The 576,716-nt window shown below is 39.0% G+C and overlaps 3 protein-coding genes and 1 long non-coding RNA gene across 13 annotated transcripts in view; 2 read left to right on the top strand and 2 right to left on the bottom strand.

Annotated features, from left to right (window-relative positions):
• The window catches only part of FYB1 (FYN binding protein 1), a 185,662-nt gene extending 7,312 nt beyond the window's left edge, over window positions 1-178,350 (top strand). For 4 of the 5 annotated variants that reach the window (XM_049862759.1, XM_049862737.1, XM_049862770.1 and 1 more), the window contains 18 exons: window positions 56,255-57,416; window positions 117,300-117,456; window positions 133,956-134,002; window positions 136,155-136,174; window positions 136,681-136,715; window positions 137,852-137,972; window positions 140,787-140,946; window positions 141,473-141,617; window positions 143,611-143,633; window positions 144,635-144,701; window positions 145,400-145,537; window positions 147,236-147,261; window positions 150,457-150,523; window positions 153,756-153,855; window positions 154,321-154,483; window positions 171,287-171,320; window positions 173,624-173,655; window positions 174,889-178,350. In XM_049862759.1, coding sequence (XP_049718716.1) covers window positions 56,255-57,416; window positions 117,300-117,456; window positions 133,956-134,002; window positions 136,155-136,174; window positions 136,681-136,715; window positions 137,852-137,972; window positions 140,787-140,946; window positions 141,473-141,617; window positions 143,611-143,633; window positions 144,635-144,701; window positions 145,400-145,537; window positions 147,236-147,261; window positions 150,457-150,523; window positions 153,756-153,855; window positions 154,321-154,483; window positions 171,287-171,320; window positions 173,624-173,655; window positions 174,889-174,911 — 2,520 coding nt within the window. In that variant the 3' untranslated portion in view covers window positions 174,912-178,350. The remainder of the gene's footprint in view (window positions 1-56,254; window positions 57,417-117,299; window positions 117,457-133,955; window positions 134,003-136,154; window positions 136,175-136,680; window positions 136,716-137,851; window positions 137,973-140,786; window positions 140,947-141,472; window positions 141,618-143,610; window positions 143,634-144,634; window positions 144,702-145,399; window positions 145,538-147,235; window positions 147,262-150,456; window positions 150,524-153,755; window positions 153,856-154,320; window positions 154,484-171,286; window positions 171,321-173,623; window positions 173,656-174,888) is intronic. The other variant, XM_049862752.1, reaches the window with a different exon arrangement.
• On the bottom strand, window positions 32,097-40,654 carry LOC126064127 (uncharacterized). Its single transcript, XR_007514450.1, has 3 exons — window positions 40,587-40,654; window positions 33,156-33,301; window positions 32,097-32,861 (listed from the first exon to the last, which is right to left on the bottom strand). It is a non-coding gene; the product is annotated as an uncharacterized LOC126064127 (long non-coding RNA).
• Window positions 178,351-215,843: 37,493 nt separating the features above from the next.
• On the top strand, window positions 215,844-364,669 carry RICTOR (RPTOR independent companion of MTOR complex 2). 4 transcript variants are annotated; one of them, XM_049862693.1, is made up of 39 exons: window positions 215,844-215,952; window positions 216,128-216,175; window positions 284,273-284,370; window positions 295,946-296,010; window positions 296,876-297,007; window positions 301,063-301,126; window positions 304,542-304,668; window positions 307,877-308,046; window positions 312,657-312,724; window positions 315,912-315,979; window positions 321,297-321,379; window positions 322,533-322,620; window positions 323,152-323,242; window positions 323,357-323,423; window positions 323,559-323,639; window positions 325,521-325,621; window positions 327,920-328,085; window positions 328,368-328,469; window positions 328,575-328,621; window positions 329,959-330,094; window positions 330,505-330,704; window positions 330,968-331,094; window positions 332,456-332,620; window positions 332,791-332,867; window positions 333,338-333,416; window positions 340,767-340,876; window positions 341,294-341,381; window positions 343,550-343,642; window positions 344,002-344,108; window positions 344,522-344,751; window positions 348,732-349,743; window positions 350,034-350,105; window positions 354,323-354,500; window positions 355,259-355,343; window positions 356,423-356,542; window positions 358,013-358,168; window positions 358,508-358,631; window positions 360,011-360,149; window positions 360,275-364,669. In XM_049862693.1, exons 1-39 carry the CDS (start codon window positions 215,904-215,906, stop codon window positions 360,347-360,349), a joined length of 5,088 nt encoding a protein of 1,695 aa, XP_049718650.1. In that variant the 5' UTR covers window positions 215,844-215,903; the 3' UTR covers window positions 360,350-364,669. The 4 variants fall into 4 exon arrangements, with proteins under 4 accessions (XP_049718650.1, XP_049718631.1, XP_049718661.1 ...); XM_049862674.1 differs by having other exon boundaries at window positions 356,309-356,542; XM_049862704.1 differs by lacking the exon at window positions 350,034-350,105.
• A 3,310-nt stretch (window positions 364,670-367,979) lies between these two features.
• Window positions 367,980-464,277, bottom strand: OSMR (oncostatin M receptor). Of its 3 annotated transcripts, XM_049862712.1 has the most exons (18): window positions 464,128-464,277; window positions 438,068-438,153; window positions 421,623-421,795; window positions 413,075-413,246; window positions 408,820-409,095; window positions 403,719-403,848; window positions 403,000-403,151; window positions 402,059-402,198; window positions 400,780-400,933; window positions 394,357-394,433; window positions 385,079-385,298; window positions 381,902-382,081; window positions 379,478-379,582; window positions 377,868-378,041; window positions 376,959-377,126; window positions 371,900-371,981; window positions 371,139-371,211; window positions 367,980-370,923 (listed from the first exon to the last, which is right to left on the bottom strand). In XM_049862712.1, the coding sequence occupies exons 2-18, from the start codon at window positions 438,138-438,140 to the stop codon at window positions 370,345-370,347; spliced, it is 2,928 nt and encodes a 975-aa protein (XP_049718669.1). In that variant the 5' UTR covers window positions 438,141-438,153; window positions 464,128-464,277; the 3' UTR covers window positions 367,980-370,344. The 3 variants fall into 3 exon arrangements, with proteins under 3 accessions (XP_049718669.1, XP_049718681.1, XP_049718674.1); XM_049862724.1 differs by lacking the exons at window positions 367,980-370,923; window positions 371,139-371,211; window positions 371,900-371,981; ... (2 more) ...; window positions 379,478-379,582; window positions 385,079-385,298 and having other exon boundaries at window positions 381,908-382,081; window positions 464,128-464,271; XM_049862717.1 differs by lacking the exons at window positions 367,980-370,923; window positions 371,139-371,211; window positions 371,900-371,981; ... (3 more) ...; window positions 381,902-382,081; window positions 385,079-385,298 and adding an exon at window positions 387,156-393,761 and having other exon boundaries at window positions 464,128-464,274.
• Window positions 464,278-576,716: the final 112,439 nt, after the last annotated feature.

Raw genomic sequence — 576,716 nt, 5'->3', positions numbered from 1 at the left:
TGAATCAGCTCTTCGGCTTTCAAATACACTGTTGCATGAGCCCCATCCTCAGAGATTCTTACTCAGCTGGCTGGATGGGGCTCAGGTACTTTTTTTTTTCTTTTTCTTTTTCTTTTATCACTCTCTCAAATAATTATAATATCCAATCAAAGTTTGCTTTAGTCACTCATTTTCTATTTGGCCCATTTTGATGATCACTTATGCCAACATTTACCAATTGTTTCTGGAATTCTAAGTGGAAATTGGTAAACTTTGGTGATCAAAGTTTAAGTAAATCTGTTCTGGAGTTGGGCTTCCTAAATTTGAATTTTTACTTTGCCCATTTTCAGCTCTGTGACTTTGGGCAATTTATTCTCTCTGTGTCTCAGTTTCCCCATATATAAGAAGGGATAAATAACTTTACCTACCAAATAGGGTTGTTAAGTACTTGACTACTAGCCTTAAGGTTGGTAGTTCAAACACACCCAGAAGTGCCTCAGAATATAGGCCTGGCAATCTGCTTCTGAAAGGTCACACAGTTATGAAAGCCCTATGGAGCTGTTCTACTCTGCACACATGGGATCTCCATGAGTCAGAATCGACTGATGGCAACAATGACAACAAGGTCTATATGACTTCATATACAAATGTCTTCAGAATAATACCCATCACTTTAAAAAAAAAATTTTTTTTTTCATATCAAAAGCTATACAAAAATCTTCTAAAATTATTTTCTGAGTAAAATATGCAAATAACCCCAAACTAAAGTCAAGTGTTTCGAGAAGGATTTTTTAAAAATGTTTTGATGAAAATTTCCAATTATTTCTTCAAATTGGGATTGTTTTGTTTTGTTTTGTTTTCAGACCCACTTTTCCCCAAAATAGTATATGCTCTTTAAAAAGATTGATTTAACAAAAATTGATTACTTTTTCAAAAAATCTCTCAGAATTTTACAATATGCCTTTTATACCCAGGTAGTGAAATCAGAGTGCAGAATCACATATATACAGTCAGATTTGAGCTACAAAAACTGTTAAAGCCAACAATAAATTCAGAAACCTTAACACAGATTAAAAGAAGTGGGATCTAACAAAAAAACTGCTGAATCTGATCTGTGACAGACATCTAATTGAAAGAATTCAAATGAATTCTTGTCAAAAAACACTTGAATTGACATTTGGGAGGCTTGACTGCCATGAATACATTTTGTCAGTGCACAGACATAATCCAAAAGAACAATCAGCAACTTTATTCATTAAAATTTTAGAAGAAAAATAGCTGAGTTTTACACAAGAGGACATTCCTCTGAAAAGAACTACTTTTGTCATGTTACCCACTACTACATGAGACAGCATTTTAAGGCTGGGTAGGGTTTTCTCAATAGCAGAACCTAAGTACCCCAAATCAACAGAACTGAGACAGACACTGTTCAAATTAGTTACCTAGGAGGTGGGGGGCGGGGGGAGGGCAGGGTGGGGAGTTTCCAAACTATCTATTTGGTGATTTCAAGCAAACAAAGAAAAGGCTGTAAAAGTGGAATTGTTGTAACTTCTGATTTCTAAGCAAAGTCCACCTGTAGTTACCATGCCTAGCTCAGACGCTTTCAGTTCTCAGTAGAGGCTAAGAGTTACCAAACCTGAGCAAGCATTGATGGAATTTGATAAGCAGGGCAGGGAGAGGTAGGAATTCCCAGGAAGTAGCCAGAATAACCATGTCTGGATGGCTTTTTGGCACGGACACCCAGATATAACTTCCATTCCCTTCCACGTGGGAAGTCCTTCTATTTGATTTTTAAGCCACCCACCCACCCACACACACACCCACACACCCACCCACACACCCACACACACACACACACACACACATACACACACACGGGCTTCCAGCACATTCCTGGGAAATGACGCCAGACCTACCCTTTGATCAGTGAGAAAACTGGTTACTCTCTTCTTTGGGTTCATTACAGACAGGTAGTCAATGCAGAGGCAGGGGAATATTGCCTCCTTGGGCAAAAAAAAAAAAAAAAAAAACCCAGAAACATGTCACACTTTACATTTCTAACACCTGTGCTACTGTTTCCATTGTTGTTTTTAGGTGTTGTCCGGTCTATTTTTGACCCACAGCATCTGCATGTGACAGAGTAGAACTGCCCCATCAGGTTTTCTAGGCTGTAATCTTCACGGGAGCAGATTGCCAGGTCTTTCTCCCTCGGAGCCATTGGGTGGGCTCGAGCCACCAGCCTTTGGGTTAGCAGCCACGCACTTAACCATTTTCATTGGTATGCTTTGCATTTAAATGAGTGATCATCACTACAGCATACATAAATACTTGTAATTAAAGAAAATTCTGTTTAACAGCATACCATTTAAGTTACTGTGATAGATTTTTACTTTGAAGTAAGTAGACCCGCAGGGGAGACAAAAGGAGAGATACCGGTTAAAATACTGGATTCTGGGAGCCTGCAGGCTGAGGTTGGAAGCCTTGCCATGACTGTCAATTCTGTTTTCTCAAGCTTTCCGGATAATTCGACTTCTGTTTATCGCCTCCCACACCGAGTCTGGGTCAGTCTGTGTTATCAGGACCAACAGATTATCTTACAGGAGCCCGCTTTTTGTTACATGTCTGGTTCACGGGAACACTGGAGCTTGTGGCTCATGATCAGGTAATTTTTCCTTCCAGCTTTAATATCATTTGAATAAATTACACAGTTCTGGATATGTAGAAAAAGCCAGGGTAAGACTTAATAAACATTGTCTTCTGGCTATGCAGTTGATTCTGGACATGTTTGAATTAGAAGCAATGTCTTGGTATGGACAATGAGATGAGATTAAAATGCTTAACAGCCTATAGGGAGGTTCTGAGCTAGTCTTGAGTGTGCACGCAGGGGGAGTTGGAAGGTGGTTAAAATTTAGTTATCAAGTAGGGTATTGATGTTTGTAACTTCCTTAGAAATGCACCCCCTTCCAACAAAAAAGATGAATGGAAAAATGGATGGAAATGTAATAAAGCAAATGCAAGTATAGCAAAATGCTAACAATTATAGGGGAGGGAGTTTACTGGTGTTCAAGTTCATGCTTGAAATTTTTCATAATATAATGTGAAGGGGAAAATTTAAGTGTCAAATGGACTGAGTAAACAAAGCTGGGAATTTTAATACAATATTCCATTTTCTATATTCTTAACCAGTGCATTTATACAGCCTCTATTTGTCCAGTAAATGAAATATCAGCAATCAACTTTCCTTCCTGAATAGAAATAGCTCCACAGTTGTCTTCTCTTATAAAAAAGGAACGAATGTGATGAGAAACTTTTTCAAAATATACCAAAAAATCTTAAACAATTAAAAATAGCACTCTCTGAAGAAAACTGCTATTAACATTTTCGTAAATACAGGCATATGGCGAGACAGAGTATAAGATCTTTTCATATCTGCCTCTTGTAGCTGAGCTTGGGATATTTCTCCTCCATTTTCCCAGTGCCTTTGACATCTTCCCCCGAGTCTGAAACCTCCTTTAATACTTGGCTCCAACATTATTCCTTCATGAAACCTACTTTTGACTCTCAACCTACTCTAGTCCCCCTTGATTAGGCCTGTCTTGCCATCAGCATTTCTCTTGTCAATGCCTTGAAATTTTCCTCAAGCACCTTTGATATGCAAATGTATTTTCTCCACAATTATTATGTTGTGTCCCACCATGTTATCTTGCATATCCCAGATGACCAATATATTTGCTGTCAGACTCGTAATTTTAAAGGACTCTGATCTGATTAAGATACAACCGTGCTTCTAATTTAATAACTAACATAGTTTTTGAAAATATCTCCACTCTAGATAGAAAGGAGGATATGTATGCCATTCTATTTCTCTTGAATTATGGGAAACACTGAGATCATAACTGTAACACAGAATTCTTCCTTCAGAAAATATAAGCCAACTATAAGCCAACCTCGGCTCATGCAATTTTCACTTGGATTTTGTCATTGCCATCTCACAAGGGTTCTTGGTGAATGACAGGTGTAGTATCTGAAGAGTATAGAAGGTTCTGGGCTTCCCAGATGAGTAGCGGCAGTGTTTATGAACATTTTTATTTCATGGTAATAAAACTGAGTTTTAGTTCTTTAAAGAGTGAAAAGAAGCATCCTTACTCATATTTGAGAGGTATCTTTAATACATTGACTTCATGAATTCACTTTCTTGCATTGTAAATTTTATACTTGATTTCCTGATTTTATAGGAATGCTTTATATATTCCTCAAATCTGCTCCTTTTAGGGAAAATCAAAGAATAGAATAGTCATCTACATAATTCAGGCAGTAAACTTACTTTTCTCTGGAAATAGAAAAACAGATTGTTTCTAGCTTCCTCCTTTTAGTATAGCGTTGTCCTGAGCTCTATCAAGGTTCAATTCACTTTTCAAATTTTGTAGTTTAAGGAATAAGGAATAATATAACAACAATAGCCAATGTTTTACTGTTGTTGTTATTGTTGTTAGGTGCCGTCAGATCCATTCCGGCTCATAGTGACCCTATGTACTACAAAATGAAACACTGCCCAGTCCTGAGCCATGCTCACAATCGTTGTTATGCTTCAGCCCATTGTTACAGCCACTGTGTCAATCCATCTAGTTGAGAGTCTTTCTCTTTTTCGATGACACTCTACCAAGCATGATGTCCTTCTGCAGGGATTGATCCTTCCTGATATCATGTCCAAAGTATGTAAGATGTAGTCTCGCCATCCTTGTTTCTAAGGAGCATTCTGGTTGTACTTCTTCCAAGACATTTGTTCATTCTTCTGGCGGTCCACGATCTATTCAATGTTCTTCTCAAGCACCACAATTCAAAGGTGTTAATTCATCTTCGGTTTTCCTTATTTGTTGTCCAGCTTTTGCATGCATATGATACAACTGAACACGCCATGGCTTGAGTCAGGCACACCTTAGTCTTCAAGGTGATGTCTTTGATTTTCAACATTTTAAAGAGGTCTTTCACAACAGATTTGCCCAACACAATGTGTGTTTTGATTTCTTAACCACTGCTTCCATAGGTGTTGATTGTGGATCCAAGTAAAATGCAACCCTTGACAACTTCAATCTTTTCTCCACTTATCATGATGTTGCTTATTGGTCCACTTGTGAAGATTTTTGTTTTCTTTATGTTGAGGTGTAATCCATACTGAAGGCTGTGATCTTTGATCTTCATCAGTAAGTACTTCAAATCCTCTTTCAGCAAGCAAGGTTGTTTCACCTACCTAACATGGGTTGTTAATGAGTATTCCTCCATTCCTGATTCCCTGTTCTTCTTCATACAGTCCAGCTTCTCAGATTATTTACTCACCATACAGATTGAATAGGTATGGATACAACCCTGATACACACCTTTCCTGACTTTAAAACATGCAGTATCCCCCTGTTCTGTTCAAACAACTGCCTCTTGATCTATGTACAGGTTCCTCATGAGCACAATTAAGTGTTCCGGAATTCAAATTCTTCGTAATGTTATGTATTATTTGTTATGATCCACACAGTCGAATGCCTTTGCATAGTGAATAAAACACAGGTAAACATCTTTCTAGTATTATCTGCTTTCAGCCAGGATCCATCTGACATCAGTAATGATATCCCAGTCCTATGTCCTTCTCTGAATCCAGCCTGAATTTTGGGCAGTTCCCCGTCAATATATTGCTGCAGCTGCTTTTGAATAATCTTCAACAAAATTTTACTTGCGTGTGATATTAATGATATTGTTCAATAACTTCCACATTCAATTGGATCACCTTTCTTGGGAATAGGCATAAATATGGATCTCTCCCAGTCAATTGGCAAATTTCCTGGCATAGACGAGTGAGCACTTCCAGTGCTGTATCCATTTGTTGAAACATCTCAATTGATATTCTGTCAATTCCTGGAGCCTTTTTTTTTGCCAATGCCTTCAATGCAGCTCGGGCTTCTTCCTTCAGTTCTTGATCATATGCTACCTCTTGAAATGATTGAACGTCAACCAATTCTTTTTGGTATAATGACTCTGTATATTCCTTCCACATTCTTTTGATGCTTCCTGTGTTGTTTAATATTTTCCCCCATGGAATCCTTCACTATTGCAACTCGAGGCTTGAATTTTTTCTTCAGTTCTTTCAGCTTGAGAAATGTCAGGCACGTTTTTCCCTTTTGGTTTTGCATCTCCAGCTCTTTGCACATGTCATTATAATACTCTACTTTGTCTTTTGGAGCTGCCCTTTGAAATCTTCTGTTCAATTCTTTTACCTCATCATTTCTTCCTTTTGCTTTAGCTACTTGACATTCAAGAGCAAGTTTCAGAGTCTCTTCTGATATCCATTTTAGTCTGTCAGTTTGTTGTACTGTGGAAGCTTGCATGTTGCTGCGATGCTGGAGGATACGCCACCAGTATCCAGATACCAACAGGGTCACTCACGGCAAACAGGTTTCAGCTAAGCTTCCAGAGGAAGACAGACTAGGAAGAAGGACCTGGTAGTCTACTTCTGAAAAGCATTACCCAGTGAAAACCTTAAGAATAGCAGTGGAACATTGTCTGATATAGTGCTGGAAGATGAGCCCCCCAGATTGGAAGGCACTCAAAAGACAACTGGGGAATAGCTGCCTCTTCAAAGTAGAGTTGACCTTAATGACACGGATAAAGTCAAGCTTTCAGGACCTTCATTTGCTGTTGCGGCATGGTACAAATTGAGAAGAAACAGGTGCAGATATCCATTAATAATCAGAACCTGGAATGTACGAAGTATGAATCTAAGAAAATTGGAAATCGTCAAAAATGAAATGGAACACATAAGCATAGAGATCCTAAAGTATTAGTGAGCTGAAATAGACTCGTATTGGCCATTTTGAATCAATCATACAGTCTACTATGCTGGGAATGACAACTTCAAGAGGAATGGCACTGCATTCATTCTCAAAAAGAACATTTCGAGATTCATCCTGAAGTACAACACTGTCAGTGGTAGGCTAATATCCATAAGCCTACAAGGAAGACCGGTTAATATGACTATTATTCAGATTTACACACCAACCACTAAGGCCACAGATGAAGAAATTGAATATTTTTACCAACTTCTACAGTCTGAAATTGATTGAGCGTGCAATCAGGATACATTGATAATAACTGGTGATTGGAATGCAAAAGTTGGAAACAAAGAAGAAATATCAGCATCTGGAAAATATGGCCTTGGTGACAGAAACAATGCCAGAGATGGAATGATAGAATTTTGTAAGGCCAATGACTTCTTCATTTTAAATACCTTTTTTTCACCAGCATAAATGGCCACTATACACGTGGACCTCACCAGATGGAGTACACAGGAATCAAATCGACTACACCTGTGGAAAAAGAAGATGGAAAAGCTCAATGTCATCAGTCAGAACAAGGCCAGGGGCCAACTGCAGAACAAACCATCAACTGCTCCTACGCAAGTTCAAGTTGAAACTGAAGAAAATTAGACCAAGCCAGTCAGAGCCAAAGTATGACCTTCAATATATCCCACCTGAATTTAGAGACCATCTCAAGAATAGATTTGACATGTTGAACACTGATGACCAAAGACCAGACAAGTTGTGGAATGACGTCAAGGGCATCATTCAGAAAGAAAGCAAGAGGTCATTTAAAAGACAAGAAAGAAAAAAAGACCAAAAAGATTTTACTAAATGCTTCATATATGCCAGACACTGCCCTAGGTGTTTTAAAAATATCAATTCATTAAATTTTTACAGGAGATATATTACTTTTACCCCATTTTTCAGATCTTGGAACCAAGGGAGAGAGAGGTAGCACAATTGGCAACCAGCCTGCTGAGTGGAAGAACCAAGATCCAAAGGTAGACCGTCTGACTCTAGAGCCTGTACCCAAGCTATTCCACTCTACTAACTGTTGGGAGGAAAGAACTAGCGTTAATGTAGGTCAGAGATAGGGCATGAAGGGAACTTGCTGTTTCACAAGCTTGGTATGACCCTATCTCTATCCCTCTATGGGGGTGTTACTAGGCTAGTACCAGGTTAGTTTACTGTGCTAAATTGAGACTACTAAGATCATCTCTTAAGACATATGCTTTGATCCTTTTTTTTTTCCAGAAAATAAGGATAATTTATGTGATTCATTTTTGTTCATGGTCTATTCTCTTGTGCACATCAAAATATTTCTTATCGCATTTATTATCCAAAATGTATTCTAGAAAATTTGAAAAGAAAAGCAAAGCCCAGCCATAGCTATATTCCTTCTACTATGTGATCATTCAATCTTTATCTACAAGGATATGTATTTTACATAATTATCATAGTATTTTTTCACTTAAGGTTAGAGTGCTCTTCCATGTTACTACATACAGTTCATAATCCTTTCAAGGATTATAATACAGCCTGTGAAGTTAACATATAATTTACTTAGATATTTTTGTGGCAGCCAGGATTTTTTCAATTAGAAAATTTACAGTAAACATTTTCACACTTGTAGGTGTTTTCGTACTGTGCGTCATTTCCTTAGAATAAATTTGTAGGGGTGATCAAAGGAATTAAGCTCTTTTTTTTTTTTCATCATTCTATGGCCGTACATTGACCAAATAGGGTTTTATCTTTTTTTTTTTTTTCAGGCTAATTACTTAATAAACAAAACAGTGTTAATGAAAAATTTTAAATCAGTTTTCTTTAATTCCCATTGAATTGAACACTTTCGGTTATATTGGGCAATGATTTAACTTTCCTCTCCCAAAGCATTTTTGTGGAGGGGACTCATCTATTGACATCTAGTGGCACTCTTACATGTAAATTTTAAATTTTAATCCCATTTGCACAAATATTTTACACATTTTCCCCTTTTGTTTTATTGCTCTTTTGTTACTGTTGCATAGCAGATTTTTTAATAAGTTAGTTTCCTCAATGTTTTCATTAAAAATCACCACTCCTTGATAAATACTTTAGTCTGTGCTTTGCTGCTTTTTCTTCGTAACTCTGCAATCCATGTGGAATTTTTTCTGATTTATGGTAGGAATTAATTGTGAGGCAAAAATAAATTTCCTTCTTTTTATATAGATATTCCCTTTCGCCATTTTGAAATTATTAGATTATCTTATACTAAGGCACTCTTTGAGCCATCTATATTATATTTTTAGATTGTTATCATGCCTTTTCAACTATTACTTTATTTTTTTTTTTCTAATAGGTCTAGGCTTCCCCCATCATTGCTCCTCTCACAATATTTACTGATTATCTTACCAATGTATTTTTTAAGTTAAATTTTATAATAATTTTATTAAGTTCTTTTAAAAAAATTCCATTATGATTGTAACTGTGAGTCTTTCAGATTAGAAAACATGGACCTGTGAACAGTAGCTGGCTTTCTTTTTTAGTATTGCTTTGTATACTGTTCAGTTTGCTTTTCACACCTTGCATTTTAGAGATTTCCCCCCGTACATATTCTCAGGATGACTTTGTAGGTCAGAGCCATGGACTGGCTGAGGAGGAGAGAACACTGAGCCCACCCATACAGAGAATAAAGTCACCCCACAGTAAAACAGTGATGGTGATGGCGGTGGTGTTAGTTGCCTTCAATTCAGCTCCAACTCTGGTGAAACATTGCCTGGTCCTGTGCCATCTTCATGAACGTTGCTATGTTTGAGTCCATTGTATGGCTATGGTAAAACTGTACTTCCAGTTAAAACTGTATCCTGGTGTAACCTAGTGAACTAATCAGTGTCTGCAGACAAGAGGGGTTCTTACTTTAATTTGTTCTTGCTGTTGTCATTCTATTTCACTTTCCTCTTTTTTTTTCATAATATTGTGTTTTCAACAGAAGTTTACACAGCAAATTCAATTCCCATTTAACAATTTCTACACAAATTGTTAAGTGACATTGGTTACATTTTTCACAATGTGTCAACATTCTCATTAATTCTGTTCTGGTTGTTATATTTCCAGTAACCTGGTTTCCCTGCCTCTTTACCATATCACCTTTCTTTAGAGTAATTTTTGATCATATACCAAAACCCAAACCCACTGCTGTCAAGTCTATTCTGACTCATAGCGACCCTACAGGGTTTCCAAGACTGTCCCATCTTTCTGCTGCAGAGCAGCTGGTGGGTTTGCAACACCAACTTTTTTGGTTAGCAGCTGGGTACTTAGCCACTGTACTGCCAGGGCTCTTTGACCATGTAGATCACATATAAATAATTTTTTAAAGGAGCTCAGTACTCACAGGTGATATTCTTTATTTTATGAGCCAATCTTTACTTAGCTAAAGGGTGACCTCAGGGGATAGTTTCAGTTCAAGGCTTAAAGAGTATCTCAGGGTAATAGTCTCAGGGAGTCCTCTATTCTTATCTGGCCCAGTAAGTCTGCGCTTTTTAAGGATTTGAGTTCTATTCTACTTTTTTCTTCCACTCTAACCAGACGCATCTGTTCTAGCCCTGGTAAGAACAGAATGGTAGTGGTAGTAGGGCACCATCCAGGACTTCTGCTCTCAGGGTAGGTGAGGCCCTGGTTTGGGTAGACTGTTATGCCTTTAGACTAGTTTCTTCTCTGAGTCTTTGGTTTCCTTGTTTCTCTTTTGCTCCACATGAGGAAAGATCAATACTTGTATCTTAGATGGCTACTCACAAGCTTTTGAGACTCCAGACACTACTCATCAAACTAGGATGTAGAACATAAACTTTATGAACTATAATATGCTAGTTGACCAAGTTGTCTCATGAGACTATGGCCCTAAGCCTTCAAACTCAGAAAACCAATCCCACAAGGTGTTTGGTTATATCTGAGATGCATCTGTAACTGTGCTTCCTATGTGGTTTATTAAATATATAAATATGTATGCATGTACACACATTCATGTGTATACACAACTCTTTGATGCGTCTGTCTGTACACATATGTACACACATACACATACCCATACACATATATGCATATATACATATGTTTGTAACTATACACACAATTTTTGGTTGTTGTTTGTGTTGTTGCACAATTATATTTTATATCCTTTATCAAAAATGTCTTGTACTTCTTAGTGATGTCATTTACCTTGGTCAAGCTGTGTGTCCTTCTCCCACATTTGGTGCTACCTTTCCCATCACCAAAAATAACAAGTGTTTATTATCTAGAGAGTGACTTCCCCTTCCACCCTACGCCCCCAACCCACCCATCCCTGGTAACCACCAAGGAACATTGGTCCCTGTATTCTTGGCTTCTTTTCAAAGTGAGATCATACAATATTTGTCCTTTTGTGACTGACTTATTTCACTCAGCATAATGTCCTCCAGATTCATCTACATTATGTTTCCAGAACTCATCATTATTCCTTACGGCTACATAGTATTCTGTTATATCCATGTACTGTTTGTCCATCGATGGGCCTTTAGGTTGTTTCCATCTTTTTGTAATTGTGAATAGTGCTACGATGAGCATAAATGTGCAATCACTTTTCTGTTAATGTGGTTTATAGAGGTAAAATTAATTTAGAGTGTTCAGAATTGTGTGTCCCTCAGATTTTAATGCTCTGAATTAAAAAATTCTCTCAGGAACAAATACAATTCTTTCATAAAACATGCTTTTTTTTCTGAAGCTTTTCCATCTATTAAAACAAATTTTTAAACAACAATCCATCCAAGGTTCTGAGATACTTTCCTCTACAGGGCAGGCAAAATATTTTCCTAATATATTATTTAATATTTAATATAATATTTCCTAATACAGACCTCTTCAAAAACAAACCAAACCTACTGCTGTTGAGTTAATTCCGACTCACGGCAAGTCCATACGGTTTCCCAGGCTGCAAACCTCTACAGAGGCAGACTGCCACATCTTTCTGCCATGGAGCCACTGGTGGTTTTGAACCATCAATCTTTTGGTTAGCAGTCAAGCGCTATAACCACTGTACTACCAGGGCACCTTTTCAAAGGTGGCTGTAAATCATCATTTGAAACTCCTCTATGAAACTGATAACTAATCCTTTGATCATTAAATTGTGAAATGGAACACTCACAGATCACATGATTTTTATCTTAAAGCTGTTATTACTTAGTTTCTTTATTAAGGTAAATGATTTCAGAATATAACATTCATAATGTGTCAAGAATTGTTATTCATAAAACTCTAGGATCTCTTGTCTTAAGAAGTCCACCATTTTTGTTTTCATTTACTGCAAAATCAGAACTTCATGTCGTTTTAAAAGTTTATCTGGCCACTTCCCAACACTCACAGCATGAAGCTCACCCAAGCAGTTTGCACAGAGATCATCCCATAGGTGCAACCAAGATCTCACCTACCTTCCTATCTCCAAATAGAATGATTGCTGGACTATACAATTTAAAAGGTGAGACCCAAAGAACCCTAATCATCTCCCCACTTTTAAATAATCCTACCACTTAATACCAAAAGAAGAAAACATGCACGTAAAAACTATAGCTATCACCTACATAATAGTATTCGAAAAGGGAAGCTTCGGACTCTTTGATGGTGATTTTTGTGTTTTATTTTGTTTTACAAAATCTATTCTGGTTAACATTCAAAATGGCCTCTTAATAGCCCAACTTGATGGAATCTTTTCAATCTTCTCAATGGCATCTGAAACTCTTGATTTTTGCAACACCATTGTTTCCCAGTTCTGAAGCAATTCCTTCTCAGTCCTTAACTAAACCAAACCAAATCAAATCAGACCAGTTGCTGATTCCAACTCACGGCTACCCACCTGACCTCTTGGAAGCAGATCACCAGACCTGTCTTTTGAGGTACTTCTGCGTGGCTTCTAACCACCAATCTTTCAGTTAGTAGTCAAACACTTAGCCATTTGCACCACTTTTGCTTTTGGTAATACTCAAGGCACCACCTTTGGCTCCCCTCTTACTCTGCCTACCCTCCCGAGGTGTTCTCTGTCATTGTCAAAGCTTCAGTTACTAGCCCTCTGCTGATGACTCACTCGTCTAGCACCTCATATACCACCTGACCCATCTGAGGTCATCATGTGCCCGCAAATCTATTCTTCCTCCTGTGTTCTGAAACTTAGTGAATGCAGCCACCATCTACCCATTTACTAAAGCCTTATACCTCTACGTCATTTTATATTTCTCCATTGCCTTCAGTGTCCACTGCCCACCTTATACGTTCTTACATATTCTCTTCAACCGTATTCAACAGGCTACATTCAGACATCAGGCCTTCATCTTTGGTGACCAAATGTCTTGGGTCTTGCACTCCTTAAGCCACCCTCACTCTGATGCCAAATCATACATCAAATTATGTAACATTATGGCTTATAACCCTTCAGGTGGCTTCTAATGACCTAGTGCAGGTATCAACAAACTATGGCCCAGGGGCCAGATCCAGCCCATTGCTGGCTTTTACAAATAAAGTATTATCAGAACATGTTATTGTTAAGTGCCGTCCTATCTGTTCTGACTCATAGTGACCCTATGTACAACAGGACAAAACACTGCCCAGTCCTGCGCCATCCTCGCTGTCATCACTATGCTTGAGCCCATTGTTGCAGCCATTGTGTCAGTCCATCTCGTTGAAGGTCTTCCTTTTTTTTGCTGACCCTCTACTTTACCAAGCATGATGTCCTTCTCCAGGGATATGTCCCTTCTGATAACATGTCCAAAGCACATGAGATGAAGTCTCACCATCCTTGCTTCTAATGAGCATTCTGACTGTACTTCTTCCAAGACAGATTTCTTCATTCTTCCAGCAGTCCATGGTATATTCAGTATTCTTTGCCAACACCATAATTCAAAGGCATCAGTTCTTCTTGGTCTTCCTCATTCATTGTCCAGCTTTCACATGCCTATGAGGCAATTGAAAACACCATGACTTGAGTCAGGTACCTTAGTCCTTAAAGTGACATTTTAATGCAATGCGTCTTGGTTTTTTGACTGCTGCTTCCATGGCGTTGATTGCGGATCCAAGTAAAACGAAATCCTTGACAATTTCAGTCTTTTCTCAGTTTATCATCATGTTGCTTATCGGTCCAGTTGTGAGAATTTTTGTTTTCTTTATGTTGCAGTGCAATCCGTAATGAAGGCTGTAGTCTTTGATCTTCACAGTAAGTGCTTCAAGTCCTCTTTACTTTTAGCAAGCAAGGTTGTACCATCTGCACAATGCAGGTTGTTAATGAGTCTTCCTCCATTCCTGTTGCCACCTTCTTCTCCAACTAGTCTAGCTTCTCAGATTCCACATGGGCACGATTAAGTGTTGGAACATAGTCATGATCTTTTATTTATGTATTATCTATGGCTGCTTTCATGCAACAACAGCAGAGTCGCGTAGTTGTGAAAGAAACCATAGTTGTAGATGTGGCAAACGCCAAAAATACCTGGCCCTTTGCAGAAAAATTCTCTGACATTTGGCCTAGTGGATAAAGCCTGAACTCCATGGTATAATATAAGACCCTCCATTCTTTAGCCACAACTTCTATCTTCAGGCTTGGCTCTTGCCACATGCCACCTTAGACCTTATACTCTAGCGGGGCCCCGCTGCTTGCAGTTTCCCAGCATTGTCCAATAGAAATTTCTGGGATGAAGGAGATACTCTGTATCTACACTGTTCAAAGTGGTGATCACTAGTCACATGTGGCTGCTGAGCATTTAGGATGTGGCTATTGCATCTGAGAAGCTGAATTCTAGGTTTTATTTCATTGTAATTAACATGCATTTCAATAACCACATGTGGCTAGTGGCTACTGTATTGGGTAACACTGTGCTAGACTGTGTCACATGATTGTATCCTTGTTCATTCTAAGGGGGTATTTAGAATATTCTGTCCACGTAGGACACATTCATATTTTAACTGTTAACTTAAGTGTCACCTCTTCTAATTCCTAAGTGCTATAACCCTGGTGGCGTAGTGGTTAAGAGCTACGGAGGATAACCAATAGGTTGGCAGTTCAAATCCACCAGGCTCTCCTTGGAAACTCTATGGGGCAGTTGTACTTTGTCCTATAGGGTCACTATGAGTCAGCATCAACTCCATGGCAACGGTTTTTTTTTTTTTTTTTTTTTTGGCTTAAGCCCTATCACTTCTCCCCCCTCCCCCCAAAACTGGATACTCCCCTTTCGTGCCCTCATTGTGCTGTCATATTACCAGGAAAATGTTTTTGATATTGGTTTGCTTTCCCAACTACAGCATTAACCATCTGAATACAGACCCTTGTCCAATTTGTCTCTGCCTGTTTAACCTTCAGTCCAGAGCCTTGTTTGTGCCAGAAGCTTAATTAATATTAGTCAAATCAATTAATGTCACATTTAAACTGTTTTTTCAACAGGTATATCCCTTTCCTTCAATTATACTTCTTTGACAAAGAAAGAATTGCTGTTAGTACAAGTGCTAAAATATCCATCCTAGTGGCAGATTGTGCCGCCCGTCCCCCCCTCCCCCCCGCCCCCAGCCACTTTACTCCTCCCTCTAGATGTTGGCTTCTTCCTTCTGGGAAAAGTAGCTGATTACAATTCCCTAGGCAACCTGATTTTGTTCACATATTTTAAAGTTCACTTTCATAACAGCATCTTTGAGACTTAGAGTCAAAATTGCCACATTCCTCCGAAAGTAGTAATGAGGAATTCATTTCCCTCTGCCAACCTATTTGTTTGACCTCTCTGAAATTTGTTAATTTGACCTTTTTCTGAGAACACACTGGTTACTTGCGGCTTAGGAGAGCCCTTAGCTACTGCAGCAAACTTGCTTTGTATTTAGTGGTAGATAACTTTTAATATTATCTAGACTAAGGACTGACAGAAAAGGAATGGTCATGTGGCACAAACAACAATCAACAGTCCTCAGAGACTGAAACTTCCTTAGAAGGAGGAGCCAGGCCATTTTGACAACACTTCTGAGAATGTTCAAGAATCTAGCCGAGTCAGGTGGATTTCGGTGCCTGCCAAGAAACTACATGTGTTCACAGCATTCAGAGTAGCAAAACAAAGCTTTTATATACTTCCTTTTGAAGTTTCAACTTAAATATTGACAATTTTTGGAGTTTCTTTGGCTTATGTAAAATTAAGAGACCTATCCTATAAGAGAAATTACTTCAAAGTGCTTTAAGTTTTCTCACCATTGACAGTTTTTTAAATTATTGGAGTTTAAAATCAGATTATTTTAGTCCATCTCAAGTGGTTTTGAAAGCTGTACTATCTTATTTAAGCTCTAATATCTTACCCCTGTAGGATCAAGAAATATAAAGAAAAAAGGATAAAATATTGATGAGGGTTCAATTTATCAGGAGTTTTTGGGTGATGCAAACAGTTAAGCATTCTAATACTAGCTGAAAAGTTGGTGATTTGAACCCACCCAGACCACCTTGGAGGACAGGCCTGGCAATCTGGATCTGAAAAGGCATAGCCCTGAAAACGTTATGGAGCCGTCCTACTCTGCACACATGCGGCCGCCATGAGTCAGAATTGACTTGACGGCAACTAACAACGTTTATCAGATCACCTCCCTGGTCTCCTTGTATCAAGTGTGGGCAGTCAGTCCTCAGGTTATGAATCAGATACACTCCTAACTGTGTCTTTAAGCCTTTAAGTCGAATTTGTAAGTCTGAACAGATGCATGCGATTCTTATTAGCCTTACTTTAGTGCAAGAAAAGGCTCGAAGCCTTTTCAGTGACTTAAAAGCTGCACACATAGCAAGTGAAGGTGATTGTGATGAAGAATTTGTTGGGAGTAGAGGCTGGTTCAATCGCTTCAAAGTGAGGGCAATTTTGCACAACATTAAAAGGCGAGTATAAGTGGCGAGTATAAGTTGTCCGTAAGTTGGATGTTCATAATTCAGGGACTGTCTGTAGTCAGTGCTGCTCATACAACTGCCCTGGAGATCATCTGTCTAGTGGATTTGCGTAGTGTTTCTGAACAGCTTCCGTGTGCAGATCCAGGTTCTACCTTTCACAAGTCCAGGTTCTGCCTTCTTCACTCTCAATGCTCCGGTATCCCCTCTGTAAAATGGGTATAATGAGGATCTGTACCTAGTAAGTGTATATGAGTATCAAAAGGGCCAATATTGCAGGGAAGCAATATTATACTGCACCTACCCCAGAATAAAAGGTCATGGAATATTTGGTATTTTATTTGTGTTACCTAAAATTCTTAAAACCTTCTCGTGCGAATGCTTTCAAAACTTTAAAATCAAAAGGGTTTTAATCCCTTCAAAATGGTTTTGAGTGACTCAAACTTCTTATATTTAAAAGAAAATTAATAACTTCCTTTCTAACAATGTTTAGACATATCTGGGATTTCTTTGGGAATATGGGATGATTGAGAGAAGCAACTATAATCGGGAAATCTGAATCAGAGGCCTTGACATTGGAAAAACTGGTCACTATTGTGGAATGCCTCTACCCAACACCCTACCTACCCAAACAGTGGCCAGACAGTAGGTGTTCCCTTAAATAGGAATGGTTTTCCTCTACTGCCTGAAACTGAAGAGGCTTGCTTGGACTCCTTTTAAGCTGCTGGACGAATTCCACAGACCTCAGAAGAGGGAAAACAGGCTGTCTGAAAAATACAGGAAAATGCACCCAGGGCTAAGAAAAGAAAACACTGCCAGTGGTTCAGGCTTTCAAATGTTACTAAGTTCAAATGTTTCTAAAAGCATAAAGTGGTATGAGAACATACTAAACCAAAGAAAATCAAACCCATTGCCATCAAGTCGATTCCCACCCTATAGGACAGAGTAGAACTACCCCACAGGGTTTCCAAGGACTGGCTGGTGGATTCAAACTGCTGATCTTTTGGTTAGCAGCCAAGCTCTTAACTACTGTGCCACCAGGGCTCAGTAAATGTTTGTTGAATAAGTTTGCTGAAATTGACCATGGATGTGTGTACTTGCCCATGTAATTATTCAAAAGTGGTAAAATTCCAGCTCCCACTGTGCCGATCCCGATTCATAGCAACCCTATAGGACAGAGTAGAACTGCCCCATAGGGTTTTCAAGGCTGTAAATCTTTAAGGAAGCAGACTGCCACATCTTTCTCCCATAGAGCGGCTGGTAGATGCAAACCACCAACCTTTCGGTTAGCCGCTGAATGCTTTAACCACTGAGCCACCAGGACTTCTGGTGGAATGCTATAGTAGACCTCTATTCACTTCCTAAGGCTGCTACAACAAAATGCCATAAGCTGGGTGACTAAAAACAAGAGAAATGTATTCTTTCACAATCCTAGAGGCTAGAAGTCCAAAAGCAAGGTGTCAGCAAGGCCATGCTCACTCTGAAAGCTCTAGGTGAGGATCGGTTCCATGCCTTTCTCTTAGCTTCTGGTGTTACCAGCAATCCTTGGTATGTACAAAGTCACTCCAGTCTCTGGCTCCATGGTCTTATGGGCATTCTCCCTGTGTACCTTTGTGTATTCTCTCTTTCTTATATGAATACCTCTCGTATTTGATTAGTGCCCACTCTAACCCAGTCTGACCTCATTTTAACTTGATTACATCTGCAAAGACCCTATGTCCACCTATTAAGAAAAATGACTATAAATACACTTCTTGGGGAAAAAATTCCAGGAAAAATGTTATTTCATAGAAGTTCTATTTTTATCCCTTTGACTTGAGAATTTTCTTTTTAAATCATAATCCTTACTTTGAGTGTTAACCTGAAGACATAAATACAGTTTGTTGAATTGTACCAGAACTCTGAATTTTTTATACTTACCATGCCTAAATAACAATCTCGAAAAAAGAGCTTCAGGTAAATAGAATATTAGACTTCATTTGTTAAAACAAATTAAAGATTATATCACGTGTCAAAACTACATGAGGATAAATTTTTCTTGCACACCCTGTATGTTTCTAGTGGAAAATGCTATAGTGTAGAGCCAAATAAAGATACACAAAATCCAGAATCTTTGAACTATTTCAAAGCCTCATATTTGTGAACTATAATCTATTAGGCCAAAAAGTGGCCCTTTTGTCAGTCACCCTTTTGGGGAGTATCTAAATTTCATGATTGATTGTATATATATGGGGGGGCATTGTTGTAAGTGTTTTACACACACTAACTCTCTGAAGTAGATACGATTATTGTCATTATTTCTATTTTCAGACTGGAAAATACAGGTACAGAGAAGCAAATTGTCAAAGGTCTCACAGTTAGCAAGTGGTAGAGTGGATGTTCAAACCCAGGTACTCTGGCTCTGAGGTCCAGGCTCTAAACCTGTATTTTTCTTTCTCGAATGGGATCATGTTGTTCACGTTCTGTTCCTTGCTCTGCCTTTGTTTCTTGACTCTGTAACAGGGACATCTTTCTCTAGAAGTTCATGTGGCTTTATATCATTATTTTGTAAAGGACAAAGAGCATTCCCTTGTCTGACTGTACCACACATTGCCTAACCTGTTCCCTGTCCCTGGACATTTAATCTTCACTTTTCTGCGGTGAAAGTCACTTCCAACTCTCAGAACTGTTGCCTGTGACATGGGAGAGTCAACCGCGTGAAAAGAGCATGTGGAGAGTTAGTATAACTTGGAGCTCTCATCAGAAGAAATATTTTCACCTCCCCTAGGAAGGGGTAGTAATAGGGTCTCAGGGATTTTGGATATTATTAGGGAAAAAACAGCTGGTCATGTCAAGTTATCATTATGATAGAAGTTGAATTAGCATGCTGAATTATAAATACAACATTGCATGTATCGTATAATACGTGCCCTCCCTCACACATACACAACTCTTTTACAATGAATTTTACAGTGAATTTTGGGTTTTAGCATTTGACAACATTAAGAAAATTGTTGAAATTTGCTTACAGTTTCTGGAATATGAAATAACGTGTGAGGCGTTCCGAGGGCTCTCAGAAGCATGTTCTCGGGGTCAATGACAAATCTTTTGGGGGGAAATACGGCTGAGAGGAAACTTAATGCAAAATTTTTGTCCTGATAAAACTTTCTTTTGAGCTTTAATGTAAATTTACAGGAGACCTAGATTTTAAATAACAAATTCTCTTGAGCAAATGGTTTTCAATAGATGCCCTCCAGCAAAAAGAGCCATGTAAGCCGGAAGAGTTCAGATGAGCCAAAACCGTAAGACTCCTTTCTAGTGCACCTGCTTTTCAAATAAGGTAGATTTCCCTCTGGGAAGTGGTCTATGTCATGCACCCATTGTGAGTGGTGCCTCCAAGGGTCATACAGGGCACAATCAACTCAACCCTATCTGTCCCTCTGTCTCCACAGAGCTACCCTTAGAGGTGAGGAGAAAAAAGGAAATTGGGTAGAACTCCACTTTCACTCCCAACCTTGACCATACTTCCCTCCCTTTTTACTGCCTATCTACAACTCTGCATTTTGAGGAATGACAGAAAGGTGGAAGTGGACAAGAAGAAGGTGGGAATAAACAGGAAGGTGGGTGGGGAGGGATATGTGCAGACCTGAGTGATACAACAGCAAAGCAAAGGAGTGGAATCGAAGCTTAGGCCCCCTCCTAAGATGCCTGTCTCCCAGACTTGAAGCCTGGAGACCTCCTTTGGAGTGATTACAGATTATGCCCCAGGCTTGGTAAGTAGCCTGTGCTGACCAAATGATGGTCACTGGCATGTGCAGAAATATCTAGCTTCTTCTCACATGCGACAATGAGCTTTTCATGTGTTAGAAGGGGAAGTGGTTTGAAGGTTTAGCAGTTACAGGCAAGGGTAAACAGTACATAAAGCCCCACCCTGGCATCCTTTCAACTTTCCTGTGAGCTTAATACACCTTCCTAAACTACATTACTTAAATTATGTTTGCTGAGTTTTCTGAAATAAGCCACTAGAAACGCTTTTTGCTGGTTTGATGGTGGCCGTTGTAGAAATTACACACAGATATTTTGAGGTCTCCTTTTTTCTCTCCCTGCACCTCTGGTAATAGTTCCAGTTTGACTACAAAGACTTCATTGTCTTCATTCAGCTTTCTCTTCACACAATAGCTGCTCTTTGCTGTCACATTCTCAGGAGGTAGATGCAGTAGCCCATACAAGTATTGCAAACAAATTGATCTTACTTTAATTAAATATCCTAATTTATGCCAGGTTACAATTGGGGAACTTTTCCCCCTTTAGGAGAGACTCAAAGGAAGAAACTAAAAATTCCCCTAACAAAGTGTTTTCTTTTTTCCTCTCAGGTTTCCTTAAAATTTACCTCAGCGGTAATAATAGCCAATACACATGGAGCTCCTACTCCATGACTTAGATGCATTATACCATTTGAACACCCAGCCACGCTAGTGGTTGGGTGTAAAAGAAAGTGTTGTTATCCACATGTTTTAAGCAGGGAATCTAACTCCAGAGCCACTCACGCAACCACTAGATTTAATTCTTCTTTGCTGACTGCTCCTCGTACTTCTGTCTCCCAATTGCTGATACACACTGAAGCTCCGTCCTCAAGCTTCTGGTCTTCTATTTCCTAGGCTTCTAATACTTTGGCCCTGGGTGCATAGATCAAAATGTTTTCCCTAATTAACATTAATTAGAAGGCCAGAAGGACCTAGCCATTTGTCTACCATTAGCAGGGGATTCAGTGGTGGCTCCAGGATTTGTATCTCACACCCAAACATGAATCCTGTCCCCACTTTTAAGTTGATCATCTAATCACCCTTTGAATATTTTCAATAGAAGAAAGCTCATTACCTTGAAAGTTAACCTATTCATTTTTTGGACATGTCCAACTTTCTTCTCATATTAAGCCAGCTCTGCCTTCCTGTAATTTTCATCCGTTGGTCCTCCTTCTGGCCTGTGAAGCAATAAAGAACATTTTTCTTTGCTTTCTGGCATGACTGCCTCTCAAATATTTTATGACAGTTTCTAAATATTTCTTAGTTTTGTCAGTAGATCTTTAGAAAACATCATTTTCAATCTTTTATAACAGGTCATCCATTACTGGACTCAATCCAATCTATGAATTCTTCTCTTAAAATTTTAAGAATCAGAAGCAGAGAATACAATTGCCTTTCTTGAGTTGATTATTTCTATTTCATATTATAATGTAGTTAGTTTTTAGCAGCCATGATACATCATTGGATATAAAACTAGGGGCCTACCATCTTGTGCCACATTTTATATATATATGGAAATCCTGGATGGCATAGTGGTTAAGAGATACATCTGCTAACCAAAAGGTCATAAGTTTGAATCCACCAGGTGCTCCTTGGAAACCCTATGGGGCAGTTCTACACTGTCCTGTAGGGTTGCTGTGAGTCAGAATCAACTTGACAGCAAAGAGTTTTTTTTAACATATATAGATGCCGGACTTCATATTGTTCTTGTTTATTGTTATCTTCTTAATTTAGGGTCAACGAATCATGCTCGATGTTGATTGTATCACCCAATACATTAGCTACTCCTCCCATATTTGTAATTTTTTAATATCAGAATGCCTTCTATATCTTTGTCTAAGATGAAGATGAAAATATTTAACAGAAGAGACCCAAAGCAAAGGAGATACAGACACATTGATATCAGTCCTTTAATCCACACACTCTCATGGTTTTCTAGCCAAATGCAATTGACTATATGCCCATATATTTTTTCATTATCAATGCCAATAATCCCTGCCTCTAAAAACAAAAAAAAACTTTCGTCTTTGTTCCAATCCTGTTTTCTCAACTATTTTTCATATAAATATCTCATATGCACAGCATTTTCATATAAATATCTCATATGCACAGCAACTCAAAGATTCAAAATAAAGGTCTCTGAACCAGTTCCTTTTCCCACCTATGCCATTTCATTTAACACCACAGAGCTTGTCTTGAAGAACTCTTTCTTCCCTTCTTTGCTTATGTACAGTCTGGTACTAAGTACTTTATTTCAGAGATTATCAGAAGTTTTTGTATCACATCCCACTTAAGAAATTATTACATTTGATTAATCAGAGAGGGATAAACAAAAGAGGCTACTCATATCTAAAAGTGATTAGGTGATATGGGGTGACATCCCCACTTCTCCCAAGACCTTAGTGGATTTGTATCTCAGCTCACATATAACACGTGGGCATACAGGTTGGGAAGCTCAACTTTAATCCATCTTTCTTCAAAGTGTCTCCTGTATTTGACCTTTTCTTACCATTTCTGCACCTACCATCTTAGTCAAGGTGATTTTCTCATACCTCGATTATCGAAAAGGCCCTCTAGTTTCTTTTCTTTTCTCCTCCCGTCTATCTTCTGTGATGTTCCGAACTAATCTACTTAGCTACTGCTTTTGTCATGAGCCTACAGTTTTTCCCATTATGTATGACAGTCAAACCAAATTTTTTATCAGGCGTTCAAGGAAAAGAAATTATGTGGGTCCATCTTACCTGTTAAAACTTACTGTATTTTTATGCAGATAATGCACACGTTCTACATTTGTTTGCCAACTATGCCTTCCCCGCCTTCCCAGGTATTTTCCTAAACTACCTATGCTATTTTTTTTTAAGAGCAATACATAAAAAATTATCATAGTTGTGCTTATGAAAATAACTCTGGGTGAGGGTGGGAGCAGTTGGCAAACAAACATTGAAGGTGCACGTTATTTGCATAACAATACGGTATTTCGTACTATTTACTTCAGCTTCTATTCAAGTCAAATTCGCTTACTCATTGCCTACCACTAACACCATCACACATTTCTTATATTTGCTCTGCTTCCAAAAGATCCTGATGGTAGTTACAACTACATGAGTAATCTTGAGTACCTCCTGTGTTGTATGTAGGTCCTATGCCATTCTTCACAGCAACCTCATGTGTTGACTAAGGTTATCCCCCATTTTATAGATGACAAAGTTGAAATTCAGGTTAAATAACTTGGTGGAATTGATTAAATGTCAGAGACGTAAGACTTCAGATCTTAGGCTGAACCCAAACACCACATTCTTACTACTGCCCTTGCCCAATGTGAGCCCGGTTTCCTCTGAATTCACATTTCTTTCCAGACCCCTAATTTGGCAATTCATAATTTTTTTTTATCGTTCTTTATTGTTCTCTGAGTCTTGTATTGCTATATAACTGTCTGTGTGTTCATCTTTATCTGTCCAGCAATCCTAGGAATCTTTGACTACAAAACTTTTATCCCCTGTAACTTGTATATGATACTCTGCCTTTATGAATACGTCTCAATTTCTGAGTTCTTGTCAAAGTATTTTCTGGCCTATGTGTGCCACCTCATACTTTCTCTATACCTGAGAAATTGAGTTTACTTTTATGGTCTTAACTTTCTGCATTTGCTTTCACTTTTTTGCCAGAGTTACTTAATAGTAAAATTTTTCAATTCATAGGTTATTGTAACCTGAAAAAGCCCAAATGCTGTCTTTAGTATATCGAAGTCCAAAATGTCCAACAGGTTTCCCAAGATATATTGGTCTCTGAATTAGAGATCTAGTCCCATAAATCTTATAATAATTTTCAAATCTATTCTTCAAAGCAAAGTAAGTAGTATGTTAATCTCATTACCCGAGGTTTGAGGCTAAATAATAAACTGAATAGTATAATATAATACCAAAGTACCTCTTAAACTCCTATTACATGCCTGGAATGCATTTAATCACTGAAAGGCTTAGAAAACAAAACAAAAGTATATTGTGTGGTTCTAGTCCTCTGAAATGGTGCTGCCCATGCAGTAGCTACCAGGCACATGTGGCTAACTTAAATTTAAATTTTAATTAAAAGTAAATAAAATTTCAGCTTCAGTTCCTCAGTTGCACTAACCACATTTCAAGTGTTCAATGGCCATATTTCGTTAGTGACTACTATATTGGATAGCACAGATATAGGACATTTCTATCATTCTCAGAAAGCTCAGTTAGACAGCACTACTCTAGAAGCTTATCAACAGTTTCACTGAGAAATATATATGTGATGTAACTCACAGCAGCTGATGATATGTTAGCTTCAAGCTAACATATACGCTCAATTGCTATCATAAGTTAGGGTTTCACTCACCATTTATTCACTCAATGCAACACCTAGTACCTAATAAGCATTCAAAAAAGATTTGACAAGTGTACGTTGACTAAAGATGACAGCTCCTATACAGCCACTCGGTTTTCTGGTATCAGAATATTAAAAAGCAAACAAAAGTAAGGATATAAGCAGCAGAAAGAGAAACAGACTATGCTATGAACAAGTCGTCTGCATTTTATGCTTTCTGTCAAAATGTTAAATGTAAATTTGTGGCCAATTGTTGACACCCCTCTGCCCCTGCTTGGACAGCTGTGGATGACATCTGCATCAAATCAGCCAGGAGTTATTTATTTTCAAAATGTGCACTGACCCCTCTCTAAGCCCAAAGGGTAAAAATGTCACCTTTGTTCATTTCTCAAGAAAAATATTTTTAAGATCCTGTGCTGACTGCGAAAGAAAAAGCTGTTCCTTGGGGCATTAACCATAATTCCCTCTTCATTTCAGGCTTTCTGACAGTCATCATTTCTTGCCTCCATTCCTGGGTATAATATGAGCAGGAAAGCAATTTCATTGCTCCTCAAGCCACAGTGGGCTCTTTTTCTTCCAAGGAATTTAAATTGATTATTGAGTTTGTGTTTTTGAACTGTGTGATTTTGAAATTGCTTCTTTGTATTTCAAGGACAGTGAGCTTCTTGGCATAATGGGAACATTTGATTCAGTTTTATAATCCCACTACCTAGGACATGGCTCTATAAGAGACAATTGATAAATTCTTTTACATACATAAATTAACTACCATTAATAAATATTAACAAACATATTTCTCAACCCAGAGTTGTCAAATATCAAGAATATTTTAATGAAATCACAAATACAATTAAAAAAAAAAAAACTTTAAAGAGTGATCTTTTCTCGGACTCTTCCTAGTCCCAGATGTACTTGCAAAATAGGCTATCGGATTTGTGTGTGCTGTGGTGATGGGGCAATGATTATGGAACTAGGCGGAACACACTTTTAGAAGATCTAGAAACAAACCTGGATATTATACATGTGGAGTCTACAGTTAGTTTATTTACTCAAAGAATTACCCACAGATAATATAAACCTCCATGTCCTCTGGAAATACATTTGACCCATATAAACTAGAGAAAGGCTAGAGCAGCGGTTCTCAAAGTGTGGTCCAAGTCCATTTCAGGGAATCCACAAGGTCAAAATCGTCTTCATAATAATACGAAGCGCTATCTGCTCTTTTCATTCTCATTCTCTTCCATGTGGGTTGGAATTTTCCAGAGGCTACATAATCTGAAAAGACTATTAAAATATTCTCTCGTTTCAACTACATGTCTGTGTGAGGCCACATGGTCAAATACTTCAACCCAAACAATATGTCACATCAGATTGAATGCAGAGCAGGCATGAGGACGGTTTTCTATTACACCAGACATTAAAGATATTTGCAAAAATGTAAAACAATGCCATCCCTCCCACTAATTTCTTTTTGGAAAGTGTATTATTCATAAAAATGTTATTTCTGTTAGTATGTGTTGATTGATTGTTATCTTAAATGAATGCTATAATAAATAAAAATTGTCTCAGTTGTTTCGCACATTAACAAAAGTTCTTCAGAGATCTCCAACAACTTTAAGCAGGCAAAGTGCTCATGAGACCAAAAAATTTGAGAACCACTGCTCTAGAATATGTTGAGTTCAAATATAAGATAAATGGGCTCTCAGACAGTGATTAACTGAAAAAGGGAAAAAGCAAATAGAACCCTGTGTCTAAGCTGGCCGGCAGACTCTGCTAAAGATGCTTGCCGTGGTCCTTCATCCAATCAGCTAATTACCCACAGCTTTTTCTTTTTTTTTTTGAAGGTACACATCTAAGTTTTACTTCATTCTCATACCTGAAACCATTCATTTGCCCAGACAAATATTTGCTAGCTCTTTCCAATTTCATACAAAAGGTTTTGTTTCACCAATTTTTTACTGTTGTGCTTACAATGGTTTTAAATGAGGATTTAATTTTAATTTAAGAAGATGGTCAGGTCTGTTGGCAGCCTGAGCTGAGGTTGGGCATGTGGTAACAGCCCATGAATACCATTTCTGAGACCTGCTGCCTGTCATCTGTGGGTTATTGCAGATAGAATGGGGAGAATGGTGTCCAAATCAGCCTGACACATCTTCCCCGTGGCTTGTTAGAGAAAAACCACCAGCTCACCATTGCTAATTCATCTACATGAGTCCATTTCTCAAGCGCTAAGAGCTAGGCCAAACAATTCAATGATATGCTCCTCTGTGTCCCTACAGCTTCTCTTCTGTCTAGCATTCTGCCTGCAATCATTTTCAAGTCCCATCATCTATGCTAAAACCTATTAAAACTTGAGTGGCCCAACCTGACCTAGACACCCCTTCTCAGAAATTGCACAAAAGGCTGATGGCAATGTGGTTTAATGCCTGAAACCCAGCTGGACAGGGAACAGCTGGGAATTACTGACTGCGCGAACTTTGACTTCCCTGTCTCAGTTCCTTTATCTGTACCTACGTTCACCTTCCCACCATGTAAGAAGGATTTTGAGAGTCATTGAGTATCTATCTGAGCTCTTTGTTCTAGCACTCTTTCTCACATTGCTTACCTTGGTTTCCTGGTCTCCCCTCCTACTACATCTTAGCCATGCCTCAAAGCATTACAGGATCATGCCAATGCATAATAATTTCTCCTGTCTGGACTGCTTGTTAAGTGCTTGAGATATACTCCATGTAACAGTCATTGTACTATGAACTTTTCAGATTTTTATCACTTGTTTTTCCAAATAACCTCAAGTTTCTCGAGAACAGAGATTTTTGTCTTATTCATCTTTGCCTATAGCACCTAACAGAATGCCTTGCAACCGAAAAGGTACTCAATATATTCATACACAAAAGGTTGAACCAACATTTATTCTATACCAGCCATGTGCCAAGCATTGTAGTTAGGCGCTTCCACACATATTATCTAATTTAGTACTTGAACTCGAGGCTCAAAATGGTGAAGTGACTTGTCCAAGGTTACACAGCTGCTCAAGGGCAATAATTATTTGGTTTGGCAGCTAGAGCTCTTTGACTTTGAGCCAGGTACTTTCTTCTGTTGAATCACACTGCATCCTCCAGTAAAAGTTACTGTTGTTGCTGTCAAGTTGGCTCTGACACATGGCAACCCCATGTATAACAGAATGAAACATCACCTGTTCCTGTGCCATCTTCATGATCGTTGGTATCTTTGAGCTCATTGTGTCTCTTGTATCAATCCATCTGACTGAAGCAATGGCATCACTAGGGTTGGTGTCACCCAGTGTGGTAACTCATGCTGTCATCCTCTTCGTGAACCTCCTTGGTACCAGACCATACAGAATCCTCAGTAATGTTTTTTGTACTAATATTACTCACAAATAGTAACTCCCATATATCATTCCTCTTTTCCTTGAATTACTACTTCATTCTCAAAAGAATAATTGATACAGGTTCATAAATGCTAATTACCACAATATTGTAGCTAAAACACCAGAAAATTTGACAAAATTAGAAACTACAAAACACTAGCAGCAACAAAAACGACAGCACATACTTGTAGCCCGTGCAGTCGATACCCCGTGATTCAAAGTGTCATTGCATTGTGATTGAGTAATAAAGCCAGCTCTGACTTGAGCACATTAAAAACCCACTGCTATCAAGTTGATTCTGACTTATAGTGACCCCATGGGGTTTCCACGACTGTACATGTCTACAGAAGCAGACTGCCACATCTTCCTCCCAAGGAGTCACTGGCGGTTTTCAACCACTGACCTCTTGGTAAGCAGTTAATCACTTTAACCGCTGCACCACCATAAGGCAAGCCAGGGCACATCCGAAGGTTCAAAAAGTAAACTAGCATAAAGTTTTAGCCTTGCTTTTTTGTTGTTATAACTAACCACAGGGATATTTTTATAGATAGTTATTTTGGTGTCACCCCCTCTGACAGTGTCACCTGGTATGGTCTACACTCTCCGTTCCCCTCTAGTGATTCCACTGCATTGAAGGTTTCCCTTGTTTTCACTGACTCTCTCCTTTACCACCTCCAATAAATACTCCTATTTAATAGTTTTCCTTCACAATCATCTTTATCATCCTTCGCTTTCTAATAAATATTATGACATAAAACTTTGAGTAAAATGGAAAGATTTGTACAAGATGATGCTCTTGTGTACAAGAATAATTGGGTCCTTATTATGGTTAAGCTAGGGCAATCAATCATTTGCTCCCTCTCCTAACACTGTAGACTGGTAATAGTTTCAACATTCTCTACGGAGTCCTGGGAATTCCAAGGAGGTTCATCAGAGTTGAGACGGGGGAAATAGGAGGTCCTGAAGTACCCATCCCTACCTCTACTAGAGTGATTTAATTTTACATCTGATTGCAATACAGATTTAATTTGAAAGCAAATCTTCCCACAGCTTTGAAAAATTTGGAAATCTGCTATAGCCCAGTCTCTGACCTCAAGTATTAGGCTGCTATGGGCACACTGTTAGCAAAAGGGCAAACGCTGACTGAATCACTTTTTTAGAGATCCCGTACTTCAAGACTGGAGAAGACTACAAATACGGGACTCTAAGTCCTAGCCAGGACTTCCCTGGAGCCAGCTGTAATGACGGTACATTCACTTCACCAGCTCTATGCCTTGAAGAATGTTAGAGTCCTTCATGCACCAAAGTATTTACTATTGGTCAGGTAGGGCATTGTCCTTCCTACTCACCTGGCTTGAGGTGCTAACAATTAGAAGCCTCAAAGGTACCATACTACAGAGAAAGCACTTTCTCTGAATCGAAAGCCCAGGAGTCAAATCCTGCCTCAGTTGTCAATTTCTCTGTGCCTATGTTTGTCCATCAGTGAAATGGAAATGACATTCCCTGCTTCGCACCTTTAGTAGGTATTCAGTAAATGTTTTCTAAATGGATGGATGGGTGGGTGGGAGGATGAATGGATGGGTGGGTGGATGGACGGGTGGACGGATGGACGGGTGGACGGGTGGGTGGGAGGATGGATGGATGGATGGATGGATGGATGGATGGATGGATGGATGGATGGATGGATGGATGGATGGATGGATGGATGGGTTGCTACAAGTTGGAACCAACTCAAAGGCACCTACCAACAACAAAGAGTCCGCCCACATTATTTGACTCAGGGCCCCCTTGCATCTTCAAAGCCAGCAATGGACAGTCAAGTTTCAGGTTGCATCCCTCTTCTACTTATTAGGACCTTTGTGCTTACATTCCACCTACTTCGATAATCCAGGATAATCTCACTTCACATTCCGCCTATTTAGATAATCCAGGATAATCTCACCATCTCAGGATCCTGCGTTTAATCATATCTGCAAAATCACCTTTGCCTTGTAAGGTAGCATTATTCACGAATTCCAGGATTCGTGATGTAAACATCTTTGGGCAGGAGGAGGCATTTTTCTACTGGCAGCACTATAGGATGGGTTTGGTTATATTGGAAGCAGTACAGAATAGTTCAGAGATCAACACTGGTTGCCTGCTAGAATCATCTGGGGAGCTTTAAAAAGTACGGATGCCTAGGCACCTCGCCCAAATACTGTGACTTAATCGGGCTGCATGAGTCCGGCCATCAGCAATTTCTAAAAGTACCCCTAGAGGGGCGATTACATCATAAGTGAAGGGTCTTGTTTTATTAGCTTTTAGGGTCAGAAAAAAAAAAAAAGAATGGGAGATTATTTCACATGTAAGAAAGGTCTTGTACATATTTTATCTTGTATTTTTTTGGCTAGCCTCACCCTTTAGCTGCTGGAAAGTGAAGGGAGGGGGAGAAATAACTGAATCAAGAAATATGTTACCCTGGTGATTTAAAGTTAAAATCTGTGGTTGTCAGTATTCAGGAGTGCTAACACCCAACGTCTCTTCTTCCTCGCCCTTCAGTTCTGGAAAGACTGTGACAGCATGTTACTGTAGGCGACCACTCTTCCAAAGTTAGTGCATCCAGGGTACAGAATATGTGTGGAAATCTTTCTGTCCCAGGGGAGGTAGAACCAACAGGGTGGCTACTTCAATTTCTTTTGAGAAGCTTTAAAAATAGAAAAGAGTATGAGGAAATACAAAACAAACACCAAGATATCCATCACCACAGATGGGCAAGAATTTTGTCATATTTGCTTGAGTCATTTCTAATATGGGGGAAAAAAAAAACTTTATACATGTTTATTGAAATCCAGTCATCCTTCTTCCCCAGGCCTATTTCCCACCCTTGCTTCCCAAAGGCAGTCTCTATCATGATTTTACTGTATTTCTTCTGAATTTACTTCTTTATCTATCAATGAGTGTCAGTCAGTTTGGCTTATCCTGATGTGTGTGAGCAGGACCCCAAACCCCAGGAAGGATTAGAAGCTGAGCATTTCCATAAGGAGCCATCGCAGTAGAGGCAGGAGGCAGTGAGGAAGGAGAGCAAGGGATAGATTCAAAAGACCCAGGAGATGGATGCAATAGGGCATGTGGGTTAGATGTGAACATGTGAATCAGAGCAAGGAGTCTAAAGCTGACTCTCCCCTCAGGTGTCAGTCTTGTGTGAGTGGTTGACGATGATCGTGGGTATGTTGGATTTGAAATGCCTGCTGGATGTTCAGGTGAAAATACCTCATCAGGAGTGCAACAGTGAAAGCCTCAGAAGAACAACAGGTGAGAAGCAGTAAGGGAGATGATGGTTTTGACCACAGATGGATGAGAGGAGATGCTATTCGGGGCAGAATAGTATAAGGAGACAGGCTTTGAATCAGACAGAGGGCTTGGCTCACATGCCCATGTTAAAAACAGGAACTTGTTAACCCACCGAAAAGGGTTGAACCCACCTGTAGGAATCATTGCTGGTTTTGTTGAAAGGAATCTCTGGGTCCCTTCCTTACTTCTAGTGTTATGGTTTTCTCTCCTTGTCTTTACACCAGTGAGTTCCAAAGTGGAGAGAATGCACCAGAAGGAGAGTTTAAGACATAAAGAGAAGTTATTAGAAATAGTATTTTTTTAAGTCTCTTTTTATTTCCTGTATTTGTTTACATTTTATATTGTTGTTGTTGTAAGGTGCCGTTGAGTCAGTTCTGACTCATAGCAGCCCTATGTACAACAGAGCCAAGGACTGCCCAGTCCTGGGCCATCCTCACAATCGTTATACTTGAGCAACTTGTTGCAGCCACTGTATCAATCCATCTTGCTGAGTCTCCTCTTCCTCAATGACCCTCTGTTTTACCAAGGATGATGTCCTTCTCCAGGGTCCAGTCCCTCCTCATAACATATCCAAAGTATGTGAGATGAAGTCTCACCGTTCTCCCTTCTAAGGAGCATTCTGGCTGTACTTCTTCCAAGATAAGTTTGTTCATTCTTCTGGTAGTCCATGGTATATGAGATGAAGTCTCACCGTTCTCCCTTCTAAGGAGCATTCTGGCTGTACTTCTTCCAAGATAAGTTTGTTCATTCTTCTGGTAGTCCATGGTATATGAGATGAAGTCTCACCGTTCTCCCTTCTAAGGAGCATTCTGGCTGTACTTCTTCCAAGATAAGTTTGTTCATTCTTCTAGTAGTCCATGGTATATTCAATATTCTTTACCAACACCATAAATCAAAGTCATCAATTCTTCTCTCGTCTTCTTTATTCATTGTCCAGCTGTCACAGGCATATAAGGCAATTGAAAATATCATGACTTGGGTCAGGCGCACATTAGTCCTCAAAGTGACATCTTTGCTTTTTAATACTTAAAATACATTTTTTGCAAACGATTTGCCCAATGCAATATGTTGTTTGATTTCTTGACTGCTGCTTCCATGGGTGTTGATTGTGGAGCCAAGTGAAATGATATCCTTGACAACTTTAATACTTCCTCTGATTATCATGATGTTGCTTATTGGTCCAGTTGTGAGGACTTTTGTTTTCTTTATGTTGAGGTGTAATCCATACTAAAGGCTGTAGTTTTTGTCCTTCATCAGTAAGTGCTTCAAGTCCTCTTCACTTTCAGCAAGTAAGGTTGTGTCATCTGCACATTTTAAAATGGATAAGGTATATTAGTAAAATTCTGAGTGTGTGTGTGCATGTGTGTATTAACCCATTGCCATCGAGTCCATTCCGACTTATAGTGACCCAATAGGATAGGACAAAGTAGAACTGCCCCATAGAGTTTCCAAGGAGCACCTGATGGATTTGAACTGCTGACCTTTTAGTTAGTAGCCGTAGCACTTAACCACTATGCCACCAGGGTTTCCGTGTATGTATTAGGGTTTCCGTGTATGTATTAGGGTTTCTGTGTATGTATTAGGGTTTATAAACAGACCCAGTTGTTGCTGAGTTGATTCTGGCTCATGGTAGCCTGACGTGTGTCAGAGTAGAACTGCTTAGGGTTTTCAATGGCTGATTTTTCTGAAGTAGAGTGCCGGGCCTTTCTTCCGAGGTGCCATTGGGTGGACTCAAACTTCCAACCTGCAACCAAGCACATTAACAGTTTGCATCACCCAGGGACTTCTGGGTTTATAAATAAATATCCATATATGAGGGGTGCGTGCTCAAATTTTTTTTTTACTACTGACTTTATGAACCAGGGTTGGAAACCCTGGTTAGTGGTTAAGAGCTACACCTGCTAACCGAAAGGTTGGCAGTTCCAATCCACCAAGCGCTCCTTGGATACCCTGTGGGGCAGTTCTACTCAGTCCAGTAGGGTTGCTATGAGTCAGAAATGACTAGGCAGTAGTGGGTTTTTTTTTTTTTTTTTGGTTTATGCACAATCAGCAATCTTTGGTGACCACTGTTCTGTACGACAAAAAGGAAAGGAGAGACTGAAGGGGGTGGCAGGCACAGTTCTTGCACCCACACTGCTCAAAGATTGCTGACCTCCTTCATCAGGTGTTGTTCATTAATAAAACCCCATGTAGAAAAACTCCCTGGAGGTTTTTCAAGTACCTTATACTTTTTCCTAATATGAGTGCATTTCCAGAACCATAGAAGCTGAGAGCTGGGGAAATCTGTGATGCTCCTTAGAAAGCTTCCTGCTTTCCTGAGAAGCAAGAGGAAAGAGCTGGTTAAAGGAAGGTGTTCAGGGGTCAGAGGGAGGTTAGGGTAGAGGAAAGTAGAGGAAAGCCACCTTTTTCACATATTAAATAGGAGTCAATCCTGCACCTTGCAGACTGTAATCTCTATCTGATATGAGTCCTCCCCCCAACCCCGACACTTTGGGAGGGGAGGAAGACTGTTAAGTCAAAGGAAATCAGCAGAACTTGTTTCTTCCATTCTCATCCTGACTACCAGAGTATCTGCCCTGACAGTGATTTCTGACAGCAGACAGTGAGCTAACTCTGGAAATACACGCCTTTAATGGACTGTGATGGGAATGGAACTGGCTTAAAGACAGAACTCTTGACAACTGAGCGTATGTCAGCAGGGCAGTGGCTAGCTTTCCAAAGGGAGTGGCTCACTGAGCTTATCTGCTGTTTATTAGTTTGGAGGATGGCAAAGCCTACACTCCACTGCCAAACCCACTCCCTTGCTGAGCAAGCAGAAGGTGGGAGTCCTCTCCCCGACTCCCATCTGTCTTTACACTACACTCAGATCCTGGTAGTAAAGGAAGCCATCGGGATTGCACTAAAGTCTAACCTGAAGCTAAATCATTTTCACACCCAAACACATTCATGATTTGTTTTCTGAATAAGTCACTGGAGGCTTTAAACGGCACAGCAGAGCTGGCTTGGCCACCAGCACCAGATCACCTTTCCCTGAAAGGTGGCTAGCACAGTCATTGGCTTCATGGTATTTATTTCTTTAAGGAATAGAATATGACTTGATCATGTGTAAATTGTAGGTAAATAAATGCTTTGATTGCTAAAGTGTAGGGTGTTGTTGTTGTTAGCTGTTGCTGAGTGGGCTGCCAACTTATGGTGATCCCCGTGCACAGCGGAACAAAATTTATGCCCAGTCCTGTGTTCTCCCACTGATCAGTGGTGGATCTGACTGTTGTGATCCATTCACTGGCTAATTTTTGGAATAGATCACCAGGCTTTTCTTCTTAGCCCATCTCAGTCTAGAAGCTCTGCTAAAACCTGTCCAGCATCATAGCAGCATGCAGGCCTCCACTGACAAGACGGATGGTAGCTGCACGCGAGGTACATTGGCCAGAATCGAACCCTGCTCTCCCACATGGAAGACAAGAATTCTACCACTGAACCACCACTGCCCCCATAAGAACAATAAACAGAAGAAAACAAACCTGTTACCTTCAAGTCACTTCTGACTCAGAGTGACTCTAAAGGACATGGTTTCCAAGGCTATAATCTTTCTTTTTTTGTGTGTGTGTGTGCTTTAGGTGAAAGTTTACAGAGCAAATTAATTTCTCATTAAACAATTAATATACATATTATTTCCTAACATTGGTTGCCACCCCCGCGACATGTCAGCACCCTCCCCTTCTCGACCTTGGGTTCCCCGTTTCCATTCATCCGGCTTTCCAGTCCTCTCCTGCCTTCCCACCCTTGTCCCTGGGCTGGTGTGCCGATTTTGTCTATATACGTGGTTGAGCTACGTGCATTATTGTTTGTTTTATATTTCCGTCTAATCTTTGGCTGAAAGGTAAACCTCAGGAGTGACTTCGGTACTGAGTTACAAGGGTGTTCAGAGGCCATACTCTTGGGGTTTCTCCAGTCTTTGTCAGTTCATGGCTGTAAGGAAGCAGGCTCACACAACTTCCTCCTGTGGAGCAGCTAGTAGGTTTGAACTGCCAACCATCTGGTTAGCAGTCCAGGGCTCCTCCTAAATGTAAAATTTTAATTTTGAGAACAGAGAAGCATGTCTGTTGGAGGCCAGAGATGTAAACAGTCCAATGCCTCCAGGCAGTAATTATACTGATCAGATAGAAGTAGGGCAAGGTTTCTCTACCTGGGATAGAGGTGAAGATGGGATGACATAGGAATAATGGAAGAATTTGACTGTGTTATAACCACCAAAATTCTGGTACCCCAAATAGGTGTTTGATGTAATGACTTGAGAGTGAGTGGACCTTCTCCACATCCCACTAAACCCATCAGCTCACCAGTTCTACTACCTTAGTGTTGATTTCCTTGTGTTACAGAACAGAGCTGCAGAGGATAGGAGAAAGAAAGCCTGTATTCATGGACACAAAGAATGAACTATTCATTGAGACAGTCATCATTTGCTTAGAATTACTCTCGTGTCCGGGGGGGAAGCCTTAAACATTTAATAAAACATCCAGAAGCATGGAGGTGTTAGCTATGATTCTGTAGCAGATGTAATGTAAGGCTTTACTTTGATTTAAGAAACCTTTGAACAGTTTTATTTCATTGCTCAGGTTTCTGTGTAATTCTATGAAAAGTGTTAGTGAGTAACTACAAAAATAATGAGAAGTTCATATTCAAATAATAACCCAATATTGGTTTCCTTTAGAAACATATCATGCAGGTAATTCTTTCCAACTTCACCTTCTGTTAATAGTATCTCGGGAACAAATATATGTGAAGAAAAATATGCCCCTTCTATTCTTATTCTTCCCTGTAAATGAAGAAAACATATACTACTGCTATGCAATGTTTTTAAAAAGCCTCACACTGATTTGCTGGTTCCAAAAATTGGTTGCATGTCTTCAGAACATTCACTAAAATGGACTGTACTGAAAACAGTGTTTTTGCTTTTATTGATCAAAAGTCACATAACATAGAGGGACCTGGTGGAAAACAAATGGAATTTTCATCATCATCATCATTATCATCATGCTAAGTTCCTGAGTATCCAATTAATGCATATATTTTCTTTTTTTATATAACATACACGCAGGAAAGTGCACCAATCATAGCTATAAACTCCTAAGAATGCAATTCAATGGCCTGTCCAGAGTGGACATGCCCAGTGACCATCATCCAAAGTAGGGACTAGAATGCTACAAAGAGTCCCTTGCAGACACCCCTGTTTCTAATTAATAGGCAGTGTGTGTGTGTGTGTGTGTGTGTGTGTGTGTGCACGCACGTGTGCACGTGTGTGTGTACCTGGTTTTGTGTTGCACTTACAAGAACTCAAGCCCACGGGTTCAGAAAGCACAACTTCTAGATTTCAATGTCAAGGGCAGTGGGTCCAGCACAAAACTGCAAGTTGGAGAACCCTCTGGAACCCCAAGTCCAGCTTTAAAGAGCAAGGCCATATTTTCCCTTTTGAGAAAAGAGTTTATAAAACATGGAAGTTGAGTGTTTTTATGTAATAATAACATCAGCTCAATTGCAGGAACATATTATCGTGTTCCTTAACGCACTTCATGGCTTTTCGCTGGTTCTTATTAAATCTTCAGACTCTTTCAGCCCCTATCAGTAAGCTTAACTACTAATCCAAGTCAAAAAAATAAATAAGCTCAATGCTTTAATTAAGTCTTTCTTAATGTGTAAATTTCTTCTCCCCACTGTTGAAAAGCTAACTTTTTCAAACAAGTTTTCATATACAGGGGCTGAGGGGTATAAATTGCTGGGACAAGCACAGAAAAAAAACAATTGCCCACAAACTAGAAAGCTGTCCTTGGCCTCTAATAAATTAATTCATTCAACAATTTTTATAAAGTACCTTCTGTATGCCAGGCAATGTGCTAGAAGGTAGGAATAAGAGATGAATTATCCACAGTTCCCACTCTTAAGAAGTTCAAGATCTAATGGAAGAGACAGACTTGTCTCCCTACAATTGAAAGATAGCATGGAAAGTCAGGGGAGTCCCTGGGTGGTCCAAACAGTTAATGTGCTCAACTGCTAACAGAAAGATTGGAGATTTGAGTCTACCCAGAGATGCCTCAGAAGAAAGGCCTGGCAATCTACTGCCAAAAAATCAGCCACTGAAAACCCTGTGGAGCTCAGTTCTACTCTGACACATGGGATCACTATGAGTTGGAATTGACTCAACTGGTGACTGATGGTTTACAGAAAGCCAGAGGAACGGTGCCTTACCCAGTCTTGGGGACTAAGTTCAGTAGGAGATAATGCCTAGGCTGGACTTTGGAGCACGGACACTGGTGAAAAAGGAGAGGATGAGGCACATTCCAGGAAGGAAGGGCACGCTCCTGGATTTGACGGATTGTTTTGTTTCATTTCGTTTTTGACATTACAGAGAGATTGGGGGAGGGGAGAAAAAACAAAAAGCAATTCCAAACCCCAACTGGGAATCCTTCATGGCCCATGTTAGGTGTCTCTTGTTGGGTGAAGCCTTCCTCAACTCTTCTGCCTCTACACAGTAGTAATTACTTCCTCCTGTGTACTTCCTGACACTCAATTCATACCTGGAGCTTCATGCTTTTCACACTTAGCTGTACAGGGTCTGTCTCTACAGTGGTTACAATACGGGTCTGACTGCTGCAAAAGACACCCAGTGTAAGACTGCTGTTTAAAAGTTAAAGTTTCTTCTCCTTTTCTTCCCTCACAACAGACCACAAAATCCAGGGATGGTAGACTTGCTCCCCAGTGTCAGGGGCCAGGCTCCTTCCATCTTCTGTCTCTACCATCCCTAGGGTATTGCCCTAGTTAGACATCAAAGGACCAGAAAGACTCAGGCTTACACAACATTCCAGCCAGCATGGTGGGGAAAGCATTAAGGGCACAGTTCAGAAGCTACGTGCATCACTTCTGTTGAGATTTCATTGCCCAAACTTAGTCATATGGCCACATCTGGTGTCAAGAGAGGCTAGAAAACGTCATATTCTATGTGGTTGTGTTGATGGTGTTGTTGTTAGGTACCGTCGAGTTGGTTCCAACTCATAGTGAGCGTTTGTACAATAGAACCAAACACCACCCAGTCCTTCACTGTCTTCACAATCGTTGTTATGCTTGAGCCGATTGTTGCATCCACGGTGTCAATCCATCCTGTTGAGGGTCTTCCTCTTTTTCACTGGCCCTCTACTTTACCAACCATGATGTCCTTCTGCAGGGACTCGTCCCTCCTGATAACATGGCCAAAGTACATACAGTGAAGTCTCACCATCCTCTCTTCTAAGGAGCATTGTGGCTGTACTTCTTCCATGACAGATTTGTTCATTCTTCTGGCAGTCCATGGTATATTCAGTATTCTTTGCCAACACCGTAATTCAAAGACATCAACTCTTTCTTGGTCTTCCAGCTTTCACATGCATATGAGGTGATTGAGAATACCATGGCTTGGGTCAGGTACAACTGAGTCCTCAAAGCCCTCGATATGTTTGTGTGTGCCCAGCTAAAATTCACAAATTCCCTTACTATATGTACAACTCAAACCCGTTGCCATCAAGTTGATTCTTACTCAGAGTAACCCTATAGAACAGAGTGGAATTGCCCCATAGGGTTTCCAAGGAGCAGTTGGTAGATTTGAACTTTCAACCTTTTGGTTAGCAGCCGAGCTCTTAACCACTACACCACCAGGGCTCCAAGGCTAGCAAAGCATTATAAAACAAAGATAAAACAAAAAAATCTCCAAATGAACAAAATACAAATAAAAGAGAAAGAGAAAAAAAAAAGATCATGTGACAGAGATTGTATGTGGCCTGAAATATTTACTACTTGCCCTTAGCAGAAAAAAAAATTCCTGACATATATATATAGGAGTCAGCTCCTTTTTTTTTTCTTTTCCCCCTCTGCAAAAGGCCAGTAGTAAATATTTTAGGCCACACACAATCTCTGTCGCATATTCTTTTTTTGTTTCCTCCTCATTTGTATTTTGTTCATTTGGAGATTTGTTCTGTTTTTGTTTTATAACACTTTAAAAATATCAAAGCCATTTTTAGGTTGAGGGCTATATATAAAGAGTTCTGTAAGCCATACTTTGCAACTATGTAGGAAGGAGAAATCACATTGGGAGAAAAGTAGTCATGTCTGGCACAACCTGCACAAGATTGTAAGCCACTAGAGAAGAACAGCCTTGACTTGTTCACCTTATTAGCCTCAGCACGGTGCTGGACATACTCAGTAGTTGTTCAAAAAATGTTTATGACTGATGAATGGATGAATGAAAGAGTAGAAGAAGGAAGGCCCAAAACAAAACCAAATCCATGCTGCCGAGGCAACTCTGACTCATGGTGACCCCATGTGTGTCAGAGTAGAACAGTTCATAGGCTTTGCAGTGACTGTTAATCTTAGGGAAGTAGATTGCTAGGCTTTTCTTTTGCAGCATGCTGGATGGATTCAAACTGCCAACCTTTCAGCTAGTAGCCAAGTACATGCCATTGAGCCACTCAGGGACCTAGAAGGAAGGTAAACCCTTTGCTATCCAGCTGATTCCAGCTTATAGTGACCCTATAGGATAGAGTAGAACTGCCCCATAGGGTTTCCAAGGCTGTAATCTTTACGGACGCAGACTGCCACATCTTTCTCCTGTGGAGCAGCTGGTGGGTTCAAACTGCCAACTTTTTAGTTAGCAGCAGAGCTATATAACCACTGTGCCACCAGGACTCCTCAGAAGAAAGGTAAAAACCAAAAACCAAACCCATTGCTGTTGAGTTGAATCCAGAGGTGTAGGGGAGGTTAATTTAACAACTATAAAAATAGTTTATTAAAATCCTGTTTAGTCCCAATGTATGTTTCACAGCATAGATTCTCCTTTGAATACTTCATTTTCTCCAGACTTTGAAGAAAAGCCTAACCAAGAGCAGAAGACAGTGAGTCCACTGGGCTTTTCCCTGTGTCTACCCTTCCGCCCCACTCCCAATTCATACAGACAAGCACCCCACCCCACTTCACCTCCTGACCACAGGTGTAGTTAGGTCCCAAACCTTCCGAGCGGTGGAGGGTCCTCCGTGATCCAGAGTCCCCTCCTTGACTTCTGTGGCAGCCAGACAACCCTGGGTGTGTGGATCAATTATGGGACTGAGGCCTTTCAGCCCGTGAACAGTGTGGTTGGAGGCAGGAGGAACTTGTTTTCATTTTGTCCTTTTAAGTAGCACATGCTTCGTGAGAATGTCAGCAGAAATGTCCAGGCTGAATAGACACTTTTTAGTTCCCCTCTTCCTCCCCCTTATTACTCAATATCCTGAGGACATAATAGAACCTTTCTTGTCTAAGTAAGCCTGGTTGGAAAGGGAGGGGGAATTACCCAACCATTTCCCTGCACAAACCCCTGCCAGGCATCAGAAAGTGCCACAGTCCTTGGATTCCACAGACAGAGCAGACATGAGCCAAAAATGAGGGTGGGCCCAGGCCCTGGCCCCAGGAAGACCCACTAAATGAGGCCATCCTCCCACCTGATTCTGCAGGAGTCAGGTAACAGCCATGTCCAAGTTTCTTCTTTCAAATAAATGTGCAAATTTTTACAGCAGAAAAAGGTGCCACCCCCAGATTCTGGCAGCACAGGCCGTGCGAGCTGGAATAAGTGAAAGAAAGGCACGTCCTGTGAGGAAACTATTAAGAGAGATAGACATCGGACACTAAAACGCGGCTGCATTGTACCTGGAGGATGATAAGCAGATAAAAATATGGCTTGGAGTGCGTCTGTCACTTGGTCTTATGGCCTGCAATGTGTCTGTTACTTGATCTTTTGTAACTGGATGGGACCTGTCTTCGTTATCTAGTGCTGCTATAACAGAAATACCACAAGTGAATGGTTTTAGCAAGCAGAAATTTATTTTCTCACAGTTCAGGAGACTAGAAGCCTGAATTCCGGGTGCCAGCTCTAGGGGAAGTCTTTCTCTCTCTGTTGGCTCTGGGGGAAGGTCCTTGTCTCCGTTCAACATCTGTAGCTCGGCATTCCTTGGAGATCGCCATGTGTCTTAGCATCGGTCTTCCCCTGGGTCTAGGGGATTCTCAGTGCAGGGACCCCCAGGTCCAAAGGACACGCTCTGCTCTCGGCTCTTCTTTCTTGGTCCTAGTGAGGTCCCTCCCCTCTCTGCTCGCTTCTCTCTCCTTTTGTCTCTTGTAAGATAAAAGGTATGACTCCACCAAGGGTATGACTTGAGTAAGGGTATGACTCTTTTAAGGCTGTGACTCAAGATACATCCACACAGATCCTGCCTCATTAACATATAAATCTTGATTTACAACACATCACAAAATGGAGGATAATTAAATCACAAAATGGAGAACAATCACACAACACTGGGAATCATGGCGTAGCCAAGCTGATGCATATTTTGGGGGGACACAATTCAATCCGTGACAGGGTCTCTTATGCATTTCTGTTCCAACCTCTGGTGCCTCTGGTGTTGAATGATGTCTTACATCGAAACCTGTAATATGGCCCAGTAGAGCTGTGTACAGAAGACCATTTCACCCTGGCTTCTGACATAAGTGTGTCCATCGTTTCAATGAGGAGCTACTTTCCATTGCTCCACAGCCTTGAGAGCTGACGGGGTAGAGATTCATGGGGAGTTTCCACATAGAATAGGGATAGGGGGCTACACGACCAGCAGCTCTTGCCTTCTCAGAAGGAATCCTGGCAAACTGTGGACAAATGATGATAAACAGTGCAAATCAGCTGAGGAAGCCTTCAGAGCAGCCAGTAATCCAAATTTTACTTGTAGGCTGTGGCCATCCTCTATGGATTGCTGCATCTTCTAAAGAATTCCCAAGGTCTTCTTTCTTTCTTTCTTTTCACTAGACTTAATGTGAGGTAGTCCCTGGGTGGTGGAAACAGTTAACATGCTCAGCTGCTAACCAAAAGGCTGGAGGTTCGATTCCATCGAGAAGCACCTTGGAAGAAAGGCCTGGCAATCTGCTTCTGAAAAATCAATATGGAAAACACTATGGAGCACAGTTCTACTCTGACACACGTGGAGTTGTCATGAGTCAGAATCAACCTGATGGCAGCTGGTAGCGGTGGCAGATAGTGAAGTAGCTAAAGGAAGAGCATGGGCCTCTAACTCTCCCTTTTACCAGCTATGTGACTTTGGGCAAGCTGATTACCTCTCTGTGCCTAAGTTTGCTCATCTAAAAAATAGGAGTAATATAGTACTTAGCTCACAGACTTGGGGTGAAGATAAAATTATATAGACTCGTTGTGTACTAAGTATATGATAACAGAGCATTAATATTATTTTAAATATTTGACATTAGATACAGATTATTCTGTGAAGAAAATAGGCGGGTTTATCAACACCAGAGCAAAGTCATGGTTGCGCTTTTCTCTTCACGCTGTGAGACACAGATTTTATGTAGATCGAAACATGTGCATATACAAGGTAAGGCACAAACTTCAAATAACACCTCAAGAAACTAGTGAGAAAGGGCAGGTGAGGGGAAGGAAGAAAGGTGAGGTTGTTCTTTCCAGTAAAACCACATTTTAAAAAATGCTCCATTAAAGGTGATCATGAATCATGCTCTATAAAAGTGATTCAAAGGAGTTTTAAGGTATTCAGGGGACACTCTGGAGAAGTTGGCCTTCTGTTCCAAAACAGGAAAGCCTCGAGGAAATCCACTTCCCTTGGGAAATCGTTTTAAAGGTTTAAGTCCGTGCTGCCTGCCTATCATTTTCATCTATTTGTTTAACAAGTGGGCTTCAGATGCCCCCCAGCTCCAAATGTTCCCAGCTCCTGTCCGAATCCAGAGGCCCCATTCCTGGACTCAGGAGCTCCTTGAAAGTTATAGCCACTTCATAGAGCAGTCACACTGACATCTAGTGGTACAAAGACGAAGTGCAGGTGATCTCTCTGAAGGCTTTTCCAGCCTTGTGCTTTACAAATAAGGAGCCCTGGTGGCGCACTGGTTAAAGCGCGTGGCTGCCAACCCAGATGTCAGTGATTCAAACTCACCAGCCACTCGGTAGGAGAAAGATGTGGCAGCCTGCCTCCGTAAAGATTTACAGCCTTGGAAACCCTATGCGGAAGTTCTAGTCTGTCCAATAGGGTCGCTATGGAATTGGCTCAACGGCAACTGATACAGGCTTTACAAACCGCTTTTTCCCCATCATTTGTGTCTCCTGTTAACAAGAGTGAAAGGTCAGAGGAAGTGGATGGGGTCTATCGTTTGTCTGAGGTATTACCAGAGGCTGCCCCTGGGTGAACCTTTCTAAGAACGTGGAAAGAGTGGAGTGGATCCCAGCTCACTGGCAAACTTTAGGCTGTGGTCTCAGAGATGCTGTTAAGGTCACGGCTTCAGAGTCAAGATATGAGTGTGAACGCATGTAGGCTCTGTCATTTACTAGTTGTGGGGCCTTGGATGAATTACGGAACCATTCCATGCTTCAATTTCTTCATCTGTAAAATGTGGGTAACAGTAACTGCTTCACAGATATCTAATGAGGATGAAAGGAACCAATGACTGCCAAGGACCAACACAGCACCTGGCACAACAGGCAATCCACAACGTCATCTGTTATTGCTGTGCCTGTTTTTAAGAGAAAGTCTCTGCAGAAGCTGGAGATGGATGTCAGAGGTCAGGCAGCAGAGTACAGTGGGATCCCAGTGACGGGAAGGAGACGTCCCAGATTCTGGCTCCAGTTCTACCACCTAGTAGCTGTGTGACTCTGGGCAGATCACTTAACTTGTTTTCTTTCCCAGAAAATGAAGGCCTTGAATTCACTGATGTTTAAGGTTTTTTTCTTTCTCAAACACTGTTATTCTAACATAAGGCTTTAAATAAAAATGGGCCCACCTTAATTTAAAGGCCCCTTTTGATCTCCTTTCTTTTTACCAAAGCATAGGGCCAAGTTTGTCTGTGGTCTTTCTGATAGGTTTGGAGAGCTCAGGGCTTCTCCTGTTCTTCTATCTCTGTTACCCAACCTCTGTGCATAGACAATAAACCAGGAAAACCTTGTTGTTGTTGGCTGCCATCAAGTCAGCCCCCGACTCGTGGTGATCCCACGCATAACAGAATGACATGCTGCCCAGTCCTGCACCATTCCTACGATCAGTTGTGCATCAGCCTTTGTGATCCATAGAGTTTTCATTGGCTGATTTTAGAAGTAGATTGCCAGGCCTTTCTTCCTAGTCTGGCTTAATCTGGAAACTCTGCCAAAGTCTGTTCAATATGATAGCAACATGCAGCTTCCACTCACAAATGGGTGGTAGCTCTATACGAGGTTCGTTGGCCAGGTGTATAAATTCCATACAATATTAATAATGTTGGTGAGACCCGTACCATGGGAGTGGTCAGGATAGTACCTAACCTTGCTTCTGAGAAAAGGTTAAATGTACCATGTCGTGGATTGAATTGTGTTCCCCCAAAATATGCATTAAATTGGCTAGGACTTGATTCTCAATATTGTGTAATTAACCTCCATTTTGTGGTTTGGTATAATTGTCCTCCATTTTGTGGTATTGTATAATTATGTGTTGTAAATACTAAACCTCTATATGTTAATGAGGCAGAATTAGTGTGAGGTGTATCTTGAGTCACACCCTTACTAAAGGCAGTGGTTCAAGACACACCCCTACTCGTCACTCCCTTACTCAAGACACACCCTTAAGTCACCCCTTACTTAAGTCACACCCTTCACCACCTTACTCAAGTCACACCCTTGCTTCAGCAACACCTTTTATCTTACAAAAGATAAAAAGAGGGAGAAGCGAGAAGAGAAGAGAGCCCTCACTTCCATCAAGAAGAAGAGCTGGGAGCGGAATGTATCCTTTGGACCTGGGGTGCCTGCACTGAGAATGACCTAGACCCAGGGGAAGATTGATGCCCAGACACATGGAGACCTCCCATCATACATATTCACACCCATATTCAACTTCCCACTGGTAATAAGCTACAGGCACGTGGACAATAAACACTTTCCCAAGGGAACAATGGATGAACCAAAATGGTGTCCCAAGCCCCTGAACCACCAGTTGGATGACCCATGTCACTGACTCTAGGCAGCAGCTGGTTGGGTCCAGTCTGGGCTGATATAGACCTAATATAGTTATTTCCCGAAACACTCCACACCCCCTCCAACACCAACACACACACAGACCAAACATCAAGAAAAGCAAGTGGACTTGTCTTCTCTTTGTTTTTCCCCCTTTCCAGATTGCCTATGACATTGCAAATTCAATCAGGGTGTCTTGGCTTTGAGCTCTACATCCCTTGGGTCTTGACTAGTTTCCTTAACCTTCTCAAGTCTTGTCTGATCACAACCATAGGTAGAACACATTTTAACACATATCCTGGCATGTTTAAGAATTTTTAGGTAGGATGTGAATTACTAGGGTTATGTTGAAAATTTTTTAGATCAGAATATAAAACTACTAAAAAAGTTTTGTGTGTGAGCTGAAAATTTAAACTTGAAATAGAAATTATGCAAAAATGTTTTTTTAAAAAAATCATGATTCCTGTAGTGTATTCAGGTGAACATAGGATTTGGAGTCAAAAGACTTGAGGATAATTCTCATCTCTACCACTTGTTAGAGCATAGGTGGCTCAGTTTACCCTTCTGTAACTGTAGTAAGAATTAACCAGCTTTTTGGAGGCTCAAATGAGATATTGTATATCAAATTTTTTTGTGTGTGTCTTTTTGTCATTTTTTTTTAATTGTGCTTTAGGTGACAGTTTAGAGAGCATATTAGTTCTCATTAAACAATACACATATTGTTTTATGACATTGATTGCCAACTCCACAACAATATCAACACTCTTCTTCTCAACCTTGGGTTCCCCATTTCCATTCATCCAGCTTTCCTGTCCTCTCCTGACTTCTTGTCCTTATGCCTGTGCTTGTGTCCCCTTTTAGTCTTGTATACATGGTTGAACTACATGTGTTATTGTTTGTTTTATAGGCCTGTCTAATCTTTAGAGGAAGGGTGAACATCAGGAGTGACTTCAGTACTGAGTTAAAAGGATATCTGGGAGCCATACTCTTGGGTTTCTCCAGTCTCTGTCAGACCAGTAAGTCTGGTCTTTTTTTGTGTGTGAGTTTGCATTTTGTTCTACATTTTTCTCCAGCTATGTCTGGGACCCTCTACTGTGATTCCTGTCAGAGCAGTCGGTGGTGGTAGCCAGGTACCATCTAGTTGAGTCTGGTGGAGGCTGTGGTGATTGTGATCCATTAGTCCTTTGGGCTAATCTTTCCCTTGTGTCTTTGGTTTTCTTCATTCTCCCTTGCTCCAAATTGGATGGGACCAGTAGACATATCTTAGATGGCTGCTCACAAACTTTTAAGACCCCAGATGCTACTCACCAAAATTGGATGTAGAACATTTTCTTTATAAACTACGTTATGCCAATTGAGCTAGATATCCCCAGATACCATGGTCCCCAGTCCTCAGTCCAGCAATTCAGTCCCTCAGGGAGTTTGGCTATGTCTATGAGTCTTCTGTGTCTTTGCCTTGGTCAAGTTGTGCTGACTTCCCCAGTATTGTGTACTGTCTTACCCTTCACCAAATTTACCACTTATCTGTTGTCTAATTGGTGTTTTTTCCTCCCCACTCTTCTCCTCCCAAGTAAACATCAAAGACTGTTTCTTTCTGTGTGTAAACCTTTTCATGAGTTTTTATAATAGTGGTCTCAAATAGAATTTGTCCTTTCGTGATTGATTTATTTGACTCAACTTAATGCCCTCCAGATTCATCCATATTGTGAGATGTTTCACAGATTCATCATTGTTCTTTATTGTTGTGCAGTATTCCACTGCGTATATGTACCATAGTTTGTTTACCCATTTATCTGCTGATGGGCACTTAGGTTGTTTCCATCTTTTTGCTATAGTGAATAATGCTGCAGTGAACATGGGTGTGCATATGTGTATGTTGCATTTTGTTTTAAAATGTGACTTATAGCTCTAATAATAGAAGTAGCATTAGGCGTAAAATACCAAATTTGAGAATTCTTTGCTAGTTATACAAGTGTACAAAGAGTGTTTGGGGAACAAAATGTTAAGTTCATTTGTACCCTGGGTTGAGTGATTTCAATATAGCACAGACTTTAAAGTAGATAGTGGCAAGGAATTAGCAGTGCTCTCAGAAAAAAATGAATGGATACATGCATGCATGAATGAATGAAAGCCCAGAGCAGCTGTAACCATAAAGTGCCATGGAAAGATGAAGGAGCTTGAGAAAAGAGGGCAGCTAGGTGTTAAGAGCTGGATACACACCATGGAAAGCTTGAAATTGAGAGCAACACAGTTTTAATTAGAAAAGGTGGAACCCAAAGTGAAGTCCCTGTGATGACAAAAGTGAGAAAGTTGCTCATCTTCACAGCAGAGTCTTATTACTGTGCACTTACAGGAGAGAGAAAAAAGTGAAGTAAGGTGTGAGGTGATTGTGTTACTTAATCCTGATGACTAACTATTGAATGCATTTTCTTCAGAGTTCAAAAGGAGGCTGAATGGGGAGTTGGGGTTAGAAGGAGAGTGTCCACGTTGTCACAGTCTGTAGAGTGAAGTTTCAAAATATTTTCCTTTTTTTTTTTTCTGGAATCTTCCATAACTTTCCATTTCTAATGTCTAGTTTTTACTTTTCTCAGATCACATTGTGGATTCCTCACTGACTAGTGGCCGCTACCTGTCTTGAGGAGCTTGTAGAAGTTTTCCTCTTCTAAACAGTTCTCTTCATAGAGATCTTTTCATATGCTAGGAAGGAAGTCTCTAGAAAACCCCACAGATGGCCTCATTCTTCCACCCCCACCCCACTCCATGTAGATAGGCACTTTCAGTTTCTAATTTCTTGCTGAAGCACAGAAAAAGAATTTATTGTCCAAGCTTGTGTCTACGTGTGTGTGTATGTGAGTGTGTTGGGTGGGGTGTAAACGGTGAGAGAAAAAAAGGAGCATAACATTTCTATTTAATTTTTCCCACGTCAAATAGTATCTTTCTCAGCCACCAAGAATTTTTATATAAACTTCACATTTTCAGCAAAATGAATTTTCTTTTGCTTCTTTGTACTATTTATATACAAAAAGAGAACAAACATGAGAAATGGTAATTGAAATTAAACTCTTAATTTTGAGGTGAGACAGTTGGAGGTACAAGAAAAATGAAAGAACTTGTATGTACACTAAACATTATCCTAAGAACCAAATAAACCACTTATAAAATATAGGGCTGCTATGAGTTGGAATTGACTCAATAGCAGTGGGTGTTTTTGGTTTTGGGAGATATCTATAGGGAGCCCTGGTGGTGCAATGGTTAAGCGCTCAATGGTTCGCAAAAGACCTGATGATCTGCTCCTATGAAGATTACAGCCTAGGAAACTCTATGGGGCAGTTCTACTCTGTCACGTGGGGTCACCATGAGTCAGAATCAACTTGATGGCATACATCTACAACAACAAACAACAAGATGTTTATGAAAGCAATTTTTAGTTATCTGCAAGTTCATTAGTCAAACTGCAAATTCCTCAGAGACCATCCTCTAGTTTGGTATATTTAGTTATTGGAGCTAATTTTGCTATAAATGTGTGTGTGTGTGTGTGTGTGTGTGTGTGCATGTGTGTGTAAAAAATGGTAAAACAAAAATAATGGCTTTAGGACTGTTTGTTGTTTTATACTACCTGCATCCTACTTTAAATTCTCTACATTCTATTATCATTCCATTAGCACCAAGAAGTTGAAAACTCATAGCAGAATAAGCTTCGTAAATACACATAAAGTTATGTTTAACTTCCTCATCTATTTATGCTTAAGCCCCTGGAGGCCATGACCAAATCAAAACTGTATTTGTACGGGAGCTATTTCGTAGGATAACCAACAACAGAAGGCTTGAAGGTTCTGACTAGTAGAATGATGGTGATTTTCAAGCTCCTGGCCTTTAAAGAAGACTGGGAGAGTATATAGATGCCCTACTGATCAGTCAACCATGAGAATTCAAGGCGACACACCATTTGGAGGCAGGCCACCTCCACTGAGTTTTACCGCTTGCTAAACCATCTTGTTTTCTTGACTTTAATTCAGGCGGGAGCACAATAGGAACAAGAAGAGGGCCCAGAGCAGCAGGTGCCTGGGATAAGACAGGAGCCAACGAGGATACACACTGACATCATCGGGTCTGTGCCGAAGCACACAAGCCAGCCTCCTAAAGGGAGATGGCTAAGCGCACAGTCCCCCGAGAGACGCCACGTACACCAGATGTTTTCTTTTCACTACATTACACCTCACAACACAAGACCACCAGGGACAGGACCTGAGAGCTATTGGGGTTGTCTGTCTTCACCTTGACAAATCACATGCCACCACCGCTGGTTCTACCACCACCTCCTCTTCCCCGGGCCCTCGCCCAGCGTCTGCAGTGCCAGCTTCTGCCCCAAGAACTCAACTTGCGGTGAGAGACAGGTTCCCACATCCTGTTGAAGAGGGGCCTGGTGCTCCCTCCAGTCTGAGGCTCACCCAGCTGGAATCGACCATAGCCCTTTTGCTGTGAGAGAGAGAGAGCTCTTGAGACTAGATCCATGACTGGGCTTCATTTCCCAAACATCATCTGTGTGATTAACCAGGAGGAAATTCAATTAAATTCAGTCCATAAGCCAGTATATTTTAAAGTATATTATGGAGATAAATGTGTCAGGCCTTAGAAGACTGTTTGTTTGTTGGTGGGGAGGGGCTGTTGCTGAGGAGGCAAAATAAACCAAGTTCCTGCTTATACATCTCTTCAAGGAAACACCGTACATACATTAAGTACCTAAACTATGATTCATTAAGTCCCTAAATATTTAGACAATGTTAATGGGGGATGAAAAACTTTTACTGCAGTTTCATTATCTGCAGTGGAACTTTGATTTGTGAATGGTTTTGTCACAAGTATTATATTTTCCAAAAAATTAATTCTACCTTTACAATTAAAAGAAGTTACAGTAGTTTTATTCTAATTTTTGACAATAAAAAGTTTAAAGAAAGGCTATTTTCAGGTTAAAACAATTCTCTTTTCCAAGTTTTCTGGGTATAGCAGCCCAAATTCCTTTTAAACAGAAGAGTCAACTGACCTCTGTGTGTGTCGGTGTGTGTGTGTTGGCAAGGAGTGGAGGGTTTGGTGGTGGGAACATATCTTATTTAGTCTTGAAAATAAAAGCCAGTGAGGATGAGTACTATCGCACTTTGAAAGCTTGAACTGTTTCTCCACCTAGTCTATCATAAATTTTCACCAGCCTGCTTCCTACCTCAATGGTGGTAAGTTTCTCTGGCTTAGAGAAGAACCTTCTATCATCTCAGTCTTTTTATTACACCCTCTGGTCAATCCTTGGCAGAGCAGGTCCTAAGTTTGAGCAACATGAGCTATCATCCCCGTGGAAACTGGGACCTCCTATACAGCAAGCCCCCCTCACCTACCTCCTTCCGTCTTTGCTGTTCCTTGGCTACGACCCCTAAAGGCTTGGGCAGGGCTAGGGATGGCTTTCTGGAACCCTTTTTCATTTTACATATGCCTCCTGGTAGCTTCGTGTTATTTTCTGATGTTGTTTTACCCAGGGTCCTGTTGTGGGCAAGGTGGCAGTAGTAGAAACCAATTTCATTCTGTGAGAAGAACTAGCACTTCAAACCAAATAAGCTGCTGGTAGGGAGTTTGAATGTGCAAATTATTCATTAATATCACACACAAGTATAATTTTGCTGAAAATCATTCAAAAGTGGTTGCAGCAGTACATTGGCTGGGAACTGCCAAAAATTCAAGCTGGATTCAGAAGAGGACATGGAACCAGGGATATCATTGCTGATGTCAAATGGATCCTGGCTGAAAGCAAAAAATACCAGAAAGATGTTTACCTGTATCTTATTGACTATGCAAAGGCATTTGGCTGTGTGGATCATAACAAATTATGGGTAACATTACAAAGAATGGGATTTCCAGAACACTTAATTGTGCTCATGAGAAACCTGTATGTAGATCAAGAGTCAGTTGTTCAAAGAGAACAAAGGGATACTGCATGGTTTAAAGTCAGGAAAGGTGTGTGTCAGCATTGTATCCTTTCACCATACTTATTTAATCTGTATGCTGAGCAAATAATCCCAGAAGCTGGACTATATGAAGAACAATGGGCATCCAGATTGGAGGAAGACTCATTAACAACATGTGTTATGCAGATGACACAACCTTGCTTACTGAAAGGGAAGAGGACTTGAAGCACTTACTGAAGAAAATCAAAGACTATATAGCCTTCAGTATGGATTACACCTCAACATAAAGATAACAAAAATCCTCACGACTGGACTAGTAAGCAACATTATGATAAACGGAGAAAAGACTGAAGTTGTCAAAGATTTCATTTTACTTGAATCCACAATCAACACCCATGGAGCAGCAGTCAAGAAATCAAAAGGTGCACTGCATTGGGCAAATCTGCTGCAAAAGATCTCTTTAAAGTGTTAAACAGGAAAGATGTCACCTTGAAAACTAAGGTGCACCTGGCCAAACCCATGGTGTTTTCAACCACCTCATATACATGTGAAAGTTGGACAGTGAATAAGGAAGACCGAGGAATTGATGTCTTTGAATTATGGTGTTGGTAAAGAAATTGAATATACCATGGACTGCCAAAAGAATGAACAGATCTGTCTTGGAAGAAGTACAGCCAAAATGCTCTTTAGAAGCAAGGATGGAGAGACCTCGTCTCACATATTTTGGGGATGTTATCAGGAAGGATCAGTCCCTGGAGAAGGACGTCATGCTTGGTAAAGTAGAAAAAAAAAACCCAGTGCCATCGAGTCGATTCCGACTTGTAGCGACCCTATAGGACAGAGTAGAACTGCCCCAAAAAGTAGAGGGTCAGCAAAAAAGAGGGAGACCCTCAATGAGATGGATTGACACAGCGGCTACAGCAATGGGCTCAAGCGTAACAACGATTGTGAGAATACTGCAAGACCAGGCAGTGTTCCGTTCTGTTGTACGTAGGGTCAATAAGAGTCGTAACCAACTGGACGGCACCTGACAGCACTAACAAATCAAGTTCTGCTGGTGCGACAGTTAGCGTTTGGCTGCTAGCCGAATGGTTGGCCATTTGAATCCCCCCAATGGCTCCAGAGAAGAAAGACCAAGTGATCTGCTCTCATAAAGGTTCCAAACCAAAAACCAAACCCATTGCCATGGAGTCTATTCTGAATCATAGTGACCCTATAAGACAGAGCAGAACTGCCCTATATGGTTTCCAAGGCTGCGAATCTTTACAAAAGCAAATTGCCACATCTTTCTCCCATGGAGCAGCTGGAACTCTTAACCACTATGACACCCGTAAAGATTACAGACTAGGAAACCCTATATAGGGTAGTTATACTCTGTCACAGGGTGTCACTACGAGTCAAAAATTGACTCAATGGCACAGAACAACAAGATTAGTGTGTTATCTTGAATATAACAATACAAGAGAAAACTCACAAAGGGTAAAATTAATCAATGTATTTTTTTTTTAAAAAAGGAACTATTTTGGATAAATTATTGTTCACTTACTGCCTCCCTCATGATTAAAAGTATTACTTACAATCAAGTGAAGTTATTTGACGCTCTTTTTCCATGAGCTCTGGCCAGGGAAGAATAACGGCGTTCATAGGTGTGGTTTATTCTCCCCTTGCTGTATTGCAAAATTAATTCTACACTCATTAGTTACCCACAATTTACAAGTGCTTTATTTTTTGTGTGCTTTACAAGATGTATTAAAGGCTTCCAAAGACATGTAACTTTTAAAACAATCTCTAGTGGTAACCTTTTTGCATTGTTTAGTTTCTATACAGTTACTTGTGGGTTTCAGAGAATAGTCTGTTATTAAAAAAAAAAAAAATTAAAAGGAGGCCTCTGGAAAGGTATTTTCAACAATATGAGAGCAATAGGAAAAGCTCAGGGATTTTCAGCTTTGGAACTGTTGACGTTTTGAACCACATAATTCTTTGTTGTGGAGCTAGCCCATGCATTGTAGGATGTTTGGTAGCATCCCTGACCTCTACCCACTAGATGACACTCAAACATAATAACTCTGTTTTCCAGTAGCATGTTGGTTCCATTTAGACTCATATAAGATTAGGATGTAACTTTAAAGATCGTCATTTAAAAATTTGATCACTTGGAGAAAATCACACTTAACAACTCTGCCTTGTTCTGCTATCTTTCTGCCAGTCACCTTCAGGAATTGTCTGAGGATTTGAGGAAAACATAAGGATAGAAAGCGGTAAAGGGAAACAAGGTGGAAAACAAGATGTTTTCAGTGATTCGGATCTAGAGTAGGAAATTAAAGGTACAAAATTCAAGCCGGAAAATGGTGCTCTCATCTGGTTTTCTTGTGCTGCCTGCCCCTCCACTCCCATCCCCACCTCCACTCCCCTTCCCATAAACACACACTGTAGTTTGGTGTGGAAAGAAACTCCTAGGGGTGCCATTTCTTTTAAAAATCACTATGTGCAATACCTAGCTGAGTGCCAACTTTTATTACTCAAATATGTATTGGGCTTCTGAGCTTGCAGGCCCTGGTCTAAGTGGTTTGGGGTACGAAGGGGAAGAAGACATAGTTTCTGAACTTGGGAACCATACCCAGACCTTAGTTTGCATCCCTGTGCTTGCTACTATGAGCCCTTGAATACGGGACATAGCATTTCCTGCACTAAGAGTTTCCGTTTATTGAGCCTATGCTGTGGGCCAGGCAGGCACCCTACAGAATCTATCTCTAATGAACATTACAATCCAGTGGGTTCTTATTCCCATTTTACAGATTACACAAAAGAGGCTCCTCTAATAAACTAGGATTTAAATCAAGTTCCCATGTTCTTTCCATGACATCCTCTTAGAGTCTCAGCCTCAGTTTTCTTTCCTGGGAAGTGGAGTTTCATAGTGCCATCATCCTTTAATGATTGCTATAGGACTGGAATGAGATGGTATAGATTATGTGCGTGATGCAGAATTAGGCACCTGTATTTATCTACTAGATGGCTGTTCTTGTTATTATGAGAGGGTGTAGCAGTGCCTGAAATGCTACACAAGTTCAGAAGAGGGAGCGACTCTCGCCACTGAACAGGATCTGGCTTTGTGCGATTTGAGTGGGGCCCTGAAAGATGAAGTGTTTGGATGTGTAGCAGGAGTACGTGAGAGTGAGAAGTAGGGAAACACTTTCTCGGTGAATTTTAAGCATGAAAAAGCAAATTGTCTTGGCCACATGTGTGTGTTCGGTGACTTTTTTATTTTTTAAGTCTTAGATTTTTAAGCATCCCTAAAAGAACTGGAAAATTTCAACACCCTTTTTTTTCTTTTTTTAGAGGAAGAACAAACACACCTTTAATTCTCCCTGATTAAATGGGACTTTTTTCACAGAGGTGACTACCTGCTATCTTTGCTTCATAATATTTTTAAATAATATTTTATTGTGTTTTCAGTAACAGCACAGCAAATCAGGTTTCCATTTGACAATTTCTACACAAATTGTTCGTTGACATTAGTTTCATTTTTCACAATGAGTGAGCATTTTCTTCATGTTCTGGTTGTTCTGGTTCTAGTACCCTAGTGTCCCTGTCCCTTCATCTTTTCATCTTTGCTTTAGAGAAATCGTTGATCACATAATATCTTAATTCTAGACAAGAAGGGCAGAAATTTAGGAACAGGCCTCTGAAAAAGAGTGATATCCTAAATGTCATTATAGAAGCAACAGACTGGTGAAGACAGAGTTCCAGAAATGGGGTTTCCAGCCAGACCCTGCTGCTTCCCCTCATCTTCCTTGCGTACCTTCAGACCACAGTCTCCGAAAAGGACCAATTCTGCAAGTGAACACACTCTCCCGGCTAAGTCTAGATATAGCTGAATCAGGACTACACAGTTACAAAACAAGTAGGAAAACCCATTTTATTACAGTAAAACCTGTAAAAGCCAGAACCTGTGTAAAGTGGAAATCTGTCAGAGAAGGAAAACTCAAATATTTCCCACTAATAGAAAGCCACAGAAAAGTGCTAAGCCTGCACTCTGTTAAAGGCGGAATATTTGCGAGAGCCGGAAAAACAAGGCAGTTCTATAGGCTTCCAGCTCTCACAGGTTTCACTGTACTTACAAAAACAAGCATGTTTTTCTGCCATATCTCTCTGTTGGCAAACAGAACTTAAATGTGGATAGGATTAAGAAAGCTTTGGCAAACCACAGAGAGAGATGTTAAACCGGAGTCTATGTCTAATGCATCCAACCTGAATGTCAGCAGAGCTTAGGTTTTTTTTTTTTTTTTTTTTTTTAATGTTGTTCCTATTTAAAAGCCTCAATTGTAATATATGGAAGAAGTCATTCGTTAGCCACTTCCACATTTTTCAAGTAAAATAAAAATATATATATATCAAGTTAGAGTAAATCTAACACAATAGCTAGAGAAACAGTAAGAGGAAAAGGAGAAGGTAAGTTATTACTTAAGCAAAAATAAATAAGTCAGTCGAAGACTACCAAAAGAAAAAAGTATATGCACAAAACTAGCCCTCCCCCTTCAAGAAAATTCTCACAACTCATTTTGCCATAGAGGAAGATAAGTGTTACAATATCTCACTAACCAATCAGCAGCGTTGCAGGCCTCAAACCAGGAAACCCTTTAAAGTATAGTATTTTAAACTGTGCAAGTGAGACTTCTGTCTCTCAGCTAGTTTTTGTTCCCTGTGCTTGTAGGATGGAAAAGCAGATGTGAAGTCTCTCATGGCGAAGTTTAACACAGGGGGCAACCCCACAGAGGAAGTCTCAGTCAACAGCCGACCCTTCAAAGTCACAGGGCAAAATCCATCTTCAGGAATACAAGCAAAAAAGAACTTATTCGACAACCAAGGAAATGCCAGCCCTCCCACAGGACCCAGCAATGTACCTAAATTTGGGTCCCCAAAGCCACCTTTGGGAGTGAAACCTTCTTCTGAGGAAAAGCCTGACAAGGAGCCCAAACCCCCATTTCTAAAGCCTTCTCCTGGAGTCAACCAAAGGTTTGGGGCACCGGCAAACTCACCAAACAGAGATTCTGAGGTGAAAATGGGATTTCCGAAACCTATAGGCTCCAAACCCATCAACTTGCCCAAAGAAGATTCTAAACCTGTGTTTCCCCGGCCTTCTGGGAATAAGCCATTGCCTCATAATGTTAACCAAGACAGCGACTTAAAGCCACCGGGCCCAAAGCCCAGGTCTAATCCTCCAGCCCAGGAAAATGAACAGAAACAAGTTTCCACAAAGTTGGCTGGGGTTAAAGGCAAGTTTATGTCAGCTTCTCAAGATCACGACCCCAAACCCCTCTTCCCCAAACCTGCCTTTGGCCAGAAGCCATCCCTGAGTACTGATGCCTCCCATGAAGATGAGAACCTCACTAAGAATGTGTCTTCACAGAAAGGACCCTTAGCTCCCCTAGGAACCAAATCTAAACCTGGCCCTTTAAAACCAGCAAGGGAAGACACAGAAAATAAAGATCAAGTTGGTGATACATCAAGTTCACCTTTCCCTGGAGTGGTTCTGAAACCAGCAGCAAGCAGAGGGGCTCCCAGCCTCACCAAAAATGCTGAAGAAAAAAAAGAAGAGAGGAAAATAGATGCTGCCAAGAACATCTTCCTGAGCAAAATAAATCAGGAGGAGTCAGCCCTCGGGGCTCCACCGGCCAAGTTCCCTAAGGGACCTTCTAAGCTGACAGTGGGAGGACCATGGGCCCAAAGCCCAGAGGAAAAGGGAGACAAGAATCCAGCCGTCCCCAAACGGAAGCCATTGCCTCCCTTATTTACGTTGGGACCCCCTCCACCAAAACCCAGCAGACCACCAAATGTTGACCTGTCGAAATATCGAAAAACTCCTTCTGGAAACAGTGAGTTCTTGTCTTGTTTTCCGTTTAGTATGTTTCTTTCCAGAGCAGAGAATGTTTTAACTTCTGGAGGGAAAAAATGGACAAGGAATGATTCCATAACTGGTACTCGTGAGTATGTGAGGAATTTTCTTTGGCGTTTTTTTTCTTTGCTGTGGGAGGTCTGAGAAGGTAGGAAGCCTTACTTCCATATGAGCATTCTGTGAGAAAACGCCCCGATGAGCTGGTTTTTGGGGGAGATACGTACATTTGACTGATAAATGAATTTGCTTCATGACCAGCATTTAATTTACTTCCTTACTTGGGTTTCATTTCTGTTGAATGTGATTGAAGTGTGTTGCTACTACAAAGAGTTCCACAAAAAGGTGGGCAAACCTCTCAGTAAGAAGTTATCTGCCAGAAGCAATTTTCCCCACCTCTCCCCACTGCCCCACCCCAACCCAAAGGACATTTGGCAATGTCTGGAGGTATTTTTTTTTTTTAATTGTGCTTTAAGTAAAAGTTTACAAATCAAGTCAGCCTCTCATACAAAAGCTTACATACACCTTGCTATGTTCTCCTAGCTGCTCTCCCCCTAACGAGACAGCACACTCCTCTCCACCCTGTACTTCCCGCGTCCATTCAACCAGTTCCTGTCCCCCTCTACCTTCTCATCTCCCCTCCAGGCAGGAGCTGCCCACATAGTCTCATGTGTCTACTTGAGCCAAGAAGCTCACTCCTCACCAGCATCATTTTCTGTCTTATAGTCCAGCCCAATCCCTGTCTGAAGTGTTGGCTTTGGGAATGGTTCCAGTATCAGGCTAACAGAAGGTCTGGGGACTGTGACCTCTGAGGTCCCTCTAGTCTCAGTCGGACCAGTAAGTTGGTCTTTTTATGAGAATTTGAGGTCTGCATCCTACTGTTCTCCTGCTCCATCAGGGATTCCCTGTTGTGTTCCTTGTCAGGGTAGTCATCGGTCATAGTTGGGTACCACCTAGCTCTTCCAGTCTCAGGCTAATGTAGTCTTTGGTTTATGTGGCCCTTTCTGTCTCTTGGGCTCATATTGACCTTGCATCTTTGGTGTTCTTCATTCTCTTTTGCTCCAGGTGGGTTGAGACCAATTGATGCATCTTAAGTGGCCACTTGCTAGCGTTTAAGACCCCAGATGCCACTCACCAAAGTGGGATGCAGAATGTTTTCTTAATACTTTTGTTATGCCAGTTGATCTAGGTGTTCCCTGAAACCATGGTCCCCAGACCCCAGTCCCTGCTACTCTGGCCTTCGAAGTATTCAGTTATATTCAGGAAACTGCTTTTGGTTTAGTCCAGTTGTGCTGACCTCTTCTGTATTCTGTGTTGTCTTGCCCTTCACCCAAAAGAGTTCTAGTCTACAACCTAGTTAGTGAATACCCCTCCCCCTCCCTCCCCATCCTCGTAACTATCAAAGAATATTTTCTTCTGTGCTTAAACTATTTCTTGAGTTCTTATAATAGTGGTCTCATACAATATTTGTCCTTTTGCACCTGACTAATTTCACTCAGCATAATGCTTTCCATATTCTCTGGAGGCATTTTTGATTGTCACAACTGGAGAGTTCTATTGGCATCTAGTGGGTAGCCAGAGATGTTGCTGAACATCCCACAATTCACAGGAATTATCCCATAACAAAGAATTATCTGGCCCAAAATATCAGTAGTGCCAGGTTTAAGAAACCCTCCTCTAAGTGATTTTAAATTTTCACACAATTCCTCATATGTTTCTTAAGACCCAATATTCCAATAAGAGATGAACAGGACTCTTGTGAAATGGCACTTTCTGTTGTATATTTAGGTGATTTTCTATTTCTCAGTATAAAGTTTTCTGACCTTTTCTGATTCATAAAGTAACAAATAGCCAGGATACTAAGTCAGACTTAGTCTCCTTCTCGGTAAACAGTTTAATTCGCTAACAGAGATGTTGCCACAATACTACACCATGTGGTATTATTCAATACTGAATGGTTTGGTAAAGCTTTGGGACCCTATTAGTGATGAGAGGTAAGCTCAGTCATACCCTGAAATGGTTGATCTTTGGGGCAAATGATATGCAACTGTTGCTTATGGTGGGAAGAAAGGGACGCTTTCCAGTCACCATACCACTATGAGGCATTTCTTCCTCTTACAAAATTATGATCTAATTAAAGCAGATGACAGAGGACCTGGCAGCATTTTGTTCATGGGGTAGCCATGAGTCGGAGCTGACCCCAGGGCAACTAACAACGCAACAATTCTAGGCCTCATAGCTGTGGGGAGTCTGTTTGTTGTGTTGTAGAAACGGTTTGTGATATGTCATCTTCCTGAGATAAGTATTATTTCCGTGTCGATAAACAAATGAGTGGCCAAATCCTCCATTGGTTCTATCCTGTGGAAAACAAGTTTGGAATGACCCTGTGATGATATATTTTGTAGAAAGATTCAACCTTATTACACGTGGTGTCCCCTCCTCATCTGTCATCTTCTTGTTTCAATTTGGGCTCATAACTCAAAACTGTTATTCTTATGAGACTTTCTAAAACATATTTCTTCCATACCTCAGATAAAAAATTAACTATCGTAACTTCATTTAATGGCCATAACTTCATGGTGGGGTGGCAGCATTCTGCTGTGAAGCAGAAATCCCCCGGAAGCTTTCTTTCATGTCCTCCACTTAACTACCAGGCTTGGTGTTAGTAACTGTTGTCTGAAGTCACACTTTTGAATGAAGTCCTCTTTCTGGCTCTGAACAGTGGCCACCGAGGCAGGTCCAGCAATATCTGTTTTGAGCTGATTTTCAAGGCAGTAAAACAACAAGGGACCTAGGCAAAATTACAAAGTAGGCAAAGCTTTTCCTTGCGCTCTGTATTAGTTTCCTAGGGCAGCCATAACGAAGTGCCACAATCCAGATGGTTAAAACTCTAGCCTCGCAGTTCTGGAGGCTGGGAATCTTAATTCAGAGATATGCTCATCCAGAAAGTTCTGGGGGAAGATCTTGTTTCTCTCAGTTTCTGGTATCCCCACAAGTTCCTTGGCTTGTGATATGTAACTCCAATCTCTGTCTGTCTTCACATGGCTGTCTTTCATCCAAGCCTGCCTCTGTGTCACTTCACTTCTTTTTATAAGGACACCACTCATATTGAATTAAGACCCTGCCTATTTCAGTATGGCCCCATGTTAACTGATAATAGCTTCAAGGACCCTATTTCCAAAGAGGGTCACTTTTCACAGGTACCAGGGGTAAAGACTTCAGTACATCCTTCTGGGCAATGTAATTCAATCCTTCTTCCCTTTGGCAACACTGTCACTCCACCTGATGTGCCTCCCCTAGTCAACATTCGCTCAGGTGCTGTTGAGTTTAGGTTCTAAATCCTCTCATCAATATACCCACCCCCACCCCTGGCCACCAACCCCTCCATAAGTCACAACACCATCCCTCTAAATTTAAACTAACCTCAGCTTGGTGTCAGAACAGAGCAATCTGATTCAGACTTTTAACTTCCGAATAACAACCTTTTAAAGTATTCACATAAAACAAACAAACAAAGAATAACAACAACAACAACAACAGAAAACAACTTTCTTTTTTAATAGAAATTACATTCTGGTTCAAAAAACAGGTAGCATAAAATGGTGTACAGTGAAAGCCCTTTTAGGCCTTGTCTGCCATTTGCTTAGTCTTCCAAGCCTCTGCCCCACAGAAACCATTCTTCATGATTTTTATATGTCCATTTAACATTTCTTTATGTTTACACACAAAAATATGTAGATCCTAATCTCCCTGCTTTTTCACACACACACACACACGCACGCACACACACAACAAAACCCTTTGCTGTCCAGTCGATTCCAACTCATAGTGACCATAGGGTTTCCCAGGAGCACTTGGTGGATTTGAACTGTTGTCCTTTTGGTTAGCAGCCATAGCTCTTAACCACTGTGGTAGCATACTGCATTCAGTACTCTGATTCTGGCTTTTTTCTTTTCAAAATGAATCTTGGATATCTTTCTACATTTTAATAAAGAGCAACTGATTCTTTTTTTGAATTGATTTAACAATTTGTATTGTTCCCAAATTTTGTTATCAGAAATAATGTTGCAGAGAATAACCATGTATATACAGGTAGCCTCCAACTTATAACAGAGTTCTATCGCAACAACTCTGCTATAGACTCGTTCTGCTGTAAGTCAAGCACCTCTTTGCCGTTTGTCGTAACTCAATTATGTTGTAAGTCGGGGACTACTTGTATGTCATAAAATAAGTATTTGTTTTCTGAATATAGATGAATCTGCTGACCCCTAATTCCTTCATTGCCACTTTTCCTAAATCATGTTAGAAGTATTAAGAAATTTAGCATTCCATTTAGTAAGGTTAAAAATACACCAAAATTGAAAGCACGTATTCATGTTACGTGGTAGCTGGATAGCAGGTTGAGTAGCTGGCAAAGAAGTAAATTTCAGTGTAGCAAAAGAAAAAATTCTGAGATTCTATCATTTACCCTGAGTGGGAACTTACTAAATGTAAAATATACGGGTGTGTGGTATATACGAACGTTAGAAGGGAAAGGTGCTTTATGGGTCATTAAGGGCAATCATCCCCCTCATTTTGCAAGTGAAGGTTGAGGTCCAGAGACATGACTTACCCAAGGTCATATACTTGAGATTCAATTCTATGTCTTCAGATTCCAAGTTCACTGCTTTCTCCGTTTATCATCCTGCCTTACTACGATATGTGTGTTTGCATATGTTCATGCTTTCTGTGTGTTTAAAATGCATTTATATTGAATATATATGTATGTGTCATTACAAATGCATACACACACAATTTTAACGTTTTTCAAAGCACTCTAGGAGATGTTATCTCACTTAATTCTCATGATGCCCCATGAAGTAAGTGGGTAATTTTAATGATCCCATTTTAAACCAAGGCACACAGCGTGGAGAGCAACAGAATGGTTACCAATAGAGCGGGGGCTAATCTGGGAGTTTTTGCTATATAATGTGAACTTCAGAATGAGTAGACCCGGGTTTTGAGCTCCACGCATTTATTTATCAGCTGTGTAACCTAAGGCAAATTGCTTTATCTTTTCCATCTAAGTTTTCTTTATTTGAAAGAAGCGAAGATAATGCCACTTATTTCATGTTCTAAGATAAGATAGTTAAGGTAATATTTAAAGTGTATAACACAGCATCTGGGATATAGTGAAAACTTATAAGTGAGCACTGTATATTATTTTACCCATTGCTGTGGCGTCCATTCCAACTCACAGTGACCCTATAGGAAAGAGTAGAACTGCACCATAGGGTTTCCAAAAAGCGGCTGGTGGATTCGAACTGCAGACCTCTTGGTTGGCAGCTGATCTCTATGAATCAGAAATCAACTTGACAGCAATGGGTTTGGTTTTTGAGCTTGGTCTATAATTTTATTTTTTTTATTAGTATCAAAACTTAATTCCCAGTCTCATAATTTTTTCATCATTCTATATTATGAAGATTATTCTAGGAGTCATGAATCTGCATGTGCCATATATCCTACGTGTAGTAAGTGAATTTCTTAATGATACATGGAAAATCATGGCAAAGAGTTAAACAATGCCTAAAAAGATATTTGCCATCAGAAGTACCTGAAAACTATATCTGTGCTCCCTCCATCTCCCTAACATAAAGAGGGTAAAGAGCACTAGGTGATGTCCAGGTAGCACTAGATAATGGTTGCCTACAGATTTTGTCACCTCCCACCAACTGAGACTGAGGAAAGTCACTTGGTTTACCCAAACAGAGGTGTAGGAAGACCTTGAAGCCAGAATTAATGGCTGTTATCTGAAGATACTGGTGTCATCAAGATCAGTGTTTCCAAGGTCATTGTTTCCAGGGTGTATCCCTGTCAGCTTGGAAGAAATACCGAAATTTGCCCAGTCTGCTGTGAGTCACAATCAGCCATCACTGCTTGGATGGGTCACTTCCAGGGAAAGTGCTGCTGGGTAAGCTGTTGCAGACCTGAAGGCTTTCTGAGTTTGGAGCTTTATTCCGACCCCGACAAATATACACTCCAGGTTCATCAGGCTAAGCATGCGTTTTCCCATAACAGAGCTTCTGAGGAAACTATTTGCTGCATAGTTTAATTAGAAATTTTACACATTTGCTTATAATGAGATAGGAAAAAAAGACTATATGCTTTAATAAAAATAAGGTCCTATTAACCAAAAACCAAACCCATGTCCGTTGAGTCGATCCCAACTCCTAGTGACCCTTTAGGACAGAGCAGAACTGCCCTGTGGAGTTTCCAAGGAGCACCTGGTGGCTTTGAACTGCCGACCTTTTTATTAGCAGCTGTAGTACACCAGGGTTTCTGAGGTCCTATTAGTACATGTTTATCCACTGAGATTTAATAGATACTGTTTGGAGCAAAGTAGAATGCTTTGCTGGTGAGATTTACTCATAGAAGACTATGTTTTTTTAATAGACATAATTATAGTAATGTTTGAATTAACTAAAGCTTCATCTAATAATGCTATAAAAAAAAAAAACCCAGTGCCATCGAGTAGTCTTTCAAAACTGTAAATACTGTTTTCTTAGCCCTGTACTTCATTCCTTTCTTTCCAAGTTCACATCCAATTCCTTAAACCTGTTCCCCAGACTTATCCTCCATGTTTTCTTGCCTTTGTCCAATATATTAGCCATTTAAAATATGTGTTGTTTATTGAGAATAGTATTATCCTGTCTATCCCTCCCAAGAGCCTGATGACATAGGGATTATATGAGGAAACTGAAGCTCAGAGAGGTTCGGTAACTTGCTCAGAGCCATAATGTGACTAATCAGGGCCAGCGCTGACCCTCGTGGTTCTCAAATTCCATTATACCTCTCCTGAAATAAAGGCTGCTGCCGGACAGTAAATCTAGCATAGGTGAAACCCAAAACATCCCCATTCCTCTCCTTTTCTCTGTCCTTTGGTTGAAACATGCTTTGTTGTTGTTTGTTGGTTGTTGCTTTGTTTGTTGGTTAATTATAAACACCACTAAAAGCTCCATGAAGACAGAAGCCAGTTTCCTTCCCATTATATCCTTTGGAGCACAGGAATAATAAAAATTCCTGTTAGTTTCTCAGGTTTGCCCTGCCATAAAAGTCAATTTAATCACAATTCAGTACTAATAATTAATAACGGACTAGTAATTAAAGGATGTCTCCCCAAATACCTATGTGTTTGCCTCACCAGTAAAGTTTGTGTTATTAAGAAACCCTGGCCGAACAGCAAATTTGTATGTAGCAATTCGTAAAAAAAGAAAACTGCTAGGGACTATTCTGTTCAACCTCTTTTCTGATCTTGTTCTTAATGCTGGGAAGAAACTAAGACTAACTTTTCCATTCACTCACTTCAGCATCTTGACAGCTAAAGGTACACAGCCAGTGTCCCAGAGGGCGTTGGCAAAGGGCTAATGGTGCCGGAGGAGTTCTTGGGTGGTGCAAACCACTAAGTTAACATGCTTGGCTGGTAACCAAAAGGTGGAAGTTTTGGGATCTACGCACAGAAACGTCAGAAGAAAGGCCTGGCAATCCACTTCTGAAAAATCAGCCATTGAAAATCCTGTGGAGCACAGTTCTACTCTGACACACACGGGATTGCTATGAGTCAAAATCGACTCTACTATAACTGATTGGTTTGTTTTTTAAATGATGTGAGACGGAGTGACATGACCCCCTCCTCATAGACTTGTGTGTCACCTTAGCTAATCTAGTCTACATCAGTTCTGAACCCAAAGGTACTTGGGCTGTTTTCACCAGCAAGTAACTCATTTCTGGGAGAGGATAAGATTTTCCTTCACAGACTTTGAAACTATAGTCTTTCTCTTTCAATTTGTTTTCCTTTTACATGTGCCCTCTTAAAATGACCTTATTAGCTATTAACATGTAGAAAACGGTTTTATATCAGTGTGTGACAGTATTTTCCAAATCACGGCTCCTAGCCATTTTAGGAAAAAGCTGTTATAGGGATATGCTCAGGTACACATTAGAAATTTGGGTATAAGCAGGTTTCTTTCCAGCAGGATTTCTCCAAGCATTAATGTGCTACTGTTTGCTTGGGATGTGAGACCAAGGTTCATAAAAAGCAGCACTCCTCCAGATATATTTGATTCCAGAACTCTTTCTCCAAAACTTCTCACAGCACTGGGGCTGTTTTAGAACCCTGATTGAAAAGCTGGAGGTCAAGCTCTCTGATCCGCGGACCAGAATTGGAAGGCTACTCAACTCAGTGTGGTTCAGCTCCCGGTGGCAGCAAGGCGCCCAGCACATTGTTCAACTCTGGTTCTGCAGGGGCCTGGTGTACTTTTATGGCAGGTGTCCAGTCTTATGTTTAACTCCAGCCCAAGCCTAATCAATTTCTCTTGCTTCCTTGGTCCCTGGGAAAGCAGTTTTCCATAAGACCTCTAGGTCTTCCTTCCATTCTAGGTTGAAACTTCTGAGAAATCACTAACCTTCCATTTAGCAGCTTTGTTGTTGTTATTGTTAGTTCCCACTGAGTTGGCTCCCACTCATGGTGACCCTTTTCCACAACACAAAGAAACGTTGCCCAGTCCTGCACTATCTTTTCAATCATTGGTATGCTCAAGTCCACTGCTGTGGCCACTGTGTAGGGGGTTCATCTTCCAGTACTGTATTGGACAGTATTCTGTTGTGATCCATAGGGTTTTCATTGGCTAATTTTCAGAAGTAGATTGCCAGGCCTTTCTTCCTAATTTTAGTCTAGAAGCTCCACTGAAACCTGTCTACCATGGGTGACCCTGCTGATATATGAAATATCTGTGGCTTAGCTTACAGCATCATAGCAACATGCAAGCCACCACTGCACGACAAACTGACAGATGGGTGGTGGTTAGGTAAGCTACCTGGCTTTATATTTATAACAGAAATATGAAAAAATTGCCTAATTACTGCCATGATATCATCTTAGTAGCGTTTATGCAATATCAAAGAAGACATGGCCACTTGTAATATAAATAAATATTGTTTTACAATGGCTGACTTGCCCTCAAAGTATGAAATGTATTATGATATTATTTAGTATATATCAAACTTGAATAAAATTGCTCAATTCCTGAAATAATCATGCAACTCATACAGGCAAAGTGCATTAAAATAAAATTGCAATTTATTTGCAAAAAGAAAGTAAATTCTAAAAACCTAATATTAAGTACTTGCCGATCTTTTGGCTCAGAGAAGGCACCTTTTTCTTGGCTGATTTATCTTTAATTATGCTTACAAGAGTAAAATAAAATTTGAAAAATCTAGCTAGGAAAATTGGGGCAAATGTCTGTGTTATGATTAGTCTGCTCAATGGGCAGTAACTGCTTTGCTTCACGCAATCTGCTAAAATCATGTCCAAGTCAAACAAAACCTTTTTTAAAAAAAAATTGGATTTCCATAATAAGCATTTGGCCTTCAGAGCTCTTCTTGGCCTGGATGAAAACGTTTTCTGAATATGATGGGTCCATATGCTGAAAACCCTCTCTTTGTATATATATATATATATATAATATATATTTTTGTTTTCAAAACGAAATGAAATTGACTTTTATAACACGGGAGTAACTCCAGTTGCTGGAAGTGTAAAATTATACCTCAGGAGCAGAACTCCAGCTACCTGTTGTAACAGAAATATTTGGAGATTTCCTATCCTTTCAGAGCAGGTACCATCGTGACAGTGCTGTAGCAACTCTAGAGCTCTGGACACCATTCTTCAACTCTAGATTGTTTGTTTGTTTCCAGCATATGGAAATTAAAGGGAAAAAAATTGGGTCTAAAAGTTCGAGACATTTAACTGTATTATAGTATACAGTCAATACGGTATTAACTATTAGTAAATAAATTTACAAGAAACATATTTCCCTCCAGCTTAAATTGCCACCAAAGACAAAAGATTATATACTTCATGCCTTCTGGCATATCAAAGTTAGAAAAAAACATCTAGAACACCCAATAGAAATAGATATTATCAGAAATGTAACTGAAGGTGAGACATCTGGTTACATTAAAAAAAAAAAAAATCTGAGCAAAAAACCATACAAGGGTTTCTTTTCTCCCCAAAAGTGAGAGCCCTGCATTGTCGTATCAGCTGTTTGTATTTATTAGAACAGACCACACAGTCGCAGCTGCACGACTGCTTGCCACAAGGGCTTTTTTTTCCGTTAGTGACATTCTCCTGGCAATGGAGACTGTGTTGTTTCAGGGGTGGCAATAGGTCTGTGGAGGTGAAGTGGGGTGTAGGGAAGGATCCTTACCACATGGCACCATTCTATTTCTTGGTTTTCTTATAATTCTGAGAATAATAAGATAGCTCTTTTGATTTTCAAAAGCAACCTGTGTGGTGGTAGTGTTAGGTGCAGGCAAGTCGGCTCCGACTCATAGTGACCCTATGTACAATAGAACGAAACTGCCCACCAAGCATTGGGCCCATTGATACAACCAGGCAACTAAAAATCTGTCAAAAAAATAAGGCGAATAAATAATTGCAGACATTCAAGGCGTATTTGGAGTGTTGGAGTGCATTGGAATCTCTGGGTGGTGCAAACAGTTAAGTACTTGACTACCCACTGAAAGTTGGCAGTTCGAACCTGCCCAGAGGGGCCGAGGAAGAAAGATCTGGCAATCTGCTTCTGAAAGGCCACATCCTTGAAAACCCTATAAAAAAAAAAAAATAGAACAGTACTAATCTGAACATATGGGTTCACCATGAGTTAGAATCAACTCAAAGACAATAGCTTTGGGTTTTTGGTTGTTTGGCTGGTTGCTTGGTTTTGGTTTGGTTTGGTTTTTGGTTCTTCACTTTATTCTGGAATAAAAGTTATTCAATTTTATTAGGTGGAGAAAAAGGCCTATGTTATATCAAGAGAAGATGAATTCCAGTCCCCCTTTATGGTTTATTTTAAGATCCCAAACAATACCCTATTTTCTGTTTTTCTTCCAAACTGTCATCTTAAAATAGACGGAGGTATAGGTGCCTTATTTACCCTCAGTTATTGAGGATCTAGACTGCAGCTCACCTCTGGCCACTGCTTTTCCCTGCTCTGCAGCCTTTAGCTTCTGGTTCATCTAGATTGAGTGAGAAAGCACACGCACACACGCGCACACGCACACGGATGTAACTGTGGCTTGCTCCTCAGCTATGTTTCAGAAGAAGTTTTAAGTGGAAGAAGAATGAAGTCTGTATAGTAGTACATTGTAGTCATCCATGTTTCTCTAAATTAAAGGGAATTGTCTAGACCCAATGAGGTAAGCAGTTTAACGAACAGAGAACCTCGCCCTTTGTAGGAAGGGGATACCTTTGACTTCTCTCAAGCTTGGGTTCTTATTCCTCATGGGGAGAAGTTATAGCGTTCTGGCTGAGTGGAGTGCAACCAGATGTGCTTTCTAGATCTTTTGCAAGATCTCCATCTACCAGTGGGGGAACTCTTGCTTTCTCCACTACACCTGAGTGATTATCTAGTGCTCCTCTTATTTGGGTGGAGTATGACAAGATGAGGCCTCCTGTGCTACTAAACCTAGCAAGGGACATTCTACCACTCCCTCTATGGCCTTTTTCCTTTCTTATCTCCTAAGCTGTGATTCTTTTAAAAAACTTTATTCTTTTCCATTCCTTCTACCATCACCATAAATCTCCTTTCTTTGGGGTCAATGAACTCTGTCAGAGAAAGCCACGGAAAACACTGAGCTTTAAGAGTGTGAAGACCAAAGAGATTGCTGAATTCTGAGCTACCAAGGAAACACAAGAGTCCTGGGGTGGTACAAATGGTTAAAGTGTTCAGCTGCCAACTGAAAGGATGGTGGTTTGAGTTCCTACAGAGGCCCCTCAGAAGAAAGGCCTGACAATCTACTTCCAAAAGAAATCAGCCAGTGAAAACCCTACGGAGCACAGTTCTACTCTGACACACATGGGGTCACCATGAGTCAGAATAAACTTGATAGCAGCTGTTTTTCCTTATACGGACTTAATCCAAACATAAGTTTTTTATTCAAAGGCCTCCTCCCCATCTCATTTGAGAGCGGAAGCTGTCAGTGGGAAGAGATGGCCATGAGGGAGGAAGTGGTTTTATTTTATGTTGCTGTTGATAGCCATTATGTTACTAGAAATGGACTACTGATGATCAGAATATATCCAAGAAGAGTCTGGTCAATCTCAATAGAAGTATAGGAGCAAGTTCTTCCACTTTGGAATAAGAGCCTAGTAAGCACAGATCCTTAAGAAACAGGAATGCTGAAGAGTAGCTTTTATTTCTACCAGATCTGGGATTTGAAAGCTTTCAGCTAAAAATATTACAAGGAACCCCAAGCCAAACAATGTCTCTCACACATCCATCTTTCTATTTGAAACTAAATGGGCCTCTAAGGAGAAAGATGGCCAAAGCAGATAGTTCTGACCAGCAAAGTATGTGTCATATGATCAGAAGGAACAAAAGAATAGCAAAATTCGGCCTGAGTCAGAGGTTCTCAAACTTTCAGTCTCATAAGACTACTCCTAAAGTTCCTAGTTTAAGAGACCTTGGATAGAACCCAGGAATCAGAAAATGTAATAAATGTGATTCTGTGCAGGTTGCTCTTGGAACATATTAGTAGACACTGCAGTCAGTGAGAACTATGGCAGAGGGGGATCAAGGGAGCGGAAGGGTTTCTAGACCATAGATGTTTTTCTCAAAACAAAAGAAACGCTGTACGACTAAGAGGATCCTAGAAGTTAGTGATTACATCAAAATATGCAAATGGGTGACTAATGTGTTTAAGCAAGTAGATAGTGTCCTACGGTTAGTCTTAAAAATTTGCTTAGTTAGGAAAAGTGCAAAGATGATATTCAAATATTTAACAACTGGGGTGGCATAGCTCCCATCACCACAGTGCCTAGACACTGGAATCCTGAATGTTCTTGGCTGTGTCAGGCATGAACCTTTTTGTTGCTGGATCACAAAGAGATTCAGGGGTCCCTAGGAAGAATCTGAAGCCCCGTAGTTCTTTAGATAGTTCACTATTTTACCAATTGGTACCACAGTCCTGGTGCACACCAGCTGCCCATGAGACTTTGAAAGAGTGTGGTGCTCCACCACAGAACACCTGTAATCAAGGACTCTTTCCGCTCTTTCCCTCGCTTTCTTTTCTTCCTTTTTTCTGTTCTCTGGCTCCTTTCATTTTCATCTCTTTCTCTCCCTTCTGCCCTGCAGTGGCCTTAAGGTTTCCTCAGCTCAGTATTTTTCACATGGCGCACGTAATTATTACTTACTCAATTTGAAAACCATACTTATCAGCACTGGTGGTACTCAAAAGCCCCTGGGTGGCTCAAATGGTTTATGCTCAACTACTAACCTAAAGGTTGGCCGTTCGAACCCACCGAGTGGCACCATGGAAGGAAGGACTTCTCCTATAAAAGATTACAGCCAAGGAAAATCCATGGAGCAGTTCTCCTCCATAACACATGGAGTCACCATGGGTCAGAATTGGCTTGGCAGCAACACTTTTGTTGGATGTTTTCGCTTGCTTTTGTGTGTGTGTGTGTGTGGTACTTAAGGCAAAGAAAAAAAATAATCACTAAGATAAACAGACTTTGAAAATATGAACAATTGTGTAACACTGTAAAAAAGAGCTGTTACTATATTGGTAGAGACCATGATGACAGAGGAGACCAGAGTCCTGCCCAAGGTGACCATTCTTGTTCCTTTGGGAGGTCTTCATGCTTGGTAATAGCACCCCTCAGCCCCAGAACTGACCAGGAAGGCTAAGGGATAAGAGGAGTTCAAAGCACTGAGTGTTCTCATGCTCTGAATCAGATGAGGGTCCAAAAGCAACTACACTGGCCCAGTTACCCTACTGTGTGGTGAACTCATCACTTGGTGTCAACATTCATCCCATCCTTCAACATTCTTTAGTGTCTTAAATATCTAGTCTTCAAAATGGGCCAGTGTTCATGTAGTACTTAAAGGAAATTGTTGTTGTGTGCTTTCGAGTTAGTCCTGACTCATAGTGACACTGTAGGACAGAGTAGAACTGTTCCACAGGGTTTCCTAGGCTGTAAGCTTTATGGAGAGCCCTGGAAGTGCAGTGGTTAAGAGCTCAGCTGTTAACTACAAGGTTGGCAGTTTGAATCCACCAGCCGCTCCTTGGAAACCCTTTGGGGCAGTTGTACTCTGTTATGTATGGCCACTATGAGTTGAAATCAACTCTACGTCAATGGGTTTAGTTTTGGAATCTTTACGGCAGCAGATTATCAGGTCTTTTCTCCCGTGGAGCCACTAGTGAATTCAAACCGCCAACCTTTCACTTAGCAGCCAAGCACTTAAATATCACACCACCAGGACTCCTTTAAAGAAAATTAGGCCAGTGAAAAAGAAAGCCAGACATTTGTGCTAAAATAAAGGCTACCTTTCTTTTGTAATGCTTTTTAGTTGAATCTTCAAAAGGCATGTGAGCTGCAGAGAGATTCCTATGTTTGTGAGCCTAATGATAAAAGAAGAGGGTGGATGTGGCCTTGAGAAAACAGATATTTTTTTCAAGCTTGTCACTTGTATTTTTGTAAGCTGGAAACTTTTTTTTTTTTTCCTGATCTTGCTGTGAAGTCGATAGGAGAACTTGCAGAAAGCACTATGAACATTTAGTGATCTACAAGAAGTGAAATGTATTCTAAAGACAGAAGCACAGTTTTTTGCATTGAAGGACTCAGGAATTCACATAATTGTTTTTTATTAGGGAGAGTTCGCACAGAGGCTTTGCTGCTAGAGAGACTTGGGTACCAGTGCAAGCTCTGGTTTTTATTTTTGTTTTGTCTTGTTGTGTTTTGTTTTTAATACACTTTATTTTTTAGAGCGGTTTTAGGTTTACAAAAAAATTGCTCAGATAGTACAGAGAGTTCTTATATACCTTCTTTCCTCCCTGCACACAACTTTTCCTTTTTTTTCTTATATACCTTATTTCCTCCCTGCATACAACTTTTCCTTTTTTTTTTTTATTTTTTATTTCTGGCGATTATGGATAAAGCTGCTATAAACATTCATGTGCAGGCTTTTGTGTAGGCACAAGTTTTCATCTCTTTTGTGTAAATACCTAGGAGCACAACTGCTGAATCGAATGGTAAGCCTATGTTTAGCTCTGTGAGAAAATGCCAGACTGACCTCCACAATGGCTGTACCATTTTATATTCCCACCAAGAATGAATGAGAGTTCCTGCTTGTCTTAGTTATCTAGTGCTGCTGTAACAGAAATATCACAAACGGTTGGCTTTAACAAACAGAAGCCTGTTTTCTCACAGTTTAAGAGGCTAGATGTCTGAATTCAGGGCACCGGCTTTAGGGAAAGGCTTTTTCTGTCAGCTGTAGAGGAAGGTCCTTGTCTCTTCTGAACTTTGCCCTTGGGTGATCCTCATGTGGCTTAGCATGTCTCTTTCCCATATCAGCTTGCTAGCTTGCTTTTAATTTCCTTTCTCTCTCAAAAGACATTGGCAGACTAATGGACCACAACTACTACAGCCACCACCAGACTGAGTCCAGTACAACTAGATGGTGCCCAGTTACCACCACTGACTGTTCTGACAGGGATCACAATAGAGGATCCCAGACAGAGCTGGAGAAAAATGTAGAACAAAATTCTAACTCACAAAAAAAGACTAGACTTGCCGGCCTGTCAGAGACTAGAGAAACCCCAGAGTATGGCTCCCAGACATCCTTTTAGCTCAGTAATGAATTCACTCCTGAGGTTCACCCTTCAGCCAAAGATTAGATGGGCCTGTAAAACAAAACAAGACTAAAGGGGCACACCAGCCTAGGGGCAAGGACTAGAAGGCAGGAGGGGACAGGAAAGCTGGTAATAGGGAACCCAAGGTTAAGAAGGGAGAGTGTTGACATGTCTCGTGAGGTTGGTAACCAATGTCACAAAACAATATGTTTACTGATTGTTTAATGAGAAGCTAGTTTATTTTGTAAACCTTCATCTAAAATACAATAATTTTTAAAAAAAGAGAGAGATTGGCTCAAGATACACACTATACTAATCCTGTGTCATTAACATAACAAAGATAACCCATTCCCAAATGGGATTATAACCACAGGCATAGAGGTTAGGATTTACAACACATATTTCTGGGTGACAGGATTCAAAACATTCCACCCCTTGACCTCCCAATTTTAATGTCCTTGCTGCATTCAAAACATATTTGTCCTATCACATTATCCCAAAAGTCTTATATCAACTCCAAATCCAGAATCTCTTCTTCTGTATCATCTAAATCAAATATGGGTGAGATGTTATACATATTCCATCTTGAGGCAAAATTCCTCTTCATCTGAGAACCTGTGGAAATCTAGAATACAGGTTATCTGCTTCCAAAATAGGATGGTAGAACAGGAACAAGGTAGGCATTTCCATTACAGACGGGGAAATTAAAAGGAAAGAAGCAATAATGGGTACCAAGCAAGTGCAAAACCCAACAGAACAATTTACATTAGCTCTCAAGGTTAAAATAATCCTCTGTTCTCTGAGACCTTTTAGGCAATGGCCTTGCCTTTCAAACTCTGGGTGTTGGCCACACTTTCTAAATTCTGAGTAGAGACCCCACAGCCCTGGCCTTCAGCTCCACCTTCCAGGCCCAGTGGGATGGCAGCTCTGCTCCTTTGCCTTTGGGCAACCCCATTCTCCAGGTCCATCTGCAGGGTGACCTAATCCCCTAGACCCTGGCAGACCCCATTCTTCTGCCACTTGGGCATGGCCCCACCGCCTCAGCTTTGGGCAGCAGCCCCAGTCTTTTGGCCAAACTGAATGGCAGCTCCACACTCTGGAATAGTTGATGAAGATCTGAGTCTTTGAAACTTAGGATGCCATGGCTTCATCCTTTAACACCCCAGAGGCCACAGCCCCACTGTTTGAGACAAAGGCAGCTCTGCTTCCCATGCTCCTTCCACAGTTCTGCTGATCTCTGAGCTGCTCTGGGCATGGTCCTTTTCTTTTCTTGGAGAACAACAGATAGAGTTCCTTTGGCCTGTTTCTTGCTTGTAGAATTCCAAAAGGCCAAAGGAACTCTATCTTTCATTTTTTCCCTGTCACCTTCAGTCTCAGCTGATGGTTTTCTGCTGTGGTAGTCGATTAGCTCCATCAGTCACAGGCTTAATCTCCTTAACAAAAGACTGTGTAGCTGCATCCTTGGCGAACATCCTAGGACACATATTCTTAGTTTGTACAACAGAATTTTCCTAATCTTTAAGTTTTGTTTTCATTTTGCACAGTTCACTTTTAAGTCCATCTCTTTCCCCTCACATTTTCCTGTATGTGGCAAGGAGAAACCACATGGCCCCTTTAAGATCTTGCTTAGAAATCTCATCAGCTAAATATCCAAGTTTATCACTTGCAAGTTCTACCTGTCACCATACATTTGAACATAATTCAGACAAGGTCTTCGTCACTGCGTAAAAAACATCCCCCTTCTTCCATTGTTGAACCGCATGTTCACCATTTTAAAGCCTCCCCAGAGGCACATTTAAAGTCTACATTTCTATCAAGGTTCTGTTACTGGTGCCATATGTATTCTCTAAGACGATAGAGATTTTCTCTATAGCTCTCCTCACTTCCTCCTGAGCCCTCATCAGAATTTCCTTTGACGTCCATAATTATACCAACAGCCTCTTCAAGACAATCTAGGCTTTTACTATTCAAAAAGCTTAGACACCTTAAAATTCTTCCCCCTCTACCCATTACCCAATTCTAAAACTACTTTAGCATTGTAGGTATTTGTTAGAGCAGTACTCCCACTTCTTGTACCAAAATCTGCCTTAGTTATCTATTGCCACTATAAAAGAAATACCACAAATGGGTGGCTTTAACAAACAGAAATTTATTTTCTTACAGTTTAGGAGGCTAGAATTCTGAATTTAGGATGCCTGCTCCAGGGGAAGGCTTTCTATCTTGTTGGCTCTGGAGGAAGGTCCTTGTCTTTTTTGAATATCTGCTCCTAGGTGATCTTCATGTTGTTTATCGTCTCTCTTCCCCCATCTCTGCTTCTTTTCGCTTGTTTAATCTCTTTTATATCTCAAAAGAGATTGACTTGAGACATACCCTATGCTAATCTTATCTCATTAACATAAAAAGACAACCCATTCCCAAATGAGATTATAACCACTGGCATAGAGTTTAGGATTTACCATGCACACTTTTGAGGGACACAATTCAATCCACAGCACTGTTGTTGCACATCCTCGCTAGAATTTGGTGTTGTCTGTGTTTTGGACTTTAGCCAAATAGTGTGTGGTTGTATCTCGTTGTTTTAATTTGTAATTTCCTAATGACATATGGGAGCCCTGGTGGTGCTGTGGTTAAGAGCTATGGCTGCTAACCAGAAGGTCAGCCATTCAAATCCACCAGCTGCTCCTTGGAAATCTTAAGGGACAGTTCTACTCTGTAATTTTTACTTTTTAACTCCCAAGTACTTTCAGTTCCCTAAGTACATCATAAAAACTGAAATCAATGGCAGCAATTTAATTATATTTATTAAAGAGGAAAAGGAGAGACAGCCCAAATAAAGACCCTATTAAACAATGGATGCATAATAGGCGGTATCCATCAGCAGTTGTCATGGATGTCGATTAAAAAAAAAAAAAACAAAACATTGCCATCGAGTAGATTTCAACTCATAGCGACCCTATAAGGACAAAGTAGAACCACCCCATAGGGTTTCCAAGACTGTAAATCCTTATAGAACAAGACTGTCACATTTTTCTCCTGTGGTGCAGCTGCTGGGTTCACACCACCAACCTTACAGTTAGCAGCTGAGCACTTTAACTGCTTTGCCACCATAGATCCTTGATGTCAATCAGTGCTAGTAAAAATGTTATCCAGTTGTTGCAGATATTAAATCACTTTGTTTAAATGCAACAGAAAAGATTCTCATTACCGTAAACTTTCACATAAAGCACAATTAAAAAAAAAAAAAGATTTTCATTACCACACATCAACGTGATCTTCTTTTAAGTGCAGTATCTTCCTGTATCTCTCTTGCTGAATTACTCTGCTCCCTTAGTTAAAAACCCAGTGCCACCGAGTCCATTCCAACTCATAGCAACCTTATAGGATGGAGTAGAACTGCCCCATAGAGTTTCCAAGGAGTGCCTGGCGGATACGTTCTATTATTTGTTGAGCTCAGATACCTTCTTTCTTGGTGTTGACTTTTCTCCAGTGTCTGGAGATTCTTGGTTTTATGTTCATGCTTATAAGCTGAGATTCAGTTAAATAGTCTGCTGTATCTGCTGTGTGGCTGACTTGGGAGAAGGGTCAGAGTTCAGTGAGCTGAGGAAATGGCCGAGTGTCCTGTGGGAGGCAGCATGTGAGGCTCCACTCTTCTTAACAGGGATACCCCCCTTTCTTCCTGGACATTGCAGCGGCTGGAGTGCTACTCAGTTCTAATTTGATTTGCTCTTTTTTCAAAAATGGCTTTTAGGGATTCTTCATGGTTTCCAGTCCACTATGGATTTGCTTGTTTGTTTTCCAGCATGATAATGTCTGTAGGTTTTTTGTTTTTTAATTTTAATCAATTATCATTTCTAGAGATTTCAGGTGAGCAGAGCTTGTTACAGCATGTAGCTCAGCTTCCCATCTTGACTGGAAACTTTTAGTCATATATCTAAGGGGAAAACAGTAGGACATTTAACTGTCATAAAACATCAACATCAGGAAAATATTTAATGGGCTTATCTTAAAAGGGTCATCTAAGGTTTGAGTTTACATAATGCCAAAATTAGTGAAAACATCAACCTTCCTACTGTTTTGATAGTGTGTACGTGTCCATGTAAAGTTGGCATGTAGTGATAATAAATAAGGCAAAGGTCATAGAGAAACTGATTATCTGGGTTCTTCACTTCTTCAAATATGTATTTTTAATGTTGGTATAATGAATATTCTTTGTATCTACAAGGACTTAAAAAAAGCTTAGAGAATGTGTTTAAGTGCCCTAAAAAGCCACATTATTACTTGAAATTTTAAAAGTTATATATTCTCAAGAAAAGGATTTTGACTTAGATTCCAGCCTTAACATGAATGCTAACAGTATATAAACTGGAATCAACGTTAACTAAATCTAGGTCAAAATTAATAATTAATCAATAATTAATAAATATGGTGCTTTGGATTATTATTTGATAAATAAAACATATGTAATTTGTGTAGAATTTTACAAATAGGTCAGAATAGGTTGTGCATCATCTCTTGCTCTGCCCCCTCCCCACCATTAGCACGTTATTTTGTTGAGAGAGCACTGGACTGAAAACATATATCCAACACATACCTCTCTATAATACCATTAATAATATATTTTTGAGCAAAGGTGAATCATCAAGAAATGTATAAATTTATTGAAGAAATGGTTTTTAAGTCACACCAACAAACTGATAGAAGCTACTTTAGCATCTTCATTCAGCAAAAAAATATTAAAAATCCCAGCTCTTAATAGTAGTAGTTTTATTCTAAAAAAAAAAAAAAATTCTACAAGTATGAAATTAATCTTTCCTTCAAATAAACTAGTCATCCAATCTAAAAAACTCTTTGGGTGACAAACAGGCAGAAAAATTAAATTTTTTTGTTATTTGTGAGTAAACAGAAAGAAGAATTGAATTAACTATAAAACCCAATTGTTTAAGAGTCTCACAAGCAAACTCACTGAAATAACCCATTTAACTTTTGCTTTTGAAATTTCACATTATAGTAACTCAAAATTATTTAACATCAATAACATCATTAATTTCACTAAAATGAATATACCTTTCGGTTGAAGAAAATCTCATCAAACATTTTTTTGGTTAAAATAATAGATTTGTTTATTATTTTAAGTTTTTGTTATTCTGTTCCAAGTACATGTTGAAAAAATGTTTCAGAGTTTGTTGATCAACTCTTTGAATTGCAGTTCACCTCAAAACTTTGACAACCAGCTGCTTTTTAGGCAGTTTTTGTAAATAATTAATCACATTTTCTGATACTGTCACAAAATTAACCTAGAAAATCATTGTTGTTAGTTGCTGTCAAGTCAGCTCTGACTCATGGCAACCTTCTGTGTAACAGAAAAAACTGTTGCCCGATCCTGCATCGTCTCCATAATCTCTGACATACTTGAGCCCACTGTTGCGGCTACTGTGTCAATCCATCTTGCTGAGGTTTTTCGTTTTCACTGACCCTCTTACCTTACCAGACATGATGTTCTTTTCTAATGATTGATCTTTCCTGATGATGTGTCCAAACTAAGCAAGAGAAAGTCCCACCAGCCTCGCCTCTAATGAAAGTTCCTTAGAATGACTTTTTCTAAGATTAATTTGTTTGTTCTTTGGGTAGTCCATGATATATTCAGTATTCTTTGCCAACACCATAATTCAAATGCATCAATTCTTCTTCCGTCTTCTCTTTTTGTTGTCCAGGTTTCACATACATATAAGGCGATTAAAAAGACCTTGGGTTGGGTCAGGCACACCTTAGTCATCAAAGTGACATCTTTGCTGCTCTTTCAAATCCAAAATTGCCCTTTTTTCTAAGTTATTAAGTAGGACTGAGTTTGCCATTAAAAAAATAAATAAATAAACCCGTTGATTCCAACTAATAGCGACCCTATAGGACAGAGTAGAACCGCCCCATAGAGCTTCCAAGGAGCGCCTGGTAGATTTGAACTGCTGACCTGAAAGGTCAGCAGCCATAGCACTTAACCACTATGCCACCAGGATTTCCAGTTTGCCATTATACAAAGTAAATTTTCATCACCTGAAATCTCAAGACCTTAAAATAGCTCACCTGCTACATCTTAGAAGAGTCCCTTTTTACCCATCATCCGTGAGGAGGTATTTTTCCAGCGTGGGCTGTGGACCATTTACATTAGAATGAGCTTAGTCTCTTTTTAAAAATTAGGATTCCTGTCCCTGTTCCACTACCACCATAGCCTGCTTCCTGAATCAGAAATTCTGGTTTTGAAGCCTGAGTATCTCCATTTTTAGTAATTCCCCCCAGGAAATTCCTATGCACACTGAAAATAAAAAACAAAATTTATCTTAAATCAGCCCTTCTTTAAAAGGCAAAATATCTTTTTATTTTAATTAAGTCCAGATAGCTTATTTTGAGCTGTTTTAGGTCATATTTAGGGAAATCCTAAATGAAGTAGGAGTGGTGGAAAGTGGAGATATCAAGGAAAAGAACATCCTATAAACCAGCTAGTTGTTACAAATCTACCTAGACCATCTTGTCGAAGCCCTTCAGCTGGCCTTAAATGCTGCTAGAGCTGATATTTGGCAGTCAGCCCCCTTGGGTAGAAGCGTAGACGGTTTCCTGGACAACGTTTTTTCTCCCATAGTGCTAGGAATTCCAGCCAGCCCCCCTGTAAGATGCAAGTTCCCTTAGAATACCTACTAATGGGTTAAATGCATATATTAAGTTTGTTTCCAGTTGTAATTGAAGACACTTGGGACGCAATAACTTCTTTGTGGACCAAGTTTGAGAGTATCTAAAAAAGTGAAAAAAAGATACTGATAGGTGAAGTAGGGGCATTTGGAAATAGTCAACTTAGTTTTGCTTACAGCTAGGCTTGCCTGCAGCTTATTTCCTTTTTCCTAAGAAGATAATTCTGCTCTGAACAAGTTTTGAAGATAATGAAAGTTCCCTGAAGCATCTGGAAAGTTGCTATCATTGATCACAACAACCAGAAAGGGAAACTGTCTCACAGTGGCATGTACAGCAGAGGTGCCAACCATTACAGTGAAAGTACTGGCACAAGGAGAGGTTTCTGATACTTGCTCCTCTGCCTCCAGCTATGCACTTTATTTCAGCAAATATTTGGAGGTCTTTCATGTGCCAAGTACACTGACCTTCAAAGCCCTCAAATTATGGGTCCTTGTTTTCACCCTGATGTGGGTCTGTGAACTAGCTATCAAGGGATATGACGGTACTAAAATAAGCCCATTTTTCCCGTATTGTGCCTGTACAGTCATGCTTACTGTCTTAGTTATCTAGTGCTGCTATAACAGACATGCCACAAGTGGATGACTTTAACAAACAAATTTATTTTGTCACAGTTTAGGAGGCTAGAACTCTGAACTCAGAGCACCAGCTCTAGGGAAAGTCTCTCTGTGTAGACTCTTGAGGAAGGTCTCTCTTTCACTTCTGCTTCCCGGTTCCTTGGTGGTCTTCATGTATCTTGACATCTATCTTACCCCATCTCTCTCTCTACTTGTGTATTGAATTTCTTTTTATATCTCAAAAGAGATTGACTCCAGGTAACCCTATACAAATCCCGCCTCATTAACATAAAAAAAAGCAATCCATTCCCAAATGAGATTATAACCAGTGAGATAGAGGTTAGGATTTACAACACATTTTTTTGGAGGGCATAATTCAATCCATAACCCACTAAACTCACTGCCGTTGAGTCGATTCTGACTAATTCAGTCCATACCCACCCCACTGCCATAACATTTACTAATTCCCTTTCATTGCACCAGTTAAAATGATATATGCAACCCGCATGTCTTTAAAGCCTCTATTTAATTAAAACTTTATATCAACCAAAGATAGGCCCCAGCCCTAAATAAAGCATTTATTTTTCTTGCTTAGAGGCACCTGCACAGTGCCTGTGGTAGATTGCTCAAAACTTTAGTGAAACCAAATGGCAGTGGTATATGATCTTTAACCACACACGTACACATGTTCATTAATGACATCTGTGCCAGCCACCTGCTCTCCATTCGCACCAGCATTATTCAAGGAATGATAAAAAGGTGGGTGCAGTTGTAATGGAGATAAAGTAACAAAAACAGTAAAAGAGGGGGCTGGGGGGCAGGTATGGGCCAAACCATGCAATATCTTAAAGGCCATGTTAAGGATTTGTGGCTTTAGCCTAAATATGAAGGTGGCCTAATCAGATTTGATGTTTGGCTAGGATTGCACTGTTGTCGTTAGGTGCCAGTGAGTTGGTTTTAACTCATAACAACCCTGTGTATGCCAGAATGAAAAGCTGCCCAGTCCTGCGCCATCCTCACAATCGTTGCTATAGTTGAGCCCGTTGTTGCAGCTACTGTGTCAATCCTTCTCATTGAGGTTCTTCCTCTTTTTTGCTGACTCTCTACTTTACCAAGCATGATGTCCTTCTCCAGGGACTAGTCCCTCCTGATAACATGCAGACTCGCTTCTAAGGAGCATTCTGGCTGTACTTCTTCCAAGACAGATTTGTTCATTTTTCTGGCAGTCTGTGGTATATTCAATATTCTTCACCAATACCATAATTCAAATGCACCAATTTTCAATCACTTCATATGTGTGAGGAACCTGGGCAATTAATAAGGAAGACCGAAGAAGAACTGATGCATTTTTGAAGGATTGCACTAGCACCAGTATAGTGAACAAGTAGGAGACCCTTGCAGTAATCCAGGCAAGAGCCTGGACTAAGAAGGTGGAAGTGGAGATGGGAAAAAATCATGGATTTGAGAGATAACTAGATTAGAAAATGATGGACTGATTGTGGGAGTGAGAAAGAGAGGTGTCAAGGATGACTACCAAGTCTTTAGTTTGAGCAATTGGATGGTCACAGGTTTTGAGAGAAAAATCAGGATTCAATGAAGGATCATGATTTTAATTTTGAACATGCTCGATTTGAGAAGACTTTGAGGCCCTTTGGAAACCCTGGTTGCATAGTGGTTAAGTGCTAAGGCTGCTAACCAAAGGGTTTGCAGTTCAAATCCGCCAGGTGCTCTTTGGAAACTCTACGGGACAGTTCTATTTTGTCCTATAGGGTCGCTATGAATTGGAATCGACTGGACGGCACTGGGTTTGGTTTTCTGGTTTTTTTGAGGCCCTTTGAGGTGTAAAGTAGGCAGGGAATTACAAGGGGCTGGAGCTCAGAGATGCTTTGGTTCTCTCTCTGTGTTATTGACCCTCCAGCTTACCTTTTAGACCTAATGTTTTTCTGAATTTTTACATTTCTACTCATCTGGTAGACTGTATTCTAGGTCCGTACTGTCCAATACTGTAACCACTACCCATGGGCAGCATTTAAATTTAAATTAATTAAATAAAATGCAAAATTCAGTTCCTCATTTACACTAGCCATATTTTCAGTGTTCAAATAGCCACTCCTGGCTGGTGGCTACCATATAGGATAGCACAGATATTGAACATTTCCATCACCCTGATGTTCTATTGGACAGCACTAATCTAGATAGCCCACTAGTACCTTAGTCCTGAAGAGCTAAAACTGAATTAACATTTCCTATAATATCACACATATTACATCCCATACTGTGTTAGTTATTTCTGTACCCAAACCCTTGTGTATTGTGAGTTCCATGAAAGCACGGAGCACATCCTACTCACCCTCAAGTTTCCCCTCCCACTTGCACTGTGCACTTGGCAAGCATTGGTTGAATAAATGAATGAGTCAATACCTAAAATTCTGTTTCATAACTATATGGAAAAATAAACACCTTATGAAATCTCTTAGATTTATATTTAGAAAATTGAAAGCATAGAGTAAGATAGCCTTATTATAAGACAACTTCACTAAGAAGATTTATCACTCACATACATAACGAGTAGAGGCAGGGAGGGCTAGAAAGCAGATGGTCTTCTCTCAAGTTGCCTCCTAGAAAAACACTGTCCCTACCCTACTCAGTTTTAGCTAGACCATTCGGTGGGTAACACCTACCATCATTTACCACTATGATGGTGACTGCAGCAACAATAGCACCTGTTGCTGTAACATCTCTGCTTCCATGTCTCACATATTCTGCCTTTAAAGGGTAGGATGCCTGACCAGGTAACCATAGTGGTGGGGAAGTTCTGCCTGCAAAGTCTTCCTGGTGCTGGTCAGTCTCCCAAAAGGAATTTCTCTGGGAGTCATGGCCAACCCCAGACGTGCATATGTTTATCACAATGTTGCTGAAACACATTAGAATGGAAAGAGTAAAACAGGAACTAACTGTTGATGGGGGGCAATGGACGAACAGTGAGGCAGGTGAAAATGGAACAGGACAGGGAGGCAGAGCTTGAGTATAAACACTCCTCCACCTTTCTTCCAACAGTTTTATAAGGTCTGATGTATTTTCCTGGTTAAGAACTGGGAAGAAGGGATAGTTATTTTGGACTTGGTGCACCATTGGGAAATAGTTGCAGTTGTGGATAGCAACAGATATTTATTGGGAACCAAATGTGTGCCGGGTACTGTGCTAGACCCTGGAGATCCGATGGAGACAAGAGAGGTAAGTTTTTGCCCTCCTGAAGTTTGCTGTCTAATAGGAGCTACAGACAGACTAGTAAATGGGCACTTGTATTACCATGTGATAAGTGCTAAAGTAAGGAGTGTACAAGGTACTGGGTGCTCTGAGACTTAATATTCCTGGAGGCTTAAGGAGGGAAGGCTTCCTTTGGAAATGAAGCCTATGCTGTGCCCCAAATTTAAACCAAAACCAAACCCATTGCTGTGGAGTCAATTCTGACTCATAGTGACACTGTAGAACAGAATAGAACCGTTTACAGGGTTTCCAAGGAGCGGCTGATGGATTCGAACTGCCGACCTTTTGGTTAGCAGCTGTATCTCTTAACCACTATGGCACCAGGGCTCCAGGCCCTAAAGTTAGAGTAGGTGTACACCAGGCAAGTGAGGGGAGAGGAAAGAGGTGGAGGAGAGGAGCTAGGGGGAGAGTTGATGTGAACATGCAGACCACTGGAGAACTTGGCAGTAAAGTGACGTGAACTTTTCTGGAACTTAGAGCACAGGCAGAAGAAGTGGTGAGGTGCTTGGAAGTGAAAAGTTACTGAAAAGATAAAACCTACATACTTGTTTCCTGTCCTCTGGAAATGGAAGATCTCTGTTCTTTGCTCCTGCATGATATTTAGACCAGTCCTGCAGTTCAGCTACACCATGGCGAGCAGTGCATGGTGGTCAAGTGCACAGGCTTTGGAGCCAGCCTGTCTGGGTTCAAATTCCAGCTCTGCCTCTCAGTAGCTGTTGGACATTGGGCAGGTTAATAACTTGCATCTGATTTCTCACCTACAGAGGAGAACAATAACGCTACCTACCTAGTAAAGTTATTTAGAGACTCAGTATTTCCCTAAGAGCTCTTAGAATAATGCCTGGCACATAGCAAGCCCTCTGGAAAGGGTTGCCTGTAATTACTGTGGGCAAAAAGAACCCTTGTCATCCCTGGGGGGTTGCAAACAGTTAACATGCTCAGCCGCTAACCAAAAGGTTAAAAGTTCAAGTCTACCTACAGGAGTGTCTGAAGAAAGGTCTAGTGACCTACTTCCAAAAAACCAGCCATTGAAAACCCTACAGAGTACAGTAACTTAAGAGCAGCTGGCTTTTTGCTTTTTTTTTTAAGACTCTTGTTGACTAGCTGGAAGCAAACAAGCATTTAGTCTCCATTTCCATGGGAAATAACTATAAACCACTCTGCATCCCACACCACTGAGAGTCAGGGCTCCAATAAAGAATGAAGATTCAAAGACTGACCAGGTTTCTGTGAGCTCTACAAGGTGGGATGCTTCCTAAAATCAGGAATGTCCTAAGATTATGAAACAATATTCAGGTAACTATCAGAAAACTGTTGTAATGTGTTAAGATTTAAAAAAAAAAAAAAGATGTCTTTTTACACCTGATGATAATTTTCCAGGTGATTTTTTTTTTAATTTTATTTTATTGTGCTTTAGAAGAAGGTTTATAGAGCAAATTAGTTTCTCATAAAACAATTACACACATATTGTTTTGTGACATTGCTTACCAACCCCATGATATGTTGACACGCTCCCCTTCTCAACTGTGGGTTCCCCATTATCAGCTTTCCTGTCGCCTCCTTCTCGTTCTTCTCACCTTCCTATCCTTGCCTCTGCGCTGGTGTGCCCATTTAGTCTTGTTTTATGGGCCTGTCTAATCTTTGGCTGAAGGCTAAACCTCAGGAGTGACTTCAATACTGAGTTAAAAAGTGTCCAGGGGCCATACCCCCAGGGTTTTCAAGTCTCTGTTAGACCAGTAAGTCTGGTCTTTTTTTGTGAGTTAGAATTTTGTCCTGCATTTTTCTCCAGCCTTGTCTTTGACCCTCTATTGTGATCCCTGTCAGAGCAGTCAGTGGTGGTAGCCAGGCACCATCTAGTTGTGCTGGACTCAGTCTGGTGAAGGCTGAAGTAGTTGTGGTCCATTAGTGCTTTGGACTAATCTTTCCCTTGTGTCTTTGGTTTTCTTCATTCTCCCTTGCTCCAGATGGGGTAGGACAAGTGAAGCATCTTAGATGGCCACTCACAAACTTTTAAGACCCCAGGCTGTACTAGGTGATATTTCTTTAAGGATTTTTAGAAGTAGCTTCAATTGTTATCATAAGCAGAATGAAAAAACTTCTGCATTTTTTTTTTTTAATCTTGGTGCAATTAAAAAATAACGACAAATCCTCAGTATTGATTGTTTATGTGCTTCTACTTTTTCTTTTTTTTTCCCCCAACATTATATCAACGTCTATTCTTATTATCCTCCTACTGCAGTGAAGAAACTGAGATTCAGAGATTACGTAACTTATCAAAAGTTAAGTGCTTAGTAAGAGATATAGCCAAAATTGAACCATGGGCCTTTTGACTCTGAATTCTGAGTTTGTACTATGCTAGATGAGCCTAAAAAACCCCTCATCCTCTTAAAGTGCTTGGAACATTGTGAGGCATAGAGTACATACTCAATAAATGTTAAGTGTTGTCTGAGTATTTCTCACCTTCCATGAGTTCTACAGGATGTTAATAAATGTTACACAGGGAAAAGACAGTTCAAATATGTTTGAGAAGCCCTGGCTTAAACAATGTTAACTTCATTTTACCATGAAGTCTTTAATACACCAAGACTGTGAATACACAAAAGCAGAATATAGTTTACAGTAATTTCCAAATCAAATTTGACCACAGAACCCTTCCCGCTCCCCCTTTTTTTTCTCTCTCTCTCAAAATATCTCAGTAGGCCCAGCGTTCCCAGGAAATACTGCGTGAGATAAATGCAGAGTAACAGACAATGCCTGCAATTCAAATCCAGTGGTGAGAAATATTTTGTACACTGGGTTTATTTGCTAGGAAAGTTGTCTCACTGTACAAAGCAGAAACAGCACAAAAAGGAACTTGAAGTCATTGTTCTAAATCTTAATTTGCTTGCAATGGGGAAGCTGAGTGAGAACAGCTTTGCAAAAACATGTCACCAGTAAAGTAGGAAGTGGGTATTCTTGCAGCTTCTAACAGCTTCAGCAGCTTTGTTGTTCAGAGCCAGAGCTGCAAGACACCTTATCTCCTAAAGCACACACGTGCACGTACAACCTTGAGGACATGAGACAATCAAGAGGGTTGCAGATTTTGTTGGTGCCCTTTTGATTTATGAAGTTCGAGGTTCAAATGTTTAAAGCAAAGCAGTTGCAAGGTTTGCACAACTTACTGGAAAAAAAGAATTTTGCCTTCTAAACAGTTGCCTAAATCTATGGCAATCAGCAATTTGTGCCCAATAAGTTGTAGAGAAGCTTATCAGGCAGCAGTCATTAAATAGGACAATGTAGTTGAGCTTAATGTCAAGAGACCACGGGGCAGTGGTGGTTCAGTGGTAGAATTCTTGCCTTCCATGCAGGAGACCCAGGTTTGATTCCCAGCCAACTCACTTGACCAGGTATGTCTTGGTCCATGTACATGGGGTCACCGTGAGCTGGGGGCCAACTGGAAGGCACCTAAGGACAACAAAAGTGCCTTCCAGCCCTGAGGTTCTGTGAAATTAAAGGAACAGATATAGGGTCACTATGAGTCGGAACTGGCTCTATGGCAATGGGTTTCTTTGTTTGTTTGTTTTTTAACGGTAGCTTTCGCAGCTGCATCCCAGGACCTGTTTGGTTTGTTGGTTCTCCCAAGGAAACAGAGGCCTCTCTGAATACCAGGAACATAACAGTAAGAAGGCAGCAACAAAAACAATACACTTTAGAGGTTAGCCACAGCCCTCAGGAAACGAGATAGGTGTCTAGCCTGTAGCCTGCAAGGCCGCTGTGTAATGTTACTAAATTCAGGATGGGACTGAAATAGTAAGTATGGGCCACGGATGCCCGGACATAATGACAGCCATCAGACATTATACTCCAGTGTTGCCAAGGCAAAAGTTCCTGAGTCAGAGTCCACATCTTTCAAAGTCAGAAATCCAATGCATGTAAGAATGAGGATAAGTGCTTTCTTCCCTCCCAGCGTGAAGACCAATTGAAATGGTAACCACTTGTCTCTGGAAAGCAGGCTGGCCTCTTGCCTTTCTGTTTTCCCTCCTGCCTCCTAAGTTGAAGCTGAACAGTTGGTTTCACCCGCGCATTGCTTTTCACTGTGTGCACCATCTCAGTTAAATGGGTTTGGGAAGCCACACAAAATGACTTGTGTCACAAAACCAGGAAGTTGTTTGGCTATTTTTATTTTACCTTAACAAAAAGCCTCATTTCTGAAAAGTTCTAATGTTTTAGCCTTTCCACAATATATGAGTAATTGGGGAGATAAACAGTGTTTACCTTTTGAACATACTGGCACTTTCAAAAAGTAAAGCCAACCACAGCAATTGGTGCCAACTGAAGATTAATGATGTGGTTATCCACGCTTGCAGGTCATTGTAGGTCTGGTTGTTTTCACCTTATGGCATAGGTTTACTTTTGCCGGTGATGTTGTTTGTAGCGGCAGTAGTATGCCTTTCTAACCGCGTGGTTCTTAAAAATAAGCCAGTTGTTGAGTCAATTCCAACTCATGGCATGCGTGTCAGAGCACAGCTGTGTGCCATATGTTGTTCTTAAAACCAAAAACCAAACCCATTGCTGTCGAGTCAATTCCAACTCATATGACCCTATAGGACAGAGTAGAACTGCCCTATAGGGTATCCAAGAAGTGGCTGCTGGATTCTAACAGCCAACCTTTTGGTTAGCAACCTGAGCTCTTAACCACTGCATCACCAGGGCCCCTGTATGTAAAAATGACTTGGAGATTCTCTGGACACAACTGTGGCCACAAATGTGAGCAGGCCACTGTGGGTCAGCAGAATGAGCTCCCAGGGAATTGATGCTGTTTGGAGGGAGCTGGCCTGTATTTTGGTCTTGCCTCTAGGCACTTACCGCTTCTAAACCTCATCTATGAAATGATCTGTTCAGTGTTCTGGAATGCCACTGGCACTCTTGGCTAGACTATTCTTCATCATTCAGAGCCATCTGCCTATAGCAGGAATTTTATCTGCCCATAGCAGGAATTTTATCTGCCCTGACCTGTAGCCACTAAGACAGAATGATGCTCACGAGTCATTAACCCTCGCTGCCATCAAGTTTATTCTGACTCATGGTGACTGTGGTGCAAATAATTACTTTTATGTGTGGCCTTTCTAGCCATGGTCTTGTGACTCCCACCCAGGTGATTGGGTGGGGCTGTGCAAATATGATAATTGTGGCCCACCAAGGGTATTGGTCAGTTTTGCCTTAAAAGAGAGCCAATTCCAGAGCAAAGAGAGGAGCCCACCACCACCTAAGAAGGAGAGACCTGAAGCAGAGACCAGCAGCAGAGAACCACAGGAGACAGCACGGTGGGTTTCCCGGACCATGGTGCAAGAAAGCTGAGGGCCTTTGGGTAGGGACCGAAGGTCAGGGAGAAGTCTCTGCTGACCCACAAATTTGAAACTTGACAGCCTCCACAACCACGTGAGCCATTCCCTCATGAGTTCTGTGAGATGTTGCAGCACATCAGGGAACTCAAAGACAGGAGGGAGAGTACTGAGGCAAGAGGGAGTAGTTGATATTAGAGTTGATGGAGCGGTACAGCAACTTGGAAAAGTTAGACATTTGGGACATCGTCAACCTCTGCCTCATAGGAACCAGCTTTGTCCTGCTCCTTGTAAAAGATAGTATTTGTTTAGCGACCCCATGTGTGCCAGAGTAGAACTGTGCTCCATAGCGTTTTCAGTGACTGATTTTTTTCAGAAGTAAGTCACCAGGCTTTTGTTCTGAGACACCTCTGGTGGACTTGAATCTCCAACCTTTGGGTTAACTGTTTGTACCACCTAGGGTCTCCACCCCGCTTAAGAAAAAAAAAAAAAAAAACCACTGCCGACTCATAGCCACCCTATAGAACGAGTAGAACTGCCCCATACAGTTTCCACAGAGCCCCCGGTGGATTCGAACTGCTGACCTTTTGGTTAGCAGCCATAGCTCTTAACCACTACACCACCAGTGTTTCCATGGGACAGCCAAAAACAATCTATCCCTTCCTTCAATATATATGCATTCCCAAATGCTTCCTAGGAAGCTGGTGCCGCCCCACTCCCATCTGGAACCACCAGCAGATGCACTCTGAGGTTGCTTTCTGCCTAACATTCTGTAAGTAGTGACCAAGAAAAGTACTGGGTAGTCAGGAGCCTGGAGTCTAAAACCTCTTAGAAACATCCTACACAGCAGGAAACCTGCATGTAAAAAGCACATGAATCGTTGAACCCATTATACAATTATAGGGCAGCAATCCCACATACTTTCACAGCAACTTTTGTCATTTCTCTCTTATAACCCTTAGATTTTTTCCTGATGGGTGTAATAGAAGTCCCAAGCTAATTACAACCATGAGGCACCTCTATGCTCCAGCCCATCTCTACTCACCACCTATGTCACAGTCATCAATCAATCGGCTGTGGTCTTCTCAAAACCCTGTCTGATAGATGTCTAACATAGTTGCTCTTGACATGTCCCTCACTCCACCCTGACTTGGGTCCTTTCTTTAAGGCTTTCTTGGATTCTGCATGAGGAAGGCTAAACCATCAATGTGGTGTCTGCTTCAATGAATTTCCGCTCTGCTTTCGGACCTGCCCCCAGCTCAGGGACCTGACTGTCAATAATCCCCCTCCCTCCTCAGAAGTTAATTATCAATCTTGCTGGCCTCCAGAACCATCTAAGCATGTACATGTGCTCCCACACACAAGTATGAGCAAGCAAATACATGTAGACATGACTTCTGGCAAATCTAGGGTTACTTTTCTTTACAGTAAAAGCTGGAAAACCTATCTCTGCATGGGGGAAGAATTCTGCTTCCTTATGTTTGTCCTAGGTGGTGCAAATGGTTAAGCGCTCAACTACTAACCTAAAGATCGGCAGTACAAAATCCCCAGAGGCTCCTTGGGAAACAGGCCTGGTGATCTACTTCCAAAAGGTCACACATCAAAATCCTATGGAGCAGTTCTACTCTGCACATATGGAGTCTCCATGAGTTGGAATCGACTTGATGGCAACTAACGTGTTTGTCCTTAGCCTATCAGTTGTTCATTTTCTGTTTTTCCTAGTCTCTCTTTAGCTTCTTTCATCTTAGGAGTAACATGTATGTATTTTCCAACTATTTCACCATTGAGAAGTTAAAAGACTTACAAAAGGAAAATGTTTAAATCTTTTTAAGGTTTTTAATGTTAAACCTTTTAAAGGTTTTGAAAAACTATATACAGAAAGATTTCAGTTACATGGAATAACAGAAAGAACTTCCAACTTGAATCAGGAAAACAGGATTCTAGTCCTGAATCTCATGATTTAAGCTTTGTCCTTGAGTGAATCACTAAACTTATCTGGACCTCAGATTGCTCAACTTTTCTTATCTTTGATAAGAATAAATGAAATTTTTAAGTGTTATATCATGCTATGTGATCTCTAAGGCTAAATAATTCTCTCATTATATGATTCAAAGCCCTACCCAGGAGCAGAAAGATGGCTTTACAAGGAATCAACAGATTTATTTAGTGCCAAAGTACATGAAAAGACACCAGAACAATAAATTCACAAGAACTTTTCAATCCTAGGGCTTTATGGCTCTGCCTCTAGCGCCAGGGATTCTAATTCCTAGATTATTTGTTCCTTAAGTATATGGTATGCAATATTCCTTATATATGGTATATATGGTCCATAAGTGTATAGTATATAGTAGCCAGTTGTCATGGAGTTGATTCTGACTCATGGTGACCCCATGTGCATCAAAGTGGAACTGTGATCTATAATAGGTGGTCAAAAAGGGATTTTTCTGCCTTGATCCAATTTGAATTTGAATTCTCTTTGCCTGGCTCTGTTCCCTCTCTTTATAGAGAACTGATGGTCAGTATTATATACATAGTACATTAGGTCTGCTCCTGACCACCCTGTCTTCTTTTTCCTGATCTTTTCAATCTGCCATCTCCCAAAGTCATCTTCTGATTTCCTCATTGCCTTCATCACCTCCACCCCTACTTGTCACTGCCCCATCCATCCAGTTACAAAAGGAGTAGTACTGCAGTATCTTAGTAAGACTTTTCCCACTTCATCATCAATAAGATCTTTACTTTAACTATGTTTGGCCCATGTAACCCTTGGCTTATGTAGAAAGGGCAAGTGATAACTAGGAAGAGCTCTCAGACAATGAAGTACTGACTGGAAGTGTCAGCCGTTAGCAGATAAGGTATTATTGAGGGTCAGAAATGAACAAGTTGTGCTTCAAGATAGAAGAAAGGGAGGCTGTTATAATAACACATTTCAAGCAACAAGTTGCACGCTTCTGTAGCACAATGTCTACTTAACATTACCAGTCTCTTCACATCCTTTTACATTTTTATTTTGAACTTCAAACAGGAGAGTATGTACAACCATTTGTTTTACACCAGTGGTCCTCAAGCTTTCATGGACATCAGAATTACCTGAAGGGTTTGTTAAAACACAGATTGCTAAGCTCTAGCCCCAGAGTTTCTGATACTAGGTGGGGGGAGTGGGGGAGAATGGACTGAGAATTTGCATTTCTAACAACTTCTCAGGTGATGCTGACATTGCTGGTCCTGGGTCTACCCTTTCAGAACAGTTCTATAATAAAATAAAATTGATAAATACTATCCCTGGGTGTTTTTTTTTTTTTTTTAATTCTTTTAAGCAATTGATTTTAAAACACCTCATCATACCTTAATCTAAACCTTTTACCAGAGTCAATAATGCCAGTATCAACTGGCTTGGGTTTCACCATTTTATTTAAAGAAGAAGAAAACAAAAACAGTGTTTCTCAAAATGTGATCCTGTCTTAGTTATCTAGCGCCACTGTACAGAAATACCATAAGGGGGTAGCTTTAAAAAGCAGATATTTATTTTCTCACAGTTTAGGAGGCTAGAAGTCTGATTTAGGGCACCAGCTCTAGGGGGGGAAGGCTTTCTCTCCCTGTGGGCTCTGGCGGAAGGTCCTGGTCTCCTCAGCTTGTTTTCTGGTTCCTTGGAGGTCTCCATGTGGCTTGGCATCAGTCTTGCCCCATTTCTGATCTATTTGCTTGTTTAATCTCTTATATCTCAAAAGAAATTGACTCAAGGCACACCCTATACTAATCCTGCCTCATTAACATAACATTGAGTCAATTCCAATTCACAGTGACCCCATGTGTGTCAAAGAAGAACTGCACTCCACAGTGTGAAAACTGTGATGGCTGTGACCTGTTAGAATTCGGTGTTATAGCTCCTCGTAAACCAGACGTCTCTGCATGGTGTAAATGGTTAATGCACTTGACTGCTAACTGAGAGGTTGGAAGTTCAAGTCTACCCAGAAGTGCCTTGGAAGAAAGGCCTGGTAAATTACTTCATAAAAAATCAGCCATTGAAAACCCTATGGAGCACAGTTCTACTGACACACATGGGGTTACCCTGAGTTTGACTCAATTCAACAGCAATTGATTTGGTTTGGTGTTAGCTCCTCATGTTTCCCCAGTTTCTCAAGATGACCTTGGGTTGGTGTCCATTGTATACTGCCTGCTTATGGTGAGCTTCTGCAACATATGGAAACCCCAAAGAGGGGGCTTACCAAGGCTCTTCTACCTCCAACTTCATCATGCTAAAACTGCGGCATCGCTACTTCTCATGGTTGCCACATCTGCATTTAGAAAGTCACATTATCTGGTATAACATTGCTGTTTCAGGTACAATTTCTTACTATGTACTACATCACCAGGCTATCCTGCTGCATTGTCTGCAAATTAAATAATGACAATTAGCTATCACATATGCATAGTCACATGGCAACCAAGAAACAATGATCAGTAATTGGAAGAGGGTAGCAGTTGTCTACAAGTTTGGGGCAGGGGATAAAGAGGTGATTTGATTCCAAGTCTCACTGACTCTTAAATACCTGGACTTAACTTATACTATGTACTGTCTAACTAGCTTGGACTCTTGTCTCCTTCCTGGATGATCTTTCTAGATGAATTTTGACCAGTCCAGTTCTTCTCTATCTGCAATCCTTAGGCTTGGCCCTAGACTCCCAATTGGCCCTCTTTGTTAGTGCTAAGGATTTGCCGGTATATTGGTTTCTTTCAGCCAAGGCATTGATTTAAAATTTAAATAAATTCAAGCCTAATGAAGTTCTGTATTGTATAACCTCTTATTCCAATTCTAAAGTCAATATAAAATTATATTCTTTATTCTACTTATATGACTTATACTCATATTTGCTTGTCATTCTCTCTATTGAGGGCCTAGTAACACTCAGTTCTACTATAATATACTAAAAAGGTTGTGATCTTTAGTATGAACTTTAAGGATAAGCATGAATTATATAATAAACTCTTTATTATGTTTAGTCTTTGCTGTTGTTCTAAGAGTGGCAAGCTCCAAGAGGGTTTGATACTTAATACTCTTTCTAGCGGATCATTTATTTACTCATATACCCATGCAACAAATATTTAATAAGTGACTACTACATGTCTCTGCCTGTGAATATAGCAATGAGAACAATATATATGGTTTTTGCTCTCACAGATTTTACATTCTAGCTGAAGGAACAGACAATAAATATGTAAGTGAATAAACAAATTTAGAGAATGATGAGTGCTGTGAAAAAAATAAAAAGGACAAAATGGAGTGACTGAGGAGGTGATGGGCCAGGTGAGACTATTTTATATCATCAGTGACCCCTTCTCTGAGAAGATGAAATTTAAGCAGAGACATGAAGGCTGAGAGAGTGCAACTATACAATGATATAGGAGAGGAGTGTTCTGGGCTGAAAGCAGCTAGTGCAAACCCCTGAGGCAAAAACAAGCTCCATGTGGTTAAAGAAAGAGACAGACCTTCTGTGGGCCAGAATGCCATAGATGAATGGGAAGGGTACACAATGAGGCTGGAAGAGTAGGCTCTGACTAAATCCCAGAGGACCTGCAAGGTCATTGTTTCGAATTTGTGGTAGGTAGCCATTAAAATTGGAGCCATTATCAAAAGCAGTGTTACAATCTGGTTTACATTTTAAGACTTCTCTTCGGCAACTCTGGAAACCCTGGTGATGTAGTGGTTAAGTGCTACGGCTGCTAACCAAAGGGTCAGCAGTTCGAATCCTCCGGACACTCCTTGGAAACTCTATGGGGCAGTTCTACTCTGTCCTATAGGGTCTCTATGAGTCAGAATCAACTCGACGGCACTGGGTTTGGTTTGGTTTGGTTTGGTTGGCAACTCTGTGGAGCATAAATTGTAGGCAAATAAGAATGAAGCCAAAAGACCAGTTCAGAGGCTATTGTAATGGTCCAGGTGAGAGATGACGTGCCTGAACCAGGACGATGCCGTGGCGGCGAGAGAAATGGATGAGTTTGAAGTATGTTTCAGAGATAGCGATGCTAGGATGTGCTCGTGTATTTATTACATGTAAGAAAACAAAAGTGATGGTTATTAAATATGTATTGATTATTTGTAACTTCACTAATTTACTTGTTATGTTTGGACTTTATTCATACAAGACTAGATGCACAACTATAAATGTGACTATATGATTTTAATTTAATTTTTATAGTCCAGTGAGAGGATTTATGAATTAAATTTAGTAATGGTAAAACTTGGAATTATTTGACCCTAGAGGTTAGAATTATTAAGAAAGCACTGAGATAAGATCAATGAGCTGGAGACATCTTTATGTGCAATTGACAAACCTGACCGAGCTCCCAGAAGTTAGGGCAGTATATTTCCATCTGAGGTCTTCAGACATTCTCAGAGACCCTCAAGTTTTCAGTATAATCTTTAAAATATATTTTATTGTCCAGAACAGTTTTAAGTTTACAAAAAAATTATGCAGAAAGTACAGAGGGTTCCCCTATACCGTATACCCCCTGCACACAGTTTCTCCTAATACTTACGTCTTGCATTCCTGTGGTACAGTTGTTACAACTGATGAACAAATATTGATATATTATTATTAACTGAAGCCCATAGTGTACATTAGAATTCGCATTTGTACTGGACAGTCTTGTGGGTTTTGACAAATGCTGAATGTCAGGCGTCTACCGTTATAGTATCGTGGCCCTAAGATCATTACAGTATCATGGCAGGATAGTTTCATGGCCCTAAAAATACCCTGTGTTCCACCTTTTCCTCCCACCATCCTCATCCCCTGGCAACCACTGATCTTTTCACTGTCTCTTTACTATTGCCTTTTCCAGAACGTCATACAGTGGATCACAGAACGTGTTGCCTTTTCAGACTGGCTTTTCACTTAGCAATATGCATGTAAGATTCCTCTATGTCTTCCTGTGGCTTGTTAACTCATTCCTTTTTATTGCTGAATAACACTGCATTGTGTGGGTGGACCACACTTTGTTGATCCATCTACCTGTTGAAGGACATGTCAGTTGCTTCCTATTTTGGGCAATTACGAATAAAACTGCTATAAACATTCACGTGCACATTTTTACGCGGACATACAATTTTCATCTCACTTGGGTAAATTCGATTGCTGAATCAAATGGGAAGCTTATGTTTAGCTTAGTAATCTACACAAATTTTTAGATTGTGTTTTTACTTCAGTAAAAATCTAAAATAATGATAAAGTTAGCATATATTTACATTTATTGCCGTTACAGTACACCTTTCTTTGCCTTGGGCTGATGAAAAGAGAACACATGATGGCCGAACAATGTCAAGTGAACTATAAAAACAAAGCCTTCACGGTAACTGGAAGAAAGAAATGTGGCAGGAAAATTGAGTTATCACACACAGGATATACTAGTAGGGCAAGGTTAAACTCAAAAGCAACATTCTTAATTAGGGCACTTTCATTAAAAATAAAACATGAATTTTACAAACAGATCTATTCAATGGTTAAACACACGCTACTTATTGCAAAGGTTTCATAGCGCCATAAGAAAAGTGTACGAATACAAGTCTAGTTTGACTAAATTTCCCTCACTAAGGCATTCATAATAAGGAAAGGAATTAATATTTATGGCATGTCTGACAGGAGCTAGGCACTTGTGATAGGGACTTTTATGAACTGTGTAGTTATCATGGAGGTATGTTTATGGTGACAAAAATTTGACAATGGATATTGGTGATAGTTGCACAATATGATCATGTAATTGGTGTCACTAAATTGTACACATAAAAAATGTTGAATTGGCAAATGTATTATTCATATTTTTATAACATTAAAAAAGTGTTCTCAAAGAATTTCTACATGTGGATTTACCCAAAATATTCACTATCCCTCTACAAATAAAACAGTTAATTGAGGATGTTTCTAAACCTTGAGGTCTAGTGCTTTCTTTGTTCCTATATGTTATTCCTTTAAAATAAAATTTCTTTTAGTACTTGAAGAAAAGATACAGTTATTCTCTTCTGCTTAAATATACTGTGTCTTAGAGTAGGAATGATGTACCCTGTAAGCTAGGAGTATACATCAAAGAACTCTACATACTGACATTATTCCTTTTTTAAGGATTACTTGACATTAGAAAGAAAAGGTAAGTGGAGACCCAACAGTCAATCTCTTGTCAAATTACCACCTAATTTGAATTTCATGTTATTTTACAGTTGAAAATATATAAAATAATTTATGAAAACAGTTTACATTTAATGATTGCACATACTTGCAGTCGTTATCGGTAAATTTTTAAGAATAAAAAAAATTCATTTACTGAATTTAAATGTTAAACTGAGTGTTAAAGTCAGCTCCGAGATGCAGAAGTTTAAGATAGAGATCAAAGCCTTTCTTTACTTATTTTCCTCTCCTTGATCATCAGGTTTGTTTTGACCTCTTCCTCTTCACCTCCATCCCAATGTCTGCTTTGATTGTCTGCAGGCGCTAGCGTTATTACTTTTCTTTCCACTCTGATGGCCTATTCTGAGCTGGCCAACATTTTCTTGGTAGCTTGCTTTCAAAACAAAAGATTTCTTACTAACATAGTTACAGTACTTTGTTTTCAACCAAATTGGTTTTCAAAATTCCCCATCTACCGTGGTTTACAAATCGTTTGAAGATAAGAACAGTTGACTTTGAATTGGGGCAAGGAAAAATTCCGTAAAACCAGGTTTTCTAAACCTGTGACCCAGAGGTTTCAAGTCCTTATGTCTGAAGGCTGCTGAGGGGCTTCTGAGAAATTTTTAGATACTTGAATATAAATAGCAATATCTATTTATATGCCAGTATTGTATATGATATTCCATATTAAGTACCAGTCGTAAAAGAAATAACATTCATTTTTCCAGCCAGTCAACCAAATAGGATGCTGTATATGCAAATGGACAAATAGAAATGGCTTATAAACGTTATTAAACAAAAAACACCAACCTCACTTATAAACATAAAAATGCAAATTAAAATGTGACACCATATTTTACTCATCAGAATTGTTAAGGCTAAAAAATGGTGATAATGCAAAATGTTACTAATGTTATAGGAAAACAGGTATTCTCCTGTACTAGAAGACACATGAAATGGTAAAATCTCGTTAAATGGCATTATTTACCAAAACGTTTTAATTCTCAGTTCTTTTGATCTAGCAATTCCATGTTCTATGAACTTATTCTATAGTAGATAGAGTTATACTTGTGGTCAAAAACATAAATCCAAGAATATTTTTATAAGCATAATTGGATTGTCTAAAATATCAAAAGAGAACTTCTCAAAAGGTTAAACATAGAATTTACCCAGCAATTGTATTCTTGGGATGTACACAAGAGAAACATCCACACAAAGACTTATACACAATGTTCATAGTAACATTATTCATATTAGCCAATAAAAAGTGGAAACAATCCAAATGTCCATCAGCCGATCAATGGATAAACAAAATGTGGTATATCCATTCAATGGAATATTATTCAGTTGTGAGAAGTAATGAAGTAGAGATAAATGCTACAATGTGAAGGAACCACAAAACCATCTAAGTGAAAACCAGTCACAAAAGACTACATATTGTAAGATTCTACTAATATTAAATGTTCAGAATAAACTAATCTATAGAAACAAAGTAGATTAGTGGTTGCCATGAATCGATATGAACTCGACTGCAATGGGTTTGATTTGGTTTTAAGATGGAAGAGGGAGGTAGAGGAATAGGGAGGAGATAGGGAGCAACTGCTAATGGGTGCAGGGTTTATTTTTGAGGTGATTCATATGTTCTAAAAATAGACTATGGTGCTGGTTGCACAGCAGTAAATATACTAAAACCATTGAATTGTACCCTTTCAATGACTTTATTTATGTAAATTATTATCTCAATAAAGTTGTTTTAAAAAAGTAACCTAAATATACATCAGTAATGAGACTGGTCAAATAATAGTAAATCCAAACAATGAAGAACTTTGTAGCCATGAAAAAAATTGATTGCTCTTTATATGCCAATATAGAATGATCCTTTTTTAAAATGAAGAAAGCAAAGTATAGAATAATGTGTGTATCATGGTCCCATTTGTGTGAAAACTGCATAGAATACTTTTTTTTTTATATCTTCCCCTTTCCACCACTGGTTCCCTGTGTCCATTCGACCAGTTCCTGTCCTTCCTGCCTTCTCATCCTGCTTTTGGACAGGAGCTACACATTTGGTCTCATGTATCTGATTGAACTAAGAAGCACATTCCTCATGTGTATTATTTTTTGTTTTGTAGTTCTGTTAATCTTTGTCCAAAGAGTGGGCTTCAAGAATGGTTTAAGTTCTGGGTTAATAGTACATCCAGGGGCCGTAGATTTAGGGTTCCTCCAGTCTCTGTCAGACCATTAAGTCTGGTCTTTTTACATGAATTTGAGTTCTGTTCTACATTTTTCTCCTGCTCTGTCTGACATTCTCTGTTCTGTTCCTTGTCATGGCGGTCGTTGGGCACCATCTAGTTCTTCTGGTCTCAGGCTAGTGCAGTCTCTGGTTCATGTGGTCCTTTGTCTCTTGGGCTAATGTTTTCCTGCGCCTTTGGTTTTCTTCATCCGTTTTTTGCTCCAAGTGGGATGGGACCAATTGATACCTGGTAAATGACTGCTCATAAGCTTTTAAGACCCCAGACACCACTTGCCAGAGTGGGATGTAGAACGTTTTCTTAATAAACTTGGTCATGCCAACTGACCTAGATGTCACCCAAAACTGTGATCCCCAGTCCCCAACCCCAAGAATACTTCTTGAAAGATACAAAAAACTGATGTCAGTGGTTGTTTGGGTATAGGGACTGGGAGATATGAATCTAGGGTGTGAGGCTTTTTTCAGTATACTGTCATATATTTTCTTAAATATTTTATTATGTATATATTTCTTAAGGAATTTGCCTTTTTCAAGTAGATTTGTTTTTCCTAAAGTGAAAAGGAATAAAAGAAAATCCAAATCAATAAAACTGTAAATACCCTTTAAAGTTTTAAATGTGTGATATATGCAAAGCATTACGGGCCATACTCAGATGTTGACAGTGTAGCCCTACCTGACCTCAAAAGTTCATGTTTAACTGGGGAAAAAAAATGAATAAATAAATGAAAGGGTACTTTATGGCAATGCTTAATTAATAAATAAATGTTGTATAAGAAGCCACATTCTGTGTACAAATGAAGGCAAGCTCTTTCAGCTGCATCTGACTGCATGGCTGTTAAGACCAAGGAACGGCAATACAGCTACACTACTCTTCAAAAGGTCTAGTGGCTTTCCAGAAACGTGCTTCCTAGAGAATGGTCAGATATGCAGCAGTTAGCATGTTGTTTCAAGCACAAGTGGCAGTTTAGAAAATATGAATAAAAAAGGGCCATGGGACTCCTGCAAAGCCTCTTCTGAACTTCCAAAAGTAAAAGAATGAAATTTCAAATTGTTGTAACTTCCTAGATTCTTGAGATCTGGTTTCATGCTCTAGAAGATTTTGCAATTTCCCCCGTCATCCCCATCCCTTCCCCATTGTTTCCACAACTAGCATAAACGGTTCCCCTGATCCAAGTACAGTCATGTCTGTTTGATTTTTGCTCAAGCTCCCACCTGACGTCTCAGCAGGATGCCTACCCAACATCTCCTTTTTGAAGCCTTGACCTTCTGTCAAATGCCTAGTAATCCAATTCCTTAAATCTTTCTTGGGGTAAGAGTCAGCAGTAGATTGCAAATTCACCCGATTAGCTTTCCACTGCTAAATCATCCTGCACTTCCAGTATTTTAAATCCACCGACCACCCAGGCTACCCCCGGAACCTGGGGAGATAAGATCCATAAGTAGTTCAGAGGTTTATGTGTTATCTCCCATATTTTAAATCCCCAGTTCTTAATGCCAATTAAACTCTAGCCTTGTTGTTCTTTCCCCTTATTTGATTTCATTTTTGCTGAGTGCTTTCATGACTTTTCCTTCAAATTCCCTGACTGATTCTTGGGAGCCGTTTTTTTTCCTGCCAACCTGCAGTGATCATCCATCTTTGGAAGCCCATTCCTCACTTGCCTCTGAATGTCTACATTCTAGCTGCCTGGTTTCCAAAATAAAATTCTGAAACATCATATGTGTAGCATCCAAAACACTATATGTGTGAACATCTTTATAGATTACAGTCTCCAGAACTAGCTCTGCACTGCATGAAAATGAAAACAGTCCTACAAAGTTGCACTAAGAGAAAAGGTACAAATCAGAAAACCTGGACCGACACTCAGATCTTAGGAGAGTGTGTTAATAAGGCCATTTGAACTTACCAGTAATTTCCATCTCATTACCTTAAGAAGCAGCAGAGCTTGGAGAAAGGGCATAGACATCCTAAGAAATTGACTAGGGTTCAAATTCTGGCTTCAGTTTGAACTCCACCTCTATTTCTTACTAACTCTCTGAACTTGGGTAACTTTCTTCACTATCAAATAAAAACAAGGCAATAACATATACTCTATCAGATTGTTATAAAGGTTAAATAAGATTACCTATGTAAAATATGGTTCCTGGCAAAAGTAAGGGATTGTTATTTGTAATATGTATCTCAGAAATTTCCTCTATATTTATTGCTTCTGTTCCTACTTTACTCATTTCATAATAATTCAATATTCATCCCCTTCCTTTCTTCACAACGGACCAGATTTTTGCTTTGGAGAACTCCAAATTACTAACTGTATTTTAGTATACTTTAGAAAATCCAGCTTGAGATGAAGGTAAACTTACCTGTTTTTCCCCCAGAAAAACTAAGATTGCCTTTCTTTAGATTTATTTTGCATGCATCCAAATGCGTTCCTTCTAGTATTTGCAAGTAACCATAGATTTTGCAAAGCAAAATGTTTTAATACTGAACACTAGTGTAACATAAAGACTTTAGTATACTCTCCCAAGCTGGGTGAGGAGCAGGACAGTCAAACAATTAGCTTCATGTTGTTCACTGCTGTTGAGTCAGCCCCTGACTCCTGGCAACCCCATGCATTCTCCACTGGGTTTTCTTGACTGTAATGTTTACAGAAGCAGTTCACTGGGACTTTCTTCCACAGAGCTGCTGGGTGGGTTCAAACTGCCAACCTTTAGAGTAGCAGCTGGTCACAAATCACTTGCACAACCCAGGCTCTTTAAATTAGTTTAGTGCCCCATTAAGCTTTTCAATTATCTTTGAAAATTTTCCAAGGGCAATTTTAAAAAGCCACCAGTCCCTATCTGTCTCTCAGCCTGCTTTCCTCTGGTTTTGCTGTCAGCAGCTCCAGAAGAACTCCCTTCTTGTTCCAAGGCCAGTGGGAAAGCAAGCAGACCTTTTTTTTCTGGTTGCTCAAGTTATTATAACTAAAGAAAGGAGAATAGAGGCCAGGCAAGCAGAGCTGCCAGAGTCTACCACCGATACCTCATGGGAAAGTCTCATAAAGCCTATGAAAAGGCAGAAAAGGAGTACAGGGATTAATAAACATTTTTTTTACTTCCATTTGGACAATGGTTTTGTAAAATCCACTCACAGAAGCTTAGGAAGCTATTAACTTTGGGTATAGCTATTAAATCACATAAATCTACTAAACTATATTATTTATAAATTAGAATAAAAAGATGTCATTTTCGTCCTTAAAAATTTACTAACATTTTAGCGTTTATGCTATGATAAGGGAAGCATTTCAAATCAATGAGTAACAGCTTATTAAACAAATGATGATGGGATATTTGGTAAATAGTTTAGGAACAACAACAGCAAACATAAAATTAGATCTGTACGTCACACCAAACACCAAATAAAAAACTAATAAAGAATTAAATGTAAAAAAAAAAAATGGAGCCATTGAGAATTAGGAGAAAATGTAGGTTAATAATTACCTGCACTCAGGGTAGGGAAGAACTTCCTCAACATAACTCCACTGACAGAAATTGTACATAAAAGGACAGATTAATTGAACTAGAGAAAAAGTAGTTAAGTCCTATATATCAAAAAAAAAAAAAAAATTTAATTGTGACAAAAAACGAATGGGGTAAAACATTTCTAAAATAGATGTAATCAGTTATAATTTTTTATTTGTCATGTTTATAGAGAAACTAATTCCCCTGCGCCAAACCCTGCCCCTCCAAGAAAAAAGACTATGGAAAGAGAAGATGAGCAATACTTGTGAGAAATGCCCTGACAGAGAGTGTCAGAAGGCAGGCGTACAGGGCCTGAGCAAGTTTAAAGACTCTAAGAAGAAAAGGAGCACTGTGGCACTGAGGAGAGAGAATGAAGACAGAGGAGAAAAATTTTTAACAATTACCATACATGAAGAGTTTTGAAAAGAAGGGAAAATATCTAAAAGTACTTAGGCAGGTTTTCATACAATATTCTGTGTGAAACCCCTGTATTGGTCTCTTAAGGAAATTTACGTTAAAGCACTGTGTTTTCTTCAAAGGTTTTAAAGATACGTTGCATTGGTTATGGTACATTTTGGTTTTTTACATACACACAGTCAGAGGCAGAAGCCAAAGCACCCAAATTATATTTAGTTTGGCTATGTGAGAGACAAAAAGATTAATATCCTATATAAAGAGGTTTTATAAGCCTAACAACAACAATAAACCAATGAGAAAACAAAAATGTTATCCAAAAATAGGCAAAAGAATTGAATAGATAATACAATTAAAAAGAAAAATGGTTATAAACATAAAAAAAAATTGACCTTATTTGTGACCAAAGTCATGTCAAATTAAAACAAAATGTTTTCAAGGCAGCATCCCTTTTTCCTCTCAAAAAGTCACCCCAGAACAAGGGGAATAAGAAATTACGAACTCTGGAGGTAGAGCCAACATGGTACTCTAGATGGACACATCATGCTGTCCCTCTGCAGCAAAAGCCTGAAAAACTAAGTTAAAATAGATACAAACACCCATCCTGGAACCCCAACCATCAAATGAAAGAATAAAGAACTAGATCAAGCACTGAATGGAAGAAGAAACTGAAAGAAAACAGACAATGAGGAGAGATATAGAGAAGAGGTCCCCTACCAACTAACACGACACAGCATCGCCATCTTGGAGCACAAGCAGCAACAACCCCGGACAGGGAGTATGGGAAGGCAACTTCAAGGAGCTCCTAACAGGAGACAGAGCACTCCATAACCAGAGAAACATGATTTCCCACCCCTCACCCTTTTGCCTTGAATGCCACCCCTGCCCCTTCCCAATGGGCCACACATAGTGCCACCCAGCTAGAGAGTCACTGGCCTGCTGCCAGCCCAGATCCCTGCCTCCCCAGCTGTCAGCTCCTGCCATGCCTTTTTTTTTTTTTTTTTTTTTTCCTCTCTCCCACCTATCCCTGTATACCATCCTCACTCCCTTCACAACAGCCACACCACACTGTGTGGCTAGAGCACTACTGGGCCACCCCACCCCCACCCACTGGCTCCTGCCATGCTATTTTTTTTCTTTTCTCTTTCTTCAGTTTCTTTCTCTCTTCTACCCAGCCAGGTACACCATCCTCATTCCATCCCCATGGGCCACATCATGACACAGGTAGAAAGCCACCGGGCCATTCTCACCCCAGGTTGGCCCCACCCCCACCCAGAGACTCCTTCCATGATATTTTTTTTTCTTTTTCCCTTTCTTCCTTTTCTATTTCCCTCCTACCTAGCTCCATATGCCTGCTCCATATGCCACCCCTTCCTGACAGGCTACGCAGTGCCACTTGGCTAAAAAGCTACTGGTCTGCCGTCACCCCAGGTCTACTCTGTCACCTGCCAGCTCTTCCACACCATTTTTTTTTTCCTTTCTTCCTTTTCTTTCTCCCTCACACCTAGCCCTGTATGTGACCTCTACCCCTTCCTGCTGGACCATGCCACACCACTGTGGGGAGACAGATACCAACCCACCACCACTTGGGGTCCCCTATGCTCCTACCTGCCCAGGGCTCCCACTGCACCATTTGTTTTTGTGTTTGTTTTCCCCTTTTCTTTCTCCCTCCCACTTAGCCCCATAACCCACCTCTATCCCTTCCTGCTGGTCCACACAGCACAACCTTGTCTAGAGAGCCACCAACCTGCTGCCAGCCTGAGTCTACCCCACCCCCACACACCTGCTCCTACAACACCATTTTTTTCTTTCTTTTTTTCCCCCTTTCTTCCTTCCTCCTTTTCTTCCTTTTCTTTCTCCCTCCCACCTAGCCCTGTACACCACCTCTACACCTCCTTGCTGGGCCTCACCACACTGCTGTGGTTAGAGAACTACAAGCCCACTGTCATACCACATCCCACATGCCCCTACTCACCAGCTCCCACCACACCATTTTTTTCTCTTTTTTTCCCCCTTTTTTAACCTTCTTCCTCTCCCCCACCTAGCCCTTTATGCCACCTCTCCCCATTCTGGCCTGGTCACACTGCACTGCTGTAGCTAGAAAGCCACTGTCCCACTGCTTTCTTCCTTTCACCTACCTCTGTACACCACCTCCCCCCAGTTCCATCCCATCCCCACCCACTGGCTAACTTTTTTTTCTTCTTCCTCTGACCTAGCCCCATACACCACAACTTCCTATCTGCTGGCCCTCATTGTGCCACATGGCTGGAGCATACCTGGCTCAGGCCTGCTGCCACACCGGGCCTGCACTGCCCGTCACCTTCTGCCACTCAACCAGCTGCTGAATGATGGGAATTAAGCCCATACCATCCTTGTCTGACACCACTGCCTATCTGGCGAGGGGCTGTGAGCACTCCCACATCACTGGACCAATATCAAGAGACAAACAACACCCGCCCAGTCTGCCACCTCACAGAACTAGTGTACAGTGAAGTGGGCTTGCCCTGCCTGCTGCTGCCTTGCCTACCTGGACAAGGTGGTGCGACCTAGTGTGCCCACAGAAGAGAAAGCAGCAAAGTAAGCCTAGCTTGCCTTCCCTGACATATCAAACAAAAGAAGCAGGATGAAACAGAAAAACATATAATCAGTAAATAGAGAAAACAATACCTTAATGTTTTGGAGACAGCTGGCAATATCAAAACATATAAAAAAGGAGGACAAGATGACTCTAGCAGGTGACCAGAATAAAGAATCAGATAACCTTCCAGTAAAATAAAAGGCAGTGGAACTACCTGATATAGAATTCAAAAGACTAATATCTAGAGCTCTCCAAGAGATAAGGAAAAAGATCAGGAAAATACAGACAAAACAAGGAAAAAACAAAATCATAGAAAACACAGACAAAGCCAATGAAAACATAACCAAAATCAAGAAAAACACAAAGCAATAGAAGAATTCTGGAAAATAATACAAGAAAAAATACAAAATAAGTAAACAAATAGAAATTGTACAAAAACAGCAACTAGAAACCCAAAAGATAACAAAATTTCAGAAATGGACAACTCAGTAAAAGGTTTTAGGAGCAAATTTGAAACAATGAAAGACAGAGGCAGCAAGATTGAAGACAACTCCATGGACACCACCTTGTTTGAGGAAAAATCAAGAAAAGAATGAAGAAAACTTAAGAATTATGTGGGACACAACCAAGAGCAAAAATTTGCATGTGATCAGAGTTCCAGAACAGGGGGAGAAAATGAAAAACACAAAGACTGTCAAAGATTTGCTGGCAGAAAACTTCCCAAACATCATGAAAGATGAAAAGTTGACCATCCAAAAAACTCAGTGACCCCCATATAGGATAGACCCCAAAAGAAAGTCAGCAAGACATATCATAATCCCACTTTCCAAAACCGAAGACAAAGCAAGAATCCTGAGAGCAGCTTGAGAAAAACAAAAAGTCACTTAGAAAGGGGAAATAATAAGACTATATTCTGATTACTAAGCAGAAACTATGCAGGCAAGCAAGCAATGGGATGACATATATAAAACCTTGAAAGGAAAAAAGTGCCAACCAAGAATAAAGTATCCTGCAAAACTCTCACTCAAACACAACGGCGAAATTAGGACATTTACAGATAAACAGAAATTAAGGGAATTCGTAAAAACGCAATCAAATTTACAAGAAATATTAAAGGGAGGCCTTTGATTAGACAGCCAACAACATTAGACAACAACCGGAGTCTAGGACACAGAACAGCATCAGCCAGATAGCAACCTAGGTAAGGAACTCTCAGTAATAAAACAAAGCTATAAAGACTTAAAACTGGGAAACAGAGGCATCCATTACTAAATGACGATGACATCAAAACAACAGAAGGCAGAATAAATGGTATAGAACTTTGAAATGAAGAGGAAGTCAAGGTGATATCAAGAAATAAAAGACTGGTTCAAATTTAGGAAGATAAGGGTAAATTTCAAGGTAACCACAAAGAAAGTTAACAAACTTACTCATCAGAATAAAAAAGAAGAAAAACAAAGTCTCAGTAAACACAACCTATAATAATGGGAAAAAAAAAAAAAAGAAAATTCACCAACAAAAGGAATTCAGCACAGGAAAGTAAGGGGAACAAAGAAAACATCAGCACCACACACACACAAAGCACAATATGACAGCAAATAAACTCATACCTATTGATAATAACACTGAAAGTAAATAGCTTCAATGCACCTGTAAAGAGAAAGAGGGTGGCAGAATGTATAAGAAAGTATGACCCATCAATATGCTGCCTACAAGAGACACACCTTAGACATAAGGACACAAATATATTAAAAATCAAAGGATGAAAAAGAATACATCATGCAGTGTTAGTTTATTAATCTCAGATGAAATAGACTTTAAGGCAAAATCAACCATAAAAGACAAGGAAGGACATTATGTAATAATTAAAGGGACAGTTCACCTTAATAAATGTCTACATAGCCAGCAACAGGGCTCCAAAATACACAAAACGAACTTTAACTGCACTGAAAAGAGAAATTGACAGTTTCACAATAATAGTAGGAGATTTCAGCACACCACTGTTGGTAAAGGACAGAACATTTAGAAAGAAAGTAACAAAGTTGTCTAATCAAAGGCCTCCCTTTAATATTTCTTGTAAATTTGATTTTGTTTTTTATGAATTCCCTTAATTTCTGTTTATCTGGAAATGTCCTAATTTTACCATTGTGTTTGAGTGAGTTTTGCAGGATATTTTATTCTTGGTTGGGACTTTTTTCTTTCAAGGTTTTATATATGTCATCCCATTGCCTTCTTGCCTGCACAGTTTCTGCTAAGTAATCAGAATATAGTCTTATTATTTTCCCTTTCTAAGTGACTTTTTGTTTAAAATCAATCAACTCGACTCATAGACATATATAGAATACTCCACTCAGCAGCAGCAAAGTATACATTCTTTTCCAACTCACATGGAGCATTCTCCAGAATAGACCACGTTTTAGTCCACAAAGCAACCCTTAGATAAAATCCAAAAAAAAAAAAGACATCATTATAATACAAAGCATTCTCTCTGATCAAAATGTCGTAAAAGTAAAAATCATTAACAAGAAGAGCAAGGGAAAAAAAATCAAATACATGAAAACTGAATAACACCTTCCTTAAAAACAACTAGGTAATAGAAGAAATAAAAAATGAAACAAAAAATTAACAGAATTAAATGAGAATAGAAATACATCATACCAAAACATATGGGACACAGCAAAGGTAGAGCTCAGAAATCAATTTATAGCAATAAATGCACACATCATAAAAGAACAGGCCAAAATCAAAACATTAGCCCTACAACCTGAAAAAATATAGAACAGCAAAGATAGCCTACAGTCACCAGAAGAAAGGAAATAATAAAGATTAGGGCAGAAGTAAATGAAATAGAGAATAGAAAAAGAATCAACAGACCAAAAATTGGTTCTTTGAAAAGATCGGTAAAACTTACAAACTATTGGCCAAATTGACAAAAGAAAAACAGGATAGGAAGCAAATAACCCACATAAGAAATGAGACTGAGGCCATTATAATAGACTCAACTGAAATAAAAAGGATCATGAGAGAATACTATGAGAAATTGTATTCCAACAAATTTGAGAATGTAAAGGAAACGGACAAATTTCTAGAAACACTACCTACCTAAACTAACACAAACTGAGATAGAAAATCTAAACAGAGCCATAACAGGAGAAGAGATTGAAGAGGTAATAAAAAAATTTTTTTAAACTCCAATAAAAAAAAGCCCTGGCCTGGATAGCTTCACTGGAGAATTCTACTAAACATTCAGAGAAGAGCTCACACCAGTCCTACTCAAACTATTTTAGAGCATAGAAAAGAAAGGAATACTCCTGAATTCATTCTATGAAGACAGCATAACCCTGATACTAACACCAAGTAAAAAAAAAAAAAAAGACACCACAAAAAAAGAAAATTACAGACCAATACATCTCATGAAAATAGATGCAAAAATTGTTAGCAAAATTCTAGCCAATAGAATTCAGCATCATATCAAAAAAAAAAGACTACAACCAAGTGGAATTCATACCAGGTATGCAGGTTTTTTTTTTTTTTTTTTATTGCAGGTTTTTTTTTTTTTTTATGCAAGGATAGTTCAAAATTAGAAAATCAATCAATGTAATCCACCATGTAAATGGAACAAAAGAAAAGAATCACATAAAAATATCAATCAGTGAAGAAAAGACATTTGATAAAGTCCAACACACATTCCTGAGAAATACTCTTGAAAAAATAGGAATAGAAGGGGAATCCCTCAACATAATAAAGGGCATCTTTACAAAACTAACAGAGAGAGGCTGAAAGCATTCCCCCTGAGAAGAGGGAACAAGACAGGGATGCCCTTTTCACCACTCCTATTTAACATTGTGCTCGAAGTTCTTGCTACAGCAATAAGACAAGAGAAAGAATTAGAAAGGAAGAATTTAAATTTCCCCTATCCACAAATGATATGATCTTATACACAGAAAGCCCCAAAGATTACACCAGAAAACTACTGGAAGTAATAGAAAAATTCAGCAGAGTAGCAGGATACAAGATCAAAATACAAAAATTAGTTGAATTCCTATACACCAAGAAAGGGAACTTTGAAAAGGAAATCAGGAAAGCAATACCATTTATAACAACCCCTAAAAAGATAAAATATTTAGGAATAAATCTAACCAGGAATGTAAAAGACCTATACAAAGAAAACTACAAAACACTATTGCAAGAAACCAAGAGGCTTACATAAATGGAAAAACGTTCCCCATGTTCATGGATAGGAAGACTCAATATTGTGATAATGTCAATTCTACCCAAAGTGACCCACAGGTACAATGCAATCCTGATCCAAACACCAGCAGCAGTCATTAATGAAATGGAAAACTAATCACCAACTTTATATGGAAAGGAAAGAAACCCCAGATAAGAAATGCATTATTGAAGAAAAAGAACAAAGTAGGAGGCCTCACACTACCTGATCTCAGAACCTATACAGCTGCAGTAATCAAAACAGCCTGGTACTGTTACAATGACAGACACATTGACCAATGGAACAGAATTGAGAACCTATTGACAGCTGATTTTTCGCAAAGGAACAAAGTCCGTTTAATGGGTTAAAGACAGTCTTTTTAGCAAATAGTGCTGACAAAACTGGATGTCCATCTCTAGAAAAATGAAACAGGACCCATACCTCACACCATGTTCAAAAACTAACTCCAAATGGATCAAAGATCTAAATATAAAACCTAAAATGATAAAGATCATGGAAGAAAAAATAGGGATAGTGTTAGGGGCCTTAATAAAAACCAAAAACCAAACCCACTGCCGTCGAGTCGATTCCGACTCCTAGCAACCCTATAGGACAGAGTAGAACTGCCCCATAGAGTTTCCAAGGAGTACCTGGTGGATTCGAACTGCTTACCTTTTGGTTAGCAGCTGTAGCACTTAACCACTACGCCACCAGAGTTTCCTTGATACACAGCATGAATTCAATACAAACCATAACTAAAAATTCACAAACACCAGAAAATAAACTACATAACTGAGATCTCCTAAAAATTAAACATTTATGCTCATCAAAAGACTTTACCAAAAGAATAAAAAGACAACCTACAGACTGGAAAAAAAATTTTGCCCATGGGGTCAGTTGGTTTTGGTTTATGACATATTTGACAAGAATCTAATCTCAAAAATCTATAGAATACTTCAACACCTCAATAACAAAAAGGCAAACAATCCAATTAAAAAATGAGCAAAGGATATGAACAGATGGTTCACCAAAAAGGACATTCAGTCAGCTAACAGACACATGAGGAAATGCTCCCAATCATTAGCCTTTGTTGTTGTTGTTGTTGTTGTTGTTGTTGTTGTTGTTGTTGTTGTTGTTGTTGTTGTTAGGTGCTGTCCAGCCAGTTCCAACTCATAGCCACCGTATGTACCAAAGAACAAAACACTGCCCTGTCCTGATCCATGATCACAATCATACTAATTCTTGAACCCATTGTTGCAGCCACTGTGTCAATCCATCTCATTGAGGGTCTTCCTCTTTTCCACTGACCCTGTACTTTACCAAGCATGATGTTCTTCTCCAGGGACTGATCCCTCCTGAAAACATGTCCAGAATATATAAGACACAGTGTCGCCATCCTTGCTTCTAAGGAGCATTCTGATTGTACTTCTTCCAAGACAGGTTTTTTCATTCTTTTGGCAGCCCATGGTATATTCAGTATTCTTTTCCAACACCACAATTCAAAGGCTTCAGGTCTTTGATCTTCCTTCTTCATTGTGCAGTCTTCCCATGCGTATGATGCAATTGAAAATACAATGGTTGGGTCAGGAGCACCTTAATCTTCAAGGTGACATTTTGCTTTTCAACACTTTAACACTTTCCAGCAGATTTGCCCAATGCAATATGTCATTTGATTTCTTGACTGCTGCTTCCATGGCTGTTGATTGTGGATCCAAGTAAAATGAAATCCTTGACAACTTTAGTCTTTTCTCCGTTTATCATGATGTTGCTTATTGGTCCAGTTGTGAGGATTTTTGTTATCTTTATATTGTGATTTCATCCATACTGAAGGCTGTGGTCTTTGATCTTCATCAGTAAGTGCTTCAAGTCTTCACTTTCAGCAGGCAAGGTTGTGTCATCCGCATAACGCAGGTTGTTAATGAGTCTGCCTCAAATCCTGATGCCCCGTTCTTCTTCGTATAGTCCAGCTTCTCGATTATTTGCTCAGCATACAGATTGATTAGGTATGGTGAAAGGATACAACCCTGATGTACACCTCTCCTGACTTTAAACCAATGCAGTATCCCCTTGTTCTGTCCAAACAACTGCCTCTTGATCTATGTACAGGTTCCTCATGAGCACAATTAAATGTTTTGGAATTCCCATTTTTCACGATATTATCCATAATTTGTTATGATCCACACAGTCAACTGCCTTAGCATAGTCAATAAAACACAAGTAAACATCCTTCTGGTATTCTCTGCTTTCAGCCAGGATCCATCTGACATCAGCAATGATATCCCTGGTTCCACATTCCCTTCCGAATCCGGCCACAATTTCTGGCAGCTCCCTGTTGATATATTGCTGTAGCTGCTTTTGAATGATCTTCAGCAAAATTTGGCTCAGATGTGATATTGATGATATTGTTTGATAATTTCCATATTCGGTTGGATCACTTTTCTTGGAAATAGGCATAAATTTGGATCTCTTCCAGTCAGTTGGCCAGGTAGCTGTCTTCCAAATTTCTTGGCATAGATGAGTAAGCACTTCCAGTGCTGCATCTGATGGTTGAAACATCTTAATTGATATTCCATCAATTTCTGGACCTTGTTTTTCACCAATGCCTTCAGTGCAGCTTGGACTTCTTCCTTCTGTACCATCGGTTCCTGATCATATGCTATCTCATGAAATGGTTGAACATTGACCAATTCTTTTTTGGTATAATTACTCTGTGTATTCCTTCCATCTTCTTTTGATGCTTCCTGAGTCGTTTAATATTTTCCCCACAGAATCCTTCACTATTGCAACTTGAGGCTTCAATTTTTTCTTCAGTTCTTTCAGCTTGAAAAATACTATGCATGAGGGCCCCTGAGGGAGCAGGAGATCAGTGGGATACAGACCCCAAATTCTCATAAAAAGGCCAAACTTAATGGTCTGACTGAGACTAGAGGAATCCCGGAAGCCATGGTCCCCAGACCTTCTGTTGGCAGAGGACAGGAACCATCCCCGAAGACAACTCATCAGACATGAAAGGGACTGGTCAGCGGGTGGGAGAGAGACGCTGATGAAGAGTGAGCTAATTATATCAGGTGGACACTTGAGAGTGTGTTGGCAACTCTTGTCTGGAGGGGGGATGGGAGGATAGAGAGAGAGAGAAGCCGGCAAAATTGTCATGAAAGGAGAGACTGAAAGGGCTGACTCAAGAAGGGGAGAGCAAGTGGGAGTAGGGAGTGAGATGTATGTAAACATATTTGTGACAGACTGATTGGATTTGTAAACGTTCACTTGAAGCTTAATAAAAGTTAATTAAAAAAAAAAAAACTATGCATGTTCTTCCCTTTTGATTTTCTATCTCCAGCTGTTTGCACATGTCATTATAATACTTTGTCTTCTGGAACCACCCTTTGAAACCTTCTGTTCAGTCCTTTTACTTCATCATTTCTTCCTTTTGCTTTTGCTGCTCAGTGTTTAAGAGGAAGTTTCAGAATCTCTTCTGACATCCATTTTGGTCTTTTCTTTCTTTCCTATCTTTTTAATGACCTCTTACTTTCTTCATGTATGATGTCCTTGATGTCATTCCACAACTCATCTGGTCTTCGATCATTAGTGTTCAATGCATGAAATCTTTTCTTGAGATTGTCTCTAAATTCAGGTGGGAGATACTCAAGGTTGTATTTTGGCTTTGGTCAACTTGTTCTAATTTTCTTCAGTCAACTTGAACTTGCATATGAGCAATTGATGATCTGTTCCGCAGTTGGCCCCTGGCCTTGTTCTGACTGATGATGTTTAGTTTTTCCATCATCTCTTTCCACAGGTGTAGTCAATTTGATTCCTGTGTGTTCCATCTGGTAAGGTTCATGTGTATAGTTGCCATTTATGTTGGTGAAAAAAGGTATTTGCAATGAAGAAGTCAGTAGCCTTTCAAAATTCTATCACGTGATCCCCAGCATCATTTCTATCACCAAGGCCATGTTTTCCAACTACTGATCCTTCTTCTTTGTTTCCAACTTTTGCATTCCAATCACTAGTAATTATCAACGCATCTTGATTGCATGTTTGATCAATTTCAGACTGCAGAAGCTAATAAAAATCTTCAATTTCTTCCTCTTTGGCCTTAGCAGTTGGAGCATAAGTTTGAATAATAGTCTTATTAACTGGTCTTCCTTGTAGTTATATGGATATTATCCTATCACTGACAGGATAAATCTTGAAATGCTCTTTTTGACGATGAATGCAATGCCATTCCTCTTCAAGTTGTCATTCCTGGCATAGTAGACCACATGATTGTCCAATTCAAAATGGCCAGTGCCAGTACATATCAGCTCACTAATGCCTAGGCTATTGATGTTTATGCGTTGCATTTCATTTTTGACGATTTCCAATTGTCCCAGATTCGTACTTTGTACATTCCACATTCCGATTATCAATGGATGTTTGTAGCTGTTTCTTCTCATTTTGTGTTGTGCCACATCAGCAAATGAAGTTTCAGAAACTCGACTCCATCCACGTCATTAAGGTCGACTATACTTTGAGGAGGCAGCTCTTCCCCGGTCATCTTTTCAGTGCCTTCCAATCTGGGGGGAGCTCATCTTCTGGCACTATAGCACACAGTGTTCCACTGCTATTCATAAGGTTTTCACTGGCTAATTCTTTTTAGAAGTATACTGCCAGGTGCTTCTTCCTAGTCTGTCTTAGTCTGAAGCCTCAGCTGAAATCTATCCACAACCAGTGACCCTGCAGGTATCTGACTACCGGTGGCATAGCTCCCAGCATCACAGTAACATGCAAGCCCGCACGGTATGACAAACTGACAGACACATGGGGGCCATAAGAGAAATACAAATCAAAACTACATGAGATACCATCTCACCCCAACATTACTGCCACGAATCAAAAACACAGAAAATAACAAATATTGGAGAGGTTATGGGGAGATTAGAACTTTCATATACTGCTGATGGGAATGTAAAATCATACAACCACTATGAAAAATGATATGGCGCCTCCTTTAAAAACCAGAAATAAAAATATCGTATGATCCAGCAATCCCACTCCAAGGAATATATCCTAAAGAAGTAAGAGTCGTAACACGAAGAAACATATGCACTTCCATATTCATTGCAGTATTGTTCATGATAGCAAAAAAGATAGAAACAAGAGCCCATCAACAGATAATGGATAAACAGATCATACGCAATGTAATATTACCTAACACTAAAGAACAGTGATGAATCTGCAAAACATCTCACAACATGAATGAATCTGGAGGGCATTATGCTGAGTGAAGTGAGTCAACCATGAAAGGACAAATATTGTACGAGACCACTATTATAAAAACACAATAAAAGGTTTACACACAGAAAAAAGAAAAATCTCTGATAGTTATGAGGGAAGGGAGGAGTAAGGAAGTGAAATCACTAACTAGATGGTAGACAAGTGTTAACTTTGGTGAAAGGAAAGACAACACACAATGTAGGGAAGTCAGCACAACTTGACCAAGGCAAAGCCATAGAAGTTTCTATGGGACCATGGTCTCTGGGGACATCTAGGTCAGTTGGTGTAACATAATTCATAAAGAAAATGTTCTACATCCTACTTTGGTGCGTAGCATCTGGGGGCTTAAAAGCTTGCATGTGGCCATCTAATATATGTCTATAGGTCCCATCACATTTAGAGCAAAGGAGAATGACAAAGACCAAAGACACAAGGAAAATATCAGTCCAAAGGACTAATTGGCCATGTACACCACAGCCTTCACCTGTCTGAGCCAAGAACTAGATGGTACTTGGCTACCACCACTGACTGCTCTGACAGATCACAACAAAGAGTTCTGGACTGAGTGGAAGGAAAATGTAGAACACGATTCAAACTCACAAAAATAGACCAGACTTACTGATCTGACAGATACTGGAGAAATGCCTAAAACTGTGGCTCCCAGACACCCTGCTAACTCAGGCCTAAAGCCACTTCCAAAGTCTACCTTTCAGCCAAAGATTAAACCACTGCCGTCGAGTCGATTCTGACCTATAGCCACCCTATAAACAGGCCTATAAAATAAACAATAACACACATGAGGAAGCTGCTTCTTAATTCAATCAAGTATACAAGACCAAATGGGCAATACCTGCCCAAAAGCAAAGATGAGAAGGCAGGAAGGGACAAGAAAACCTGGACAAGTAGACATGGGAAATCCAGGATTTAAAGGGGAAGAATGCTGACCCATCACGGGAATGGTAACCAATGTCACAAAACAATTTGTGTATAAATTTTTGAATAAGAAACTAATTTGCTCCGTAAACTTTCACCTAAAGCACAATGTTTTTAAAAATGTTTTGAATGAGAAACTAATTTGCACTGTAAACTTTCATCTGAAACACAAATAATAACTTAAAAAAAAAGAATCATTCATAGTGAACCCCTACACAACAAGCATAATTCAAAAGTACAATATATGAAATCAGAAAGTGAAAGGGGGAAAGACAGAGAGGAAGAGGGTTAAAGTAAAGGGGGAAGATAGTAGAGACAAGCAATTCTATTCACCCTGTAGCCAACAGGACCTGGGAATTTTTTTTTTTTTTTTTTTAGTTGTGCTTTAGATGAAGGTTTACAGAGCAAACTGGCTTCTCATTAAACATTTAGTACACATACTGTTTTGTGACATTGGTTACCAATTTCACAACATATCAACACTCTCGTTCTCAACCTTGGGTTCCCTATTACCAATTTTCCTGTCTCCTCCTGCCTTCTAGTCCCTGCCCCTGGGCTGGTGTGCCCCTTTAGTCTTGTTCTGTTTCATGGGCGTGTCTAATCTTTGGCTGAAGGGTGAACTTCAGGAGTGACTTCATTACTAAGATATAATTGTGTCTGGGGGCCATAATCTCAGGGTTTCTACAGGCTCTGTCAAGCCACTAAGTCTGATCTTTTTTTGTGAGTTAGAATTTTGTTCTACATTTTTCTCTGGCTCTGTCTGGGACCCTCTATTGTAATCTTTGTCAGAGCAGTCAGTGATGGTAGCTGGGCACCATCTAGTTCTGCTGAGGTCAGTCTGATAGAGACTGTGGAATTGTGAAGGCCTGGGAATTTTTTAGGTTCCAGCAATGTCATGCAGGTTTAAATTGGGATATATTTCTAACATTTTATATTCAAGACCCTCATTTCTGTATACCTGGAACAGCTAGTTCTTGTATTTTGAACATTCGTCTTAAGTCATGGTATTCTTTGCTTTGTTTCTTAGGTACCAGCAAAGGCCTAACATCTTACTCAACAAGTTCCCTACCACCACCTCCACCACCCCATCCAGCCAGCCAACCACCATTGCCAGTATCTCATCCAACACTGTCAGCAGTCCCAAGTCTACCTCCCAGAAACATTAAACCTGCCTTTGATCCAAAGTAAGTAAACAATTATCTTTCTGCTTCTTTAGGTGAGTAGATTTTCAAACTGTGTTCGACAGATTGCTGAGGGCTCCACAGTAAACTCTCTGGGACCCCAAAGGTAGGGCAGATGTCAGAGAGAAGGGCTCCCTGAGTGACAGCTCCTATTCCACTTTTGGTCTAAGCAACTCTTGTTTACCTGTTTGATGTGTTTCCCATTAAAATTTCATTTGAAGAAAACCTCCGTTGCTCTAATAAAAAGTCCTAAAGCTTTCTTCAAGTCAGCACCGCAACTATCTGCTATATCATGACAATCACCCCCACCACTATCACCATTATAATCATCACTACGGCCACCACCACTATATTTTACTGACTGCCTATGATGTGCTAAGCACTTTACAGGATAACCTTATCAAGTGGGTACCATCATCATTATTTTGTGGATGAGGAAATAGAACTTTGCAAAAGTCAAGTACCTTCCCCAAGATTACACAACAGTGTGCAGTAGAAATTTGAACCAATGTCCATCCGACTCAAAATCAAATGTGTAATCTTAACCACAATGCTGTGTGTTGTTGTTGTGTGTGCTGTTGAGACTATTAGAACTCACAATGACACTATAACCCAATGACACTATATGACAGAGTAAAACTTCCCTGTAGGGTTTACTAGGCTGTAATCTTTACGGCCCATAGGAACCTTATAGGACAAAGCTGAACTGCCCCGAATCAACTCTATGGTACACAACAATAACAACAGTCTTTATGGGAATAGATTGCCAGAACTTTTCGCTTACTGAGCCGCTGGTGGATTCAAACTGCCGACCTTTCAGTTAGCAACTGAGCACTTAACCACCAGAGTGATACATACATATACACACACACACACACGTGTGTGTGTGTGTGTATTCTCCTTTAAATAAAAAACATGGGAATTTCTCTCCTCCTTTAGAATTTTTAGCTGGGTGTTAAAAACCTAGGAAACTTAATTCATTCCCACCCCTAGCTTAAATGTTCTCTTAGATGGTACTTTTTAGAATGTTAGAACTGTGCCATCTTCTATGAATTGACTCTTTATTCATAATCTACCAGAGTAGCTGGTTGAGGTAAAAGGAAGAAGGAGACTGGAATAGGATAAAATGTTGTTTTAAAAAGAAAAACTCAGATGATGGCAGAACATAGATTCTTACGGCAGGACTGACAAGGTCTTCTGTTTCTTCTTATAGAAAGTTGACTTATGTGATTGTCCTTTACAACAAATAAATAGTATCCCAACATATTTATCTACAGTTTATTTTTCCTTTACTTCAGTCCCCCTCCCAGATTGATGATCTTTGTGATAAAAGTACTTAATGTCCATAATCCATATCATAGAAACTGTTAATAAAAATATCTGATAGCTTTCCTTAAATGCTTGATGGTTATTGCTATTGTTAGGTGCCATCAAGTTTCTTTTGACTCATAGCGACCCATGAGACCCACTGGGTTTTCTAGGTTGTAATCTTTATGAGAGCAGATTGCCAGGTCTTTCCAACCGCCAAACTTTTTGTTAGCAGCCAAGCGCTTAGCTGTTGTGCCATCAGGGCTCCTTGCTTGATGATTATGGGGACTGAAAACACATTTGTCACGAGTAGCCACCACTTTGTTTCATTTTATTATTCTTCCTTTGGGGTTTAAAGGCAGTAACTAGAAGATGTTAGAGCAGCTTAATGGCTATTGTCTAATTTATGTTTTGTGCATTTATGTTTTACCTATACATCCTCCCAGGCATTTGATTTTACAAACTTTTATAAGATTCTAATATTCCATGATGGTCCCTGGGTAGCACAAATGGTTTGCTCTTGGCTATTAAACAAGAGGTTGGTGGTTCGAGCCCACCCAGCAACCTTGCAGAAGACAGGCCTGGCGATCTGCTTCCATAAAGATTACAGCCAAGAGAAAACACTATGGAGCTCAGTTCTACATGGGGTTGTCATGGGTTGAAATGGACTCAATGGCAATAGGTTTGGGTTTTTTTAATATCCTATGATATCCTGCTATCAAATAAGAGAGTAAGCCATCTGCCTACTAACATACTAAATGTTAGTTTAATTAAAATAATTAGTTAATGTGTTCTTGTAAACACCTGATTTGTGTCAATTATTTTCCTTTCTAATTTTTCCTGCCGTGATAATTTTAACCCATTATATTTTGACTTTAGTACTTTTGAATCTCATAGTATGACCCTGCCTTTGGTAAGACTTCTGTACCCAGTGTCACCCTAGTAAGAAATTTTAATAGATGCCTTGAGCATGACAAGACATATAAGATGGTAACTGGAAGAAGAAATTGTGAAGAAGAGGAGAAATATTTGGTACTCTTCCTACTATTTTGGGGGTCCCCAAGACCACCCAAATATTTAGTGATTCTCTAGAAGGACTCACAGGACTCAGAATGTAGTCATACATAAGATTTATTACAGTCACACAGTAAGGATAACCAGCCAGATCCTAAGGGGAAAAGATGCGAGCAGAGTCTAAAGAAATTGATGCGCTAGTTTCCGATGCTGTCTCCCCCCAAGCCTGGAGGACACACATTAAACGTGCTCCTTTCTCCAGCTGTGAAAACACAACAAGTAGGTAATATTTCTTTCCAGGGAAGCCCATTCCTGACTCAGAAGCCAAGGTTTGTACTGGGGGCTGGTCATATAAGCATCCTCTGCCTAACCCACCTCCATGGAGTCAATTCCGACTCATAGTGACCCCTGCCTAAAAAAAAAAAAAAAGCAGCTACCAAAATCCCAGACTTCTACAAGGAAAGCAAGTATTCACCATAAATCACATTGTTTATATAGCCTAAAAAACCAGTTGTCATAGTCAGTTCCAACTTAGGGCGACCCCATGTACTTCAGAGTAGAACTGCACTTCATAGGGTTTTCGGTGGCTGATTAGTTTTAAAGTAGATCAACAGACCTTTCTTTTGAGGAGCCTCTGAGTGAACTTGAACCACCAACCTTTCGGTTAGCAGTCAATGCATTAACCATCTGAGCTACCTGAGGTAGGCACAGCGAACGCTCTTATCAATGAGGCAACTTTTCCTATCAATGTAGGGAATTTTTTCAAAGTCGAGTTGCCAGATACCAGCTAAAAGCCAAGCTTGGAAACAGATTCTTCTAAAGATAGCAGCCTCGTGTTTGCCATGTTAACTCTTTTCTGTAAGCCTACTTGTTATGGATTGAATTGTATCCCCCCAAAATAAGAGTTGGTATCCTGACCCTGTACCTGTGGATATATGTACTTCCATTTGGGAACAGTGCTTTCTTTGTTATGTTAATGGAGCCATATCAATGTAGAGTGTGTCCTAAACCCAATCACTTCTGAGTTATAAGGAACAGCATAGACAAAGAGACAAGCAAGCACAAAGAGAGGGAAGATAGATGCCATGTGACGATCGCCAAGGAACTGACTTTTGCCCACAGCCAACAGAGAGAGTCTTCCATTAGAGCCAGTGTCCTGAATCTGGATTTATAGCCTCCTGATCTGTGAGAAAATAAATTTCTGTTCTTCAAAGCCACCTAGTGGTATTTCTGTTACAGCAGCGCTAAAAACTAAGACACTATTCCTTGGAATCGATTATGATGAGGTGGGAAGATAGGTTCAAGGAGGAAGGAAATATCTCAAAGACAGTCCTATCACCTGTACTACTACTTCATACAGATGCTAGCCCATTTCCCAGCTTTGCAGGGAATTTTTACACAGAAGGCAAAGTTGAAAAGGGCCTGCCAAACACCCAGGCGCATATTCTTACTTGTAATATTGTTTTCATCAGAGATTAACAAAATCCACCAATAGTAATAAACTTTGACTCATCCCTATTTCCATCTTATTAAGGATCCGTAATTATAAAGTCTGGCTTATCTAAGGATTGCAACTCCACAAAATGCATACACTCAGGAGAAAGATGAAAAAAAATGGGAGTCTTGGATGTCATATTGTCTAGATAATCTACAGATGGAGGGACTAGAGGAAATGAAAGTTATGGGCCAACAATCAGCTTTTTTTTTTTTTTTTAATCAACATGAAAACATGGTATATACTGAAAGACTTTCATACTCCTCCAATTATCAGAGAGCTCAAGTAAATTCCAAAGTGAAGAAATATGTGGGTTAGAAAATTTCCCCCAAATAGGGGAAGCTAGATAAAATGCATGGAGGAAATGAAAGCAAAATGGGTCTGTATATTCAGGCTCAAAAACCATATGTGAAAGGGAAACCTATGGGGTGGACTTTAGGTAGAATTATGAAAGACATGGGTGTTTCTTCATACCACTACCCCTCAAAACACACACAGAAATCTTCCCAGGTACCCCTTCTGTCTACCTAAAAATGTTCTTCATCTCCTCTCCAATCAAAGCCTACTCTCAGGTCAAGATCTAATAGATGTTTTTTATTTTCACATTTACTCAACAAATATCTTGAGCCTCTACTTTGTGCCAGGTATTGTCATAGGAGCTCAAAGAATATCAGTGAACAGAACAAAAATCCAAGCCTCAGAAAACAGGAGATAAGAGACAAAAACAGTAAAAAATAATAGGTAAATAAAATACTCTGTTAGGAAGTGTTAAGTTCTATGAGAGGAAATAGCATCAGGTTAGGTGGGTTCAGTGGTAGAATTCTCACCTTCCATGCAGGAGACCCCAGTTCAAGTCCCAGCCAGTGCACTGCCTGCACAGTCACCACCCATCTGTAGGAGATGCTTGTGTGTTGCTATGATGCCAAACAGGTTTCATTTGAGCTCCCAGACTAAGGTGAACTAGGAAGAAAGACCTGCAATCTACTTCCAAAAATCAGCCAATGAAAATCCTCTGGATCACAGTGATCTGATCCTCAACCAATCATGGGAATGGCACAAGACTCAGCAGCATTTCATTCCATTGTGCCTGGGGTTGCCATGAGTCAGGGGCCAACTTGAAGTCAGGTAATAACAACAACAGGTGATGGGAGTGAGAAGGCGGGGTAGGAAATAGTGTGTTGCAACTTTAAACAGAGAGGCGAGGGTAGTTTCCTTTATAGAAAGTGAAACTTGAGCAAAGACTTGAAAAAGTGAGAGAGTTGGGCATACTGGAAGAAGACTCTTACAGGTAGATAGAACAGCCTAGTATGTCCAAGGACTAGGAAGGAGTAGAATAAGCAAGGAAAGGAGTAGTAGGAGAAGAGCCAGCTCATGTAGGACCTTGTGGGCTGTGACAGAGATTGTAGCTCTTACCTTAAGTGAAATGCGAAACACTGAAGGGGTTTAAATAGAGCAGTGATATTACCTGACTTATGTGTCATAAGGATCACTTTAGCAGCTATGTTGAGTAGAGGCAATAGCTGGGCAAATGTGGAAGCAGGGAAACCGTTTAGGCAATATTGCGGAAATGCAGGCAAGGTATAAAGATGGTTTTAGCCAGGATGGTAGTAATGGAGGTGGTAAGAATATTCAGATTCTGGATGTAATTTGAAGGTAGAGAAAACAGAATTTGGATATGGGATATGAAAGAAAAAATATCAAGGATGGCTCTGAGGTTTTTGGCCTGGGACACTGTAAGGATGATATTTGCAATTTGGGAAAGTTGAAGGTGAGCAAATTTTAGGAAAAATTAGGAGATTATGGCTATATTAAGTTTTGAGGGGTTTCTTAGACAACCAAGTGGAGATGTTGAAGAGTCAGTTGGATATGAATCAAGAGTTTGAGAGAGAGTTCTGCACTAAAAATATAAACTTGAGAGTCATAGGCATATATTCCACATTTTAATCCATGAGATTGGTTGAGCTTGCCAAGAAGAGAATAATTGAGCCCTGCGACACACCAGCTCTACTAGGCCCTAGAGAAAAAGAATCAGCGAAGGAATCTAAAGGTAGGCGACCCATGAAGTGGGGGAGAACCAAAAGTGTGGGGTTCTAGAAGCCAAGTACAGAAAGGGGTAACTCCAGAGGATAAACTAGATAACTGGGACCTCCTAAAAAATTACTTATGCTCATCAAAAGATTTTTCCAAGAAAGTAAAAAGAGAACCTACAGACTGGGAAAAAATCTTTGGCAACAACACATCTGATAAAGGTTTAATCTCTAAAATATACAGAAAACTTCAATAATAAAAAGAAAAGCAACTCAATCACAATTGGGTAAAGGACATGAACAAACACTTCATCAAAGAAGATAGTCAGGTGGCCGACAACACAAAAAGATGCTTGCAATCATTAGCAGTTAGAGAGATCCAAATCAAAACCATGATGAGATACCATCTCACCCCTGTAAGAATGGTACTGATCATAAATTGAAAAAACAATAAATGTTGTGGAGAGATTGGAACTCTCAAAATGTAAAATGGCACAACCACTAGAGAAAACGATATGGTGCCTCCTTAAAAAAGCAGAAATAGAAATACCATATTGTGGTGTGATTACTTTTCTGTGTGGCTTTCTAGCCATGATCTTGTGACTTCCACCCAGGTGATAGGGTGGGCCTGTGCAAATAAGATAATTATAGCCCACTGAGGGAATTGGTCAATTTTACCTTAAAAAAAGAGCCGATACCAGAGCAGAGAAGAGAGCCTACCATCACCAAAGAAGGAGATACCCACAGGAGATGGTGTGGCGGGCTTCTCAGCCCATGGAGTGAGAAAACCGGGGGCCTTTGGGCAGAGTTATACGGTTCAGGAGTACTGTAAGACATTGCAGCAAATTAGGGAACCCAAAAACAGGAGGGAGAGTACCGAAGGGCGAGGGAGTAGTCGATGTTAGAGATGATGGAGTGGTACAGTAGCTTGAAAAAATCAGACATTTGAGACATCTTTAACCTCCGCCTCATAGGAACCAGCTTTGTGCTGATCCTTTTAAAAGAAATTATTCTTTTATGTATTTTCCAACAATCCCACTCCTAGGAATATATCCTAGAGAAATAAGAGCCATCACAGGAATAGATATATGCACACCTATGTTCATTGCAGCATTATTCACAGTAACAAAAAAGATGAAAGCAACCTAAGTGCTCATCAACAGATGAATGGATTAACAAATTATGGTGCATACACACAATGGAACACTATGCAATGGTAAAGAACAATGTTGAATCCATGAAACATCTCACAACATGGATGAACCTGGAGGGCATTATGCTGAGTCAGGTAAGTCAATCACAAAAGGACAAGTGTAGTATGAGACCATTATTATAAAAACTCAAGAAAAGGTTTCCACAGAGAAACAATCTTTGATAGTTATGAGGGAAGGAAGAGGTAGGGATGGGAAATCACTAACTAGATAGCAGACAAGTATTAACTTTGGTGAAGGGAAAGACAATACACAGTTTAGCGGAGGCCGCTACAACTACAGGAACACAAAGAAAAAAAAAAAGGAGGCAACCACAGTAAATACTAGTGCATCACATAAACCACGGCCTCCACCAGGGTGAGCCCAGAAGAACTAGATGGTGCCCGGCTACCACCACCAACTGCTCTGAATGGGATCACAATAGAGGGTCCTGGACAGAGCAGGAGAAAAATATAGATCAAAATTCAAATGCACAAAAATGACCAGACTTACTGGTCTGATAGAGACTAGAGGGACCCCTAAGACTGTGGCCCCCAGAAAACCTTCTAACTCAGAACTGTAGCCATTTCCGAAGTTCACCTTTCAGCCAAAGATTACACAGGCCTATAAAACAAATAGAGCAATCAAGCATAAAAGATCCAATGGGCAACATATGCCCAAAAGGAACAAAAAAGAAGTGGTATCAAGAAGGAGGCAATCCTCAACTGTGTCAGATGCTGCTGAAGGTCAAATAAGTGAGGACCTTGGGGGTTAGTTTGGGTGGAATTTTCATCAAGTTGTTAGGATGAAAGCCTGATTGGAACAGATTTAAAAGAAAATGGAAGGAGAAGAACTGAAGAATGAGTACAGGCAAGTCTTTGAAGGAGAAGCGAGAAGCAAAGACATGGGGCAGTTAACTGGTGGGAGAAATGGAGTCAATAGAATGTTTTTTTTTAAGATGGAAGAAATTACAGTATATTTGTATTCTGGTAGGGAAGATCCAATGAAGAGGAAAATTGATAATGGTGGAGGAGAGAAGAATTCCTAGAACCAAGCAATAGAACAACTAGGAGCTCGTATTCAGATGAGAGATTGGCTTCCCAAAGGCATATATGACCAGTTCCATAAAGTTGATTCTGACTCATGGCCCCACGTGTGTCAAAGAAGAACTGAGCTCCTTAGGGTTTTCAGTGGCTGATGCTTTGAAAGTAGGTCACCAGGGGACTTTCTTCCAAGGGGCCTTTGTGTGAACTGGAACTGCAAACCTTTCTGTCAGTAGCCAAGTGATTAGCTGTTTGTACCACTCAGGACTCCAAATGACTGGTAATGTCTACAGGTCTCCCTAGAGTACAGAGCTTCTGTATTACTCAAGGAAGGAATTTCAGGAGATTACCTACGGCCTGTTCTGCCTACTTATGAGGCTGTCCGCAGAAGGAACTTGAAATTTTATCATTCAGATCAGGAGGCCTTAAGAGTGTAAAAGACTGGAGGCAAAGGGGATGGTGAGAATCAGAAACAATAGCTGTGAAACTAAGGGGCTGAGGCCAAACTTAAGTTGCGTTTTACATTGTACTGTTTCCCCACCTAGTGGTGAGAAATCGGTTATATTTTCTGCTACGTTACTTAAACATGTGGAGAGGAACCGAAATGGGCCATGAGAGAATGTTTACCACTATTAATGTTCAAATCAACGTCTTAAGTGTAACAGATTTTTTGCTACCGTTTTTAAAAGTTATTTATAATCCCAACAGCCTGAGAAAACAGCACCAATGGTTGAGTATTTTGGTATACAAAACAAATCACATGATTAGTAATAGCAATGAGACAGGAAAAGTGAGGTAATTAGGAATAATAAATGATGGGAAGTGACTAAGGTTAGGAAAAAAAGTTCTTATTCTGAGCTCATTCATAGTTTAAGATTATTTTGGGCTGTAAAATCAGAGGAAAATAAGAATTTACCATCACAATTACCTAGAAATATCTAAAATTTTGTTCCAGGATTTGATACTTGCCATATCAGTAGTCTACAACCAGATAGTCTTACATAACTCCATTTGGAAAGCATTGGTTTATGAAAGTGGTCATTTGAAAATCCCCCACAAGTTAAATGCAGGAAGACATGTGCCAAAGAAACACCATGGGATTTCACATCCAGTTAGGAAGAGCGAGTATAAAAGTTTTATGTGTCACTTGCCTTTCCTCTTCCTTCTTCAAAACAAACAAAAAAACAGCTAAAACCATGTCTAGCCAATTAAGGTATAAAGGTCAACAGCGTTATATCTTTAAAAATCAGGAAAGACAGCTCTAATAACGTTCTAAAAACGACAGTCGTAACATTAACTTCACTTTTCTTATTTAATGCTGCATGGTATAGCAGAAAAACAGAACTGGTGAAAGGCCCCCTTGAATAGACGTATTATAACAACTGATAAGCTTCCTTCTCTTCTCCATGACCCCCTCCCTCTGCTCAGTTTTCCGTGACTTGGTTCGTGACTAGTTCCATTGTTTGTCTCTTAATCTCTCTGTGGGGTTTTTCTCAACGCCTGGAACACTTTTTTTTTTTTTTTTTTTTTTGAGCAATTGGTGACAGTTTGATCTGGGTTTATGCATCGTATTTATACCCATTTCTCCTCCTCAGGGTTTTTTATTCCCCCCCCCTTTTTATTCTTCACTATCATCCTTATTCTTATCATTATTTAATATTTATTAAATATCTTAATGCTGTACATAGAGTGCATTCAGACCTATATAAAATAACACCGACTCTTATATAATGTTGGGTCTGTAAACAAATGTGCACATGCAAGCCTTGTCTGCAAGTAATAAATGCTTTGCATAAACACGGAGATGTGCACAGGAACATGCAGGGCAGACGCCCTTCGTTTTGCAAGTATTTGTTATTCATCCAAGTGTTTCAGGAAGTAAATGGTAAGCCCAGTAGTCTTTTTGATTTCACATTCTTTTGTACAAATGTTAATGAAAAAAGTTAATTTAGCCTCTTGGTATTGCTATTATTGTTGTTAGCTATCATCATGACCCCATGCAGAACAGAATGAAATGCTACCTGGTCCTGTGCCATCCCCATGATCAGCTGTGGATTGGACCATTTTGATCCATAGGGTTTTCACTGGCTGATTTTCGGAAGTAGATCACCGGGCCTTTCTTCCTAGACTGTCTTAGCCTGGAAGTTCTGCTGAAACCTGTTCAGCAACATTGCAACACACAGCCTCCACTGACAGGTGGTGGCTGTGCATGAGAAGCATTGGCCAGGAATCAAGACCGAGTCTCCTGCATGGAAGGCAAGAATCCTACCACTGAGCCACCAATGCCCCCTGGTATTATTAGGGCATTGTTAATTTATCAAAAGAAATTGAAGGCCTACTATATGATGGAAGTTAGTCTGATAGCTTTCTAAAAATGGCAGCAATAATATTAAATTAACCAACAAAGTGACAATGGCTTTTCTCAAGGGGCTTATAGTCTGGGAGTAGGAAGAGAGACCTGCAAGCAATTACTCTATAATTATAAATTAATTCAGACTAATCACCATAATGGAGTGATGTATGATATTGCAGCCCCTGAATGGGCACAAGGAAGTCGGGGATAACTTCACTGAGAAGAGAGTGTTTCAGGAGAGGCTTGAAGAATAAGGAGGGTCACAAGCAGGGGATGACAAGGGAGGATTATTGCAGAGAAGAAAAATGGCAGGGCCTGAGCATGGAGGAATAGGAAACCAAAGGGTGTTGAGGGTGTATACAGCAGTTCAGTATTAATGTGTGAAAAGAAGATGAGGTAAGAAGAGGAACTATGAGAACTAAAGAAGAGGGCTGATTGTAAGAGCCTTATATGCCATGAATAGAGCTATAGACTTTATTCTGTAAACTGTCAGAGTTGAGTATTTTGCTATCTAAGGGAATCACCCAGAAGCAGAAATGACTATTTACATCCCGTAATTAACATTCAATACAAGAAAGTTAAAAATGCAAAAACTAACTTATTTCAGGTGCTTACATTCGGATTGTATAACTTGTTATTCTATGCATACATCCAATAATTCTATTTAAATAAGGATAATCATTTCGGGGAGACCTTTGATTAACAATTCAGAGACTCAAATTGCTCAGACTGAATGCTTCCAAATCAATACTTTTGTTTATACATTTAGTCAATCTAACTCCCTTAATTTTTTTTTAATTGCATGTATAAATTTAATATATTGAATTTTATTTTTAAGTATTGCAAATACCTGACTGGACAAATGTAATGACCCCACCAAGCAAAACTTACCCATAAACTCAAATGACTCTTATAAATCTATTAAAATAAACCACATCCTTTTCTCTTAAACATTTAAATGGTACTGAAATGGGTTTTTCTTAAAATTTTTAAAAATTATGCTTTATGAAAAATTTCAAACCTGTAAAAGGCATGGAGAATAGTATAAGAGCCACCAAGTCCTCTTCATCAGCTTCAACAATTATAAGATCATGGCTAATCCTACTTCATGTATACTTCCACCTGCTTCTCTCTTCTCATTATTTTGAAGCTAATACCAAACATCATATAATTTCATTCATAAACATTTCGATGTGTACCCTTTAGAAATAGACTCTGTGTATTAATATAAAGTACCAAGTCAGTGTTCAAATTTCTAATTGTCTCTCAAATTGTGTGTGTCTTTTTCCAAAGTCCACATTTCTTCATTGGGCTTATTGTGTAATTCTCTTTCAAGGTATAGGTTCACTCTCTACCTCTTTATTTTTTGCATTTTGTTTGTTGAAGAAATCAAGTTGTTTGTAGGCAACTGCAGTTGCCGGGAGTTGATTTTGCTGATTGCTTCCTTACAGTACAGCTAACATGTTCCTCTCTCCTCTGTATTTCCTATAAATTGGTGATTGGATGTAGAGGTGACTTGATCAAGTTTAGTTCAATTTTTTTTTTTTTTTTTAAGACTCCTTCCTAGGGGATGCTATGTCCTTTTATCAGGAGCTCATAATGTCTGATTGACTCTCCTTTTGTGATGTCAGCAGCCACTGACAACATCTAAAGTCCTTACTTTTCCATTAAAATTAAAAAGTCTAAATTTTAAGTTGATGTGACAAGTCTAATCTGAATGTTCTGTAATATAAGAAACCTCTCTAATATTATGAATACTTAAGATATAGAACATATGTATATTATCCCAATGATTTTAAAATGTATTTCTCAAATTTTTATACCTCGAGTTTTACTGATACCATCATTTCTGTATTTAAATCTGAATCTTCCAAAGACTAGAACAACCCACTTAGGGGGAACAATTTTCTTGTCATGACCAATTTAATGAGTGGATTAACAGAGCCTTCATACATGCCTAAATGTAAAACCAAAGACATGTAAGTTAAACTTTAAAAGTTTCAACAAACCTGGGGGGGTGAGGAGGGAAAGGACTCATTGCTTAGGGGACACTGAGCTTCTGTTACGGGTGATGGAAAAATTTGAAAACAAATAGTGGTGATGGATGTACAACATGATGAACATAATTAATGTCACTGAATTGTACATGTAAAAAAATGTTGAAATAGCAAATATTTTGTTACACGTATAAACTTACCACAATTTATTAAAAAAAAAATTCCATAAGAACGTGGGTTTACTAGATTAACCGCTGATTACCACATACAGTTATCATCTCAGGTGGAGACTGAGAACACGTATATCTGTGACAGTTCTTCCTGAGCCACAAGTGTACCCACTGAGCCCTTTCTATGGTCTTTGTGATAACAAGGCATTCAAGGCTTTTCAAATGGGTTCGTTTTGCAACCAGCATCTCCTGGGGTCAAGTAACATTCTTCCTAATTCTTTAAATGATTAAATGAGTGTTGAACATGAGAGTGACATAATCATTTTCGTGTTAGAAAGATCACTTTGGCAGCTTTGTGAAGAACTGTAAGGATGGGGAAAATGGAGGGTATTTCTGATCACCAGAAGACTAGCAAAATGGCTGTCACAAGTTCACACTAGGAGAGATGATGTGATCCTGTTCTCATGTCTGGGAGGAAAGAGGGAAGAGCTGGAAGGGGAAAGTGGATTATAAGGAGATATTAAATATGGGGAACTGATAAAACTTGGTGACTGATATGAGACTGAAAGAGAGTAAGCATTAAAGGATGACTTGAGGCAGATATGTGAATATCTTACCATTCACCAAGGTAAGAAGCCTTGTAGGGAGAATAGGTTTAGGCTGGAATATAAGAAGGCAACCTCAGCTTATGAGAGGTTGATATGGAACTGGCTGGGGGACAACCAAGTGAAAATATACGAGTCTGAAACCCAGAAGAAAGGACTGGGTTAGAGATTTCAAAATGAAAGTCACTGGCATTAAGATAATAAGTGAACTCAGGGAACACCTGCATCAATTGGCACAACATAGTACATAAAGACAAAGTTCTGCATCCTACTTTGGAGAGTAGTGTTTGGGGTCTTAAAAGCTTGTGAGCAGCCGTCTAAAATACAACTGTCGATCTCACCACCTGGAACAAAATAGAATTAAGAAAACCAAAGACTCAAGGAAGTAATTAGTGCAAAGGACTGCTGGACAACATGAAGCACAGCCTATATGACCCCAAGACCAGAAGAAGTAGATGGTGCCAGGCTACTGCTAGTGACCTGTCTGATTGGGATCATAGCGAGAAGGTCCTGGACAAATAATTGGGAGAAAAGTTGCAGAACAAAAAATCGAATTCACAAGAAGGACCAAAACATACTGGTCTGATACAGACTAGAAGAAGCCCCAACACTATGCCCCTAAGACACACCTCTGAACTGGAACTGAAGCCATTATCAGAGACCACCTTTCAGCCAAACTATAGGCAGGTCCATAAAATAAACACCACCACCCGAGAGGAACATGCTCCTTAGAACAATCTACTGTACGAGATCAAAAGGGCAATATTTGCCCAAAAGCAAAGATAACAAGGCAGGAGGAGGTAGCAATTCAGGCCAAAAGGAAATAAGGAATCTAGGACAGAAATGGCGGGAAGGCAGGCACACTGTGGGGAATGAAACCAATGTCATGGCACACTTTGTATACTATCGAATAGAAAACTAATTTGTTCTGTAAACTTTCTCCTAATGCACAATGAAAAATTTACCCAAAAATAATAATAAAATAAATGTTTTATTGAACTGAATATATACAAAATAATATCATTTCAACAGGTAATCAACATAGAACATTGCTAATGAGATTAAAAAAATAATAAGTGAAGTCGTAGGGGTATATGAGACCACTAAAGGACAGATGTAGAGTAAAAAAAAAAAAGAAGAAGAAGAAAGCCAAGATCAGAACACAAAGGAGCACCATCACTTAAAGGATCAGGCAAATGAAAATACATCCACAGAGGAAATTATGAGATAGTGGCCAGAGAGACCGGAAGTGAACCAGAGGAGAGCTCTCAAGGAAACAAAGGAGACTCAAGAAGGGCAAAATGGTCAATACTCTCAAGGGTTACCGAGCAGGCAAGTAAGTTGAAGACTGAGAGGTGTCCAGTGGATTTAGTGATGTGATTAAGAGTTCTTGGAATACCTTCAGAGCACAGGTGGAGAGATGCACTTTGGTGGGGAGAAGGTATGAATGTGTAAAACTGCAGATAAGTTTGTGAGTTAAGGAAATATATTTTCTTAAGAGAGTTAAACCTAGTAATCGCAATTTTATCAGAAAAATAAGAAAAAAGTCATCTGCTGAAAGGGGAGAGGAGAGCGATAGCGGTTTTGAATAGCCACTGAGAAGGTAAACATTTTGAATGATGCCGGAGAGAGCTGACTACAAAAAAAATAATATAATGAGATTATAGAATATTATTGAGGGTATGGTTGAGATTGGATACCAAATATTTGTAATGGCCAGAGTCAGAGAAGTTGGCAATTTTCTCCAGCTATGAGAACCTAAGAAAAGGAATAGAAGATATAATTATTGCATAAATCATTAGGGATTTGGGAGACCAGATATTAATAATGCCATTAAGAGCCATAGAGCAAGTGATGGGAATGAAGCACCATGGATTCCAAGCCACAGAGTGATGGAGGTGAAGCCAGGTGGACAACATCTGGAGAAGAGAAAGGAGAAGAGGGATAGAGCCAATTCTCTTTGGTGTGTATACTGCAGAACCAATCAAATGCCTTCAGAATCCCAGAATTGAATTATTGACTTACTGCAGCTTTAACAGAAAGCATAAAACATAATAGATTAATTGTATGAGTGAGCAGTGCTTTACTCAAGCTCCCTGATTCAACGACTGCTGGGAGCCAGGCTGCAAGGGCGGCCCCTCTGCACCCACTGCCCCCAACATAAACATCAAAGAATTCCTGAAAAGTCAGGAGGAGCCAGGCTGCAAGGGCGGCCCCTCTGCACCCACTGCCCCCAGCATAAACATCGAAGAATTCCTGAAAAGTCAGGAATATCTCTGTCATCTGTGTTATGTTTCTGTTTCATTTTCAGCCTGTGTATAGCAGAATGTATAATCATAAAATTCCATTATAAATTTAGGGACCTTTGGAGGGGGGCGTCCTACTCATAATCCCCTGGTAAAATCCCGGGTAGGGACAGCCCGTGTATTACCTGAGGATCAACATGAAGTTGTCTTAGGGGGAGAACAAATAGCTCAACTATGGAAAACAAAAACAGGATGGTGGAATCCTGGTATTTACCGAGGCCCTTTTGTGATTAAACCACCACCCACACATGATCCCATAAAAGTGGAAAAACAAAAGGCAGTGAGTTCTCTCAGCCAATTTCTCAGCCAATTACAGGTCAACCTTCTCGTCTACCCCGCTCACTGCTGCGCTTGACTGGTCTTTGGGTATAGAGATTGGGCTAATTGTCCTTGGCATAATCGTGGACAATATGACGTAACCCAAAGTGGCTGGACTTCAAGAACTTGGCCACCCTGGACAAGATGGACAAAGCCTATGTGGCAATGGTTTTGCAAAAAGATTAATTGTTATAAAAACTGTGGAAGGTATTGCAAGATTAAGCATGTGTAAAGCAGTATGAAGTCAATTGTTACTTTAAATCAACTAAACAAAAACTCATTGTATTTGTGTGCGCATGCAGAACTGTACTATGTGTCACTTGGAAAATTATGTCTCTGGGAAATGATGTTATACTGCCCCTTTGTTGATCATGCGATGTTATGCTTTTGTAAGCTTATGATATAAAAGACCATGTAAAAAATAAAGAGCAGGCTTTCTTTTTCTGCAAAATGAAAATATAAGACACTCTACCTCCCATTCTTTATCGCCGAACTCTACCCCTCCTCTGGTAACCCTGTTCATTGCTGAGGCTGGCCCCCGGCAAACGACTGAGAAATTTTAAATAAGAACAAATATTAAAGAGAAAAAAATAAGTTTAAAAATGATTCTTTATTCCTTTTCATTGTGAGGTGAGCAACTACTTCTTGCATTTTTACTTTTTCTTCTTACTTTCAGAAGCCCCGCAAGTGAAGAAAATCAAGATGGTGGCATGCACTCTGATGGTAAGGGGGGAAAGATGTTTTAGGTATTTATTTATTTATTACCTCTGGTAAAGAAAGTTAAATTGATCATTCTATTAGATCCATGGACCGATAATGATAATGGGTCATTATCATCACTGGTCCATGCAAGACCCACCTCTTGTTTCATTTTATTGACCTTCTTTTATTCTCATGACCCACTCATTCCCCTTCCTCTCCTATCCTACCATAGACAAACATTCTAGTGTACATAATGTTTACTTGTTTTTGCAGATTCTTTGCCTAACGTTATTTGTATGTACATATTTTAACTTACACAGTGTTATGACTCACTCTGTTTTCTTTACACTCAGCATAATGTGTTCATTCATGTTGTTCTGTGTATGTTTAATCTGTTGCATTTAGTTGCTGCACAGGACTCCATGGTGTGTATCCACATATTCCTAGCCTACAATTCACTACTACCACATATAGCCCTGCAATGTTACCTTCCTGTACATATCCCCATGTGGACCTTTTAGAGACATTCTTTAACGTACACATCCAGCAGTGGAATGGCAGGTAATAGGACTAGAGTGCTTTCTAGAATAGCTCCATCTGTCTACACTCCATGAACAACACATGAAGGTTCCAAGATGCCTAGCTTTCACCAGCACACAGCATTATTCAGCTTTCCAATTTTTTTCAGTCTAATAAGTATAAAATGATACCTCATTTTAATTTTCATATCTCTACTTATTACTGAGTTTGAGCCCCTTTTCATTTCCTTATTAGCCTTTGGTGTTTCCTCTTCTGTAAATTGCTGGTTCATATTCATTAACCATTTTTGTCTTGGATTTGGTGTTTTATCTGGTCGACCTCCAGGAGTTTCTTTGATATTTTAGATATTAATCCCTTGTCAATTTCAGACATTGCAAATATCTTCTCCTTGATCTGTTAACTTAACCCATGCTGTCCTTCATTGAACAGAAATACATTTTATATAACTAATTTTTGCCTTGTAATTTACGCTTTTTAAGTTTTAAGAGGTTTTTCCCTGTCTCTAGAAAATAAAAGTGATCTTTTATATTTTTTGTATACAAACTTTAAACCCAAACCAAACCAAACCAAACCCGCTGCCATCTATAGGAGGACAGAGTAGAGCTGCCCCATAGGGTTTCCAAGTAGCACGTGGTGGATTTGAACTGCTGACCTTTTGCTTTGCAACTGTAGCTTTTAACCACTATGCCACTAGAGTTTCCATACAAACTTTACTATTTGAATTTAGATCTTTGATTCTTTTGCAAACAACATTTGAGGAATTAGTAGGGATCCAGATTTTTTTTTTCACAGATAAAGCCAGTTTTCCCATTACCATACTCTGAACAGTCTATTTTTTTCTCATTCATTTATAGTGCCACTTTTATACTGTATTACCTTTGTATGTATATTGTGTGTATATGCATATATGGTTATATATTATATGTGTGTATACATATATGTATGCATATTTGTGTCTGTATCTGTCTCTGAGCTCTCTGTTCTGTTCCATTGGCTCATTTGTTTGTTCTTGTACCAAACCTCATTGTTTTTAGTATTATTTCTCTAGATTATTTCTTACTAGCTGATAATTAATTGAAATTAGTTGATGTTACATTAAACTCATCAACAGTCAAATATTCCTTTAAAAAAATTATCAACCTGAACTGCTGCGTAAATCTTCACCAAAAAAATATATATATTATTAATATTTTTTTTAAATCATCAACTCGATCTATTTAATACATGAAGCAAATCTCTGGGACCAAATAGGTCAAAAAGTATGAACTAGTAGGGCAAAAAATATGAGCCAGTAGTTGTGGTTTGCTGATAATGTCTGTGTTCCACACAAGCCCAGGGAACGAAACGTATATGTCCTTCAAAATGAGGAGAAAGGGGGTCTTAAGTATTTGTTGGTTTTTCATTATTTTCTGAAATCTAATCAACTTTTTATTGAGTTATAATTATCAAGGAAAGTCGCAGTAAGCATCTGAAGCACATGTTCTATTGTGTATTTCTTTTTCTTTGATAAAATATGTGTGTAGATATGAACTGTTTTTGAATAATGCCACATTACTTCTAATAACCCTTAAAAGTACTTCGTAACTCCAATCTATCAAAATCTTATTCTCTTTTTCTTTTTTTAATCCTTTAGGTACTGGAAATCTAGATGAGGTAAGCTTTTCTTTTCCTTTTTTTCCTTTCATTTTCCTCTTATATTACAGTGCTGTAACTAAAATATTTAACAATTACTGTGATTCACTTCCTATTGGTATAAAAAAACAAATGAAAATTCTTATGAGTAGCGATGATATTTTTCAATTTGTAATAAGATTATTTCATTTAAAATGCTTGAGATACTGCACACCGATCATTCCATTAACTCATAGTAATGGCGTAGTGCTGAACATAAACTAAAGTCTGGCTGCACATCTGGACTGTATAAAAAAAAATATTGACTGTATAGCAGGATAGAAAATGAAATCTTTGTGTGCTCACTTTCCCAGTCTATTTCTGAAGAGAAATTATAAATATATATATATTTTTTAAACAAGCCAGACTCACAAACACTTACATTTATACTTTTTTGCTATTTAATCAATGTAATGTGTGTGTCTTACCTCCTTAAACCATTGAAATTAATCATCATCGATGTTTTTGTTGTTTTTTTTTTTTGACAGGAACAAGAGAGTGAAGGAGAAACATATGAAGACATGTATGAGTTACATTTTTTGCCTTGATATGTTCCTTCTAAGATAAATATATTTTATGTGAGGGGTAGTGGACAAAGAATACTAGAGGGAAAAAAAATTTGATTTGTTCAAATAACTGGCATATAATGATAACCATTATTTCAATACAAAGGACTAAAGATTCTTTACTTCTCTAAGAGGTCCACTAAGGAATCTGTTCTGTCAGCTGCAGGTCTGTAGCTTACAAGATAAACAGAGCCCGAAATCTGTATTTTCTGCTGTCACTGTGTCCTTGGGCAAATGAATTAATTTATCTGTATTACACCTACTTTGCCTGGGCAGTGCTTCACCTCACAAGGGTGCTACGAGAAATAATTTAACAAGGCACCCAGATGACAAAGCTTTGGCCTGCAAAAGCACGAAAATGTTAACAATAGCTCCAAAATGGGTTTCTAGGTAGCCCAGGACCAATAAATTTCCTGGAATTTGAAAAATTCTATACTTTTCTTAGAAAACAATAGAACGGATATGCCCTTACCCATATTTTATGTTCATCTTGGATGTCTTAATTTCTCTACTCAGTTCTTGTCCAGCCAGTTCTGATCAAAAGTTTCTGAACCAAAGGTTGCGTGTGTACACATATGTGCGTGCATGTGTAAATGAGAGAGATTACTTCTGCAGCAAGAACAAGGCATTTATAAACAATGCCTTCCCTTTGCTGGCACAATTTGTAAGGGGAAGGGCAGCCATTTGAAGGTAACCTCAGCTGTGCACATCCCACTGGTTTTATGAACAATCTCTTATACCTAGTAATTTTGGCAAATGATCTCTGTCACTCCTGGCATTTTACCTTCGTATGTATTTCAGAGGAGCCCTGGTGGCACAGTAGTTAAGAGCGATGGCAGCTAACCAAAAGGTCAGAATTCAAATCCACCAACTGCTCCTTGGGAACCCTATGGGGTAGTTCTACCCTGTCCTATAGGGTCACTATGAGTCAGAATCAGCTCTACAGCGACAGGTCTGGGTTTTTTGTTTTTGTTTTTGTTTTGTTTTGTACTTCAGATACCATCTTCTCTTGTGGGTAGAAACCTCCGGATAGTTAGCCCTAATGCACCAGCGCCTGCAGACACTGAAACCATATAAAAATTCTTATTGACAGAGAAACATCCAAGGAACGAGAGAAGAAAAGAGAAAAGGAGGAGAAGAAGCGATTAGAGTTAGAGAAAAAGGAACAGAAGGAGAAAGAAAAGAAAGAACAAGAAATAAGGAAGAAATTTAAAGTAAGAGCTTGCTTGCTGATGGGGGAAAGAGTAGCATCTTTTCATAACTTTCACTCAAAAGAAGGGGCGCCATTCTTGAAACCTTACATGGATGTAAAATCCTTTATTCATTGTTTTCTAGGGAGCAACTACCTCCATAACAGTAATTTTTTTGTCCAATACGCTCCCTTAGCCCGTCACTAAAAAATGTAATACAATAAAATCCAAATAAAATATGGTGGCTTATAATTAGTGGGCACCCAGGAAATTGTATGTTGACTGAGTGAATAAACACTTGATTACTCAAATTCATCTTGGCTTTCACTGTTGTGCATTTCGTATTAGCCTACTTGTTATTCTCTCCGCTGAGGACCACACACATAGCTATCCCCATGGCATGCGTCACAGTGGTGAAAGGGACAGTGTCTCCTGGATAAACCAGCCCTGTCTCAGAATAAGATTTATACGAGCTGCTCTGATTCCTGATATCTAGACCTTAGTTACATTTTTGCTTTTTTAAGACAGGTACATGCTGACTTCTGATACCAGCTGTTTCTTATCTCTCTTCTTCCGCCTGGATTTTTGGCTTCTATCTTTTGTCTTTTGTAGTTTCTGATAATTGTGTGGCCTCTCTTACTATTGCCACTAACACTGCACTTTCATGTCTTAGTCTCTCCTGACTACACTATCTTTGATGACACCACACATCTGGTATGGCTCTGGCATGTCAGATATATTTATGGTGATTCTCTGAATTATAAAACTATTCTTCACTGTAGAAAGGGTTCACATCAGGGTTCCTTTTAAATCTTTCATTTCCCTGGAGCATTTAATATATGGTTTACTTTTTTTTTTTTTTTTTTACTTTATAAAATTTTGATTTATATATAACTTCCCGGTACATTTATTGTATTAAAACAAAAGTTCAACAGCATGGTACAAGGAAAACCATAAAACCAAGAAGAACAAAGCTTAGAGTGAATTGAACAGACCTGAATTCAAATTTCAGCTGCATATCCAAGCTATGTGACCTTGGGCATATTACTTAACTTCTCTAAGTTTCAGTTTCTTATTTTGTAAGGTCAGAATAAATAATACCTCTCCTGAGAAGTTGTTGTGGAATTAAATAAAGTAATACACCTAAGCCACTGTATCTATTATAGGTTCTTATTAAATTTTGAAAAAGTTTACTATCTATAGGTAAAATTATAATTACAGTATTAATATTAAAACATGTTTTATTTGTATAAAATGCATGGATACCTCATTTATGTTTTTCAAGTGGAAAATATGAAAAATTAATTTCTTAAATGAAAATATTTATAACCCACTTTTCATGAAGAGATTGCTTATACTTTTGAAGGAATTATGTGAGGTTTTTCCTTTTGTTTCTTTTGCATTATTTTACTCATTCAGTATTAGTATTATTATTTTTTTTTAGTATAAGAGAAACAGTATGGAAATCATGCCACTATGAACTCCAAAGTCTGTCAAGACTAGTACTTCCCAACCTGTATTCTTTCCACAAGGTGTTAATAGATTTCAGCAGAAAAGGTTACATAAACGTCAGAATGGTTTCCAATTAATAATTATAAGAAAAAGATTATTTCACATTTTAACAGTTCTGGTATTAGGATACATTTTAACATCAATGGCATATCATAATTTAATTCACAGTGTTTTTTTCTTTCTTATACATGATTAGTGGTCTGTCTTAAAATTCATGCATCATAAATTCAATAAAATAAGGCAGAACTTCAGAAGTCACAATGCATATTTACATATCGAAAGACCCAAGAAATTCTATTGAAAAGACACCAATTTTACTTTGTTTAACCCAGCATATCGCATGGAATACTATTTGCTTAGACTACCTATTAATTTTATAGAATTTAGAATTAGGAATTTTGAAATCATGATCTAAACTATATTATTTCTCTGCTATCAAGAAACCACTATATTATTCAGGATATTAATTTTAAAAGCCTCATACATACACTGCTGCTTTGATTTATAGAACTATCTCACAAAGTGCTGTCCTTTTTATAGCAAAGAGTGTCTACTCCCAGTTTATAGATACACAGGAACCACAAGGTTAAAAACAAAGAAAATTATTTTCCCCCAAGTACAACCTGCTATCATCACTTACCCTTCCCTTTGCTGTTTTACACCTGCAGAGAACCATCAGAATTACTACATAGTGCCAAGGAAAAAATAAAACAGCATCATCTACCAAACCAATCAGCATGTCCCATAAAAACACACTGCACCCAGCATGGATTGTCACTGTTGTTGTTACGTGCTGTTGACTCAATTTTTGACTCATGGTGACCTCATATGTTATAGAGTAGAATTGCCCCATTGGGTTTTCTAGCTGTAATCATTACGAGAGCAGATCGCCAGGTCCTTCTCCCAAGTAGTGGCTGCTGGATTCGAACCACCAGTCTTTCAGTTAGCAGCCATACACTTAACCATTGTACCACCAGAGCTCCTTATGGATTGTTGTACACAAGTGGTATTCAGTTATTAGTGGCTGCCTTTGCGGGCCTCTCATGTAGTTCTTAAGGTCAACAGATCAGTGCTGTGCTCCCCCAGACCCCAAGCATATTCTTTAGGATCTTTGCTGGTCCTGCTTGGCCTCTGTGACTTTTTTTCCCCCTCCTACAACCAGAACTGCCAGCAGATACTATTCACCCTCAGTTTCTAGATCAAACCTGAAAGTGTTGCAAACATGCAGGCTTGCAAGTTGTGGACATATCATTTTTCGAAATTGCATTCCTTAAAGATTTTCTGAATAGCCAGGGGGCCTGTTGTGATTATTTTCTTACTCTGCAGCTAACAGGTCCGATTCAAGTCATCCATCATGCAAAGGCTTGCTGTGATGTCAAAGGAGGAAAGAATGAACTGAGCTTCAAGCAAGGAGAACAAATTGAAATAATCCGTATCACAGACAATCCTGAAGGAAAGTGGTTGGGCAGAACAGCAAGAGGATCATGTGAGTACAAATCTCCCTGTGACTTCAAACTGTTTGCTTTTGGAGCCAATGCGCAAATTCTTCCCGAACTCTTCATAGTTGTCAGGTTACGGTTGGACAAAGACAGGAAGTTTTAATATGACAAATATAGTTCCATCTTCGCCTCATCTGTGTTATCTTTTTAGAGGGAACAGTGCAAATTTTTACATTATTCCAAGAAAGAACAAAAAGCATTAGGCTCTTTCATTGATGTTACAAGGGAAAAAATGGCTCGTGGGAATCCTGTACAGTGTTTGCAATAAAGGCTCTAGGCTTAGACTGAACCACAGCAAGACAGAATTTTGCTGTAGTACAGCACAACAACGTGTCTTCATGGGAGGTCTGTGAGTCAGACTTGCAAGCAAATGAATAAAGGGAAATTTTAAAGAGCAAATATGCAAATGATATCTTATCCACAACTTTACAAGATCTAAACTACACTTAAAGCCAGTAGCCATCGAGTGACTTCCGACTCATGCCTGAACATAAACGGTTCCTCTTTTGGCAGATGGCTATATTAAAACAACTGCTGTGGAAATTGACTACGATTCCTTGAAACGGAAAAAAACCTCCCTCGGTGCTATCTCATCGAGGCCTGTTGACCGTGACCAAGAAGTGTATGATGATGTTGCAGACCAGGATAATGTTAGCAGGTATGTGCAAATACGGATCGTAAGACCGATCCAACTGCCAAGGATCATGTATCTTAAGGTTCTAGAATCTAACTTTCCCTATTTTCTATTCTTTATCATGAGACTGTATTACCATGTACAATAACCCCAATGTGGCCGAAAGGTCACTTGAAACTCTGTGGTCTTTTATTTTACTCTTTGATTATATGTATCAACTGCGACTTCAAATATAATGGGTCATTTGTCAGAGCTCATCAAACGTGTCATCATCCCAAATCACCGTTTTATAATATTCATTATAGTATGATTCGATCTTAGGGCTATGCCTAAAGTAAATATCGTGTGGTAAAATATGAAGCCTGAAGTTTCATAAACTTTTTTGCTCTGAAATCTATGAGTCTAAAAGTATTTGTTGTTCTTATTTGAAAAAAAAAAAAACAGAAAAAGAATGATTTGTACTGTAATTCCACTTCATACTTCAAAAGTGAAAACTCAGTTCCCTATGTTGAAATTAAAAAAAAAAAATGATGATCACTGACATCAGATATCTAGAATTTAAACAACTAGCCTAAAAACTTTTCTTTACAAAGAATTTTTGTTTTTCTCCCTACTCCCCCAAAAGATATAGCTCCTTCAATAATTCTTATCTCAGAGCTCCAGGTCACTCTTCACACCTCTTTCTCCCTCCCAGCACACACTAACCCCCCCCCCAAAAAATTCATAACTCAATCTATAGATTCTGCCTTAAATCTACCCACATTTCTTCGTCTCTACTGCCACCCTCTGGAAAAAAAAATTGGAGAAGTCTCCATTCCCCCAGTCTAACCTCTACCTGGCAGGCACCATCGTCATCTAATTGAGTGCTTCTCATATACTCAGTGTGTCCCATGTGTGGCTCTACACATCAGTTTGACAACACCCAAACTGCACTATACTCTGTTCAGTGATACAGGTTCACTGACAGCATGGCTCAGATATTGCAACAATGTCAGTTTGGTATAAAGTTTCCAAACATTTGCTTTCAATTTCCATTCTTATCTTGTGGCAGGTCAGTAGAAAATAGTTTATTGACCAACACTGGTCCTCGGACGTGCTTTGAGAAACATTGACCTAAACTGAGCGTATCACTCTCCTGCTTTCTTTGGCTTGCCATTGCAATGAGAATCAACACCAAACTCTTTATCATGACTCATCAGGCTCTGCGTGATAGCTCCTAGCTATTTCTCTAGCTTCAACTCCCACTTCTCCCCCTCCTTGGCAATGCTCCTGTCACACCAATGTGTGTCTTTGCTGTTCCCTCTGCCTGAAATGCTCTTCCTACCACTCTCCATCCAGCTGATTAATCCTTCAGGTCTTCCATTGAGAAATGATCGATTTCCAATCTCAAACTGGCCCTCCTATAATAAACTTTCATAGTGCTCTATGAAAGTTCGACATATGATCACAACTTATTTTTGTATATGTACCTGTAGGATTTTTTTGTGTGTTTGTTTTTAGTTTTTGTTTTAATTTGGGGTTTTTTGTTTTTGTTTTATTTTGTTTGTTTTTTTACATTTTTTATTGTGGTAAATATATATGTAATAAATCATTTGCCATTTCAGCATTCTTCATGTGTACAATTCGTTGATTCACTGTGATAAGGAACATAGTTTCTTCTTCAGCATATAACATTCTGATAGCTTCTAACTACAATGTTACCACTCTTTTTTTTTTTTAAATGATGAATAAAAGATATATTTCAGCAAGAATACACATAGTCATCATTGCCAGACTTAATATGAGATGTTAAATACTCAATTTTCCTTCCTGGATAAATTTTTCTTTCTTATCCCTGTCAGTTTTGAAGACGTAAATACCAGAAGCACAGGGACCCAATCCCAAACACAGCTCCTGAGAGTGAGATCTTAGGAGCAGGCTTGAAATCTCTTTTTATAACTACTCAATTCGTACTTCTTTTCCCCGTAGCTAAATAATTCCTATGTTAATTTATCTGTACTTTTTTTTTTTTTCCTAGCCATAGTCAGAGTGGAAGTGGAGGTAAGTCACACACTTTTATCAGTAATTTCTCCACAAATTCTTTCTTTTTTTTTTAATGACAGATCGAAGTAGTTTACAAATAATGACTTTCTTTCAAAGTCAGTCAAAGTCACTTCTTTCTTCTGAAGTTCCTTCTGAGTCACAGGGTAGCCCCACTTCCATGTGCCCCAGACAGTCTTGGTGTATGCCAATTTTCTGAGCACAATTATTAGTGGTAGCCCCCTTTACTTTGAAAACTATTCCTGTTTGGGTGATCACTTAAACAGTCGCCTTGGCTGTGGCTCCAAAAGGGAGCCTAGTTTTCTTGTCAACAGAGTGAGGGAATTGAAATGGTATCTTGCAGTGCTAAAATTCTCATGCTGAGAGTCAAATTCAAGTTTATTGTACATATTCTTACACATAGAAGGTACTCATTAAACATTTGTTAAATACATGTTTGTTAAATGCATAGATGCCAAAACAGCAAGGGACCTCAGGAGGGTAAGAGACAAATCAAACCAAAAAAAAGGGTTTAACTTTAAGAATGTGTATTAAAAAGTCCCCTTTCATTTTTCTCTTTGTTTAGTCTTCAAGCTTACGTTTCCTTCCATTTGCTTTCCTTCACATGTATCTTGATCAGTGTCTTTTTCTGAATGTCTCCTCACATTTAACTGAATTTTCTCTTTTTTCACAATAAGTACTTAACCCTATCTCCTATTCAATTGTACTTTTTTACACACTTATTCCCCCTTTCCTTTCTTCTCAAGTTCACAGTCCCTCTTATCATCCCTTATTCCTTTATTATAATTTCAGCTCAGAGAGTTCTCTATAAAACAATCAGCAGAACAGTTGATTATTTACTCTGTATGTGAGAGTGAGAAAATAAAATGATTTAATTTTTTAATATAAGAGAGATACTTTCTATGGTTCAAGAAGGCACATTTATTATCAAAATTTGGGTGACCACTGTGTGACTGAATTATAAAATTAACAAAAGTTTTCTTCCCATAATGCAAATGAAGGGCTATTCCCACCTCCACCAGATGACGATATTTACGATGGAATTGAAGAGGAAGAAGCTGATGATGGGTAAGTTTAATCAGTGAATTGCCATTTTGCATATTATTGTGCATACTGAAACTTAGGATAAAAAGCAGAACATCGTGTTCTGCATTACATTACCAAAAATGATTTGAATGTTTAGCCACAACAGTAAATCAGGAAGTGGTGTTATTTGGAAGAATCTCAATGACTATCAACAGAAGCAAAATAAAATAGGGATAAAGAGTTAACGGGTGTTGTAGATTTTTTTTTTCAGAACTTTTCCAACAGTTTATTTATCAATCATTTACTTCTTTTCAAAAATCTTCAGAAAGTTTATTAGTTGCATAGCCATCCTTTGTCTGATAATCACAATTATAAGCCACCCAAATAAATCGAGATCATGTGCTCTCAGTGGCAGAGCCAGTATTGAATACTTACTTCTTTGGGTGATACAACTTTTTGAAATGGCACATTACCTACTTTTAATCATAAAACACAGAAAATTGATGTTTAAAACTTATCCCCGGCTGACTCAGCTTCATATTTTAAGAACCAAGAGATAGTTCACTAAATAGAAAAAAACAACCAACCCAGTACTCAAACACCATCTTGTTGGATACAATGAGTTGTTTATTGCCTGAATGACCAATTTGGTATAATTACAAAAAATGTGAAATATCAAGCCCAATGTCTTCACATTCCACTGTTTATTTCATTCTGATCAATGCCTGCATGCTCCAAAGCTCCACACTACAGGTTGAAGAGAAGAGTAACTCCTGGTCCTGGGGGATTTTGAAGAAGTTAAAGGGGAAAGATGACAAAAAGAAAAGTATACGAGAGAAATCAGAAGTCTCTGATTCAGACAATAATGAAGGTTCATCGTAAGAGCCAGCCCACCAAAGCCAGTGCACAATAACTGCACTAATATCCATCTAATCAAACGCTACTAATATTTTATAACCAATAACCAAATTTGGTTAGGCTTAAACATTTCGATGTTAGTCACCATTAATCACCTTAGCCTCATCCATGTGATCATCCTTAAACTTGTGCAATTATATAAAAAGAGCTCAAAGCATTAAAAAAATCACCATATTTTTCAAAAATATATTTTGCTTTCCCCATCAACATGCACACAAGCGTGTAGCCCTACAGAAACACACATACCCTCGCTCCCTAATACACTCGTTCGCACTCATTCACTCTCACTTACACACTCACATACAAACACATTCCGTTTAGTAGAACTTTCTCTAAAACTATAGCATCACATCTAAAAGTTCACTGTTTTAATGCCACATGTAATATCTATTCTATATTGACAAATCTTCAAATTATATATGCTTTTAAACATTAATTTGGTAGAAATTTCTTTTATCTGAATACAGTGTTTCAAGTCTTTGTAACTTTGGTTCACAATCATTATATTCTATTTGAATGATGTATTTCTCATAATCTCAAATTATTTTAAATATCTTGTTTGTCTAAATAAATGCTAAGGCAAAAAGTTTCTCTTTCCGTCCCCAAAATAACCGTTTAGTATACATAATTTCCAGTTTCCTGGTGCTGGAAATTCTTACTGTTTTATATGTACCTGATGAATTTACCATATTTAACTGAAGTCTTGATTAAATGTTAATTCTGAATGCCATTCCTAAATGTAAACCCTTTGTGAAATGCCAAAACAACACTCAATAAACAGTGCTCTTGAAATTATAAGAAAACATAACAAGAAGTATTTGCTTTATGCAACATTAATTAAATATAATCCTTACTTCGAAACAAATAAAACCAGAGGTTGTTTTTACTGCTCAAATTAACATATCACCCAGTTCTGATTTTAGATCATTTGAATTAACTATCTGTCACACTCTAATTTTACTGGCTATTCCTGTCCTGTGCACCATTCTTCTAATGATGTGTTTGTGTGTGTGTGTGTGTATTTACAAGCTGTAGCTCAGAAAATAATGAAAGTGGAGGTCTTTTTCTGTTGCAACTAAATGCGAGCCAATTCTGATTTCAGATCACTTCTGTTAATAAGTTCTCACTCTCTCGTTTAAGTGGACATTCCTCTCTTATTCATCATTCTCCTGGGTTTGAGTATGTGTAAAAGAAACATGGTCATATAAATATTCCTGTGACCTTTGTTAATTTTGTGTCTGCATTTCTAGTCTTGGATTCAAATACAGTTTCGGGTCAGTGCTCGGCCACAAAATGGCTCCAAAATGTTGAGTCCATTTAATTTATTCTGATGTAATAACATGCCCAAACCTCATAGAATAAATCTGAAAATACTTGTCCAATGGCTATTGGCAAAATAAACCAACAAAATGTCTTGACTGTAGACTTTTTTGGCCAACGTTGGAGTTCAAGAAAGTCTTGCTAAATTCCAAATGGTTGGACAAAAATGGGGACTTCGTGGAGAAATGGAGGATGAGAAGGGAATGACGGCCAACAGATTAACCTTTATAAGCCTCTGGGATGTTACCTGTTCTAAATAATAATGTCTTCTAAATAAAGGACTCAATTTCTAGGTTCATATTATTCTGGTTATAACTGTATTCTCACTTTCTTTTCAGTTTTCCTTCTCCCCCTACACAGTTAGGTAAGTAGTAAAACCCAATTGTATATTTTTTTTTATCTTATTTCTTGTAGATTAGGTAGTAGGAAAGCATTGTTTTTAGTCAAATACCTGAATTATAGCCCTGTCACTGAAAAATAATAAATAAATAATAAAAAATAATAACCTTGGGCAAATCTCTTCACCTTGAGTGGCCACAGTTCTCAACAATAAAATAGAAGGGAAAGGGAAGTAAAAAAGATTGATGTTTTTTAATCAGTTCTACCAAGGAGTCACAGGGGCCACAATGGAGATAGTGACAAGATGGAGATGAATACCTTACCCGCAGGTCTCCATACCCTTCTTCAGTCAGAGCATTTCCACTTTAGCCCACAATTTAGACAATTAGACTCCAAAGATTTCTGAAAACACACTATATTGTATGCCACCAAGGCCCCTGTGAATCTAAATTTCTTTAATTTTTTAAACGTGTAATTTATATTTGGTAAGTATTTCACTGCTAAATATGACAAAATTTATTATTTGTACAATTTTCATCAGCTAATTTTTACCTCTACTAAGACATATCTTGGAAACCCTGGTGGTGTGATAGTTAACTGCTACAGCTGCTAACCAAAAGGTCGGCAGTTCGAATCCACCAGCCGCTCCTTGGAAACTCTGTGGGGCAGTTATACTCTGTCCTATAAGGCTGCTATGAGTCAGAATCAACTTAACAGCAGTGGGTTAAGACATATCTGAAAAAGATTTTTTTTATTTACTTTAAACAAAATAAAATGTAGTCTCACAAGAATATTTTGGGTCTTTCAAAAGTTTATTTTAATTTAAAAATATATTAAACTAGCAAACCAAACCCAGAAATAATCTATTCCTCCAGAATGTTCATCTGACAATAGAATCTCATTTGCAGTATTAATCTGAAAATTGCAAGAGGCTAACAAATGGATCAATACCTGACGATGCACTTGTATCCTAGTCTATAAGTTTTTTAAGATATTCAAGAAACACAGCTCCACAAAAAGTTGGCATAAAATGGAACAAAAATAATCAATTAAGTTACAAAATATGCATTTTGTTTTAATTGTGTTTTGTTCTCAAGTGTGTTTTGAGTGCAAGTGCATGGAATAATAACTTTTACCCCTCCAGACACCAATGACACAACAGTATTTATTATTGTTATGTACATGACTGTCTATCTGCATTGCACACACAGACAGGCTGTACCTCAAGCTTCCAGGCAACCATAAGACTGCTAGCAATGAGACACATATACCCACCGGCATCGACCATTTCATGGGTGCTACATTCACCTGTGATCCAGCAGACACACTAGATGCTTACAGAGTGCAGTACAGTGAAAGCCATAATTATTATTTATAGAAAGCAAACAGTAAACAATAACAACAGAGTCTCGAAAGGAGAACCACTTACCCTTCCCCTAATCACCCAAGACCATTCTTACGTCACTGGGCACGCACTCTGTGGTTCAGGTCAGATGCTTTGTTCACGTCTGCCTCTGGCTACCACCACACTACCCAAGAGGCCTGCATAGCTCTGGTGGCTTCTGCTCTGCTGCTGGGCTTCGCTGGACCTTGCCTCGCCAGTGAGAAGACCCCTGCACAGGCTCTCCTGAGCCTCTCCCATTGGCTCCCACCACATTATTCAGGCCTGTGGGACTCTCTTGCCACCATACTGGCCCCTGCGTGGGCACGTGCAGGCCTCTCTCGCCCTGCATAAGCAAGTGTTATAGCCCTTTAGCTCCATTGGCAGGCCTCCTGCCCAAAGACACTCAGCTCTCACTCCATGGGCCTGCAAGCCTACCGTCACTGTTTCTCACTGTCCTGTGCTATCTTCAGCACTTGCTCTTTCTTCTAGGTCTAAAAGCTTCTCAGCAGGAACTCTGGGTCCTTGTTCCAAAGGACACACCTCACTCCAGACTCTTTTTCTTGATGGTAGTGAGGTCCCCCTGAACCTCTGCAATTGACCCTTATGTAAGCCTGCTTCTTGTTAGTTTTAAGTCATAGCTCCCCCACCAGTACCATGAACTGATCAGTCCTCTTGGTAGACCACAAACTACTCAATTTGCATAATAAACTGACCAATCCCCACCCGATTTTTTACACTCCCAGCCAATCATTTTGTGGGAGTTACAAGACCATGACTAAAAAGACTACATAAAAGTGGTCCGTTGCACCTCAATTATGAATTCATCATATAGCTGAGCAAGTTTCATCCTGTGAAATGATTAACTCTATTAACCTTGGATAGGAGGAGAAAACCGAGAGAGAATTCTGAAAGGAAATCAATTCTTTGCCAATACCAGAGAGCATTTAAACTGGGTACATTTCATTCCTTTAAACATTTATACTCTCTCCAACTCATCTCTTCAGCTTAATTTGCTGTGGAGCAAATTAATAGGCTCAGAGAGGAAGCATTCCTCCCAGCTTTGTTAATAAGAACTCTAGAAGTAAAGAGTATCTACAGATGGGAAAAGCCATTAAACTGGTTAAGATCATGGCAACTTTTCACCAATATTCATCTTCAACTTCTGCTGGTATCAGAAGTGTCTTATTAATAGAAATAGTCTTTGGATTTGAAGGTGATGCCACTCCTAATATCACCGTAAGGTAAAAGTTACTGAGAAATAGAGCAGTTAATAAAAGAGAATTACATAGCACAATTGGATGGATTGATGGATGAATGGATAGATGATAGGTAGGTAGGTAGATAGAGGGATGGATGGATGGATAGATAGATGATAGACAGACAGACAGATAGCGATGGATGGACGGACGGACGGAGAGATGGACGGATGGATGGATATAATTTTCACAGCACCCGAAATCCCATAAGAATCTTGATTTCAATCTGCACTGCCTATGGCCAGTAGTGTTGATTTGGTTGTCAGCAAACTGCTATTCTGGCCATTCGTCCCACTTGTGGATCTCCAGATAATCACAGTCACTGTTTTATTTTCAAATAATCATGGTTATAATCATGGTCACTGTTTATTTGTAGGGAAATTTAACACTCATATCCAGGGAGATAAGGACAACATTCTTCTTTAAGGAACGGGAAGTTCTTCTAGGAGAAATGTACCCAGACACCAGGAAAACGTTGATTGTTCTTAAAACAATCTCCGTATGAAAACATCACTGAATGGTCATGTCAAAACCCAAACTAATTTTTTTTTCAAAATTTGCTATTTCGTCTGTTGGTTAGACATGGGTGAGGAAGTTTACGATGATGTGGATGCTTCCGACTTCCCTCCTCCATCAACAGAGACCAGGTAATTTAAATGTTTTCAGCAAAATGAAGTAATGAAAATGAGACTGCTCAAGAAATTTCTACTGGCATAAAAACCCAAGTGGGTGTGCGTCTACTGTGTGCGATCCTATACGCTGTGTTCTCCCCAAATCAGCGTTTCCTTCTCATTCCCAGATCCAAAGTTTCTGCTGGGTTTTCAGTGGAAAACCCTGACCCTGCCTCCTGAGTCTTCTTTCTCTCTCTCTTTCTTTTTCTCTCGCACGCTTTCGCGCTCTCTCTCTCTCTCTCACTGACTTTCCTTCATTCCCTCTCTCACCCCCATCCCAGATTCTTGTCTCCTTGTCTCCTAATTATCCTGTGCCCTATGACTCACTGATTTCTGCCATCATTTATTCATTCACTCCCTCAAAAAATATCACCTCCTATTCTCCTTTTGTTTTTACTCTTTTTTTTTTTCCAAAATTTTTTACGTCTTGGATATACTGCTTAGTTCGTACCCCAGCCCTCACCTATGGTGTTCAAGCATCCTCTATCCTCAACAAGAAGATTGTTTTCTTTTATGGAAAAAAGAGGCTTTATTTTTCAGAGGATTTTTAGCATGTCCCTTTTTCATAAAAGCATCAGATTCTCAAAGATTCTATTCAAAATTTTAAAAGCCAGACCACAGTGAATAGTGACATTGTTCAGCACACCTAAGATTTCAATTTAATTTTAGGTTAAAATTGTCTGAAAACCTGTTAAGATAAGTTGATACAGAAGAAATCCTTTTGAAAATTCTTTCAAAATTGCAAATGTCATAGCAGGATGCTTCCTTATACTCCCGGAACTATGAGAGATGATCTGATATAAAGAGTAGGAATACCTCCAGCATTTTCAAGACAAAAAGATTAATGAAGACAGCTGTGCTTGATTAGTTAAAGGATGAAAGTAACAGAAATGGAGCACAATAAGCAGTGTCTTCTGAGCTGTTCTGGTAAATATGCACCAGTGAACTGCAAGTATTTATGTTTTTATCATCATAGTTAAACTAATCTTACTGAACTAAAGACAGTATCAAGATCAAAGAATCCAAATGGAAAATAGCTGCCATTCATATATGAAGACCAAGTTCTACAGGTAAAATAAACAAGAAAGCTGAAAAGGGAATAATTATTCTCCTTTTTCAGTTCTCCATGAAAGGAAAATCTCATGGTCTTCAGTGATGTGTTCGAGTTGTAATATTCCTCACCATCAGGAAGTCAATTCTTCAAGTTCTGTCTCTGACAATTTTTAGTGCATTTCTGTTTTATATTAGTGTAGAAATGCCTCCACATTCTGTAAAACAATCTTCCAGGGACCCAGAATCACACCTTCACCCACAATAAATCTCAGCTGATTGTTTATATGATATGTGTTGCTTTCTTAAAACCAGGAAACCAGTGGCCACCAAGTTGTCTCCAACTCAGGGTGACCTCATGTGTGTCAGAGTAGAAATGTGCTCCATTGGGTTTTCAATGGCTGATTTTTCGGAAGTAGATTGCCAGGACTTTCTTCCAAGGTGCCTCTGGGTGGACTCAAACCATCAACCTTTCAGTTAGCAACATAGTGCATTAACCGCTGACGTCACCCAGGGACTTCCATACTTTCTTACATGTTGCTTATTTCAAAAGTAAAACAATTTTATGTTCTTTAACGTAGTATGGTAGCTTTAAATACATTTCAGTAAACTATTTTCAAAGACAGCTTGTGGGCATTTGTAACATTCATATATTTTCTGAATAGCCCCAGAAAGCTAATCTGGGTCAGCAATTCCATGAATGCCGGGAGCGCCGCAAGGCAGGAGACCCTGGCACTGGATGCAGAACCTAAAGCAGAATATTGTGAGATTCATTTCATACCAAGCAAGCTAATTTCCAAGATTCAAAAATTAAGGGTCGAACATTCTAACTAAACCGTTACAAACAAAACTTTTTCATAGACGATCTAAATAAAAATTAGTATCAACTTTTTAGATTTTACAGTATTTATAAGTAATTCTGATTTTGAAAATTCCCTCTGCAGAGATTTATGGACCTTCCCTAATATCCATATTTAACTGTAGCAAATGGTTCTCTACCCCAGCGCAAATCAGTATCACCTGGGAAGTTTTTTGCCCCCACCCTGACAATGGCACAGTGGTTAAGAACTATAGGCTGCTAACCAAAAGGTCAGCAGTTCGAATCCACCAGCTGCTCCTTGGAAACCCTATGAGGCAGTTCTACTCTGTCCTATAGCATTGCTAAGGGTTGGAATCAACTCGACGGCAATGGATTTGGGTTGCGCTTTTGTGTGTGTGTGTGGTGGGGGGTAGTTTACAATATATGTCAGTACCTGGGACCCCCTCAGACTAATTAAATTAGAATTTCTAAGGATTGGGCAAGGGCATTGGTATTTTTTAAAAGCTTCCAGGGTGATTCTTTGTGTGGCCACAAACTGGAGAATCATCATCTGAAGCTTATTCACTTCACCTGGGGAAGTTGACTTTAGTCCAGTTGGTGTATATGGGATATAGTGGATTTCCATGTTTTTATGCCTGGGTGTTTGGTTTGGTTTGATTTAAATATTAACTCCATTAATTGATCCAAACGCTTGAAATATGCCTCTCTCTCTCACACACAGAAAATGAACAATCGATACGGTGATTAAAATAAAGATTATATATTAGCCATCATCCTTAAGATACTCCTTCTTATATCTAAAATGTTAACTTTTACTTAAATTTTTTTCATTAACCAACATTTCCTACCTCCCACTGTAACCCCATTTTAAGTACATAAAAAAATTAGCATGTAGATAAACTTCAAAAAGCCGTAAAAATCAGTCTTTTTTTTAAGTGTTCTGTTTTATAAAGCCTTCCCTATAACATTGGTCAGGCCACTTAATTATCTATGAAAGATTCGAAAAAGATGTATACTTGAAGAATAGATTGAACCATATGAACCTGCCAGTATAAAAGCCGTGTTTAAGCTACAAATCAGTGATTTTATATGGTTCAACATAATAATGTCTTACTTCCATTTTAATTTATAATCTGTGTTCTCCTGAAGAATCCCTTCTGTGTTATGAAATGTCATCATTTGTTACACTGAACGGTACTAGATTTCTAAGAAAAAAATATTAATTAAAAATAAAACTTAAAACTTTAATGTTATGAATTAAGTCTCTATTCAACACTATTTTTTTTTATATATTTGAAGCAAAACGTTAATTTTTTTATGTGTGTTCTACCGTCCTAGTCAAGGAGTCAACATTGGAAAGGCAAAGACAGAAGAAAAAGATCCTAAGAAGCTGAAAAAGCAGGAAAAAGAAGAAAAAGACTTCAGGAAAAAATTTAAAGTATGTCATATTTAAATATGATACAAATTTCAAAACACTAATGACTAGCTGAACCAATAATCTTTATGTACCAAAATGTACATTTAAAAGTGTAATTGTCAGTATCACAATTTATCTTTTCCATCATAAGTTCTTTTATTCTGAACAATTTATTTTAGATTTAAATTTATTCTTAGAGAAAATTAAGCAGTCATGCATGTCAGTATACATGCTCTGAGAATAATCATCTGAAAATAGCTGTCCTTTGAGCCTTCATTCAAAGGTAATCTAAAAATAGTTCTAATATTAGGCTCATGAGGTTATGAGGGAGTCCCCACCCCAAGTTTTTTTAATGTTCTTACATTATTCGTTGAAAACAACAAGCTACTTATTTAGCAAAGAACTTTTTAATAAATCTTTCAATAAATGAATTGTTGCAATATACATCAGCTAATAATTGAAATGTTTTTCTTTGTTTTTTTCCAGTATGAAGGTGAAATTAGAGTCCTATATTCAACCAAAATTGCACCCTCCTTCACTTCTAAAAAGTGGGGGACCAGAGATCTACAGGTGAAGCCTGGCGAGTCTCTTGAAGTTATACAAAATACAGATGATACAAAAGTTCTCTGCAGGAATGAAGAAGGAAAATGTGAGTCACCGCTTATGCCATACAGCTATTAGTTCTTTTTACTCTTTGCTTTGGGAGTTGTGGACAACCTTAAGAAACCGGAGATTTTGCTGTGCTGAAATCAGGGCATTTTATTTCTATCTCTTCAATTACCAGATGTACTCTCTATAAGCATGTGTGTATCACAGGTTTTATGTATTATTCAAACACACACACACATACTTTGATGCCAAGGTAATGCCAAATTAGTGCTTCTCAAAATGCAAAGTGCAGTTCTATAGACCACTAACACCAAAAAAGCATTGAGTATGTACTAAAATCGTAGTTGCCTGGACTCACCATTGACTTGATGAATCGTGAGCTCTGGGCGTCGGATGGAATCTGTGACCATAACATCTTCCCTAGCTTGTGATTATGTGCACTAAAGTGAAAACTTCTGTGCTAAAGGTAGCAACTCTTGCTCTGTCCTGGTTTTAAAATTATATACCATATTTCACATCTAGAATTTCCAGTTTTCCTACCTTGTAAATTCACTTCTTTTATTTCCTACTTGGGTATACTTAATGCAACATTCAATTCCAAACAAATGCAACAGAGTCCTTGTCCTTTTTCACTTTACCAGCTAGTGCAGCTGACAGATGGAAATGTTTTTGTCAGTCATTAAAGGAAGTTTGTTTCCTTTAATAAAGTCCAGGGAAGAGTAATTGAAAATAGGGTCTCTATGACCCGGAATCTACTCAATGGCACTAAGCATCAACACACCAGCATATCTGGGATTGGATACCCAACATGACTGCTGATATTGATCATGGCTGCCACAGATCAACTTAGTTGTTTGCACAGAAACCATGGACTCTGAGTTGAATTCTAATGAGAGAAAGGTAACCCAGGGACAGGAACTGAAATGGAGTTTCAAGAATAAAACACTGTGACTCAGTGGTGGGAAAAATGGATTTAAGGTTACCGTGGAGGAGGTGTAATTGGCTTTTAAAAAGAGAAAATGGAATAAGGGAAAAAAAGATAAAAAGGCAAGAGCAGTGCACTATTAAGACTTGAAGCTCACTAGAAATAACTAGTTGCCAGTGCTCCAAGAGACAAATACAGATGAGCAGGAATAGATACACCACCAGTAACAGGAGCTCAGAGAAGAGACTCCCATCTTCCTAGGGGCAGTGGTTAAGAGCTATGGCTGCTAACCAAAAGGTCAGCAGTTTTAATCCACCAGCCACTCCTTGGAAACCCTATGGGACGGTTCTACTCTGTCCTATAGGGTCGCTATGAGTTGGAATCGACTCGACGGCAAAAAGGTTTATTTTGTTTGTTTGTTATCTGCTGTTTTTTACTTGAAGACATTCTTTGGGTTGGATTTTGCCTTATGATGGCTTCCTCCAGAAGCCGACCCTGAGATAAGGAAGTGTGTGCAAGTAGTTTGTCTGGAAAGTGATTCCAGGAAGCACCAGTAGGCAGTAGAGAAGTGAGACGGGGAAAGGAAGGTAGCCAATATAGCCTTGTTATCGAAAGAGTTACCACTGGATAATTGGAGCTTAGTCCTGCTGAGGAACTCTGAGTATTTGTGTTATCCCATCCAGTGGGAAAAGGAATTAGGGTGTGTACACACCAACTTCTGTCCTTTTGAAGTTGAAACCTACTCCTGGGCAGGTGAGAAGTCATTCAGGATGCTGATCAAGCTGACAAAGAGAGTTCTAGAAGCCAGAGAAAAGCCCTCGTGCAAAAATAATTTTTTTGTGTGTGTTTTTTAAATCCAAGTGCTGTCAGTTGAAAGTTGAGCCAATAGGCACTGCCTTTCTGGTCAAGCGTTATTCCAAGATTTAATTATCACACCTGCTTCATTTTTATTTTTCCATATCTTCTGCTTCTTTCTTTGGACTTGATCCTTGACATTTCTTAATTTTTTTAACTTCTGATCAATTCCACCCATATCTCTATAGAATTTGGGGTGATTGCTATATAAATTCAATACTCCCTCACCTAGGTTATTGCAATAGCCTTTCAAATGATATGTCTGTCTTCATCCTCACTCTCAGCAATCCACCCATGACACTGTTACCCAAATACTATTTTTAAAAACACAAAAAAATCTTCAGACTCAATAAAAAACCCCTTACAGTCTAGCCCCAACCTCAATGACTGCTGCTTCCCCATCTGCAGCTATCATCCCAGAAATACCAACTATGTTCTTGTCATTCCCTGAATGAACTATGCTATTTCACCCGTCTTTACTATTCTGTCTGGAATGCCTATAATTGTCTATTAAGAACAACTGAGTTGTCATCTAAAATTGGAAGCACCCCCACTCCCTACTTCCCAGCCACCCCACCATAATTCATGTCTTTCCCCAATGCCACCATCTTGCTGTTTTTGTTGCTATAATTGTCATTATTATTTTATCAGTCTATTACTTTTATTAAACTCTGAAATTGAGAGTAGTTTCAATGAGATGCTCTCTGCATTGTATTCCTAGCACATTGTACAGTGCCTAGTACCTTGCACGTGGGTTGCTGAATTTAATGTAACAATTTGGAAATTACATTGGATAGCTAGATGAAAGCCAGACATACAGACACAGGAAGAAGCCTGCTGAGCAGTTAGTATAACTAGTTGGAAGACAGAAGTTCTCTATCTTAGCCTGAGCAATGTGGTTAGCTTGTTGAGTATCATTGGGGAGCCTCTAAATCTTTCAGCTCCTTTTCCCATACCTTCTAATTCACAGCAAAGATGTTAGCAATCTAACACCGTGGTGTCCCTAATATTTTCTTTACCCTCCATTCCTGTTTAATCCATCAAGGAAAAGAAAACATAGCTTACTTAAACCTGAAGCTGGAAATGATAGAAATTAGAGGCTAAAGCAATTGCCATTATAGAGTGGAGTATAGCCACTTTCATAGCCGTTATAGAGTGGAGTATAGCCACTTTCATAGCCATTATAGAGTGGAGTATAGCCACTTTCATAGCCGTTATAGAGTGGAGTATAGCCACTTTCATAGCCGTTATAGAGTGGAGTATAGCCACTTTCATAGCCATTATAGAGTGGAGTATAGCCACTTTCATAGCCATTATAGAGTGGAGTATAGCCACTTTCATAGCCGTTATAGAGTGGAGTATAGCCACTTTCATAGCCGTTATAGAGTGGAGTATAGCCACTTTCATAGCCATTATAGAGTGGAGTATAGCCACTTTCATAGCCATTATAGAGTGGAGTATAGCCACTTTCATAGCCGTTATAGAGTGGAGTATAGCCACTTTCATAGCCGTTATAGAGTGGAGTATAGCCACTTTCATAGCCATTATAGAGTGGAGTATAGCCACTTTCATAGCCGTTATAGAGTGGAGTATAGCCACTTTCATAGCCGTTATAGAGTGGAGTATAGCCACTTTCATAGCCATTATAGAGTGGAGTATAGCCACTTTCATAGCCATTATAGAGTGGAGTATAGCCACTTTCATAGCCATTATAGAGTGGAGTATAGCCACTTTCATAGCCGTTATAGAGTGGAGTATAGCCACTTTCATAGCCGTTATAGAGTGGAGTATAGCCACTTTCATAGCCATTATAGAGTGGAGTATAGCCACTTTCATAGCCGTTATAGAGTGGAGTATAGCCACTTTCATAGCCGTTATAGAGTGGAGTATAGCCACTTTCATAGCCGTTATAGAGTGGAGTATAGCCACTTTCATAGCCATTATAGAGTGGAGTATAGCCACTTTCATAGCCATTATAGAGTGGAGTATAGCCACTTTCATAGCCGTTATAGAGTGGAGTATAGCCACTTTCATAGCCGTTATAGAGTGGAGTATAGCCACTTTCATAGCCATTATAGAGTGGAGTATAGCCACTTTCATAGCCGTTATAGAGTGGAGTATAGCCACTTTCATAGCCGTTATAGAGTGGAGTATAGCCACTTTCATAGCCGTTATAGAGTGGAGTATAGCCACTTTCATAGCCATTATAGAGTGGAGTATAGCCACTTTCATAGCCATTATAGAGTGGAGTATAGCCACTTTCATAGCCATTATAGAGTGGAGTATAGCCACTTTCATAGCCATTATAGAGTGGAGTATAGCCACTTTCATAGCCATTATAGAGTGGAGTATAGCCACTTTCATAGCCATTATAGAGTGGAGTATAGCCACTTTCATAGCCATTATAGAGTGGAGTATAGCCACTTTCATAGCCATTATTACACTTGATAAAGTCTCACCCACTTACTTGTGGAAGCACATGCTGTGTGGGCGAGGAGATCTTAAATGTTTCTGGCATATCCCTAAATGTTCAGAATTTCTCACTAATATTTGCCCGTACTTCACAGCTTGGTATTTCATAAGCTGTGAGTTTTCCCACCTCCTGTCACTAGAGAAGAATTTTCTACAGAGGGTGAAATAAGGCATGAGCTGAATGATTTGTGGCCAAAATGTTTTGCATTTCCTTTGGGCATCAGAGAGGGAGGGACTTTAAAGTAGCTTTAGATTTTCCCAAATCCAATGGATCATTTCTTTGCTTAAATTTTTTTTCCATTTATAAAATAACATATGCTCATTGAAAAAATTCAGAAATTGAAACTGTCTCCTTAATTTGAAGTCTAATCTTGAAGTCCTTGGAGACTTCAAAAGGACATCATGCTTGGTAAAGTAGACGGGCAGCAAAAAAAGAGAAAGACCCTCAACAAGATGGACTGACACAGTGGCTGCAATAATGGACTCAAACATAGCAATGATTGTGAAGATGGTACGGGACTAGGCAGTGTTTTGTTCTGTTGTACACAGAGTTATGAGTCGGAACCGACTCAACAGCACCTAACAACAACAATAAATTCAAGCCCCAAAAGTAGAGAGAGAGGAAAAGAGGAAGGAGAAAAATTTTATAAAACTAGGATAATAATTTATATTAGGTATTATACATCACAGTTTGTTTTTTCTTTCTATTAATTATAAGCATTTTCCCTTGAAGTGGGATGTTGTTCCTCTTCCCTACGTACCTCTATGTAATATGATTTTATTGCTTTTGAAACTACATAAGCCCCAATTGAGTAAATTTAACTTGATTTCTGGATTTACTCACAACAAATGAAATTATGAGGAGATAATATCAGGAGTCATTTTTATTAAGTAAAAAAAATTTTGAAAATATTAGAAAAAGTATAATTTCCATCTTTCCCAAAGACTGTTTTTTACTTCCTGAGTAATTTTACACTCACAACACCCTCCTGAAAGGTGAGTTATTCCTCCTGAGACACATCTGCATGGTAGCAAGCAAACATTTGGGGAAAAAACTTAATTGGCACATATGGGGGGTGGGTGTTAACTTTTTTAACTGGCTCTATCCTACCACATATTTCAACACATTTGTTCCAAGCCACTGTGTTCTGCTCTCTGAACATGAGGTTTCCAGATAATGATTTCATATCTTTGAGAATCCCTGGTGTGTCAAAAATCTCAATATTGAAGAGCTGATTAAATATGACAGGACGAGTTTTTTTGTTTGTTTATTTTGTTGATTTGCATTTTTCATTAACATTCCCTACTATGGATTCACACGGAGCATGTGAGCAAAGAAAGAATTTTTCTACTTCAAAAGATTAGTTACAGAGATTGTAATGTACAGCTTACATAAAAATTCATGGTAAGTCACTTGTTTTGACATTGTTCTGAGTCATTATTTTAGTAGAATGAGGTGTTGACAGAGAGTCTTCAAGGAACTAGACAATAAAACCTATACTGCATTAAAAGTCATTAATCCTGTAAAAATTCTATATAATAGTGATTTCATAACTGAGTCCCAAATTATCACATCATTTCAAGAAGCTAAAATAGCAGCACAGTACCATCCCACATTCTATCTCCTTGATATATCTTTCTCAAATAATATTCACAATCATTGACATTTATGTACTGTAGCACCACAAAAGAAAAAATCCACAGCGTTCAACAGAATAGAAAGCTGTCCTTAGAATTCTTAAAAAGGCAAGATATAGGAGTGACTGTAGCAGGAGTTGGAGAATCCGAGAATATTTTTTTTTAATAATTTAAGATTGAGATAGTTAAGCTCTAGGTTATGAGTTATTTGATCAGATAAAGGCCTGTTTTAGTACTTTATTACAAGTTTTATACAGGTCTATAATAAAATCTTAGAACAATTAGGTTAAAGAGTAGATTACCTAAAAGCATACGAAAATGAGAATCTCTAATTGCCAAAAATAGTGTTTATATCCTCTGTTTTGAAACATTTCTCTTAATCATATAAAGATTCTATTTAAAAAACAGAAATACATTTGATGCTAGAATAATTTAGGTCTCTGGCTATATTTTATAATTTCTTATACATTTCTTCTAATTTTAGTACAGAGGCTTTACAAGGCCCTAACAACTCTTAAGACGTCCTTGAGCACAAGTGGTTAGGTGCTCGACTGTTAGTAGAAAGGTTGCCAGTTTGAACCTACCCAAGGAACCTCGATGGACACGCCTGGCGATCTGCTCGTGAAAGGTCACTTCCTTGAAAACCCTATGGAGCAGCTCTACTTCAAACACATGGGATTGCAATGAATTAGAATCGACTTTACAGCAACTAAGAACAACAACTCTTAATGAGATTGACTTCATTGGTGACAGCTTCAGTCAACATAGGTCATTTTATTATTATTATTATTATTAATATGGACATGAATCTACCATAAAAACATTTATTATAGTATTTTCTTGTCCAATTTATTTTAAGAGAAAATTCAAAATGAAGGCAGAACCACCCATTTTAACTCATGAAAAAAAAAACAAACAAACTTGTCACTATTACCATTTATAGTTGTTGTTGTTAGGTACCGTGGAGTCAGTTCCAACTCATGCTGATTCTACGTACAACAGAATGACATACTGCCTGATCCTGCACCAACCTCACAATCATTGCTGTGTTTAAGTCCATTGCTGCAGCCACTGTGTCAATCCATCTTGTTAAAGGTTTTCCTCTTTTATGCAGACCCTCTACCAAGCATGATGTCCTTCTCCAGGGAATGGTCCCTCCTGATAACATGCACAAAGTATGAGAGATGAAGTCTCACCATCCTTGCTTCTAGGAGCATTCTGGCTGTACTTCTTCCAAGACAGATTTGTTCTTTCTTCTGGTAGTCCACGGTATATTCAATATTCTTCACCAAAATCAAAATTCAAAGGCATCGATTCTTCAGTCTTCCTTATTCATTCTCTAGCTTTCACATGCATATGAGGTGATAGAAAATACCATGGCTTGGGTCAGGCACCTTAGTGGTCAAAGTGACTTCTTTGCTTTTGAACACTTAGGAGAGGTCTTTTACAGCAAATTTGCCTAATGCAATAACGTCATTTGGTTTCTTGACTGCTGCTTCCATGGGCTTCAACTGTGGATCCAAGTAAATTCAAACCCTTGACAACTTCAATCTTTTCTTTGTTTACCATGATGTTTCTTATCGGTCCGGTTGTGAGGATTTTTGTTCTCTTTATGTTGAAGTATAATCCATACTGAAGGCTGTGGTCTTTGATCTTCATCACTAAATGCTTCAAGTCCTCCTCACTTTCATCTGCATACTGCAGTTTGTTAATGAGTCTTCCTCCAATCCTGATGCCACAGTCTTCTTCGTGTATTCCAGCTTCTCAAATTATTTGCTCAGCATACAGACTTAATAAGCACAGTGAAAGGATACAACCCTGATGCACATCTTTCCTGATTTTAAACCACACAGTATCCCCTTGTTCTGTTTGAACCATTGCCTCTTAGTCTATGTACAGGTTTCAAATAATACAAATAATGTTCTGAAATTCTCATTCTTTGCAACATTATCCATAATTGGTTATGATCCACACAGTCAAATGCCTTTGCATAGTCAGTAAAATAAAGGTAAATATCTTTCTGGTATTCTCTGCTTTCAGCCAAGATCCATCTGACATTAGCAACGATATCCTTTGTTCCACATCCTCTTCTCAATCTGGCCTGAATTTCTGATAGTTCTCTGTTGATGTGTTGCTGCAACCATTTGTGAATTCTCTTCAGCAAAATTTTTCTTGCATGTGATATGAATGATACTGTTCGATAATTTCCGCATTCCGTTGGATCACCTTTCTTTGAAATGGGCATAAATATGGACCTCTTCCAGTCAGTTGGCCAGGTACCTGTCTTCCAAATTTCTTGGCATAGATAAGTGAGCGCATCCAGCATTTCATCCATTTGTTGAAACATCTCAATTGGTATTCCATCAATTCCTGGAGCTTTGTTTTTTGCCAGTGCCTTCAGTGCAGCTTGGACTTCTTCCTTCAATACCATCTGTTCTTTATCATATGCTACCTCCTGAAATGATTTAATGTTGACCAATTCTTTTTGGTACAGTGACTCTGCTGTATTCCTTCCACCATCTTTGGTTGTTTCCTACATCGTTCAATATTTTGCCCATAGAATTCTTCAGTATTGCAGCTTGAGGCTTGATTTTGTTCTTCAGTTCTTTCAGCTTGAGAAATGTCGAGCATGTTCTTCCCTTTTGGTTTTCTAACTTCAGGCTTTTGCACGTTTCATTATAATACTTTACTCTTTCTTCTTGAGCTGCCATTTGAAATCTTTTGTTCAGCTTTTTTACTTCGTCATTTTTTTCATTTGCTTAAGCTACTCTGTGTTCAAGTTTCAGAGTCTCTTCTGACACCAATTTGGTCTTTTCTTTCTTTCCTGTTTTTTTAATGACTTTTGCTTTCTTCATGTATGATGTCCTTGATGGCATCCCACAACTCATCTGGTCTTTGGTCATCAGTGTTCAATGCCTCAAATCTATTATTAAGATGGTCTTTAAAGTCAGGCAGGGCATACTCAAGGTCATACTTGGCTCTCAGGGACTTGTTTTTATTTTCTTCAGCTTCAACTTGAACTTGCATATGAGCAATTGATGGTCTGATCCATAGTCGGCTCCTGGCCTTGTTCTGACTGATGATATTGAGCTTTTCTACCGTCTCTTTCTACAGATATAGTTGATTTGATTCCTGTGTATTCTATCCAGTGGGGTTCACTTGTATAGTCATCATTTATACTGTTGAAAACAGATATTTGTGATGAAGAAGTCATTGGTCTTACAAAATTCTGTCGTGCAATCTCTGGCACCATTTCTATCACCAAGGCCACATTTTCTGACTATCCATCCTTCTTCTTTGTTTCCAACTTTTACATTCTAGTCTCCCGTAATTATCAGTGCATCTTGATTACATGCTTGATCAATTTCAGATTGCAGAAGTTGGTAAAAACCTTCATTTTCTTCATCTTTAGCATTAGTGGTTGGTGTGTAAATTTGAATAATAGTCATATTAAATGGTCTTCCTTGTAGACATATCACTTACAGTGTTGTATTTCAGGATAGATCTTGAAATGTTCCTTTTGACCATTTATAGAAAAGAAATACAGAGAACTATACAAATTTTATTTTCACGTCAAACATAGATATAGGTAAAGACAGATTTCAGTTATTGTGACTCTGGCACAAAATCCAAATTTTATTTTAAAAGCTTGTTAGCTACACAAATTTTCACTTTTGAGATCCACATGTAAAATTGAATTGGTTAGAAATGCACATATCTCACTTTTTTTTTAAGTTTTGTTAGATTATGATGCATAGTTTAAGAACATCTGTTAGCATAAAATAAATGAAATGAACTCTGATATCAAAAGAATCACAAATATTGATCTTAAATATTCTTACCTTAACACTTTTTGCTACTTTTGCTTTAATTGAAATAAAAGGAAGGTGTAGCATGGTCCAATTATTCATATGTTAAGTAAAATATTACTTTGTTATGCTTTCACCTTTTGTCCCATGCTTCATTACTTCCTTACTACAAAAATTCAAAGGTAACTTTAATTTGCTATTTTCCAAATATGATGTTTTAACCAGACTTCATTAAAAAATGGTAAACTTATTTTTAATTTTATGTATTTTTTTCTTATTATTGAGAATATACTCTGCAAAAACATACACCAATTCAGCAGTTTCTACATGTATCGTTTAGTGACATTGGTTATACTCTTCGAGTTGTGCAACCATTCTCACCTTCCTTTTGTGAGTTGTTCCACCTCCATTAACATAAACTCACTGCTCACCAAGGGTTTCTATCTAATCTTTTGAGTTGCTGTTATCAATTTGAGCCCATACAGATAGTTCTTAAAAGAGTATAATCTTCAAGGCAGACATTTTTTACTAGTTAAGCTAAAATATTGTTTGTTTTTAAGAAGGCTTCAGGGGATATTTTTGGTTCGAGATTTAAAGATTATTTCGGGGCAGTAGTTTCAGGGGCTCATCCAACCTTCATGGCTCCAGAAAGTCTGGAGTCCATGAGAATTTAATATTGTCTTCTGTATTTCCCCCTTTTGATCAGGATTCTTCTGTAGAATCTGTGATCAAAATGTTCAGTAATGGTGACTGATCTCATGGCAAAGGAGGCAGTTGTTCATGGAGGTAATTAGCCACACATTCCATACTCTCCACCTATTCCTCACTCTCCTTCTTCCTCTGTTGCTCCAGGTGAATAAGAGACCGATTATCATGCCTTGGATGGCCACTTGCAAGCTTTTAAGACTCCAAGTACTACGCAACAAACTAGAGGGTAGAACAGAAGCACTAAACATGTTGTTAGGCCAATTAACTGGGCTATCCTATGAAACCATGACCCTAAACTTCCAAACCAAGGAACTAAGTCCCATCAGGTTTTTTGGTTTTACATAAGCAGTCTCAGCAGACACTCTTTTTTTTTTTTCTTTGTCATTGTTGTAAATGTATCTATTACACAACTTTTTCCAGTTCAGCTTTTTACTGATGTACAAGCTGACAGCAATTACATCAATCAGCTGCTCAGCCCTACCCTTAATCAATGCAATATTGCCATCACTGAGGAATTGCCACACTGTTTTCCATAATGGCTGTACCACTTTGCATTTCCACCAACAGTGGATAAGGGTTTCAATTTTCCCACATCCTTGCCAACATTTGTTATTTTCAGGTTTTTTTTGGTCTCTCTGTGGTGTTGATTTGCATGTCTCTCATGGCTAATGATGCTGAGCATCTCTTCTTGTGTTTGGTGACCTTTTGAATGTCCTCTTTGGTGAAATGTCTATTCGCGTCCTTTGCGCATTTTATGATTGGGTTATTTGTCCTTTCCTTGATGTTGAAGTTTTAAATATATATTTTGGTTAGTATAGTCTTGTCATATGTATGGTTTTCAGAAGACATTATCCCAGTTGGTAGCTTTCTTTTTGTCACTTTTTTGGTAAAGTCTTTTGGTGAACAAAATTTTTAATTTTTATGCGGTCCAATTTTTTTGGTTTTATCTTTTGCCGTTTGTGCTTTTCTTATAATATTTGATAATCCATTGTTAAAAGCTAGGCCTGACAGTGTTGCCCCTGCATTTTCTTCTAAGGATTTTATGGTTTTAGTTTGCACCTTTAGGCCCTTAATCCATTTTGAATTTCTTTTTGTGTATGGTGTGAGGCATGGATCCTGTTTCATTTCTCTGCATGTGGAAATCCAATTTTCCCAATACCATTTATTGAAGTCTTCTTTCACCATGGAATGGCACCCTTGTAAAAAATTAGTTAACCATAGATGTGTGAGTTTAATTTTGGACTCTCAAGTCTATCCCATTGGTCTGTGTGCATATTGTTATACCAGTACCAAGCTGTTTTGATTACTGTAGCTGCATAGTATGTTTTAAAGTCAGGAAGTGTGAGTCCTCCTACTTTGTTCTTCTCTTTCAACATTGTTTTAGCTATTTGGGGCCTCTTGCCATTCCATATAAAGATGAGGACTGGTTTTTCTATTGGAATTTTGATTGGGATTGTGTTATATCTGTAGATTGCGTTGGGTAGTTGTCTAGTCATCTAGTGCTGCTATAACAGAAATACCACAAGTGGATGACTTTAACAAAGAGAAGTTTATTCTCTCACAGTCCAGTAGGCTAAAAGTCCATATTCAGTGTGCTGTCTCCAGCAGAAGGCTTTCTCTCTGTCAGCTCTGGAGAAAGGTCCTTGTGATGCATCAGTCTTCCCTTGGTCTGGGAGCATCTCAGCGCAGGAACCTCAAGTCCAAAGGATGTGCTCTGCTCCCAGCACTGCTTTTTGGTGGTATGAGGTTCCCTTTCTCTGCTAGCTTCCCTTTCCTTTTATCTCTTGAGAGATAAAAGGTGGTGTAGGCCACACCCCAGGGAAGACCCCTTTACATTGGATCAAGGATGTGACAAGGATGTTACAAGCCCACCCTGATCCCCTTTAACATAAATTACAATCACAAAATGGAGAACAACCACAGAATACTGGGAATCATGACCTCGCCAAGTTGATACACACATTTTGGGGGGACAATAGTGTTGATGTCTTAACAATATAAGTCTTCCAATTCATCAACATGGAATATCTTTCCATTTATTTCAGCAGTATTTTATAGTTTTCACTGTATGTCTTTCATGTCCCTGGTTAGATTTATTCTTAGGTATTTTATTCTCTTATATGCTATTGCAAATGTAATTGTTTCCCTAATTTCCCTTTCAGATTTCTCACTGCTGGCGTATAGAAACCCAACTGATTTTTGTTTGTTGATCTTGTACCCTGCAACTCCACTAAATTCCTCTATTAGCTCTAGAAGTTTCTTGTGGACTCTGGGATTTTCTATATATAGGATCATATCTACAAGTAGAGATAATTTTACTTCTTCTTTTCCAATATGGATACCTTTTATTTATTCTTCTTGTCTAATTGTTCTGGCTTGGACTCCTAATACAATATCGAATATAAGTTGTGTAGGCGTGCACCCTTTTCATGTTCCCAATTTCAAGGGGAAAGCTTTCAGTCTTTCTATGTTGGCTATTGGCTTTTTATATATGCCCTGAATCATACTGAGGAATTTCCCTTCTATTCTAATCTTCTTTAGGGTTTTCATCAAGAAAGGGTGTTGGATTTTATCAGATGCTTTTCTTGCATCCATAGGGGTGATCACATGGTTCTTTTCTTTTGTTCTGTTGATGTGATGTATTACGCTGATTGATTTTCTAATGTTGGACCATCACTGAATTCCCGGAATAAATTCCACTTGGTCATAGCGTATGACTCGTAACATGCTGTTGGATTTTCTCCACTAGTATTTTGTTGAGGATTTCTACATCTATATTCATAAAGGATACTGGTCTGTAATTTTCTTTTCTTGTGGTATCTTTATCTGGTTTGGGTATCAGGGTTATGTTTGCTTCATAGTATGAGATAGGGAGTATCCCTTCCTTCTCTATCTATTTCTATCTTTTGGAAGACTTTAAACAGTATTGGTATTAATTCGTCTCTAAATGTTTGGTATAATTCCCCAGTGCAGCCAACTGGTCCAGGACTTTTTTTTTTTTTTTTTTTTTGGTGGAGGAGGGGCGGAGAGCAAGATTTGATCACTGATTCAATCTCTTCACTTGTTGTGGATCTGATGAGAATTTTTATTTCCCCTTGAGTCAGTTTGGGTAGGTTGTATGCTTCTAAGAATTTGTTCATTTCATCTTGTTTATCTACTTTGTTGCCACAGCGTTGTTCGTAATATTCTGTCATAGTTTTCTTCATTTCTGTCAGGTCAGTTGTAACATCCCCTCTTTCATTTCTTATTTTGTTTATTTGAATCTTTTCTCCTTTTTTATTTGTCAGTCTAGCTAAAGGTTTGTCAGTTTCATTGATCTTTTCAAAGAACCAACTTCTGGTTTTATTGATTATCTCCATTATTTTTCTATTTTTGATTTTATTTCTGCTCTGATCTTTCCTATTTCCTTTCTTCTGGTAGATTTAGGCTTAGTTTGCTCTTCTCTTTCTAGTTCCTGGATTTGTCAAGTTAGGCTGTTAATTTGAGATCTTCCCTCCTTTTTTATGTGGGCATTTATTGCTCTATTTTCCCTATGAGTAACCTTTGCTCATCCCATAAGTTTTGATATGTTGTGCTTTCATTTTCATTTGGCTCTAGGAAATTTGTGATTTCTCTTTTGATTTTTTCCTTGACACACTGGTAGTTTAGTAGTGTGCCGTTTAATTTCCATATGTTTGTGTATTTTCCAGGGTTTTTTCTGTCATTTATTTCTAGCTTCACTCGATTGTGATCAGAGAAAATACTTTGTATGATTTCATGTCTTTTTAAAGGTATCAAAATTTGCTTTTTGATCTAACATGTGGTCTGTCCTGGAGGATGATCCATGTGCACTGGAGTAGAATTATATTGTGCTGTTTTGGGGTGGAATGTTCTGTATATGTGTGTTGTCTAGTTGTTTTATAGTATCGTTCAGGTTCTCTCTTTCCTTGTTGATCTGTTTTCTAGATGTTCTGTCCAATACTGAAAGTGGTATATTGAAGTCTCCAACTATTATTGTAATACTGCCTGTTTCTTGCTTCAATTCTATCAGTGTTTGCTTTACATATTTAGGTGCCCTGATGTTGGGTGCATATATGTTTATGACTGTTAAATCTTCTTGATTAATTGGCCCTTTTATCACTATATAAATGGAAACCCTGGTAGGGTAGTGGCTAAGAGTCCGGCCGCTAACCAAAGGTCAGCAGTTCAAATCTACAGGGTACTCCTTGGAAACCCTAAGGGGCAGCTCTACTTTCTCCTATAGGGTTACTATCAGTCCAAATCAACTCAACAGCAACACATAGTATATAAACGGATGACTAATGTCCATCTTTGTCTCTTCTAACAGATTTTGTCTAAAATCTACTTTGTCTGCTATTAAGATTACTACCCCACCTCTCTTTTAGTTATTATCTGCGTATAATATTTTTTGGTCCTTTCACTTTCAACCTATTTGTGTCCTTGAGTTTAAAGTGTGTCTCTTGCAAACAGCGTTTAGTTAGATCAAGTTTTTTTTTAATCCATTCTGCCATCTCTGCCTTTTTTGGGCAAATTTAGTTATTTACATTCACTGTAATTACTGATAAGAAGTGACCTTCTTCTGCCATTTAGTTATTTGTTTTTTGTGTGTCTTAAGCCTCCTTTGTATTTGATCTTTACTGCTTCTTGCTTTTGTGTTTTGCTGGTTTATTGTAGTGAGCCTTTTTGGTTCCTTTCTCCTTTCCTTTTGTGTGTGTGTGTGTGTGTTTTAATATATTTTCTTGGTAGTTACCATAAATATTACATTGAACAGTATCTTGGTTATCTACTGCTGCTGTAACAGAAATACTACAAGTGGATGGCTTTAACAAAGAGAAATTTATTCTCTCACAGTCAAATAGGTTACAAGTTCAAATTTAGTGGGTCAGCTCCAGGGGAAGGCTTTCTCTCTCTGTCAGCTCTGGAGGAAGATTCCTTGTCATCAGTCTTTCCCCGGTCGAGGAGCTTCTCAGGTGTAGGGACCCTAGGTCCATAGGAAGCACTCTGCTCCCAGTGCTGCTTTCTTGGTGGTATGAAGTCCCCAACTCTCTGTTTGCTTCCATTTCCTTTTTATCTCTTGAGAGATAAAAGGTGATGCAGGCCACACCCTAGGGAAACTGGATCAGGAATGCGACCTGGGTAAGGGTGTTACAATCCCACCCTGATCCTCTGTAACATAAAATTACAATCACAAAATGGAGCACAACCACACAATACTGGAAATCATGGCCCAGCCAGATTGATACAGACATTTTGCGGGGGGAAGGGAGGCATAATTCAATCCATGACGAACAGCTTAACGTATATAATATTCTAGGGTAAGTTGGTATCAACTTAACTTTAGTAACGTAAGAAATTCCACATTTATACCATTACTGTCCACCCCCCACTTTTGTTGTTATCACTAATTACATCTTTATATTTCATTTGCCCTGTTGCATAATTTTATCTTTGATTTTTGTATGTTTGCTATTTAAAAAACATGAAGAACAAAACATTTAGAATTATCAGACGTGAACACTTTGTTAGTACCTCTTGTACTTGTCCATGCATTTTCCTTTATTAGGGATCTTTCTTTTTTATGTATAGCTTTGAATTACTGTCTAGTATTAGTTCTGATAGTATATTAAGTACCTGTAAACTACTTTTGTAATGAGAGATACTAAAAAGTAAACACCAAACCGGTTGCCGCCGAGTTGATTCTGACTCATGGCAATCCAATGTGTGCAGTTCTTGAAAGCAGATAGCCACGCGTGTCTTCCAAGGTGCCTCTGAGTAGATTTGAACCACCAATTTTTGGCTAATAGTCAAGCACTTAACCTTTTGCACCACCCAGGGACTTGGAGGAAACTCTACTTACTTAATTCTTCTTAGAACTAGGTCATGTGAGTAACACCCTGAAGAAACAGATTAAAATTTGAAAGAACCCTGTGCTATGACTTGCAGTAGCTAAGAAAAGAAAGTTTGTTATTGTTGTCCTTGTTTTCTTTAATGCAAAAGGAAGGAAATTGCAAAATGGAAGTAAAAAGAGACATGTAGGAGGAGAAAAAAGTCAGAAGAGAGTACAGAGAGAACAATGGATAAAAATAAGAAAAATGGGTAATACCCAGATAGATTCAATATCTTTGTATTTCAATTATTAAAAGAAATATTAAAGATATTTCAATTCTTTATATTAATATGGAAACTCTGCTGGCGTAGTAGTTAAGAGCTACAGCTACTAACCAAAAGGTCGGCAGTTCGAATCCACCAGGCACTCTTTGGAATCTCTATGCGGCAGTTCTACTCCGTCCTATAGGGTCGCTATGAGTCCGAATCGACTCAACAGCAGTGAGTTTTTAATATTAATATAATTTCTTTAATTTTTCCTTCCTAGATAGTATATTATCCTGTGTATTATCTTGTATATTAATGCAATTTTTTCCTCTTTCCTTCATAGATGGTTATGTCCTTCGGAGTTACTTGGTGGACACGTAAGTTCATTTCCTTCTAAAGCTATATTTGTAAAAAAGAATTTTGTGCTTTTCTTTAAGAATAATTCCTAATATAGTTTACATAATATAACTTATTGAACTATCTAAAATACATTTTAAAACAATATGCTATATTAATGTCAATATGCTAGTACTCATAATAATGTTTAGGTTTTCATAAAGTGCCACTCTTCAATAGACAAGAAGCCCTTTCCATTTATGATTATACAGTTCATAGATATAATATCTGTTGGGCTCTCCACTCAGCAAATACTGTAGACAGACAGGTCGAAGCCACTAACGCTTTCATTAATACTTTGCATTTCACTTGCTGATTAATGCGGTTGGTGGAATTGAATTAATCAGGGACCAATTAGTGTCTACACAGTAGTTGCTAATCCCCCTATTAACAGTTTATTGTTTGGCCCTTAATTGAGGGCTTTTCTCCACTCATACCGGGCATAGTAGAGTATTAAGTTGCCTTTTTTGGAAGTATGCCAGAAAAGATAGTAGTCAATGATTCTTCTATTCTTATGAATGAGGCGTTGTCACAGTCTGTCACAGCCTGGTACCAGTGTGAATTGGAGTCCCCTGAAACATTATAAGATTCTCTTACACATAAATCAGTTTTGGAAATGAACTCAAAGGTTAGGTCATATACCAGCTGACAGAAATCAGCATAATGAAAGAATCATGCAGGATTCCCAAACAATGTATCCATGGACATCCTGACGCCAGTCAAAAAGAGACAGATCAATGCTGGTAAGTGCTCTGAAAGCAAACTCGTAGATTCAAAGGAAAAATAATTATAATACTTTTGTTTCCCTAAGAACATTAATCATGGTGGTAAGCATAGGAATTTTTAATAGGTTTTGTTCCACAAATTATACAAATTTCAAGTAAAGCATGTGTGGCAAATAATGGGACAATATCTTTATCAGTGATGATTACAAGATGATTAAGCAAAGATTTAGGCAGTATACTCTAAGCAGTATTGGTTCACCACAAATTGAAGTGAATACTTAATAAGTGTCCACTGAATGAATAATGAGAAAATCTGTCCTCTGCATTTGTGTAAAATTTCCATTAGCCAAATCCCCATTAATCTTCGGGAAAAGATCAAAATAGAAGACATAGGGAACTCATAGCATCTGGAATAACTGACAGCACTTTGAACGACCTGATGCTGGCTTCTTAATAAAAGCTCAAAGATAGAGCACGAACTAAAAGTGTGTCTGGTCTAAAGAACAAAGCCACCTTACAGTTTTGAACTTTAAACTCTATCATAAAGTTCAAGGTTATGTTAATATTTATAATACTTTCTATTTTAATTACATATATAAGATGTCACTCTCTCTCCCGTTTGATTATAAAATGCTTGAAATTATAGCCTGTGGCTTAAAAAAAAAAAATCACTCATATTTATATCTCCCACATAGGAAACCCTGGTGGCGTAGTGGTTAAGTGCTATGACTGCTAACTAAAAGATCGATAGTTTGGATCTACCAGGCGCTCCTTGGAAACTCTATGGGGCAGTTCTACTCTGTCCTATAGGGTTGCTATGAGTTGGAATCAACCCAACAGCAGTGGGGTTAATGGGTTTATATGTACATATGTCCATAGGAGGGACTCTGTTTGTTGAGTAGAATGTGTCACAAAGATGCAGGGCCAAGCAAAAGCTAAAATGTGTTAAAGTAGCTAAAACTATCATAATGGATGCTGCCTATAATCATAAATATTTTTTAGAATTATATAGCATAAATGTCACCATAATACCCATATTTTGGCTACTAATCTAGTTATCATTATCTATACATTTTAGAATTAATGTGTATATAATTGGAAACATGCGAAAATGATGCAGCCATTTCTACTGTGTTTAATTCAACATTTGAAGCTCAACTGGAAGTATAAATCTTCTATTAATGAATGTAAAGAAATTGTTACAGATTTGGATTAAGGCCCCCAATAGGGTATTGCGCCATGATTGGCATTCAGTTAGTTCGGTTCAACAAACACTTCTTACTGAGCACAGCTGTGTGCCAGGTCTGTACTAAGGGTCCAAAGATGAATAAGACATGGGTTTGTTTTAGCATGAAAGAGAAGGTTAGATTAACCTAACGAAAGAAGATACAGATGAATATAATTTTTTTTCACTTGTAAATGCGTCACATGTAAGTTCTCACCCTTAAATGCCTTAATTCTGTTATACAAAATCATATGATTACTCTTTTCATCTATATATTGTTTTGCTGTTAAGAAGATATTTTCTTTAAAATAAAGATCATTTTCTACCTTTACAGTGATGGAGAGATCTATGATGACATTGCTGACGGTAAGTCTCTATGACAGCCACCACCGACAACAGTGGCAGTGAACTCGCTACCTTGTTTTCCCAAATGCTAAAAATAGTTTATTGGTTTGATTAAAGCCTTCCAAACTGATCAGAATTCGAATCACTTGGAAATCTCAGGAAAAGTACATGCCCTGATATAACGGAAAGAAAAACCATTTCACATATGACTGGAAAACAAGAAAGAAACTCATTTATATAGATGTATAAAAATAGATAAGTTTTTCATTGTACTATGAATCATATAAGAATTTTCCTTTTATTCAAAAAACTGTGTGTACCTGTGGTATGAACTAGTATCCTCTAAGCATTATGTAGTATATTTCTAAATTATGCTCTAAAAAATTATCTCAACTGAAATATAGTGTTAATGTTGCCTTTTCATCTTCTTTTAAACTTAGGACTCTTGCTATTATTTAATATTTTCAACCTTACTGAGAAGAACTACCCCAAATTGCATTTAATTAAATGTAAAATAAAATAAAATAATCATCATTTGGACAGAGAATAAATCTGGCCAGAAACTTTGCTAAAATTGTACACTCAACAATGGAAGTTAAGTAGACAAGTTTCCCCCGCTATCTGAAAGGAAAGCATTCCTATGAAACCCTTCCTAAGCCGGAACGGTGTAAAGCGAAGAAGCAATTACCATTAATGCACATGGGAAAAATTTTTGAGCGTTCCTAGACCGAAAAATAACCTATCAAATCATACGAAATAAATCGAGATAAAGCATAGATGCTCACAGATACAGTTCATCGCTATCCCCTCTTTATACTGGGATGCTGAGTGTAGTTCCCCGGGAAGGAGCTTGGCGACACCAGTCTGGCTGCTGCTCGGGGGCGCGCTGCCTCTTTAAGGGATCGCTGCAAAACAAAAGCTGGACATTATTTTTGCCTTTCGTCTTTTTCCATAATAGTGAAAATCCTCTTCAGATTTCTCTCGGTTAATGAAAACAGGTACTAATGCAGGTCTTTCGTAAAAGTGAAGTGGCAGAAAGTGAACTTTGGAAAAGTGGGGTGTACCTGTACCATCTTCCACTTAACTAGTTCATCATAAAGTGAACGAGTTTTACTTCTTTTATAATGAAACCAGGAGAGTATGTAAGTACTCACCCACGTTTCCAACCTTGGAACACTTAGAGAGTATGTGATTTATGTAACTGTATTAAATATTAAATATGTTATAACTCCCTTTAAATTTTTTTTCTTTTAGGTTGCATCTATGACAATGATTAGCACTCATATTTGATCATTCTACTATGTTCATTATGTGCCAAATGAAGTCTGAGTCTTGACTGGCGTATTATTGGGTATCATAGAAAATGAATGCCCAAATCTACTTATTACCATTTGTTTTTAAATTCAAATTACAAAGTTTTGAAATTTTGGACCTGGAAAGTGATCTCTCTGCTTAATAAACATCTCAGAAGACTGCTTTAATGAAATATAAGAATTATTAAATAACCCATTTCTGCCTTGGCTACAATTATGAAGGTACTTCTTTTGGGCCATCAATTGATAATTTCCCAACCCTCCTTAAACCAAGAGGAAATCATCTGAGAAACAATGATTGTCCTGTCTAAAGAAATATATGGAAGAAATATAAGAAGAAAATTTTAAAACATTCCGCAAGAAGGAAAGCTATTATTTATACCTCTAATTATGGTAGTATCTGATTTCTCTATTATATGGATCATCAACCTTTAAAAAGGTAGAGCTGTCTTATCTCCTACTTAGAGTTTTTTAGTATTATTATTACAGTAGTAGCAAACCTTTTGTATAAAGTCTGTCCCTATTTGTTAATTTTGAATGTAAGTTAATTATTTGATAAAAATTTTGTACATTAAGTAGGTACATCTAACATAAAACTGTAGAATAGTCTAAAATAAGTTTTCTTTCAGCAGAATCATACGATAAAAATTTAATTCTGTACTCTGTTTAAAGTACTCTTTTAACTAGAGTAGATATGAATGAGGGCTACCCGAAAACTATGAAAAATGGAAGAATGGACCTTGACATTAACTAGCCTTTTATGGTATGGAAACCCTGGTGGTGTAGTGGTTAAGTGCTACAGCTGTTAACCAAGAGGTCGGCAGTTTAAATCTGCCAGGAGCTCCTTGGAAACTTTATGGGGCAGTTCTACTCTGTCCTATAGGGTCACTATGAGTCAGAATCGACTCAACAGCAGCGGGTGGTTTTATGGTACATCATTACTATGAAGACTCTTAAAGGTTTGCTTTTTTTTTTTTTCTTTGCAAATTACCTATACAGAAGTTTTGTTTTGTTTTTTAAACACTTTAATGGAAAGTTGGCCAACAGAGGGAGTACAAATTAATTAATAAATCCCAATGTTTAGATTATTGATGTTCCCTATGGATATACACTCATTCCCAAAGTAACCCAAAAACAAAACATGAATCATTTGGGTTTCAGATACTGAGAACACTAAATACCATGGTACAAAATGCAAAAAAAAAAAAAAAAACCCTAATACCCAAGAAAATAACATGTTAGGTAAATTTTTTTTACAACTTCCAAAATATAAAATGAGCAAATCCTACCACTGGCTTCACTACGAGCAAACTATGTTGTGATATTGGGTAAATTATTTATCCTCTCAGTTTCTTCATCTGTAAATTACATGATTAGACTAAGTTTTTCCCAACTTTTTCTCTACCAATTACCTCAAATTTTTATAATTCCCCCTCTACCCCATGGGAACCCTGGTGGCATAGTGGTTAAGAGCTATGGCTGCTAACCAAAAGGTCAGCAGTTCAAATCTACTAGGCACTCCTTGGAAACCCTGTGGGGCAGTTCTACTCTGTCCTATAGGGTCACTGAGTTGGAATCAACTGGACGGTAATGATTTTTTTTTTTTTTTTTTTTGATTCTCCACCCCATGTTTTGGAATCTTTTGTCTATTTTTTTTTAAACATGTTGATTAAATAGTGATTCATGCATTACCTATGTTTTAATATTGCAAAGGCCCACTGGCACTTCTGAAGAATTGCCCACTGAATTCAAATAATTGTAAAGGAACTCAAAGCCTTCATATGGATAAAGTGGGATTTCCATTAGGTGCTCTGAAATCTGAAAATAGCTCATCAGCTACAATTGCATAATTTATAGATTCTGGGGGTCTCAGGCCACCAGATAGAAATCACTGATTTCAAAGATCCCCTCCAATTACAAAATATTTTTGTCTACTTTTTGATAGAGCTGAGTATATGCCTATATGATTAATTTCTTTTAATCCCAGATAAAATTACATGATCAAAAGTGTTTATTGTTTGTTAAATGGCAGCAAATGCACATAATATACTGGCAGTATATTTCCAGTACTTTTTTGTTGTTGTTGGGGAATAGCATAAATTCAATACCATGTCAGTTTTAGTAACTCCAAATTAAATCAAGAGAAAATTTTAGAGTTTAGGTTTATACGAATAAACAGACATACATATACCTATGAAAGATTTATGTAATAGATGATTGTCTTAACATAGAACATTTTTGAAATATCAATTTGAATACCCTAATATTATGGTTGTTATAGTTTTATGTATGGACATTGTCATGTGAGAAGAACTACAAATAAATAATACCTTCAGCTACTTTATTGAAAAAAAAAATTTGAGGCCATCTGCCTTTCTCTTCCTTAGCTTGATCCCATATCTACAAAAGTCTTTCTCTGCACCCATCCTTACTGCTTTTTGCTTTAGTCTCAGAGGATAGGGTACCTCCTGTTCAAGGCCAAACTTTCCATCGGTGCCCTAATATCTTTGGCACCTATTTTGTGATAGAATAGAAATTGAGATGACCAAATGCAGCTCCCTACAGCTTTCAATCTCGACCCATATCCAGATACTATCCCAGAGAATAAAGTGTCACTCTGCCAGTTCAAAGTCAGAACTGCTTGACCCAATTTCTTCCTGCCTCCTCTGAAGTCTTCCTTCGCAATTCCTTCATTCGTTCATTCAGTCACTCATTTTTATTCTCTCCTTCCCTCCCTCCATCTCTCTCCTCTCCCTCTGTCTTTGGTCTCTCTGCTCCTCCCTCTGCCTTTCTTTTGTTTTCTTGTGCTCCTTTATCTTTAACTTCTTCCATTGTGCAAATTCCTTCCTCTAGACTTACAAACATGCTAGAGCTTCTCCTGTTTGATAAACAAGGCAAAGCTTTGCCTTGAACCCAGATACCTCTCTAACTACAGCCCATATTTATTTTCCATTTCTCACCCCATTGTCTTAAAATAGTAGGGTACAGGTGGAAGCCAAGAGAATTTGCCTTGCAGTCCTCCAACTATGGGGGTGCTTCATTGACCAAAGGCCACAGGCACTTCACTCTGAAATCCATCACCACGTTTGTGCCAAGGCCACGCTTCCCGCAGGCTGCTTCCAGCCAGTGATTGGGCACTACAGGGATACTAAGGCAGGCCTGTTCCTGGAAGATCAGAATCCCTGTAGTGGCCAACTTTGGTTTGAGGACTCCCCAACAGCCTTGCTAAACTTCCTTACTCCACATGGCACTTTGGGGAGCTTCCACCAAGCATCCCTCCCTCTCTTCTTCATTGGCATGAGATGTGCATTGTAGTCTGATGGCTCCCCTAGTTTTCTGTGGTTCACTCCCCATTTCATTTTGCACTTGGGTTTTCTGAATAAAATTCTTATGTTTCACTCTATCTGGGTGTCTGCTTTCTAGATTTACTGAACACAGTACAGCTGAAGAGTTTGTAAAAATACACGTCTTCCTCCTCAGATCAATTGAACCAGAATCTCTGAGGAAGGAACTTTGGAATCCATTTTTAATTAGCTCTAAATATGAGTTTGATGCCCAGATTTGGAAACCTCTGGTCCCTACTCACCATTTGCCATATTCTCAAGTTATAGTCACTCTTCAACTTACAAGTTGGTCTCTGCTATTAGTTTTAGGTCGTCTCTGTGTATATCCCACAAGTACCTGTAAGTCATGAGATTCAAAACCGAACTCATCCTCTTTGCCACTTAGATTCTATGTCAGCGACATCTTTCATCCAGTCACTCAAACTAGAAACCAGGGAGTTACTCTGCTCCTGCTCTATCACTCCCCATGTCGAATGAAACATTAAACAGAGCTCCCAGGAGGTAAGGGTCCTGTATTACCTGCACTTCTATTCCTATACTTTACATGGTTTTTGACACCTAGAAGCCTTTCATTATATTTTGATAATGAATGAATAAGTGGGTGATGAGTCTGCAAGGAATATGTTAATCCTGTGGGACTGCCTCTGTAATTTTTTCTTAGTCTTTCAAATACCGTAGGAGGTTAAGTAAATCAATGGCTGAAAAAATGCCTAATGGGTTTATCAACATGTGAATCATTTTTTTCTTTTTTTAAAGTTATTGTTGAGAATATGCACAGCAAAACATACACGAATTCAATAATTTCTGAATGTACAATTCAGTGACACTGATTATATTCAACCATTCTTGCTCTCCTTTTTGAATTGTTCCTCCACCATTAACATAAACTCACTTCCCCCTGGGTTTCCTGTCTAACCTTTTGAGTTGCGATTGTCAGTTTGATCCCATGTAGTTTTTGAAAAGAGCACAATGCTTAAGGCAGACATTTTTTCCTAATTAAATTATTGTTTGGTTTAAAGAAGACTTCAGGAAATATTTTTGGTTTACGGTTTAAAGATCATACTGAGGCAATAGTTTCAGGATTCATCTAGCCTCATTGACTCCAGAAAGCCTGGATTACACCAACACGTACAGCATTGGTGAATTTAGAAAGATTCATTGCAACAGTTGAGACAAAGCTGATTACAGTGGTGTCAAAGTTGGGTTCTCTGAAAGCAGATGTGAGCTTGAATTTGAAGTTAGGAAATAGCATCTGTGAAAGGAAGGGAAGGAAGCGGGATTGAGCAGAGGAAGAAGCTGAACTTCGAGACAGGCTTAATAAAGCTTCAGCAAATCAGATGGGGACCTCTGGAGTAAATGCTGCCCATCAGAGTGATCCCCCATCAGGCCAAATGCCCAGAATTTTTTTACCCCCACCCTGTTCATCATCATATATGGGCCACCCTCAGAAGGGCATGACCTCATTCATAAGCAAGTTGATTCTGCAGCTGGGGCAGACACTGAAGGAGCAAACAGCTGAGGGCTGTTGGTGAACCCCAGTCCCCTCAGCTGGGCATCAAGTCCTTTCTTGAAGAGGGCCTGGGAAACCCATCTCCACAAATGGACTGAGGAGTGAATGGGGGGTTAGAAAATTAAGACAGATAACACGGACAGCTCTTTACAGGAATTTTACAGTAAAGATAAAGAACGTGATATCAATGATAGCCAGATGGGAAAGTAAAGAGAAAAAAGGTCATTTTTATTTTGTTTATTTTCTAAGCCAGAAAAGACTTGAACTTATTCAAAAGCTGATATGAAGACTCCAGTAAAGAAGGAAAGATTTAAAAAACAAAATAGAGACAAGGGATAATTAAGGACTTAAGTTTTTTGAGAAGGCAGAAGTATGGACAGAATAGACTATTAATTACAATTTTTTTTTTTTTCTAACAAAGTGGTATTACATCTAGGAAATGTATAGCATTGTTTTGGATACATTATAAGGGCTCAAATTTTACCTACTCTTATTACTAATTTTGAAATGTCATCCCTGGGTGATGCAGATGGTTAAGCGCTTGGCTGCACACTAAAAAGCTGGTGGTTTGAGTCCACTCAGAGGCACCTCAGAAGAAAGACCTGGTGATCTCCTTCCAAAAATCAGCCACTGAAAACCTTATGGAGCACATTTCTATTCTAACACACAGGAGATCCCTGTAAGTTGGAATCAACTCAATGACAACTTGTCGGTCCTGGGTAATTCCGAAACGCCTGCTGAGGCAACCTCTATTGCCACAATCATGTCACATACATAATGGTTTATTGTAGTGACTCTATGTACAGGTAGTCCCTGACTTACCATGGGCTCCGTCCTAACGACTTCTCCATCATACATTGGTTCTGACATAATTTGAATACCTCATTTTTTTAATTTTTTTTTTTTTTTAGTTTTCATTATTATTGCCTTTTATTATCAGTGCCTTTATAAATCCAACCTTTATTGTCTTTGGGAATTGGAAACACTGCATCTGAGAATGATAACATTGGCAAATTTTGTGTCGCAATGTTGCATGGACTACATATTGCTAATGATAAGACATAAAAAAAAAAAGTTGTTAAGCGTGGTTCATTGTAACTTGAATACACCATACATTGGAGACTGTGTATTATTCTGGCTCCTGCTTGAGATTACGAGCTAAATTATATAACCTTGAACAAGGTTATAAACTTTGCTGAGACTCAGATTCTTCGTTTATAAAATATAGAAGTATCTATTTCATAGCGTGTTTGTAAAAAATAATTAAAACAATGCAATGAAGCATTAGGACAGTGTCTGACACATACTAACCATTATTATCCTCACTCTACTTGGAGGTTTGCTAACAAGTCAATGGAATTCCGTTGAGATGAGCATTATTTAAGTGATGGTAAGCCTGCTATGAGTTCCAAGTTATTTGTCCTCTGCTTTTTGGAAAGAATATGAAAACACTTGAGATAAAACCCAATAAACAAAATTAATATTAAATAAAAGTGATGTCTAGGCCAGTTGGTTCCTATAGCTGAGTATTAGGTTAGAATGTGGCACATCTCTTGGTTTGGCATTTCCAGCAAAAATACACTATAGGGAGGAGGTCATCCAGGCTTTCATAATACAAGCATCTATTTTATAATTCAGTGACAGTTTTTAGTCGGTTTTCTTGTAGAAAATATTAGGCTGTGTATACATTCTCCTCGAGTAGGCTAGAGCACAGTCACAACCTTCAGCTTTACCTGCAAACTTGGCAAGGTGATGGATGCTCAAGTGTTCTCTCATTTCTGGGGGTTCATCTTCAGGCAACAATTCCTCTATTACTATCTGCACAGCCTGTTGAGCTAAAAGAGTTTTCCAAATGACAAAAAGTATATTTAAGCACCAAATCTATTAATGGTACTCCTGTCTGAGTATGGACAATAGTTCAGTCAAAGTTCTTGATTGCAAGCAACAGCAATTAACTATTACCCTTGAGTTACTCCCTCATGAGTCAAAGTCTCTGGAGAGAGAACTCTATTGGCTGGGCTTAAGACAGGTACATGATCTTGGCTTTTCTGTGGTGGGGTGCAGGAGGGTCTTAACCCTTCTGCTCCCATAGTGAAACAAAGTTACCTGAAATTATCCTCTCAAATAAGATTGGGAAGATAATTTCCCAATACAAAAAAAAATCACATAGGGTTGCTACGAGTCAGAATTGACTCAATGGCAATGGGTTTGGTTTGGTTTGGTTTGGTTTGGTTTGGTTTGGTTTGGTTTGGTTTGGTTTGGTTTGGTTTGGTTTCGTTTCGTTTCGTTTCGTTTGGTTTATCAGAAGAAGAAACTTGACTTCATGAGTTTAACAGACAATGTGCATTAAAGAAAAGGAAAAAAAAAGACCAGGAAATATTGTGTTTATATATTATACATACAGTAATATTTCTCTTCTACCAAATAGAATATATATATATTCTCTTTCAGTTTTCTTAAAGAATTTTGTCCTCTTTCATTGCTTGTTTTTGATAGAGGCATTGGGAGAGAAACAGTTCTGTCCTATAAGAACCACCATAGTGCCAACATCATGATTAATGGCCAGTGATATTCAGGCTTTGTGTGGGGATCTATAGGCAATGCTGAGGACTGTGGCAAACTGTAGAAGATAAGCTCTGTCTACAGGGTGAGTTACTTGTTCTGTATATCTTCTGTTTGCCTCCCCCACAGAACCTCACTCCATCCTTCTCAATCCTGCTCTGTGCCCCTCAATACTCACCTTTTTGGACTGCATCAAGAAGCTCCCATGGCTTCTAGCTTCTGGTTTAATTTGACCAATACAGAACAGTAGCAGGAAATCAGAGGAATGAAGGGTGAAGTTGAGATACTTACTCCTCCAGCTTTCTCCCTGAGGGCTTGCCGTGGGCTGGCTGTGTTCTTCATCCAAAAGTCACAGCTCTGTCACACGGGCTTTTCCCCATTGTGCCCACTCTCTGAGTCCTAGTACTGCTCCCTTCCCTGGCTCCTTCAGGACTATAGCCACTCCCTGAGGTATCAGCTCCTGAGTTCCTGCATATTGTTCTTTCCCTTGTGGTTTCCCTACATATTGTCCACATATTTGTAAACAATCCCTTTATTAAACCTTCCCCAAATTGCTAAATTTGAATTGGCCATTTGTTTGCCACTTCAGCCCTGCTGATATATGATAACTCCAGTGGGTTGTGAGCCTGTAGACAGATTCTCTATGTTTTCAAGAGAACCTGGATATCAAGGTTGATTTATTAAATCCTCACTTTTTAAAATGTAAATTAAATTGTTCTTAAATGTACAATTTGGGCCAAACAAAATAAACCTGTGTGCCAGATTTGGCCCATGCTGTCAGTCTACAAACTCTGTCATTTATGAAGAGAAATAAACCAGAATAGGCACTAGCCATGTTGTAGCTATCCAACTCTGCCAGTATCTGGGGACCTTTTCAAATGGGTAAATGATGGACAAAATTTATTCAGTGTCTATAAGAGCCAGCCACCATCCATCTATCAGTTTGTCATACTGTGGTGCCTTGTGTGTTGCTTTGATGTTGGAAACTATACCACCAGTATTTCAAATGCCAGCAGGATCACGTATAGTAGACAGATTTCGATAGATCTTCCAGATGTAAGATTGAGAAGAAAGGCCTGGCGATATACTTCCGAAAATTAGCCAATGAAAACTCTATGGATTACAGCAGAATATCGTCTAACGTAGTGCTGGAAGATGAGCCCCCTATGTTGAAAGGCACTCAGAATATGCAATACCAACAATCATGAAGATGGCACTGAACCAGGCAACATGTCATTCTGTTGCACGTGGGGCCGCCATGAGTCAGAACCAGCTCAATGATAACTAACTTTGAGAGCTAGATTCTATCTCAGTTTTACTATTGAGACATTTAATAGGAATACGGTAATGAAAAATTAATGATCCTAGGAGGAGCCAACATGGCACCATAAACAGAAGCACCATGCTATCCCTCCACAGCAAAGACCCAAAAAACTAAGTAAAACAGAGATAAATGAAGTCCTGGAACCCTAAGTGTCAAATGAAGGGTTAAAGAACTCAACCAAGCACCGAATGGAATAGGAAACTGACAGAGAACAGAGAGAGAGGAGCGATACAGAGGTCCCATATCAGCTAATGCAGTGAGGATTCACCATTTTGGAGCCTTTAATCACCAAGATCAGCAGACAGGGAGTATGGGAAGGCAGCTTCACAGAGCTCCATGCAGGAAACAGAACACCTGGAAACCAGTGATACATGCTTTCCCATTCCCCACCATTCTTCCCTCTGCTCAGCCTCTGCCACTTCCCAGTGGGCCACAATTGCTTGGCCAGGGAGATGCTGGCTCCTTGCCTCTTGGATTCACCCTGCCCACAATGGCTGGTTCCTTCAGTGCCATTTTTTGGTTGCCATTGTTGCTTTTTTTGGCTTCATTTTGTTTCTTCTCTCTCTCCCACCTCTGTCCTTGCCTTTCTCTTGAACACCTGGCTCCGTGTGCCATATTCACTACTTATTGACAGGCTGTAAATCACCGCTCAGCTGGAGGACCACTTCCCTGGTCCACACCACCATGTCAATGAGCTCCCTGGGGGGATTTTTTTGTTTGTTTTATTTTTTCCTTTTTTGTATTTCTTGATTTCTATTTCTTGTCTCTATCTTCCTTCTTTTCTGTCTCCTGAATACCTAGCTCTGTGTACCATCTCTGCTCCTTCTAGATGGGCTGTGCAGTGCTGCTCAGCTTGGGAGCCATTTCTCTGGTCTGCACCACCACGCCAGTGGTCTCCCTTGAGGATTTTTTTTCCTTCTTTCCTGTCTCGGTTTCTTGCCTCTCTCTACCGTCCTTCCCTTCTTTTCTCCTGAACACCTGGTGTCATGTGCCATCTCTGGTCCTTCTAGATAAGCTGTGCAGTGCCACTCAGTTGAGGAACAACTTTCCTGGTCCCTGCCACCACACCAGTGTGCTTCCTGGGGGCATTTTTTTCTCTTCTCTTCTTGTTTTCTTGTCTCTCTCCACCTTCCTTCTTTTCTGTCTCCTGAATACCTGGTGCTATGTGCCATCTCTGCTCCTTCTTGACAGGCTGTGCAGTGCCACTGGCCTAGGGACCCATTTCCAGTGGGCTGCCTTGGGGTATTTTCTGTCTTTCTTTTTTTCTTGGCTTCCTGTCTCTCTCTATTTTCCTTCCTTTCCGTCTTCCCCACCACCTGGCATCTTTTCTTTTTCCCAGTTTCTGTCCCTCTTTACATTCCTTCCATTCCTTTCTCCAACCACTTGGCCACATGTGCCTTTCTCTTTTTTTTAATCTAGTATCTTATCTCTCTCCCTTCCTTCCTTTCCTCACTCTTGCCCACCTAGCTGTGTGTGCCATGTCTGTCCCTTCTTGATGGGCTGTGTCTCACCACCCAACTAGAAAGCCACTGGCACACAGTTTACCAGGGTCTGTTCCACTCCAACAGCATGCTCCCTCAGCAATTTTTCTTTTTTATTTGGCCCCTGATTCTCTCTCCCCTTTCTCTTCTTCCCCACACCAACTTACCTCCACACATCACAACCTCTCCTCTTCCTCCTGCCTATCTGCACTGTGCACAGAACATCACACTCCCGAGCAGCACAGGTACAGTTGACCGGAACCTGCCATGCACTGACCCACAGTTTGTGTCCCAGTACATGCCACAAAAGACCCATCCCAGCCCCTTCTGCTCCATTGGACCTCCCCTGCTGCACCATAGCTGAGCAACTGGCCCTGCCCATTGGACAAGGTGATGAGAAGTATCATGCCCATGGACAAGCAACTGGCAAAGAATGCCCAGCCTGCCTGTTCAGACATAACAAATTAAAACAAAAAAGGAAGATGAAACAAACAAAAAAAAATCAATAAATGAAGAAAATAATTACTGAATGTCCTGAAGGCAGCAGACAACATCAAAACACATTAAAAAAAAAAAAAAAAGAACAGGATGGTTCCAGTAGATGTCCAAAGTAAAACACCAGATGACCTCCCAGTAGAAGAAAAGGCATTGGAACTACCCAATGGGGAATTCAAATCTCTAATATTCAGGAATATCCAAGAATTGAAGGAAAAAACAGGCAAAATGAGAAAAAAATTGGTAAAATCAGGGAAAAAAACAGACAATGGAAGAATTCAGGGAAATAATATAGGAACAAAATGTCAAAATAAATTCACAGCTAGAAATCATACAAAAACAGCAATTAGAAACCCAAAAGGTAAACAACAAGATTTCAGAAATGGACAGTGCCATATAAGGTTTGAGGAGGAGGTTTGAAACAATGGGACACAGAATCAGTGAAATTGAAGACAAATCCTTGGATACTACTTTTTTTTGAGGAAAAATCAGAGAAAAGAATGAAGAAAAATGAAGAAACCCTGAGAACGATGTGGGATACAACCAAAGGCAAAAATTTCCAAGTGATGGGAGTTTCAGAACAGGGGTAGAAAATGACAAGCACAAAGAGGATCATTGAAGAATTCCTGACAGAAAACTTCCCTAAAATCATGAAAGATGAAAAGCTGACCATCCAAGAAGCTCAACAACCCCACATAGGAGAGACCACAAAAGACAATCGCTAACGCATGTCATAATCACACTCACTAAAGCCAAAGAAAGAATCCTGAGAGCAGCTTGAGAAAAACAAAAAGTCACATGGAGAGGGGAAACAATAAGACTAAACTCTGATCACTTGGCAGAAGCCATGCAGGCAAGAAGGCAAAGGGATGACATATATAAAATCTTGAAAGAAAAAAATTGCCAGCCAAGAATAATATGTCCTGCAAAACTCTCGCTCAAATATGATGTGAAATTACCATTTTCCAGATAAACAAAAATTAAGGGAATATGTAAAAACCAAACCAAACTGACAAGAATTATTAAGGGAGTCCTTCAGTTAGAGAACCCACAATATCTGATGACAGCCTGAATCTAAGATGCGAGATTGCATTAGCCAGATGCCAACTAAGTAATGAACTCTCAAGGATTAATCAAAACTAAAATATTTACTTCAGGGAACCAGAGAGGTTCATCTGTAAATGACAATGTCAGAACAATAAAACAGGGAATAAACTATATGCGTATACAACTTTCAAATGGAGAAGAAGTCAAGGTGATACCAAGTAATAGAAGACTGGTTCAAACTCAGGAAGATATGGGTAAATTTCAAGGTAACCACAAAGAAAGTTAACAAACATACTCATCAGAATAAAGAAAAACAAAGTCTTAGTAAACACAAAATCTACAAAAACAAAAGAAATGAAAAAAAATCCACACACAAAAAAAAGGAATTCAGCACAGGAGAGTAAAAGGAACAAAGAAAACATCAGCACCAAAAAAAAAAAAAAAAAAAAAGAGCACTACAAAGTGACAGCAACAAACTCAAACCTATTGGTAATTCCACTGAACATAAATGGCCTGAATGCACCCATAAAGACAGAGAGTGACAGAATGGATGAGAAAAACAGGATTCATCAATATACTGTCTACAAGAGACACACCTTAGAAGAAAGACATAAATTTATTAAAAATCAAAAGATGGAAACATATATATATATATAAAACAAATAGCCACCCAAAAAGAGCAGTAGTGGCAATACTAATCTTAGATAAAATAGACTTTGATACAAAATCCACCATAAAAGAAAAAAAAAAAAAAGAATTATATAATGATTAAAGGGACAATCCGTCATGAAACATAACTATAATAAATATCTATGCACCCAATGACAGGGCTTCAAAATACATAAAAGAAACTCTAATAGCACCAAAAAAGAGAAATTGACAGTTGCACAATAATAGTAGGAGACTTCAACACACCATTCTTGGTAAAGGACAGAATATCTAGACAGAAACTCAACAAAGATGCAGAAGATCTAAAGGCCACAATCAGCCAACTTGACCTCATAGACACGTATAAAAGACTCCACCCAACAGCTGCAAAGTACACATTCTTTTCCAACACACATGAATGTTCTCCAGAATAGACCACATATTAGGCAAAGCAACCCTCAACAAAATATAAAATATTGAGATAATACAATGCCATCAAAGTAGAAATTAACAACAGGAAGAGCAAGGAAAAAAAAAAATCAAATATGAGGAAACTGAATAACGCCCTGCTTAAAAGCCACTGGGTAATAGAAGAAATCAAAGATGGAATCAAAAAATTCCTAGAATCAAACAAGAATGAAAACACGTCATATCAAAACCTTTGGGATACAGTAAAGGCAATGTTCAGAGGTCAATTTATAGCAATAGATGCACACATTGAAAAAGAAGAAAGGGACAAAATCAAAACATTAGCTACACAACTCAAACAAACAGAGAACAGCAAAAGAAGCCCACAGCCACCAGAAGAAATGAAATAATAAAGACCAAAGCAGAAATAAATGAAATGAGAATAGAAAAAAAATAGAATCAACAAAACCAAAAGTTGGTTCTTTGAAAGAATTTCCCAAATCGACAAACCATTGGCCATATTGCCAAAAGAAAACCAGGAGACAACACAAATAACTCAAATAAGAAATGAAATGGTAGACATTACAATGTATGCAACTGAAATAAAAAGGATCATAAAAGATGAAAAACTATATTCCAACAAATTTGAAAACCTAGAGGAAATGGACGAATTTCAGGAAACACAATTCCTTCCCAAACTAACACAAACTAATGTGGAAAATCTGAACTAATGCATAACAAGAGAAGAGATTGAAAAGGTAAAAAAAAAAAAAAACTCCCAACCAAAAAAAAAAAAGCGCCCCTGCCCATGTGGCTTCACTGGAGAATTCTACTAAAAATTCAAAGAAAAGCTTACTGCGGTACTACTCAAACTATTTCAGGACATAGAAGAAGAAGGGATACTTTCAAATTTATTTTCTGAAGCCATTATAACCCTGATACCAAAACCAGACAAAGATACCACAAAAAAAGAAAATTACAGACCAATATCTCTCATGAATATAGATGCAAAAAATCTCAAAAAAAATTCTAGCCAATAGAACTCAGCATCATATCAAAAAAATGATAGAGCACAACCAAGTGAGATTCATACCAAGTATGCAAGAATAGGATAGTTCAATATTAGTAAATCAATCAACATAAGCCACCACATAAATAAAATAAAATAATCACATGATCATCTCAATTGACGCAGAAAAGGCATTTGACAAAGTTCAACACCCATTCCTGATTTAAAAAAAAACTCTCAATAAAACAGGTATAGAAGATAAATTCCTCAACATAATAAAGGGCATCTATGCAAAACAAACAGCCAACATCATTCTTAATGGAGAGAGGCTGAAAACATTCCCCTTGAGAACAAGAACAAGAGACGTATGCCCTTTATAACCATTCCTCTTTAACATTGTGCTGGTAGTCCTAGCTAGAGCAATACAGCAAGAAAAAGAAATAAAGGGCATCCAAATTGGTAATGAAGAAGTAAAACTGTCCCTATTTGTGGATGATATGATACCATACACAGAAAACCCAAAAGACTCCACGAGAAAACTACCGGAGCTAATAGAAATATTCAGCAGAGTAGCAGGATACAAGATAAACATAAAAAATCAGTTGGATTACTATACACCAATAAAGAGAATGAAGAAAAGGAAATCTGGAGCACAATACCATTTATAATAGCCCCTAAAAAATATAAAATACTTAGGAATAAATCTAACCAGGGAGGTAAAAGACCTATACAAAGAAGACCATAGAACACTACTGCAAGAAACCAAAAGAAGTGTACATAAATGGAAAAACATACTATGCTCATGGATAGGAAGATTCAACATTGTGAAAATGTCAATTCTACCCAAAGCCATCTACACATACAATGCAATCCCAATCCACATACTAACAGCATTCTTTAAAGAGATGGAAAAACTAATCATTAACTTTATATGGAAAGGGAAGAGGCCCCAGATAAGTAAAGCATTGTTGAAGAAGAAGAATAAAGTAGGAGGACTTGTACTACCTGACCTCAGATCCTGCTATATAGCTACAGTAGTCAAAACAGCCTGGTACTGGTACAATGACAGATACATTGACTAATGAAACAGAATTGGGAACTTAGATGTCAATCCATCCACCTATAGTCCCCTGATCTTCGACAAAGGACCAACATCCATCAAATGGGGAAAAGACGGTCTTTTTAACAAATGGTGCTGCTAAACTGGGTGTCCATCTGCAAAAAGATTAAACAGGACCCACACATCACACCATACACAAAAACTAATTCAAAATGGGCCAAAGGCCTAAACATAAAACCAAAAACTATAACGATCATAGAAGAAAAAATAGGATCAAAGCTAGAGGCCCTAATACATGGCATGAACAGGATACAAACCATAACTAACAACACACAATCTCCAGAAGATAAGCTAGATAACTGGGATATTCTAAAAATTAAACACTTATGATAATCAAAAGACTTCACCAAAAGAGTAAAAAGAGAACCTACAGACTGGGAAAAAAGTTTTGGCTATGACAAATCCAACAAAGTTCTGATCTCTAAAATCTACAGTAAAACAACACCTCTGCAACAAATAGACAATCCAATTAAAAAATGGGCAAAGGAAATGAACAGACACCTCACCAAAGAAGACATTCAAGCTGCTAACAGACACGTGAGGAAATGCTAGAGATCACTAGTCATTAGAGAAATGCATATCAAAACCACAATGAGATACTATCTCGCCCCAGCATTACTGACACAAATCAAAAAAACAGAAAACAACAAATGTTGGAGAGGCTACAGGGAGATCAGAACTCTTATGCACTGCTGGTAGGAATACAAAATGGTACAACCATTTTGGAAAACGATATGGTGCTTTCTTAAAAAGCTAGAAATGGAAATATCATATGATCCAGCAATTCCACTCCTAGGAAATAAGAGCCAACACACAAATGGACATATGCTCACCCATGTTCATTGCAGCATTGTTCACAATAGCAAAAAGATGAAAACAACCTAGATACCCTTCAGCACATGAATGGATAAACAAACTATGGTACATAAACGCAACGGAATACTATGCAACAATAAAGAACAATGATGAATTGCAAAGCATCTCACAAGATGGATGAATCTGAAGGGCATTATGCTGAGTGAAATAAGTCAATCACAAAAGGACAAATGTATGAGATTATTACTATAAAAACTCGTGGAAAGATTTACACACAAAAAGAAAGAATCTTTGATGGATATGAGGGAGGGGCAGGGTGGGGAGGAAAAAACACTAAATAGACAATAGATAAGTGGTAACTTTGGTGAAGGGTAACACAGAACACAATACTGGGGAAGCCAACACAATATGGCCAAGGCAAGGTCATGGAAGCTCCATAGACACACTCAAATTCCCTGAAAGACCAAATTGCTGGGCTGAGTGATATGCGGACCTTGGTCTCGGGGAACATCTAGCTTAACTGACATAATATGGTTTAGAAAGAAAATGTTCTACGTTCACTTCAGTGAGTAGCGTCCGGGGTCTTAAAAGCTTATGAGTGGCCATCTAAGATACTCCACTGGTGTCACCCCAACTGGAGAAAGGGAGAATGAAGAAAATCAAAGACACAAGGGAAAGATTAGTCCAAAGGACTAATGATCACAACTACCACAGCCTCCACCTGACTGAATCCAGCACAACTGGATGGTGCCTGGCTACCTCTACCGACTGCTCTGACAGGGATCATAACAGAGGGTCCCTGACAGAGCTGGAGAAAAATGTGGAACAAAATTCTAAATCTCAAAAAAGACCAGACTTACTGGTCTGACAGAGACTGGAGAAACTCCCAGAGTATGGCCTCCAGACACCGTTTTAGCTCAGTAATGAATTCACTCCTGAGGTTCACCCTTCAGCCAAAGATTAGACAAGCTCACAAAACAAAACGAGACTGAATGGGCACACCAACCCAGGGCAAGGACTAGAAGGCAGAAGGAGACGAGAAAGCTACAACAGGGGACCTAAGGTCGAGGATAGAGAGTGTTGGCATGTCGTGGGGTTGGCAACCAATGTCACAAAACAATATATGTATTAGTTGTTTAATGAGAAGCTAGTTTGCTCTGTAAGCCTTCATCTAAGGTACAATAAAAAATTAATGTTCCTGCACACACATTTTTAGTGTCTGATACGTTGCAAATACCATGGCCTGGACCAAATAGTAGTCTAAAGTCACACTGTGGTTTAGGGACTTGCTCAACTGAGAAAGGTACTGAACAGTTAATATAAGCTATTTGTGGCCAGGTTCTTATTAGCAAAGGAGAGCAAAGAAATACCTCTATGACCACCAATGTCAGCCCCCTCATCTCAGTACTTGGAAATAGATCTTTGGCTAGTGAAAATAAATTGACTATTAATTTAATGACCGCGTGTGACAGAATAAAACTGCCCTGTAAGGTTTTCTAAGCTACAAGCCACTGGGTGGGTTCGAACTGCCAATTTTTCAGTTAGCAGACCAGCGCTTACCCATTGCACCACCAGGGCTCCGTTCATCACACAGCAATGAGAATGAATGAACTAAACACTACAGTCTGAATGACTCTCAAAAACGTAATGTCGAATGAAAGAAAACAGGCACAAAAAAGCACATACTGTGTGAATGCATTTATAAAAATTCAATCAGAAGCAGGAAAAAAAAAAATCCATGGTATTAGAAATTACTTAGTGTTTACCTTGGAGGAAAGACAGTGACACCAGGGGGCTGCTATTGTTCTGTTTCTTGATCTGGGTGCTCATTATGTGGGCATTTTCACTTTATGAAAATTCATTGAGCTGGAAACTTACGATTTGTGCACTTTTCTATATACAAGGGTGTCATGGGTTAAATTATGTCCCCCCAAAAATGTGTGTATCAGTTGGGCTGGGCCATGATTCCCGGTATTGCATAATTTTCCTACGGGTTGTAAATCCTGCCTTTATGATGTTAATGAGGGAGAATGGGCAGCAGTTGTGTTAGTGAGGCAGGACTCAACCTACAGGATTAGATTATGTCACTTGAGATATAAAAGATAGAAGCAAGCAGAGAGACAGGGGACCTCATACCACCAAGAAAGCAGTGTTGGGAACAGAGCGTGTCCTTTGGATCCGAGGCCCCTGCTCCTGAGAAGCTCCTCAACCAGGGGAAGATTGATGAGAAGGGTGACAGAGAAAGAAAGCTTTCCCCTGGAGCTGACACCCTGAATTTGGACTTTTAGCCTACTGTACCATGAGAAAATAAACTTCTCTTTGTTAACGCCATCCACTTGCAGTATTTCTGTTATAGCAGCACTAGACAACTAAGACAAAGGGTAAGTCAACAAGTATTGCTACTAGGGTTCCAGCTCTTACATGCACGGGCTTATTCCAAACAAAACATGTTTAAACGTGTCTCAGTGATCAGTGGATGGCTACAGGTAAGTTTCTCTCAGTAATATGCTTGTCTTGGACTCATTAGGGTGCTTTCAAAAAAAAAAAAGATACTTTCTGTACCATGGAAAAAAATGAATTTTGAGATCAGGACTAATAGCAAATTTTTAACAAAACTCAAGTGGACATCTTCCCAAATCACTGAAGATTTGCAACAAGTTTATGGGAGTGCTGCCCCACATAAAACAACAGTTTTTAGATAGATCAAGCATTTTCAGAAAGGTCAGGAAGATCTCAAAGGTGAGCCAAGAGATGGAAGACCCCTCAGAGGCTTATGGTGACCGGTTTTTTGGATTGGGAAGGTATAATCTTGATAGATTTTCTCGAAGGACACAGGACAATCACGGGGGCTTCTTATGAAGAAGTTTTAAGAAAATCAAAATTTGCATTGGTGAGAAAAAGGCCAGGAAAAATGCACCAAAGAATTTTTTTCATCATGGCAATGTACTTACTCATTCTTCGAGGGTAGCAAGAGCTGTCCTACGAGAATTTCATTGGGAAACCTTACACTTCATCCTCGCTACAGCCCTGATCTTGCCCCTTCGGACTTCTTTTTGTTCCCAAAACCCAAAGCACATTTAAAAGGAACATGATTTGAGTCCCTCGAGGATGCCAAAACTGCCGTTTTGACGTGGTGTAAATCGAAGAGTGCAGATTTCTTTGAGAAATGGTTGGAGAGATGGAAACGCCACCTTCAGAAGTGTATAGACCTAGATGGAGGCTGCGTAGAGAAACAATAATGTCACATTTTCATATTTTTGTTTAATAAAGTTTTCTATGATTTTGTAGCAATACTTTTTGACTTATCCTCATATATGTTATGTTTAATAAAAAGCTTAAGTTAAAAAAGTCTTATTATGGCCAATAACATCTTGCATCGCCTTCCCAAAAGTATCTCACCAAGTTTAGTTCACTCCATTCTGTCCTGTGCTCCAGCCAGCATAAAAGGCTTTGTTAAGTTCCCCCAACACTTCATGTTGCTTGCCTCAAGGTCTTTTTTGCCTTATTTCCTTTTCCTTGCTCATTCCTTTCCCCCGGCCACGCACCCCATCCCCCTCCTCCTACTTATCTCCTACCAATTATATCTCAGCTCAGTGTGATTCATTTATTTATTCATTCGATAAATATTAAGCACCTATCGTGTTTCAGGCATTGTTGTAGACAGTGGGGATATAGTAGTGATCAAACAAAAAATCCTGTTCTCATTCCAGTCAGTGGCAACTGACAATAAACTAAATAGGTGTCACAATTTTAATAAGATGGCCAAGGAAAAGCTCATTGAGAAGGTGCCATTAGCAAAGACCTGAGGGAGGTAAGAGAGATGAGCCATGAGGGTAGATACCTAAAGGAGAGAATTCCAGGCAGTGTGAGCACACGTAAAACAGTTTTAAAGTGTCTGGCATACTTGAAGAGCTGCAAGGAGGCCAGTGTGGCTGGGGCAGAGTAAAGAGAAGAGTTAAGAGGAGATGCGATCATAGATGTAGTAGTGGCGGGGCAGGTGTGCAGTACCCGATAGACCATTGTAAGGAGTTAGACTTTTATCTTGAGTGAGATGGAAAACAACCAGACAGGTCTGAACAGAGAAGTGACATGTTCTGACTGCATTTGAAAATAATCCCACTGGCTGCTGTGAGGAAACCCTGGTGGTGTAGTGGTTAAGAGCTATGGCTGCTAACCAAAAGGTTGGCAGTTTGGATCCACCAGGTGCTCCTTGGAAACCCTATGGGACAGTTCTACTCTGTACTATAGAGTCGCTATTTGAGTCAGAATTGACTTAATAGCAACGGGTTTGGGTTTTTTTTTTTTTTTTTTGGCGTCATGAATAAACTAAAGAGAGAAAGGACAAAAGCACAGAAATCAGTTTATATTTAAGGTAAAATGACAATGGCCTGGACCAAGGTAGTAGCAGTGGCAGTTGTGAGAAGCGGTCGGATTCTGGATACACTTTGAATGTGGAACCAACAGGATTTGTTGACATATTGGATGTGGAATGTGAGAGATAGAGACCAGTCAACAATGCTCCAAGGTTTTTGTTTTCAACAATTAAAAAATGGAGTTCCATTGACTGAGATAAGAAAATAGTGATAGGAATGAGACTTTTGGCTTTTTGAGGGGATGTGGAGTAAGCTAAGATTAGGAGTTTCCAAACTATAAAAACATAGTCACATGTTTTTACCATTCTAGCTCATAATGACCTAATGCAACAGAATAGAACTGCCCCATAAGGTTTTTTAGGCTTTAATCTTTCTCCCACAGAGCCACTGGGTAGGTTCAAACCACCAACCTTTCAGTTAGCAGCTGAGTGCTTAACCATTATACCACCAGGGCTCCTATGGCAGTATAGAGTGTGGCAGTATAAGAAAACCAAACCAAGTGCCATCGAGTCAATTCTGACTCACAGTGATCCCATAGGGTTTACAATACATCTCTCAGAATTAGACTGCAACATCTTTCTCCCGAAGAATACCTGGTGATTTCGAACCACTGACCTTTAGGTTAGCAGTCAAACGCTCTAACTACTGCGCCACCAGGGCTTCTATGGCGGTGTGGAATATGCAGTATAGGTAATGGCAGATTTGCGGGCAGTGGGTTGAAAGCTTGAGTCAGTTGATGAGAAAATGGGAGGAGAGGAATTAAAGACAACACAAAGACAAATGTTTTGAGGAATTTTGCTGTAAAAAAGAAAGAAAAAACAATTGCCATCGAGTCAATTCCAACTCATACTGACCCCATGTGTGTCAAAGTAGAAATGTGCTCCACAGGGTTTTCAATGGCTGCTTTTTCACAAGTAGATCACCAGGCCTTTCTTCTAAGGCACTTCCAGGTGAGCACAATCTCTAACCTTTTGGCTAGTGGCTGAGTGCATTAGCTGTTTGCACTACCTAGTAAAAAGAGGCAGAAAAATCGGTGATTATTGAAGGGGGAGAGTTAGGTCAACACAGAAATTTTTTAAGATGGGACAAATAACAGCATGCTATGTTGATGTATAGGGATTGGAGAATTACTGGAGTGATGTCTGTCAGTAAGTGATGTTACTGTTGTCAGCTGCCCCTGACTCACGGCGTCCCCACACACAATGGAACAAATTGCTGCCTGGTCCTGCCCCATCCCCATGATGGGTTACAGATAGGACTGTTGATATCCATATGGTTTTCATGAGCTGACTTTCAGAAGTAGATTGCCAGGCTTTTCTTCCTGGCTCATCTTAGTCTGAAAGCGCCATTGAAACTTGTTCAGCATCATAGTAACACACAAGCTTCCACTGACAGACGGGTGGTGGCTACGCGTGAGGTGCACTGGTCAGGAACTGAACCTGGGTCTCCCGCATGGAAGGCTAGAATTCTACTACTATAATGGGATCTAGTGGATTCATGATGATGGGCTTGGTCTTAGACAGGACAAGTGCCTTTCATATTAGGAGGGAAGGTAGAGTATATGGGCACACATACACACAAAAAAAAAGGTGTAAATGAGATAGTGCAAGCTCACGGAAATTCTCTCCTTGTTGCATTTCTTTTCAGTCACACAGCAGGAAGCAAAGTCATCAGCTGAGAATGAGAAATGAAGAGGTATCAGAGGTTTGAGGAAAGAAAGGTATGAAATAGTTGTCAAAGAGAATGCAAACATGAAGAATCAGTGGGTTTTGACTCATGGAAAAGCCTTCTGCAGAGTCTGAGATCTGACTCATCTCATATTTGGGTTGGGTACATCCATCAGAGAAAATAGTACAGCTCTCATTTCCAAACTCATCTCATGGTAGATGCCGTCCATGTTCCAGCCAGCAAGAAAGAATAAAAAGGGACATGTCCCCTCACATTAAGGACATTTCCTGGATGTTGCACGTATCAATTTCACTTATGCATTATCCCAATGACCAGAATTTAGTCAATGACCACACCAAACTACAAGGGAAGCTGGTAAACGTTGTCTTTATTCTAAGTGGAATATACCCAGCTGAAACGCAGGGATTACTAAAAGCTAGGGAAATGGATATGGGGGACAATTAGCAATCCCTGCCACACATGTTATTACAGTTGCCATTAAATATAAGGTAAACTGAGGAAAAGGTCTGAAATTATTTTAAGAACACAGTTCATTAAAATGATTCTTAGTACAATGTAAGATTGATAAGAAAGGTATTTCATTGTTTCATTTAAAACAATCCACCCATATTTAGAAAAGTAAGAAGCAAAGAATAATATTAAAAAGTACACTGTAACATTAATAGGAAGCATGAAAACAACCGCAGTTTTGTAAGTGCGCAGTTTTAACAATTTTTTTGGCTGATTTTTATATTCCTCAAGTATTGGGCCCTAGAATATACTCATTCTTAGGACTTCACAACCACATTTATTTCCACTGTACTTATGCTGAGCATTGCTTGCTATTTGACCAGGTAATTTCAAGTCTCTGAGCACAATTTACAGAAAATTTAAAGAATTTGATGAAATTAATACATTGCTAAGAGAAAATCAACAATAATTTGAAAAATCTTATAATTATAGCTCTAAATTAAAAGAATAAATTTCCCTTCATGAGAATAACATAAAAGGGAGCTAATAAAAGTAAAAGCACAAATTAGAAGTTTACAAAGTAAGATAAAAAATGTTAATGCAGAATATCAAATGCAATTTGTGAAAGCATAAGATAAAGTAGCAAAGTAGTCCTCAAAATATGAGAGAAAAAAGTTGAATGGTAAAGTTTTAAGTCATAATTAAATTTAAAATAAGAGATTAGCTTGCTGAATTTCTATTATTAAAAAATAAAAGATTATATAGTCATCTTTCAATAAATAATTTACTTGGCTTAGTAATTGACAGTAAATTTTAAATATATAAATGCATTAAGTTTACATTATTAAGAAAGCAAAGCTCACGTAAATATTTTTATTTACATCCATTTTTTTCCTTAAACTAAAAGCATGAATTAAAATTGGGTTCAAACGACATGCAACATGAACTGCTAAGTTAGGGTTAAAAATATCTTGTCATAAACTGCTTTTATTTAGGCTAAACTAAGATCTGGAAATTACTCAAAGCATTGTCTTTATGCATTAAAGAGCCAAAGTAGCAAGTACTATTGGAACTCAAAGAACTAGAAATTCACCTAATCATGAGAAAAAGAGCCCAGTGAATTTAAAGGTGAGAGTTGAGGCAAAAACTAAAACCTTTACACATAATAGACGAGATCCCTTCCCTGTAGAAGTCCTTGGTGCTTGGGATCTTGCCCAATACTAAGCAGGAAGAGCTGGAGAAGCTTTTGGACTCCGGAGGATTTGAAGGGATGGAAAAGAAAGCAGTAACTTTATCAATGGAATTTTCATACCTAAGGAAAGAATGTATTCCTGGAAAGGGGTAGTCTTCATTGAATATAGTAAGGGAGGGGATAAGCCACTCAACATCTGGTAACGTTAAACAGCTTAGCCTCTGGGAAAAAGGCAGTTCAGTTCTGCAGATACGAACATTCCGATCATTACTGAAGTGGACTCTGCTAGGAGGCAGAGATAGATAACCAGGATTTTCCATGGGCTGCAAGAAATTTCCCTTACGACTGTCCAATAGCTGTTTCTCTAATGCCAAGTTGACCAAACAACCTTCTGTTACTAACTCAGTTTCCTCGGTGTACCTTGTTTTTGGAAACAGGGTGCTGGGGACTAATGAAAATAGATACTTCAGTCAATGGAAAAGTTATTCCATTTACAAATTAACAAATTGTTTTCTTGTTATATAGGAGATTCTTATATGTTATAGTGGAATCTTCAGGAAAATTCTTAAATAGAATCTGAAAATCACTGACACCAACCCTGTAGTGATTTTTCCTTGTTTTAACGCAGGGAATCTAACAAAGGCTCTTTATTTTTAAAGCTGGCTGAGCCATGGTCCCTGGGCTCCTCTCCTGTTGAGCAGGTGTTATATCAGCACTAAAGATAAATGAAGGCATTTGAAGGTCTTTGCTAGAGAATCCTGCTCACTTCCTTTCCTATGCTCGCTTTTTTTTTTTTTTTTTTTGGTGAAAATACACACAGGCATACACCATTTCAACAATTTGTACATGCACAACTCATTGGCATTGGTTACATTCTTCAAGTTGTGCAAACATTCTCAACATCCTATCCAGAATTGTTCTACTTTCTTTGGCTTAGACTCACTGTCCCCTAAGCTTCTCATCTACCCTTTCTAGTTGTTGTCAGCTTGATCTCACGTAGATAAATATAAGAGCACAATTTTCCACATAAACATACTTTACTTGTTAAGATAAACTATTTTTTGTTTCAAAGGACACCTCAGGGGATAGTTTCAGTTTAAGGTCTAATGTTAAAAGATTATCTCAGAGTGATAGTTTCAAGGGTTCATTGAGCCTCAACGGCTCCAGAAAGTCTGACTTTCACTGAGAATTTGAAATTCTGTTGCACATGCTTCTCTCTTTTCACTAGAAGAACTGGATGGTGTCCAATCACCATTACTTATTGTTTTGATCAAAGGTTCCATAGAAGAATCCTGTGCTTTCTCTTTTTGATATATCACTTTATAAGAAAATTGAGTTCTGTAAAAAATTTTTTATTGCACTTTAAGTGAAAGTTTACAAATCAAGTCAGTCTCTCATACAAAAATTTATATACACCTTGCTATGAACTCCTAGTTGCTCTCCCTCTGATGAGACAGCACACTCCTTCCCTCCACTGTCTATTTTCATGTCCATTTGGCCAGCTTCTGACCCCCTCTGCTCTCTCATCTCATTTCCAGACAGGTGCTGCCCAAATAGTCTCATGTGTCTTCTTGATCCAAGAAGCTCACTCTTCACTAGCATCATTTTCTATCCCATAATAATAATTAAAAAAATTATTATCCCATAGTCCAGTCCAATCCCTGCCTGAGAGTTAGTTTTGGGAATGGTTCCTGTCTTGGGCTAACAGAAGGTCTGGGGACCATGACCTTTGTGGTCCTTCTAGTCTCAGACCATTAAGTTTGGTCTTTTTATGAGAATTTGGGGTCTGCATCCCACTGCTCTCCTGCTCCCTCAGGGGTTTTCTGTTGTGTTCCCTGTCAGGGGAGTCATCAGTTGTAGCCAGGCACCATCTAGTTCTTCTTGTCTCAGGCTGATGTAGTCTCTGGTTTATGGGGCCTTTTCTGTCTCTTGGGATCATAATTACCTTGTGTCTTTGGTGTTCTTCATTCTCCTTTGCTCCAGGTGGGTTGAGACCAACTGATGCATCTTAAACCCAGTGCCGTTGCATCTTAGATAAGAAAATCAAGTTTTAACAGCATTCATCAGGATGTGAGTCTGCCTAAACCAACAATAAGTAAAGAGGTGTGTTGGACCCTCACACTATGATGACCAGCAAGTCAATCTTTCCCCAAATTTTTATCAATGTTTGTTTTTTATGGTGAGTCTATTTTATTAAGTACATATTAGTTTATAATTTTTAAATCTTCCTTGTAGTTGAGACTTTCTTCATTATGTGAAAAGGGACCTTTTAAATCCCTCATTATATTATTTGATTTGGTCTGTTTTGTCTGATACTGGTACAGATACCCCAGCTTTTTTTTTTTAATCTAATACACATATTTTAATCATTTAACTTTTAACTTTTTTTAGTTTTAGTGTATCTCTAGTAGGCAGCCTGTAGTAGATGTTTTAGCAGTTTAGCAATTTCTATCTTTAACTGTTAAATTTAATTTCACGTAGGACTTGTTTCTCATTATACATTGTATTTTATATTTGTCAGGTTTCTTTCTATGCTTCTTTATTCTCCTTTCTTTTTTGGCTGCTGATTTATTTATTCTTTTTTTTCCCCTTATTTCATTCCTCTCCTGTCCCCACTTATGTACAAGTTCTACACTCTATTTTTCTTCTTTTAGTGGTTATTCTTGCATTTTTTCTCTATACTTCACAAAGTCTGAAGCTGATCAATTATTCCTCCTCCAGAACAATAGAAGAGCTTTAGAGCAGTTTAACTATGATCACTTGCTCCTAAATAACAAGCTATTGTCATCTAAATTTATTTCCTAAATTAAAATATTATTTCATGTAGATTGTTTTGTTTAAATTTGTTTACATGTTTTACTAACTTGTTTGCTCAACATTCTTTCTCGTATCTGAGATTATATTTCCAAGATCACCTTCTTCTTATTGAAGTACATAAAACGAAGTTCCTTTAGTGAAGTTTTTTTTGTTTGTAAATGCTCCCAACATGTGGTTATATAGAAATGTCTTTATTTTTCCATATTCTTTAAAGATAGATTTGACAAGTCCAGGAATTTTGGTTGACAGTTATTTTTGTTCAGTACTTTAAAGATATTGTTTGTCTGTCTTCTGTCATCTATTCTTTCTTCTGAGGAGACTACAATTATTTAAATTGAAGTACATGCAGATTATCTGTTTTTCCTTTCCGATCACTTTTAAGATCCTCTCTTTGTCTTTCATATTCTCTAGTTTCACTATATAGTGTCTAGGTGCAGATTTTTGTTTTATTTATCCTGATCGACATACAGCATCCCTCCCATATCTGTTAATTCATGTCTTTTGTAAGTGTATAAAATGCAAGCTATAATCTCTTCAAATATTCCATTTCCTTTATTCTCACAGTTCTTTTTTTCTGGGAATCCTATTAAAGTATGTTAGATTTTCTCTTACTACTCTATATAGTTTTTACCCATGGAATAATAATTTTTGTTATTTCCATTTTTTTATTAAGGTATAAATTAAACAAGAAAATTTACCTTTCTTAGTGACAGTTCTACAGATTTAACAGACCCATGTAGTCATGAAATGCACTGTTATTAGCCATTTTGAATCAGACAATCATATGGTCTACTATGCCAGGAATGAAAAACTGAAGAGGAATGGTGTTGCATTCATCATCAGAAAGAATATTTGAAGATCCTGAAGTACGACACCATCAGTGGCAGGATAATATCCATACACATACAGGGAAGATCAGTTAATATGACCATTATTCAAATTTACACATCAACTACTAAGACCAAAGATGAAGAAATTGAAGATTTTTACCAACTTCTGCAATCTGAAATTGGTCGAACAAGCAATCAGAATGCCTTGATAATTACTGGCGATTGGAATGCAAAAGTTGGAAACAAAGAAGGAACGGTAATTGGAAAATATGGCCTAGGTGATAGAAATGATCCCAGGCATCACATGATAGAATTTTGCAAGACCAACGACTTCTTCATTGCAAATACCTTTTTTCACCAACATAAACGGTTTTTTATACACATGGGCCTTGCCAGGTGGAATACACAGGAGTCAAATCGACTACATCTGTGGAAAGACACAATGGAAAAGTCAATATTGTCAGTCAGAACAAGGCCAGGGGCCGACTACGGATCACATCATCAATTACTCATACGCAAGTTCAAGTTGTAACTGAAGGAAATTAAAATAAGTCTGTGAGAGCCAAAGTACGACCTTGAATATATCTCTCTTGACTTTAGAGACCATCTCAAGAGTAGATCTGATGCGTTGAACACTAATGACTGAAGACAAGTTGTGGAATGACAGCAAGGACATCATACGTGAAGAAAGCAAGAGGTCATTAAAACAACAGGAGAGAAAGAAAAGACCTAAATGGATGTCAGAAGAGACTTTGAAACTTGTTCTTGAACATCGAGTAGCTAAAGCAAAACAAGAAAATGAAGTAAAAGAGCTGAGCAGAAGATGACAAAGGGCAGCTCAAGAAGACAAAGTATTATGATGACAAGTGCAAAAACCTGGAGATAGAAAACCAAAAGGGAAGAATACTCTCAGCATCTCAAGCTGAAAGAACTGAAGAAAAAATTCAAGCTCGAGTTGCAATACTGAAGAATTCTATGGGGAAAATATTAAATGACATAGAAAGCATCAAAAGAAGGTGGAAGCAATACACAGAGTCACAGTACCAAAAAGAATTGGTCATCATTCAACCATTTCAGGAGGTAGCATATGATCAGGAACCAATGGTACTGAAGAAAGAAGTCCAAGCTGCACTGAAGGCATTGAGAAAAAAAAAAGTCTCCAGGAACTGACGGAATACCAATTGAGATGTTTCAACAAACGGATGCAGCACTGGAAGCACTCACTCGTTCTATGCAGGAAATTCGGAAGACAGCTACCTGGCCAACCGACTGGAAGAGGTCCATATTTATGCCTATTCCCTAGAAAGGTGATCCAACCAAATGCAGAAATTATTGTACTATTGTATTAATATCATTAATCATTAATATCACAAGGAAGCAAAATTTTGCTGAAGATCATTCAAAAGCAGCTGCATGTATATCAACAGGGAACTGCCAGATATTCAAGCCAGATTCAGAAGAGGACGTGGAACCAGGGATATCATTGCTGATGTCAGATGGATCCTGGCTGAAAGGAGAGAATATCAGAAAGATGTTTCCCTGTGTTTTATTGACTATGCTAAGGCATTTGACTGTGTGCATCATAACAAATCATGGCTAACGCTGCAGAGAATGGGAATCCAGGACACTTAATTGTGCTCATGAGGAATCTATACATGGATCAAGAGCAAGGGGATACTGCATGGTTTAGGTCAGGAAAGGCGTGCATCAGGGTTGTATCCTTTGACCATACCTATTCAATCTGTATGCTGAGCAAATAATCTGAGAAGCTGGACTATATGAAGAAGAATGGGGCATTAGGATTGGATAAAGACTCATTAACAACCTACGTTATGCAAATGACACAATCTTATTTGCTGAAAATGTACAGGACTTGAAGCACTTACTGATGAAGATCAAACATCACAGCCTTCATTATGGATTGCACCTAAACATAAAGAAAACAAAATCCCCCCAACTGGATGAATAAGCAACATCATGTTAAACAGAGAAAAGATTGAGGTTGTCAAGGATTTCATATTACTTGGATCCACAATCAACACTCACGGAAGCAGCAGTCAAGAGACCAAAAGATGCATTGCACTAGGCAAATCTGCTGCAAAAGACCTCTTTAAAGTGCTGAAAAGCGAAGATGTCACCTAGAAGACTAAGGTGCTCCTGACCCAAGCCATGGTGTTTTCAATCGCCTCATATGCTTTGGAAAGCTGGACAATTAAGAAGGAAGACTAAAGAAGAATTGATGCCTTTGAATCATGCTGTTGGTGAAGAATATTGAATATACCATGAATTGCAAAAAGAATGAACAAATCTGTCTTGGAGGAAGTACAGCCAGAATGCTCCTTAGAGGCAAGAATGGTGAGACTGCTTTTCACATATTTTGGACATGTTATCAAGAGCGATCAGTCCCTGGAGAAAGACATCATGCTTGGTAAATTAGAGGATCAGCGAAAAAGAGGAAGACTCTCAGTGAGTTGGATTGACATAGTGGCTGCAACAATGGGCTCCAGCATAGCAGCAATTCAGGGGACAGGGCAGGACCGGGCCGTATGTTGTTCTGTTGTGCATAGGGTTGCTATGAGTCAGAACTGACTTGATAGCATCTAACAACAACAACAACAACAACATACTTATGCTGAGCAAGTAATCAGCGAAGCTGAACTATATGAAGAACGAGGCATCAGAATTGGAGGAAGACTTACTGACAACCTGCAATGTGCAGATGACACAACCTTGGTTGCTTAAAGTGAAATGGATTTGAAGAAGTTACTGATGAAGAACAAAGACCACAGCCTTCAGAATGGATTACACCTTAACATACGGAAAACAAAATCCTCACAACTGGACCAATAAGCAACATCATGATAAATGGAGAAAAGATTGAAGTTGTTATGGGTTTCATTTTACTTGGACCCACAATCAACACCCATGGAAGCAGCAGTGAAGAAATCAAGACACATTGTATCGGACAAATCTGCTGCAGTAGACCTCTTTAAAGTGTTGAAAAGCGAAGATGTCACCTTGAAGAGAAAGGTGCACCTGACCCAAGCCGTGGTGTTCTCAATCACCTTATATGCATGTGAAAGCTGGGCAATGAATACGAAAGACTGAAGAAGAGTTGATGCTTTTGAATTAAGGTGTTGGCGAAGAATATTGAATATACCATGAATGGCCAAAAGAACGAAAAAATCTGTCTTAAGAGAAGTACAACCAGAATGCACCTTTGAAGCAAAGATGGCAGGGCTACGTCTCACACACTTTGGACATGTTATCAGGAGGGATCAGTCCCTGGAAAAGGACATCATGCTTGGTAAAGTAGAGAATCAGTGAAAAACATGAAGACCTTCAACAAGATGGACTGACACAGTGGTTGCAACAACGAGCTCAGGCATAACAAAGATTGTGAGGACGAGCAGGATCTGGCAGTGTTTTGTTCTGTTTGTACATTGAGTTGCTATGAGTTGCACTAACTTAACAGCACCTAACAATGACGATGACTAAAGATCTTGAGCATTTTTTTTTACATGCTTACTATTTGTATATCTTTTTTGAAAAAGAAATCTATTCAAGTCCCTTGCCCATTTTTAAATTGGATTATTTGTCTTAATATTACATTGTTAAGAGTCTGTTATATATTGTAGATACAAGTCCCTTATCAGATATATGATTTGCAACTATTTTCTACCATTCTGTGGGTTGTTTTTTCACTTTCCTGATGATGTTCTTTGAAGCATAATTTTAATTTGATGAATTCCCCTTTTTTTTTCTTTTGTCCTTAGGCTTTTGGTGTCATATCTAAGAAACCACTGCCTAACACAAGGTTGTGATTATTTAATCCTATGTTTTCTTCCAATATTTTTATAGTTTCAGCTCTTATATTAGGTATATTACCCATTTTGAGTTAATTTTGTAGATGGTGTGAGGTAGAAGCCCAACTTCATTTTTTTTTTTTGCATGTAGATATCCAGTTTTCCCAGAATTATTTGTTGAAGACTATTCTTCCCTCGTTAAATTGTCTTGGCACTCTTGATGAAAATCAGTTGACCATAAATGTAAGGGTTTATTTCTGGACTCTCATTCTATTCCATTGATCTAGGTTTCTATCCTTATGCTAATACCATACTGTTTTGATTAATGTAGCTTCGTAATAAGGTTTAAAATCAGTGAGTATATAGTTTACTTTTAATGTGATAATTGATGGAGATGGGTAGAAATCTCCCATCTATCTATTTTTATAATATGCTTTCTTTATTAAACATTCTATACCTTGAACTAATATTGCACAACTTCATTTATGAGAACCTTACAACCATCCTATTTTGTCATATGTTTTATTTCTATAATTTTTAAACCCACGATGCATTGTTATTACCTTTGCTTTAAGTAAGCAATTGTCTTTTTTAGGTATTAAGAAATGAGAAAGACATATTTTTTTATTTGCCCATATATTTACTGTTTTCTCATCCTTATTCCTTCATGTAGATTTTTATGTTCATCTGTTATCATTTCCCTTCAGGCTGAAGAATTTCCTTTAACATTTACTTTAGGACACACCTGTTCATGACAAATTCTCTCAGCTTTTTCATCTAAAAATTTCTTTATTTATTTTTGAAAATTGTTTTTTTTTTTTACTAGATGTAGAATTCTTGGTTACATGTTCCTTTTTTACTTTTAAACATATGATTTTACTACATTTTGCCTTGCATCACTTCTGATTAAGAGTCATCAGTAATTCTTGTTGCCCTGCAGTTTTTTGCCTTTTGCTGTCTTCTCTGATTGCTTTTAAGATTTTTTCTTTATATTTGATGTTCGAAATTTTCAGTGTTTTTTCCCGGGGTTTGATTTTCTTTGTACTTATCCTGTTTGGGATTTGTTCATTTTCTTGATGGTTTTCATCAAATTTGGAACATTCCAGCCATTATTTCTTCAAATATTTTCTCTGCTCCAGTCTCTCTCTCCTCTTCTCTGAAACTTCAGTTATGCATACTTCAGACTGCTTGATTTGGTTATGTGGGTCACTAAGGCACTTTTTTTTTTAAGTCTTTTTTTTCCCTCTGTGCTTTCATGTGGATAATTTTTATTGCTCTGTCTACAAGTTCACTGTAAGCATCAAATCTGTTATCATCTAGTGGATTTTTACATTTCTGATATTGCATTTTTTTCATTTCTAGAATTTTCAGTCGATTCTTTTTTTAAGCATATATTTCTCTTGTGAGATTCCCTATCTGTTCACTCATTATGTCCAACTTTTTCTTTAAATTTTTTATCATGTTTATAAAAGTCTGCTAATTCCAATGCCTGTGTCATCTTTGAGTCTGTATCTATTGGCTATTTTTTATACTGAGGATGTCATGTGATCCTGCTTTTTTTTATGTCTAATAAAATTTTTATTGTGTGTTGGACATGGTGAATGCTATGGGTTTGAGAGTCAATATTGTTATTTTCTTACAGAGTTTTATGGAGTATTTTGTATCCATTACTTAATTTATTAGCATCAGCTTGATCATGTTGAGGCTCAGTTTTAGGCTTTTCTTGGGTTTCCCTATGGTAGACTTTATTCTAGTTATTCTATACTAGAACTTATTAATACATTATGGTCTTTGAGGGGTCTCAGTGGAACTCTCTTCTAAATTTTAACCTTTTGGGAGTCTTAACTGAATGCTCTGATTGTTCACCAAAGTCTCTCTACTTGCTGGTTGGAACTCTACTTACAACACTTAGCAACCTCTGGAATCTCCGTTCAGATCAGAGCCCCCAGGAGCAGTTCTCTAACAGGCCTACTGGAATCTCACCCTCTTCTTGCCCAGATTAAAATTTAGCTAAATAATAAGGGAATCCATATGCAGATTTCTTTAGCTGTTGCTCTGAACAACTTCCTCCTCCCTGGTATTCCGCCCTTCATATTTCAATTGCCTCATTATCTCTCAACTTTCTCTTTCTTCAACCCAGTTTTGAGAAATGCAATGCAATGCAAGCCAGAATATAGTAAAATGACATGTTTAGCAAGGACAAAAAAAGCACCTGTCAGTGGGGAAGAAACAGATATCTGCAGATAGCTGTACTCACCTTGTTTGTTTCCTTTACAGTGCCACACCACCTATTGTCTGATGCCTAAAAACAGCTGCTTCGTGTATTTTTCCCAGTTCAATAGTTGTTTATTGTAGACATGTAATTCCATTACCCATTTCTCTCCAGCATGGATAGAATCAGAAATTCTTCATTAAAAAAAAAAAAAAAAAACCTTTTCATGAACAGCTCCTTTATATTGTTACTGATAATCAATTTCTGAAATCCTTAGGATATAATTGTTGTGATTTCTATTGATTCTTACTCATGGTGTCTTTTTCCGTATGGTTTTGATGGTCTTTGAATGTGAGCTTTTATTTGTTTGATCTCAATTTGTGAAAATGCTAGGAGGTGATAGCGTATCCTTTTCACCTGAAGAATGTGTAATTGCCTCTACTGGAAGCCAGGGGGCGCTACCAACCTGTGTTCAGTTAGCCCACTTCTAGGATCCTGCGCTTAATGAAGGAGTCTCACGTTCTGCTTTTCTACCTTGTAATAGTAGCTTTGTCTTCAGATCTCAGTTATGCTGTTGGCACTTGCTCTCTGGGTAGCTCCACTTTCCCAGTTTTCTAGTTGCTCACTATTCCTATCTAATTTCAGAGTACTATTTTGTTTTTATTTTTTTGGTGGAGGAATTTTGGAGACTTTTTTTAACCGAAACAGAATAAATAAATAAACTATTGACATTTATCATACAGATTGTTATATAATTACATAGATTAACACTGGAGTTATCATTTGGTCAGTATATTAAATTGGCATGAGTTATACAAGGTTTCTTCAGGGAAGACTGGGAATCCTGCAACTCAGGGGGGTTCAATAATACTCTTCCAGGAATTCTTTCCACTTTGGCATATGGCCATATACTACATCCAGTTAAATGGATTTAAGGAGTATATTATAAACTATGGAAACCCTGGTGGTATAGTGGTTAAGAGCTACGGCTGCTAACCAAAAAGGTCAGCAGTTTGAATCCACCAGGCGCTCCCTGGAAACCCTACGGGTCAGTTCTACTCTGACCTTTTGGGTCACTATGAGTCAGAATTGACTCGACAGCAACGGGTTTTTTTATTATAAACTATCCCTTGCAAAATGGACATGTGGCTGAAAAAGAATCTTGCAAAAGAATCTGTGTGTTAATACAAGTAATATAAGCACAAGATTTTTAAATTTAGTGGAGCTGATACTTTTACTCATGATACCAGCATTTTATCAGCTTCACTATAAGGAAAAAGCAATGATAATAATAATAATGTCACAATGTCCGCCAATTTTTAAAAAAATTGAAATTATTAAGATTATGCAAAGTATGAATTTATGAACATTGTTCTTTACTATTTACCTCACTCTAACATTCCTTTAGATGTTAGCTAATGACTGTATAAAGCTATCCGATTAGCAAAATACTTAAAAAAATAAGCATTCAGAATATGAAGAAAATTTTCTGTATTTTTTTCAGTGATGTTAAAAGTCATACAATATTGAATTCATTACTTCCCCAAAAGAAAGTTTCTTTAGCAAAAGACAAAAAAGCAGTGGGGAAGAAACAGATACCTGAACAAACAGGCAGCACAGGAGCTCTGTTGTCCAGTTGGTTGGAAATACAGACGTTTCTACACTTGTCTCAGTTTATGGTATTTGTTAAATTCTGTTCAATAATAAAATATACAAATAACTACTTCTTTGTTTTCTTTGCCACTGAAGTAAAGATGTACCAAAGAATGTGTATCTTTGCCATTAAATGACTTCTCTAATAAAACCAGTACTTTATGAAAAACTGATGATGCAGTTATTACGACTGAAATAAAAAAAAGGAAGTTGGGCAAAAGTATAGAAATAGTACCACAGGGTGATAATATTGTGAAAACAAGACCTTTAAAATATATTTTAACTTTTACACACATAGAAATGAGAAACGGGGTGACTAAGAAAACCTTTTGTACCACGTGGAAATTCAGTATTTATGTAGTAATGTACTTCTTTTTTTTCATGATGACTGATGGCTTATAATAGCATATTGTCTACCAGATATTTAAATAAATACATAAATAAATATAATCTTCCCCTTTAAAAAAAAAAAAAGGTGGTAGCAATAACTAAGAAAGTAACTACTTTTCACAAGAAACTTGTGCTAGGAAGGGAACATTTAGAAAACAGGTATTTGGAAATGTTTCCATGGTTTTGTGATTTTTTTCCTGAAAATAATTAAAAATATAAATATGTAATCTATATAAACTGTTGCATCTATACACTTAAAGATCATGGAAACAGAATTTCCTAATTTGTTTAAAAACCTTACAGATGGTGAGTTTTGAAATTATTTTTATAAGTTGATAAAAATTTGTAAATATTACACCTTCCAGTATGCAAGGAAAATTGATTAACATTAGGGAAGATGGACATTTACTAGCCAAATTACATTTTTAAAAAAACTTTGTATAACTGAGGGATGGCATTAAAAAATGAGTGTTACAATGATTTAAAACTGCAGCCAACAGAGTAGTTCTTCCATTTTTAACTTTGTATTTTTAGCTAATAAAACTTAATACCCAAATAAACTCTCCTTAGAACTAGATTTTTGAATTGCTATATTGCAAAATATTTAACCAAAAATTAAAAACTTAATGAAGTATTTTCAGTTCCATTGTTATTATTTATACCATTAGTAAAATGAAGTTAAATATTGTCATTGATTGAACTGTGTCCCCCAGAAATGTGTATCAAATTGCCTAGGCCATGATTCCCAGTCTTGTATGATTGCCCACCATTATGTCACCTGATGTGATTTCCCTATGTGTTGTAAATCCTACCTCTATGATGTTAATGAGGTGGGAATAAGGAAAGTTATGTTAATGAGGCAGGACTCAATTTACAAGACTGGATTGTGTTTTAAATCAATCTCTTTTGAGATATAAAATAGAGAAGTAAACAGAGGGGCAGGGGACCTCATACCACCAAGAAAGCAATGCTGGGAACAGAGCACGTCCTTTGGACCTGAGGTTCCTGCACTGAGAAGCTCCTAGACCAGGGGAAGATTGATGACAAGGACCTTCCTCCAGAGCTGTCAGAGAGAGAAGGTCATCCCCTGGAGATGGTACCCTGAATTTGGACTTCTAGCCTCCTAGGCTGTAAGAAAATAAGTTTCTTTTTGTTAAAGCCATCTACTTGTGGTATTTCTGTTATAGTAGCACTAAACAACCAAGACAAGTACAATCTTAACCATTTTTTATTTCCTCTTTATGTTCTATGTTTGGGTGCATGCTCAGTTTTTTTTTTTAATGACACACAAATTTGATAGATTCACTGCTTAACAAGTTATTATTATAGTCAAATGTTTATAACTGCGATTTAGAATAAAAAAACAAATCAAGCCCACTGCTGTCGAGTCTATTCTGACTGATCGTAACCCTATAGGAGAGAGTAGAACTGCCCCATAGGTTTCTAAGGAGTGCTTGGTAGATTCAAACTGCCAACCTTTTTTTGGTTAGCAGCTGAGCTCTTAACCACTGTCCCAGCAGGGCTCCCAACACAATTTCTCTAGAATAGTTTTCCTAAAAAAGATATGCACAAGTGATACAAATTTATTTTAGAACAATTAAAATAAGAAAGAAAAAAATCAAAATTCTATTAATAATCACTATTAAACTTTTAATTCCTATTCTTCCAGATTTTATTTTGTAGATATATATGTATTTTCCTCTTCCACAAATTTAAACTTATTCTTCATTCAAAACTGTTTTTATAGAGGGCCTTTATACCTTACAGAATTTTACGACATGAAAAAAATGAGATTTGGGGACAAAAATTAAAATTTAAAGGAAATATACTAGGAGGCTACTTGCTTCTGTGACCAAGGCTGAACATTCATATCAACCCTGTGAGGGATTATAACATTTGTTTGATTTAGTCCACTGCCTGTCAATTTAATGGCCTTAACCTTAAACATGTGGTTTAACTATGAAAAGAAGTTACCAAGAAATAGACTGACCAAATTTTGTGGTTTTCGACTTGCTTTGTCTTCATATGTCCTATGCAACAAGGCAGATAAATTAAAGGGAACTAAGATTTTGGCAAGGCTTTTGTTTTTGTTCAACGTTATGACTGCATCCGAAATTGATATACGGTTTTTTAAACTTGAATTATTAACTGTGCCCAACAGAATAGTGAATAGAACCCAGAAAGTGATTTTCAATGGAGTCATTGTATCTTGGAAATCAAGCAGTTATCTTTTAGAGCTGTGGTCCTAGACTCAGTCTCATATGACTTTTTTTTTTTTTGTCAATGACTTATACTATGAGAAAACACATTCATTGACTCTGCAAACGAAACCTAGTTGGGAAATGAAAACTAAGAAGAGGAAGTAACATTCTCAATGACCAGATTAGAATCAACATGACCAGGGAAATTGGAGAAGTAGTATGAAGTAAACAAATGAGTAAGACATACACCAAAACCATACCAGTTGCCGTCATTCCAACCCATAGTGACCCTATAGAATAGAGTAGAACTGCCCCATAGGGTTTCCAAGGCTGTAAATCTTTGTGGAAGCAGACTGCTGCATCTTTCTTCTCCAGGGAGGCTGGTGAGTTACCAACCACCAACTTTTCTGTTAGTAGCCGAGCACTTTAACCACCGTACCACCAGGGCTCCTTGAGTAAGACATAAAAACCAAAAAACCCATTGCAGTGGAGTCTATTCCGACTCAGTTGAGCACCTTAACCACTGTGCCACAAGGGCTCCTTTGAGTAAGAGAAACAGTGGGCTAAAATAAACAAGTAAGAGAAAAAAGTTTGAAATAGAGGAATGCCTATGGGCAAGTATCACAGAAAATAACTTAGGGGTTTTAAGCAAATAAGCTCACTAGGATAAAAAAAACACAGTGGTATTGTTTCAAAAGCAAGCAACATCTCTAAATGTAACTTGTTGCCCTGGAGTGGAATCTGGGTAGAACTGCCCTGTAGGGTTTCCTACTACTAAAATAGGTATGTCCTTACACTCTTGTTTCCTAGTTGGGTGTCATTTGCAAACACTAAGAACTTTTTCTTTTTACTAGAAAATGCCCTTTACCTTAAGAGCAAATAGTAGAGAATTTAGCCACTCAAATGACTGAGATAGTAACAGAGGAAAAACTACTTTCAGTGTAAGACTGAAGAAAGGTAATTTTTTTTTTCCTGTTAGAAGAGATGGAGTAATTGAAAAATTATCTTTAAAAATGACATAAGTTAAAAAATGAAAGGCTATTGGGTTTAGGCTTTCGTATACAATATAGGGTCACAATGAGTTGGCATTGACTGGATGACAATGGGTTTTTTTTTTTTTTTAATACCTGAAGTCTTTAATAAAAAAGTAGATCAGCTGTACTCAATTTGCATAAAAAGCTGAAAATGAATTTAAACTCTCTTAGAATAGAGTTAATTTAGAATAAAAAACCCAAACCCACTGTCCTCCAGTCGATCCCGACTCACAGCGACCCTATAGGACAGAGTAGAACTGCTAGATATTAAAAAAAAAAATCAGATAAAAAGGGTTGGTAAAAAATCGGAACAGTGGTAGGAATCTGGTAGACCTTCCAGATACATCTCTACTTTCCTAAAATGGTGAAATGTGTGACACACGGAAGATGCAGTGCAAAAATTTTTAATGTCCTGGCCAAACCTTAAGTTTTGTGATTCTTGCCTTAGGCATTAACCAGAATAGTTTGCACCAAGCTATAAAAGAGGGAGCACATTAGTTGTTACTAAATTACAACTCACAATGTCAGGAACATTTCTTCAGAGCACTCTAACTGTATAAACCAAAAAAAAAAACCAAACCAAACCCATTGCTGTGGAGTCGATTTCGACTTACAGTGACCCTGTAAGACAGAGTAGAACTGCCCCATTGAGTTTCCAAGGAGCAGCTGGTGGATTTGAACTGCTGACCCTTTGGTTAGCAGCTGTACCACTTAACCACTACACTACCAGGGCTCCCTAAGTATATGGCATCCTTAAATAAGCAGCGGAAACTGAATGTAGACCTGGTAAGAGAAGGACCTGGAATAGAAACACGAAGCGTATTTAGTGTCTGCAGGAAGCAGTGTTTCTGTCTTATTTTCATGATGATACTACTCTATGTTGCTTTTACTTTTGTCTTTAAAACTTTTATTTATTTTAAAGGTAATATATATTAATTTTAGGACATTTAAAAAGTATAGATAAATAAACAAGAACAATGACAACAAAAAACCGCATCTGTAATTCCACAACTGGGGGAAGGAAAATGAAGTAACATTTGGCGTATAGCTGCTCTTGACTTTTCTTACGCACAGACATATATAACATCATACTTTATAAAATGTATTTTTACTTTACATTATTTTAAACATTGATAAAAATGGGAACATCTTTGTCATTTCTTCCTTGATTTAATATCAGGAACGTTATTTCCTATAAATACATGCTTACTAGTTTTACATGATAATGGCTGCCATAATTTCTATAACCAATTCCCTACCTTTGGTCATTTTAAGTGTTTCCAATTTTTCACTATTGTAAATAACGGCAGAAATTTCCAACACTGCCTTTAAAAGCAAGAAGGACACTGGAACAAGGAAAGAATCCAGGGCATTTACTCATTCAACAGGTATTTATTGAACACTTATCTGTGCGAGGCACTGTACCAACTGGGAGCTGGGAAAGAGCTGGTTAAGGTGTCCACCTTCAATTAACGTCCAGTCTCAAGGAAAACAAAGGACAAACACTTGAGGAATAGGCGGAAAAAACGCCTTTACAGCTGAGAAGAGAGAAACGCTTCCCTTTTCTTTTAAAGTGAATTCAGTTTTAAGAGTAATTTAAGCGGTCAGGGGCCAGTTTTATAGAATTAAAATCCTGACTGTTAATAACTGTTAGGTTTATGTATTAAATATATTAACCCACAACACCTACATTAGCCACTGTTCTAAGAGCGACACAGAAGAGTCACAGCACCCCTCCTTGCTCCTGGTAGGAACCCACCTCCTCGCGCCTGCCAGCTCGCGCGCGGCCAAGAACAATCCCACTGCTGGGACGATCCCCTTCTCCCTCCTAGTATCCAGGCGGTCAAAAAACAAAACCTCCACCCAAACACTTCCACTGGGAGAATCCCTCCCGGCTAACAGTGGTTTTGAAGCTCGAGTGCAAGGCCGCTTAGCACGGTGGTCAGTTGGAAGGTGGAAAACAAACTTTGTTACATCTTAACTTAGGTTGGAGCAAGGCGACTCTAAGTATGGATTTAAGTGAGGTTAAAACAACGCGCAGCGTTTGGCTTTTTTTGTTGTTGTTTTTGATAAAAATCGTTTTAATGAAAGAATAAGGAAGCGGGCTCGTCTACCCCAGGACGTGAGAGCAAACTGGAGCATCAGGCAGGATGGTTTCAGCAGGTGGCCGCCCGCCGCATCCCGGCCTCCTCCAGGCAGCTCGCCCCTGTTTTGACTGTACGGTTTCCACGGAAGCTACAGGGGAAGCATCCTCCACGCTGCCAGCTCGCATCAATGGGATTCCCCTCGTGGGAAATGCCCCCTCCCGGGAGACGCACTCTCGGAGAAGCAGACCGTCGCCGCGTCCTCGTCTTCCCGGGTGGGCAACGTGACCCCGGCACAGACACTGGGCCCGCGCGGCACTCCCTCCCCACCCCGGGCTAAGCCTCCCGCCGAGGAGGGGACGGAGGAGGTGCCGCGGGGGGCGGGCGCGGCGCGCGGGGAGGGGAAGGGGTTCTCGCGCGATTGGGCGAGGTTTCCGGTGTTGTGACTGAGACCCGTCAATATGGCGGCGATCGGCCGCGGCCGCTCGCTGAAGAATCTCCGAATACGAGGTAAGCCCGCTGCAGCCTTCACCCCTCACCGCCCGGCGACCACCACCCCTGGCACTTATCTCCCCCTGTCCCTGGGTGGGGGGAGCGAGCTGGGGCGCCGGACGGAGCCACGGCTACAGCCGCTGGCCTGCGAGCGAATCCTAATTGGGGCTGTGTGTCTGTGTGTTTCACGCAGGACGGAATGACAGCGGCGAGGAGAACGTCCCGCTGGATCTGACCCGAGGTAACGCGGGGCGCAGCGGGCGCCCGCGAGGACGCGCTGCTGGGGAGGAGCCGGGGCTGGGGGCTGGGGACCGGGGACCGGGACGGGCCCCGCACTGGACCGGCGGGAATGCCGGGGGCAGAGCCCGAGCCCCGCCTGCCGGCCCGCCGGAACCGAGCCCGGGGCCGCCTCGCCGGACCCGTCCGCCTCCCCAGTGCCGGCTTCCCGAACCCCGAGCCTTCCTCCCGGCCTCGGTGAACTGCGGGGAAGCACCGAACGGGACTCGGCGGGGCTGGCGACCCTCTTGGTTTTCTGGACCCCCGGGGGACGTTTTACACCTATCCTGGAGCTGGTGCAGCCGAATCCTGGGGGCGGCCGGAGGGAGATAGAGGCTGTTATTTAGGTTGCAAGAGGATGTTTGAGGGAAGAGAGACCACATCCTGCCCTCCCCGTCCCCAGGAGCAGAAGCCGGACCTGCTTGTTGTTGATGGCTGCGTGACTACTTTTCTCTTTGCCTACCGCCCTGGGGGACCCGCAGCACTGATAACTCGATAGTGAGACTTAGAGCTGGTCTTTGCTGCTAAGTGTCTGGTCTAAGCTGTGTTTCCCTCCTGCTTCGCATTCCCGGCCGCTGGGACAGTAGTTGGCAAAGACTGCCCCCTCAGCCAGCTGCAGGTTCATTGTTTACCTTCTGCAGTTGAGATGGGTTTGTTTACACCTCGGAACTGGGTAAACCCCGGTTTTAGTTTTTGAGGACCTAATTCTGCTACTAGCCAGTATTTCTTCTGTCAGTCGCTGTACTGGAATTTATTGGGTTATATCTCGTTGAAGACTTAAAAAGAAGACTTAGTAGTTGTATATAAGATTTTTCTTTTCTCTCCCGCAGTAAACTGACTTTGGTCTACTGATTCCAACGAAGTCATTTCATACCGGCGGTAGCTTAGAGCATAACCTGGTTCAGCCCCTACAGAAATCAGTTTCTTTTTTGAAATCTGATCGACACCTTCGGAAGTTAAAAGATAAAGTCGTTGTAAAACATTAAAATTTTTTTTAAATTGCCTTTTTACCCTATTCTGTAGTTGACATAGTTATTGTTATCTACAGTATTTCTTAGACATGGGCTCATTGTTGAGGCTCCTTGTACTTAAAGCATAGCACGTTCTTTTTAATTTCTTTTATTTTGTACCTCATAATGTAAGATTACTCTTTTGTAAACGAAAAGATTCCTTTTTTATTTAGCTACTTGAGTACCTTTTTGTAACTTAATATTTTATCCTGCAAGTTCAGGGACTTAGTTTTGGGTGAACTAGGTCCTTTTCCAGGCAGAAGAGTTTCTAAAATACCATAGAAAAAACCAAACCCTTTGCAATCCAGTCGATTCAGACTCATAGCGACACTGTAGGACAAAGTAGAACTGCCCGATACGGTTTCCAAGGAGTTGCTGGTGGATTTGAACTGCGCACCTTTTGGTTAGCAGCTGACCTCTTAGCCACTAGGCTACCGGGGCTCTGAAACATACTATAGTAGGGCTTAAGTAATAGAAATGGTGATTAATTAGTCACCAATTAAATTGGAACGTTTTTGCAGCAGATAGGTTTTGAGAATTAGTGTAGAAGATGTAAAGCTTTTGACTTTTGTGCAGCAGTGTGGCAACTTCATTATATAAAATATATGTAATGTACATACGAAAGGTATATTTATATTAACATATATATGTGAGAAAGATTTTCTAGTACATTTCCTTACAAAATAAACATAATTGCTACAGAGCTGAAATTTTGGCATTCCAACCCTGTAACAGAGGTATTTATTAGTGATTTAATTTATATAAGAGCATATGTTTTTTACGAGGAGGTGAAAGAGCATTTGTAGCTCTTGATTCCAATTTGCTCACTAAGAATGTACTTGGATATGGTGCTGAAAAGAAGTTCTGGTTGTGCTTTGAGTTGCATTTGCTGAGCTTCTACATAGTGGTTTCTCTGGTTGGTGTCAGAATTTTGGGTTGTAGAAGAGCTTATCTGCAAATTTTATTTAATACCATTGATTTTCTGTAATTTTATTCAACTACTTAGATAACTGTATACACTTACTATTTAAAGTGCTAAGCATTTCGTAAACACCTACTATGTCCATAGGTGTTTCCAGGATAATAAAAACAGAATAGAAAATGCTATTCCTATTTGCCCTGACAAAATATACTTCAGCTTGGAATAAAATTTACGCAGCCAATTGAAACTGATTGCAAATGCAATACAGTATATGACTAAGAGTGAGAGGTTATGTGAGAACTGTATGCCTAAACCTTAAGGAAGTTGAGAGTTAAAGAAGCTATCTGAGTTAGATGCATTATATAGTGCTACTTCTGTTTAAACAAATTGTTATTCTGACAAATATTGCATTGCTAAAAGAAGCCTTGTGGATATAACAAGAAGAAAGTTTATGAAGAACTAAAATTCACTTATAATTTGAGAACTGAGGGGCAATCTGGGTTGCAGCTAAAGGGCGGCTGTCTGTGGATTAGATTACAATGTGTAAAAAGATAAAGTTTGGGCAACCAAAACTTAGTGCTGAGGCACTGTTTGCTCTCATCTGATTGTTTTTATGTAATCTTTGAGAAATTCATTGTGTAGATAGCTAACAAACTTCAGTATAAAATAGAGATTCTAGTCGTTGTAACCACTGTAATAAGCATCTAGTAAAAGAGCAGACTGGAAAGTCAAATAGTTCTGGGTTGTAATCTCAGTTGTGATATTTAACAGTCAGGTGATTTGGGGCAAGTGGTTTGACTTTGCTTAACCCCTGATTTCTTTATCTAAAAAATAGGAGGGTGTTAAGAATGTGAGGAGTAGATGAGCTAGTGCTTCATTACTCAGCACAGAATCCAATACTTTGTGAGTAGTGATGCTAAATAAATGTTAGTTGCCTTCCTAGAATGTGAAATTAGAATTATTTAAATTACATTAAAATATCTATTTAGCATACAGTGATTGTTTTGAGTATTATAAATTTGCTATTAAGTAACTATGGTACTGAAACTTTATTATTTTGGTTTTTTGGGGGGGATATCTTAGTCATCTAGTACTGCTATAACAGAGATGCCACAAGTGGATGGCTTTAACAAAGAGAAGTATATTCTCTCTCAGGCCAGTAGGCTGGAAGTCTAAATTCAGGGCGCCAGCTCCAGGGGAAGGTTTTCTCTCTCTGTCTGCTCTGAAGGAAGGTCCTTGTTACGCATCAGTCTTCTCTTGGTCTGGTCTTCCAGCTCCTTAAGCAAGTGAACCCTGAGGTCCTGACCTTGATCTTCTTTTCTTTTCTCCTCTCCTCCTGGTGCTTCCTCCCTGGCAGTCTTTTCACTCCCAGTGCTTCAAAGATCTACAAATTCAGGTGATTACCATAATTACATGAGGGTTAAGTGCTGACTGCTAACCAAAAGGTTGGTGATTCAAGCCTGCCCAGAGGTGCCTTGGAGGTAAGGCCTGGCAATCTGCTTCTGCAAGGTCACAGCCTTGAAAACCTATGGAGCAATTCTACTCTGCACAGATGGGGTCGCCATGAGTTGGAATCAGCTTGACGGCAGCTAACAATAATAACAGTGTAATTATTGATTAGGCTTTTTCTTCTAAGCTTGTAAAACATTTTGGCATGCACATTTGGTAATCATCTCAAAATCATGACAGGTAAAACTCTGTACCAGAAAACATCCCCCCTTTGTTCACTTTCTAGATTTGTTCTTCAAGCTAGAGACCATGCTGCTTATCCTCTCTGCTCTGTTGCCAAGTTAGAATCAATTCCTTTTTCTGTTCCCATTGCCACTGATCTAGGTTAGGCCCTCACTATCTTATTTGGATGATGGTAAAATCCTGCATCTGTTCTCTCACCCTTTTTTCAGTGACTCTGTTTTATGGCTACCAGGCGTATTTCCCTAAAGTCTAAATCTGATTTGTCATTCCCTTAAATAAAAAACAACACACATATATACTTACACTTTACAGGCTCATTTTTTGCTGACAGAATGAAGCCCAAACTTCTTAGGTTGGCATGTGTCATGGATTGAATTGTGTCACCCCAGGATATGTGTCAACTTGCCTAGGCCACGATTTCCAGTATTGTGTGATTGTCCATCATTTTGTCACCTGATGTGATTTTCTTATAATGTTAATGAGGCAGGATTAGAGGCAGTTATGTTAATGAAGTAGGACTCAATCTGTAAATTAGGTTGTGTTTTAAGTCAATCTCTTGAGATATAAAAGAGAGAAGAAAGCAGAGAGACATGGGAACCTCAAACCACCAAAAAAGAAAGACTGGGAGCATAGTGCATCCTTTGGACCCGGCATCCCTTTGAGAAGCTCCTTGACCAGGGGAAGATGGATGACAAGAACCTTTCCTCAGAGCCAACAGAGAGAAAGCCTTCCCCTGGAGCTGGTGCCCTGAATTTGATCTTGTAGCCTCCTAGACTGTGGGAGAATAAATTTCTCTTTGTTAATGCCATTTGCATGTATTGTTTCTGTTATGGCAGTACTAGATAACAGGGGAAACCCTGATGGCGTAGTGGTTAAGAGCTACGGCTACTAACCAAAAGGCTGGCAGTTGGAATCCACCAGGTGCTCCTTGGAAACCATATGGGGCAGTTCTACTCTGTCCTATAGGGTCGCTATGAGTCAGAATTGACTTGATGGCAGTGGGTTTGGTTTTTGGTTTAGATAACTGAGACAGATTTGGTAACAGGAGTAGGGTGCTGTTCTAACAGATACCTAAAATGTAGAAGCGGTTTTGAAACTGTGAATGATTAGAGACTGGAAGAGTTTTAAAGTACCTGATAGTAAAAGCCTAGATTGCCTAGAAGAGACTGTTGGTGGAATTATGGACATCAGAGACAATTCTGATGAGGACTCAGAAGAAAATGATGTTACCCTGGAGATGGCGCAGATGGCAAGAAGCAGCAGGAGAACCAGCAGACCAGCATGAGACAAAGCTGGAACTGACCCGTGTAGTGAGAGAGCTGAGTGTCTTTGCGCAGGAGGCTTCCTGGTAGAGTGGGGTGCCTCCAAGCACTTTTTGGTGGATTTAGGCTTGCCAATCCGTGGAGCAAGAGAGCTGAGTGTCTTCTGGCCAAAGGTTACTAGTGGAGTGGGTGCCTCAGGTCGGTTATCAGTGAACCTAAAAAGCTTTGGAATACTTGGCCAAGCAGGGCAGACACGGTAGTGAGGCCTGAGGGGCCAAGAGGCCGGGGAAGCAGGAAGCAGAAGCTGAAGAGACAAGGAACAGAGGAAGCAGGGCTGCCTCAGTCTCAAAGGGCAGAGTCACCACTCAGATGGACTAGGGGAATGGAGCCACCCAAAGTTGAGGGAGCAGAGTTGTCATTCCAGTGGGCCTGGAAGACAGAGCTGAAACCCAAGGCTGAGGGACTGCCACTCAGAATCTGGACGGTGTGGCCAACACCGAGAGTCTACAGGGCAGGGCTATTGCCTAAATGGCCTCAGAGAACAGTGGATTATTTTCAAGCCTTGAGAGCTAATGCAATGTGTTCTGCTGACTTGCCTGGTGCCTGTTATCCCTTCTTTCCCTCCAATTTCTCCCATTTGTAATGGAAATGTCTAGCTTGTGCTTGTTCCACCATTGTACTTCAGAAGCAGATAACTTGTATTCTAGATTTCACAGATAAAGAGGAATTTTTGGATTTTGGACTTGGAGTTGAATTAAGACTTTTGCTATGATATGGGGTAAATATGTTTTTCATGTGGCAAGGACGTGGCATGTCATGTATTGAATTGTGTCCCCCAGAAATATGTGTCAACTTCGCTAGGCTATTGATTCCCAGTTTTGTATGATTGTCCACCATTTTGTCTTCTGATGTGATTTTCCTATGATGTTAGTGAGGCAGGATGAGAGGCAGTTATGTTAATGAGGCAGGACTCGATCTACAAAAATTAGGTTGTATCTTAAGCCAGTCTCTTTTGAGGTATAAAAGAGAGAAGCGGAGCAGAGAGAGACATGGGGACCTCATACCACCAAGAAAGACTCATCGGGAGCATAGCACATCCTTTGAACCAGAGGTCCCTGCTCTTGAGAAGCTCCTTGACCGCGGAAGATTGATGGCAGAAACCTTCCCCCAGAGCCGACAGAGAGAGAGAGCCTTCTGGAGGTGGTGCCCTGAATTTGAGCTTGTAACCTCCTAGACCGTGAGAGAATAAATTTCTCTTTGTTAAAGCCATCCACTTGTGGTATTTCTGTTCTAGTAACACTAGATAACCTAAGACAGTATACAAGGCCTTTCATGATTCATTCCTGTATTTTCTAATGTACCACCTTAATCATACTATTCTTAATATACCTGCCTCTCTCCCTGGCTCACATGTGTAACACACTCCCCCCCGCTTTATTACACACAGCGCTTCTCAAAGCGCATTGATGAGTGTTTCCTAGTCTCAAGCACCGTACCCCCTTCCAACCCAGTTCTTATTCTTCCTCTCTTGGAGATTCTGTTATACCCCCTATTGATGATGATTGCTTTAGTCGAAGAGGACTGTTAGTCCTTGAGCATCACATGCAAATTGCACATTTGCTTGACCTTACATAGGTTGTTTCCTCTTCCTAAATTCTATTTCCAACACTCTTTTACCTATAGAAACTCTAATTCTTTAAGACGTAGCTCACATGCCAGGTATGGATATACTTCTTATTCGCGTAGGAATTTATTGTTTCCTTCTCTCCTTTCCCATATTGTTGTTGTTAGGTGCTGTCGAGTTGGTTCCGACTCATAACAACCCTTTGTACAACAGAACGAAACACTGCCCAGTCCCCACAATCCTTGCTGTGTTTGAACCCATTGTTGCAGCCACTGTGTCAGTCCATTTCATTGAGGGTCTTCCTGTTTTTCACTGATACCTCCTTTACCAAGCATGATGTCCTTCTCCAGGGACTGGTTCCTCCTGATAACATGTCTAAAATACGTGAGACGGAGTTTCGCTATTCTTGCTCCTGATGAGCATTCTGGCTGTACTTCTTCCAAGACAGGCTTTTTTGTTCTTCTGGCAGTCCTTGGTGTATTCAGTACTCTTCACCAACACTGTGGTTCAAAGGCATCAATTCTTCTTTGGTCTTCCTGATTCATTGTCTAGCATTTGCATGCATATGAAAGCATATATTTCTTTATTCCTTTTAAATAACACTTATCATTGCCTGGAGCTGTGGTGGTGCAGTGTTTAAGAGCTCCACAGCTGACTGAAAGGTTAGCAGTTCGAATGTACCAGACACTTCTTGGATACTCTATAGGGCAGTTCTACTCTGTCCTGTAGGGTCCCTGTGAGTCTTAGGGCAGTTCTACTCTGTCCTGTAGGGTCTGTATGAATCAGATCCGACTCGATGGCAGTGGGTTTGATTTGGTTTCATTGCCTTATTTAAGTTCTTTGTCCAGTTCTTCCCTCACTAGATCTTAAGCTTCTTGAGGGCAAGAGTCCTCTTTTATTCATTTTTAACAATTTCCTCAGCATCTATCATTTAATAATATTGAGGTGTTTATTCAGTGGAAGAATGTAGAGAGGTACAGGGAAAAAGAGTAATATAGTATTAAAAGAGCATTTTAAGTTTTCAGTTCTGAGAACAATGAAACTGTTGGTGCCATGAAGTGGAGATGATGTTCTGGGGCAGGGTGGGGGGGTGGTAATGAGTTCCACTTTGCCCTGTTGAATTTCAGATGGAACATTGCTGTAGATGTACAAGAGGTAGCAGCATATACTGGACTGAAAGTTTACTAGTAATTGTTTTGAACTTGGTATCTGAGAGTTCTCTGCATAGAGTGTTGAGAGGAAAGAATGTAAATGGAGAAAGAGCTACAGATTGGAGTGTTAGAGGATAAGGAGATGATGAGGCTGTATGTTGTATGGTAGGAATCAGTAAGAAGAAAGAGAACAGAGGAGAATTAGGAAGATTGTGATTATGGCCTCTGCAGCCCAGGAGCAGAGTTTTGGGTTGAAGGGGCTGCTGTAACTAGCAAGAAGAAGGGGAGATTTGAAGATGGGGACTGGAGAACTCTGTTTTCCTCTTCCTTAGTCTAAGGATGATCTTCGCATGCTATTTGACCTCTTTGGGCTTTAGTTTCCTCATCTATAAAATACATACTTTACATTTATAGCACTTTCACCTTCCATCTTTGTGATTCTCTGATAACATAGTTCCTGAGATATTGAAAGGTTAAAGACAGTGTTTTTATAGTGTTGTTAAATCGCTGTGAGAAGTATTCCCATAAACAGTAATGAATATGTGTAGGAGTGGTGGTGTTTCATAGCACTTTAAATGTAAATTACAGTCAGCTCTCAGTTTCCTTTTAAGTTCTCATCTGCAGTGACTTGCTGCCTCCTCCCCTCCCAGGTCTCAGGCTACTGAAAATAGGGCTGTGGAAAGCACAGTGGGGTGAGTGAATGGTTTGCATGCCTGTTTCTGTACCTCTGACTACACAGTCCACTCTCAGTTACTTGCACTTAAAAAGGTGAGTAACAGTAGAAGAGTCGTTTAAGTACGTACCTAAATATCATTACTTCTGTGTGGTTTGGGAGGGTAATATGTCCTTTTTTTGTATCTGTGGCAGATGAAAATACCTTTCTTTTATATTTTATTTGAATTATTAGTATCAATTTTTACTTCCTAAGCAAATACTGTTAGAAGTATGGAAGAAAGTAAACAGGTTAAAATACATGTTAGGTAATTTCACATATGAATCATTGAGAGTTGACTGTTACTGCTTACTGGATCATTCATTCTTTTATCTGTGCTTTTTTGTTAGTGTGGCCAGGTTAAACTAAAGCTGAATGATCACTTAAATTATATCTCTACAGTGAGTATAATTATGAAATTATACAGAGGCCAGACTAAATTGAAAATAATTATGTAAAATTGGCTAAATGTAACATGCATAGGTCCAGATTAATGGAGTTGAAAAGAACATAAGTACATTCTTAAAACTCCTCTTACAAAGTAGTCTAGCCAGAAAGATTACATAAATTGAGCAACGTGTGTGATAATGATGAAATGTATATAAAATATAATAAAATTAAGGATGCTTTAGACATATACTATTTAAGGAGTCAGTTGAGTTTAGGTTCTTAAACCTTAATAACCTGGATTTCAAAGAGTATGGCTCCTTCAATTACTTTGCTATTTGTTACCCAGGTTTGTAGAAGAATTTGAATTTGTAGTGGCTTGCTAATGTCAGTGTATTTTTGATGAGCATATTGTATACTCAGCTTTGTAAATACGTTCATGAATGGGAAAGACATGATTTTTGGCTTCAAAGAATTCATATTCTAGTTGGGGTATACCTGTACTAGAGCATAGTATAAGACTCAAAAAAAACCAAACCTGTCACCATCAAGTCACCTGATTTATAGTGATCCTATAGGACAGGGTAGAACGGTTGCATATGGTTTCCAAGGAGCAGCTGATGGATTCAAACTGCTGACCTTTTGGTTAGCAGCCAAGCTCTTAACCACTGGACCACCAGGGCTTCTAGTATAAGACAGTAGTATTTAAAGTACTCGGCAATTATCTTTATAAGGGAAATAAAAAACAAAAGCTGGAGGAATTCAAAGATAGGTAAGCAGTGTCCTAGTGGGAAGACTTTGTAGAACAGATGGTGCCTGTAAGACCTTTGAATAAAAGGGTAGCATTTGAATACTTGGCACTCTGAACTGGTTTTTTTAAAAGAATTTATAGCTTAATTTTGTGAATCATCATAGTCCTAGTATGTTTTTCAGTATTTGAAGATAATGTTAAGAAAAAGTTGGTGTTGAGTTTTTTACTATGTATTTGTCCCTTTATTTTTTTAATATCTTTTTTAAAAATTGTGTTTAAGTGCAAGTTTACAGAGCAAATTAGTTTCTCATTAAACAGTTAATACAGAAATTGTTTTGTGTTGATTATTGAGGAGCTGATTATATTTCAAACTTGGGCTCTTCTGACCTTTGAAGGTAGTGCTGAACTGAACTGAGAGATTTAAGGCATATTGTGAAGTGATTGTGTGTACGTTTGTGTGTGTGTGTGTGGTATATAAATGCCTGACTGTAGTACAAACCCAAGCATAAATAATTTTTTTCTTTTATTGTTTTGTAGTATATGTGTCTCTTCTTTCCTTCGTTTATATTAATAGAGGGTACAGCAACAATTTTAAGGATGATGCAGGACCAGGCACTGTTTTCTTCTGCTGTACATAGAGTCGCTGTGAGTTGGAACTGACTTGATGGCACTTACCAACAACAGTGGAGGGCTCTGCATATTCAGAGGCTCTGCAACTTTGTTATCAAATTTGTTCCTAGACATATGCATGCAGTCTGGAGATAGAGAGTATAGCTGGGATGGGTAGGGTTTTTATTATTCACTACACTGAGATGTCCACATTTTTTTATCCCAAAACTTAAACATGTGGCCTGTAAGATAGAATACTTGAAATTAAGATTACCCTGGAAAATGTGGAGTGTTTCATTGCCGCATCCAGGTACCCTACTGAACCCTCTGGTGATTTAGGTAAAGGACAGACAGTGTTTGGGGGGAAATCATTGCTCTATCAGAGCAGCAAACCAAGGGTTCTGTTGCTATTTGCAGGGATTTTAGTAATCTTACTCTGAATCCAGTGTAGTTTCTCATAATGAATAAAGAATGAAGAGACACAGAAGTTGTAAACAAAGAAGACTGCCAAGTAATTTTTAGTTACTAAGAAAGAGCAGCTTGCCAGATAAAAGTGTATTTAACTGTTTTAGATGTGTGCTCATACATATTTTTTCAGGAGTTTCATACATCGAGAAATGAACATCTTAAGTAGTATTGCTAATTATTTCCATGCTTAGTGTTCACCCTTTTATATTAAAACCTTTAATTGCCCTGTTTTTTTCACTCACAATTGTGTATAATGTACTTTCTCACCTTCACCACACCACCATCACCACTACCTCTCTCCCATGAGGAAAAAAAAAGAAAAACTCTGAAGGAAGTAGAGTTTTCAAGAAGAGCGAGAAGACTCCAGTGATTGGAAGCATATTTTGATATAGGTGAGCTGTGAACTCTAACATTTAGCTATATGGCGATTTCTTTGTGTGACTAGGTGGCAAGTAGAATATTGTGGAACATTGTAGGTAAGTTTTTAAGCATTCCAGGCACATGATATTAGTATAAACCCATGATGATGGGATGTTCGAATACAAATAGCTATTTCCTACCTTGTTTATTTAGAATGGCTTATAGTTTTGTATTATTGCTGTTGTAGTTGTTCTTAGGTGCCATCCAGTCAGTTCCAACTCATAGCAAACCTGTGGACAACAAAACGAAACACTGTCCGGTCCTGTGCAGTCCTCGTGATCGTTGTTATGCTTGAGCCCATCATTGCAGCCATTCTCTCAGTCCACCTCATTGAAGGTGTTCTTTTTTGCTGACCATCTGCTTTACCAAGCATGATGTCCTTCTCCAGAGGCTAATCCCGCCTAATAACATGTCCAAAGTATGTGAGATGAAGTCTTGCCAGCCTCGCTTTTAAGGAGCATTCTGGCTGTACTTCCTCCAAGACAGATTAGTTCATTATTTTGGCAATTCATGGTATATTCAATATTCTTCACCAACACCACAATTCAGAGGCATCAATTCTTCTTCCATATTCCTTATTCATTGTCCAGCTTTCACATGCATTTTCGGCGATTAAAAATACCATGGCTTGGGTCAGGTGCACCTTAGTCCTTAAAGTGACATCTTTGCTCTTTAATATGTTAAAGATATCTTTTGCAGCAGATTTGCGGAATGCAGTGCGTCATTTGATTTCTCGACTGCTGCTTCCATGGGTGTTGATTGTGGATCCAAATCAAATGAAGTCCGTGACAACTTCAATCCTTTCTCCATCTATTTTGATGTTGCTTATTGGTCCAGTTGTGAGGATTTTTTTTTTTTTTTTTATGTTGGCATGTAACCCATACTCAAGGCTGTAATCTTTGACCTTCATCATCAGTAAGTGCTTCAAGTCCTCTTCATTTTCAGCAAGTACGATTGCATCTTCTGCATATCGCAGGTTGTTAATGAGCGTTCCTCCAATCCAGAGGCCATGTTCTTCTTCACATAGTCCAGCTTTTGTGATTATTTCCTTGACATACAGATGGAATAAGTGTGGTGAAAGGATACAACCCTAACGCACACCTTTCCTGATTTTAAACCACACAATAAGTATCCCCTTGTCCTGTTTGAACGACTGCCTCTTGATCTATGTACAGGCTCCTCAGGAGCACAGTTAAGTGTTTTGGAATTCCTATTCTTCTCAACGTTATTCATAGTCTGTAATGATCCACACGGTCGAATGCCTTTGCACAGTAAAACACAGATAAACATCTTTCTGGTGTTATCTGCTTTCAGCCATGATCGATCTGATATCAGCAGTGATATTCCTCGTTCCATGTCCTTTTCTGAATCTGGCTTGAATTTCTGGCAGTTCCCTGTTGATACACTGCAGCAGCGGCTTTTGAATTATCTTCAACAAAATTAGACTTGTTGCGGTATTAGTGATATTGTTCGATAATTTTCGCATTCAGTTGGGTCAGTTTTCTTTGGAAAAGGCATAAATATGTTCTCTTCCAGTCAGTTGGCCAAGTAGCTGTCTTCCAAATTTCTTGACAGAGATTAGTGAGCGCTTCCAGTGCTGCATCCGTTTGTTGAAACATCTCAATTAGTATTCCGACAGTTCCTGGAGCTTTGTTTTTCACCAGTGCCTTCGGTGCAGCTTGGACATCTTCCTTTAGTACCATCAGTTCTTGATCATATGCCTTATCCTGGAATGGATGAACATCAACCAATTCATTCTGGTACAGTGACTCAGTGTTTTTCTTCCATCTTTTGATGCTTCCTGTGTCCTTTAGTATTTTGCCCTAGGATCCTTCACTATGCAATTCGAGGCTTGAATTTTTTCTTCAGTTCTTTCAGCTTGAGAAATACCAAGCATGTACTTCCTTTTTGGTTTTCTAACTCCATGTCTTTGTACATTTCATTATAATACTTTGTGTTCTCAAACCACTGTTTGAAATCTTCTTTTCATCTCTTTTACTTCGTCATTTCTTCCTTTTGCTTTAGCTACTCGACATTCAAGAGCAAGTTTCACGGTCTCTTCTGACATCCATTTTGGTCTTTTCTTTCTTTCCTGGCCTGCTTTTTAATGGCCTCCTGCTTTATTCTTGTATGATGTTCTTTATGTCATCCACAACTCGTCTGGACATTAGTGTTCAATGTGTCAAATTTATTCTTGAGATGGTCACTAAATTCAGGTGGGACAGACTCAAGGTTGTACTTTAACTCTTGTGTACTTGTTCTAATTTTCTTCAGCTTCATCTTGAACTTTCACAGGTACAATTGAGTGTTGTGTTCTATAGCCAGCCCCTGTCCTTGTTGTAACTGATGATAGTGAGCTTTTTTCCACAGATGTAGTTGATTTGATTCCTTTGTATTCAGTCAAGTGAGGCCCATGTGTGTAGTCACTGTTTATGTTGTTGAAGAAAAGGTATTTGTGATGAAGAAATCATTGGTCTTGCAAAATTCCATCATGGGATCTCCAGCATTGTTTATATCACCAAGGCCGTATTTTCTAACCACCAGTCCTTCTTTGTTTCCAACTTTCGCATTCCAATCACCAGTAATATTCATCCTGATTGCACGTTCAATCAGTTTCAGACAGCAGAAGTTGGTAAAAAAATTTTATTTTTTTTCATCTTTGGCCTTAGTGGTTGGTGCATAAATTTGGATAATATTATTGCTACAGGTTATAATTTTTAGTGTTTTTTTTTTAATGGTAAAGTGGGTCAGATTAATTCTTATTTAGGTTTTATAACAATAATAATTAAAGAAAATTTCTCTATATTTATACTGGTGGCTGAATATGCTTATTAATATCAGATAGTAAGGAATGACTGGGTTGCCCTGGTGGTGCAGTGGTTAAGAGCTCGACTGCTAACCAAAAGATCAGCAGTTTGAATCCACCAGCCACTCCTTGGAAACCCTATGGGGCAGTTCTACTCAGTCCTGTAGGGTCGCTCTGAGCTGGAATTGACTCGATAGCATCGCGTGTGGTTTGATTTTGCCTTAGACTTTTTTTTTATGTGAACAATATCTAAAATAATAAAATTTTATGCATTCTTTTTAAACAAATTACTTAAAGAGAACAAGCAATTTATGAGCCAAGTAATGAAAAATGAAACAAGTAAAAATATAAGCATACGATTTTGTGTAGGCCAAGAATCTATTAGACAAATACAATCAAATAGTAAAATCATTGTTAATTGAATCATGATAAAACATATACTTTTTCTTCTTTTTGATGAAAAATACATGGTTTTCACACTGCCATGGAAGAACTAAAATCATAACTTTAACAGCTTCCAAAAAAATAAATACTGAACAATTAAAAAAAATACTACTTGAATTGAGTTTAGTGTGTACCTCCTCATTTCTAACCCTTTCCAAAAGAAAAAAAGCCCATTGCCATTGAGTTGATTCCGATTCATAGCAACCATGTAGAACAGAGTAGAATTGCCCTATAGGGTTTCCAAGGAGTGGCTGGTGGATTCGAACTGCTGACCTTTCTGGTTAGCAGCCACAGCTTGCTATAGCTCTTAACCACTGCACCACCAGGGCTTCATCCTTCTTTTAGTACTAACTTTATGTGAGTACTAATTCTGCCCACCTATAAGGTACTTCAGCAGTTCTCAAGCCTGAGTGCACAGTAGAATCACATAGAAATCCATTTAAATGCTGATGCTTATTTCCCACTCCAGCTCATTTAAATCAGAATTCCTGGAATGGCATCAAATATCTTTTTTTTTTTTTAATTTCCCATCTTTCTTTCTTCTAGCTCCTGGTAACCACTAATCTTTTGTTTCAGTGGATTTGCCTATTCTAGAAATTTCATGTACGTGGGATCATACAATACTTGTTCTTTTGTGCCTGACTTATTTCACTGACCATACTGTTTTCAAGATTCATTCATGTGGTGACATTTATCAGAATTTCATTTCTCTTTATTGCTGAATAATACTCATTGTATGTATATTCCACATTGTTTTATTCATTCATCTGTTGAACATTTGGGTGCATGACACCTTTTGGCTGTTGTGAATAATGCAGCAGTGAACACTGATGTACATGTGTCTGTTTGAGTCACTGATTTCAGTTCTTTTGGGTGTATACCTAGGTGGCACAATGGTTAAGTGCTTGGCTGCTATCTGAAGGGTTGCTTGTTTGAACCTACCCAGAGGCTCTCTGGGAGAAAAGACCTGGCAGTCTGGTCCTGCAAAGATTACAGCCTAGAAAACCCTATGTGGCATTTCTGCTGTGTCACATGGGGTCACTCTGAGTCGGAATTGACTTGCCAGACTTTTCCACAGCAACTGTACCATTTTACGTGCCCACTCGCAATATATGAGTGTTCTGATTTCTCTACATCCTTGCCATCACTCCTTCTCTACAGCATCTGCCAGATGTCATTCTTCATCTACTCAAACTGTTCATTGATGGGCAGCTTACTTGTTCAGGAGCCCTGGTTGCGCAGTGGTTAAGAGCTCAGCCGCTAACCGAAAGGTCGGCAATTCACATCCACCAGCTGCTTCTTAGAAACCCTGCGGCGCAGCTCTACTCTGTCCTTTAGGGTCGCTATGAGTCGAAATTGACTCCATGGCGATGGGTTTGATTTTTGGTTTTTCTTATTCAAGGTTGTTTGTTTCTTTGTTGAATGGCTATGTTTGTTTTTAAAAAAAAAGTTACACTGAATTAGCTAAATATTTAATAGAATAATAATTTTTACTAGTTGGTTCTAGTTTTCTTTGGGACAATTCTTTCACTCTTGTTTTTTTTTTTTGGTAAGTATTTACAAATAGAAAGTGATAGCTATAACCAGGTTAGATACTGCTGTATGCTATTAGAGAGAGATTCTTATCCTTTTCCTTTTGTCACACAAACCAATCACCAAGTATTTATTGAGCACCTGCTGTGTGTTGCTCATCATTCTGGTTGCTAGATGTTTAAGACAAGGCCTTTGATTATGAGGAATAGCAGCAGCTTCTAAGGAATAGCAGCAGCAGCAACTACCATATTTTGAACCATATTGTATGTTAGAAACTGTGCTAAAAATGTTACATAAATTATCTGATTTAGTCCTTTTACATACCTGGGAAATATGTAGTAATGTCCCTACGTAGCTGTTGAGAACAGTGGACCCAGAAAATTCATAATGAGCCCAAGGCATATAGATGGTAAGAGACAGAGGTGAGATTCAAAACCCCATTCACTGATTTTGATTCTAAAACTTACATACTTAATCCTTTAGAATCTTTTCAAAAACAACAAGCAGCACTATAGATGATAAATCATATTATGGAATAATCAGTGACTAAAGTTTTTTTTTTTTTAAAGGAGTATTCCATATACTGTAGGAGTGTAGATTTGGAAGCCTCAGAATGCAAGTCATTAGTTGAACTCCAAAATGTATTTTTGACCATTTTGGAAAAGATTAGTTCTAGGTCTATTACGTATTTTTTTCCTTTCTTAAAAAAGAGAATATCAACTATATTTTAACTTTTTTTCTTTGGTTAGGATTATCACTATGAATATCAATTATTGTGCTGGGACAGAGAATAACTTATTTCTACCCTGTTGTAGTGTATTGAATTGTGTCCCCGCAAAATATATGTCAACTTGGCTGGACCATAATTCCCAGTGTTGTGGTGTTATTCACAATTTTGTGATCTGTTGTAATTTATCCTATGTGTTGTAAATCCTAACCTCTCTGATGTTAATGAGACAGGATTAGACACAGTTATGTTAATGAGGCAGGGCCCAAGCTACAGGATCAGGTTGTATTTTGAGTCCATCTCTTTTGAGATGTAAAGGAGAGAATTGAGCAGAGAAGAGGGATCCTCGTTACCACTAAGCAAGAAAAGCCAGGAGTGGAGCACGTCCTTTGGACCTAGGGTCCCTGCACTGAGAAGCTCCTAGACCAGGGGAAGATTGATGACAAGGACCTTCCCCTAGAACCAACAGGGAGAAAAAGCTTCACCTGGAACGGGTGCCTTGATTCATACTACTAGCTTCCTAAACTGTGAGAGAATGAATTTCTGTATATTAATGCCATCCACTTCTGGTATTTTTATTAATAGCAACGCTAGATCACTAAGACACCTATATACATTGGATTATTCTTCCTTTTGAATTTTATGTGCTGCTTCATTGCTCTAAGCTATCACTTTACATGCAATTATTGTTCCTATATTTATCAGTCCTTTCATTATTTTTTACTTTTATTACGATGTAGGACAGAAACTAGATAACTGGAGTTGTTAATATTATATGATATATACTTGTTAATTGTCATCAAGTTGATTCCGACAAATGACGCCACCATGTGTACAGAGTAGAACTGCTCCAAAGGGTTTTCAAGGCCATAACCTTTCAGAGGCCGATGGCCAAGCCTATCTTCGAGGTGCCTCTGGGTGGATTTGAACCGCCAACTTTTTGGTTAGTAGTCCAGCGCTTAACCATTTGTGCCACCCAGGGTATGTGTGTATGAGTATATATATGTGTGTGTATATGTAATTTTGGGTGTATATGTATTTAAAAAAATTTTTTTTTATGTATTATTAATATTATACAAAGAAAATAAGGATAAATTGCTTGTGATTATGAGGTATTGAGGGGGTCCTGTTATGGCACAGTGGTTAAGAGCTTAGGTGCTAACCGAAAGGTCAGCAGTTTGAATCCGCCATCTGCTCCTTGGAAACTCGATGGGCCAGTTCTCCTCTGTCCTATAGGAGAGGACTCAATGGCAACTTTTTTTTTTTTTTTAATTGTTAAGTGAATAAGCTTGGTTGTGATACCTACTTTGAATTATGACTGTCATTACTGGAGTGCTTTTTTTTCATCCTGGTTTTATTCCAGATAGGTAATTATCTCATAGTTCAAGGTAGGTGAGTTGTGACTTGGTGTAGGGTTGGTATTTGTATATGTAACATGGATAGCAGAATTATGTGAAGATATGTGAAGAAAGTTAGTGATGTACAGAATGACTAATATGACCAAAATAACATATACGAAGGTGCTAATTGCATGATACAGAGGCAGTCTAGCATTGTAACTTCGGAATCAAACAGATAGATTTAAATCTTGGACCTGCTCCTTCAAAGTTTATGACTTTGGACAAGTTGCTTTTTCTGACAGTGTTTCCTCATTTCCTTTGGGTATAACACTTAATTATGGAGTGAATGAGATATTCTAAAATATTTATTACAGTTCTTGACATATAAATAACTACATAGTGAAAACCAAAAAACCAAAACCATTGCTGTCGAGCAGATTTCGACTCATAGCGACCCTATAGGACAGAGTAGAACTGTTCCGTAGAATTTCCAAGGAGTGGCTGGTGGTTTCGAACTGCTGACCTTTTGGTTAGCAGCCAAGCTCTTAAGCACTGTGCCACCAGGGCTCCAAATAGATAGTAGTTCTTATTTTTATGGCCAGAAATAAAAGCAAACAAGATGAGAGAAGGGAGAGATAAGTTTGAGATGGAAAAAAATCAGAAAATGAAACATTATTTCACCTGTGATGATAGGTACAATCTGGTCAAATCAAGAGGTATAGGGTGTGAGTAGAGGCAGTGAAACATTATACTGAGGAAGGAACAATAAGGATCTAGAATTGGAAGATTCATGTTGGATTTGTAAGATAGGGGTAAGTTATTGAGGACCTTGAAAACTGTGTGGCAATGTTACAGCCTGTTTTCCTTTTTACATGCTAAAATACTTACTGTAGTGAGCACACATTAAATATTATTAAAAACAAATTGTTGAAGGATAACATAGATTCAAAAACTGTTTCTTGTAAATGGACAGTGCTTTGAATTTTGACAGATTGAATACATTGGGTAACCAGAAACCAGAGCAAGAAACAGAATATTGCAACACACTAGAAGCCTTCATTCTGCAGACACTACTTCCCCCACAAAGGAAACCACTATCCTGACTTCCTACACCATAAATTAGTTCTGGCTGTTTTTGAATTTTATATAATATACAGTATGTACTCTTTTGGGTCTATGTCATACGATGCCTTACGTTATATTGTATCACCCATGTTGTATGTAAAATTATTTAATGTAAGTCTGTTTATGTCTATCAAATATGTCATGGTATTAATGGATTCTGCCCTTTTAGATGGGCCTGGATTTATATGGGTGAATAGAATAATTACAGTAATTCTAACTTTCCCTAAAGAAATTAAAATTTCTGAATATATTTTGTGTCTCTTCAACCTTTTTTGATATAATAGATTAAAACCAATTAACACCTAGAGAAATGAATTTGTTTTCTTTTTTTCTCTGAATGATTGTTTAGAGAAAAAAGCACTATACAGAACCAGATTACCATAAAGAGTTTAAAGCTACAGGTTAGAAAGGAGGTTGGAAAACCAGGATTTTGTGTTGATTTATTTAAATTGATAGAATGGTTACTGAAGTGAGTATTTTGACAGCAAAAAGGAACATGATTACTGTTATTCAGTATAGGAGTGTGTTCATATCACAATATCGATATGTTAGGGTTACAAACATGTAGTTTTAAATATGTATCAAAGTTAAAAAGTTGTTTGAGTTAATAGAGATGCATCTTCTTGAAAGGGCACATGTGTTTAACTGTCTTGTCTGTATCTGTCTTTTTTAAGATCTCAGAAGGGACCGTTAGAATCTCTTTTACCCAGCTCCAGGTTTCACACGTGAGGAAGTCATGAAGTAATGTGATTGATTTTCTAATAGACTTGTAACTTCATCAGACTAAATGGGAGTCCTAAGATCTCACTGGTAGTTATGAACTATCTCTGTATTTCTTTCCCTTTGTCTTTCTCAGTTTCTTTCATTGATTTACGTATATATTTTTTAATGTTTTAAGTTGTTATGCATACATATATTCTTTGAAAATGCGGAAAATAATGATTTTGGAGTTCCCTGAAGGTGAGAACATTTAATAATCTGAAAGATTCTTCATGATTTTGAGCTACAGAGCAAATTTAAACCAAGTATGGGTTATTAGCTACCAAACGAGTATCTGTTTTTAGGGGCAAATTTTGAGCGATTTCTTGTTTGATCCTATTGATTTCTCAAGAACCACAAAATGTAATAAATCTGTATTTTAGCCATGTTTTTCAGGATTATATTACTCATTGCTCTTTAACTACTAGTACATCATTTTTTTCAGCTGTTTTAAATAATTTTTCTTAATTGGGCTGAAGTAGGATAGCAAACTGTTGACTTATCTGACATGATCAGAACTTGGTCTAAAATGACAGTTTGATCATCAAAACATTACCAAATGTGAAAGGTCTATCAAGTAGTGTGATGTTTTCTCAGACGCTGCAGAAATTATATACTCCTAAATAGATACTGCTTTCTTTTAGCAGTCCCATTGGAAGGGCATGGGCTTGTTCTCGTGATATTGGCTGTGTTCAAAACATTTTTTACAATCATGCTTCTGAAAATTGCTAAAGATTATTATATAGTCCTTTAAATATGCAGTTTGGTTTGTCCTTTGGGGGTGAATTAGTTTGGGAAATGGTCAAATGTAAATTGGGCTCAGATTTGGGAAATTCATTAATTCATTTATTTATTCACTCATTAATTTGAAAAGAACTCGTTAAGTACCTGCTATATTCTCAACACTGTATTAAGTATTGGAATGTTATACATAACAAGGTAGTTTTGTTTTTTTTTTTATACAGGAGCTCCAGTGGCACAGTGTTAACAGATCGCCAATAACCAGAAGGTTGGCGGTTTGAATCCACCAGTTGCTCCTTGGAAACCCTATGGGGCAGTTCTGCTCTGGCCTGTAGGGTCATTGAGTTGGAATCGACTCAATGGCAGTGGTTTTTTGTTGTGGTTGGTATTAATAATGGTGATGACTACCATTATAATCTAGTTCCTGGTACCTCTGCAGCCACTCTCATTTCCTCTTTCCCCTTGTTCACTGTGTTTTGGAAAACAGCCTCCTTGCTCTTTGTCCCTAATCATAATGCTCTTTTCAGGGCTTTTGTACCTCTGTAAGGAGCCCCTGGGTGGTGCACATGGTTAAGTGCTCCACTACTGACTGAAAGGCTGGTGGTTTGAACCCACCCAGAGGTGTATTGGAAGAAAGGTCTGGCAATCTACTTCCAAAAAATCAGCCCCTGAAAACCCTATGGAGTACACATGGGGTCGACATGAGTCGGAATTGACTTCTTGGCAACTGGTTTGGTCTGAACTTCTGTGACCTTCTGTCTGGATTATTATTTCCTCAATATTTGTATGGCTTACTCCCTTATTTCATTTAACTCTCTGTTCAAATGTCACTTTATCAGTGAAGCCTTCTCTGATCATTTTATCTAAAGTACCCCCATCTCCAGCTCTTTCTATTCTTTTATGTTGCTTTTTCTTCCATAACTCTTGTCACTGTTGACATTACAGCATATTTTTATTACATGTCTCCCTGGAGTATTAGTTTTGTGAGAACAAGTACTTGGTTTTGTTCATTGTTGTATCCTCAGGGCCTAGAATATCCCTGGCACCTTGTATGTGCTTGGTAAATATTTGTTGACTACAAAAACTATCAGATTTGTTTTTCAGCTTGACGTCACCAAACCAATTTTTTCACTGTGTATTCAACATCTTAACCGTGTAGTCAAGTACATCAAAGTTTCTGTGTTCCAAACTTACTATCTTATTCTAAAAAACTTTCTATATTTCCCCTGTGGATTAAGAGAAGTACTTTAATTGGACCAAATCAGAAACCCAGGAGACAGCTTATCCTCCTTCCTTGTCCTTATTCTGCACATCAGATCTGTGGCCATATGGTAATGATTTTACCTCTAAAATACTTGTGTAATCTATTTTTCCCTTTTCTGTTGCCATGTCTTTATTCAGACCTCATTTCCTTTCCTGGATGGTTGTACTGGCTTCATAACTACTCTCCCTATTGTTCTGTCCTTTCCCAATCCACTCTATTCACTGTAGCCAGCAACAAGTTTTTCAAAAAGTCAATCTTAAGCTCCCCAGTGGGGTGGAACATCTTCCTCTTGGCGGTCTTCCGTAGTATATTACATTTTACCTTTCCTATAATATTGCTATCAGTTGTTCACATGTCTGCCCCCCTCAGTTCCATTGACAGATATTTACTGACCTTTACTGTGTGCTGAGTGTTGTTCTTTTGCTGATGATATAGTGGTGAAAAAGGTTGAGTCCCTGCCCTTGAGGAGCTTACATTCTAGGGGGAAGAACACAGACAGTATGCGTGTGAACAAAGAATTTTAGGTACTGATAAATGCTCTGAATACTGTAAAATTGGGTATGTGAAAGAGAGTTGACTGCTAGTTGGAATAGCTAGAGAAAGTGCCTTTGAGGTGGTGACATTGAGTTGGTATCAGACTTAATAAGGAAGCAGCCATGTAAAGATGTAGAGAGAGGGTAAGTTTTCCAAGTAGAAAGAACATCCAGTACAAAGACCCTGAGATAGGAGAGAAGCAGTATGGCTGGAGCTTGGTGTATGAGAAGGTAAGTGGAGAAATATAAAATTAGAGAGGTAGGGAAATAATAACTTGAAGATGGTGGTAAGGTTGTAAAGGGAAGTCATTAAAGGACTTTAAGCAGGGAGTAACAGGATCTGATTATTCTTTCCAAAGATCACCCTGGCTGCTTTGTGGGGAATGGACTGTGTAGCTCCTGGGGCAGGCTCTGCATGGCACATGTCACTAAATCAGTGTTAATTGAATGAATTAATACATTTCACACTGGTTACAAGGCAGGGAAGATTGTCTAGTTTGAATCACTTAAGACTTAAGTATTGTCTTTCAAGAACTGAAAGCAGTCAAACTTATATTTTAGAAACGATGTATTAAGTCACTTCCTTGTGAGCTATATATGTGTAACCCTATTTACTTTACTATTTTGAGTTACCATAGAATGCCTGAATCATTAATTTTAATGACAATCCTTACTTTGCAACTGTCATGGATTGAACTATGTCCCTCCAAAAATATGTGTGTCAGTTTGGCTGGACCATGATTCCTTGTATTGTGTGACTTTCCGAAATGTTGTAAATCCTGCGTCTATGATATTAATGAGGGAGGATAGGTGAGAGTTGTGTTAGTGAGGCAGGACTCAACCTACAAGACTGGATTGTGTCTTGGGGCAACCTCTTGAGATGCAAAACAAAGAGAGGAGCAGAGAGACAGGGGGACCTCATACCACCAAGAAAGCAGCACTAGGAGCAGAGTGCGTCCTTTGGACCTGGGCTCCCTGCGCCTGAGAAGCTCCTCTAACGGGAAGATTGAGGACAAGGACCTTCCTCCAGAGCCGGCAGAGGGAGAAAGCCTTCCCATGGAGCTGGCACCTTGAATTTGGACTTTCAGCCTACTTTACTGTGAAGAAGTAAATTTCTCTTTGTTAAAGCCATCCACATGTGGTATTTCTGTTAGAGTAGCATTGATGACTAAGACAGTGACTGTGGATGGAAAAGCTGTATTCATTCCTTCAATGACTTAATTATTAAGTGCCTTCACTGGATGGCCCCATGTGCACTCAGCTACTAACCGAAAGGTTGGTGGTTTGAATGCCCCCAGCAGTGCTAAAGAAAGGTGCGGCAATCTACTTCTCTAAGATTCCCACTCATCACTGCCGAATTGATTCAGATTCATGATGACTTCTTGGGCTGTAGAGTAGAACTGTACCTTTTGGGAGCAGATCACCAGGCCTTTCTTCAGAGGCTCCTTTGAGTGGGTTCAAACAGCCAATCTTTTGGTAAATAGTTGAGTGCTTAACCATTTGCACCACTCGCAACCATCGAGAACCCTCTGGAGTACAGTTCTTCTCTGACACGTGTTGAGTCGCCATGAGTTGGAATCTACTCTACAGCCGTGCTTTTGTTTGTTTTTTAACCATAGGCTGCTGAGTATTCTGCCAGGTTCACTGAGGTTTCAAGAGTGAGGTGACAAGATAAATCAGACCTTCTTCTTAAAAGAAGCTTCTTGTTAGCTGCATGTCATTAAAAAAAAAAAAAGGTAGACTAAATGATGGTTAAGCTAGACAGACAAATCAGGAGGCCCAGAAAGGAGTTATTAGCCTTATATATAATCTCTGTAAAAAGTGATTCTGTGAATTTGATCTACTTTCTTGGTGTTGTTTCTAGATACTTCTATTTAGACGTTGACTCTATACACCATAGTATGGAGGAATAGGGGAGATAGGAGAGTGGGGGAAGTTAATGTTACCTTTAATAGCTTTACGTACTTTTGTTTTTAAATTTCTTCTGAATATGAACTCTGATATATTTGTCTTTGGACCCTGTGTATATTTATAAGTTGCATATTTATAAGTCAGCCAGTTATAGGTAGCAAATAATCCATGAAAGCTTAGAATTGTTCTCCCCTTCCTCTTATAGTTGATCTTTCTTTTTGTTCAGCAACAGCCTGCCTCTGCCCTCCTGCCTGTCTGGCACCAGGATCTGTCCGCTGTGCGTGCTTTGAAAACAATCTTTTTTTCCTGAATCTTAAGCAGAGTGGCTTATAGGAAATTCTTGTCTTATCATTTCACAACTCTTATTTAATTTTTAAGTTGCTGTTTGTACTTTTTATATTTTTAGTAAATAAGGTCCTTGCAATTGTTCTCATTTATCATTTATATTTTCAGCCAGTTAAAGCTAAAAATACTTACTTTTTCTTATTCCTGCTTTCTGATTCTGTGGATGAAGATTTATTCATCTAACAAATACTTGTTTTTATGTGCCAGACAATGTGCTAGACCCTGAATATTTTTTATAGTAATTATAGCAGAAACACATCTGTACTTTTGGTAAAGTCAAGTCATACTTGAGGGTTGGCTAATACATGTGTGCTGCTGTGGCAGAGGTCATCGCACAGCCGTCACGGCCCTCTTTCCCTGGGCTGCACTGGGGTTCATGGTCCTTCTCAGTGTAGCATTCCTGGCAGCATTGGGGTTGACGCTAGACTGGAAACCTGTATGGCCATAACACATACAAATAAATGTTGTCTTTGTTTCAATTTGTTGATTGAGGGAGGTTTTACATTTTCAATAAATTGAGGAGGACTTAACTTTTATTGAGGAAACCCTGGTGGCGTAGTGGTTAACTGCTACAGCTGCTAACCAAGAGGTCCGCAGTTCAAATCCACCAGGCGCTCCTTGAAAACTCTATGGGGCAGTTCTACTCTGACCTATAGGGTTGCTATGAGTCAGAATCGGCTCGACGGCAACGGGTTGTTTTTTTTTTTTTTTTTTAACTTTCATTAATTTATATGTGTGTGTGTATATATATATATATTTTAAACTTGTTGGCATTCCCTAGAGAGAGTGTTATTGGTTAGGTGTGTCAGGGACATTGGGTAGCAGTTTGCCTTTTAAAAAATAATTGGTAGATGAAAGTGTTAATTGCTAGAAATAGCATGTATGTGGTTCTTAACTGATACTGTTATTTCTTTATTTGGTATTTATGCCTTGATCTGGACATTCTTTATAAGCCAATCTTTTCATTAAAGAAGGGCTTCATGGGTTATGAAATAGTGCAGTTGAAGATTACTGGTATGGCCGTGAGTAGGGATCAACTTGACGGTAACCAACAAACAGTAACAATCTTAAAGCTGAAGCTCAGTAGGCACTGAGAGTTTAAACCTGACAGAAGATCACTTAATGTAGTGAGACTTTTTTTTTAAAGAGAGCTCTCTGTACTGAAGGTGAATCAGCTGTTAATGTACTTTGAAGAGATTTAGGACAGTATTAACAGGACTACTTGAGATAAACTAGCCAGTCATCCCCCGTCCCCCAGGATTTACTGTATGTTTATGTGCATGCACACACATTAAACGGGAATTGCAAATTATGTAAAAACTTTATGGTAATTTGTAGAGTCTGGAATAACTGCAATTTGGCTTTGCAGTACTGTGAAAGGTTTTTTTTTTTTTTTTTTTTAAGAATCCTGTTTTACTAAAAAAAAAAAAAAAATAGGATATCACTCTTTTTTTTTTTTTTAAAGTATACATTCCTAATCATTGCTGTGAAAAGAAAATTGACTTTGTATGGAAGATCTAGATTTAAACTTTTAGTCTGTAACTTGCAGGAAGATATCAGACATCCTATTTAATTTCCTGAGCCTAAATTTTCTCATTTGTAGCAAGGGATGTAATATTGTCCATCTTATAAGATCATTATGAGTATTAAATGAAAAAATTTGTTCAGATGAAAAGTCAGTAAATAGTTTCTTCTTCACACTGTTTATTGATACTTGTTCCATTTCCTGTCCATGCTACTTTAAAAAATATATTAAGCAACAATTATTAATCTATAAGTTACTGTGTATGCTTGAAAGTACTAACATTGCATTCTAGAAATACGCTATCATTCATATTCATTAAATCATCTTGTTTTATTCTCTGTATGAATTGCTGAGATTTTTTTCTTTTTTTAGCACTGAAATGTTAGTGATTTTTTTAAGTACTGAAGTTTTAGGTGTTTACTTCATAAACAGTAAAGAATATTACTACTAAATGCCCAATTTTGACATATACTCCTCAAAATATAATTTTAATGAAAACCAGAATTTTAATAAATAAAATTTAACTTAATTCTGATAGTAACTGATACTGTGAGACATGGAATGACCATGATTTATGTTGGACATCAGTATGGTCAAGAACAACAGACTGCATAGAAGTTTGGAAACCTAGGTTCTAATCTGGGATCTGCCACAGAGATCGGGGTGATCTCAGTGAAATTGTTAAACTTCCTTGACCTTTAGTTTGTTATCTAAAACAGGAGTAGATTGGGTTAAGCCATTTTTTAGGATTCTAGCATTTCTTAAAAGCAAGGAAACTTGGATTTTAAGTTTGTATAAGAAAAATGTCAGTTTTGGAAATTTGTTGATAGATAGGCAGATAATTCTTTATCTGCTTTTTTTCTTTTCTAAATTTAAATTATCAAACTTGGACACTATAGGACTCAGATTGCTAAAGGGAAATTGAGAATGAAATAAACAAAAAACTTATGGAGATAAATGAACTTGATTAAGAAAAAAACAAACTAGTGGTTGAAACAGATTTTCTGACATTACTAGCTTCCTCTCACTGTGCTGATTAAGTTAGCATATCTCCTCATTAATTGATCAGAATTCCTAATTTCTCATTGGGAACGTATGGACTATTTTTGGGTTATTGGAACTCTTTGAGAAATGATGCTAAGAATGTAACTTAGGGATGAATATGAGAGAAGGCTGTACTTTAGGTTCCTAACTACAATATAAGATTGTATTTTTTTTTTTACTTCCTACACAAATAATTTTTTCCTGCCTTATATTTTAGTGAATATGATATATAACATTTTCTTCATTTCTACCTTTATTTTCCTGTTATCTTTCATGATAGATTAAACTAGAAAATATCATACTACTAGCATCGTTCAGAATCTTAATTTTTGACTTTTATTGCCACACATTTTAGAAGTTTAAAGTACATCACTACATGTTTTTTTATACTAATGTCAGTAGCCACTCTTTCTCAGTCCTGTCTTGCCACAGACATATCAAACATATCTGCATAGTCTATTTACTTCTTTGATTCCATTCTCATTTTTTTAAAAAAAAGCTAGACCATATGTATTTTCCGTTTATTTATTTTTTTAGAACATCCTGGGCATCTCTGTTAGTACATGTAAATTTACTTTATAATTTCCAGTGGCTGACCAGTGTTCCATTATATGGAACACATAGAATAAAAGCCACAAAGATGGTAGAAATGTGTGAGAGTTATGCTGGTGATAGTACTGGTGGTGGTAGGGATTCCTTAAGCAAGCTGGTGGTGGTAGGGATTCCTTAAGCAAGAGCTAGATGTAATCAAATGCTGGATTTGACCTCTAATGTTTAGGTTTTATAGTTATATATTAACAGCTATGTAAAGAATAATGTAAATTTCACTGTTGATATGAGTGAAAATTTTGTTTTATGATGAGATTTTTCTAAATGCATTGTTTCTTAATGAACTATCCTGGCATAGCAGGAGTGGCATTGTATTTTAATAATTTTATTTTTTAAATCTGGATTTTCCCCCCAATACAGAAACATTTGCTATATTCATTGTAAAAGAATAAAGCTATTCAGAAATATAAATGTGGAAAATGGAAGTTACCCATAGTTTTATCTCCCAAGGATAACCTCGTTAATTGGTATTGTACAAAATGGTGTTGCGGCATCAGACCTCCTCGGCTAACTTCACAAGAGGGGAGGAGATTCATTATCAGCACCAACAGCCCAAAGCTGATTGGTAGGAGGTGGAGGTCAAACATAGCTCCACCCTCCAACCTCTTTACCAATTCTGATACCAGCTTTCTCTCCCATGGCACCCTACTTCTCTGCTGTGGTTGATAATTCATTGCAGTGGCCACACAGAACTCATAGAACATACTCAAAATTATGGTATTTATTAGGGAAGTAGCAGGTTACAATTCAGGATCAGGAACGACTCAAGATACAGTTCTTAGGTTAGGACAGCTTCTCAGCTGTGCCTGCAGGCAGGCCTCTCTCTCTGTCTCTCTCTCTCAGCCTGGCCCCTGCCCTGCTTGTGCAAGTGTTGCAAAGCTCTTTAACTCCGGCAGTAAGTGCCCAGAGACACCCCATGCCACTAGTAAGCCTCCTGCCCAAAGGCAGTTAGTTCTCTCACTCTGCGATCAGCATGTAGCTACCTCACTCTGTGGGCTGGGAAGCCCACTATGACTTCTTGTGCTGGTCTCCTGCTTCTGCTACTTGAGCTACCATGGTTTCTCACCATCTCTGGTATTACAGCTCTCTCTGCCTCCTGGGTCTAGGAGGTTCTCAGTGCAGGGACCCTAGGTCCAAAGGGTGTGCTCCACTCCTAACTCTTCTTCCTTGGTGGTAGTGAGGAATTGGCTCTCTTTGTAAGCCTAGCAGGATGGCAAAACTGACCAATCCCCTTGTTAGGATTCCATATGCCTTATTTGCATGGTCCCATCCCTGCAGGGTTCCATATACCTTATTTGCATTTTTACAGAGTTGTCCAGTCCCTTTGATGGGCCACATATATGTTATTTGCATAGTCCCACCCAGTTATTTTGGGAGAGTTACAAGACCATGGCGAGAAAGGTCACATAAAGTAGTTCATTGCACCACAGGTATATATGGCTTTATCTTAAAAAAAGTCTTGAAATTTTTTCATTTGAAGTTTTTGATATATACTGTGGCATATGTGACGTATATGAAAGTTAAAAAAAAAAATAAAACAGCTGCTGTTGAATTGACTCTGATTCATGGTGACCCCATGTGTATCAGAGTAGAACTGTGCTGTATAGCGTTTTCAATGTCTGATTTTTCTGAAGTAGATCCTTGGGCCTTTCTTCCAAGGTGCTTCTGGATGGACTTGAACTTCTAACCTTTCAGTAAGCAGCAAAGTGCATTAACCATGTATAAACCATTTATAATAAAACACATAAAGCTACCACCCCAACATAAGTAATATACCTTTACTAGTAACCATTAATGGTACCTGGGTGCCTCTGCCTCAACCTATCTTCTTAATTCTTTTGAGTAATTACTGTCTTGAATTAAAAAAAATAATAATTCCTTGGTTTTTCTTTATAGTTTTATATATGTTTGAATCTATAAAGAATATACTGAAGTTTGCTTTTGGTCTTCTTAAAAGTGGTATCATACTCTATTCTTACTTGCTCTTTTTCATGTGACATTGTTTTTACAAAGATTCAGCCCTTTGATGTATTAACTCCGGTTTGTTCCTTTTTTGTGTGTGTGCTGGAACATTGCTCTTCAGTTGAACTTTCTGCAATTATGGAAATGTTCAGTGGACATCTGTGCTGTCTAGCACAGTAGCCACTAGCCACATGTGGCTGTTGAGCACTTGAAATGTGGCTAATGAGGAACTAATTTTTAGTTTTGCTTAATTTTTGTTAATTTAAATTTAAATAACCACATTAAACTAAAATTAAATAGCTCCTAAAATATTCCATTGTAGAAATTTAGTTAATTTATGTACTCTTTTGATCATAGGAATTGTTTATAGTTTTTTGCTGTCATAAACGATTATGTTATCCATAGCTTTGTACATGAATCCTGGTACTCATGTGTAAGTTTCTCTAGGATGTACAACTGAGTGGAATTACTACTTATGTGGGACACACATACTGTCTTTAGTCTGGGTTCTCTAGAGGAACAAAACCAGTGAAATTTATTTATAAAAATGTGTAGAGATTTACTTAAAGGAAATTACTTACGCAATTTTGAGGAGATGGTTCATGCAGTTGATGGGGCTGACAAGTCCCAAATCCATTAGTCTAGTGGCAGCCTGGAGATCTCTGCTTGCTCATGGATTGTGGAAGTTGCAAATCCAAAATCTGCAGATCAGGTGGCTGACCAGAGACTTCTGAAGGCTTCAGTCCCAAGAACCGGAGGTCAAGTGATGAGGAGAGTTCAGGATTGAGAGAGAGAGAGAGTAGGAGCACATGTGTGAGAGAGAGAGCCCTTTGCCAGGGCATCTATTTGTATACTAGAGACAGGCCACACCTCCAAGGAAATTTCCCTTTCAAGGGGTTGGCTGATCACATCCAGTCACATAATAGAAGGTTATTACATTATATTACTTTATGGAGACCATCCAGTGCAGTATCTGCCAAACCACTGATAATCATAGCTTAGCCAAGATGACACGTAACGTTAACCATCACACACATGTATTCTTAAGTAGTTCTACTACTTTATCTTCATAGTAGCAATGTGTAGGGAGTCCTTGGGTAGTGCAAGTGGTAAGTGTGCTCTGCTCCTTAGAAAAGGTTGGAGGCTTGAGTGTACCCAGAGATGCCACAGAAGAAAGATCTGACAATCTACTTCTGAAAAATCAGCCGCTGAAAACCCTGAGGAGCACAGTTCTACTCTGACACACATGGGGTCACCGTGAGTTAGAATCAACTCCACAGCACTAGTGGTGGTGAACAGTGTGTAAGAGTTGCTTTTCATCCCATACTTTTGTCCACACCTGGGGTAATCAGATTTTTATTTAAAATATTTAATTGTGAAAATTTGGAGCCCAGCTTGGCTGCTAACCAAAAGGTCAGCAATTTGAATCCACCAGCTGCTCCCTGGAAACCCTGCGGGGCAGTTCTGCGCTCTCCTGCAGGATCGCCATGAGTTGGAATCGACCCGAAAGCAATGGGTTATCATGAAAATTGTCATACATACACAGAGTTAAAGATCAAATATAATGAATTCCTATGTACTCCTCATCTTACTTCAATATTTATAAACGTATATTGTTAGGTGCCATTGAATTGGTTCTTACTCAGCGACCTTATGCATAACAGAACGAAACACTACCTGGTCCTGCACCATCTTCCCCATAATTGCTATGCTTGAGCCCATCTTTGTAGCCAGCATGTCAGTCCATCTCGTTGAGGGTCTTCCTCTCTTTTGCTGACTGTCCACTTTACCAAGCATGATAACCTTCTCCAGGGGCTGGTCCCTGCTGATAACATGTCCAAAGTATATAAGATGAAGTCTTGCCATCTTTGCTTCTAAGGAGCATTTTTCATTTTTTTGTTCTTCTGGCAGTACATAGTATATTCAGTATTCTTCATCAAAGCCAACATAATTCAAAGGCAAAGTTCTTTGGTCTTCCTTATTCATTGTCCAGCTTTTCATGCATATGAGGCTATTGAAAATACCAGGGCTTGGATCAGGCGCACCTTAGTCCTCAAAGTGACATCTTTGCTTTTTAACACTTCAAAGAGGTCTTTTGCAGCAGATTTGCCCAATGCAATGCGTCTTTTGATTTCTTGACTGCTGATTGTTGATTGTGGATCCAAGTAAAATGAAACCCTTGACAACTTCAGTCTTTTCTTCATTTATCATGATGTGGCTTATTGGTCCAGCTGTGAGGATTTTTGTTTTCTTTATGTTGAGGTGTAATCCATACTGAAGGCTGTCATCTTTGATCTTCATCAGTAAGTGCTTCAAGTTTTCTTCACTTTCAGCAAGTAAGTTTGTGTCATGTGTATAACGCAGGTTGTTACCAAGTTGTCCTCCAGTCCTGATGCCCTGTTCTTCGTACAGTCCAGTTTCTCGGATTATTTGCTTAGCATACAGATTGAATAAGTATGGTGAAAGGATACAACCCTGCCACACACCTTTTCTGATTTCAAACCACACAGTGTCCCCTTGTTCTGTTTGAACCACTGCCTCTTGGTCTGTATTTGAGTTCCTCGTGAGCATAATTAAGCGATCTGGAAATCCTATTCTTCACAGTGTTATCCATAATTTGTTAAGATCCACAGAGTCGAATGCCTTAGCATAGTCAATAAAACACAGGTAAACATCTTTCTGGTATTCTCTGCTTTCAGCCAAGATCCATCTGACATCAGCAATGATATCCCTCATTCCACGTCCTCTTCTGAGTCCAGCTTGAATTTCCTTGGCAGTTCCTTGTCGATGTACTGCTGCAACCATTTTTGAATTAACCTCAGCAAAATTTTACTTGTGTGTGATATTAATGATAATGTTCAATAATGTCTGCGTTCTGTTGGATCACCTTTCTTTGGAATGCACACAAATATGGATCTTTTCCAGTCAGTTGGCCAGGAAGCTGTCTTCCAAGTTTCTTGACATTGACAAATGAACGCCTCCAGTGCCCCCTCTGTTCGTTGAAACATCTCAACTGGTAATCTGTTAGTTCCTGGAACCTTGTTTTTCACCAGCGCTTTTGGTGCAGCTTGAAGTTCTTCCTTCAGTATCATCGGTTCTTGATCATATGAAACCTCCTGAAATGATGAAAGTTGACCAGTTCTTTTTGGCACAGTGCCTCTGTGTATTCTTTCTGTCTTCTTTTGATGCTTCCTGTATCGTATATTTTGCCCATGGTATCCTTCAGTATCGACTCTTGAGGCTTGAATTTTTCTTCAGTTCTTTCAGCTCAAGAAATACCTAGTATGTTCTTCCCTTTTGGTTTTCCAACTCCAGGTCTTTTCACGTTTTATTATAATACTTTGTGTTCTCAAGCTGCCCTTTGAAATCTTCTGTTCAGCTCTTTTACTTCATCATTTCTTCCATTTAAACACAGGGGGCAGCCTTCATCACTATATTCTCTTCTTTTCATGAGTAAATCTTAAAGCAAATTCCTGCCATTTTATTTCATTTATAAATATATCAGTATGATCTGTAAGAGACAAACCATAAAAAAACCAAACCTATTGCTGTCAAGTCAATTAAGACTCATAAAAAAAAAAAAAAAGTGATCCTAAAACACAGAGTAGAACTGCCCCATAGGGTTTCTAAGGAGCGCCTGGTGGATATGAACTGCCGACCTTTTGGTTAGCAACTGTAGCTTTTAATCATTATGCCTCTAGGGTTTCCTGTGAGATACAAGGACTTATAAAGTACACAACCATGTGCTAGGCTGCCAATACTGACCATACCTACAGGGACATAATAGAAGGTCTCGGAAAGAAAGTGAGAAAAATATAGAACAAATCTCAAATTCCTAAAAATGACCAGACTTACTGGACCGATAGAGACTAGAGGAATTCCCAAGACCATCAGTTTATGATACCTTTTGAACTTTGAACTGGTGGTCACCTTTCATCTAAATAATAGTTTGGCTTGTAAAATAAACAGTATCACCTGTGAATGCTGTGCTCCCTTGAATAATCAAATATATGAGACCAAATAGTCAATATACACCCTAAAACAAAGATGAGAAGCTAAGGAGGGATAGGGAAGCTAGATTAATAGAAACAGAACAAACAGAATGGAAATGAGAATGTTGACACAGTGTGAAAAATGTAACCAGTGTCATTGGAATGATTTGTATAAAAATTGTTAAATGGGAAAAATAAAACAACAGCAGCAAAAAAAAAAAAGCCTAGATTTGAAGTCCATTTTAAGTAGTTTGATCACTTAGTTGCAACACCTTGTACTGTTTCCAGATCGACTTACCTGCACCTTACAAACCAAGCTGTAGACATGTTTGTTTCACTGGTGGTGGCACCTAAAACACCCTAGGACCCAAGAAACTCTCATAATGTTCTCACCAGAACGGATCCCAGCAACCAATTTTGAAAGACTATAGAAGCGTAAGAGGAGACTGGTCTGCTGGCTTTTGTTCACAAGGTGCGCCTTCCCCCATTCAAACATCAATAGCTGGGCATAACCTCAGATTCATCTCCACACTTCCCAGGCAGTAGCCCTCTAGAGTGGCAACAGGACCCTTCAGTTACCCCATAGATAGCTAAAGAGAGTAGTGCCGGTAGGGCTCTTTGCTGTGCCTAAAGGATGCTCTTCCATGAAGGATGTCCTTCCAAATCTTCTAGAACCTTCTTGACCTCAAATAAATAACAGGGCCCACAGGATCTTCTCCGTCAGCAGCCCACAACCTCTGAAAACATGGCAGGTATATGCCCAGGCTTCATATCTTAAAACAGTCATATGTGTTGGATCTATTTTTTTTTTTTACCCTGTTGAGAAAACAACTTGATGAGTTTAAGAAACCTTATTAATGCCATCAAACTATTGAGCATCATTCACCAACTGTCATTTTACTTCAAGTAACAGAATGTGAAACTCGATTTTCTTGTGTCACGTAATGATTAAGTTATCAGCAGATGTAAAGTCATTCTAAGCTTTAGCAAGGTCCTATAAGATGTTAATTAACTTGGCACCTTTCTCAAAAAAAAAGGATCAATGAGTAAATTCTGTCACATTTTGATAGGAAATGCTGCTGCCACTTGGGGATACTTACTGGTCCTCAGTAGCATACTTAGCATATGTTTTGGAAAATTACCCTTTTTCATTCTAGTTCCTGGGAGGAGTAATAATATAAAATGCATAAGCACACTACCATTTACATGACTAAGAAAATTAACAGTAATTCTTTTATATCATCTAATAAAAAGAAAAAAAAATACCATTGAATCGATTTTGACTCCTAGTAACCCTATAGGACAGAGTAGAACTGCCCCATAGGGTGTTTAAGGAGTGGATGATGGATTTGAACTACCAACCTTTAGGTTAACAGACGAGCTCTTAACCACCGTGCCACCAGGGCTGCCTATCGTCTAATAATAAGTGTTTAAATTTCCTAATTTTCTTACAGGTTCTGATTCTCACACAACTAAAGTAAGACCATGATAAGATAGTCTTGCTTGCCAAAAAAAAAAAAAAAACTTCAATAAAGCCTCTATACTTAACCAGTTTATCTGAAATACATGCCATAAGGTAATCAGCCAAGCACAGAATGTGGAAGTTCTACAGGCAAATGACATAGGTTCTTCAAGTAATAAATTCTTTCTAAGTTCGTTTTTATCTATTACAGCCTGAGTACTTTTAATCTGTTAAGGGTTTGTGGCTCATTTTTTTTCCCCCTGTAAAATACCTGTACATATCTTATACCCGTTTTTCATTGGATAATTTCTTCTTTTTTAAATCTTTTTCATTTGGATACTAATAATTTGTTGGTTTTTTGAGCTCCACAATTTCTGTTTAGTTCCTTTTTATAATTTCTATCTCTTATCGGTTGGGGTAGTGGGAACCCTCTTGAAATTATGTTCCCAGATGCCGGCCGTGGGCTAACCTTGTAGGTAAGCCTATTTAAGGATAAACAGTTAGGTCTTCTATGTTAACTTTTTCCTGCACAAACATAAATTGAGTCACCTGGAGGCCTTCTTATAAGAAAGGATCAGATTCAGTAGGTTTGAGGAGGGTCCAAGATTCTGCTTTCTAACATGTGCCCAGATGGTGCCCATGTTAGCAGTCTAAAGACATAATTTGGTAGCCAGAAAGTTGAAAACTATTCTGAGGGCAGTAGTTTTTTTATCTATCTATCTATCTGTCTGTCTGTCTATCTAGTCTATTTATTTTTATTGAACTTTAGATGGTTTACAGAAAAATCTAGTTTCTCATCAAACAGTTAATACATACATTGTTATATGACATTGGTTAGCAACCCCATGACAATGTCAACACTCTTGCTTCTCAACCCTGGGTTCCCTGTGACCAGCTTTCCTGTTCCCTCCTGCCTTCCAGTCCCTTGGGGCAGTAGTTTTTATTTAATATTTTTATTCAAAACAGCCCAAGTTTTTATTTTGAAATGGTAGGAAAATTCTTTGTTGAGAGTTAAGATCTCTGTGGTGATAAATAGTAGTTATTTCAGGAGTGATATGGCTTTTTTCTTACTAAATTTTCTCGAGCTTAAATAAGGAGAATAAGTTTATTCCTCACCATTGCCACTTAATTTGCATTTTTAGGATAATGGAAAAATAGCTGTTTCAATAATGATGTTGTAGAAAATAGTGCAATATCTGCATTGCTGGTAATATTAATTTTAATATAATCTCTTGTCCACAATTTTGATAGCCCCAAGACTCTGAAAATGGAAGCTTTTTCTCATGAATAACTTGGTGGCAAGACCTAACTGGATCTATACTCATTTGGCTTGAGGCTTATTTGTGTTCTTAATGTTTATGTCATTTAGTGTGCCTATTCAAGTATTTCACTTAAAAAAAAAAAATACTGTATTCGAGTATGCAGTGCTATCCCTGCTGGGAATATTAAGTCTGTGGTATATTACCTGTTATTATAAAAAATGTTGAATTCTTACATCTGCCTAACCCCAACATTTCAGATGAGGGATGACAGTCCTATAGTAGAAGTATGGAGAACAAATAAGTCTCAAAAGTACTGTCAGAAAGCATAAGTAAATATAAAAATATTAGCAGTGGGTCAGGTTGAACTTCCTGTTTATGCAAGATATAACTAAAGAAATGTTAAGTAGGGTAGTATCTACAAAGTACTGACTCAGAATTTAGTAGTATATAAAAACTGGATACAATTGTGATACAGTTTATATATATTGAGATACGACTCGATGGCAGTGGGTTTTTTTTTAGTGATATTTGGTGACTACCTGATATGAGTGGACTCCATGGTGTCCAAACTTTGCAAAATTTCCTACTACAGTAAGGAAGTTTTTTTTAAAGGATAAATTAGTTTGATTATAGGGCATGTTGAATTGAGGTAGACAGACCACCAAACATACGGACTGAAATGTGTTGCTTTAATTGATGATAGAGTTTATAATTGAGGTTTTGAGACATCATTCATTTATACATTGAAATTGATTTGTTTTGGTTGGTGAAGAGAGTGGAAAGAAAAACCCAAGGGCAAAACATAGAACTTTAGGTAATACTAAAGGATATAGAACAGGAGGAGGGAATACAGACCTTTAAGAGAGACACGTAAGTAGCAATGAGAAATAAGTGCGAAGAGGACCAAGACAGTGTAGTTGCAGAAACCAAGGAAGAGAAGGTAGGTTTGCTCAGCACTGGCCAGCACTGTACTGGAAAAGTTAAGAAGTCTGAAAAACGTAGAAAAAGTCTTTAATTTGGACAAGTGGTACATTTGAGAACAACTACAGTGAAGTATTCACCTAGACACCAGATTGATGGAGATGAGGAGATAACGGGGTGAAAAGAAATTCGTTTCAATCTCAGAAATTTCGATCATGGCCACTGAGAGAAAACCCTGTGAAGGATAGTTCTACCCCGAAACGCAGAGTTGCCGTGAGTCTGAACTGCCTCAGCAGCAAGTGGTGATTTAACATCACTTCAAAAATGGAAAACAGTGAGCAGAAGCTTTTTTTTTTTTTAAGATGGGTAAAGAGAGCTAGTGAAAGAGACTGAAATACTGAACATGGGAAGTAGTAAATTAATAGTAGGAGCATTGAAGTGAAATAAATTGTGGAATCCAGAATACAAAAGGAAAGATTAGGAAATAACATTTCTAATAACATATTTTTCAGGTTTCTAACTCATACTTTGGTCAGGTGGATCTGCAGCCAAGGTACATTTGTACCTTTACTCCCTTATTCATTTCTAAGAGGGAAACCTCTTAACTACATTCATAGAAGCCACCTGTCAGACAAGCGGTCTGAACTATAAATAGTCATGTTTCATAGAGAAAAACAGGCACGTGAAAGTAGCTGTATAAGCAAAATGTACAACTAACTTCTAAATAATACTAATAGTCTGGGAATATATCAAAATTAATTGTCTTAGCCTTTAGGCACAGCTGTTCTGTTTTTTCAGGGGGTTCATTTACATAGTGAATTGTTTCAAAGACAAACAATTTTTCTCTTATAATAAAAGATTCCTAATTAGGGGACTGTGGAAGCCTAATGATTTAATCTCTGTAAAATATAATAGGTGAAGACAAATTATAACACAGCATCTAGTGATTATAATCTTTAAATAATAATTGCTTTTAGTTATTTTTGCCATCTCAGGAAAAGTTCTAGTTGCAGACTGTTTTTTCATATTGTTTTTCTGCAGAAAAATAACAATAAGATAAATGCCATGCTAAAGGAAGATTTCTTTGAATGACAGCCATTTCTGTAACCTGGTAAATGTCATATAGTAAAAGTACTTTGTGATTTTGGTTATGCTCCCCTACCACAGATTATCTTATAACAAGTGTTAACAAGTCTTACGAGTCCAAGTACTTGCCTGATCTCTTAACTTTATTGTGAAGGGAAAGCGATGAACTCTAAGAAATCACTTAACACTTTTTTCCATAGAGCAGCTCCTCTTTGCCATTTTTTTACCATAAACACCTGAGCCTTCTTTGCTAGAAATCTTTATAAATTTGACAAATTACATAACGTGTAAAATCAGACAAGAATGGAATGATTAGAGGATTAGGTAAGGTGAATGGGTGGGTTTTAGTTCTGTATCCAAGTAGCGCAGCCTAGAAATACGATTTCTAGCTTGCATGAATGTAAATATATTGCTAAGGAAGTAGGGTGGAGAAGGATCTGGAAGATGCTTTTCTGAAGGTTGATTCCGGCTCATAACCATTAAACCCATTGCTATTGAGTTGATTCTGACTAATAGCAACCCTATAGGAGAGAGTAGAAATGCCCCATAGGGTTTCCAAGGAGTGGATGGTGGATTCGAACTGCCGACCTTTCATCTAGGAGTGAGAACTCTTTTAACCGCTGTACCACCAGGGCTCTGATTCTAACTCGGAGAGATCCTATAGTAGCCTCCTCCCAAAAAAAGAAAAAAAATCCCATTGCCATCAAGTTGATTCCAACTCATAGCTACCCTATAGGACAGAGTAGAACTGCCTCATAGAACTTCCAAGGAGCAGCTGGTGGATTTGAACCGCCAGCCTCTTGGTTAGCAGCCAAGTTCTTAACCACTGGACCACCAGGGCTCTAAGCAGAGCACAAACTATTGGCAGGAGATGCCAGTGATCAAACCTGGGGCCTCATACATGCAAAGTATGTACTCTACCACTGAGCTACATCCCCCGCTCCATAGCAGGTACAAATTTTTTTTTACCTTTTTGTTTGTTTGCATTCCTAGGCATTGCAGTTTAAAAAATTTTATATTTGACAAATTCGAATAGGTCAGTTTACTTTGTAAAGTCACATTGCTTTTCAAAGCAATAGAAAGACATTTTGGCTAGTTTTTATTGGAATTATTTCATTTCTTTTTGGACTTCAGAGTTTGGAAAATAGATACATTTTAAAGCAGTGTGATCTTTTTTGTTTCACTCCTCTTTTACTTATGCCCATACTATTGCTACTGTTATAATTAATCATAAGATAGTGTTTCCATTATAAACTGTTGTGGTTTAATATTCACAGTCCTGACCTAGAGACTATTTTGTTATAAATGCCAAATTGCTAAAAGTCAAATTAAAGTAGCATATTCTTATTTGAAAGGATACAGAAGAATACTTCATAGAGTAGGTTCCCATCTCATCTTCTAGAGCCTAGATCAAATAATGCAAAGGAATATCAGAAGCATGTTTCCAATTTCAGTGTGCATAAGAATCTCTGCGATACAGACTGTTGTGGGTCACTAGACAAACTTGATTTTGGAATCTGCACTTCTTACAGTAACATACATATTTTTTAGAAACACAGGTTTGAGCACTGATGGCCTATAAACCTGTTTTTAATGCATGTCCAGATAGCCAGTTACTTTGTCTCACCATTTTAATACCTGACATTGTAAAGTTTTGGTTAACGTTTGCGTGCTTTTATTGCATATGTTTATTACAAATGATAGAAAAATTTCTCCTAAGTCTTTATCTGCATCAGTTTACCCACTGTGAGAACCCGGGATTCATCCTTGATTCCTCCCTCCACCTCCCTACTCCCCTCGTCTCTAATCCATTATCAGTGAAGTTTGTTGCTTGAAAGATTTTTTTGTGGCCTCTTGTTTAAATGTGCCTTTTTTCCTGAACTCTTACATTCCATTCTCCAAAGAAAGAAACACAGAACTGATTGTGCCGTTTGCTTGAATATATGTCTTCTTAATTGTCCAAGGAAGCCCTGGTGGAGTAGTGGTTAAGTGCTACTATGGCTGCTAACCAAAGGGTAGGCAGTTTGAATCCGCCAGGTGCTCCTTGGAAACTATATGGGGCAGTTCTACTCTGTCCTATAGAGTCGGAATCAACTTGACGACCCTGGGTTTGGTTTTGGTTTTGTTTTTTTTAATTGTCTAAAGATACCTGAATTTCTTAGCATATCTTGTAAGGCCATTGAAACCCAGCTCCATTTTCCTTTGTTCCCTATCATTCTGTTTTCTGGGGATGTAGAACTTCTTGCTGTTCCTTGAGTATGCCATCTTTTTTTTCATGTTATTGTGCATACCACCATTCCTCATCGTATATGCCTAGAAAACTTATTACTTACCGTCAGGAATAGGCTCCCACGTCAAGCTGTCTGCAAATAACAACTGTCTCACGCTCTTGCTCAGCCTTTCTTTCAACCAGTGTTGATTGTGAACTCATCATGTGCCTTGTGCCAGAGGCCAGGGATGCATCTATGAACAAGACAGACAGGTTTTCAGTTCTCATGTGTCTTAGAGTTTAGTGAAGCCTCTCTTAAGCACCCTCTTTTTTATTTTATTACCCTCACTACTGGGTACCTACCTCTCTCTCTCTGTGGTATAACTGTTAAGTATTTATGTACCTCCTTTTCCCCATATAATTTTGATCTCCAGGGCTTGGACCATGTCTTACATTTATTAATATTCCTCACCTAGCCGTTAGGACAGTATGTAGCACATGGTAAGCACTGAAATGTTTAACTGAATAAAACTTAGAAATCTAAATGCCCATAGAGATATACAAAGCTACTCCCAGTATAGATCATAACTATCCTTTATAGAATAATTTTTTAAATCATATGTCAGTGTTATAACATTTTACTTCAAGAACTCTGGAATATTCTGTTGTTTAAAGTTTAATTTTAAACTATTTTAAAGCGTTTATATCAATTAAAAGGAGCCCTGGTGATGCAGTGGTTAAGTGCTCGGGTACTAACCCAAAGGTCGATGGTTTGAACCCACTAGCTGCTCTTCGGGAGAAACGTGTCAGTTTGCCTCGATGAAGATTACAGTCTTTGTAACTGTGGGGCAGTTCTGCTTTGTCCTATAGGATTGATATGAGTTGGAATTGACTCAATTACAATGGCTTATATCAATTAAAATTATAATATGTTCAAAATAAACACTAGGAATTAAGAATTATAACTTTTAATTAAGATTATATGTTCATATGTCTTAAATAGAAGTTCTGTTCAAATGAATCATTAACTATTTCTGGCTGGCTTTCTTCCTTTTCAGTGCTGTACACCTAGATCAATCCTTGTCTATATCCGATAGTTATAAATCAGTTGAAGAAATGGTTTTGTTAATAAAAGTTTAAAACAATCACAGTGAACTGGTAGATGTCACTTAAAGATAATTTTCTAGTCAAGGAGCTTGTCTTCTTCCATTGGTCTATACATCTTTTCCCCTTGAAATCATTCAAAATGAGCAGTCCTCTGAAATTATAGACCAAACCAAACCAGACCCAGTGCCGTCAAGTCGATTTCCGACTCACAGTGACCCTATAGGACAGAGTAGAACTGCCCCATAGAGTTTCCAAGGAGTGCCTGGCGGATTCGAACTGCCAGCCCTTTGGTTAGCAGCCATATAGCACTTAACCACTACACCGCTAAAAAAAAAAATAGGGCTTCCAAATTATAGACAGGGAGAACATATTTTTGTATAAACAGAAAGAGGTAACTTTAAAATTCAAAACTGAATGGAGGAAGAGAGTTCTGACTCAGTGAGTCATCGGGCAGTCGGTCTTAAAACATTACCGATCATCACAAATTGCTTCTTCTCTCCTTTCCATCGTCAGTAGGAGAAGAGTAGGACATAGAGGCAAGAACTCAAGAAAATCATTTTCTCCCATTCTCTGTGAGAGGGCATTCCAGTTTTAAGAAAACCTTAGAAACAATGCCTGAAGTTTAGCCATCTATACTTATGGTGATCATATCATTTCTAATGCAAACTCAGATACTTTTGAGAGTGAAAGGAGGTGTAGTAATAATTACACAGGGACAATAGATGTAATTTGGAACCTGAAGAGGTCAGGATATATGTACAGTGTGGTAAGGGCTTTAATAGTGGTATGAAGAATGTGTCATGGGAGTATAGACAAAGGAGTTTTTAGGTTAGGGAAAACCTTTAGACACCTGAGCTAGACTTCTAAAGAATCAGAAGAATTTCCCCCAGATAGGGGAGAGAAACAGCATGCCAGGCTGAAGGTATCTGGTGCCATTTTGCTGTCCATGTAGCCCATCCAAAGTATTGACTCCTACAAGGTGCTTCATGGTCCCACGTTTTTTCAAACACATCCCTATTAAAATATTGTAATCCAGTTAACCATTTACTTGCCGTTGTAATTAATTGATAGGTTTTTCTTGCCCACTTCCACCACAGTATTTATATTTAAAATACACCAGTTATTAAAAGAAAGTTATTATCTGCTACCATTGCTTGAGAGGAAACATGATTATTTTTATTGTGTGTAGGGAAGATAATACTTGTTCTGTGTTCCAGATGGTGACACTAGAACAAATGGATAGAAATTACAGAGGGGCAGATTTTGGCATCAGTGTAAGAAAAAAATGTTCTGTTATCCTGTCCAAAGATAGAATAGGCTCTTCTGGGCAATTCTGAGTTCCCCTGCATTAGAGGTATTTAGGATAATGTGGAAGGCCGTTTTTTTCCAGGGTGCTGTCATTGGAATAGATCCTTCCCTTATTAAGTTCTATAACTCTTTGGAATTAATAATTGTTAGAATTTCAGGCAGTGTTAGAGAGATACCTTGAATCAATGCTTCCTCCATTCTCGGACCTGTGGGTATGGGTGAGGAGCTGCACTCTCAGTGTCTTTGCTGATGGAGGAGACAGTTTTGTCTCTGGCTTTGCAAAGGTTTATAGTAATTTTCTTAAATGCCTAGTCATTTATGTCTACTCATAATAATCATAGATATTAAAGATATCATTAAGTACATTTCAGATTTATATAGGCATGTTTAATTTTGTTATAATATTAAACTCTTACATGTGCCCAACTTGTCTAGCTTGTTGCTGATGTAGCATTTGTTCACGTGTATTAAAAAATACATACATCCTCCTGAGGGCTGTGGGGACCATGGTCTTGGGGAACTTCCAGCTCATTTGGCATAACATAGTTTATAAAGAAAATGTTCTACATTTAACTTTGGTGAGTAGTGTCCGGGGTCTTAAAAGCTTGTGAGCAGCGATTTAAGATATGCCACTGGTCTCACCCCATCAGGAGCAAGGGAGAATGAAGAAAACCAAAGACACAGGGGAAAGATTTGTCCAGAGGACTAATGGACCACAGCTACCATAACCTCCACCAGACTGAGTCCAGCACAACTAGATAGTGCCCGCTACAACCACTGATTGCTCTGACAGGGATCGCAATAGACAGTCCTGGACAGAGCTGAAGAGAAATGTAGACCAAAATTCTAACTCAAAAAAAAAAAAAAAAAAGACCAGACTTACTGGCCTGACAGAGACTTGAGAAACCTTGAGAGTGTGACTCCCAGGTACCTTTTTAACTCAGTGATGAAGTCACTCCTGAGATTCACTCTTCAGCCAAAGATTAGACAGGCCTATAAAACAAAAGGAGACTGAAGGGGTATACCACCTGGTGGGCAAGGCCTAGAAGGCAGGAGGGGACAGGGAAGCTGGTAATTGGGAACTCAAGGTCAAGAAGGGAGAATGTTGACATGTTTTAGGGTTGGTAACCAATGTCAAAAAACAGTATGTGTACTAATTGTTTAATGACAAGCTAGTTTTGTAAACCTGCATCTAAAGTACAATAATAATAACAAAAATAAAAACACGTGTATCCTTTCACCTTACTTATTCAGTCTGTATGCTGAGCAGATAGTCCAAAAAGCTGGACTGTACAAAGAAGAACGTGGCATCAGAAGTGAGGAAGGCTGATTAACAACCTGCATTATGCAGATGACACAACCTTGCTTGCTGAAACTGAAGAGTACATGAGATACTTACTGATGAAGATCAAAAACCACAGCCTTCAGAATGGATTACATACACCTCAACGTAAAAAAAACAGAAATCCTCACAACTGGACCAGTAAGCAGCATCACGATAAACTAAAAGATTGAAATTATTAAGGATTTCATTTTACATGCATCCACAGTCAACACACATGGAAGCAGCAGTCAGGAAATCAAAAGACTCATTACATTGGGCGGTTTTGTTGCAAAAGACTTCTTTAAAGTGTTAAAAAGCAAAGATGTCATCTTAAAGACCAAGGCGTCCCTGACCCAAACCATGATGTTTCGAGCACCTCACATGCGTGAGAAAGCTGGACAACGAATAAGGAAGACTGAAGAAGAATTGATGCCTTTGGATTTTGGTGTTGGCAAAGAATACTGAATATACCATGGACTGCCAAAAGAACGAACGCGTCTGTCTTGGAAGAAGTACAACCATAATGCTCCTTAGAAGCAAGGATGGTGAGACTGTGTCTCATGTACTTTGGGCATGTTATCAGGAGAGACCAGTCCCTGGAGAAGGACATCTTGGTTGCTAAAGTAGAGAGTTAATGAAAAAGAGGAAGACCTCAGTGAGATGGATTGATGCTGTGGCACAATAATGGGCTCAAGCATAACAGCAATTGTGAGGATGGCACAGGAATGGGCAATGTTTTGTTCTCTTATGCATGGGGTCGCTACAAGTTAGAACCAACTCGATGGCACCTAACAGCAACAGCATCCAAAAGTAAATTAAAGTACATATTGTTCAACTCTCTTCCCACTCCCAGTTTCTCCCCTTAGTGATTTTAATAGTCTCTGCTGTAGTCTACCAAATTAACTTGGATAAATTAAAAAAAAAAAAAAAATCAGTTTTCCAACTTGAATATAAAATTAAAACAATCATGACTTCAAAATTGGACCCAACTTTAATAACTCAATTTAGCCACTATTGAAATTCTTCACCAAATGAGAAAAGATATATTTTTTAGTGTTAAAATGAAATTGCATCTTTTTTTTAAATAATTTTTATTGTACTTTAAGTGAAAGTTTACAAATCAAGTCAGTCTCTCACTTATAAACTTATATACACCTTACTACATATTCCCAATTACTCTCCCCTAATGAGACAGCCCGCTCCCTCCTTCCAGTCTTTCTTTTCATGACCATTTTGCCAGCTTCTAACCCCCTCTACCCTCCCATCTCCCCTCTAGACAGGAGATGCCAACATAGTCTCAAGGGTCCACCTGATGCAAGTAGCTCACTCCTCATCAGCATCTGTCTACAACCCACTGTCCAGTCCAATCCATGTCTAACAAATTGGCTTCGGGAATGGTTCCTGTCCTGGGCCTACAGAAGGTTTGGGGACCATGACCGCCAGGGTCCTTCTAGTCTCAGTCAGACCATTAAGTCTGGTCTTTTTATGAGGATTTGGGGTCTGCATCCCACTGTACTCCTGCTCTCTCAGGGATTTTCTGTTGTGTTTCCTGTCAGGGCAGTCATCGGTTGTGGCCGGGCACCATCTAGTTCTTCTGGTCTCAGGATGATGTAGTCTCTAGTTTATATAGCCCTTTCTGTCTCTTGGGCTCGTAATTACCTTGTGTCCTTGGTGTTCATTCTCCATTGATCGAGGTGGGTTGAGATTCATCGATACATCTTAGATGGCTGCTTGCTAGCATTTAAGACCCCAGATGCCACACTTCAAAGTGGGATGTAAAATGTTTTCTTAATAGATTTTATTATGCCAGTTTACTTAGATGTCCCCTGAAACCATTGTCCATAGACCCCTGCCCCTGCTAAGGTGGCCTTCAAAGCATTCAGTTTATTCAGGAAACTTCTTTGCTTTTGGTTTAGTCCCGTTGTGCTGACCTCCCCTGTATTGAGTGTTGTCCTTCCCTTCATCTAAAGTAGTTCTTATCTACTATCTTATTAGTAAATACCCCTCTCCCTCCCTCCCTCCCTCCCTCCCCCCTCTCGTAACCACAAAAGGATGTGTTCTTCTCAGTTTAAACTATTTCTCAAGATCTTATAATAGTGGTCTTATACAATATTTGTCCTTTAGCAACTGACTAATTTCACTCAGCATAATGCCTTCCAGGTTCCTCCATGTTATGAAATGTTTCACAGATTCATCGCTGTTCTTTATTGATGCGTAGTATTCCATTGTGTGAATATGCCATGATTTATTTATCCATTCATCCGTTGATGGGCACCTTGGTTGCTTCCATCTTCTTGCTGTTGTAAACAGTGCTGCAGTAAACATGGGTGTGCATATATCTGTTTGTGTAAAGGCTCTTATTTCTCTAGGATATATTCTGAGGAGTGGGATTGCTGGGTCGTATGGTAGTTCTATTTCTAGCTTTTTAAGGAAGCACGAAATCAATTTCCAAAGTGGTTGTACCATTTTACATTCCCACCAGCAGTGTACAAGTGTTCTAATCTCTCCACAGCCTCTCCAACATTTATTATTTTGTGTTTTTTGGATTAATGCCAGCCTTGTTGGAGTGAGATGGAATCTCATTGTAGTTTTAATTTGCATTTCTCTAATGGCTAATGATCGAGAGCATTTTCTCATGTATCTGTTAGCCGCCTGAATGCCTTCTTTAGTGAAGTGTCTGTTCATATCCTTTGCCCAATTTTTAATTGGGTTGTTTGTTTTTTTGTGGTTGAGTTTTAGCAGAATCCTGTAGATTTTAGATATCAGGCACTGATTGGAGATGTCATAGGTGAAAATTTTTTCCCAGTCTGTAGGTGGTCTTTTTACTCTTTTGGTGAAATCTTTAGATGAGTATAGGTGTTTGATTTTTAGGAGCTCCAGTTATCTGGTTTCTCTTCATTTTTAGCAATGTTGTGTATTCTGTTTATGCATTGTATTAGGGCTCCTAACGTTGTCCCTATTTTTTTCTTCCATGATCTTTATCGTTTTAGTCTTTATGTTTAGGTCTTTGATCCATTTGGAGTTAGTTTTTGTGCATGGTGTGAGGTATGGGTCTTGTTTCTTTTTTTTTACAGATGGATATCCATTTGCATCTTTTTTTTATGTTGCTTGAAAGCAGATTGTCCTGAAAGTAATAGTAATTAAATTCACATCTTAATCTCCGCCACACAAATATTTTCACGAAGATAGCGGTATATAAACATTAATGTACCTACATGTATGTACATACACAGAAATGTACTCATGTTCATATTTATTCAAATGAGTATGGAAGAAATTAAATGGGAATACACATATATACTTACAGAGATATACTCATATATTCATCTCCCTCACATAATTTTGCCCTTCTTCTCGTTGTTGTTGTTAGATGCCATTGAGTCAATTCTGATTCATAGTGATTAAATGAGTAATTTCTTTTATAACTATCAGCACAATGCTGGTTTGTATGTGGCGAGGGTTAAAGATGTCCCAAATGTCCAGCTTTTCCAAACTGCTGTACCACTCCATTATCTCAAACATCAACTACTCCCTCTCTCCTCAGTACTTTCCTGCCTGTCTTTGGTTTCCCTAATTGGCTATAATGTCTTACAGAACTCACGAACCGTATAAAGCAAAGGGCTCACGTGGTTGTGGAGGCTGGCAAGGTCCAAATTCATGAGTCAAGCATAGACTTCTCCCTGGCCCTCAGTCTCTACCCAAAGGCACTCAACTTTCTTGCTCCATGGGCCTGGAAGCCCACTTGCCGTCTGCCGCAAGCCTCTCCTGCCAGTTCCTCCTGCCGGTCTCTCCTTCCTTGGTGGTGGTGGACTCATCTTTCTGTTCTGGAATTGGCTCTCTTTTGAGGCAAACCTGACCAATCCTCTTGTTATTGTTAGGTTGTTGTTAGGTGCCGTTGAGTTGGTTCTGACTCATAGTGACCCTGTGCACAACAGAACGAAAAACTGCCCAGTCCTTCGCTATCCTCACAGTTGTTGCTATGCTTGAGCCCATTGTTGAAGTCACTATGTCAGTCCATCTCGTTCAGGGTCATCCCCTTTTTCTCTGACCCACTACTTTACCAAGCATGATGCCCTCCAGGGACTGATCCCTCCTGACGACATGTCCAAAGTATGTGAAATGAAGCCTTGCCATCTTCTCTTCTAAGGAGCATCCTAGCTGCACTTCTTCCGAGACAGATTTGTTCATTCTTTTGGCAGTCCATAGAACATTCGGTGTCCTTCACCAACACCACGATTCAAATGTGTCAGTTCTTGTTAGGACTTCCTTATTCATTGTCCAGCCTTCGCATGCATATGAGGTGATTGAAAATATCACAGCTTGGTTCAGGCGCACCTTAGTCATCAAGATGACATCTTAGCTGTTCAACACTTTAAAGAGGTCTTTTGCAGCAGATTTGCCCATGCAATGTATCTTTTGATTTGACCGCAGCTTACGTGGGTATCCGTTGTGGATCCAAGTAAAATGAAATCCTTGAAAACCTCAAGCTTTTCTCTGTTAATCATGATGTTGCTCATTGGTCCAGTTGTGAGGGTTTTTATTTTATGTTGAGGTGTAATCCATACGGAAGTCCGTGGTCTTTGATCTTCGTCAGTAAGTGCTTCAAGTCCTCTTCGGTTTCGGCAAGCACGGTTTTGTCATCTGTGCAACGGAGTTTTTTAATGAGCCTTCCTCCAATTCTTATGCCATATTCTTCTCATTAGTTAGCAATATTTTCTAGAGAAAACTTGTTCAAATGTGTGTGGAACAGATGGTCAATAAATGGAACCACTTCTGAATTAGACTAAAAACATGTCAAATGCCAGCGTAAGGAGTTTACATTTATCCTAAGGAACATGGGATTTTCCTGAAATTTCAAGGGGGCAAATAAGGTCATCAAAGTTATAGTTTTAGGATTACTGTGGTAGTGGCTTGGAGTTTGGGTTACGCGAGAAGGAGGTACTCTAAGCATGATCCATTGTGTGGCTTTTGTCATAATTCAGGTATGAGATAGATGAACAATTAAAATGTTATGACGGTTGGTGGAATAAAAAGAAGGAGGGGATGTCAGAGACATTGGAAAGGAGTGAATAACTCAACTTGTTGGTCAGTTGAATGTGAGTTGAGTGTGAGGTCAGGGAGAGGAAAAAGTCAAAAAGATAACTTTATTTTTATTGTGCTTAAAGTGAAAGTTTACAAATGAAGTCAGTCTCTCATCCAAAAATTTATATGCACCTTGCTATGTACTCTTAGTTGCTCTCCCCCTAATGAGACAGCATACTCTTTGTCTCCACCCTGTATTCCCCATGTCTGTTCAGCCAGGCTCTGTCCCCCTCTGCCTTCTCATCTCCCCTCCAGATAGGAGCTGCCCAAATAGTCTCATGTGTCTGCTTAAGCCAAGACGATCACTCCTCACCAGTATCATTTTCTATCTTGTAGTCCAGTCCAATCCCTATCTGGAGAGTTGGCTTTGGGAATGGTTCCAATCTTGGGCTAAAAGAAGATCTGAGACCTTGCCCTCTGGGGTCCTTCTAGTCTCAGTCAGACCATTAAGTCTGGTCTTTATATGAGAATTTGAGGTCTGCATCCCACTGTTCTCCTGCTCCATCAGGGATTCTCTGTGCTTTCCCTGTCAGGGCAGTCATTGGTTGTAGCCAGGCACCATCTAGTTCTTCTGGTCAAAAAGATAACTTTTAAGAAGAAATTTTGTCCCTGTCAAGGTGGAAAAAGACTTAAAGGACCAATGATCACTCATGGTTTGGCCAACTGCCTTTTCTTCTTGCTGTCTCTTTAAGGCCATTGGGAAAATGCTTGGTCAGTGGTTAGCTGTAATAATTGTTCCTGAACGTATATGGATAGATAAATGGAGATCCAGTTAGATATTTGTTTTAAGATTCAGGTCAGCCTTTAGCTCTTCAAAAAAAAAAAATCTTACAAGTGATCTTAATTAGAAGGAACTCCTAAGTATGTGACACCTTGTTTGAAGCCTTGAGGGATAGGAATAATGGGAGGAACTGAAGCTTCTGTAGGTTTATGCTGCTGGGTACTCCATTGTACCTGTGTCACCCTCCTTATGTGTGTTCATTTTTATAGTTTCTCCTTTCTCCATGTCCTCCTGCTTCATTGACTCCTAGGGCTATTGGAAGGGACAATAAGCAATATTAGTACATGGCCAGACATATAGTGGAACACTGCTGGTGAAGTGGTTGAGTTGATACTCAGTAAATATTGGTAGGGCCCCTCTTTTCTTGAGTACTGTTTGCAGTAACAACCTGGTCTTTCCTAGAGACGATTTATTCACATGCTTCTTTATTATATTTAATTTAGAAAAACATTTATTGAATACTGCAGTGCTTCAGAGTCTGTGCTAGGATTTTGGGTTACAATTATAAGTAAGATGTTGTCTTTGCCCTTACGGAATATAAGCATATTAGTTCGTGTTATAAATGTTCACCTATTTTTTACTTTCTCGTTTTGGAGTGAAAATCTGAGAGATTATAGGGTTAAACACTATCACAGATAATGCTCAAGTATGTTTGACAGAAACTCATTTGAAGTAATTGGGCTTAGACAAGAGGATGTTGAAAAACTAAAGACTAGCTAAGTGGTAGAATAATGAATAGTGGATTAAGAATTGAGGGATCTTTTAAGTGACTGTGGGGTATTGTTGTTGTTGTTAGGTCCATTGAGTCGGTTCTGACTCATAGTGACCCTTTGTACAACAGAAGGAAACACTACCCATTCCTGTGTCATTCTCACAATCGCTGTTATGCTTGAGCCCATTATTGCACCACAGTGTCAGTCCATCTCGTTGAGGGTCTTCCTCTTTTTTACTGACCCTCTACCAAGCAGGATGTCCTTCTTCAGGGACTGATCCTTTCTGATAACATGCCCAAAGTATGTTAGACAGAGTCTCGCTATCCTTTCTTTTAGGGAACACTCTGGTTGTACTTCTTCCAAGACAGACTTGTTCCTTCTTCTGGCAGTCCATGGTATATTCAGTATTCTTTGCCAAAACCATAATTCAGAGACATCAATTCTTCTTCAGTCTTCCTTGTTCATTGTCCAGCTTTCACATGCATATGAGGCGATTTAAAACATTATGGCTTGGGTCAGGTGCACCTTAGTCTTCAAGGTGACATCTTTGCTTTTTAACACTATAAAGAGGTACTTTGCAGCAGATTTGCCCAATGCAATGCGTCTTTTGATTTCTTGACTGTTGCCTCCATGGGTGTTGATTGTGAATCCAAGTTAAATGAAATCTTTGACAATGTCAGTCTTTTCTACATCTATCATGATGTTGCTTATTGGTCCAGTTGTAAGGATTTTTGTTCTCTTTATGTGGAGGTGCAATCTGTACTGACGACTGTAGTCTCTGATCTTCATCAGCGAGTCTTCAAGTCTTCTTCACTTTCAGCAAGCAAGGTTGTGTCATCTGCATAACGCAGGTTGTTAATGAGTCTTCCTGCAACGCTGGTGCTGCATTCTTCCTCACACAGTCCAGTTTCTCGGACTTTTTGCTCAGCATACAGATTGAATAAGTTTGGTGAAAGGATACAACCACGACGCACACCTTTCCTGACTTCAAACCATGCAGTGTCCCCTTGTTCTGTTCAAACAACTGCCTCTTGATCTATGTACAGTTTCCTCATGAGCACAATTACGTGCTCTGGAATTCTTGTTCTTCTCAATGTTATCCATAATTTGTTAGATCCACACAGTCGAGTGTATTTGCATAATTAATTAGGGAATATATTCTAAGAGTGTACCTTTAACTTGACATGATGAATGACCTTTCGAGCTATCATCATATTTGGGTTTAGTAAATTTGTGCCAACTCCTTTGATTTATTATAATTTACTGTTTCGTGACTCAAAAAATAAATTTCTTTAAGGATTCATTTATTTAAGGATTTATTACATAATAAGAATTTTAGATAGAATTGTGGTGTATCATTATTGCTTTTATATGAGCAAACAAATTCTAGCTGTCTCTTAAATAATGATTTCAAGTCATCCACATTAAAGAAGGAAAGGATGGTCATACTTCATAATATTTGTATAGCACATTATGATTTAAATACTTTTATGTGGAGTATATCAATTAATCAGCAATATAACTCTAAAAGATGTGTTGTTTCCACTTCAAAAATGGGGTAATCTCGGATCATAAAAATAATGGTCTAAAATCCTCACATAATAAAACTTACTAATTTGTTGTTAGGTGCTGTCGAGTCGGTTCCGACTCATAGTGATCCTATGCACAACAGAATGAAACACTGCCCGGTACTGAGCCATCCTTACAATTGTTGTTATGCTTGAGCTCATTGTTGCAGCCACTGTGTCAGTCCACCTCGTTGAGGGTCTTCCTCTTTTCTGCCGACCCTGTATTCTGCCAGGCATGATGTCCTTCTCCAGGGACTGATCCCTCCTGACATGTCCAAAGTATGTAAGATATAGTCTCACCATCCTCGCCTCCAAGGAGCACTCTGGCTGTACTTCTTCCAAGACAGACCTGTTTGTTCTTTTGGCAGTCCATGGTATGTTCAATATTTTTCACTAACACCGCAATTCAAAGGCGTCAGTTCTTCTTCGGTCTTCCTTATTCATTGTCCAGCTTTCACATGCATATATTGCAATTGAAAATACCATGGCTTGGGTCAGGTGCACCTTAGTCTTCAAGGTGACATCTTTGCTCTTCAACACTTTAAAGAGGTCCTTTTCAGCAGATTTACCCAGTGCAACGCGTCTTTTGATTTCTTGACTGCTGCTTCCATGGCTGTTGATTGTGGATCCAAGTAAAATGAAATCCATGACAACTTCATTCTTTCCTTCATTTATCATGACATTGCTTATTGGTCCTATTGTGAGGATTTTTGTTTTCTTTACGTTGAGGTGCAATCCATACTGAAGGCTATGGTCTTTGATCTTCATTAGTAAGTGCTTCAAGTCCTCTTCACTTTCAGCAAGCAAGGTTGTGTCGTCTGCATAACTGACAGACTCGTGGAGGACTCATTAATTTAAACGTACTAACTTGTGAGTTAAACATTTGCATGGGCTAACCACAGAACTTTTACGTGATCATAAAATTTCTATTTGATAAACAAATAATAGTTTTTAATAATAGCTGTTACTGTTTTTTGAGTAGATGTTATGTGCCAGTAAGTTTATACCTCAGATCTTGGCAATAGTGCATTCAAGGTAGGTAATTATTATTTCCACTACCAATAGGAGAAAATGGACTCTTAGTGAGGTTAGGTGACTTAGCCAAGGCTACATGCTTTATTATTTGCAATGAAGAAGTCTTTGGTCTTGTAAAATTCTATCACGCGATCTCCGGCATCGTTTCTGTTACCAAGGCCATATTTTCCAACTACTAATTCTTCTTTGTTTCCAGCTTTCACCTCCCAATCAGGAATAATTATCAGTGCATCCTGATTGCATGTTCAGTCAATCTCAGGCTATAGAAGTTGGTAAAAATATCCAATTTCTTCATCATTGGCCTTAGTGGTTGGTGCGTAAATTTGAATAATAGTCGTATTGACTGGTCTTCCTTGTAGGTGTATGGATATTATCCTATCACTGACAGCATTGTACTTCAGGATAGACCTTGAAATGTTCTTTTTGAGAATGAATGCAACGCCATTCATCTTGAAGTTGTCGTTCCCAGCATAGTAGACCATGTGATAGTCTGATTCAAATGGCCAATATCAGTCCATTTCAGCTCACCCATGTCTAGGATATTGATGTTTATGCGTTCCATTTCATTTTTGATGATTTCTAATTTTTCTAGATTCATACTTCATCCATTCCAGGTTCTGATTATTAATGGATGTTTCCAGCTGTTTCTTCTTATTTTGAGTTGTGCCACATCAGCAAATAACAACCCCAAAAGCTTGACTTCATCCACGTCATTAAAGTTGACTCTATTTTGAGGAGGCAGCTCTTCCACAGTCGTATTTTGAGTGCCTTCCAACCTGAGGGGTCATCTTTATGCACTGTATCAGTGTTCTGCTGCTATTCAGAAGATTTTGACTTGCCAATTCTTTTCAGAAGTAGACTATGTGGATCATAACAAATTATGGATAACATTGCAAAGAATGGGAATTCTAGAACACTTAATTGTGTTCTTGAGGAACCAGTATATAGATTGGGAGTAAATCTTGCAAAGAGAACAGAGAGATACTGTTTAAAGTCAGGAAAAGATGTGTTTCAGGGTTGTATCCTTTCACCATGCTTATTCAATCTGTATGCTGAGCAAATTATCTGAGAAGCTGGACTATATGAAGAAGAACTGAGTATCAGGATTGGAGGAAGGCTCATTAACAACCTGTGTTATGCAGATAACACTGCTTGCTGAAAGTGAAGAGGACTCAAAGCACTTACTGATGAAGATCAAAGACCACAGCCTTCAGAATGGATTACACTTCAACTTAAAGAAAACAAAAATTCTCACAACTGGACCAATAAGCAACGTCACGATAAACAGAGAAAAGATTGAAGTCGTCAATGATTTCATTTTACTTGGATTCACAATCAACACCCATGGAAGCAGTAGTCAGGAAACCAAAAGACACACTGCATTGCGCAAATCTGCTGCAAAAGACCTCTTTAAAGTGTTGAAGAGCAAAGACGTCACCTCGAAGACTAAGGTGTGCCTGACCCAAGCCATGGTGTTTCGAGTTGCCTCATATGCATGTGAAAGCTGGACATTGAGTAAGGAAGACTGAAGAAGAATTGATGCCTTTCAATTGTGGTGTTGGTGAAGAGTGTTGAATATACCATGGACTGCCAAAAGAATGAACAGATCTGTCTTGGAAGAAGTATAACCAGAATGCTCCTTAGAAACAAGGATGGTGAGAATACGTCTCAAGTACTTTGAAAATGTTGTCACGACGGACTGGTACCTGGGGAAGGACATTGTCTTATTTATCTAGTGCTGCTATAAGAGAAATACCACAGGTTGAGGGCTTTAACAAAGAGAAATTTATTTTCTCACAGTCTAATAGGCTAGAAGTCCAAATTGAGCGCATCAGCTCCAGGGGCAGGCTTTCTCTGTGGGCTCTGGAAGAAGATTTTTGTCATTAGTCCTCCCTTGGTTGAGGAGCTTCTCAGTGCAGGAACCCTGAGCCCAAGGGATGTGCTATGCTCCTGGCACTTCTTTCTTGGTGGTATGAGATCCCCCTGTCTGTCTGCTTGTTTCTGTCTTTTATATCTGAAAAGAGATTGGCTTAAGACAATTTAATCTTGTAGATTTCACCAACATAACTGCTGCTAATCCATCTCATTAACATCATAGTGATAGGATTTACAACACATAGGAAAATCACATCAGGTAACAAAATGGTGGACAGTCACACAACACTGGGAATCATGGCTCAGCCAAATGTGTACAGATATCTTTGGGGGACACAATTCAATCTGTGACAGACATCATGCCTTGTAAATTAGAGGTCAGTGAAAAAGCAGAAGACCCTCAATGAGATGCATTGACACAGTGAGTGCAACAGTGGGCTCAAGCATAAGAATTGTGGTGGTGGCGCAGTACTGGGCAGTGGTTCGTTTTGTTGTACATAGGGTGGGTATGAGTTGGAACTGACTCGATGGCACCTAACAACAGCAGCATGTTTTATAGGTGAATAAGCTGGTTTCAAAACCAGTTCTTTTAATTCCAAAGTTCTTATTCTTTCTACTACCCTCAAACAACATCTATATTGCAGAAATTTTTGGCCATTAATTTCACTTATTTATTTAATTTTTTTTACTTGAACCTGAACTTATTTGTAAATTGATTTTATGTTGTATGTTCTTTGACAGTTTAAAGATGTCAAAATCATTATTGTAGCAAGTTACAAAGCAGCATATACATGAAAATCAGTTTTGAAATAAATGCAGGCTTACGCATATTCATACATATATACATATGTGTATGTGCACACACATAAATACTCAGAATAATAAGCTACATACATATATACCAAAAGGTTGATTAACTGTAGTTTTCTGTATGTATGTAGGTATCTGTGTAAATAGGTGTGTTTATATAGTTTCTTTTTGGTACTGTGAGAAGTATATTTATTGATGTGGAAGTAGCTTTGTATTTCATCAAGGTATAATTAAAATAAAATTACATCTTATAAATTCAATGAGTGTTGATAATTGTATAACCCATTAACCACTACCCAAAACAAGAGATAGAGTATTTCCACCTCCTTTCCTTAACCTCTGACTTTTCCAATTGCTTATTTCATCTCCTAGCAACTATTACCTGAATTTCTATTATCATAAGTTACTTCTGCCTATATTTGAATTTCAAAATGGAGTGATACAATATCTTTTGTGTCGAACTTGTTTCTCCTGATCTGGTTTTGAGATTCATTTTTATTGTTGTGTATATCAGTAGTTCCTTTTATTGCTCATCAGTATTCTCATCCCCCACGTATCTGTCACTTTGTCCTACTGTGGGGGCATGTGTGTTGCTGTGATGCTGGAAGCTATGCTATTGGTGTTCAGGTACCAGCAGGGTCACCCATGGAGGACAGGTTTCAGCTGAGCTTCCAGACTAAGACAGACTAGGAAGAAGGACCCTGCAGTCTGCTTCTGAAAAGCATCAGCCAGTGAAAACCTTATGAATAGCAGTGGAACGTTGTCTCATATAGTGCTGGAAGATGAGCCCCTAGGATGGAAGGCACTCAAAAGACTACAGGGGAAGAGCTGCCTCCTCAAAGTAGAGTCGACCTTAATGACATGAATGGAGTAGAGCTTTCTGGACCTTCATTCGCTGATGTGGCACAATTCAAAATGAGAAGACACAGCTGCAAACATCCATTAATAATCAGAACCTGGAGTGTATGAAGTATGAATCTAGGAAAATTGGAAATCGTCCAAAATGAAATGGAACGCGTAAACATTGATATCCTAGACATTAGTAAGCTGAAATGGACTGGTATTGGACATTTTTAATCAGACTATCATGTAACCTACTATGCCGGGAATGACAACTTGAAGAGGAATGGCATTGCATTCATTGTCAAAGAGTATTTCAAGATCTATTCTGCAGTACAACGCTGCCAATGACAGGACAATATCCATACGCCTGCAAGTAAGACCAGTTAATAACATGGTTATTCAAATTCACGCACCATCCATTAAGGCCAATGATGAAGAAATTGGAGATTTTTACCAGCTCCTGCAGTCTCAAATTGATCAAACATGCAACCAGGATACATTCGTAATTACTGGTGATTGGAATGTAAAAGTTGAAAACAAAGAAGGATTGGTAGTTGGAAAATATGGCCTTGGTGATAGAAACAGTGCCGGAGATCAAATGGCAGAATTTTGCAAGACCAAAGACTTCTTCATTGCAAATGCCTTTTTCCCCCACATAAATGCCAACTGTACGCATGGACCTCCCCAGATGGAACACACAGGAATCAAATCAACTACATCTGTGGAAAGAGACAACAGAAAAGCTCAATATCAGTCACAACAAGGCCAGGGGCTGACTGTGGAACAGACCATCAATTGCTCATATGCAAGTTCAGGCCGAAACTGAAGAAAATCAGAGCAAGTCCATGAGAGCCAAAATATGACCTTGAGTATATCCCACCTGAATTTAGAGACCATCTGAAGAACAAATTTGACGCCTTGAACACTAGCGACCGAAGACCAGACGAGCTGTGGAATGACATCAAAGACATCATACTTGGATAAAGCAAGAGGTCACTGAAAAGACAGGAAAGAAAGAGAAGACCAAGATGAATGTCAGAAGAGACTCTGAAACTTGCTCTCGAACGTCAAGCAGCTAAAGCAAAAGGAAGAACTGATGAAGTAAAAGAACTGAACAGAAGATTTCAAAAGGCCTCCCGAGAAGACAAAGTAAAGTATTATAATGACATGTGCAAAGAGCTGGAGATGGAAAACCAAAAGGGAAGAACACGCTCAGTGTTTCTCAAGCTGAAAGAACTGAAGTAAAAATTCAAGCGTCCAGTTGCAATAGTGAAAGATTCCATGGGGAAAATATTAAAAGACACAGGAAGCATCAAAAGAAGATAGAAGAATACACAGAGTCATTATACCAAAAAGAATTAGTCGTTATTCAAACATTTCAAGAGGTGGCATATGATCAGGAACCGATGGTACTGAAGGAAGAAGTCCAAGCTGCTCTGAAGGCATTGGTGAAAAACAAGGCTCCAGGAATTGATGGAATATCAATTGAGATGTTTCAACAAACAGATGTAGCGCTGGAGGTGCTCACTGGTCTATGCCAAGAAATATGGAAGACAGCTTCCTGGCCAACTGACTGGAAGAGATCCATATTTATGCCTATTCCCAAGAAAGGTGATCCAACTGAATGTGGAAATTATAGAACAATATCATTAATGTCATACGCAAGCAAAATTTTGCTGAAGAACATTCAAAAACGGCTGCAGAAGTATATCCACAGGGAACTGCCAGAAATTCAGGCCGGATTCAGAAGAGGATGTGGAACCATGGATATCATTGCTAATGTGAGACGGATCCTGGCTGAAAGCAGAGAATACAAAAAGGTTGTTTACCTGTGTTTTATTGACTATGCAGAAGCATTGACTGTGTGGAGCATAACAAATTGTGGATAACACTGCGAAGAATGGGAGTTCCAGAACACTTAATTTTGCTCTTGAGGAACCTGTACGTAGATCAAGAGGCATTTGTTCAGACAGAACAGGGGATACTGAGTGGGTTAAAGTCAGGAAAGATGTGCGTCAGGGTTGTATCCTTTCACCATACCTCTTCAGTCTGTATGCTGAGAAAATAATCCAAGAAGCTGGACTGTATGAAGAAGATCAGGGCATTAGGATTGAAGGAAGACTCATTAACAACCTGCGTTATGTAGGTGACACAGCCTTGCTTGCTGAAAGTGAAGAGGACTTGAAGCACTTAGTAATGAAGATCAAAGATCACAGCCTTTAGTATGGATTACACCTCAACATACAGAAAAAAAAAAAAAAAAAATCCTTAGAACTGGACCAGTAAGCAACATCTTGATAAACAGGAAAGATTGAAGTTGTCAAGGATTTCATTTTACTTGGCTGCACAATCAACACCGACAGAAGCAACAGTCAAGAAATCAAAAGACGCATTGCATTGGGCAAATCTGCTGCAAAGGACCTCTTTCAAGTGTTGAAAAGTAAAGATGTCACCTTGAAGACTAAGGTGCACCTGACCCAAGCCATAATGTTTTCAGTCGCCTCATATGTATGCGAAAACTGGACAGTGAATAAAGAAGATGAAAGAAGAATTGATGCCTTTGACCTGTGGTGTTGGCGAAGAATATTGAATATACCACGGACTGCCAAAATAATGATCAGATCTGTCTCGGAAGAAATGCAGCCAGGATGCTCCTCAGAAGCAAGGATGGGAAGACTGTGTCATACATACTTCGGACATGTTGTCAAGAGGGATCAGTCCCTGGAGAAGGACATCATGCTTGGTAAAGTACAGGGTTGGCGGAAAAGAGGAAGACCCTCATCAAGGTGGATTGACACAGTGCTGCAGCAATGGGCTCAAGAATAACAATGATTGTAAGGATGGCACTGGACGAGGCAGTGTTTCGTTCTGTTGTGTTTAGGGTTGATATGAGTTAGAACCAAACTGATGGCATGCAACAACAACACAACAGTATTCTGATCAGTAGATACAGCACAATTTGTTCATCCATGGTTCTGATGATGTACATGTGAGATGTTTGCAGTTTGAGACTGCTGTATATCGTCTTGTGTGAGTGTATTTGTGGACATATGTTTCTACCTGGGAGTGGAATTGTTGGATAATAAGGTAAATGTTTGCTGTCTCTAAAGAGGTTGTAATGTTTTACACTTCTGCCAGCAATGCGTAAGATTTCCAGTTGCTCTGTATTCTCTCCAACATTTGGTGTCTGTCTTTTTGCGTTAGTCATTCTTGTTGGTATGTAGTGGTATTTCTGTGGTTTTGTTTGCATTTCTCTGTTGATTAATGCTGTTAGGTACCTTTTCTCATACTTACTGCCCACTCAGTTACCTTCTTTTGTGTTCATACCTTTTTTGCCCGTTTTTAAATTTGGTTGTTTATCATATTAGTGTTGATTTGTAGACATTTTTTATTAAAGTCATTTGTCAGGTAGAGGTGCTGTGATTTTTTTTCCCATTTTGTGGATTGTTTATTCATTTTCTTAATTATCTTTTAATTAGAAATAAATTTTTCAATTTGGTGAAACCAGATATGTCAGCTTTTTCTTTTGCTCTTTTGCTTTTTGTGTCCTACCCCCGTGATTTTATTTATTTATTTTTTTGCTGTTTTGTATTTTCTAGGAAAACTTTACTTTAAATCCTGAAAAATTTCTTTCAATTCATCACTATGAAAAGGATACAGAAAATATATTTAATAACATTATAATCTTTACAGTATATCAAGTTGAGAAACAAAGGTGCAAAAGTTATGTGTGTATGTGGAAGCCCTCTGTTCTTTCATTCTGAACATATAATTAGTTGGCTATAAAAAGGTTGTTCAAAATAGGAATCAATAAAGAATGATACTTAGAGAAAGTTAACATTTTTGACTTTTTGAGCTTTAAACTTTTATGTGTTCATTTATTTCTCAATATTCATAAGATCTTTGAGTATGGGTTAGTGAATTAGCATTCTATATGATATGTCTTCCCTTTTTCACCCCTATAATTTATTGATTTATGATTTCTTTTAAGTGGAGTGAAAAATTAGATATTTGTGAAGCAATGTACATTGGATACTTCTGGTTTTTAATAATTTACCCTCAGTCTTTATATTTGTTTCTCCCTCATTCAATAACCTAATATATCAATTTATGTATTCCTTTTCATTTATGATGACTTTCAGCTTTCCTGTATTCAAACTTTGTACATGTCATGTTCCAATTATTAATGGATGTTTGCAGCTGTTCTCTCATTTTGAGTCATGCCACATTAGCAGATGAAGGTCTTGAAAGCTTGATTCCATCCACATCATTAAGGTTGACTCAGAGGAGGCAGCTCTTCCCCAGTCGTATTTTGAGTGCCTTCCATCCTGAGGGGCTCATCTTTCGGCACTATACCAGATATGTTCTGCTGTTATTCATAAGGTTTTCATTGCCATTTTTGTTTCACAAGTAGACTGCCAGGTTCTTCTTCCCAGTTTGTCTTAGCCTGGAAGCCCTGCTGAAACCTGTCCACCATGGTTGACCCTACTGGTATTTGAAATACCGATGGTGTAGCTTCCAGCATCACAACAACATGCCAGACTTCATAGTACAACAAACTGACAGAACACCAGAAGGATATTTACCTGTGTTTTATTGACTACACAGAGGCGTTCGACTGTGTGGATCATGACAAATTATTAACATTGTGAACAATGGAAATTCCAGAACAGATTTGATTGGTGTTTCGACCCAGTCACATCATGCAGTTTGAATTAATGTTTTTCAGAGTTACTCTCATTTGGTATGTGTTTCTTATGCTTCTTCAGAAAACTTGGAAAATACAGTTCTTCCAAAGGATGAAAATAATTTATTAATAATTTTACCACTTGGCATTAACTTCTTTGAAAACATTTTGATATTTATCTTTCCTTTTTTTCAAGCAACCTCAAATTGCCATGTGTTATCTACTTGGAGAAAATTAAGTGTTAACTGTGTGCCTGTATAGTTTCATATTCTGCTCACTCACAAAAAGATATAAGGTAGTGCAGTGACAAGAAAATACTTCTATTTTTTTTATTTAGAATGTACGCAGCAGAACATATATCAATAAAACAATTTCTTCATGTACAATTCAGTGACATTGATTACATTCTTTAAGTTCTGCAGCCATTGTCACTCTCCTTTTCCAAATTGTTCCTCCCCCATTAACATAAACTCACTGCCCCCTAAGGTTGCAGTGTAATCTTTCAAGTTGCTGTTGTCAATTTGATCGCATATAGGTAGTTCCTAAAGGAGGGCAATGCTAAAGAAAGATATTCTCTACTTGTTAAGCTAAACTATTGTTTGGTTTCAAGAAGACTTCAGTTTTAAGGTTTAAAGATTATCTCACAGCAATAGTTTCAGGGCTTCATACAGCTCCCATGGCTTCAGAAAGTCTGGATTCCATGAGAATTTGAAATTCTGTTCTGCAAGATAGATTTCTTGACATTTTGATTTCTCCTCTAAATCTGTAGTTTGTTTTTCTTAATCATCATAGTTATTAGTATGTGAGAGTAATACAACGTTATGTTTTCACTGTTCTGTTAAAAAACAACAACGAAAAATATTTGTTTTGTCATCACTAGAGTAGGCAACTCCTCTAATGAAGGGCAGGAAGTGCCTTCAGATGGATCAAATTAAAGGTGATTTAACTCAATTGTATTCAACTCTACAATCCCAGGTATTAGATCTCTGGATATTTAGTGTTCTCTGCAGTTACTTCATCACCTTAGATATTCATCAGGAACACGCATAAGATTAATAAGCTACAAAAAAAGAGGACAAGAGTCACTGTAATTCTAGGACTTCCTTGCTTTCTTGTATTTGTATGTTGACCACCATAGCCAGCTAGGCACAAAATTTTTTCTTCCTTCGTGCAGCTGTGGGTTTCCTAAACTTCAAGAATTCAGAGACTAATATCCTAGGGTCATCTCATCGGCGCTATTTCTCATGTAACACTATTACCAGTAGACTTTGTTGAAGAAACTAAATTAAAAACATGGAGAGGAAGAATAAGGAGAGATGAACCTCTTAAGTTTTTCTTTTTCAACCCCCTCCCATGTTTCCTCAAATCCTTGCAGAAACAAAACAAAAACCACATTGATCTCAGTTTGCACACAATTCTTCCTGACTACATGTTGTCAGTTCCAACTTACGGTGACCCCATGTGTTACAGAGTAGAACTGCTCCATAGGGTTTTTTTGCCTTTTTTTTTTTTCCAGGCTGTAATCTTAATGGAGGAGCCCTAGTGGTGAAGTGGTTAAAGTGCTTGGCTGCTAACTGAAAGGTTGGTGGTTTGAACTCATCATCCACTCCCCGGGAGAAAGATGTGACAGTCTGTTCCCATAAAGATTACAGCCTTGGAAACCCTATGGGGCAGTTCTACTCTGTCATATACAGTCGCTATGGGTAGGAATCAATTCGATGGCAATTTTTTTTTTTTTTTAATTTAATCTTAAAGGAAGCAGATTGCCAGGTGCCCTTTCTTCCATGGTACCACTGGGTGGATTCAAACTGCCAACCTTTAGCAGTTGAGCGCAAACCATTTGCGCCAACTATGGGCCCCTGACTAGCGGAGGCATTGGCAGACTACAGCCTGTGAGCAAGGTCCATTTTATTGGAACACAGCCATGTTCATTTGTTTGCATATTTTCTATTGTTGCTTTCATGCTGTAATGGCAAACTTGAGTACCTGCAACAGAGACCTTACGACCAACAAAGGCTAAAATACTATCTGGTTCTTGCAGAAAAAGTTAGCTGATTCATGATCTAGCAGGTAAAGAAGACATCAGAAATTTCTCCTTTCATCACCAGGGAAAGTTTTATCTGATATTTCAAGTTACAGTTTCCCATAGGAACATGGTAGTGCATGAACATTAAATAGTTCTTCATGTCTAAAATAGCCCTAAGACTGTTTTTAACTAGTCTGGAAAGTAACATAGCTTCTGAGAGGAAACATATTCTGTCCTCCACGCAACTACATTTTGAAACACTTTGAAATCCTTACATAGTATGGAGTTCCAGGTAATTATTTAAAGGAGAAAGGTGTATAGAAGAGAAGAAGGGAGAAAGGGTGGTTCATTTTGATTTGGGTTGTCATTGGTAATGCCTATCTTATAGTGAGTTATGTTCATTTTATATCACGGTTTAAGAGATAAAAATTTGACCCAACATTGGCTTATCATTACCTGTCTTTGTGTGTGTTTATGTGCATGTGTATTTGTGGGGTGTTTTGTTGTTGTTGATTGTCAGTTTCCTTCCACTGGTATGTGAGGTACATTGGAGGATTCATCTTGCTCATGCCCAGTGCTGTATTCCCAGTACCTAACACAGTACCTAAGCATAAGAGGTACTGAATACTTGTTGATTAAATGAACTCAGGTATGAGATTTTATTTTTGTAACAAGATTATTGTTTTTAAAAAATGTCTGTGATCAATTTGTACCTAGAAAGTAGGCAGTAATTAATCTGCTAGCCTTTGTGAGGAATGTATCTTTTCAGACTAATCATCTTAACTGTTAATCTTGTTACATCATAGGACAGCAGTAACCATATCTTCACTTTAGTACACTTTTTGCTCAGGCCTGATAACCTAATAATAAATTGATGTGAAAGATTAAGTTATATATTTCCATCATATGAATTGCACACCGGCTTTAATGATCCTTAACCCTGAGACTGCAGACTGACTCATAGCGACCCTATGGGACAGAGCAGAACTGCCCCGTAGGCTGGTGGCTTCAAACTGCCAGCCTTTTGGTTAACAGCTGTGCTTTTAACCACTGTGCCACCAGGGCTCCTAAATTATCATAAGGGTTGTTTGTAAATTTTTTAATAAATTTCTCAAATATAATTTAATATTTTTAAAATCATTGACACACTTAAAATTTTTCTTCCTCAACCTTCCCAAACAGATAATGTTTATAATAACAAAAAGATATCTAAATACTAACAAAAACCAAAAACCAAACCCATTGCCATCAAGTCGATTCTGACCCTTGGCAACCCTGTAGGACAGAGTAGAACTGCCCATATGGTTTCTAAGGAGCAGCTGGTGGATTTGAACTGCTGACTTCTTGGTTAGCAGCTGAAATACTAACAGTGACCTATTTAATAAAAAAAAAAAAAGCCCCTCTAAATTCTTTTTAATGAGATTCAATCCCACCCAAGGTGGGCTGTTTTCATTTCAATTTTCAGATATCCTCAGAGAGTCCCTGGTTGTAAAGATATACCCTGAATCACTTAAAATTAATTTGAATTTTATTTAAGTTAAAAAAGACATCATCCAGATTTTGTGGGAGATATTAAAATTAAATGAGTGTTCAGCATATAGCAGCTTCACACTGATTGGAAATCTTTGGGATGAGTAGTCTGCTTGGTAATTTGACACTAAATTGGTTGTCATAGCTAACAACCCGTTGTAACAGAATGGGGAAGGTAGGCAGATACAAGCTGAATGTAAATGGTGTGGAAGACAAAAATTCAAAACAAAGAGTTCCTTGGTTTTATGTCAACAGATAAGTGTATCACAGGAAGTCATGATGACCCTTAAAGTAAGATTCAGCAATGTGATACTGTATTTTTTTTTTTTTTTCCTTAAATGAATAGGATGCTGAATATACTAGTAGTTTAAGAGTTTGTAGGAACCTGAGGAAATTGTAACTCTATTCCAGGGATCAGCAAACTATGGCTCATGAGGCTAATTGTGGCTCGTGGTCTAATTTTGTACAAATGAGCTAAGAGTGATTTTGCATTTTTAAAACTTTTTTTTCCAGTCCTTAAAGATGTTGCTCCACTGTCTTTTCATTTGCATTGTTTCCAGTAAGCATTCTACTGTCACCCTTTTCTTTGTTCCTGTGTATGTAACTTATCTTTTTTTATCTAATTGCTTTTAAGATTTTCTTTATCACTCATTTTGAGCAATTCGATTATGATGTGGTGATCTCGTTTTCTTCGTGTTTCTTGTGCATGGAGTTTGTTGAGAGTCTTGCATTTGTTGGCTTACTGTTTTTATCATGTTTGGGAAGTTTTCATCTGTTATTTCTTCAGATATTTAGTGGTTAAGCATTTGGACCAAAAGGCCAGCATTTTGAATCCACCAACCACACCTTGGAAACCCTTGGGGCAGCTCTACTCTGTCCTATAGGGTCGCTATGAGTGGGAATTGACTAGACGGCAACGGGTTCCTCTACTTCGGAGACTCTTATTACACATATGTTGCTGCTTGAAGTCCCACAGCTCATTAATGCTCTGTCCGTATATTCTTTTTTCTCCTTATGTTGCATAGTTCTCATTGCTCTGCTTTCATGTTCAATATTCTTACCTTCTCTAATGGCTAATCTGCGGTTAATCCCGTTGATTATATTTGCATTCAGACATTGTGGTGTTCATCTCCAGAAATTCAATTTGCATGCTTTTTATACCTTTCATTTCTCTGCCTAAGCTTTTGAATATATGGACTGTAATTCTAAAAACTGCTAATTCTACCATTTGTACCAGTTCGGGGTCAGGTTCAATTGATTGATTTTTCTGCTAATTACAGGTCATGCTTTTTTTTCTTTGCCTGCCTGGAAAATTTTGACTGGATGCTAAACATTGTAAACTTTGTGTTGTAAAAAAATTAAGAAAACAGTTGCTGTCAAGTGGGCTCTGATTCATGGCAACTCTATGTAGATCACAGTAGAACTGTGCTCCTAGGGTTTTCATTGGCTGATGTTGGGGAAATAGATTACCAGGCTTTTCTTCTGAGGTGGCTCTGGGTGGGCTTGAATCTGCAGCCTTTCAGTTAGCAGCCCTACATGTTAACTCTTTGTACCACTAGGGACTCCAGATTTTGCATTATTGGGTGCTTCATGTTTATTCTATTCCTATTAAATGTTCTTGAGATTTGTTCTTCGACACAGTCCAGATACTTTTAAACAGTTTGATTCTTTTGATTCTTGCATTTAAGATTTGTTAGATGGGATCAAAGAAATGTTTAGTCTGATTGTTCCCCACTACTAAGCCAAGAAAGAGCCCTGGTGGCTCAGCAGTTAAGAACTCAGCTGCTAACAGAGAGGTTGATGGTTTGAACCCACCAGCCACTCCATGGGAGAAAAGACGTGGCAATCTGCTCTAGTAAAGACTACAACCCAGGAAACCCTATGGGGCAGTTCTCTGTTATATAGGGTCGCTATGAGCCAGAATTGATTCAACAGCACACAGCAAATAAGCCAAGACTTTTCTGAGTACTCTAACCAATACTCCATGAATTATGGAGTTTTTCAGTCAGCTCTTGGGAAGAGGCAGTGTTCCTTGTCCTTGTCTTGTGCGAGTACTCCTCCCTTTAATCCTTTTGAGTGGTTCTTCTTAGCCTTGAGTAATTTCATCACATGTATACATTAGTTATTCTGCTGAATACTCGAGGGGTCCTTTTGCAGATCTTTGGAGTTTTCTCTCAGTGCAGCTCTCTCTTCTCCAGTACTTCTTGATCTCGCCAGACTCTTTGCTTTGTCTCTTCAACTCAGGGAGTTTTCTGGGCTCCATGTGGGTTTCTCCTTCCAGTACCATGTCCTGGAAACACTGTCAACTCAGTAAGATGGGCAATTGTAGGGCACACTTGTTTGTCATCTCGCAGGGATCATTGTTTTTTATTGCCTGATATCCAGTGTCTTTAAAACTATTGTTTTGTATATTTTGTCCAATTTTTTGGTTGTTTTCAGACAGGACAGTAAATTTGGTTTCTGTTATTACTACATTGTAGCTGGTGATGAAAGTTGGGATGTTGAAATGGAAGATTTAATGGTTGAATGATTCCAGGTGATGATATAGCGTTGGACCCACAGGCATGAGTTGAATAGAGATACGAAGGTCCTTGGATGGGTCATCCAGGTGGAATTTGAAGTCAGCTTGGTAGATTTGGGTTAGAAAGTAAGACTTTAAACCAAGAGCCAAAGTCGTGAAGTTTTAATATACTGTATGTTTTATATGTTTGATTAGGAAAATACTGTATTAAAATTAGATTAATTTGTGCTGTCTTTTCTTCCAGAACCTTCTGATAACTTAAGGGAGATTCTCCAAAATGTGGCCAAATTGCAAGGAGTGTCAAATATGAGAAAGCTAGGCCATCTGAATAACTTTACTAAGGTAAATAACTTGAATCTTTTTAATATTGTCATCTAAAATTCTTTATTCCTTAGTATACTTCTAAATGTTTTTCAACCATCATTAGCAAGAAATTCTTGAGTGTTCACTCAGTGTTAGCACTTTCGTTTGCCACTTCTCATGGACTTTGTCATAGGTTTTTAAAATTTTAAAATATGTTTAAATAATAAAAACATAACATGTTTGTTGTAGAAAGCTTGGTAGGTTCAGAAAGGAATAAAGAAAAAAAAAATCGCTGAGAAGTCCATAATCCAGTCTTAACTGTTATTTACCCAATGATTTATTTCTTTTGCCTCTTTTCCACTCATATTTACTTGAGAATATACAATAAATAATAAGCTTATACATAAATACATGTGTATGTTGCATTTCATAGATGAACCATAATTCCCAGAGAAATATTAGAACATCTTTCTTTCTATGATGCTTTTATTCCCATTATCTGGATCTAAATTATAACCCAAGGTAAATGTGGGACTCCAGTCCCAAATAAATATTGACCTGATGTTTACTAGCAGCCAGGAGTTCTCGAGTTTGATGCATGAATTGGCATGTTCTTGAGCTTGGTCATGCTGGACAGTCAGCTGTTGGGAACACTAAAATGCCTGTTATTTTAGGTGATACCATAAAATAGAAAAACACAATAGATCCTTTCGGGTAAACTTTTTTTTTTCACTTTGTAGCTTACTAAATGTAAATTGTTCTGCTTCATTTTTACTGCAGTCAAAATTGTAAGTTTTAACCCCTTGCTACTCGAAGTATAATTCTCAGACCAATAGTGTTGGCATCCCCTTGGAGCTAGTTTGAAATGTCCTATTTTAGGCCAGGTCTGCTCAGTAGGAATCTACATTTTAATAAAGATTCTCCGGTGAATTTGTGTATACATTAAAGTTGGAGAGGCGCTGTTTTAATCCTTTCAAAATTATTTTGTTGCTGTGTATAAGTTGGAGGGTGGCATATATTTAATATTTTTCCACAGAAGTAAAAAGGAAAGAGCATGGAGTCACTTAGCAAAACTATTTTTCCGATGTGGTATTGTGCAATAAACGAACCCTGGTGGTGCAGGGGTTAAGCACTTGACTAATAACTGACTGAAAGTTCGGTGGTTTGAACTCACAGTTGCTCTGCGGGGAAAAAGATGGGGCAGTCTGTTCCCATAAAGATTACAGCCTTGGAAACCCTATGGGTCAGTTCTACTCTGTCCCATAGGGTTGCTATGAGTCAGTATTGACTCAGTGACACAAAACAACAATGACATTGTCCAATAAATATAAAACAAGGTTTTTTTTATTAATAGGGAAGTAAGTACATATGCATTTACTTTTCCTTAGTAAAGTTTTAAAATATTCTGACATTTTTATATAAGGGATGAGAAAATGCAAGGAGTGTGTTTTTTTTTTTTACCAACTTTCAAAAACAGTAAGTGATTGTGAAGGGGCTTTCAAAAATTTCTGTATATGTTTTTGTTTTTATGACTAATGAAATCTTCAGATACCTTTTTGTCATTCAGTGTGTTAGTCAGATAATATCAAGTCTTTAAAACCCAAAATATTTCAAAGTCATAAATTACATCTCCTGGTTTCACTCTCTCCTAATAAATTTCCTAGTTTAGTTTCTCCATTCTTTACTCAAATAAACCTCACTACTTCCTAGTTTTGATTGTTACAAGCAATTTTAATAGTGCTCTGTATCCTGTTTTAACTGATGGTTACTGTCATGGTCAGGTTTGGACACCTAGACATGTAGATCCACATCTCTTGCTAACTAGTATTCTGAAAGTTGGGGATGGATATAAGCATGGCAGTGTTTTCCGTTACCTTACTCTGGCACCACCAGTGGTCCTAAAGCAGCCTTGAACATCTAGAGCACTGCTGTCCGAGAGAAGCATAATGTGAGCCATGTAGTAATTTTAAATTTTCTAGAAGCCACATCTAAAAAAGTAAAAACAGGTAAAATTAATAATATATTATTTTATTTACTCCAACATATTTAAAATATTATCATTTGATGTAATTAGTATAAAATATTCATAATGAGGTATTTTTCCCTTTTTCCAAAGTAAGTCTTTGAAATCAGGTGCATATTTTATACTTACAGCACGTTTCAGTTCAGACTAGCCGCATTTCCAGTGTTCCTAGTCCCCTGTGCCTAGTGGCTACCATATTGGATAGTGCAGGTGCGGAACTTTTAGGAGTGGTTTAAACCTCCATTTCTAGGAATCTGATGGACACCTCTCGTACTCCCTTTTCTTCTCTGTTTTTTGTTGTCTAGCTCCTAGAGTCTCTTGGTTAAGGCCGGTTTCCCTCTCTCCCTCCCTTCTTTCCTTCATCCATTTCTTTGTTTCTCTGTGTGTGTCTGAATTTCTCTTATCTTTCACTAAATTATTCTCTCCACTTGGTCTTTCTGCCTCTTGATTTGTGCTTGCCCAGTTTCTTCTTCCTCCCTTCCTGTCTCTCCTTTATCCTCTCTTTCACCTCTTTGTCCTTTGCTGATTCCTCCTCCTTTTCTCCTTTCCCTTTCTCCTTCTTCCCAGCTTATCCCTTCTTCCCTTTTCATTTTTACTTCTTTCTTTTCCTCTTCCTGCCCCTCAGACCTTTAGCTCTTCACACTGTCAGTGTGCCCTCCTTCTTTATCTCTTCTCCTCTCACTGTCCATCCTTGTTTCTCCTTTTCTTGGGATGGGGAAAACTGACAGAGCAGCAGTCTCTCTCAGCTCTGACCTGAAAACCTTAGCCTTGGAGGTATATTAGTTGTATTTTAGAGACTCAGTGTTTCCAGAATAACCTGTAGTACCTCCTTACCCCTTAGTTTTCAGCTTATGCTTGCAGATGCTGTTTTGTAATTATTTTCATATAGTCATCTGTTTCTTGGCTTAGTGCTCCAGTGTTTTTTAATTTCATCCATATTGTCCCTTAGCAGCTTACATATGTCTTCACACACAAAAGCTATCTATAAACATTTATGAAACAATCCACAGTATTTAATATTGTCTCTAATGTTTAAAGGATCATTTTCTTCAACCTCTTTAAAATATTTTAATTTCAAAGTGTACCTTTTAATATTATGATTATTTCATTTTTTTTTTTTTTTTTTTTTAGTAGAACTAGACTGGGGCTTGAAATGATGGCTCTCATCTCTCTTCCCATGGCAAAAGTTTTAAAATTAATAATAACAAACATTTATTGAGTACTTACATGATAAAAACCCAAACCCACTGCCATCGAGTCGATTCTGACTCATAGCGACCCTATAGGACAGGGTAGAACTGCCCCATAGAGTTTCCAAGGGGCACCTGGTGGATTTGAACTGCTGACCTGTTGGTTAGCAGCTGTAGCACTTAACCAAATCAAAAGTACTTTATGTGTCTTATTACATATAATCATCAAAATGACATGTCTCGGTTTTTATAGATAGGAACTGAGAAATAGAATGATGAAGTAAATTGCTGAAGGTTGAACAGGATTTGAGTTCAGGTATTTAGACTCCAGAGCCTGTGTTCCCAAACACTGTGTTATACTGCCTCTCACGCAAGGCTTTCTGGATAGGGCGCTCGATTTTTTAAAGTTTGTCATTGTTTTCAGCAGTGATCTGCTGCAAATTACTGTGTATAACCTTCATATATATTATATACAAATTACCACATAATCTTAGTAAGTTTCTTTATGTTACACCATTCATTACCAGAACTTCTTGTTTAGTAGGTAATTTGATAAGTGGGAAGCCCTTTATCTTTTATTTATAGTGTTCAATCAGTTCTAATTCTGTGATTATATACAGTAGAGGTCAGATGTAGCCTACAAATGTCACAATCTCTTTTTTTTTCCTTTCTGTTTTTAAAACCAAGTGGAAAAGAAAGTCTTAACACGGTGATGCATGTAGCTGCTGTATGAACCCTTGCAGTGATTGAACCTTTTCATTTGACATACTGGATAAAATAATCCTAAGTTATATACCATGTGCCTTCTTAAACATAGAGTGTCAAATACAATTTAACTTTTTTTCCATTGGTCCTGAAGGAGCTCTGGTGGCACAGTGATTAAAGCACTCAGCTGCTAACTGAAAGGTTGGTGGGTTAAAACCTACTTGCTGCTTCACAGGAGAAAGATGTGGCAATCTGCTTCTGTAAAGATTACAGCCTTGGAAGCCCTGTGGGGCAGTTCTACTCTGTCTTATAGGGTCACTATGAATTGGAATCGACTTGACAGCAGTGGGATTTTTTTGGCCATTGACCTTGATAATCAGAATTGATTTTGAAAATATTATATTATTTACCATTTATAGAGATTTTGTATTGTTTTTGTTTAATGTATCATTTCTTTGTAATTTTCATATCTTCCTTTGGCCCTCGTGGCAGCTTATAATAGAATTTTTATTTGATGTTCTAAATCATTAATGGATTGAAAAACCAAACAGCCAAACTTAGTAGAACTTGTCTAAAAGAAGAAGAACTAAATCCTGAGTAGGGGTCTGTGGAGCTGTCTCCACAGTAAAGTCCATGAACTTTGGACATGGTAAAATCTGTTTTGGCTACTCAGTGATGTAATGGGAAAAGCATGAGTTTTAGATCAAGCAGATGAGGATTTGCAGCCCAGCTCTGACCCCAACTGGCAAGGCAATCTTGGGTGGATTTCTTGTGCCAGACATAATCTTACTGCCTTCAGCAGCAAAGTCCCAGTACAGTGCCTGGCACATAATATCGCTCTGTAACAGCTAGTGGCTTTCAACAGGGCATCTGTTTGTTTTTGCCAACTTCTAAAGTTTTTTAGCTGACTCTAAGTAGGTAAGGTTATGTAATAGCTTGAGTTGCAGATTGGCAAGTTTTTACTATAAATCAGAATTTCTTAACCTCGGTCCTATTGACATGTTAGGCCAGATAATTCTTTGTTGTGGGGCTGTCCTGTGCATTGTAGGATGTTTACTAGCATCCCTGGCCTCTATCCACTAGATACCAGTAGTACCACACACATTAACCAGTTGTGATAAAAATGTTCCTTGGGGGACAGAATCACCCTCAATTCAGAACCCCTGCTTTAAATACATGTCTGTAGCTTTTATTATAGAATTTCTCTAAATGTCTAGGGCGCAATAAATACTTATTGAATGTAATGATATGTCTTTGAACTCCATTGTGTCAGAGAGTTTGGTTTATAAATGTTTACAGAACTGGTATTCCCTATGTAAGATCTGTAAGTTTATTTTTTTATAGAATAAAATTTTAAAATGCCCAGAAATCTCTAAGAATAGCTTCATAGGACAAGAAAATAAGAGAAAGAAAAATAATTATGGTACCAGGAGGCTAGTAGTTGATCTCTTCCTCTGTGTTATCATATGTTTACTAAATTTTATCTGTTCTTTTATTATTATTTGTTATGGCTTATTAGCACATTAAACTGAGTTTCTTGAACACAGAATATATGTAGTGTTTCTTTTTGTACTTTTCTAAAATGACCCTATGGCTGCCATGTAACAGGTAATTAATGGAATTGTATTAGGTTGGGGAGATTTTGCATTTTAAATGTATGAGTTCTTTGTTTTTATTAGCATTTGTTTTGTTAAATATAAGCGTATCTGATAGCGTTAATTAAGTGTATCAGTGGGGTTAAAATGTTTTACAGGGTGAACTTCGTCTTGCGAATTAAACCTCCTTTTAAGGTATGAAGAGAGGAAGCTAGTGATGTGATCCTATAACCATGTGAATGTCACACACCCATGCTTGCCTTCTGACATCATTTCACTAGATAAAGTACTGTGTATAAAAGACTGCTGATGAATATAATCTTAGTTTTCTATTTTTAAAACTGACATGCTTATAATCTAAAGACCAGTTTTTTAATACCATTTCTTTGTAGCTTTCATATTTTCCTCTGACACTGGTGCCAGCTTATAGCAGCTATTTTACATTTCTAAAGGTTCATATTTCCTATATTTAATTTTATATATTAAAAGCTTTGAAGGAATCTTTATTTTGATCTGTTTCGATAATCTTCAGTAGTAAAGCTAAATATAAAAAAAAAGAGTACAGGCGAATATATAGTAAACAGTGAAAGTTCTCCTTTGCATACCCTTCCTACCCATCCTCCCGCCCTGACGGAAATGCCGTTTCCCCTTGGTAACCGTTAGGAGGTATTTGTCCTTCTTCAGTGTGTGCGTATATATATGTGTGTGTATTAATAAAATCTTTATTTTTTCTCTATACATACACACACACGTATATGTGTGTGTGTGTGTTCACGTGTGTGTATTTCACTGCGTTTTTGTGAGAATTAAATGAACTAACCACACCAGTACCTACCAGTTGCTGTGGCGTCAGTTCCGACTCATGGTGACCCCGCGTGTGCCGGAGTGAAACTGCGCTGTAAGGTTTTCAGAAGTAGATCCCCAGGCCTTTCTTCTGAGGAGCCTCTAGGTGGGCTTGAACCACCACCCTTTCTGTGAACAGTGAGCATGTTAAACATTTGCGCCACCCAGGAACTCCAAACTAAACAAAATAAAGTGCTTAATACAGTGCTGAGTTTATTTACCATTTAGTATTATATATGTGGAAACCCTGGTGGCGCAGTGGTTAAGAGCTTTGGCTGCTAACCAAAAGTCAGCAGTTCGAATCCACCAGGTGCTCCTTGGAAACTCTATGGGGCAGTTCTACACTGTCCTATAGGGTTGCTATGAATCAGAATCAACCCTACAGCAACAGGTTTTTTTTTTTTAATGTATTTATGTATACATACAAGTTTTTTAAATTTTTTTAATGGATTGTGGTATATATCATGCAACTACATGTATACATTTGCAGCTTTCTTTTTTCTGCATTCTAATACATCATGGAATACTTTTGTATACATACAGATCTGCTTCTTTCTTGTTTACAGCTGTGTGTCTTATATGTGGACACACGCACGTTTCACCTTTAGAAGTATGCTTTTCTCAATTTTCTTGTTATTTTAAATATATAATAGTAACACTCTTGCATACATTTTCTGCGGAATAGAATTTTAGAACTGTGATTATGATTACTTGACCAAGAGCACTGAGGGACACTTTTCAAACCAGTACAGATGGTAATGTTTATTTGTTGGTTTTCACTTCCAGGTTTTTTTTCTGTGTACATAATTTAAAAACAAAATCATAGTAATTGTAATGGGCTCTGGGCTCACACTGGTTTGGTCTGCTTTCAGACTTTACCACTCATTAGCTCTGTGGTCTTGTGAACTCATAATACCGTCTCCAAGCCTTAGTTGTCTTCATTTATAAAAAATATTACCTACTTTCTGAGATTTAGAAGATTGACAGTAACAGATATCACTTCCATTGGTCTGTATTTTTCATGAATAGTATATATAAAACACCTTTCCTAGACTGCATAAGTAATACATATTCATTTGAATATTTTTAATTTGCAGAAAAGCACAGAGAAGAAATCACCTTTGCTATTAACTTAAAATTTTGATTCATAGACTTAAAAAAAGTGTATTATAGGGTCCCATGAGTTGGAATCGAGTCAACAGCACTGGGTATTATAAAATTTTCCTCCCACTTAACAGTACATCATATGTGTTTTTCCTCACAATTAAATATTACTTATGTAATATTAATGGCTACACAAGTTTCACTCTTTAGGAACATTTTGTTTCCACATCAGTGCTATTATAAATAATGTCATGAGCATCTTATTAACTTATTTTACATTTTAGATTATTTTATTAATATAAATCTCCAACAGTAGAACTACTGAGTGAAAGAGTACAATCATTTTTGTGACTCCGATGCATTTTTTCAATTTATTTAGAAAATATTTTCAATTTACAATCTCACCAGAAATGTATCTTCTCCTCATGTATTATCACATTAAAAAATAATTTCTTGCCAGTTTGGTAAGCGTTTTTAAGTAGTATTTTTCAGTTTGTTTGATTCAGGTTTTAGGAAAGATGAATATGCCATTTCTATCAATTTTATTTCTTCAGGAAATTTCATGAATATTTTCTTGCCTCGTCTTTTAAATACTTAGAAGACTTCCCCCGGTTTGTTTAGACCTTTTACATTGACCTTTTCCTTTTCATATTTTTTGCAAATATTCTTGACTACTTTATTATTTTTTTTTATTTTAGATATGTGACTGGTTTTGTAGAGGTCAAATAGAGATTTTCTTCTCTGGCCTCATAACTTAGGATTTCTTTAGTTATAGTTTTAGATCTGTATATGTATTTTAAAAATCATAATCCTTCTCAATATTTACTCAAGTACCTGTAACACCGTGTAACAGATGAAACTACAGGAATTTTTTCACAGTCTTTTGAAAAGTCTAGAACCTCTTTGTCATGCAGAATTTTAAGTATTTCATAGGAATAGTAGTATAACATCTTGAACAAAAACCTGTCAAGAAAAGCTTTTTTAGCTTGTTTTTGCCTATTGACCTTTTTACAGAGCATTTTCCTACCACATAAGTAATAATTAGTTATAGTCTCCTTTCCTGCTGTGAAAACGTTGGAATATCTGAGAGCAACAACTCTGCTTCTATCCCTTACCCTATTCTGCTGTTTGGGACAATTTTAAAAGGATCCTATCAATAGGGTAGTGTTCATTAGGATTTTTAATATAGTATTGTGCCTTACGAAATATATTCTCAGGATGCATTCCTTTCACAGAGGCAAATGTGATCATCCATTTGGTAGGTTTATTCTACGTGATTAAGATGTGTGTAAACTCGTACCGAGGAAGAATAATGGTTGAGACTTATAGCACTTTAAAGAGGCTTCAGTTTTAATTAAATGATCGAGTGTCTTTTTAATCCATTTCTCTTAGGTCCAAGAAATAACTTGAGAAACTTTTATGTGATTTTTATGCAAAAATAAATTTTCAAAATTCAGACATACATTAACACAGTATGTAGTTTTCTAGGGGGATACAGTAACTAGTATTAGATCAGTGCTCAGTAATGAAAACTACCAGGAAAGCCTGTTTGAAGTCAGCAGGGAACTGCTCAGGCAACAAGAAGTGCAAGGGCTAGAGTTTCAAAGAAAGGAGCATTTTGTAAAGGTGAACTTACTTCTCTGAGCCCTTTTACTTGGGGGTGAGGAGGGGGCATTTCATGATGTGGGACTTGAGCAGGAAGCTAAAGATTCAAGCTTTAGGCCTAGGAGCCCGGTTGCTGAAAGATAGAAAAACTAGCACAAAGCTTTTGGTAGAAACTTAAAAGGCACCAAGCATAAGGGGATTCTCCTTTCAGTCCAATAGTTGAATCCTGGGACTACATGGCATAGGGAATTAATCAGAAAAATCTTTGATAATCAGGATGGAGCATACAGTGTTTTTGCAAGATTTGTGATGCACATGGGAGTAGACCCCTGAACAGCAGACTTTCAGTTGAAACCTTGGGGGACAAGACAAAAATAGATGTTGACTGAATGTTACCATGGCAGCAGCTTCACCTGGACTCAGCACTTTCCAGTAGCCTAACAAAGAGAAGGTTGAACCATCTCCAGGGAAGGATAACATCATCTGGAATCTCTGCTAGTTTGCATATACAATGAAAGATTATAGGATCCACCCAAAGACGGGACTGTATGACTAGAACAAAAGGAAAAAAAAAAAAAAACATATAATAACAACAGACCCAGAGATGATTCAGATCATCTAGATCCATTTAGGTGAAATCAGATCATCTAGATGACAAACATTTAAAATAGCTATGATTAATATGTTCAAGAAAATAGAGAGGTATGTAGAAAATAAATTAAAAATAAGATAGAAAATAAAGATTTTTACTAGAATATTAGAATGTCTAAAATATTAGATAGAAGTTCTAGAAGTGAGAAATACAATATCTAAAATTAAAAAATCTTATTAGATAGGTATAATAGATTAGACCCACCAGAAAACAGGTAAATAGAAAATATACAATTGAAGGACTGACATAAAGTGAATGGAAAAAACAGAATTTAAAGGATTTAGAGATTTGTGATACATTTAAAAAAAAAAAAAGATCTTATATATATATATATGTATATAATTGAATTAGGAGAACAACAGAAGAGAGAATTAGGCAGATGCAATTTTGAAGAGATAAAATACCAGATTTTTTCCAAAACTGATAAAAGATATCAACCCAGAGATTGAGGAAGCTCTGCTTTTCCCGAGCAGGATGGAGACAAATAGCTGGACACATCATAGTAAGATTGCTGAAAACCAAACACACACACACAAAATCGTAAAAAGAACCTGAGAAAAAAAGACATGATTCTCAGATCTTCAAAGGAGCTAACAATAAGACTGACACATGACTTCAAGAGAAGCAGTGGACGCTATCGATAATGAAACTGTTGGAAGAAAATACTAGATTACCTGGAATATTTTCAGTCACCTCATATGCATGTGAAAGTTGGACAATGAATAAGGAAGACTGAAGAAGAATCGATACCTTTGAATTATGGTGTTGGCGAAGAATATCAAATATACCATGGACTGCCGAAAGAGTGAACAAATCTGTCTTGGAAGTACAGCGAGAATGCTCCTTAGAAGCAAGCATGGCAAGACTTGGTCTCAGATACTTTGGACATGTTATCAGGAGGGACCCGTCCCTGGAGAAGGACATCATGCTTATTAAAATAGAAAATCAACAAAAAAAAGGAAGACCTTCAGTGAGATGGACTGACAGAGTGGCTGCAACAATGGGCTCAAGCATAATGATTGTGAGGATGACATAGGACTGGGCAGTGTTTTGTTCTGTTGTCCATAGGGTCGCTGTGAGTCAGAACCAACTCATCGACACCTAACAGTAACAACAACAACTATATCGAACAAAAGTATACTTTGAAAATGCGAATGAAATAAAGTCACTTCCAGATGAACAAAACCAAGAGAATCTTTTACGAGCAAGCCTGGACTAAAAATTAAACAAAAACACCAAAAAACAAGTTAACAGCAACAATGAAAAACTGAGTTCTTCAGGTGGAAGAAAAAAGATTCCATTAAAAAAACCACCAAAATGAAGAACGGAATGAAGAGTAATGCAAAGGACAAATAAATGAGTAAATGTAAACTGATACTGACTAAATATTCACACACACACACACACACAAAAAAAAACAGTGATGTATTATGGGGCCTGAAAGATAAGTACAGAAAAGTCCTTAACAACAATAAAGTGCAAAGTAAGGGGAAAATAAATGAAGTTAAAGTGTTCTGAGATTGTAGCATTGTTGAGAATGTGGTAAAATAAGAAAATTTCTGTTGGACTTTAATAAGTCAAGAATGTATGTTGTAATCTTTATGGTAACCACTAAAAGCATAGTTTTAAAACAGTAAAATTATTGAGAGCAAAAATGGAATAACAAAACATAATCAGTTAATCCAAAAGGAGAGAAAATAGGAGAGTTAAACCTAAAACTGGTAGGTAAAATAGAAAAAGGTAAGATCATAGATACAAATCTGCAAATTTGAATGGTAGAAACATACATTTAAAAAAAATTTGTTAAAGAAGAGTATCTTATTTTCTAGTCAATAATACAATGTATGTAAGTAGACAAAAATACATGATACGTATACTTGTTTTGTTTTTCTGGCAGCTTCTTTGTGATATTGGCCACAGTGAAGAAAAATTGGGTTTTAACTATGAGGATATCATAATTTGGTAAGTGTGCTTCAGTCCTCTCCCCCTTCCCAGATTTTAGTAATTTTAAACTGGAAATAGGATACCATAACACTTTTTACTTGATTTTGTAGAAACAGTTTAAACATTAGAGCAGTTCGGAGTTTTCAATAGTTTATTTGTTACCATGTTGATCTCAGTGATAGTTTATAATTATCAGGTAGAAAGAACCACAGCTAATGTTGAAAAATAAATGGTATTCTATAATTTGAATTTCTAAATTAAATCTAAAATCTACAGACTAATGCTTCCCATATTCCCCGAAACAAGAGGAATCTATAAAATTATCTCTAGGGCTTACCTAAGAGAAAATATGTTTATGGCAAACTTGATTTGCCGAAGCACACCAGTAGAGGAATAATGTCACACAGTTGTATAGCCATCTATTTGGTATTCTTAGGAATGAAAATGCATATAAATGGTCTGTGTCTGCTGTCATTATAAAGCCTTTTTGTTTATTGGTTTAAATCAGTGATTCTTTGTGAGGATGGAACCAGGTAGGCAGACAGAGGGGAATAGATTGTAGAGGCATATATAACATATCTTGGAAAAGGCATGTTTAATTCTCATTATTTATATAAAATAAACTGCAGAAAGTAGAACTAAACACATTAATGTCTTCTTGATTGATAAGACCTTACCGAGGAGGTGCACAGACTGAAAAATAACACTGGTGAAGTTTGATGGCTTAGAATGAATGATTTTTGCATATGTAAAGTGCAATTATATAGACTTAACCATGCATGATAAGAAGTTTCACAAACTTCAACTAGGAAAGAATCTGGTATTAAACTGTTATTGGTGTTTGAAACCCATGCAGCAACATGTCTTTTTTGTTTTCATATAGTTTGCGGTTAGCTTTATTAAATGAAGCGAAGGAAGTGCGAGCGGCCGGGCTACGAGCTCTTCGATATCTTATCCAGGACTCCATTATTCTGCAGAAGGTGCTCAAGTTGAAAGTGGACTATTTGATAGCTAGGTAATTTTTCTAAATTTGTCCATATTTTATGTATTTTTAAAATTTTGTATTGAGTTTTAGTATACATACCATAAGGTATGTAGGTTTTTGTTGAAAAATTTGATGAATGTTTATATACATATATACACTCATGTAGCCTGCTGTTCAGAATAAGATAGAGAACACTTTCAGCTTTCCAGTAGTAAACATTATTTTGACTTTTCTCATTGTAGACTAGTTTTTTTCTGCTTTTCTTGAGCATCATGTTGAAAGTATACAGTAATTACTCTTTTCTTTCCTCAGTATTGTGAGATTCACCCACATTGGTTGTTCCCTTTTTGCTATGTAGTATTTCATGTTTTGAATAGACTATAATTTATTCAGTTCTTTTGATGAACACCCGTTGCTTTCAAGTTGATCCTGATTCATAGCGACTCTACACTGCAGAGTAGAACTATCACATAGGGCCTACTAACCTGTAATCTTTACAGAAGCAGACTGCCCGTCACGTTCTTGTCCCACAGAGCGGCTGGTGGCTCAAACTGCCGACCTTTTGATTAGCAGCCAAGAGCTTAACCACTGCTCCACTGGGAGCAGTGGTTAATAGCTGAATAGCTGGGTTGTTTTCAGTGTTTGGCTGTTTTGGATAAAGCTGTCCCAAACATTATTGTACCAGTCTGTTGGTGGACATATGCACTGTTTTCTCTTGGGTATATATATTTAGGAGTAGAATTGCTGGGTCATAAGATATATGTGTATGTATATTTAGTTTTAGTAGATACTGCCGGTCAGTTTTCCAAGGTGATTACACTAATTATTCTCTTACCAGAAATGTTTGAGAGTACCAGTCACTCCCCATTCTCATAAGCATTGCTATTCTCAATATTTAATTATAGCCTGTCTGGTGTGGTTTTAATTGTGAGTTCTCCTTGTGGTTCTAATTTGCATTTCACTAATGAGTAATGATTTTGATCACCTTTCGTATGCTTTTTTCGTATGCTTGTTGACTGTTTATATATCCTTCCTGTCTTTTGCCCATTTGTAAATTGAGTTGTCTGTCTTGTTGTGTAGTTCTTAATGTCTGCTAGATATGACTTTTGTCAAGTGTATGTATTGAGAATATCTTCATGTCTGCCTTGCCTTTTCACTTTCTTAATGCGTCTTCTTAATTAATGAAAACCAATTTATCAATCTTTTAATTTAGTGCTTTTGGTCTCTTGGGAAGATATCTTGTGTTTTCTTTGAAGATAGGTATATAAAAAAAAAAAAAAACCATGTCAAATTACAATTTTTATCTTCATGGGTATGTAGTAAAGAATAGCACCATTTATTGAAAAGCTTTTCATTCGTGTCTAGATTACAGTGTCACCTTTGTTGTAAATTAGGTAATTGATAAGTATGAATGTTCTTCTGGTTGTCTGTTCTCTTTAGTTGGTCTGTTTGTCTATCTTTGCACCGGTTTCTCACTGTTTTAATTACTTCAGCTTTATAATAAGCCTTGATATCTCTTTGTTTGAGTCCTCCAACTTTTCTTATTTAAAACTAGCTACTTTTTGGCTGTTCTGGGCTCTACGTTTTCATGTAAATTTCGAATCAGCTTGTCCATGTTCACAAAATTTGCTGAGATTTTAGTAGAGATTACATTGAAGCTCTAGATTAATTTGGGGTGAATTGACATCTTAATAATAATATTGAATCTTCCAAACCTTTATTTATTCAGGAATTTCATTTCTCTCAACAACATTTTGTAGTTTTCTATGTAGAGGTTTCACACATATTTATTAAATTTACTCTTAAGGTATTTTTATGAGAGTATTAACATAATTAATTTTTTTCTATGTTTTTGCCACTAGCTCCTGAACTCAGGTGGAAAGTGTTCTGTGTTTCACTGTTATTTATTATACTTGCTGGAGGCTTTTAGTATACTTTCTTTATCATATTAAAGTTTCCTTTTATTCTTACTTTGTATTCCTAGGATAAATACTACTTGTTTATGATGTCTTGTTATATATATATATATATATATATATATATATATATTTATATATATATATTTATATATATTTATATTTATATATATAACTGAATTTGATATGCTAATATTTTTTTGAGGATTTTTGCAGCTATGTTCATGAGAGATATGTACATTCCTTTCTTGTAACATCCTTGTCTGGTTATGGTATTGAAGGTACCGTATTTTTACGCAAATAATGTGTGCTTTATATGTTTTTTGCCAACTGCACAACCCCCTCATGCATTAGTTTCCTAGGCACACTGAGTGTTATATCCATGGGCACCTTATTTGCAAAAAATATGTATTTCGTATATTAAACTTCTAGGGAAGTGTTGCTCTCTTTTTATATTCTCTGGAATAATTTGTGTAAGATGGTTCAAGCAACTACCTGAAGTTAAACCAAACTTCACAGGTTAAGGTCACAACCCTTCGCAAGACTTCCCTTACTTCAGACGCCAGCCGCAACCTTGGTGGTCACTAGACCACCCTCATTTCTGATTTTTTAAATTCAAGAGTTCCCACTGCCCACTCGGGTTTGATCAGTCACTAGAATGACTCACAGATCTCAGGAAAGCATGATGCTTATGATTATAGTTTTATTATAGCAAAAGGATAAATTAGAAGCAGCCAAAGGAGAAACCTGGGAGGGTCCCAAACAAAAGCTTCTCTTGTTCTCAGGGATATGTCACCTTCCCAGAACATTGATGTGTGACAGTACACAGAATGTTGTCAGTCAGGGAAGCTCACCTGAGCCTTGGTATCCAAAGATTTGTTCAGCCTCTGTAGTTGTTTTTGGCAGGGTGTATTTGATACAAGCCTCTCTGTTGTGGCCAGAAATGAAATTCTTTATGTATTAATTTTTAATAAAATTGCCTAGATTAATTGTATTCAGATAGAAGAAATACTTTTTGCGTAGTGAACAATATTGTTATTGATTTAGAAGAGCAAACTGCCTAAACATAAATAAGTACAAATGAATTATGCTGCCATATAGACCACACTCTTTAGAAATTTAATAATTTGATAAATTTTGCAAAGAAATGTCAAGTAAATGGTATTTACTTGAGTGTCAGTTTTTGAAGTAAATACAGATATCTTGGTTAACTAGTGCTGCCATAACAGAAATACTACAAGCGGATGGCTTTAACAAAGAGAAATTTATTCTCTCACAGTTTAGGAGGCTAGAAGCTTGAATTCAGGGGGCCACCTCCAGGGGAAGTCTTTCACTCTCTGTTGTCTAGGAGCTTCTCAGTGCAGGGACCTTGGGTCCAAAGGACTCGCTCCCCTCCTGATCCTGCGTTCTTGGTGGTAGGAGGTCCACCTGTCTCTCTGCTCCCTTTTGTATCTCAAAAGAGAGTAACTTAAGGCACAACCTAATTTTGTAGATTGAGTTCTGCCTCATTAACTTAACTCCTCTAACCCTGCTTCATTGACATCATAGAGGTAGGATTTACAACACGTAGGAAAATCGCATTAGGTGACAAAATGGTGGACAGTTACACAATACTGGGACTCATGGCCTAGCCAAGTTGACACATTTTGGGGGGACACAATTCAGTCCGTGACAACAGATTTAAATTATATTAAAATAGAATTATAGATTGTGCATAAGACTTTTAATTTATCCATAAAATATTAAATTTAGGCCTGGTTACTGTCAGAATTAAACTCATACATAGGCTTGACATATTTGCCATTCATAATTTTTATAAAATGTCTAAATTTTGCTGATGATAGGTGAGTAGTTTTTTTCAGTAGATTTCTGGTATTTTGCTGTATCAGTATATTTATGATTCTTTATAGATAGATGTGGTCCTGTAAATTTTTTTCTGTATTGTACTTTCGTAGCATTTCAAATGAAATAGTTGTTCTATTATAATAACAAGCATTTATTACTGGAGCTAGATTGGTTACTAAGTATTTGCTCCTATTGAAAAATCGTATATTAAATTTTTAAAATTTCAATTTGAAATTATGAAAATGGGTCCAATCTAGTGGAACTTTTATACAAAAAAGGTCAATAGGATTTTTATCAATAATTAATATTTTGTGTATTATTTAGGTGTATTGACATACAGCAGAGCAACGAGGTAGAGAGAACACAAGCACTTCGATTAGTCAGAAAGGTATGCTATATGTCTGAGAGTAAATGCAAATTTATGGTTTTTGTGTTAAATATTCTACATTTTTATATTAGACTGTTTTGTGAAAACTTTCTATTAGAATTTAAAAGACTTCATGTTAAATGTTTTTATTTTGTTAAAGAATAAATGAGGTAAATAGATTCATTTAACTTTGAGGCAAGCATAAATTTTGTGCTTGGATATATGGCTAAGATAATATTTCTTACAAAATATCCATTGTAAAGAACATTTCTTCCTTTGCCTAGACATGTAAAAATTGCTTTGGTAAATTATTTGAGAAAGAGAATTACTTCCTCTCAGCCTTATTTTGTCTTAATTGTATTTATGACATTAACACTATTAAATGGATGTTACAAATTGTTATGAGCTGGTTGTTTTGAAGATAAATTTGATACAGTCCATGAGCAGTAGCAGTAAACAATTTAGGCCATCATACAGGATGAAAAATTATAGTCTAAACTGGACAAGAGCATTGAGGACAGACCATAATGTTTCTTATGAGAGGCCTTCAAGCAATGCCTTTTGACCGTTTAGCGTGATGCCCCAATGACAGAGGAACAGAGTGAGCTGACAGTAAACTTGAGGAAGACAGGTACCATTACTCATCCTCAGCATTCATGAGAATCGTGCAGTGTATGTGTTTTAATGTAAAATGTCTAGAATTATTTAACAGTTAAATTTTTTAGCTCTTCTCCTTCTGTACCTTTCAACTCAGGTTCTAAAATGATGGGCTGTTGGGTTTGTAGATTAACAAGGTTCCCTCTTTTTCCTTTTTCTCCAGTTGTCTAGCTTGTGTGTAGCTAAAATACTCAAGAATAGGAAAAGTAAGGTAGAAATAGTAAAAGGATGAGTTAGATCTTAAAAGAAGTTTGCAGATCTAGTAAGAATGATATTGGACATAGGAGACTTAGACGTAAACTGTCATATTGAGACCATGATTTGACTTTCAAATTCAAATTAAAAAAAATTAGAATTATGCTTTTTGCTTATTAATATAATCCCTTCTGCTGGAGGGATTCAAGATATGAGAATTAAACATAAGAAAACAAAATGTGTTTCTGAAGAACCTAGAATAACATTTTGGTCTCAGAACCCCTTTATACTCTTAAAAAGTATTGAGTTTTTGTTTAATGTGTCTCTTGGTAGAAGACAGCTGGACTACCATTTGCTTCTGTGTTCAGTCTTTGGCCATATCACATTTAATTCAGCCTCTTGAAAACTTCAGTTTATACTTGTGAGGGATTGAGAATAAAAAAGACAAATAATGTCTTTGTATTATTATTAAAATAGTGATAGCTTTGAACCTCTGAAAGTTAACTTAGGGTCTCTCAGAGTTTCCTGGGCCGCAATTTTTGAATTGCTACCCTAGAAATTGTTTTGAAAAGAAAAGAAAAAAAAAAAAAAAACCAAGTAAATTCAGACAGAATTAAATTTAACTTTCTTGGGTTATGTAGTAAATATTTTAATTTCATAAAATATTTTGTAAAAGTTAAAATTTCACTGAGAAAACATTTCAGTAAAAGTAAACAGACCCTTGAAAACTGTTTAATAGCAGCATACATATCAAAAATGACATTTTATTCTGTTGTCTTCTGAGGCACAGAGTAATTGGAGGCACATAGCATTTGTGAATCCCAGAGTGGGAAGATGCCTTTACTTAGTGGTAGGATGGCTCAGAAGAAGAGTTGTAGTACAAGGTTACTCCTTGGTTTAGTTAAAGGAAAAACGTATTTTGATGTATGAACAGTAGCCTCTATCAGCTAGAGAAACTATAACTTCATTAGTACTTTTAGAAACCAAACTACACATTTCTTCTTTCCAGAAACATCTTCACAACTGAAACAGTAGAAATTAATGTTAAATATTCTGTTAGGTCACTGTCTTTTGTGTGTGTTCAAAATGTTTTAAAATTTTCTATAAATGTTTTAATCTATTTTAAAAGGAAAGCAGAAACATTAGTTGCTTTAAGATAACTTGCTCTATGAACAATTACATAATATTTGTGTTACTTTTCCTTCTCTTTCACTCATCTCATATATTTGGCAGATATTTTTGCTCTTTTTTTCTTCTTCTAATGTCTCTCTGCATCCGTTTCTCTCTCTCCCTCCTTCTCCACCTTCAATCCAGGTAATCGCTCCTGGTTTTTTCCTCTCATTTTCCATAGTAACTTTCTCACTGGTCAGCTGTTGTTACCCTAATCTTTAGCCTGCGTATTCTAAATCTACTTACTGCCCACCTATTTTATTTAAGCCTTCTCTTTCTTCATGTATCATTTCTTTAGTAATGTAATAAAGGATTAGCAATATCACAGAATTTTTACAGTTGGAAGGAATTCATTTGATAAAATCACTTGCCCTTCATTCACTAGGCAAAATCACAGCTAAACTCAGTTCTCCAGATTTCCAAACCTGCATTGGCTCACAAGTCCCCTAGTATTAAGTACAACCTGCCTAGCTTGGCATTCTTGGGTCTGACCAACTATTTCTGTGTAAACTGTCTTATTGTGCCACCGTGTTAACACACACTACCCACCACCACTACCATGATTGTTCTTTCCTTCTTCATTTTTCATTTTCATCTCTTTGCACATTATGCTCATCTTTTATGTTCAGCTCTAGTTTTAGATATTCCCCTTAGAGAACTCAGTGCTTTTGTAAGTTCTTTATGTCAATTCCACAAACTTATTACCTGTTCGTGGTCTTTGTTTCGTATATGTCTGGCCTGTTACGCCAAAAATGATGACTGTTTCTATTTTAGTATAACTGTATTTTATGACTTTTCCCTTATTTATTCATTGATTTATGAGGAAATCATTCTGTGATTTACACAGAATTTATGAGTTTCTTTGCATAGATTTCCCTGGAAAATTATAAGAGTGATTCGATTCATAAATATTTAAGTTTTATGTATCTTGTCAGTGGCACATGTGTTGAATTAATTAAGTATACATTAATAGACATTTGAAATTCATAGAGTAAAATTTCATATGTAAAATTCTAGACATCATCTGGTCATACACATCCTCATTTCAGCAATTATTAATTACAGTGAAACCTGTGAGAGCTGGAACTCGACGGATTGCCTGCTTTTCTGAAGTCTCGCGAGTTTTCTAAGCCTTTGACAGGGTGCAGTCTGACCGCTTTCCTGTCACTCATTTTAGTGGAAGATATTTTGAGTTTTCCTTCTCTGAGCAGGTCCTACCTTACACAGCTTCCAGCTTTCATGGGTTTTATTGTTTATTAATGCTTTGAAATGTCCATATGAAGCAAAGATTAAAATTGGTGCCTGGATCTTAGAAATATTCTATGGTCTTTAAATACCTCAGTCTCAACAAAACAGTTTTTAAAAATGTATTATGAAGTAAGTAACTCCTTTTTCCAATTCCTTTCCGTTACAGATGATTACCGTGAATGCTTCCTTGTTTCCTAGCTCTGTGGCCAACTCCTTAATAGCAGTTGGAAATGATGGGCTCCAGGAAAGAGACAGAATGGTTCGAGCATGCATTGCAATTATCTGTGAACTAGGTCAGAATTTTCTTCGTGTTAAAAATGTAGTATTTTAAAGAGAGAATTTAACATTTCCTATTGCCTTTAATACATGAATTCTTTAGTTATTGGTACAAAGTATGAAAAAGTACGATATTCCTGATAAGGAAGTAGAGGACTTGTTATTTAACAATAATTTCAAAGCAACATTAACTTCTGTACATTTTAAAATTATAGTCAACATGAAATTTAGTATAGAAATTGTCCAAATTCCAGAAATTAGATTGAAATCTCTTAAAATCTGAATCTCAGAAATTAGTTAACCACACTACATCTTGATGTGGGTTAAAAACAAACAACCCACCATACATATAAACTGAATGCTAAATACAAGAGCATTAAAGAGTTAAATGAGAAACAACTGAGGGGAAAAACACGGATGAGTGCTTATTTGATACTTGAAAGGAAAAGGAGTTTTGACTAAATCAAAAAAAATCACACAGGGATTTCAGCCACTATAGATTTTACTATAAAGAGCCAAAAAACAGTGCCAGAACAAGTAAGGGAAAAATAAATATAAGAAATATGATACCCAAAAATATATGTATATGTTAGATAGTAACATATATACAAATTAATAGGAAAAACAGGTAATTCCCAAAGAAATATATGGCTAATCAACAGCTTTAAAAAGTTCAGCCTCACTTATAATCAAGGAAATTTAATTTTAAATATTAAGACAATATTTCTTCTCACCAAAAGTAGAAGTGATGTGGGTTACATCCCCTCTTGATGTAACTTAAAAATAAATTATTAACAGATGTTTAAAGAAACAGAAGCAGAACCAAATCCTACCACTAAGGATTTTAAATACTGATCACAAAACTTTTTGATTTAGAGACAAGGTCAAAGATGATTAAAGATTTTAGAAGATAGTAAAAATTTCACTTCACATCAATGTATGTAAAACCCATTACCATTGAGTCAATTCTGATGCATAGCAACCCTACTGGACAGAGTAGAACTGTCCCGTAGGGTTTCCAAGGAGCGACTGGTGAATTTGAACTGCCTACCTTTTAGTTAGCAGCTGAGCTCTTAATCACTGTGCCACCAGGGCTCCTGTCAATGTATACCATTCCCTAAAAGGTATACTCAGAGTTAACTTTGCATCATAAAATGCTTTTATAATTAAGCACAAAATAATGAAAAGAAGTGAATTAACCAATCTAACTCAAGAAATGGGGAAAAGAAAATTCATTTCCAAGATAAGCAGGAGGAAAGCAACAATAAAGTTATGAGTCTTAATGAATTAGAAAATGAGATAGGTTATTAAATTTAATCTGTGTTGACTGGAAGAAAAAAAATACACAAATCTTTGGGAAATGAAAAGATCAGAAAAAGAAAAGATTAATATAAAAATGAGGAAGAGAAGATAATAGATTTTTAAAATTGTAAGATAACATATATGTGTGAAAATCTCATTGAAATGGATGGTTTTTCAGGGAAAAAATTAATTTCCAGTTAACTCAAAAAGTAGAAAATCTGGTAAATCAAAACCATAGAAATAATTAAAAACATTGACAAAATAGTTACCCCTCACAAAGACTTATCCAGGTGATTTTGTCTTAAAAAAAAAAAAAATTCAAGGAATAGGTAATTCATGTAGAATAATCTGTCCTATAGTGTGAAAAAAAAATAGAAACCTGCTAATTTTTTAAGTGAGATTAGTATTTTGTATACACACATACCCACACATAGAAAATTTAAAAAACTAGGTTACTTTGTTAACAAAATATTTATCTGAAATCAAAACTTGATCTTAATGGTGAATCTCGGTAGATACTACATCCCTTTGACTCTTAATCACAATTGTTTTAGAACTTTTAACTAGATTAGTAAGATAAAATAATGAATGAAGTTTACATATTGGAAAGGCAGAATAGTACTTTGTGGGTGATATCTTATTTCTAGAAAACTGAATTAACTGAAAAACAACTTAAGTAATTTCAGTATAGTAGAAATGTGAAAGTACAGATTTGGTAGATTTATGTTTCAGCAGTAATCAGTAAATATACTAGAAAAAAATGATACAATTTCCAGAGTTGAAAAAATAAACTGTGTACAGCAAATAATAAAAAAGGTATATGATTTGCATGTGTTTGGGGTTAGTACTGACTTTTGAGCTTGTCAAATTAATGCTCATAAAGGCAAAATTAATCTGTGAGGGTAGAAATCAGAATAGCGATTGTCTGTGTGATGGAGGGAGACTTGAAAATTGGAAAATGATGTTAAGAATGCTATACCTTGATTGGGGTATTGGTTACAAGAATGTAGACATTGTTCAAAATGTATTTACTGTATCATTAAGATCTATGCATTTTAATGTTTGTAATTATATCTCAATTAAAAAAAAAAAAAAGAAACCTAATTCTGAAATTCAGCTGAAAGAATAAACAGGAGAGAACTGACCATAAAAAATATTTTTGTAAAAGAATAGAGGGAAAGGGAAGATGTTCTCAGAATTTAAAAAAGAAATATTTATCTAGTCATTAAGAAACAGAAAAATGAAAAAAAATCAAGAGTTGCAAATCCTGATGCAGACAATGTTAGTATATTAAAAAAGTATAAAAATCAGTTTAGGAAGCATGATGGTGTTATTGATTAAACATTTGAAAAGAAAAAGGAATTTGTCATCTTAAACCACACTCATTTTCCTGACAGATTGAAAACATAAATGTACATCATGCTCTTATTTAAAACACACACATGTGCACAGAGAAAGTGCCTGATGGAGTAATAGAGGAGTTTTGACCTTAAATTTGTCATTAAAGTATGTGTATGTGTGTGTATCATAACAGTAAAGATAGAGAAATGAAATATTCCGTTTTAGAAAAAATTGAAAGTCAGGTTACAAATCAGACAAAAGATATGAACCAGATAAAATGCTAATAATCTCACTTTATAAATAGCTCTCTGCAATTGATGGGAAAAGAAAAAAAAATCAGTAAAATATGAACAAAGAATATAGAAAGATATTTCAGATATGTTAAAAAAAATCAAGTTTTAGGGAAGAGTACTCAATGACTTCTTATTAGATACATTTTAAGCACGTGCCCTTTTAAATGTCATTAACTAGAAAATTTTTCAAATCAGAAAGGAAATCGAGTTTTAAAGTAAAAGCCCAGGCTTCTGATGACTTTATTAATTCCCCCAATATAATATTTAAGTTTTTTCTCTTTTATTTTAGCACTTCAGAATCCAGAGGTGGTGGCCCTTCGAGGTGGACTAAATACCATCTTAAAAAATGTGATTGATTGCCAATTAAGTCGAATAAATGAGGCCCTTATTACTACAATTTTGCACCTTCTTAATCATCCAAAGACCCGGCAATACGTGAGAGCTGATGTAGAATTAGAGGTAGGAACTTCATATTCTTTTCAGTTTTGAAATATGACTTTAAATACGTAGTCTTACTTTGAAATTCTAAAATTAATAGATGCAGCACAGCATTAATTATCAAACCTAAATTAACTAATACTAGCTTATTCCCGGCAGTGTTTTATAGCTCATTCAGTTTGGACTAAATTGAAACTATTATCCTCAGGAATATTTCATCAGCATGTAGAGTGAAGTTTATTTTTGTATTATATATAAAAAGTTTGCTGAGCAAATCAGAGTACAAGTAAGGTTACATAAGACATTTACCTATTTAAGAAAACTGTCTTTAGGGACTTTAGTGCAATAGTTGTGTGTTAATAGGTCCTTCTTATTATACACTCTTCATTAAGCCAGGCTAAAATTTTCTAAATTTGGAAGCACTTGATTAGCAACTATAATTACCTCATATACTAGAAAGATATAGAATACATGTCTTTTTTAAATATTTTTCAATTTAAAATCTTCATTCAGTTAGTTTTTTACAAGTTAGTCTAAAGTTAAGCTGCGGTATACTCGTCTTTATGAAAAAGTTTAATGAGGTTGGATCAGAGTTAGTTATCATATACTCTCTTAGTTTATTTGTGTGAATGTACTATATTATTGTCCATTGCATGACATTCAGGGTAGGTTTAAATCAAGGATTTCTTTATGTTAATGTATGAAATTATACAAGGTATAAAAGTTTTATTGTTCCCTAATTTGTCTTTCTAAATCATCTTATGAAACCTGTCTTTACTGTTGTACTTCTGGTTTTATTAGAGCAACTAGAAACATTTGAGATTATAAAATTGACATTAGCCTATAGCATTAATTAAAACAGCTAAGTACATCATCTCAGTGATCTCAAATAGTTACTCATAGGAGTCCTAGTGAATAAGCACATTTTTTAAATATTTTATGGTGTATGTTTACCTTTTGTCTTTATCAAGTAGAAAAAATTATAGTTATAAAATTGAAGAGATAATTATGGTAAGAGAAAATAAGTAAGATGTAAAGATTTCTTTTTGTTCCTATATAATTGATTAGTATGTAATTATATAATTGATTAGTAAAACAGATTAGTAAAGCCTTTATATAAATGAAAAAAAAAAACTCAGGTTATGGTAGACTTTTTAAGCACACTAATATATTTACTTATATCTTTTTCTTTAAAACAGCAGACATTGGTTTGTTTTTTCTTTTTCTTTTTTCTCTCCTAATAAGATCTCCAGAATAGCATAGAGATTGAGAGCATAGACTTTGGACTCTATAGATCTTGTTTGGTATTTTGCTGTACAAAATATTAGCTTTATGAACTTGGACTTGTTAGCCTCTCTTGGACCCATTTTCTCCATAGAGAAAATGCAAGTCATGATTCTTGATATTTCCCAAATTCTGAAGCTTTGCTGATTGGGTAACTAAAGTTCTAAGGTTAAAACTTACGACATATATAGAAAAAAATCTCACAGTCTTTTGCTGCTGAGGAGAAAATTACTTGGTAATCTCTCTATTCAAAGTACTGGAGGGGGCCATACTTAAGAACATGAGCAAACCAGAGGTATTCTTAGTCTTACCAAATATACAAGGTAGCCTCAACTTAGTTTGTGATTAGAATAAGGTGATCAGCCCCCTTTATCTACCTCTTATAGAGAAAAGAGCAAACTATCTCTAGTGGAAGATAACATCATTTGGAGTTTTTTTTTTTTTTTTTTTCCAATGTACAATGTCTGACATTCCAGCAAAAATTTCTTTTTATACAAAAAACAAATCAAAACAAAACCCATTACTGTCCAGTCAATTCCCACTCATAGCTACCCTATAGGACAGAATAGAACTGCCCCATAAGGTTTCCAAGAACAGCTGGTGGATTTGAACTGTCCACCTTTTGGTTAACAGCTGTAGCTCTTAGCCACTGTGCCACTAAGCCACTGTGCTGTAGCTCTTAGCCACCAGGGCCCTATGACTAAACAGCCCCTTTCCTCCTGTTAAAAAAAAAAAAAAAATCAGTAGAAACAGCCCCACAAGTGATCCAGATATTGCAGTTAGAGAAAAAGACTTTGAAACAACCATGATTAATTTTTTTTAGGAAAATGAGGGAAAAAAGGAAGAAAATAGATTAAATAATATAAAAATTCACCAGAGCATTGGAATATATAATAAGAATCAAATGCAAATTCTGGTACTAAAACATGTAATATCTGAAAGTCACAATTCAGTGAAATTAAGAATGCACCTTGGACAAGAGGGGAGTATTAGTAAACTGGAAGAAAGGCCAGTAAAAATATCCAGAGTGAAGCACAGAGGATAAAAAAAGAAAGGAAATAAACAGAACAGAGCAAAAAAGAGTGAAACACACTTGTAATTTTTGGAAAGGAGAGAGAAAATGGATGAAAGCAAATACCAAAGAGACAGTGGCCAAAACGTTCTTTCCAAAACTCATGAAGCTTCATATTCACAAAGCTAAGAAAACTCCAAAAAAGATAATTTCAGGCACATCATGATGCTACGCTATATGGAGAAGAATGTGGCCTCAGGATTGGAGGAAGACTCACAAGCAACCTGCGATATGCAGATGACACAACCTTGCTTACTGAAGCTGAAGAGGACTTGAAGCACTTATTGATGAAGATCAAAGACCACAGCTCTCAGTATGGATTATACCTTAACATAAAGAAAACTAAAATTCTCACAACTGGGCAAATAACCAGTATCGTGATAAACAGAGAAAATACTGAAGTTGTCAAGGATTTCATTTTACTTGAATCCACCATCAACACCCATGGAAGCAGCAGTCAAGAAATCAAATGATGTATTGCATTGGGCAAATCTGCTACAAAAAACCTCTTTTAACTGTTAAAAAGCAAAAAGATGTCACCTTGAAGACTAAGGTACGTCTGACCCAAGCCATGATTTTTTCAGTCGCCTCGTATGTATGTGAAAGCTGGAAAATGAGTAAGAAAGACTGAAGAAGAATTGATGCCTTTGAATTATGGTGTTGGTGAAGAATATACCATGGACTGCAAGAAGAATGAACAACTCTGTCTTGGAAGAAGTACAACCAGAAGGCTCCTTAGAAGCGAGAGTGGCAAGACTTCGTCTCACGTACTTTGAACGTGTTGTCAGGGAGGACCAGTCCCTGGGGAAGGACATCATGTTTGGTAGAGGATCAGCGAAAAAGACTCTCAGCAAGATGGACTGACACAGTGGCTGCAGCAATGGGCTCAAGCACAGCAGCGATTGTGAGGATGGCTTGGGACCAGACAATGTCTCGTTCTGTTGTACGTAGGGCCACTGTGAGTCGAAAGTGACTCGATGTCGTCTAACAACGACAACAGCAGTCACATCCTGATAAAATTGTTGGAAATCAAGATGCAGAAAAGTCTTTTTAAAGGTGGCTTGAGAAAAAAAGACTTTTCTTTCAATGGAGCAAGTCTGACACCTGATTTCCCAACATACTAGAAACCAGAAAACATCTTTAAAGTACTAAAAGAAAGTAACTGCCAACCTAACGCATAGAAAATATTTAACAAACAAAGGTAAAATAAAGATTTTTCAGACTAAACAAAAAGAAAATACTTGAGGGAATTAACAGAAACACTGCTCTTTTGGATTTCTTTTATGTTGTGTGGACACTAAGCCCAAAGCAAGTCTCACATGTGGAGGAACTGAGCTCTTGTGAGTGAACCACCTTGTAAGCAGATCCTCCAGCTCCAGTCAAGTCTTCAGATGATTGCAGCCCTGGCTGACATTTTTACCGCAACCTCATGAGAGACCTGGAGCTATAATTACACAGCCAAGCCTCTCTTAGATGCTTGACTCACAGAAACCATGTGATATGATAAATGTTCATTGTTTTGTTTTTTAAAAAAGAAGATTAATAGGGATAGTCAAAACAATGAGACAGAGCTAAGGAAATGTAAGAAGGAATGAAAGGAAGAAAAAGTAAATATGTGAGTAAAAATAAAAGGGTACTGACTGTCAAAAGTAATAGTAATATGTCTGTATTTTAAATTATACTTAGTATTATAATTTATGTCCACAGTAATGTAATAGGCAAGGTTGGTAAATAAGATACAGTGGTTCTAAAGTTATAAAAGTAATGAGTGAATTTTGCAAGGTTCAATCTACAAAAATGGATTTTTTTTATATAAGAAACAAAAGGAAAACGAAATTTGGGAAATGAAATCATTTAAATAATGTTCAGAAACAGGCAAAACTACTTTATGATATTCGAAGTCAGGATAATGGTTATCTTAGGGTAGGTAGGGCTGCAAGGGGGTCATGAGAGGGCTTTGAGGATGCTGATAATGTTTTCTTCATCTGGTGCTGGTTACACAAGAAAATCCATCAAACTGTACATTTATGACTTGTGCAGTATTTTATATGTATGTTATGCTTCAAATTAAAAGTTTAAAAACTCCTTTTGTACACTAAAAAAATCACCTAACGGAGTTTTCTGTGATGCATTTGAAGAAGTAAGTCTCTCAAGCAGTAAACCCAATTAAAGATATGGAGAAATGGAATTCATTTTAGCTAATATAGCTTGTTATTGGTATAGGAAGGTTGCATTTTATAATAAGGACTCTTTGTCTTCTTTTTCTTTTTAATAGCGAATTTTAGCTCCCTATACTGATTTTCACTACAGGCATAGTCCAGATACAGCTGAAGGACAGCTCAAGTAAGTACCATTTTGTTCCTAATAATTTATGATGGGTATGTGTGTTGACATTAAGGCTTCTAGATTTGTCTGACTGCATGTAGAGCTAGAGAAAAGTAAGTTTAAGTAGATTTCCTATTTCATGGAATTATGTTGTATTGCTCTCATAATATAATTAACTTTGGTTTCAAAAATAAAACTAAACTTTGGAAATTTAATATTTTAGAATTTATTTTTAAAAAATTTAAGATAGGCTGCAGTAGAAACCTAGATCTTTAATTATTTTTCTGTTTCTATGTGCTTTTAGCAAAATTAACATTGAGGGACTAAGAATGAAATAATGAGAGAATAAAGAGCTTCCTTAAATTAAGTAAGCAGAAAGATGTCATATATCGAACTTTGAGGGTAAGGTTAATGGAAGTAAATGGTAACAGAGTAAAGATTATTTTCTAGAAATGAGGCAGTAAGTGTTCACTAGGTACTGAAGGATAATTTTATAACTAAAATGATCCAGGGTCAAATAATATACTATCTGAAGATTTTGCAAGTGACACAGTTCCAATAAATATGCCATGAGCTATTTTTTAGTTGGGTTGTTGGATTGCAGTCATAGTCACTTATTTTAATAGGTAGCGTGTGTATGTGTGTGTGTGTATATATATATATATATTTAATTCCTGACTAATTTTGGAACATTGAGAAACGGGGATATATTTGTTGTTTTCATTTTTATCCTGAAATAAAATTAATGGTCCTATATCTTCAATTGCATCCATCACTTTGGACTTATTATCATGCCCTAATATCAGCTAAGAAATCAGAATAGATGTCCTCAGTTTAAGGCTTCTGAAAGCTTATTTCTAATAATAACTAAGATTTTGAGTTGGGATTTTCGAGCCTCTTTTCTCTGGTTCTCACTATAAGATTTGGACATTCTCTTTATTGTTAGAGAGTGTAGGAGTTTCTTATTGCTGCACAACAAATGTAACAGCATAAAACAACACCCATTTATTAACTCAGAGTTCTGTACATCAGAAGTCTGGCCTTGCTGTTACCTGGAAGCTGTGGTAAAGAACCCTTTTCCAGGCTCATTCAGGTTGTTGGCAGAATTCACTTCCTTGTAGTTGTAGGGCTGAGGGCTCTGTTTACTTGCTGGCTGGCAGCCGCAGGCTAAGCTCAGCTTCTAGAGACGCCCTCATTCCTTGGCCCCCTCCATCTTCAAAGGCAGCAACTATGTCTCCAGTCCTTCTTATGCTTCACACCCCTCTGACTTCCTCTTCTGGGACCAGCTAGAAAAAGCTCTTCAATTAAATCAAGCCCACACAGATGATCTCCCTATCTTAAGATCAACTGGGCCATATAAGGAGAATGTAATCACAGCAGTGATATCTCATCATATGCACAGGATCCAGGGAAATGAGTGATTTTTAAAATATTACAAATGTCCCTGGTAAGTTAGAGAATGAATTACCACACAATTAACCTATGTCACCAAGATTTTTAAAAGAAGGAACACTAAAAACTTAATCACACAGGTGTCTCATTCTCACTTTTTTACAGAGCTTAGTTTGATTTTTTTTTTTTACCAGCTTTTCATTCCCCTTTTGTAGATTATCTGATTGCTTACTACTGTCTAATTTGATTTTCTGTCACTGCTGTTTATCCCTTCTGTTCTTTTTCTTTCCCACTTTTCTGTATTCTCATAACTATTAAGAATTTTATTAGGAAAGAAGAAAAGATGGCACAGGAAGAAATGAATAGTCAACAGGGTAGAGGTGCTGGTTGAGGTGACATGAATAGAGAGTACAAGATTACTATTAGGTATTGAAACTGGACATAAGCCCCATCTGGAGAATGTTCAATGGATACAAGTAGCTCTGTTGCTTAACTAATTGCTGTAACTATTGTATGGAAAAGAACAACTGAGATGAATGCGTATACAATTGTCAAGGAAGAAAGTAGCTAGTGATACAAAAAAAAAAAATCATATGTAGTTGTTTAATAACATTTCAGTGAAGGTATGGATTGTTCAGCTTGTTGGGAACACAGGAATAAGTTTGAGGCCAAGATATTGAAATAAAGAGAATGCATGTGGTAAAAGTGAGAGGTTTACGCAGTAATTTCCTTTGCTAGGGGCAACCTTGGGACAGAGATGCTGATTACAAAGACTAATGTTTTCTAATGCTCAAAGGTGTTAATGAGCCATCTAAGAATGGCTTTCAGAAAGAGCGGGGAACATAGAACTGAAAACAGGAATTTATAACTTATTTTTAACTATGCCATCAATTTTAAACTGGGAGTCAGTATATAGTTAGGTGGAGGAACCCTGGTGGCACAGTGGTTAAAGCTATGTCTGCTAATCAAAAGGTCGACAGTTCAAATCCACCATCGGCTCCTTGGAAACCCTATGGGGCAGTTCTACTCTGTCCTGTAAGGTTGCTATGAGTCAGAATCAACTCAATGGCTACGGGGGTTTTTGTTTTTTATAGTTAGGTAATTTGCTTTGGGGTAGATCTGGATTTTTTTTTTTTTTTTAAACATATTCTTTTAATTTCCTGTGTAAATAGTTAAACATTGTCATGGATTGAATTGTGTCCCTCAAAAATTGTGTGTCAGTTTGGCTAGGCCAAGATTCCCAGTATTGTATGATTGTCTACCATTTTGTCATCTGATGTGATTTTCCTGTGTGTTCTAAATCTTAACTTCTGTGATGTTAATGAGGCAGGATTAGAGGCAGTTATGTTAACGAAGCAGGAGTCAATCTACAATATTAGGTTGTATATTAAGCCAATCTCTTTTGAGATATGAAAGAAAAGCGAGCAGGGAGACGTGGGGACCTCATACCACCAAGAAAGCAACAATGGGAGCAAAGCGGATCCTTTGAGCCTGAGGTTCCTGTGCTGAGAAGCAGCTCCGAGACCAGGGAGATTTATGACAAGGACCTTCCTCCAGAGCCTACAGAGAGAAAAAGCCGCATCCTCTGGAGCTGGTGCCCTGAATTCAAACTTCTAGCCTACTAGACTGTGGGAGAATAAACTTCTGCTTGTTAAAGCCATCCACTTGGAGTGTTTCTGTTACAGCAGCACTAGATGACTAACACAAACATTAACTAATGATAACTCTTGTTCTGATATAGTAATAGGAAAAGCATCAGTTTTTTTGGTAACATTTTATTTCCTTGCTTTCCTCTCCCCTCCCCTTGTAACAGAGAAGACAGAGAAGCACGGTTTTTAGCCAGTAAAATGGGAATCATAGCTACATTCCGGTCCTGGGCAGGTAAGTTACTCTGCACTGCTTGAATCATCCACTAAGAAGAACTTGACTTTTTTTAAAATGAGGAATTATTATTTCTGCATCCAATTTAGGTACTAATCTAGTCTTAATTTATATGTTGTTATTAGAGCCAAAGGAATTCATACAAAATTATTAAAATATGGTAAAGAAAATTTGTAATCATAACAAGGAAGCAGCTAATTTTGTGTTTAGTATGCATAGTTATTTATTGACTATTTGCAAGTCACTGAGCAATTTAAAAAAATTAAGCATAGTAGTAAGCAGAACAAGAAAATTTAAGCGTTTCTGTGTATTTAGGTAGAGTGGCTAAGACCTCAGGCTGCTAACGAAAAGGTCGGCAGTTCAGATCTACCAGCCACACTTTGGAAACCCTGTGGGACGGCTCTACTCTGTCCTCTAGGGTCACTGTGAGTCAGAGTCAACTCAACAGCAATGAATTAGGTAGCTCTAACTTACAGATACCTTTTCTATACAAATGGCTATTCTGGCCATCCGCTTGGCCCCTACCCAGTATATTTCCAGGGACTTTTTCTGTCCTCTTAACATCTTGGTAAAAACCTCTGCCTTGCTATATGTCATGTCTGCCTACTTCTGCTGCCCTGATAGATAACCAAAGGAGATATATTCCTTCATTCTTTACCAGTCCCCGTACACTTTTTCAACATAGAAAGCAACTCAGTCCTTTGCTGAGTCTAGCCATCACTGCCTTTACGTCAGAGCTTAGAATAATTTTGTTTTCTGTATTTATTGCCATCACCCTTTACCATTCCTCAGTTTCCTTGGCATTAGAGTGGTTTCTATCCTACCCAAAAAATTAATGCTCTTCTACTTTAGCCACCAGAATATCGCCTCATTCTGCCTACTTCCAGAGTCTTTCCTACCTGTCTGTGTCTCTAATCTCTGCCAGCCTCTTTACTTAGTACTCCTTTCTCCCAGACTGTGACTTCTCCTGGAGCCCTGAAACACTGATTTATCATTAGAAACCTAGAAGCTTGAGAGTCTTCCATCCTCCTATTGATGTAAGGAGAGAAATAACAGAATTACAAATTAGAACTCTAAAGACATTTTTTCCCACAGAAATAATTTCCTAAATAGTGTTCAGGTTCTCTGATACTGAGTTAAATAAACTTTTGTGTATTTGTAACATTGTTTACATGATGTATCTCAACTTCCAAATGCCTGATTGACAAATGAGCTTTTAGAATGCAATTTCATCTTGAGTCCCACAACCTGTGTCCCTGTGTAGTGTGATCTGTAAAATTTCTGTATCCCCATCTGCAGCCTCTCAAACTGCTGCAAAACATCAGTGTTTGAAAAATACCATTTTGATGATTTAAGCAAATAAGTTTTGAGTTTTGAACTTAAATTCAAAGAGAAAATAATAGATTATTCATAAATATATGTGCTTAGTTAGAAGTAATGGAGAATTTCAGAGTCCTGTACAAGTTTTTTAAAAAAAGTTTTTTCAAACACTTCATTAAAAAAAAAAATTAAACATTGTACATTAAAAAAAAATCTGAAAACATTGTACAGGAATATCTATATCCCACCACCTAGATTTTCCTACCCCATGTGTCTGTCAGTTTGTCGTACTGTGGGCGTTTGCATGTTGCCGTGATGCTGGAAGCTGCACCACTGGTATTCAAATACCTGCAGGTTCACCCATGGCAGACAGGTTGCAAGTTCAAGGTGAAGCTGAAGAAAATTATAACAAGTCCATGAAAGCCAAAGTATGACTTTGGGTATATCCCACCTGAATTTAGAGACCATCTCAAGAATAGATTTGATGCATTGAACGCTAACGACTGAAGACCAGACAAGTTCTAGAATGACATCAAGGACATGATCCATGAAAAAAGTAAGAGATCATTAAAAAGACAGAAAGGAAAGACCAAAATGGATGTCAGAAGAGACTCTGAAACTTGATCTTGAACATCGAGTAGCTAAAGCGAAAGGAAGAAAGCATGAAGTAAGAGAGCTGAACAGAAGATTTCAAAGGGCAGCTCGAGAAGACAAAGTAAAGTATTATAATGAAATGTGCAAAGATCTGGAGATAGAAAACCAGAAGGTAAGAACACGTTTGGCATTTCTCAGGCTGAAAGAGCTGAAGAAAAAGTTGAAGCCTCGAATTGCAATATTGAAAAATTCTATGGGGAAAATATTAAATGATGCTGGAAGCATCAAAAGAAGATGGAAGGAGTACACAGAGTCACTGTACCAAAAAGAATTGGTTGATGTTCAGCCATTACAGGAGGTAGCATATGATGAGGAACCAATGGTACTGAAGGAAGAAGTCCAAGCTGCACTGAAGGCATTGGTGAAAAACAAGGCTCCAGGAATTGACGGATTATCAGTTGAGATGTTTCAACAAATGGATGCAGCACTGGAAGTGCTCACTCGTCTGTTCCAAGAAATTTGGAAGCCAGCTACCTGGCCAACTGACTGGAAGAGATCCATATTTATGCCTATTCCCAACAAAGGTGATCCAACCGAATGGGGAAATTATCGAGCCAGTATCATTAATATCACGTGCAAGTAAAATTTTGCTGAAGATCATTCAAAAGTGGCTGCAGCAATATATCAACAGGGAACCGCCAGAAATTCAAGCTGTATTCAGAAAAGGGCCTGGAACAAGGGATATCATTGCTGATGTCAGATGAATCCTGGCTGAAAACAGAGAATACCAGAAAGATGTTTAGCTGTGTTTCATTGACTATGCAAAGGCTTTCAGCTGTGTGGATCGTAACAAATTATGGATAACATTGCATAGAACGGAAATTCCAGAACACTTAGTTGTGCTCCTGAGGAACCTGTACATAGATCAAGAACGGAACAAGGGGATACTGCGTTGTTTAAAGTCAGGCAAGGTGTGGGTCAGGGTTGTATCCTTTCACCATACGTATTCAATCTGTATGCTGAGCAGATAGTCTGAGAAGCTAGACTGTATGAAGAAGAATGGAGCTGATTATCAGGATTGAAGGAAGACATTAACAACGTGTGTCATGCAGATGACACAACCGTGCTTGCCAGAAGTGAAGAGGACTTGAGGCACTTAGTGATGAACATCAAAGACTACAGCCTTCAATATGGATTACATCTCACCATAAAGAAAACAAAAATCCTCACAACTGGACCAATAAGCAACATAGTGATAAACGGAGAAAAGATTGAGGTTGTCACGGATTTCATTTTACTTGGATCCACAATCAACACCCGTGGAAGCAGCAGTCAAGAAATCAAAAGACGCATTGCATTGGGCAAATCTGCAAAAAACCTCTTTCAGATGTTGAAAAGCAAAGATGTCACCTTGAAGACTAAGGTGCACCTGACCTTAGTCATGTGGTATTTTCAGTCACCTTATATGTATATGAAAGCTGGATGATAAATAAGGAAGAAGAATTGATGCCTTTCAGTTGTGGTGTTGGCAAAGAATATGGAATATAAAATGGACTGCCAAAAGAACAAATAAATCTGTCTTAGAATAAGTATAACCAGAATGCTTCTTGGAAGCAAGAATGGCGAGACTATGTGTCACAGACTTTGGACATGTTATTAGGAGAGATCAGTCCCTGGACAAGGACATCATGCTTGGTAAAGTGGAGGGCCAGCAAAAGAGAAGAAGACCCTCAACAAGATGGATTGACACAATGGCTGCAATGGTGGGTTCAAGTATAACAGCGATTGTGAGGGTGGCACAGGACTGGGCGGTGTTTTGTACTGTTCTACATACAGTCGCTGTGAGTCAGAACCGACTTGATGGCACCTAACAACAACAGATTTTGCTGTGTTTGCTTTATACATATCTGCTGATCTACCCATCCCTGTGTGTATTCATTGGTCCATCTTATGTTATTCTAATGCATTTCCAAGTAAGCTGCAGGCATCACTACTTTTCACTCCTGACCACCTAGGATTTACGTTACTATAAGAGTTCAGTATTTACTTAGGTTTTTTTTTTTTTTTTTTTAGGTAAATGCACACATCTTGAGTGTACCATTTGTCAAATGATTGCTTACTTGTAGGTAACTCAAATGCCTATTGAGATGTAGAACATTACCATCACCTCAGAAAGTTCCCTTTTGCCCCTTCCCAGTTAATCCCTGATCCCTGGAAACAACTGTTGTTCTGATTTTTTCATCATAGATCAGTTTTGCCTGTTTTAGAACTTTATATGAGTGGAGTCCTACTGTATGTACACTTTCATGTATGGGTTTTTTTATTCAACATAATGATTTTGAGATTCATTGATGTTATTTTATATATATGTGTATATATATATATCAGTAATGTGTTCCTCTTTATTTCTGAGTAGCATTCCATTAGATAAACATACCGCGGTTTGTTTAGTCCTACTCCTGTTAACACCTGAGTTGTTTCCAGGTTTGACTATTCTAAATAAAAACTATAATGGCAGTCGTGATAAGCCTTTTGTGGACATGAGTTTTCATTTCTTTTGGGTACCTACCCAAGTAGAATTGCTGGGTCAGGGTGGGTGTATGTTTAATTTTATAAGAAACTGCCAGACTTTTCCCCAAAATACTTGTATTATTTTATACTCCCGTTGGCTGTCCGTGTGAGTTCCAGCTGCTCTACATCCTCAGTAGCATTTGGTGTCGTCAGTCTTTCATTTTAGCCATTCTCATGGGTGTGTAGTGGTATCTCATTGTGAATGTAATTTGCATTTCCCTGATGACTAATGGTATTGAACACTTTATGTGTGTTTATTGTCTATTCATATATCTTCTTTTGTGACATATGATTTTAATGTTTCAAATTATTTAATTCAGTTCTCTAACTTAAAAATATTTCATCCATGTATTTTATTTTGAAGTGTGTTGGGTATACCCAAAGTATACTTTTCTGCATATTTGGTAAATTTTATAATTAAACCTTTAAAAGATAAATATCGAACTCAGTTTTTCACTTTAGGCTGAGGGGGCCTTAAACAAGGGAAAGAGATCATTGTCTTATTCCCTCCAGTATTCTTACTCCAGTGAATCGTTACATCAGCAAACGAGGGAGCATTTGGCAATAGGTTCGTGAACTTTAACTCTTCGATGTGAAACAAATAGAGAAAGGAATTTAAATGATGAAATTACTGGTAATAAATATCTAATCTATAGGGAAATACAGAGAATATTTAAAATACATTGTCAATTATGATAACCAAGTAATGTAATAGTATAATTTAGCCTGGAAGAATATCAGATTTACATTTATGGGTACATAAAACATAGCTATAGAAATTTTTTTTTTTTTCCAACTTCAACTCAGTGATGTTTCCTTTTTTTTCTTTTAGGTATTATTAATTTATGTAAACCTGGAAATTCTGGGATACAGTCTTTAATTGGAGTACTTTGCATACCAAATATGGAAATACGGGTAGGCAAAAAATATTGTGATTGTATCATCCCTGGACTCTGAACTCAGGAAATTAATTTGTAAAAAAAAAAAAGTACAAAAAATTATTTCAGGTGATGCTTTCTTTGCATGAATTTTTAATCTGTATCATAGAGCTTTTTAAAAATATGTGAAAATACTCAGTACTGAGTTGAATCCTAAGTATAGTATTTGAAATGCCATTGTTGTTCAGAATGATGACTGTATTAAAAATGGGATTAGGAAATCTGAAGTTGTGCTTTGTTCATTAAGTCATATAGTTAAAATTTATTTATCGTGCAAACAATACAGAAGGACAAATTTTTATTGTAAAGAGTTCGAGGAATACACAAATACATTTAGCAAAAAGGACATATAGTATTTATACATCTTTTGGTTTCTCACTTATGTTTTTATATTATGAGTTTATATTTGAGGTAGTGGTTTTGATTAAAATTAGATTGTTAATATTTGTATGTATATTTATTACATATAATTCTGAATTCATTAGTGTGTAGGAATTTGTATTAACAGTTTTAAAAAACTGAATTTGGAGACCAAAAAATAAGCTTTTCAAGTGGCTCATCTGTTTTTGTTTGTTTTAATTTTATTCTTTCCATTTCCCCCTTTATTGCTCTTTATATAAACCAAACCTGGAGGTGGAGGGAGAATCCTAGCCAGGGTGTCTTGCTTGAAATGTGAAATAAAAGCATTTATGTCATGGAAATGAAAGGATGTGATTATATAGGGGATAAGTTGTGAGCAAGGCACAAATAATTGACACAGTTCAGTTGACTTCTTCCTTACAGCCTGTTGGGAAAAGAGCATGGTCTTTGGAGTTTAGCTAACTGGGAATTTACTCCTGGTTTTATTACTTATATCTCCATGGCCTGGGGCAAATTACATTCAACCTTTAATTCTGTTTCTTTATTTGTAAAATAGGGAAAATAAAAATTTGTTCAAAAGATTAAATGATGCATGTAGTAAGCATTCAGTAGCTATCTCTTCTGTAATGTAGGCCTGATATGGTAGTTTAATATAGTAGTTCTGCTTTATCATTTTCTTTATTCCGTGAATTGGATATTTTAAAAAGCCTTTAATTTAAATAAAAATTTATTCCATAAAAATAAATTAACTGTATTTGTTTGCGTTACAGCGAGGTCTGCTTGAAGTGCTTTACGATATATTTCGTCTTCCTCTACCTGTTGTGACTGAAGAGTTCATAGAAGCACTGCTCAGTGTAGGTAAGTATTGAAGTTCATTTGCATCTATTTATATATTGTGATTTTTAAGGTGATTTATCTAATGGTGACAGGATCCCTAGAAGGAAAAATACCAAACTAAATATTGAACATCAGTTTGTTTTCTAACTGCATCATTGTGGCATGAAATTAATGTTAACAAAAAACTCAACTCAAATTTCTTCAGCTAAGAAATTTTGATTTCTTACTTATCACCCTAGCTCTTAAAAATGAGCAGTGAAATTAATAAGAGATAAGCCAAGACAGAAAGAGACAATAAGAAGCTTGTGTAATTCTAAAATTAGATTATCAAATCTTTGTCGTGTTTTATTTTAGCCCAGTTTCCCCAGAGTCCCAAAATGAAGGAAGTTAGATCAGTATAGATAGATTTTTTTGTATGTGTCTTTTGGAGTTAATTTTTTTTAACCAACATTTTTTGAGTTCTTTATAGACTGACTAGCCCATGTTTCTATACTTATCACAGTGTTTTAATGATATATAATCTTCTAACCTATTGAATTTTGATTATTTTAGATCCAGGTAGATTCCAAGACAGTTGGAGGCTCTCAGATGGCTTTGTAGCAGCTGAGGCAAAAACTATTCTTCCTCATCGTGCCAGATCCAGGTAGAATTTATATATATAAAATTGTTCTAATTTGTTATAATTACTATTTTTATATTAAATTACCTAATATGTGACATACTGTGTAAACAGTTTCTGTACTATATTTATTTCCAGGCCAGACCTCATGGATAATTATTTGGCATTGATACTCTCTGCGTTTATTCGTAATGGACTTTTAGAGGTAACACTTAGGAACCTTATTATATTATATTTTATTTTCTCTAATGAAATACTTTCAGAGCAGCAGACATATGATACATAAATGTGTTCATATATATTATATTGGAATGGTGACTTTTTCTTCTTATTTTCAAAGGGTTTGGTTGAAGTGATAACAAACAGTGATGACCATATCTCAGTTAGAGCTACCATCCTTTTAGGAGAGCTTTTACATATGGTAAGTTCAGCAGCTTCTGATTATACGTTTCGTGCCTTTAATGTTTTAATTCACAAAACAGGTTGTTTTAACAGTGTAAGTTTGTATTATCTCAAAAAATAAATAAGCATTTTTTAATGAATTGCAAAGACCCCTGATGCTTTGTATGTTAATGTATACATTGGCTAGTTTTATAAATGGAAAAAATACAGAAAACAAAAAGTAACAGATTTTGACTTTTACACTTACTTTCATTATTAACCTTTTGAGTCATATAAATCTTAGCCTCTCTCAGAAAGACTTCCTACTTAAAAAGCAAGAAAGAACTGAACTCTAGGTGTTACTTCAACCAACTAGACCTGACATGGATATATGGCAGTCAGTGCCTGAACTTTAGGAAAGTTTGTGCAAAGTTATAATTGCCTTGTTAGAAAACAGTATATACTCTGTACACTTAGAGTTTGAGGTTTGGAGAGTAGGAATTCTTATTTTTTTATGCCATGATTTTATGAGATAAGTAACTGCTGGAAACCAGGAATTAGGAAAGTGATCTGACCATTCTTTTTCTTCCAGCAAACCAAACAAGGGGAGGAACTCTGATAGTTTGCAAGATAGAAGTTTATGTTTCTATGTCACCTACTGGCTAATAAAGTACTAAATAAGAAAGAACCACTTTAAATAAATTAAGGAAGAAGTAACCCTATTGTGGAGCCCTGGTGGCGCAGTAATTAAGAGCTTGGCTGCTAACCAAAAAGGTCAGCATCTCGAATCCACCAGCCACTCCAGGGAAACCCTATGGGGCAGCTCTACTCTGTCCTGTAGAGTTGTTGTGAGTCGGAATTGACTCTGTGGCAGCGGCTTTGGTTTTGGTTTTAACCCTATTGCAAATCTTTTTAAATTATAGGTTATGGCTTGTCTTTTTGACAGAGTATTTTGTTCTTGTTCTTATTGCTTTCCCCCACTCCCCTTTCTGTTTCTCATATAGCAGCGGGCTGTGTGAGTGAGATAAACAGAGTTAAATGGAGTTTAATGATAATTGTCTTTTTGTTTCAATGGATTATTTAGCCATTTGCCCTGTTCTCCTTTAGCACATCTGCGAAGGAATTAAGTAGTGTCTACAGACTCTCAGGTCTGATTATTTTTATTTGGATTTTCAAGATAACATTTCTAATAAGAGTATTCATGTGTTTACTTTTGTATGAATTAATCTAGTTTATAAATTTCATCCCTTCCTTTTGTCACATATGCCAAAATTCTGTAATTCTCTTGAAATGTTAAAAGCTGGTCATTTCGAGTATACATTGTTAGTTCGTTGCTTATTATACTTATATCTCCTGGCTCCCACATTTAATTAATTTACTTATCTTCATTGGTAGAAAGGCATTTGGTGATGGGATTTTGTTTGGAAAGCAAGAGTTAATAAGTTTCTTGTTTTAAAGATTCTTGGCATATAGATAAACCTAACTTGAGAAGGTAGTTTTTAAAACTTAGGAAGCTAGCTCATAAATTATGATGGTTACGTTAGTATTTTAAATGTTATTAACTTTGTAGCACAGGATCCAAGTTTTGAAAGAGTTCTTTTAGATTATTTAGAATTGAGTTTAATTGGGTACCACTTAAAAATTATAATTTAATAATTGAAATATAGGATCTGTAGCAATTCGTGAGTTGTGTTATTGATATAATGTGATCTTTATACTTGTTACATCTCATCCTTGTTGAAAGTAGATAAGCTAAAAATGGTAAATAAGTATGTATTAGAGGAAAAGAAATAATATGATTAATTTCAAGATTAAAGCCTCTATTCAGAGTCTTTAGTAGCCTTGAGTTCTAACACATCTGTGGATAATCCATAACCAAATATTTTTTTCTGAAAACCTATATGAAATGTTTTCATTTTAGGCAAACACAATTCTTCCTCATTCACATAGCCATCATTTGCACTGTTTACCAACTCTAATGAATATGGCCGCATCCTTTGATATCCCCAAGGAAAAACGATTGTAAGTATCAGAGATGCAGTGAAGTTTACACTTGATATATTTAATATTCACATAACTGCCCTCCTGTTTTTCCAAAAAGGAATATATTTAGGTTATGCTTAGAAATTCTTTTAGGAAAGCCTTACAGGTAAGAGGAAAAACTAATACTTCTCAAAATATTTAGGGATTTCCATTTTAGGCTACAAATTATTATTACCGCATAGCAAAGTCACGTTTTTCTAGCATGTTTTTGGACGAGAACATAGACTTTCTGCCAGATCACTGAAAATGTTCATTGAAGTCTTTTTGGACTATTTTATGTTTTCAGCACACTTCAGACTCTTTTTTTTATGTGCCTATGAATTTTTTTATGAATTATTTCAAAGAAACAAAACAAAAGACAGTGTATTCTCTTAGTGTAAAAACGACATGAGGGCAGTGTCCGACCTCCTTCAAAAACTCACAAAGGAAAGGAGAGTCAAAATCAACAGCCCATGGCTGATTGCCAGTGAGGTGGGGGTCAGCATGGCCTCTCTCTGCCATTTTTACCGATTCTGACACCAACCATCCCTCCCACAGCACTCTCCATTGCGTTCGATAATTCATTGCAGTGGCCACACAGAGCTCACAAACTGTGCTCACAATTATGGGGTTTATTAGGGAAGTAGCAGATTACAGTTCAGGCTTGGGGACACTTGGGATACAGTTCTTCCATCAGGACAGCCTCTCCCCAGCTATGCTTGCAGGCACACCTCTCCCTAGCCCTCAGTCACTACCCAGAGGCACTCAGCTTGGTCTCTTCATGGATCGGGAAGCCCACCATGCTGTCTACTGCTGCTGCATCTCTCCTTCCTTAGTGGTGGTGGTCTTCTCTCTCTGCTCTGGAATTGTCTCTCTTTTAAGGCAAAACTGACCAATCTCGTTGGTGGGCCACAGTTACCCTGTCACTGTCACATGATCTCGCCCAGCCACCTGGGTGTGGTAGTTATAAGACCATGGCTGGAAAGGCCAAACACAACAGTAATTAATCACACAGCACTTAGATATGTGATTAAAAATATTCTCGTTTAGTAACTCATACAGTGGTCATAGTGGTAAACTGAACTCTTTAGTACCAAAGAAAATATTGCAAACAACTTATAAACAAAAGTATGATAATATATCTGTAGGTCTGCTGGTGTTCCAGTGCTAATAATATAAAGCATAAAGATGCGGGAGCTTGATTGAGAGGTACTAATAGGAATTTTTTTTTTTTAATTTGGTAAAGATTATGTCTAGGCCAGGGGTGTCATCCTCTCTCCCCTTCCCATTATGATTCAAAATCTAAAAGCCTAGTAGACCTAAACTCTGGGTCAGATTATGGCCATTAATTTCAAGGTTCATCAGGAATTCAACTTTCCCTCAAAAATTCCAGTAATAACAGTCCTCTTAAAATGGTTCTTATTAGCTCATAAGCTGTCTTTACTGATAAGAATAAATGCTTGCCAATTTGAGCACATCTCAAAGTTTTTAAATTCTAAACCTGGTTCATATTTATCAGAGGTTTTGAAGGTGAGACTCAATTGCTACCAAATTCTGCACCACAACAAGGAATTAAACATAATTTTTGAAAAGATGGTATTTATAGTTGTGGATCAATGGGGAAAATAGAGATCATTCATAATCATCATTTATCCTTTTTTGGGGAAATTGAAATTATATCTCAACCTCTTACCATAAACAAAAATCAGTTTCAGGTAGTTTAAGAACTTAAATGCGAAAAACAAAGCTTTAAAACTTCTAGGAGAAAATATAAGAAGCTAGGTTTCTAAAGGAGTCCTGGGTGACACAAATGATTAAGCTCTGGACTACTAACTGAAAGGTTGGTGGTTCAGACCCACCCAGAGGCACCTTAGAAGTAAGACCTGGAGATCTGTTTCCGAAAGGTCACAGCCTTGAAATCCCTATGGAGCAGTTGTAATCTGCATACATGGGGTCGCCATCAGTTGGAATTGTCTCGGCAGTAGCTAACAACAATAGGTTTCTGTCTTGTGGAAGAAGTTCTTAAAAGCATTATATCAAAAGTGTCCATCATAGAAGAAAAGATTGGTAAGTACATGTTTAATTGAGTCTAACTAATTAGTGTTTCTTTGTACAAACCAGTGTTCTTCATTTTTGTGTGTGTGTGCGTGGCTTCAAATTTAAGTAATTCACTTTTTTTAGTAATACTTTTTAGCCTTGAATTTATATAAGCTTTACTAGAGTTATTTATCACAGTGATATTTTTAAAATTATGCTAGTCTTGCTACAGTATTAATTGAATTTATTTTTTCTCATAAGGCGAGCCAGTGCAGCCTTGAACTGCTTAAAACGCTTCCATGAAATGAAGAAACGAGGACCTAAGCCTTACAGCCTTCATTTAGATCACATTATTCAGAAAGCAATTGCAACACACCAGAAACGGGATCAGTATCTTCGAGTTCAGAAAGATATATTTTTTCTTAAGGTACTGACATGAAATTACAATTTTAACTTAAAACGCCGTTTCTTAATTCTTCACCGATGCATTTGATTAAGGTTGTTATTTTATTCATGCATATAGGTTTTCGAATGGCTTCCAAGTTTTAGTGATTCCAGGCAGTTTAGACCTGTATTTTACTAACTTCTTAAGGTTAAAAAACCTTGACATTCTCTCCTTAAATGAAAAATCTTTCTTATCGTTTTTATAGTTTGAACTTAGTATGCTAATATAAGGACAGTTTTTCTTTTTAATTTCTAATGATTTTAGGATACAGAAGAAGCACTTTTAATGAACCTTAGAGATAGTCAAGTCCTTCAACATAAAGAAAACCTTGAGTGGAATTGGAATCTTATAGGGACCATTCTTAAGGTATGATATGTCTTCATGATGATGGCTTGATTGTCTTCATGTTGTTGTAATTATCTTCCTAAATGTTTGAGAATTGATAAATATGTATATAATATGTTTTTCCAGTGGCCAAATGTAAATCTAAGAAACTATAAAGATGAACAGTTGCACAGGTATGTAAGAACTATTTTGTATTTAAATTTAAAGAACTTAGATTTGAATTATGTGATGCCTGTTTCCTGCGAAAAGTACTAATTGGTGTTTTAACGTAAAGTTTAATAGGTGTATAAATATATTTTTGTATATACTCTTATTTATAACCCAATCACATCATCTGACTCTTTTTCTAGTTATTTACATTCTGGTTTTAGATTTGGAACAGATGAAGTAGTTAAGATAAAACTTTCTCAGACTGGGATAATGTCATAAGGATGACCTAATAAGGATGTAGTGTTTCCCTCACAAAATAGATGGCTGTTTTTACTAGTCCACTTCTACCTCCACCTGGTCTAGCTTTGGAAAGCTATCCATTCTTCTTCCTCCTCATTCTCCCCTTAACCAGTTGATGCTCTCTACATCTTTTATGAAACATGTTAATGCCGATAACATACAGAGCCTTTCAGCAACTAGGCTGTGCTCTAGTATACCCAGGAGTTTTTACTGCCTCTGTATTTAGACTTACCAACCAACACAGTTGATCACATGGAACAGAGGGCCTTGGTTTTGAGAAGTATTATTTGACCGTATTAATGTATTTATGATATTTAACTTAATATCTACATTGTCTTGAGAAATACAGAAAACATAAATTACACTGGAATTAAGAAACATAGCATTAGTTTTTCATATTCCTTCAGGACAGAGATGATGTCTCACCTTTGTTTCCCCAACTCCTGGTACCAGACCTGGCACCTCTATTGAATTGGATTATAGCACATGAAATTAAATTGAAATAAATAGAAGCTTAGAACATGATGTTGAATATTATAACTTTGACATATCATAAATTATGTCCATTGCTTTACAAATTTAGTTGCCTAAATTTTATGTGCAGCTTTTATGTTTGGCCTTTTCCTAATTGTGAAAAACTGACCAAATCATAGTATGGTAACATTTGTTTATAATTATGTAGTATAAAATTATTTTATAGAGCCATAGGGCAAAATTATTCATAGAATACAATAAAAGTACATTTATGTACAGCCGGCTTCTTCATATTTATCCAACTGTATCTTCTAGCTATATTTTACCTGCCAGCATCTCTCTTTTCCACTATTTCTTATTTAGGTGTCTCACCATAGAATTCTTATTCCACAAAAGTATTGTTTACTGTGAAATTTTTTTTTTCCTCATGAACTGTACCAAATGTATTTATTAAGTTCCTTGCTATTTACCCTGAAGGCTCAGTCCCTAAACCTATTCAAAGCCTTATAGTATCATAAACTGTGATTAAGATTCTAAAATGATTGTTTACTTTCTCACTTTGTTGCTAATTTTATTTTGATCTTAGGTTTGTACGGAGACTACTTTATTTTTACAAGCCCAGCAGTAAACTATATGCCAACCTAGATCTGGATTTTGCCAAGTCCAAGCAGCTCACAGTTGTGGGGTGCCAGTTTACAGAATTTCTTCTTGAGTCCGAGGAGGTAAGCACTATGAATATTTTCCAGAGCAAATGTTTTTTATTGAACCTCACCCCCATTCTCCACCTGTGTTTAACTTATATTTCTGAGGATATATAAACTATATTTAGAAACCTGCAGATTGAGCCCCCAACTATATTGGAATCCTGGCTTAGTCATTGGCAAGTTGTGTGATTTGGGGCAAGTTATTTGCCCTCTGGTAGACGTGGTTAACCCTTCTGTGAAATGGAAAGTAATATCATTTCCATGAGGCCTTATGCTGAATGGGATTAAAAATAACAGCACTCAGTGATTGGTAACAGTTATTAGGATCTTCATCATTATCATTACATTTTTTCGCACTTGATTGAAGTTGATTTTTCTATTAATATTCATTGTCCTTTTCCAGCAGTATCACCATGTATTTCTTTTAGGATGGGCAAGGATACTTAGAAGATCTAGTAAAGGATATTGTTCAGTGGCTCAATGCCTCATCTGGAATGAAACCTGAAAGAAGCCTTCAAAATAATGGTTTATTGACTACCCTTAGTCAACACTACTTTTTATTTATTGGAACACTTTCTTGTCACCCTCATGGAGTCAAAATGCTGGAAAAATGCAATGTATTTCAATGGTGAGCACTTACACGTTTGTTTCCAGTATGTACCTAAACTTTTTTTTTAACATGGTCAGAAATGGTATGCTTTCTAGCCTGTACATGTGTGTTTGGTAAGTATTAGTGAAATCCAAAAAGATTTAATTAGAGATGTCCTGATACTCTTTTTTATGTGATATTTCTCATTAAATGCTTTGTTTATATTAGGAATTAATAAATATGTGTTGACTTTGTAAACTAATATGGTAAGTTCTAGTAACATTATTTTCATCCTTTTTTAGTCTCCTTAACCTATGCTCCTTGAAAAACCAAGATCACTTACTAAAACTGACAGTTTCTAGCTTGGACTATAGCAGAGATGGATTGGCTAGAGTTATCCTTTCCAAGATCCTAACCGCAGCCACTGATGTGAGTATAAGAAACCCAATAGAAATATATTTTATATGACCAATTAAGTCAATACTTTATGGATTTTAACCAAGAAATATTAATTATAAATTCTAAGAATATATGATAGAATTTGAGGTTACTTTAAAATTTTAGTTCCTCTGAGGAACTCTACAAAGTATCCATATTTTTATATAAAGGTGAAGAAACAGCTAGATAGAAAGGCAAGTATGTTTTTTTATTTTAATATTTTGTTGTTGTTAGGTGCCCTTGAGTCAGTCCCGACTCATAGCGACTCTGTGTACAATAGAATGAAACACTGCCGGGCCTTGTGCCCTCCTCACAATCGTTGCTATGTTTGATTTCCATTGTTGCAGCCACTGTGTCAGCCCATCTCGCTGAGGGTCTTCCTCTTTTTTTGCTGACTCTCTACTTTACCAAGCATGATGTCCTTCTCCAGGGACTGGTCCCTCCTGATAATATGTCCAGAGTACGTGAGGAGTCTTGGCATCCTTGCTTCCAAGGAGCATCCTTGTTGTACTTCTTCCAAGACAGATTTGTTCGTTCTTCTGGCAGTCCATGGTATATTCAGTGTTCCTCAACAACACCATAATTCAAAGGCATCAGTTCTTCTTCAGTCTTTTCTATTCATTGTCCAGCTTTAGTTTGCATATGAGGTGATTGAAAATACCATGGCTTTTTTTGGTCAGATACACCTTAGTCCTCAAGGTGACATCTTTGCTTTTTAACACTTCAAAAAGGTCTTTTGCAGCGGATTTGCCGAATGTAATATACATCATTTGATTTCTGGACAGCTGCTTCTGTGGGTGTTGATTGTAGATCCAAGTAAAATGAAATCCTTTACAACTTCAGTGTTTTCTCCATTTATCGTGATATTGTTTATTGGTTCATTTGAGAGGATTTTTGTTTTCTTTATATTGAGGTATAGTCCATACTGATCTTCATCAGTAAGTGCTTCAAGTCTTCTTGGCTTTCAGCAAGCAAGGTTGTGTCACCTGCATATTGCAGGTTGTTAATGAGCCTTCCTTCAATCCTGATGTTGCATTGTTCTTCATATAGTCCACCTTCTCGAATTATTTACTCAGCATACAGATTGAATAACTATGGTGAAAGGATACAACCCTGAACCACACCGTCCTGATTTTAAACCATGCAGTATCCCCTTGTTCTGTTTGAACGACTCCCTCTTGGTCTATGTACAGGTTCTATGTAAGCACTAAAAGTATTCATATCAAGGACTAGATTATCAATTTCAGTCTTTCAACGCTTGTAAAATGACAGAACTGTCTCAAAACAAAATTAAGCAGGCTATATCCATGGTGAGGTTTTTTTTATTTTAATGTTTTCATTTGTCTTTTTAGGCCTGCAGGTTATATGCAACAAAACATTTAAGGGTATTATTGAGAGCTAATGTTGAATTCTTCAGTAATTGGGGAATTGAGTTATTAGTGACCCAGCTGCATGATAAAAACAAAACAATTTCCTCTGAAGCTCTTGATATCCTTGATGAAGCATGCGAAGACAAGGTGAAGGTCATTTTCTATAATAAAATACTTAGACATGAATTTTTCTTAAATTATTCATTGTTGATAGACAATTACATGAGACTGTAATGTTTATTATATAGGCATCTTTGAAATAAAGAATTTGCTATCATTGTGCAATTGTTAATTTGCCTAACAATCTTTTCTTTTAGGCCAATCTCCATGCTCTTATTCAGATGAAGCCAGCTTTATCTCACCTTGGAGACAAGGGTTTGCTTCTTCTCCTGAGGTAAATTTTAAGTAAATTTTTCCTATAGCTATGTTTTCTGTTGTGCTTTCTCTGGCAGTATATGTTAAAGTTGCATTCAAATCTGCATAGGAAGCACGCTAAGAGGTTTACCCTTTTAATTTCTGTAATAGGCCTGTTTTAGAATTTTGAACATCTTTTAATACTGAACTCTGTCTTTTTATTGCTTTTCTAGAATTTTTTTTTTTATTTGTATGTCTCATGCTTTTATGACATATTCTTTTTGTTACTGAGTTTGAGTGTATTTGCAAAGATTATGCAAATTTATTTGTGATTGAAGTTGTAGTTAAATTATAGTTGACCTTTTAGTTTTAGGAAGGAGCCATTTCTTAATTCTTCTGGCTCCTTAAACAGTTTTTTTTTTTTTTGGTTTGAAGTCCTTTAGCTCAAATTTTTTTTTTTTTTTTTGGTAGAACTCAGTGTTAAACTATTTTGTTGGTTTTAATTTACAGATTTCTGTCTATTCCAAAAGGATTTTCCTATCTGAATGAAAGAGGTTATGTAGCAAAACAATTGGAAAAATGGCACAAGGTAACTACTTATTGAATAATGTTTAATTTATATGTTTTTATCTTGGGAAATTTGTGCATTTAGAGGATGATTTTTTTATATCATCATGATTGTGAAACTAAGGAGATTAAATGTTCTAACAGTCATATTAAGTCAAGTCTTAAACTCTGTGTATTTAATTATTATTTATATTTTATATATGTTTTTATGTAATAGTTGTTTCTTTTATAGTGAACTGTTGACTTTGTGTAATTCTATTGAAATTTTGCTTTTAACTTAATTGATACCATAATCTACAAGTGTAGTTTGTCTACCCTTTTCACCATCATTTCTTTTATTCCTGAGTGCGAGTGCCTCTTACAGCCCACATCTTTGCATGAGCCCTTTTAAGTTAAAACTAAAATAATTTTCTTAAATGAAAGATAAGACTAAAAATGATTCAACCCAAGCACATATAATCATCAAATTAAACTTCTGTTTAGGTTACTACTTGACAAAAATGTAAGGACAAGCTTCTTGCTATAACAAGTAATAGGAAAACCTATTAAGAAAGGGCTAGATTGGAAGTATTAGACAATTTCCTAGCTTTTCTTGAGCAGGTCATCTCTGTGGCTTCATTATTTAGTTTGAAACGTTCTGAATTGTGAATCTGTCTCGGAAACCAGCGGTCAAAATAATCCATAGTTAATGTTAAGTGATTTTTTTTATTTTCCTACCCTTGAGACCCATTTATAAAACTGTTTCCCCTCCTTTCAATAATTGATAAATTGGAGAATTAAGACAGGATATACTTTAAATATAAGATATGCAAACTAATCATAATAAAATTGATAACCTTATACAAATTATACTATTTAGAAATTGCTCAGAAAACCCAATGCAGTGCTTTCAAAAGTAGGAACAAATATAACTGCTACAACAAAGGCAAGTACAGCATATGAGGGAAACACAGAGGAGGGATTAATGATTCAGCCCTAGAGATTAATAAAAGGAATGTTGAATAGGCTCAGTAGAGGACATGGTATTTGAACTGGTCTTGAGGAGTACGTAGGCAAATAAACTGAAAGAAGGGTATTCAAGTAAGAGAGAAGAGAATAAATCTATACAGATTATTGAAACTGCACAGGCTTAGGAAGAAAGGCTAGGTGTGGTGAGGATATAAGAGAGTTACAAGATGAGACTGGAACGGTAAATGAGAGCTAGATTGTAGAAGGCCTTGTGAGCTACGTTAAATCTTACTAAGCGTTTCAGTTTTATAGCTAGTGGGAGTCATTATAAGTGTTTAAATAGTAGTCAGTCATAGTTGTGCTTTAGGTAGGTGACAGGTTGCATTATAGCACTGAAAATTTAATTATCAAAGGGAAAGCCTAGAAATATTGAGACCAGTTTGGAAGCAACAGTTGATAAGAGCCGGAAATTCTTCAGCAGTGTGAGGTTGGATAGGCGGGGCATATTTTCTAAACATTTTAAAATAAGATGGACAGGATTTGTGAACTGATTGGATGCAGTGAATAAGGGGTCCAGCATCCATCGTAAGGTTCCTTATTTGAATTACTATTTGTATTTTGAATCACCATTAAAAGACTGTGATTACATAAAATCGTTCACAGAGTGAGGATACGTTGAACTGGAGTTACCTATGGGATAATCAAGTGATAATGTCCAGGAAATACTTGGAAATGCAGGTCTGGAGCTCATGTGGTACAGATGACAATTTGGGAGTCATCAGAGTATGATAATTAGTTGCCATTGAGTGGCTGATGTTTCAGAAGTAGATTGCCAGGCCTTTTTCTGGAAGCACCTTTGAGTGGACTCAAATTTCTGACCTTTAAGTTAGCAGCGAGCATATTAACCATTTGCACCACCCAGGGACTATTTCATCAATGTATAAACCTATTGCCGTCCAGTCGATTCCGGCTCATGGCGACCCTATAGGATAGAGTAGAACTGCCCCATAGAGCTTCCAGGGAGCACCTGGTGGATTCAAACTGCCACCCTTTTGGTTAGCAGCCATAGCACTTAACTACTCTGCTCCCAAGGTTTCATTATCAGTGTAAGTGTATAGTAGTAGTTAAAACCTGAAACAAATGAGATCACCAAGAAAAATGTAAAGAACACAAAAAGAAGACTGAGAATTCCCCCCTAGAGAACTCTCTGGTGTAACGAGGGAAAGAAAAGGACACCGAGGAAGAAGAGGTCAGAGAGAATGGTGTCACAGATAGAGGATTCCAGAAGAAAAGAGTGACCAATGACATTTATTCTTTGGAGAGGTCACGTAAGATTGACACTGGAAAATAGGTTGTTGAATTGGTGAGGCCATTGGTGAATTTTGCTAGAGCAAGTTCCCTGGAAATGTACAGATGCTGAATTGCAGTTATAGGTGGTTAGGCAGTAAAATGGGAGGTGTAAAAATGAAGACAACATAGTTACTTTCTCAGATTAACTAGAGAAAGGGAGACACGAAAGGGAAGTCACTCATTGATTTCTTAGGATTGAACTCGTGCTGCTCCCTCGTTTAATCTTCACAATAACCCTCTGAGATATATTCTGTTTTGCAAATGAAAAAGTTGAGGCTGAGAGGAAAAAATGAATTTACCCTAAAACGCAGAGCTTGAAAATAACAGAGCAGGTGCATTAACAGAGGTTTTTTTGATTCCGCAGCCCATGCTCTTTCTATCACCTCTGATTTCCTCCCGGAAGCTTGTGACATGCCAAGATGAAGAAAGATGGTTTTTGTTTTTCTTTTTTGTGTGCGAATCTTATTTTTGTTTTTAAGGAGGGAGGAGCTTGGAACATGTTATGAGCCAAGGGGAAAGAGCTGACAAGAAGGGAGAGACTAACGGTAGAAGAGGGAACATAGTTCATAAAATGAATTCCTGGCAAGGGAAAAGAATATGTATTGAAAGCACAGACAGAGATTCGTTTGTAAGAAGTAGAGACAGCTCTTTCTGTAAGAAAAGGAGACGATTCCATGGAGCAGTATGTAAATCTCTCTTTGTGGCTCATTCTCCATTTACTGGTTGCAGTTTTGAACCTCTTCAGGTTTGGAGCAGGAAGAGGGATAATGGGTCAGGAACAATCTTACTCAGCTGGTACAGTTATCTGAGGTTGTTAGTTCTGAGTATTGTCTTAATTGCCATCGAGTCAGTTCTGACTCATAGCAAGCCTGCGTACAACAGAACGAAACACTGTCTGGTCTTGGCCATCCTCACAATCATTGCTATGTTTGAGCCCATTGTTGCAGCCACAATGTTAGTCCATCTCATTGAATGTGTTCCTATTTTCGCTGACCCTCTACTTTACCAAGCATAATGTCCTCTAGGGACTGGTCCCACCTGGTAATATGTCCAAAGTATGTGAGATGATGTCTTGCCATCCTCACGTCTAAGGAACATTCTGGCTGTACTTCTACCGAGACAGATTTGTTCCATCTTCTGGCAATACCCATTATTCCCATTGCGGTTGAGTCGATTCCAACTCACGTTGTTGTTAGGTGCCGTCGAGTCGGTTCCGACTTACAGCGACCCTATGCACAACAGAACGAAACACTGCCCGGTCCTGTGCCATCCTTCCAATCGTTATGCTTGAGCTCATCGTTGCAGCCACTGTGTCAGTCCATCTCGTTGAGGGTCTTCCTCTTTTCCGCTGACCCTGTACTCTGCCAAGCATGATGTCTTTCTGCAGGGACTGATGCCTCCTGACAACATGTCCAAAGTATGTAAGATGAAGTCTTGCCATCCTTGCCTCTAAGGAGTATTCTGATCACACATCTTCCAAGACAGATTTGTTCGTTCTTTTGGCAGTCCATGGTATATTCAATATTCTTCGCCAATACCACAATTCAAAGGCCTTCTTAGGTCTTCCTTATTCATTGTCCAGCTTTCAAACGTGTATGATGTGATTGAAAATACCATGGCTTGGGTCAGGCGTGCCTTAGTCTTCAGGGTGACATCTTTGCTCTTCAACACTTTGAAGAGGCCCTTTGCAACATATTTGCCCAATGCAATGTGTCTTTTGATTTCTTGACTGCTGCTTCCATGGCTGTTGATTATGGATCCAAGTAAAATGAAATCCTTGATCACTTCAATCTTTTCTCCGTTTATCATGATGTTGCTCATTGGTCCAGTTGTGAGGATTTTTGTTTTCTTTATGTTGACGTGTAATCCATACTGAAGGCTGTGGTCTTTGATCTTCATCAGTAAGTGCTTCAAGTCTTCTTCACTTTCAGCAAGCAAGGTTGTGTCATCTGCATAATGCAGGTTGTTAATGAGTCTTCCATCAATCCCAATGCCCCGTTCTTCTTCATATAGTCCAGCTTCTCAGATTATTTGCTCAGCATACAGATTGAACAGGTATGGTGAAAGAATACAACCCTGACGCACACCTTTCTTGACTTTAAACCAATCAGTATCCCCTTGTTCCGTCCAAACAACTGCCTCTTCATCTATGTACAGGTTCCTCATGAGCACAATTAAGTGTTCTGGAATTCCCATTCTTTGCAGTGTTATCCATAGTTTGTTATGATCCACACAGTCGAATGCCTTTGCATAGTCAATAAAACACAGGTAAGCATCCTTCTGGTATTCTCTGCTTTCAGCCAGAATCCATCTGACATCAGCAATGAAATCCCTGGCTCCACGTCCTCTTCTGAAACCGGCCTGAATTTCTGGCAGTTCCCTGTAAAAAGACAGGAAAGAAAGAAAAGACCAAGATGGATGTCAGAGGAGACTCTGAAACTTGCTCTTGGGCGTCGAGCAGCTAAAGCAAAAGGACGAATTGATGAAGTAAAAGAACTGCACAGAAGATTTCAGAGGGCCTGTTGAGAAGACAAAGTATTATAATGACATGTGCAAAGAGCTGGAGATGGAAAACCAAAAGGGAAGAACACGCTCAGCATTTCTCAAGCTGAAAGAACTGAACATAAAATTCAAACCTCGAGTTGCAATAGTGAAGGATTCCATGGGGAAAATATTAAATGATGCAAGAAGCATCAAAAGAAGATGGAAGGAATACACAGAGTCATTATACCAAAAAGAATTAGTTGATATTCAACCATTTCACGAGGTGGCATATGATCAGGAACCAATGGTACTGAAGGAGGAAGTCCAAGCTGCTCTGAAGGCTTGGCGAAAAACAAGGCTCCAGGAATTGACAGAATATCAATTGAGATGTTTCAACAAACAGATGCGGTGCTGGACGTGCTCACTCGCCTATGCCAAGAAATATGGAAGACAGCTTCCTGGCCAACTGACTGGAAGAGATCCGTATTTATGCCTATTCCCAAGAAAGGTGATCCAACTGAATGTGGAAATTATAGAACAATATCATTAATATCACATGCAAGCAAAATTTTGCTGAAGATCATTCAAAAACGGCTACAGCAGTATCCAACTCATAGTGACCCTATAAGACAGAGTAGAACTGCCCCAGAGGGTTTCCAAGGAGTGCCTGGTGGATTCAAACTGCCAACCTTTTGGTTAGCGTCTATAGCTCTTAACCACTACGCCACCAGGGTCTCCTGTCTTCTGGCAGTCCACAGTATATTTAATATATTTCGCAAACACCATATTTCAAAGGCATCAATTGCCCTCCATTTTGTGAGTGTAATTTTATGTTGAGAGAATTAGGGTGGGATTGTAACACAGCCTTACTCAGGCCACCTCCCTGATCCGAGGTAAATGGAGTTTCCCTGGGGTGTGGCCTGCACCACCTTTTGTCTCTCAAGAGATGAAAGGGAAGCAAGCAGAGAGTTGGAGACCTCACACCACCAAGAAAGCAGCACCAGGAGCAGAGCATGTCCTTTGGACACGGGGTCCCTGCGCCTGAGAAGCTCCTCGACCAGGGAAGAGTGAGGACAAGGTCCTTCCTTCAGAGCTGACAGAGAGAAAGCCTTCCCCTAGAGCTGACATCCTCAGTTTGGACTTGTAACCTATTATATTGTGAGAGAATAAATTTTTCTTTGTTAAAGCCATCCATTTGTGGTATTTCTGTTATAGGAACACTAGCTGACTAAGATAACCTGCCTTAATTATATTTTGTACTGAGATTTGGAGGGAAGTGGTACTAGTAGTAATAGTAATAATAATGGTAAGGCGATAGATAATATTATAATTAAAACCTCAGAGTACTCTTATAGTGTAAATATGGAGCCTAAAAGAAGAGCAGGAAAAGTAAGTTTTTAAGAATCTGTAAGTAGCTGTTAACGTACCCTACCAAATTCAAGTACTCTAAAATAGTTTATAGTGAAAAATAAAAGCCTCCCTACCCCTTTATTCTCTCTTTTCTGAAAATAATAACAATTTCTTTTGTATTCACTCAGAAATATCCTATCTGTATAAGTATATAGCCTTTATTTAAAAATAGAAATGAATTTATTCCATTTACAACTATAGAAACAGCCATATCCAAGTTTTTTTTTTTTTTCAACATCTTCGAGATCTTTTCAGAGCAGTATGTTTAGATGTGCCTCATGGATTTTAAGACTTCGTGTGGTTGTTAGTTGCTACTGAGTCAGTTCCAGTTCCTGGCGACCCAGTATATGTCAGAGTAGAACTGTGCTCCAAGAAAACCTTGTGGAGTACAGTTTTGGAAGCAGATTGCCTTTTGGAAGCAGATCACCAGATGTGTCTTTAAGGCACTTCTTGGTAGGTTCAAACCCCCAGCTTTTCATGTAGTAATTGAGCACTTAACTGTGTACCCACCTAGCGACTTCTGTAATGACTGCATAGTAGTACATTCTATGAATGTACCTTAATTTTTATATAGCTTCTCCTGCATTGATAACCATTTAGATTGTTTCCAACTTTCTGTTACTGTAAAAAATGTTGGATATTCTTGCGTATTTATATTTACATACTTTTGCAGGTATACATATTAGATAAATAACTGAACATGTAATTGCTGAGTTGCAAGTATATGTAGATTTAAGTTTTTCATAAATAATGCCATATCCCAGTGGGTAAAGAGATAATCATATCTTACCAAAAGGTGCTAAAATGATAGAAGTTAATTAATTTCCACTTTAAAATTTTTAGTGAATATCTTCAGGGTTTAATACAATGAAGCTTTTTTTTTTTCTTTAAATGGGAGAAGAGACTCAAAATGAAAAACAAAATTCTTTCCTCTCATGTTTGGACCCCAAATTATTAATTGAAGATGAGGAACAAAGTATAGGCCGAAAGCTTTTGAGTAGAATAAAACATCTGTGTTCATAATACCTTTACTTTTTCCAAAAATTTTTTAAATTTTCTAAACAGATATTTTTTTTAGTCTCACTTTTTTTCTTTTAAGATACGCTAGGTAACTGATATATAAACTTAGTGAATGTCATTAAACATTGTTACATGATACTAAAACAACTTTATCTTCTAGGAATATAATTTAAAATATGTTGACTTGATTGAGGAACAACTTAATGAAGCACTTACTACTTATCGGAAGCCTGTCGATGGTGATAATTATGTTCGTCGGAGTAACCAAAGGTACAGGCCAGTTAATGGAACAATTTATTGTTGGTCCTCAATTATAAAAATTAAGAAGCAGTTTATAATAACTCATTATTTTTAAAAACATTTTCTGAGTACTTGTATCTTCTATTTCTTACACTGTTTAGGAAAAATCTTAAAGCACATCATCGATTGTTGAGAAATGCCAGTGACAGTCATAACATGCCGAATTCCCTTACCGGTATAGCATTCTAGATATACTCCAGCTCTTACCCTGAGACCAGCCAAATTATTATCTTTCTAGAGAAATCCTTATGCCTTTCCACCTCCATACTTTTATGCACGCTGGGGAATTATATCTAATTTTATTTATTTAACACATTATCAATAGTATTTTAATCAGCATATTTAAAATGAGCCAGTGAGTATATCAAATCTTCTTCATTATTCTAGATTACAGCGTCCTCATGTCTACCTGCCTGTACACCTTTATGGGCAGCTGGTACACCACAAAACAGGATGTCATTTGTTGGAAGTACAGGTAATATATAATTTGCTTATTTTAAATAGCTACAATGATTTAAAAAAAAAAAAATCTTAATTTCTTTTTTAGATTTTTATTGTGCTGTAAGTAAATTTTACTTAATATTTTTAATATAGTGTCTTTGCAAAAGCTTCCCAAAAGCCTTAAAGTCATTAGCGTAATTGATTTTAAAGTCATCTATCTTATAATTGACTTAGGCATTCTGTGTTTGTAATCCTTAGAAATACCATTGTCCTGCATGCATTGTACTGAATTAAGGGAACATTTACTGGTAACGCTGGTGGCATAGTGGTTAAGTGCTATGGCTGCTAACCAAAACGTTGGCAGTTCAAATCCACCAGGCGTTCCTTGGGAACCCCGTGGGGTGGTTCTACTCTGTCCAACAGGGTCGCTATGAGTTGAAATCAACTCAGTGGCAATGGGTTTCTTAACGGGTTTTTTGTATAGCTAGCCTGTTAGGTAGAGTAAGCAGTCCAATGAAAGTATGAGTTCATTCCTATATAGTTTGTTGAAGAAATTGAAGTCTCTTTAGTAAATAATGGAAACCTTGGTGGTGTAGTGCCTAAGTGCTATGGCTGCTAACCAAGAGGTCAGCAGTTCGAATCCGCCAGGTGCTCCTTGGAAACTCTATGGGGCAGTTCTACCCTGTCCTATAGGGTCGCTATGAGTCGGAATCGACTCGACGGCGCTGGGTTTGGTTTTTTTTTTTTAGTAAATAACATACTAAAAAACTGATTTTCTTTCTTCCTCTTCTTGAGAAGTTAAACTGAACCTCATACAGATTTAGTTATTCCTGGTGAGGAACAAGCTGAAAGTATAAGTTGCTGTTCATTAGGGCCTCACTATTCTCATGTAGGTTATATAATGTGACAGGCTTAGGCAAGCAGTTGTTCTTTGAGTATAATATTTGTACTGGATTTATGACCATGAATATGTCTTGCAACTAGGTGTTTTAAATAAATATAATTTTTCTTACTTTGAAAATAGTTGCAGAAATGCCTTGATGTGTCTGAGCAATAATATACCATACCATATTTTTTACTCAAATAACGCACACCTTCTATATTTGTTTGCCTGCTATGCCCTCCTCCATGAGGTATTTTCATAAGTGTGCTATCCTAATTTTTTTTTTACAGCAACATGTTAAAAAAAATTAAGCCCTCCCCCATGAAGTATTTTTGTAAACGCACTATGCTAATTTTTTTTTTTTACAGCAACATGTAAAGAAATCACAGCACGCTTACTAAAATACCACACGGGGGCAGGGGATGGCTGGGAAACCTAGAAGGGGTATATTATTTGGGTAAAAATACAGTAACATAGCAATTCTGTCTCTTTTTGTATCAGTGTTTGTCTCAGGAGCACAAAGTTTTTAATAAATATACTCCGTAGTTTCATATGTTTTTATATTATGTGAATGAAGACTTATGGAGCAGGCAACTTTATATTTTCTTTAGAAGAAATTCACTAATTTTTAAATGATTCGTTCAGTGCCATTATCTGCCTAGTCTGATAAAATCTAAGCACTGATTTATTATTTTCTATTTAAAAGAAATAATGATAATTATGGCTAACATTTTTATAATGCCAAGTGCCGCGTACTTTGTTAAGCACTTTATATGTAATAATTCACTGAATCATCAAACCCTATGAGGTGGATATTATTTTATCCCTATTTTAGAGATTAGGAAATCTAGACATGGAGGTTAAGTACTATATTTCATGCAAATAACAGGCACTTTCTATGTTTGTTTGCCAACCGTGCCCTCTTCCTGCAAGTTATGTTCATAAGTGCACTATGCTAATTTTTTTTTTTTTTTTTACAGCAACATGTGAAAAAATATTGGCATAGCAGCACTTATGAAAATACCTCACGGGGGAGGGAGTGGTTTTCAAACAAACATAGAAAATGCATGTTATTTGCGTAAAAAATGCAGGAACTTGCTCTTGACCATACAACTGATAAGTCGTAACTCTAGAATATAGACCCAGAACTTGTGTGCTAATGTTGCCTCTTAAGAAATTTCACATAAAATTATTTTAGAATTTTAAATATGCAAAAATTATTAAACTCAAACTTTAAATATGTTTGAAGGTAAAATAAGAAATATACTAAAAACATAATATACTGTTATTCATATGGCATTTTTTTCCCCTCCCTCCAGAATATTATCACAGAACTCTGTCACAACGTTCGAATACCAGATTTGGATAAATGGGAAGAAATTAAAAAACTGAAAGCATCACTTTGGGCCTTGGTTTGTAATAAACACTTACATAAGATCTTTGCAATTTTTAAGATTTTTTCTTTTTTCTCAATATTAAATAAATAAATAAATAATATCATATTTGGAACTTTTTCTTGGATTAATGTTCTAAGACCAGGATTGTTCCTGCCAGTTTATATATTGTTTTTATGCTGAAGAATAGATGTTTGACTTATTAGTTTTTGTGGTTTTAGTTTCCTTTCTGAGACAAATGGAACATTAATTCCAAATGTTTCTTATTTGAGGTTTTCGTTTTTCACATTTTTTGTCTCATTTATAAGGTGGGGTTAAGCTCTGGAAAGAGTTACTCTTGTAAATATACTTTACGTAAGTGATTTCTTTTCTTTCAGGGAAATATTGGCTCATCAAATTGGGGTCTCAATTTGCTACAGGAAGAAAATGTAATTCCAGATATATTAAAACTTGCAAAACAGTGTGAGGTGCTTTCCATCAGAGGGTATGTCCTTTAACTCAGAAGTATTTCTAATGTATATATTGTTATTCACAAGTGGATGTGAGAGGAGACTATTTTATAGCTCAGTATAAAGTGTAGTGCGTCTATGTGTTTATGATCTAAAAAGTCTAAATATTCCAAAGTTATGCCAGAAAAGCTATTGTCCTTTTTTTTTAATCAAACTTGTATTGTCCTCTTTTTATTTTACAGTAATTATTTTTATTTAAAAGGTTCTCATGGTATTTATCATTGTCAATTTGTTCCTCAATTGTTGTAATACTTTTTTACACAAACTAAATAATTTTTAATGGCTTTTTAAAAAATGTAAGTGTAAGTATAGCAGATTATTCTGTGGTTGCTTTAAGAGATCCCAGCTTGGAATTACAAACTGTCATTAATACATGTTTTACATACAGGACCTGTGTATATGTGCTTGGGCTCATAGCCAAAACTAAACAAGGCTGTGATATTCTGAAGTGTCACAGCTGGGATGCTGTGAGGCACAGTCGCAAACATCTGTGGCCAGTGGTTCCAGATGATGTGGAACAGCTCTGTAATGAACTCTCGTCTATCCCAAGCACCCTGAGTTTGAACTCAGAGTCAACTAGCTCCAGGCATAATAGTGAAAGTGAATCTGCCCCATCAAGTAAGTATCAGGACAGGCTCATATAAAGTTAGCCAAAATTAACGTGGGTATTTGTAATTTCCAATTTTAAATGTATGTGTTAAATTCGTAAATTACTTTTTTCTAAGATAATTATTTGGCAGTAATAGCCACTGGGAGAATGCATATCTTTTCACAACAGAGAGTGTAGCCACCAGCCTACATTGTTCTTTCCACTTGCTTTCTAAATAGCCCGTTTTGTCTATGGAAAATCTACACACAGAGAGTTGTATAATAAGACATATGCCAAAAGAACAATGCCCCTTTATTGCTTGTCAGAAAAGAGACAAATCTAACAAGTAAAAATTTCATTCTTCTTCATTTAGGTAGCCTTTTTACTCATTTTTCAGAAGTAGAAATTGTTGAACAAGAGTGCATTTTGAAGGGGTATTATATTCACATGTTCATTTTCAAGAGAAACATTAAGTTTCAAAAGTTAATTAAATAGTGACATTGTTAAAAAATAGAATACCAAAGTTAAATTATATATAAAACAGTTTTTGTGTTTTAAGCCCTATACTAAGTGCTGTCAAGCCAAACCAGTTGCCTTCAAGTCAATTCCGACTCACAGCGACCCTATAAGACAGAGCAGAACTGCCCCATAGAGCTTCCAAGGAACGCCTGGTGGATTCAAACTGCCGACCTTTTGGTTAGCAGCCGTAGCTCTTAACCACCACACCACCAAGGTTTCCAAGTTCTGTTAGTTATATAGAATTAAAGACATGGTTCTTTGTTTTAAGAAGATAGCGCAGCCATATTTCACCAAATCTAAGATGATGTGAAATACAAGATGCACCAATATTTTATGTACCAGAAAGAAAAAAATACTGCCTATTAAAGTGGGACACGTCACTGGTTGCAAGATGCATCCTGACTTTAGAGATGTTAAAAGGTGAAAAAATATGCATTTTAGAATTGACAAAATACAGAAATACAATGCAGTATGCAGATTTATTTTGGATTTTATTTTATCTTCCTCAAAATATAGTTGAAGTAGTTTATAATTATTTAACAAAAAAGTTAGAAATAAAACCAGAATAAAATCCTGTAGCTGCTGTTAGACACCTGAGTTGAGTGTTCTATTCGAGTTGAACACTGAATTTAGATGTTTCTTAGTACCTAAGGCGAAATGGGAAATAAACATGATTGATTTAAACATGAATTTTAAAGGCCATGATTTGGTTCTTTCTAAGTGTATCTTGAGTAGGATTAGAAATTCATTTGTCTAAGATAATTTCTCCTACTTGTTATGATTTGAAGAATAAACCACTAGAAATCTCTATCAGCGTATATAATTTGGACTGTGTTTATCAGAGCTGCCGAGACTAACGCCAGATGATGACTACTGCCCAAAGGCTTGCATTGTTCTGATTGTTTTCTCAGAGTAGTAGTGATGCTTAAATGGAATATCTGGCCTGAAACATGTGTCTTTTTCCTCATGTAATTAAAAAAGAAGAAAAAGAAATTTTAAAGGATAAGTCCAACAAAACCTAACCTATCTGTCAGTGGAGAAATATCTAACGCTTTTGAGCAGTAGATAACCCAGAAGTCAGATGGAGTAAATTTGAATCACGGTACTGCCACTCCCTAGCCTTGTGGTATTAGGCACGTTACTTGACTTTTCTAAGCTTCGGATTCCCTATTGTCTTAGTTATGTAGTGCTGCTATAACAGAAATGCCACAAGTGGACAGCTTTAACAAACAGAAATTTATTTTTTCACTGTTCAGGAGGCTAGAAATTTGAATTCAGGGCACTGGGTCTTGGGGGAAGGCTTGCTTTCTCTCTGCTCTGGAGGAAAGTCCTTGTCTCTTCAGTTTCTGTTCTTTGACTCCTTGGTGATCTTCATGTGGTGTGTTATCTGTCTTCCCTCCATCTCCACTTCTTTGGCTTCCTTATTTAATCTCTTTATATCCCTAAAGAGATTGATTTAAGACACATCTTGCACTAATCCAACTCATTAACATAACAAAGGCGAACCACTCCCAAACCGGGTATAACCACAGGCATAGAGGTTAGGATTTACAACACATATTTTGAAGGAACAGTATTCAGTCCATAACACTTATCTACAAAATGGGGGTAAATAACACACATAGGTATTTTGTACGGTTGAAATGCAAAGTGTCTAACAAAGTTCTGGGCATGTATTTGGTGCTCAGGGTATGGTAGTTATTCTGCAATTTTGCGAGGTAGATATCTTTTTTTTTTTCAAAGGTAAATACATAATTAATTGCCAAATTATGTGCCATAGAAGTTGAGGAGGAAGCAATTAATATGATCTGAATGACTACATGAAGAAGGTAGACGTTAGCAAGGCATTGATGGAGAGATGAGTGGGGAAGGAAAGTAGGTAACGTTACTTACTGAGCACTTGAAGGAATTGGGGGAAGCAAGGATTGTGTAAGGTATAGTCTGTGTCAGTGAGTTGACAAAGCAGAGCAAAGAAACACAGGAAGAAATTATTTTTTATATGTGCTTTCTTCATAAAAAATTTTCTTTCTAGTAAAGGCTTAGAAGTACGAAGTTTTTATAGCCTTTTAAATAATGCTGTATATTGCATAAAAAAAAATGTTGCATAGTTACATAAAATGGACATGTTTGGTAATATTCCTAGTGGTTTGCCTTGGTGCTTTGGATGAGCGTAGTAGCTGTATTTGTTGGGAGCATTCCCCACATATAACCTTTTTTCCCAGCTCCATAACATTCCCATTTGCAGCTTTGGCTCTGAAGTGCTAAAAATTCTAGGCTGTCATGTGGACTTGCATGACGCTCTTCAACTTTTTTTTATTCTCTTGTTCATTTTCCCACCACCATTTTTTTTTTTTTAACAAAATAACGACTCTCTAGAGCTATGCTGTTCACTGACTACGAGTGGTTACTGAGCACTTGAAATGTGGTGGTCTGAATGGAGATGTAGTGGATTTTGAAGACTTAGAACAAATAAAAAAAGATGTAAAATATCTTCCTAAGAATATTTTATATTGTGTATATCAAATGAAAAGGAGCCCTAGTTGCCACTGGTTAAGCACTCGGGTGCTAACTGAAAGGTCGGTGGTTTGAACCCACCAGCCACTCTGTGGGAGAAAGATGTGGCAGTCTGCTTCTGTAAATTATAGCCATAGGAAACCCTATGGGACGGTTTTACTCTGCCCTATGGGATCACGATGAGTTGGAATTGACTTGACGGTAATGGGGTATCACATAATAATATTTTGGGCATAGGGTTAAATAAAATATATTAAAACTGATTTTAACTGTTTCTTTTTACATTTTTAATATAGCTACTAAAAATTTATAATTACATAGGCTGTTTTAAATTTCTGTTGCATAGCACTGCTGTAGAAAGTAGATGGGGTACTCTTCTTTTTTTATATAGCTTATAATATCTTACAGTAAGTGTTAAAATTTTCCTTTTTTTTTTAAGTAATTATATATAGAAGGCTAACATTAATATTCCACTAACGAATTTATGAGTAAGAACATTTGACTTTATACAGAGGTAGCAAAGATTCTTCTTTGACCATCATTATTTCCCTTTAGATGAGATCTCTTTTTAAGCAGGGACTCGAAGGACCACATAGTCCAGGCTGTTGTCATGCATGACCAACTGAATGACAGTCCATGGTCAAGTCTGTCTTTCCCCTTTAATTTCACCCTGAATTGTTATAGAGTTTTTCAGTACTCACTAGAATAATCGAAAGAAACTTCATGTAAGCTGTGCCATATGAGTCCTATAGCTTTTCTTTAGAAATAACAGGAGAGCCTCATGATAACATAATTTTACATTTTATTCAAGTCTGAATTCTGGGTCTCAAGGAAGTTCTTTTCATGTGGCTTGGTAGTGTAATCCTTTATTTCCCCAGATGACTTTTTTATGAACAGTTTTGCTAAAATGTGATCTGTGACTCATAGTTTTCATGTTTTGTTTGCTGTCTTTTATTAATTGCCCCTTCAATCATAGGTATGTTCATAATGGAGGATGACCGGTTTGGCAGCAGCTCTACGAGTACATTTTTCCTTGACATCAATGAGGATGCAGAGCCAGCATTTTATGACCGACCCGGACCTATAAAGGATAAAAATTCATTCCCTTTCTTTGCTTCTAGTAAACTTGTGAAGAATCGTATCTTAAATTCACTTACTTTGCCTAGTAAAAAACATCGTAGTAGCAGTGATCCAAAAGGAGGGAAACTGTCATCTGAAAATAAGACAAGCAACAGGCGAATCAGAACACTTACAGAGCCATCCAGTGTTGACTTCAGTCAGAGTGATGATTTCACGTCCATATCCACAGTACAGAAAACATTACAATTAGAAACTTCATTTGTTGGGAATAAACACATTGAAGACACTGGTAGCACTCCAAGTATTGGAGAGAATGACTTAAAATTCACCAAGAGTCTTGGTACAGAGAATCACAGAGAAAACACAAGCCGAGAAAGGTTAGTTGTAGAAAGTTCAACGAGCTCACATATGAAGATACGTAGCCAAAGTTTTAACACAGACACTACAACAAGTGGTATAAGTTCAATGAGCTCAAGTCCTTCACGAGAAACAGTAGGTATAGATGCTACAACTATGGACACAGACTGTGGAAGTATGAGTACTGTGGTAAGTACTAAAACTGTGAAGACAAGCCATTATTTGACGCCACAGTCTAACCATCTGTCCCTCTCCAAATCGAACTCGGTGTCCCTGGTGCCTCCAGGTTCTTCTCATACACTTCCTAGAAGAGCACAGTCCCTGAAAGCACCCTCTATTGCTACAATTAAAAGTCTAGCAGATTGTAATTTTAGTTACACAAGTTCAAGAGATGCCTTTGGCTACGCTACACTGAAAAGATTACAGCAACAAAGAATGCATCCATCCTTATCTCATTCTGAAGCTTTGGCATCTCCAGCAAAAGATGTGCTGTTTACTGACACCATCACCATGAAGGCAAACAGCTTTGACTCCAGGTTAACACCAAGCAGGTGAGAAAATATACTTTTAAAAATGAACAATAATGGTTGCATTTTAGGAGATATAAATGTAAAACGTGAGCCAGGTTTTACATCGACATTTACATCTACAGAACTGACCAATTGTAATTGTTTACTATGGTAGGTTATAAGCTCCTAGTTACCCGATATGATTTGAAATGGATTCTTGCAGCTGCGAGGGGGGAAAAAGAAACTCCTTTAGGCCCTGAAAGTAAACATATAGGCATTGCAAGGACACACAAGTCACAAGCTTTTTTTTATTTATTTCTCGCTTCTGCAAGGATCGATTTTAAAAAGAAGCGTGTCGGGGGAATCAGGAGCTTAAGACCTACAATAACAAACAACTTTTTCAGGTAGGTCAATTTAAGGCCCCCAAAGTTGACCTCTTTATATATTTTTTAAGATAACCAAATATTTCAGGGAAATTATTTTCAGTTTGTCTTAAGTAGCCGTGGTTATTAAGTAGGCACCTAATGAGCAGTAAATGAATGACTTGACCCTCAGGACTCAGCAGCAACGGGCTGCCTGCACTCGGACATGTAAGAGATTTCTGTGCTATAGTTAAAGACTGCGTGTATCAAAGTGATCAAAGTAAACAGTTTAGATTTTACTTCTTAATGATTCACAGTTACATTTAATTGATGCAGAGGTTTTTTTACATATGTTTTATTTTGGGGCCAAATACTTTTAAGCAATTTTTCTTAATTTTAAATTATTTATTTACATCTGTTTAAATTTATTAATGTGTGTCAAGTATTTAAAATAGTGCCTGGCACATAGTAAGCACTCAGTGAAATTTCGCTGCTACTACTACTATTGTTGGTATTATTAACATTATTAGCATTATTGGTGGTTATTCTTTATGTAACTCACCTGGCTCTTATATGACCAAACTCTTAATGTCATTCAGTAGTTTTGTTTCAGTAATGCTAACACATTTACTAGGAGGGATTCCTGGTAAAAAAAAAAACCTGGTAGCAGGTAATAAATTGTATCTATTACCTGTTGTAGAATTCTATAAATTATGCAATAATGTCTCTTCTACCGTGAATTTACCAGCTTTGACAACCCTACCAATCCAGAATAAAGCCAGGCAAATCTCTTAACAGCTCATCGTTACAAATCTGTGCAGTAAAGTTCATAAATTTTATTCAAAGTGGGTACCTCTGGCCTGCATTCAGAGCTTGTTGGTATTTATTCCAGCAAGCTTGGATATCAGGTTCCTAGGCCTGTAGAAGTAACAGGCTAGAAGCTTCTACCGTTAATCACAAGGAGCCCTAATGACACAGTGGTTAAAAGCTTGGCTGCTAACCGAAAGGTCGGCCATTTGAACCCACCAGGGGCTCCGTGGGGAAAAAGACCAGGTGGTCTGCTTCCATAAATAACTATGGCCTTGGAAACCCTATGGGGCAGTTGTACTCTGTCCTGTAGGGTCACTGTGAATTGGCATGAACTCGATGTCACACAGCAGCAACAACTGGTAGTAACGCTGCAACAGGAAAGGACAGCTGATAAAATTGGTAGCACAGGAAGAAACTTAGGTACAACATGAAAGTATTTGAGAACTCAGAGACTACAGCAGCCTGGTGCCATTCATCCAGAGGCAGTAAGTGCCTTAAACCCAAACCAAATCTGTTGCAGTTGGGTCACTTCCAACTCCTAGCAACCCTATCAGACAGAGTAGAACTGCCCCATAGGGTTTCCAAGAAGTGGCTGGTGGACTAGAACTGCCGACTGTTTGATTAGCAGCCGTGTAAGTAACTTAGCACACCTGAATAAGCAGTAAGAGTACCACTACCCAATACAGTGACCAAAGTGCAGTTAGCTCTGAACCGTCCAGTTAGGTTTATTATATATTATTGAAGCAGGGAGGGAAGAATTTAATATGGCTTAGAATCATTTCTGTTCAAATTGATTGAAATGTAGATAAAAAGCTGTAGCGCTTAAAGATTCCTAAGACAGAACCAGAAAAGACAGCCATCCCAAGTCACTTACTCTTCAATCATTCTGGGTTCTTAGGATCTTATTTCCTGTATTCTTTGTTAGAACCAAAAAAAAAAAAAACCCCGTTGCCATGGAGTCATTACTGACTCTTAGCGACCGTATAGGACAGAGTAGAACTGCCCCGTAGGGTTTCCAAGGAGTGCCTGGTGGATTTGAACTGCCGACCTTTTTGTTAGCGGTTGTAGCACTTAACCACTATGCCACCAGGGTTTCCTTTGTTAGAACAGGAGAAGGTTATTTGAAAATTCTGCTCCTGGAGATTTGCAGTTACTGGCATTATAAGCCTGTATAGGTGTTTTTGATTCCTTAGGGAAAAACAAAAAGCATCCAGAGAAACAGAACAGCTCAAGGCATGGAGGCATGACAAAATTTCATGTTTATCAAATCTTTCACTTACTTTTCAAAATATATTTAGTATATACTGTGTACCAGGTTCCACAGAGGAAAAAAAATGAGTATGGTAGTATTTGCCTTCCTGTTTTTATTTCTGGTTTTCGCCTAGTTCAGAGAAAATGAAAATGATGGAAGATAACTACAAATTTACTTTAAACTTATGGTTTGGAATCCAGTTTTTTTTTTTTTTCTTTCCCCTGTAAAATTGAAAGAGTAGACATACTGATATCTGTGTATGGATAGTACGAATCCATCCATCTTAAAAATCATATCTCACTGAGATATTTCTTTGTGGCATAAGTAGAAATCACTTTGAACTGAGAGTCCTGAATCTTGAGTTCTAATCCTGACACTGAGTGAATGAACTTGGACAAAGTCTTCTGGGCCTCAGCTTCCTCTTCTAGTGAAGGTTGGACTAGATTAGTGGTTTTAAGTTTTTTGATGATGTTATTAAAAAATAAAGGTGTAACCCCCTTTTTTTTCACACACAGAAAAAGGTTTCTGTGGAACCCAATATGTAGAATAGATAAAGATGGAGTAATTCTTGTTGAAGTAGTTATCGGAAAGGAGAGTTATTCACTAATTCCTTCCCTCTACTCCAGTAGTCCTTGACGAATTTTATGAAGTCAGAGAGCTATGACAGAGTACAATTTGAAAACTACTGGTCTACTTAATTTCTAAGGTCTCCTCTAACTTTTTAAAAAAACATTTCTGTAATGTAGTTTAAAAAAAAAAAACAGCACCGCTTTATTAGATTTGTTTATTGATACTTTATTATTGTGAGTATTAGAATTAAACAGTTGCCTAGGACATTCATGATAAAAATTGCCCAAGACCTTTGAATCTCAAATCCCCAAATGCATTCCACAAATTGAAAATATGATTTCTGCAGTGTTGGTAAGGTTCACCCACTTCTGAATGAGTTGACTCTTGATTCACGTTTTTATTTGATCCTTAGAATAGCCCCATGAGTAAGTGGTATTCTCTCAAACAGGTAAGGATGTGGTACTCTCTGCAGTGAGATAGGGAGGTAGGTAGTGTTTCCTCTGGTTACAGAGTGCGCTACATGTGTGGACTCTCTAGTCAGTCTCAAAAGAATGCCAAGGAACTATTGGATGTTCTTTTCTGCCAAAGCCACCTTCTTAAACATTATTTTAAAGGTGTAAAATAAATAAACTTGTTTTATAGCAAAATGATAAATGAAAATTTTTGTTTCATAAAGTAGAAATTAGGCGTGGTTTTTGCTTTGATGATCTTAAGCTACCATTTATGAAGCATTTTAAAATGAGTTTTACAGAATAATTTTTTTTTTAATGTCAGGCTACGTTAGTACATTGTAAATGACTTGTTTTTTTCAAATAGCAGTGTACTGGTACATAGAGATGTACAGCCTTGCATAGTGCCTTCTGCATACAATACAGATGTTCCATAAATAGTTTATTACATCTATCGCATGATCCAGAGTTTATGTGAGAAAAGTGTAACTTATGTGGAAATATTAGTATACCGTATTTGTTATGGAATCACTATTAAGGAGTACTTTGAGGAGATAGCAGCACTTCATATAAGGCTATCCCTTGTAACATTTATAAAGATATCCTTTTTGCTGTTTTGTGACTGTCTTCTCTGTTACGCATATCTTTAGTTGATGAAAGCATTAAAGTAATTATCACATAACAATAAGTAATTGATTTTATTTTTCATAAATATAACATTAAATAGAATTAATAGATATGTTGTTGGTTATATGATAGCAAATCTAGCAGTCTCGAGTAACTGCAAAAATAGTTCTTGCACCATACCTCTGAGGTCAGTTTCTTTTGTTTCTTCTAGTGGTTGGAAGTTACCATGCTATTGGAGTTAGCTTAAAACCACTTCTGATATTAAAATTCCATTGACAGAAAATGCAGGTGCTCGTCTTTTTACCTTTACCCGGGAAACTGTAACAGTTGTTTTTTGGTAGCAGGCAACATTATTGGTAACATTTTATCAATTTTTAATAGCTAAATATTTTTAAGTTTTTATATGTTCCCAGTGAACAAGATGGCACTACTTAATACTTGACTAGCTACTTGTCTTTTATGAAGGTAGGAAAATAAGTCATAATTGCTTTATATGGTTAATATTACAAATCAAGAAACTAATGTAAGTTTTTTTGTGTGTGGTACTTTAGGTTCATGAAAGCCCTGAGTTATGCTTCATTAGATAAAGAAGATCTATTAAGTCCTATTAATCAAAATACCCTGCAGCGATCCTCCTCAGTGAGATCCATGGTGTCCAGTGCTACGTGTGGTAGCTCAGATGACTATATTGGTCTTGCTCTTCCAGTAGACATCAATGATATATTCCAGGTATTCTCATAAATTTTATTATTTTCTTTTTTCATATTCTATAACTGCTTACTAGAAGTTATAATTTACAGTAAATTTAGTTTTTGGAAAGTTTTTTTTTTTTTTTAAGGCAGTTTTGTTTAAAGGAATTTTAAGATGAAAATTATTTCCCCTTTCTCATCTCTTCTGTACTTTTTTAATTTAGTATTTTCAGGTCCCCAGAACATTATCCTTCCCTTTCATCTTATGCTGAATAAGTATCATGTTTCATTTCTTTATCTATCTGTAGAAATATAATGAATTCCTAACCTTATTATTAGGTAAATTTGACTTATTCCTTGTTTTTAAATCCTTGATCCTGTTTATCTTACACAGAGCAGCTATATGTGGTGTCCAGCCTTAGAAGGTAGCCCTAATCCCATAAGACACCCACAGATCTCTAAAGGGTATATAGTACTAAAGAATATGCAATGACTCCGAAGCCTAAGGACATTTTAGATAAATGCTAAAATTATTATTTTAATATCCATTTAACTCACCAAGAATGTAATAAGGACTTTTAGGGTAATTTGTTATTTCCTCAAGTTTTGGTAATTTAAACTTATTCAGTAAACTTTTCATTGTAAGTTTATAAAACCAAAACCCACTGCCGTCGAGTCGATTGTAAGTTTATATGCTATAGTAATTCTATTTAAATTGTATTTCATTAAATTTTTCCAATATTTATAACGTGGACTTCTTTTTATAGCAGAACTTACTATGATTTTATACTATTTTAGGTGAAGGATATTCCCTATTTTCAGACAAAAAACCTATCTCCACATGACGATCGAGCTGCAAGAGTGTTTGCCCATGATGCAGGAGGTAAATGCATGACCTTTGCTCTAGAAACTCTTTATGAGTGGGGAAAGAAAAAAAGATTCTTAGTTCTTTTTAATAGGAATGAAACAAAAAGTTTAGACATACCCACTTTTGGGTCAACTTAAAAGTTATACCAAAATATTAATGAGTTAATTTAAAATTAAACAACAAATGTTTGTGAGGGACCTAAGAAGGCGGTCTTCCATCCAAGTACCCTGTCTCTCAAGAAGGTAAAAACCTAGACCATTTGTTTCAGTTTTTAAAAAGTGGTATATGACACACTTGTAACACTAGTCCTCATAGGTCCAAGAAACAACTGTTTGTTTGAAGAGATAAAAATGTACTTAATAAATTCCATGATGTCTCCTTATTATGAATCTTAGTATTTTTATGAATGTTGCTGTTGTTGTTGTTAGGCACCGTCGAGTCGATTCCGACTCATAGCAACCCTATAGGACAGAGTAGAACTGCCCCATAGGGTTTCCAAGGAGCGCCTGGTGGATTTGAACTGCTGACCTTTTGGTTAGCAGCTGAGCTCTTAACCACTGTGCCACCAGGGCATATATGCATATGAACATAATATATATGCATATAAACCACAGGTTTTATAGCTTCATAATCAGTGATTAAAAAAAAAAAATACTACCATACTCAATCATTTTCTTTAGGCAAATATTGAGGATGTTTGAAATGAGCCTTAATTGTATATTATTAATTTTCCATTAAAAATCCCATATTAAAGTAATAATATAAATATCTACTGATTTTAGTTATTTTCATAATTTAAAGCAAATTATTCTTTTTTTTCTCCCAGTTAAGGTTAGATTTTTAAGACATAAAAAGAGTTCTGGTTTTCTTTCTTTCCTAATTTCCCTTCTTTAAAATTTCATATACGTAAAGACACCTTGAAAGAGGTATTACTGATAACTAGCTTTATTGCCTTATGTTTTGTATTTACTTATGCACAGGTCTTCCATCTGGAACTGGAGGTCTTGTAAAAAACTCTTTTCACCTGCTGCGACAGCAGATGAGTCTTACGGAAATAATGAATTCAATCCATTCAGATGCTTCTCTGTTTTTAGAAAGTACGGAAGACACTGGACTACAGGAACATACAGATGATAACTGCCTTTATTGTGTCTGTATCGAAATTCTGGGTTTCCAGCCCAGTAACCAACTAAGTGCAATATGTAGTCATTCGGGTGAGTAATCATGCCTTTCAAGATGAATCTCCCTGCACTTGAATCTGCTGCAGTTATACATCATCCATCTCCCGCCCTATTGATCCTCCCTGCTTACTCCATTCCCGTTACCTCAACTGAGTCTAAAATTACGTCTTCATCTCTAATCTTGTTATTCCACTTTCATGAGGAAAGGTTTTGAAAAAGTTGTTTCTAAATATACCTTTAGTTATCAAATCTTTTGCCAGTAGTTTTATTTTAAAAATCAAGATACAGTGTTTATTAAGTAGCCTGTTTTACTTTTAAATGCCTGACAGAGAAGATACATAATTTCCTTAATAACTACAATTTTTAAACTATGCTAAATTTACAGATCTTCTTTTCCAAAGAACCAAGACATTTTCTGCCTAGTATTTAAATAGTAATCTTTGGAAGATCTTAGAGGTGAGATGAGGTGATGATAGGAAACCAAGATAGGAAGTGGAAACCAAGATAGGAGGAAGTAGTACGAGTTGACATTGGTCTAGTTTCCAGGACTTTTGAAAATACAGGTTTTTTCCTCTTCTCTGACAATGCGCTGTAGTGAAAAGAGCACTGGACTAGCTATCAAGAGAACTAAGGTTCTGTCTTCTAGCTGAGTGTGTATCTTCTTTCTCTGAATCTGTTTTCTAAATAAGATGAAAACTTTATCTAATTTCCAAAATTTCTTACAGAAATTGTGTGATTTCATAGGTTGCTCAGTGTTATGTCCTAAAAGGATAACCAAAGTCTTCCTGATTTCCATTCACTATAGTCACTGGGTAACTTAGTGTGTGTGCTCAGGGAAATTATAAATAAAGTTGATGTCAGTTGGGTAACACTAAGATGTTCCATTGACTTCAAAATCCCATCTAGGAGTACCTTAGCAATGCATGCGTAGTCTAGTAAATTTAATTCTGAGGAATAAACAGCTTTTAAGATAAGGTGGGAAAGTGTGATTCTTCTATTGGTACTTACCAATAGAAAAGAAAAGCAAGTCATAGAATAATACATACAGGTTAATCCCACCAATACACACACACAGCAAGAAGGAGAAATATAAATTAGCAAAAGATCTGAAATGATATATATCAAACTTTTAAGACTGTATTTACCCATGGAAAGGGGAATTTAGATAGGAACGGAAGGGATAGAAGAGAGGTAGATAATTAAGATTCCTTTACTTTTTATTCTATATACATATCTTTGATTTTTTTTAAATAATCATATTCAATATACAGCTTTAGTAATTTAGGAAAATAAAATTTTATTTATAAGTATCTTCAGAATTTAACAAGTTTCACTATCTGAGGAATCACTCTTTGGACAGTCTGAATTTACTTTGAAAATCTTCATTATGAAAAGTGTTAAAAACTGGAAAGAAATTGTAAGAATCATCTCTGTAGTATACCATGCAAGCATAAGAGTTAAACATTATGATACTTTCATTGAAATGATTACTTTTTGCTTCAGACCTTCAAGACATTCCATATTCTGATTGGTGTGAGCAGACGATCCATAACCCTTTAGAAGTGGTTCCCTCTAAGTTTTCGGGGATTTCTGGATGCAGCGATGGGGTATCTCAGGAAGGCTCAGCCAGCAGCACCAAAAGCACAGAATTGATACTAGGTGAGTTTTCAGATTCAAATCTAAGCATTGTTAATAAAACTGTACTTAGAATTTTCATAGGTGCTGTAACTTCGTGCTGTCAGAGAACTAGGACAGGTCAGTTTTAACGAGGCGTATTTAGCAAGCTCTTCAATATTGTGCCTGTATCAGCAGCTGACACATACCCCCTTAGCTGCCTCCTATCATTAGAGTTTTGCTCCCAAAATGACTGGCAGATCATGTGCAGCTGGTCTCAGTGTTTGTTCTTTAACTGGGCAAAGTTTAAAAACAAATCCATGAGTCATAATCATAGTTTGTTGTGATGCAGATAAAATACTTCACACCGATTTTTTTTTTCAGGTGTTAAAACAATTCCAGATGATACACCAATGTGCCGTATTCTCCTTCGAAAAGAAGTTCTGAGATTAGTAATTAATTTGAGTAGTTCAGTTTCAACTAAATGTCATGAAACTGGACTTTTAACGTGAGTATGAGTATTATTTATTGTTTTTTCTGTTTTCTGGTGAAAAAGATATTTGATATACTTCTAGTTAGACTAATTAGCTTCTATCAGTAGTTATCAACTGTTTGTATGCTTGAGGCTAGATTTGGTTCACATACTTCAACCAAAACAACACGTGACAACAGATTGAATGCAGAAGCAGAGATGAAAACGTAGCTATCCTCTGTTAAGCTAGACTTTAAAGATATTTGCAAAAATATAAAACCCACTGCTAGTCTTCTCACTTTATAAAAAATAGTTATTTTTCATTAAAATATGTTATTTATATTAACGCATAATAGATTTATTTTAAAAATGAGTGTCTTTTTGTCGTCTCAGTTTTAATTTCTGATGGTAATTATGTATATATACCTTGGTGGCATACTGGTTAAGTGCTACAGCTGCTAACCAAAAGGTCGGCAGGTCAAATCCACCAGGCACTCCTTGGAAACCCTATGAGGCAGCTCTACTCTGTCTTATAGGGTCGCTATGAGTCAGAATTGACTCGACAGCAATGGGTTTGGTTTTTGGTTTTTATAACCCACAAAAAAATAAGCTTTTGGGAGTTTGCAATAAATTTTAAAGACATAGAGGAGTCCTAAGACTACAAGTTGAAGGAAAGCTGGTTTACATAAAACAAGTGATATTTTCTTGGTTTAACTTTTTTCTTTCTCAATTAAATTTGCATAATTTTCATTGTTTTTCTAAATCACAGCAACATGATAAAAGAAAATTCAGACTGCATCTACACCATCTTTGATTTGCACTATCTAAAGCAGTGGTTCTCAAAAGAAATGCACCTCAGATCTCCTGTGGGGCTTGGAACAATAGTAATGCAGGTGCCAGGGTTCCTTACAGACCTCCTGGAGCAAAGCTGTAGGAGTGGGCCTTGACCTGTGTACCCCTGCCTGTCCCCGAGCTGAATCCGCCGAGGTGCTGTCCTAGCTAAAAACCATGATTTGAAGTGTTGAAACCTAGGCAGAAATAGTTCAGTCAAAAATATTAATAACTTCAAAAACTCACTTCTGTTTTCCAACTTTGTTTTGAAAATATTTGAGTTATCCTAGGTTGATAAATAAATTTTGCAATTTCTCATCCCAGTGAAAAAAGAATGTCTCTGACTTTCCAGGAAACATTCAAGTTTTGATAATTTGAAAAGAAATAACCCCAAACTTAAAATAGCTAATTTAAGTGGAAGGTAGGAATATTTAATATTTTATGTTCTTATGCCATCCCCCCATGTAAAGTTTAATCAGTAGCTTAAGGAAAAACTATTTAAAAAGTAGATGATATTTTGGAAGAAGAATAGGTAAATCTTGATGATAATTTTTATCACACCGAAGCCTTTTCTTTCATTTTAGAATTAAGGAGAAGTATCCTCAAACGTTTGACGACATATGTCTTTACTCCGAGGTTTCCCATTTGCTGTCACACTGCACATTTCGACTCCCATGTCGGAGGTTTATACAAGAATTATTTCAAGATGTACAGTTTTTACAAGTAAGTCAATTTGTATTTCTGGCATTTGTCTTCCAAGATTAATTCTGTGTTTGAATTTAGTTAAAAGAGAGATTATATCGATTTATGTGCTTGAAAGTTATTCACAATTTACTGCTTCTTTCCAGATGCATGAAGAAGCAGAGGCTGTGTTGGCAACACCACCAGAGCAACCTATAGTTGATACATCTGCTGAATCCTGACCTCATATTTATGACCTATATATATATTCATATGTGTGGATTTCCTGAAAGCCTCAGAAAATGCTGAAGGACTGGACAGCAAAGACAGGAGTATCTTCTGCACACTGTTCAGCGATTACTGGTACATGAACAGTTGGAACTGCTGACTTCTGCAACCAAAACAACTTCCTTCTCTCCCCCGTTGAGCCCTTTGAGGGAGGAGTTCATTATTCATCACCAGTTTTATGAGTTTCATTTACCGTTGTATGCAAGAGCCAAGCACTGAATACCTTTGTAGGTTTCCTATTTTTTTTTTTTTCTTCATTTTAAGAGGATAATGACAGTGGAACAACGATAGGATATGCGGAAGCGCCCTCACACAGTTACATCTGAAGTTGTTTTTAGGGTAAACGCAAAGATGCCTTGTTTGTTAACTAATTGGTGAAGACCAGGACTCTGTGTCTCTGAGGCTGCATCCTGTTACCACATGGGGTGTGCTCTGACTGCTGGTTATTAGAGGGGAACTTTGGCCCTGCCACATTTTTCTTAATGTTGGTAACACTACTTCAGAGGTTTGTAACCTCAAAGCGAAAGAAGAGCCTCAACAACCCGGGACTTATAAGTTATTTTTATGTTACTAGGATTACATAAAAGTTCTTACTTGTTTTCTGTCTCTTCAACTTTGTTGCAATGTAATATTATAGGCTATTTGAACCGATTAAGGTTTTTCACTACAGTTCCTGATTAAAATCAGAAAGTTATAACTCAGTTGACAGTACTTTCCATTTATAGAATACATGTTTTCAGTGGACTTCTGTTTTCATCACTTTCTCATATCTCACTTTAAATGGGAACTTAAACAGCAAGCACTATTAATTTAGGCCTAAAGCAAAAGAAAGCATTAAATAAAGCTTTGGATCTCCTAAGGAAAAGGTAAGTTTACCTACAGTATACACATTCCATGGGAAAATAAGAGCCATATTTCCTTTTTAAAAATCATTAATAAAACTGGTTATTAAATTTAAAAATTGTAGTGAAAAGCCTTAAGCACCAAATTTTAAAGCAGCAGTAATTTAATTTTTATACCAGTGTTCTTGTTTTGCACAGATTAAATGCAGTGACAGGTGAGTTTGTGAGTACAGTAATTGCCTTTATCACATTTGTGAAATTGTTTAGTTGATGAGGGCAAGGTTTTTTGTTTGTTTAATCTGTATATGTCTAAAGATATTCAGAAATTTTTACAGGAATTAAACATATATGCAAATTTGTATATAAAAATAGCACGGCCATCATCGTTAGAATGCTTGTAAATGAAAGGAATATCTTTTTTGAGATCTATATATAAGTAGAAAAAAACTCCAGCTGGACTGATTAGGACCCTTTTTTAATTCATTTGTGTATACCATTTTTTACAATTATATATGAGTTTTGACACAGTCATAGCCCATTGATGAATATTTTCCCATGTTGCAGACCCTTTTTGTTATGGGTTTGTTCTTTGAGATATCTGTAAAGAGCCCTGGGAACCAGAAAAAAAAACTCACAGAGATGCGCCTTTTTTTGTTTGTTTGTTTAATTTCCTGGCACTGAAAGTTCCCGTTGGGATGAAACCTTTCATCTCACTCCCTAACACCTCTTTGACTGCACTTCAGTGAATCGTTCTTATGTGCACTGTGTAGCAACTTACATTATAGCAAAGCAGATAAGGGCTGTAAGCTGCTGCTTATGTTAGAAAGTGGTTCTTCAGATTTTCTCTTATAAAGCCCAATTGAAGATAAAACATTTTTTTTTTTTTAGCTTTATCGCTGAACCCAAGTGTTTACTTAAATGTCAGTAGTACTTTCCAGAACGTTGCCTGTCACCTTGGTCTTTGGTCTTGGATAATTAAACTGCCTTTCCAGAGAACCAAATGTCAGAGATACTAGACCAAATAGTGGTTAAAAACTCGCAAGCAAGTAATGTAGTAATCTTGCTCATAATGGGATTAACATATTTTAGACATTCATTTTAAACACTACCTCAGTTAATATAGAGTATAAAATCTGTGGTTTAATCCCTCTAAAGTAACCAGTAATTTGTTTTGACGCACACCGCCACTCCCATCCCTATACCCCACCCCTGTCATCCTTCCTGAAATTAAGACTTAGTTACTATTAGCCTGAACAGTTTTTTGATGGTTACTTTGAAAGACATTTATACATTATTATAACTGCCTATAGCACTTAGTTTGGGGAGACTCTCAGAGCTTTGTGGTTATAGTAAACTAAGAAAATGAAATGTCAGTACTTAAATTTATAATGCTATTTGGTTTATCCTTGGTTTCCCTGACAGGTCTAATGTGTTTTCTCTGAGTACTTACTTGTTTGTATAAAAGTAGACTTATGATGAAAAATGCTCACATGCCGTGCCAAGTGATTTAGATGTTTAAAAATACTAAATTATAGCAGAAAAGGTTAGGAATGATGTCAGTGATAATAGAAGTAATTAAGAAAATTATCTATAAATAATAGATACTATCAGACTATAGAATACCAAAATAATGTCAGGACTGTAGTTTTTCAAGATTTTAGAATTAGTCTATATATAAATTTTTACTATGGGTAGTTACCGAATAATTCGGAGGAATCTGGGCAGTTGTGCTGGTTGTAAACTGTGAATTTCTAATTGTAAAGTGAATTGTCATTTCTAATTGAATTTTTTTTCTCAAGAATTCAGCTTCACGTACTGAGTAAATACTAACAGATAAGAACATTAGAAATTTAGTATTTATAATAATACGGTCTAAAATTTCTTATACATTTATTTCCTGTTTATGCTTAGCTAGATTTGAGGAGGGAAAACGGCTTTTTTCCCTAATTAAAATTTTTGTAATAAGGATCGGTAGCACAAGGACATGCTGTAAGTCAGAGGCCCTTGGGAGGTGTATACCTTGTTACTCTGGTATAATAATGTGTACAGGTCCTTTTGAGGTGGAGGCTCTTTTATCTGGAGCTTGAGAGAATGAAAGCTGAGTTTTTCAGGGCATGTCACAATGCCAAAGTGTTCAACAGTGAGGTGTCAGTGCTTATTTAGATTTGTCTACTGCTATTTATATAAAATTTTATCTCATTCCATTCAGAGGATGCCTTTTATCCCCACATGAAAGCACAGATCATTAAGCAATAAAAACAATCAAATGTTCATTGAAATGATAACTGCAATTGTTTTTGCGTGGTAAGAGTGAGGTGCTAATTTTCTGGTGTGGGTTAGCTTTGTAAACTACCTTGGAAAATTTCCTTTGGCAGTAAGGTTTTTTCCCCTTTAGTCTCATGCCTCCAGTTTTGTCTCAAACTCACAGTCCATTAAAACATAGGAAAAAGAAAAGGTAGACTTGACTGAGAGAGACTTTTATGAGAAGAGCTGTTCAGAATAAAAACGTTTCAGATTTTCCAAAATGAAGGTTTGGGAAGGGTCACCATTTTCTCCCCATTCATAGAATACATTGTTCCCATCTTCATCTCCAGTCTCACTGTAGCCGAGTTTCTCTGGGAAAGCATACCAGTGAAATTAAATATTAGAATCCCTGAGAATCTTTCTAGGTCTTTTTTTCCTTGAGGCCCAAGCTCCCAGGGTATTTTTCATTCATGGTAGGTTTATGTGACCCACACAGAATGTGGATTGTTTCCCCTTTGGAGTATTTTTGTAATGGAGGTGGACAGCAGTGCCACGGCACGCATAAATTGCACATTTTGTTTGACTTTCTTTATAAACTATTTAATTTGAAACCTACGTAGTGTATGCCCCAAAAAAGCATACCTTGCAATTTTGCCACTAAATAGGTTGATTTAGCACAAAATGCAAAGACTTGGGGTAGGGGGGTTAAAAAAAAAAAAAAAAGTTAATATAGTTGAAAACTTTCCATTACTGGCCTGTCAGAAACCTAAAGCTGCATTGTAAGACAAATGGTGTAAATTAGTTCTGAACGTGGGAAGGGACCGGGAAAAGAATCTCAGACTTACTGCTCCCGCACCACACGATTTTCTTCTTTCTTTAGTAACGCTGCTACATATTTGGAGGTTCTGGTGGATGTAGGTCACTGAACAGACATTGAAATCTGATTTATATTGTATAACTGTAACATAGAAAGAAAAAGTATTTATATATTTTCCGTAAGAATATTTCATTGAGTTGTGTATAATTTAAATAAGATTTGTCCCCAAATGGGTTTGCTCACCTTGATTTTTTTTCCTTCTTGTGGTTTTCTTGTTTTGTACAATGTGTACAGTTTATGTCAAGGGCATTAAAAGCCTCCTGAAGCATAATCTTATCAAAGGGATACATTGTTAATAAAATGTACTTAAAATTCGTAAACATGTGTTGTTTTTTATTTAAAAATTTTAAACACTCAGTGTTCATATGGCCTCCAGTAAAGGTGACTTTTAGGTACCCCAGGTAAAAAAAAAAAAAAAAGTAATTCAGTAACATAGATGGAGGCTCTTCCAAATGTTTTGAAATGCCTATTTTCACTTTCTTACATTGTTCATAACATGGAGCCCTGGTGGCACAGTGGTTAAGAGCTCAGTTACTAACCAGAAGGTCAGTAGTTTGAATCTACCAGCTGCTCCTTGGAAACCCTATGGGGCTGTTCTGCTCTGCTCTCTAGGATTGCGTAAGTCAGAATCGACTGCACGGCAGTGGGTTTGGTTTTGGTTTTTATTTTCACTTTCTTAAGCATTGTTCATAATGTAATCAAACATGTTTATAGTTACTCATCTCAAATCATTATTATAAAGGGTTTGGAAAAATGGATCTATCTTTAGACAAAACAACTGAATTTTTTGAGGACACAGTGTAATATACGAGGCAGGTCATGGTGATGATAATGACTTTTCTGAGTAAGGTACAGTATTTGATTTCTTACTCATTAACTGGCCTGATCAGATAGGCTCATTTACAGCCACCTAGTGTTGGAAGATATCACAAGGAAAACATCAAGCCTGGAGAATAAAATTCAGTGTCAAAGCTAGGGTCTGTTTTAATTAAATGTGGTAAAATGTGTGTCTTAAGTTTATGAAATAGATTTATTTCAGACAGTTTGGTCTTCACGTTTCTACGTATTTTTCTCATTCACTTTCACTACATATGTTGTTCATTAAAACGTAGTTAACCCCAGAATAAACTTAAGCACATTCATTTTGCAGCTGATCTGAGTCATAGCTGAACTTTAAAAAGGTTATTTCTTTTAAAAAAATAAATGGTATATAAAAATATTCAAAAGTATTGATTTCAAAAAAAGTGAAACTAAAATACTCAAAATTTGTTTATTGCTTATTTTAGAGTACTAAGACAACCACATTTGCTTTAGTCCTTTAAACTCAGTGATACATCTAGATAATGGTCGTAAACATCCATTTCAACTGCTAAGTCTGAGGGGTCTTCGCCTTGTAAATCCTTTGAAATGAAAGCCAGCTTTTTATCAAGCTCTTAGAAGAAATATTTGGTATTAAGAATAATTCAATTTGATTTTTAATAATTACATATTCCAGTAGTTAATCACATTCACTGTAACTAATTAGAATGGATTAAGTACAAGAATGTCAACAAGCGTGGTCCATGACCTTAAGCATGGCCCATGACTCTGTGTTGTGAACAGTTTCCTGCTCCCAGTCTCTGCTAAACCATCTCAGTACCCCGCACACAGCTGAGAACCATTCTACAGGCTGACACAGTATTTATAGGCTATTAATGGGGTCCCTAGGTGACGTAAATGGTGAACACACTCAGCTGACAACCAAAAGGTTGGAAATTAAGTACCCCCAGAGGGGTCTCAGAAGAAAGGCCTGGCTATTTGCTCCCCAAAAATTAATTGAAAGCCCTATGGTGCACGGTTCCACTCACAGGGGTCACTATGAGTTGGAGTCAACTTGTGGCAACTGCTTTTTTCTTCTTTTTTTAATATTTTTGTTGTTGAGAATATACACAGCAGAACATACACACCAATTCAACAATTTCTACATGTACAATTGAGTTAACATTGATTACATTCTTCGAGTTGTGCAGTAATTCTTAGGCTCTTTTTCTGAGTTGTTCCTCTGCCATTAACATAAACTCACTGCCCCCTATTGAATTGCTGTTGTCAGTTTGATCCCATGCAGACAGATCTTAAAAGAGCACAATGCTCAAGGCAGACATTGTTCACTAGTTAAGCTATTGTTTGGTTTTAAGAAGACTTCAGGGGATATTTTTGGTTTAAGTTTTAAAGATGATCTCAGGGCAATAATTTCAGGGGTTCACCCTCCCAGTGCTCCACCAGGGTTTCCAAGTTGACCACAGACGTGTTTATTTCTGGTCTCTCAATTCTGTTTCATTGGTCTGTGTGTCTATTGTTATATCGGTACCAGGCTGTTTTGATTACTGTAGCTGTATAATGTTTTAATACTGGGAAATGTGAGTGCTCCTTTGTTCTTCTCTTTCTACATTGCTTTAGTTATTTGGGGGCCTCTTCCCATTCCACAGAAAGTTGAGGGCTGGTTTTTCCATTTCTATAAAGAAGGCTGTTGGAATTTTGATCGTGATTGCAGTGAATCTACAGATGACTTTGGATAGTACTGACTTAATAATATTAAGTCTTCCAGTCCATAAACATGGAACATCTTTCCATTTATTTAAGTCTTCTTTAATCTCTTTCAGCAATATCTTGACTTTTTTTTTTTTTGTCAGTCCTATCTACCTGATATTTCTAAGGAATTATTACTAATTTAGCAAGTAATTTTGATGTCTTGAATTTCTAAGGAATTATTTCTAGTTTTTCAGTACAAATTTCTAAAGATCTTATGGCTATGTGAGAAAAAATAGAGCCCATTTAGAGAAATAAGTATTTATAGATAATATGATTTATATCTAAATAATATAAGGAGGAGGGTGGATGGGGGTATAACCAAAAACCAAACCCACTGCGGTCGAGTCGGTTCCGACTCATAGCGACCCTATAGGACAGAGCAGAACTGCCCCATAGCGTTTCCAAGGAGCGCCTGGCAGATTTCAACCGCCGACATTTTGGTTAGCAGCCGTGGGACTTAACCACTATGCCACCAGGGTTTCCGATAGGGGTGTCGATGAGGCTAAATCAAGCATGGGTTAACAGCAGTTGGACTGGACGATGGTACAAAGAGATTCTTCAAACTATTATAAATACTTTGGTGTATATTTGGAATTATCCATAATAAGTTTTCTTTTTTAATCTTGGTTCTTCTACTTAGACTTACATACAAATTCCAAAGTTTCTGAATAAGAGCTTCTTAAAGCAGCGTTGTTAAGATGGCATGGAGTATTGAAAAGGTTTTAAATATAAACTTACTTAGTTGTGAACATTGGAGATGAATGTTTATAGTCAAAGCTATAGTTCATGTGGTATTGTTAAGCATGAAGTTCTGTAGCTCAGCATTTCCTACTGGTATATTGTCATATTGCAGAAAGATTTCTTTTTTTGATTTAGACCAGTGATTCGCAAAGTTTAATGTCCATCAGAATGCCTAAAAGCTGATTACAAATACAGATTCCAGGCCCTCGCTACAGAGATTTTGCTTAAGAGGCTTAGAGTGATACCGGAAGTTACATTTTGAGTAACCTCATAAGGTAATTTATCATTTCACTGAGCTAACACATACACACACACACAAAATAATCTGATGGTGAAATATTTTAATTAAGGTTGTTACAAGAACAAAAAGTGACTTTAAGGTTTTGTGGATTATTTTTTTAAAGTAAATCTATATGAAAGACACTGTCTACGTATCAGTCATCACTGTCATTGACATTTCTGTACACGTTACAAATGAAAAAATATAATTGCATCATAAAAAAAAGGAACATAAATAAATAAGGTAAACGATGACTATACTGGCCTCAAAGCCTTCTTTAAACTATAAGATTAGTCAAAACCAATCCAAATCCGTTGTCAATTCCAACTCCTGGCAACCCTATAGGACAGAACAGGGTTTCCAAAAAGCGCCTGGTGGATTTGAACTGCCCACCTTTTGGTTAGCAGTCGTAGCTCTTAACCACTGCACCACCAGAGTTCCATTAGACTAGTCAAGAGAGTCATTTATATACAGTAACAGCGCATAAGCAATATTTTCCAGCAAAAGGCATAGATATATGTAGGGGAAATATTGGAAGAGCCTGAACAGAAATATTGGTTTGTGTAGGTCTATTTCGGCCAGTAAGGAGCTCTGGTGGCACAGCGCTTAAAGCACTTGGCTGCTAACCAAAAGGTCGGTGGTTTAAACCCACCAGCCGCTCCATGGGAGAAAGATGTGGCAGTCTGCTTCCATAAGGATTTACAGCCTTGGAAACCCTATGGGGCAGTTCTACCCTATACTGTAGGGTCGCTATGAATAGGAATCGTCTCTATGGCAACAGTTGACAGCCACCTTATTTTGAAGATGTGGATACTGCTTTCTCTCCTAGTGCTGAGTGGAACAGTGTGAGGCATTTGGTACCAAGAGGCATAAGCATAGGCAGAGTCAATCCCACCACACTGAAAGCAGTCAGCAAACCCTATTCATGCTTGTTGAGAATTGTGATAAACATTAGGGTTTGCCAGGTGGAGGGAAGAGAAGGAAACTAACATGGATCAAACAACTGTTACATACCAGGTGCTTTGCATATATTGGTTTAGAGATGACAAAGCTGCTCCTGAGGCTACATAGACTTTCCTACTCCATATAACTATCTTTTTACAGTTATATCTAAATGATGTCTAACAAAGAGGTTTCATTATTTTATCATAATAGGTATATAAATGAGACAAGAAGGGTATTATATCTTGACCCAGACAACCGCCCAAAGGATGCTAAGTAAAAACAGCTCATTTATATATAATTCTGGAAAAAACAAAGAACCACAAAATGTGAATGGAATTACTAGATGATGTGTTTTACTTTTTAATTCTGAGGTAGTCATCAAAAATGAGAGTAGAAGACTGGCATCTACTCAGCAGGAATCATCTTGACGCTAAGTCAGGAGTTCCTTGCCAAACCAGTTCTTTAAGTGTGGTCAGAATTGGGTAAATCTTACCCATTCATTCACACATCTTACCTAGTAGAGGAGGTCTATGCGCCCACCTCCAAAAGAGTTAATTTTACTGCATCCATGTGCTACAAACTCTTATCACTTCAAGGCAAGTCTTAAAATCTGCTTCAGTCACAAACATCTATGACTTTTTCATTAAACACACTCAGAATAAATTTACATTGACAATCTATGCTCTAGTAATATATCTTCTGTGGCCTTTATTAAAACCTTGAATCTAGTTCTTTACTCTTAAAATATTAAACGAAGGAGTAGGATTTAATGAGGAGCAGGGATGGTTTGCCTTCCATCTGGGAGAGCCGGGTTCAGTTTCCAGTCAAGGCATCTCACGCACAGCCACCTGCCATCTGCCAGTGGAGGCTTGCTTGTTGCTATGATGCTGAACAGGTTTCAGCAGAGCTTCCAGACTTAGACAGGGCAGGAAGAAAGGCCTGGTGATCTGTGTCTGAAAAATCAGCCAACGAGAACACTATGGATCACAGCCATATGATCCTGTTGTGCTTGGGGTCACATGGTAACTCAATGGTAGCTAACAACAACAACAGAATTTAATGGAAATATTTTCCCACTAAGACCTGAACTTCTAGGAGCACAACTACCCTGTATAGTTCTGTGGGGAGGGAGGGGAGTCTGTGGAGTGGTTAATGCCTATCACTATGTCAAGTGCGAAGTCTACTGTTACACAAGACGAGTCTGAAACAAACAGCAGCAAAGTAAGCATCTTCTCATGATCCTGCCATTTGCAGTGCAAGCCTGCTCTGAGGTGGAATACTGAGCGTTACGGCCTTTGAAACCCAGCGAGATATTAGCGGTCTTGTAGAAATCAGACCTGCAGATGGCGACAGCTCACTGGGATTAAGGACTGAGGCACCTGGTGATGGAATGGTGCCAGGCAAACTCTCCTAGTGCCTGTGTAATATAAATGGGTGAAATCGATATGCTCGTTAGCGGTAGTGTTCACCTTGATCTAAAATGGCAGTTGAGGAGAGGCTGGTGTCTTCACTGGGGGGAGATGAGGCCGGACCCAGGGGTACTGCCATTTGCATTTTATACTCGGAACACTGTGCTTGCACTGGTGGATCGGTTGGGAGACTGTCCTTATCTCCAGGCATTGGTGATGCCAACTGGGACACATAATTCAAATGAGTTTCTCCGGCTGGGATTTCTCCCAGGGAGTTCGTGTAGTATTTCTCTAGTGCTTTTAGTAAATTTTCAGGTGAGTACAATAGTCCCAGCTGACTTGGTGGGGTGCTAGGTGGCACTGGGACATGGCCTGAAGAACCAAGGTCAGAAGCTGCCTGGTTGTAGGTAAAGTTCTCAAAACAGATGCAAGGTCCTGAGCCTGAGGGATTCTCTTGTGTTGGAAGGAGGTAAAGGTAGGTGGCAGGCTTGGTCAGTTCCGTTTCTGTGAGTGGCTTCCCAGTGCCTAGGGGCTGTGTCCTACTCCCTTCCGGCTTGTTAACAACCTCAATAGCATCTGGAATGCAGTCTTTGAGGTTCATTATTGTCAGGTGAGTGTTCTCCTAGGAAGGAAACAAGAAATATGTAAACATAAACGTAAATGGTGGGATGTGTGTGTCTATATATCTAAGTCAACTGTGTAGGTGAAATGTACTTATAGCTTGGATTTTATTCATGTTTTATCACAAGTTAACGAAAGGTGATGTTAAAAACCAAAGACTTTTTCCTGACAGAAGAAATCAATACAAAATACATACAATACAAACTCTACATTTACCTTGGATTTGATTAGTGACAGGACGCTGCTCTTATAAGGGTCTGGAATGTCAGGATAACACTTTTCCTTCATCCTAGAAAAGCAATGAAAACTAGACTGAATTTTCCAAGATGGTGTAAGAGTTGAGTCAGATTCTTGGGTTCAAATCCTTTCTCCAACACTTACTAACTGTGTGACCTTGGGCCAGTTATTTACCTGTCCCATGCTTTAATTCCTTCCTTGATTGGCTAAATGGAGATAATCATGGTACTTATAAGTGTGGTTGTGAGGATTAAACGAGTGATTATATGTAAAGCACTTAGAACATTGGCAAACACATGATAAGTGGCATATAAATATTAGCTATTGCTGTTACGGAGCCCTGGTGGCACAGTGGTTGAGATCGGCTGCTAACCAAAAGGTCAACAGTTCGAATCCACCAGCCACTCCTTGGAAACCCTATGGGGCAGTTCTACTCTGTCCTATTGGGTCACTGTGAGTTGGAATCGACGGCCACAGGTTTGCCTTTTTTTTTAATTGCTATTGTTATTAGGAAAACCTTTTTGAATCTCTTTATTTTAAATGGTTATTATTTTCCTACAGTATCCACCTGAAAAGCAAAACGGTGAACTAAATCGCATTCTCTCTCACCTAAGCATTTGTCGTTTTCCTTTTCCGTACTTTTTTTTTCAGATTATTCAATGTCATTTCTAACTTATTAAACTCCTTTCTAGATTTGTCTCTGACCCATTTCTCAAATGAAATCTTCCTTGCACACTTACCACTGAATTTGGAAGTAGAAGAGGACCGTGATGAGCAGAATGCAGAGAATCACGGGGACTACGATGTGGGTCAGCATACGGGCTACAAAGAACAAGAAAAGGGTATTGAGTACTTTTCTCTCCTCAAAAAAATAAAGTTTAAGGTTGAGGGTAATTGTACATGTTTATTAGTCCTCAAATGTCTATTTATGAAAGATACAATATGAGTTCTTCCTAACTGGGGGGAAAACAACCAACCAACCAACCAACACAGGGAACCATTTGCCTTCAACACCTTACAACTCAAACTCGTTCCCTCTTTTGATGAATTGGATCGTCACTCCTGATTCTTTGTTCTCTCCCTGAATTCGAATTCTACTTTCTCACCCTTGCCAACGTTTCATGGTAGGTAGAGTGCACTTTCCCACGCCTTGACTTTAGGCTCAGACATGTGATTTGGTTGGGATGTTAGTAGGTGAAATGTGAGTTTAAAAAACAAAACAGACGTCAGCAAGTTAACTCAGTCATGGTGATTCTATGTGTGTCAGAGTAGAGCTGTGCTCCATAGGGTTTTCGAGGGCTGATTTTTTGGAAGTACCTTGCTTTTTTTTTTTTACCTTGCTAGGGTTTTCTTCTGAAGCACCTCTGGGTGGACTCAAATCTGTAGCTTTTGGTTAGCAGTATATACATATACTGCTAATTAAAAAGTATACACACACACAAACCTGCAGAAGCCAGGACCTGTGTAAGGCAGTAGAAACCTCAAATATTTTCCACTAAAATGGTTACTTCAGCCTAGTAAATATTCTCTGAAAGTCAGAACCTGTGAGACACAGACGGAATCAGAAAATCACTGGTATTGCAAACCTAATACAAGGAAGTGCGGGTGCGAAAGGTGGAAATAGTTGCAAGAAGTCCAAGAGTCAAAGATGAAGGCTTAGTCTTCCGCTTCCCTCTGCACTGTTACTGTGTGTGAGTGCCTACTGTACAAGTGCCTACTGTGCCTTGCCACTTTTCTCTGAGTATGTCCATTCTTTACGTATTTACCTGTTTTGTTTTTGTTTTTTTAGCAAAGAACAACATCCATAAGTTTGGATGAAATTAAGAGATACTAATAAATTCCTTTATTTTTATGAAAATCAAGTACTTTTTTTCCTTGCCTTGAGAGGTTTTACTCCTTATCTTTTTTAGTTTTCGTTTTAGCTGTTTGTAATCTTGATACACACTATTACAATTTTCAAAATCCACTCCTTAATTTCCTTGAAATTCTTTCTTTCAAAATTACTTGTTTTGCCGAAAATAATAGAGACGCATTTCTTCACTTAGCACATTCAATGTGTGTACAAAAGCATAAACATTGTTCTCACGTGGTTTTCTTCTTATATATTTTGCTGAAGTGCCCTAACTGTATCATGTAATGATGTTGATAGTTTTCATTTTTATCTTTCTGTATGAGCCATTCACATTTTGGATAAAACGAGATCATAAATTCCTTATTTTTCATAAGAACTTATTTCCTCTTTTGATTCCTTTTTTAAAAAAGTATATTTCTTCATAGCCATGGCTAAGAGAATAAGAAATTTATCTCTGAAAGAAAAGTGTGATGTTGTCAAAACAATAACTTTAGAGAAAAAGACTGTCAAGGAAGCTGTAATAAAGTTCAGGTAGAGCAAAATGCAAATTTACTCAATTATAAAAGGATAAAATAATTGCAAAATACATGGGCAGCCTCACTGTAAATGTCAAGGAAGGAAGGGATGGAAATTATGCACGTGACCCTGATACATGTTTTCTCCTTTTCAAAATAGGCAACTGAGAGCTTGACAGGACTAAACGTCATGATGAACCTGTAAGTTTTTTTTTTTTTCCTGCTTGCCTTCTCCTTTCCACATACTTTTGTTAATGACTTTGTTTTGCTCTGTCTGGCCACCTCTGATTTATGACCCCTCACTTGAAGATCAGAGCCCAGATGTCTGGCATGTATATCTTTAGCCTGATAAGGAGATGTCCAGCATGTATCTCTTTAGTCTGATAAAGAGTCTCTTGTAATTATCTTGTAGCCATCTGTAGGCGACGTGCCAAAAGGCACTTCTAACCCTTGTAAGGGCAATATGTAAGCTGTGATGTAAAATTGCCTTTTGGGACCCATAAAGATAGCCTGCATTGCTGCTAGGCTTCCCATTGGTGTCACCTCCTCTCTCTCTTTCTGACTTGGAGTACGTTTCATTGGCTTGACTGCTCCAGGGCAAGGACCCTAATCCGGCAACATGCAGAAATCAACAAATCTATTTTTGAGTGGTTTCTTCAAGCCTCCGCCAAAAGTGTTCCCATTTCAGGACCTAGCCTGCAACCAACAGTGAAGGAAACGACACTTTTAAAAGTTGATGGATTCTCAGTGTCTAATGGGTGGTATCAGAGCTTAAAAAAAAAAAAAAAAAAATTGAATCACTTGCAATGTAGCTTGTGGAGAGTCAAACGTGTTGGCAAAAATGTCCAAAACTAGTCAAAAGAATTAAAAGAGATCATAAGAGGATATAATCCTAAAAACATTGCAAACACCAATGAGACTGCTCTATTTTACAGGACAATGCCTAATAGGACCCTAAGGATGAAAGGGAGAAAAGCTCACAGGGTCAGTTTTTGAAAAAGCAGCTTACCATCCTCTTGAGCACGTTTGCAGATAGGACATTGGAGAAATCATGTGTAATTGGAAAGAGAGAGAAACCAAATGCTTCAAAAATATCGAAATTAATCAGGTTTCCACAGAATGAAAATGGAATAAGAAAGCTTGGATGAGGGAAGCAATTTATGAAGACTTTTTCAATAAATTCAACAATCGCATGAAAAAACAAAACTGAAGCATTCTTTTGTTCATGGACAATGCTACTTGTCATCAGTCCAATATTAAATTTTTTTCCACCATCCATGACATGTTTATATATACTAAATAAGGGATCTTTAAACAGAAACACATTACTTACTACAGAACCTAATCACGTGTTCATATTTGTGTGTGTGTGTGTCTGTGTATGCACACACACACAGAAACGCTGATGGTGTAGTGGTTAAGCACTATGGCTGCTACCAAAAGGTTGGTAGTTCAGATCTACCAGCTGCTCCTTAGAAACTCTATGGGGCAGTTCTACTCTGTTCTATAGGGTTGCTATGAGTCGGAATTGACTCAACGGCAACAGGTTTGGTTTTTGGTTTATATACACACATATACATACATACATATATATATATATGTACATGGAAACCCTGGTAGCGTAATGGTTAAGCACTATAGCTGCTAACCAAAAGCTGGGCAGTTCAAATCTACCAGGTGAACCATGGAAACCCTATGGGGCAGTTTTACTCTATGCTAAAGGGTCTCTATGTGTCAGAATCAACTCGATGGCAACAGGTTTAGTTTTAGGTTTATATACACATGTATACATATGTATATATACATATGTGTGTTTATACATATGTATATATACATATACATATATATATACACACATACACACACACATACATGGAGCACTGGTGGTGCAGTGGTTAAGAGCTATGGCTGCTAACCAAAAGATCAGTAGTTTGAATCCACCAGCCACTGGTTAGAAACCCTATGGGCAGTTCTACTCTGTGCTATAGGGTCGCTATGAGTTGGAATCAACTTGACGGCAACAGGTTTGGTTTTTCATATATATACACACACACACACACACACAGACACACACACATATACATATATACACACACTCTAAAATCTACAAGATACTGCAAAACTTGAACCACAAAAAACACAAATAACCCGATTAAAAAACAGGCAAAGGATATGAACAGGCATTTCACCAAAGAAGACATTCAGGCAGATACCAGATACGTGAGGAAATGCTCATGATCATTAGCCATTAGAGAAATGCAAATCAAAACTACAATGAGATACCACCTCACCCCAACAAGGCTGGCATTAATCCAAAAAACACAAAATAATAAATGTTGGAGAGGTTGTGCAAAGATTGGAACGCTTATACACTGCTGGTGGGAATGTAAAATGGTACGACCACTTTGGAAATTGATTTGGTGCTTTCTTAAAAAGCTAGAAATAGAACTACCACATGATCCAGCAAACCCACTCCTTAAAGTGAGAAATAAGAGTGGTCACATGAATAGATATATGCACACCCATGTTCACTGAAGCACTGTTCACAATAGCAAAAAGAAGGAAACAACCTAGGTGCCCAACAATGGATGAAGTGAATAAATAAATTATGGTATATTCACACAATGGAATACTACACAGGGATGAAGCCACAAGACATCTCATAACATGGATGAATCTGGAAGGCATTATGCTGAGTGAAATTAGTCACAAAAGGACAAATATTGTATGAGACCACTATTATAAGAACTCAAGAAAAGGTTTAAACACAGTGGAAAACATTCTTTGATGGTTATGAGGGTGAGGAGGGCGGGAGAGGGGAATTCACTAACAGTAGACAAGAATTATCTTGGGTGAAGGGAAGGACAAGGCACAGTAAGTACAAGGGAAGTCAGAATCACTGGACTAAACCAAAAGCTAAGAAGTTTTCTGAACACAACCAAACATTTCCAGGGACAGTGTAGCAGGGGCAGGGGTCTGGGGACCATAATTTGGGGGAACATCTGGGTTAACTGGCATAGCAAAGTTTATTAAGAAAATGTTCTGCATCCCACTTTGGTGAGTGGCCTCTGGGGTCTTAAAAGCTTTAAGACCACCTAAGATGCATCAGTTGGTCTCAACCCACCTGGAGCAAAGGCAGAAAGGGACAGGAGCTAGTTGAATGGACACGGGAAATCCGGGGTGCAAAGGAGAAACGTGCGGTCACATTAAAGGGATAACAGCTAGGGTCCCATAACAATGTGTGTATAAATTTTTGTATGAGAAACTAACTTGGGCTGTAAACTTTCACCAAAACACAAAAAAAAAAAGAGAGAGAGAGAAAGAGAGGAGAGATTTGAAAATTCCTAACCTAGACAAAGCCAAAGGCAACGTCTGTGGGATTGGTTAGTTTCCCGGAATCTAAAGGAAGAGCTTTGATTTGGAAAAACTCACTGTATTCATCTGGAGTTGTGACCTTTGTGAAAGTACCATTGGGGCCATCACCAGCGCTTGTGTATGCAGTGACGAAAAACTCATAGGAGGATGCTGGCTCTAGGTTTTCCACATGAAATGTCTTTTGTTCTGGGTTGTCAATTTTGTGTTTGCAACCTGCCGAATCATCTGCAGTCCAGAAAAAAAAAAAAAATGTTTTCTTCAGGAAAAAATTATTTTTATTGAGTGTGATAGAGATCTTGTGAGACAGTTAGGTGTGGATACTCTGGCTGACCCTACACTGTCAGCGTTTTTAAACCAACCAAAAATTAAATCATAATTTTCCCACACTGGGGACACTGGTAAAATTTTCAGGAGATGGCAGGAAAAGCAAGAAATCTATTTAAGCCAGGGGTGTCGGTGATCCAGGTAGGGCACAGAAATTGCAAGAGGCAGTAAGGGCTTGCAAGGGACTTAAAAATAAATTTTAATAATATTTAACAAAATCCAAGAAAAAAGGGCTAGCAAGAGTGTCTCCCAAGTGGCTTGTTTTCTTAAGGAGCTCCTGGTGCTTTAAATGCTTCTAAAAATACTAGGCAACATTGTTTTTTAAGTAAATTAAGATCTCAGTTCCCACCATCTCGATCATCCTACTAGTTGGTTTAAGAACAAACATCTTCTGCTCTTATGGTGTTGGGAAAGCTGTCAATGAGATAATAGTTGTACAACATGATTAATGTCATTGATGTCCCTACACACACCTACAAAATTGAACTGAAATGCTGCGATATATATTTTTATAATAAAGGAAAAAGAATCGGAAAAGATCACACAAGAATAGAATTCAGCCTGGCCAGTCAATGATGGCAATATTTCAAATTCTTTCAAATAACGAGATCTTGAAAAAACATACCAAAATACCAACATCACCTGAGGGAGTTATCCTTTCAAATCCTGAGGTGCACTGCTCCATCTTGGATTTCAGATAGACGTTGTACCCTCTGATGAAGCCGGGCTGGGATTCAATGGAATAATCCTTCCAATTCAGAGTGAAGGAGTGGGATGTCAAGCTACTTGTGGTCACTTGAGGGTTGTCCGAGGGAGCTAGGAAAGGAAGTTGAGGCAAGAACACAGTCATGATTTGGAAAATACTTTCAGAGCATTCATGCCAACTAAAAATAGAAATGCTGCCACTTCTAGAAATGTGAGCCTTTGTCAAATGAAGGAGTTTTCTCTTTTTCTCCATTGTTTGACAGTTTCTGAGAGCGGGAAAGGAGTTTAGCAATCCTCTTGCTCAAGGCTTGCCTTTACAGATGAAATGGATGCCCAGAGTGACCAAGTAATTTGCATAAGGTCACAGAGCAAAAAAGAAACTAAAAGTTCTTCTTAGACTTAATTCTATTCTTGAATTCTAAATACTGTTTGAGAGAAGACCCAACCAGAGAACCTACTGAAGTGAGGAGGAAGGGGAGGTTATGTTCAGACAGGTGAGGGTGAATCTAAAGAACTCTAGTTCCTGGCTCTGACCATGCAGACTTACCCAAATGTCACTGAAAAAACCCAGGAGCGTTTATTTCAAAGCCCTCCCTGAGCCTGTTTTGCCACACTGGCTTGTGCACACTTGGGCCTATGCACATCACACACACAAACAACACATACTTCTTGCTCGGTGTAACGTATGGACCAGCCCCCACCAAAAGAAGGGCCCCATGGTTGGTCTGACTAGTGTGAGGCAAGCAAGGGCCCAGCTGCACGGCTATCCTGGGCTTGGGACCCTGTATGCCAAGGATGGCTAATGAACAACTACCCGGTAGAGTCAACAATCTATACCACTGGTGGGACAGGGGTGAAATTCCTGGTGGGCAATTTCACCACATGTATCAAAAGTTTTAAAAATTGTAAAAGAAATAAAAAATGCTTTGATTCACATATTCTACCTCTAAGGCTTTATTCAAAGAAATTAATCATAGATATGGACAAATACATTGCTAAAATGATGGTAATTCAGATAGGGTATAAGAGATTGAAGAGAGAGATTTAGCATTTGGGACTATAAGACACTGAAAGATGAATTTTATAGTTTGTAGCTGAAAATTGTTGTAAACATCCTAGAGGTCCACCAACGGGTGATTTGACAAATGCATACACTGAGGCACTTTGCAGTCATAAAAATGACATGGTTAAGTCAAAAAAGCAGTTTACAAACAGTGCATACGGCAAACTCCCATTTTTACCTTAGAAGTGTGTACATGTACAGGGAAAGGAACTACCTGAACTACACATAAACTATTAACGCTAGACATCTGCCCGTGGGTGGAAAAATTAGCAGTGATTTTATCTTCTATTTTTTGCCTAACATCTTATAAACTGTCTTCAATGAAAATGTTTTGTATTTGTATGATCAAAAAAAATTAAAAAAGCAGTTGCCAGAATAAATGGAGAACTGACAATTAGGTAAAGTGTTGAAATTGTCCTAAACCCAAAGCTGGGAATCTGCAGATTGTTCTGCACACAGAGCACCTTCAATGCCTTCAACTTACGCAGTTCCTGGGAGTATCCTGTTTTTTTCTCTAATAAAGAAGCAATCCATCCCGGAGATATTTCATAAATCCTGAAATTGTATCTGATCCCTTGTTCAAAAGCATCTAGGAAAGAAAAGTCAACAGATTTTCAGCACCACGGAATGATAGTCTCTTCATTTCTGAAAACGGAATGAAAAATGAGTTTGCGTTTCCTGAATAGTTTCATTCTCAGGACTTCTGCGCTTCAAGTGCACCATCTTCCCTGCTTCCATTAGGCCTTGGAGTCTGTCAGGGATTGCATTACGTCCCCCCAAAACTCTGTGTATTAACTTGGTTAGGCCATGACTCCCAGTAGTCTGTGGTTGTCCTCCATTTTGGGATTATAATTTTATGTTAAAGACAATTAGTGTGGGATTATAACACCACCCTTACTCAGGTCACATCCCTGATCCAAGGTAAAGGGAGTTTCCCTGGGGTGTGGCCTGCACCATCTTTTATCTCTCAAGGGATAAAAGGAAAGGGAAGCTAGCAGAAAGTGAGGACCTCATACCACCAAGAAAGGAGCACCTGGAGCAGAGTGCATCCTTTGGACCCAGGGTCCCTGCACAGCGAATCTCCTAGTCCAGGGGAACAGTGATGACAAGTCCAACAGAGAGAGAATGCCTTTCCCCTGGAGGCGACGCCCTGATCTGGACATTTAGCCTACTTTACTGTGAGGAAATAAATTTCTCTTTGTTAAAGCCATCCATTTGTGGTATTTCTGCTATGGCAGCACTAGATGACTAAAACAGAGTCCTTCATGTTGCCAATACCTTACACCACCGTCTCCACCTAAGCCTGCAGGGACTGTCCTCCACACCTCTTCTTGAACAACAGCTTTCCCCCTATGCCTCTGCCTATGCAATCTGCCTCCAGCACCACCATTACACTGGAACTGCCCTTGCCAAGGGCCCCGCCAAGCTCTCGCCTTTTTATTCTCCAAGGGTGGTGCCCTACATGGCTCTCTATTACCCTCTAGGTGCAGACAATTCCCACACCTTTATTTTGGTCCAGTAATAGGTGCCACCAACCCCCCTGCTCAAATCACACACCTGGACTCCTTTGACTTTGCTAAAGTCCAGTTGCCGGTGAGTGGATTCCAACTCACGGCGACCCCACGTGTCTCAAAGTAGAACTGTGCTCTATAGGGTTTTTAGGCTGATTTTTCAGAAGGAGATCATCAGTCCTTTCTTCCAAGGAGTTTCTGGGTAGGCTCAAACCTCCAGCCTTTCTGTTAGCAGCCAAGCATGTTAACCATTTGCCCTACATAGGGACTGACTCCTTTGCTAAACTAGCAATCTTTAAACTACAAATCCAGTGTGGGAGGTAAGAGTTCAAGTCCTACATGTTTTACTGAAATTGGAGTTGATGATCAGCTGTCATCAATTCTATGTCTTAAACATTGTCATGGATTGAATTGTGTCCCCCCAAAATATGTGTCAACTTGATTAGGCATGATTCTGAGTATTGTGTGGTTGTCCTCCATTTTGTGTGTGTCCCCCCAAAATATGTGTCAACTTGATTAGGCCATGATTCTGAGTATTGTGTGGTTGTCCTCCATTTTGTGTGTGTCCCCCAAAAATATGTGTCAACTTGATTAGGCCATGATTCTGAGTATTGTGTGGTTGTTCTCCATTTTGTGATTGTAATTTTATGTTAAAGACGATTAGGGTGGGATTATAACACCCTTACGAAGGTCACATTCCTGATCCAATGTAAAGGGAGTTTTTCTGCACCGCCTTGCCTTTTATCTTCTAAGAGATAAGAGGAAAGGGAAGCAAGCAGCGAGTGGGGGACCTCATATCACCAAGAAAGCAGCACTGGGAGCAGAGTGTATCCTTTGGACATGGGGTTCCTGTGCAGAGAAGCTCCTAGTCCAGGGAAAGACTGTTGACAAGGACCTTCCTCCAGAGCTGACAGAAAGTCTTCTCCTGGAGCTCATGCCCTGAATTTGGACTTCTAGCCTACTAGACTGTAAGAGAATAAACTTTTGTTTGTTAAAGCCATCCACTTGCAGTATTTCTGTTATAGCAGCACTAGGTGACTAAGACAAACATCTACTAAGTCTATCCACTTCTCTGCTTTTGTAAAGGTTCAGTAGACAACTGTTAACATGTTGTCCCTCTGTAGTTCATTTGAGGCCACTGATTTAGAGGAAAAAAAAATACACTAACAAAGGCACGGAGAACTAATCCCAATCTTAGGTCCAGATGTTCTCTATAAAAGTACATCTAAATGATGAATCTTAGAATACAACATTATTAAATTTCAACTCCTACCACCCATGCTGGATTTGTAATTTCAAAATTATTAGCTAAGTCAAAGCATCTGTGAGGCGGTTCAGAAATCCTAGCTGAACTTATTGCAAAATAGGATGAAGCAAGACGGGAAAGTTTTTCTTACCTGAGCTGATGACTGTACTTGTGGTATTGGGGCCTAGTTTTTGCCACTGGAGACCACAAAGCGGATCCTGGGGATGGTCACACCACTCCACAACATAGCCTATGGCATCTCTGGATTGAGGCTCCCAAGACAGAGAGAATCTATTCTCTGTGCCTTTAACCCTTTCTTCTTCAATCTCTTCTGTACAAAACAAATAGAGCAAAGCTTCAGATGTAATTAACTGTAAAATTTCAAAAGTGCCTACAGAAGAAAACTAACATGAAAGTGCAGTGTGTTTAACTGGCCACAGGGGATTCTCGGATGGGAGGTGTTTTCCTGGGTATTTCCACTCCTCTCACTTCCAGGCATATATCCACAGCTGACCTTTGGATGTCCCTTATCCTGACTTTCTGAGACCCAATCTGGTATCAACACCTAAAATGAGCCAGCAAGCTACAGTCTGTGAGACAAATCCAGGGATTATTTTTATAAAAGAAGTCACTGGGTGGTGCAAACTCTTAAGTGCTTAGCCACTAACTGAAAGATTAGTGGTTGGAACCCACCCAGTGGAGTCTCAGTGGAAAGGCCTGGCAATCAGCTTCTGAAAGATCACAGCCTTGAAAACTCTACGGCACTTAGCTGTACTCTGAAACATGGGGTCACCATGAGTCAGAATTAACTTGGTGGCAACCGGTTTGCTGGTTTAATTAAGCTAAGAATAGTTTCCACATTTTTAAAAGGCTGTAAAAAAAAAAAAAAGGCAAGAAAGAATATAGGATATATTAAAGAGATCAGAGGACCCACAAAACCTAAAATATTTACTGTCTGCCCTTTGCTGACCTTTGACCTAGAACAGTATCGGGTTCTCAGTCTGTTTTAAAAAATACCTGTTTCTTGTTGAATGAATGAATAACGCACCTTAATTCCCCCACAACAATGCTGGCTGCCCTTGAACTAACTACTGCTCCTGAGATGTTAGGTGTAGGAATTGAGGTGAGGACAAAAAAAGAAAAGAAAATTCAGATATATCCTAAGTCTGACTACGCAAGGATATACACACTTTTTTTTAAGACAAAGGCTGCCATCTCATCATATTTTATATCCAACAGCGTTGTCCTAAGGCCTGATCACTGGAAAAAGATGATACGGTGTCAGTGGCCTACCAGTTCACTGATAGTAAGCAGGATCACACCTAGGCCTCGAGGGATGAGGATTTCTCATTTCCTGCTGCTGACTTCGCAGCCTCCCACAGGTATCAGGGCAGTGGTCCAAGCTGGTCACTGATTGTAAGCAGACCTTAATCAAGCAGCCACTCAGAGCACTGATCAATGAGGAACAAATACTGCATCGGATATACTTAACTAAAAGTGTATTCATTATTTCTCTGAAATTCAAATTCATCTGGCAATCCTAATTACGGCTGAGCAAATATCCAAAGAAAGGCAGTGTGAAAGCACCATGCTATTAACTTTTCTAGGGCAGCAATTTATTATCTAGTTGAGAGCACAGAAAAGAATATGTAGCCCATGCTAAACAGTAAAGGGCTCCAGGAAGGCCTTTGTATATCCTACTTGCCCTCCCCCATGAAAGAAAAAAATCTCCTTCATATTAAGGATGGAATTTTTCACTTAGCTCATTCATACTGACAAAATTGCACCCCAAACTTAGAGTCTTATCTGTTATCAAGCTGTTTCTTTCAAGTTGCAAATATGTTTTGAGTGCTAGAGGCAGAGGGCAGGAGTCAGGGAATTTTTTTTTTCCAGTCATTAACATCCTAGTATGAATTAGCTTTGCCTTTTTTTTTCTTTTTTTCATAGCACATCAGTGACTTTATCCTCACTAGTGATACACAAATGTGAACCATTTAAGGAAGGCTAGACAGGGACTCACAAGGAAAGGTCTAGGATTCTAAGGGCTGGGGACGGAGAGAGGACCTCTGGAGATGCAATGGTTAAGCTCTCAGCTGCTAACTGAAATGTCAGTGGTTTGAAACCACCAGCCACCCCACAGTAGAAAGTTGTGGCAGGCCACTTAGCCCAAATTGAAGCCTAATTTGGACGATAGGTACAATACAACCTGCCGTAACCGAGTCTGAGAAATTCAGTAGCAGTAAACGAAGCCAGCATTATTGTGAGGTTCATGAAGTGGCCTTGAGATGCCAACTGCCAACTGCATTATGTCCAAGTGTTTATTGTCTCACAGTGTGTTAAAGCACCAACCTCTTTTTTACAGCTCTCCCAAGAGGGAAATTAATATCAGTACTGATTTTAAGCGTAAGGTCATTTCCACCTCATTTGGTCATTCGCAGGCCAAGAGATTATCCACTTATCATCTTTTTTTTTTTTTCCTGTAATTTTGGCAAAAAAATAAAAACAAACCCACTGCCATCCAGTCGATTCCGACTCATACTGACCCTACAGGACAGAGTAGGACTGCCCCATAGAGTTTCCAGGGAGCGCCTGGCGGATTTCCACTGCCGACCTCTTGGTTAGCAGCTGTAGCACTTAACCACTGCACCACCAGGGTTTCCCATAATTTTGGCAAGGCCCCTCTCAGAAGCGGATGCCAGTTCTTACTATCATGGGAAACAATGGGCTCTTTATATATGAGGAAGACTGACAAAATAAAAAAATATTAAAAAAAAAAGGTGGCCATAGAGTCGACTTTGACTCATGGCAACACCACGTGTCAGAGTGGAACTGGGCTCCACAGAGTGTCCAATGGCGGATCTTTCAGAAGTAGATTGCCAGACCTTTCTTCTGAGGCACCACCGGGGGGACTCTGCTTATCAGCTGAGCACATTACCTTTTGGGCCACCCAGGGACTCCAAAAAAATTGTTTCAACACAATAAGTGCAACTCATAATTCACAAGCCAAAAAGCACTTCAGCCCAGTTCTCAGTGAGGATCTTTGTTGGTGTTGCATTTACTTGAATAAATGTGGGTTAATTTCCCAAGTATGCCAAAGAAGCCCCAGGGCAGGAATCTCCTGAGCTACGGCTGAAATCTCATTTTTCCAACACTGGGGAGGAGCTTTCCTGCTGAAACCTGTTGACACGCCTGGCCCAAAAGCAAACCACTAATAGTTTTTTGGTGGCTAGACATTTATCATCCCAAGCTATTGTCTTCCCAATTTATCCGTATCTACCTAATAACATCATCAAGATTTTTTAGAGAATGAAAACGAAACAAAACTCACTGTGTCCCGGCTCTCCAGGGATGACAATTACTGAGGCAGGAGAAGTACCCATACTGTTGTTGGCTGTGACGTGGATTTGGTAAGAATACTTATTGAGGGTTAGTTTTGTGTCATTGTGCGGTGCAGGAATGGAGAGATTGAATTTGGATGATTTGTCTAGACTTTCCACAGCTATATTATAGAAGAGAATCTCTCCATTTGCATGAGATTTTGATAATGGCTGAAAAAAAATATCAAAAATACCGATGATCATTTCAAAACAGACTTTACTGTAAAGCAGTTTGCATATTTGCTTTTCCATCTTTTCTGTTCCACAACTGCCTTCCTCAGACAGACAGACCCACACACATACATGTCAGTAAATTCAAATGATTTAATAAAGAAAATAACCGTGGAACCAAGCTTGAAGTCAGGCGTTCTAATCTAAGACTATACAGTTGATTACGGGGATGAGACCCTCGAGAGCACAATGTGTCTGGAGAAGGGTGACGAAGTCAGGAACCAAGAGGAAGGAAGACTCTTTAGCCTAAAGAAAAAAGGATTCGGGGTGGTTGCAAGGGGTAGCTGAGGAGAAATAGCACCACTCTCAGCCCCTGGCAGGAGAAGCTCGTCTTGGCTTCACCCCTCCTCTAGCTGCACCTCTCCCCAAGACTAGAGCCCCAATTTCCTATTCTACACGATGTTCCAGACCCCAGAGAATTCCCTGCTCAAACAGCCCCAAGTCCACTTCCAGGGTCCATTTCTCTGGTCCATCTTCCCAAGCGGACACGGTGTCACTGGGGTGTGCACCCCTGGACTGGAAAACTGGATGTGAATGCCTGTCTGCTTGGGGCTTGGAGTTTAGACAGAGCTTGAACACACAGACTAGTGTGTCCACCTGTGTGTGTGACGGGGCCCTTGCTGAGTGGGCCAAAGCTGGAAGTGGGAAGACATATGGGGTGGGCTGTGAACAAGGGCCAACTCCCAGTATTGCCATGTTTTGGTGTACAACTCAGGAATCCAAGAATTCTAAATACAAACCGGCCTTCTGGTTGTTACACAGGTATATTAGTCAAGGTAACCCAGAAAAACCCATTTAGTCAAGGTAAAAAGGTAAAACATATTTATATTACACTTCGTTATCTTTTTTTTTTTTTAATTTTTGTTGTGCTTTAAGTGAAAGTTTACAAATCAAGTCAGTCTCTCACACAAAAACTTATTTCCACCTTGCTACATACTCTCAATTGCTCACCCCTAATGAGACAGGCTGCTCCCTCCCTCCTCTCTCTCTTATTGTGTCCATTCCATCAGCTTCTAACCCCCTCTACCCTCTCATCTCCCCTCCAGGCAGGAGATGCCAACATAGTCTCAAGGGTCCACCTGATCCAAGAAGCTCACTCCTCACCAGCATTGCTCTCCAACCCATTGTCCAGTCCAATCCCTGTCTGAAGAGTTGACTTTGGGAATGGTTCCTGTCCTGAGCCAACAGAAGGCCTGGGGACCATGACCACCAGGGTCCTTCCAGTCTCAGTCAGACCATTAAGTCTGGTCTTTTTATGAGAGTTTGGGGTCAGCATCGCACTGCTCTCCTGCTCCCTCAGGGGTTCTCTGTTGTGTTCCCCATCAGGGCAGTCATCCGTTGTAGCTGGGAACCATCTAGTCCTTCTGGTCTCAGGCTGATGTAGTCTCTGGTTTACGTGGACCTTTCTATCTCTTGGGCTCATAATTACCTTGTGTTTTTAGTGTTCTTCATTCTCCTTCGGTCCAGGTGGGATGTGACCAGTTGATGCATCTTAGATGGCTGCTTGCTAGCGTTTAAGACCCCTGACGACACTCTCCAAAGTGGGATGCAGAATGTTTTCGTAATAGATTTTATTATGCCAATTGACTTAGATGTCCCCTGAAACCATGGTCCCCAAACCCCTGCCCCTGCTATGCTGGCCTTTGAAGAATTCAGTTTATTCAGGAAACTGCTTTTGGTTTAGTCCAGTTGTGCTGACCTCGGCTGTATTGTGTGTTGTCTTTCCCGTCACCTAAGGTAGTTCTTATCTACTATCTAATTAGTGAATACCCCTCTCCCACCCTCCCTCACCCCACCCCTCATAACCATTAAAGAATATTTTCTTCTCTGTTTAAACTACTTCCCGAATTCTCGTAATACTGGACTTATACAATATTTGTCCTCTTGCAACTGACTAATTTCACTCAGCATAATGCCTTCCAGATTCCTCCATGTTATGAAATGTTTCACAAATTCAGCACTGTTCTTTATCGATGCGTAGCATTCCATTGTATGGATAAGCACCTTGGCTGCTTCCATCTTTTTGCTATTGTAATCACTGCTGCAATGAACATGGGTGTGCACATATCTTTTTGTGCTGTTGTTGTTGTTGTTAGGTGCCGTTGAGTTGGTTCCAACTCATAGCAACCCTATGCACAACAGAATGAAACACTGCCCAGTCCTGAGCCATCCTTACAATCGTTGTGTAAAATCTTTTTGTGTAAAGGCTCTTACTTCTGTAGGCTACATTCCAAGGAGTGGGATTGCTGGATCTTATGGTAGTTCTATTTCTAGCTTTTTAAGAAAGCACCAAGTAGATTTCCAAAGGGGTTGTACCATTTTACATTCCCACCAGCAGTGTATAAGCGTTCTAGTCTCTCCACAACCTTTCCAACATTTATTGTTTTGTGTTTTCTGGATTAATGGCAGCCTTGTTGGAGTGAGATGGAATCTCATTGTAGTTTTGACTTGCATTTCTCTCATGGCTAATGATCGTGAGCATTTCTTCATGTATCTGTTAGCTACCTGAATGTCTTCTTTAGTGAAGTGTCTGTTCCTATATTCTGTCCATTTTTAATTGGGTTTTTTGTAGTTGAGCCTTTGCAGTATCATACAGATTTTAGAGATCCGGCACTGATTGGAAATGTCATAGCTAAAAATTTTTCCCAGTCTGTAGGTGATCTTTTTACTCTCTGGGTGAAGTCTTTGGATGAGCATAAGTGTTTGATTTTTAGGAGCCCCCAGTTATCTAGTTTTTCTTCTGCATTGTTAGTAATGTTTTGCATACCGTTTATGCCACGTATTAGGGCTTCAATCGTTGTCGCTGTTTTTTTCTTCCATGATCTTTATCGTTTTAGATTTTATATTTAGGTCTTTGATCCATTTTGAGTCCGTTTTCATGCATGGTGTGAGGTATGGGTCTTGTTTCATTTTTTTGCAGATGGTTATCCAGTTATGCCAGCACCATTTGTTAAAAAGACTGTCTTTTCCTCCATTTAACTGTTTTGGGGCCTTTGTCAAATATTAACTGCTCATATGTGGATGGATTTATGTCTGGATTCCCAATTCTGTTCCATTGGTCTATGTATCTGTTGTTGTACCAGTACCAGGCTGTTCTGGCTACTGTGGCGGTATAATAGGTTCTAAAATCAGGTAGAGTAAGGCCTCCACTTTGCTCTTCCTTTTCAGTAATCCTTTACTTATCTGGGGCCTCTTTCCCTTCCATTTGAAGTTAGTGATTTGTTTCTCCATCTCATTAAAAAATGTCATTGGAATTTGGATCGGAGTTGCATTAAATCTATAGATTGATTTTGGTAGAATAGACATTTTTATAATGTTAAGTCTTCCCATCCATGAACAAGGTATGTTTTTCCACTTATGTAGGTCTCTCTTGGTTTCTTGCAGAAGTGTTTTGTAGTTTTCTTTGTAAAAGTCTTTTACATATCTGCTAAGGTTTATTCCTAAGTATTTTATCTTCTAGTGGACTACTGTAAATGGTATTGATTTGGTGATTTCCTCCTTGATGTTCTTTTTGTTGGCGTAGAGGAATTCAACTGGTTTTTGAATGTTTATCTTGTATCCTGATACTCTGCTGAACTCTTCTGTTACTTTCAGTAGTTTTCTTAGGATTTCTTAGTGTTTTCTGTGTATAAGATCTTGTCATCTGCAAACAGAGATACTTTACTTCTTCCTTGCCAATCTGGATGCCCTTTCTTTCTTTATCTAGCCTAACTGCTCTGGTTAGGACCTCCAGCACAATGTTGAATAAGAGTGGTTATAAAGGGCATCCTTGTCTGATTCCCCGTCTCAAGGGGAATGCCTTCAGGCTGTCTCCATTTAGGATGATGTTGGCTACTGGCTTTGTATAAACGCCCTTTATTATGTCGAGGAATTTTCCTCCTATTCCTATTTTCCTGAGAATTTTTATCATGAATGAGTGTTGAACTTTTTCAAATGCCTTTTCTGCATCAATTGATACAATCATGTGATTCTTGTCTTTTGTTTTATTTATGTGATGGATTACATTAATAGTTTTTCTAATGTTGAACCATCCCTGTAAACCTGATATGAATCCCACTTGGTCATGGTGAATTATTTTTTTGATATGTTGTTGAATTCTATTGGCTAGGATTTTGTTGGTGATGTTTGCATCTAAGTTCATGAGAGATAAACCCAGAAAACCCAGTGCCGTCGAGTTGATTTCGACTTGTAGCAACCCTGTAGGACAGAGTAGAACTGCCCCATAGTTTCCAAGGAGCGCCTGGTGGATTCCAACTGCCGACCCTTTGGTTAGCAGCCGTAGCACTTAACCACTACACCACCAGTGTGGGATATAGGTCTGTAATTTTCTTTTTTTGTGGTGTCTTTACCTGGTTTTAGTATCAGGGATACGCTGACTTCGCAGAATGAGTTTGGGAGTATTCTGTCCTTTTCTATACTCTGAAATACCTTTAGCAGTAGTGGTGTTAACTCTTCTCTGAAAGTTTGGTAGAACTCTGCAGTGAAGCCTTCCAGGCCAGGGCTTATTTTTATTGGGAGTTTTTTGATTACCTTTTCAATCTCTTCTTTTATTATGGGTCTATTTAGTTGTTCTACCTGTTTGTGTTAGTTTAGGTAGGTAGTGTGTTTCTAGGAATTCATCCATTTCTTCTAGGTTTTCAAATTTGTTAGAATACAATTTTTCATAGTAATCTGATATGATTCGTTTAATTTCACGTGGGTCTGTTGTAATATCGCTCATCTCTTTTCTTATTCGGGTTATTGGCTTCCTCTCCCGTTTTTCTTTTGTCAGTTTGGCCAATGGTTTATCAATTTTGTTGATTTTTTTCAAAGAACTAGCTTTTGGTCTTGTTAATTCTTTCAATTGTTTTTCTGTTTTCTATTTCATTTAGTTCTGCTCTAATTTTTATTATTTCTTTTCTTCTGGTGCCCGAGGGTTTCTTTTGTTGCTCTCCTTCTATTTGTTCAAGTTGCAGGGATAATTCTTTGATTTTGGCCCTTCTTTTTGCATGTGTGCACTAATTGATATAAATTGACCTCAGAGCACTGCTTGTGCTGTGTCCCAAAGGTTCTGATAGGAAGTGTTTTCATTCTCATTGGATTCGATGAATTTCTTTATTCCATTGTTAATGTTTTCTATAATCCAGTCTTACTGTTCAGTTTCCAAGTGTTTGATTTCTTTTCCCTGCTTTTTCTGTTATTGATTTCTACTTTTATGGCCTTACGGTCAGAGAAGATGCTTTGTAATATTTCAATGTTTTGGATTCTGCTAAGTCTTGCTTTATGACCTAATATGTGGTCTATTCTAGAGAATGTTCCATGTGCACTAGAAAAGAAAGTATACCTGGCTGCTGTTGGGTGGAGTGTTCTGTATGTATCTGTGAGCTTAAGTTGGTTAATTGTGGCATTTAGATCTTCCGTGTCTTTATGGAGCTTCTTTCTGGATGTCCTGTCCTTCACCAAAAGTGGTGTGTTGAAGTCTCCTACTATTATTGTGGAGCTGTCTATCTCACTTTTCAGTGCTGATAAAGTTTGTTTTACGTATCTTGCAGCCCTGTCATTGGGTGCATAAATATTTAGTATGGTTATATCTTCTTGGTATATTGTCCCTTTAAGCATTATATAGTGTTCTTCCTTATCATTTATGATGGATTCAACTTTCAAGTCTATTTTGTCAGAGATTAGTATTTCCACTCCTGCTCTTTTTTGATTGTTGTTTGCTTGATATATTTTTTTCCATCCTTTTAGTTTTAGTTTGTTTGTGTCTCTAAGTCTAAGGTGTGTCTCTTGTAGGCAGCATATAGACAAATGGTGTTTTTTAATCCATTCTGCCACTCTGTCTCTTCACTGGTGCATTTAGTCCATTTACATTCAGCGTAATTACAGATAGTACTATCATTTTGATGTCTTTTTTGTGTTGTTGACAGTGTCTTTTTCCCACTTAATTTTATGTGCTGAGTAGATTATCTTTATATATTGTCCTTTCCTCACATTTGTTGTTGTTGATTTTGTTTCTGCTGAGTCACTATTTTTTTCTTGTCTTTTATTTTGATGAGTAGGATAGTTTGTCTTCTTTGTGGTTATCTTATTATTTACCCCTATTTTTCTAAATTTAAACCTAACTTTTATTTCTTTGTATCGCCTTGTCTTCCTCTCCATATGGAAAATCTATGATTACTTTTCTTAGTCCCTTGTTATTGTTTTAATGTTGTCTTCTTTTACATAAAGAAATGTTTCCCTGTTTTTTTAATATTGATTTATTTTTGTGATTTCCCTGTCTGGGTCGACTTCTTATTGCTCTACCCAGTGTTCTAGCCTTGGGTTGATACCTGATATTACTGATTTTCTACCCAAAGTACTCCCTTTAGTATTTCTTGTAGTTTTGGTTTGGTTTTTACAAATTCCCTAAACTTCCGTTTATCTAGAAATGTCCTAATTTCACCTTCATATTTGAGAGACAGTTTTGCGGGATATGATTCTTGGCTGGGGATTTTTTTCCTTCAATTTTTTATATAAGTCACCCCATTGCCTTCTTGCCTACATGGTTTCTGCCGAGTAGTCCGAGCTTATTCTTATTGACTCTCCTTTGTATTGAGGTTTTGTTTTATCCCTAGCTGCTCTTAAAATTCTCTCTTCATCTTTGGTTTTGGCAAGTTTGATTATAATACGTCTTGGTGACTTTCTTTTAAAAATCTACCTTATGTGGAGTTTGATAAGCATCTTGGATAGATATCTTCTCATCTTTCGTGGCATCAGGGAAATTTTCTGCCAACAAATCTTCAACAATTCTCTCTGTATTTTCTGTTATCCCTCCCTGTTCTGGTACGCCAATCACTCGTAGGTTATTTTTCTTGATAGAGTCCCACATGATTGTTAAGGTTTCTTCATTTTTTTTTAATTCTTTTATCTGATTTTTCTTCAAATATATTAGTGCCAAGTGCTTTAACTTCAAGTTCAGAAATTCTTCCTTCCACTTGCTCAATTCTGTTCCTCTGACTTTCTGTTGAGTTGTCTACTTCTGTAATTTTATTGTTAATCTTCTGAATTTCTGATTCCTGTCTGTCTATGGGTTTTTCCAGCTTATTAAATTTTTCATTATGTTCCTGAATAACCTTTTTCATTTCCTCAACTGCTTTATCTGTGTTCCTTGGCTTGTTCTGCATATTGCCTCATTTCCTCCCTGATGTCTTGAAGGGTTCTGTACATTAATCTTTTGTATTCTGCCTCTGGTAATTCCAGGAAGGCACTTTCATCAGAAGATCCCCTGATTCTTTGTTTTGAGAGCTTGTTGAGGCAATCATGGTCTGTTTCTTTATGTGACTTGATATTGACTGTTGTCTCTGAGCCATCTATAAGTTATTGTAGTAGTTTATGTTTGCTTACTGTGTTGTAGCTTCTGGCTTTGTTTTGTTTTGATATGCCCAAATGGGTTGCTTTTGTGAGCTGGGTTGATTATTTTTGCCTTTGGAGCTCTGACGTCCTGTCCCCAGATGGCTAGAGCTGTTATCAGGTATATGAGTCTAGGAGTCCATTCGCTTTTCTTGTATGAATTCAGCTTGGATGTTCAGGTAGCTGATCATCATTTGTGTGGTACAGGCTCTGTCCTACAGTCTTAAAGGGGCAGGGCTGACTGGTATAGATAGAAGTATCTGGTTGCAGCAGGGTGTCATGCTCTGAACAAGGTAGGAGCCTGAGAAGCATCCCCCAAGTGTCTCTGAGGAAAGCATGTCCCTGTTCCCTAGAGCGTACAGGTGGGTGGGTTCTGCAGACAGACCATGGGCACCCAAATTTTTTGGTTGTAAGGACTGGTAGGTACCAGTCATCCTTGGACCACTGTCACGGGTGGCTGCGTGACCTGAGTGGAGCCACCAGTCCTTAGGTCCCTGATGTGGGTAGGTGAGGACCCTGTTTAATAGACAAAGCAATGTCAAACATCAAACATCCACCTCTCTACTGTACAGCTGAAACAATTGTAGTCTGCCAACAAGGGCCTATTCTCCTAAAGTAGGCCCATACAGGTCCATGCAGAGGGAAAGGTACTCAAAGTCCTTGAACCATTTGTGCCTGGACAGGAGCCGCTTCTGTCCTGAGCTCCCCCAGTTAGTGGAGCTGGCAAATTATCTTTTCCCCCAATTGCGAATTTATTCCTTCTCTAGGTCCTGGAGGATGGCTCTAGGCACTCAACAGGGCCTATCTCAGGCCCAGGGAAATCAGCCACTGAAGCTGGCTTGGGAGTTGCCAGGGAGTGAGGGGGGCTGCAGTAAAACATAAGCAAGTACTTAGCTTTTGCTGAGAATGCTGTTCTTCTCTGGTTCCGGAAGTGTGAGTAGGCTGTGTGGCTGGCTGCTTCTCTCTGAGGAAACTGTGACCGAATGCTAGTACCAGCCTGCTGCAGCTGCTCCCAGGAATGGTGCCCGAGGGCTCCTGGCGATTCAGGTCCAGTAACTCCTCTGTGCTTCTGAAGTCTGTCTTTCTCCTCCCCCCACCTCCCCAGTTCATTTTCTAACTTTGCATTTGATGTTCAGGGCTCCTAGCTTGTCATAAATATATTCGTTTCACTTGTTTTTTTTGGGTCTTTGTTGTAAGAGGGCTTGCCGAAAGAGCCTGTCTCTTCTGCCATCTTGGCCCCTCCTTACACTTTGTTATCTTAATTCATAACTTTGAAATATAAATATTATGAGCATTTAAATATTTATAACTTTTAAAAATATGTGGTCCTCCACTGATACTCATCCTGGGCCCTGAAAAATTGCATGTGGGCCTGAGTAGAAGTTACAGAAAGGAAGTTTCTGTAATCAGGACTCACTGGAATGGGTTGTCCAGGATGTGGTAGATTCATTCACCAGATGCCCAAGCATAAGGGACACAGATGTGTAGCACAGATTCCCACAGTGGGTAAGAAATTCTACTGGATTAACTTTTAGGTTCCTCCAAGTTAGAAAATTTGCCAATATCCATAGTACCACAATGAAAGACATATTGCCAAGCAAATCCGTCTTTTCGAATCTGGGCATCTTACCTTCCAGAATAATGTCACATCATAGCCTCCTGGCAATGACCTCACATTTCTCCAGACATCAGGAGCCACCGAGGGAGCTGAAATTAACCACAGGTAAGTTCTTGGGTCATAATGTGTACCGAACAATACGTTCAGCCTTTCTCTTATTCATTCAAGGGAATGTCAACTACCTACCCTATCTGAAACCCCTATGGATCACATGGTCTGATCCACAACCCGTCATGGAGATGGAACAGGATCAGGCGTTTCCTTCCATTGTGCGTGGGGTCACCATGAGTTGGGGGTCAACTTAACAGCAGCTAACAACATCCTACCTGAGGCTTGCTTCTCACCTTTTCACTCCGTGTGACACTGTTCACTCCTCTCTAAGTGCACACAGTAGTTCATTAATTGCTATGGAGTCAGCTCTCACTTATAGTGACTTTCTGTATCACAGAATGAAACACTGCCTCTCCCCCTACCATATTCATAATTGGTATATTTGAGTCCATTGTTGTGGCTATTGTGTCAATGCATCTCATTGAAGGTTTCCCTCATGTTCTCTGACTCTCTACCAAACATTATATCCTTTTTTAGCAATTGGTCTTTCCTGATGATGTGTCCAGAGGAAGTCTCACCATCCTCACTTCTAAGGAGCGTTCTTATTGTATTTCTTCTAAGACTGATTTGTTAGTTCTTCTGGAAGTCCATAGTCTATTCAATACCACAAGTCAAATGCATCAATTCTGACTGGCACACCTTAGTCATTGTCTTAGCTATCCAGTGCTGCTATGACAGAAATACCACAAGCAGATGGCTTTGACAAAGAGAAATTTATTCTCTCACAGTCTAGGAGGCTAGAAGTCTGAATTCAGGGTGCCAGCTCCAGGAGAAGGCTTTCTCTCTCTGTCGGCTCCAGAGGAAGATCCTTGTCATCAATCTTCCCCTGTCAAGGAGCTTCTCAGCGCATGGACCCCAGGTCCAAAGGATGCACTATTCTCCTGGCTCTTGTTTCTTGGTGGTATGAGGTCTCCATGTCTCTCTGCTCGCTTCTCTCTTTTATATCTCAAAAGGCATTGGCATAAAATGCAACCTAATCTTGTAGATTGAGTCCTGCCTCATTAACTGCCAATCATTCCACCTCATTAACATCATAGTACAGGATTTACAACACATAGGGAAAATCACATCAGATGACAAAATGGTGGACAATCACACAATACTGGGAATCATGGCCTAGCCAAGTTGACACATTTTGGGGGGACACAATGCAATCCATGACAGTTATCAAGGTGACATATTTTGCTTTCTAAAATGTTAGAGAGGCCTTTTGCAGCAGATCTACCCAGTGTAATATGTCTTTTGATTTGTTGACTGCTGCTTCCATAGGTATTCATTTTGATCTAAATAGAATGAAATAGTTGACAACTTCATTTTTTTCCTCATTATGTGCACACAGGTCACCTGCATCTGAATACAACATCAAACTGAAAAAGCATTTATGATGTCAAGCCTCAGAGCTTTTGGTAGCCACCAAAGAATTTTGGAATCATTTGTCTATTAGATCAACTCTAGGAGGTTAGTTGGATGACTTCCACCATTTTTTGAATTTCGAAGAGCAGCAGACCATTGCTTTTTTCCCCCTTTGTGAAGGTTGCAGTAGAAACACTAATGGAGCACCATCTAGAGGGAGGTTGCACTTTACCATGTGTTCATTTCACATTGTTTGGCCTTCTCACCGGAGTCATAGCCTGGGAACTCCTCCTGGTTTCTTGGCAGGAGCCCTGGCCAGCTGTCTACCTGTGGACTCTCAGGGCATCCTCTGTAGGGTGCCCTCTATCATCACCCTCACCAGACTGTTCTAGAATGGTTGGTTTACTTTCTCATGAATAAACTAGAGTCGCTGGCATTTAGCAAATGTTCTATAAATGCTTTTTGATTGAGTAAAAACAAAACAAAGAGGGAACCCAGAAACCAGCGGGAATAAATGTCCCAGTCTTCCATTGTCTCCATCCCTTGCTCAGCATTCTATGCAAACTGATTTTTAAAATCTCAGTCTGTGCGTGCTCAATCAACCTACCACAGAGAAGGCTCAATCTTTTTAAATCAAACCAACTCTAGGTTTTTGGATCTCATTCATCCATAACAATGTTGTTGTTGTTAGGTGCCATGAAGTTGGTTCAAAATCATATCAACCTTACGTATAACAGAACGAAACATTGCCCAGTCCTGTGCCACCCTCACAATGGTTGGCTATGTTTGAGCCCATTGTTGCAGCCCCTGTATCAATTCATTTCATTGAGGGTTTCCTCTTTTTCATTGACCTTCTACTTTACTTTACCTCACAGCCTTACTTTGGACATGTTATCAGGGGGGACAAGTCCCTGGAGAAGGATATCATGCTTGGTAAATGCAATATATTGTTTGATTTCTTGACTGCTGCTTCCGTGAACGTTGATTGTGGATCCAAGTACAAGAAATCCTTGACAACCTCAATATTTTCGCCATGTATCATGAAGTTGCTTATTGGTCCAGTTGTGAGGATTATACATAACAATATTTAACATTTATAGAGGGGTTACTAGGTGCCAGTCCAGTTTTAAGTGCTTTATATATATTAATTCATTTAATACTCATAACAACCCTATGAGGCAGGTAAAATTATTTTTCTTATTTTACACATGAAGAAACCAAGGTCCAGATATATTAAATTACCTGCTCAAAATCACGCAGCTATTAGTGTGAAGCCAAGAGTTGAACCCAAAAAAGGCCAGGGTTTTAACCATTACACTATCCACCCCTAGAAAAGGGATGGTCAATTGAAGTCGTAGATTAATGTCAAATTAAACAAAATCTTCATAAAAAATGTCTCAGTGATGGAAAAATAACAAAATCAATACAATTTATTTTAAAATCTCGAAAAGATATTTTAATCATTGCTTATTTAAAATATTATGAAAGTACTATTAAAATTACTATTTTTTTAGTTTACAAATTATTGTCTAACATTTGTATAATACTCTGTCAAACTTCCTACTGTTAGAGGTCTGTCATGGTGAGGAAATTTTCACATGAATAGGTCAAGAGGCAAATAGTCAAAAGAGATTTTACAACATTGTTTAGCCACTAGAAATATCAGCATATAATAGCTCAAAATATAAATGACACTATTTTAGCACTAACATGTAGACAAACAAGTACAAGACTCACAGGTATTGATGCCATTCTGTACCTCAGCCATAATAGTGTACCTTATTCCCAAAATCCAGACTTAAAACATTTCTCTGCTCACCCACTTTTGTGAATGTGTTGAAATTCTGTCTTGGCTTCCTGATCTGAAAATAGACTATAGCACTTCCAATGTGAATTCCGCTTTTTAGGATAAATTCTCCATCTTAAAATGGTTTACAATTTTGGGCTACTCAGTGTGAAAGTATTAAACAGTTTCTGTCATAAAATTAACAAAATTTAATAAGGCTATTGTCTGTGTTTCACCTTGCTTAAATATTGGAAAGTAATTTTTCTACGTTACTTTGTTTATTGAGTTTTGTGAGAGGACAACTGATTTATGATTTGATTCTAAACATACCTATGAAAGAAGAATTGTTTTGGAATATAATAAAGATTTATCTCTGTTTTCTAAAAATATAGCCTACTGTCTCTAATAGTCAAAATTTAAGTAAGCACTTTTTCTTTTAGTTAACATTTTACATTCAATTGAAAGGTGATCATATACATTTTTAAATCTATTGAAGCAGATTTCAATTTGATAAACAATTAAGCCACCGGAGAAGCCAATATAAAATCAAACACTTGTTGGATACTCAAGGTAATACTGAATTCCAAGTTCAATGCAGTCTTGAGCTGATTTTTAAATTGCTACTTTTAACAAGAGTGCTGCCATACAGTTGAATGCAATGCACACCATATAAAATTTCTGCTATGGTGTCATTTAACTCTATGTCTGGTCACTATGAGTATACTTAAGTATGATCATTTGTTGTTGTGCTCCATTGTGTTGACTCTGACTCATAGCAACCCTATAGGACAGAGTACAACTGCCCCCAGGGTTTCCTAGGCTGTAATCCTTACGGACGCAGGCTGCCAGGTCTTTTCTCCTCCAAAGTGGTTTCTGGGTTCGAATTGCCAACTTTTTGTTTAGCAGTGTTTTAACCATTGTGCTGTCAGGGCTCTGAAGTACAATTATAATACACATACTGAGTTTCCCAGCATTAAGCAAAGTATTATCAGAAGGAAAAAGATCTACACATTCACTATCAGTAGATTCATCTTGATTTTTTGTAATCATCAAAAGGAATGTCAAGGATTTTCAGGCTTGCTGTTGTTAGGTGTCATCGAGTCAGTTCCACCTTATAGTGACCCTGTGTACAACAGAATGAAACGTTGTCCAATCGTGTGCCATCCTCACGATTGTTGTTATGCTTAAGCCCACTGTTGAAGCCACTGTATCAATCCATCTCATTGAAGGTCTTTTTCTTTTAAAATGACCTTCTATTTTACCAAGCATGATGTCCTTCTCTAGGGACTGATCCCTCCTGACAACATGTAAAGTATCTGAGACGTAGTCTCGCCATCCTTGCTTCTAAAGAGCATTCTGGCTGTACTTCTTCCGAGACAGATTTGTTCGTTCTTTTAGAAGTCCGTGGTATATTCAACATTCTTCTCCAACACCACAATTCAAAGGCATCAATTCTTCTTCAGTCTTCTTTATTCATTTTCAGGCTTATTACACCATAATATTAAAGAACAATTTACTAATAAAAACTACTCTTTTGTCATTTTCTTTTCACACTACTTTGAAATTATAATGTGAAATAAGTGTGCAAAAACAAAAAACCCTAAAGCAAAACTCTTATTTAAGTTAAAATTCTTAAATAAAACAAAATTGAGGACAATACCCCATTCTTAAAAGGAATAGGGCTTCCCACAGCAGAGATTTTAGAAGGGTCTGAACCCCTAATAAAAATTATTGAAGTATTGGGGGGTCTGAGGGTGGGCAGAAACCATCAGGGAAGCAAAGGAGGGCAGGTGAGTTTGACTGTTGACCACCCCCATGTGCTGGTTCTGATTAGCTGCCCTCGCCACCCCCCAATTAAAATCACTGCTTGAAAATGGTTCTCTGAGGATGAAGGAGAAAGAGTCCTGCCAGTCTGCAAACAAATAACAAGATGAAATAAATACATAGAAGATTTGAATCAACGAGATTACAAAGTTGTAATAACAAGAATACTTAGTTCTGGTTAAGGGTGGAGCTTTGGAGTCAGACTACCTAGGTATGAGTTCCAGCTCAGTCACTTACTGGCTACCCACTGCCATTGAGTCAATTCTGACTCACAGTGACCCAAGAGGACACTGTAGAACTTTACTGAAGCAGACTGTCACATCTTTCTCCCCTGGAGAGGCTGGTGGATTCAAACTGCTGACCTTTTGGTCAGCAGCCGAGGACTTAACCACTGTGCCACCAGGGCTCCTCCTTACTGGCTAGGCCAATTAAATTACTTAACCTCTCTGTGCCTTCATGTCCTCATTTATAAATGGGTATCATAATAGTATCTACTGCACTTTGTGAGGATTAAAAGAGAAAAACACAGAAAGCACTTAAAGCTATGCTGGGCACATATTAAACACTCAATAATATTATCTGCTAGCTATAATAATAATTGTGATGATAATTATTTTTATTATGTCTCTGCTATTTATTAACTTTGCATACTTGGCAAGTCTCTTCACTCTATGGGCCCAAATTGCTACATCTGTAAAATGGGCAATATAATCCTTTCTGATTTTGAATTGGAGGAAAAGGATACAGAGCTTGTTAATCTGATCTCCTGAGGCCATACTGATGCTCTGAGATGCAGTTATCTGGGAGGAAAGTCTGTCTCTGTTCAGTCAATATTGAGGGAACTCTTCCTCTGAGAGCAGGCTAGAGAGGGCTCACTGTGTGCAGTAGCTGGAACAGATGGCTTGCTAATAATGCTATAATAAAAATGTCTCCAAATAGCATTCTATTTCCAAACACAGCCTGTTATTGCTTGGTATGAGACCAATGCTTTCCTTAGCATTATCATTTCTATTTGTCACCAGCCTTGAATTAAAGGTCTACGCTAATTTACATAGCTCCAGATCAATGCGAATCCAACAACAGCACTAGCTTAGAAACTATCTTGGCACTTAAAGATCAGAAAGAAAATGCACAGTAGATATAATACTGATGTCAAATACCTGAAGTAGACATCTGCCTATTAACATCTCATTAAGCACCTGATCCAGACTTTTTTTTTTTTAAAAAAAAGATGGTACCTAGTCTCCATTTCAATGTTTTTCCCTTAGTTTTTGGTATTGCCACAAGCTTTCAGGGATGCCAATCCATCTCTTATGAATCAGCTTAGATCCCTGGGCTAAATGGCAGGGAGCTGAACATACCAGCTTCAAGTGTGGTGAACTTTTGATCAATCCATTCACTCCATTTCCAGAAGTGGTTGCCATAAGCACAGCGTACTCGGGCCAAATAATGTGTGTCAGGCTCCATTTCACTTAGAAGGTATTTACCATTCATCTTGATGAAAACATTGTTCTGCTGCTTGGTCAAAAAAAAGAGGAAAACAAAAGAATTGCTGAGTTTCAAGGTACAACAATTAGTCTCTATTCACAACAGAGGAAGAAAAAGAGTCAGGAAGACGAGGAGCAAATGGAATGCGTGGCTGATTGCCTCCATGAACAACTGCTCCCGTTGCCATGAGACCACAACTGAATGGTGCTCGGCTACCATCGCTAAAAGTTTTGATCAAAGATTCTATTAAAAAATCCTCATCAAAAGTGGAAAAAATGAAGTACAGAATTTCAAATTCTTATGGATTCCAGGCTTTCTGGAGCCATTGAGGCTGGACAAGCCCCCAAAACTATTGCCTGGATATAATTTTTAAACCTTAAACCAAAAATATCCCCCGAAGTCTTCTTAAAACCAAACAATAGTTTAGCTTAACTAGTAAAAAAGGTCTCCCTTGAGTATTGTACTCTTTTAAGGAACTATCTTGTTGTTGTGTTGTTTGCCCTCGAGTTGATTCCAACTCATAGTGACTCTACAGGACAGAGCAGAACTGCCCTCACAGGGTTTTGGTTTCCTGGGTTGTAATCATTCCTGGAGCAGATCACCAGGACTTTTCTCCTGTAGAGTGGCTGCTGGGTTCACACCACCAAGCACTCAGTGGGTTCAAATTGACAACAGCAACTTGAAAGGTTATATAGGAAGTTTAGGGGGCAGTGAGTTTATGTTAATGGGAAGGAACATTCAGAAAAGGAGGGTAAGAATGATTGTACAGTTTGAAGAACTTAATGTTACTGAATAGTACATTCAGAAAATGCTGAACTGGTGTATGTTCTGCCATGTATATTTTCAACATAAACAACAACAACCACACACACATACAAAAAAAGAATTAGTGAGCATATCTCACTGTAAAGCCAATCAGGACAATAGCAAATCCTAATTTGAAGTAACACTGGTTTTTCTTTTGGAAAAAAAAAACCTCTAAGACCCTCCTCCCAGCCCTAAAAGTCTATGATTAATTTCATGGGCCTTTTTTAGACAGATGACCCACACTGCATAAACCCATTCAGAAATAAGAGTTTAAAGAAATCTTATCCAGCAGTCTCTCTGTTCAGGACATACATGATTTTTGAAATTAGGAAATTAAGTTCTTACTTGTATTACTTGTCCATCATGATGGAGTTCAACCTGACACTGAAATGTGGAATTCCCAATGGGGCGCACCTTCCATGTCACGGTTGCATTTCTGGAATTTATATTTTCAAGGATGAAATTAAGGGGAGTCATTGGACGAACTGCCAAAAAAAAAGGAAGGAAAGAAAATTTAAGCACATATCCAGAAAGGCTTTGGAAAACAGCAGTTCATTTATTCAACAAGTTTTTTTTTTTTTTAATATATGTTTGAGAAATGGCAAACGAAACCAGACTTTCAGCCAAGATGGAGTAAGCCAACTATAGCCTATGTCTTTCACTGGTTATATTTTGAAACTCTGAACAGAATACAAAAAGCAACTACCTGAGGGCTCTTAAAATTAAACGAAAGCAGGCTGACTGTGAAGGGGAGTCAAAACTTGGAGAAGTGACCCATCAGAGGAGGATTATACCAGAACCCTTAGAAGAATCGATAGCAGGATAGAGATGACAGGGGAGTCAGTGAAGCTGAAGAGAGATCAACAGAAATCATCCAATCTGGATAAAGCAGACAAAAAAATTTAAATGAACAAAGCCTCAGGGAGATAGGGGCCAGTCACAAATACACTAACATTTGTGTCACTGAAGTCCTAGAAAAAGAAGAGAAAAGGTGCAGTGCTGAAAAGATAACCACGAAAACCTTCCCAAATTTGATGAAAGGCATACATCTACAGATTCAAGGTCAAGATAAAACCCCAAACAGGATAAAAGCAAAGAAATCTATTCTGGACATCCATGAGAAGTGTGGCATAAGCCAGAGTTATAATTAATTTTCTTCAAACCTTATAACTTTCACTTATACTATGAATTAGACAAAAACCTACAGCACAATTGACTTGGTCACACAATGTGTCAAACAAAGATGTGTCACTGGCCACCACGGGTGATGACACCTCTAGTCTCACCTCGATGAGTCAGTTTAAAAACAAGATTGACGCTTCTTTTCCTTAAGTAGTTTTCAGTCATGAGTGTGAAGTTATACATTTCTTGGGAGTCTTGAGTTACTTGCCAAGAGCACCAGTTTCTGTCTTCACAAACTTTCTTTTTCTGGGAAAATCTTTAAACAAACAAACAATGACAGGGTCTACTTTTGTCAAAGCAGATGTATTCCCTCAGCCTCGGGCACACTCGGTGACTTTCAAGCCCTGTCCCACACAAAGAGCATTGAGCCACCACCAACAAATATCAACAATGAAAATACTGTTTCAAGAAATTTGATTCATGTGGTTAAATATGTAAATTACGAATATGTATATATTAAACATATAAATGATGACTTCCCCTCATGAAGGGTGAGAGCACCCTCTAATTTACTTTGAATATTCTTAAAAAGTCAGAAATGAGGTAGACCCAAATTATCAGATGGAAATATGTTTGCATCACCATTGACCATTAACTATCCTTCTTATCATTTTTGTGCCATATTTTACTTTAACAAAACTCAGGTAGAAGGCATTGCACACTTGTGACCACTTAAAGATTTCCTCCTGACACTGGCAGGGTGGTTTTGATATGCTTGTGCAAACTTTCTGCAACAACAAAAGGCAGCTTTTGTTATGTTGTCATGAATATCTTAAACAATGAAGGCTTACATCTGTCAACAACTTAACCAGAACTAACTTACGATTCAAATAAAGTGTAGTTTGAGGAAGGTTGTATGGTCAAAGCAGTGTCACTCCCAGGATCCCAAGTACACTTCAAAGTCTTCAAGTCTTGGGTTTCACAAGAAAAGTTCTTGGGCTCCTCAAGTACTTCTGTCCATTCAAAGAAAAAAAAAAAAAAAAACAGAAGAAAGACCTGGTTAAGTAGCTTCATTTAAAGATAAATATAATGGGTTGAACTGTGGTCCCCAAAAAGATATGTTCAAGTTCTAACTGCTAGTGCCTGTGAATGTGCCTTACTTGGAAACAGGATCCGTTGCAGGTATAATCAAGTTAAGACGAGGTCATACTGGATTAGGGTGGGCCCTAAATCCAATTACTGGTATCTTTAGAAGAGAAAGGAAAGGAAGATTTGGGTACAGAAATACAGAGGAGACACACAGGAATGAAGGCCATATGATCTCAAAGGCAAGTTGGACTGAAGCAGCTCCAAGCCAAGGAATGAAAGGGCTGTGGAAGTCACCGAAAATTAGGAAGAGGCAAGGAAGGATTCTTCCCTTGAATTTCCAGAAGGAGACAACCCTTCGGACACCTTGATGTCAGATTCCTAGCCTCCAGAGCTGTGAGAGAATAAATACATTTTTGTTGTTTTAAGCCACCAAGTTTGGGATGATTTGTTACCGCATTCCCAAAACAAGTAAATGGGAAGCTCTGTTTCGGGTCTGAGGCCACTAAGTTACTCTGAACGATGAAAGGATCGCTAGAGTGGAAGCCTACAGACCAAGAGCCCCAGAAAGTCAGTTTTCAGGCAGAAAATGGAGAGATTTCACACCACCATGTACCTGTCTCCTTCCTCCCCTTGCGATCTGGTATTATAGGTGGATGGTCAGTGTATTGCAAGTGGTGGGCACGGGGGCCATTTGACAGCAGTTGTGCCCCTGTTGCCTGCTACTAGGCACTCAATAAGTAGTGCTACAATGACGGATGAACGGAAGCATGAATGGAGTCAGTGTTGTCTGGTGTTTCATTCCAGGTGCCCTGATTTACAATGAACCGGGGGCTGTCCTTGGAATGCCAGAAAATCAGCCAGATTGTGTGGACCTGACAAACTCACCAGCCTGGAACTGTGTGTTCCAGGAACAGTGAGAAGCCTCTAAGCCCCTGGAGTTAGAGGCCACGCTACAAACCATTTTCTTTAAATGCTGTCTTGACCCAGTTCTGAGGCCCTGGCTGGAGGCTTGTCAGTTCCGGTCTTGTGCAGCTGAGTAAGGTTGCTCTCTAATCACTCTCCTTATGAGGTTCTCACACTCCTGGGCCACTGTGCACCCATCCTAACCACCCTGGGGCCAGGTACCCAAGGGCTAGGGACAGCCTTTATGCCCCCTGAGCCTGCAGAATTTTTCAAAATGCCCAGGAAACCTACACAACCTAAATAACCCCACCCTGCTTGCTGTACATAAGCCCTCTCCTACGATTCCAGCTTGTTGTTACCTTGTCCCCTGGCACAACCCTGTGTGGTCCTGAGTCATGGTGCGCTGTGCCTTCCATGTCTGGAAACAGTGATCTAATAAACCTAGTTATGTTTCATGGCCTCCCTGGCTCCTCTTTTCCATGTTACACCTGATTTAGCACCCCACGAATCTGTTAGAGCACACACCGAGGGGCACAGCTGAACCAAGTGTCTTAGTTACCTAGTGCTACTGTAACCACAAGGGGGTGGCTTCACAGAACAGAAATTTATTTTCTCACAGTTCAGGAGGTTAGAAATCCAAATTCAGGGCACCAGCTCTAGGGGAAGGCTCTCTCCATCCTCTCTGGGGGAAAATCCTTGTGCCAGCTTTTCTAGCATTCTTCTCTTTGCAGCAGTTCCTCGGAAATCTCCAAGTACCATCTATTTTTTCCCATTCATGCGTGCTTTTTGTACCTAATCTGCTCTTTTTATATCTCAAAAGTAAGTAGGTTTAGACACACCCTACACTGATATGGGATGGACTGTTTCTATAATGATCTCAAATCCCATAAAGCATAAGTCACTATTATGCTATAAGCACTCATAATATGAATTTAGAAATATGTCTACCTTTGTGAGGCTCTCTAACATTAACTATAAGTCATTAGAAACCGGTAAGTCATGAGAGAGTTGTTTAGAAAATTTCTGAACTTAGACACAGAAACATAGAAGCACGTGAAGCATGTAAAGAACGCAAACCACCTTTAAGTTCACTTTGACCCGGTACACTGGGACCCAAGAAAACGTAACGATCTCTATAAACAACTTCCCTAGTCTCCGGCCTTGAAGAAAAGATGCATCGTTCAGCTACTCTAACCCTGGAGAAAAGACATAACATACGAGTCTTTGACATCACGGTGGCTTGCTGTGTGGAACCAAGGTGACAAATTTACATATAAATCCTAAATTTCTGCTCACTCACGGAGAGAAGATAGAGATTGTCATGGTTTGAATTATGTCCCCCCAGAATGTGTGTATCGATTTGGCTGGGCCACGATTTCCAGTATTGTGTGGTTGTCCTCCATTTTGTGATTGTAATTTTATGTTAAAGAGGATCAGGGTAGGATCTTAACACCCTTACCAGGTCACATCCCTGATCCAATGTAAAGGGAGTTTCCCTGGGGTGTGGCCTACCTTTTATCTCTCAAGAGATAAGGAAAGGGAAGCTATTGAAGAGGGGGACCTTATACCACCAAGAAAGCAGTGCTGGAAGCAGAGTGCACCCTTTTAAGACAGGGAGCAAAGGCCCTGAAATGGGAGGGTGCCTGTTTGAGGAACAGCAAAAAGACTGGTGTGGTTTGAAGAGAAGCAAGTAAAAGAGAGATAGGCTATACTATCAAGGAGGAAATAGGGGGCTGAGTGTGGAACCTAGAGACTTAGTAAGACAGAGAACACAGGGGCCCCCAAATCTGCAAACAAAGTAACAAGAAATGGGCCAGGGCGCAGAAACAAAGCCATTCCCCAAAACAATGAGGCAGGGTATCTAAAAGTAGCCTGAAAACTTTAAAGTTGCCTCTCAGAAGCAGCTGGAGAAAACCAGGCCCAGGGACATACGTAGAACATCCACCTGTGACCGCTGTGTGACCTTCCACCAGGGGCAGTGAGGGGCTACAGCCCCAGCCGGGAAATCGAACCTGGGGAGCGAGAGACTGCGCAGGCGTGACACCGCATAATAAGTCCTGCTACGAATCCCAGAGGCCTCCAGGACAGGAGCCATCTTGAAAAGCTGGGGAGCGCACCTTAGTTAACATATCCCCAACTGTGTCTATGAATAAACATGAATCTTTTCCTGCCCAAGAACTTTTAAAAACTCAGGCCCATCTTTTGTTCTGTGATGTTCTGTGAGACGGGGGTATGTGTTGCTCTAAGCCCTCCTTGTCTCCGCTTACAAGCCTCTTCGATAAAGCTTTGCTGGTGTGGAAAACTATGTGCTTTACCTGCTCGTTCTTGACCAGTGAGAGGCAAGAACCTTATTCCGGTAACACTTTGAACCTGGGGTTGCTGCGCAGAGAAGCTCCTAGTCCAGGGGATGACTGAAGACAAGGACCTTTCTCCAGAGCTGACAGAGAGACAAAGCCTTCCCTTAGAGCTGATGCCCAGAATTTGGACTTCTAGCCTACTAGACTGTGAGAAAATAAATTTCTCTTTGTTAAAGCCATCCACTTGTGGTATTTCTGTTATAGCAGCACTAGATGACCAAGCCAGAGATGAAAATGAGATTCTGTCTGCTGCCATTGACCTTGGACCCTAGCTACAAGGGATTCCCACTAAGTTGGCGCCATGGTTAAGCCTTCCTCCTGAAACCTCTTGTTAAAGGTAAAAGTCTGAAGTCTAAAGACTCTAACCGTTGAACTAACATTGTAATTTTAATTGCTAATTCTGATTCCCTTGTTCTAAATGAATGCTGTAAGGTCTTACTTGCATGCCTTGCCATGACTAGCTTGCAATAAACTAAATGAGTTTATGCATGTCAAACCTGAGTATCTCTCTATTCATTTTCTAAGATAAAATCCTATATGACAGCCTCACTAACCTAACAAAATGCTATTCTTAAATGGGATTACATCCACAGGTATAAGGATCAGGATTCCAACCCATATATTTTCAAGGCCACAGTTCAATCCGGTACACCAAGTCTCCAGGAGATCAGAAACCTCCTCTGGCAGAGAAAGCAGGGAGGGGAAAATCACAGGAATTGTCCTACTGTGCAGGCAAAAACGAGTCCCCAAGTCCAGGAGGTTGCTGAGTGTGCACACAGACCTATGTAAAACTAAAAATGTTCCCTCCTCTAAACAGAGTCCATGAAGGCTCCTGACATTTTCCACACACAGACAGAAAGTAATGGCCTCCATTTGCTGAACTCTTCCTACATGTGGCTATCATATCAGGGCCACACACTGTCCATGGGTTCATTCATTAATCCTCACAACTGCCACTCTCACCCCCATGTCACAGAGGAGGCAGCAGGCTCAGGGAGGGTAAGAAACTTGGCCCTTTTGACACCTGCAGCGATGACAAGAGAATTCAAATCCAGATTTGCTGGACCACAGTCCGGATACCTTTGTGGGGTCTCCCAACATGAAGCCCTCCCCTCCCTCCTCATTCTGCGGTAAATCCACACCGCTAAGGCAGAGCAAAGGAGCCCTGGTGGAGTAATGGTTAAGTGGTCAACTGCGAACCAAAAGATTGGTGGTTCAAACCCATCAGCTGGTCTGTGGGAGAAAAGACCTGGTGATCTGCTCCTATAGAGATTATAGCCTAGGAAACCCTATCAAACAGGGTCACTATGAGTTAAAATCGACTGGACAGCACACAACAAAAACAAGGTAAAGCAGGATATTTTCCCAGTGGCCCAGGTCATGCCCTGAACTTTCTCCCCTTTCATTTTGTTGGTTTCTAGGAATAGAACTATCAGTAAGGACAAAAAAGACAATAGGAAATCCTGGAAGCAGTGCTTCAGGATAACTTTTCCAGGGTCTCTGCTAGAGGGCTTGGAAAGCAAAAGTAAATCAAAGCCACTGAGCGGAAATGTTTGCTTGTCTTCCGGTAAAGGCGATTCAAGCGCATTCCACAGGAAATGGGGAGACAGGGGCACAGGGAATTTGCTGACTTACTCGATACATAAAGAACGGTGCCTGCCAGCTTCCTTCCCTGCTTCATTTCACAGTAGATGTTTGTCCCTGTTGTCCTCTTGTAAAGAACATGACTCAAGTGGAATGTGGATACATTTGGAGTAAGCTGTTCTCCATGGATCTGTTCACCATCCAAATAACAGGATACGTTATTCAGATTCCTCCTAGAGACGTAACAAAAGGTGACACTGGAGCCTTCTTCCACCAGCTTGTCTTTGGGGAAAACGAAGAGGGCATTATGTCCAAGAGAATCCTGTGCTGCAAGACATACGAAAAAATGAGAAAGCTCAGTTAGAATCTCACTCAAAATTCAAATCACCCCTCCCACCTCACTCTCAGCATCAGCAGGTAACTTTAGATCCTTTCACCTCCCTGAGAAAACAGAAGCCTAAATTTCTACACCAAACCCATAAATTTGAGTGTGTGCCAAAAAACAAAACAATTCTTTCCACCATCACTCCTATGGTTACATGAACACCACTGCTGCTGCTCTTACTACCATGGCTATCTGCTACCGCCGCTGTCGTTGTTATGTGCTGTCAAATTGATTCCAACTCATAGTCACCCTCTAGGACAGAGCAGAATTGGCCTATAGGGTTTCCTAGGCTGTAACCTTTACGGAAGCAGATTTCCAGGTCTTTTCTCCACTGAGCAACACTGCTGGTTATCATATTATTTCTATGGTTAGGGTAAGTAGCCCTGGTGGCACAGTAGGTAAGTGCTTGGCTGCTAACTGAAAGGTTGGTGGTTTGAACCCACCAACCAGCCACTCCACTGAGAAGGATATGGCAATCTGTTTCCATAAGGCTTACAGCCTTGAAAACCCTATGTGGCAGTTTTACTCTGTCATATAGGGTCACTATGAGTTGGAATCAACTCCAGGGCAATGGGTTATATTTAGGGTTATTATAATAACAGTGGCTGCTTTCTGTTGAGTCCCAGCCATGTGGTAGACCCATGTTTAAGGTTTGTGTACATTCTCTCATGTCATCCTTGTTACCTCACAACAAAAGGACAGGCAAGATGGAGCCCCAATTTGCTCAGTCAGTACAGCAAGGTCAGATTCAGGCCTGCAAGGTCTACGCAGCCCAAAAGCCTGGTGTCCCTCATAACCTCTACACTGGGCTGTAGAGCACAACTCTTTCCTTCCCGGAAATGCCAGTCACTCAAATACTTTGTGGCTTCAACCTGCTATGAAAATTCTTACGAACTAGAGAATTAATTGAGTCATCCTTTAAAAAATCAGCAAGATGGACAGACATTTTTGTATTTATTTTTAGCCAGGGCCAGATGAGATTGGCCCAATCCTAGCAGAAGAGGGCTGTTCTTCATGACACCTGGGGATTTCCACTGTCACCCAGAAGTTTCTCATTGACTTAAGAAAATGCTTGGCTCTCTTCCCATCTACCTCACGTCTCCCTAGTAACGCCCTCTCCAGCCTCTCCTCCACAATCGGCCTTCTTAAAGGAGCCACCCATACCTGCGGCTCAGGTCTCATCATTTCCTCATCCCTTCTCAGCCCACTGCAGTCTGGCTGCCGGCCCCTGCTGGGCCAGTAAAATTGCCATCACCAACCTCACCCATGGGGTATGGCCTGGGCATGGTTTTTTTCAAAGCTGTGTGGGGTGTGTCGTGGGCAAGGTGTTTTTTTAAACCTCTGTAGGTGATTCTAATGTGCAACCAAGGTTGAGAACCTGTGCTTTGGTGGTTGAAAACTATTTGGGTTTTCTACCTATTCTTTAATGAGTTTTCAGGTTAGATTTTTGAGAAATCTGTCCATTTCATTAAAGTTGTTTACAATGTTCCTTTTTTTAATTTTTTCTTACTATCTTTTAAATCTTTATTTTTTCTGTAAACATAGCCCTCTTTCAGCAGCAGGATGGAATGGTTAAGAGCATGCCCTTGGTGCTAGATTGGGCTAGAATACCAGCTTCACTACTTAGTAGCTTTGATGGCCTTTGTCTCAGTTTCCTCATTTTGTGAAATGGGGATAAGAATAACACATATCTCACAGGGCCGGGGCAAGAAATAAATTAACTAATATGTACAATGCGTAAAGGGTCACTAACCGAATCTAAGTCCATTGCCATCGAGTTGACTCTAACTCATAGAGACCCTATAGGACAGAGTAGAAGTGCCCCATAGAGTTTCCAAAGAGCACCTGGTGGATCTGAACTGCCAGCCTTTTGGTTGGCAGCTGAACTCTTAACTAGTGCACCACCAGGGTTTCCAAAGGGTCACTAGGTGGTGCAAATGGTTTGCGCTCAACTATTTACCTAAACGCTGGCAGTTCAAACTCACCCAGCGGTACCTTGGAAGGCCTGGTGGTCTGTTTCCATTCAAATTACAGCCAAGAAAACCCTGTGAAGCAGTTCTACTCGATACACATGAGGTCGCCATGAGTCAGAATCGAATTTGGTTTTGGCTTCATGATGCTTAAAACAGTGATTGCAATAAGGTAAGGGCTATGTACATTTAATTCTATTATATTTTTAAATGAATCACTAGGCTATTCATGGATTAATATGTTATAGGGGTAAGTTAATAAATATGCATAACTGAGCAACAAAGGAATGGTTTTATTGGCAGTAATTTTAGACATAAGTTCAGAATATATTTGAGACAAACGCCTTTATCTTCATCACTGCTTTAGTGCAGGCCTACAGCTTAACTGAGATCTCAGGGTGGTGTAACGGGTTAATGAGCTGGGCTGCCTACTCAAAGGTTGGAGGTTCAAATCTACCCAAAAATGCCTCAGAAGAAAGGCTTGGAGTTCTACTTTAGAAAAATCAGCCATCGAAAACCCTATGGAAGACAGTTCTACTCTGACACACATGTGGTTACCATGAGTCAGAACTGACTCATGGGTACCTGATTAGGTTAGATAGCTTAATTGGAGTTTAAAAAATTATGGTAAAAACCCTGTAAATTTTAGGTGCAACAAAATTAAATTACCAAAATATTTTAAATATCCTTAAAAAAGAACATTTAAAATATATTCATCCATAATCTCATCACTCTAACAAAGAGCTGCTTTCATTTTTCATATTTCCACCTTCTCTCTAGATTGTTATTGTTGTTAGGTGCCATCGAGTCGATTTGGACTCATAGCGACTCCATGTGACAGAGCAGAACCGTCCCATAGGGCTTCCTAGGCTGTAATCTTTACTGGAGCAGATCGCCAGGTCTTTTTCTGATGAGCTGCTGGGTGGGACTGTACTGCCAACCTTTCAGTTAGCAGGCAAGTGCCTAATTGTTGTGCCAGCTGGGCTCCCTTCTCTCTAGATTTTTGTTGCTGTTAGGTGCTGTCAAGTCAGCTCCAACTCATAGTGACCCTATACACAACAGAATGAAACACTGCCTGGTCCTGTGTCATCCTCACAATTTTTGTTCTGCTTGAGCCCATTGTTGCAGCCACTGTGTCAATTTATCTTGTTGAGAGTCTTCCTCTTTTTCGCTGAAGCTCTACTTTACCGCATGATGTCCTTCTCCAGGGACTGATCCCTCCTGATAACAAGTGTGCTTTGGACATACTCTCTAGGTTAACCCATTGTCATCAAGTCAGTTCTGACTCCTAGTGACCCTATAGGACAGAGCAGAACTGCCCCATAGAATTTCCAAGGAGCACCTGGTGGATTCAAGCTGCCGATCTTTTGGTTAGCAGCCGTAGCTCTTAACCACTATGCCACCAGGGTTTCCTCTCTCTCTCTAAATTAAGGGTTGGCAAAAGAAGGTATATGAGCCAACTGTGGCCCACCATCTGGTTTTATAAATAAAGTTTCATCAGAACATGGCCGTGCTCATTTGTTTACATATTATCTATCGCTGCTTTTGCACTACACTGGCAGAGTTAAGCAATCATGACAGAGACCATACGGCCTCAAAGCCTAAAATGTTTACTATCTGGTCCTTTACAGAAAAAGTATCCTGACTCCCACTACACATTTTGTGCTAGGCTAATAAAAACATATCTATAATTTATGTTCTGCTTTTGTTTACTTAGTATTCTATCATACACATACTTTACACATTTTGAAACCACACACATAATTTTATGAATTTGCATAATTATCTCAATTAATAAATTTGGAGGTAAAACCTCAGACATTTATCTCCCAGTGGCAAGTTTCAAACCCATGTGTGTTAGTTTCACAAGAAAATAATGTCTGTGTCTACCCAGGCTTCCTCAAAGGGACTCTACTGATCCCCAAGTAACAGTAACCACCTCACTTCTTACCGTCTACTTCCTCCCATGAACTCCACTTGCTCCAGGACCTCGGCTTGGGGAACCTGGCATCGTCCATCACACTCCTTATTCTTACGAAGTGTGTCGCACATTCCAAAGGGAGCTCAGATTCCCAACTCCACTGCAGAACCTGGTTCTCCTTCACGGTGGTACTGTAGTTCCCCTAGAAGGGAAAAGTCTGGAAACATCTGGTTCTGGAAAATACCTTGACTAGTTTCATTATCAAAACATAAACCTAAGAGACAATGTAACTCCACAATGTTGTAAGCGTAGTCTATTCCTAACTGGTGAGCTCCCAGGGACCCAGCCATAGCCTTTGCCTTTAGAAAACTCTGCTCCCAGTTCCTTGTTGCCACTGTTAGTTGCTGTCAAGTCGGCTCTGACTCATGGCGATCCCATGTACAACAGAAGAGGACAACAGATTGTGCCATCCTCACGATCGTTTGTTCATATATTCAAGTCTCCTGCTGCAGCTACTGTGTATTTTGAGTGCCTCCCAACCTAGGGGGCTCATCTTCTAGCACTATATTGGACAATATTCTGCTGTGATCCATGGGATTTTCACTGGCTAATTTTCAGAAGTAGATCTCCAGGTTTTTCTTCCTAGTTTGTCTTACTCTGGAAGCTCTGCTGAAACCTGTCCACCATGGGTGGCCCTGTTAGTATCTGAAATACTAGTGGTATAGCTTCTAGCATCATAGCAACATCCAAGCCACCACAGGAATTGGTAATGGTCCCAATTCCTATATCCCTCCACTTCCGTGGGGCTTATGCGGAGTAAGTGGTAGAGAAAACAGAAGCTACACAAGTCTTGGGGGAAGAGATCAGAGACAGAAAGTGGTTCCCTACAGAGACTTTGACAGTGCTGGTCATACAGAACTGCTAAAAAAATTATTGCAAACTAGAAAATCAAATAAGTCACCCTTTAAAAAGTTAGCAAGGTTGATGGGTATTTTTATATTTATTTTTAGCCAAGGTCAGATCAGGTTTGCCAAATCTCAGCAGAAGAGGGCTGTCCTTCATTACACACTCTGAGTTCCACTATCTCCCAGACGTTAAGTATCTCCCAGACGTTAAGTGTCTCCCAGAGTCCCACATCTCCTCTGGTTTTCTGTCTCTTGTCTTTTCAGATGCAATGGCCACATGGACCAGATTCCTCCCTGGAGCTCCCTCTATCAGGACCTTTAGCTCCCAGAGCTGTCAATCACACAGGAATGTCTCACTGTTCTCTGGGAGGCTTGCCCAAGTCTGACTGCAATTTGGTCTTTTGGTGCAGCCTTTTGTCTTAATCTTTCTAAGACATTGGCCTTTCCATTCTCTAATTCCATAGCTGTCATTGGCTCCTTTATGCCTTATCCTGTCATTCAAGGCCCTCTACAATCCGGCTCTAACCTGTCTCTCCAGAGTTCTCTCTGATTGCTCTCCCTTACAAGAATCTTCTCTCTGGACACAGTGGCGTACCCCACACTTCTGGACTATTTCTTATGCTTTTACACCTCAGTGTTTGCTCACAGACTATCTGAACCTGGTTTAGAGTGACTGCCCCCCTGCCCCCCACATTGGGAATGAGTCCCATCCTTCAAGCCCAGGTCACATCCCATCTCCTTCATGCCACGTTTCTTGTTCTTTCCTCTGGGATCCCTTCACTTCCACCTCTCTGGAAGCCCTGCTGTGTATTGCGTTTGTTGTTGTCGTTAGTTGCCTTCATGTGGGCTCTGACTCACGGTGACCCCGTGTACAACAGAATGAAATATTGCCTGGTTCTGTGCCATCTGGAATACCCAAGACCATTCTTGTGGCCACTGTGTATTTTGAGTGCTATCCAACCTAGCGGGCTCATCTTTCAGAACTATATTAATAAAAAATATTGTTATGAGCCATAGGATTTTATGAGCTAATTTTTGGACACAGATTGCCAGGCCTCTCTTCCTAGTCTGTCTTAGTCTGGAAGCTCCACTGAAACGTGTCCAGCATGAGTAACCCTGCTGGTATTTGAAATACTGATGCGTTAGCTTCCATGCACATCACTGTTGTACAACAAACTGACAGATGGGTGGTGGATACTGTGCCTAGTTGTAAGTACTTCTTCTGTGCTTTGTGCCGTGACTAGAGCTTGGGCCCAAGAGAGCAGGGGCTGTGCTTCATTCTTCTCTGTGTCTCCATAACTCTAGTCATTCCTGCATCTTGGTGTGCCTCCCAACTCCCCCCGCCCCCCTGCCCTGGGCTCCTGCTTCCTGCTTTTTTTTCTCTAGAGCTGGGAAATGAAGACACCAAACACTTTGCACTTCCTGGGGAAAACTAACCCCCATCCGGCTTTCTAAGGGCAAATGCTAAGTGGGACATAGAGGAGGATGGGCACCACGCATGTCACATATAGCCCAGAGTCAGCAATCTTTTTGGCCTTCTCTTCACCTCTACCTACCCCTTTTCAGGTTTCTAACCTTCAACAAGGATCCTGATGGTGCAGTGGTTAAGCGCACCACTGCTAACTGAAATGTTTTCAGTTGGAACCACCAGCTGCACCCTGGGAGAAAGATGTGGCAGCCTGCTTCCGTAAAGATTATAGCCTAGGAAACCCTATGGGGCAGTCTACTCTGTCCTATAGGGGTGCTAGGAGTCAGAACAGATTTGATAGCGAAGGACAACAACCTTAAATAGCACACAGGAGAACACAACACACCCCTGGAGTGGGGCAGGGGGTTACCTAACTGTGCATATCCCTCTTCATTACATGCAGAACCTGTATTTTAAAAACATCTGCATTTTATTTCAGCACGTGGAATTATTTTATTCCTAGAGTACTATATATATATATTTTAAACTATAAGTCATGAGCTCCTGATCCATGCAACTTTGACTAGTAATGTGAGAAGCCTTGAGTACATTTTGCTTCATTCTTTCTTTTTTTTTTTTTAAGAGCAAATACAAAAAATAAAAGTGGAACTACCTGTATATCAATCATGGTGACCTTGCTGTAATGTCAGCAAGCCACTGAGTGGATTTTACCTCCTACATGTCTCTCAAATTCATCCTTCTCTCACACCCACTGCCACTCTGCCTAGCACATCTCCCCAGGACCCACCCCAGCCTCCCTCACACCGGTCACATTTTTCCTTCTCCAGGCCCCCAGCTGCCTGTGCAGCGACAGTGGGCTTTTTAAAATGTCAGGTCAGATTTCATCATTCCCTTCTTCTTATTTGTTCAGGATAAAGCACAAAAGCTGAGCAAGATCCCCACAGTCCAGAGGCCCCGGCCTCATGTCACGCCTGCCCCCGTGGGGTCGGTGCTCCCCAGTGACTGCTTTCAGGCCAGAAGCTACCAAAGTCTCTCACTGGGGACTTCTGCTCTAACCCTGTTGATTTTCTGGAGTGCTCTCTCTCTCTCTCTTTTTTACATGTTACTGTTGTTGTTAGGAACCATTGAGTCAGTTCCAAATCATAGCGACCCTATGAACAACAGAACAAAACACTGCTGGTCCTGCACCATCCTCACAATCATTGTTATGCCTGAGCTCATTGTTGCAGCCACTGTGACAATCCATGTTGTTGAGGGTCTTCCTCTTTTTCATTGACCCTCTACTTTACCAAGCATGATGTCCTTCTCCAGGGGCTGATCCCTCCTGATAACATGTCCAAAGTATGTGAGACGTAGTCTCACCATCCTTGCTTCTAAGCAACATTCTGGTTGTACCTCTTTCAAGACAGATTTGTTCCTTCTTTTGGCAGTCCGTGGTATATTCAATATTCTTCACCAACACCACAATTCAAAGGTGTCAATTCTTCTTCGGTCTTCCTTATTCTTTGTCCAGCTTTCATATGCATATGAGGCAATTGAAAGCACCATGGCTTGGGTCAGTCACACCTTAGTCTTCAAGGTGACATTTTTGCTTTTTAACACTTTAAAGAGGTCTTTTGCAGATTTGGCTAATGCAATGCGTCTTTTGATTTCCTGACTGCTGCTTCCATGGGTGCTGATTATGGATCCAAGTAGAATGAAATTCTTGACAACTTCAATCTTTTCTCCACTTATTATGATGTTGCTTACTGGATCAGTTATGAGGGCTTCTGTTCCCTTTATGTTGAGATGTAATCCATACTGAAGGCTGTGGTCTTTGATCTTCACCAGTAAGTGCTTCAACTCCTCTTCACTTCCAGCAAGCAAAGTTGTGTCATCGCATAATGCAGGTCGTTAATGAGTCTTCCTCCAATCCTGATGCCCCGTTCTTCTTCATATAGTCCAGCCTCTTGGATTATTTGCTCAGCATACAGATTGAGTAGGTATGGTGAAAGAATACATCCTGACGCACACCTGTCCTGATTTTTAACTATGCAGTATCCCCTTGTTCTGTTCAAATGACTGCCCCTTGATCAATGTACTGGTTCCTCATGAGCACAATTAAGTGTTCTGGAATCCCATTCTTTGCAATGTTAAACTTAATTTGTTACGATACACATAGTTGAATGCCTTTGCACAGTCAATAAAACAGAGGCAAACATCTTTCTGGTATTCTCTGCTTTCAGCCAGGATCCATGTGACATCAGCAATGATATCCCTGGTTCCACATCCTCTTCAGAATCTGGCTTGATCTCCTGGCAGTTCCTTATCAATGTACTGCTACAGCTGCTTTTGAATGATCTTCAGCACAATTTTTCTTGTTTGTGACAGTAATGATATTGTTCAATAATTTCCACATTTGGTTGGGTCACTTTTCTTTGGAGTAGCCATAAATATAGATCTCTTCCAGTCAGTTGGTCAGGTAGCTATCATCCAAATTTCTTGGCATAGACGAACGAGCACCTCCAGTGCTGCATCCGTTTGTTGAAACATCTCAATTGATTCCAACAATTCCTAGAGCCTTGTTTTTTGCTAATGCTTTCAGTGCAGCTTGGACCTCTTCCTTCAGTACCATTGGTTCCTGATCATATGTCACCTCCTGAAAAGGTATTCTTTAAGCAACCACCTCTCTGTGCCCTTGGTAACCACTAATAAACTCTGGATTTTCAGAGAACTCTTGTCCACCCTCCGTGCTAAGTGAACTTCTAATCCTCTTTCTTATTTTGGCCCCAACAGCCCTTCCTCCAACTCTCTGGTGAAGGTCTGGCCAAACCCCATCCCCATAGCACTTGTATGTCACCTGCCTAACACTTACCACATTTAGAACACACTGATTTGCATGCTTATTTCCTTATTCCTGCTAGTGTGCTCAGCATGGATATTCCCACAACTTCATAATGCCTGGACTTGGGCCCACGGTCTGAAATACGTGCTGAATTATTCAATCAATTCATTAGTATGCAGTAAGTTTTATCTTTCCCAGACATACTTTGTATGGATTCCATCTAACCTCAACTTGTCCTTTTTTTTGGCCTTTAAAGCCCTGTAAATGGAAGAGAGAAAACTTTCTTTGAATGCATCAATTCGGTTTTGTTTTTTTTTTTTTAATGTTACAAATTGTGTTTGGGCTGTTTTCATCAATTGAAGTGGAAGTTTAATTTGGCCCTCCCAGATATGAGTAAATCACAAGAAACTGGCACAAACATTTACATAGAAATCAGCTGAGGTCACTGGCAGACTTCCTGAGGCAGAAGCTTTATCCCTGGCCTGACTCATGCTCCAGGCCTCCTTCCAAGCTTGACTGTTACTCTGCTCCAGCACACTCCCTCCCCCCTGCCATTTACAAAATAATAAAGCAAGTAGCTGGAAGGGCAGGGCAGAACCTGGGCCTCTGGTAGGACCAGGAGGTACTGGCAGCTTTGAGTGCCAGGTGACTTCTGGGAGACAGCTCTGTGCCTCGTTCCAGCAGGAAGCACCTGGGTAGAGATGCTTTTCCTTTGGTGTGTTTCAGAAAACAGTAATGTTGAGCCATGGAGTCTAGAAGTTTCCCCCTCTCTGCACGAGTAAGGGTACCCTGTCAGGCTTGCATTACAAGGCACTTCACCAGGAGGGGGAGACTGTGGTACAAACAAAAGAGAAAGTATAAGTCCCCAGGGCCTTTCTTGGCTTCAGAGTCCCTGTGTGGTGCAAATGGCTGCTAATCGAAAGGCTGGGAGTTGGAGCCCTCTCAGAGGCACTTCAGAAGAAAGACCTGGCAATTGACTTCCAAAAAATCAGCCACTGAAAACTCTCTCTGACACACATGGGGTTGTCATTAGTCAGAGTCAACTCAGTGGCAACTGGCTTTCCCAGCTTTATCCTCCTTAACTGGAAGAGATCTTAATGTTACTCCTTCAACTTCTGGCCTGAGAGATTCAGAGGAGGGCTTCTCGTGACACTGTCTGTTCTGTGGGACACACGGCCACTGATGGCTGGGAGGCTGTATGGGCATGAGGTGGGACAGCGCCCTGGCTCTGTCACTAGCGCCCTGGCTCTGTCACTGAGAGCAGCACACAAGCCTCTTTGTGCTGCTGTCTCTTTACCTGCTGTAGTCTCACCCATGCTGGGTGTTGGGGTGGGGGAGGACAACACAACGGCCAAGGCAAAACTCTACTCGGAGGGTTTTTGCTAATGATGAAAACATTTGGAAATGGATGGTGGTGATAGTTACACAACATGGTGAATATGACTAACGTCACTGTAGTGTGCGCAGAAAAAAGGATGAGATGGCAAATGCTTTGCTATATATATTTTACCACGATAAAAATTTTAAAAAAGCAAAGCAGAAAAAATACCTCTACTCTGAAGAAGCTTAAACCCCGGTAGATTACTCAAGTAGTAAATTCCAGCTGCTTTACCTTGCAAAGAGGATTAGTACACCAATCAGAAATTTACTGTCTTTTAGATAAAGGATGAGGTCAACTTGGAATGGTTAACGGTATTTTCTCTAATGGTGCCCTGGTGGTGCAGTAGTTAGGAGGCTGGCTGCTAACCAAAAGGTTGGCAGTTCAAATCCACCAGCCACTCCTTCAAAACTCTATGGGACAGTTCTACTCTGTCCTGTAGGGTCGCTATGAGTCGGAAACGACTCGATGGCAATGGGTTTGGTTGGTTTTGGGTGCTAAGCACTAGATTTCTGCCAATTCCTCTAACACTTCCCTAAGATTTATTTTTCTTTGGCAATGCTAAGCCTCTAAATGACCTTTGTTAAATGTTTTACTGCACTCTACATCACCAACCAGTGTATCCAACAAAAATACAAAAATGAGACAGATTCCTGGGAGGTCCACACATGAGCTGAGGGTGGAGTATGAACAGCTGCACGTAAGCACCACTGTTGTTTAAAATAAGAACACTAATCAACTCTCACTGTGGAAAACTGCCCTTTGAGGGGCAGAACTATAGACCTGATATTAATCCTGAATCGACAGAGTCAGAATTGAATTTAACTGAGCCACTTGCTCAGGTACCAAATACAATAACAGGCATGGAAGGCTAGAAAGTAATTGTTGTGTGCCATTGAGTCGATTTGGACTCATAGTGATCCTATAGGACAGGGTAGAACTGTCCCATGGGGCTTCCAAGGAGCAGCTGGTGGATTCAAACTGCTGATCTTTCGGTTAGCAGCAAAACTTTAAAACCTGGGGCCTTTATGCTTTACTAAACCCACCACGGCCGTCAACTAAAGGAACTAAGTATTCTGGGTGTCCTGCACACAGGTCTTTGCTCCTGAGAGAACGGGCCCTGGGCTGCTAAGACAACAAGCAATAACCCAGTACCATGCTTCCCTCGCCTTCAGTGATCTCTCAGGTTCCCTCAAATGGAAAACATTCCATTGCCCTTGAACATTCCAGGATAATCACTGTCTTTACATACTATATACATTATGTCCCCCAGACCAGAAACAGTCATATTTCTGAGATAAAGAGATAAAAGTTGCCTGGAATGCATCAATTCAGTGATTTTTTTTTTTTTTTCTTGAAAGAAATTACTGAAGTGTCCCAATGCTCTAGATGGGAAAGAATCAGGCAAAATAGACATGACCATTATTTAAACCAAGATGAGCAAAAAATCTATCCCAAGTAATCCAAAGACAAAAAAGAGTGTGAAAATAAGGATTTGATTAATTTGTTGTAGAAAAAACCACGTGTGGGGCAACAAATGACAGAGTGAGTTTCTCTCTAACATGGCCCATGGAGACCCTCTCTGTTGGCTGGAATATAAAAGTATTAGGACTCGTTGTCTCTTCCATTTCAGCACAATATAAGCAAACTAACTGACAGGAAGCTGCACTGGCAAGCAAAACGTTGCTGAATTATTACATCTTATTTAGGAAAATCTCCGATAGAGAAAAAAGAAGGGAAAGGAATGAGATGATTGATCCCCAGGGATCTCTGGAAGCCAGTACTTATGGGGACAGACCCACTAGTTCTCCTAAAGGGAACAGAGCAGACTGAGAAGATAATCTACTTTCCTACTTGTCCCATTCTATTTACCAAAGTAAATTTGGCATGAATCCTCTTATTTAAAGCACAGAAATACAAATGCTTACGAAAACTGTTTTGAGCTGCTAAAATGTGTTCATATTGAGTTTACGGAATGTTAAAGGACAAATTATGCCATAAAAAAAGGGATTTTTAAAAATAATGAGCAAAAAAATACTTACCACCCAGACGACACTGGATGTTGTAATTCTACTGATCTGTATCTGAAAAATCATTTGTAGTTCCTGATGGTGAGGAAGGCTGTGGATGCTCCATTGTAAATGTAAGCATTGGCATGTGGAATTGATGGAAACTTCAAGCGATTCAGGAGTCAATGGTCGAGGTTCAGACAAAACTGAAAGACCAAAACAAGTACGAAATGACATTTAATGGGAGCATGACTGAGTAGCCACAGATGATTAAACTGTTCAATATCATCACTGTTGAGCTTGGAAAACACTGCTCCTATGTGAATCCCAGAACCAGACACCTTTAAAAGCTGGAAGAAAATTCAGAAATCAATTTATAGATAAAGAAATTAAGACCTAGATGAGAGAAATGACTTGCTCAACAATATATGGCAAGTTAGCAAACTGATGCACAGTTAAAAGGATTGATTACTGGAGAGTCTAGCTGGAAACTTAAAACAAGACGGAATAAAGAGGACTTTCTTCATAAATTTCATATTTCTAGAAAAAAATAAGTTTTGACAGGTACTGTATGATCTCACATAAAAACACAAGAAAAGGGGGGCGGAGCCAAGATGGCGGACTAGGCAGACGCTACCTCGGATCCCTCTTACAACAAAGACACGGAAAAACAAGTGAATCGATCACATACATAACAATCTACGAACCCTGAACAACAAACACAGATTTAGAGACGGAGAATGAACTAATACGGGGAAGCAGCGATTGTTTCCAGAGCCTGGAGCCAGCGTACCAGTCAGGTACGGCACAAGCACAGAGAGCGGCTCCACCCCCCTGAACTAACCCCGGGAGGGGGACCAGCCGGTTCCACGGGCGGCGTGGGACACAGCCGGTAGGAGAAGTCCCCGGGAGGCAGTGACTGGTCTTGGAGCAGAAAGAGCAGCGTCCGAGCCGGGGAACCGTCCCGCAGGGATTTGGACTGGACGCAGGTACGGCATAAACACGGAGAGTTGCTCCACCCCCCTGAACTAACCCCGGGAAGGGGACCAGCCGGGTCGCGCGGGCGGCGTGGGACGCAGCCGGTAGGAGAAGTCCCTGGGAGGCAGCGACTGGTATTGGAGCGGGGAGAACAGCGTCCCTGCCGGAACACTCGGTCACGGCACAAGCACGGGGACCTGCTCCACCCATCTGAACTAACCCCGGGAGGAGGCCCAACTGGTTTTCGGAGGCGGCACGGCCACGCGGCTGGAGGGACGAGAAGTCCCCGGGAGGCAGCGACTGATTTTGGAGTCGAGAGTGCACCGTCCCAGTAGGGGAGCCTTGACACTGGGCGTGGGGCTGGAAGCGGAGAATCTGACCGTGACTCCAGCGGGCCACACCCCCCGGGGGCAATCTCCACACAGCCAGCACACATAGGCGACGTGCCCCGCGGGAGTCTCAGATATAATAGTCATTCCAAGCAAGACAAGCAACTCTGGCTATATTCTGAGGTGCTACTCTCCTATCTCTCTGTTCCCTCCCCCACCCTCCCCAGGCGGCTTCATTAACATCTCAATAGCCTGAGCCAGAGGGAGAACTCTGATAGGGATCTGACTGCATTTTTTTTTTTAGCGGATTTTCTGGAAAAACTAGTTTCCCAGTGATGGCTCGGAGACAACAATCCATATCAAACCACTTAAAGAAGCAGACCATGACAGCTTCTCCAACCCCCCAAACAAAAGAATCAAAATCTTTCCCAAATGAAGATACAATCTTGGAATTATCAGATACAGAATATAAAAAACTAATTTACAGAATGCTTAATGATATCACAAATGAAATTAGGATAACTGCAGAAAAAGCCAAGGAACACACTGATAAAACTGTTGAAGAACTCAAAAAGATTATTCAAGAACATAGTGGAAAAATTAATAAGTTGCAAGAATCCATAGAGAGACAACACGTAGAAATCCAAAAGATTAACAATAAAATAACAGAATTAGACAACGCACTAGGAACTCAGAGGAGCAGACTCGAGCAATTAGAATGCAGACTGGGACATCTGGAGGACCAGGGAATCGACACCAACATAGCTGAAAAAAAATCAGATAAAAGAATTAAAAAAAATGAAGAAACCCTAAGAATTATGTGGGACTCTATCAAGAAGGATAACCTGCGGGTGATTGGAGTCCCAGAACAGGGAGGGGGGACAGAAAACACAGAGAAAATAGTTGAAGAACTCCTGACAGAAAACTTCCCTGACATCATGAAAGATGAAAGGATATCTATCCAAGATGCTCATCGAACCCCATTTAAGATTGATCCAAAAAGAAAAACACCAAGACATATTATCATCAAACTCACCAAAACCAAAGATAAACAGAAAATTTTAAAAGCAGCCAGGGAGAAAAGAAAGGTTTCCTTCAAGGGAGAATCAGTAAGAATATGTTCTGACTACTCAGCAGAAACCATGCAGGCAAGAAGGGAATGGGACCACATATACAGAACACTGAAGGAGAAAAACTGCCAGCCAAGGATCATATACCCAGCAAAACTCTCTCTGAAATATGAAGGCGAAATTAAGATATTTACAGACAAACACAAGTTTAGAGAATTTGCAAAAACCAAAACAAAGCTACAAAAAATACTAAAGGATATTGTTTGGTCAGAGAACCAATAATATCAGATATCAGCACAACACAAGGTCACAAAACAGAACGTCCTGATATCAACTCAAATAGGGAAATCACAAAAACAAATTAAGATTAATTAAAAAAAAAATACACATAACAGGGAATCATGGAAGTCAATAAGTAAAAGATCACAATAATCAAAAAGAGGGACTAAATACAGGAGGCATTGAACTGCCATATGGAGAGGGATACAAGGCGATATAGAACAATACAAGTTAGGTTTTTACTTAGAAAAATAGGGGTAAATAATAAGGTAACCACAAAAAGGTATAACAACTCTATAACTCAAGATAAAAACCAAGAAAAACGTAACGACTCAACTAACATAAAGTCAAGCACTATGAAAATGAGGATCTCACAATTTACTAAGAAAAACGCCTCAGCACAAAAAAGTATGCAGAAAAATGAAATTGTCAACAACACACATAAAAAGGCATCAAAATGACAGCACTAAAAACTTATTTATCTATAATCACCCTGAATGTAAATGGACTAAATGCACCAATAAAGAGACAGAGAGTCACAGACTGGATAAAGAAACACGATCCATCTATATGCTGCCTACAAGAGACACACCTTAGACTTAGAGACACAAACAAACTAAAACTCAAAGGATGGAAAAAAGTATATCAAGCAAACAATAAGCAAAAAAGAAGAGGAGTAGCAATATTAATTTCTGACAAAATAGACTTTAGACTTAAATCCACCACAAAGGATAAAGAAGGACACTATATAATGATAAAAGGGACAATTGATCAGGAAGACATAACCATATTAAATATTTATGCACCCAATGACAGGGCTGCAAGATACATAAATCAAATTTTAACAGAATTGAAAAGCGAGATAGATACCTCCACAATTATAGTAGGAGACTTCAACACACCACTTTCGGAGAAGGACAGGACATCCAGTAAGAAGCTCAACAGAGACACGGAAGATCTAATTACAACAATCAACCAACTTGACCTCATTGACTTATACAGAACTCTCCACCCAACTGCTGCAAAATATACTTTTTTTTCTAGTGCACATGGAACATTCTCTAGAATAGACCACATATTAGGTCATAAAACAAACCTTTGCAGAGTCCAAAACATCGAAATATTACAAAGTATCTTCTCAGACCACAAGGCAATAAAACTAGAGATCAATAACAGAAAAACTAGGGAAAAGAAATCAAATACTTGGAAAATGAACAACACCCTTCTGAAAAAAGACTGGGTTATAGAAGACATTAAGGAGGGAAGAAGGAAATTCATAGAAAGCAACGAGAATGAAAATACTTCCTATCAAAACCTCTGGGACACAGCAAAAGCAGTGCTCAGAGGCCAATTTATATCAATAAATGCACACATACAAAAAGAAGAAAGAGCCAAAAGCAGAGAACTGTCCCTACAACTTGAAGAAATAGAAACTGAGCAACAAAAGAACCCATCAGGCACCAGAAGCAAACAAATAATAAAAATTAGAGCTGAACTAAATGAATTAGAGAACAGAAAAACAATTGAAAGAATTAACAAAGCCAAAAGCTGGTTCTTTGAAAAAATTAACAAAATTGATAAACCATTGGCTAGACTGACTAAAGAAATACAGGAAAGGAAACAAATAACCCGAATAAGAAATGAGAAGGACCACATCACAACAGAACCAAATGAAATTAAAAGAATCATTTCAGATTATTATGAAAAATTGTACTCTAACAAATTTGAAAACCTAGAAGAAATGGATGAATTCCTGGAAAAACACTACCTACCTAAACTAACACATTCAGAAGTAGAACAACTAAATAGACCCATAACAAAAAAAGAGATTGAAACGGTAATCAAAAAACTCCCAACAAAAAAAAGCCCTGGCCCGGACGGCTTCACTGCAGAGTTCTACCAAACTTTCAGAGAAGAGTTAACACCACTACTACTAAAGGTATTCCAAAGCATAGAAAATGATGGAATACTACCCAACTCATTCTATGAAGCCACCATCTCCCTGATACCAAAACCAGGTAAAGACATTACAAAAAAAGAAAATTATAGACCTATATCCCTCATGAACATTGATGCAAAAATCCTCAACAAAATTCTAGCCAATAGAATCCAACAACACATCAAAAAAATAATTCACCCTGATCAAGTGGGATTTATACGAGGTATGCAAGGCTGGTTTAATATCAGAAAAACCATTAATGTAATCCATCACATAAATAAAACAAAAGACAAAAACCACATGATCTTATCAATTGATGCAGAAAAGGCATTTGACAAAGTCCAACACCCATTTATGATAAAAACTCTTACCAAAATAGGAATTGAAGGAAAATTCCTCAACATAATAAAGGGCATCTATGCAAAGCCAACAGCCAATATCACTCTAAATGGAGAGAACCTGAAAGCATTTCCCTTGAGAACGGCAACCAGACAAGGATGCCCTTTATCACCGCTCTTATTCAACATCGTACTTGAAGTCCTAGCCAGGGCAATTAGGCTAGACAAAGAAATAAAAGGTATCCGGATTGGCAAGGAAGAAGTAAAGTTATCACTATTTGCAGATGACATGATTATATACACAGAAAACCCTAAGGAATCCTCCAGAAAACTACTGAAACTAATAGAAGAGTTTGGCAGAGTCTCAGGTTATAAAATAAACATACAAAAATCACTTGGATTCCTCTACATCAACAAAAAGAACACCAAAGAGGAAATAACCAAATCAATACCATTCATAGTAGCCCCCAAGAAGATAAGACACTTAGGAATAAATCTTACCAAGGATGTAAAAGACCTATATAAAGAAAACTACAAAGCTCTACTACAAGAAATTCAAAAGGACATACTTAAGTGGAAAACATACCCTGCTCATGGATAGGAAGGCTTAACATAGTAAAAATGTCTATTCTACCAAAAGCCATCTATACATTTAACGCACTTCCTATCCAAATTCCAATGTCATATTTTAAGGGGATAGAGAAACAAATCACCAATTTCATATGGAAGGGAAAGAACCCCTGGATAAGCAAAGCACTACTGAAAAATAAGAAGAAAGTGGGAGGCCTCACCTTACCTGACTTCAGAACCTATTATACAGCCACAGTAGTCAAAACAGCCTGGTATTGGTACAACAACAGACACATAGACCAATGGAACAGAATTGTGAACCCAGACATAGATCCATCCACGTATGAGTAGCTGATATTTGACAAAGGACCAGTGTCAATTAACTGGGGAAAAGATAGCCTTTTTAACAAATGGTGCTGGCATAACTGGATATCCCTTTGCAAAAAAATGAAACAGGACCCATACCTCACACCATGCACAAAAACTAACTCCAAGTGGATCAAAGACCTAAACATAAAGACTAAAACGATAAAGATCATGGAAGAAAAAATTGGGACAACCCTAGAAGCCCTAATACAAGGTATAAACAGAATACAAAACATTACCAAAAATGATGAAGAGAAACCCGATAACTGGGAGCTCCTAAAAATCAAACACCTATGCTCATCTAAAGACTTCACCAAAAGAGTAAAAAGACCACCTACAGACTGGGAAAGAATTTTCAGCTATGACATCTCCGACCAGCGCCTGATCTCTAAAATCTACATGATTCTGTCAAAACTCAACCACAAAAAGACAAACAACCCAATCAAGAAGTGGGCAAAGGATATGAACACACATTTCACTACAGAAGATATTCAGGCAGCCAACAGATACATGAGAAAATGCTCTCGATCATTAGCCATTAGAGAAATGCAAATTAAAACTACGATGAGATTCCGTCTCACACCAGCAAGGCTGGCACTAATCCAAAAAACACAAAATAATAAATGTTGGAGAGGCTGCGGAGAGATTGGAACTCTCATACACTGCTGGTGGGAATGTAAAATGGTACAACCACTTTGGAAATCTATCTGGCGTTATCTTAAACAGTTAGAAATAGAACTACCATACAACCCAGAAATCCCACTCCTCGGAATATACCCTAGAGATACAAGAGCCTTCATACAAACAGATAGATGCACACCCATGTTTATTGCAGCTCTGTTTACAATAGCAAAAAGCTGGAAGCAACCAAGATGTCCATCAACGGATGAATGGGTAAATAAATTGTGGTATATTCACACAATGGAATACTACGCATCAATAAAGAACAGTGACGAATCTCTGAAACATTTCATAACCTGGAGGAACCTGGAAGGCATTATGCTGAGCGAAATGAGTCAGAGGCAAAAGGACAAATATTGTATAAGACCACTATTATAAGATCTTGAGAACTAGTAAACCTGAGAAGAACACATACTTTTGTGGTTACGAGGGGGGGAGGGAGGGAGGGTGGGAGAGGGTTTTTTATTGATTAATCAGTAGATAAGAACTGCTTTAGGTGAAGGGAAAGACAATACTCAATACATGGAAGGTCAGCTCAATTGGACTGGACCAAAAGCAAAGAAGTTTCCGGGATAAAATGAATGCTTCAAAGGTCAGCGGAGCAACTGCGGGGGTCTGGGGAACATGGTTTGCGGGGACTTCTAAGTCAATTGGCAAAATAATTCTATTATGAAATCATTCTGCATCCCACTTTGAAATGTGGCGTCTGGGGTCTTAAATGCTAACAAGCGGCCATCTAAGATGCAGCAATTGGTCTCAACCCACCTGCAGCAAAGGAAAATGAAGAACACCAAGGCCACACGACAACTAAGAGCCCAAGAGACAGAAAGGGCCACATGAACCAGAGACCTACATCATCCTGAGACCAGAAGAACTAGTTGGTGCCCGGCCACAATCGATGACTGCCCTGACAGGGAGCACAGCAGAGGACCCCTGAGGGAGCAGGAGATCAGTGGGATGCAGACCCCAAATTCTCATAAAAAGACCAAACTTAATGGTCTGACTGAGACTGGAGGAATCCCGGCGGCCATGCTCCCCAGACCTTCAGTTGACACAGGACAGGAACCATCCCCGAAGACAACTCATCAGAAATGAAAGGGACTGGTCAGCGGGTGGGAGAGAGACGCTGATGAAGAGTGAGCTAATTATATCAGGTGGACACTTGAGATTGTGTCGGCAACTCTTGTCTGGAGGGGGCATGGGAGGATAGAGAGAGAGGGAAGCCGGCAAAATTGTCAAGAAAGGAGAGACTGAAAGGGCTGACTCAAGAGGGGGAGAGCAAGTGGGAGTAGGGAGTGAGATGTATGTAAACTTATACGTGACAGACTGATTGGATTTGTAAACGTTCACTTGAAGCTTAATAAAAGTTATTTAAAAAAAAAAAACACAAGAAAAGGCAAATGTATAGAGACTGAAGTTTGTTAGTGATGGCTAGGAGGGGGAGGGAGGGAAGGTGGGATGGGTTTACAGTGATGGAAAAATTGCATTGATTAAGGGTAGGGTTGCAAGGCTATTATTACAAGCGCTGTCAATAAGAAGTACATCTGTAAAAAGCTGAACTGCCAAAAGGTGTGTGATAGACTTACTTATGACAACAACAACAACAACAAAAAGAGTAGCTCCTGAGAAAACTCCATGGGGCAGTCCCACTCTGTCCTATACGGTCACTATGAGTCAGAATCAACTTGACAGCAGCGGGTTTGGTTTTGGGTTTAGCTGCTGAGGCTGCTATGTACAACCGAACACCTCCTGGGATCTGGTTCCTTGTTTTGGATGTTTAGGGTCATGGTTTCATGGAACATCCCAGTTAATTGGCCTAATAATGTGTTCAGTACTTCTGTTTATTTCCTAGTTCATTTCATAGTTCTGGGGTCTTAAAAGCTTTCAAGTGACCATCCAAGGCACAACAATTGGTCTCTGTTCGCCTGGAACAACAGAGGAAGAAGGAGAGGCAGGAATAGGAGGGGGAAATGGAATGCATGGTTAATTGCCTGCTTGAACAACTGCGTCCTTTGCCATGAGACCAAAAGAACTGGATGGTGCCTGGCTATCATTAATGAACATTTTGATCAAAGATTCTATAGAAGAATCCTGATCAAAAGGAGGAAAAATGTAGAATGGAATTCCAAATTCTCATGTACTCCAGACTTTCTGGAGCCATGGAGGCTGGATGAACCCCTGAAACTACTGCCCTGAGATAATCTTTAAACCCTAAACCAAAAATATCCCCTGAAGTCTTCTTAAAACCATAGTTTAGCTTAACTAGTAAAAAATATCTGCCTTGAGCATTATGCTCTTTTAAGAACTGTTTGTATGGGATCAAACTGACCACAGCAACTCAAAAGATGAGATAGGAACCTTAGGAGGTAGCGAGTTTATGTTAATGGGGGAGGAACAACTCACAAAAGGAAGGTGAGAGTGGTTGAACAACTGGAAGAATCTAATCAATGTCACTGAATGGTACATGTAGAAACTATTGAAATGGTATGTTTTGCTGTGAAATATTCTCAACAACAATAGCAACAAAATAAGAAAAAAAAATTTTAAATGTGAGTTTTCTTTTTGGAAGTATTTCATAGATTATTAAATGGTTATAAAGTGAAAACATCCCATTTCTAGACGTGATCACTTATATTTCAATGCGTTGCACTGAAAACTCCTCTGGCAGGAACTTCTTTTTTTTAACCTTTAAAATTTTTATTGTGCTTTATGTGAAAGTTTGCAAATCAAGTCAGTCTCTCACACAAAAACTTATACACACCTTCCTATGTACTCCTAGTTGCTCTCTCCCTAATGAGTCAGCACACTCCTTCTCTCCACGCTTTACTCCCCATGTCCATTCAGCCAGCTTCTGTCCTCCTCTGCCTTCTCATCTCCCCTCCAGAGAGAAGCTACCCACATAGTCCCATGTGTCTACTTGAGCCAAGACGCTCACTCCTCACCAGTATCATTTTCTATCTTATAGTCCAGTCCAATCCCTGTCTAAAGAGTTGGCTTTGGGAATGGTTCTAGTCTTGGGCTAACAGAAGGTCTGGGGACTATGGCCTCCGGGGTCCTTTTAGTCTTAGTCAGAGCATTAACTCTGGTCTTTTTAAGAATTTGAGGTCTGTATCCCACTGCTCTCCTGCTCCATCAGAGATTCTCTGTTGTGTTCCTTGTCAGGGAAGTCATCGGGTGTAGCCGGGCACCATCTAGTTCTTCTGGTCTCAGGCTGATGTAGTCTATGATTTATGTGGCCCCTTCTGTCTCTTGGGCTCATAATTACCTTGTGTCTTTGGTGTTCTTCATTTTCCTTTGGTCCAGGTAGGTTGAGGCCAATTCATGCATCTTAGATGGACACTTGCTTGTGTTTAAGACCCCAGATCCCACTCACCAAAGTGGGGTGCAGAGTGTTTCTTAATAGATTTTATTATGCCAACTGACTTAGATGTCCCTTGAAACCATGGTCCCCAAACCCCTGCCTCTGCTACTCTGGCCTTCAAAGCATTCAGTTTATTCAGGAAACTTCTTTGCTTTTGGTTTAGTCCAGTTGTGCTGACTTCTCCTGTATTGTGTGCTATCTTTCCCTTCACCTAAAATAGTTCTTGTCTACTATCTAATTAGTGAATACTCCACTCCCTCCTTCCCTCTCTACTCTTGTAACCATCAAAGAATATTTTCTTCTCTGTTTAAACTATTTCTTGAGTTCTTATAATAGTGGCCTCATACAATATTTGCCCTTTTGCAACTGAGTAATTTCACTCAGCATAATGCCTTCCAGATTTGGCAGGAACTTCTGAATGGATGCAGAACATTTACAAAAAAACCTAGAGGTTACATCCTACTTAATTAATTAATTGGTGCTGTTCCCCGAAGATCAAGAAAAGGCAAGATGATCCCTCTTATCACTTCTATTCAACATCACCCCGGAAGTCCTAGTTAGTGCAATAAAATAAAAAAAAAAATTTTTTTTTTTTTTTTAGTGCAATAAGACAAGAAAATGAAATAAAAGGTATACAGACTGGGAAAGAAGAAATAAATCTGAGTCTACAGATGACATGATTTTCTATGTAGAAAATCCCAAAAAACTGATTTTAAAAAAGACTGGAACTACTAAGTGATTACAGCAAGTCACAGGACACAAGGTTAATACAGAAAAGTCAACTGAAAACCCAATGCCATTGAGTTGATTACGACTCATAGCAACCCTACAGTTCAGAGTAGAACTGCCCCATAGGGCTTCCAAGGAGTGACTGGTGGATTTGAACTGCCAACCTTTCGGTTAGCAGCCAAACCCTTAACCACTACAGCACCAGGGCCCTGGTTATATGTTAGCAATGAATAACTGGAATTTGAAATGAAAAACATTATAACATTTACATTCACACCAAATAAATTAAATATTTAGGTATAAATTCAGCAAAATATGTACAGTGCCTGATATGGATTGAATTATGTCCCCCAAAAATAGGTGTTGTAAATCCCAATCTCTATGCCTGTGATTATAATCCCATTTGGGAATGGGCTGTCTTTCTTACGTTAATAAGGCAGGATTAGTGTAGGGTGTATCATGAGTCAATCTCTTTTGAGATATAAAAAAGAGATTAAACAAGCAAGCAGAGAAAGAGATGGAGTAGGACAGATGCCAAGACACATGATTCCAAGGAACCAGAAAGCAGAAGCTGAACTGACAAGGATTTTCCTCCAGAGCCGACAGAGATAGAAAGGCTTCCCCTAGAGCCAGCGCCCTGAACTGTGAGAAAATAAATTTACTTTTGTTAAAGCCACCCACTTGTTGTATGTCTGTTATAGCTGCACTAGATAACTAAGGCAGTACCTACATGCAGAAAACTACATAATGATGATGAAAGAAAGAAAAGACCTAAATAAAGGGAGAGACATTCAATGGCTATCTTCCCTGAAAGTTTCTCATCCCATGTGATGTTTTGTAAATGAGATGCTGGGGAGGGCTATGGTGCTAACTAAAATCTCAGTGTGGACTTCATGACCTTGGATTTAGCAACGGATTCTTCTTTTTTTTTTTTTTTTAATTCTGGTTTAAGTGAAAGTTTACAGCTCAAGTTAGTTTCTCATATAAAAATTTATACACACATTGTTATGTGATCCTAGTTGCTATCCCTATAATATGACAGCACACTCTTCCTTTCTACCCCAGGTTTCCCGTGTCTATTCAACTACCTCCTGCCCCTTTCTGCCTTCTCATCTCGCCTTCGGACAGGAGCTGCCCATTTACTCTCATAATCTGCTTGAACTAAGAAGCACATTCTTTATGAGTATCATTTTATGTCTTACAGTCCAGCCTAATCTTTGTCTGAAGAGTTGGCTTCAGGAATGGTTTTAGTTCTGGGTTAACAGAGAGTCCAGGAGCCATGTCTTCTGGGGTCCTTCCAGTCCCAGTCGGACCATTAAGTATGGGCTTTTTACTAGAATTTGAGTACTGCACCCCACTTTTTTCCTGCTCCATCAGAGACTCTCTGTTGTGTTTCCTGTCAGAATGGTCATTGGTGGTAGCCAGGCACCATTTAGTTCTTCTGGTCTCAGGCTGGTGGACTCTCTGGTTTATGTGGCCCTTTTTGTTTCCTGGGCTAATATTTTCCTTGTTAGCTTTTAAGACCCCAGACAGCAGTCACCAAAGTGGGATGCAGAACAGGATTTGGTAATGGATTCTGAAAGCAGGTGCACCCATAATCATCCCATCCTTCCCTGGCCCTTGTTTCACTGTGCCTTATATGGTAGCTTGTTGCTGTCAATCTCACAATCTAGACTGAAGTTTTCTGGAAGCCTGGGCTTGAGCCTCATGCATCTTTGAATAGACTCCTGCTCTCAACCCTCAGCACAGGTCTTACCCATACCAGGTGTTGATCTCAAATTGCAGAGACCTAGGACCTCCAGGAGGTCTCAAGTGTGAGCAGCAGCTTCTTCTCTGATGCCTGGACTTTCCTTCCTGGAGTCCTCCTTCCCTGTAGCTACTCTTCTAACCCCTTCTCTGTAGCACTGATCCTGCTGTACTGTAATATTCTGTTTCTGTGTTTGCCCACCCAGAGGCTGTGAGCTAAAGGGCAGGACTAAGTCTTACTCAGCTCAGTGAAACTATGACAGAGAGCATACCAGTCAGTATGTAGACACCAGTCATCATGTAGACAGTGCTTGGTTGCTGAGTGAAGGAGTAAACTCTCAGTATAAACGCTGACTTCTGGATGTTCTAGAGAGCTACTATATGATGCTGTGGACAAAAGGGAAGCTCTATATTAACACATGATATGTGTGTGAGAGTGAAATTGGTAAGAAGATGGGGACTCTCTGTATTTTTTTGAACATTTTTACCATTAGCATAAATATTTCAATTTTTTTCTTTTTTATTGAGGTGAAATTCATATATGTTTATATTAACATATGCTATCAGCTGTATTGAATGATTCAGGTACTTAAGTCAGTCAGAAAAAATTTGGTCAAAAGAAATCCAGTCTTCCTTAAAAAACAATGGGAAATAACCTGGTAACGGCAGAGAGACAAAAGGGACCTTAATTTAGATTAATAAATCCAATCCCATTATCTTTCAGATGAGGAAACTTAGGTTTAAAAAGAGGGAAGTGATTTTTCCAAGGCCGCACAACCATAACCACAGCCACAACCCAGAGTCCTTGGCTCTTAGCCCAACTTTCTTTTCCCAGTGCTGGAGTGGGGTTGGCTGTAAATGCCAGGCTTGGGAATGAGACAGCCCTCCATTTCATTTACAGACCTTCCTCCTACTTTCCCCACCTGACTGGCCCCAACACACTCAAGGAAATAAACCATGGTCCATTCACAATCACCACCCATTTATCAATTGGTCATACTGTGGTAGCTTCCATGTTGCTCTGATGGTGGAAGCTATGCTGCTAGTATCTCAAATACCAGCAGGGCCACCTACGGTGTTCTGGTTTCAGTGGAGCTTCCAGACTAAGACAGATTAGGAAGAAAGGCCTGGTAACCTACTTCTGAAGATTAGCCAGTGAAAACCCTATGGATCTCAGAATATTGTCTAAGACTTCAACTTGCTCACTGCGAACTTCTCATCAGAAGGGTCCGGCCACTGGAAAAGGGCATCATGTTTGGTAAAGTGGAGGGCCAGGGAAGGTGAAGGAAACCCTCAATCACATGGACAGACGCAATGGTCACATCAATGGACTCAAACAAATCAATGATCATGAAGACGGCATAGGACTGGGGAAATGTTTCATTCTGTTATACTTGGGGTCAGAGCCTACTTGACAGCCACTAACAACAACCACTGATAAGACAGGGCACCAAGCAGCCATTAAATATAATGTTATTTCTAGAAGAACATTTAATATCAAAGGAAAACACTCAGCATGTGTTATATTAATTGCTTGAAGTAACAACAAAAAAATCAGTGTATATATAGCATAATTTCACTTTTATAAAATATATATTTATAGCTCTGTCTGCATGTGCATACAGAAAACTGGAAGACAATACATCAAAGAGTTACCCTAACGATCTCTGGCCAATAGACACTAAAACTCAGGGTTAAGTGGAAGTGAGCCTTGGCTGTGCCTTCTTGGTAGGGAGAAGTCAGACCCAGCTATTTTGCATGGCTCCTCAGATTTGATCCTGCCTGGTTGATTGAGTGGGAGGCCAACTAGTTTGAGTGGAGGCGTGGTAAGTACTTGGTCAGATGCACCAGAAATTGAGACAAGGAATCTAAGCTGTGCGTGTAGGGACAAGGGCAGGATTACTTACCAATGCAGGCATGTCTGGCCAAGAAAGTTGGAAGCAAAAAGGACTGGCGGAGAGGAAAACAGGTACAGATATTCCCAATTTATGACATATTTGAGTTATAATGAACCGTACTTATGACCACCCTTTTTTTTTGTACATCTTATCATTAGTGATATGTACTACAATGTTACAGCACTTAATTTGCTGACGTTATCAATCTCAGATGTTCACTTGTAGGTGTTCAATTTTATGATTTACTGTTTAAAACACTGTCATATAGATTTAGTTTTCTATACTAAATCAGGGACTTCAGTAGCTTGAAAACATGGACACAGATGCTGATTGCTTTGCTAAATTTGATAGGCAGATTAAAGAAGCATTGAGATGTTACCTCGAAATACATGAAACAACAAAAGAAAAGGACCATACAGACAACTCTGACTAATTTTCTGACTAGAAACACCATCCTCATTCCCAGCAATAATCCAGAGGATCCAGAACCTTCCACAAGTGGAGTTATTACCACAACTGACAAAATGCCAATGCCATTATATTCTTCTTCATTGTTGGAGTAAATTGTATTTTTTTTACGTACATATGTTTGTATTAAAGTACATCTGTAAGTTTATATGTAATCTTTTCAACCCCCAAAGACAAACAAAGATGCTGATAACAAAAGGCAATAATAATGAAAAAAAAATGAGGTATTCAATTTATGTCAGAACTGACAACGGAATCATTAGAATGGAAGCCTGTTGTAAGTTGGGGACTACCTGTAAACGCGTGTCTGATCTAAACAAAAGGGGTTGACTGGGTGAGCCGCAGAGCCTGCTCTGAGGGCAGAACGCCTTAGACATGGAAGCACACAATAAATAGCTGTTGGACTGGATAAGTGAGATGCCACCAGCAAAATGAGCTGTGACAAAGCTTGGAGCTAAATGCCTGAGATTTCCTGGTAATCTGGAGTTGGGACATGTGTCCACCTGGGAATGAGGTGCTCTGGCTGGGCCTAACCATTCTAATCATACAGGCTAACCACTCAGTCCAGCTGTATGTGCTTAGATTTCAGCAGATAAAACCAATATAGTGAGGAGTATACACACCACAGATGAAAAATCCTAATTCCTACTTTTCAGCCCCAAATTATAACAGAAATTAACAATCATACCATGGTTTTTAAGAAGTCATAAAAAGTAACATCCTTCCATGTACCCTGGACCTACAAGAAATAAATCCAGACCTAAAAAATGTCAGATAGAGAATCGTGCTATTATCAGAACAAAATCTCCTGCGTGGAGATTTCAGGGAAGATGAAAAACTCTATGGGTCTTCCTCGTAGACATCATTTTCATGAATTCATAGGAATCGTGTGGGCAGCTGTTAAGAGCACATATCTGTACTCCCTGTCATACTTACGACAAAGAAGAAACACGGAAAGAAGAAAATGTAAAGTTTTGTAAAATATGGAGAAGCAATGAAAACTGTATGAACTGATCAAAATTCTCTCAAGTCTAAGAATCTCCTTTCTAACTGGTTCAAAGTAATCAAATTATACATAGGAGGTGCTGAATTCTTATTGACCTTATTTACAAAGTTGTTTTCTCTCAAAACATCTTCAGTGGGGGAGTAGCGAAGTGAGAAATACTATTTCTTTATCAGCGAGATGGATTGACACAGTGGCTGCAACAATGGGCTCAAACATGGCGATGATTGTGAGGATGGCGCAGGACTGGGTGGTCCTTCATTCTGGTGTACATGGGGTTGACGTGAGTCGTAACTGATTCGACAGCACCTAACAATAGGTTCTCAATAAATTAGTTGAGGAATGTTAAATTTGTTCTAACTTAGGGGCTAATACAGGTCTGGTATGTCCTGTGTCTTTACCCAGTAAGGGGCAGAAGAAACTACTCTGGTAATGGCCAGGAACATGCACTGCTCATGAAGTTCCATGGGACTAAGTCTATTACAAGTGCCCTAATTGATGAGGAAATCCGGGTTAAGGTGTGGCTTCTTAAAGTGACTCATTAAGGTCAAGAGTAAAGCAACCACTACTTTGAGGGACTGATAGATATCATGTGAGCTACTCATCAACTTCATGTAATTTCCAAAGAAAAAAGAATTATTTAATTTTTCTTAAAAGCATCAATTTCCTCTTTTTTTTTTTTTTGCCTATGTGATTTTCTTTACTATCCCTTCCACTTCTTACCTTTTCTCTGGTAAGTTCCCAAGGGCAGCAATACCAAGAGGAATGTTGTCTGAAGGGCTGCAAAGAGAGCCATAGGTTCTGGTTTTCTGAAAAAGATAAATTACAAAGGGGAATTTTATTTATTTTCAATTCCAAGCAGATTTCTTTAAGCCAATTGTGGTAGATGCTTGCAGTAAAAACAAGTTGCTATCAAGTTAATTCTGACTCACGGCGACCTCATGTGTTACAGAGTAAAACTGTACTCCATAGGGTTTCCAATGGCTGTGAGCTCTCAGAAACAAACTGCCAGGGCTTTCTTCTCCAGTGCCTTTGGGTGCAATTGAATCACCAACCTTATGAATAGCAGCTGAGCGCTCATCCATTTGTACCACCCAGGGACTTCTAGGTCCTTGCGTTAAAGATCCCCTTTTTTCTCCCATCCCTATGTCCAGACCCTTTGCCATGTGACTCCAGAGTCTTTCCCACAATAAACCCATTGCCATGGAGGAGATTTCGACTCATAGCGACCCAATAGGATAGAGTAGAACTATTTCCTATTTATTCTCCTATTCTAACCAGGACTTTCTATCATAGCCCTGGTCAGAACGATCGGTAATGGTAGCCAGGCACCATCTGGTTCTTCTGGTCTCAAGCTCAAAGAGGCTACAGATCTCATGGGCCATTAGTCCTATGGACTAACTTCTCCCTGGAGCTTTTGGTTTTCTTCACCCTCCTTTGTTCCAATTGGGGAAAGACCAACAGTTATATCTTAGATGGCTGCTTGCAAGCTTTTAAGATCCCAAACTCTACTCACCAAACTGGGATGTAGAATATTATCTTTATGAACTCTTGTTATGTCAACTGACCAAGTTGTCCCACAAGACTATGGTCCCAACCTTCAAACTCAGTAAACCCAACCCATGAGGTGTTTGGTTATGCCTTGGTAGTATCCATAACTGTGCCCCCTGTGTGGTTTAATATAAATATGAATATATGTGCTGTACACATAAACACGTATATACGTATGCCTGCTGATACACCTGTACATGCATACGCCTATACTCACACGAGCCTTCCAATATGCGTATATGTCTACCTACATAAAAAAATAGCCACACACATATTTTATTAGTTGTTATTAGAGATGGTCGGCTTTTGATTGTTCAAAATAATTCCCGGTTTTCCTTGTCTTAGAAGAGAGTTGTAAACTTCAAGCCAAAGGGCTTCACTGATTCATCCGGTATTTTGACCACCGGACAATCAAAGGGCACAAAGAATGTGTCCAGATGACCTCAAGAAGGCTAATATCTTCTTAATTTAATAGTAAGTGTGTTAGTCAGGGGAAGTGTTCAATTTCATTTTTCTACTTTGAACTATGACTCAACACAGAGGGGAACAATAAAACAATTCATTCAGTCAATTTTTGCCTCTGTTTAGCCACCTGGACTTCATCAAAAGCTAGAAATTCAGGGAACCAGACCATCAGTTTTGAATACCCACTCCCTATATTTTATTAATAGTATTTTAAAATCATAGAAAGACGTCTTTTGTAAATACTCGTATTTTTTAATTCAGTGCCATGACAAGTTTTATTCTTTGTTTTAAAACGGGAATGAGAATGAAGGCAGCCAGGGGGTAAGCTATACCCACAAATTACTCTCGAGTAACCAAACCTCTCTACAGCTGAACCCAATTACAAGCAGAAGCAAAACTCTCCAAACCACAGTCTTTGTTCATATCCATTTAAGCCTTTTTTTCTGCTATTTTCTAGTTTTGACCAGCAGAGCCATTCACATCTCTCCAAAATCTCTACCTATAACTTCAAACATGTTCCTGTTACAACTAAATATCAAAGCTAGTAGAAAAACCCATTCCACTGAAAATACTCTCTGCTCAGAACCAAGAGGGAGTAAAGGAAAATGCCTGACACTCACTGCATAATTTTCAGTACCCTTTCCATCTTCCTCTGTGGGCACTAGTCCATTCTCCTTCTAGATGGATATCATCTAAGTTATGTGAAATACGGCCACTGTAAGGAGATCCCATCAATTTAAAAGCACTGCAGTCGGAGGGTGATGTGTGCATGGCCAAGTGTTCTCTTTATAAAAGGGCTATTTAATATGCTTCTATAATAAATCTGGAGTTCTCTTAGTAAATCAAATGTTTTACATGTCACGAAATTTGATCAAGTCCTAACAGCAGAGAAACAAAAGTAAAAGATAGAAGCCATCCACCAATCGAGGGCAACCAAAAATTAAAGCATAAAATTTGTCATGGAACTAAATTGAAAAACATGAGAATTTACAAAAGTTGAGTTTCTACGATTTCAGCATCACAGGGCAGTCTTTGAAAGCCACCAAGATAGAGACTTGTTTGGAACTCCTGCCCTCCCACTGTCTCTGACACATGGGATGTTGTGAATCTGAGAAGGTTACACTTCAGCACCTGCCCAGATTTACTGCCTTCCATCTGCTCTAATGTGCACAGGTTTACTCAGGCTGGGCAGGGGGCAATCATGACGCATGGTCACTGCCTGTGCATGAGCATACTGCTTGCTATTTCCAGTATGTAAAAGAACAACCACCACCCTCGATATTTCATGCTACAAACCCCCTAAGGACCACCTGCAGAAGGAATAAGAGTTCTAGTTGTCTAAAAACCTTCTGGGAAAATTAATAAAGTGAATCAAAACTTGCAGAATGGGAGTCTTCAGCTGGAAGGACATCCCACAGATATCCCTTGCTCCCCCTTTGGGAAATGTTGCATTAAGAGAGCTCCTGATAGCGCAGAGTCAATGCTGTGCGGAAAAACCTAGGCAGGACTCTGCATCAGCTGTGTCAGCTACTACTAGCCCCCAGGTGACTTGCGCTAACCTATGTGGCCTCTACGCCACACCTTGTAAATGCATCTGCCTCAGATTATCCTATTCTAAGGTACCAACAGTCTCCCGATGGAATCCTGGCTGATAAAGAGAACTATGCGGGGTGTTAAAAAGCAAAGATGTCACTTTGAGGACTAAGGTGCACTTGAACCAAACCATGATATTTTCAATCAGCTCATACACATCTGAAAGCTGGACAGTAAATAAGAAAGACCTAAGAAGAATCGATGCCTTTGAATTATGGTGTTGGCGAGGAATATTGAATATACCATGGACTGCCAGAAGAATGAACAAATCTGTCTTGGAAGACGTACAGCCAGAATGCTCATTAGAAGCAAGAATGGCGAGACTTGGTCTCTTGTTCTTTAGACATGTTATCAGGAGGGATCAATCCCTGGAGAAGGATATCATGCTTGGTAAAGTAGAGGGTCAACGAAAAAGAGGAAGACTCTCAATGAGATGGATTGACACAGTTGCTGCACCAATGGGCTCAAACATAATGATTGTGAGGATGGTGCAGGACTGGGCAGTGTTTCATTCTGTTGTACACAGGGTCGCTATGAGTCAGAACTGACTTGACAGCACCCAACAACATGTGGGTGGCAGCCAGTGCAAAGTCCCCAAGATAGGAGTGTGCCTGGCATATTCAGGGACAAGAAGGAGCCCAGAGTGGCTACAGCCGAGTAACCAAGGAAGTGAGTCACAGGAGATGAAATCAGAGGGTACACAGGGAGGGTGGGCAGACCAGGTAAACCATTTGGGTTGTTACTCTGTGTGAGATGGGAGCCACTAGAGGATTTAATGCAGAGGTGTAATATGGTCTCACTTACACTGAATACAGAAGAGACTGAAGGGGCAAGACCAGAAGGAAAGAGGGCAGTGAGGAGATTATAGCAATAATCTAGGTCAGAATGATGGTGGCTAGAGCAGGGGGATAGGAGTGGAAGTGGTGAGTAGCAGTGAAATTCTTGAGCTGGCAGGACATGGGGTGCTGAGAAAATGAGATGTCAAGAATGGCTCTGAGAACTTTGGTTTGAGTCTCTGGATGAATGGATTTACCACTTATGGAGAAGCAGAAGACTGTGAGAGGGACAGATTTCGTGGGATATATCAAGAGCTTAATTTGCAACATATTAAGTTTGAGAAATCCAATCACCAGAAAAAGGCATCATGGTTGGTAGAGGGTCAGTGATAATGAGGAAAATCCTCACTGAGACGGATTGACCCAATAGCAACAACGATAAACACAAACATACCAATGATCACAAAGATGGCATAGGATTGGGCAATGTTTCATTCAGTTATACATAAGGTCACTGTGAGTCAGAGCCCGCTTGACAATAGCTAACAAGTTTGAGAAGCTTATTTGACATTGAGATGGCAATGTCAAGTAGCCAGCTGGATACTCGGTTAAGAGTTTGGAGGAGAAATTCTGGCTAAGGATGTATGTTCAAAAGTCCTCGGTTACATACAGGTAGAATTTAAAGCTACAAGGGACTTCCGGCCAACATGGCACCATAGACAGAAGCACCACACTCTCCCTCCACAACAAAGACCCAAAAAACTAAGTAAAACAGAGACAAATGTCATTCCTGGAACCTGAAGTGTCAAATGAAGAGATAAAGAACTCAGCCAAGCACATGACTTCTTGTGCTCTCTCTCTGAGAACACAAGGAGAGATATGTGCTAAAGGCCCCATCAGCTAAGCCAGCATAGATATGTCATCTTGGACTCCTGTCAGGATAGGCAGACAGAGAGCATGGGAAAGCAGCTTCGCAGAACTCCCAGCAGGAGACAGAGCACCTGGTAACCAGCAATAAATGCTTTCCCACTCCCCATTCTCTCCCCACTGCTCTACCTCTGAGCTTCCTGGCTGGCTGCAGTGGCTCCGGCAGCCGGGAAGTACAGCGTATGTGCCGCTTGGATTTACCTCACTGACGTCGGAGATTGGCAGACAGGTAATACAAGAAAGAAGCTTCACAAAGTTTCTAGCAGGAGACGGAGTACCTAGTAATGAGCTGTACATACTTTCCTACCCCCGCCCCGCTTCCTCCCCACCCCCCGGCCTCCTCTGCTTCCCCCCAATCACAATCTCTTGGCCAGGAGGCAACTGCTTTGGCCTCAGGCTGATTGGATTCACCCTGCCCACACTAGCAGGGCCCCTGAGCTGGTGTTGGTTTCTTCTGTCTCTTTTGGTTTCTTCTGGAACCACCTCCTCCTCCATTCTCTGGAACACCTGGCTCCATGTGCCATCTTTGCTGCTCCTTGAAAGGCTGTGAAACCATGCTCAACTGGGGAACCACTCCCCCCAACCATGACACCACGCTGGTGGGAGCCATGCAGCTTTTTTTTTCCCTTGTTTTGTTTTCTTCTGTTTTGTTTTGCTTTGTTTGTTTGTTTTCTCTTTCTTTTCGCAGCTTGGGAGCCCCTTCTAGCAGGGCTGCAGTGCACAGCTTAGGGGTCTCTCCCCCAGTCTGCGTAGCCACGTAGGTGGGATCCCTGGGGGCACTTCTTTCTTTTTTTTTCTCCCCTCTTTCCTTCTTTTTTAATTTCTCTTTTCTCTCTCTTTTTCCCCTTCTGTCTTTCTCCATTTCTCAGTTCTCATCTCTCTACACTTACCTTCTTTTTGTGTCTCCTGAACACGTGGTGCTGTGTGACATCTATACCCCCTCTAGCCAGGGTATACTGCACAGCCTGGGAGCTACTTCCCAGCCTTAGCAGCCCCACTGGTGGGGACTCTGGGACTCCTGGGGGTTTTTCTTTTCTTTTCCAAATTTTTATCTAGTTATTCTCTCTTTCCTTTTCCCTTTTTTCTTCTTTTTGTTTATCTCCATTTCTTGGTTTTTCATCCATCCACTCCAACAGCAAGCTCCCTTAGCACTCTTTTTTTTTTGTCTTTATTTGTCTGCTTGTTTGTTTTGGTTCCTGTTAGCTCCACACGTCACAACCTTCCGATGCACCATAGCTGAATGACTGGCCCTGCCTGTTGGACAAGGAGGTGAAAAGTCCTCTGACTACAGATGAGCAAACAACAAAGAATGCACAGACTGCCTGCTCGGACATAACCAAATAAAAAAAAAAAAAGCACAAATCTACAATCAAGAAACGAAGAAAACTGTCAAATGTCCCAAAGACAGCAGACAATATCAAAACATATAAAAAAAACAGAACAGGACGGTTGCAGTACGTGTCCAAAATAAAATGCCACTTGACTTTCCAGTAAAAGAAAAGGCACTAGAACTACCTGATATGGAATTCAAATCTCTAATATTCAGAGCAATCCAAGAGTTGAAGCAAAAAGCAGACAAAAATGAGGAAAAAAATAGACAAATTTATGAAAAAAGCTGACAAATTCATGGAAAATACAAAGTAAATAAATTCACAACTAGAAATCATTCAAAAACAATTAGGAATCCAGAAGATAAACAAAAAGATTTCAGAAAGGGACGGTGTCATAGAAGGGCTGAGGCACAGGTTTGAAACAATGTAAGACAGAATCAGCAAAACTGAAGACAAACACTGTTTGAGGAAAAATTAGAAAAAAGAATGAAGAAAAATGAAGAAACCTTGAGAATTATGTGGGATACAATCAAAAGCAAAAATTTGAGAGTGACTGGAGTTCCAGAACTGGGAGAGAAAATGGAAAACACAGAGAGGATCACTGCAGAATTGCTGACAGAAAACTTCCCTAATATCATGAATAATGAAAAGCTGACCATCCAAGAAGCTCAACAAACTCCATATAGGATAGACCACAAAAGAAAAACACCAAGGCATATCATAATCACACTCACTAAAACCAAAGACAAAGAAAAAATCCTGCAAGCAACTCGAGAAAAACGAAAAGTCACATACAGAGGAGAAACAGAAAGATTAAGCTCTGATTATTCAGCAGAAACCATGCAGGCAAGAAGGCAATGGGATGACATATGTAAAACCTTGAATGAAAAAAAATTGCCAATCAAGAATCATATACCCTGCAAAACTTTCATTCAAATATGATGGTGAAATTAGGACATTCCCGGAAAAACAGAAATTAAAGGAATATGTGAAAACCAAACTTACGAGAATTATTAAAGGGAGTCTTTCGGTCTGAGAACAAACAATATCAGACCACAGCCTGAATCTAGGATGCAAGATTGTACCAGCCAGATACCAACCTAGGAAATGAACTCTCAAGGACTATCCAAAACCAAAACAATTGCAACAGGGAAACAGAGAGGTTAATCTATAAATGACAACAACATCAGAACAATAAAAGAGGGAATAAACGGTATAGGTATAGAACTTTCAAATGGAAAAGACGGCAAGGTGATACTAAGTAATAATAGACTGGCTCAAGCCTAGGGAGATAAGGGTAAATTTTAAGGTAACCACAAAGAAAGTTAACAAACCTACTCATCAAAATAAAGGAGAAAATCCTAAAGTCTCAATAAAAACAAAATCTGCAAAAACAAATGAAAAAGCAATCTACAAACAAAAGGAACTCAGCACAGGAAAGTAAGAGGATCAAAGAAAATGTTAGCACCACAAAAAAAAAGCACTAGAAAATGACAGCAATAAACTCACACCTATCAATAATTACACTGAATGTAAACAGCATAAATGCACCCATGAAGAGACACAGAGTGACAGAATGGATTAAAAAACAGGATCCATCAATAGGCTGTCTACAAGAGACACATCTTAGAAACAAAGACAAATTTATTAAAAAAATCAAAGGATGGAAAAAAATATATCAAACAAATAACTGCCAAAAAAGAGCAGGAGTAGCAATACTAATCTCACATAAGTTAGACTTTAAAACAAAATCCACCATAAAAGACAAAGAAAGGCACTATATAATGATTAAAGGGATAATCCAGCATGAAGACTTAACCATAATAAACATCTACACACCCAAAGACAGGACTCCAAAATACATAAAACAAACTCTAACAGCACTGAAAACAGAAATTGACAGTTTCACAATAATAGTAGGAGACTTCAACACACCACTCTCAGTAAAGGACAGAACATCTAGAAAGAAACTCAACAAAGATACAGAAGAGGTAAAGAGCACAATAAGCCAACCTGATCTCATAAAAAACATATATATATATATATATATATATATATATATATATATAAAACCCTGCACCCAACAGGTGCAAAGTACACATTCTTTTCCAACACACATGGAATGTTCTCCAGAATAGACCACATCTTAGGTCACAGAGCAACCTTCAACAAAATCCAAAACACTGAGATAATACAAAGTATCTTCTCTGACCACAGTGCCATCAAAATAGAAACTAACAACATTAAGAGTATGGAAAAAAAAATCAATTATATGGAAACTGAATAACACCCTGCTTAAAAACCACTGAGTAATTGAAGAAATCAAAGATGGAATCAAAAAGTTCCTAGAATCAAATGAGAATGAAAACGCATCATACCAAAATCTTTCGGACACAGAAAAGGCAGTCCTCAGAGGTCAATTTATAGCACTAGATGCACACATCAAAAAAAAAAGGAACAAAATCAAAACATTAGTTATATAACTTGAACAAACAGAAAGATAACAGCAAAAGGAGCCCACAGCCATCCGAAGAAAGGAAATAATAAAGATCAGAGCAGAAATAAATGAAATCGAGAATAGAAAAACAATAGAAACAATCAACAAAACCAAAAGTTGGTTCTTTGAAAGGATCAACAAAACTGACAAACCACTGGCCAAACTGACAAAAGAAAAACAGGAGCGAACACAAATAACCCAAATAAGGAATGAAATGGGGGACATTACAACAGACTCAAATGAAATAAATAGGGATCATAACAGAGTATTATGAAAAACTATACTCAACAAATTTGAAAACCTAGAGGAAATGGACAAATTTCTAGAGACACACAACCTACCCAAACTAACACAAAATGATGTTGAAAATTTGAACAGACCCATAACAAAAGAGACTGACAAGGTAATAAAAAAAACTCCCAACAAAAAAAAGCTCTGGCCCAGACAGCTTTACTGGAGAATTCCACCAAACATTCAGAGACGAGCTTACACCAGTACTACTCAAACTATTTCAGAACATAGAAAAGGAAGCGATACTTCCAAATTCATTCTATGAAGCCAGCATAACCCTGATACCAAAACCAGGCAAAGACACCACAAAAAAAGAAAATTACAGACCAATATCTCTCATGAATATAGATGCAAAAATTCTCAACAAAATTCTAGCCAATAGAATTCAGTATCATATCAAAAAAAATAACACACCACGACCAAGTAGGATTCATACCAGGAATGCAAGGATGGCTCAGCATTAGAAAATCAATCAACTTAACCCACCACATGAATAAAAGGAAAGAAAAGAATCAAATGATCATCTCAATCAATGCAGATAAGGTATTCAACAAAGTCCAACACCCATCACTGATAAAAACTCTCAGGAAAATAGGTATAGAAGAGAAATTTCTCAACATAATAAAGGGCATCTATGTAAAACCAACGGCCAACATCGTTCTCAATGGAGAGAGATTGAAAACATTCCCCCTGAAGACAGGAACAAGACAAGGATGCCTTTTATTACCTCTCCTATTTAACATTGTGTTAGAAGTCTTAGCTAGAGCAATAAGGTAAGAAACAGAAATAAAGGGCATCCAAATTGGTGAGAAACAAGTTAAACTGTCCCTATTTGCAGATGATATGATACTATACTTAGAAAACCCAAAAAACTCCATGAGAAAACTACTAGAACTAACAGAAAGATTCAGCAGAGTAGCAAGATACAATATGAACATACAAAAAACAGGTGGATTCCTATATACCAATAAAAAGAACAATGAGAAGGAAATCAGGAAAATAGCCCCTAAACAAATAAAATGCTTGGGAATAAATTCAACCAGGGATGTAAAAAGCTTATACAAAGAAAACTACAAAACACTACTGCAAGAAACCAAAAGAGATCTACATAAATGGAAAAACATACCGTGCTCAAGGATAGGGAGACTCAATATTGTGAAAAGGACAGTTCTGCCCAAAGCAATTTACAAATACAATGCAATACTGATCCAAATACCAGCAACATTCTTTAAAGAGATGGAAAAAGTTAACATTAACTTTATATGGAAAAGAGAGAAGTCCTGGATAAGTAAAGCATTACTGAAGAATAAAGTAGGGGAACTTGCACTACCTGACCTCAGAACCTACTATACAGCTACGGTAGTCAAAACAGCCTGGTACTGGTACAATGACAGATACACTGATCAGTGGAACAGAATTGAGAACCCAGATGGAAATCCATCGACCTATGGTCACCTGATCTTTGACAAGGGCCCAAGGTCCATCGAATGGGGAAAATACAGTCTTTTTAACAACTAGTGCTGGCAAAACTGGATGTCCATCTGCAAAAAAATGAAAGAGGACCCATACCTCACACTGTATACAAAAACTAACTGAAAGTGGATCAAAGATCTAAATACAAAGCAAAAAAAAAATGAAGCTCCTAGAAGAAAAAAATAGGATCAACACTATAGGCCCTAAAACACATCATTAATGGGATACAAATCACAACCAACAATACGTAAGGTCCAGAGGATAAGTTAGATAACTGGGATCTTCTAAAAATTAAACACTTAAGCTCACCAAAAGATTTCACCAAATGAGTAAAAAGAGAACCTACAGACTGGGAAAAAAAATTTTGGCTCTTACAAATCAGACAAAGATCTAATCTCTAAAATCTACAGGAAAATCCAACATCTCTACAACAAAAAGACAAATAATCCAATAAAAAAAACAGGCAAAGGAAATGAACAGACATTTCACTAAAGACAACATTCAATCAGCCAACAGACACATGAGGAAATGCTCACTATCTCTAGCCATCAAAGAAATGCAAATCAAAACCACAATGAGATACCATCTCACTCCAGCATTACTGGCACAAATCAATAAAACAGAAAATAACAAATGTTGGAGAGGCTGCGGGGAGATGAGAACTCTTATGCACTGCTGGTGGGAATACAAAATGATACAACCTTTTCGGAAAATGATATGGTGCTGCCTTAGAAAGCTAGAAATAGAAATACCATATGATCCAGCAATCCCACTCCTAGGAATATATCCCAGAGAAATAAGAGTCATCACACAAATAGATATATGCACACCCATGTTCACTGCAGCATTGTTTGCAATAGCAAAAAGATGGAAACAACCTGGATGCCCATCAACAGAAGAGTGGATAAACAAACTGTGGTACATACACACAATGGAGTACCATGCAACCCTAAAGAAAAACGATGAATCTGTGTAGCGTCTCATAACATGGATGCATCTGGAGGACATAATGCTGACTGAAGTAAGTCAGTCACAAACAGACAAATATTGTATGAGATCACTACTGTAAAAACTTATGAAAAGGTTTACATACAAAAATAAACAATATTTGGTGGTTATGAGGGAGGGGAGAAGTGGGGATGGAAAAACACTAAATATACAATAGATAAGTGGTAACTGGTGAAGGGTAAGACGTACGCAATTCTGGGGAAGCCAGCACAACCTGTGCAAGGCAAGCCCATGGTAGCTCCTAGACACATGGACCTGAGGGACCAAACTGCTGGGCTGAGGTCTGTGGGGACCATGGTCTCAGGGAACTTCCAGCTCAATTGGCATACACAGTTTTTAAAGAATATGTTCTACATTCTACTTTGGTGAGTACTGTCTGGGGTCTTAAAAGCCCGTTAAGTGGCCATCTAGGATACGCCACTGGTCTCACCCCTTCGGGTGCAAGGAAGAATGAAGAAAAGATATAAGGGACAGATTAGTCCAAAGGACTAATGGATCACATCTACCACGACCTCCACCAGACTGAGTCCAGTACAACTAGATGGTGTCTGGCTACCACCACTGACTGCTCTGACAGGGGTCACAATAGAGGGTCACAGACAGAGATGGAGAAAAATGTAAAACAAAATTCTAACTCAAAAAGAAAAACCAGACTTGCTGGCCTGACAGAGACTGGAGAAACCCTGAGAGTATGCCCCCTGGACACCCTTTTAGCTCAGTATTGAGGTCACTCCTGAAGTTCACCCATCAGCCAAAGATTGAACAGTCCCATGGAACAAAGCAAGACTAAAGGGCACACCAGCCCTGGGGCAGGACTGGAAGGTAAGAGGGAACAGGACAGCTGGTAATAGGGAACCCAGAGTTGAGAAGGGAGAGTGTTGACATTTCGTGGGGTTGTTACCCAGTGTCATACAACAATGTGTGTACTGTTTGATGAGAAACTAGTTTGTTCTGTAAACCTTCACCTAAAGTTCATTTAAGAAAAAAAAAAAGAATTTAAAGCTACAAGACTGGGATGATCCTCAAAAGAGGGAGTGCAGACAGAAGAGAGATGCAGTTCAAGGACTAACACACTCCATATGTGACACTACACTCCTTTTGCAAATTAAAATGAAAATATGGTTGTTGTTACCTGCTGTTGAGTTGCTCCTGACTCACAGCAACCCCATGAACAACAGGATCAGACCACTGGGGTCCACAAGGTTTACACTGGATGATTTTGGAAGTAGATTGCCAGGCCTTTTTTCCTAGTCTGTCAGAGTCTGGAAGCTCCTTCTTAGCAGCACAGCAACACAGTAACAACATGACAGACAGGTGGTGGCTGTGTATGAGGTACCAGTGAACCCGGGTCTCCCATGTGGAAGGGGAGAATTCTACCACTGAACCCCCACTGACCCCTGAAATCTAGGATTAGGCCAAGCTTTCCTACATCATCTCAAGGGTAAGGGCTGTGTGAGCTGAGGTTGGGGAGGCTAGCCCTAATCCGCAGAGCACCTCCAGCACCAGTTGGCTGCTTCAAGCAGTCCCCCACTGCTGCTCAGGGCCGGAAAGCATGGGTTGGAGTTTTACTCCAACGTTTGGAAAAGGCCACCAGTTTTCTCATTCTTCCAATAGGCTTTCTCTCTCCACAACAACCAGTGAGGAGAACTGCTACTCCCCTGTGCTGAATCTGTTTACCCCATCCCACCTCTTCCCAAACCCCTGGCAACCACTGATCATTTTATTGCCTCTATAGCCCTGGTGGCATAGTGGTTAAGCGGTTGCTTATAATTTTTAGCAATTATGAATAAAGTTTCTATAAGAATTTATGTGCAGGTTCTTATGTGGACTTATGTTTTCAACTTAATTGGGTAAATATCTAGGAGCGCTACTGCTGGATCATACACTAAGCTGATATTAACTTTCCTTCTACTCTTCTTGATGCCAAATATTGCCTAATTCATAGTGTTCCACTGACATACCATCTTGGTGGTGGAAGGAAAATGGGAAGAAAGAGAAGACAAACTGTCCACCTGTTTTAATAGAACTTCTTCAAGTCTTATTTCTTTGCAAAATTTTGATCTCAGTGAAGATGCTTTTGAATACCCCTCAGCGTAAGTACTGCATGAGTAATAAACACAACTTCGCAAACTAGATAAGTATGCCCTTCCCTGCCAAACATCTTTTTCTGTCATTACTGAAATATTTATTCCTGGGAAGCTCCCCCATCGTAAACGCTCCCTATGAAAAGCAGCACAATGGTTGTCGTTTGCTTCCTAAGAACATGGGTGTGTTGCCAAATGCTTCAAAACTGGCTGGCTGACATGATGACATCATGCAGAAGTGCTGTTCTAACGAAACAGATAGCTCATCAAGGACACGTGCTTTGGTGTGTACACCTTGTGAAGGACTACTTTGCCGACAGTACAAAGAGTTATAAGACACTTCTTGGAAGCGTCCCCATGTTTCTCAGGCTCAGTTATCTTTGTTTCTTTTTTAAGAGGGCTGCCATGTATCAGGAAGTCCACTGTGAGAGGGCCTTCACTGTTATAGCCTAAGACTGATCACCAACAAGATTTTCACTCCAATTCTAAGACCCCATCCTCATCAAGTATGGCCACCAGGAGGTACGACCCACAAAAAGGTTCAAGCACGTCTTCCCCTCCCTTTGAGCCTACCCAACAGGTAACAGCTCGGTGTTTCTACCAGAGCTTCAAACCGGTTCCTACCAGTTTCAACCCCTGCTGAGAATTTGCATTTCTAATAAATTCCCAGGCGATGCTAATGGTGCTGGTTAGGGACCAATCCTGTGAACCATGAGTAGAGCAGTGGTTCTCAAAATTTATTATACATAAGAATCACTTGAGGATCCTGTTAAAATGTAGATTCTGATTCAGTATATCTGAGGTAGAAATGCAAATTCTCAGTAGAGGTTCAAACTAGAACAAACCGGTTCAAAGCCCTCGTTTCTACCAGTTTTGCAAGGTGAATACTGATTTATGTGACTCGGCTGGCTCACTTACAGCTGTTTTTTGTTTTGTTTTAAGGAACATACAGTTAAAGATTCCTGCAATTTGTGACACCAGCTAGGGTTAAAGCTGAGTCATAAGTGAAGCCAAAAAGGGGAATGGAAAATTAGATCCAAGGAATATTCTGGATCCAAAGAATATGCAGGAATTATACTAAAAGTGATATTTCAAATGAGTTGGGAAAAGGTAGATTATTTCTCAAAATGGTACAGAAGCAATAACAGCCTGGACATTTGTGTGAAAAAGAAGCTCTGATACTAAGTGCATCGGCTCTGACATAAACCTGCTCCGGAACTTAATTACTACATGACCATGGACAAGTTACTTATCCCCTCTGGGGCTCAATTTCCTTTTCTGTAAAATAGGAATAAAAGAACCTACCTCACAGGACAGGCATGAGGATTAAATGGGATTATGAGAACACATAGTAAAACCAGCTAATTTTAATTTCATCATTATTGCTATTGTCTCACTCCCTTGAGCAAAATAAATTCTAGATGAAGACATAGATGCAAGAAATAAGACCATTAAAAGGGCTAGGATAAAACATGGGCAAATATTTTTAAAATCTGTCTAAGTATTACATGAAACCCAGAAGCAATAAATATAAATATAAATATAAATATAAATATAAATATTGCTATACCAATGTCATAAGCAATTAAAACTTTCAGTGCTGTAACTGGCCTAAGACTAACAATAAACTGGGTGCAATAGTTTCAATACTTATGGCAAAAAGTTACTATACTCACTCAACATATAAAGAGCTCTTAGAAATGGATAAGAAAAAAGTAAGGACCCTATAGAAAAACCGGTACATGACATAAATATGTATTTCATAAAAAAGAAGAAAATATAAATATTCAAAAAAGAAAAACTGGCAGTATCACTAATAATTAAATAAAGGTACCTTAAAACAGTAGATATGTGTCTGTATGCCTGTGTGTGTCTACGTGGTGTCCAATTGGTGAAGCTTAAAAAGATCTTAAGACATAGCATTGGTGTTTGCAGAAATAGGCGTTGTCACTCGCTAATGGTCAAAAAGTGCAGCTTTACAGAGATCAATTTAGCAAAATCTATTAAAAATTTAGTGTGCGTTCACTTTGATCCAGACGTTGTATTTCTGGAACTCTGTCCTACAATGTGTGTGCATGTGCATGTGTGTGCTTCAGCTTTGTTGGACTGAGGAGATATGAAAATAGTCCAAATGCCATCAAAAGGAATTAGGAAATTTAATTACAGGGCATTGCAACAAAGGAATACTATGCAACTGTTAAAAAGAATGAAATAGATCCAAGTGCTAGCACAAAAAAAGTCCAAAAATTAAGCGAAAATGCAAGTTTCAGAGTAGTGTATGCACAAAAACATCTGTGGAAGCGAAGTGTGGCAACCATGAAGCTGTGCTACTCAGAGTTCCCTTGAACACACTCTGCTGAGTAGGGGGAGGATATGCAACATGTGGCTAATTGCTTTCATGAACAACTGCCTACTTTGCTATGAGATCAGAAGAACTGGATGGTGCCCGAATACCATTACCGAACATTTTGATCAAAGATTCCATAGAGGAATCCTGATCAAAGGGGAGAAGATGCAGAACAGAATTTCAAATTCTCATGGTCTCCAGGCCTCCTAGGTCCACGAAGGTTGGATGAACCCCTGAAACTACTGCCCTGAGATAATCTTTAAACCTTAAACCAAAAAGATTCCTTGAAGTCTTCTTAAAGCCAAAGAACAGTTTAGCTTAACTAGTAAAAATGTCTACCTTGAACATTACGCTCTTTTAAGAGGTAATCTACATGAGACCAAATTGACGAAAGCAACTCGAAAGATTAGATAGGAACCTTATAGGGCTGTGAATTTATGTTAATGGGGGAGGAACAACTCATGAAAGGACGGTGAGAACGATTACATGACTCAAAGAATATAATCAGAGTCACTAAATGGTACATGTAGAAACTGTTGAACCGGTGTATGTTTTGCTGTGTATACTCTGACATCCATAGACTATATTCGAAACATAGAACGCTATCAACTTGTTTCACCTTGCTGGATTATATGGTTCAAGTGTGGAAATAACAGAATGGCCAATACTTGTTCAAGACTGGACCCAATATATTCAAAAGAGAAGAATGTTACATATTGCAAAATTACCTACCTTGAGAAAGTTGTCCATAATTCCCTCCTCCTGCCTACTTTCTTTCCCCCATCCCAGCTCTGAATTTATAACTGTTAATAGTTGGGTGTGCCTATTTGGGTCAGTTTAGATACTTTGAGAAGAAGATACCAAGACAGAAATAGATGTGCAATAGATTTACTGGGGGAAGCACTTGCCAGGGAAAAGGGAGCAGAAGACAGGTGGAGACTTCAGGGCCAATATAGGTATGACGACTGTGAAAGGGAAGAAGAAAGAAGGAAGACTGGGAAGGAAGGGCTTCCAGCTACAGTACAACTCTAAGAAAGTTTTGGCCAGGCTGGGGGGGAGACTGTGACGAAAGATGGCAGGTTAGAGGAGTCCCATGTCAGGCAGAAGTGGCTTGGCTTCATCAGTGGCTAGGAGCAGACTTGCAGGCTGTGAACTTGGGTGTGAATGTGCAATGGATTCAAAAGTGCAGCAGCTGGAGGCTGTCAGCCAGCTATTCTCCCCATAGTGGGATCTTCATATATATGTGTGTGGATACATTTAACCAAGATCCCCAGGTGACTGATATGCACATTTGAGAACTACTGCTATATCCGGTTGTTGTTGTTGTTAGGTGCCATGAGTCAATTCCAACTCATACCAGCCCTATGTACAACAGAACGAAACACTGCCTGGTCCTACGGTATCCTCACAATCATTGTTATGCTTGAGCCCATTGTTGCAGTCACTGTGTCAATCCATCTGGTTAAGAGTCTTCCTCTTTTTCACTGACCTTCTACTTTACCAAGCATGATGTCCTTCTCCAGGGACTGATCCCTCCTGAAAACACGTCCAAAGTATGTGAGATATAGTCTAGTTATCCTTGCTTCTAAGGTGCACTCTGGTTGTACTTTTTCCAAGGAAGGTTTGTTCTTTTGGCAGTCCATAGTACATTCGATATTCTTCGCCAACACCACAATTCAATGGCGTCAATCCTTCCTTGGTCTTCCTTATTCATTTGTCTCCTAGGACACTATCAATAAATAAAGAAAAATATTTACTAGTTCCTACTACCAATAATCAGTTTCAGCTTGAACTTGCATATGAGTAATTGATGGTCTGTTCCACAGTTGGCCCCTGGCCTTGTTCTGACTGATGATATTGAGCTTCTCCATCGTCTCTTTCCACAGATGTAGTCAATTTGATTCCCGTGTGTTCCATCTGGCGAGGTCCACGTGTATGGTCACCGCTTATGTCGGTGAAAGATGGTATTAGCAATGAAGAAGTCCTTGGTCTTGCAAATCATTCGATCTCCAGCACCGTTTCTCTCATCAAGGCCGTGTTTTCCAACTATCGATCCTTCTTCTTTGTTTCCAAACTTTCACATTCCAATCACCAGTAATTATCAATGCATCTTGATTGCATGTTTGATCAATTTCAGACAGCAGTAGCTGATAAAAATCTTCTATTTCTTCATCTTCGGTCGTAGTGGTTGATGCATAAATTTGAATAATAGTCATATTAACTGGTCTTCTTTGTAGGCATATGGATATTACCTAACACTGAAAGCGTTGTACTTTAGGATAGATCTTGAAATGTTCTTTTTGACGATGAATGCAACACCATTCCTCTTCAAGTTGTCATTCCCAGCATAGTAAACTATACGATTGTCTGATTCAAAATGGCCAATACCAGTCCATTTCAGCTCACTAATGCCTAGGACATTGATGTTTATTCGTTCCATTTCATTTTTGATGATTTCCAATTTCCCTAGATTCATACTTTGTACATTCTGGGTTCCAATTATTTATGGATGTTTGCAGCTGTTTTCTTCTCATTTTGAGTCTTGACACATCAGCAAATGTAGGTCCTGAAAGTTCTACTCCATCTATGTCATTAAGGTCGACTCAAATGCAAGTTCAAGGTGATACTGAAGAAAATCAGAGAAAGTCCACGAGAGCCAAAATATGACCTTGAGTATACCCCACCTGAATTTACAGACCACCTGAAGAACAGATTTGATGCACTGAACACTGACGACCGAAGACCAGACGAGTTGTGGAATGACATCAAGGACATCATACATGAAGAAAGCAAGGGGTCACTGAAAAGACAGGAAAGAAAGAAAAGGCCAAGATGGATATCAGGGGAGACTCTGAGGCTTGCTCACGAACGTCGAGCAGCTAAAGCAAAAGGAAGAAACAATGAAGTAAAAGAACTGAACAGAAGATTTCAAAGGGCATCTCGAGAAGACAGAGTAAAGTATTATAATGACATGTGCAAAGAGCTGGACATAGAAAACCAAAAGGGAAGAACACGTTCGGCGTTTCTCAAGCTGAAAGAACTGAAGAAAAAATTCAAGCCTCAAGTTGCAAAGGTGGGGAAAATATTAAAAGATGCAGGAAGCATCAAAAGAAGATGGAAGGAACACACAGAGTCATTATACCAAACAGAATCAGTCGATGTTCAACCATTTTAAGAGGGAGCATATGATCAGGGACCGATGGTACTGAAGGAAGAAGTCCAAGCTGCTCTGAAGGCATTGGTGAAAAACAAGGCTCCAGGAATTGATGGAACATCGATTGAGATGTTTCAACAAACGGATGCAGCACTGGAGGTGCTCACTTGTCTATGCCGAGAAATTTGGAAGACAGCTTCCTGGCCAACTGACTGGAAGTGATACATTATTTATGCCTATTCCCAAGAAAGGTGATCCAACCAAATGTGGAAATTATTGAACAATATCATTAATATCACAGGCAAGCAAAATTTTGCTGAAGATCATTCAAAAATGGCTGCAGCAGTATATTGACAGGGAACTACCAGGCTGGTTTCAGAAGAGGACGTGGAACCAGGGATATCATTGCTGATGTAAGATGAATCCTGGCTGAAAGCAGAGAATACCAGAAGGATGTTACCTGTGTTTTATTGACTATGCAAAGGCATTTGACTCTGTGGGTCATAACAAATTATGGATAACATTGAGAAGAATGGAAATTCCGGAACACTTAATTGTGCTCATGAGGAACCTTTACATAGATCAAGAGGCAGCTGTTCTTACAGAACAAGGGGATACTGATTGGTTTGAAGTCAGGAAAGGCACGCATCGGGGTTGTATTCTTTCACCATACTTATTCAATCTGTATGTAGAGCAAATAATCAGAGAAGCTGGACTACATGAAGAAGAATGGGGCATCAGGATTGGAGGAAGACTTATTAACAACCTGGGTTATGCAGATGACACAACCTTGCTTGCTGGAAGTGAAAAGAACTTGAAGCACTTACTAATGAAGATCAAAGACCACAGCCTTCAGTATGGATTACACCTCAACATAAAGAAAACAAAAATCGTCACAACTGGACCAATGAGCAACATCATGATAAATGGAGAAAAGATTGAAGTTGTCAAGGATTTCATTTTACTTGGATTCACAATCAACAGCCATGGAAGCCGCAGTCAAGAAGTCAAAAGACACACTGCATTGGGTAAATCTGCTGCAAAGGACCTCTTCAAAGTGTGGAAAAGCAAAGATGTCACCTTGAAGACTAAGGTGCACTTGACCCAAGCCATTGTATTTTCAGTCACATCATATGTATGTGAAAGCTGGACAATGAATAAGGAAGACGAAAGAAGAATTGACGCCTTTGAACTGTGGTATTGGTGAAGAGTATTGAATATACCATGGACTGCCAAAAGAAAGAACAAATCTGTCTTGGAAGAAGTACAATCAGAATGCTCCTTAGAAGCAAGGATGGTGAGACTGCATCTTACATACTTTTGACATGTTGTCAGGAGGTATCAGTCCCTGGAGAAGGATATCATGCTTGGCAAAGTACAGGGTCAGCGGAAAAGAGGAAGACCCTCAATGAGGTGGATTGATGCAGTGGCTGCAACAACGAACTTGAGCGTAACAACAACTGTAAGGATGGTAGAGGACTGGGCAGTGTTTCATTCTGTTGTGCACAGGGTCACTATGAGTCAGAACTGACTCGACGGCACCTAACAACAACTACCAATAAGGCATTCTGAAAACCCAGTGCAGGACACAAAATATGAAAATAATCCCAGTTAGCATGTACTGAATACTAACTCTCTGCCAGGAGCTCTACTAAGTGATTTACATACATTTATTAGTTTCTTATAACAGCCCTATGAAAGAATTCTATTGTTAACCCTACATGTGGATGATGAAACTAAGGCTAAGAAAAGTTAAAAGGAAATTGTCCAAGCTGGCACAGTTAATAAGATGTAAAGCCAGAATTTAAAACCAGGTGTGTCAGTCACCAAAGCCCAGTACTTTACACATTACACTGCTTCCTCAATTCTTGGTGCTTACATTAAAATGCACTGTAAGGCATTAAAAAAATGTACTAACAATTATAAACTCCATGACATCTTAAGAAAAGTTCCAACAGGATTTTATTAAACTTGACAAGCTGTAAAGTTTATACAAAAGAGAAAATGTTGAAGAATTATTTCAGAAAAAAGTTTTGAAAAAAAGGACAAATACATTCTACTAGATAGAAAAACACATTATGAAGCTATAGTGTTTCACACAGCATGGCACTGGCATAAAAAGAGATAAAAAAGATCAAGCAGAATAGTCTTGAAAGAGACTTCTGTATAAATGGGAATTTACTGTATGACAAAAACAAAATTTCAAATCAGTTGGAAAAAAGATGGGCTATAAAATAAACGGTGTGGGGTCAGCTGGCTACAACTTTGGGGAAAAATTAAGTTACAACCTTATCTGGCACCTTACACAAAAATTATCTGATGGTTTAAAAAGCTAAATGTAAAAACCAAAGTAATAAAATTATTGAAAGAAAACAAGGTAATTTAGAAATAATTTTCAAGTGAAAAAAGACCTTGATGAAAGAAAAGATCTGCAGCATTGATTACACAAACACTTAAAACTTCTATACAGTAACAGGTAGTTAAAAACAAAAGCATTAAAGTAGAAGAAATGTTTACATCATTTGTAACAAAGGATTAAGATACAGAATCTGTATACAGTTTCTTCAAAAAGCAGGAATAAGAAAACAAACCCAATCACAAAATGGGCAAAGGATATGAACAGGTAATTCACAGGTGGATGCAAATGACCCATAAATATAATAACCACAAAAACAAACCTGTTGACATCGAGTCAATTCCGACTCATAGATCCTATCAAAACGAAAACCAAACCCAGTGCCGTCGAGTCAATTCCGACTCATAGCAGCCCTATAGGACAGAGTAGAACTGCCCCATAGAATTTCCAAGGAGTGCCTGGCGGATTTGAGCTGCCGACCCTTTGGTTAGCACCCGTAGCACTTAACCACTACACCACCAGGGTTTCCCATAGATCCTACAGGACAGAGTAAAACTGCCCCATGGGGTTTCTAAGGAGCTGCTGGTGGATTTAAACTGCTGACCTTTTGGTTAGCAGCTGTAGCTCTTAACCGCCACTATGCTACCAACCCACCAAGGGCTCTGTTATTACAACAGTAGCCAGCAAAATGTAAATTAAAATGAAATACTATGTTTCACTCATTACCCTGTCTGAAAATTAAAAATAGTAATTATATATATATACCCCAGTGCCGTTGAGTCGATTCTATATATATATATATATATATATATATATATATATATATATATATCAATGCCACCAGGTTTTATATATATATATATACAACAGCTGGCCTTAGGGTAAATGGCGGGAAATAGAGTCTTATGCGCTGAGCCTAAATTAGTACCTGTCAGGGGAGGGAGAGGTGTGTAATTTAGAGGATTGTATTTATCGAGTTGAAAAGCAGACAAACCCTTTGACCTATGACTACCTCTTCTAGGACTCAATTCCACAGAAACACACTTGAGCACAAAGGTGAGTGTACGGTGTTCTCTGGCACATTAGAGCTAAAGCTGAGTAACTCTAAACAACCCAAATATATATACCAATAAGAACAGATCAATTATATTTCCACTTTAGAATAACATGTAGCCGTTAGGAAAAGAGGTAGGTCCAGACATGAAACGATTCCTACAACTTGGAAAGTGAAAAAAAAAGCAAGCTGCACAATACGTATAATAAGATCTCATTTATATATTAAAAAACATATGTGTAATGTAGACATTATGCAAGTGTACAGAAAAAGAAAACACCTTGGGATGGTAGTTGCCAAACCCGATGTTCCCTCTTCTGAGTGGGATTGAGGGTGATGCATTTTAATTTAATTTTACCTCTTATTTCATATACTTCTGTACCGTCTGACTCTCTGCTAATGGTAGTATCTTCAGTTATTACTTCCATTATTTTTAAAGCACAAAACACAGGCACAGATAACCTGGAGTAAACAAACGCTAAAGCACCAGTAGAGCCAAAACGAGGAAGAAAGGAAGGCTGTGAAGACAGACAAAGCTGCTGGGAAAGAAATGCTCTCTTTCTGTAGCTACAAGGAAGTCTGCTTGGGTTTTCTCTAGCAAGGTCACAATATTGTTTGGTTTTTTCAGATATATATGGATTTTTTAATCAAGGACTTCCTCCCCCAGGGACAGGAGGGCCAAGGTTCGCTGTTCCTGTAACTGAGCGAGAGGGCAGTCACTAAGGTTTCCTCTAGAGTCAGCAACACCCCAGCCCAGTTCCCACAGGAAAACCCATTCTTTCCCCTTGTCACATCACATTATTGCTGATTCCCTTCTCAAAACTATCGTGAGGACAACAGAGTTACAAGAAGCAGCGGAATGCCCCCTGAAATAGCTCCATGTACCCCTGTAGGAGTCCCCAGTCTGCTCAGGTTAAAGAAAGGGGATTAGCATACAGAGCCAGGGTATAAATGTTCTCCTCAGGGTGGCTTGAGTCCTGGCTGGACACCCTAGACCAGACCTTTTGGTGTGAGAGGCTTAGACGCATTCACTGGGACACCAGGAAGCAGAACTGGGGCCAAACACAAATCATAAAGAGGCAAGTTCTGGCTGAGAATGAGCTCTGTCCAGCAACGAAATGATAGGTGGTGAGCTCCCTGTCACTGGAGGCCTACCAACAACTGAGGAAGAGGCCAAACTGAGCACTCCTGATGATTCTGAATAGGTTAGCTATAGTTGGGGTCCAGTGGTGTGCATTTTTCAAAAACTCCAGGAATGATTTTGAGCACAGGTAAGTTTGGGACCCCTCTGGCCATAATGATTGTTTGGGACTATTCAACCTCAAGGGTGTCTGAGTCCCTTTTAAAACAGCCCAGGAGAAAGACAAAGCAGGACCACAGTGAGGGACGGCCTCCAGGCCCACTCTACAAAGAGTCCTAGAGTTTGAGGTACAGCATAGTGGTTAAGATGAGTCCTGGTGGCACAGTGGTTAAGAACTCAGCTGCTAACGAAAAGGTTGGCAGTTCAAATCCACCAGCTGCTTCTTGAAAACCCTGTGGAGCAGCTCTACTCTGTCCTATAGGATAGCTATGAACCAGAATTAACTGGACAGCAACAGGTTTTTTTGTTTTCTGTTTTTAATAGTGGTGTAGTGGCTAAGTGCTTCGGCTGCTAACCAAGAGGTCAGCAGTTCGAATCCGCCAGGCGCTCCTTGGAAACTCTATCGGGCAGTTCTACTCTGTCCTATACGGTGGCTGTGAGTCAGAATCGACTCAACGGCAGTGGGTTTGGTTTTTTGGTTTAAGAGCTGAGGCTCCAAAACCAAATCCTGCCTCTGTCACTTGTTAGCTGTGTGACCACAGACAAGTTTCATAACCTTCCTGGGCCTCAGTTTCCTCACTGATAAAGTGAAGACATCAATATTAGTATCTACCTCATTGGTTAGGCTTAAATGAGCTAACATGTAAGGATGAACCATCAGTATTTTACTTACAAGAAAACTGAGACTAAGAGGCAATAAGTAACTTAACCCAAGTCCCAAAGATAGCTTTAGACCCAAAGCTTCCTCTCCCCGACCAGAGTTCCTTCTAGCTCAAATTAAATACACCACATTGGATTCCATCTTCTCCCCTGCCTACACCGACCTCACATTTACTGAACTCCTGCATTGGAGAATAGGCTTGTTCACAAAGCGTTTTCAAGGAAGGTCAGTTACCAAGTGGCCTCTCAGCAGCGCCAAGCATCGTGCACCCTCCACAGAACAGGCCTCCTGTGGGATGAATGGATGGATGGACAGATGGGTGACAGATCAACGACTACCAAGAAAGGAATCTTGGTGAAGCGGAAAAACCCTGGCCTGGGAGACCTAGGATCCAATTTCAGTCTCACCATGCTAGCCCTGGTGGTGAAGTGGGTAAGTCTATAGCTCACCCACTTCATTGGGGAGTTTGAATGAACTCACCAGCCACTCCTTGGGAGAAAAATGTGGGAGTCTGCTTCCGTAAAGATTACAGCCTTAGAAACTCTATGGGGCAGTTCTACTCTGTCCTATAGGTCACTATGAGTTGGAATGGACTCGAAGGCACACAACAGCAATGCTGGCACTCTTCTGCTAACCTTTTTGTTTCAAATCCACCCAGCCTCTGCAAGTGGGAGAAAAGACCTGGCGATCTGCTTCCTTAAAGATTGTTCTTGAGTGCCCTCGAGTTGCTTCCGACTCATAGTGACCCTATGGGACAGAACAGAGCTGCCTCATAGGGTCTCCAAGGCTATAATGTTTATGTAAGCAGACTGCCACATCTTTCTTCCATGGAGCAGCTGGTGGGTTCCCAACAGCCAACCTTCTGGTTAGCAGCCCAATGCACAGCCTAGGAAAATCCTATGGGGCAATTCTACTGTTATATGGGGTCACTGTAAGTCAAAAATATCTACTCTGCAGGCACCTAACAGCAACATACTAGCTATATGGTTTGGACACGTTACTGAGTCCCTCCAAGCGTCCATCTCTTGTCTATAAAAAGGGCGGGAGGGGGCAGTTACAAATGCAAGACTCCTGATGCCCAATCCGCCAACTCTAGGTGCTACTTTGATTCACATTGCTGGAGACGACCCAAACCCTTCTGCAGAGTCGCGGGGATTTCCTCTCCCACTTCTAGGTGTAAGCGGGCACTTAGTGAAGGGAGATAAACGCATCCCGCATCCCGCATCCCGGGAAAAGCAGGAGTGGCTCTGCCAGGTTGTGGCGCAGGGAGGCAATTAACTTCTGGTGTGTTGAAACTGTGGTTAAAAGCTAACCAAAGGTCAGCAGTTCGAATCCATAAGCTACTCCTTGGGAACTCTATGGGGCAGTTCTACTCTGTCCCACAAGGTCGCTATGAGTCTCAATCCACCCTAAGACAACGGGCTTGGCTTGTTTGTTTTGGTGTTGAAACTGAAAGTTCAGAGGCAAAAGTCATCCGTTGGGAACTTTAATTTCAACAATCGCTCACGATTTGAGGGTGAGCGATGGGAGGTGACCGTAAAAGCAGGGAAGGTAATGTCGCGGTGGACCTTACCATGTGCGCTCTTAAATGAACTACTCTTCAATGTTTACCCACCAGGTAGGCGGGTCAGAAGCAAGAACCCCTAAAAGTACTGTCTTTAGTGTTTACCCACCAGGCAGGCGGGCCAGAGGCAAGCACCCTTAAAAGCACCGTCTCTAAGGACATCAAATCCCTAGCCAAAGCAAACGCGGCCCCGCCGAGGGGAGGCCGGCGGCCGAGCTTTCGGCTGCGTCCCGCCCCGCAGAGCTGCAAAGTTTTCCGACCGTCTGGCACCGCGCCGGGGTCGCGCGTGGGAAAAGTGATCGCGGAAGGCGGGCAGGGTGCGGGTTGAGCGCGGGGCGCGGGGGTACTCACGCCTCGGGGTCGGGCTCCGAGCCGGGCGAAGTCCTCGGCGGTGGGAGACGCGGGGCCCGCCGGTGCGGACAACAGTGTGGCCGTGCGAGGCGGCCCCGCGCCGCAGCTATGAATCAGCCGTGGGGTGAGCGCCGAGGGGCGGGCGTTACGGGAAGTCGGCGGGGGAGGGCAGAGGGGCGCGGACTTTTGCAATTTCCCGTCTTGCTCCTCACTCTTGGCACTCCCAGGTCCCGGAGGAATTCCTCCTTTCGGTCCCGCGGGGAGGTAGATGCGCCCCTGCGGGAGGCGCGGCCTCCAGGACGCGGAGTTGGCGGGTGGGCTGGGGGATGGGTGGGAAGGGAAAGTGGGAGCGATCCGCGAAGGACAAGTGGAAATCGACCACTCCGCGTGCCCAGGAGGCCAAATGGAGGGAGCCTCTGTCGCGGTCCCCGGAAAGAAGCCGAGTGACTGGCGTTATCCCCCTGATTGTCCCAACCTACAGACAGACCTTTGGGTCCACCTCGCAGAAAAATCTTACTGCAAAAGACAAGCACTCCATCCAAGCTTGAGGCTCTTGTTTCCTTTTTGAACAATAAAAGAGTGTTTGAACAGATTTCTAGGATTCAGGTCTCTCACTCCACTCTGGTCCGTAACTCCACTCCGGTCGGTAGAAACGCCCTGCCAGGTACTTAAAGTTTTCATTTGCAGCCTACAGTCAGGAAACCTTCATTTCACAAAGACCGGGACGTGCAATAATATGGTTTACTTTTCCTCTTACCGTCCCTGAGTGGCCCAGTGGTTAAGCCTTTGGCTGCTAACCAGAAGGTAGGCAGTTCGAATCCACCAGCCGCTCCTTGTAAACCCTATGGGGCAGTGCTGCTCTGTCCTATAGGGTCACTATAGTCGGAATATTCAATGGCAACGGGTTTCCTCTTAGAAATGTCACCCAATCTTTACCATGCTGAGGAATTTAAAACGCATAGTTGCCTTCACTTTATAGTTTGACTAGACAACAGGGATTTTTAGTTACATAATGGAATCTAGGAAGCTAAAATTGACTCTTGGAGCTGGTGTAGAAACCATCCTAAGACTGCCCCTTCAGTTGCACCCTTGGGCCCAGAGATGGGAGTGGATGGACCATGCAGTATCTGGAGGACTCATCTGTCCAGATGCCTGGCACCTGGGTCTTGCTCCCGGTCAGCTAAGCCTGGTCTGGTTTGGGGTTCAGTACCGTGGAAAAGATTACAAATGTAAGGGAATGGGGAAAGATATCAAAAGTGAGTTAGAAGGATGAACCATGAATGGTATCTTAGAAACACATCTTGAACAAACTAGATGGCTTAAAATAATGTCAGAATCTCCACAAAAATTATAAAAGTAGCATCTGTTTGTCCAGCTGATTTTTTTTCTTTTTTTTTCTTTTTTTTGCTCCTCCCCAATGTCATCCCAAAGGAAGAATTTTGTTTTCTAGGCCATAATACACTTAATGCCTAATGATGCCACAAAGACTATGCCACATAGTAAATACTTGATAATAATGAAGAAAAGGTACTCCTGTCTAAATAAATTCGTGTTCCTTTGTCACACCTCCCATTACTTAAAGAGTTTCAGAAGAATGCATTAGTTTATCCATTTGCATAGCTATGGAAACACTGTCAAACCCAGTTCCAAAGGGTTGGAAAGGCTTTCAGATTCTGTATTTTGCTGAGTAAAGAAAAAAAAAAAAAAGCTAATTTCTTCTTTATCAAAACAGCTCGTAGGGATCACTGTAGTAGCAAATGAGATGCCAGATAAAAAAATATTCAGTAATGAAGAATTTCTGCAAAGTGAGTATTAACCGACTTTGGGCTCCTATTGTAATTGAAGGAAACTGAGGAGCACAAAACTTGGTGCCCATACAAAATTCATTTATTTAGTGCACCTTTCTAATTTCTTAAATTTATCCTTTTATTCTAGAATCAGGCACCACTGATTTCAACTCACAGCAGATACCCAGAAAAACCTGTAAATTTTGGATGAAGGACTTACTAAGCTAAGAACTGCTCATACGTACTTAACATTGACAAGATTGTTTTGAACAAATACATCTTTATTCTGCTCCATTAGACACTCTTTCCTGATGCTCTCTTACTGCTGACTTCAGTAGCACAAGTTTTTCCACTCTCCTCCCATTTCCTGGATATTCTTTCCCAGGCTTTTGGGCTTCCACTCTAGACTCGCCCATTAGATGTTGGTGTATCCCATTTCATTGTGCTCATGAGGAATCTGTACATAGACCAAGAGGCAGTCATTTGAACAGAAAAAGAGGATGCCGAGTGGTTTAAAATCAGGAAAGGTCTGCATCAGGGTTATATCCTTTCACCATACTTATTCAATCTGAATGCTAAGCGAATAATCCAAGAAACTGGTCTATGTGAGGAATGGGGCATCAGGATTGGAGGAAGACTCATTAATGACCTGTGATATGCAGATGACACAACCTTACTTGCTGAAAGTGAAGAAGACGTGAAGCATATACCGATGAAATCAAAAAGACTACAGCCTTCGGTATGGATTGCACCTCAACATAAAGAAAACGAAAACCCTCAGAACTGGACCTACGAGCAACATCATGATAAATGGAGAAAAGATTGAAGTTGTCAAGGATTTCACTTTACTTGGATCCACAATTAACCACCATTAAAGCAGCAGTCAAAAAATCAAATGATGTATACCAAAACCTTTGGGGCACAGTAAAGGCAGTGCTCAGAGGTCAATTTATAGCAATAGATGCATACATCAGGGAAGAAAGGGACAAAATCAAAACATTAGCTACACAACTCAAACTAATAGAAAGAGAACAGCAAAAGGAGCCCACAGCCACCAGAAGAAAGGAAATAATAAAGATCGGAGCAGAAATAAATGAAATAGAGAATAGAAAAACAATAGAAAGAATCAACAAGACCAAAAGTTGTTTCTTTGAAAGGATCAACAAAATTAACAAACCAGTGGCCAAACTGACAAAAGAAAAACAGGAGGGGACACAAATAATGCAAATAAGAAATTAAATGGGGGACATTAAAACAGACCAACTAAAATAAAATAGATCATAACACAGTACTGTGAAAAACTATACTCCAGCAAATTTGAAAGCCTAGAGGAAATGGACAAATTTCTAGACACATATTACCTACCCAAACTAACACAAACTGAAGTTGAAAATCTGAACAGACACATAACAACAGAAGAGACTGAAAAAGTAATTTAAAAAAAACACCCAACAAAGGAGTGAGTTTCTTGGCTCAAGTAGACACGTGAGACCATGTGGGTAACTCCTGTTTTGAGGTGAGATGAGAGGGCAGAGGGGGACAGGGGCTGGTTGAATGGACATGGGGAATACAGGGTGGAGAGAAGGAGTGTGCTGTCTCATTAGAGGGAGAGCAGCTAGGAGTACACAGCAAAGCGTGTATACGTTTTTGTATGAGAGACTGAGTCGATTTGTAAACTTTCATTTAAAGCACAATAAAAAAAACAAACAAACAAAACACCCCCCAAAAAAAGCCCTGGCTCAGATGTCTTCACTGGAGAATTATACCAAACATTCAGAGAAGAGTTTACACCAGTACCACTCAAATTATTTCAGAACATAGAAAAAGGAAGGGACACTTCCAAATTCATTCTAGGAAACCAGCATAACCCTGATACCAAAACCAGGCAAAGAAACTGCAAAAAAAAAAAAAAAGAAAGAAAGAAAATTACAGGCCAATATCTCTCAAGATACAGATGCAAAGATTCTCAACAAAATTCTAGCCAACAGAATTCAGCATCATATCAAAGAAATAATACACCATGACCAAGTGGGATTCATACCAGGTATATAAGGATGGTTCAACATTAGAAAATCAATCAGCATAATCCACTACATACGTAAAATAAAATAATCACATGGTCATCTCAATTGACACAGAAAAGGCATTCTACAAAGTCCAACACCCGTTCCTGACAAAAACTCTCAATTAAATAGGCATAGAAGGGAAATTCCACAACATAATAAAAATCATCTATACAAAACCAACAACCAACATCATTCTTAATGGAGACTGAAATCATTCCCCTTGAGAACAGGAACAAGATAAGAATGCGCTTTATTACGACTCCTATTTAACATTAAGCTGGAAGTCCTAGCTGGAGCAATGAGGTAAGAAAAAGAAATAAAGGCCATCCAAATTAGTAATGAAGACGTAAAACTGTCCCTATTTGTGGATGATATGATACTATACACAGAAAACCCAAAAGACTCCATAAAGACTCCATAAGAAAACTACTGACTAAGAGTAAGATTCACCAGAGTTGCAGGATACAACATAAACATACAAAAATTGGTTGGATTACTATACACCAATAAAGAGAATGATGAAAGGAAATCAGGAAAACAATACCATTTATAATAGTCCCTAAAAAAATAAAATACTTAGGAATAAATCTAACCAGGGAGGTAAAAGACCTGTACAAAGAAAACTACAAAACACTACTTCCAGAAACCAAAACAGACCTACAGAAATGAAAAAAACATACTATGCTCATAGATAGGTACACTCAACATTGTGAAAATGTCAATTATACCCAAAGCAATTGACAAATACAATGCAATCCTGATCCAAATACCAACAACGTTCTTTAAAGAGTTGGAAAAACTGATCATTAACTTTATATGGATAGGAAAGAGGCCCCAGAAAAATAAAGTACTATTGAAGAAAAATAAAGTAGGAGGACTCACACTACCTGTCCTCAGAACCTATTTTACAGCTACGGTAGTCAAAACAGCCTGGTAGTAGTACAAAGACAGACACATTGACCAATGGAATAGAATTGAGAACCCAGATGTAAATCCACCCACCTACAGTCACCTGATCTTCAACAAAGGCCCAAAGTCCATCAAATGGGGAAAAGACAGTCTTTTTAACAAATGGTGGGGGCAAAACTGGATGTCCATCTACAAAACATACCTCACACCATACACAAAAACTAATTCTAAATGGATCAAAGACCTAGATATAAAACAAAAACTTATAAAGATCATAGAAGAAAAAATAAGATCTATGCTAGAGACCCTAATATACGGCTTTAACAGGATACAGACCATAACTAACAATACACAAACACCAAAAGATAAGCTAGATAACTGGGATCTTCTAAAAATTAAACACTTTGCTCATCAAAAGACTTCAACAAAAGAGTAAAAAGAGAATCTACAGACTGGGAAAAAATTGGGGGCTATGACAAATCCGACAAAGGCATAATCTCTAAAATCTACAGAAAAATCGAACACCTCTACAACAAAAAGACAAATGATCCAATTAAAAAATGGGCAAAGGATATGAATAGACACTTACCAAAGAAGACATTCAAACGGCTAACAGACACATGAGGAAATGCTCAAGACCGGTAGCCATTAAAAAAAAAAAAAAAAAAAAAATTTTTTTTTTAATTTTTATAGGCTGAAGCAAATCAAAACCACAATGAGATACCATCTCATTCAGTTATTACTGGCAGGAATCAAAACAACAGAAAACAACAAATGTTGGAGAGACTGTGAGGAGATCGGAACTCTTAGGCACTGCTGGTGGGAATGCAAAATGGTACAACCATTTTGGAAATGATATGACACTTCCTTAAAAAGCTAGAACAAGAAGTACCTTATGATCCAGCAATCTCACTCCTAGGAAAATACCCTAGAGAAATAAGAGCCATCAAACAAATAGGCATATGCACACCGATGTTCATTGCAGCATTGTTCACAATAGCAAAAAGATGGAAACAACCTAGATGCCCGTCAACAGACAAATGGATAAAAAACTATGGAATACTACTCAACGATAAAGAACAATGATAAATCTGTAAAGCATCTCACAACATGGATGAATCTGGAGGGCATTATGTTGAGTGAAATAAGTCAATCACCAAAGGGCAAATATTATGTGAGACCACTACTGTAAAAACTCATGAAAAGGTTTACAGAAAAAGAAGAAACAATCGTTGATGTTTACAAGGGAGCAGAGGGGTGAGAGGGAAAAACACTAAATAGACAATACATAAGTGGTAACTTTGGTGAAGTGTAAGACAGTACACAATACTGGGGAAGCCAGCACAACTTGTCCAAGCCAAGGTCATGGAAGCTCCACAGACACATCCAAACTCACTGAGGGATGAAATTGCTGGGCTGAGGGCTCTGGGAACCATGATCTCGGGGAACACCTAGCTCAATTAGCATAACATAGTTTATTGAAGAAAATGTTCTACATTCTACTTTGGTGAGTAGCGTCTAGGGCCTTAAATCTTATGAGTGGCCATCTAAGATACTCCACTGGTCCCATCCAGCCTGAAGCAAGGGAGAAAGAAGAAAATCAAAGACACCAGGGCAAGATTAGTCTAAAGATAATGAACCACAACTACCACATCCTCCACCAGACTGAGTCCAGCACAACTAGATGGTGTCCAGGTGCCAACAATGACTGCCCTGACAGGAATTACAACAAAAGATTCCAGGCAGAGCTGGAGAAAAATGTAGAACAAAATTCTAAGTCACATATGCAAAAAAAGACCAGACTTACTGGTCTGACAGAGACTAGAGAAACCTGGGAGTATGGCCCCCAGACACCCTTTTAGCTCAGTAATGAAGTCACTCCTGAGGTTCACCCTTCAGCCAAAGATTAGACAAGCTCATAAAACAAAATGAGACTAAATGGGCACACCAGCCCAGGGGCAAGGACTAAAACGCAGGATGAGACAGGAAAGCTAGTAATGGGGAACCCAAGGACAAGAGGGAAGAGTGTTGTTAACATGTCATGGGGTTGGCAACCAATGTCACAAAACAATGTCTTTAATGAGAAACTTGTTTGCTCTGTAAACCTTCATCTAAAGTACATAAAAACAAAAAAAACTATTATCATAGAAAAAAATCAAACAATTTACTGTACCAGGTGAATCTGCTCCAAAATACCTCTTTAAAAGTTAAAAAGCAAAGATATCACTTTGAGGACTAAGGTGTATCTGACCCAAGTCATGGTATTTTCAATCATCTCATGTGCATGTGAAAGCTGGACAATGAATAAAGGAGACCGAAAAAAAAAAATTGATGCCTTTGAACTATGGTGTTGGCAAAAAATATTGAATACATCATGGACTGCCAAAAGACTGAACAAATTTATCTTGGAAGAAGTTGTTGTTGTTAGGTACTGGCAAGTTGGCTCCAACTCATAGTGACCTTAAGTACAACAGAACGAAACACTGTCCAGTACTGTGCCATCCTCACAATCATTTTTATACTTGAGCCCATTGTTGCAGCCATGTATCAATCCATCTGATTGAGGGTCTTCCTCTTTTTTGCTGACCCTCTACTTTACCAGGTCTGATGTCCTTCACCAGGGACTGATCTCTAAACTGATAGATGCATAGGGATTGGAAGAAGTACAGCCAGAATGATGCTTCTTAGAAACGAGGATGGCGAGGCTTGGTCCCACATACTTTGGACCTGTTATAAGGAGGGACCAGTCCCTGGAGAAGGGCATCATGCTTGGTAAAGCAGAGGGTCAGTGAAAAAGAGGAAGACCCTCAATGAGATGGATTGACACAGTGGCTGCAACAATGAGCTCGAACATAGCAACAATTGTGAGGATGGCGCAGGACTGGGCAGCATTTCATTCTGTTGTACACAGGGTCACTATGAGTTGGAACTGACTTGACAACACCTAACGACAACAACATAAGAATTCTGCATTTTGTTGGCATATTATCATATCTGACATTTTAAAGATGCACTTTTAGATCTCAAAGTGTGCTTGTGTGGTTATGGTTGGTGGTGATACTGGCACTATTTCTAAGAAACTTATTGGAAATTAAAATCAGGGCTTCAAATGGTTATTTTTGGTTCTATCTCTTGCTGAGAATTTGCATTTCTACCCCAGATTTATTCTGATTCAGTAAATTTGGGGTAGAAATGTAAATTCTCAGCAAAAGGTCAAACATAACCAGTTTGAAGCCTTGATTAAAATGTTATTTTTTGCTTTAGATGAAGGTTTACAGAACAAATTAGTTTCTCAATAAACAATACACATATTGTTTTGTGACTTTGATCACCAACTCTGCTAGGTGTTGACACTCTCCCCTTTTCAACCTTGGGCTCCCCATTTCCATTCATCCAGCTTTTGTGTCCCCTCCTAACCCCTAGTCCTTGTCCCTGGGCTGGCATGCCCAATTAGTCTCATATACATGGTCAAGCTACATGTATTATTTTTTGTTGTATGGGTCTAATTTTTCGCCCATGGATAAACCTCAGGAATGATTTCAGTACTGAGTTAAAAGGGTGTCCAGGGGCCGTACTCTCAGGGTTTTTCCAGTCTCTGTCAGGCCAGTAAGTTTGGTCTTTTTTCCTAAGTTTGAATTTTGTTCTACATTTTTCTCCAGCTCTGTCTGGAACCCTCTATTGTGATTCATGTCAAAGCAGTAGGTGGTAGTAATCAGGCACCATCTAGTTGTGCTGGACTCTGTCTGGTGGAGGTTGTTGTAGTTGTGATCTATCAGTCCTTTGGACTAATCTTGCCCTTGTGTCTTTGGTTTTCTTCATTCTCCCTTGCTCCATATGGGTGGGATGAGTGGAGTATCTTAGATGGTCTCTCGTAAGCTTTTAAGACCCAAGATGCTACTTACCACAGTTGGATGTAGAACATTGTCTTTGTAAACTATAATGTTATGCCAGTTGAGCTAGGTGTTCCCAGAGACCATGGTCCCCAGCCCTCAGTCCAGTAATTCGGTCCCTCAGGGAGTTTGGATGCATCTATGAAGCTTCCATGACCTTGCCTTGGTCAAATTTTGCTGACTTACCAGCATTGTGTACTGTCTTACCAAAGTTACCATTCACCTATTGTTTGTCTAAAGCACACACGCACACACACAAAATCGCAAAATAAAATTAGATAAAATGTTATTTTCATAGTTTATAAAGAAAATGTTCTACATTCTACTTTGGTGAGTAGCAGCATCTGGGGTTTTAAAAGCCTGTAAGTGTCCATCTGAGATACTCCACTGTTCTCACCCCTTCAGGAGTAAGGAGAAAGGAGTAAGGAGTGAGGAGTAAGGAGTAAGGAATATTGAATAAAACTAAAGACACAAGGGAAAGGTTAATCCGAAGGACTAATGGACCACAAGTACCATGGCCTCCACCAGACCGAGTCCAGTATAATTAGATGGTGACCAGCTACCACAGCTGACTGCCCTGACAGGGATCACAATAGAGGGTCCCAGATGGAGCTGGAGAAAAATAGAGAACAAAATTCTAAGTCACAAAAAAAAAAATCAGACTTACTAGCTGACAGAGACTGGACAAACCCAGGGAGTACGGCCCCTAGACACCCTTTTAGCTCAGTAATGAAGTCACTCCTGAGGTTCACCCTTCAGCCAAATACTAGACAGGCTCATAAAACAAAACGAGACTAAGTGGGCATACCAACCCAGGAGCAAGGATGAGAAGGCAGGAGGGAACAGGAAAGTTGGCAACAGGGAACTCAAGGTTGAGCACGAAGAGTGTGGACACGTCGTGGGGTTGTTAACCAATGTCATAAAACAGTATGTGTACTAACTGTTTAATGAGAAGCTAGTTGGTTCTGTAAACCTTCATCTAAAGTACAATAAATAAACTGTTACTTTGTAAATGCACTTTCTATTGTGAAAAACTAAAGAGATCTGCTGGGAAAATTTTATCCGAAATTATAAAACTTGATTAGTTAAGAGATATCTATCACTTCCAAATATTCAAAAAGGAACCCCAGGAATGACAAAGCAAGTTTTTTAGTGTAAGAGGGTCATGTGGAACTCCCATATTTTATAATTTCAGTGGCTTCCCTGGGATCACTTAATTACAAATAGCTTTTCTTTTCAAAGTTTATTAAGTGAATTTAATTAGGGATAACACTGTCCATAATAATTCTAAAGGAGTTCCTTGCTTTAACTAGATGTTGTTTGAAGATTGATTAATTAATTGATTTTGTAGGGTTTACCTTTTCTAGTATGTTGTAATTGTTCTCACATCTTGTTCCAGAAATCAAAAGCATTAGAAGATTGAGGAGAACCTTTAAGGACTTCCCCCTCCACCTTCCCACCTGGCCATGGGCTTTAGGGAGGATATTGAATATGTTTGTTTTTGTTATTTTGGCTTATAGCTATGGGAATTAATAAATATGAGTGCAGCAGTTAGGGCTAAAGAAAAAAGCATTAATAGAGTGAGAAGTATTTTGGGGGCAATTAAGTGGGAACTTTTGGGACTTTTAACTGTTTGAAAAGGTTAATTCAAAATGTGCCTATAATTGTATTTACATTTAAACTGGTGTCTTATAGACAGCATAGAGTGGAGACTTTTTTAAAAATCCATTTTGGCAATCATGGCATTTTCATTTGATTGGAGGTTTTAGTACACTTACCTTTAAGGCAATTATTGATATGGTTGGTTTTAGCCTACTATTTCATTTTCAATTATTTTTTTGTAATTTTTGTTCTTATACTTCTTCATTTTTGCCTTCTTTTGGATTATATGGATTTTTTAAAAATTCATTTTAATTTGTCTTTTGGCTTTTCGCTATTCCCTTTGCGTGACTTCCAGTGTTTGATTTAGGGATTACAATATATATCCTTAATTTTCATTGAGTTAATATTGTATCATTTCACATAACATATCCATTTAGCTATGCATCATATCCTTTATGCTATAGCTGCAATATGTATTATATCTTTAGATACTCTAACATCCACAATGTAATGTGTATTTTAAAGAAATTAAGAGGAAAAAATGGTCTTTTATAGTTATCTATTACGTTCTTAGTTATCGCGTGCTGCTCTAACAGAAATACCACAAGTGGGTGGATTTCACAAACAGAAATTTATTTTCTTACAGCTTAGAAAGCTAGAAGTCCAAATTCAGAGTGCCACTATAGTGGAAGGCTTTTCTCTCTGTGTTGGCTCTGAGGGAAAGCCCTTGTCTGTTTTCAGCTTCCGTTTCTTGGTTCTATGGAAATCTCACGTGGCATGGCATCTATCTTCCCCCATCTATGCTTTCTTCTCTGTGCCTGTCTATTCAATTTACATCTCAAAGGTGATTGGCTTAAGACATAATTTACACTGATATGGCCTCATTAATATAACAAAGAAAGCCCTATTCTCAAATGGAATTGCAACCATAAGTATAGAGGTTAGGATTTACGACACAAATTTGGTGGGGGGACACAATTCAATCCATAACATTTACCTTTCCCAGTGTGCGTCAATTCTTCCCAAACGGTTTTTTTTTTTTTTTTTTAATCTAAGTTTCCATTTGATGTCATTTCCCTTAGCCTGAAGAAATTGCTTTAACATTTCTTATAGTGGAGGTCTGTTGAAGAAACAGTCTCTTAGTTTTCTTTTATCTAAAAGTCTTTTTATTTCACCTTTATCTTTGAAGGACATTTTCACTGGATATAGAATTCTGGGTGGGCAGTTTTTTTCTTTCAATAATTTAAAGATGTTGATCCATGGTTTTCTGACTGCCATTGTTTCTGACAGAAGAAGAATTGACACCTTTGAATTGTGATGTTGGAGAAGAATACTGAATATACCATGGACTGCCAGAAGAATGAACAAATCTGTCTTAGAAGAAGTACAGCCAGAATGCTCCTTAGAAGAGGAGATGGCGAGACTTCGTCTCACGTACTTTGGACAAGTATCAGGAGGGACCAGTCCCTGGAGAAGGGCAACATGCTTGGTAAAGCAGAGGGTCAGAGAAAGAGAGGGGGACTCTCAACAAGATGGAATGACACAGTGGCTGCAATGATGGGCTCAAGCATAGCAATGATTCTGAGGATGGAGCAGGACTGGGCATTATTTTGTTCTGTTGTACATAGGGTTGCTATGAGCTGGAAAAGACTCAGTAGCACCTAACAACAACATCAACAGTGTTGATTTCTTTTTAAACGGGTCATTAATTTGGTTAGCCTCAAACTGCTCTTGGTTGATCAAACTTGATTTTGCTTACAGTAAGTAGCAGCTTAAGTCTTAGTTCACTCTTTTAGCCTTAGATGGGTACTTCAAGTTTGGTTCACACAGTATGGTTCAGGGATTAGCTGGAGATTTGGGTAGAGTTTAAACACAGAATTTAGCCTGCTTCTTCTTTAGCTCTTTCCTTTGTATAATTTCCATCCTCGCTTTCCAAAGTCTGTGGTAGCCCTGATCTTTGACTCTTGATCCTACAAGCCAGAAATGCTGTACATTTTCTAACAGTTCTAGCTATACCATATTGCACAGACTTGGACCAGATCTCAGGCTAAGAGCCATAAAAAGTGGGAAGCTAACACTATGCCTTTCCCTTCTTCCAAGTGCTGACTTCCCTCCAAATCTGCCTGGTTTTGGTCACTATCCAATGCCTTTAACTGATTTTTTAAAAAGTTTGTACTTTACGGTGGTTCTATTCAGGAGGGCCAGTTTAGTAAGAGCTACTCAGCTGTGATTAGAAGTGGAACTCCCTAAAGTTGTCTTAATGTCTCCTAAGTGACACTACTGTTGGTAAACATAGTGTGAACTCTTTCCTTTGCTAGATTAGATTTCTCTCTACTCAAATGTTTTTTGAAAACAATTCAATTTTTCAAAGATCGGAAATATTTGCCTTATACTTCAGTCTGGAAATTGATGAAAACTTTCTAACATCATGTAAAATTAATCTCTTATGGCTAAATATCACTTTGGAATACACAGTTATAGGTATTAATAACACTATAATACAAAAGGAAGTATTTTAAGCAGAAAAGAAGAGTTGTCAAACTTTTTAAAAATTCCTTTTGGTTGTGTTCAAATACTAAAAGCAAATTTTATTTGGGAGAATTATAATGAGCTATCATCTTATCTTTGCGATTCCACTTTTATTTAAATTAGTTTCATCTAGATTGAAATTGAAACTTCCTAAAGGCTCTCAACTTCGTAGCCAACCTTGTCAGCTTCTTAGATGTAGCTTTATAGGCAATTCTAATACAACAGCAATTGTTTTGTCCATTATCAGGCATAACCCTCCGATACTTAGTCACTTTAGAATAATGCACAGGCAGTCTCCATATTCCCAAGGTACTTTGTGGAGAATAGAAATGAAGAAATGTTCATTCAAATTTAATAAGAAAGAGCCAAGCTAAGGTAGAATAAGATAGAACATCAGAGAAGGAGAAAAATGTTATCAAATCAATTTTATTAAATATTGTAGCAAAAATAATAACTAGCCTCCCTAAAAATTATTGAATGTATTCCTAAAGATAATGGTGTAAATGTTTTGGAAAAGGAAGACAGTAGACAAAGATTCTGAAAATTCCCCATTTTTAAAAAGAAAAAAAGGAAGAAATATCCTATTTGACTAGAAATTTAGGCTTACAAACATTCATACTTGCAAAGTTATGACACACGCACATACCCACACACACTCACAGAAGCTCATTAGAAGGACATTGTTTGTAATAGCAAAAAAGTGGTAACAACCTAAATATCTACCGATAGGAGGCTAGAAAAACTATGATTTAGCTTTTCAAAAAGAAGAAAGATTATATATATGTGCTGCTATGGAAATTCATCCAAGATTTATAATTAAGTGAAAAGAATAAGAGTCAGGAATGTGAACATAATATGTCCTTTCAATTGTTAATGTTTACGGGCATATTTAATTGAATCCACCCAGAGGCACCTCAGAAGAAAGGTCTGGTACTATCTAATTCTGAAAGGTCAGCCATATTTAAAAGAATGTTTTGGGCAGTATTATAAGAAATTGGTAACTGGAGTTGTTCTTGGGGAGAGGATCTAGGAACGAGGAAGGTAAGGAGTGAGGGAGGCTTGTACTTTTCGTTTTAGACCTGTCTGTGCAGATTGACTTTTTACCATGAGTATTACTATTTAAAAAAAAAAAAAATTAATTTTTTAAAAATCACAGAATGCCCTGCTAGACGACTAACTCAGTCATTTATTTTGAATGTTACGCCTAATTTATAATCAATCAAATATTTATTAAGCACTTACATACACAGCAGAAACCGTGGCATAGTGGTTACGTGCTATGGCTGCTAGCCAAAAGATTGGCAGTTCGAATCCACCAGGCACTTCTTGGAAACTCAATGGGGCAGTTCAACTCCATAGCAATGGGTTTGGGTTTTTTACAAAGTACCATGCTAATTTCTTTAGGTAATTTAGAGAAAAGCTTGAGCTGTGGTCCCTGCCCTCAAGGAGTTTACCATCCAATTGCAGGCTGTAACCAAAAAAGCAGTACACGTAAGCACCAGGTGAGGAGCACAGACAATGTGCTTTATAAGAGTTCAGAGGAGTAGTTGCTTCTGACTGTAGGGGATGGGATCAAGAGCTATGAAGAAGGAAAAGTAAACACCTAAGAGAGATAATAGAGATATTTACAGAATTATATAAACTTAACAATAAGAAATGGCAGAACAGTATCATCCCCAGGTTGAAACGGGCTGATATTTCTCATGGGAATGGCAATCTCATTTGTTAGGATATTTTATAATCTTTATAACATTCGTGGCATCCTTTTTATCTGCCCCTTTGTCAGTATTGGAGTCCCTGGGTGGTGTGAATGGTTAAGCATTCAGCTATTAAGTGAAAGATTGGTGGCTTGAATCCACCCAGAGGCACCTCTTCTGAAAGATCACCCATTAAAAACTCTATGGAGCACAGTTCTATTCTGACACACATGGGGTTGCCATGAATCAGAAATGACTCCACGGCAGCTGTTTGACTAGTTTGTCAGCACTATCTAACCCTGTGTCCCTAGGGAAAGTGCTGGCATGAATAACTTGTAAATGTGATTCTGAGCTGCAAGGGAAGTGGAGGACGTTCACCACCTGCAGTACAGTCTTGTCCCAGCCTGAAGGAAGGTGGCTCTTCCCAGTGTCTTCAAGAAGGTATAAGCTAAATTGATTTTCAGGGCCCAAGAGGACCCAGAGATTTCTGACTGACTGCGAGGCAACTCGATTGTTGGGGGCATTTTAGGCTAGGAGAGAAACCCGAGCAAACAGAAGCACGAGGTTGGATGAAAAGGCAGTTCCCAGCCTGACTGAATGGAAGGAGTGGTGTCTGTCAGAAGGAAGTAGAAATTCTTTGTAAAGGAGGTTTGGAGCCAGATATATTGAGAAATCTTGAATGTCACATGAAGATTTTAAGGCAGTAGATAAAAGTTTGGCACTGCCGAAAGCATGATACCATTTGTGGAATAAAGAGGGGAGAAAAGAATAAAATATCTCCCTAAGGATATAGAAGAAACAAATAAAATTGCTGGCTGGGAAAGAGAACTGGGTGGCAAGAGGAAAGAAGGGGAGAGTTACAACCATACTGTTCTGTAAATTTTGAATTTTTAACCATATATTTCCTAGTAAAATGATGAAATTTTAAAAATGACTTTGATAATTAACCATAAAAGGTGGCACTGATTGGAAGTTTTGTGTTTATGGATTGAGCTTGTCAACCAGTAGGCTTCATGTAGCATGAACAAACAAAACTGAGATGTCTGAGTTTAGATGACAACTGTGCAGGAATTTGTTGAAGAATGTCACTCCTAGCACGTGGCAACATTTTTAAAAGTGGGCTTCATAGAGCTGAGGGGAAGAGAGTCTTTAACCCATAAGGATGGAAGACATTGGTAGTTCAGTGGTAGAATTCTTGCCTTCCATGTGGGATATTCAGGTTTGATTCCCAGCCAATGTACCTCAAGTGCAGCCACCATCCGACTGCCATTGGAGGCTTGTATGAGGTTTCATCTGAGCTTCCAGACTAAGACAGACTAGGAAGAAAGGCCTAGCAATCTACTTCCAAAAAATGAACCAATCAATATCCTATGGATCACAACAGTCCAATCCCATTGTGCATGGTGTTGCCATGGGTTGGGGTGACTCAATAGCAGCTAACAACAGGAACAACCCAAAGAGGGCTGAGTTGAGGCACAGACCCAACTGAGGTAGAGAAGGGTGTCTTTGTTCCAGGCCAGCCCAAAGCTAGACAACCCAACTTCAGAGGTCCTTCACCAGACAACTCTGCTTCTCTCTCTCTACATTTTCTTAATGATTTTTTTAACCTTTCTTTAGAAAACTACAGAGTTATATAAAAATGTAAGGAAGAAAATAGGAGCTGCTTATTTAAAATAGGGGGGAAAAAAGCCCAACACTTCTTATTTACTATGGCTAAATAATTGGAAATAACCAAAATATTGTTATTGACTTACAATAATGGAAAGCTGGATATGCCTTACAGGTCTCATATTAGGTTTATTTACTTAAGATATCAAGGAACTCTGGAAGTACAAGGGTTAAGTGCTAGGCTGCTAACTGAAATGTTGGCAGTTTGAACCCACCCAGTAGTGGCTCTGCAGCAGAAAGACCGGTGATCTGCTTCTGTAAAGATGACAACCAAGAAACATGGACTAGTTCTACTCTGTAATGTGGGGCTGCTTTGAGTAGAATTGATTCAACAGCACTAACAACAGATATCCCTGGGCTAAGTGCAGTAACACACAACGTTTGTCTCTTGCTCATGTTAGCTCTGATGTCAGTTGGGTGGTCTTCCATCTTCCAAGTGGTGACCTGAAGTTCTAGGCTGCTTCCATATTATAGCCATGCCACCTAGAATACATGGTCTCCAAAGTCCCTGCAGCAGAAGAAGAAAGGGTTAGAGGAAGATGTCGACTATTTTTAAGGCCAGGGCCTGTCACTTTCTCCATATTCCATTGACTAGAACTCAGCCACGTGACTCCAACTGACTGCAAAGGAAGCTGGGAAACGTAAGCCTCCTGTGTGCCCAAGAAGAAGAAACAGTCCGGTGGATGGGTGAACTGGTAAACAAGTGAACACACGGGGTACAGAAGAAACTTTCTTATAAATTATGGTATATCTTTATGGTGGAATATCATTTAGCTATTAAAAATCAAATTTTCAGAGCATTTAATGACAAGAAAATGCCAGTGGTAAGTGAAAGGAGAGAGAGAATCTTATGGTCCTGCTTTTGGAAAAAATATCTATATATGTATATGTGTGCATATAAATACAGACAAGACGGAACTATAAAATATGTTATTTCATAGGGTTATAAGTATTTTTTATTTTTATAATTGCTAAGTTTTCTTCAATAATCTTTTAAAAGAAATACGTATAATCCCCAAACCAAGTTTTTTGAATTGAAAAAAAAAAAAAAATTCTCAGGGCTCTAAAACCAGGGCTGACACTTAAAATTCCTTAAACAGGAGATGTAAATTACTACAGACTATGCATTTGAAGTTATGCTATAACCATTGCCGTGGAGTCAATTCCTACACATAGTGACCCTATAGGACAGAGTAGAACTGCCTCACAGGTTTCCAAGGCTGTAATCTTCTCAGAGGCAGACTGCCACATCTTTCTCCCATGGAGCAGGGCTGGTAGATTGGAACCACTCACCTTTTAGTTAGTAGCCAAGCGCTTAACCACTGTGCCACCAGAGCTCCTTGGAGTTATGTTAGTTTTTTTTTTTTTTAATCAGCGGAATGCAGCTTATTGCTTAAACCAGTGCCGTCGAGTCGACTCATAGCGACCCTATAGGACAGAGTAGAACTGCTCCATAGAGTTTCCAAGGAGCACCTGGCTGATTCGAACTGCCAAACCCTTGGTTAGCAGCCGTAGCATTTAACCACTATGCCACCAGGGTTTCCCTTATTGCATTAGTGCTTATTTTTTCCTCATAGCATAGCATGAATGTTAGCCCAATTTTCTGTTCTACACCTGTGATGAGAATAATGTATGACAATTTTTTCCTTGGGAATCAGAAGCCAAGTCTGAAACATGTCTTGTCAGTAGAACACTTACTGAGTAGTATACGTTTTACTGAACAAACTAAGTGAGAAAACCAGGTTTGCCCCTTCGGAAGGGGCAGACACTTCTACCATGTCTCCAGGCTCAGTCATAAAACTACGAATATACAGAACAATCGTGCACAGACGAGCGCAGACCTTGCAGGAAGACAGTCGTATTTTGTTTGGAAGAGAATGACGACTGGAATAGGAATGGCCTAGATGGAAACCAAATTCCCTTTCTACAGGAACAGTTGGAGAAGTAAGGGGAATATGATTTTTTTAAATGTCTATGCAGGGTAAAGGATACTGACAGGAAATGAACAAACAGAATATAGACAGCTAATAAAAACAAGAAAAGTTGCTCAATATATACATATTAATTCATTGCATTGGAAACATTTACAAGATTTATCATGTTTAGTGTTGTTGAGGGTGTGAGTAAATAGCCAACTCTCTAATGAGGTTGGTAAGAGTATAAATTAGTCTGCCTTTTTGAAGGATACTTTGGCAAAATCTACCAAATTTCAGTTGTCTACTTCGATGGAGAAGTTCCTCATCTAAGAAACGCCTTTGCCTGAAGGTGACTCACTTAGCAAAGATCTTTTAGGGAAGTGAGGAAGGCCTCTGCTGTTCTGCTGTGTACCTCACAACCTGATGTGTAAAGTGTGACCAGCTTACCCAACTTCTCAGCGAGCCTGGTAAAGGTCCAAAACTGCCCACCAAATCTTCCAGTGCATAGCAGAGCAAACTGCAGACCCTAAAGAGCCCTCTGCTGCTGTTAGTTGCTATGGGGCCAGCTCTGACTCAGCGGCCTTATGTGTAACGAAATGAAACATTGCCCAGCCCTGTGTCATCTTCAGGATCATTGGTATATTTGAGTCCATTGTTGTGGCTATCGCGTCAATCCATCTCACTGAGGGTTTTCTTCATTTTCACTCATCCTGTACTTGGAAACCCTGGTGGCGTAGTAGTTGAGCTGCTAACCAAAGGGTCGGCAGTTTGAATCCACCAGGTGCTCCTTGGAAACTCTATGGGGCGGTTCTACCCTGTCCTATAGGGTCGCTGTGAGTCGGAATTGACTCGACACCAACAGGTTTGGTTTTTTGGTTTCTATTTTACCAAACATAATGTCCTTTCCTAGTGATTGTCTTTCCTAATAACGTGTCCAAAGTAAGCAAGCTAAAGTCTTGCCATTATCTCTCCTAAGGAGCATTCTGGTTGTATTTCTTCTAAGAATGTATTTGTACATTCTTCTGGTAGTCCACAGCATACTGAATTTGCTGTGCCAGCACCACAGTTTGAACTCATCCATTCTTCTGTCTTCCTTCTTCATTGTCCAGCTTTCGCATGCATATGAGGCTACTGAAAAGATCATGGCTTGGGGCAGGCGGACTTTAGTCCTCAAAGTGACGTCTTTGCATTTTAAAACTTTAAAGAAGTCTTTTTTGCAGCAGCAGCTTTGCCCAATACAATACTTCCTTTGATTTCTTGACTGCGGCTTCCACAGACAAGAGCCCTCTAGTGGCCACTTTTTGGAGACCAGACCTCTCAAGCAAATTGCTTCAAGCCTTTCCACAAAGGTGCTAAAAGACAAGCCTGATGTCACTTGCTTAGCTGCCCCTCGGGCTCTGAGGCTGGCCAGGCACAGCCCTCTGGCTCGGCTTTGCCTAGGATGAGCTCTGGGCACCTGCCAGGTAGGGCAACCCTGCATTCCTTCTTGCCAGTGCCCCAACACAGATACTCAAGGAGCCTGGCAAAATTCCCAAAGATGTCTAAACTGGACCCCCCATAAAGCACAGAAACACGTTGGCAAAGGAATTCCCTGAAGCAACTTAAATGACATTGAATTATACAAGATTGAGCAAGTAGGGAAAATGTTACACAGGTAGGAAAGTCCCCGTTAGAGGAAAATTTAAGTCTGCAAAGTGTCTTTGCTGTCTCATGTGCTGGGGTAGTATGTTCTGAGCCACCTACCCAACTACAAAGCACTGCTGTATACATTAGCAAAAGTTGGGTGTGGGACTTGACAGAGAGACAGAGCCTTTGTGTGAAGCCAAAGTGCCCTGTTCTTGGGGTGTGTATAGCTGTGTGCTCAGATACACAACTTGATGAGAGAAAGGGACTGAAGTTTAGCTTCCACACATCCCCACCATGTTGGCTGGACCCTTCGGGAGTACAGAAACCACACGGATGTATCAGAAGTCCAGAGTTTTTGCAATGCCAAAAGCACTGGCCTAAGGAGAAGAGTGAGGGCTGAAATCTAGGTCACCAAGCCCTGAGCCCCATGGCAGCCTGGAGAGATCACCTCCATGTGTAATGAGGAAAAGGGGCCTCATGTGCTAGTTACCCTGGGTATATGTTGTGTTGTCCTCCAGCGACCCTGTAAGGTAGGCAGAAGTGGATTTACTGTGACGCTAGTGACATCTACTTTTCCAAGGTGTAGGAACAGCCCGAGCATTGGTTCATAAAGTTGTATTTTGCCCCGGAATTTAAAAAAGTAACATGATTTAACTGTAACTACTTAAAACCATTGTCATAGCAACCATGAATAATGATTTAAAAAGACAAAAACAGTTGCCGTTGAATCTATTCCAATTCACAGTGACCCCGTTGTGTCAGAATAGAACTGTGCTCCATAGGGTTTTGGTGGGTGATTTTTCTAAATTAGATTGCCAGGCCTTTCTTCTGAGGCACCTCTGGGTGGATTCAAACCTTCTACCTTTCCGTTAGCACCCAGGCTTGTTAACTCTTTGCACCACTAGGGACTCCAATATAACTGAGACACAGAAAAGTTAAGTACTATTATTATTAAGTGGTAGTGCCTGGATTTGTTGCTAGCTAGCTGACTCCAATGCCAGAAGATCATGGAGAATATGTATATTGTTTCCAAGGGGACAAAGCTTCCATGGCCATCCTACCAAGTCCAGTTCATTCTTGCCCCTAGTTCTCCCTATGTCATGAGATGGTAGATAAGAGGCAGTTTTAGATCAGAGAAGACTGGTAATAGGCAGAGAACAAATTGTGGAGGCAAGTCCAGAAAGATGCCATGGTCATTGTGAAGACAGTCCTAGTTGTTGACTGGCAGCTGGAGAACACAGCCATTGTGACCAAGGAAAATGATATACCTTGTAGCCACTGCATTATTTAAGGTACAAGTTAAAATACTGTGACTTGTATAAAACATAAATTTATTTTCCTCTTATTTAACAGTCTAGACATGAGTGGCCTGGGTTAAGGTCAGCTCTGACATCCTCAATATATGGCCTCCAAGGTTGCTTCTTCATCACCTTTTTCCAATCAGAAGGAAAGAGGAAGTGAGAGTCCCTAACCAAAGCACATAGTCATATCTAGCTTCTAGAGAAGCCAAGTAATTTGTCTCTAGCTAGGCTCAGATAAAACTTGGAAGCTGTTTTACTAAAAGGGAGAAAGGAAGAATGGATATTGGGAAATTCTAGCAGTATCTACCAAAGCTATGAAGCCAAGAATGGTTTGAAAACGGGGAGGCCTGAGATCTATGAGTTGTACGATAAAGAGGAGAGAAACAGACCTAGTTGAGCTGTTATGAGATACGGGTTGCATAGGGCAAGGAGAAAAGTGGAGCACAGATATAGCAAGTTGTGGGCTATAGTAATAGCAACAAGAAAAGAGATAACAAGAAAGAGAATCCGAGAGTCATTTCTGTTAACCCTCAAGTAGACTTGGCAAACCCAAGAGGAAGACACCTTGGCTCAGGGAACGAGGAGAGGACAATGGAAAAAAAGCAAAAGACAAAGAGGAGATTGAAACCACTTCTAGTCAATCCATGGAAGACAAAGTTTCCCAGTCCCTAATGAAGGAGTGATGATTCATTACAGGGCTTTGAACCCTTGATGAGAATTTGCATTTCTAACCATTTCCCTGCTAGAGATTTGCATTTCTAACAAATTCCCAGGAAGTTATAAGAATCACTTGTGGACCTTGTTAAAACGTAGATTCTGATTCAGTGTATCTGGGGTGGAAACGCAAATTTTCAGCAGGGGCTTGAACTGGAATGAACCGTTTGAAAGCTCTGATTCATTACTACACAAACACGTTTATATGGAAACCACATAATTCTCCTTCCCTTCTCAGCCAAATTTCCAGAAGACCACTCTAGGACTCGTTGTCTCTACCTTCTTACCTTTTCACTACTTCACTGAAATAGCTTCTGTCTGATCTCCAGGGACATTTTTGTTGCCCAATGCAACAGATGATTTATATCCTTACATAGCATTCCTCTGCATGTTTAACTTAAATGATTACCATTGGCTTCTTTGTCATACTGCCTCCTGTCATAATTTCTATGACACCAGTTTCTCCTAATTAACTCTTGCTTCATCTTTGCATTCTCCTCCCTAAACTCCTCTTTCTCTGCTTAAGAGATGGCATGTTAGGAACAGTAGACTGGTTCACATAAGTCCCGTTGCAACCTCCTTCTAATTTTCAGAGGCTAGAAAGCTAAAAACCTATTTATCACAAGTTTACTACGTGTCAGTGTCCAGCTTTTTAGATTCTGCCAAACAGAAGGGCTTACACTGAGACTGAGGAAGAGAGAAGCAAGGTGCAAAGTAGCTAATTTGGGGATGTGATGGTTAAAGTTCTATGAAAGGAGATTTTCCTTGGGGGTGTGGCCTACCTCCACTATACACATAAATGGATGTTCTGGCAAAGCTCACTATCTCAACCCTGCACTCTTCTTGTCACCTGACCTCTGGTTCCTGGGACATAAGCCTGTAGAAGTCTCTGGCCTGCTGCTTGACCTGCAGATTTTGGAGTCACCAGCCCCTGCAATCCCATAAGCCAGCAGAGGTCTCCAGCCTGCTGCCTGACCTATGGATCTGGGACTTGCTAGCCACCACAATTGCCTGAGCCATTTTCTCTCTATGTATATATCAAGATTTTTGCTCCTCTAGAGAACCAAGACTAAGACAAAGGAGGAGTGTGATCAAGGCAGTGGTTCCTGGAAAAAAAGTCCTGGTGATGTGCATTGGTAAACTACAGCTAAGAAAACCCTGTGGAATAGTTCTATTGTATAACACATGGAGCTGCCAAGAGTTGGAACCTACTTGACAACAACAGGTTTTTGGTTTTGGTAATCAAAGAATTTATTGGATTCTCAAAGAAGTCCAAAAAACCCCGTTGCTGTCAAGTCAATTCCAACTTATAGCAACTCTATAAGGCAGAGTAAAACTGCCCCATAAAGTTTCCAAGGAGTGCCTGATGGATTCAAACAGCTGACCTTTTGGTAAGCAGCCATAGCTCTTAACTGCTACGCCACCAGGGTTTCCCAAGGAAGTCTAAAAACCAAAAAAAAAAGAAAAAAAAAAACCCAGTGCGGTCGAGTAGATTCCAACTCATAGCGACCCTATAGGGCAGAGTATAACTGCCCTGTAGAGTTTCCAAGGAGTGCCTGGCAGATTCAAACTGCCGACCTCTTGGTTCACAGCCATAGCACTTAACCACTACGCCACCAGGGTTTCCAAAGGTCACCTGGGTTTGGTTTTAGGCCTCAGGTTGGGTTCAAGTCTGCTCTATGTGTCTTTGCATTGTCCTTGGTCAGCAGTTATCCAGGGCGTGTTCTTCCCAGCAGATCCAGAAACCTAAGAGAGAGACCAAATCACACAAGCACATTTAAAGTGTCTGCTGTCATCAAGTCTACTCACATTTTGCTGGCTAGAGAAAGACACCTGATTAAGCCCAAGTTGGTATGATAGGGAAGTATACTCCTCCAGGGGGAAAAGGAGGGTGTCTTAGGCTGGGTTCTCTAAAGAGGCAAAACCAGTGAAGAGTACATATATATGGAGGTTTAAAAAAAAGTATATGTCTGGAATACAGGAGATTCCACAGGGTGTCTCTTAGTACTACTGTGATATATATATTTATTTATAGAGAGAGACAGAACCAGAGGGAGGGAGAAAGAGAAGAGAGAGAGAAAGATATATTTATCTCAAGGACATGGTTCATGTGGTTGTAGAGGATGGCAAGTTCCAAGTTCATGGGTTGGATATGAGGCTGGAGGATTCTCCTGACTCATGTAGCTGCAGGGATTGATGAACCCAAGGTTGCCAGGTCAGGTGGCAGGCCATTGGCTCACAGGCTGTGGAGGCTGTTGAATCCCAAGATCAGCAGGCAACCAATATGGCAGGCAGCTGGCTCAAGTCCCAAGAGCCAGAGGTCAGACGATGATGAGCTGGATGCAGGATCCATAGCAAGCAATTGAGCTTTGCCAGAGTGTCCATATAAATATTGGATGCAGGCCACACCCTGGAAGAAACTCCCCTTAGAGCTGATTGGCTGATCACATCATGTAGGATGACTACATCATTACATAACTGCCATACTACCTCATTGCATACCACTGAGAATCATGGCCCAGCCAAGTTGGCACACGACCTTAACCATCACAGTTCACCCTTGTCAACTTGGCACCTGTACACATCTCATTAAACCATACACAACCTCTGAATAAAGACAATACAAAGTCATACTTTTGCCTAACATGGTACAATTAGCGTGCGTACAACCGAGAACACACTAGTCTTGTTTACATTTTATATTTTATAAGTAAAGAAAACAAAAATATTTCATACACACATAAAAGGAAGAAATACTCATAAAAATTAAAGTCCTCATTTCTGCAACTGTTATTTAGAATGACCTTCTTCCACCATCCCTTCTGCATTCCCTTTACCCTCAGCAAGCACCTCAGCTAGTCATGATTCTCTGCCTGGTAGGGTGACCCAAACCTTCATCCCTGAAGGGTATGGGCCATTAGTGCTTATATCAGAATTGGGTTGCTATAGGCAGAGACAGAGACAGAGGCAGAGGCAGAGGCAGAGAGGCAGAGACACAGGCGGAGGCAGAGACAGACGGAGGCAGAGGCAGAGACACAGACAGGCAGAGACAGACACAGACAGGCAGAGACAGAGACAGAGGCAGAGACAGAGACAGAGGCAGAGACAGAGACAGAGGCAGAGACAGAGGCAGAGGCAGAGGCAGAGACAGAGACAGGCAGAGACAGAAGCAGAGGCAGAGACAGAGGTAGAGACAGAGGCAGAGACAGAGACAGGCAGAGACAGAGACAGAGGCAGAGGCAGAGGCAGAGGCAGAGACAGAGACAGGCAGAGACAGAAGCAGAGGCAGAGACAGAGGTAGAGACAGAGGCAGAGACAGAGACAGGCAGAGACAGAGACAGAGGCAGAGGCAGAGGCAGAGGCAGAGGCAGAGACAGAGACAGACAGAGACAGAAGCAGAGGCAGAGACAGAGGTAGAGACAGAGGCAGAGACAGAGACAGGCAGAGACAGAGACAGAGGCAGAGGCAGAGGCAGAGACAGAGACAGACAGAGACAGAAGCAGAGGCGGAGACAGAGACAGAGGCAGAGGCAGAGACAGACGCAGAGGCAGAGACAGAGACAGAGAGGCAGAGACAGAGGTAGAGACAGAGGCAGAGACAGAGACAGGCAGAGACAGAGACAGGCAGAGACAGAAGCAGAGGCAGAGACAGAGGTAGAGACAGAGGCAGAGACAGAGACAGGCAGAGACAGAGACAGAGGCAGAGGCAGAGGCAGAGACAGGCAGAGACAGAAGCAGAGGCAGAGACAGAGGTAGAGACAGAGGCAGAGACAGAGACAGGCAGAGACAGAGACAGAGGCAGAGGCAGAGGCAGAGGCAGAGGCAGAGACAGAGACAGACAGAGACAGAAGCAGAGGCGGAGACAGAGACAGAGGCAGAGGCAGAGACAGACGCAGAGGCAGAGACAGAGGCAGAGGCAGAGGCAGAGGCAGAGGCAGAGGCAGAGGCAGAGGCAGAGGCAGAGACAGAGACAGGCAGAGACAGAGGCGGAGGCGGAGACAGAGACAGAGGCAGAGGCAGAGACAGACGCAGAGGCAGAGACAGAGGCAGAGGCAGAGGCAGAGGCAGAGGCAGAGGCAGAGGCAGAGGCAGAGACAGAGACAGGCAGAGACAGAGGCGGAGGCAGAGGCGGAGACAGAGGCAGAGACAGACACAGACAGAGAGGCAGAGACAGAGAGACAGAGACAGAGGCAGAGGCAGAGGCAGAGACAGAGACAGACACAGACAGAGAGGCAGAGACAGAGGTGGAGGCAGAGACAGAGACACAGAGACAGACAGAGGCAGAGACAGACAGAGGCAGAGACAGAGACGGCCTGGCCGACCCAGAGTCCGCGGAGAGGAGGGAGGCTGACGGGGCCGCGGCGGCCGAGGGGGGAGGGGTGAGGAAAGCAAGAAAAAAAATAGAGAAAAGGGAGTGGGGGGGGGAGGAGAAAAAACCAAGAGGAGAAAAGTCCAACCCCGCCCCGTCGCCGCCGCGCCCGCTCGTCCCCGGTGGAGCGGCCGTGGGGCCCGAGGGTCCGAGGCCCTACTGGGCATGGGAGTACTAAGAGAAGCCGTATCAGATCTCCTGTATTCCAGACATATATATATATATTTTAACTTCCGTTATGCAAGATCATCCAGTTCACCTTTGGTTGTCGTTAGGTGCCATCGAGTTGGTTCCGACTCATAGCAACACTATGCACAACAGAACGAAACACTGCCTGGTCCTGTGCCATGCTCACAGTCATTGCCATGTTTGAGCCCATTGTTGCAGCCATTGTGTCAAGCTATCTCATTGAGGGTCTTCCCTTCCTTTGCTGACCCTCCACTTTATCAAGCATGATGTCCTTCTCCAGGGACTGATCCCTCCTGATAACATGTCTGAAGTTTGTGAGATGTAGTCTCGCCATCCTCGCTTCTAAGGAGCATTCTGGTTGTACCTCTTTCAAGACAGATCTGTTCCTTCTTTTGGCAGTGCACGGTATATTCAACATTCTTTGATAACACCACAATTCAAAGGTGTCCGTTCTTCTTAGGTCTTTCTTACTCATTGTCCAGCTTTCACATGCATATGAGGCAACTGAAGACACCATAGCTTGGGTCAGGCTCACCTTAGTCTTCAAGGTAACATCTTTGCTTTTCAATACTTTAAAGAGGTCTTTTACAGCCAATTTCCCCAATACAATACATCTTTTGATATTTTGACTGCCGTTTCCATAACTGTTGATCGTGAATCCAAGTAAAATGAAATCCTTAACAACCTCAACCTTTTCTCCGTTTATCATCATGTTGCTTATTGGCCAGTTGTGAGGATTTTTGTTTTCTTTATGATGAAGTGTAATCCATACTGAAGGCTGTAATCTTCATCGATAAGTGCTTCAAGTCCTCTTCACTTTCAGCAAGAAAGATTGTGTCATTTGCATAAAGCATGTTGTTTATGAGTCTTCCTCCAATCCTGATGCCCTGTTCTTTTTCATATACTCCAGTTTCTAGGATTATTTGGTAGTCAGGGTCAAACGCAGCAGCCAATATGGTAATTCCCTTCCTTGCCTGTTGGTCCAGAGGCATGAGGAACCCAGAGTGGCTAGGTGGCATTCTTAAATTCCAATTCAATAGAATCCATGTTGTGCCTCCAGGTGGGAGCATTCTTCCTTTTGGAATTAAGACCTCTAGAACTTCAGATCCCCCATGCATCTGTCAGTTTGTTATTTTGTGGGTGCTTGCGTGTTGCTGTGATGCTGGAAGGTATGCCACCACTAGTCAAATATGAGCAGAGTCACCCATAGCAGACAGATTTCAGCTGAGCTTCCTGGTTGACAGACTAGGAAGAAGGACCTGGCAGTCTACTTCTGAAAAAAAAAAAATTAGCCAGTGAAAACCTTATGAATAGCAGTGGAAAATTGTCTGATATAGTGCCTAGAGATGAACCCCTCAGGTTGGAAGGTACACAAATTACAAGTGGGAAAGAGCTGCCTCCTCAAAGTAAAGATGACCTTAATTATGTGGTTGGAGTCAAGCTTTTGGGATCTCCATTTGCTGATGTGGCATGACTCGAAATGAGGAGAAACAGCTTCAAACATCCAATAAAAATGGGAATGTGGAATGTACAAAGGTTAAGTCTAGGAAACTGGAAATCATCAGAAATGGAATGGAATGCATAAACATCGATATCCTGTCATTAATGAGCTGAAATGGACTGTACTGGCCATTTTGAATCATATAATCATATGGTCTACTATGCAGGGGGTGACAAATTGTGTTCATCATCTAAAAGAATATTTCAGGATCTATCCTGAAGTAAAATACTGTCAGGGATAGCTTAATATCCATACACTTACAAGGAAGAACAGTTAATAAGACTACTATTCAAATTTACACAGCAACCATTAAAGCCAAAGATGAAGAAAATGAAGATTTTTTACCAACTTCTGTAGTCAGAAATTGATCAAACTTGCAACCAAGATGTATTGATAATTGCTGACAACTGGAATGCAAACGCTAGAAACAAAGAAGAAAGGCTGGTAGTTGGAAAATATGGCCTTGGTGATAGAAATGATGCTGGAAATCGCATGATAGAATTTTGCAAATTCTTCCCTACAAATACCTTTTATCAACAACATAAATGGTGACTATACACGTGAACCTTGCCAGATGGGTTACACAGGAGCCAAATTGACTACATTTGTAGAAAGAGACAATGGAAAAGCTCAAAATCATTAGTCAGAACAATGAATTTAGAGACTATTTCAAGAATAGATTTGATGCATTGAAGACCAGACAAGTTGTGGAATGACATCAAGACACCATACTTGAAGAAAGCAAGAGGTCATTAAAAGACAGAAAAGACCAAAATGAATGTGAGAACAAACCTTTAAAGTTGCTCTTGAATATAGAGTAGCTAAAGCAAAAGAAATGATGAGGTAAAAGAGCTGAACAGAAGTGTTCAAAGTGTGGCTCGAGAAGACAAAGTATTATAATGATCTGGAAATAGAAAATCAAAAGGGAAGAAAATACACTTGGCATTTCTCAAGCTGAAAGAACTGAAGAAAAATTTCAAGCCTCAAGTTGCAATATTGTAGGATTCTCTGTAGAAAATACTAAACTATCCAGGAAGCACCAAAAGAAGGTGGAAGGAATACACACAGTCACTGTACCAAAAAGAACTGGTCAGCATTCAACCATCTCAGGAGCTTTACTGAAGGCATTGGCAAAAAACAAGGCTCCAGGAATTGATGGAATACCAATTGAGATGTTTCAACAAATGGATGCAGTGCTGGATGTGCTCACTTGTCTATGCCAAGAAATTTGGAAGACAGCTACCTGGCCAACTAACTGAAAGAGATCCATATTTGTACCCATTCCAAAGAAAGATGATCCAACAGAATGTGGAAGTTATTGAACAATACCATTAATATCATTGCTGAAGATTATTCATAACCAGCTGCAGCAGTGCATTGAGAGGGAACTGCCAGAAATTCAAGTCAGACTCAGAAAAGAATGTGGAACAATGGATACCATTGCTGATGACAGATGGATCTTGGCTGAAAGCAGAGAATACCAGAAAAATGTTGAAAAATGTTTACCTGTGTTTTATTAACTATGCAAAGTGATTCCACTCTGTGGATCATAACAGATTATGAATAACATTGTGAAGAATGGGAATTCCAGAATATTTAATTGTGCTCATGAGGAACCTGTGCTTAGACCAAGAGGCAGTCATTTGAATGGAAGAAGGGGATACTGTGTGATTTAAAGTCAGGAAAGACATGTGTCAGGGTTGTATCCTTTCACCATACTTATTTAATCTGTGTACTGAGCAAACAATTCAAGAAGTTGGACTATGTGAAGAAGAATGGGACATCAGAATTGGAGGTAGACTTATTAATAGCCTGTGCTACACAGGTGACACAACCTTCCTGGCTGAAAATGAAGGGGACTTGAAGCACTTTGATGAAGATCAAAGGCCACAGCCTTCATTACAGATTACTCCTCAACATAAAAAAAAAAAAAAAAAAAATCCTCACTACTGGACCAATAAATGACATCATGACAAATGGAGAAAAGATTGAAGTTGTCAAGGATTTCATTTTACTTAGATCCACAATCATCACCCATGGAAGCACCAGTCAATAAATCAAATGACACATTGAATTGGGCAAATTTACTGCCAAAGATCTCTTTAAAGCATTAAAAAGTAAAGATGTCACTTTAAGGACTAAGATGCACCTGACCCAAACTATGGTGTTTTCAGTCGCATCATATGCATGTGAAAGCTGAACAACGAGTAAGGAAGACCAAACAAGGATTGATGACTTTGAATTATGATGTTGGCAAAGAATATTGAATTACCATGGACTGCCAGAAGAGCAAACAAATCTGTCTTGGAAGAAGTACAGCCAGAATGCTCCTTAGAAGCCAGGATGGCAAGGCTTCATCTAATGTACTTTGGACATGTTATCAGGAGGGATCAGTCCCTGGAGAAGGACATCATGCTTGGAAGAGTAGAGATTCAGCAAAAAAGATGAAGACCCTTAATGAGATGGGTTGACACAGTGGCTGCATCAAGGTGCACAAGTGTAACAATAATTGTGAGGATAGCACAGGACCAGGCAGTTTTGTTCTGTTGTTCATAAGGTTACTGTGAGTCAGAACTGCCTCAATGACACCTAACATGACAACATAACAGACCAACAGAGCATAGGGTCATTGGGGGAGTAAGCATAAAGTTTGTGAGTAGGTCATTAGGGGTAAGTGAGTGATGCCACTCTCCACCCCTTGATTTCTGGAACAATGAATCCTGCCTATGGGAGAAACAGCGTCATATATTGGATGCTGGTTTAGAGCCTATACAACCTCCTAGAGAACATTGTCCAAACCAAGCAAAGTGTTATCACCTAGCTGGTGCCATAATTGTGTCTTTGGAAGGCCATTCCATCATTCTATCAAGCTAGCTGCTTCAGGATGATGGGAAACATGGTAAGACCAGCAAACTCCATGAGCATATGCCCATTGCTGTACTTCTTTTGCTGTGATATGAGTCCCTTGATCTGAAAAGATGCTGTGTGAAACACCATGATGGTGGATAAGGTATTCTGTGAGACCACAGATGGTAGTTTTGGCAGAGGCATTGCATGCAGGGAATGCAAATCTGTATCCAGAGTGTCTATCCCAGTAAGAATAAAACACTGCCCTTCCCAAGATAGAAGTTGTCCAACATAATCAAGCTGCTACTAGATTGCTGGCTGATCACCTTGAGGAATGGTGCCATATCAGGGACTCAGAGTTGGTCTCTGCTGCTGGTGAATTGGGCACAGCAGTGGCTGTAGCCAAGTCAGCCTTGGAAAAGAAAGTTTGCATTGTTGAACCCATGCATGATCTCCATCCCTGCCACCATGGCCACTTTTCTCATGAGCCCATTGGACAATGACAGGAGTAGCTGGGGAAAGAGGATTAGTGGTTTCCACAGAACGTGTCCTCCTATCCACTTGATTGTTAAAAATCCTCTGCCGTGGTCACCGTTTGATGAGCATTCACATGAGACACTAGTATCTTCACTTCTTTGGTGCATTCAGACAGGACTACCCACATAACTCTTCCCCATACCTCCTTGTCTCCAATTTTCCAATCATGTTCCTTCCAAGTCCTGACCATCCAGCCAAACCACTGACCACAGCCCATGAATCAGTATACAATTGCATACCTGGCCATTTCTCCTTCCAAGCAAAGTGAACAGCCAAGTGCACAGCTTGAAGTTCTGCCCATTGAGAGGATTTGTCTTCACCACTGTCCTTCAGAGAGGCCTCAGAAAGGGGCTGCAATGCTGCCACTGTCAGATTTTGAGTGGTGTCTGCATATTGTGCAAAACTATCTGTAAAACAGGCACAAGTTTTCTCTTACTCTGTCAACTGATCATAAGGAACTTCCCATGAGGCCATATGTGCAGATGGGAGGGGACAGGTAATGTGACAGGAGTGGAGACCATAGGCATTTGGGCCACTTTCTCATGCGACTTATGCCTTCAGGTCCTGCTTAAGCCCAGTCTCACATATACCACTTCCATTTAATGATAGAGTGCTGCTGTGCATATCTGACTTTATGACTCTGTGGGTCAACACCACCCAGTTCAAGATGGGTAGCTTAGGCCACATGGTGACTTGGTGGCCCATGGTTAAGCATTCAGTCTCTGCTAAGGCCCAGTAACAAGCCAAAAGCTGTTTCTCAAAAGGAGGGTAGTTATCTGCAGAGGATGGCAGGGCTTTACTCCAAAATCCTAAGGTTCTGCTCTGTGATTCACCTATAGGGGCCTGCCGAAGACTCCACACAGCACGTCTATCTGCCACTGACACTTCAAGCACCACTGGTTCAGCTGGATCGTATGGTTCAAGTGGCAGAGTGGCTTGCATGGCAGCCTGGCCTGTTGCAGAGCCTTCTCTTGTTCCGTGCCTCTGTCAAAACTAGCAGCTTTTTGAGTCACTTGACAATAGATCAAAGTAGCACACCCAAATGAGGGATATGTTGCCTCCAAAATCCAAAGAGGCCCACCAAGCATTGTGCTTCCTTTTTAGTTGTAGGAGGTACCAGGTGTAACAACTTATCTTTCGATTTAGAAGGAATATCTTGACATGCCGTACACTACTGGACTCCTAGAAATTTCACTGAGGTAGAAGGCAGCTGAATTTTTGTTGGATTAATTTCTTACCCTCTAGCATGAAAATGTCTTACCGATAAGTCCAGAGTCACTGACACTTCTTCATTTCTAGGTCTAATAAGCATAATGTCATCAACGTAACGGACCAGTGTAATGTCTTGTGGAAGGGAAAGGAGATCAAGGTCCCCCACAGACTAAATTACTACATAGGGCTGGAGAGTTGATATAGCTCTGAGGCAGGACAGTGAGGGTGTATTGCTGGCCTTGCCAGATGAAGGCAAACTGCTTCTGGCGTTCCTTCAAAACTGGAATTGAGAAAAAAGCATTGGCTAGATCAATAGCTACATACCAGGTGCCAGGAGATGTATTAATTTGCTCAAGCAATTAAACCACATCTGGAACAGTAGCTGGAATTGGAATCATCACCCAGTTAAGTTTATGATAAACCGCTGTCATTCTCCAAGATCCATCTGTTTTTCTTGCACAGGCCAAACAGGTGCATTGAACAGGATGTGGTGGGAATAACCACCTCTGCATCCTTCAGGTCCTTAATGGTAGTGGTAATCTCTGCAGTCCCTCAAGGAATGTGGTATTACTTTTGGTTTACTATTTCCCTAGATAGGGGCAGTTCTAATGGCTTCCACTTGGCTTTTCCTACCATACTAGCCCTTATGCCACTTGTCAGGGATCCAGTGTGGGAGTTCTGCCAGTTGCTGAGTATATCTTTTCCAATTATGCATTCTGGTACTGGGAAAATCACTACAGGATGGATATGGGGACCCATAGGACCCACTGTGACACAAACCTAAGGTAAGGCTCCATTAATAACCTGATCTCTGCATGCCCCCATTCTGACTGGTGGCCCACAGTGACATTTTGGGTCTCCTGGAATTAGTATCAATTCAGAGCCAGTATCTGGTGATCTCTGAAAAGTTTGATTATTTCCTTTTGCCCAATGAACCGTCTAGCTCATAAAAGGTTGTAGATCCCTTTGGGAAAGGCTGGGAGAAAGATTAACAACATAAATTTTTGACAGTGTAGAGGGGTCCTTCCTCAATGGGATCCAGCCTCCCCTTCATTCAAGGGGTTGTGGGTCTGTAAACAGGTTCAAGGCTGGGAAGTGATTAAAGGGCTGTGGCTCTCTGTTTTGGTGATTTGAGTTAGACTGCTGTTCACTTGATCTAGAATTCTTCTGCTTGTGAAGATCAAGTAAATATTTAGTAGATTTCTCATCTTTTTTATGCAAGGGACACCATGACTAAGGAGTCAATGCCAGAAGTTCATAGGAGTGAGACTATTCTGATTATTGCTTTGACTCCACTGTTCTTTACAATAACCACACTCACTTTGTCTTTGTTGATAGAGTGCTGCCACTTCACCACTACCACCACAGGCTCCAATCAGCCCCACTGTAATTAGATGTCTGTCCTAGGCTGTGTTCTCTAGAGAAGCAAAACTAGCAAAGCATATAAATACATAGAGAGATTTATATGAAGGAAATGGCTCATACGATTGTAGAGGATGGAGTGTTTCAAGTTCATGGATCAGGGTAGAATCTTCCCCTGATTCCCGTAGCTTCGGGTTGGCCAACCCAAGATTGGTAGGTTGGAGAGCTGGCTTGTTCACAGGCTGTAAAGATTGACGAATCCCAAGATTGGCAGGTAAGCTGATAGCTCAAGTCCCAAGAACAGGAGTTCAGACAAACAAGAGGCAGCTTCAAAATCCAGAGCACACTTATATCCAGATGCAGGCCACATGCCCAAGGAAACTCCTTTTCAACTGATTGGCTTGTCACAGCAGATCCCATTATGGAGGTGATCACATATAAACACTGAGAATCATGTCCCAGCCAAGCTGACAAATAATCTTAACCATTACAGTGCCTTAATTCAGTTAGGGCAGTTCCCACTGTCAAATTCGACTTACATAAAATAGTAGTTACAGCAGTCTGTTTGAGTCCCTGCTTTCAAGACTTTTGTGTATTTATCTACAAGTCAAATTGCTGTGTCATATGGTAATTCTGGAATCCTGGTCGTACAAAGGTTAAGAGCTTAAGCACTTGGCTGCTAGGTGGTTTTAACCCACCCATTGGCTCTGTGTGAGAAAGACCTGACAATCTGCTTCTGTAAAGATTACAGCCAACAACCGCTCTGAAGAGGACCACAATAGTAGGTCATGGACATACTGGGAAATGTAGAACAAAACTCAAACTCAAATAAAATCAAATTTTCTGGTCAGGTAGAGACTGGTGGGATCCCCAAAACAATGGCCCTTAGATACCCTTCAAACATGAAACTGAAATCACTCCCAGAGATGACATTTCAGCCATAGAATAGACAGGCCTATAAAATGAACAGTGACACCAGCGAGGAATGTAGACCTCAGAACAATCAACTATATAAGACCTAAAGGGCAACATTTTCCCAAAATCGAAATTCAGAATGAAGGTAGGGGCAGGAAAGTTGGGTGAATGGACACGGAGAACTCAGGGAGGAGGTGGAGAAGAGTGCCGCCACATTCAGGGGTTCGTAACCAATGTCATGAACAAGCTGTGCATGAATTGTTGATTGGAAAAGTAATTTGCTCTGTAAACTATTGCCTAAACCACAATAAAAAGAAAAAAAGATTACCTCCAAGAAAATCCTATGGGGCAGTTCTACTCTGTCACATGGGTTCGCTATGAGTCGGAGATGTTTGATGGCACCCAACAACAACATGGTAATTCTATGTTTAAATTTTTGAGGAATCATCATACTGTTTTCCATTGTGCCTTTGCCATTTTACAATCCCACCAACAATGGATGAGGGCTCCAATTTCTCCACATTCTTGCCAACATTTGGTTGTTTTCTGTTTTTCTGACAATAGCTATCCTAGTGGAGGGGAAGTGGTATCTCACTGTAGTTTTGATTTTCATTTCTCTGATCACTAATGACATTGAGTATCTTTTCATGTCCTTATTGGCCATTTGTATATCTTTTTTTGTGAAGTGTTTATTCAAGTTCTTTGCCGATTTTTTGATTGGGTTGTTTGTCTTTTAGTTGTTGAATTGTAGAAACTCTTTATATATTCCATATATTAAACCCCTATCAGATATATGGTTCCCAAACATTTTCTCCCATTCTGTAGGTTGGATGAACAAATTCCTCTGATGCACAAATGTTTTTTATTTTGATGAAGTCCATACTTCAGATTTTGAGCATTTTTTTTTTTTTAATGAGGAGATAATTAAGGAGGTTCAGAAGTTCTCACCAACCTTCCACCAAGTCTTCTGCTAAAGTATATAATTGCTTCAGACAAAACATGAAACCTTGGGAATAAGTTTTTTTTTTTGAACAACCTATTAAAATAGATGTATTCCAGCAGAGCGAAGATGGCAGAACAGACAGACCCTTCCGGAGAGCCCTCTTTACAACAAAGACCCCCCCAAAAAGTAAAGTGAGTATATTTGTGACAAGCTGGGAGCCCTGAGCATCAAAGTCAAGCTTAGACAACAAACTGAGGGTCAAGGGGAAGAAGAGACCGTTCAGAAGTGGGGAGGAGTTACCGGACCGGAATCGCGGGGAGTCCTCAGGCACCATTTCTGGAGCAGTGGCGGCTGCTGTGGCGGCCGGCTGGCACTAGCGTTCAGCTGCAGTTTCCTCAGGGAGAAGCAGCCAGCCACACAGCCCACTCACACCTCCGGAACCCGAGGAGAACGGTGCTCTCGGCAAAAGCTAAGTACTTGCGTATATTTTACCACCCCCCTCCCCCCCAAGCCGGCTTCAGCAGCTGAATCCCTGGGCCTGAGATAGAACCTGGTGAGCACATAGAGCCATCCTCCTACAGACTACCTACAGACTGGGAAAAAGTTTTTAGCTATGACATTTCTGATCAGTGCCTGATCTCTAAAATCTACATGATACTGCAAAAAGACAAATAACCCAATTAAAATATGGGCAAAAGATATGAATAAACACTTCACTAAAGGAGACGTTCAGGTAGCTAACAGATATATGCGGAAATGTTCGCGATCGTTAGCCATTAGAGAAATGCAGCTCAAAACCACAATGAGGTTTCATCTCACTCCAACAAGGCTGGCATTAATCCAAAAAACACAAAATAATAAGTGTTGGAGAGGCTGTGAAGAGATTGGAACACTTATACACTGCTGATGGGAATGTCAAATGGTACAACCACTTTGGAAATCGATTTGGCGCTTCCTTAAAAAGCTAGAAATAGAAATACCATAAAAAAAAAATATGATCCAGCAATCACACTCCTTGGAATATATCCTAAAGAAATAAGAGCCTTTACACGAACAGATATATGCACACCCATGTTTATTGCAGCACTGTTTACAATAGCAAAAAGATGGAAGCAACCAAGGTGCCCATGAATGGATAAATTATGGTATATTCACACAATGGAATACTGTTTTTGTTGTTAGGTGCCGTCAAGTCGGTTCCAACTCATAGCGACCCTATGCACGACAGAATGAAACACTGCCCAGTCCTGTGCCATCCTTACAATCATTGTTATGCTTGAGCCCATTGTTGCAGCCATAAAGAACATTGATAAAGAACAGTGAAGAATGTGTGAAACATTTCATAACATGGAGGAACCTGGAAGGCATTATGCTGAGTGAAATTAAAAAATTTAGTCAGCTGCAAAAAGACAAATATTATGTAAGACCACTATTATAAGAACTTGAGAAATAGTTTAAACTGAGAAGAAAATCTTCTTTTGTGGTTACGAGATGGGGGAGGGAGGAAGGGTGGGAGAGAAGCATTCACTAATTAGATAGTAGATAAGAACTACTTTAGGTGAAGGGAAAGACAGCACACAATACAGGGGAGGTCAGCACAATTGGACTAAACCAAAAGCAAAGCAGTTTCCTGAATAAACTGAATGCTTTGAAGGCCACCTTAGCAGGGGCAGGGGTCTAGAGACAATGGTTTTAGGGGACATCCAAGTCAATTGGCATAATAAAATCTATTAAGAAAACACTCTGCATCCCACTTTGAAGAGTGGCATCTGGGGTTTTAAACACTAGCAAGCAGCCATCTAGGATGCATCAATTGGTCTCAACCTACCTGGACCAAAGGAGAATGAAGAACACCAAGGACACAAGGCAATTACGAGCCCAAGAGACAGAAAGGGCCACATGAACTGGAGACTACATCATCCTGAGACCGGAAGAACTAGATGGTGCCCGGCTACAACTGATGACTGCCCTGACAGGGAACACAACAGAGAACCCCTGAGGGAGCAGGAGAGCAGGGGGAGGCAGACCCCAAATTCTCATAAGAGCAGACTTAATGGTCTGACTGAGACTAGAAGGACCCTGGTGGTCATGGCCCCCAGACCTTCTGTTGCCCCAGGACAGGAACCATTCCTGAAGCCAGCTCCTCAGATGTGGATCGGACTGGACAATGCATTGGAGATGGATGCTGGTGAGGAGTGAGCTTCTTGGATCGGGTGGACACTTGAGACTATGTTGGCATCCCCTGCCTGGAGGGGAGATGAGAGAGTGGAGGGGGTTAGAAGCTGGAGAAATGGACACAAAAAGAGAGAGTGGAGGGAGAGAGTGGGCTGGGGGAGAGTAATTGGGAGTGTGTAGCAAGGCGTAGATGGGTTTTTGTGTGAGAGACCGACTTGATTTGTAAACTTTCACTTAAAGCTCAATAAAAATTATAAAAAAAAAAAATAGATGTATTCCTTCTTACACAATTGACTTCTCCCAAATTGTTCTTGTTTATTCCTTCTTCAGCACAGTCATGAAAACACTGGACTTGGGGCCGAGGGGTGCGGCCTATACCTAAGAAACCTGACTCTTCTGGTAGGTGCCATGCCCCAGGACTCACTCTGAGCACAGGGTAAAGGTGTGTAGGTTGAAGACCCATTACTCTGTGTCCAAGTTATTATTATTATTTTAATCTTTTCAGAGAATTTAATGTGCCACCCACCAGGAGGATGAATTTTATTCCATCTTCTTGAAGCTATGACCATGAAAACCACAATCACACCTACCACAATCCACGCGCCCTCCAGGGATCTAATCATTTTTTTATTTAGTTGGTAAAATATATGTAACATAAAATTTGCCATTTTAACCATTTCTAAGTGTACGATTCAGAGGCCTTAGTCACACTCCCAATGTTGTGCAACCATCACCGCTATTTTTTTCCAAAACTTTTCATCACCCCAAACAGAAACCCTATACCCATTAAGCATTAACTCTCAGGGATCAAATCTTATTTTTAAAGAGCTTTTAATCATGGAAAATTTCCAATATACACAGAAATAAAGAAAAATAGCTTAAGGAATCCCATGTAGGCATAACCCAGCTTAAGCAATTATCTTTTTGTGGCCAGCCTCGTAAAAAAAAAAAAAATTTTTTTTTTTCGTACATCTGTATGCCTATCCACTTTCTGTCATTCCACTGATGATTGAGAAGCAAACTCGAGACATTCTATTATTTCATCCCCAATTATTTCAGTATGCATTTCTAAAAGATAAGGATTCTTTTAAAACAAAGCCAATATAGTTATCAGGATCAATCGTATGTACTAAATAAGATTAACGTACAAATTACTATTAAAGAGAAAATTCAGTTGGTTCTTGCTGAGACTCACTTTACAACTGTTTCAAATAACTGTGACGAATCATCTTCTATGGATATCAGAGCATCTGAACCACAGAGGCAATAGCCTGCAGAACTTGGCCCAAATATATCACTTCTTCTGCTCACGTTAATTGAAACAGTTTGATTCTATTTATCTTAAATAAATTCACAACTAGTGGTTTCCACAGTGAGCTGAGCTGCCAGTTTGTTAAATTCTTCCTATTATCACTCTTGAATAACTTGCTAGGGAGCTATCTATCCTTAAATTAAAAAAAAAAAAAACTATGTTTTTCCCAGTATCTTAGTTCACACTCTCCTTGAACTTTAAAATTCCTTGCAAATCAACCTTCTTTTTTTGCTTGTATATTAAGACACATTTTCACAATGGTTTCATTAGTCAACTGTTCAACCTGAAAGACTGTAGTGTTCTATCATTGCCTCCTCACAGAGTTTCAAATGTTTAAATTCCAGGACGTTTAATAATGTTATCATCAGACTTTCCCATGTGCCTTAATAAAAATAAGGTGGGGTATGTGTGTGTGCTTGTGTGTGTAAGCATCGATGGCTTGCCTACTAGTTTTAAAAATCATCATTACATTTCTACTGCCATGTGATACTTCTTTGTTTTTCACTGAAATTAATTGACTATTACGGCAATGAAACCCTAGTGGCACAGTGGTTAAAGCACTCAGCTGCTGGTGGAAAGGTCAGTAGTTCAAACCCACCAGCTGCTAATGTGGCAGCCTGTTCCTGTAAAGATTTACAGTCTTGGAAACGCTGTGGGGCTGTTCTACTCTGTCTCATAAGGTCTCTATGAGTTGGAATCTACTCGACAGCAGTGGGTTATTACTGCAGTAGCCTCTCAGAAGTTATAAAGAAGTTGAAACATGTCTTTATTATGAAGAAATATGTCTTCCTATGAATGCATTGTGGATCTTTCTCTGCCTGACCTGGCCTTTCTACCACCACCCCTTTCACTATATCTGTCTTATTCCTATTCCGTCAAAGCCCTGCAAATTGCTTTCCAAAAACAAAATTTAAATACTTGATAAACCAGTGTGCTATGATGTTAAAAAGTGGGTGATAAAATGACTTGATAGGCTGCCTGTCTTGGAAATACCTTCATCCCAGCAGATGACTCCTGAGGACACAATGCCCTGATGCAAAACACTAAGACTTTAATGGTCAGAAGGTCATGTTTTTATGCTCTAGAACAGAGTGCTGAGTTATTTTCTTTTACAGGGATAGAGGCGGTGAGTGTTGGTAGGGCAGGTAGGGTTTTATGCAGTCCCTCAAATTGCTTTGGAAACCCTGGCAGTGTAGTGGTTAAGGGCTACGGCTGCTAATCGAAAATGTCAGCAGTTCGAATCCACCAGGCTCTCCTTTGAAACCCTATGGGACAGTTTCTACTTTCTCCTATAGGGTCGCTATGAGTCAGAATTGACTTGACTACAATGGGGTTTTTTGGTTTGGTTTTCAAATTGCTTTAGATTAAACATTCTAATCTGGTTTGCTCATTCGCTTTGTTCAGTAAAACATATACTGTTCAATAAGTGTTGTTCCTGGAAAAGGTATGTTTCAGACTGCTCCTGCTTTCCAAGGAATAAATCTAATACGCAATTCTGACTATTGTTAATGTGGATGTAGCTAATATCTGTGTATCTGTTGCTTGGACTGCCATAACAAATTACTATAAACCAGGTGGCTTAAAACAACAGAAATTTATTCTCTCACAGTCTACAGGCTAAAAATCGGAAATCAAGGTGCTGGCAGGGTAGGTTCCTACCGGAGACTCTGAAGGAGAATTCATTCCATGTTCCCCTCCAGCTTCTGGTTGTTGCCAGCAATCCCTGGCATTCCTTGGCTTGCAGATGCATCGCTCCAGTTTCTGCCTCTGACTTCACATGGCATTCTTCCCTGTGTGTTGTGTTCTGTGTCCACATTTCAGGGCATTAAGTATGTGCATAATGTGTGCAACCATCACCACTATTCATTTCCAGAATTTTCCATCACCCTTTGTAGAAGCTCACTGCCCCCTAAGCAATGACTCCCTCCCTCTTTTTAGAAGGATATCTCTCATGACCTCATACTTGACCTAATTCAGTTTGACCTCATCTTAAATTATCATATCTGCAAAGACCCTATTTCCAAATAAGGTCACATTCCCAGGTTGCAGGTGGACATGAATTTCGAGGGGACACTATTCAGCTTAGTGTAATCTGGAAGGCAAGTTCTCCTCCCAAATATTTCTTGTCCATTCTTGGTCTTTTGCTCTTTCATATACATTTTAGAATCAGCTTACCAAATTTCCCCCCCCACCCCAGAAAACCGAAGGAATTTTGATTGGAATTGTAGTGAATTGATAAAGCCATATATCTTCAAGCGTATGTGTATATATAAAACCAAAAAAACCAAACCCATTGCCATCGAGTCGATCCTGACTCACAGCGACTCTATAGGACAGAGTGGAACTGCCACATGGGGTTTCCAAGGCTGTAAATCTTTATGGCAGCAGATTGCCACATCTTTCTCCTGTGGAGCAGCGGGTGGTTTTGAACCACCGACCTTTTGGTTTGCAGCCAAGCACTTTAACCACTGTACCACCAGGGCTCCTTATATATATTTGACCATATTTGAGGCCAAACAGATCATTTGTGCAGTATTATACTTCATTTAGTCATTGTGGCATATTGGGGGCGGGAGTTGGTTCAGTATGGAGTACATGAAGCCAATAGTTCTTTCTAGGCGCCTATATATCACTATCTGATAATAATAAGGCAGGAGATTTTATGCTCTAATTGCCACCAACAAAGTGTTTCTCTTTACAAAGAGAAATAGTTCTCTCTCTTACAAGAAGCTATCCCCTAAGTCAGAGCTGTATGGTCTCAGAGATTTCCATTGCTATTACATGAGCATGTCAGTATAAACCTATGAAGATTCTACTTCTAGGTTAGCCTCCTAGGAAACGTTGTAGCTAGTCCTGGAAGCAAATGCTCTATCATACAGCAATAGAAAAAAAGCCTTTTCTCTTAAGCACGTCTATCCATGTCTTCGCATCTATAAAGACTTTGTAAGAATTTTTCAAAACAAGGGCTACTGATTTGATTGAGATTAAAGTGTGTGATTTTGCAAATATGGCTAAAGGATGTCATTTAGTCACCTTATTAAATTTTTATATCAAATTAATATTCATAATTTTTTTTATTCATAATTTTTTTTAACAGTTTGTTGTTGTCAGTTCCTGTGAAGTCAGCTTTGATTCATGGCAAGCCCATGTACAGCAGAACAAAAGGCTATCTGGGCCTGCACCATTTTCATTATCATTGGTGCGCTCGAGTCCACTGTTGCAACCACTGTGTATTTTGAATGCCTCCCAATGTAGGGGGCTCATCTTCAAGCATTGTATCAGACAGTATTCTGCTGTGATCCATAGGATTTTCACTGGCTAATTTTCAGAAGTAGAGCACCAGGTCTTTCTCTCTATCTTAATCTGGAAGCTCTGCTGAAATCTGTCCACATTGGGTGACCCTACTGGTATTTGAAATACCAGTGACATAGCTTTCAGCATCATAGCAACACACAAGCTACCATGATCCGACAAACTGACAGACGGGTGGTGGTTTTGCAGTCTAATTAGGACTAAATAGAAAAGCCATGTGAAGCCTAGATATACTGGATATATGAAACTTGTCAAGCCATTTGTTTTTCCCCAGCACCAGTGCCTGAGCACAGCCCCAATTATCTTGGTCAGTGAGGCTCAAGGAAGCGTTGCACTTGGCTTCAGCTTTAAAAGTCCTCTGTGTCGATGTGTATTCTGTGTCTTCTAAGGATGAAACACTGTTGCACTGGCATTACTCACCATGTCAAAGGCTTTCTGGTAAATTCTTCAGGGATTCAGGCATTTGTGGGAAAAGGTATTAGTTTGCTACTCCCTAAGAAATGGGCTGTTCGTAACATGTTGTAATGTGATTCTTGTGAGGCATTGATTGCAGAAAATAATGGGCCAGAATCAATGTCAATACACAGAGACTGACCCTTGAAAGAGACTCCAAAAATTAAGACTTGTTTTCACTTGTCTGTACAGTTGGTTCGATTGACTAATAACATCTGACTCTTGATCATATTAGTATGATTCAGAAAAGGCTTCACTTTTCAAACTGCCTAGGTGTTAATTCCAAAATTACGTAACAGTGTCTAGTTGGTTGGGGGAAGAGAGTGGCCAGGCAGGATCCTTGCACTCAAGAAACTTAAAATCTAATAAATGAAACATAAAAGAAAGCCTTATCACCATAGCACCATTCCAATAAGATCACTAAATCAACCAGAGATGGCGCTGGAGTTTGGGGAATGATCACATGGCAAGTGAAAGAAAGAAACAAACAAAACCCCGATTGTCAATCATCAAACAAATTTGTTGAACACCCATCAGAGACAGAGTAGTGCTCTTCAAGTGTTTTTGCATGCTTCTCCCCAAAAGAACGTTTAGAAATTATATACCTGCTTCTGTTTCTGCTGCCGGTATGGAAATAGTCAAAGAAATTGACACCGAGGGTTGCTACACAGGCACAATTTGCTGTTCTAATTAAACAAGATTGCTTCAGGTAAGACCGAAAACCACAATTGTTTTATTAGGGTGCAGGAAACTCTGGTTTATTCCTTTAAATTCTAAGATGACTAAACACTTGTTAATATTTATTAAGTAACTACCATGTCAGGCCTTTTTCTAAGTGCTTTATACAGATTATCTCATTTAACCATTACGAAACCTCTCTGAATAAGTACTATAATGGTTGTCATTGTATGAGAAACGGAGGCACCTGGGGTTTATATATCAGGGAAGCAGGCACTGAACCCAAGCACTCTGGTCTCAGAGCCCATATTCATAGCCTCTGCACGCACCTGACCCCTTCAAACACAAAGACTGTCTCTGCCCAATGTGACCATCAAAGCAGCTTTCACATGAAAGCTTGGAAGCATCCCTGAGTCTGTTTTCCTCAAAGATTTGTGCATTTCAGAGGGGAAGGGCTACTCCAGCGCCCTAGGCAGGGCCATCTCCATTTATGTTTACGGGGTGCCTACCAGTACCAGTTGATTTCAGCTCATGGTAACCCCATGTGTATCAGAGTAGAATCGTGCTCACTAGGGTTTTCCAGGCTGATTTTCTGGAACCAGATCACCAGGCCTTTCTTCTGAGGCATTTCTGGGTGGACTCAAACCTCCAACCTTTGGGTTAGCAGCTGAGGTGAGTGAGTTAACCCTTTGTACCATGCAGGGACTCCATGGGTATGCTTGGGTCCCTTGATTAGCTGCAATTTCAGCACCCAGAGCAAGTACTTCCTCTTAGAGTGGGTTTGTGGCACTGGGTGGAAAGCCACAACTCACTTTCTTAAACCCAAAGGGGCAAAATGACATTATAAAGTTGTCAGGCTGCCCCTTGACTCAATAATACTTAAATTTGTCTGTAGACTTCACCTGTTTTTCCCTTCAGACTCATAGGCATCATCCAGTGGTAAACCTTACCTCGGGAGAAAAATAAAGGCAAAAAGAAAAAAATTGAAATAAGAAGAACAAAAGAAAACAAGGGAAATGTAGCAGTCTTCGGCTGGGTTCTCTACAGGAGTAAACCAGTGATGTGTATACATATAAATATATATATATATATATATACACACACAGAGATTTATTTCAAGGAAATGGCTCACACAGTTGCGGAGGCTGGCAAATTTCAAATCATGGGTCAAGCACTAGGCTGGAGACTTCTGACTCACGTGGTTGCAGAGGCTGATGAACCAAAATCGGCAGGTCAGATGGCGGGCTGTTGGCTCATGTCCCAAGACCCAGAGAGCAGAGTATGACAAGTCAAAAGCAGGATCAAGAGAAAGCAAGCTTTGCCAGAATAGCCATATAGATTGGGTGCAGGTCACACCCCCCAGGAAACTCCCCTTTCAACTGATAGGCTGCTCACTACAGAGCACTTCATGGAAAATGATTACATCATATTTGCCAAACCACTGAGAATCATGGCATAGGCAAGTTGACACATAACCTTAACCATCACAGCAGCCCATTGTAAATTTCAAAATCTCTAACTTAAGGCAGAATGAAGTTTTTCTTCAAGCAAAAGCTGTATAATCACAGCTTGTGACTAGGATAAATAAATAAATAAATAAGTTTAGAGATCTAAGCTCTTATCCTCATCAGTTTTGATCGTCATTGACCTTTGGCCAAGTTCTCTCATTAGACCCAAATAAAAGTTTTCCTCATAAGCAAAAAGGTTTTATATAAATCCCATTTCCCAGAACTCTGTGAATGCGATGGAAACCCCCTTTTCTGGTTCTAAAAAAAAAAAAACAAATCAAAACCCAAAAACCTCCCAGCTTCGAATTTCCTAAGTACCTACTGGTGTTGCTAGGTGGTGCTATAGGCTAATGCATGTTTTTCGCTCATCAGGTCACCGGCTTCTGTGGGAGGGTACCAATGAATAGAAGAATCTTTCAGCTTCTACAGGTCTCTTCAAGATAGTTAGCCAGGATCATCTGTCAACTGACACGGAAGTTGAGAGCCATTTTCCACAGTTGTAGTCTTCATCCTTTTAAGAGCTGTTTCTTCTTCTTTTCCTTTTTCCACTTTGCTGGTTGATCCCAGTTGGAAAGGGGGCTTGAGCAGCTCTTCTTGGCTATGTGTCTGGCTATTCTTAAAGGGAAGTTCTAGAGCATCTTAAACTTGAAGCGTTCTGTTTCTTTCTGTCTAAGGTTCCTAAGAGATGTTCAAGAATTTTGGGACGAAGACCCAAGTTCATCTTGAAGGATGAAAGGAAGGAAAGATAACTCAAGTGTGTACATCCACCCCCTCTTATTCCCTTGAGCATGGTTCAAGTGTGGGAAAAGCCCCAAACTCTCCCAGCCTCAGTGGGGGCTGAGGACAAACTTTCTCCCTACCTGGGGCGCTCAGGCCTGTCTGATGAGCCAGAAGTTACCTCCAAAAGAGCAGGGTTGTGGTGGAAGAGTCGAAGGCCTGGTTGTGGGATGAGGGCAGGTGGCACAGTCAGAGAAGCTCTGAGTGGTCTGTGGAACACCAAAGACACCCAGTGACTTAAAATAAAATCCCTTTCTCACCCTGTGAGAGGCCATGCAATCCCCAAATTACTGACTGCTTTTCTTTAAGGCATTAAAGACTCTCTCCTTAAAATATGATGGAAAAAAATCTTTTTAAATAATATTTTATTGTGTTCTCAGTGAAGGTTTCAGCAGTTAGGTTTCCATTCAACAATTTCTACACAAATTGTTCGATAACGTTGGTTATATTCTTCACAATGCATGAACATTCTCATTATTTCTGTTCTCGTTGTTCCATTTCCACTAGTTTTCCTTACATTCTCATCGTTTTAAAGTAATTGTTGACCGTTTGGTCTCATATAGGTGATTTTTTAAAGGATCACAGCACTTACAGGTGATACTCATTAGTTTCTGAGCCAATTTGTTATTTAGCTACATGGTGACCTCAGGGGTTAATTTCAGTACAAGGTTTGAAGAGTATCTCAGGGCAATAGTTTCAGGGAGTCCTCCAGGTTCAACCAGTCCATTAAATTTTTTTTTTTTTTTTTTTTAGGAATTTGAGGTTCTGTTCCACTTCTTTTTCCCCGTTCTATCAGGGTCCATCTCTTATGGCCCTGACCAGAATGGTCAGTAGTGGGATCCAGGCACCATCTAGTTCTTCTGGTCTTAGGGTAGATGAGGTCATGTTTCTTGTAGACGATTTGTCCTGTAGACTAATCTCTTCTTTGAATTCCTGGTTTCCTTCTTTCTCTTTTGCTCTGGATGAGTAGAGAATAATAGTTGTGCCTTAGATGTCTGCTCCCAAGCTTTTAAAACTCCAGACACTACTCACCAAGCTAGGATGTAGAACATAACTTTATGAACTATTTTATCCAATTGACTGCGATGTCCCACATGCTGGAAAAGCTTTAATGGGAAAAGTTGAAGGATGAATCCCGTGCAAGATGGCACAGCTCACAGGGAACACCAGAGAGAAGCCTGTCATGGACAGGGGTGGGTGAGTGAGCTGCAGGAGAATGCAGAGGAGAGCACTAGAATAGAAGGAACACTTCACTTAGTGATATCTTTGTTTCAGCCACAGCTTTCTCTCCAACTGCAGTGTTGGAGCCTAGGAATCAGATCTGCGATCTGTGATTATAAAGGCTGCATGTCCTAAGTTTTCCTGGAGAGTCTGACTTTTCAATACTGTCACAGTAGCTCCGTAAACACATGTATACTAGTCTGGCTATGTACTGGATTTTGGTTCAGATACATTCTTACCCCACCCAGGCTATTGTTGTTGGGTGCTGTCGAGTTGGCTCCAACTTTTGGCAATCTTATGTATAACAGAACAAAATATTGCCCAGTCCTGTGCTATCTTCATGATTATCTCCTACCCATGCTGTTGTTGCTGAGTGTTGTCAAGCAGATTCAGACTCATAGCCACCCCATGTGATAGAGTAGAACTGCCCCATAGGGTTTCCGAGGCTGTAATCTTTATGGTTTTTTTTTTAATCTTTATGGGAGCAGATCGCCAGGTCTTTCCCCTGTGGGTCTGCTGGGTGGATTCAAAATGGCAACCATTCAGTTGGTTAGCAGCTGTGTGCTTAAACATTGTGCCACAAGGACCCCACTCGCACCCCCCTAAAATATGATTCATGTCTAGGGGTAGCCTGGCAGTGGCTTTAAGTCCTTATTAGAGATGTAAGACTGAAGAGGGGCCTCAGCCTAGTGAAAGATTACCTGTCTATGTTCCAGGAAGGAAGGCTCATAAGCGTGCAAATTTGCACAAATATATGAGACATGAATAAAAATGTCACTAATAAACACTGGAAGCCGGAGAACATATTCCAGAAAAAATATAGAAGGGAAACAATGCTTTCTAAAAGTGTTACATAAAAAGTCAAAATAAAATTTGAAAAAAAAAATGATAAAATAAGAACATACACACTCACATGATCACATGAAATTAAGGAGAAACACATAAACCCAAAACTAGAGGGAGTGATAAAAAGCTGAGAAGAAAAATTTACATCTATGGATTTTTGTGATTATATTGTGAATTTGTTGTTAGGTGCTGTTGATCTTTCTTTGTCCAGCTTTCCCATGCATATGAGGTGAGTGAAAACACCATGGCTTGGGTCAGGCGCACCTTAGCCCTCAAGGTGACATGATCACTTTTTAACACATTAAAGAGTTCTTTTGCAGCAGATTTGCCAAATGCAATGCATCGTTTGATTTTTTGACTGCTGCTTCCGTAGGCATTGATTGTGAATCCAGGTAAAATGAAATCCTTCACAACTTCAATCTTTTCCGTTTATCATAGTGTTGCTTATTGGTCTAGTTGTGAGGATTTTTGTTTTCTTTATGTTGAGGTATAATCCATATTAAAGGCTGTGATCTTTGATTTTCATCAGTAAGTGCTTCAAGTCCTCTTCACTTTTAGCAAGAAAGGTTGTGTTATCTGCATATCCCAGGTTGTTAATGAGTTTTCTTCCAATCCTGATGCCTTGTTCTTCTTCATATAGTCCAGATTCTTGAATTATTTATAGATTGAATAAGTATGGTGAAAGGATAAAACCCTGACACATCTTTCCTGACTTTAAACTATGCAGTATTCCTTTCTTTATTTGAACGATTCCCTCTTGGTCTGTGTACAGGTTCTGCATGGGCACAATTAAACGTTCTGGAATTCCCATTCTTTGCAATGATATCCATAAATTGTTATAATCCACACAGTCAAATGCCTTTGCATTGTCAGTAAAACACAGGTAAACATCTTTCTGGTATTCTTTGCTTTCAGCCAAGATCCAGCAAGATATCCTTCATTCCGTAGTGATTCTGTGTATTCCTTGCATGCCAGGGGCAGATTAATCAGTAAGCATGGCACCCACTGGCTTACAGTGAGCAAGGTAAGCGTGGGTTTAATCGTTGTCATGGACTGAATCGTGTCCCCCCAAAATATGTGACAACTTGGTTAGGCCATGATTGCCCGTATTGTGTGGTTGTCCTTCATTTTGTGATTTTTCTACGTGTTATAAATCATGGTCTCTGCCTGTGGTTGAAGAGGATTAGGGTGGGATGTAACACCCTTGCTCAGGTCACATCCCTGATCCAATGTAAAAGAAGTTTCTTTGGGGGAGTGGCCTGTACCACCTTTTATCTTACAAAAGGTAAAAGGAAAGGGAAGCAAGCAGAGAGCTAGGGACTTCATACCACCAAGGAAGCAGTGCCAGGAGCAGAGTGCATCCTTTGGACCCAGGGTTCCTGCGTGGAGAAGCTCCTAGTCTAGGCGAAGACTGATGACAAGGACCTTCCTCCAGAGCTGACAGAGAAAGCCTTCCACTGAAGCTGAAACCCTGTATTTGGACTTCTAACCTACTAGACTATGAGAAAATTTGTCTTTGTTGAAGCTATCCACTTGTGGTATTTCTGTTACAGCAGCACTGGACGATTGTGTTTACTTGCTGATCTGTAGTGTACAATGTCACATGGGTTTCACCATATCTTTGATACTGTATCAAGCATGGTGTCCTTCTCCAGCAACTGGTCCCTCTTGATAACATGTCCAAAGTATGTGAGACGAAGTCTTGGCATTCTCACTTCCAAGAAGCATTCTGGCTGTACTTCTCCATGGGAGATTTGTTCATTCTTCTGGCAGTCTGTGATATATTCGATATTTTTTGCCAACACCGTAATTGAAAGGCATCAATTCTTCTTCTGTCTTCCTTATTCATTGTCTAACTTTCACATGCATATGAGTCGATTGAAAATACATTGCGAGTTTACTTGCTCTGAAACTCCCTAAAGATATTTTTCTGAGCACTTATAGGAACTTCTTCAATGACCATGTCTATGTTGATCCCTCTGTCTGTTTTATTTTTGAAGGATCTGCCAGCCCCCTGCTACTTTTTTTCTCTGTCACAACAGCGATGCTTCTTTTGGCAGTAAACATTAGTAAACACAAGTGCCATGAGTCATATTTTCAATCTTTAATTAAATCATGGTCTAGCTGGAGTTTGATTTAGTTAAGCTTGAATTAATTTAGACCCTGGTCCACATAGATTGTTTATTTAATACATCTTACGATTGTATAGATTGTAAAATCCTTTAGACCAAAGTTTTCGATCTCTTATCACACAGAATGTGATAAGATATACTTTCTAAGAGTAATGTTAGCTTTATTTTAAAAAATTAGCTCTATAAAGGATATCAGTTGTATTCCTAAATAAAGGCATTTATGAGATCATTTAAAAATATTGCATCCCACATGTTTTCACTCAGATTTTTAGTGATACAGCAAAGCCTCATTAAGAACTTGCAGTGCTCATTTTTTTTCCTTTCTTTTTTTCCTTTTCCCAGAATGGTTACAGATGATAGTAAATCCATACATACCGTAAGTATCTTGCAAAAAACTCATCTACCCCCCTCCAGCAGAGTAAATACTGCTTTAAACAGCAGAAGTGTGAGTCATACCGATACCACTTTCCTAGAATTCTGATAAAAAAGCATCATGGTTAATTAATGTTCCCAAGAAAGGGTCACAGCTTACAGGAAATGAATTGGAAGGTGACAGGAAGAAAGGGTGGGGGACACAGCAAGCTCTGGCGCAGGATTATGGGTGAGATTCTTGTTCCTGCAGCCAGAAGCTGATTGCAGTCCACGAGGAAGAGAGTGAATCATGCTTGTACGTTTAAACCCTGATTTGACCAGATTTGAAATGTACTAGGTGTGCCTAGAGAGAAGGAAGGATGGAAAGGAGGGAAAAATGGAAGGAGATACTGGCTAGAAGGGTTTTAGGTGAAGAGTGGGCTTCAGGTGAGATGGTGGAGGGAACAGCAGTGAAAACACCATCCTCCCCGGCTGGTCTGATGCCTGCAGCCAAGTTGCTTTTATGGGTTTAGGGGTCATGAAATTCACAGTGTTACACGTGATTGAATCAACACAACTGGCAACTTAGCATTCATGACTCAGTTGAATTTTCAGCCTAGAGCAGGTCCTCATATGACTCTCAGAGGGGAAAATGAGTCAGATTCGTCTTCTGCAGAGAGCAAAAAAAATTCACATTGCGGGAAGAAAGCAGGATGCTGGAGTAGGGCCTAGATATTCTCCATCTGTGACCCGGGGATGGGACGAGAAAGGGGAGAAGCTGGAGGCCAGGCCTGCATGGAGATGCCCAAGCTGCTTGCTCTTCTTCCAGTTCATTCTTTACACTTGGCTACAGCCCCTGCCTTTCCAAACAAACCACCAGGACAAAAAGTCCAACCCAGTATTAAGTTCTCTGATGAACAGTGTGATGAATATGAAACATTTATAAAGGTCAATAAAGCAAGTCAAATTTCATTATGTGCTTCATCAATTCATTTGTCAGACAGAAATCAGGGTTCTTCCAGGAAATCTCAAAAGGGAGGGTGTCGTACTTCTAGCAATTTCTGAAAATCCTCATGTATTGTTAATTTTCCTGGAGGGAGGGGCTGTGAGGACCTTCGTTGGGCTGAAATACCAGAAACATAGCTTTCATTGTCAAAAAGAGATATTCTAAACTTCTTTTATAAAAAGTCATTTGAATTCATTTTTAATATTGACATTGAGATGTGCCTTATTGTACTTTTGATGAAGAATTGGGGTGGCGGAGGGGATGACCACGGTAAAATTCAATAAAATGTCAGCTACTGCAAATCCCTAAAGGTTAGGGCAATTTTGACTGAAACAAAAGAAAATCAGGGAACATTAGCAGAATGCTATTTCATGCTCTGTGTCTGGTAAGGGCACCGTGGTCCCATCATGGATGCCATGACAGGAAAAGTTGGGTTTCAGGGAGAATCTAGGTATCATCTGTCAGTCCATCAACCAACACTGGAAAGTTCCATTTGCGTGTGGTATAGTTTGTGTGAAAATGGCAGAAGTATCAAATGGTTCAAAAAAGCCAAGGAAGCTTGGGTAATGTTTATTCCGCCTCATAGGAGACAAGATTTGGATTCAAAATTCAGCTCCAGAACAATGGAGAAATCATGATATTTCTCTGGGTCTCAGTTTCCCAGAAGGACTAGGCTGTTTGATCAGTATAAGCCTACTCAGCTTGAAACTATCTTCCAAGTCTTACAAGTTTCTTTTATTGTATTTTCGGTGTATCCTAACAAGAAAATGGAGGACAAGTAGCTGGCTTTTCAAAAATCTCCCACTATCATCTATAGAGTATACACACACGCACACACACACACACACATATATATATATTTTGGATAAGAAAATTATTGCAACATATTACTAACATAACTGTTGTTTCTAATGATATGATCTTGGTCCTTATCTTTTTGAATGCACATGGGAAGTAGAACCATTTTGGGTTCTTGTAGATACATATTAAAGAGTAGACATTGTCGCTGAACTTCAGTTGACAGTAATCTAACAAAAAAGAAAAAATTACAATATATGTTTAACTTACATCTATTAAAAAAAAGGGAGGGTGGGAGTCTCAAGAGGACAAATAAGGATAAGTGTAGTTGGAGAATGAATAGACTTAGCCAGGAAACCTGAGAGAAGGCATGCCCTGAACTGGGAAGGTGTGCTTGAGCAGGCAGGTTAGTCCCTTTCCCACTGAAGCCTTGGTGGTAGGTCTCTTCTGCTCTCACTGGGGCATGGAGAGTAGGGAAGAATGGCTTTTTCTGGCGTTATCATTTGTGTGTGCACTTTCCATGGGCTAATAGTCACTACACAGAAGCTGCCCTGGGTCAACTCTGCCCAGAATGGAAGGAGACAGTCTTCTTTTGTTTGTTTGGATCTCAATCTCTCTCACCCTTCCTGAAGTTAATATGCACTGTTTGAAACAGTTACTTACCCAAAGATTCTGTAAAATCTTACATTTTCATAGGGCAGGGAGGGCATGATGAAATCAGGTAGCTTGCTTTCTTGTACTATCCTAGGGGTAAACCCTCACCACCTAGCCCTGTGTGTGTTTGTGTAGGCGGGGGGCGGGGTGGGGTGGGGGGTGAAGGAAGATCCAGGGATCATCCATGATGTAGCTACCTGGGTCTTGGGAAGGTGACCCTCATGAACTTCCCTATTTTCCTAGCTCTTTTTCTTCTCTCTTTACTTCCTGTGGTCTTTCTCTTTCAGTCCTAACGTCTCTGTTGTAGCAGGTTGGCTTCCCTGGAAATCAGACTCTGAGACAGAACTTAGGGCACAGAATATTTATTAGGGAGTACTCTTCTGATCAACACCGGGAAAGGGAGGAAGAGGCAGTAAGATTGGGATGAAGGAGAAGTAGAACTTCGAAGTGGGCCCAATAAGAGCCACCTCCAACCCGATGGGAAGCCCTGGAGCTGAAATGCCTCACGCTGGGCTGAAATGGCCAGACTCTATGTCCCCAACTCAGTCAGTCATTGAACATGGGCCACCAGCAGAAGACCAAGCACTTGGGCAAGGTGGCTTTCAGCAGCTGAGGCAGACCCTAAGCAGCTAGAGCTGAAGGCTGTCCACTGACAGCACTCCCAAAAGCTGGGGCAATCAGTCCTTCTTTGAAGTGGGCGTTGGATGACACATCTTCATGTCTGCCGTGCCTGTACTGCACCCTGCTTGTGGTCCACCAGTAGATATCTTCTCCCTTTTACGTGTTTGATTTTTATCTGGGCACTTGTCTGTTCAGAATAAAGACACATTTCCCAGTCTCACTTGCAGCTAGATGTGGCTATGTGACTCAGTTCTGACCAATGGGATATTAGCAGAAGTGTGTGTGCAACTTTCATAGCGAATCCTTAAATGGAAGGGTAGGGGCTTTTCTTCTCTCTTTTTTCTCTCCTATTGACTGGAAACAGATATAACTGGGGTTCTGGCAGTCACTTGGATCTTGAAGTTATCTTGGAAATGGAGATTACACATGGCAGAGCAGCATTAAGCAGGAGCCTTTCTGTCTGTGCTCATGGATTATTTACCAATCTCTGACTACCTCCAGACTTCTTGAACGTGATGGAGAAATAATCTTTTTTTCTCGTGTAAGCCACTCTTATTTAGGAATTTCCTGTTTGTTGTAGCTGAAACTAATCCTGATATACATTCCCATATCCTTCACTGTACTCCAGCTAAGGTAAAACCCTCCACTTCCTAGAAAAATAATCAAGCCCTACATAAATTGGTCCTTTCTTGTATTTTGCAAACTCAAGCATCCTCTATAAATCAATGGCTTTTCTCCTTGGCCCAACTTCTACTAGTTCAGCAGCAAAAAGTTGTGAGCTCTGGTCTCTGAGAATACTGGCTTAGAAAAGGGGGCAGTGTACATATAGGGTGAGCTTGGCCAGTGGGAAAGGGTGAAGGGGCTTCTACTCTGGCCTGTGGTTTGTTCTTCCTCTGAATGGCCAAAATTAAACCCGGTTGCCATGAGTCAGAATTGACACAAAGGCAACAGATTTTGATATCTAAAATAAGGACTCATTTTCTTCCAGATATAACCATTTGATTTGCATGAAAAACTCATTCCTCCTAATAGCATATGTTTGACTCAATTTTAGTGCTGAGGTGTTTTTATGTTAAGGGAGGGATTGTCCCTTTCCTTGCCCTGGGTTACATTACCAAATTGTATAACCTTATCTAACAATGAAGGGCTTCTGCCCAAATGCCCTTCCATGCCCTTACAGTAAGAGGTAGAAGAAGTTTGTTCCCCTTGTACTTCAAATTTGAGGTAACTTGGGGACTGAGAAGTGGAGGTGGGAAAAGAAGGGGGAACAATCAGAAGGAGCAGCAGCAGGGTACCCATAGCCCATTGTGTAGGATAAGCTCCAAGGTGGTCCCATGATCTCTGCCCCCTGTGTAGGATTCATGCCCTATCCCATTCCTTGGAGTGTGGGTGCACCTGTGACTTACTCTTAACCAATAGAATATAGCAAAGATAATCAGATATATGTGATTATATATATGTAAGTATGTATATACTTACATTGTACACAATTGTAATTTCCACCTTGTTTGTTGTTATGTTGCCTTTGAAGAAGAAAACTGCCATGTTGTAAGCTGACTATGGAGAGTCAAGGAGCTGAGGACAGCCAACAGAAAACTGAAGACCTCAGTTCAACAACTGCAAGGAATTGAATGCTGCCAACAACCTGAATGAGTTAAAAAATGGATCCATCCCCAGTCAAGCCTCAGATGAGACTGCAATCCTAACCAGTGCTTTGATTGCTGCCTTGTGAGACCCTGAGCAGAAGAACCAGCTAAGTGTGCCCAGACTCCTGACTTAAATAAACTGTTAGATAATAAATGTGTGTTGTCTTACACTTCTACCGGCGGATTAGCCAATAGGTAAGGTCAACATGGTGCTTATCTTGCTTACGGATAATCTACAGTGAAAAATAATCCTATGAGGCTGATACTATAAATAGCCCCACTTCATAGATGTGGAAACTAAGGCCTGGAGAGATGAACTAATCTGGCCAACGTGACACAGATTATGTATAATAGATCTGGGACTCAATCACAGGCTTTCTGACCCAGAGCCTGTGGAACTAGGCTGAGTCCTTTCACTGCTCAGCCTTCTTTCTTATCAACACTCCTCTCACCTGCCTGTGGTTGAGTCCAAAAATCTGAAGGCAGAACTCTCCCCAACCTCCCAACACCACCGTAACAACCTCCAACATCTCCTGAATCATGATTCAAACCCTAATGTTGGCCATTTTTGTAAAATATAGCGTTTTTGCTTTTGTTTCAATCATCTCACCCCAAATGAGATCACCTGTTCCCTCTCTCTGCCACAAAACTTGACACAGCATTTTCTTTTCCTTTTTCTAAATAGTTTTGCATCTGGGCCACTGAATTTACAGCTTCCATTTTAGCTATCCAGCCTGTATTATTCTCTCACTTAAATATATTTGGCACAGTATAGAGGAAAGCATTGTCCTCACCTGCTGTTTATCCATTCCTAGTCTTCCAGAGCTCAGTTATTTTGCTCTCAAAAGTCTTCATTGCAGAGATTTACCTTTATTTCCCATTCTGAGACCAAACTCCTTATTGTGGATGTATTAGTTGTTTATCGACATCTAGCAATATCTATATTTTTTTTTTTAGTAGTGTACAGGGGTGGATTATCCAACGGGCAAGGTAGGCACAGTGCTTACTTTGCCTACCAAATTATCTTTAGTGAACAATTTCACATTTTTTCACTGTATCAAAGATTCTGCTTCTAGGTATGACAGGCATCTGCCTCTCTCCCAACCCCATAGCACCTTCCTACAAAATCAAAGCTTCTTTCAAATTTATAATCCCTAACAGGGCGGATGATCCAGTAAGCAAGGTAAGTATGGGCTTGCTTGTGGTTACTTACTAAGCTGTAGTGAACAGTTTCACATGGCTTTCACCACATCTTTGATTAATGCATCAATGAGGCATGAGACATGTCCAGCCTGAAACATAATAAAGGCTTAGTAAATGACAGCTTTTAAAAAATGATGACTGGATGAAGAGTCATAGGACTTGGTCAAATGTAGGTTTTCCAAAGCATTTGCATTTTTATTTGTAGTGGTCTGGAGCAAATTGCATCACCTCTGAACCAGGGCGTCAAACCTGGTTCTTCCTGTTGTCATGGCCATGGAAGCCAAACTGGAACAGCCTTGAATTTTTTTTAATTTGAGAGAACCAGAACGGTAGATGGAATAGGAAACGTTAAGAGTCAAAGCCCTGCTAAAACCCTGATGTCCCTCTTAGAAAACAACGGCAGCGTACACATTGCATAGCAAACAAGTCTCTTGCCTTTTGGGTTTTGAGGAGAGTGGAAAACATCGCTACCCTGCTGGCAGCCAATGGCTCCGCTTTGAATGTGTGTCACTTCCCACGGTTCTGCCAATAATCCAATCTCATGCATCAGGCTCCTGAAGGGGCTGACTATGCCCCTTCCGAGTCTCCTGTAATTTTTCTCATTCTGGTTACCTTTCTGGAACACCCAAAATGTAAAAACTCAGATCTCTTCCAGTTTGGCTTTGCTGCCACGACTGAACCGGTTCAAACCGGTTCAAACCCCTGCTCTGAACGAAGATTGCTGATCAAGTCTTCATAATTGTTCCAGCCCAGTGGTTTTCTACCTTGGCTTTGTATTGAAAGTACCTGCGGAGCTTTTAAAACATACAGATGCTTCAGTCTCACCCCTAGATATTCTGATTGAATTGGTCTGAGGTATGGCTTGCACATCGGGAATTTGGAAAATTCCCCAGATGATTCTAACGTGAAGCCAAGCTTGAGAATCACTGCTTTATCCCTTTGCCCTTCCTTATTGTTGCCCCGATTGTTTCAAGTGTATTGGTTTTATTTAACCAGCTAGATGGCAAGTTCTTGTGGGCTCACTTATGTGTGTTATCATTTATAGCATGGTAGAGTTAAGACGCACAAGGGACTAAAACGCCAAAGGCCTGGGCTCTCAGTCTGCTTTTTTCTAACTTGCTGTGGGACCCTGGATCATACTAAGATTGAGCATATATAACAGACCAGACACTGTTCCAAGCACTTTGCAAGCATTAGGTCATGTATCCCATCAGCTCAATGAGACAGGTGCTATTCTTAGTCTCAGAGCTAAAAATAACATAGAAGCATTAAGAAATTTACCCAAGGTCACATCACCATGTGTCTGGATGTGAACTCAGGTGGCCTGAGTTCTCATCATGAACCACTCCACCCACCCAGTTGACATGAGGCTGTTCTTTATTTTATTCATCCCTAAGTGGAGGTGCTATTCATAAGGTTTTCACTGGCTAATTATTTTAGAAGAAAGGGTGGTGAGACTTCGTGTCATGTACTTTGAAAACATGTTATCAGGAGGAGAAGGACATCATGTTTGGTAAAGTAAAGGGTCAGCGAAAAAGAGAAAAGTCCTCAAAGAGATGGATCGGCACAGTGGCTGCAACAATGGGCTCAAGCTTAACAACAATCATGAGGATGGCACAGGACTGAGCAGTGTTTCGTTCTGTTGTACATACGGTTGCTATGAGTCAGAACCGGCTTGATGGCACCTAACAATGAGTGGAGGTGTTAGACTAACATTGGGTCCCTCCCAGGTCTGTCATTCACGGTTCTGCAGTCCCTACTGGCACCTAGCAGAGATATCACAGCTTGGGTAGTCCTGCACTAGGTAGTCCTCAGGGGAGTGATTGTTAAATCCATGAACTGAGTTCAAGTTAGAACAGATGCCATAAAACAAGGAGGGGAAAAAAAAGAAAAGGGAGACTATGATCTAGGAGGGTGGCTGTGCTTGAGAAGTGACCAGGTTAAAGGAATAATGTAAAGTAGATACTTTTGCCTCACTTTGTGCTTTTGGCCCTCTGTTTAGCTGAGCAAATGAGTATAAATGAGCAGGGCTTATCTATGGAAAATAGCACTTACGGCAATTAGTTTTAAATTGCCGAATGCTCTCTCACAGCTGGTGATGGCAACTGCAGTGGCCAGTAGAAACCACTCATTAGCGCCCCCCCTCCAGCGGTGCCCAGGGCACACACCATACCTGCCGTACCTTTGCTACACCTCTGTAAATGAGTTGCTGCTAAGTTGACTCCAACTCATGGCAACCCATGTGTGTACGAGTAAAACTGTGCTCCAGAGGGCTTTCAGTGGCTGAATTTTTGGACGTAGATCACCAAACCTGTTTTCTGAGGTACCTCTGAATGGACTCAAACCTCCACCTTTTGGTTAGCAGCCAAGCAAGTTAACCATGCCCACCACACAGGGAATGGTTATAGGGAAATGTTAAAGTCAGCCAGAAGCTAGTGCAGCTTAGCTTGTAGAAAGCTGGCTTACCCTACATAAAAAACTATCAGGAATTTGAGGAACAGAGCCTAACAACTGGAGAAAAAGATGAAAAATTCACTTGAGTGGATGTGGCCCAAAAAGTAATTCTACAAGATTAGAATTTTCTGTGGCTGCTGGAATTTTAATGTGACGATGTCTGATGTTCAACTTTAGGTTCAATTTTAAGGGCTGTTCTGTGTGATAATAGCTCTTCATTAGTATTAAACTATCCGTAAAAGTTTGTTACATGCACTGTCGTCTGTTTGTGGTGTTTTGAGAGAATGAGGGAATAGAAGTGTTGTTAAGCATGTTGAAAAATAATGAGGAAGATGGATAGTGGTTACAGGAGATAATGCAGAGACCAGAGAGTAAAAATTTAGAGGAGCAAGAAGAAGTATCAACAAAAACGTAGGACCCCAGGAATCCGCATATATACTGGGTGAACACTAGGCTTAAAGAAATTTAATGTATTAAAGGAAGGATCCTAGAGAGTTTGAGAGACATGGGACACCCAAAAGGTGGACATGTAGGTTGTTCAAGGTAAAACATGTGATTGAAAGAGAAGGAACAAAGTATGATTTCCCAAGTGAAACAGTAATAAAATGGAGATGAATCCTTAATATACACAGATCTTGAGAAAAAGAAAAACACTGAGGTGAAGTAACTGCTCCATCCGTTTGGGGGTTGAAAATACAGCTTCACCTCAGATGTTCCTTGGGTCCTGAGTCTATCCTGAAACAGGTCCTCAATTCTGGCAAACACTGGAATAATGACAGCTTTTCCACAATACTGCAGGATTAGCTTGTAACTTGAGTCAATCTCTTTTGAGACATAAAAGAGAGTAGGGAGCAGAGAGAAGGGCGACCTCCTACCACCAAGAAAGCAAAGCTGGGAGCAGAGTGTGTCCTTTGGACCTGGGGTCCCTGTGCTGAGAAGCTCCTGGACCATGGGAACATTGATGATGAGAATCTTCCCCCAGAGCCAACAAGAAAGCCTTCCTCTGGAGCTGGCACCCTGAATTTGGACTTCTGCCTTCCTAGACTGCGAGAAACTAAATTTCTGTGTGTTAAAGCCATCTACTTGTGGTATTTCTGTCATAGTAGCACTAGATAACTAAGACAGGTAAGTACTCAAAATAAACAGTGTGTCTCTCCTTGCATAAAATCCTGGCAGGACGTTCCCAGAAAGAAAATGTGGGACATTAGATCTCAGTAGGTGGACGGTGACTTAGGATCCCTCGGCATGTATATGAAGCCAGAAAACAGTGTAATCCTCTCAGAGACCTGCTGAGCTCCAGCTGTCCTCAAATATTCCCCTGTAATATTGGGAATAGAGATTCACAGCTTTAAGAATAGGAAGGAGCTTTAGAAATTATCTAGTCAAACCTCTGTATTTATAGAATTGAAAAAAAAAATTGAGGCTCAGAGAAGTTAAGTGCCTGGTTCAGGGAACCGAGCCATTTAGTGGTAGAACCAGGACTAGAGTGGGATCTTTGACAACAATGTGCCCTTCAAACACAGTGGTTAACAATGGTTAACATGTAGGTGCCCTTAGGAGAAGTAAGCTGACATTCACACTCAAGTGTACGTGACTAATATAAAATATTTTCTTTCTAGAAGATGGAAATATATAGCTGGGTGGAATGTGCAGAAGTTAGGACCCTGAGCATAGGGAGAGAGAGGAAAGTGTCAAGACAGAAGTGAAAACTCAGATGAAGGGAGCTGGGCAGGTGAATGAAGGCAGACAGAGCAGATTTCACAATTTAGGCTAGTGCTGAGCCCCAGACTCAAACAAGAGGTGGACCTTTCCAGAACACTGGAAGAGGGAGAAGAATGGCTTTATGTTAAGCATGTTTACAAATGGACACATTTTTAAATTAACATGTTCCCAAAACCATCCACTCCCCCAGAGCTCAGAGGAAGCCCCGAAAGACTTGCCCCAAGCGACTCCACCCCGTTACTCCATCCCATTAAGGCTATTTCTGCTTCATCCAGAAGGTTTTCGGTTACCTTCAGAGTCAACAGGAAATTAATCAGCAAGTCGAAAATTGAAAGAAGATCTGCATCTCATTGTAGCAGTCATTAAAATAAAAGCAGAATTGGCGAAATGGCAAGATGTTTTTTTTTCCCCCCATCCCTCTCCTCCCCCCTTACTTAATAAATTGAAGATTCCGGAACGAAAAGCCCAAGGAACAGTGCTTCCTTGGAAGCAGGGTACACGCTGTCCCTCTGTTGAGCACGCCAGCCAGCCCAATTGTCACCCAAATAGCTCCATTTGCTTTCTCAAAAAGCCCCTGGAAACCCAACCCCACCATAGCACGGTCTACTGAAAACTTTCTGGCCACATCTTTGCTTTGTATTGTTTAGCTTGCCTTTTCCCCTCTAAGCTCTTGGGGGAAAGAGTTTTTTTTTTTTTTTTCTTTCTTGTTTTGGAATGATTTTTATTTATTATTGTAAGCCTGGGTGGAGAATGAACTTCTTTACTTCCTTGATTATGGCACATTTTATGTAGAAATATTAAAGAAGAATAATAATACCTGGATGCCGTAGAGCACAGGCCTCTGCCAATCACGTGACCTTTGCTCTGCCATCCTGAATATCGAGGGAAGCAGCTTCGCTCTGTCTTCCTCCTTGTGGAAACTAAAAACCCGGAGACCCTAAATCAGAGAACTGATACACGGAATGAGGGCTAGAAATATTTTCTCATTCTCTTCCACTGACTTCTGACCTATTTTTTTTTTAATAATTTTTATTGAGCTTTAAGTGAACGTTCACAAATCAAGTCAGCCTGTCACATATAAGCTTATATACACCTTACTCCATACTCCCACTTACTCTCCCCCTAATGAGTCAGCCTGCTCCCTCCTTCCCGTCTCTCCTTTCGTGACTGTTTTGACAGGTTCTTACCCTCTCTACCCACCTATCTCCCCTCCGGACAGGAGATGCCAACACAGTCTCAAGTGTCCACCTGATACAAGTAGCTCACTCTTCATCAGCATCTCTTTCCAACCCACTGTCCAGTCCCTTCCACGTCTGATGAGTTGTCTTCTGGAATGGTTCCTGTCCTGGGCCAACAGAAGGTTTAGGGACCATGACCACCGGGATTCCTCTAGTCTCAGTCAGACCATCAATGAGCTATTGATTTTAAAAAGTTCCCTCCTCCAGAAGGGAACAGGAAAGTTGGTAATGGGGACCCAAGGTCGAGAAGGGGAGAGCATTGACGACACATCGTGGGGTTGGCAACCAATGTCACAAAACAATATGTGTATTTAATTGCTAAATGAGAAAACAATGTGCTCTGTAAACCTTCATCTAAAGCACAATTAAAAAAAAAGAAAAGAAGCCCCTCTTCCCACCCCCCCCAAAAAAATCTCGCCAAGCTGACACTTAGATGCTAGACTGGTAAACAGGGTCTTACATAGACTTTTACTTAGCCTCTTCGGATTCCATGGAGTCTCCTTTGTGCTTTAGGATACATTTGTTAACAACAACAACAAGAGTTCCCTCCTCCCCCTGTCCCAAAGTTGTGAAGAGAATGGATATTGAGTGAAATTCACCTTCTATGGAGTTTTAGTTAAGACTTTTGGGGTTGCAAATAACAGAACCAACTCTAGTCAGCATAAACAAAACTGGAGGTTTATTGGAGAACTCACAGAACCCAAAGGCAACTCTCAGGGGTCTGGCAGGTAACCCAGGCCATACTCTTTCACTTCCTCTCTCCCTGCTTCTCACCTTTCCCTCCCAACCCTACTAAATGTGAGTTTCATGAAAGCAGAGATTTTGTCTGGTTTGTTCCCTGCAGGCTTGTCCCTGCCCAGAACAGTGCCTGGCATGTAGTTGTACAATCAGGATTTATTATCTTACTTGTCTGCAGAATAGCTTCCTACGGGCATGTCAGAAGGTGGTGGCCCACAGTACCCACATCTCCATCTTTGAAATGCAAGTTGATGTTAAGTGCCCGCTTCTGCTTGGTCAGCTCATTTAGGTGTTCTAGGTAGGCCAGGTAGCTCTTCTCCTGGCTGGATCTTCATTTCTGTCCTGCCAAGGCACTTGGGCCTTCCTACTTGACAAGAAAAACAAAAAAAGAAAGTGAGAAGTAGTGAGAGGGAGAGGGGAGAAAGAGAGAGAGTGCAGGAAGGAAGGGAGGAGGGGAGGAGAGGGCAAGGGAAGGAGGAAGGAGGAGGGCAGGAGAAGGGAGGGGAGGGGAGGGGACAGAGGAAGAATTAAATGTGTGTTCTTTTGCCATTAGTCATTAATTTATTTTGCACTGCACATCCCATTTAATAGACTTCCACTCATTTTGTCCATCTCATTTAGCATTTGATTAAAAATAAAATCTTAATTTTTTTTTTTTTTATTCTGAAACAATCATGAGAAACCCTTAGCAGTGGTTCCCTTTGAAGAGAAATGGGGCAAGCTTACAGGGAGTTCAGTTTTCATCTGGTGTTTTTATCAACTGCTAGAATTTTCTAAGCATGTCAGTGAGGCTTATCTGGAAAGTGGAGTTATGGGAAATGTCTTTGTTTTTGTTCCTTATTTCCTCCTCCTTTATTTAAAAAATATCTTAAAAGATGAAAATAATCACTTTTTTGCCATTGTTGTTTCTGCAACAGCAGCAGATACTATACATCGCTATCCGTCTTTTTATCTCTCTCCATGCTAAGGTGCTCTACCTGCATTACCTCATTTCTTCTCCAAAATCCCAGGGAGGGAGGCATTCTTACACACAGTTCAAAGAGGAGGAAATGAAGGCAAGAGCAATTACACAACTTGCCTAAGGCCACACTCCTTAGCTCCTGAAAATCAGGGTCAGGGTTTACTCCCACTTCTATCTGACGCCATGGGCTTCATCTACAATGTGATGCTGACTCTTCCAAATATGCTGACTGTTTTTAAATATGGGGTCACCAGAGAACCCCTTGGGTAGCTACGTAATTCCTTATAGCCTGCCCTCCCAGTCTTGGGCCATCATCACCAGGGGGAGTCATAGAGTTAGGATGTCTTCATGGGAGTCTCTCAACCTTCTTCTTTTTCTCTAGACATTGAAAACCTATCCCATAAAATGGAAAGCCCATGTCTGACTGAGCCTATGCTATCCCTCCTTGCTTTTCCCCAAACTTTCAGCTGCCACTTTCTTCATAGGGGCTATTTTCTTCTTAATTAACTAGTTTGTCCTGGTTGATCAAAATTAGGTACAGAATAATGGCTCTCCTTATCACTTCTTCAACCTCCTGGGAGATGAAGTGGTTAGAAGCCACACGAAGAATTTATTGCATATGTTGTTCTTAGCTGACCTTACCCCTATCTTACCACATGATAAAATACTCGGAGTCCTGCATTCTGCTGGTAACTTTGGGTTTTGTTTGTTTGTTCACTGTTAACCACAACTGAACTTTAAGTCTGGGAATGGTTTCCTAGTTTCTGGAAATAGTCTGTAAGTGGCTTCTTTCCCTTGTTGCTCTAGATCAATTTTGAAGGAAATTTTAACCTCAAAACCCTCTTTGATTCCTCCCTCTCACTCCCCTGACCCTGCACCGTATTCAATTAATGACTGTTCTCTCTTCAAAATAGCTCTTATATCTGACTTTCACAACTATTTTTATAGCAATAAAACTAATTCAGGCTTTTGAAACTTCTTACCTACAGTGTGGCAATAACTCTTAAATTGGACCCAGTGGCCTTGTAGATTTTTCTGCCCAGCTTCCATTTCAGTCTCAATGGCTAATGTAAGCTAGTCACAATCATCCCCAGCCTTTTCCAGTGATGGGTTTAGGAATGGGCACGTGGCCTGTTTCTGTCCAAGGAAATGCAAGGAGACATCTACATAGGCCGTTTGGGAAAGGTTTCCTTGCTATTAAAAAACAGAAGAATCAGTCTCTTTGCCTCATATTTTGGTTTCCTAGGGCTGCCATAACAAATTATTGCAAATTTGGATGGCTCAAAACATTATAAATTTATTGTCTCTCAGTTCTGGAGGCTAGAAGTTGAAATCGAGGTGTCGGCAGGGCTGTGCTATTTTTGAAGGCTCTAGGGGAGAACCTGTTCCCTGCTTTACTCTTAGCTTCTGGTGATGACCAGCAATCCTTGGTGTTTCTTGGCTTGTAGATGCCATCACCATCATCATGTGGTGTTTTCCCTGTGTCTCTCTCTGTCTTTGTCTCTTCTCATCTTCTTATAAAGACATGAGTCATATTAGCTTAGGGCACACCCTGCTCCAGTGTGACCACGTGTTAACTAATTATGTCTGTAAAGATGCTATTTCCAAGTAAAGTTTCAGTCACAGATACTGGGGGGTTAGGTGTTGAACATATCTTTTTGAAGGGACACAGATCAACCCATAACACCTTCAGATACGTAACATCCTGATAATAATACCAGAATTGCCACCAGTCATTCCTGATGTGCAGCACAAGGAGTCTGTCCTTCCTGTGCATTTTGTTAAGTCCAATTTCAAGTGTGTTAAAATACAAATCATCTCCATAGATACGCCAGCCTCTCTGCCTATAAACTTCCCACTTTCCATTCCACCTTACTCAAACAGACTAACCACCCTAAAAACCTAAAAAACTTTTATGACTTCACACTTCTTCTCCATTAACTATTTTAGAAGGGAGTTGCGAATTAGAGGCCAGGGTCCAAGATTGTAAAAATCTATACAATTCTGCAACTTTGTTACCCCCCATGCTTGCTATTTTTAAAATAATATTCCATGTTTTGGCCATTCTCATTCATTCAACAAACAATAATTGAGTACCTATTATCAGGGGCTATGCTATGCTCTGTAAATACAAAAGAAAAATTAGTAAGAAGAAGTTACTGGTCAGCAGTTTGAATCCACTAACCGCTCCTTGGAAACCCTGCGGGGTAGTTCTACTCTGTCCTATAGGATCGCTATGAGTCTGACTTGACTGCAACAGGTTTTGGAAACTCTGGTGGCATAATGGTTAAGTGCTATGGCTGTTAACCAAAAGGTCGGCAGTTTGAACCCACCAGGAGCTCTTTGGAAACTCTATGGAGCAGTTCTACTCTGTCCTGTTGGGGCGCTATCAATCGGAACCTATTCGACAGCAATGGGTTTGTTTTTTGGTTCTAAGGTGTTTACATCTATTAGAAGATTTTATTTCTTGCCATTTTACAATAAGGAAGACATTTTCCTCTTCCGCTATTCATTTATTCATTTATGTCACTATGAATTCATGAATTCTTTTTTTATTCAGTGAGTCATAATCTGGAATATTATTTATTTGGGTGCTCTAAATGTTTCAGATTTATCAGTGAGAGCTCCTTCAAGCTACCTCCTGTGCCCTTATTCTTTGAGAATTTCCTTCATTTATGGCACAAGAAGATATTCCAAGGTAATCTTGTATTTTTCCTGCCTTAGCCCTGAAATAAGCCATTTCTCCAAGTGACTCTGGTTTCTTTTAGTGGGGAATAGTATGGTATTTAGAAACCAAGATCTGGGCAGTTAATGTGCTCACTGGGGTGTCACTGATTCTGGGTTTTCTCAGTAGACAGAACTAAGAAACAGATGCATATAAACAGATGCATATAAACATACGCATCTATACGTACATCTATATCAATGTAGATATAGATACCTATCGCTGTCGAGTTTGACTCATAGCAACCCTACAGGACAGAGTAGAATTGCCCCATAGGGTTTCCAAAGAGTGCTTGCTGGATTGGAACTGTTGACCTTTCGGTTAGTAGCTGTAGCTTTTAACCACTACGCCACCAGGGTTTCCAGTAGATATAGATATAACATGTGTATATATATATGTTAAATTTATATATATAGCCATTAGACTGAACACATTGCCACTGAGTCTATTCCGACTCACAGCAATCCTATAGGACAGAGTGGAACTGCTCCATAGGGTTTCCAAGAAATGGCTGGTGGGTTTGAACTGTTGACCTTTTGGTTCGTAACTGAACACTTAAACACTGTGCCACCAGGGATCCATATATATACCTGTGGAAACCCAGGTGACGTAGTGGTAAGAGCTATGGCTGCTAACCAAAAGGGTGGCAGTTCAAATCCACCAGACACTCCTTGGAAACCCTATGGGGCAGTTCTACTCTGTCCTATAGGATCACTGTGAGTCGGTATCAACTCAGTGGCAACTGGTTTGTGTTTTTTTGTTTGTTTATATATGGCTATATAAAAAAAAATTTTTTTTTACATAAAATAAACCATTAGTTTATACCATTACCTCCAATTCTAATCAACACCATCAGGTTCATTTTAGCCTTCTCCCTTTACATATTTGTGACAACCTCCTCTGACCGTGATAAATCTGGATTCCATTATCTTCACTATATTTATATGTTTCATTCTAGAATACATCAAAAGCAGTTTCATAATTGCTGGCCCACACCACTGTGACAACCAATTCCACTAACTAGTGTTCGTTATTTGTTTACAGTTCTTATCATCTTCAGTTTGAGGGTCTTTAGTCAAGGTATTATGTTCAAAAACTACTTGGGTTAGTTCCCCTAGCCCTTTGGTGAGATTATGTTATTTATTTGAAATACATTTAGGTTCGTTTCTGTTTGTATTCCACTATAGGTTTTATTTTCTCCATTCTTTTCAATGTTATTATTGTATAATGGTTTTGAGTGTATAGGCGTGAGTCCAAAGTCAAAGCTATACAAAAATATCTAGCGAAATACCACTTCCTCACTTCCACTCCATTTCTTCCATTTCATTCCCACATACCTCATGTATTTCTGGTATATTCTTTCTGTGTTTCTTTTTTGCAATTTTATGCAGATACATGCCTATCATCTTTTTTTTTTTTTAACAGAAAAGGTAGCATAATATAGATGCTATTTTGTACTTTCCTTTGTTTATTTAACCAACGGGTTCATAGAGATCATCCTCAATCATTTTTATGGCTGCATGTTACTCCATTATGTGGATATACCATAGTTTATTTAACTGCTTTTCTACATTTCCAATGTTTCCAATTGCAAACAATGCTGCATTGAATAACTTTTGTATATGTACTTTCATATTTTTGGAGTGTATCTTCAGAATGATTTTGGACATGGAATTGCTGAATCAAAAGGTAAATATGTGTAGTTTTGTTAAATGTTGTCAAATTTGCCTCCTCAAAAGCTATAGCAATTTTCATTCCCACCAACAAGGCATTTAGGGTTCATGTCTCCCCACAGCCTCACCAACAAAATGTGTAGTTAAACCTTTTCATTTTTGTCAACCTGATAGGTGAGAAATGCTATTTCAGAATAGTTTAATTTTTATTTCTCTTCATATGTTTCCGTAGTGCTTAAGTGTGTACGTGTGGTATGTGCGTATCAGGTCTATCAGGTCTTTTTTCCATGATTTTTAATGAATTCTTTTTATAGTAAGAGTTTATTTTTATATATTAGGGATATTAACCCTTTATCGAAGGTACACGTCGCAAATATTTTCTTCTAGTTTGCTATTGACTGTTAACTTTAGTTACAGTGTTTTTTTGCCGTGCAAAATTTTATTTGTTTGTAGTAAAATTTTTGAATCTTTTATTACTTCTAGATTCTGAGTTGTACTTTGAAAATCTTTCCTTACACACGAGATTGTAGAAGAATTCACCTACGGGCTCTCCTCACACCTGTACGGTTTCATTTTCTACGTTTGTGTCTTTGATTCATTTGGAGTTTATTCTTGTTTACTGTGTGACACGTGAACCTAACTTTATCTTTTTCCAAATGGCTATCCAGATTTTCCAGCATCTTATGGCAAAACACGCTAAGAGTCGGAAACGACTCGACGGCAGTGGGTTTGGTTTGGTTGGTTTGGTTTACAGTAAAACATTCACCTACGAGCCAGTGATTTTTAAATACCATCTTTTTCATATACTCAATTTCTACATATACTTGGGTGTAGTTTAAGACTTTCCCTTCCGTTCCATTGATCTGTCTGTTTATTCACAGAGAGTTATGCACTGTTCTTAATTATGGAGGCTTTATAATATGTTCTGAGAGCCTTTATCCTCCTTTGTAACTTTTACTAGCCCATGATTTTCTAATTTTGTTATCAACTTGTTTAGCTTCATTGTGAAAACAACTTTTTGATATTTTGTTGGAAATGCATTAAATTTATAAATTAACTAGGGGAAACTGACATCTTAATGATACTGAATTGTTTTCTCCAGGAACAGGAGTTGTTCAGGTGTACTTTTGTTTCTTTCAGGAGTGTAAGACTTCCTCATTTCTTGTTATGTTTATTTCTAAGTATTTTATATTCTTTATTACTATTGTAAATGGGATTTTCTTTCCCATTATGTCTTCTAGTGGGATATTGTTTGTGCCCATGAAGCCTATCGACTTCTGTATGTTTGTTTTACTATTGAGTCCCTAGAGGATTCCAGATATTCATCATCTGCAAATAGATATGGTTTTGCTTCTATTTGTTACGCCTCTAATTGAGTTGATAATTACTTGTGTAGCTAATACCTCTAGTACAATGTTAAATCACAGTGGAGATAGTGAACATACTTGCATTGTTTCTGATCTTAAATAAGACTGGCTTTAGGATATGGAATGAGGGATATCCTTGCTGATGTCAGATGGATCCTGGCTGAAAGCAGAGAATACCAGTATTTGACTAACTATGCAAAGGCATTTGACTGTGTGGATCATAACAGATTATGGATAATATTGTGAAGAATATGTCCATAACATGCTTCTTCAAATTACTGACAGGGCAGGTGTGTACAGCATGCATCATTTTGTGTGTGTGCGCTCACATAATTTGCACCACAGATCATAACATTGCAGATCATCTTTGAATCCTCTGCAGTACCTGTGGCAGGTGCAGTAAATGGTTGATAAATGAAGGCGTGAATTGCAGATAGGCGGTTATCACTCCTGTGACATCAGGGTTCTTAGGAAGCCCTCTGATGGGATCTCAATCTTTCTTCTCAGGTAAATTAGGTTCAAAATTCTATTTGGGATTTATTCTTTAGACTACTTCTGGGTTTATCTTTTTTTTTTTTTTTTTTTCAGAAACCTCATTCATCCCAGGATGCTAGTGATGTTTTCCTCTTGATTATTTGGAAGTTAATGGTAGAACTCAGTAACCCCTCCTATGGAGGACATCAATGACTTCAAATATTGAACGAAACCCAATAATAACAACAAAAAAAACCCCAAACCCATTGCCATTGAGTCAATTCTGACTTATAATGACCCTATCAGACATAATAGAACTGCCTCATAGAGCCTCCAAAGAGCACCTGGTGGATTTGAACTGCCAATCTTTGGGTTAACAGCCAAACTCTTAGCCTCTATGCCATCAGGGCCAGTTCCTGCAAATTATGTTCAGAACTCCCAAGCAGAGGACAAAATTCATGTAGATACTAGAGTGTCTTTTCAGCCACTTTGCAGAGACGGCAGTTTTCATCTGTGACAGGATGAATGGATAAATACGCTCACATCAGCTGGTGCCTGTGGATTTGTGAACTATAATTAGTACAGCAAACAGGGGTGTCTGCCTGTATTGTTACTGTGTTGTTATTTCTGCCCTTTACCTAATGGTTTATTTATCTAAAAACAATCCTCCTTCGACCTGTTTAGGGCTAGCTGAGCTAAAAGGTGTTCTAAACACGAACCAGCTATTATTGGACTTAGAAATAAAGGAATCAATTAAAACACAATTTATCGTTTTCTCACGCTCTTTGGAAACTCCTCTGATGAAGTAAACTGTATATTACCAAGGAGCCCTGGTGGTGCAATGCTTAGTTGCTAACTGAAAGGTTGGCAGTTCAAGCACGCCCAGTGGCTCCATGGGAGAAAGACCTGGCAACCTGCTCCCATAAAAGATTACAGCCTAGGAAACCCTGTGGGGCAGTTCTACTCTGTTACATAGGGTTGCTGTGAGCCGAAAATGGACTTGACAGCACCTAACAACATGACTTATTACCAGCCTTGACTTCTGTAGGTGTTTTCAGAAGCCTCAGCTCCAAAAGTCCACTCCTGCTTGTTGTTGTTGTGGTTAGGTGCCACTGAGTCAGTTCTGACTCATTGTACAACAGAACAAAACACTGCCTGATCCTATGAAATCCTCACAATCGTTGCTATGTTTAAGCCCATTGTTGCAACCACTGTGTCCATTCATCTTGTTGAGGATTTTTCTCTTTTTCACTGACCCTCTACTTTACCAAGCATGATGTCCTTCTCCACAGACTGGTCCCTCCTGATAACATGTCCAAAGCACGTGAAACATAGTCTCGCCATCCTTGCTTCTAAGCAGCATTCTGGCTATACTTCTTCTGAGACAAATTTGTTGGTTCTACTGGCAGTCCATGGTATATTCAGTATTCTTCACCACCACTATAATTCGAAGGCATTATTTCTTCTTTGGTCTTCCTTATTCATTGTCCAGTCCTCCTATGCATATGAAGTGATTGAAAGTAATATGGCTCAGGCCAGGTGCACCTTAGCCCTCAAAGTAACATTTTTGTTTTTTAACACTCTAAAAAGGTCTTTTGTAGCAGATTTGCCCAATGCAATTCACCATTTTATTTCTTGACTGCCACTTCCATGAGTGTTGATTGTGGATCCAAGTAAAATGAAATCCTTGACAACTTCAACCTTTTCTCTTTTTATCATGATGTCCCTTATCGGTCCAGTTGTGAGGATTTTTGTTTTCTTTAAGGTGAGATGTAAATCTTTACTGAAGACTGTAGTCTTTGATCTTCATCAATAGGTACTTCAAGTCCTCTTCACCTTCAGCAAACAAGGTTGTGTCAACTGCATATCCCAGGTTGTTAATGAGCCGTCCCCCAATCCTTATGCCCTGTTCTTCTTCATATAGTCCAGCTTCTCTGATTATTTGCTCAGCCTACAGATTGAATAAGTGTGGTGAAAGAATACAACCCTGATGCACACCTTTCCTGATTTTAAATCATGCAGTATTCCCTGGTTCTGTTTGAATAACTAACTCCTGTTCTGTGTACAGGTTCTGCATGAGCACAATTAAGTGTTCTGGAATTCCCATTCTTTTCAATGTTATCCATAATTTGTTATAATCCACCCAGTCGAATGCCTTTGCGTAGTCGATAAAACACAGGTAAACATCTTTCTGGTATTCTGTGCTTTCAGCCAGGATTCATCTGTCATCAGCAATGATATACCTCATTCTATGTTCTCTTCTGAATCCGGCTTGAATTTCTGACAGTTCGCTGTCGATGTACTGCTGCAACCGTTTTTCAATTCAGCAAAATTTTACTTGCATGTGATATTAATGATATCATTGGATAATTTCCACATTCTGTTTGATCACCTTTCTTTAAAATGGGCACAAGTATGGATCTCTTCCAGTCGACTGGCCAGGTAGCTGTCTTCTAAATTTCTTGGCATAGAAGAGTGAGCACCTCTTGCCTTGCATTCGTTTGTAGAAACATCTCAGTTGGTATTCTGTCAATTCCTGGAGCTTGTTTTTCGACAATGCCTTCAGTGCAGCTTGGACCTCTTCCTGTAGTACATCGGTTCTTGATCATATGCTATCTCCTGAAATGGTTGAATGTCAACTAATTTTTTTTGGTACAGAGACCCTGTGTATATCTTCCATCTTCTTTTGATGCTTCCTGTGTTGTTCACATTTTACCCATAGACTCCTTCAGTATGGCAACTTGAGGCTGGACATTTTTCTTCAGTTCTTTTAGCTTGAGCAATGCTGAATGAATTCTTCCCTTTTGTTTTTCTAACTCCAGGTGTTTGGACATGTCATTATAATACTTTACTTTGTCTTCTTGAGCTGTCCTCTGAAATCTTCTGTTCAGCTCTTTTACTCATCATAGCTACTCTATATTTAAGAACAAATTTCAGAGTCTCTTCTGACATCCATTTTAGTCTTTCCTTTTTTCCCTGTCTTTTTAATGATCTCTTACTTTATGTATGATGTCCTTGATATCATCCTGCAACTGGTCTGATCTTTGGTCATTAGTGTTGGTGCATGAAATCTCTTCTTGAGGTGGTCTTTAAATTTAGGTGGGACATACTCAAGGTTGTTTTTTGACTCTTGTGGACTTGTTTTAATTTTCTTCAGCTTCAATTTAACTTGCATATGAGCAATTGATGGTCAGTTCTGCAGTCAGCCCCTAACCTTGTTCTGACTGATGTTATTGAACTTCTCCATTTTCTCTCCCAATAGATGTAGTCGATTTGATTCCTGCGTATTTCATCTGGTGAGGTCCACTTGTATAGTTGCCATTTACATTGTTGAAAAAGGTAATTCCAGTCAATAGGTCTTTGGTCTTACAAAATTCTATCATGTGCTCACCGGTGTAGTTTCTATCACCAAGACCATATTTTCTAACTACAGATCCTTCTTTGTTTTCAACTTTCACATTCCAATCACCAGTAATTATCAGTGCACCTTGATTATACATTTGATCAATTTCAGACTGCAGAAGTTGGTAAAAACTTCAGTTTCTTCAATTTTAGCATTAGTGTGTAAATTTGAACAATGGTCATATCAACTGGTCTTTTTTATAGGCATATGGGTATTATCCTATCACTGACAGTGTTGTACTTCAGGATAGATCTTCAAATGTTCTTATTGACAATGAACGTGACGTCATTCCTGTTCAATTTGTAATTCCCGGTATAGTAGACCATATAGTTGTCCAATTCAAACTGGCCAATACTGGTCTATTTTAGCTCACTAATGCCTAGTGTATCGATCTTTATGCATTCCATTTCATTTTTGATGACTTCTAGTTTTCCTAGATTCACACTTCATACATTCCATTATCCTATTATTGGTGGATGTTTGCAACTGTTTTTTCTCATTTTGAGTCATGCCACATCAGCAAATGAATGTTCTGAAAGCCTTACTCCATCCATGCCATTAGGAACCACTCTACTTTGAGGAGGCAGCTCTTTCCCAATAGTATTCTATTGCCTTCCAATCTGAAGGACTCATCGTCCAACACTGTATCAGGCAATTTTTCCATTGCTATTCATAAGGTTTTCCCTGGTCAATTTTTTAGAAGTAGATCACCAGGTCCTTCTTTCTAGTGTCTGGGAGCTCCACTGAAACCTGTCCACCTTGGGTGACCCTGTTTGTAGGCCCTGCTTCCAGCATCACAGCAGCATGAAAGCCACCACAGTATGACAATATGATAAAGGAGTGGTGGCCAGTCCTGCACTGCCACCTTATTATAAATTCCAGGGTCCGGATTTGAAGCCGGAGTCCCACATTTTAGTGTCTTCAGCACCCCAAAGGCAATACCAAATGTTAATTTTCTATAAGGATAAACATTTCAGTCCTTATATTTTTCTTTTAACTTTTTTGTTTTCAGTTGCCACTGAGTCAGTTCCAACTCATGGTGACCTCTGTGTGCCAGAGTAGAACTGTACTCCATAAGGTTTTCAATGTCTATGACTTTCCAGAAGCAGATCACCATGACTTACTTCAGAGGTTCCTCCAGGCAGATTTGAACCACCAACCTTTCTGTAAGGAGTCAAGTGCTTAACTCTTTGCATCACCTAGGGAAGCCTTTTTTTTTTTTTTTTTTTACTTAACTCACCATTTTTCAGTCAGTTGTCCTTAACATTCAGTTACATGTGGTTTATGTAAATTCTCTCCCCTTCGGAAGCCGGGAAATGACTTGCTTTTCATTTCCCTCAGTCTCAGCATAACTGATCTGACCCTACGTCCTTGGAGACTCTGCAAATCCCTGTAGCAAGGAACTCCGTGGGCACTGCAAGTTACCCTCCCTGCTGAGCACAGCCGCCATATAAAGGTGAGCTGGGCATCTTCATCCAGCCAAGATCCATGTTAAAGGGAAATATGATTATTGACTGGAGCCAGATGGGAACAGAGACTAGAACACTCATCTACTGATTCAACAAAGTGAACATAGAATATTCTTGCCAACTGAACTCTTGTAGTGTCTTGTGAGGCTTACCTTCCTTATTTACAGTCCAAAGTGCTGTGTCACTCAGTCAAATCCATCAGTCTCATTCTGTATACTGTTCAAAAGAAAATCAGCTACTACACAAATGGTTTTCTGTCTGGCCTCACATCTTACCAAATTTTCCAGTTGGATGGACAACAAGTCCCAAGAAGTTAAGATATGTAGCCCAATGTTATGGAGTGAGTCGGTTGCTCAGCTATGTTGTAAATTTGGGTCCGTTCTGGCTTCGAGGTCTTCTCTCTAACCAGCAGACCACATGGTCCTCTTCTGCAATAGGATCGGCCTGTCTGCAAAGAAATGGAATTAACCTATTATCAAGTGGTTTCTGACTCTTGCAGAAATACTAGCAACAATAGCCACTTCTACACAACATTTTAAGAGAGCTGTTTGTTTTGGCAGTGCTTCACTATATTACACATTCCTGCCACTTAATTGTCCTTTCAAAGATAAACAAAAGCCTTCTGAAGCTGAGCTAGGGGCTGTATAACTCAGCCAACCAAATGTTTATTAAATTGAGGAGGAAAAAAGGTTAGCCATATATACTGAGCAGCAGTCTGAAACGGCTCCATCTTGTCTACACAGTCATTCATTTCCTGAACTTTTGTATCCCTCCCCCACGATTTCTGAAAGAAAGTTGAAAAATATGTTCTAATTTTTATCACATTATTATCAGGCTGCTTCCTCTGACCTTCAAATTGCTTGGCAAGTTCAAAGTTTACACAAGGCACAATATCCAATCTTTTTTTGTGGTTGCTCTTTAAACTTAACACAAATCACATCATTATAATGATGCTGATCAGGAGAGTGAACATACACCTTCAAACATCTTAGTAGACACTGATAAAGGACCCCCCTTAGCTAAGAGCTGGGTAGAACATGGACCTAAATATGGATCTTTTTCTCGACAAAGGCAAGAAAAAGGGAAAACACAGGCTGTTGATACACATTTTTTTTTTCTTCCCCTTCCATGTGCTGTTTCTGGCCAGATGGTCAGGGCAGATACAAGTGAAATCGGGAGTCAATTCCTGACCATAATAAGTTAACAATCTAGCTGAATAAGAAGTCATGCTGTTGCCAAGACCTTTTAAATGGATGCAGAAAAATCACCAATGACTTTCATGGTCTTTGGGAATATTTGAAATTAAAAGTCAATTTCTGATTGTCACATTTAGAGTTTAGGTGAGAGTAAGAGTGACACCCATTTGGTTACACCTTATACTTCTTGAGACATGTTTGTATTTTTTATATTTCATGTGTTCTGCCAAGAAACTCGTAAGCTATGGGGGTTTCTTTATGAATGTGGGGCATAAGAGAGAAAGAAATGGAAACTAGGACCCTCTCTCTCATTTCTAACCCTCAGCTGCTGATTCTTCTACTGAAGAATGCTGAAAGAAGAGAAAGCAAGGAAATTAGTTGTATTAAAATTACCCTTTATCCTTTGAATTATTGGTAAACACTAGCAAGTACATGGTACAGAAGGGAAGACATTTTGTGGGCTTTATGAATTAATTGAAGGAGAAAAGGATATATATGGAGATGCAAGAGACCTGAGAAGTAAACTAACCACTGATTTCACACATGCTCTTCCCTCTGCCTGGATCACCACTCTCTCTAACTGGCTAACTCTTACTTCCTGGACAAGTCTCAGTTTAGATGTCAAGCGCTTGAGGAAGCCACCTTTGTTCCCTCAAATTCATACTCCTCTTGTGTGATCCCAATGCATTTCTCAGTCTCATACATTTATACTTTGTTGTGTTTAGTTTGAAAGTACCCTGTCCCACACTGCCCAACACTGACTCAAGCCCTTTCAGACTAGACACTATCTATTTCACATGTTTACGCTCCAAGCTTAGCACACAGTAGGCCTATAATCAATATTTTGTAAATGAATGAATAAAATTATCTCTCTCCTCCAAGCAAGGAAAGCAATCAGGAAAAGGTTTTTACAGTGTAGCTGAGAGAGAGCTGTATTAATTTCCTGTGGCTATTGTGACAAATTACCACACATATGGTGGCTTAAAACAACAGAAGTTTATTCTTTCACAGTTTTGCAAGCCAGAAGTACAAAATCAGCATCACTACATTGAAATGAAGGTCTTGGCAGGGCTGCATCCCCTCTGGAGGCTATAGAGAATCTGTTTCTTGCCTCTTTCAGCTTCTGGTGGCTGCCGACATTCCTGGGCTTGTGGCTGCATCACTTCAGCCTTCAAGACAAGCATCTCCAAATCTCTGTCTACTCCGTCTTCATATCACTTTCTCCTCTGAGTGTGTCAAATCTCCCTCTGCCCCCACTTAAGAATATATGTAATTCCATTTAGGGATTACACTGATAGCCCCTCATTTTAAGATCTTTAACTTAGTCATATCAGTCAAAAGATTTTGACATACAAAGTAACATTCAGGGGTTCCAGGGATGAGAATGTGGTTATCTTTTGGAGGGGCATTTTTCAGCATACCATAGGGGACTTAGAAAGAAACCAAAGTGATGATAATAAAGGAGTTACCAAGAGCTAATATAGATGAAGAGTAATAAAATTGACAGAAAAATCAAAACCTTTGAAAATGAGGAGGTTGACAAAGAAGAAATACACGATAAGTTATTATAAAAAAGGAACCAAAGTATTTTATTTGGCAATCTAGAGAGCCAGAGTCCATACCTTAAAAGTCAAGAGCACAGACTCTGGGCTCTGACTACCTGATTGGAATCTGGTTCCACAATTTACTTGCTGTGTGACCTGGGGCAATTACTTAATTTCTCTGTGCTTCAGAGTCCTCATTTTAAAATAGAAATAATACACTTACTTCACAGGGTTGTGGTAAATGATTAAAAGGCTGAATGCATTTAAAGTACTTAGAAGTGTTTGTTTTTATTATTTTAAGAAAACCAGAAATCTGCAAAAGAGGAAGTATAAATTTAGAAAGGGGTGAAAAGGAGAACTACATGGAAGACATACATTGATAAGAAAAGAGAATTCTAAATTATTTGCCAAGAAGAGTTAAAAAAAAATGCTGCATAAATGGTATAAGATGAAAGAAGAGTTTTTTAAAAAAAGCAAATTAAAAACATTTGCAACCACAAATTTGAGGGGGAAATAGGGCAAATATGTTGCAAATTGTAAGAAAGACCAAGACTGTAATTGAGGACATCAGGAAAATTGCAGAAAGCAGAAAAAAATGTTCCAAGTGTAACAACTGTTTTTTCCTTTATGTTTTTATGTGGTTGATAGTGTTTTTTTTTTTAAGATCTTCTATGTCTCTGCTGATTTTTTTGTCTAGTTCTGTTAATTGCTGGGGGAGGATTGACAAAATATCTAAGATTGTGGAATTGTCTATTTCTTCCTTTAATTCTGTTAGCTTTTACCTCATATATTTTGAAACACTTTTATTAGTTGTATGCACATGAATGATTTTTATGCCTTCCTGATGAATTGACCCTTTTCTTATAACGAAATGTCTCTATCTCTGATACTACTTTTTGTTTTGAAATCTATTTTTTCAGGTATTTATATAGCCACTCCAGCCTTCTTATGCTTTCTGTTTGCATAGTATATATTTTCCACTCATTTACTTTGACTCTACCTGTGCTTCAGATTTAAAGTGTGTCTCTTGTAGAGAGTAGTTTTTTTAATCCATTCTGAAAATCTCTCCCTTTTGATGGAGGTGTTTAATCCATTAATATTTAATGTAATCATTTACATATTTGTATGGGTCTATGATTTTGTTGGAACCTTGGTGGTGCAGTGATTAAGAGCTATGGCTGCTAAACCAGAAGGTGGGTAGTTCAAATCTGCCAGCCACTCCTTGGGAACCCTATGGGGCTTTTCTACTCTGTCCTATAGAATTGCTATGAGTCAGAATTGACTCATGGGCAATGGGTTTGATTTTGGTTTATCATTTTATTATTTGTGTTTTGTTTCCTGGTTTTGTTTTGTTCATTGTATGTCCTTCATTTAATGCCTTTTAAAAATAATTTGAACATTTTAATTTTCCTACAGGGTTTTTAGTTATACTGATTTCATTTTTTAAAAGTGCTTATTTTAGAGATTACTATATATCCTTAACATTTCACAGTAAACATGGTAACACTGTGAAATACAGAAATGTTGCAAATATTTAGATACATATCCACTCTGTCTTTTGTCTTATAGTTGTTATATGTATAACATTATATATCCCATAAGACTATATCATAATTTTTGCTTTAGGCAGTTATATAATTTACTTAAAAAAATAAAATGAATAATTAAATAATTGCATTTTCATAGCTGTTTTTACCATTTCTGATGCTTTTCATTCTTTTCTGAGAATTAAGATTTCCATATAGAATAATTTGCCTTCAGCCTGAGGAACTTCTTTTAACTGTTTCTTATAGTGCAGATCTAATGACAATAAATTCTCTTCATTTTCTCCTATCTGAAATTGATTTTGCCTTTATTTTTGAACAATGTTTTGCTGGATAAGATATTCTGGGTTGAAAGCTTGTCATTTTTATTATTTTTTTCTTTCAGACTTTAAAGATGTAATGCTACCCTCTTCTGGTGGCCTTCACGGTTTCTGATGAGAATTCGGTTCTTTATAGAATTCTATTTCCCTGTATGTAATGTATCATTTTTCATTGCTGCTTTCAAGGTTTGTTTTTATATTTGAATTTCAAAAGTTTAACTGTGATGTTTTTAAATCTTAGCTTGTTCATTTTTATTCTAATTGGTGATGGCAAGCTGTCTTGAATCTGTAAATTTTTGTCTTTCACTAAATTTGGGAAAATTTTGGCCATTATTACTTCAACTATTTTTTCTGTCTATTCTTTTTCTCTCTTCCTTCTGGAGCTTCCTGTGTGTTAAAACATTTGATATGATCTAACAAGCCTCTGAAGCTTTGTTGATTTTTTTTCCGTGTTACTCTACCTGGATAATTGCACTGATTTATCTTCAAGTTCACTTACACTTACCTTTTTTTTTTTTTTTTTGTCTTTTCCATTTGGATATAAATTCCATCCAATGAATTTTTTTTTTTTTTTTTAATTTCAGATATATTGTAATTCTAAATATTTCCATTTGGTTCTTTATCACTTTTAATTAATCACTAAAATTTCCAATTGGGACTGTCCATCTGCAAACAAATGAAACAGGACCCATACCTTACACCATACGCAAAAACTAATTCAAAATGGATCAAAGACCTAAATATAAAACCAAAAACTATAAAGGTAATAGAAGAAAAAATAGGATCAGTTTTAGAGGTCCTAATACATGGCATTAACAGGATACAAACCATAACAATACACAGACTCCAAAAGATAAGCTAGACAACTGGGATCTTCTAAAATTTAAACACTTATGCTCATCAAAAGACTTCACCAAAAAAGTAAAAAGAGAGCCTATGGACTGGAAAAAAAAATTTGGCTATGACAAATCTGACAAGGGTCTAATCTCTAAAATCTAAAGGAAAATCCAACACCTCTACAACAAAAAGACAAATAATCCAATTAAAAAATGGGCAAAGGATATGAACAGATACTTCGCCAAAGAAGACATTCAAGTGGCTAACAGATACATGAGGAAATGCTTGCAGTCACTAACCATTAAAAAAAACAAACAAACTTGGGGACCAAGATGGCTGACTAGGCAGACACTTCTGCTGATCCCTCTTCAACAAAGACTCAAAAAAAGAAGTGAACCGATTACATACATGACAATGTATGAAACCTGACAATCAAACACAGAACTAAGGAATTGACCTGAGTGACAGGGGAGCGAGAAACCACACGCTGAGGCAGGGACCAGTTCTGGGGACTGAAAAGCTGCACCCCAGACCTGAGCCCTTGTGGAGCCTTGGGGCCAGAGTGGCAGGGCTAATCACAGCATCCTGAGACAAGGCAAGAACAGGACACAGCCCTAACCCCCTGGGGCAATCTCGGTGGGGACCCAACTGTTGCATACAGGCTACACACCCCCTGGAATGTCAGATAAAACAGTCCTCAACAAACAAGATGAGTGACTAATTTGTCTATTTTACCACGCTACTCTCTCCTGTCTATCTGATCCTTCCCCTCCCTGCCACAGCCAGCTTCATTAACATTGGAATTCCCTGGGCCAGAGAGTGAAGTGCTCTGTGGGTTTTTTTTTTTTTTTTCCTAACCCATTCTCCTGGCCTGGGAAAAGCAGCAATTAACAATCAGGGGAAAAATCCTTTTCTGACTTCTCTAAACTGGAATAACAGTACAGAACAAGCTCCATCCAGGCATAAGAGATCCACAGTCTTTGGGTTTCACCCCTACATGGAACCAGGTGGCTATTTTAATGCAAAGGGAATTCTTTTAGAGATCTGACTGTAATTGTCATAGCTGAGCAGTGGAAAGGCAAGTTTTGGAGGTCTGATACCACTCTATTAAACAGAGCCCTTACTGATCCACAGCAGGGAACTGAGGGCTGAGGCTCCATCCACAGCAACTAGCCACCTGCTAAAGGGGTCTGAAGATAGTGACACCTATGAATCTTTAGAGGTACAAGCACTGGCTGCCTAAGGTACAGCTGCAGAGCCTGCCCACCAAAGTGCTCTAGAACACATAGATGCTCCTTCCTCACTGGCACTTGGGGGAAGGTGGTCAGCACCCTACCCTCCTTGGAGTCTGACCCCCTGCTGCTACTAGAAACCAGTGCATATAACCATCATCACTACTTCTCTAAGATAGTAGATGACAGCCCACACCACACACTAGGTGACCCACTACCAGGACACCTAAGCTGATTCTGTTCAAGAATAGTGAGAGGACTCATAGGCTTATATACCGGGTAACAGCTCAAGCCAGCTGGTAACAGGACATAAGTGATTCAAAGGCTCCAACAACCAAGTTAGCACACTCTAGTAGCCCTTCTGGGTGTAATGAAACAAAACAAAACAAGTAGGCAAGACTAAGTGAGCAAATATAAAATAAACCATTACAATAACTTATAGATGTCTCAGAAACAGCAGTCGTTATCAAATCACATAAAGAAGCAGACCATGATTGCTTCTACAAGCCCCCAAATCAGAGAATCAAAACCTTTCCCACATGAAGACACATTCCTGGAATTGCCAGGTGTAGAATATAGAAAACTAATATACAGAATGCTTCAAGACATCAGGGATAACCTCAGAAATGAAATAAAGCAATCTACAGAAAAAGCCAAGGAACACACAGACAAAGCAGTTGAAGAAACCAGAAAGATTATTCAAGAACACAGTGAAAAATTTAATAAGCTGCAAGAATCCGTAGAGACAGCATTCAGGAATTCAAAAGATTAACAATAAAATTACAGAATTAGACAACTCAGTAGGAAGTCAGAAGAACAGAATCGAGGAATTGGAATGCAGAATTGGGGAGATGGAGGTCAAGGCAATTGGCACCAATATATTTGAAGAAAAATCAGATAAAAGAATTTTAAAAAATGAAGAAACCCTAAGAATCATGTGGGACTCTATCAAGGAGAATAACTTGCGTGTGATTGGAGTTCCAGAACAGGGAGGGATAACAGAAAATACAGAGAGAATAGTTGAAGATCTGTTGGCAGAAAACTTCCCTGGCATCGTGAAAGATGAAAGGATATCTGTCCAAGATGCTCATCAAATCCCATACAAGATAGATCCCGAAAGAAAATCACCAAGACATATTATCATCAAACTTTCCAAAACCAAAGATAAAGAGAAAATTTTAAAAGCAGCCAGGGATAAAAGAAAAGTTACATACAAAGGAGAATCAATAAGAATAAATTCAAACTACTTGGCAGAAACCATGCAGGCAAGAGGGCAATGGGATGACATATATAGAGCACTGAAGGAGAAAAACTACCAGCCAAGAATCATTCAGCAAAACTCTCTCTCAAATATGAAGGTGAAATTAAGTCATTTACAGATAAACACAAGCTTAGAGAATTTGCAAAAACCAAACCAAAGCTACAAGAATTACTAAAGGAAATTCTTTGGTCAGAAAATCAATAATATCAGATATCAACACAACACAAGGTCATAGAACAGAACATCCTGATATCAACTCAGATAGGGAAATCACAAAAACAAATTAAGATTAACTTTAAAAAATGCTCAAAACAGGGAATCATTGATGTCATTATGTAAAAGATTACAATAATCAAAAAAGAGAGAGTAAATACAGGAGGCATAGATCTTCCATATGGAGAGGAAACCAAGGCAATATAAGGCAATACAAGTTAGGTTTTTACTTAGAAAAATAGGGGTAAATATTAAGGTAACCACAAGGAGGTCTAACAATTCCATACTTCAAAATAAAAATCAAGATAAACATAATGATACAGCAAAAATAAATTCAACAGCAATGAAAATGAGGAACACACAATTTACAAAGAAAAACTTCTCAGCACAAAAAAGTAAGTGGAAAAATTAAATCGTCAACAACACACAAAAAAGGCATCAAAATGACAGCACTGAACTCATATTTATCTATAATTATGCTGAATGTAAATGGACTAAATGCACCACTAAAGAGACAGAGAGTTGCAGATTGGATAAAAAAACATAATCTAGCTATTTGCTGCCCACAAGAAACACACCTTAGAATTAGAGACACAAACAAACTAAAACTCAAAGGATGGAAAAATATTTCAAGCAAACAACAATCAAAAAAGAGCAGGAGTGGCCATATTAATTTCTGACAACATAGACTTTAAAATAAAATCCACCACAAAGGATAAAGAAGGATACTACATAATGATTAAAGGGACAATTTACCAGGAAGATATAACTATATTAAATATTTATGCACCCAATGACAAAGCTGCAAGATACATAAAATAAACTCTGTCAGCATTGAAAAGTGAGATAGACAGCTCCACAGTAATAGTAGGAGGCTTCAATACACCACTTTGAGTGAAGGACAGGACATCCAGTAAGAAGCTCAATAAAGAGACCAAAGATCTAATTCCCACAATCAACCAACTTGACCTCACAGACTTATAGAGAACACTCCACCCAAGAGCTGCAAAGTATACTTTTTTTCTAGTCACATGGAACATTCTCTGGAATAGACCACGTATTAGGTCATAAAGCAAGCCTTGGCAGAACCCGAAACATCGAAATATTACAAAGCACCTCCTCAGACCATAAGGCCATAAAAGTAGAAACCAATAACAGAAAAACCAGGGAAAAGAAATCAAATACTTGGAAACTGAACAATACCCTGCTCAGAAAAGAATGGGTTATAGAAGACATTAAGGGTGGAATAAAGAAATTCCTAGAATCCGATGAGAATGAAAACACTTCCTATCAGAACCTTTGAGACATAGCAAAAGCAATGTTCAGAGGTCAATTTACATCAATAAATGCACACATACAAAAAGAAGAAAGAGCCAAAATCAAAGAACGGTCTCTACAACTTGAACAAATAGAAAGCAACAAAAGAAACCATTAGGCACCAGAAGAAAACAAATAATAAAAATTAGAGCAGAATTAAACGCATTAGAGAAAAGAAAAAGAATTGAAAGAATTAACAAGACCAAAAGCTAGTTCTTTGAAAAACTCAACAAAATTGATAAACCATTGGCCAGACTCACTAAAGAAATACAGGACGGGAAACAAATAACCTGAATAAGAAATGAGATGGGCCATATCACAAGAGATCCAACTGAAATTAAAAGAATCATATCAGATTACTACGAAAAATTGTACTCTAACAAATTTGAAAACCTAGAAGAAATGGATGAATTCCTAGAAACACACTACCTACCTAAACTAACACAGAGGTAAAACAACTAAATAAACCCATAACAAAAGAAGACAATGGAAAGGTAATCAAAAAACTCCCAACAACAACAACAAAAAGAAAAACCCTGGCCCGGATGGCTTCACTGCAGAGTTCTACCAAACTTTCAGAGAAAAGTTAACACCACTACTACTGAAGGTATTTCAAAGCATAGAAAAGGACGGAATACTACCAAACTCATTCTATGAAGCCACCATATCCCTGATACCAAAACCAGCTAAAGATGCTACAAAAAAGAGAAAATTATAGACACATATCCCTCATGAACATAGATGCAAAAATCCTGGACAAAATTCTAGCCAATAGAATTCAACTACATATCAAAAAAGTAATTCACCATTACCAAGTGGGATTTATACCAGTTATGCTTATGCAGGGGTGGTTCAATGTTAGAAAAACAATTAATGTAATCCATCATATAAATAAAACAAAAAACAAGAACCACATGATTTTATCAATTGATGCAGAAAAGGCATTTGACAAAGTCCAACACCCATTCATGATAAAAATTCTCAGCAAAATAGAAATAGAAGGAAAATTCCTCAACATAATAAAAGGCATTTATACAAAGCCAACAGCCAACATCATCCTCAATAGAGAAATTCTGAAAGCATTCCCCTTGAGAACGGGAACCAGACAAGGTTGTGCCTTATCACCACTCTTATTCAACATTCTGCTGGAGGTCCTGGCCAGAGAAATTAGGCTAGACAAAGAAATAAAGAGCATCCAGATTGGTAAGGAAGAAGTAAAAATATCTCTATTTACAGATAACATGATCTTATACACAGAAAACCCTAAAGAATCCTCAAAAAACTACGGAAACTAATAGAAGTGTTCAGCAGAGTATCAGGTTACAAGAGAAACATAAAAAAATCAGTTGGATTCCTCTACATCAACAAAAAGAACAGCGAGGAGTAAATCACCAAATCAATACCATTCACAGTAGCCCCCAAGAAGATAAAATACTTAGGAATAAATCTAACCAGAAATGTAAAAGACCTACACAAAGAAAACTACAAGGTATTACTGCAAGAAACCAAAATAGAGCTACATAAGTGGAAAAACATACCTTGCTCATGGATAGGAAGACTTAACATTGTAAAAATGTCTATTCTACTAAAAGCCATCTATATATACAATGCAATTCCGAACCAAATTCCAATGACATTTTTTAATGAGTTGGAGAAACAAATCACCAACTTCATATGAATGGGAAAGAAGCCCCGGATAAGTAAAGCATTACTGAAAAAGAAGAATAAAGTGGAAGGCCTCACTCTACCTGATTTAGAACCTATTATACTGCCACAGTAGTCAAAACAGCCTGGTACTGGTACAACTACAGATACATAGACCAATGGGACAGAATTGAGAATCCAGACATAAGTCCATCCACATATAAGCAGATGATATTTGACAAAGGCCCAGTGTCAGTTAATTGGGGAAAAGATAGTCTTTTTAACAAATGGAGCTGGCATAACTGGATATTCATCTGCAAAAAAATGAAGCAAGACCCATACCTCACACCATGTACAAAAACTAACTCCAAATGGATCAAAAACCTAACGTCTAAAATGATAACATGGAAGAAAAAATAGGGACAATGTTAGGAGCCCTAATACATGTCATAAACAGGATACAAAACCTTACTAAAAATGCTGAAGAGAAACCAGTTAACTTGGAGCTCCTAAAAAAATCAAACACCTATGCTGATCCAAAGACTTCACCAAAAGAGAAAAAGACCACCTACAGACTGGGAAAAAGTTTTCAGCTATGACATCTCTGACCAGCACCTGATCTCTAAAATCTGCATGATTCTGCTAAAACTCAACCACAAAAAGACAAATAACCCAAATAAAAAATGGGCAAAGAACATGAACAGGCACTTCTCTAAAGGCGATATTCAGGTGGCTAATAGATACATGAGGAACTGCTCTTGATCATTAGCCATTAGAGAACTGCAAATCAAAACTACAATGAGATTCCATCTCACTCAAAAAAGGCTGGCATTAATCCAAAAACCACAAAATAATAAATGTTCGAGAGGCTGCGGAGAGATTGGAACACTTATACACTGTAGGTGGGAATGTAAAATGGCATAACTACTTTGGAAATCGATTTGGTGCTTTCTTAAGAAGCTAGAAATAGAACTACCATTCAATCCAGCAATCCCACTCCTTGGAATATATCCTAGAGAAATAAGAGCCTTTACACGAACAGATATATGTACACCCATGTTCATAGCAGCAGTGTTTACAACAACAAAAAATTGGAAGCAACCAAAGTGTCCATCAACGGATGAATGGATAAATGAACTATGGTACATTCATGCAATGGAATACTACGCATTGAGAAAGAACAATGTTGAATCCATGAAACATTTCATAACATGGAGAAATCTGGAAGACGTTATGCTGAGTGAAATCAGTCAATTGCAATAGGGCAAATATTGTATAAGACCAGTATTATAAGAACTGGAGAAACAGTTTAAGCAGAGAAGAAAATACTCTTTGATGGTTATGGGGCGGGGGGTGGAAGGGAGGGAGAGGGGTATTCACTAATTAGATAGTAGATAAGTTTCATTTTAGGTGAAGGGAAAGACGAAACACAATAAAGGAGAGGTCAACGCAAATGGACTAAACCGAAAACAAAGAAGTTTCCTTAAATGACTGAACACTTCAAAGGCCAGCATAGCAGGGGTGGGAGTTTAAGGACCATGGTTTCAGGGGACACCTAAGTCAATTGGCATAATAAAATCTATTAAGAAAACTCTGCATCCCACTTTGGAGAGTGGCATCTGTGGTCTTAAACGCTAACAAGCGGCCATCTAAGATGCATCAATAGGTCTCAACCCACCTGGAACAAGGAAGAATGAAGAACACAAAAGGCACAAAATAATAGGAGCCTAAGAGACAAAAAGGCACATAAACCAGAGACTACATCAGCCTGAGACCAGAAGAACTGGATGGTACCCAGCCACAAGCGATGATTGCCCTGAGAGGGAACTCAACAGAGAAACCCTGAGGGAGCAGGAGAGCAGTGGGATGCAGGCCCCAAATTCTCATAAAAAGACCAGACTTAATGGTCAGAATGGGGTTGGAGGAACCCCGGAGACCATGGACCCCAGACCTTCTGTCACCCCAGGGCAGGAACCATTTCCAAAGCCAACTCTTCAGACAGGGATTGGACTGGAATAGGTGATGGAAAATAAGACTGGTGAAGAACAAGCTTCTTGGATCAAGTCGACACATGAGACTATGTTGGCATCTCCTGCCTGGAGGGGAGATGAGAGGGCAGAGGTGGCCAGAAGATACCCAAATGTACATGAGGAGAGAGAGGGGCGGGAAGTACTGTGCTATCTCATCAGAAGGAGAGCAATTAGGAGTGTATAGCAAGGGGTATGTAAATTTTTGTATGAGAGACTGACCTCATTTGTAAACTTTCACTTAAAGCACAAAAATTAATTAAAAAAAAAAGAACCCATTGCCTTTGAGTCAATGCTGAAATGCAAATCAAAAACACCAATGAGATACCACCTCACCCCTACATTACCAGCATGAATCAAAAAAAAAAAAAAAAACCCAGAAAATAACAAATATTGGGAAGGCTGAGGGGAGATTGGAACTCTTATGTGCTACTGGTGGGAATGCAAAGTGGTACAACCATTTTGGAAAATGATATGATGCTTCCTTAAAAAGCTAGAAATAGAAATACCTTATGATCAAGCAATCTCACTCCTAGGAATACATCCTAGAGAAATGAGAGCTGTCATACAAACAGACATATGCACACCAATATTCATTGCAGCATTATTCACAAGAGCAAAAAGACAGAAACAACTTAGGTACTCATCAACAGATGAATGAATAAACAAACTATGGTACGTACACAATGGAATACTACCCAACAATAAAGAACAATGATGAATCTGAGAAGCATCTCACAACAAGGATAAATTTGGAAGGCATTATGTTGAGTGAAATAAGTCAGTCACAAAAGGACAAATGTATGAGACCACTACTATAAAAACTAATGAAAAGATTTATACACAAAAAGAAACAATCTTAGGAGGCGGAGCCAAGATGGTGGAATAGACAGATGCTTTTGGTAAGCCCTCTTGACAACAAAGACCCAAAAAAACAAGTGAAACGAGTATATTTATGACAGGCTAGGAGCCCTAAGCATCAAAGGCAAACTTAGAAAATGAACTGAGCAGCAGGGGGAGGAAGAGACTGTTCAGAAGCAGAGAGGAGTTACCGAACCTGAATCACGGGGAGCCCTCAGACACCATTCCCGGGAGCTGCGGCATTAGGCTGGTACTAGCGTTCAGCCGCAGGTTCCTCAGGGAGAAGCAGCCAGCCACACAGCCTACTCACACCTTTGGAACCAGAGAAGAACTGCGCTGTTGGCAAAAGCTAAGTACTTGTGTATATTTTACCGTGTCCCCCTCCTCCAAGCCTGCTTCAGTGGCTGTTGATTTCCCTGAGCCTGAGATAGGCCCTGTTGAGTGCCTAGAGCCATCCTCCCGGCCTTGGAGAAGGAATAAATTTGCAATTGGGGGAAAAGTTAATTTGCCAGCTCCACTAATCAGGGGAGCGCAGGACAGAAGTGGCTCCTGCCCAGGCACAAATGGTCTGTGGACTTTAAGTACCTTTCCCTCCTGAATGGACTTGTGTGGGCCTATTTCAGAAGAATAGGCACTTGTTGGCAGACTCCAACCGTTTCAGCTGTGCAGCAGAGAGGTGGGTGTTTAATGTTTGACGTTGCTTTGCCTATTAAACAGGGTCCTTACCTACCCACATCAGGAGCCTAAGGACTGGTAGCTCCACTCAGGTCACCTAGCCACCCATAATAGGGGTCCAAGGATAACTGGTACCTCTCAGTCCTTACAACCAAAAACATTGGGTGTCCCTGGTCGGTCTGCAGAACTCACCCACCTGTATGCTCTAGGAAACAGGGACACGCTTGCCTCAGAGACACATGGGGGATGGTTGTCAGCTCCCTGCCTTGTTCAAAGTGTGACCCCCTGCTACAACCAGATACCGGTACCTACACTAATCACCCCTGCCCCTCTAAGACTGTAGGACAGAGCCTGTACCACACTCTTGATGATCAGCTACCTGGACACGCGAGCTGAATTCATACAAGAAAAGTGAATGGACTCCTAGACTGATATACCTGATAATAGCTCTAGCCATCTGTGGGCAGGACGTCAGAGCTTCCAAGATGAAAATAATCAAGCTAGCTCACTCAAGGAACCCATTTGGGCATATCAAAACAAAGCAAGAAGCTACAACACAGTGAGCAAACATAAAATAAACTAATACAATACTAATACTATAACTAATACAACAACAGTCAACATCAGGTCACATAAAGAAACAGACCATGATCACCTCAACAAGCTCTCAAAACAAAGAATCAAGGGATCTTCTAGATGGAAGTGCATTCCTGGAAATCGATTTGGTGCTTCCTTAAAAAGCTGGAAATAGAACTACCATTGGATCCAGCAATCCCACTCCTTGGAATATATCCTAGAAAAATAAGAGCCTTTACATGAACAGATATATGCACACCCTTGTTCATTGCAGCACTGCTTAGCAAAAAGATGGAAGCAACCAAGGTGCCCATCAATGGATGAATGGATAAATAAACTATGGTGTATTCACACAATGGAATACTATGCATCAGTAAAGAACAGTGATGAATCTGTGAAACATTTCATACAATGGAGGAATCTGGAAGGCATTTTGCTCAGTGAAATTAGCCAGTTGAAAAAGGACAAATATTGTATAAGACCACTATTATAAGAATTAGAGAAATAGTTTAAACAGAGAAGAAAATATTCTTTGATAGTTAGGAGAGGGCGGAGGGAGGGATAGTGGGAGAGGGGTATTCACTAATTAGATAGTAGACAAAAACTACCTAAAACAATACACAACACAGGAGAGGTCAGCACAAGTGGACTAAACCAAAAGCAAAGAAGTTTCCTGAATAAACTGAATGCTTAGAAGGCCAGCGTAGCAGCGGGGAGGGTTTGGGGACCATGGGTTCAGGGTACATCTAAGTCAATTGGCATAATAAAATCTATTAAGAAAACATTCTTCATCCCACTTTGGAGAGTGGCATCTGGGGTCTTAAATGCTAGTAAGCCGCCATATAAGATGGATCAATTGGTCTCAACCCACCTGGATCAAAGGAGAATGAAGAACACCAAGGACACAAGGTAATTACGAGCCTAGGTGACAGAAAGGGCCACATAAACAAGAGACTACATCAGCCTGACACCAGAAGTACTAGATAGCGCCCAGCTACAAATGATGACTGCTCTGATGGGGAACACAACAGAGAACCCCTGAGGGAGCAGGAGAGCAGTGGGATGCAGACCCCAAATTCTCATAAGAAGACCAGACTTAATGTTTTGACTGAGACTAGAAGGACCCCGGTGGTCATGGCCCCCAGGCCTTCTATTGGCCCAGGACAGGAACCATTCCCGAAGCCAACTCTTCAGACGTGGATTGGACTGGACAATGGGTTGGAGAGGGATGCTGGTGAGAAGTAAGCTTCTTGGATCAGGTGGACACTTGAGACTATGTTGGCATCTCCTGCCTGGAGGGGAGATGGGAGGTTAGAGAGGGTTGGAAGCTGGGGAAATGGACTCATAGAGAGAGTGGAGGGAGGGAGCGGGCTGTCTCATTAGGGGGAGAGCAGTTGGGAGTATGTAACAAGGTGTGTATAAGTTTTTGTGTGAGAAACTGACTTGATTTGTAAACTTTCACTTAAAGCAAAATAAAAATTAAAAAAAAAAAGAGTCTTTGATGGTTGGAAGGAGCAGGGTTGAGGGAGAAAAACACTAAATGGACAGTAGATAAGTGGTAACTTTGGTGAAGGGTGAGACAGTACACAATACTGGGGAAGCCAGCGCGACTTGTCTAAGCCAAGGTCATGGAAGCTCCACATACACATCCAAACTCCCTGAGGTGCCAAATTGCTGGGCAGAGGGCTGTGGGGACCATGGTCTCAGGGAATATCTAGCTCAATTGGCATAACATACTTTATAAAGAAAATGTTCTCCATTCTGCCTTGGTGAGTAGTGTCTGGGATATTAAAAGCTTGTGAGTGGCCATCTAAGGTACTCCACTTGGCTCACACTGTTTGGAACAAGGGAAAATGAAGAAGACCAAAGACACAAGGAAAAGATTAGTTCAAAGGACTAATGGACTACAATTACCACGGCCTCCACCAGACTGAGTCTGGCATAATTAGATGGTGCCCAGCTACCACCACTGACTGCTCTGACAGGGGTGACAATAGAGGGTCCTGGACAGAGGTGGAGAAAAATATAGAACAAAATTCTAACTAACACACACACACAAAAAGACGAGACTTACTGGTCTGATGGAGACTGGAGAAACCTCAAGAGTATGGCCCCAAGATACCCCTATAGCTCAGTAATGAAGTCACTCCTGAGGTTCACCCTTCAGCCAAATATTAGACAGGCTCATAAAACAAAATGAGACTAAGTGGGCATACCAGCCCAGGAGCAAGGATGAGAAGGCAATAGAAGACAGGAAAGAAAACTGGTAATAGGGAACTCAAGGTCGAGAAGGGAGAGTGTTGATATGTTGTGGGGTTGGCAACCAATGTCACAAAACAATATGTGTATTAATTATTTAATGAGAAACTAGTTTGCTCCGTAAGCCTTCATCTAAAGTACAGTAAATAAATAAATAAATAAATAAAATCTCCATTCGTTTCTTTTTTATTGTTTATATATCTTTGCTAGGAAACCCTGGTGGTGTAGTGGTTAAGTGCTACAGCTGCTAACCAAGAGGTCGGCAGTTCAAACCTGCCAGGCACTCCTTGGAAACTCTACGAGGCAGCTATGAGTTGGAATCGACTCGACGGCAGTGGGTTTGGGTTTTTTTTTTGTTTATATCTTTGCTGAGTTTTCTTATATTTTCATTCATCAAGACCTATTGTGCTTTATTTTATGGCAGAATAGTTAAAAATGTTGTTGTTGTTAGGTGCTGTTAAGTCAGTTCTGACTCACTGCCCAGTCCTGAACCTTGCTCACAATTGTTATGCTTGAGCCCATTGTTGCAGCCACTGTGTCAATCTGTCTCATTTTTGCTGACCCTCTGTTTTACCAAGCATGATGTGCTTATCCAGGGACTGGTCCCTCCTGATGACATGTCCAAAGTATGTGAGAGGAAGTCTTGTCATCCTTGTTTCCAAGGAGCATTCTGGCTATACTTCTTCCAAGGTAGATTTATTCATTCTTCTGGCAGTTCACGATATATTCAGTAATTTTCTCCAACACCTTAATTCAAAAGCATCAATTCTTCTTCAGTCTTCTGACTTTCGTTGCGTATGAGACAATTGAAAATACCATGGCTTCAGTCAGGCACACCTTAGTCCTCAAAGTGACATCTTTGCTTTTTCACGCTTTAAAGAGGTTTTTTGCAGATTTGCTGATGCAATGCATTGTTTGATTTCTCGACTGCTGCTTCCATGGGTGCTGATTGTGAATCCAAGTAAAATGAAATCCTTGACAACTTCAGTCTTTTCTCCATTTATCGTCATGTTGCTTATCGGTGTAGTTGTGAGGATTTTTGTTTTCTTTATGTTGAGATGTAATCCATACTGAAGTCTGTGGTCTTTGATCATCATCCATAAGTGCTTCAAGTCCTCTTCACTTTCAGTAAGCAAGGTTGTGTCATCTGCATATCCCAGTCTTGATGCCCTGTTCTTCTTCGTATAGTCCAGCTTATTGGATTGTTTGCTTAGTTTACAGATTGAATAAGTATGGTGAAAGGATACAACTCTGACATACATCCTTCTTGACTCTAAACCATGAAGTATCCCCTTGTTCTGTTTGAAGGTCTGCCTCTTGGTTTACATACAGTTTCCACATGAGCACAGTTAAGTGTTCTGGAATTTGCGTTCTTTCCAGTGTATCCATAATTTGTTATGATCCACACAGTTGAAATGTCTTTGCATAGCCAAAAAAAATAGGTAAACATCTTTCCGGTATTCTCTGCTTTCAGCCAAGATCCATCTGACATCAGCAAAGATATCCCTTGTTCCAAACCCTCTTCTGAACCCAGCTTGAATTTCTGACAGTTCCCTGTCGATGTATATGATATTAATGATATTTTTCAATAATTTGAGCTTCTGTTGGATTATCTTTCTTTGGAATCAGTACAAATATGGATCTCTTCTGGGCAGTTGGCGAGGTAGCTATCTTCTAAATCTCTTGGCATAGATGAGTGAGTACCTGCAGGGCTGCGTCCATTTGTTAAAACATCTCAGTTGGTACTCTCAATTCCTGGAGACTTGTTTTTTGCCAATGCCTTCAGTGCACCTTGGACCTCTTCCTTTAGTACCATCGGTTCTTGATCATGTGCTACCTCCTGCAATGGTTGAATGATGACCAATTCTTTTTGGTACGGTGTATCTGTGTATTGCTTCCATTTTCTTTCTTTTTTTTTTTTAATTAATTTTTATTAAGCTTCAAGTGAACATTTACCGTTCCAATCAGTCTGTCACATGTAGGTTTACATACATCTTACTCCCTTTTCCCACTTGCTCTCCCCCTATTGAGTCAGCCCTTTCAGTCTCTCGTTTTGTGCCAATTTTGCCATCTTCCCTCTCTCTCTCTATCCTCCCATCCCCCCTCCAGTCAAGAGCTGCCAACACACTCTCCAGTGTCCACCTGATTTAATTAGCTCACTCTTCATCAGCATCTCTCTCCCCTCCACTGACCAGTCCTTTTCATGCCTGATGAGTTGTCTTCAGGGATGGTTCCTGTCCTGTGCCATCAGTTCTGGGGAGCATTGTCTCTGGGATTCCTCTAGTCGCAGTCATACCATTAGGTATGGTCTTTTCATGAGAATTTGGGGTCTGTATCCTATTGGTCTCCTGCTCCCTCAGGAGTTGTCTGTTGTGCTCCCTGACAGGGCAGACATCGATTGTGGCCGGGCACCAACTAGTTCTTCTGGTCTCAGGATAATGTAGGTCTCTGGTTCATGTGGCCCTTTCTGTCTCTTGGGTTCTTAGTTGTCGTGTGACCTTGGTGTTCTTCCTTTGCCTTTGCTCCAGGTGGGTTGAGACCAATTGATGTATCTTAGATGGCCGCTTGTTGGCATTTAGGACGCCAGGAGCCACAATTCAAAGTGGATGCAGAATGTTTTCATAATAGAATTATTTTGCCAATTGACTTAGAAGTCCCCTCAAACCAAGTTCCCCAGACCCCAGCCCCTGCTCCGCTGACCTCTGAAGCTTTCATTTTATCCCGGAAACGTCTTTGCTTTTAGTCCAGTCCAATTAGGCTGACCTTCCTTGTATTGAGTGTTGTCTTTCCCTTCACCCAAAGCAGTTCTTATCTACTGATTGATCAATAAAAAACCCTCTCCCTCCCTCCCTCCCCCCTTTGTAACCACAAAAGTATGTGTTCTTCTCCGTTTTTTCTTTTTCTCAAGATCTTATAATAGTGGTCTTATACAATATTTGTCCTTTTGCCTCTGACTCATTTTGCTCAGCATAATGCCTTCCAGATTCCTCCATGTTATGAAATGTTTCAGAGATTCGTCACTGTTCTTTATCGATGCGTAGTATTCCATTGTGTGGATATACCACAATTTATTTACCCATTCATCCGTTGATGGACATCTTGGTTGCTTCCAGCTTTTTGCTATTGTAAACAGAGCTGCAATAAACATGGGTGTGCATATATCTGTATGTGTGAAGGCTCTTGTATCTCTAGGGTATATTCCTAGGAGTGGGATTTCTGGGTTGTACGGTAGTTCTATTTCTAACTGTTTAAGATAATGCCAGATGGATTTCCAAAGTGGTTGTACCATTTTACAATCCCACCAGCAGTGTATGAGAGTTCCAATCTCTCCGCAGCCTCTCCAACATTTATTATTTTGTGTTTTTTAGATTAATGCCAGTCTAGTTGGTGTGAGATGGAATCTCATCGTAGTTTTAATTTGCATTTCTCTAATGGCTAATGATCGGGAGCATTTTCTCATGTATCTGTTGGCTGCCTGAATATCTTCTTTAGTGAAATGTGTGTTCATATCCTTTGCCCACTTCTTGATTGGGTTCTTTGTCTTTTTGTGGTTGAGTTTTGACAGAATCATGTAGATTTTAGAGATCAGGCGCTGGTCTGAGAAAAAATGTCATAGCTGAATATTCTTTCCCAGTCTGTAGGTGGTCTTTTTACTCTTTTGGTGAAGTCTTTAGATGAGCATAGATGTTTGATTTTTAGGAGCTCCCAGTTATCGGGTTTCTCTTCATCATTTCTGGTGATGTTTTGTATTCTGTTTATGCCCTGTATTAGGGCTGCTAGGGTTGTCCCTATTTCTTCTTCCATGATCTTTATCGTTTTAGTCTTTATGTTTAGGTCTTTGATCCACTTGGAGTTAGTTTTTGTGCATGGTGTGAGGTATGGGTCCTGTTTCATTCTTTTGCAAATGGATATCCAGATATGCCAGCACCATTTGTTAAAAAGAGTATCATTTCCCCAATTGACTGACACTGGTCCTTTGTCAAATATCAGCTGCTCATACATGGATGGATTTATATCTGGGTTCTCGATTCTGTTCCATTGGTCTATGTGCCTGTTGTTGTACCAGTACCAGGCTGTTTTGACTACTGTAGCTGTATAATAGGTTCTGAAATCAGGTAGGGTGAGGCCTCCCACTTTCTTCTTCTTTTTCAGTAATGCTTTGCTTATCCGGGGGTTCTTTCCCTTCCATATGAAATTAGTGATATGTTTCTCTATCCTCTTAAAATATGACGTGGGTATTTGGATTGGAAGTGCGTTATATGTATAAATGGCTTTTGGTAGAATAGACATTTTTACTATGTTAAGTCTTCCTATCCATGAGCAGGGTATGTTTTTCCACTTAAGTATGTCCTTTTGAATTTCTTGTAGCAGAGTTTTATAGTTTTCTTTGTATAGGTCTTTTACATCCTTGGTAAGTTTTATTCCTAAGTATTTTATCTTCTTGGGGGCTACTGTGAATGGTATTGATTTGGGTATTTCCTCTTCGGTGTTCTTTTTGTTGATGTAGAGGAATCCAAGTGATTTTTGTATGTTTATCTTATAACCAGAGACTCTTCCAAACTCTTCTATTAGTTTCAGTAGTTTTCTGGAGGATTCCTTAGGGTTTTCCATGTATACAATCATGTCATCTGCAAATAGTGATAGCTTTACTTCCTCCTTGCCAATCTGGATACCCTTTATTTCTTTGTCTAGTCTAATTGCCCTGGCTAGGACTTCAAGTACGATGTTGAATAAGAGCGGTGATAAAGGGCATCCTTGTCTGGTTCCCGTTCTCAAGGGAAATGCTTTCAGGTTCTCTCCATTTAGAGTGATATTGGCTGATGGCTTTGCATAGATGCCCTTTATTATGTTGAGGAATTTTCCTTCAATTCCTATTTTGGTAAGAGTTTTTATCATAAATGGGTGTTGAACTTTGTCAAATGCCTTTTCTGCATCAATTGATAAGATCATGTGGTTTTTATCTTTTGTTTTATTTATGTGATGGATTACATTAATGGTTTTTCTGATATTAAATCAGCCTTGCATACCTCGTATAAATCCCACTTGATCAGGGTGAATTATTTTTTTGATGTGTTGTTGGATTCTATTGGCTAGAATTTTGTTGAGGATTTTTGCATCTATGTTCGTGAGGGATATAGGTCTAAAATTTTCTTTTTTTGTAATGTCTTTACCTGGTTTTGGTATCAGGGAGATGGTAGCTTCATAGAATGAGTTGGGTAGTATTCCGTCTTTTTCTATGCTTTGAAATACCTTCAGTAGTAGTGGTGTTAGGTCTTCTCTGAAGGTTTGGTAGAACTCTACAGTGAAGCCGTCTGGGCCAGGACTTTTTTTTGTTGGAAGTTTTTTGATTACCGTTTCAATCTCTTTTTTTGTTATGGGTCTATTTAGTTGTTCTACTTCTGAATGTGTTAGTTTAGGTAGGTAGTATTTTTCCAAGAATTTATCCATTTCTTCTAGGTTTTCAAATTTGTTAGAGTACAATTTTATGTAGTAATCTGAAATGATTCTTTTAATTTCATTTGGTTCTGTTGTGATGTGGTCCTTCTCGTTTCTTATTCGGGTTATTTGTTTCCTTTCCTGTATTTCTTTAGTCAGTCTAACCAATGGTTTATCAATTTTGCTAATTTTTTCAAAGAACCAGCTTTTGGCTTTGTTAAGTCTTTCAATTGTTTTTCTGTTCTTTAATTCATTTAGTTCAGCTCTAATTTTTATTATTTGTTTTCTTCTGGTGCCTGATGGGTTCTTTTGTTGCTCACTTTCTATTTGTGCAAGTTGTCGGGACAGTTCTCTGATTTTGGCTCTTTCTTCTTTTTGTATGTGTGCATTTATCGATATAAATTGGCCTCTGAGCACTGCTTTTGCTGTGTCCCAGAGGTTTTGATAGGAAGTATTTTCATTCTCGTTGCTTTCTAAGAATTTCCTTATTCCCTCCTTGATGTCTTCTATAACCCAGTCATTTTTCAGGAGGGTATTGTTCATTTTCCAAGTATTTGATTTCTTTTCCCTAGTTTTTCTGTTATTGATTTCTAGTTTCATTGCCTTGTGGTCTGAGAAGATGCTTTGTAATATTTCGATGTTTTGGATTCTGCAAAGATTTGTTTTATGACCTAATATGTGGTCTATTCTAGAGAATGTTCCATGTGCACTAGAAAAAAAAGTATATTTTGCAGCAGTTGGGTGGAGAGTTCTGTATAAGTCAATGAGGTCAAGTTGGTTGATTGTTGTAAGTAGGTCTTCCACGTCTCTATTGAGCTTCTTACTGGATGTCCTGTCCTTCTCCGAAAGTGGTGTGTTGAAGTCTCCTACTATAAATGTGGAGGTGTCTATCTCACTTTTCAATTCTGTTAAAATTTGATTTATGTATCTTGCAGCCCTGTCATTGGGTGCGTAAATATTTAATATGGTTATGTCTTCCTGATCAATTGTCCCTTTTATCATTATATAGTGTCCTTCTTTATCCTTTGTGGCGGATTTAAGTCTAAAGTCTATTTTGTCAGAAATTAATATTGCTACTCCTCTTCTTTTTTGCTTATTATTTGCTTGATATATTTTTTTCCATCCTTTGAGTTTTAGTTTGTTTGTGTCTCTAAGTCTAAGGTGTGTCTCTTGTAGGCAGCATATAGATGGATCGTGTTTCTTTATCCAGTCCATGACTCTCTGTCACTTTATTGGTGCATTTAGTCCATTTACATTCAGCGTAATTATAGATAAATAAGTTTTTAGTGCTGTCATTTTGATGCCTTTTCATGTGTGTTGTTGGCCATTTCATTTTTCCACATAGTTTTTTGCGCTGAGACTTTTTCTTAGTAGATTGTGAGATCCTCATTTTCATAATGTTTAACTTTATGTTTGTTGAGTCGTTACGTTTTTCTTGGCTTTTTTCTTGAGTTATGGAATTGATATTCCTTTTTGTGGTTGCCTTATTATTTACCCCTATTTTTCTAAGTAAAAACCTAACTTGTATCATTCTATATCACCTTGTATCACTCTCCATCTGGCAGTTCAATGCCTCCTATATTTAGTCCCTCTTTTTGATTATTGTGATCGTTTACCTATTGATTTCCATGATTTCCTGTTATGTGTATTATTTTGTTTATTTATTTATTTTTTAGAATTAGTCTTAATTTGTTTGTTTTTGTGCTTTCCCTGTTTGAGTTGCGTTGATATCAGGACGTTCTGTTTTGTGACCTTGTATTGTGCTGGTACCTGATATTATTGGTCATCAGGCCAAACAATCTCCTTTAGCATTTCTTGCAGTCTTGGTTTAGTTTTTGCAAATTCTCTAAACTTGTGTTTATCTGTAAATATCTTAATTTCTCCTTCACATTTCAGAGAGAGTTTTGCTGGATATATGATCCTTGGTTGGCAGTTTTTCTCCTTCAGTGCTCTGTATACGTCATCCCATTCCCTTCTTGCCTGCATGGTTTCTGCTGAGTAGTCTGAACTTATTCTTATTGATTCTCCCTTGAAGGAAACCTTTCTTTTCTCCCTGGCTGCTTTTAAAATTTTCTGTTTGTCTTTGGTTTTGGCAAGTTTGATGATAATATGTCTTGGTGTTTTTCTTTTTGGATCAATCTTAAATGGGGTTCGATGAGCATCTTGGATAGATATCCTTTCGTCTTTCATGATGTCAGGGAAGTTTTCTGTCAGGAGTTCTTCAACTATTTTCTCTGTGTTTTCTGTCCCCCCTCCCTGTTCTGGGTCTCCAATCACTCGCAAGTTATCCTTCTTGATAGAGTCCCACATGATTCTTAGGGTTTCTTCATTTTTTTAAATTCTTTTATCTGATTTTTTTTCAGCTATGTTGGTGTTGATTCCCTGGTCCTCCAAAAGTCCCAGTCTACATTCTAATTGCTCGAGTCTGCTCCTCTGACTTTCTATTGCATTGTCTAATTCTGTAATTTTATTGTTAATCTTTTGGATTTCTACATGCTGTCTCTCTATGGATTCTTGCAACTTATTAATTTTTCCACTATGTTCTTGAATAATCTTTTTGAGTTCTTCAACAGTTTTATCAGTGTGTTCCTTGGCTTTTTCTGCAGTTATCCTAATTTCATTTGTGATATCTTTAAGCATTCTGTAAATTAGTTTTTTATATTCTGTATCTGATAATTCCAGGATTGTATATTCATTTGGGAAAGATTTTGATTCTTTTGTTTGGGGGGTTGGAGAAGCTGTCATGGTCTGTTTCTTTATGTAGTTTGATATGGACTGCTGTCTCCGAGCCATCACTGGGAAACTAAATTTTCCAGGTAATCAGCTAAAAAAAAATGCAGTCAGATCCCTATCTGAATTCTCCCTCTGGCTCAGGGTATTCGGATGTTAATGGAGCCGCCTGGGGAGGGTGGGGGAGGGATCAGAGAGCTAGGAGTGTAGTACTACAGAATATAGAGCTGATCCCCGCGTTCACGCTCCGCCCCCGTCCTCCAAAATCCCGGCGGGACAGCTCCCCGGCTGGGATGCTACTCTCCCCTCTCCGAGACCAGTCACTTCCTCCCGGGGACTTCTCCCTCCGGTGCGCCGCACCGCTGGCGCGAACTGGGTGGGCGTCTCCCGCACGAATGGCTGAGCCCACCCCCGGCGTCTATTCAGAGGAATATAACTGTACCCCGTGCTCACGCCCCGCCCGCGTGTGCCAAAGTCCCAGCGGGATGGCTCCCTGGCTGGGACGCTGCTCTTCCCGCTCCGAGACCAGTCACTTCCTCCCGGGGACTTCTCCCTCTGGTGCGCCACACCGCTTGCGCGAACTGGGTGGGCGGTAGCCCGCACGACCAGGTGGGCCCGCCCCCTGGGTCAATTCAGGGGAATATAACTGATCCCCGCGCTCACACCCCGCCCGCTCTCGCCAATATCCCAGCAGAACAGCGCCCCGGCTGGGACGCTGCTCTCCCCACTCCAAGACCAGTCACTTCCTCCAGGGGATTTCTGCGTCTGGTGCGCCGCGCTGCACGCGCGAACTGGGTGGGCGTCCCCCGAACGAACGTATGGGCCCCCCCCCCGGGGTCGCTTTAGGGAAATATAGCTGATCCCCACACTCGCGCCACGCCCGCTTCCCACCAAACTCCCGGCGGGAAGGCTCTCCGGCTGGGACGCTGCTTTTTCCGCTCCAAGATCAATCACTGCCTCCCGGGTGCTTCTCCCACCAGCTGCGCCGCTATGCCGCCCGCGCCAACCAGCTAGACTCCCTCCCAGGATGGGTTCGGGGGGGTAGGGCTGGGCCCCTTGTCTGTGCCGTCTGCCCCCCTGGGCTCTGCCCCAGCTCGGGCTCTGAAGGTCACCTGCCTGGTACGCTGCCTCCTAGTTCTGAAAACGATCGCTGTCTGCCTGTATTTGTTCGTTCTCCGTCTCTAAGTCTGTGTTTGTTGTTCAGAGTTTGTAGATTGTTATGTATGTGATCGATTCACTTGTTTTTCCGAGTCTTTGTTGCAAGAGGGATCCGTGGTAGCGTCCACCTAGTCCGCCATCTTGGCCCCGCCTCCCTGCTTCCATTTTCTTTTGAGGTTTCCTGTGTCATTTAATATCTTCCCCATAGAATCCTTCAGTATTGCAACTCCAGGCTTGAATTTTTTCTTCAGTTCTTTCAGCATGAGAAATGCTGAGCATGTTTCTTCCCTTTTGCTTTTTTAACTCCAGGTCTTTGCACATGCCATTACAATAGCTTACTTTGTCTTCCTGAACCACCCTTTGAAATCTTCTGTTCAGCTTTTACTTCATCATTTCATCCTTTTGCTTTAGCTGCTCGACATTCAAGAGCAACTTTCAGTCTCTTCTGACATTCATTTAGGTCTTTTCTTTCTTGTCTTTTTCATAATCTCTTGTTTTCTTTATGTATGATGTCCTTTATATTATTCTACAACTTGCCTGGTCTTCAAACAATCATTAGTGTTCAATGCATCAATCTTTTCTTGAGATGGTCTCTAAATTCTGGGGGGATATACTCAAGGTCATACTTTGGTTCTTGTGGACTTTTCTGATTTTCTCCAGTTTCAACTTCAACTTGCATATGAACAATTGATGATCTGTTCCGCAGTCAGTTCCTGACCTTGTTCTGATTGATGATATTGAGCTTTTCCATTGCCTCTTTTCACAGATGTAGTCTATTTGATTCCACTGTATTACCTTTGATGAGGTCCATATTTTTTATATGTATAGTTGCCATTTATGTTGTTGAAAAACAGTATTGGCAAGGAAGAAGTCATTGGTCTTGCACAATTCTATCATGCACTCTCTGCTGTCATTTCTATTACTAAGGCTATATTTTCCAACTACCAATCCTTCTTCTTTGTTTCCAACTTTCTCATTACAGTCTCCAATAATTATCAATGCATTTTGATTGCCAAAATAAACCAAACCCGTTGCCTTTGAGTCAATTTCTACTCACAGTGATCCTGTAGGGCAGAGTAGAACTGCCCTATAGAGTTTCCAAGTATATTTAAACTGCAGACCTTTTGGTTAGTAGCCAAGCTCTTAACCACTGCCCCACCAGGGCTTCAATATGTTTGATCAATTTCAGACTACAGAAGTTGGCAAAAATCTTCAATTTCTTCGTGTTTGTCCTTAGTGGTTGGTGTGTAAGTTTGAATAATAGTTGTATTAACTCATCTTTCTTGTAGGCTTATGGATATTATCCTGTAACTGACAGGGTTGTACTTCAGGCTAGAACTTGAAATGTTTTTCTTGTTGATGAATGCAATGACATTCCTCTTCAATTTGTCATTCTCGGCATAGTAGACCATATGATTGTTCAATTCAAAATGGCCAATACCAGGCCATTTTAGCTCACTAATGCCTAGGATATTGATATTTATGTGTTCCATTTCATTTTTGACAATTATCAGTTTTCATAGATTCATATTTTGTACATTCCACATTTCTATTATTAATGGATGTTTGAAACTGTTTCTTCCAATTTTGAGTCTTGCCACATCAGCAAATGAAGGTCCTGAAAGCTTGACTCCTTCCATGTCAGTAAGATTGACTCTACTTCGAGGATGTAGCTCTTCTCCAGTCATATTCTGAGTGCCTTCCAACCTGAAGGGCTCTTCTCCTGGCAATGTATCAGACAATGTTCCACTGCTATTCATAAGGTTTTCACTGGCTAATTTTTTCAGAAATAGACTGCCAGGTCCTTCCTAGTCTAAGTCTGGAAGCTTAGCTGAAACCTGTCCACCATGGGTGACCCTGCTGGTGTTTGAAATACTGGTGGCATAGCTTCTAGCATCGTAGCAACACGCAAGCCACCACAGTACCACAAACTGACAGACACGTGGGGATGGTTAAAATGTGTGCTTTAAAATCATTTTCTGTTAATCACAATATTTGGTTCATCTCAGGAGATGTGGTTGACTTCCTTTTCTCTTGAGAATGTGTTCTTCTTGATTCTTCATACGTCAAGTAGTTTTGTATTGTATCCTGTATATATGAATGCGAAGTTGTGGAGATATGGTTTTGGTTATTTTTCTCTAGTGTGTGCTCTTTTCTTTGTTTTAGCAGCTAATTTTCTTGGCTGGCTCAAACTCCAAACTCTGGTTTTTTGTTTGTTTGTTTGGCAGATGCTCTGGTCTTCATTCAGATATTTTGGCCTTAGCTGAGCTGATTTATTTTTTTCCATGCATGCAGGTCAGAGATCATCTGAGACATGGGTAGGCAGAACATCCGTATTCTTTCTCTTTCACTTTCCCTTCTAGGATTCCAGTATTGACTTTAGTAGCAGTTCTGAGCTTCACTTTTATAATGCTGCTGACCAGAAAGATTGTGGGTTTTTCTATCAGTGCCCTACCACTAGACTTATAATCAACTGTGATAATTCTAGCTTAAAAGCCCCAGAAATGGGGAACTTACATCATAGTGATTTCCTCTTCTAAGCATGTACTCCCCATGAAAGCCTACCTGCTTGTGTTTACAAGCTTGTGTTTACAGTGACTTCAGATAGTTGCTTTTGTATTATATCTAGGCTTTATCATTGTTTAAAGTGGAGGGTATCCTCTTGTAAGGTCTTATTCCATTATTAACAGAAGCTGTAAATCTATATGAGGACTAATGTGCACCTGGCCCTAGCCATGGTGTTTTCAATAGCCTTGTATGCATGTGAGAGCTGGGCAATGAAGAAGACTGAAGAATGGATGTCTTTGAATTACTGTATTGGTGAAGAATATTAAATATATGATGGACTTCCAGAAGAATGAACAAGTTTGTCTTGGATGCCTGGATGGTGAGACTTCTTTTCATGTAATATGGACATGTTATCAGGAGAGACCAGTGTCTGGAGAAGGACATATGCTTGGTAAGAGGAAGCCCCTAAAGAGATGGATTCAAACAATGGTTGCAACAATGGGCTTAAACACAGCAATGGTTGTGAGGATGACACAGAACCAGGCAGTATTTCATTCTGTTGTACCTAGGGTCCCTATGAGTCAGAACCAACTCAATGGCACCTAACAACAACAACAACATAAATCTGTGTGACCTTCAATATTGCTTCTAACAGCCTATCATCAGGAGAATGATTGAGGAGACTGGTGTGTCGTCTTCTGGGATAGTATGTAGTTGTCAAAAAGAATAAGGTCCATCTAACTATTAAAAGGAAAAGATCTCCAGGAAATACACACTGTTACATTTAAAAGCACACTTCAGAACTGTATGTGTAACCTGTATAGTGGATGCTGTGGTTTGCCTCCCAAATCCTCCCTCCAAGATCAACACCCTCCCTCTTCTAGCAGCCAGGAGCATTGGCTGCTGAAGGATCACAATGGAGTCCCTCTCTAGGAATTACCCTCTACTTAAGGATTTTTTTTTTAAGGAAGTTATATGGCCCAAAGTATTCACCCATCCAGGGGGCAGCTTATATCCAATGACTGGTCACATCAGCAGCAAAAGTCCCTTTCCATACCAGCAACAGAATCCAGACTGCAGCTTTTCTAACACTCTCAGAATCAGCTGTATCTGCACTTGTCAGCCACCACCCTTCTCAGAAGTTTGGGTCCTGGGCCCTCAGCTCCTTCTTGAGCTCAGGGACACTAGCACCCTTCTCAGAGGTCTGTGTTTCAGCTGCGTGGTACCCCTTCTCTAAGTTTAGTTGATTCCAACCTCTTCTATTTGTTCCCCCAATCCTAGGGCAGTAGCTGCTTCCTGAAGTTGCTACTTCCATGATACCTTGTTATTGTTGTTGTTAGGTGTTGTCAAGTCCATTCTGACTCATAAGAATCCTACATACAAAAGAATGAAACACTGCCCGGTCCTGCACCACCCTCACAATCCTTGCTATGTTTGAGCTCATTGTTGCAGCCACTGTGTCAATCCATCTCTTTGAGGGCCTTTCTATTTTTCACTGACCCTCTACCTTACTAAGCACGATGTCCTTCTCCAGGGTCTGGTCCCTCCTAATAACATGTCCAAAGCACATGAGACGTACTTTCTAAGGAACATTCTGGCTGTACTTCTTCCATTTGTTCATTCTGGTAGTCCATGATATGTTCAATATTCTTTGCCAGCATCATAATTCACATGCATCTTCTTTGATCTTCCATATTCACTGTCCAGCTTTCACATGCATATGAGGCAACTAAAAGTACCATGGCTTGGGTAAGGGGCACCTTAGCTCTCAAAGTGACATCTTTGCTCTTCAACACTTTAAAGAGGTCTTTTGCAGCAGATTTGACCAAAACAATACTTTGATTTCTTGACTGCTGCTTTCATGGGGGTTAACTGTGGATTCAAGTAAGATGAAATCCTTGACAACTTCAGTATTTTCTCCATTTATCATGATATCTTAGTGTTCTCTTTTTGTTCCTTAGCTACCTGGTTAATAGTTCTTTATATTAAATTCCCTCCATTAAATGATATGGCTTTTGTCTCCTGATTGGACCCTGACTGATACACCCTTCGCTTTTTTTTTCTGAAGTATTTTATAAAAATTTTTAGATATTATGCCATTTCACCTGTAAGTGCTTTAGAACACATCTCCAACTTAAAATTTTTTTTTTAAAAAATTGCATAACCACCATGGCATTAATAAACTAACAGTAATTCATTAAAGTCGTCTAATAATTTTTTTAATAATTAGTCAGTACACAAATTTCTTGGTCGTGCTAACAACTCCTGAGATCTTCATAAATATTCACAGACATACGAAACGTATGGAATGAATCCTAGAGATGTATGGAAGGAACAGAACAAGGACCATGGGAGGATGGTTACTGCTCCAGGTGAGGATCCCAAGAGAACCAGAAAACGTCTTTAGCTTTTGCTTTTGTTAGGGCTGTACCTGGGTAGAAGCCTGGTGCTTTAAGGGCAGTAGAGAAGGTAGAGAAGCCCTGGAAATCAAACAACCTGATTCAAATGCACTAACCAAAGCATGATCACCTTTGGACACGGCCTTCTCTCCACAATTCTGCTTGAAGAAAACAGGTTTGAAGGAAATGCCTTCAGTTCACATCTGTATCCAGGAAAAAAATTAGAAGAGGGGATCAGGGATAGGGAGAATAGTGACACGAGGAAAGAGAGTTGAACTGGATCCTTGGTTCTAGTTCATTCCTTGGCCAAAATGCTACTCCTGGAAATATATGATCAACTAGCTGTACCCTTCCTTCTGACATAAATCTTCATTGCTTTCTCAGGAGAAACATCTCCACTGCCAAATGGTGGTTTTCATAATGACAGTTTCAGTGATTTATTTATATTTCCAAGAATCTCCAAACATGAGAAACTAATTGGACTTGTCTAAACACTGTCAGTCACGCATAGCCTTGAAGACCTACTTACTCCATGTTCGGAACATAACAAAAATTAATGACACAGTAAAGATGACAAAACTCTGGTCTCTGGTAGAAGCAAAAAGAGAAGTCATGAAAAATTATTGCACATACTTCATATTTGTGCTGCACTGTATTTCAGTTTCAGGGGAGAGTTTGAGTAAACCCACAGTGTGGAAAATCTTGAAAGCATTGGCCATTTTCTTGTGAACACTCTGACCCATTTTGGATTCCAGGTGGCCCCCGTACCGAAGTGGGAAAAGTTGGGTTACCAAGAACCCATGCTGAATCATTAACTATAGTACTGTACTTGCATATTATCATTTTCTCAGTATATCAAATTAGCTGTTATTTTCACAGCTTGGTTAGAAAGGCACTGAATACTGCCCTTCACCCTGAAGTTCTAGGCTATTCCAAGGGTTTGTTCCTTGGTCTTTTTTTTTTTTTTTCATGAATTTTAGAGGCTCTGTAACTGTACAAGTTCAAAACTTTTGAAAGTCAAGCAGCATTCTCCTTAATCTCAACCTACAGAATTCAACAAATGACTAGGAGAAAGACCAAGACTCATCTTTTGACTCTGCTAGTTCTGGTGCTATCACCTGGTTAAGGCAAACTCCCTAGAGTCTCAATTTCCTTATCTGGGTGTGAAACACTTGGATTGCCTTCCTGTAGGGTAGTTGCAAGAATACAAATGAGTTAAAGGTTCTTGGAAAATTATAAAAAACTATGTAGATATGAGATATCCTCAGGATTATTTAGCAACATGGGTAAATCTTAAAACTGCTTCTGTTTATTACTTTAGGAAATTCTGTAACTTTGCCTTGCCATAATTTAACCCCATAAAAAATGGAGATTATTAATTACTTTCCCCTCAGAAAAAGTTGTGGAAGGGAGATCTTAAATGGGAAAGACTTTATGAGTTTCATGTCTCTTTATAAAATTGTCACCAATTGTGGCAGGTGAAAAATTATGACATATAGTCAGAAGTAACTTACACACCAAACAAGTGAGCAAAGTCCTTCAGCTCCTGGCAGCAACCACTATCTACTGAACCTGGTAGTGCCTTCTTAACTGTCAGCTTGACTTCGTAGATGCACAGAAAAATTCAACCTGAGTCTGTATGTTCTTCTCTCACAAGTCTACCTATTGCAACCCAAAGTCTACCCAAAGCTCTACTATATCATTTTGAACTGGATTTTTACATGCCTGCTCTTCAAGAATTCCTTTATCCACCTTGCTTCTCTGTATTTCAGCTCTCTATAAAGCATTTTCTATATGCATTTGGTTGCTAACCAAAATGTTGACAGTTCAAATCCACTAGCCACTGTTTGGGAACACCATGGGGGCAGTTCTACTCTGTCCTATAGGGTTGCTATGAGTCAGAATTGACTCGACGGCAATGGGCTTGTTTTATTCATGTATTTTATTTTATGAGGCAAGAGTGGGTTATTGTAAAATGACTTGTTTCGGAACTTAATTATATCTTGTTATTTGAATTTAATGCAGAGTGTACTTCTGAGTCTTTTCACATGGCTTGTTCAGAAAGAAAAGCTGATCAAAACTCACTCTGTAGATCTTAAATTTGGTAGCATTTGGTGCTGTATTAAGTTTATACTGTCATTTAAAAAGGAATTTTGGAAGACTTGATTTGGCTTTTGATTTTCTTAATAATCAGGGCATTAGTGGCTAGTGTGTTCTCCAGAAACAGAACTAAGTTACAGCTTCCATAAATGTATGGAATGTATCATCAGTAGACATGGAGACACCCAAAGCCCTAGAAAAATTGCTCACTTTCACTTTCCAGATCACAAGCAAGTGCCTCTAACTGGTGAAACCTCATTCAGATTCATAACCTTAGCTGCAAGGGAGTCTGGAAAACATAGACTAGCTTTTCAACCTTTCCAAATAGATCTGTCCTCAACTATCTTTACTTCTCAGTAGCATTTGACACAATTGGCTATACCCTCTTCACTGAATCCCCTCCTATGATATAGAACCCTCCTCATTTTCCTCCTACCTTTCTAGATTTTCAATCCTCAATCTTTTATGTGTTTCTAATTTCTCTGCTCTTTCCTTAAATGATGGTGTTCTTCATGTTTATGCTGTAGGCCCATTTTCTTTCTTATTCTATAGGCTTTTATAGGTGATTTCACTGACGGCCATGTCTCGTTACTATCAATTTGCAGTTTACTTCTAAGTCTACATTTCTGATACATATAATTCTTCTGAGTTTCAAGCCTTATTGTGGAATAAATTGTGTCCTCTCAAAATACATATTGAAATTCTAACCTCTGTACCTGTGAATGTGACTCTATTTGGAAATAGAGGTTTTTCTTTTGTTATGCTAATAAGGCCATACTAGAGTTGGGTAGGTCCTCAATCCAATCCCTTTTGAATGATGTAATATGAAGAGAGTATAGAAGCAGAGAGACACACACACAGGAGGAGACACCATGGGATGACGGAGACAGATGCATCTGTAAACTGCGAAGGAACGCCAAGGATTGCTGGCAGTCACCAGAAACTAGGAGAGAAGCCCTCAGAAGGAATTGACACGGCCAAGACCCTGATTTGAACCTCTAGCTTCTAAAACTGTGAGAAAATACATTTCAGTTCTTTAAAGCCACCCACTATAAAAAACTGCTTGGGAGAGGCTATTCTGATGGAAGAATAGTATTTTGAGTGTTCCTGAGCCTGAATTGTAACTATTACTTCCCAAATAAATCCCCTAATTGTGAGCATGGTCTGTGAGTCCTGTGTGGTCATTAGGATGAATCATCAAACCCAGGAGAGAAGTAGAGAGTGCTGTGAGAGGGATGATTAGTATCAGAATTGATAGAGATGGCAGAGAGAGGAGGTATGCCTGACCTCCACCGCATAGGAATCAGCCTTGGGCTGCTGATCTTGGTTCTCCTTCCCCCTTATGGGGTTGGAGGAGGTCAGATACTGCCTCTGAGCCATTTTTACACCCTCTTTGAGGTATTTTGTTATGGCAGCTCTGGGAAAATAAGACAATCCTATATAACCAACCCACTACTATAATCGTGTGTCCTAAATGCAAGGCAAATTCAATATTTTTCGTAACAAACCCATCCTATTTGCACCCAAAACTTATCTTTTCTCTGTGTTTTCATCATCCATCCAGTTATCCAGCCAAAATCTTGATGTCTCAGAATATTCGGCTTTTTACTTGGTGGCCGACTTCCAAGAGGCAAGAAGCAGAAGCTGCCAAGTCAGTTAAGGGCTATGTCTGGAAATGGTGCATCATCTCTTCTGCAGAATTATATTGCTTATACCAGTCACAGCGTTCACCTAGATTCAATAGGATGGAGAAATGACTACCTTATGATAATGCAGTGGCAAGGTCATATTGCAAAAGAGCATGTGGAATGAAAGATATTGTTGGGACCAACTTTGGAAAATACCATCTGCCATGGTGGCAAATCAGAAACCATTCACACTCAATTAACTCCAAGGCTGAAGTGCTTAGCCGTGAAGTTTTACTACTTGTATGTTCATAAGAATATTCCTTTTATTTCTGGAAAAGAGCTGAAATAAAGGTGTATTGGTGCTCCTCAATAATTAGTTAATTGTTCTTTCATTCATTTATTCAACCAATATCTTTAAGAACCTTCAATAAGCCAGACATTGTTTAAGTGTGTGTAATAAGTTTGGCTCAATCAAAGTTTACAGCATCATAAAATATTTAGACCTCTTGGTATGGCATGTACACAGGGAAGACTATGAATTTTAAATATTTACAGCTAATAAGTATTATTCTTTGTATGACAGTACTTGACTCATAGCAGCTTGTAGAAAAAAAATGCTCAAATTCAGCATTCAAGTGAATTAATTTCATATCCTGTCCCAGGGTCAAACTGTGGTTTTGGCTAAATGGCCAACAGTTGGCAGGCCAATTGCCAAAACTATCAATTGTATCACTGTGCAATCCAATTCCCTCATTAAGACAACCAAAACAATAACGACCAAATCAGATCGACTCTATGGCAATCTAATCAATTGCTCCGCAAACAGATGTAACATCTCCTTAATCAAATTAATTTAATTGTATCTGGTTTAGTTAAGTGACATAGGCAAAATCTTCACGGGTGCCTGGTCTCTCTTTGTACATAGCATGACATAGTGTTAGCATCAGAAAGGATTCTAGAGGACATCTGCTTCTATGCTTCTCACACTGGGGAAAGAGTGTAGGAGGTATACAAACTCATTAGATAAATGTGGTGTATCTTTCTGAAGTGCTAAGCGTATCTCAAAATTGGGGGGTTACATATATATTTAAGCAAGTACATTATGGAATATTTAGTGGTCAGGGTAGATTAGGTAATGCTCTGGTAACAAAAAATTCTCCAGTCTCACTGGCTTGAGACAACAAAGCTCGTTTCTTATTTATGTCCATAAGGGTCAGCTGGGAGATGTGCTGCAACTTTTCCTCACTTCAGGATCTAGATTAGAGTAGCTGCTATCTAGAACTTTGCCTATTATCTTAGCAGAGTGTCTTAGTTAACTAGTTGCTGCCATAATGAAAACTACTGCAGCTGAATGGCATTAAAGAACAGAAATTTATTTCCTCACTGTTCTGGAGGGTAAAAATCTGAATCAAAGTCTCAGCCGTGTTGATTCCTTCTGTTGACCTCTCTTCTAGTTTCCAGTGTCTGCCAGCTATCCTTGGCATTCCTTTGCTTGGAAATGGGTTCTCACTTGGGTTCTTTCATACCCTCTATGTATGTGTCCAGCTGTACTCTGTTCTTTTCATAAGATACCAATAAGAGTGATTAGATTTAGAAACCACCCTACTCTGATAGGGTCGCTATGAGTCAGAATTGACTCCATGGCAATAGGTTTGGTTTTTCTACTCTGATGTGGCTTTATTAACATTACAAAAACAAAAACAAAACACCTCTACAGGTAGTCCCTGACTTACTGCAGGGTTCTATTCCAATGACTCTTTGTAAGTCGGTTCTGATGTAAGCTGTAAGCCGAATACCTCTTTTTTTTTTTCAGTTTTCATGGCCTGCTATAAAAAAAAAAATTTTTTTTTTTTTGCTATATGGTAGTGTTTTGAACAGTAAATCGTAACACTGAACATCTGTGAGTGACCATCTGAGAATGATAACCAGCAAATTCCATGCTATACCATTGTATGTGTACACATGAATAATTACACCAGAAACAAACAAACAAAAAACCCCACTGCCATCAAGTCAATTCCAACTCATAGTGATCCTGTAGGATAGAGTAGTACCGTCCCATTGTGTCCCATTGGGTTTCCAAGTCTAAAATTTTTTACGGAAGCAGACCGTCACATCTTTTTCCCATGGAGAGGCTGTTGGGTTCTAAATGCCAACCTTTCAGTTAGCAACCAAGAGCCTTAACCACTGTGCCACCAGGCCTCCTTTACTAAAGATAAGATTTACAAAAAACAGAACAAAACAAAAAAAGCATACAGTTCATCACAACTTGAATACGTGGAAAATTGGAGATTACCTGTATTTGCAAACAGGGTCATATAGGAGTTAGGGAATTCCATATGTCTTCTTGGTGGGGGCACAATTCAGTCTATAACACAGAGGAAATGCCAACTAGAGTAAATCACTGGCTAGCTCTTAACACACCCACCTGGAAGTGCCACATATCATTTCCACAAACACTTCATTGGCCACAACATGCCACGTGGAGCCACCTATCTTCAAAGAGGGACAGGGAACTGCAATTGTACTACATACCTGGAATAACTGGAAATATGGTGAACAACATAATGTTTACCACAGAGTAGAGTGCATAGCTGGCATAAACTTTTATGAAGAAACAAAAGATTT

Source organism: Elephas maximus, chromosome 2, assembly GCF_024166365.1.
Source record: "Elephas maximus indicus isolate mEleMax1 chromosome 2, mEleMax1 primary haplotype, whole genome shotgun sequence".
Taxonomy (NCBI): domain Eukaryota; kingdom Metazoa; phylum Chordata; class Mammalia; order Proboscidea; family Elephantidae; genus Elephas; species Elephas maximus.
The sequence above is the reverse complement of the archived record's forward strand: the minus strand, read 5'-3'. Positions and strand labels throughout refer to the sequence as shown.

What these genes read in the sequence shown, in the direction of transcription:
- OSMR (XM_049862712.1), bottom strand. Translation starts at nt 438,140, where the DNA reads ATGGCTCTCTTTGCAGCCCTTCAGACAACATTCCTCTTGGTATTGCTG. An exon ending in AACTACACTTTATTTGAATC is followed by an intron (nt 403,152 to 403,718) that starts GTAAGTTAGTTC and finishes GTTTGTTTAAAG; the next exon opens with ATTTTCCCAGAAAAAGAAAG. An exon ending in AAGTACAGTCATCAGCTCAG is followed by an intron (nt 379,583 to 381,901) that starts GTAAGAAAAACT and finishes TTTCTTTCCTAG; the next exon opens with ATGCTTTTGAACAAGGGATC.
- RICTOR (XM_049862674.1), top strand. Translation starts at nt 215,904, where the DNA reads ATGGCGGCGATCGGCCGCGGCCGCTCGCTGAAGAATCTCCGAATACGA. An exon ending in TACATTCCGGTCCTGGGCAG is followed by an intron (nt 315,980 to 321,296) that starts GTAAGTTACTCT and finishes TTTTTCTTTTAG; the next exon opens with GTATTATTAATTTATGTAAA. An exon ending in GTTTGCCCATGATGCAGGAG is followed by an intron (nt 355,344 to 356,308) that starts GTAAATGCATGA and finishes ACTTATGCACAG; the next exon opens with GTCTTCCATCTGGAACTGGA.